The sequence below is a fragment of the Salminus brasiliensis genome, chromosome 7 (genome assembly GCF_030463535.1).
Source record: "Salminus brasiliensis chromosome 7, fSalBra1.hap2, whole genome shotgun sequence".
Taxonomy (NCBI): domain Eukaryota; kingdom Metazoa; phylum Chordata; class Actinopteri; order Characiformes; family Bryconidae; genus Salminus; species Salminus brasiliensis.
In genome coordinates, this window is record NC_132884.1 from 18,116,399 (window position 1) to 18,693,114 (window position 576,716).

A 576,716-nucleotide genomic window follows, 5' to 3' on the forward strand; every position below is an offset into this window, starting at 1 on the left:
AATTGTCATGCATGTGATGCAGTTTGATGCATCTGGGGTGTATTTTATGCTTTGTGAGCGTGTTAATTCTGTTTTATGCGTTTTTAGAGTTTTTTGCACTTTTTCAACTTTTGTCAGATTTGGGTGGATTTTCATTTTTTTTTTTTTTTTTTTTTTTTTTTACGTTAAGTCCGCGGTCAACACTTTTTGTCCGTATTAAAAGTTTTTTCAAATTGTCATGCAAGTGATGCAGTTTGATGCATCTGGGGCTTATTTCATGCTTTTTGAGCGTTTTTAAACTTTTTTTGTGCGTTTTTCAGAGTTTTTCGCACTTTTTCAACTTTTGTCAGATTTGGGTGGATTTTTATTTTTTGGGTGTTTTCTTTCACGTCAGTTCCGCGGTCAACACTTTTGCAACACTTTTGCATGTGAGGCAGTTTGATGCATCTGGGGCGTATTTTATGCTTTGTGAGCGTTTTAACCCTTTTTTTGTGCGTTTTTCAGAGTTTTTTGCACTTTTTCAACTTTTGTCAGATTTGGGTGGATTTGTATTTTTTTGGGTCTTTTTTTTCACGTCAGGTCTGCGGTCAACACTGTACGTTTTGAAAGTTTTTTCAAATTGTCATGCATGTGATGCAGTTTGATGCATCTGTGGTGTATTTCATGCTTTGTGAGCGTGTTAATTTTGTTTTGTGCGTTTTTAGAGTTTTTCGCACTTTTTCAACTTTTGTCAGATTTGGGTGGATTTTCATTTTTTTTTTTTTTTTTTTTTTTTTACGTTAAGTCCGCGGTCAACACTTTTTGTCCGTATTAAAAGTTTTTTCAAATTGTCATGCAAGTGATGCAGTTTGATGCATCTGGGGCTTATTTCATGCTTTTTGAGCGTTTTTAAACTTTTTTTGTGCGTTTTTCAGAGTTTTTTGCACTTTTTCAACTTTTGTCAGATTTGGGTGGATTTTTATTTTTTGGGTCTTTTTTTCACGTCAGTTCCGCGGTCAACACTTTTGCAACACTTTTGCATGTGATGCAGTTTGATGCATCTGGGGTGTATTTTATGCTTTGTGAGCGTTTTAACCCTTTTTTTGTGCGTTTTTCAGAGTTTTTTGCACTTTTTCAACTTTTGTCAGATTTTGGTGGATTTTCATTTTTTGGGTCTTTTTTTTTCACATCAGGTTAAAATCTTTTTGTCCGTTTTAAATTTTTTTCAAATTGTAATGCATGTGATGCAGTTTGATGCATCTGGGGCGTATTTTATTCTTTTTGAGCGTTTTAACCCTTTTTTGTGCGTTTTTAGAGTTTTTTGCACGTTTTCAACTTTTGTCAGATTTGGGTGGATTTTTATATTTTGGGTGTTTTCTTTCACGTCAGGTCCGCGGTCAACACTTTTTGTCCGTTTTAAAAGTTTTTTCAAATTGTCATGCATGTGATGCAGTTTGATGCATCTGGGGCTTATTTTATGCTTTGTGAGCGTTTTAACCCTTTTTTTGTGCGTTTTTCAGAGTTTTTTGCACTTTTTCAACTTTTGTCAGATTTGGGTGGATTTTTATTTTTTGGGTCTTTTTTTCACGTCAGTTCCGCGGTCAACACTTTTGCAACACTTTTGCATGTGATGCAGTTTGATGCATCTGGGGTGTATTTTATGCTTTGTGAGCGTTTTAACCCTTTTTTTGTGCGTTTTTCAGAGTTTTTTGCACTTTTTCAACTTTTGTCAGATTTTGGTGGATTTTCATTTTTTGGGTCTTTTTTTTTCACGTCAGGTCAACATCTTTTTGTCCGTTTTAAATTTTTTTCAAATTGTAATGCATGTGATGCAGTTTGATGCATCTGGGGTGTATTTTATGCTTTGTGAGCGTTTTAATTCTATTTTGTGCGTTTTTAGAGTTTTTTGCACTTTTTCAACTTTTGTCAGATTTGGGTGGATTTTCATTTTTTTTTTTTTTTTTTTTTTTTTTACTTAAGTCCGCGGTCAACACTTTTTGTCCGTATTAAAAGTTTTTTCAAATTGTCATGCAAGTGATGCAGTTTGATGCATCTGGGGCTTATTTCATGCTTTTTGAGCGTTTTTAAACTTTTTTGTGCATTTTTAGAGTTTTTTGCACTTTTTCAACTTTTGTCAGATTTGGGTGGATTTTTATATTTTGGGTGTTTTCTTTCACGTCAGGTCCGCGGTCAACACTTTTTGTCCGTTTTAAAAGTTTTTTCAAATTGTCATGCATGTGATGCAGTGTGATGCATCTGGGGTGTATTTCATGCTTTCTGAGCGTTTTAACCCTTTTTTGTGCGTTTTTAGAGTTTTTTGCACTTTTTCAACTTTTGTCAGATTTGGGTGGACTTTCATTTTTTGGGTCTTTTTTTTTCACGTCAGGTCAACATCTTTTTGTCCGTTTTAATTTTTTTTCAAATTGTAATGCATGTGATGCAGTTTGATGCATCTGGGGTGTATTTTATGCTTTGTGAGCGTGTTAATTCTGTTTTATGCGTTTTTAGAGTTTTTTGCACTTTTTCAACTTTTGTCAGATTTGGGTGGATTTTCATTTTTTTTTTTTTTTTTTTTTTTTTACGTTAAGTCCGCGGTCAACACTTTTTGTCCGTATTAAAAGTTTTTTCAAATTGTCATGCAAGTGATGCAGTTTGATGCATCTGGGGCGTATTTTATGCTTTGTGAGCGTTTTAACCCTTTTTTTGTGCGTTTTTCAGAGTTTTTTGCACTTTTTCAACTTTTGTCAGATTTGGGTGGATTTTTATTTTTTGGGTCTTTTTTTCACGTCAGTTCCGCGGTCAACACTTTTGCAACACTTTTGCATGTGATGCAGTTTGATGCATCTGGGGCGTATTTTATGCTTTGTGAGCGTTTTAACCCTTTTTTTGTGCGTTTTTCAGAGTTTTTTGCACTTTTTCAACTTTTGTCAGATTTTGGTGGATTTTCATTTTTTGGGTCTTTTTTTTTCACATCAGGTCAACATCTTTTTGTCCGTTTTAAATTTTTTTCAAATTGTAATGCATGTGATGCAGTTTGATGCATCTGGGGTGTATTTTATGCTTTGTGAGCGTTTTAATTCTATTTTGTGCGTTTTTAGAGTTTTTTGCACTTTTTCAACTTTTGTCAGATTTGGGTGGATTTGTATTTTTTTGGGTCTTTTTTTTCACGTCAGGTCTGCGGTCAACACTTTTTGTCCGTTTTAAAAGTTTTTTCAAATTGTCATGCATGTGATGCAGTTTGATGCATCTGTGGTGTATTTCATGCTTTGTGAGCGTTTTAACCCTGTTTTGTGCGTTTTTAGAGTTTTTTGCACTTTTTCAACTTTTGTCAGATTTGGGTGGATTTTCATTTTTTTATTTTTTTTTATTTTTTTTACGTTAAGTCCGCGGTCAACACTTTTTGTCCGTATTAAAAGTTTTTTCAAATTGTCATGCAAGTGATGCAGTTTGATGCATCTGGGGCTTATTTCATGCTTTTTGAGCGTTTTCAAACTTTTTTGTGCATTTTTAGAGTTTTTTGCACTTTTTCAACTTTTGTCAGATTTGGGTGGACTTTCATTTTTTGGGTCTCTTTTTTTCACGTCAGGTCAACATCTTTTTGTCCGTTTTAATTTTTTTTCAAATTGTCATGCATGTGATGCAGTTTGATGCATCTGGGGTGTATTTTATGCTTTGTGAGCGTGTTAATTCTGTTTTATGCGTTTTTAGAGTTTTTTGCACTTTTTCAACTTTTGTCAGATTTGGGTGGATTTTCATTTTTTTTTTTTTTTTTTTTTTTTTTACGTTAAGTCCGCGGTCAACACTTTTTGTCCGTATTAAAAGTTTTTTCAAATTGTCATGCAAGTGATGCAGTTTGATGCATCTGGGGCTTATTTCATGCTTTTTGAGCGTTTTTAAACTTTTTTTGTGCGTTTTTCAGAGTTTTTCGCACTTTTTCAACTTTTGTCAGATTTGGGTGGATTTGTATTTTTTTGGGTCTTTTTTTTCACGTCAGGTCTGCGGTCAACACTGTTTGTCCGTTTTGAAAGTTTTTTCAAATTGTCATGCATGTGATGCAGTTTGATGCATCTGTGGTGTATTTCATGCTTTGTGAGCGTGTTAATTTTGTTTTGTGCGTTTTTAGAGTTTTTCGCACTTTTTCAACTTTTGTCAGATTTAGGTGGATTTGTATTTTTTTGGGTCTTTTTTTTCACGTCAGGTCCGCGGTCAACACTTTTTGTCCGTTTTAAAAGTTTTTTCAAATTGTCTTGCATGTGATGCAGTTAGATCCATCTGGGGTGTATTTCATGCTTTGTGAGCGTTTTAACCCTTTTTTGTGCGTTTTTAGAGTTTTTTGCACTTTTTCAACTTTTGTCAGATTTGGGTGGACTTTCATTTTTTGGGTCTTTTTTTTTCACGTCAGGTCAACATGTTTTTGTCCGTTTTAATTTGTTTTCAAATTGTAATGCATGTGATGCAGTTTGATGCATCTGGGGCGTATTTTATTCTTTTTGAGCGTTTTAACCCTTTTTTGTGCGGTTTTAGAGTTTTTTGCACTTTTTCAACTTTTGTCAGATTTGGGTGGATTTTTATATTTTGGGTGTTTTCTTTCACGTCAGGTCCGCGGTCAACACTTTTTGTCCGTTTTAAAAGTTTTTTCAAATTGTCATGCATGTGATGCAGTGTGATGCATCTGGGGTGTATTTCATGCTTTCTGAGCGTTTTAACCCTTTTTTGTGCGTTTTTAGAGTTTTTTGCACTTTTTCAACTTTTGTCAGATTTGGGTGGACTTTCATTTTTTGGGTCTTTTTTTTTCACGTCAGGTCAACATCTTTTTGTCCGTTTTAATTTTTTTTCAAATTGTAATGCATGTGATGCAGTTTGATGCATCTGGGGTGTATTTTATGCTTTGTGAGCGTGTTAATTCTGTTTTATGCGTTTTTAGAGTTTTTTGCACTTTTTCAACTTTTGTCAGATTTGGGTGGATTTTCATTTTTTTTTTTTTTTTTTTTTTTTACGTTAAGTCCGCGGTCAACACTTTTTGTCCGTATTAAAAGTTTTTTCAAATTGTCATGCAAGTGATGCAGTTTGATGCATCTGGGGCGTATTTTATGCTTTGTGAGCGTTTTAACCCTTTTTTTGTGCGTTTTTCAGAGTTTTTTGCACTTTTTCAACTTTTGTCAGATTTGGGTGGATTTTTATTTTTTGGGTCTTTTTTTCACGTCAGTTCCGCGGTCAACACTTTTGCAACACTTTTGCATGTGATGCAGTTTGATGCATCTGGGGCGTATTTTATGCTTTGTGAGCGTTTTAACCCTTTTTTTGTGCGTTTTTCAGAGTTTTTTGCACTTTTTCAACTTTTGTCAGATTTTGGTGGATTTTCATTTTTTGGGTCTTTTTTTTTCACATCAGGTCAACATCTTTTTGTCCGTTTTAAATTTTTTTCAAATTGTAATGCATGTGATGCAGTTTGATGCATCTGGGGTGTATTTTATGCTTTGTGAGCGTTTTAATTCTATTTTGTGCGTTTTTAGAGTTTTTTGCACTTTTTCAACTTTTGTCAGATTTGGGTGGATTTGTATTTTTTTGGGTCTTTTTTTTCACGTCAGGTCTGCGGTCAACACTTTTTGTCCGTTTTAAAAGTTTTTTCAAATTGTCATGCATGTGATGCAGTTTGATGCATCTGTGGTGTATTTCATGCTTTGTGAGCGTTTTAACCCTGTTTTGTGCGTTTTTAGAGTTTTTTGCACTTTTTCAACTTTTGTCAGATTTGGGTGGATTTTCATTTTTTTATTTTTTTTTATTTTTTTTACGTTAAGTCCGCGGTCAACACTTTTTGTCCGTATTAAAAGTTTTTTCAAATTGTCATGCAAGTGATGCAGTTTGATGCATCTGGGGCTTATTTCATGCTTTTTGAGCGTTTTCAAACTTTTTTGTGCATTTTTAGAGTTTTTTGCACTTTTTCAACTTTTGTCAGATTTGGGTGGACTTTCATTTTTTGGGTCTCTTTTTTTCACGTCAGGTCAACATCTTTTTGTCCGTTTTAATTTTTTTTCAAATTGTCATGCATGTGATGCAGTTTGATGCATCTGGGGTGTATTTTATGCTTTGTGAGCGTGTTAATTCTGTTTTATGCGTTTTTAGAGTTTTTTGCACTTTTTCAACTTTTGTCAGATTTGGGTGGATTTTCATTTTTTTTTTTTTTTTTTTTTTTTTTTACGTTAAGTCCGCGGTCAACACTTTTTGTCCGTATTAAAAGTTTTTTCAAATTGTCATGCAAGTGATGCAGTTTGATGCATCTGGGGCTTATTTCATGCTTTTTGAGCGTTTTTAAACTTTTTTTGTGCGTTTTTCAGAGTTTTTCGCACTTTTTCAACTTTTGTCAGATTTGGGTGGATTTGTATTTTTTTGGGTCTTTTTTTTCACGTCAGGTCTGCGGTCAACACTGTTTGTCCGTTTTGAAAGTTTTTTCAAATTGTCATGCATGTGATGCAGTTTGATGCATCTGTGGTGTATTTCATGCTTTGTGAGCGTGTTAATTTTGTTTTGTGCGTTTTTAGAGTTTTTCGCACTTTTTCAACTTTTGTCAGATTTAGGTGGATTTGTATTTTTTTGGGTCTTTTTTTTCACGTCAGGTCCGCGGTCAACACTTTTTGTCCGTTTTAAAAGTTTTTTCAAATTGTCTTGCATGTGATGCAGTTAGATCCATCTGGGGTGTATTTCATGCTTTGTGAGCGTTTTAACCCTTTTTTGTGCGTTTTTAGAGTTTTTTGCACTTTTTCAACTTTTGTCAGATTTGGGTGGACTTTCATTTTTTGGGTCTTTTTTTTTCACGTCAGGTCAACATGTTTTTGTCCGTTTTAATTTGTTTTCAAATTGTAATGCATGTGATGCAGTTTGATGCATCTGGGGCGTATTTTATTCTTTTTGAGCGTTTTAACCCTTTTTTGTGCGGTTTTAGAGTTTTTTGCACTTTTTCAACTTTTGTCAGATTTGGGTGGATTTTTATATTTTGGGTGTTTTCTTTCACGTCAGGTCCGCGGTCAACACTTTTTGTCCGTTTTGAAAGTTTTTTCAAATTGTCATGCATGTGATGCAGTTTGATGCATCTGTGGTGTATTTCATGCTTTGTGAGCGTTTTAACCCTTTTTTGTGCGTTTTTAGAGTTTTTTGCACTTTTTCAACTTTTGTCAGATTTGGGTGGACTTTTATTTTTTGGGTCTTTTTTTTCACGTCAGTTCCGCGGTCAACACTTTTGCAACACTTTTGCATGTGATGCAGTTTGATGCATCTGGGGTGTATTTTATGCTTTGTGAGCGTTTTAACCCTGTTTTGTGCGTTTTTAGAGTTTTTTGCACTTTTTCAACTTTTGTCAGATTTGGGTGGACTTTCATTTTTTGGGTCTTTTTTTTCACATCAGGTCAACATCTTTTTGTCCGTTTTAAATTTTTTTCAAATCGTAATGCATGTGATGCAGTTTGATGCATCTGGGGATTATTTAATGCTTTTTAAGCGTTTTCAAACTTTTTTTTGCGTTTTTAGAGTTTTTTGCACTTTTTCAACTTTTGTCAGATTTGGGCGGATTTTCATTTTTTGGGTGTTTTTTTTCCACGTCAGTTCCGCGGTCAACACTTTTTGTCCGTTTTAAAATTTTCAAATTGTCGTGCATGTGATGCATTTTGATGCATCTGAGGCATATTTTAATCCTTTTGAGCGTATTAAACCTTTTTTGTGCGTTTTTAGAGTTTTTTGCACTTTTTCAACTTTTGTCAGATTTGAGTGGATTTTCATTTTTTGGGTCTTTTTTTTTCACGTCAGGTCAACATCTTTTTGTCCGTTTTAAATTTTTTTCAAATTCTAATGAATGTGATGCAGTTTGATGCATCTGGGGTGTATTTTATGCTTTGTGAGCGTTTTAATTCTGTTTTGTGCGTTTTTAGAGTTTTTAGCACTTTTTCAACTTTTATCAGATTTGAGTTGATTTTCATTTTTTGGGTCTTTTTTTTCACATCAGGTCAACACTTTTTGTGCGTTTTAAAAGTTTTTTTCAAATTTTCATGCTTGTGATGCATTTTGATGCATCTGGGGCATATTTTAAGCTTTTTGAGCGTTTTCACCCTTTTTTGTGCGTTTTTTGCACTTTTTCAACTTTTGTCGGATTTGGGTGGAATTTCATTTTTCCCGTATTTTTTTCACAGCCGTTTTCGTGCATGTTCAGTTTCACACCCGTTTTCAGGCACCGTTTTCTTTTCTTTGCTTGCCCGCGTTTTAGGGCATTTCCCTTTTACCACCTATTTTGGGGGAATTTTTTTTTGCTCCCGTTTTCAGGCATTTTCTTCTTCTACCTGTTAAATCAGTCCATTCCCGAGTTTTATCTGCTATTCAAATCTAGTCCACTTCTGCATGCATGACAGCTCAGCACTGCTAAATCTTTTAACTCCAGCTACTTGCTCAAATGGAGAGGTTGAGAAGTGGGAAACTTCGATGGTCAAAGTTTACATGTAGACGACTTTAATTGACATAAACTGTGACACTGTATTAGGGCACAGTAGTGGTCCATTGGGGTATCTTTTGAGTTTGTATATGATTAATCAGAATGGACTTTTGTAGTAGATTTGTTAAGCATAGCTCACTTGTGGTTGTTTGTGTTCTAATAGACATTTTGGTGTGGTTGGTTTGGTGATTGTGAATTGTTTTTGGATAATCGCCGTCATGATGTTACCTAAGCAGGGATATCATCTCCGGACTGGATTTGGAATTAGGCGGTATTATATTTTGGGGGTTAGTTTGAGACTTCTGTAGGTCTGCTGGTGGAGATGAAAGTGGGGTGCTTACACTTTTGCTGAGCATCTCTTTAGAGGAAAACTCCCAGCACTGTTTCAGCTGAAGCGGTGACAAATGTTCACCATCACAGGATGGATGGCATCAACCTCATCATACACTGTAAGACAAAAGCAGAAAATACACAAAGGTTCATTATGATGTTGCAATAAAGTGTAGAGATGAAGGCAGTAGTGAAGAGTAAAAAACCTAGAACAGTCATAAATATATTTTAATAGACTATAAAAGACACAATTATTCATATGAAGTTGGTTCATCACATCACATTTGATGGCAATACTGTTTTACCTCCCATTACTTTATTCCACTTACCCCTGAGAATCTTCCAAGAGTCTTCAAAGGTCTTCTTCATGTGGTCCTTCACAATCAACACATCAGGTTGTGTCTCCCTGTACTTTTAATGAGATACCTCAATGTGGGCCACAGGCGTAGCATCCTCTCCAACAACGCATGATTCCTTCATCAAAGATACCATAAGTTATCAGTCCCAACCATAAAAAGAGAATTACTCAAATCTCTCCACCAATATTACACCAACTACTCTTCTGTGATCAACCATAATAAAATCATTCTTAAACAAACTTACATAACCGCTCTCCTCAACATCCCTCAGGAAAGAGCTCTTCAACATTAAAGCTTTGCAACTTGGACATGCTCTGCATTGGTGGGATACCTGCACACCAAGAGCAACAAAATGAACCAAATGTGTCCAGTAATTCTGTTCATCTAACAAAATCAGATGTATCCTATGTAAACATTTAGCCACTCCTGGGGGGCATTTCACAAAGCAGGATTTCTCAGATTAGCAAGAAAACTTAAGCCCAAAGTCAAGCTTATCCAGTAGACAAAGAGCTGAGGCACATTTTTATTAGAAAATCCTCCTCTATGAGCTTCAGCTCCCTGACTGAGAAATCCTGCTTTATTTTTTTTAGTAAGTAAAAATAACTAAATACCCCCACAGAGAAAATTCATGAATTCAATGATTTCATGCAAATGACTTTCTATTCACTGTTGATTTCTTTCTTTAGTTATTTGTGTTTCCATTAATAAAAATGCTGATCTTTCACTGAACACATGGTAGTTAGCTAGCTAGTCCTCAAGCTCAGCTGCTCTCACAGAGATGAAGAGCCCTCACCTGCATTAGCAGCTCAGCACCATTTCTCCAATGAAACAACTGTTTCAACATCATACAGAAAAATGCTGGAAATAACTAAATGTCTTTGTACAGATCGAAGAATCCTGAAACACTAAAGCTTACCTCTATCCTCTATTCACAAAAAAAGTTCAATATCACAGGGTTTTGTTCCTTTGCACCAGTTTTAAAGCAGTTTATTCTGAACTAAATGTTTTTAATTTCATTCATTTACTATCTTCTTACTGCTGAACAGAAACAGACTCATCAGAAGAGTTAGTGCTGCTGAAGGAGACTAAATCTACATTTTGAGACTCGTATAAAACTCTGATGGAAGGGCGAGGATTTGTTGTCTAAAAGCTCTCTGACCTGAATAAACTGTGAGAGAAGGAAAGCTGGAGTTCAGTGAAAGCTAACAGCTAATTAGCCGAGCTACCCAACTATCTAGCTAGATCTGCCAACGTCCTTCTTAATGAACTAACAATCTACAACAACAATAAACTAATGGGAGCTTTATCTTATTATTTAATATTTTAATATCATGGAAGTGATTATTGTAGCCTACATACATTGAAGTGCTGGGATTCAGACTAGTTTCCTCCACCGGTGATAAAGCCTCACTCTCCTCTCTCTGATAGCGGACCTTCTCCCTCCAGCCTGATTGAGCTGAACTTCATCAGCGTGTCCTCAAAATGTAGTCATCCGCCGCCTGGTCTAGTTCCTTTCGGTCACTTGTTCTTCTGCAGATCTCAGTGTTTCACTTAGAGTTCTCTATATTATTAATTAGTATTATTTGTGGAATATCTGTAAGATGGTGTATTTTTACCAGAAAGGATCAATATATTACTCATTTGTTGTCTCCTAAAAAAGCGCTCCTCCTGTGGCGCATTAATACAGTGACACACAGTCGGACTGTTAGACACAGCCATACCTCACAGTGTGAAGTTCATCTGACTCCAAATGTCCACTTCATTAAACTCATTTAGAGACCTGAGTTTAAGGGCTGACGACTTCTAAACTCTAGTAGAAATCACAAACCTCCATTTGATCAGTTAAAGGTCATTAAGTATTACATTTTCTGCACTAACTGATAAAATGATCAGGATGTGTCTCCAGATATTAAAGAAACACACAGGTTTCAGCTCCAGCGTTTCTTGACCGCAGTGCTTCTACCTGTATGGTGGTCTTTGAGGGGTCAGGTACGGAGCGGATCTCTGGTTGTGCTGTAGCTTCCTATCCCGCCCATTGCCCCACTCCCACACCCCCCAGTCCTACTGACACACCCCGGGTTGCCAGATATGTAAAAACAACAGCAAGGAAACACAGCGTGCTGCAGCCATGGAGGCGAGGAAGCGACCTGGACCTGGATCATTAGATGTTACACAACCTAAAAAGCCTCGGCATTCGTCTAAAAAGCTCCATGACCAGAGACGGAGTAAAAGCAGAGGAAATACTGGCGATGCGTTTGATAGATGGAGACAGCTTAGAGCCCAGAAGGACTTCAAAACGGACGAACTGGCTGATTTCCTCCTGAACAGGTGAGCACTGAGCTTCAGCTAAGTTTAGCTAACCTCATCTAGATCATTTATTACAGCCACTAGTAGAGATGGGCTTTTTCAGTGCTTTAAACATTGGAGTGCTTCATTTCTACCCAGTGGTCCGAGTGCAGCTGGGTTATGAAGGCAGCGCGTGTTTGAGAGAGCTAGGTAGCTAAAGTGCTCCAGACTAGAGCTGCCCAGCTACTGTCCTATAGAGGCTTACTGCGCATGCGTCAATATTAATCAATATCAGATTATCCTGCCTGTAGTTTTACTGCTGGAAGCGCTTTCTGATGAGTTACTGTAGTTACTACCATTTTTCATTTTTTGCCATTTTTTTATTTTGAGTTTATGAATGTAATTATATGTTGAACAACCTCTGGCGTCCAAATCGAGTAATGCTACTCCTGCCCATTCCTCGCTACAAACGCTAGCTGTTCATCCGTCGTATCTAATAGAGTCCATAAAGCCCTTTTTAGTAGAGATCACTCAGGTTTGATATTTTGGTGAAATGATCTTCACTTTTCTGTGTAAATAAGTTGATTATGGGATTTTCTTTCTAGCTTTGAATGTCCAAGCACCTCCACCCCTAGTAAGAGGCAGTAGGAGAAGCATCATTTGACTGCCCCTGTCCAGTATTGGGTGTCCATCAAGTGGAGCACTTTCAGACCGGTCAGTATTCAGGATCTGAACTAATATGATTTCAGACCACATTGTGAATTATAGATCCTAATATCAATACAGAAGTACAGTATTATTGGTGGCCTACATTTTCACAAACAGAACAATTTTATCTCTATAGAGAAGATCTACCACTTATAGAAGAAGGGATTGAAGCTCTGGAGAGCACCATGGATGTCTCTGAAGCTTTGGAGAAGAGGTAACTATAGTTTATTACTAAACATGACACAGAGAAAATAGTAGCTATTGCTATGCTGACAGTGTGTAATTCTTTATCATATTGTCTTCAGAATAGGAGAGTCCAAGACAACGAAAACCTGAACATGAATGAACATGAGATCAGTGACTTCAGGAAGTCGTGATTATTGTTTGAGTAGTAATGTAGAAGTAAATGTACTTGTAGTAGGATTCCTAGTATTTACTCATCTCACATTTCACAGTTTTGATTGGGGAACAGATGATCAGGAAGAAAAGGAAAAGGTGATGACAGCCCAGATGAGGAATATGCTCCTCGTCTTTGTAAACAGTTTGTTATAATTTGATTCTTACAGCTGCTGCTTCATGACTGGCAGGGGAAGACCCAGACTAAGGTCGCTTCACCCTGATAACCCCAGAAGGTTTGGCCTGCTTCTACCCGTCCCGGCACCAACCATAGAGGAACTCAAGCAAACCCAGGCTTGACCGTATGCTCCACAGCTATAAACTATCCTTTCTTTTCTACATCACACTGTGCTGAAAAACTAGCCCACAAAACAAAACTACATTTTTTGTGTAATAACTTCAGTTCTTCTCCACAGTGCAGCGTTCCAGACAGACTAATGAGCAGCAGTTCCCACTGGAGGAAGAGCTGCACATCTCTCAAGTCCCTTTAAAGTCCATTTGATATATTTTTCTGTACTATATTTATTCATATCTGTTGCTATACTTTGTTTTGCATTATTTTATAATAAGGTCGTTGCACTGATTGGAGCTTGTATACTGATCTCAGCATTTCTGGTTTTATTAATGATATACTATGAAATGTTCACTTATCAATACTGTAAATCATGTTGATCATAACCATTTTAAACAATCTGATTACCATTCTGTTACTTACTTACCCTCATAAACCCTTATTTCTCTGTAAACAGGAAATGCATACAACTGTTTAATAAAATGGTTCATTTTCATCTTGTCTTTTTCATCAACTCATAAGTCATACTTTGTTGTTACAGCAGCATTGTTCATTAATAATTTGACTTTATTTGAACAACAAACAACAATGTTATGAACGTAAATCAGGGTAAAGACAATATGAAATAAACTAATGTGTAACAGTAACTACATGAAATGGAGGGAGCTGGTGATCAATGAAAGCTGAAGAGCTGGAAGCCCTGATGATGTTCCTGCGTCCAGAAGGTTTGTGTGGTGAAGCTCCAGTGAGGGTCCTTCATAACTGAGGTCTACAGCAGCTACTACTCGGAGAAAAGTGTGTATATGATCTGTTAAACTGAGCAGTATGTTGTCAGGATGTGTAAATGAGTAATTCCAGCTCCAGAGTGGATTTTAGGAGCAGTGTTTTTTTGTGTTCAGGAGAACGAGCTTGGCTCTGGATAAAGCCGGCAGCGCTGCATCTAGCTCGCTAACAGCTGACAGAGTTCTATAAAATCCTCATGAGCTGGTTTATAATGAACAGACAATAAAAACAGATCAAGCGAGTATATTTACTGATCATCTTACAGAATATGACTCGTCGTCGCTTGTCATTGTAAAAGTTATTGAACTCGTCTCGCGCTCGTTCCTGCAGGTTCAGTGTCCTCAACCTGGCAACCCGCTCGAGCTGCGGGTCTGGGGTTGAGGGGGCGGGGTAGACCCCTCTCTCCAGTGTTTGGAGATTGGACTGCGGTAGACATTTTAAACGATTGCTGTCATTTAGTCCTTATTGTTCCTTTTAATGTTTTATTAGAGGTAATTTCACGTCGTCTCCAGTTAAAAACCCTCGAATATGGAGGTTTGTCAAGGACTTTTATCTCTTTTGTCGGTTTGGAAACAACACCTGATGTTCAAATAAAAACTCTGTTAATGTTTTGTTTTCTCTGAAAATGAAAGTCAACCAAATTCACTCATTTTATCCATTTAGATTTTATTTAAGTAAATATTTCAGTTTATATTCAGCTCGTTGCGCTCGGGTCTGACGCGGCTTGACACGTGATCGCGTTTCAGTGACGTAACGAAGCTTCGGTTCGGATCACGTGATCTCCGGTATTTTGAGCGAGACTCTGAACCGCTGTTCGAGACGTGAGTCGACTCAGAGCGTCGAGCGACCGACTCTCCTTTATAGTCTTTACTCTCAGCTCTGTCTTATTGATCTTGGGGAGCACAGAGCTCGAGGATTACAGCAGCTGGCTGTGTTACTGTACAGTCCTCTGTCTCACTGACCGTCGTCTGTGTTTCTGTCTGTTTACTGTGGAGGAACATGGAGACCGCGGAGGAACGAGCTCGTCTAGCTGGACCGGCAGTCGAGTCCCACCGAGGAAGACGAGGCCAGAGGCAGCCCGCGACGTCTCCAAAGCGGCGGTCTCAGTTCCAGCGCTACCGGAGCGGAAGACACCGAGGTTCGTCACCTCCACTCCCGCACCGGAGAGGGTCTGGGGGCGTCGGCGTGGTCGGAAAAGTCGACGGCTCCTCCACCACCACAGCTCTTCACCTTCACCTTCACCTGCTCCGGTACCGAGTACAGCTCCTCAGGGCGGCTCCTCTCAGCGGCAGCATGGCGGCTCCTCTCGGCGGCAGCGTGGCGGCTCCTCTCGGCGGCAGCGTGGCGGCTCCTCTCGGCGGCAGCGTGGCGGCTCCTCTCGGCGGCAGCATGGCGGCTCCTCTCGGCGGCAGCGTGGCGGCTCCTCTCGGCGGCAGCGTGGCGGCTTCGGCTCCGTTTGGAAAAAGACAGACGCCTGGATCATCGTCTTCGGCCCCCTGCTCACCTACCGACGAGTAAGAGAGCGTTTACCGGCTCTTCGTGCTCCACTGCTGGCTGTCGGACAGGAGATCTTTGGGGAGCGGCAGGTCCTCTTCCGCAGAGAGGTTCACCCGAGCGGCCTGGGGTCCGTCGTTTTCTCCGGGAACATCGAGAAGCTGCTACGCCAGGACTGACTGGCCCTTCCCAGTCCCACCAGTCAGGTTAGCTTTAAGAGGATTTCCTCGATTTTATAAGCATTAATTCTGTGATTTCTCTGCTTGTATTAAACAGTAATATATCAGAGTCACTCATAGTGTTCAGACTAACCTGCAGTATGGAGACTGTGTCTGTGTCCCGCATGATTTATAATCGTAACATCAGAAAATCCTCTTTATCAACTTTATTAGAATTGATCCAGATTCATTCAGCTTTCCGAGTTCAAGCAGCTCCTGTATTGAATTTGGGCTGTTAAATATAGGATCTCTAGCCCCTAAAGAAGTCACGGTCAGTGAAGTTCTGACTGATCAGCTCCTTAGTTCACGATGTCTCTGTGAAACTTGATCAACACCTAGTGAATACAGAGCTCTGAATCAAGGGTCTAGGAGGGATTTTCACATTGGTGGGGGGCATAGAATCGCTCCCTCTGGAAGTTCAGGCTTTTAGTGTTCATGATGGACTTCTGACCTCAATGTCATGTTATATAGAGCCTTTATGTACAGATACTGTAGCCAACACACTCGTAAAGGAGCCAGTCTGTTCCTGAGACAATAAATACACACCTGTGATCATGATAACCAACAGCATCACAGCTAGCTTACTGTACTTCATGAAGGAGCATCTAACCCTGTGTTCAGGGGGTTTGTTGTAGACCCGGTGGTCATCTAGGTTCTGTGTAAAGCCATTTTCATCTGGATAATCAGGCAACATGTTGTTCCAGGTCCTTCCAGACTGTTAGAGAGCATACAGTGACTTATTCAGTTTACAGAAAACCTTTTCACCTGTATTTGATTTCCCTTCAAATCCCTCTGGTTGCTCCATATACATCTCACAATTAATGAAAGCATTCAAGTAGGCTGTTGTAGCGTCCATCTGGTGGAGCTGAAGGTCATACTGTGCTGTTCATCTGCATCAACCCAGAACTGTGATTTTGTTGAACTCCTCTTTGAAGCTCTGTGGTTCATTACAGGCCCTGTATCAGTAGTCAGTTTTGGTCAGTGTCTGGTCACTAATATCTGACCCAGGACCTCAGTATTTAGCTGACTTTCCTGTCTCTCTTTGGATGGTGGGTGCTATGTCTGTCTGCTTCTGTTTAAAAGCCATCTTGAACATCAGTTTGAGACTCTTGAACCTCTTTTTGGAGTCTGATCAACACGGTTAGCTGTTAGCATGGGGGTACGCGCCTCTCTTCATGGACGTCATCTGCTATTGACTGGTCAGTCTGGGTTTGGTGTTCTGTAACACACACTGTAAGAAATTTCACCAGTCTGTGTTTATGGACTTTCTCTGTGTCTGGATAGTAGACTAGGTATGATGGACTGTTCTTGTCGTACCTACAAAGATTCCCTTTAACACTTTGAGTCTAGGTTAGGCTTTCTCTCTGTCAGCATGTCGTATGGAGGTGGTTTCAAACAGCTATTTAAGCTCCTGTTGTGAAGAGTTCTGTAGGTAAATTGTTGTGTAAAATGGTTAGTGTGTAACCCATCGGTTGATTCGTGTCTCACTTGCTCTCTCACTGTACATGGCGTTCCACAGCACAACACTTACCCGTTTACATCCCAGACACAAAGCTCTTAACTTTCTCCAGCTTGAGCTTAGTTGCAGGTATTGTCATAACATCTGCAACCATATCTGCTGTGGGTCAGTGTTCAGTTATTTTACACTCATGGAGCGCTGATCGAATGAAGTGGTGTCTAATGTGGGCGTGTTCTGTCTTTAACATACAGGGTTCATGGAAAGAGCGATTGCGTTGTCTTCAGGTATTTTCACAGGTGCATAATGGTGATCACTGTTCATGGCATTTAGTAGCTGTGTGAGGTACAAGCTTTCCTGAATGATTGCAGTCAGTGCCATATATTCTCCTTTACATGTAGACCGAGCAGGAGAAACAGAACTGTCTTTAGTTAGACCTAAACCGGAGTCTGTTGTGCTTCATCTGTCTTCTGTGTTTGATGCTGAATCTGCGTCACTGTTTTCCTCAAGTTTCAGTTTCTCTCCACTCTTCTGGTAACACAGTCCATGATCAGTTGAAGCCTTTAAGTACCTCATTACATGCTTGACTGCAGTCCAGTGTTGTACTTGTCTGAGCCAAAGGAACTGTGACAATTTACTGACTGTCCAACTTGGATCAGGTTTTGTTCACGTTGTAACGGTTACGGCTTTGTAAGTAGTCTTGGAATCAAAAAGAAAGGAGTGCAGAGAGAACCATCCACTAAGTGTTATTTTGTTTACTGCACCACAAACATCCACTAGTTCTTTTAACAGTTCTTTCATACTTTGTCTATTGGAAAAACAGGACTTGGATCAGGAACTCTCGCTGAGATGTTTATACTTCACATAAGTCAGTCTACCTGCTGCTTTGTGAGATCTTGTAGGATCAACAGAATCACTACTTGTTGCACTGTGACTTTTGTTCACATGGGGTTGACCTTGGCAGACATACCAAATTGTTCTAGTACTTTTGATGTGAACTTCTTTTGACTTCTCTTTACTGCTTCTTGACTTTGATCAAAATCAGGACCTAGAAAATAATTCTTTCATAGAAAATTTTTCATCTTGAATGTTGTTGTTGTTTTTCACCTCCATGAGCAAGTCATTGTCACTGGCAGCAATGATGAGATCATCAACCCAGATTATCAGTATTATCCTACAGACAACCTTTTCACATGTATTTGATTTTCCCTTAAATCTGTGTGGTTGCTCCATATACATCTCTCAATCAATCGGTGCATGCAAATAGGCTGTTGTAACGTCCACCTGGTGGAGCTCAAGGTTAATATCTGACACACAGTCAGCTAAATACTGAGGTGCTTTCCTGTCTCTCTTTGGATGGTGTATGCTATGTCTGTCTCCTGTTTAAAAGCCATCTTGAACATCAGAAGAGGATCAAGAGTCTCAAACTGAAGTCTGATCAACGCGGTTAGCTGTTAGCATGGGGGTACACGCCTCTCTCCATGTTGACTAGGCAATCTGGGTTTGGTGTTGTGTAACACTCTCTGTATGAAATTTCACCAGTCTGTGTTTATGGATTTTGTTCTTTGGATTATGGATTTTGAGTTGCTTCTGTCTGTCATGTTTTGTAACCATTGTATGCTGATACACATACTTACATCTTTAAAAAGTTAGGCTTTCAGAGTACAAGCAGCTCCCGCATTGAATTTGGGCTGTTAAATATATATGATCTCTAGACCCTAAAGAAGTCACTGTCAAGAGAGCATACAATGACCTATTCAGTTTACAGAAACCCTTTTCAACTGATTTTCCTTTAAATCCTTCTAGTTGCTCCATATACATCTCACAATTAATTAAAACATTCAAGTAGGCTGTTGTAACGTCCATCTGGTGGAGCTGAAGGTCATACAGTGCTGTCATCTGCATCAACCCAAAACTGTGATTTTGTTGAACTCCTTGCCTCTTTGAAGCTCTGTGGTACATTACAGACCCTCTAACAGAAGTTAATATCGGTAATTATCCTGATCTTTAATATCTGACATAGTCAGCTAAATACTGAGGTGATATATGTTATAATGTTAGCAGTGTTATGAATTGCTATTTATTTGTTACTAAAATTAGAAACAATTGTGCAGGACCTTGGCTCAGCATTCGCCTTACAATGACAAAGAATTAATAGGAGACAGTCACACATGCCAGATTTTGTTATTTTCTAAAGATACTATTAGACTATTCTAATACATCTTCTTATGAGATGACGAGTAACAGAATAATCAGTCATTTTGATGATTAGTTGTGTGATTTATATTTGTATTATATATTTAGCAGTGTTTGCTCAGGACTTGTATTCTGAAATGTGAAGTCTGTGAGACCAAAGGGAAGTGAAAGTTATTTAATTAATTAACCAATATCCAACCCTAATATCAGATGGCTGCATCCCTAGTCTCATTGGGTCTGTTGTCAGGTTCTTTGGGTCTCATTGGGCCGGTTGTGGTTGTGGCATAAAAAAAATCCTACAGCTTAGGCCTACTTAAAGCCATAGCTGACACCCATATGACTCTAGTGTTGAGACAATGGCATGTTTATTTATGGTAATTCCTACTCCATCCACTTTGTGGCATTATATTGGAAGTAGGCCAAGTTACAAGCCAAAAGGAGGGAACCATGCAGTAGCAAATAGGTTTAGTTGTGGCTCACTTTAGACCTCACTGTAATGAAGACTGAATGAAGGAACTATAGGTTCTAATACTCATTGTAAGTTTGCCATCATTTAGTTCTTTATATATTCAGTCAAGCTTTGTGTATGTTTTTTATTCATGAGGTTTTGTGCTGTTGTGCTTTTGCAGGAAGCTTCTCTTTTTCTTGTTCTTGGTTTATTTCTCTATTTGCATTCCTTACAGCTAACTTGAGCTTCATATGGACATTGTCTTCTGTGTGTAAAATGTATCCCAAAGGTATCACTCCTGAATTGATTCTCAGCAACCCAATTCAAGGACTTGGTTCAGCCTTTCCTTTCACAAGGAAACGCCCAGGATTATAAACTCTTCAAAAAGGAGGATGTCCGATGTACAAACAGCTTTGTGAGAGCTTTCCAACTCCCTATATTTTGGATTGTTTCTATGGACTCCATGTATATACCATTAATAAGAGGGTGAGTGCAGACAACAATTTTCCCCCCTTCAAGCACTAGTGAGCAGTCCACAGTCCAATTTTTGTGTTTTCATCGTTCTAATACAGGTTATTCTTTTCTTTTCCGTCTGCATCTCCATCTGGAACTTTGGCTGACTGGCTAACTATACATCTACTTCTCTGTCTGTATATGAATAGTCTTACTGACTCTGGCTGACTGGCTAACTATCCATCTACTTCTCTGCAACTGTGTGGTTTTTGACTATTCATATGCAGCTGTGTAACAGGTAGGTGATCATTCAGTTTCTATGCATGTATTACCTTTTTTTGCCACACAGGTCCTCATGACCTCCTGATTCTGGCTGTCTGGCTATCTATCCGTCTGCTTCTCTGTCTGTGTCCATCTGCATCTGTCTGAGGCTGAAAAACTGTTTGCAACTGAGTAGCAGGTAGGTGATCATTCAGTTTCTATGCATGTATTAACTTTCTTTTTTGCCACACAGGTTTTCATGACTCCCTGACTCCTATTCCTGAAGATGGATCGGGCTAACCATGGTCTATCCATCTGCATCTCCATCTGGAACTTTGGCTGTCTGGCAAACTATCCATTTGCTTCTTTGTCTGTGTGACCATCTGCAACTGTGTGAGGCTGACAATTCATATGCAACTGTGTAACAGGTAGGTGATCATTCAGTTTCTAAACATGTATTAACTTTCTTTTTTGCCACACAGGTCCTCATTACTCCCTGTGTCTGGCTGTCTGGCTAACTCTCCACCTGCTTCTCTGTGTTTCTGCATCTGTTTGAGGCTGCCAATTTGTTTGCAACTGTGTAACAGGTAGGTGATCATTCAGTTTCTATACATGTATTAACTTTCTTTTATTGCCACACAGGTCCTCATGACTCCCTGACTCCTATCCCTGAAGATGGATTGGGCTAACCATGGTCTATCCATCTGGAACTTTGGCTGTCTGGCTAACTATCCATCTGCTTCTTTGTCTGTGTGTCCATCTGCAACTGTGCGAGGCTGAAAAACTGTTTGCAAATGTGTAACAGGTAGGTGATCATTCAGTTTCTATACATGTATTAATTTTCTTTTTTGCCACACAGGTTTTCATGACTCCCTGACTCCTTCTATCCCTGAAGATGAATTCAGCCAAAAATGGAATCTTCATCTGCATCTCCATCTGGAAGTTAGGCTCACTGGCTAACTAGCCACCTGCTTCTTTGTCTGTGTGTCCATCTGCAACTGTGTGAGGCTGAAAAACTGTTTGCAACTGTGTTACAGGTAGGTGATCATTCAGTTTCTACACATATATTAACTTTCTTTTTTGCCACACAGGTCCTCATGACTCCCTGATTCTGGCTGTCTGGCTATCTATCCATCTATTTCTCTGTCTGTGTCCATCTGCATCTGTCTGAGGCTGAAAAACTGTTTGCAACTGAGTAGCAGGTAGGTGATTATTCAGTTTCTACACATATATTAACTTTCTTTTTTGCCACACAGGTTTTCATGACTCCCTGACTCCTTCTATCCCTGAAGATGAATTCAGCCAAAAATGGAATCTTCATCTGCATCTCCATCTGGAAGTTTGGCTCACTGGCTAACTATCCACCTGCTTCTTTGTCTGTGTGTCCATCTGCAACTGTGCGAGGCTGACCATTTGTTTGCAACTCTGTAACAAGTAGGTGATCATTCAGTTTCTATACATGTATTAACTTTATTTTTTGCCACACAGGTCCTCATGACATCCTGACTCTGGCCGACTGGCTATCTATCCATCTGCTTCTATCCATCTGCATCTGCAAAACTGTTTGCAACTGTGTAACAGGTAGGTGATCATTTATACATTTTTCTATACATGTATTAATTTTCTTTTTTTGCCACACAGGTCCTCATGACTCCCTGACTCCTATCCCTGAAGATAGATCGGGCTAACCATGGTCTATCCATCTGCATCTCCATCTGGAACTTTGGCTGTCTGGCTAACTATCCATCTGCTTCTTTGTATGTGTGTCCATCTGCAACTGTGCGAGGCTGAAAAACTGTTTGCAACTGTGTTACAGGTAGGTGATTGTTCAGTTTCTATACATGTATTAACTTTCTTTTTTGCCACACAGGTCCTCATGACATCCTGACTCTGGCCGACTGGCTATCTATCCATCTGCTTCTATCCATCTGCATCTGCAAAACTGTTTGCAACTGTGTAACAGGTAGGTGATCGTTTATACATTTTTCTATACATGTATTAATTTTCTTTTATTGCCACACAGGTCCTCATGACTTCCTGATTCTGGCTGTCTGGCTATCTATCCATCTGCTTCTCTGTTTGTGTCCTTCTCTTTCTGTGTGATTTTTGTCTATTCATATGCAGCTGTGTAACCGGTAGGTGATCATTCAGTTTTTAACATGTATTAACTTTCTTTTTTGCCACACAGGTCCTCATGACTCCCTGACTCTGGCCGACTGGCTAAGTGTATGGCTAACTATCCATCTGCTTCTTTCACTGTGTGTCCATCTGCAACTGTGCGAGGCTAAAAAAAAACTGTTTGCAAATGTGTAACAGGTAGGTGGTCATTCCGTTTCTATGCATGTATTAACTTTTTTTTTGCCACACAGGTCCTCATGACTCCCTGATTATGGCTGTCTGGCTATCTATCCATCTGCTTCTCTGTCTGTGTCCATTTGTATCTGTGTGAGGCTGACTATTTGTTTGCAACTGAGTAGCAGGTTGGTGATCATTCAGTTTCTATACATGTATTAACTTTCTTTTTTTGCCACACAGGTCCTCATGACTCCCTGACTCCTATCCCTGAAGATGGATCGGGCTAACCATGGTCTATCCATCTGGAACTTTGGCTGTCTGGCTAACTATCCATCTGCTTCTTTGTCTGTGTGACCATCTGCAACTGTGTGAGGCTGACAATTCATATCAGAATCAGAATCAAAATCTCTTTATTTCACCAAGTATGTTACCCATACAAGGAATTTGTCTTGGTGAGAGCAACACGTATGACAAGTAACAAAGAAACACAGAACACAGTCTTAAACTAAAGGAAAATGACACTAAACAATAAATAGGGTAGGGGATATTTTAAAAAAAAGTAGAAAGTACTAAAGGTAATAAAGGTAATAAAGAGCTGAAAAATATATTTACAGAAAAGAAAAGAACATCTGTACAGGTGTGCAAATAGTCATAATGCAAAATAGGCAGAGTGCAAATAACTGTTCAGTCCGGTTTGGTACAGTTCAGTTGTAAGTTTAGAGGTTTACAGTGGGAGGTGACCACTGTGATTGAGGAGCGCTACAGCTCTGGGGAAGAAGCTGTTAGCATGACGTGTTGTGCTGGTTTTGATGGACCGCAGTCTTCTACCCGAGGGGAGTGTCTGGAAGAGGAGGTGTCCAGGATGTGAGGGGTCAGATGTAATCTTGCCAGCCCGCTTCCTCATCCTGCTGGAGTAGATCTGCTGAAGTGATGGCAGGTTACATCCTATGATCCTCTCTGCTGTCCTGATGATGCGCTGGAGTTTGGTTCTTTCTTGTGAGGTGGAGGAACCAAACCAGATAGTTATGGAGGCTGTGATAATGGACTCGATGATCGCTGTGTAGAACTGGATCATCAGGGTCTGTGGCAGGTTGAATTTCTTGAGCTGTCTCAAGAAGTACATTCTTTGTTGAGCTTTCTTGATGATGGAGATGGTGTTTTTCTCCCATTTCAAGTCTCTGGAAATGGTGGTGCCCAGGAACTTGAGTGACTCCACCATTGATACTGCAGTGTTGTTGATGTGGAGGGGGGGGAAGGGTGGGTGGATTGCGTCGGAAGTCCACCACCATCTCTACAGTCTTTTCTGTGTTTAGCAGCAGGTGGTTGTTGCTGCACCAGGACACCAGCTGCTCAATTTCCTTTCTGTAAGCAGACTCATCACCGTTGGCTATGAGGCCCACCAGAGTGGAGTCATCTGCAAATTTCAGGATCTTTACAGCTGGATCTTTGGAGACACAGTCATTAGTGTAGAGGCTGAAGAGAAGGGGTGAAAGAACACAACCCTGAGGGACTCCAGTACTGAGTGTCCGGAGGTCTGAAGTGTGCTTCCCCAGCCGCACCTGCTGTCTCCTGTCTGTCAGAAAATCCACGATCCACCGACACATGGAGTCTGGCACTGACAGCTGGGAGAGCTTGGCCTGAAGAAGCTGCGGCACAACAGTGTTAAAGGCCGAGCTAAAGTCCACAAACAAAACCCTAGCATAGTTTCCATGGCTGTCGAGATGTTGCAGGATAAAGTGCAGGGTCAGGTTGACCACATCATCGACAGACCTGTTTGCTCGGTACGCAAACTGCAGGGGGTCCAGCAGGGGATCTGTGATGGACTTCAGGTGGGCTAGGATCAGGCGTTCAAAGACCTTCATGACTACAGAGGTCAGGGCGACAGGCCTGTAATCATTCAGTCCGGTGATGGTGGATTTCTTGGGAACTGGAATGATGGTGGAGGTTTTGAAGCAGGCTGGAACAGAGCAGAGTTCCAGTGATCTGTTAAAAATGTCTGTAAACACTGGAGCTAGTTGGTCACAGCAGTGTTTTAGGGTGGATGGAGAGACTGAGTCGGGCCCGGGGGCTTTCCTCACCTTCTGTCTGCTGAAGAGCCTGTGAACATCCTGCCGGTTGATGCAGAGATGAGCAGGAGGCAGAGGTGAGAGGGCCAGTGTGGGGGTGGAGGTGGAGGGGGGTGATGGGTGGTAGACGGTCTGATTGTCTTTTGTGAGTTCAAATCTGCAGTAGAACTCGTTCAGGTCGTTGGTGAGGTGTCGGTCGTTCAGGAGGAGGGGGGTCTTTCTCACCTTGTGACCAGTGAGAAGCTGTAGGCCTTTCCAGGCTGAAGATGGGTCGTTAGCAGTGATGTGTCTGTTCAGCTGCTCTGAGTACTTGCTCTTCGCAGCTCTAATCCCTTTCTCCAGTCTGTATTTGGCCTCCTTAAAGACAGTTCTATCTCCACTCCTGAACGCTTCCTCCTTTTCCCTCCGAAGCTGTTTGAGTTCAGCAGAAAACCAGGGTTTGTTGTTACTGTATCTCACCTGTGATTTAGTTGAGATACAGCTGTCTTCACAGAAACTGATGTATGACGTCACAGTGTCTGTGTATTCGTCCAGTCCGTCTGTCGCCTCCTCAAACACAGCCCAGTCTGTGGATTCGAAGCAGCCCTGCAGCTTCTCAATGTCTCCACTGGTCCACCTCTTCACTGTTGTGATGACCGGCTTGTTGGTTTTGAGTTTCTGCCGGTAGGTTGGAATGAGGTGAACGAGGCTGTGATCGGAGAGCCCGACAGCTGCGCGCGTGACCGCGCGATAGGCATTCTTGATACAGGTGTAGCACTTGTCCAGTGTGTTGCCTTCTCGTGTTGGACACGCGATGTGTTGTCTGTATTTGGGCATCTCCTTCGTGAGGTTCGCACTGTTAAAATCCCCCAGAATGATGAGGAGTGAGTCCGGGAACTCCCGCTCCACCTTCGTGATCTGTTCCGCCAGCTGTTTCAGTGCGTCGCTCGTGCACGCGCTTGGCGCAATGTAGGTGCCGGCTAGGATGAACGAGCTGAACTCTCTGGGCGAGTAGAACGGCCTACAGGTTATGAACAGAGATTCCAGATGGGGGGAGCAGGATTTTAACAGTACCGTAGTGTGTGCACAGTACACAGTGTATGCAACTGTGCAACTGTGTAACAGGTAGGTGATCAGTCAGTTTCTATACATGTATTAACTTTCTTTTATTGCCACACAGGTCCTCATGACTCCCTGACTCCTTCTATCCCTGAAGATGAATTCAGCCAAAAATGGAATCTTCATCTGCATCTCCATCTGGAAGTTTGGCTCACTGGCTAACTATCCATCTGCTTCTTTGTCTGTGTGGCCATCTGCAACTGTGTGAGGCTGAAAAACTGTTTGCAATTGTGTTACAGGTAGGTGATCATTCAGTTTCTAAACATGTATTAAGTTTCTTTTTTGCCACACAGGTCCTCATGACTCCCTGATTCTGGCTGTCTGGCTATCTATCCATCTGCCTCTCTGTCTGTGTCCATCTGTATCTGTGTGAGGCTGACTATTTGTTTGCAACTGAGTAGCAGGTAGGTGATCATTCAGTTTCTAAACATGTATTAACTTTCTTTTTTGCCACACAGGTCCTCATGACTCCCTGACTCTGGCCGACTGGCTTAGTGTCTGGCTAACTATCCATCTGCGTCTTTGACTGTGTGTCCATCTGCAACTGTGCGAGGCTGAAAAACTGTTTGCAAATGTGTAACAGGTACGTGGTCATTCAGTTTCTATGCATGTATTACCTTTTTTTGCCACACAGGTCCTCATGACTCCCTGACTCCTATCCCTGAAGATGGATCGGGCTAACCATGGTCTATCCATCTGGAACTTTGGCTGTCTGGCTAACTATCCATCTGCTTCTTTGTCTGTGTGACCATCTGCAACTGTGTGAGGCTGACCATTCATATGCAACTGTGTAACAGGTAGGTGATCAGTCAGTTTCTATACATGTATTAACTTTCTTTTATTGCCACACAGGTTTTCATGACTCCCTGACTCCTATTCCTGAATATTATTCCAGCCAAAAATGGTATCTTCATCTGCATCTCCATCTGGAAGTTTGGCTCACTGGCTAACTATCCATCTGCTTCTTTGTCTGTGTGTCCATCTGCAACTGTGTGAGGCTGAAAAAGTGTTTGCAATTGTGTTACAGGTAGGTGATCATTCAGTTTCTAAACATGTATTAACTTTCTTTTTTGCCACACAGGTCCTCATGACTCCCTGACTCTGGCCGACTGGCTATCTATCCATCTGCTTCTCTGTCTGTGTCCATCTGTATCTGTGTGAGGCTGACTATTTGTTTGCAACTGAGTAGCAGGTAGGTGATCATTCAGTTTCTATGCATGTATTACCTTTTTTTGCCACACAGGTCCTTATGACTCCCTGACTCCTATCCCTGAAGATGGATCGGGCTAACCATGGTCTATCCATCTGGAACTTTGGCTGTCTGGCTAACTATCCACCTGCTTCTTTGTCTGTGTGTCCATCTGCAACTGTGCGAGGCTGACCATTTGTTTGCAACTCTGTAACAAGTAGGTGATCATTTAGTTTCTATACATGTATTAACTTTCTTTTTTTGCCACACAGGTCCTCATGACTCCCTGACTCCTATCCTTGAAGATAGATCGGGCTAACCATGGTCTATCCATCTGCATCTCCATCTGGAACTTTGGCTGTCTGGCTAACTATCCATCTGCTTCTTTGTATGTGTGTCCATCTGCAACTGTGCAAGGCTGAAAAACTGTTTGCAACTGTGTAACAGATAGGTGATCATTCAGTTTCTATACATGTATTAACTTTCTTTTTTGCCACATAGGTCCTCATGACATCCTGACTCTGGCCGACTGGCTATCTATCCATCTGCTTCTATCCATCTGCATCTGCAAAACTGTTTGCAACTGTGTAACAGGTAGGTGATCATTTATACATTTTTCTATACATGTATTAATTTTCTTTTTTGCCACACAGGTCCTCATGACTCCCTGATTCTGTCTGTCTGGCTATCTATCCATCTGCTTCTCTGTCTGTGTCCATTTGTATCTGTGTGAGGCTGACTATTTGTTTGCAACTGAGTAGCAGGTTGGTGATCATTCAGTTTCTATACATGTATTAACTTTCTTTTTTTGCCACACAGGTCCTCATGACTCCCTGACTCCTATCCCTGAAGATGGATCGGGCTAACCATGGTCTATCCATCTGGAACTTTGGCTGTCTGACTAACTATCCATCTGCTTCTTTGTCTGTGTGACCATCTGCAACTGTGTGAGGCTGACAATTCATATGCAACTGTGTAACAGGTAGGTGATCAGTCAGTGTCTATACATGTATTAACTTTCTTTTATTGCCACACAGGTTTTCATGACTCCCTGACTCCTATTCCTGAATATTAATCCAGCCAAAAATGGTATCTTCATCTTTATCTCCATCTGGAAGTTTGGCTCACTGGCTGACTGTCCATCTGCTTCTTTGTCTGTGTGTCCATCTGCAATTGTGTGAGGCTGAAAAACTGTTTGCAACTGTGTTGCAGGTAGGTGATCATTCAGTTTCTAAACATGTATTAACTTTCTTTTTTGCCACACAGGTCCTCATGACTCCCTGACTCTGGCCGACTGGCTATCTATCCATCTGCTTCTCTGTCTGTGTCCATCTGTATCTGTGTGAGGCTGACTATTTGTTTGCAACTGAGTAGCAGGTAGGTGATCATTCAGTTTCTATGCATGTATTACCTTTTTTTGCCACACAGGTCCTCATGACTCCCTGACTCCTATCCCTGAAGATGGATCGGGCTAACCATGGTTTATCCATCTGGAACTTTTGCTGTCTGGCTAACTATCCATCTGCTTCTTTGACTGTGACCATCTGCAACTGTGTGAGGCTGACAATTCATATGCAAATGTGTAACAGGTAGGTGATCATTCAGTTTCTATGCATGTATTACCTTTTTTTGCCACACAGGTCCTCATGACTCCCTGATTCTGGCTGTCTGGCTATCTATCCGTCTGCTTCTCTGTCTGTGTCCATCTGCATCTGTCTGAGGCTTAAAAACTGTTTGCAACTGAGTAGCAGGTAGGTGATCATTCAGTTTCTACACATATATTAACTTTCTTTTTTGCCACACAGGTTTTCATGACTCCCTGACTCCTATTCCTAAAGATGGATCGGGCTAACCATGGTCTATCCATCTGCATCTCCATCTGGAACTTTGGCTGTCTGGCAAACTATCCATCTGCTTCTTTGTCTGTGTGACCATCTGCAACTGTGTGAGGCTGACAATTCATATGCAACTGTGTAACAGGTAGGTGATCATTCAGTTTCTAAACATGTATTAACTTTCTTTTTTGCCACACAGGTCCTCATTACTCCCTTTCTCTGGCTGTCTGGCTAACTATCCACCTGCTTCTCTGTGTTTCTGCATCTGTTTGAGGCTGCCAATTTGTTTGCAACTGTGTAACAGGTAGGTGATCATTCAGTTTCTATACATGTATTAACTTTCTTTTATTGCCACACAGGTCCTCATGACTCCCTGACTCCTATCCCTGAAGATGGATTGGGCTAACCATGGTCTATCCATCTGGAACTTTGGCTGTCTGGCTAACTATCCATCTGCTTCTTTGTCTGTGTGTCCATCTGCAACTGTGCGAGGCTGAAAAACTGTTTGCAACTGTGTTACAGGTAGGTGATCATTCAGTTTCTACACATATATTAACTTTGTTTTTTGCCACACAGGTCCTCATTACTCCCTTTCTCTGGCTGTCTGGCTAACTATCCACCTGCTTCTCTGTGTTTCTGCATCTGTTTGAGGCTGCCAATTTGTTTGCAACTGTGTAACAGGTAGGTGATCATTCAGTTTCTATACATGTATTAACTTTCTTTTATTGCCACACAGGTCCTCATGACTCCCTGACTCCTATCCCTGAAGATGGATTGGGCTAACCATGGTCTATCCATCTGGAACTTTGGCTGTCTGGCTAACTATCCATCTGCTTCTTTGTCTGTGTGTCCATCTGCAACTGTGCGAGGCTGAAAAACTGTTTGCAACTGTGTTACAGGTAGGTGATCATTCAGTTTCTACACATATATTAACTTTGTTTTTTGCCACACAGGTCCTCATGACATCCTGACTCCTATTCCTAAAGATGGATCGGGCTAACCATGGTCTTTCCATCTGCATCTCCATCTGGAACTTTGGCTGTCTGGCTAACTATCCATTTGCTTCTTTGTCTGTGTGTCCATCTGCAACTGTGCGAGGCTGAAAAACTGTTTGCAACTTTGTAACAGGTAGGTGATCATTTAGTTTCTATACATGTATTAACTTTCTTTTTTGCCACCCAGGTCCTCATGACACCCTGACTCTGGCTCACTGGCTAACTATCCCTCTGCTTTTTTTGTCTGTGTGTCCATCTGCAACTGTGTGATTTTTGACTATTCATATGCAGCTGTGTAACCGGTAGGTGATCATTGAGTTTCTATGCATGTATTAACTTTTTTTGCCACACAGGTCCACATGACTCCCTGATTCTGGCTGTCTGGCTATCTATCCATCTGCTTCTCTGTTTGTGTCCTTCTCTTTCTGTGTGATTTTTGTCTATTCCTATGCAGCTGTTACCGGTAGGTGATCATTGAGTTTCTAGGCATGTATTAACTTTCTTTTTTGTCACACAGGTCCTCATGACTCCCTGACTCCTATCCCTGAAGATGGATCGGGATAACCATGGTCTATCCATCTGCATCTCCATCAGGAACTTTGGCTTACTGGCTAACTATACATTTACTTCTCTGTCTGTGTCCATCTGCATCTGTGTGAGGCTGAAAAACTGTTTGCAACTGTGCTACAGGTAGGTGATCATTCAGTTTCTACACATATATTAACTTTCTTTTTTGCCACACAGGTCCTCAAGGCTCCCTGACTCCTTCTATCCCTGAAGATGAATCCAGCCAAAAAGAGTATCTTCATCTGCATCTCCATCTGGAACTTTGGCTGACTGGCTAACTATACATCTACTTCTCTTTCTGTGTGTCTATATGCAACTGTGTAACAGGTAGGTGATCTTTCAGTTTCTATACATGTATTAACTTTCTTTTTTGCCACACAGGTCCTCATGACTCCCTGACTCTGGCCGACTGGCTAACTGACTGGCTAACTATCCATCTGCTTTTGTCTGTGTGTCCATCTGCAACTGTGTGAGGCTGAGAAACTGTTATCAACTGTGTAACAGGTAGGTGATCATTCAGTTTCTATACATGTGTCAACTTTCTTTTTTGCCATTCAGGTTTTCATGACTCCCTGACTACTATTCCTGAAGATGGATCCAGCCAAAAAGAGTCTTCATCTGCATCTCCATCTGGAACTTTGGTTGACTGGCTAACTATCCATCTACTTCTCTGTCTGTGTGACCATCTGCAACTGTGTGATTTTTGACTGTTCATATGCAACGGTGTAACAGGTAGGTGATCATTCAGTTTCTAAACATGTATTAACTTTCTTTTTAACAGTTTTTTTAGGTTCCCTTGAACCCTTTCCTCCCGAAAGTGTAACTGACTAACCATTGTCTATCCCTCTGCATCTTCATCTAGAACTCTCGCTGGCTGGATTTCTTTGCATCTGTAATGTGTAAGGCTAACTTTCCTATGCTACTGTGTAACAGATAGGTGATCATTCTGTTTCTATGACACCCTCTCTTCCTGAAGGTTGATCCGGCCAACAAGGTTCAACTGGCAGTGTTCTCATTGTTGGAAATTTTCTTCTAAAACAGTAATTAATATCGGTCACAAAGGGTAACTCCAAGGTGCCGATGTCCTGGAGGACCACTACTGCACGCTTCCAGACACCATATGGAAGAAGACCATTTCCAGGATCGTTGTCTCTAGTCCCATGCTTACCTACTGACGAGGGAGCATGCCGTTCAGCTGACTCTTCACGCTCCACTGCTGGCTGCAGGTTTGACGTCTGGCAAAGATCATCAGTGAAGTCATTAGTGATAGCCACTTTAGTTCACCATGTCTAATGAATCCATAGCCCTGAATAAATCCACTCCCACTTGTTTGAACTATTACAGTTTCCTTCGCAGGTCTGGTTGTGGCAGCGGCATAGACACAATTTATGGTAAGCTAATTCTTTTGATCTATTTATTTGATCTATTATCATTTCTGTCCATCCTTCTATATCTTTGTCCATCTGCAACTTTCTGTGTGTCAGTCTGTCCAACTTTTAATCAGAGGTAGCTCTCTTTACAAATAAGACACAGAATCTCCCTATCAACTAACCCTAAAGATGACGGATGATCTAGCCTCCACAGCTGTTTGTGTTAATGAATGGTGCACCAGCTCCAAAGCATACCTGCTTCAGATACTGAAAAGGACTTGTTTAGCACAGTTTTTAAAACTGGTTTTGCCTAGTCTCTTTCTGTCAATCCTTCTTCAACTCTGTGTCTGGCTGTCTTTCTGACAATGCGTCTGCAACTATATTTGGCTGTGTTGATGTCCAACACTCTTTGGCTGTTTATAAATCTGCAATTTGTTCTGTTTAAACTCTGATGGCTGGTTTTTTATGAATGTGAAACTGACGATCTGTCTGCAACTCTGGCTGGCTGTATCCATCTGCAACGGTGTCTGACGATCCATGCATGTGCAGTTCAGTGCAGTGTTAGTGGTCTAACCATGTGCAATGGCTGGCTGACTGTGTGACTGTTTGGCAGTGTGTATGTCGATATGCAACTCTGGCTGTCTGTCCATCTACAACACTGGCTGTTTTTAAATCTGCGAATCGTTCTGTTTAGACTCTGGCTTCAACTCTGACTGACTGTCTGACCATCTGCAACTAGTTGACTGGGTGGCTGTCTATTTTAAACTGTGTCTGTCTGCAGCTGTATGTGGCGCTGTCTGCATGTCCATGTGCAACTTTGTGGCTGGCTGGCTTTCTTTCCATGTGTAATTCTGTGGCTGCACTGGCTGTCCGTGTGACTCTGGCTGGCTCACTGGCTTCTTACCGTTCTGCATCACTGTCTCTCTCCATCTAAAACTCTGCAATTTGTTCTGCTAAGGCTCTGGCACCAACTCTGGCTTCCTATCCATGTGCAACGCTGTCTATCCATGTGAAACTGTCTAACTATCCATCTGCAACTTTGACTGGTTGTATTCATCTGCAATAGTGTCTGACAATCTGGCTGCAACTGTGTGTCTGCATATCCATATGCGTGTGCATTTCAGTGGCTAACTTTCTTTCAATGTGCAACTCTGGCTAGCTGTCTTCCATGTGCAGTTCTGGCTGGCTGGCTGGCTATTTATCCGACTATGCATCTGCAACTATGTTTGGCTGTGTGTTTGTTCCTCTGCAACTTTGTGCACCTTTCTCTGGCTGCCTGTTCATCTGCAATTCATTCTGTTTATGCTTGCTGCAGCTCTGACTGGCTGTCAGTCCATATGCAACGCTGTCTATGTGAAACTGTCTAATTCTGCACTTGTCTGTCTATAAATCTGTTGCTCTGTATTTATTCTTCAGTCTGCAGCAGAACAATCTTTAACTGGTTATGTTTTTTTCTGTCTACAAGACTGTAGCTTGCTGTCTGTCCAAAGTGAAAATGGAACATAAAAGAGCCAAGTCGCACATTCTTTACATGATAAGGCCTCACTACCATGATTTCAGCGTAATTTGCACCAACTGACCCCATATTTCTTTCTACACAGTCCTTCCAAGCCAGGCCCTCATCCTTTGCTTAGCCTGGAGTGAACCAAGTGCACACTATAGGGGTGGTCATAACATCCTAAAATGACAATACGACATTATTTACATGTCTTGTTTGGCCATGCTGATGTATACTGGTGAGTTAAACTAGATGTAATTAATTGACCTATCCTAATGTTATTGATGTGTTTTTTTCCCCTTTATAGGTTAACTGTGGATCCTGCCGGCTCCTAGAAGACCCACTCACCAGCGCCCTCATTCCCTTAGTTCCCTGTGTTCTGCTGGCTGCCATGATGGATGTCTTTCTGACTATGCGTCTGCATCTCTGGCTGTGTGCTGCTCTGGCTGTTCTGCTGTCTGTCAATCTATACCTTTCTGGCTATGAATCTGCAATGCTGTCTGACTGTCTGTCCATCTGCAACTCATTCTAGTTTACCCGTCCACAAGTCTGTAGCTCTGGCTGTGATGTGGTAGTGTGGCTTCAAGCAGATGCGAAGGACGCTTCACCACAAGGACACAGACGAATACTTCCAAGTAAGTTCTAGTGATATTGAATTTATGCAACAAGTCAATGGAAAATGTATATACAAAGCTGTCCATCTGCTGCTGTGTCACTGACACACAATTACAGTATTTTTAATGCCATAAAGTATTTTTTAAATTAAAAGTATATTTAAAGGATATATATTACATTTATAAGGATTTATAACCTCAGGATTAAATTAATGGAATTCTGCTCTGGTAGGAAGTTTATGCAAATTATTAAATAAGCTCAGGGTCATTAAATAAGTTCAGAATGCAGCGGCTTGACTGCTCACTAGAGTTAAAAATTGTGACCACATCTGTCTTATTCTCTCATCCCTGCACTGGATTCCAGTTAAATTCCACGTTGATCATAAAAAAACTCCTTCTGACTTGAGTCTCTAGATTGTTTGTCCCCACAGCATCTTGGAGAACTTCTTAAACCCTACAACCGGTAACAAACATTTCTTTTGCAGGATTCTGGACTACTATCAGCTTCCCACTTCAGAAGAAGCAACTCTGGGGGAAGAGCTTTCTCTTCTTAAGCCTCCAACTCTGGAATAAACGTCCTGTTTTTGTTCTGGACACACTTTTAGTATTGTAATCATGCTGTTCTAGTCTGTTTTCATACGAACACTGTTCTGTACTGCTCTGATTACAGGTTCTTATTGTCTTTCTAGTCTACGTTTACAGGTCGTACACCAGTCTACTCATACTCCTAAATCCCTTTCTTATTTTTCTTCTTTCTCCTCGTGCTGAGCTGCTCGCTGCTGACCCTCTGGGTCAGCCTTGTCCCACTGTAAATCCCCTTATTTTGAGGAGGATGGGTTACCTTTTGGAGTCTTGGCCTTTCAGGGGTTTTCTTTAACTTGTGTACATATGAGATTTAACACTTATTATTATTATTATTATTATTATTATAATTTTTTTTTTTTTGTAGTACCACAAATGTCTAAAACCCTGCTCTTACGTTGTCATTGTGTACAATTGTGTAGAATTCAGTCTACTGTAGAATAAGTCTATAACATAAAAAAAGCATGGAGAAGGGGTGTGCAGACTTTTCAGCTTGACTGTATGTAACTCAGACTGTATGTACTTGATCAATAATCAGTGTATTCTGTACAGTTCTCTTACTTCAAATGACCTGAGTGACATTTTCATTGTTAGGATTTTAAGGTGCATGTGATCAGATGATATGACCATCTGAAGAGTCAATAGCAACGGCTGGCAAACAGTCATCCTGACTCCATCCTACGTTGACAACACAGCCTTAGGTGTGAGCCTAGCGCCACCTTCGCTGCCTGCGATGACTCTGAGGCGCCACACTTTTAAACTTTTAGCCCTGAAGGACAAAGACTGTGACAGGAGAATTCCTGACTCGGCACGAAGGACATTTTTATTGTATCCAATCCTTTGAGTATGTGTAATCAGGACCAAGGCCTTGTTTTATCTAAGATGTGTTTTAAATTGGCTTGAAACCTTTGCTGTTTTTTTTGTTTGTTTTTTTTGTTTGTTTTTTTCTTCAAGCTTGCCGTGAGCTGACGCCCACTCTACCTATTGGATCTCCTAACCCCTTGTTTTCCCCCTCCTTTCTGTTTTCTCTCTCTCTCGCTCTCTACCATGTATTGAGATGCCCAGTTCCAGCTGTTCCATCCTTGGACCACCAGACCTGGCTCTCTACTACCCTACTGCCCACTGTCCTGATCTGGAGCCTCGTGTTGATTCATCCTCACCTGCCTGGAGTTTAACATTTCACTCACGTTTTCATCTTTTATGGCTTGATGGCGCATTTCCATATTCTCTTAATTCAGTATTGATTTATTGTTTTTATTCCTGGGTTTTATTCTAGGTATTTATTCCCAGATCTCTGTAAAGCTGCCTTGTGACTACACTCGTTGTGAAAAGTGTTTTATAAATAAACTTGAATAAATTTTTAAGGCTTTTTTCCTTTTATCAATTTATTTTTTTGCCAATGTTTCAATATCACTCCCTTTACCTATTATTCATTACTTGTTGACACTTTGAACATATAGCTGAGTGATGATGCCAACTGCTTGTACTTTTGTGCTTTAGAGAAACTAGGGCTGTCAGAGCTTGTACATCATATATACTCTTCTATATTCTGAAAGCAGTGTGTGCAGTCTTTAATCCCTTATTTTCCACTTATTAATAATAATACATTAAACATTTGCTGTTACTTTACTGTAAATCATTCTTTGTGTTATTATAGTAGTCTAGTGGTTATAGAGTTAGTCTCTTATATGCCAGACTATGTAGAAGAAAATGAAACCTGAACTGTTCACTAATGCTGATTAGAGGTTTCTAATTGAATACTCACAACAGGAAGATTTTATTCAGGCTAAAGGCCAGTATATTAATTATGAATTACTTCAGTTGACTAATATATATATAAATTCAGTATGGGAGTAAAAGGAGAACATGCATTTACCTACACTGCTATGGTAAATTTATCTTTACTCCTTATTTTGTGTTTGTTATATCCTCTCTCTAATCTCATCCCGAACTGAATTTAGAGCATCTATTAACTGATGATTTTGGAAAACATCTAAAGTAAGCTTTAAAATACTTGGAAATCGACTCCAAGGTTGAAGGTGGGATGAGAAGAACCAGATCTCAAAACAAAAAATATGTGAAAAACTGCATATAGTTCAGTTCATGGCAGTCTGTAAACAGAAGAATTGATAAATCTGTGGAATCCTCACAAGTGTATGTTTAAATGCACTGGAACTAAAGAAACTAACACTCTAGCTGGTCTCTGTGGCCTAGACCTTGCAAAGGCTCGTGGGAGGGTGCAGGGAGATTGCCTCTCCAAGGCCAAGTGAGGTGAGGGTTCCGGAGATCAGGAGATAGGAACTAATAAACTGCATTTTAAAACTGCTGTTATATTTAATATATGCCGGAGTTGATCATTTAGACACAGCAGTCTATTAGACGTCTAAATTTAACAGCCCATAATGTTGCGTATTAATGATCTTCAAATGCTGTGATGGAGTTCATAGTTTCTAAAATCTAGATTTTAAAATGAAATTCAGGAAGAGATATATATATATATATATATATATATATATATATATATATATATATATATATATATGTATATTTTCTTTTTTTTTTTTTTTTCATTTATCATATTTCAGACTAAATTCTATATCTTTGTCTTTTTCCACATGTTCTCCACATCTGTCTTTTTCTTGTGTTTTCCTTCATGTTAATGAAGTTTTAAAATGTTTAGGAAGTGTGTTTTAACTCCTTATCCTTTGATCTGGATCTGGATTCTCGTTGGGAAATGAGGACTGTTTACACTCATTATGGAACTTGTAAAGGTGAAGGTCACTTTAGGTCAGTCTGAAACCACGTTAAGGTCATTTTTCCAGGCCTCCTCATACTGTGGTTATTAGCACAACAAAACGGAGACAGTTCAGGGTAAAGAGACACAAGTAGACAATTCAGTCCAGTTTCACAGAGATTACACTGATTTAGGATGAAAAGCGACACAGCAGCGCCACCTACAGGTCAGATATCATATCTGCAGCAGCAGCTCCAGTCATAGACTGAGAAGAAGAAGCCAACGATCATTTCCTCACTTATTAACGAGGCTAATTCTCATCACATTAAATATGTAAATATTACCATTGTTATTATTGTTCATAAATAATGACAACCACAACAATAATTTCTTTTATGTATTACAGATATGATGTTTTTATGATACAGTTGTTTTCAATAATAATAATAATAAATAATTTATTAGTTACTGTCATACCTGGTCAGACGTTGCAGTGAACACAAGGAAACACTCGCAGGGATGGACGATGAAAGACTTTAATGTAACCTGGGCAAAAGTAAACAGACACAACAAAGCAAAGCACTACCGGGGGAACAGCAATCTAATGGACAGAACCAGAAACAAAATCAAAACCTGACAACTCAAACTGGGCACAGTAACACAGCTGGGACTGGGAGGAAGCTGAGCAGTATTCAGGAAAACAAAAAACACCTCAAACAAAAGCAGAACACTAGACGGAGCTTGGGCCAGGAGAAAGAACACAGACGAGGTTTTGAAAAACAGTGAACAGAAACCTGGAAGCAGCAAAAACCAACAAACCAAAACAATGAAGGAAAAACTATGAAGCAAAACTTCAGATTAACAATGAACAAAAAACTATGAAGCAAAACTTCAGATTAACAATATTAACAATTATTGAAGCATCTGAAATCAACACTGGAAGCACATGAATAAACATGAGCTGTTTATTAGCTGTTAGTGAACAGTAATGAGCCGGTGCAGTACTGTGTAAGTCAGAGATCACCTTTTACTGATTTACTTTCCAGTCAATACGACCATTAAGATATTTCCTTTTGTCGGTAACGGCTTCTTGACCGCTCATCAAGTCAAGTTTGATTATATATTAAAAAAAATTCAAAAGCAACTTCGACAGAAATCCGTGTCTGAGCCTCTTTTGAGAAAGCTGAGGGCAACAGTGGCAGGAAAAACTCAAGAGGAAGAAACCTTGAGAGGAACCAAGACTCAAAGAGGATTCAGAAATACCTAAACCTAATGCAGAGGAACAAGAGAATCTAACAAGGTATCTGCGTCATTTGAAACTTCTGGTGCAGCTAAAAGAAACTGAAATGCAAAAGCTGATAAGTAGAACAGTGCAGCACAGAGCCAGTGGAGATGCCACCCCTATAGAGAAATCCTTCATATCTGCCCATAACTCACAGTGGTGCAAAGACTTCAAGGTTTCTAGACAAATTGGTGAACCAGGGCAGAAAGATAGACTGACGTTCTCCAGTCTAGCACGCCAAATTGAGAGTGACCTGGCTAGGGGTTATTCTGAGCCAGAAATACAGTGTGTGCAGAATTATTAGGCAAGTTGTATTTGAGAGGATTCTTTTTATTATTAAACAACAACTATGTTCTCAATCAACCCAAAAGACATGAAAATCAGGTTTTTCTTGAACAATACAGACTTGTTTCTGTACCACTGCTTGAAGAAGGTGTCTTCCAGAAACTGGCAGTAGGTCTGGGAGTTGAGCTTCACTCCATCCTCAACCCGAAAAGGTCCCACAAGTTCATCTTTAATGATACCAGCCCATACCAGTACCCCACCTCCACCTTGCTGGCGTCTGAGTCGGAGTGGAGCTCTCTGCCCTTTACTGATCCAGCCTCGGGCCCATCCATCTGGCCCATCAAGAGTCACTCGCATTTCATCAGTCCATAAAACCTTAGAAAAATCAGTCTTAAGATATTTCTTGGCCCAGTCTTGACATTTTATCTTATGTTTCTTGTTCAAAGGTGGTCGTTTTTCAGCCTTCCTTACCTTGGCCATGTCCCTGAGTATCGCACACCTTGTGCTTTTTGATACTCCAGTAACGTTGCAGCTCTGAAATAAGGCAAAACTGGTGGCAAATGGCATCTTGGCAGCTTCACGCTTGATTTTCCTCAATTCATGGGCAATTATTTTGTGCCTTTTTTTTTTCAACACGTTTCTTGCGACCCCGTTGGCTATTTGCCATGAAACACTTGATTGTTCGGTGATCACGCTCTAAAAGTTTGGCAATTTCAAGACTGCTGCATCCCTCTGCAAGACATCTCACAATTTTTTACTTTTCAGAGTCCGTCAAATCTCTCTTCTGACCCATTTTGCCAAAGGAAAGGAAGTTACTTCTCATTACAGAGATGCACATCACCTGATTTACTTGATTGGTAGTTGGCTTTCAAGCCTATAGAGCTTGGAGTAGGACAACATGTATAAAAAGGATGATGTGATCAAAATACTCATTTGCCTAATAATTCTGCACACAGTGTAGTAGTTTGTCTGCAGAGCGGTGTGGCATACAGACAGACATACCAGAAACAGTTCTGGAACTACAGCCAAGATTTCTGTTTGGTTTTTAACAGTGTTCTTATGTACGTATTTGTGTTGATCATAGAATAAAACATGTAACCCGGCAAAGAATATATATTTAAAATAGTATAGAATCATTTATTGTATTGTAGATTGTTTAACTGGCTGCTGCTGCTGTTGTTTTTCAGGCCTGTCGGCTGGTGCGTAAAATGCATGCGGTAGGGTAATGAGATTTGGGTGGGATGGTGGTGTTGTATCAGTAACATGCAAAAAAAAAAATCATTAATCAATCTCTTGCTCATCGTCCACTTGCTGAGTCTGTGCCACTGATTGTGGTCGACTTTTTCCTCCATTAGTGGATCATGGCTGTAAACTATAACTGGATAATGCTGCCACATTGTAAGTTTAGTAGTAGTTAGTGAACATGGATGCATGAGCAGTTTACAGTTTTATGCCCCCCACCCCCCTCTAAAAGATTAAAACATAAAAATGAACAGAACAGATGTAATTTTGACTTTAATTTTGTTTTACACCACAGGAAGTCAGCAATGATTTCAATTGACCTTTTATTAGAGACAACAAAAACGGTGTCTTTCCAGATTTTGTTTATTTTAAGGGGGGCACAGGCTTTAGATTGAAAAAAAAACTTTACAGGTTTTAGCAGCAAGATTCAGATTATTGATCATAAACTTTTCTTTTTCTTAAAGTGTTACAATATCTTTGACTTAAGATAAAGATAAGATAAGATAATCCTTTCTTAGACCCACAGTGGGGAAATTTTCAGTGTCTTTTTACATTAAGGGATCTCTATTCCCTGAACATGTGTGTGTAGTTAAGTGTGTGTAAATGTAGTCCGCTGGGAGCAGTGCTGGTTGTGGAGTCTGAAGGTAGCAGGAAGAAAGGACCTGCGATACCGCTCCTTCACACACTTGGGGTGAAGCAGCCTGTCACTAAAGGAGCTGCCCAGTGCTGCCAGAGTCTCATGCATGGGGTGGGAGCTGTTCTTCAGCATGGATGCCAGCTTGGCTGTCATCCTCCTGTCTCCCACCACCTGCACTGGGTCTAAGAAGCACCCCAGGACAGAGCTGGCCCTCTTTATGAGGTTATTCAGTCTCATCTTATCTGCCGCCGAGATGCTACTGCCCCAGCAGACCACTCCATAAAAGATGGCAGATGCCACCACTGTGTCGAAGAAAGTCCTCAGGAGTGCTCCCTGAACTCCAAAGGACCTCAGTCTCCTCAGTAGGTAGAGTCTGCTCTGGCCTTTCTTGAAGAGTGCAGCAGTGTTGACTGACCAGTCCAGTTTGTTGTTCAGATGAACACCCAGGTATTTATAAGAGTCCACACTCTCGATGTTCATACCCTGGATGTTTACTGATGGAGGGGGGTGTCTGTTCCTGCGGAAATCCACCACCAGTTCTTTGGTCTTTCCTGTGTTTATCTGAAGGTGTTTCTGCAGACACCAGTCCACAAAGTCCTGACTGAATGAGTTCTCTGTACTCACTGTCCTCCTCATTGGTTATGAGGCCGACAATCACTGAGTCATCGGAGAACTTCTGGAGGTGACAGGTCGGTGAGCTGGGTGAAGATGAACGGTGCCAAGACCGTTCCTTGAGGGGCTCCTGTGCCCTCACATACTGTGGTCGGTTGGTGAGGTAGTCCAGTATCCAGTTCGACAGGTGATTGTCCACTCCACAATGTCCCAGCTTGTCCTTTAGGAGCCCTGGCTGTATGGTGTTAAAAGCACTGGAGAAATCAAAGAAGGTGATCCTCACAGTGCTGCCGGGCTTCTCCAGGTGAGAAAGAAGGTTTTAAGTTTTGATGCTGGAGGTGGCAGTGATTTAGACCCGATAACGGCAAACGCTTTCACTCAGATTACATTTAAACAGCTTTTTGTGTCTCTTGTTTTTTAGGCCCAGACCTGTTGAGGAGGAGCCAGCCAGAGCTCAGGAGAATTGTTTAGCAATCTCTTCAGTGCATCTAAACCATGGACTGATGGCCAGAAGTAATCAATCCTCTGGATTCAAATCCACTAAAATGATTGAAAGAAAATGACATGAGCATCTGTACCCCATTAGTCTAAGCTCCCCAAATGTTATTTCGCTATACAAGCAACAAACTGTGCTAAGCAAGGGACTGTTCTTAACGGCAGGTCAAAGAACAGCCCAACCCTATCTCCAGAAAATGCAAATGTCAGTGACAGTTATGAGTGCAAAAACAAATGTCTTGGACATGTTTGGCGGTTTATTATTCAAGTTAATTTGTCAAACCTCTTAACTGTTTGAAGAATGTGGGGAAATACTGAGTGTTAAGTCTGAACACACAACCAACACATCATTCAGTTAAAGTCTATCTCAGAGTCTAATCAAGCTGTTTGGATCCTAATGCTTTTGGTGACTATATATGCTAGTAGTCCTCTACAACCTCCCTCTACAAGGTTTTATGGCTATCAAGAGCTTGAATGGCACCTGTTTGATTGATAGAAAGAGTGCTCATGGCACAAAGGGTAGAAGCCAAAAGGATTAGTGTCTTTTTGCAAGCGAGAAAACCCTGATGTTGTTGCCGCCTTCTCGTTGTGTTATTTGACAGCTTTTACCCAAATGAAGTTGAAGTTAAAACAAGATTGAACATTTTAAAGGAAAATGTGTATTTAGATATGTAATGAAGATATGAATTCATTTATTATTTGACTGTGGAATGAAACAGTTATTAATGAGCTTGTTGCATTGAATTGGAGTTCATACACTATGAATGTAAATGATGTGTTACTTAATAAAAAAGAGCATAATTTCTACATGTAAACTGAGTTTATCTCTTTATGCTGGAAGAATGTGCAGGGAGCGTGGGATGGGGGAAGTGGTAGGAAATTAAATAAGCTATTCTGGCCCACCACTGGAACTGGTAATAGGAGTCTGGCACTTACGTACTTCTGGCTCAATTCGGATTATACCAGTGTAGTTGTGGCTTCGCATGGTAAGGCCAAGCCTTTCGGGCCGCACTGCAGCCATAATCGTTTTGACAAAGTCTGGCCTGAGTGTTTTCCAGGCTTCGACCAGGACTATGCGCTCCAACCGTCCCATCAAAGACCATGCAGATTCTACATAACCATAAGGGCCAACAGGTTTACAACAAGAGCTCGTCTTCCCCAAAACCTGCACCTTAACTCAAACAAATGACTCAAAATGTACTCAAACCCTCTGAATGTCAAAGAGTTGCATAAAATAAAATGGTCTTGATTCAGATATATACTTTGAATAACGCTCACTAATTTTTATAAGCTTAATTTCATCTTCTAGAACTTACTTTATAAGTGCAATTTTATGTTTCTACTTAATTAAAATATGTAAAAAGTTTATGTAGCTCATAAGCACCTTGAACGTTCTACAAAAGAAACTGTTAGAAAAACTACTTTATCTCCCATGTGAGTGTCTCTATACAATGTGATTTCCCCCCTTGTTGTTTTATAATATTTTCTATAATGACCTTACATAAAAATAAATCAGCCACACATAAAATACACATAAAACAACACTGCAAGTTCACTCTTTTCACACCACACTTGATTGGAGCCAATATGCTAACACAACAGCGTCTCCTTTTGAATTTAGATTTACTTGACAGCTTGGTGTTGGAAGTAACTGCTCACTCCAGGACAAGCCCAGATAGATGTGTTGTCAGTGCAGCAAGTATTTTCTCACAGGCGCTACTTGCATGAATCCACCAGCCAAGACGAGAACTACAATCATACGACACACCAGTAGTTCATTCCTTTAACAGAAACATCTCAGTGCAGAGAAAGCCGCGCAGACAAGACAACACACAAATTGTGTGCTATGGCATTCTGCTCTATGCCTTTAACAAACCACCAAGCTGTGCAATGAAAATGCCCTGACTTTTTTTAATGCTTTTTTTTAACACGATTTTGCAGCAAAGGCTCTAAAACCTTTATATATCCATATGTCTTGACATAATCTGCTTTGCACAGTGAAGATAAATAAAAAGATGAGAAAAGGAATTACGAACGGATGTTAAATTGCTGGGATTTTAATATACTACACAGACTTGGTGTTTTTTCTGGATGTGTCTAAATAATTACCTAGGTCAATGTCATCTACATAGAAATCCAGCAATACTAGCAGCTCATCTCCCAACACAACACTGTTGCTCTTGAAACACAACTCATCACATGACTTGTATATTATACAAAATGACTTGTATATTATAATGATCTGACTGTTGTTCTACCGCGGACAGAAGGTGATTGTCTAAGGTTTTATCAAGAATGTGATTATTGCCTAAAGGTACCTGTAAAACATTCAACAGTGGAAATAAACTGCAGTTGTGGTTCGACAATTTAGAATTGTTCTTTGTAGTACGATTGAGGCTTAAATGATGCTGAAAGCATGCTCTAATTTATACTGCTTCAGCTTGCTTAGACGTTACGATGGCAGTTTTACCACTGGTACATTCATTTGACACACAATGGAAATTCAGATGAAGCATTTAAGCATTTCTTGTTATTATCAAATAAAATCAAACACATTTAAATAGATAAAACGAGCACAATTTTATAAAGCAATTTTTTAATAAAGAGCCGCGTGTTTGGGGTTTACATTTGATGACATCATCGTATATAAACGAGAGGTGATAAAGGAGGGGCGCTGCGCTTGAATACTGCAATTGTGACGTCTGCAGCTCAGCGGAATGATGGAACTGGAGGAGTTCGGAGCGGAGCTCACAATACTTGCACACCAGCTCAAAGAGGCAGGTGTTTGGGGTGCGGATCTCACAGCAGGTCGAGCAGAAGGTGAGCTTCCTGAAGGGGGAGCTGGAGCATCTTCTGAGGCTGAAAGACCTGGCGGAAGCTCGCTGTGCGGCCCTTCAGAAGCGCGTGTGGAAGGTCTCAGCAGCCCTGGTGGTGACTGAGAGGGACCTGGAACTCTACAGGGTCCCAACACAGCCGGACGTGGAAATTGAGACCGTCGCTCTCAAGTTGAAGAATGCCCTGGAGCGGCTGGGAGAAGAAGGGCTGGCTGATGGAGACCCAGAGAATGACGTGAACTTCTGTAAGGACGATGCCCCCATAGAGGAGCTTAAGTGAACTTAGGCCACCTGGATTTTGTGGAGACCCAGGCAGAACGTCCAGAAACCGCCACCCCTGTGAAATGGTGGAATAAACCAAAAAACCTGTTTTGCAGAGTTCAGGAAGGAAGGCTTTGCCATTGTTCCAATCAAAATAAGAGAAAGAGAGAATCGCCAGATTGAAAAGGAAATTAGGGAGAAGTTGGAAGTGAAAGAGAGATGGAAGAGGGCTCAGGAGGAAAAAGAAGAGTACATTAAATGGGTTCAGGCGAGATACGCCGAAAAGAAGCAGAGGGCCGCGGAAAGGCTGGCAGAAATGGAGGAGGCGCAGGAATGCTGCGCGTGGTTCTACCATTTGAGGGCCAGGATAGTTCGGCATGCCCAAAGGAAAGAAGCCAGCAAGGAGCAGAAGGCTGAGGAGATGGCGCAGCAGAAAGAGCGTGAAAGAGCAGAAAAGCTGGAGGACAAAAAGAGGGACTGCAAACTGATCCAGAAAGTGTGGAGATTAAAGCAAGAACATTCGTGGGATCAGGCGATTCCTCAGATAGAAGTGGTTTAGAAGAAAGTCTTCAAAGTCCGACCAGAGCCAGGGGAGGGCATCGGTTAAACAGGCAGTGAAGTGGAGAGCAGCAAGGAAAGAAAAACATAAAATAGAAAAGAAAAAATATGAACATGAAGTTTATGATCTTTGTAGAAATGACATTTACATGCATGAATCAAACTGCATTTATAACTAATCTGATCAATAAAATAAGTAAAAAGTAGCTCTATGAAGCCTATTTGTTAAATACAAGTAGTTGATTAAATCAACACACTTACCAATGACTTAGGACACGTCCCAGAATCCTTAAAAACAGCACAACAACAATCCATCACAAGAGTTTCAGCCTATGGAGAAAATAGCATTTATATACATTTGGTTTTGAACATACCTTTTTATCTTGATGTTTTAACTTGGCATGTGGAATGTCATTTATTACTCTTACAATATGTTAAAAACAAAAAGCATTACAAATGACAATTTTACATTAAAATTCATTTACATTTGAATCAGGTCAACATGGTTATCAGAACTGCATATGCTAGCTATATGAACTTTATATGCTGTATGAAGAAACTGTTCTCGTCTAAAACATTTAGTTTCTGATTACAATGATGAACTGTGACCTTCTGCTGCTAAACGTGGAAATATGATGTTTTGGGAATATTCAGCTTACTTTAGCAAGAGTGTTTGTGCAGTGCATTTAATAAAACACTCCTGTGCCTCTCAAATCAGGACTAAATCTAGACTCAAAGGTGCTTTTGACTGACACAGTACCATTACCACAAACTGATGCTGTGTGGCCAAAGGTTTGTGGACACCTGGTGCAATTTTGTTAGTTCAATTTGCATTCATTTGAGCAGATCAGACAGTTAGACAGCGCTAGCTAGCGACCTTTTAGCTATGCTTAGTGCTCCCATAAACTTACCAGAAATATCAAGCATATACGTGGATTCATAAAGACAAACAAAATAAACTATCCTACAGTGTAACTGTGCAATAACAAAGTCTTCTCATATACGCTAACACTACCTCCCAGAAGCAAGATGTGTGTGTAAAATGTCTGCAGTCTGCCCGGCAAAAGCTGTGCTTGCACATGCGCAGTTATGTCTTAACCACCAAAAAAAAAATCTAATTCAGATGAAGCAATTTTTATTTGTTAATTTTATTTATTTGTTTTTTATTTATTTGTTTTTTGTTAATTTTATTTGTTTGTTTTTGTGTTAATTTTATTATTTTTTTGTTTATTGTATTTATTTGTATTTTTAAGCATTACTGCATTTACCCATTACTGCACATTTCTACAGTAAGAAATGTCTGAAACTCATACCATGAATACATCAGGTACTGTTCAAGAATTTATGGGTGTGAATTCATAACAGTTTGACTTTTCAAAATCTTGTCTACCCAATACTAAATTGACACTTTACAAAAGTTTGCTATCCCATTACTCCACATTCCTACAGTAAGAAATGTCTGAAACTCCTACCATGAATACATCAGACACTGATGATTTTGTGGAGTGATTTGATCATTTGGTTTAGTTTATTGAATTGTAAATTTATCCATCTATATCATTTAGCTATGAAATGATATGAGCACGAGAAAGTCTTATTATGAGTAGGTAGGAAAGTGATGTTAAAATACAGTGGATTTAACTGAAAGAAGATTATTTTATGTTTAATATCAGAGACGATCTGAATTTCCACCGTTTCAGACTGACCTTCATATATACATACATTTCATCACTAGAGTGACACTGACTGACTGACATGGTGGTGGTTTGTTAGAGTTTGTTGTGCTGATTTGATTGGATCAGAAACAGCAGAGTGGACACAGTGTTTAAAAACTGCTGTGTCTGATCCACTTGTACCACCAGCACCACACACACACACACACACACACACACACTCTACCACCATGTCTGCGTCACTGCAGCTGCCAGTTGGTGTATCTATTCCTTGATGTCGACTCCCCAGCTTTGACCAACAGAAGCCTATTCTGGCTGGCATCACAGTGGAGGTTATGAGGGGACCTCGGGCCATAGTTTCAGCGTCTTACTGGTTTTCTTTCCTTTTCTCCTTTTGTTTGTTTGTTTTCACACAATGTTGATAAATACGGACTGTTGTGTGGAGAAACCTGGAGATGTATTCCAGTAGCACTGTTCTAAATGTTCCACAAAAGCAGAGCCAGAAATACTTACTTGTTTTGATTTCCTAACATAACACAATCTAACACATTTTAGGAATGGCCAAAATGACAAAATACACTTTGGGCCCCCCCTGTATGAGTGGTACAAGAATACTTACTCTAAAGGGTTCCCTAATTCCCACAATGCAGTCCCAGGCACTGGAAGGTAAAGGCTGCAGAGGGCTTTGGTCACCATGGCATAAAGATCTGCATTCCCAATAGCCTTCAGCATGCAGATACACCAGTGCAATGTCGTACATCTTCCTCAGCTGAACAGATAAAAGACAAGGTTATACTACCATAGTACAGATCCTTACACACAGCTATAGGGCTAGCTAGAAGGGTTCTGAGAAAGGAAAGGAAACTACACTTTATCACCACAGCAGTACAGTGGAATTTCACCTTGCCACCAATCCGTGGCAGTGAGCATACACTTACAAGTGAACAGGGCAGCAACTAGGGATGTCCCAAAAAGGTCCATTGACTCAGGATCAGGAACTGATCCAGGCATTTTTATTAGATCAAGTATCAGCTTTTTAAGTTCCAATCCTATCCATCTCTCTGTGAGCAAAACAAAACAGAGCTTTATTTTACATTATAAGTGCAGAGACGTTTCCACTTAGCAGCCAAAACAAACCTTAAAGTTGGCTTCTAATTCTAACTCTCCACTCCACCATGCAGATTTAAAACGATCATCCATTTATTGAAGATAAAGAATTATTCACCAGTTACTATTTGAGGAGCCGAGGAGGATTATTAAGGACTTCACCAACCAGTGGCGGTTCTTAGGGGGTGCCGAGAGGGGCCCAGTGCCCCTCCCATAACACATTTGGACCCCCCTACGGCCCCCCTAAATTAGGCGTGTCTCTCCTCAACTCTGTGAACACACGGCGACAAAGATAAGCAAGGTAAGTAAAATGTAAAAGAAAACTGTTGAAAAATGTGGAAACTGTTAATGTAATATATACTGCTTTAGGTGTGTGTGTGCTCACTGCCCCTAGTGTGTGTGTGCTCACGACCACAGATGGGTCAAATGCGGAGGATACATTTATCTGTACATTTTTTAATTAGGATAAAGAGCTCATTCACATAAACATTACAATGCGCAATATCTCCCATTCTCATGTGCAATCGAGGGTCAATGTGTGTCAATTGTTTTGACTGTTATTATTTATATTGTATATATAATCTTAAGTGTGTGTCTTGCTATCCTTATCTTGTTGCTGCTGTGACACTGTGAATTTCCCCACTGTGGGACTAATAAAGGATGATCTTATCCTGTCTTACAATGTTTTTCAGAATGTGTTGCATATCAAGTCATTTATATACGAAGCGATGTGTTTGAGGTTCAGCCAAACTGATACTTTATTAATCCCGAAGAAAATGAAGGCAAAGCTAACGCAGCAATCCCCTCGTAGTGGTGGCTCGACACTGTTTTTGCTCTGTATTTATTTTCAAAAAGAGGAAAAATGATATTTCACACTTCTTCCAAAAAAAAGAAAGACATGTGCAGAAGGTCAGATAGAGCCAGATGAACATGATAAGACTGAATATAAAAACTGATTCTAAACTGTAGAAATAAAAATGTTTAGTGTTGCAGATATTTGTTTCTTAATGCCTGTAAAGCACCATACGCTAGAAAGTAATCGACCCCTCTAACATAACCACTGGCCCTAGACTGCCCCCCCCCTTAAAATGGTCTAGAACCGCCACTGCCACCCACGCAAGCCACTGCCCAGTGGCATGAAGTACAGAAGAATGAAGACCAGAACCAGCCGAGACAGCTTCTATCCCCGAGCAATTCGGCTCCTGAACAGACAGCAGCGCAGTGTACCAGTCACAAGTTCACAAGTTATCTCACCTGTCTCATCACACCTCCACCACATACAAACACATGTTGCACCCTGCACTTTGTGGATGGGCCCTTTTCACATTTCTGGGTTCTCACTTCTGTCAGTGTCTATCAGCAAATACCTGCTAACAGACATTAACAGAAGTGAGTGAGCAGTTAAAATAACTGCTACACCAGTTAAGATCAAAAAAGAAGCTCATAAAGCCAACTCAAGCATCATAATAAGAGTAAAAAATAGATATTTATTATCACATCAATTACATCTTTACCATCTGATACAGTGTCTTAGGCTCCTAAGTGTTAGCGAAAGCTCTATAGCAGAGGTGTCAAACTCATTTTCACAGAGGGCCACATCACCATAATGGTTGCCCTCAAAGGGCCAGATGTAACTGTAAGACAGTATAAATGTAACTAAATGCAACCAAATGTAATGTAGAATAAATATTAGTACTCCTTAATGTTAAATAACTCTGAATTTATTACTTATTCAACTTATAAATATTTGAATAGATGAAAAATATGTTTGCTTGTTACTCTGTTAACATAACATAAATCCTGTTAATTTGTCAGGTTAAGAAACTCGTATTACTCCATCAATCAACGATCAAACTATCCAAGTGAATAAAGAAAAATATTATCAAACACAAGTTATGACATTAACTAACTCAAAATTTTGTCACAATTGAAAGGGGCAGAATAACAATACAACCAACAACTGTGAGCTGCTAAGAACATGTGTAACAGATGTGGCATTTTACAAAACACAAATGGCTGCACACACCCTTGCAGAGGTCATACATACACTTAATGACAGATGGTTTGATTACAGTAAACATTTGTCTGCAAAAACACATAAACCTGTGTAAACACTAAATACACTGCTACACATATAAAGTAGTATATGTACTAAACAGGGTTGTCTCAGTTCACTATATTGGTCAAGTTTTTAGGTGGAGTTGATTAGGAGATGCTGCCTGTCCTTGAACACACCAAGTGGACCCACTCTCCACCATCCTCATCCATTGATCATGTTCTGAAAATAATAAACACAAAACTGTGATCTGTGCTTGTTTTTGTTGAGATTCATCATTGAAAACATCTGTTCGTACAGATAGGTGCTCCCAAACATGGACAAAACACAGGCAGCATGAAGTTGAAGCTGTGGCATCAAATCAGGGGGAAGCAGACAGTAAAAGTCCTGGATTGCAGCATCCTGGAACTCTGCTCTTAGGCAACGATCACTTTGAAGCTCGATTAGCTCCATCTGAAGGTGCTGAGATTGGCAAAGCTGGCAAAGCCTGACTGCTGGGCTCTAAAGTCACAGAAGCGCCGATCAAACTCATTCGTTAACCGGTTCAGTTTGGTAGCCAACTGAGCACATGAAAAACTGCCGGGAAATGAGGCTGAGATGCTCTGACAAACAGGAAAGTGGGCAAGATTGTCCTGCTTCACCTGGCACATCCATAGATCAAGTTTACGCTGGAAAGTGGTGATCATGTCGGACATCTGCGTGATGACTTGTTTGCGTCCCTGAAGCTTCTGATTCAGTTGGGCAAGATGTTCGGTAATGTCGCACAACACCGCAAAGTCACACAACCAGTTTGGAACTGACAGTTCGGACATGGGTTTTCCTTTACCCTGCATGAAAAGAGCAATGCCTTCCCTAAGCTCAAAAAATCATTTGTGGACTTTGCCCCTACTCAGCCACCGCACCTCCGTATGGTACGGCACGTCTCCGTGCTCCGAGCCCATCTCCTGCAAGAACAGCTGGACTGACGGTGATTCAGGCCACGCGCCCGAATGAAGTTCACTGTGTTCATGACAGTGGTTACTATATCATCCATCCCCAGCACCTTCCCACACAAAGCCTCTTGATGGATAATGCAATGATAAGTTATAAGGTGCGCGTGACAGTTACTCTTCTGCATTTTCTCTTTCATTAGTCCAACCAAGCCCAATTTTCCTCCACACATTGCAGGTGCGCCGTCTGTGGTTAATCCAACCAAATTTTCCCAGGGCAATGCATTTTTACTTAAGGACTTCTCCACCGCATCGAAAATGTCCCATCCCGTTGTGGTCCCATGCATGGCAGCTATATCCAACAGCTCCTCAGTGACAGAGAGGTCCGACTTCACGCCTCTAATGAAAATGGATAGCTGCGCTGTATCCGTGCTATCTGTGCTTTCATCAAGCGCTAATGAAAAGGTTTGGTAGTTGCGCCTCTCTGCGGCCAGCTGTGTTGCCAGGTTTTACAAACAAGTCTTACAAACGACGGATATAAGTGAATACAATAGTGACAAGATTAAGGAGTAAGGGGCTTCCCATAGTATTATAAGCGGATCCAACCATAAAATATTACAATAAAAAAATATGCGTGGGGGTAACCACAGCTAGATAAGGACTGTATATAAGGCCCAAGAGGAGCCCCACTGTTTAGACTGCTTTTGGAGAGTGCTGGCTGTCTCAGGCTAACGCATTACATGTAGTGCCTTAGTCTTTACCTATTTTGTATACTTTATACAGAAATAAAGGTTGCACTCTGCCTTTCTATTGACTACGGAGCTGGATTCTTTTATGCACCATTTCTAAATGCTTATTAGCTGATTGGGGGATTTATAGTGAAAAAAGAGCCGACATTTTGGTGGCCCGTTGGTTGGCTTCGCTCTGCGCGCCTTGCGCCCTGTTTGACTGACGCCGCACCTGTGCCTGGCCTGTTCCTGTCCTCCTGTCCTTCAGCGCGCCCGTTTCACCTTTAAGGTAAGCCGATCTTTGTATTCAAGAATCTGCTTAAGGGGGGATAGGGCCTAGCTGTCCACAGGCCTCAGTGGTGTTCAGCTTCCAGTATATCTGGCTCCGAGTCAATGAGAAATGCTGATAACTGTTATTAGAAAACCAAATAAAAAGTAAATAAATACTAGAAAACCAAATAAAAAGCAAAAAACTTTTAGAAAACCACAGAAAAAGGAGTAACAGTCAGAAAACCAAATAAAAAAGTGATGATAAAATGGCATAGAGAAAAGCCGGCAGAGAGAAAAAAGGGTTAAGGGAATAACCCTCAGAGATAAAGCCATTAAAGAGAAAGGCCTAGAGAAAAAAAGGAAACAGTGCACAAGTAATAGTGGTACCAAAGTATATGTTACACGGTTTGTTTGTCTTAAATGTTGTTTAATACATGTTTTAGCTGTGTCTTATTCTGCTAAGCGCTTGCTATGTTTGAAGCTTTGTGTTTAAGATGTCTAATGAAGTTTAAAAGATAATGGGAGGCACAGGCAATGGTATTATTATCTCTCATACTGTGGTCTCTATTGATATAATACCTTTGAGGACATTTGTCCGTGTTGTTATTAAGATCCTAACATGTATTAGGAGAGGGAATAAAGTGACAGAGCATACCTTGAAGTTTACTGGATATCGGTAATTAGAGATATACGGAACTAGAGCTGACCTTGCGGGCCCACAGGCCTAGGCCTGCAAGAGTAGTGTGTATCCTATATCAATTGATAGTTGAAAAGCCTTAGAAAATGTATTGGTGGATATATGACAAAGTGTGTTGATGGTTAATAAAACACCAGGTTGTGTTAAAGAATATTGGCTATTGTATGTTGAAGTAGCAAAAGATATAGCTGTAGGAGCTATACGTAGCCGTGACCTACACCGGTTACAGAAGTGTAAAGGGTATTATTGCATGTGTTTACTTGGATAGGGGCTCTGTGAAGGAATATTAGTAGCTAGACTTTGTTGAAACACACAAGGTGGTGTGTGTAAAATTGCATTTGTCTTGTAGAGAAGAGCAGCAATCATGGATAGTGAGTTGCTTTTAGCTGAAACGCAGGGAATCAGAACTCATTTCTGGTTAGAGAGAACATACAAGAATGTGCAAGGCATTGAGCGTTGGCAATCAGAGCAGCTTATCAATCATAAGTTGTGGTTGTTAACAGATTGGTATAACCTGGACCTTGCTGAAGAGGTCTTTCCACATCTCAGACTAACTGAGAGAATTAGGTGTTTTTGGACCTCAAGACTATTGACTCCTGTCTTAAACCTAATCTTGACTAATTCTAGTGCAACAGGAGTCACATTGGGGTTAGAGAACCTGCCATGGGGATCATTTGAACCACTATCTGTGGCAGCAGACATTCAGGATAGACAATGTAGGGAGCTACAAGTCTACCTGTCCATCACTACACGCTCTGTTTTGTGGGAGCGTGGCTCCGCGTCTATGATTTTGGCAGATGGCTTCAATCCAATAGGGATGGAGTTTCACACAGAGGCGCTGAAGCGCCCTGCTGAAACAGTACATAAGATCCATGCTGAAGTTAGTTGGAATGGGGCAGCCACTTTGGACTCCAGAACAGCAGAAAGGAAAGTCAATAAAGGGACATATGCCCTAGTCATCCAACCCAGCGCAAAAGACCAATAAAGTGTATAAGGTGTGAAGGCCAGGCAACTACATAAATTATCCTAGAAACATTTTCTTAAGTAAGCCACGTACTTTATTAGCATGATAAAAGAATAGGCAGAGATTGAAACAGTAGAATTAACCAAAGTTATTCTACATTTAAATAAAGTAAATGAAAAGAAAAAGACACATGCTAAGCCTAATGTTTTATTAGGTCTCTGTCTCCAGTGATCCACAGGAGAGAGAGAGAGAGCAGATAGCAAACCCTTTCCTGGCTGAAACCAAGGAGGGGACGAGAGAGAGAAAACTCCACCCAGAGGCGGTGACCATTGGACTGACTCACCTCACACCCACCCACAGGTTAACTCGCACCCACCTAATACACGCACACACTCACACAGCCTGTTAGCAACCCTTTAGTAGTACCCAAATTATTTTTAGATTACACTGGTACACTATCACTTAAGTAACACACATGATGGGATCACGAGCTTCAAAGACAGAAAAAAGGGAACCATCACCCATAGACTTAGTGGTAGCCTCAGGAATAGCTCCAGAGGTAGAATTAAAGAGGACCATGCGGAAGTGGAACAAACTGACCAAGAACCTCACACATCAGTGGCCCAAGAGAGGAACCTTTGATGAAGACTTGTGTCAAACAATTGCAGACCTAGAAGGGAAAAAGGTGGTGACGTCCAAGAAAAAACATATCAAGCAGCAAAGACGTATGATCATTCTCAAAGCTTTCATGGAGCAAGCCACACTTCTGAAAGAAAAAGAGAAGCTGTACAAGCAACATGGGGACCAACCAGAACGACCCCGACTGTACCCCAAACTCAAACGTGAACGACCACCTCCATATGTTCCAGGCTCCAAGGACAAAGAACCAACTGCAACCCAATGCCCACTGCAAGTAACCACGTGGACTGAGGCTGACATGGAGATGGAAATGCAAGGTATGGTCAAGTTCAAAGTCAAAGATCAACCAGATTCCACTAGCACACCTGCAGTCCCTGAGAGTCACTACCAGACTCCAACCCCTTGTCCATCCAGAGAAGAGGTGAGGCAGCCCGAGAGGGGGGCTGAGAGACCAACAGCAGTTTCTCCTAGTCCACCCAAGCTGACACTACACAGCCTGTGCACAAGAGATGACTCACCAAAGAGAGACACCCCAGCAATAACTCTGAATGCACCTGATGACGAATGGCTGTATAACAATGGAGGTTCTTATCAAAAGCCTTCAACGCAGAGCACACCTCATGAACAAGAAGACGCAACAAGTGGCTGGACGACCAAATTAATGCAAGACAACACCGACATCATGATCCCTCGACGAGTGCATGGTGAACTGATGATTGAGTCAGAGCAGCATGCAAGACACAGACGTGAGGATGAACAAGCACATTTCAACACATTGATGAGGGAGACAGAAGAACTGGCAAAACAGACTGAAGCAGAACTGAAGCTCCTGAAAAAACAAAAAGACCAGATCCAGAGACCACGTAAAACCAGCTCACCACCCCGAGACATGAGAAGAGAAAGACAAGAGATGAACTACCAAGAAGAACAACAAAGTGGTACGGCTGAAAGTTCATCAGAAGATGAAGAAATAAGAAAGCTAATAGATGACACCTATGCACCAAGACGATCAAGACGTATCAAGGACAAGAAGGGCAAGAAAGACAAAGCTTCCCTGTACCCCATTCTTTACAAGGGATCTGAACAAACCTATGTCCCATGGTCCTTCCTAGATCTTAAGGGCCTGATTGACCAACTACCCAGCATGCACGATGGAGGTCAAAAGTGGATCACAGCCTTTGAAGAACGCACTACAGGTCATAAACTGGCTGTAGGAGACCTGAAGGCAATTCTCTCCCAAACCATAGGGAAAGCAAAGATGGAAGAAATCTTCACATTGGCCGGAGAACCAGACCTGGTAAAAAGAAATTATTATGATGAAACCTCAGCTGACAGGTACAGAAACCTTGTTTGGAATGCCATCAGAAAAGAATACCCATCCAACATGGATCCAGGACAACTGGAAGCCATGGAACTGAAACCTGAAACATGCATAAACGAACACATCAGTAACTTTCAGAGAAAATGGCTGGAAGAAACAGGAACTGCCTGGAATCACAATCAAACCAATCGCAAATTTTTCCAGATGATGCTGAAAAAGAGCCTTCCCCAAGAAGTACAAGAAGCCCTAGAAGGCGTCGTGGGATTAAGCAGCATGCCGTGGCAAACCTTTAAAGATCATGTGGTTCACCATGTGGAAAGACACAGAAAGAAGAAGGAACAAGACAAAGAAAGCCTGGAGAAGTTGACTGCCCTACTACAAAAAGCACAATTGACTGAATTAAAGAAAAAAGAAAAACCAAAGAAAGAAGACAAAGCTGACCCAGCTTATCAAGCTGCAGTGCTAACCCAACCAGCCATGATTCAACCCACTCCAATTCCAGTGACTAACACCATGCAGACTGTGGCCACTCAACAGCCTCAAATAGTGGCAACATCCCAGCCTCAAGTAGTTTCACCAGCTGTAACAATGCCAAACCAGCAACTGATGACAACACCAAGTCAGCAAATAAACGTACCTCCAAATATTAACACACCTTTCATGGCCCCCATCAACTTCTATGTTGGTGGAGCAAACCGGGGTCACAGAGGAAGAGGAAGAGGTCGAGGAGGCAGAGGAGCAAGAGGAGGCAGGCCACCCTATTATGCACCAATGACAGGTGGTGGACCTGAAGCTGCTGAACATCCAGTACAACAACCTTTTCAAACCGCTGCTCCATACTCAACTGCCCCACCAAGACAATCCCAAGTTGAATGCTGGACATGTGGACAACCAGGACACATAAGCCGTGTCTGCCCTAACGGGGCAGTGCCAACTCAAGATTGGTATTGACGAGGCCTAGAGAATCCAAAGGGGGAGTATCTGCAATTGACCGCTTCAGCATCTGCAACTGGAGAGCCAAGAATAAAACTCTCAATAAATGGTCAACAAAAGACGTCATTTCTAGTGGACACTGGAGCTACATACTCGGTGATCGGCCCTGAAGGAGCTCAACTCCCCCTGTCCAACAAAAAGATCAGAACTCAAGGATTCTCTGGGAAAACACAAGTCTTAACCTTCACTGAACCACTAGAATTGACCCTAGACACCAAAACCGTTGTTATGCCAATGTTATTTTCACATTCAACTCCAGTAAATTTGTTGGGAAGAGATATCTTATGCAAATTGAATGCCGACATCAAATGCACTCCGGACGGGGTGATGATTGAACTACCACCAACTGCGTTGCAAATGCTGATGACTGAAATTGAGCAAAGCCCTGAACAACCCACTGTGTACTGGCTCAAATTAATGGAACCAAACTTGATGAATAGCTTCAACAGCTGGAAAACCTGGATCAAAGCAGTATGGCCAAACATGACTGATGTGATGGATGACCTCCACTGCACTCTATATTATGACCCAACAAACACCAACACAGAATATGATGCAGCATGGACACAAAGTATGCAAGACTCCAACGTTCTCCTAACTACAGGAGACATCTTTATCGGTCCTCAAGGGGTGGCAGCTACAGCAGAACTAGACTCCCAAACTGCCCAGTGGTACAGAGTGGACAATGCAGTTCCACATGTGTCCTTGATGACTGCACAAGACAGCCAACCCCAAGACCTAGGACCCATGATGAAGGCGTGCAGAGAAATCAATTGGGTGAAAACTGACAATAGGTTCATACATAGGTCAGCCGATGGTTCCTATTATAGGATAGCTGTAAAATCAGTAGATAGAACAGTTGCAGAAAAGGTCCTTGTTGACAGAACACTCACAGTAGGTCAATACACACTCACTCAAGAGCAGGAAGACATTTTAGCTAAAGTACCACAGAAATTGTGGACAACACATGACACTGACATAGGCCTAGTAACCTCAGGAGGTGAAGTCGAAATTCAAGTCAAACCAAATGCTCGTCTACCGTATCAGCACCAATATCCACTCAGTAATGCAGCCTACACTGGAATCAAGCCAACCATAGAAGGCTTGATTAAAGCAGGGGTATTAGTTGAGACCAAAAGTCCATGTAATACACCTATTTTTCCGGTTCGCAAACCAAACTCTGACAAATGGCGATTAGTACACGACCTTCGTGCTATAAACACAATAGTAGACGCTGAAACACCAGTAGTACCTGACCCTCACACCTTACTCAGCAATATACCACCAGACACAGAGTGGTATACTGTTATTGATTTATGCTCAGCCTTTTTCAGTATTCCACTGAATGAAAAGTCCAGGTATTTGTTTGCATTTACTTATGGCGGAAGACAGTTAACATACACCCGCCTACCACAGGGATTCAATGAGTCCCCTTCTGTATTTAACAGAGTATTGGCCATGGATTTGGCTGATATAAACGTAACCAGTACTGTCTTACAGTACTGTGATGACATTTTAATTACGTCACGGAGTAAAGAACAGTGTGAAGCAGATTCACTAACAATCCTAACAGCGCTGGCGGAAAAAGGGCATAAGGTAAGCAAATCAAAATTACAGTTCTGTCAGAAAGAGGTAGAATACCTAGGCAGAAAACTAAGTGGAGGCCAGAAAGCCATCACCACGGCTCACGTCACAGCAGTAAAAAACGCACCTAGACCCACTACAGTCTCTGAAATGCTAACCTTTTTAGGTATGGCAGGCTACAGTAGACAATGGATTTGTGACTTTGCACTAAAAACATCTCCTCTTAGGAGGCTAATTCGAGCAGCAGGCCAGCAAAATTTGAAAGGGCAGTTAGAGTGGGATGAGGAAGCATTGCAAGCCTTTGAGGCTATTAAAGTGGACTTATGTACTGCTCCAGCACTAGCAAACCCAGATTATTCTAAACCATTTCAACTGTTTGTAGCAACCAAGAGTGGGTATGCAAATGCCGTATTGACACAGGCATCTGATGGAGGGTATCAGCCAGTTGCATACTTTAGTACCCAGCTTGACAAAATTGAACAAGGTATGCCCCCTTGTTATCAAGGCTTGGCTGCAGCAGCCTTTGCCTATGAAAAAGCTACTTCTATCACCCAAGGCCACAAGGTCGATTTGTATACCAACCATGCATTACATTCGTTGTTAACATCCAATTCATTTGTTTTAACTAATGCCAGACGAACTGGATATCACATTATACTTTCTGCACCCGAATTGACCATCCACAAATGTAATAGGGTCAACCCAGCAGAAAGACTGACCACACCAGACGAGGGAACCCCACATGACTGTGAGGTCCTGACCTCCAACTTCTTAAAACCAAGGGAGAACATGTACAGTGATCCTCTCCCAGACACAGAGCAAACCCTATTTGTTGATGGTTCCTGTTTTAAGGGCCCAGACGGTAATTTAGCAGGGTTTGCAGTTGTACAGTACAACCAGAATACTGACAGTTTTGAGACTCTATATCAAGCCTCTATCCCACAGCCATGTTCAGCTCAAGTAGCTGAGATCAAAGCACTTACCACAGCCTGCCAACTAGCGGGTGACAAAAAGTGCACTATATTTACAGACTCAGCTTATGCTTATGGAGTCTGTCATTTGTATGGATCAATATGGGCCCAAAGGGGTTTTGTAAGAGCTGATGGGACTCAAATAGCACATGGGGAAGCCATTTCTGATCTGTTAGCTGCTATTCAATTGCCTGCAAAACTGGCTATTGTCAAGTGTGCAGGCCACAAGACAGACCATTCCATAGTCACTAGAGGCAACAATTTTGCAGATCAACAGGCTAAAGAGGCAGCCTCATCTGTCCTACAGTGCCCAGTAGGCCCAATTGGCAGGGAATACAGTATCCCTGATGATCAGCAGGCCTATATTGCTGATCTCACTAGCCTAAAAGAAGCCCAAGATAGTGCTAGTGTATTGGAAAAAAGTGCCTGGAAAAAGAGGGGTGCCATGTGCATCCATGGTCTATGGTACGGTCCTAACGGACTGTTTCTGGCCCCTTGTAAGTTGTTAACAACACTCATTTCAGACGCCCATGGGCCAGCCCACAAACAAAGAAAAGACATCCTGAAAGAAATCAAAAGGGATTGGTGGTCACCCTACTTGGTCCCAACGGTAGATCACTTTTTATCCAGTTGTGCAGTCTGTATTGCTTACAACTACAGGAAATCATTTACAGCACCTTTAGGGCACATTCCCACTCCCGATGGTCCATTCAGACACATCATGATGGATTATGTGGACATGGGAACCGAAATTAGAAAATGCAGGTACATCATCATGATCATTGATGTTTTCAGTCGGTGGGCAGAAGCCACCGCCACACGTCATGCTTCAGCAGCAGCGTTCGCCAAATTTCTACTTAGGGATGTGATCCCACGATTTGGAATCCCAGACAAAATCAGCTCAGACAATGGGCCTCATTTTGTTAACTCCACTATCCATTACCTCACACAAGCTTTACGAGTAAAGCAGAGACTAGGATGTGTTTATCATCCTCAGAGTCAAGGCCTTGTAGAAAGATACAATGGCATGTTGAAAGACAAAATAGCCAAAATCATCATGGACAGTGGTGACAAAATTAATTGGCTAGATGCATTGCCACTAGCTTTGATGGCTATGCGGAGTACCACAAACCGCATCACACATTTAACCCCTCATGAAATGATGACGGGTAGGCCAATGCCTGTTCCATACCTGAGAGCCCCTCAAACTTTTGATGTGGCATGTGACCAATTGCAGGCAGATTTGGCACAGTACACTAGGGCCCTAACACGAATTCACAGAGAAATCTACCAAGATGTGAAAGGGGCCACAATCAATAGGAAAGGACTTTCCTTAGATGATGACATCAAGGAGGTACTCCCTGGTGATCTGGTGTACATTAAAACTTTCAAAAGAAAATGGAGTACACCTAGGCGTGAGGGTCCATTCAAGGTAATAATAACTACCCCAACAGCCTTGAAAGTAGAAGGACGTCCTCACTGGTATCACATGAATCATTGTTCCAGAGCACCTGAATTGACCAAATCGGACCAGCCAGCTGAGCCTGCCTCACCACAAGCCGAAGCACAACCAGGTGACACTCCTACGAAGACACCCTCACCAACTGACGGAAGTGAGAAAGCAGGACCAAGTGGTGTGTCCAGACCGGTCACTAGAAGCATGACCAGACAGCAGTCACAATCTGAAGACTCAGACAGCAGTTAAGTAATTGTGCACTCACATCTACTCACAATTCTCTAAGAAGTCCCCCTCTCATCAGTCCTGATTAAAGCGGGGTCGGGCCATTAATAGGGGCCCTCGTCGCTTACCAGGTGAAGAAATTGGGCAGCATCCAAAAATTTTGAGATTAGGAGGGTTGAGAGTTGAGTAGAAAACAGAATAAACATGTCTATATGGATTGTCTTGCTGTACTTACTAGCGGGAGATTTTGCTGACATATCAATCACGACACTCCATGATGACTATAACAACTCAAACCAGGAACCTGACTGGTTCCCTGGCCAAGAAATCTGGTTAAACAGAACCGACGTTGTCACCAAACATGGAGGAAAATACAATATGTTATATCAATACCTTCTATTTTCTGCCAAATCATTTACTAACCAACCTTGTATATCTTGTCATAATGTAGGACTAAAACCTCAAATAGCACCATTAAGTAGCATTAGTATGTGTAGAGATCGAAGACACTTAGAGAAAAAGTGTATCCTACGTTGTCTGTTACATTACATGGATCCTCGTCAAATGGATGACAATTTACACAAGTGTGATCCATTTCTGTTAACAAGACCAGCTACAACACTGCCAAGTAATATTGTAGTACCTGATCAATCTTACCCACTTTGTTTCTGTTCTACCTTGGGTAGCACTGGCATGACCAAACTTTGTAAAACAAGGTATGATGCAGTAGGTAGAAAGATCATTGTCAAAGCAAACCGCACTTTAGTAGCTGACACTAGTTTTATGTTAGATTTCACTAAAGGTACTTTACCTGTCGCAGATATCTTCTGGGTCTGTGACAACAAAGGACTAATACAAGCCATTCCACCTAATTGGTATGGTTGTTGCGCCCCGGTAGTACTAACAGGAAGTGTTACCCTGTTTAACTCTGACTTCTTAATTGATCATGATATTGCCCCAACAGCTAGCCCAACCACCAACATTCCTCAGAATACACCTGTAGATTCTGTCAAATTTTTGGAGTTAGTATTTGCCGGTAACCCACTTGTATCACCAGAACAATTTTCATGGGCACAAGTCAAAAATGATTTCTTGTTGCATTATCTGTGGTATAATCAACAGCATTTCTTAAACTACACCATTGACTCATTGCAGGAAAGCGGACAGCTGAGTGACATTGAGAAGCTTGAACTCTCAAAACGATTTACTAGTGATGTATCCAAGGCCAATAATGCAGGTACCTGTGTACTGTTTGGCAACCATTGTTGTACCTACATCCACCCGAGGGGGATAGTAGATAACCTCACAAGTATACTGAATATATTGACTAAGCGTCGTGATCAATACCTAGCCAGTATTGATCCACAGGATAGCTCTTGGTGGGCCTGGATGAAATCGCAGCATTGGCAAACAATGCTGCCTCAAATTCTCGTCACAATTGTCACTATTCTCGTACTGCTTATTTGTATTGTTCCTACTGTTAAGCATTTCTATGAGAAAGCTAGATTAACGTATCCTGGTCAGTGCATTGTCATGCAATATACTGAGGTGTAGCCCTATTTTCAATCACCATATTTTCTTTTTTATTTATGTCTGGACAGTGTTTGTTTTCTTGTATTTAAGGTACAGCCGTCAAGGCCGGAAGTGAGCCACACCAAAGAACAATAAGCTGAACACACCCTGTATAACCTGTATAACAAGGAGGCGGTTGAATACCCCCTCCACCACCTACGTGACCCTGGAGTTCAAGTGTGATTTTAACGTATTTGAAGGAGTAGACTGTTCAGCAGTCTCTCCTATATCCACCCAGGTCAGACCCGCGGAAGGGGGTTTGCCTATCCAGTGGCCACAACCTCATAGCTTTGGCCCAGCATCACACGACTTCCCTAGCTATATTAGAACCTTCGCCAAACCAAGTACCGCTGCCCGCCTGCTGAAGAGAATAAGGCTAATCCTGGGTGATCAGCCTACTAAAGAAGGGTTCGAGATCCATACCAGGCTCCCAGGTAAATCTATCTGGTTGAATTGCACTGTCACCAAAAGCAGTGGAGCTGTCCTTTACACCTGGGTTTCGTGTGCGTGGATGCCGGAGTGTGGACTGGTTCTATATCGCAACACCCGCCCTGTGAGTTGCAAGCATTCAAGAATCCCTATTCAGCACACTGAACCCTTGTTTGATCTGAATTATCACCCATATTCTGATCCGTCCACGTCATCCTACCAGTCCCCTCCAGGAGCATCCGCAGCCTGTGAATCCTCAACCTTTTTCCAGCATCATGGTAACCCCATGTAGACGCCCATGGCACCCTTTTCGGTGGCCTGGGCTTTGTGGCCTACGGTGGACATTGTTGATTTTAACTGTCATTTCAATTCTTGTTGTCCTGCCTATCATTTTGTCAACCGAAAGGAAAGATTTGACAAATTACCCCTACCAGCCACACAAAAATTTCACCAATGAGTCTCTCAAACTCGTATCATTCCGGTTGCCCAGAAGTGTGACAAATAGTCTTTATACATTATTGAACACGCTCAAGACACAGCCTAATGTAGAAACCTCTGTCCAGGTCACAAATGTTTGGATGTCCTATATGTCCTTTACGGCCCGTTCTCTCACAAAAGACAATTGTGTGGTGTGTGCAAAAGGACGCACACACCCTTTAATTTGGCCTGTCCCATTTAACTCTACTGAATGTAATAATAATCTTGATGTCTCATCCAGTGACCTGTGTCCATTTTGGTGTCTGATGTATAAGGGTAACTCATGGTACCATAATTTTCAGAGTGAAGCCCTTTGTTCTAAATATCAAAACATGACAATCTTCTCTCCAATGCCCACACCAGTTGTTACTGGTAATCAAACCAATGTACTGGCATCTTGGCTTAACACTACTGTTTTCCCTGATTGTTTTTATGCACCGACTGGCACAGGTCCCGAGTTGCAAAACTTCACAGGACAATGTGAAAGAATTTGGATGGTAGACAGGACTGTCTCAACTTCAAAGACTGGATCTCGTATGTTTGAGACGCACACCAACACATTTGTTGAGTTTGTGCAACCAAATCATCCCTTATTTGCCCTTAAAGACAATACAGTCTCTGTCCCAGACGTATACTGGGTATGTGGAGATCCTTGGCTGTATGTTACCCTAGATGATGGCTGGACAGGTCTATGTGTTAGAGTAATGTTAATTGTCCCTTTCACTCTAGTTCCAGTTTCACAAGAAGAACTGGACAAAGGCATTTTGAACCCAGCATCCACTCCCCATAAACATAGAGTTCGACGTGATACCCCTCTCTCCAGCTTTGATGACAAAGTTTATATTGACGCTATAGGTGTCCCAAGGGGGGTCCCCGATGAGTTTAAGGCCAGAAATCCAATCGCTGCAGGCTTTGAATCCATCTTATGGTGGGTTACTCTCAACAAGAATGTTGATTGGATAAATTATATCTACTATAATCAACAGCGTTTTGTCAACTACACTCATGATGCCCTGTCCGCCATTGCTGAACAACTCCATGCTTCCTCTTTAATGTCATGGCAAAATCGTGTTGCTCTTGACATGTTGTTAGCTGAAAGAGGTGGAGTATGTGCTATGTTTGGAGACTCGTGTTGTACAATCATTCCGAATCATACTGCCAGTGATGGAAGCATCACCAGAGCCCTTTCGTATCTGAAGAGTCTCCGCAACGAACTAGCTGAGAATTCTGGCGTCGACACCAGTTTAACTGGCTGGCTGGAATCTATGTTTGGCAGATGGAAGGCCTTTGCCATTGCCATTCTGTCTAGTCTGATTGTGGGCATCTCATTGTTGGCTTTGTGCGGCTGTTGTGTCATCCCCTGCATTCGAGGCCTTGTAGTCAGGGCAGCAGACAAATCTGTGTCCAAAGAAATGTATGCAGGCTTTTACAATCTGCGTCCCAGCCCCAATTATTATTTGTCAAGACCTATCCTCCAGACCATATCATCCTCTGACGATCTCTTTGCGGATGATTTTCAGCCACCTGATTACTCCGACTATGTTCCCATGTCATCTATTCATAAGTCCTAACTCCCCCACCTGATTGTTTGTTGTTATCCTTAGTCTGTTAGTTCCTAGGGGGGAAATGATAATATGTTAGTCGTAGAAATGTCCAATTTGTTAGTTGTAGAAATGTCCAATGATAGTTGTGTTTGTTTAGTTTTGTTTTGTTTTTGTTTTGTTAGTTGTTTTGTGTGATTTTGTTTTTGTTCCAGTGTTAAATGTTAGTGTTGTGTTCATGTTAGTTTCCTCATTATATCCTAACAATAATATCAACATCATACCAATATCAATCATATCAACAACAGTATAATCATAATTTGATATAATCATGTAGCACGAAACTAGTTAAGCTACATGCATGGAACCTCTCTGGGAAGTTGTCAACCGGGGATGAATAAGCTTTAGCAGTCACAACCTTTTGGGGTGATTTTTACCTTTGATCTTTTACTTCTTACAGTATAATGTTTTACTTATTATATCCTCCAGTATAATGTTTACTTATTATATCCACTTGATACATATATCCACCTGGTATGTTTTCCATTACCTTGTATACGCATATAAGCATATATCCTGTTGTATTCACATGCATTGACATTCCTACCCTGCTATATTATTCGTAACATAAAGTTACGAAAGGGGGGAAATGATGGATTATTTGTGTGTAAGAACACATTATGTACTCATAAACATGATTGTATGTGTATTCTGCTATAATGACCAAGTCTGAGCCAGTCAGCATTTCTGTACTCAAGATTAGTGTAAATGCCCGTGGGGGGCTTGGCAGAGCCCACTTGGGGTGAATCTGAGGTAAACTCAGTGGAAAGCACCCAAAATTCTGCAGTAGTGCGATCGTCAGCACAAATGACCTTGCAGGTGTTTGTGCTCTTTTTAAAAAACAAAGTCTTACAAACGACGGATATAAGCGAATACAATAGTGACAAGATTAAGGAGTAAGGGGCTTCCCATAGTATTATAAGCAGATCCAACCATAAAATATTACAATAAAAAAATATGCGTGGGGGTAACCACAGCTAGATAAGGACTGTATATAAGGCCCAAGAGGAGCCCCACTGTTTAGACTGCTTTTGGAGAGTGCTGGCTGTCTCAGGCTAACGCATTACATGTAGTGCCTTAGTCTTTACCTATTTTGTATACTTTATACAGAAATAAAGGTTGCACTCTGCCTTTCTATTGACTACGGAGCTGGATTCTTTTATGCACCATTTCTAAATGCTTATTAGCTGATTGGGGGATTTATAGTGAAAAAAGAGCCGACATAGCTTTTCTGCGTCCTGTAGAGATAAGGACTTTCTTAGTTTGGCGATGTTCCTAAGCTGCATAAAGGCTGTCCTACTAATATTGGCTATATGTTGCTCAAATGATAAATATGAGTCAAATATGATGCCAAGATTTTTAGCTGCTAGACCAGGAATAATGGAAGCATCAGCCAAGTCTAACATTAAGTCTGATAGTTGATTTCTAGAGTTTTATGTCCTTCACACAGTCCTCCATTTTCTGTCATCTAAATTTATCGTCAAGTTTGGCTGATATATAGAGCTTTTTACACAATCACAATATAGGCTTAATGTTTTTGGAGCCTCAGAGCAGCAGATTAGCCAGTCTGATTCTGCTGATGAACTGACTAGGCATGAAAAGACAGGACTCTGGAGTCGACAGGTACTCTGGAGTCTTCTTAAAAATATAGGAGATATTCAGAATGCTGAAAATGAAATAGGTAAACACTGTTTAATCAATAATGATCTCTGTCCATGACTGCACAGTGCATATGCCCTTCTAGTCTAATGCAATATAATAAAGGGACGTTAGATGCTGAGGGAAGAGACAGGGTCCAATGAGCAGTGCAGCAGGAGAGGCCAGAATCTCAGGCAGCTACTCGTGTAGATGAGGAGACCGAGTTTGATTCTGTTGCTCGTCCTCAAAGATGGGATCTACAGATGTTTCTCAGTTCTCATCCACCGCCGCCCACAGAATGTTTTAGAGGTGTTCATTGTTCTGAGCCAGTATAATCTGTGCCTTCAGCAGCACATTAGCAGTTAGATACATCATGACTGGGGCAAAAGGTATGGGTCCTCTTGTGACTCTTATATGGAAAGACATAGTCAACAAAGTTGTGGATGTTCTCAGAAAGGTGATAAAGAGCACAATCATTGATGAGGTTAGAGAGGCAGACGTGTTTTCAGTTCAGAATGATACTACTCATGATGTTTCTATCATCTGAAGATGAAACAGATGCCATTCATGAGCGGTTGGTTGCTGTGTTGGACTGTGAAAAATCCAAAGGCAAAGGCAAGTACCTCACCGAGGCATTGAAACAGACCTAAGATGAGCTCAGCATTGATACTGGCCCATGTGGGGGTACACTGCATTTCTCTCTCACACCCAAAACAAGGCATTGTAAGAGCTAGCTGCAGTTTCATTTATTCCAATTCTTACACCATGGAAAAGTAGGCCAGGTTTGGGCATTATTGGAAGATCACAGGAAAACAAGGATTTAGTCTTTTAGATGATATTATGGGATGCACTGTGCTTAATATGACTAGAGAAATGAACAAGCTCAGGTGGAGCTTCAATGGCACAGGTGTAAATCGCATCGCTCCTTTTCTACCACTAGGGGGCGCAGTCAGACTGCTTGTCAGTCATTTGTTTCTTTCTGAACACATCGGTGGTTAATCAGCTAATGATAATTTAGAAGCTGAGCTTTAAAATGACTGTAAAATCATTCTATTAGATGTTAAAACGTAAGAGAAAACAATTCTGTACATTTTACATCACACATAAATAAAACGTACAACATTGTGTTTCTTTTTATTGATAGTAAATGTCCATTTTCAGAAATTACACAATTCAACAAGATTTCAACATAATAATAATAATATAGAATATAGATGTAAAATATCTATAGAAATGTTACTTTATAAAAATCACCATTTATATCAGAAACCTTATCAGCACAAAAAAGCTCAGAGCATTTTGGAAAGTGTGTAACTGAAGTGTGTATAATATAACTTTAGTGTTTATCTGTTCAATCACCTGATTCAGCTCAGCAGCGAATGATGAAGCTCTTACTGAAAGGAGCAGGAGAGTCAGAGGAACACTAAACTCAGACGGCTCGGAGTTCAGAAACGTCCGTCTTCACCCTGAATGATTTCTCCAGTGTCTGTGGCACCGCAGCTGGGGGACAGTGGACGCACTCCAATCCACTTGGTCCAGGGACCCAAAGCAAGTCTACTGGACAACTTTAACAGCTCAGACATTTGCTTCTGTCTCAGCCCCACCCACATCAGCCCAGAGACAGCCCAGAGACTCCTCCTGAGCTCAGACTCCAACAGTTTCTGCTCCTGATCAGACTCCATGCGCAGTAGAACATTCCTGTTCTCTTTCTTACAGTAGTCCAGAGCACTCTCCCAGCTCATTCGGTCATCACTGACATGAATGGACGCTGATAGAGATAGAAATACAAACAGAAAAGCAGGTTTTAGACTGAAATTAGAGACTCTGATTTACTTTAGATGGGTTATATTGATTATGCTGACCTGAGAGAGTTAGAGTGTGTGTGAAGAGTGTCACTACTTACTGCTGTAGCACAGAGCAGGTCCAGTATTACTGCATGGCACTGAATACAACTTTCCTGATACTAGGTTTACACAGTCTGATGGGAAAGGCCCAGGCTGACCAACCAGTTTCTGTAAGCAGAGGGTCCTCCATCAGTCCACTCCCAGTCATCACGCAGCAGGCCGATCCAGAAGGAAGTGCAGCTGTTCATCCCTTTATCTTCACTGCTTCATTCTGGTCCTGATCTCTGATGCTCACCAGATCAGTGTAGTTCCTCCTGCAGTAATTTTGAGCTTCATACCAGGTCAGAGACTGAGTGATTAGATGACAGCTGAAGGAGAGGTCAGTCCCATCTGTGAAGGTGCAAGAGTGGACACATCAAACCACATCAACCACCTGGGATACCATAACAACCACCTGGGAGACCATAGCAACCACCTGGGAGACCATAGCAACCACCTGGGAGACCAGAGAGACTACCTTGCAACACCATAGCAACCAGCTTGCAACCACTTAGCAAAACCACAACAACCACCTGGGATATGATAACAACCACTTAGCAACACCATGGCATCCACCACATACCATATCGACCATATAGCAATGTCATAGCAACCACCTGGAAAACCACAGCAACAACCTTACATCTTTGCAACCATATAGAATTGTCATAGCAACCACTTTGATACCACTGCAATCACCTGGCAACAGCCTAGAAACTACCTGCAAGTGGAACAATCATGGAACAATCATGATTAAACATGATTAAAGGCTATTTGGACAATTAGTGATGCCCAAAACCAATCCAGGCATATTTAGGTGGGTCAGGTATTGCTACTTTAAGTCCAGTTCAGTTCCAATTCTTTGTTTTTTCAGACTGAAGTGTGGCACAGTTCTACTGTGGAACATCTACACCTACAGGATCTGCACTTTTAGTGTTTTGACCATTTTGGAGGACACTGCTATTCCTCCACTGAAGGTGAGAGAAGATATGGCTAATGCTAAAGCATGCATTAGAGAATCCTGACATCCCAGCACTATTTTAAAAAGTTGAATCAGATTCAGCCAATACTCAATATTAAAGGTACCTGGACTGGATCAGAGATAAAAAAAAAAATCTGGATTTGGTCATCTTACTCACAGTTCAGGTTTTCAGTACATAAAAAAACAAAAAAAAAAATTGAGCTTCAGGGGGAAACAGATTGTAAATAAATGCAGCAGAAGCTGAGAGGAGTAAACAGTTCAGAGTTCATAGAGTTTAAACCTCTATAGTTAAGTCAGTTTTTACCTTGTTTATAACACATTTCTCTGTGCACTGAAGACTTTCCCAAAAACCATCAGCCTTCATAGCAGCACAGCACGGCTCTGACCCACAGTCTCCTGTCAGAGCACTGAATGTAGCTTCATCACCACTAGACCATTTAGTACTGGACTGATTCCGGTACAGACCAGTCCAGGCAGAACCGATACCAGTCAGATTAATCAGTGCAGTGATGTCTTCCACATCGTACACAGTGACCAGGTCAGTGTAGTTGGCTCTGCAAGCTGCTCGAGCTTCAGTCTGAGTCATGTTTGTCTCAATGAGATGGAAAGTTCTGAGACGACTTTGTTCTGCAGGAGAAAAGACTGGAGAAATGTTCTCTAGTTAATGGAGCAGAACGGAAATGACAGGTGTAGGTGTGATGTGTGTAAATGTGAGAGTGTTTAATAAGAAGTTACTTGACCATGTGATCTAGCGTTCAGTTTGAAATAACATATTAACTTGATGTTGTTCTTTAATATTCAGTAATAACTTCTACAATATTGACCAGTCCTGTTACCTTTCTTACTGTAGTCCAGAGCGCTCCCCCTCTCATACAGTCAGCACTGACATTTACAGACACTGATAGAGACAGAAAAGACAGTGAGTTTTACAGTGAGATCAGAGACACTGAATTAGGTAAGGTGTGTTATATTGATGGTACTGGACACTGCTGAGAGATGTAGAGTGTGTGTGAAGGCAGGACTTACTGTTGTAGCACAGAGCAGCAGAAACAGCATTACTGCATGGCACTGTTTCCTATTTCCCATTTCTCAGCTGTTTACAGTTTAGTAATGGTGATGATTAAGGTTGAAAACCCCCCCAGTTTCTGTAAGCAGAGGGTCCTACATCAGTCCACGCCCAGTCATCACGCAGCAGGCAGATCCAGAAGGAAGTGCTGCTGGTCATCCCTTTAATCTTCACTTCTTCATTCTGGTCCTGATCTCTGATGCCTGACCAGATCAGTGTAGTTCCTCCTGCAGTAAGTCTGAGCTTCCAAAACATTTTGCCAGTACCGCTGTGGAGTGTCAGTGTCCGCTGTGGAGGTCCGCGGTCTACACTTTTTGTGCGTTTTAAAAGTTTTTTCAAATTTTCATGCTTGTGATGCATTTTGATGCATCTGGGGCATATTTTATGTTTTTTGAGTGTTTTCACCCTTTTTTGTGCGTTTTTAGAGTTTTTAGCACTTTTTCAACTTTTGTCAGATTTGAGTGGATTTTCATTTTTTTGGTCTTTTTTTCACGTCAGGTCCGCGGTCTAAACTTTTTGTGCATTTTAAAAGTTATTTCAAATTTTCATACTTGGGATGCATGTTGATGCATCTGGGGCATATTTTATGCTTTTTGAGCATTTTCACCCTTTTTTGCACGTTTTTAGAGTTTTTTGCACCTTTTCAACTTTTGTCAGATTTGGGTGGATTTTCATTTTTTGGGTCTTTTTTTTCACGTCAGGTCCGCGGTCTACACTTTTTGTGCGTTTTAAAAGTTTTTTTTCAAATTTTCATGCTTGTGATGCATTTTGATGCATCTGGGGCATATTTTAATCTTTTTGAGCGTTTTCATCCTTTTTTGTGCGTTTTTAAAGTTTTTTGCACCTTTTCAACTTTTGTCAGATTTGGGTGGATTTTCATTTTTTGGGTCTTTTTTTTCACGTCAGGTCTGCGGTCTACACTTCAAGTCAAGTGGGTTTATTGTCATTTCAACTACATACAGAGTACACAGTGAGTCCGCGGTCTACACTTTTTGAGCTTTTTAAAAGTTTTTTCAGTTTTCATGCAAGTCATGCATTTTGATGCATCTGGGGCATATTTTAAGCTTAATCTTTTTTTTCACGTCAGGTCTACACTTTTTGTGCATTTTAAAAGTTTTTTCAAATTTTCATACTTGGGATGCATGTTGATGCATCTGGGGCATATTTTATGCTTTTTGAGCATTTTCACCCTTTTTTGCACGTTTTTAGAGTTTTTTGCACTTTTTCAACTTTTGTCAGATTTGAGTGGATTTTCAGTTTTTGGGTCTTTTTTTTCCAAGTCAGGTCCGCGGTCTACACTGTTTGTGCGTTTTAAAAGTTTTTTCAGTTTTCATGCAAGTGATGCATTTTGATGCATCTGGGGCATATTTTATGCTTTTTGAACATTTTCACCCTTTTTTGTGAGTTTTTAGAGTTTTTTGCACTTTTTCAACTTTTGTCAGATTTGGGTGGATTTTCATTTTTTGGGTCTTTTTTTCACGTCAGGTCTGCGGTCTACACTTTTTGTGCGTTTTAAAAGTTATTTCAAATTTTCATACTTGGGATGCATTTTGATGCATCTGGGGCATATTTTATGCTTTTTGAGCGTTTTCACCCTTTTTTGTGCGTTTTTAGAGTTTTTTGCAGTTTTTCAAGTTTTGTCACATTTGAGTGGATTTTCATTTTTTTGGTCTTTTTTTTTTCACGTCAGGTCTACACTTTTTGTGCATTTTAAAAGTTATTTCAAATTTTCATACTTGGGATGCATTTTGATGCATCTGGGGCATATTTTATGCTTTTTGAGCGTTTTCACCCTTTTTGGTGCGTTTTTCGAGTTTTTTGCACTTTTTCAACTTTTGTCAGATTTGGGTGGATTTTCATTTTTTGGGTCTTTTTTTTCACGTCAGGTCCACGGTCAACACTTTTTGTCCGTTTTAAAAGTTTTTTCAAATTGTCATGCATGTGATGCAGTTTGATGCATCTGGGGTGTATTTAATGCTTTGTGAGCGTTTTAACCCTTTTTTGTGCGTTTTTAGAGTTTTTTGCACTTTTTCAACTTTTGTCAGATTTGGGTGGATTTTCATTTTTTGGGTCTTTTTTTTCACGTCAGGCAAATAATAAATTTACTATGCATATGTAAATCCCAGTGGTCTGATGATTATCTGCAAGTCTAAGCACACACCAAAGCTCTGCATACTGTTAGTCATAGTCTGACGCCAATAAAAAAAGGGTTGATTTACTCATTGTAGCAGTTACTGATTAAAGATTACCCAAGGAAAAGGCACCGCTGGGATTCCAAGCCAGGATCTCCTGTTTACTAGACAGGCGGTACAACCAACTAAGCCACGGCACCCTACCTGACTGGTTTTCTACATCAACACAATATAGCTTCAGGCAAACTCAAAAACATTCTCTTGCATACAAACTTCACACAGACAGCAAAAACAACTTCCCTGATTAGGAACCTCTGCATTTTCCAGAAACAAATAACATCAACTCTGAAAGCTTGTCTCAATTGCTTAAACCTATCATATACATGTACAGAGTACTAGACCTTGTCACGCAGAATGTACACACAAAACTTAGCATCTTTTGTTTACCCTTCAGGTTCCGTTTAAACATCTTTTAATGGATCAGCAAACATCATTCTGATTCAGAAAAGGCTAAAATCCTACATTTCAAACTGCTTCATCTCACTTTTCACAAATACATGCAGAATCTTCTGCAGCACAAATATGTTCCAATACCCCAACATCAAACAGAATATTTCTGAAAGTTTGAAATTGCTATTAATTAGGTAAAAAGACTAGAGAAAATCTTGCAAATAAAAGTACAAAAAGGTAGTAGACAGAGCTATAAAGAAGAGGAAACACTCTCGACTCTGGTGGGACTCGATCCCACAACCTTTGAATTGCTCCAGCTATTTATCTAGAAGTCCAATGCGCTATCCATTGCGCCACAGAGCCCAGGTGAAGAAACGGGTTCCTTGGCCAACCTTCCTATAAAATAACAGTAGTGCTGCTAATATTTGAGGCAAATAATAAATTTACTATGCATATGTAAATCCCAGTGGTCTGATGATTATCTGCAAGTCTAAGCACACACCAAAGCTCTGCATACTGTTAGTCATAGTCTGACGCCAATAAAAAAAGGGTTGATTTACTCATTGTAGCAGTTACTGATTAAAGATTACCCAAGGAAAAGGCACCGCTGGGATTCGAACCCAGGATCTCCTGTTTACTAGACAGGCGCTATAACCAACTAAGCCACGGCGCCCTACATGACTGGTTTTCTATATCAATACAATGTAGCTTCAGGCAAACTCAAAAACATTCTCTTGCATACAAACTTTACACAGACAGCAAAAACAACTTCCCTGATTAGGAACCTCTGCATTTTCCAGAAACAAATAACATCAACTCTGAAAGCTTGTCTCAATTGCTTAAACCTATCATATACATGTACAGAGTACTAGACCTTGTCACGCAGAATGTACACACAAAACTTAGCATCTTTTGTTTACCCTTCAGGTTCCGTTTAAACATCTTTTAATGGATCAGTAAACATCATTCTGATTCAGAAAAGGCTAAAATCCTACATTTCAAACTGCTTCATCTCACTTTTCACAAATACATGCAGAATCTTCTGCAGCACAAATATGTTCCAATACCCCAACATCAAACAGAATATTTCTGAAAGTTTGAAATTGCTATTAATTAGGTAAAAAGACTAGAGAAAATCTTGCAAATAAAAGTACAAAAAGGTAGTAGACAGAGCTATAAAGAAGAGGAAACACTCTCGACTCTGGTGGGACTCGATCCCACAACCTTTGAATTGCTCCAGCTATTTATCTAGAAGTCCAATGCGCTATCCATTGCGCCACAGAGCCCAGGTGAAGAAACGGGTTCCTTGGCCAACCTTCCTATAAAATAACAGTAGTGCTGCTAATATTTGAGGCAAATAATAAATTTACTATGCATATGTAAATCCCAGTGGTCTGATGATTATCTGCAAGTCAAAGCACACACCAAAGCTCTGCATACTGTTAGTCATAGTCTGACACCAATAAAAAAAAGGGTTGATTTACTCATTGTAGCAGTTACTGATTAAAGATTACCCAAGGAAAAGGCACCGCTGGGATTCGAACCCAGGATCTCCTGTTTACTAGACAGGCGCTTGTTGTGTTGACTTGTCGTTCAGAGTCAGACATTAACCACACACGATTATGGAACAGAGAGCTTACTATTTTGTTTATTCTTCTCCTCCTTTCCTCTCTTCTTTCTCTTACCTCAAACAGTCCACTAGTGCCTCCCAGTGTCCTAAATCCGTAACAACGAATTTGTTTAATATATGCATTAAACACATTGCATATGGACACAACAAAGTTACAGCAGCTTCAAGAACAATGACATTCACTGGCCTGATGGTGGCGTTACAACAAAGCATTAAGCGTTTTTATTCAATAGCATCTGGTCTGTAGCATCTGTGTCCTACACACAAAATTCTTTTTTTTTTTTTTTTTTGGGGGGGGGGGGGGGGGGGGGTAATTTCTTGATCCTTTCTACTTCAAGAATTTTTTTGCCAATCCTCACACATCTGGTAGCAAAATACCTGCAATATTTATAATTAATAATAATTATAAGGAATAACTTGTACCTTTTGAACACTTTGACTTTGAACAAGCCCATTTTAACAAAATCTGTTCAGCACATTATTTTGAGGGGGTATGTCAAGTTTGGTGGACATTTGTCACAAGAAAGCGAGGCCAATAGTACATAACTCTTAGAAACCATTCATCCAGTCAACCTACAATTTTACATGCTGCATCTTTAGCCTGTTCTATAATAGTCTGACCAGAGGACTTGATATGTCAATTATTGTGGTTGGTATTAGCCAATCACATTCAAGCATACATTTGACATGCTGAACATTCACCAATCAGGGTGCAACTTAAGGGGATTTATCAATGTAGGCATGTTCTATTAACCAGTGAAGTTGCCAGAAATGCCTTACAATAATGCTGTCATATGTTGTTTCCTATATGTTACATTTACAGATACACCATACATAATCGATACCAATACATAAACTTATTGATCGATACACAGTACCGATCCGATACCATTGTTAAATAAATCAACTGTATACCTCACCATGTGGGAGAGATTTAAAGCATCAGGATTGATGTAAACATTATCTCACTAACTTTGTAAAATAGTTATAAATGTATTAAATTGCTATTTATTTGTCACTAAAATAAGAAACAATTGTGCAGGACCTTGGCACAGCATTCACCTTACAATGTGTTCATTTATTTATAAGTATTTATAGGATACAGTCACACATGCCAGATTTAGTTCTTTTCAAAGGATACAAAAGTCTTCATATGAGATATGACTATTAACAGAATGTTGTTTTTAGTTGAAAATGCAGTAATTTTGATGATTGGTTATGTGTATTGATTTGTAATTATCACTGGGCCTGTTGTGCTGGTTCTTTAGGTCTCATTGGGCCTGTTGTGGTTGGAACTTTAAGCCACTTGCCTATTGTCTATTTTCTATATTGGCATAAAAAAATCCTAAAACTTAGGCCTACTTGAAGCCATAGCTGACTCTCGTGTGACTCCAGTGTTGTGACTGTTTTTTTTCATGGTAATTCCTACTCCATCCACTATGTGGCAGTATATTGGAAGTAGGCCAGGTTACAAGCCAAAAGGGAGGGAACTATGAAGCAGCAAGGTGGTTTAGATGTGGCTTCATGAGGTTTTGTGCTGTTGTGCTTTTGCAGAAAGCTTCACTTTTGTCTTGTTTTCTGTTTGTTTGTTTCTCTATTTGCAGTTCTACAACTAACTTGCTCTTCTTATGGACATTGGGATAAACTTTACACACAGAAGACAAATGTATCACTCCTGAATTGACTCTCAGCAACTCAAACCAGGGATTTCCATGGTTCAGACTTTCCTTTCACAAGGAAACACCCAGGATTATAAACGGTTATCAGAAAGAAGGATGTCTGAAATACAAACCACTTTGTGAGAGCTTTCCAACTCCTATGTTTTGGATTGTTTCTATGGACTTCAAGTAAGTACCGTTAATAAGAGGGTGAGTACAGACAAAACTTTACCCACCTTCAAGCACTAGTGAGCAGTCCACAAGAAATCTGCAGGCTCTCTTAAGTACTTGTTTTGTAAATTGTGATCTGGCTATTCTAAGGGTAGTAGTATATTTCAGATGTCTCTCTACACTACAACTGATTTTGGATTTACATGCTTTATGGATGTTTAACTGGAACAATATTACATTAAAATGGTTAAAATAGGCAGTGTCACAGTAGTGATTTATTCATTATGGAAATGCACTACATGCATGTTTAGAACCTCTAAAGTGCTAAAAGTGCACATTTTATTTTTGTCTTTTACCATCAACAGCACCTGTTGCAGGAATTCTGGCTATTCTGATTAAATATCCTTGTCCAAATGGATAGACTGGAAATGTTGAGGAAATATAATGAGTGTAGTTTCTCTGTTCTCCATTGTTTTTTTTTAAAGTCATGTTTGAGATTTTAGGACATTGTTTGTGAGTGAGAGGAGGGGCAAAGTGAATATCTAATGATCCAATATCAAACTAAGTTGGCTGAGCTTTCCAAACTCAAGGTTCTTAAAAAAATGTGCTTGGATGTACAAACAAGTGACTGTGTTTTTTAGCTCAATAGTAAGACAGCCCGATTCATGTGAAGTTTCATTTACTAGTGTTTGCAAATGAAGCTTCTCTTAGTCTGAGAAATATGTGGAAATAGTACCCCCAGTTAAAGTGATGAAATTGGGTATGACGTCCGGTCCTCTATCACAGAGAAAGGCTTCACCTCTGCTGCCTGGAATCTGTTGTGCTCTCCGAAAACATTGAGAAGGTGCTACACCAAGACCTTACCCAGTAACACCAGTCAGGTAAGTGATGGTTTACTTTATTCAAATCTTTTTTCAGTCAAATGATTTTTAGTTGCTGGACCAGGAATAAAAATAGTTTATTTTGGACCTAAAAGGAGAACTTCTGTTTTGTTACTGTTAAGAAGAAAGAAGTTATGTGACATCCAGAGTTTTATATCCTTTACACAGTCCTCCATTTTCTTTAATCTAAATTTATCAACATGTTGGGCTGATATATACAGCTGTGTGTCATCTGCAATGGCAATGGAAATTATAACTGCCCAGTGGTAACATGTATAATGTAAATAATAGCAGTCCTAAAATAGAGTATTGTGGAACTCCATATCTTACTTGTGTAATTTGATGATAAATCTTTTATCTTTATAAACTGATAGTGTTCCCTTAAATATGATTTGAACCACGGTAGGGCTGTTCCTGTGATTCCAACCATTTTCTCTAATCTTTCTAGTAGAATAGTGTGAACTATTGTATCAAAGGCTGCACTGCGGTCTAGTAGGGCTAATAAAGAATACGTAGCCTTGATCAGAGGAAGAAAGAGATCTTTGTAATCTTCACTAGGGCTGTCTCTGTGCTAAGATGGGGTCTGAATCCAGATAGGAATTTCTTATTCATGGATGGACTAGGAGATTTGGTTTCTTAATTAAAGGTTTCATGACTGCTAATTTAAGGGTTTTGGGTACATGCCCTAAGCTAAGGGATGAATTTACTATTGTTAAAAGAGGTCTGATTATAATTGGGAGTATTTATTTTAGTATTTTAGAGGGAATTGGGTCAAGTGTACAGGTTGTGCAATTTGCTGAGGAAATCATTTTTTCTAGTTCTGGCTGTGGAAGTGGGTAGAAGGCTTCCAGCCTTTATTCTATAACCAAGTTATGTTCTAAAGGAGCTACACCAGGCAATTTTGATTTAAAGTCAAATGTTTGATTTAATAAGGAGTGTTGAATTTGTTGTTTAATGCTTTCTATTTTATTATTAAAATAGTCCATAAAAACATTACTGGTTAAAGAAGCTGGAATCTGGAGTTGAGTATCTGCCTGGCTTTAGAGATCTCACTAAAAATACTCTGGGATTGTTTTTGTAATTATCGATCAGTGAGGCCAAATACGCTGAGGGAGATTTAATGAGTCCCTTTCTATATTGACTAAGGCTGTCCTTCCAGGCAGAGTGGAACACTCTAGTTGGGTCGTCCACCATTTTCGCTCTAGTTTCTGCGCTGTTTGTTTTAAGGTACGAGTTTGATCACTGTACCACTGTGCGAGCGGAGCCACTTTGTCTAAGGTTAATTGAAGGGTATTTTAAAGACCGTTTGTTAATCTATCTAGCTATGTTTAATCTGACGGAGTGTAAGCTAAGGTCGGTAGGTCTGGGAGGTTTTTAGTAAACTGTACAGCGGTCATTGGGTTATTGCATGCTTTAGAAAGTGGCAAGGGGCCAAATTAACATTTTGCCTAAGATGTAGCTCATAGGAGATTAGATAATGGTCTGATGTTACTAAGCTTGAGGTAGAATATTTAGATTATCAATGCTAACACCCAGGGTCAGGACTAAATCTAGGGTATGATTACAGTAATGTGTGGGTCCAGTTACAGTTATCTAAGATCGATGCAAGGGCCTTTGTTAATGGATCGTCTGCTTTTTCAAAATGAATATTAAAGTCTCCTACTATTATAACTTGTTGCACACTGCCAGCAAAACCACTCAATTCTTTTAAAAATTCAGAGTGTGATGCTGGAGGCCTACAAATAATAGTGTGAATGTATTTTTATTTGTGGCTGGATTTGATATATTAATGTAAAGAATCTCAAACAAAGTGAATTTGATAGTGTTTTTGAATATCAAGCGTTTTCTGGTAGATTATGCATACTCCACCTCCTCTGCCTGATAATCTAGGGCTATGTACATATTTATAACCTGCGGGGGTGGCTTCATTTAGTGCTGAATATTGATCAGGTCTACTACAGGTTTTCAGACATCTGTAGTAGAGATGTATTCATTCTCCATCTACCTCTTCTAAGCCTGTCTGAATGTATATTCACACAAAGCTAAACAGGTGCATGGTCCGACAGGGAAATAGCATTGATAGTGCTATCAATGATATTATTGGTTAGACTCTGGGAGATCAAAATCAAGGTCAAGTCTTGGGTAGGAATTATGGCAGTGGTAGTAAAATGTGCATTCCTGGTTTCTAGGATTGAATCAGGTCATTGTCCACCATCAGCATGTGAATGGCAGCTCTATCCTTCGGCGTTGAGGTACCTGATTATTTACTTTTATCTGATATCCCATTTAAGACCTAATTGAAGTCCTGCCAAAAGCATTTGTCCTTGGGCATTTCCCAATTTATTAACTCCATGAAAGAAAGATGGATCCTCCATGTTAGGAGCATAGATATTACACAGTGTTATTTACACCCCCCCCCCATTTATATTGGCTTCTATATAAATAACTCTACCATTACTATCCTTATACTCTCTCAGCAAAGTTCAACCTCCTATGGACCAAAATAAGAACTCCATAAGAACCATTAATATTCCAGGAAACTACCTTAACATAAGCACTATTTGCCATTCATATGATAAGATAACAAAACTGAAATAAAAGATTGGAATAGCAATCGTTCCATGCCATCTGACCTTCCTAATTTCAAAATATAGGCTACTGCTTTTGTACCAGTGAACATTATTAGGATACCTGTAATTCTAAATAGAACCAACATAGCCAAACAGGCCAACAACAATCTTGAACAGAACAGAAAAATGTCTCCAGTAGCCAGCTGAGGATTCTCTTCTTGTTAAATTCATGTCCACAAAACTAACAACAAAGAGAAAAAAGGAAGAAAAAAAAGAAGAGAACTTAACTTAGGTCAGTGGAATGTCTGAGATGTCTACTAGGTTATAGCCTAAACAGCTACTCAAAGCTATCCAGACCAATCATACCTCTCAGTCTCCTTGTGCTAGTGGATGTTTTATAGTTTATTCTCCATCAGTAACTTGCTTCTTGATGAACTTGACAGCTTCTGTTGTGACGTCAAACTTTGTTTCTCCTCTTCCACACAAACTGGAGCGCTGCAGGAAAGACTAAAGGAAACCTCACTTTCTTGTCACGCAGCAGCTGTTTCGCCAATCAGAACGTTTTCCTCCTCTCAATCAGCTTCTTCGACATGTATGGAAACAAGGAAATGTTGCTTCCGCTCCACACTACACCTCCTTTCTCCCTCGCAGCTTTTAAGACATTATCTCTTGTGGTTGAACGCAGAGAGGATCAATCTCTGAGGCTGGTCTTCATGCAGACGAGATCTGGAGATCAGGGCTCTTTCAATTTCGAATTTGTTGTTAATGTGCATGTGCAGGCCCTCTGACAGGATCTTTTCAATGCATACAATCAAGTTCTCCCCTTCAATGCCCTCTTTTAATCAATCTGACATTATTGTGGCGGCTCCTATTTTCCAGATCTTCCACACGCCTCTCCAAAGTATCTATGCGCTTGCCATGCAGCTCATGGCCATTCACCAGTTGTTGAGTAGCGTCTTCCAAGTTGGAGATTGCCTTTCCTCCTCTGCTAGTAGCCCCTGCATGCCGTTTTTCATTTCTTCTGTAGTCTCCTTAATCATTGACGCATCATAAGCAACTGCAGCGTCAAGCTCATTCTACTCACTTCGGCTAGGATGTGTTCCAAATTAGCATTCTGTCCCGTTTCAGACTAGCATCACCTGGTTCGGTAGCAGCTGCCCCTTCCCTCATGAAGGCTTAAAATATTTTGAAGATGAAGACATGTTCTTAGGGATTTTTGGTAATGAAAAACGTAACAGACAAATAGCTGAAAATGAGAAATATGCAGATTAGTTAGGATTTAAGTTAATGTGGCTTAGGACAACCTTACTGCTTGTCGATCTCACGTGACTCCCTCCTAGTCATTTCTTTTATATTAGCTTTGGCTTGTTTATCATAGTTTTAATCCTTGTGCTGTCTGCTATGTGTCTTACCTTACATTATTTTGCTTTACTAACTAACTTCTGTGTTTACTTTCGAGGAATATGGTGGCCATGGAGAGGCACTGGGAGCATTAGCGTGACCAGGGCCAGCCCAAGACTTTATGGGGCCCCCATACCACTACCTTAGCACCGTCATGCTGGCTAGGCGAGACAAGGGAACACTCGCAGGGACAGAGCAATGCAGAGAAAGTCTTTAATGACCAAACCAAAATGAACAAACACAAACAAAACGAGGCAGCAAAGTACAGGGTCCAATAAACAGAAACAGAAAACAAACAGGTGACAACTGAAAGGGGATAAACCTGGAAAACCACCTGAGGCTGGAAAGCAGCCCGGGAGCAAAGCGAGAGGGGACAAATCAAACCCCGCGCTCGTCAGGCGCTGATGAACTTACTCGACTCAGGTGCAAGGGAACCGGACGCCAAATCACCCTGGCGACCAACCGGTGAACCAGACAGCGAACTCCTGAACGTGAAACCGCTCCGATAGAGCATATACTACTTGAACTCGTAGAATTCCCTAGAAGTCTCCAGACCATGAAGCCAACCTTACAGCTTGGCATCGCAAGAGTAATTCTCGGCGCCGAGGCATCTGCGTTTGCTCCCTTTGTACTCCAGCACTCAGGTGAAACAAATCAGACGTAAACAGAAAACATGGCGCCTTACTGCGACTGCTGTCAACATAAAAGTCCTTAGTGAGAAAACCCACGGGAGGAACAGAAAGTACGTGAACATAGAAATTAACCCAACATTGACTGAAAAGTTCTGAGGAGCCTGTGGACCGCGGCCCGAAGCTGCCCCTTGGGGGGGGGGCGCCGCGCCGCGCCGCAGGGCTGACAAGCACCAGATGCTTCATCATTCCGTATGCTGCACTGTGTGAGTATCGTACCCATTAGCATTATTTGTAATTAGCTTACATCAAACACAAAAATGTTCTAATTAATTTTCACTTTTAAATACAGAGTGATGTATACATGTTCAGTATCATTAGCAGACAAGACACTGCATTTACAGTAAACAAGTTAATGAGTTAATTGTCTTAATTTTTTCTTCAACAGATGTAGAAAAGTGTGAGAAAGGCACCTATTATTGACAGGTCCCCTAACTCTGCATATTGCGCAATTTCCTTTTTCTCTCTGGGCCAGAAAAAAGAAAAACAAAAAAAAAGTGGAAGGCCTAAGGTGGGAGCTGATGTATATTTATTTTTTTCTTTGAGCGATTTGCTGAGAGAGATATTGTTCAACGCTGAAGCAACTGGGTCTTTATCAACTTTGTCTATGGCTCTGCATGCTCCAGCAGAGAGGGCAACTACTCCAGACAGTGTTCTCATTGTTGGAGATTTTATTGTAAGACCCTATTAAATATTGTGCCCAAAGAGTAATGCTGCGGTACCTGTGGCCTGGAAGACCTCTAGTACACTAAATTCCAGACACCGTTTGGAAGAAAACAGACGGCAGGATCGAGGAAGCAAGCCATTCAGCTGACTCTTCGCGCTCCACTGCTGACTGCAGGTTTGACGTTCTGTCCTCTACCACCGAGAAAGGCTACACCTGTGCTGCCTGAGATCTGTCAGGTAAGTGATGATTTACTATATTCAAACCATTTGTTCTGCCCTTTCTCTGCTTGTATTAAAAACTTAATATTAGTATCACTTGCTCACATTTCAAACAAACCCTGCAGTATCGAGCATATATTGAGAACAGAAAATTGGTTTTAACAATCTTAGGGGGAAAAAAAGGAAACCTACGTATCAATTCTTACCAGTACCACTAACTTCCACAAATAAATTTAAATTTAGACTGTTAAATATACAACGTAAGTCAGGTATGCCAGGCAGATTCTCAACCCCAGATCCCTACTACCTTAACCAGTAATATTTTTATAATAAAATTTTAATAATAATATAGAAAACATTTGACAGCCATGTTTGCTATTAAGGAGTGTTGGATTTGTTGTCACCTGGTGTAGCTGATTTAGAACATGAGTTAAAATGTTAGTTGTAGAACAAAGACTGGAAGTCTTCTACTCACTTCCACAGCCAGAACTAACAAAAAACTATTTCCTCAGTAAATTTTACAACCTGTACACTCGACCCGATTCCCTTTAAAATACTGACAGAATTACTCCCAATTATAATCAGACCTCTTTTAACAATAGTAAATTCATCCCTTACCTAAGGCCATGTACCCAAATCCCTTTAATTTGCAGTTTTAAAACCTTTAATTAAGAAACTACATCTTGGTCCTGGTGTACTGTCAATTACAGACCCATCTTAAGCCTGACATTTCTGTCCAAGATATTAGAAAATGCTGTGGCTCAACAACTCTGCTTATACCAGAGTGAAAATGAAATGTATGAGAAATTCCAATCTGGATTCAGACAGCCCAAGTGAAGATTACAAACGATCTCTTCTTGCCTCTGATCAAGGCTACGTAGCCCTACTCGCCCTCAGTTTAGCCTTTGACACTATAGATAACACTATTCTCTTTGAAAGATTAGAGAACATGGTTGAAATCAGAGAAACAGCCCTATTGTGGTTCAAATCATATCTAAACGAACCCTATCAGTCCGTATTTCTAAATTACACAGATGTCCGATATGGAGTTCCACAATGCTCTATTTAAGGGCATCTGTTATTTACATTATAGATGTTACTACAGGGCAGTTATAAGCAGACAGGATGTTAACTTACAGATGCAGATGACACTGCTCTATATATCAGCCAAACCTGATAGTCCTCAATTTTCTTTAATTACTGAGTTACTTTGTGAAGGATGTACTCTGGATGCCACATGACTTCATTCTCCTTAACAGTAACAAAACATAGGTTCTCTTTTTAGGTCTGAAAAACACTAGAAGTAAACTCAGACTAAATGTTAGACTTGGCTGTTGTTTTGCATTATTCTGGGTCCAGCAGCTAAAAATCTTGGTGTCTTATTTGATTAGGATCTATCATTTCAGCAACATATAGCTAAATAACTAGGACAGCCTACATTGCCAAACTAAGAAATTCCTTTTCTACAGGATGCAGAAAAGCTAGTACACACTGTCGTGGAATTCTGTCAAGAATCAATAAGGTAGACAAGAATATGCATTGAGTAGCAAAGTTTTATTGAGTCTGTTAGCAGTTCGAAACCACAGTGCAGACTCAGGTAAAAACACTTAACGTACATATTTATAGTATAGATTAGGGAGTTGAGAAAAGGGAGGAGAAGAGGGTGTGCGTGCCACACTGACGTCTGAAGAGATACATTGTTCAGGTCGCTGTGACCCATAGATCAGAGTGCTGGCGCCTGAGAGGACACATTGTCCAGGTCGAGAGGTTACTAGCAGGTCAAGATAGGCTGTAAATATGTCAGGTGCACTCTCAATGTAGCTGTAATCTATGCTAGGAAAAACAATAGTGTTTCATGGAAAAAGAAGAACGATTTAACATATGCCCTACAGGCAGTTGCAAGGCCAACACATGATTGTAGTTAGCACACACTATCACCAGGCTAAGCATGATTACAATAAATGAGTGGATTTTAAATGAGTCTATTATGAATCAACATAAAATTATAATGTGGTTATAATATAATTTTCCATAACAACACTTAACCTCACGGTTAGATTATTGTAACACACTTTTGTCAGGCTGTTCGAGCAGGTACCTCAATAAACTTTGTCGGGGTTCTTCTACTTCTTCTTCAGAGGACTTCTTTTGAAAGGAGACTCGTGACCACCGTCTTTCAATTGTAACAATGAAACATTTTATTCCAATCAAAAGTACAATGTGGAGAGAGTCTGCCAATTCTGGGTGCCCTTCTTCTCTCTTTCCCAGACAAAGGAATACCTTATGTTTTATACCCTACTATACGTCATATGTTGTTAGACTGTTCTCATATGCAGGATGTCTGCAGCACGTAGACCATGTAAGTAATGGTGGGGGCTAATGATGATTCCTTATGGATGAAATGCAGACACAGCTGGACCCCTTAACATCTCTTTTACGTTATGTTTGTTCAGTTCATGTACAGTTTCTCACATTAGGTCTGGGAACAGATTCCACTCTCCTTTCCAAGACTACCACATGGGCCTCACTATATTCAGTTTCTATACATGTATTGACTTTCTTTTTTGTGTTACAGGTTCTCGGGTACCCCATCAACCCAACAAATGTATTTTCATCGGCAACTGTGTGGCTCACTGTCTGAACTGTGTGTTCTGCAACTCTGTAACATATGAGTGATCATTCATTTCCATACATGTATTGACTTTCTTTATTGTCTTACACGCTTTCTGGACCAATGGCTCCCCCCTTCCTGATGGTGTATACAGCCAACAATAGTCTGTCCATTGCAACTGTGTGTGGCTCAGGTAAGTGTGGTAACAGGTAAGGTAAGTGTGTAAAAGGTAAGGGATCATTCAGTTTCTATACATGTATTTTTTTTGTCTTACAGGTTTTTCGGACTGCATGTACCAAGGGTCTGTGCATCTGCAACTATTTGTGTCTCGCTACTATCTGTCTGCAAGTGTGTAACAGGTTGGTGATCATTCAGTTTCTATACATGTATTGACTTTCTTTTTTTGTCTTAAAGGTCTTTCGGACCTCATGAACCAAGGGTCTGTGCATCTGCAACTCGCTACTATCTGTCTGTAAGTGTGTAACAGGTAAGTGATCATTCAGTTTCTGTACATGTATTGACTTTCTTTTTTTGTCTTACAGGTTTTTCGGACCGCATGAACCAAGGGTCTGTGCATCTGCAACTGTTTGTGTCTCGCTACTATCTGTCTGCAAGTGTGTAACAGGTTGGTGATCATTCAGTTTCTATACATGTATTGACCTTCTTTTTTTGTCTTACAGGTTTTTCGGACCGCATGAACCAAGGGTCTTTCCGTTGCCACTGTGTGTGTGGCTCGCTATCAATCTGTCTGCAAGTGTGTAACAGGTTGGGGATCATTCAGTTTCTATACATGTATTGACTTTCTTTTTTTGTCTTATTGGTTTTTCGGACCGCATGAACCAAGGGTCTGTGCATCTGCAACTGTGTGTGACTCACTATCTGTCTGCAAGTGTGTAACAGGTAGGTGATCATTCAGTTTCTATACATGTATTGACCTTCTTTTTTTGTCTTAAAGGTCTTTCGGACCTCATGAACCAAGGGTATGTGCATCTGCAACTCGCTACTATCTGCCTGCAAGTGTGTAACAGGTAAGTGATCATTCAGTTTCTATACATGTATTGACTTTCTTTTTTTGTCTTACAGGTTTTTCGGACCGCATTAACCAAGGGTCTGTGCATCTGCATCTATGTGTGACTCGCTATCTGTCTGCAAGTGTGTAACAGGTAGGTGATCATTCAGTTTCTATACATGTATTGACCTTCTTTTTTTGTCTTACAGGTTTTTCGAACCGCATTAACCAAGGGTCTGTGCATCTGCAACTGTGTGTGAGTCGCTACTATCTGTCTGCAAGTGTGTAACAGGTAAGTGATCATTCCGTTTCTATACATGTATTGCCTTTTTTTTTTGTCTTACAGGTTTTTCGGACCGCATGAACCAAGGGTCTGTGCATCTGCAACTGTGTGTGAGTCGCTACTATCTGTCTGCAAGTGTGTAACAGGTAGGTGATCATTCAGTTTCTATACATGTATTGACCTTTTTTGTCTTACAGGTTTTTCGGACCGCATTAACCAAGGGTCTTTCCGTTGCAACTGTGTGTGTGGCTCGCTATCAATCTGACTGCAAGTGTGTAACAGGTAGGTGATCATTCAGTTTCTATACATGTATTGACTTTCTTTTTTTGTCTTAGTTGCAGATGCACAGACCCTTGGTTCATGTGGTCCGAAAAACCTCTAAGACAAAAAAAGAAGGTCAATACAAGTATAGAAACTGAATGATCACCTACCTGTTTCACACTTGCAGACAAATAGTAGCGAGTCAAACACAGTTGCAGATGCACAGACCCTTGGTTCATGTGGTCCGAAAAACCTCTGTGTGTGATTCGCTATGATCTGTCTGCAAGTGTGAAACAGGTAAGTGATCATTGAGTTTCTATACATGTATTGACTTTCTTTTTTTTTCTTACAGGTTTTTCGGACCACATGAACCAAGGGTCTTTCCATTGCCACTGTGTGTGTGGCTCGCTATCAATCTGTCTGCAAGTGTGTAACAGGTAGGTGATCATTCAGTTTCTATACATGTATTGACTTTCTTTTTTTGTCTTACAGGTTTTTCGGATCGCATTAACCAAGGGTCTGTGCATCTGCATCTATGTGTGACTCGCTATCTGTCTGCAAGTGTGTAACAGGTAGGTGATCATTCAGTTTCTATACATGTATTGACTTTCTTTTTTTGTCTTGCAGGTTTTTCGGACCGCATGAACCAAGGGTCTGTGCATCTGCAACTGTGTCTGACTTGCTACTATCTGTCTGCAAGTGTGGAACAGGTAGGTGATCATTCAGTTTCTATACATGTATTGACTTTCTTTTTTTGTCTTACAGGTTTTTCGGACCGCATTATCCAAGGGTCTGTGCATCTGCAACTATGTGTGACTCGCTATCTGTCTGCAAGTGTGTAACAGGTAGGTGATCATTCAGTTTCTATACATGTTTTGACTTTCTTTTTTTGTCTTACAGGTTTTTCGGACCGCATGAACCAAGGGTCTGTGCATTTGCAACTGTGTGTGACTCGCTACTATCTGTCTGCAAGTGTGTAACAGGTAGGTGATCATTCAGTTTCTATACATGTATTGACCTTTTTTTGTCTTACAGGTTTTTCGGACAGCATTAACCAAGGGTCTGTGCATCTGCAACTATGTGTGACTCGCTATCTGTCTGCAAGTGTGTAACAGGTAGGTGATCATTCAGTTTCTATACATGTATTGCCTTTTTTTTTGTCTTACACGCTTTCTGGACCAATGGCTCCCCCCTTTCTGATGGTGTATACAGCCAACAATAGTCTGTCCATTGCAACTGTGTGTGGCTCAGGTAAGTGTGGTAACAGGTAAGGTAAGTGTGTAAAAGGTAAGGGATCATTCAGTTTCTATACATGTATTGACTTAATTTTTTTGTCTTACAGGTTTTTCGGACTGCATGTACCAAGGGTCTGTGCATCTGCAACTGTTTGTGTCTCGCTACTGTCTGTCTGCAAGTGTGTAACAGGTAAGTGATCATTCACTTTCTATACATGTATTGACTTTCTTTATTTGTCTTACAGGTTTTTCGGACCGCATGAACCAAGGGTCTGCATCTGCAACTGTGTCTGACTCGCTACTATCTGTCTGCAAGTGTGTAACAGGTAAGTGATCATTCACTTTCTATACATGTATTGACTTTCTTTTTTTGTCTTACAGGTTTTTCGGACCACATGAACCAAGGGTCTGTGCATCTGCAACTGTGTGTGACTCGCTGCTATCTGTCTACAAGTGTGTAACAGGTAAGTGATCATTCAGTTTCTATACATGTATTGACTTTCTTTTTTTGTCTTACAGGTTTTTCGGACCACATGAACCAAGGGTCCGTGCATCTGCAACTGTGTGTGACTCGCTATCTGTCTGCAAGTGTGTAACAGGTAAGTGATCATTCAGTTTCTATACATGTATTGACTTTCTTTTTTTGTCTTACAGGTTTTTCGGACCGCATGAACCAAGGGTCTTTCCATTGCCACTTGGAGTGAGTTGCTACTATCTGTCTGCAAGTGTGTAACAGGTAAGTGATCATTCAGTTTCTATACATGTATTGACCTCATTTTTTTGTCTTGCAGGTTTTTCGGACCGCATGAACCAAGGGTCTTTCCATTGCCACTGTGAGTGAGTTGCTACTATCTGTCTGCAAGTGTGTAACAGGTAGGTGATCATTCAGTTTCTATACATGTATTGACTTTCTTTTTTTGTCTTACAGGTTTTTCGGACCGCATGAACCAAGGGTCTGTGCATCTGCAACTGTGTGTGACTCGCTACTATCCCGCATGAACTAAGGGTCTTTCCATTGCCACTTGGAGTGAGTTGCTACTATCTGTCTGCAAGTGTGTAACAGGTAAGTGATCATTCAGTTTCTATACATGTATTGACCTCATTTTTTTGTCTTGCAGGTTTTTCGGACCGCATGAACCAAGGGTCTTTCCATTGCCACTGTGTGTGTGACTCGCTACTATCTGTCTGCAAGTGTGTAACAGGTAGGTGATCATTCAGTTTCGATACATGTATTGACTTTCTTTTTTTGTCTTAAAGGTCTTTCGGACCACATAAACCAAGGGTCTGTGCATCTGCAACTGTTTGTGACTCGCTACTATCTGTTTGCATGTGTGTTACAGGTAGGTGATCATTCAGTTTCTATACATGTATTGACCTTTTTTTGTCTTAAAGGTTTTTCGGACCGCATGAACCAAGGGTCTTTCCATTGCCATTCTGTGTGTGGCTCGCTATCAATCTTTCTGCAAGTGTGTAACAGGTAGGTGATCAATTAGTTTCTATACATGTATTGACTTTCTTTTTTTGTCTTACTGTTTTTTCGGACCGCATGAACCAAGGGTCTTTCCATTGCCACTGTGTGTGTGGCTCGCTATCAATTTGTCTGCAAGTGTGTAACAGGTAGGTGACATTTAGTTTCTATACATGTATTGACTTTCTTTTTTTGTCTTAAAGGTCTTTCGGACCTCATGAACCAAGGGTCTGTGCATCTGCAACTCGCTACTATCTGCCTGCAAGTGTGTAACACGTAAGTGATCATTCAGTTTCTATACATGTATTGACCTCATTTTTTTGTCTTGCAGGTTTTTCGTACCGCATGAACCAAGGGTCTGTGCATCTGCAACTGTGTGTGTCTCGCTACTATCTGTCTGCAAGTGTGTAACACGTAAGTGATCATTCAGTTTCTATACATGTATTGACCTCATTTTTTTGTCTTGCAGGTTTTTCGGACCGCATGAACCAAGGGTCTGTGCATCTGCAACTGTGTGTTTCTCGCTACTATCTGTCTGCAAGTGTGTAACAGGTAAGTGATCATTCAGTTTCTATACATGTATTGACCTCATTTTTTTTGTCTTGCAGGTTTTTCGGGCCGCATGAACCAAGGGTCTGTGAATCTGCAACTGTGTGTGACTCGCTATCTGTCTGCAAGTGTGTAACAGGTAGGTGATCATTCAGTTTCTATACATGTTTTGACTTTCTTTTTTTGTCTTAGAGGTTTTTTCAGACCGCATGAACCAAGGGTCTGTGCATCTGAAACTGTGTGTGACTTGCTACTCTGTGTCTGCAAGTGTGTAACAGTTTGGTGATCATTCAGTTTCTATACATCTATTGACTTTCTTTTTTTGTCTTACAGGTTTTTCGGACCACATGAACCAAGGGTCCTTCCATTGCCACTGTGTGTGTGGCTTGCTATCAATCTGTCTGCAAGTGTGTAACAGGTCGGTGATCATTCAGTTTCTATACATGTATTCACTTTCTTTTTTTGTCTTACAGGTTTTTCGGACCGCATAAACCAAAGTTCTGTGCATCTGCAACTGTATGTGACTCGCTACTCTCTGTCTGCAACTGTGTAACAGGTAGGTGGTCATTCAGTTTCTGTACGTGTATCGACTTTCTTTTTTTGTCTTAAAGGTCTTTCGGACCACATAAACCAAGGGTCTGTGCATCTGCAACTGTTTGTGACTCGCTACTATCTGTTTGCAAGTGTGTTACAGGTAGGTGATCATTCAGTTTCTATACATGTATTGACCTTTTTTTGTCTTACAGGTTTTTCGGACTGCATGAACCAAGGGTCTTTCCATTGCCATTGTGTGTGTGGCTCGCTATCAATCTTTCTGCAAGTGTGTAACAGGTAGGTGATCAATTAGTTTCTATACATGTATTGACTTTCTTTTTTGGTCTTACAGGTTTTTCGGACCACATGAACCAAGGGTCTGTCCATTGCCACGGTGTGTGTGCCTCGCTATCAATTTGTCTGCAAGTGTGTAACAGGTAGGTGATCATTTAGTTTCTATACATGTATTGACTTTCTTTTTTTGTTTTAAAGGTCTTTCGGACCTCATGAACCAAGGGTCTGTGCATCTGCATCTCGCTACTATCTGCCTGCAAGTGTGTAACAGATAAGTGATGATTCAGTTTCTATACATGTATTGACTTTAGTTTTTTGTCTTAAAGGTCTTTCGGACCACATGAACCAAGGGTCTGTGCATCTGCAACTGTGTGTGACTCGCTACTATCTGTCTGCAAGTGTGTAACAGGTAAGTGATCATTCCTTTTCTATACATGTATTGACTTTCTTTTTTTGTCTTAATGGTCTTTCGGACCGCATGAACTAAGGGTCTTTCCATTGCCACTGTGTGTGTGGCTCGCTATCAATCTGTCTGCAAGTGTGTAACAGATAGGTGATCAATCAGTTTCTATACATGTATTGACCTTCTTTTTTTGTCTTACAGGTTTTTCGGACTGCATGAACCAAGGGTCTTTCCATTGCCACTGTGTGTGAGTGTCTACTATCTGTCTGCAAGTGTGTAACAGGTAGGTGATCATTCAGTTTCTATACATGTATTGACTTTCTTTTTTTGTCTTACCGGTTTTTTCGGACCGCATGAACCAAGAGTCTTTCCATTGCCACTGTGTGTGAGTTGCTACTATCTGTCTGCAAGTGTGTAAGAGGTAGGTGATCATTCAGTTTCTATGCATGTATTGACTTTCTTTTTTTGTCTTGCAGGTTTTTCGGACCGTATGAACCAAGGGTCTGTATATCTGCAACTTTGTGTGACTCGCTATCTGTCTGCAAGTGTGTAACAGGTAGGTGATCATTCAGTTTCTATACATGTTTTGACTTTCTTTTTTTGTTTTAAAGGTCTTTCGGACCTCATGAACCAAGGGTCTGTGCATCTGCATCTCGCTACTATCTGCCTGCAAGTGTGTAACAGATAAGTGATGATTCAGTTTCTATACATGTATTGACTTTAGTTTTTTGTCTTAAAGGTCTTTCGGACCACATGAACCAAGGGTCTGTGCATCTGCAACTGTGTGTGACTCGCTACTATCTGTCTGCAAGTGTGTAACAGGTAAGTGATCATTCCTTTTCTATACATGTATTGACTTTCTTTTTTTGTCTTAATGGTCTTTCGGACCGCATGAACTAAGGGTCTTTCCATTGCCACTGTGTGTGTGGCTCGCTATCAATCTGTCTGCAAGTGTGTAACAGATAGGTGATCAATCAGTTTCTATACATGTATTGACCTTCTTTTTTTGTCTTACAGGTTTTTCGGACTGCATGAACCAAGGGTCTTTCCATTGCCACTGTGTGTGAGTGTCTACTATCTGTCTGCAAGTGTGTAACAGGTAGGTGATCATTCAGTTTCTATACATGTATTGACTTTCTTTTTTTGTCTTACAGGTTTTTTCGGACCGCATGAACCAAGAGTCTTTCCATTGCCACTGTGTGTGAGTTGCTACTATCTGTCTGCAAGTGTGTAAGAGGTAGGTGATCATTCAGTTTCTATGCATGTATTGACTTTCTTTTTTTGTCTTGCAGGTTTTTCGGACCGTATGAACCAAGGGTCTGTATATCTGCAACTTTGTGTGACTCGCTATCTGTCTGCAAGTGTGTAACAGGTAGGTGATCATTCAGTTTCTATACATGTTTTGACTTTCTTTTTTTGTCTTACAGGTTTTTCGGACCGCATGAACCAAGGGTCTGTGCATTTGCAACTGTGTGTGACTCGCTACTATCTGTCTGCAAGTGTGTAACAGGTAGGTGATCATTCAGTTTCTATACATGTATTGACCTTTTTTTGTCTTACAGGTTTTTCGGACAGCATTAACCAAGGGTCTGTGCATCTGCAACTATGTGTGACTCGCTATCTGTCTGCAAGTGTGTAACAGGTAGGTGATCATTCAGTTTCTATACATGTATTGCCTTTTTTTTTGTCTTACACGCTTTCTGGACCAATGGCTCCCCCCTTTCTGATGGTGTATACAGCCAACAATAGTCTGTCCATTGCAACTGTGTGTGGCTCAGGTAAGTGTGGTAACAGGTAAGGGATCATTCAGTTTCTATACATGTATTGACTTAATTTTTTTGTCTTACAGGTTTTTCGGACTGCATGTACCAAGGGTCTGTGCATCTGCAACTGTTTGTGTCTCGCTACTGTCTGTCTGCAAGTGTGTAACAGGTAAGTGATCATTCACTTTCTATACATGTATTGACTTTCTTTATTTGTCTTACAGGTTTTTCGGACCGCATGAACCAAGGGTCTGCATCTGCAACTGTGTCTGACTCGCTACTATCTGTCTGCAAGTGTGTAACAGGTAAGTGATCATTCACTTTCTATACATGTATTGACTTTCTTTTTTTGTCTTACAGGTTTTTCGGACCACATGAACCAAGGGTCTGTGCATCTGCAACTGTGTGTGACTCGCTGCTATCTGTCTACAAGTGTGTAACAGGTAAGTGATCATTCAGTTTCTATACATGTATTGACTTTCTTTTTTTGTCTTACAGGTTTTTCGGACCACATGAACCAAGGGTCCGTGCATCTGCAACTGTGTGTGACTCGCTATCTGTCTGCAAGTGTGTAACAGGTAAGTGATCATTCAGTTTCTATACATGTATTGACTTTCTTTTTTTGTCTTACAGGTTTTTCGGACCGCATGAACCAAGGGTCTTTCCATTGCCACTTGGAGTGAGTTGCTACTATCTGTCTGCAAGTGTGTAACAGGTAAGTGATCATTCAGTTTCTATACATGTATTGACCTCATTTTTTTGTCTTGCAGGTTTTTCGGACCGCATGAACCAAGGGTCTTTCCATTGCCACTGTGAGTGAGTTGCTACTATCTGTCTGCAAGTGTGTAACAGGTAGGTGATCATTCAGTTTCTATACATGTATTGACTTTCTTTTTTTGTCTTACAGGTTTTTCGGACCGCATGAACCAAGGGTCTGTGCATCTGCAACTGTGTGTGACTCGCTACTATCCCGCATGAACTAAGGGTCTTTCCATTGCCACTTGGAGTGAGTTGCTACTATCTGTCTGCAAGTGTGTAACAGGTAAGTGATCATTCAGTTTCTATACATGTATTGACCTCATTTTTTTGTCTTGCAGGTTTTTCGGACCGCATGAACCAAGGGTCTTTCCATTGCCACTGTGTGTGTGACTCGCTACTATCTGTCTGCAAGTGTGTAACAGGTAGGTGATCATTCAGTTTCGATACATGTATTGACTTTCTTTTTTTGTCTTAAAGGTCTTTCGGACCACATAAACCAAGGGTCTGTGCATCTGCAACTGTTTGTGACTCGCTACTATCTGTTTGCATGTGTGTTACAGGTAGGTGATCATTCAGTTTCTATACATGTATTGACCTTTTTTTGTCTTAAAGGTTTTTCGGACCGCATGAACCAAGGGTCTTTCCATTGCCATTCTGTGTGTGGCTCGCTATCAATCTTTCTGCAAGTGTGTAACAGGTAGGTGATCAATTAGTTTCTATACATGTATTGACTTTCTTTTTTTGTCTTACTGTTTTTTCGGACCGCATGAACCAAGGGTCTTTCCATTGCCACTGTGTGTGTGGCTCGCTATCAATTTGTCTGCAAGTGTGTAACAGGTAGGTGACATTTAGTTTCTATACATGTATTGACTTTCTTTTTTTGTCTTAAAGGTCTTTCGGACCTCATGAACCAAGGGTCTGTGCATCTGCAACTCGCTACTATCTGCCTGCAAGTGTGTAACACGTAAGTGATCATTCAGTTTCTATACATGTATTGACCTCATTTTTTTGTCTTGCAGGTTTTTCGTACCGCATGAACCAAGGGTCTGTGCATCTGCAACTGTGTGTGTCTCGCTACTATCTGTCTGCAAGTGTGTAACACGTAAGTGATCATTCAGTTTCTATACATGTATTGACCTCATTTTTTTGTCTTGCAGGTTTTTCGGACCGCATGAACCAAGGGTCTGTGCATCTGCAACTGTGTGTTTCTCGCTACTATCTGTCTGCAAGTGTGTAACAGGTAAGTGATCATTCAGTTTCTATACATGTATTGACCTCATTTTTTTTGTCTTGCAGGTTTTTCGGGCCGCATGAACCAAGGGTCTGTGAATCTGCAACTGTGTGTGACTCGCTATCTGTCTGCAAGTGTGTAACAGGTAGGTGATCATTCAGTTTCTATACATGTTTTGACTTTCTTTTTTTGTCTTAGAGGTTTTTTCAGACCGCATGAACCAAGGGTCTGTGCATCTGAAACTGTGTGTGACTTGCTACTCTGTGTCTGCAAGTGTGTAACAGTTTGGTGATCATTCAGTTTCTATACATCTATTGACTTTCTTTTTTTGTCTTACAGGTTTTTCGGACCACATGAACCAAGGGTCCTTCCATTGCCACTGTGTGTGTGGCTTGCTATCAATCTGTCTGCAAGTGTGTAACAGGTCGGTGATCATTCAGTTTCTATACATGTATTCACTTTCTTTTTTTGTCTTACAGGTTTTTCGGACCGCATAAACCAAAGTTCTGTGCATCTGCAACTGTATGTGACTCGCTACTCTCTGTCTGCAACTGTGTAACAGGTAGGTGGTCATTCAGTTTCTGTACGTGTATCGACTTTCTTTTTTTGTCTTAAAGGTCTTTCGGACCACATAAACCAAGGGTCTGTGCATCTGCAACTGTTTGTGACTCGCTACTATCTGTTTGCAAGTGTGTTACAGGTAGGTGATCATTCAGTTTCTATACATGTATTGACCTTTTTTTGTCTTACAGGTTTTTCGGACTGCATGAACCAAGGGTCTTTCCATTGCCATTGTGTGTGTGGCTCGCTATCAATCTTTCTGCAAGTGTGTAACAGGTAGGTGATCAATTAGTTTCTATACATGTATTGACTTTCTTTTTTGGTCTTACAGGTTTTTCGGACCACATGAACCAAGGGTCTGTCCATTGCCACGGTGTGTGTGCCTCGCTATCAATTTGTCTGCAAGTGTGTAACAGGTAGGTGATCATTTAGTTTCTATACATGTATTGACTTTCTTTTTTTGTTTTAAAGGTCTTTCGGACCTCATGAACTAAGGGTCTGTGCATCTGCATCTCGCTACTATCTGCCTGCAAGTGTGTAACAGATAAGTGATGATTCAGTTTCTATACATGTATTGACTTTAGTTTTTTGTCTTAAAGGTCTTTCGGACCACATGAACCAAGGGTCTGTGCATCTGCAACTGTGTGTGACTCGCTACTATCTGTCTGCAAGTGTGTAACAGGTAAGTGATCATTCCTTTTCTATACATGTATTGACTTTCTTTTTTTGTCTTAATGGTCTTTCGGACCGCATGAACTAAGGGTCTTTCCATTGCCACTGTGTGTGTGGCTCGCTATCAATCTGTCTGCAAGTGTGTAACAGATAGGTGATCAATCAGTTTCTATACATGTATTGACCTTCTTTTTTTGTCTTACAGGTTTTTCGGACTGCATGAACCAAGGGTCTTTCCATTGCCACTGTGTGTGAGTGTCTACTATCTGTCTGCAAGTGTGTAACAGGTAGGTGATCATTCAGTTTCTATACATGTATTGACTTTCTTTTTTTGTCTTACCGGTTTTTTCGGACCGCATGAACCAAGAGTCTTTCCATTGCCACTGTGTGTGAGTTGCTACTATCTGTCTGCAAGTGTGTAAGAGGTAGGTGATCATTCAGTTTCTATGCATGTATTGACTTTCTTTTTTTGTCTTGCAGGTTTTTCGGACCGTATGAACCAAGGGTCTGTATATCTGCAACTTTGTGTGACTCGCTATCTGTCTGCAAGTGTGTAACAGGTAGGTGATCATTCAGTTTCTATACATGTTTTGACTTTCTTTTTTTGTTTTAAAGGTCTTTCGGACCTCATGAACCAAGGGTCTGTGCATCTGCATCTCGCTACTATCTGCCTGCAAGTGTGTAACAGATAAGTGATGATTCAGTTTCTATACATGTATTGACTTTAGTTTTTTGTCTTAAAGGTCTTTCGGACCACATGAACCAAGGGTCTGTGCATCTGCAACTGTGTGTGACTCGCTACTATCTGTCTGCAAGTGTGTAACAGGTAAGTGATCATTCCTTTTCTATACATGTATTGACTTTCTTTTTTTGTCTTAATGGTCTTTCGGACCGCATGAACTAAGGGTCTTTCCATTGCCACTGTGTGTGTGGCTCGCTATCAATCTGTCTGCAAGTGTGTAACAGATAGGTGATCAATCAGTTTCTATACATGTATTGACCTTCTTTTTTTGTCTTACAGGTTTTTCGGACTGCATGAACCAAGGGTCTTTCCATTGCCACTGTGTGTGAGTGTCTACTATCTGTCTGCAAGTGTGTAACAGGTAGGTGATCATTCAGTTTCTATACATGTATTGACTTTCTTTTTTTGTCTTACAGGTTTTTTCGGACCGCATGAACCAAGAGTCTTTCCATTGCCACTGTGTGTGAGTTGCTACTATCTGTCTGCAAGTGTGTAAGAGGTAGGTGATCATTCAGTTTCTATGCATGTATTGACTTTCTTTTTTTGTCTTGCAGGTTTTTCGGACCGTATGAACCAAGGGTCTGTATATCTGCAACTTTGTGTGACTCGCTATCTGTCTGCAAGTGTGTAACAGGTAGGTGATCATTCAGTTTCTATACATGTTTTGACTTTCTTTTTTTGTCTTACAGGTTTTTCGGACCGCATGAACCAAGGGTCTGTGCATTTGCAACTGTGTGTGACTCGCTACTATCTGTCTGCAAGTGTGTAACAGGTAGGTGATCATTCAGTTTCTATACATGTATTGACCTTTTTTTGTCTTACAGGTTTTTCGGACAGCATTAACCAAGGGTCTGTGCATCTGCAACTATGTGTGACTCGCTATCTGTCTGCAAGTGTGTAACAGGTAGGTGATCATTCAGTTTCTATACATGTATTGCCTTTTTTTTTGTCTTACACGCTTTCTGGACCAATGGCTCCCCCCTTTCTGATGGTGTATACAGCCAACAATAGTCTGTCCATTGCAACTGTGTGTGGCTCAGGTAAGTGTGGTAACAGGTAAGGGATCATTCAGTTTCTATACATGTATTGACTTAATTTTTTTGTCTTACAGGTTTTTCGGACTGCATGTACCAAGGGTCTGTGCATCTGCAACTGTTTGTGTCTCGCTACTGTCTGTCTGCAAGTGTGTAACAGGTAAGTGATCATTCACTTTCTATACATGTATTGACTTTCTTTATTTGTCTTACAGGTTTTTCGGACCGCATGAACCAAGGGTCTGCATCTGCAACTGTGTCTGACTCGCTACTATCTGTCTGCAAGTGTGTAACAGGTAAGTGATCATTCACTTTCTATACATGTATTGACTTTCTTTTTTTGTCTTACAGGTTTTTCGGACCACATGAACCAAGGGTCTGTGCATCTGCAACTGTGTGTGACTCGCTGCTATCTGTCTACAAGTGTGTAACAGGTAAGTGATCATTCAGTTTCTATACATGTATTGACTTTCTTTTTTTGTCTTACAGGTTTTTCGGACCACATGAACCAAGGGTCCGTGCATCTGCAACTGTGTGTGACTCGCTATCTGTCTGCAAGTGTGTAACAGGTAAGTGATCATTCAGTTTCTATACATGTATTGACTTTCTTTTTTTGTCTTACAGGTTTTTCGGACCGCATGAACCAAGGGTCTTTCCATTGCCACTTGGAGTGAGTTGCTACTATCTGTCTGCAAGTGTGTAACAGGTAAGTGATCATTCAGTTTCTATACATGTATTGACCTCATTTTTTTGTCTTGCAGGTTTTTCGGACCGCATGAACCAAGGGTCTTTCCATTGCCACTGTGAGTGAGTTGCTACTATCTGTCTGCAAGTGTGTAACAGGTAGGTGATCATTCAGTTTCTATACATGTATTGACTTTCTTTTTTTGTCTTACAGGTTTTTCGGACCGCATGAACCAAGGGTCTGTGCATCTGCAACTGTGTGTGACTCGCTACTATCCCGCATGAACTAAGGGTCTTTCCATTGCCACTTGGAGTGAGTTGCTACTATCTGTCTGCAAGTGTGTAACAGGTAAGTGATCATTCAGTTTCTATACATGTATTGACCTCATTTTTTTGTCTTGCAGGTTTTTCGGACCGCATGAACCAAGGGTCTTTCCATTGCCACTGTGTGTGTGACTCGCTACTATCTGTCTGCAAGTGTGTAACAGGTAGGTGATCATTCAGTTTCGATACATGTATTGACTTTCTTTTTTTGTCTTAAAGGTCTTTCGGACCACATAAACCAAGGGTCTGTGCATCTGCAACTGTTTGTGACTCGCTACTATCTGTTTGCATGTGTGTTACAGGTAGGTGATCATTCAGTTTCTATACATGTATTGACCTTTTTTTGTCTTAAAGGTTTTTCGGACCGCATGAACCAAGGGTCTTTCCATTGCCATTCTGTGTGTGGCTCGCTATCAATCTTTCTGCAAGTGTGTAACAGGTAGGTGATCAATTAGTTTCTATACATGTATTGACTTTCTTTTTTTGTCTTACTGTTTTTTCGGACCGCATGAACCAAGGGTCTTTCCATTGCCACTGTGTGTGTGGCTCGCTATCAATTTGTCTGCAAGTGTGTAACAGGTAGGTGATCATTCAGTTTCTATACATGTATTGACCTCATTTTTTTGTCTTGCAGGTTTTTCGTACCGCATGAACCAAGGGTCTGTGCATCTGCAACTGTGTGTGTCTCGCTACTATCTGCCTGCAAGTGTGTAACACGTAAGTGATCATTCAGTTTCTATACATGTATTGACCTCATTTTTTTGTCTTGCAGGTTTTTCGGACCGCATGAACCAAGGGTCTGTGCATCTGCAACTGTGTGTTTCTCGCTACTATCTGTCTGCAAGTGTGTAACAGGTAAGTGATCATTCAGTTTCTATACATGTATTGACCTCATTTTTTTTGTCTTGCAGGTTTTTCGGGCCGCATGAACCAAGGGTCTGTGAATCTGCAACTGTGTGTGACTCGCTATCTGTCTGCAAGTGTGTAACAGGTAGGTGATCATTCAGTTTCTATACATGTTTTGACTTTCTTTTTTTGTCTTAGAGGTTTTTTCAGACCGCATGAACCAAGGGTCTGTGCATCTGAAACTGTGTGTGACTCGCTACTCTGTGTCTGCAAGTGTGTAACAGTTTGGTGATCATTTAGTTTCTATACATCTATTGACTTTCTTTTTTTGTCTTACAGGTTTTTCGGACCACATGAACCAAGGGTCCTTCCATTGCCACTGTGTGTGTGGCTTGCTATCAATCTGTCTGCAAGTGTGTAACAGGTCGGTGATCATTCAGTTTCTATACATGTATTCACTTTCTTTTTTTGTCTTACAGGTTTTTCGGACTGCATGAACCAAGGGTCTTTCCATTGCCACTGTGTGTGAGTGTCTACTATCTGTCTGCAAGTGTGTAACAGGTAGGTGATCATTCAGTTTCTATACATGTATTGACTTTCTTTTTTTGTCTTACAGGTTTTTTCGGACCGCATGAACCAAGAGTCTTTCCATTGCCACTGTGTGTGAGTTGCTACTATCTGTCTGCAAGTGTGTAAGAGGTAGGTGATCATTCAGTTTCTATGCATGTATTGACTTTCTTTTTTTGTCTTGCAGGTTTTTCGGACCGTATGAACCAAGGGTCTGTATATCTGCAACTTTGTGTGACTCGCTATCTGTCTGCAAGTGTGTAACAGGTAGGTGATCATTCAGTTTCTATACATGTTTTGACTTTCTTTTTTTGTCTTACAGGTTTTTCGGACCGCATGAACCAAGGGTCTGTGCATTTGCAACTGTGTGTGACTCGCTACTATCTGTCTGCAAGTGTGTAACAGGTAGGTGATCATTCAGTTTCTATACATGTATTGACCTTTTTTTGTCTTACAGGTTTTTCGGACAGCATTAACCAAGGGTCTGTGCATCTGCAACTATGTGTGACTCGCTATCTGTCTGCAAGTGTGTAACAGGTAGGTGATCATTCAGTTTCTATACATGTATTGCCTTTTTTTTTGTCTTACACGCTTTCTGGACCAATGGCTCCCCCCTTTCTGATGGTGTATACAGCCAGCAATAGTCTGTCCATTGCAACTGTGTGTGGCTCAGGTAAGTGTGGTAACAGGTAAGGGATCATTCAGTTTCTATACATGTATTGACTTAATTTTTTTGTCTTACAGGTTTTTCGGACTGCATGTACCAAGGGTCTGTGCATCTGCAACTGTTTGTGTCTCGCTACTGTCTGTCTGCAAGTGTGTAACAGGTAAGTGATCATTCACTTTCTATACATGTATTGACTTTCTTTATTTGTCTTACAGGTTTTTCGGACCGCATGAACCAAGGGTCTGCATCTGCAACTGTGTCTGACTCGCTACTATCTGTCTGCAAGTGTGTAACAGGTAAGTGATCATTCACTTTCTATACATGTATTGACTTTCTTTTTTTGTCTTACAGGTTTTTCGGACCACATGAACCAAGGGTCTGTGCATCTGCAACTGTGTGTGACTCGCTGCTATCTGTCTACAAGTGTGTAACAGGTAAGTGATCATTCAGTTTCTATACATGTATTGACTTTCTTTTTTTGTCTTACAGGTTTTTCGGACCACATGAACCAAGGGTCCGTGCATCTGCAACTGTGTGTGACTCGCTATCTGTCTGCAAGTGTGTAACAGGTAAGTGATCATTCAGTTTCTATACATGTATTGACTTTCTTTTTTTGTCTTACAGGTTTTTCGGACCGCATGAACCAAGGGTCTTTCCATTGCCACTTGGAGTGAGTTGCTACTATCTGTCTGCAAGTGTGTAACAGGTAAGTGATCATTCAGTTTCTATACATGTATTGACCTCATTTTTTTGTCTTGCAGGTTTTTCGGACCGCATGAACCAAGGGTCTTTCCATTGCCACTGTGAGTGAGTTGCTACTATCTGTCTGCAAGTGTGTAACAGGTAGGTGATCATTCAGTTTCTATACATGTATTGACTTTCTTTTTTTGTCTTACAGGTTTTTCGGACCGCATGAACCAAGGGTCTGTGCATCTGCAACTGTGTGTGACTCGCTACTATCCCGCATGAACTAAGGGTCTTTCCATTGCCACTTGGAGTGAGTTGCTACTATCTGTCTGCAAGTGTGTAACAGGTAAGTGATCATTCAGTTTCTATACATGTATTGACCTCATTTTTTTGTCTTGCAGGTTTTTCGGACCGCATGAACCAAGGGTCTTTCCATTGCCACTGTGTGTGTGACTCGCTACTATCTGTCTGCAAGTGTGTAACAGGTAGGTGATCATTCAGTTTCGATACATGTATTGACTTTCTTTTTTTGTCTTAAAGGTCTTTCGGACCACATAAACCAAGGGTCTGTGCATCTGCAACTGTTTGTGACTCGCTACTATCTGTTTGCATGTGTGTTACAGGTAGGTGATCATTCAGTTTCTATACATGTATTGACCTTTTTTTGTCTTAAAGGTTTTTCGGACCGCATGAACCAAGGGTCTTTCCATTGCCATTCTGTGTGTGGCTCGCTATCAATCTTTCTGCAAGTGTGTAACAGGTAGGTGATCAATTAGTTTCTATACATGTATTGACTTTCTTTTTTTGTCTTACTGTTTTTTCGGACCGCATGAACCAAGGGTCTTTCCATTGCCACTGTGTGTGTGGCTCGCTATCAATTTGTCTGCAAGTGTGTAACAGGTAGGTGATCATTTAGTTTCTATACATGTATTGACTTTCTTTTTTTGTCTTAAAGGTCTTTCGGACCTCATGAACCAAGGGTCTGTGCATCTGCAACTCGCTACTATCTGCCTGCAAGTGTGTAACACGTAAGTGATCATTCAGTTTCTATACATGTATTGACCTCATTTTTTTGTCTTGCAGGTTTTTCGTACCGCATGAACCAAGGGTCTGTGCATCTGCAACTGTGTGTGTCTCGCTACTATCTGTCTGCAAGTGTGTAACACGTAAGTGATCATTCAGTTTCTATACATGTATTGACCTCATTTTTTTGTCTTGCAGGTTTTTCGGACCGCATGAACCAAGGGTCTGTGCATCTGCAACTGTGTGTTTCTCGCTACTATCTGTCTGCAAGTGTGTAACAGGTAAGTGATCATTCAGTTTCTATACATGTATTGACCTCATTTTTTTTGTCTTGCAGGTTTTTCGGGCCGCATGAACCAAGGGTCTGTGAATCTGCAACTGTGTGTGACTCGCTATCTGTCTGCAAGTGTGTAACAGGTAGGTGATCATTCAGTTTCTATACATGTTTTGACTTTCTTTTTTTGTCTTAGAGGTTTTTTCAGACCGCATGAACCAAGGGTCTGTGCATCTGAAACTGTGTGTGACTCGCTACTCTGTGTCTGCAAGTGTGTAACAGTTTGGTGATCATTTAGTTTCTATACATCTATTGACTTTCTTTTTTTGTCTTACAGGTTTTTCGGACCACATGAACCAAGGGTCCTTCCATTGCCACTGTGTGTGTGGCTTGCTATCAATCTGTCTGCAAGTGTGTAACAGGTCGGTGATCATTCAGTTTCTATACATGTATTCACTTTCTTTTTTTGTCTTACAGGTTTTTCGGACCGCATAAACCAAAGTTCTGTGCATCTGCAACTGTATGTGACTCGCTACTCTCTGTCTGCAACTGTGTAACAGGTAGGTGGTCATTCAGTTTCTATACGTGTATCGACTTTCTTTTTTTGTCTTAAAGGTCTTTCGGACCACATAAACCAAGGGTCTGTGCATCTGCAACTGTTTGTGACTCGCTACTATCTGTTTGCAAGTGTGTTACAGGTAGGTGATCATTCAGTTTCTATACATGTATTGACCTTTTTTTGTCTTACAGGTTTTTCGGACTGCATGAACCAAGGGTCTTTCCATTGCCATTGTGTGTGTGGCTCGCTATCAATCTTTCTGCAAGTGTGTAACAGGTAGGTGATCAATTAGTTTCTATACATGTATTGACTTTCTTTTTTGGTCTTACAGGTTTTTCGGACCACATGAACCAAGGGTCTGTCCATTGCCACGGTGTGTGTGCCTCGCTATCAATTTGTCTGCAAGTGTGTAACAGGTAGGTGATCATTTAGTTTCTATACATGTATTGACTTTCTTTTTTTGTTTTAAAGGTCTTTCGGACCTCATGAACCAAGGGTCTGTGCATCTGCATCTCGCTACTATCTGCCTGCAAGTGTGTAACAGATAAGTGATGATTCAGTTTCTATACATGTATTGACTTTAGTTTTTTGTCTTAAAGGTCTTTCGGACCACATGAACCAAGGGTCTGTGCATCTGCAACTGTGTGTGACTCGCTACTATCTGTCTGCAAGTGTGTAACAGGTAAGTGATCATTCCTTTTCTATACATGTATTGACTTTCTTTTTTTGTCTTAATGGTCTTTCGGACCGCATGAACTAAGGGTCTTTCCATTGCCACTGTGTGTGTGGCTCGCTATCAATCTGTCTGCAAGTGTGTAACAGATAGGTGATCAATCAGTTTCTATACATGTATTGACCTTCTTTTTTTGTCTTACAGGTTTTTCGGACTGCATGAACCAAGGGTCTTTCCATTGCCACTGTGTGTGAGTGTCTACTATCTGTCTGCAAGTGTGTAACAGGTAGGTGATCATTCAGTTTCTATACATGTATTGACTTTCTTTTTTTGTCTTACAGGTTTTTTCGGACCGCATGAACCAAGAGTCTTTCCATTGCCACTGTGTGTGAGTTGCTACTATCTGTCTGCAAGTGTGTAAGAGGTAGGTGATCATTCAGTTTCTATGCATGTATTGACTTTCTTTTTTTGTCTTGCAGGTTTTTCGGACCGTATGAACCAAGGGTCTGTATATCTGCAACTTTGTGTGACTCGCTATCTGTCTGCAAGTGTGTAACAGGTAGGTGATCATTCAGTTTCTATACATGTTTTGACTTTCTTTTTTTGTTTTAAAGGTCTTTCGGACCTCATGAACCAAGGGTCTGTGCATCTGCATCTCGCTACTATCTGCCTGCAAGTGTGTAACAGATAAGTGATGATTCAGTTTCTATACATGTATTGACTTTAGTTTTTTGTCTTAAAGGTCTTTCGGACCACATGAACCAAGGGTCTGTGCATCTGCAACTGTGTGTGACTCGCTACTATCTGTCTGCAAGTGTGTAACAGGTAAGTGATCATTCCTTTTCTATACATGTATTGACTTTCTTTTTTTGTCTTAATGGTCTTTCGGACCGCATGAACTAAGGGTCTTTCCATTGCCACTGTGTGTGTGGCTCGCTATCAATCTGTCTGCAAGTGTGTAACAGATAGGTGATCAATCAGTTTCTATACATGTATTGACCTTCTTTTTTTGTCTTACAGGTTTTTCGGACTGCATGAACCAAGGGTCTTTCCATTGCCACTGTGTGTGAGTGTCTACTATCTGTCTGCAAGTGTGTAACAGGTAGGTGATCATTCAGTTTCTATACATGTATTGACTTTCTTTTTTTGTCTTACAGGTTTTTTCGGACCGCATGAACCAAGAGTCTTTCCATTGCCACTGTGTGTGAGTTGCTACTATCTGTCTGCAAGTGTGTAAGAGGTAGGTGATCATTCAGTTTCTATGCATGTATTGACTTTCTTTTTTTGTCTTGCAGGTTTTTCGGACCGTATGAACCAAGGGTCTGTATATCTGCAACTTTGTGTGACTCGCTATCTGTCTGCAAGTGTGTAACAGGTAGGTGATCATTCAGTTTCTATACATGTTTTGACTTTCTTTTTTTGTCTTACAGGTTTTTCGGACCGCATGAACCAAGGGTCTGTGCATTTGCAACTGTGTGTGACTCGCTACTATCTGTCTGCAAGTGTGTAACAGGTAGGTGATCATTCAGTTTCTATACATGTATTGACCTTTTTTTGTCTTACAGGTTTTTCGGACAGCATTAACCAAGGGTCTGTGCATCTGCAACTATGTGTGACTCGCTATCTGTCTGCAAGTGTGTAACAGGTAGGTGATCATTCAGTTTCTATACATGTATTGCCTTTTTTTTTGTCTTACACGCTTTCTGGACCAATGGCTCCCCCCTTTCTGATGGTGTATACAGCCAACAATAGTCTGTCCATTGCAACTGTGTGTGGCTCAGGTAAGTGTGGTAACAGGTAAGGGATCATTCAGTTTCTATACATGTATTGACTTAATTTTTTTGTCTTACAGGTTTTTCGGACTGCATGTACCAAGGGTCTGTGCATCTGCAACTGTTTGTGTCTCGCTACTGTCTGTCTGCAAGTGTGTAACAGGTAAGTGATCATTCACTTTCTATACATGTATTGACTTTCTTTATTTGTCTTACAGGTTTTTCGGACCGCATGAACCAAGGGTCTGCATCTGCAACTGTGTCTGACTCGCTACTATCTGTCTGCAAGTGTGTAACAGGTAAGTGATCATTCACTTTCTATACATGTATTGACTTTCTTTTTTTGTCTTACAGGTTTTTCGGACCACATGAACCAAGGGTCTGTGCATCTGCAACTGTGTGTGACTCGCTGCTATCTGTCTACAAGTGTGTAACAGGTAAGTGATCATTCAGTTTCTATACATGTATTGACTTTCTTTTTTTGTCTTACAGGTTTTTCGGACCACATGAACCAAGGGTCCGTGCATCTGCAACTGTGTGTGACTCGCTATCTGTCTGCAAGTGTGTAACAGGTAAGTGATCATTCAGTTTCTATACATGTATTGACTTTCTTTTTTTGTCTTACAGGTTTTTCGGACCGCATGAACCAAGGGTCTTTCCATTGCCACTTGGAGTGAGTTGCTACTATCTGTCTGCAAGTGTGTAACAGGTAAGTGATCATTCAGTTTCTATACATGTATTGACCTCATTTTTTTGTCTTGCAGGTTTTTCGGACCGCATGAACCAAGGGTCTTTCCATTGCCACTGTGAGTGAGTTGCTACTATCTGTCTGCAAGTGTGTAACAGGTAGGTGATCATTCAGTTTCTATACATGTATTGACTTTCTTTTTTTGTCTTACAGGTTTTTCGGACCGCATGAACCAAGGGTCTGTGCATCTGCAACTGTGTGTGACTCGCTACTATCCCGCATGAACTAAGGGTCTTTCCATTGCCACTTGGAGTGAGTTGCTACTATCTGTCTGCAAGTGTGTAACAGGTAAGTGATCATTCAGTTTCTATACATGTATTGACCTCATTTTTTTGTCTTGCAGGTTTTTCGGACCGCATGAACCAAGGGTCTTTCCATTGCCACTGTGTGTGTGACTCGCTACTATCTGTCTGCAAGTGTGTAACAGGTAGGTGATCATTCAGTTTCGATACATGTATTGACTTTCTTTTTTTGTCTTAAAGGTCTTTCGGACCACATAAACCAAGGGTCTGTGCATCTGCAACTGTTTGTGACTCGCTACTATCTGTTTGCATGTGTGTTACAGGTAGGTGATCATTCAGTTTCTATACATGTATTGACCTTTTTTTGTCTTAAAGGTTTTTCGGACCGCATGAACCAAGGGTCTTTCCATTGCCATTCTGTGTGTGGCTCGCTATCAATCTTTCTGCAAGTGTGTAACAGGTAGGTGATCAATTAGTTTCTATACATGTATTGACTTTCTTTTTTTGTCTTACTGTTTTTTCGGACCGCATGAACCAAGGGTCTTTCCATTGCCACTGTGTGTGTGGCTCGCTATCAATTTGTCTGCAAGTGTGTAACAGGTAGGTGACATTTAGTTTCTATACATGTATTGACTTTCTTTTTTTGTCTTAAAGGTCTTTCGGACCTCATGAACCAAGGGTCTGTGCATCTGCAACTCGCTACTATCTGCCTGCAAGTGTGTAACACGTAAGTGATCATTCAGTTTCTATACATGTATTGACCTCATTTTTTTGTCTTGCAGGTTTTTCGTACCGCATGAACCAAGGGTCTGTGCATCTGCAACTGTGTGTGTCTCGCTACTATCTGTCTGCAAGTGTGTAACACGTAAGTGATCATTCAGTTTCTATACATGTATTGACCTCATTTTTTTGTCTTGCAGGTTTTTCGGACCGCATGAACCAAGGGTCTGTGCATCTGCAACTGTGTGTTTCTCGCTACTATCTGTCTGCAAGTGTGTAACAGGTAAGTGATCATTCAGTTTCTATACATGTATTGACCTCATTTTTTTTGTCTTGCAGGTTTTTCGGGCCGCATGAACTAAGGGTCTGTGAATCTGCAACTGTGTGTGACTCGCTATCTGTCTGCAACTGTGTAACAGGTAGGTGGTCATTCAGTTTCTATACGTGTATCGACTTTCTTTTTTTGTCTTAAAGGTCTTTCGGACCACATAAACCAAGGGTCTGTGCATCTGCAACTGTTTGTGACTCGCTACTATCTGTTTGCAAGTGTGTTACAGGTAGGTGATCATTCAGTTTCTATACATGTATTGACCTTTTTTTGTCTTACAGGTTTTTCGGACTGCATGAACCAAGGGTCTTTCCATTGCCATTGTGTGTGTGGCTCGCTATCAATCTTTCTGCAAGTGTGTAACAGGTAGGTGATCAATTAGTTTCTATACATGTATTGACTTTCTTTTTTGGTCTTACAGGTTTTTCGGACCACATGAACCAAGGGTCTGTCCATTGCCACGGTGTGTGTGCCTCGCTATCAATTTGTCTGCAAGTGTGTAACAGGTAGGTGATCATTTAGTTTCTATACATGTATTGACTTTCTTTTTTTGTTTTAAAGGTCTTTCGGACCTCATGAACCAAGGGTCTGTGCATCTGCATCTCGCTACTATCTGCCTGCAAGTGTGTAACAGATAAGTGATGATTCAGTTTCTATACATGTATTGACTTTAGTTTTTTGTCTTAAAGGTCTTTCGGACCACATGAACCAAGGGTCTGTGCATCTGCAACTGTGTGTGACTCGCTACTATCTGTCTGCAAGTGTGTAACAGGTAAGTGATCATTCCTTTTCTATACATGTATTGACTTTCTTTTTTTGTCTTAATGGTCTTTCGGACCGCATGAACTAAGGGTCTTTCCATTGCCACTGTGTGTGTGGCTCGCTATCAATCTGTCTGCAAGTGTGTAACAGATAGGTGATCAATCAGTTTCTATACATGTATTGACCTTCTTTTTTTGTCTTACAGGTTTTTCGGACTGCATGAACCAAGGGTCTTTCCATTGCCACTGTGTGTGAGTGTCTACTATCTGTCTGCAAGTGTGTAACAGGTAGGTGATCATTCAGTTTCTATACATGTATTGACTTTCTTTTTTTGTCTTACAGGTTTTTTCGGACCGCATGAACCAAGAGTCTTTCCATTGCCACTGTGTGTGAGTTGCTACTATCTGTCTGCAAGTGTGTAAGAGGTAGGTGATCATTCAGTTTCTATGCATGTATTGACTTTCTTTTTTTGTCTTGCAGGTTTTTCGGACCGTATGAACCAAGGGTCTGTATATCTGCAACTTTGTGTGACTCGCTATCTGTCTGCAAGTGTGTAACAGGTAGGTGATCATTCAGTTTCTATACATGTTTTGACTTTCTTTTTTTGTTTTAAAGGTCTTTCGGACCTCATGAACCAAGGGTCTGTGCATCTGCATCTCGCTACTATCTGCCTGCAAGTGTGTAACAGATAAGTGATGATTCAGTTTCTATACATGTATTGACTTTAGTTTTTTGTCTTAAAGGTCTTTCGGACCACATGAACCAAGGGTCTGTGCATCTGCAACTGTGTGTGACTCGCTACTATCTGTCTGCAAGTGTGTAACAGGTAAGTGATCATTCCTTTTCTATACATGTATTGACTTTCTTTTTTTGTCTTAATGGTCTTTCGGACCGCATGAACTAAGGGTCTTTCCATTGCCACTGTGTGTGTGGCTCGCTATCAATCTGTCTGCAAGTGTGTAACAGATAGGTGATCAATCAGTTTCTATACATGTATTGACCTTCTTTTTTTGTCTTACAGGTTTTTCGGACTGCATGAACCAAGGGTCTTTCCATTGCCACTGTGTGTGAGTGTCTACTATCTGTCTGCAAGTGTGTAACAGGTAGGTGATCATTCAGTTTCTATACATGTATTGACTTTCTTTTTTTGTCTTACAGGTTTTTTCGGACCGCATGAACCAAGAGTCTTTCCATTGCCACTGTGTGTGAGTTGCTACTATCTGTCTGCAAGTGTGTAAGAGGTAGGTGATCATTCAGTTTCTATGCATGTATTGACTTTCTTTTTTTGTCTTGCAGGTTTTTCGGACCGTATGAACCAAGGGTCTGTATATCTGCAACTTTGTGTGACTCGCTATCTGTCTGCAAGTGTGTAACAGGTAGGTGATCATTCAGTTTCTATACATGTTTTGACTTTCTTTTTTTGTCTTACAGGTTTTTCGGACCGCATGAACCAAGGGTCTGTGCATTTGCAACTGTGTGTGACTCGCTACTATCTGTCTGCAAGTGTGTAACAGGTAGGTGATCATTCAGTTTCTATACATGTATTGACCTTTTTTTGTCTTACAGGTTTTTCGGACAGCATTAACCAAGGGTCTGTGCATCTGCAACTATGTGTGACTCGCTATCTGTCTGCAAGTGTGTAACAGGTAGGTGATCATTCAGTTTCTATACATGTATTGCCTTTTTTTTTGTCTTACACGCTTTCTGGACCAATGGCTCCCCCCTTTCTGATGGTGTATACAGCCAACAATAGTCTGTCCATTGCAACTGTGTGTGGCTCAGGTAAGTGTGGTAACAGGTAAGGGATCATTCAGTTTCTATACATGTATTGACTTAATTTTTTTGTCTTACAGGTTTTTCGGACTGCATGTACCAAGGGTCTGTGCATCTGCAACTGTTTGTGTCTCGCTACTGTCTGTCTGCAAGTGTGTAACAGGTAAGTGATCATTCACTTTCTATACATGTATTGACTTTCTTTATTTGTCTTACAGGTTTTTCGGACCGCATGAACCAAGGGTCTGCATCTGCAACTGTGTCTGACTCGCTACTATCTGTCTGCAAGTGTGTAACAGGTAAGTGATCATTCACTTTCTATACATGTATTGACTTTCTTTTTTTGTCTTACAGGTTTTTCGGACCACATGAACCAAGGGTCTGTGCATCTGCAACTGTGTGTGACTCGCTGCTATCTGTCTACAAGTGTGTAACAGGTAAGTGATCATTCAGTTTCTATACATGTATTGACTTTCTTTTTTTGTCTTACAGGTTTTTCGGACCACATGAACCAAGGGTCCGTGCATCTGCAACTGTGTGTGACTCGCTATCTGTCTGCAAGTGTGTAACAGGTAAGTGATCATTCAGTTTCTATACATGTATTGACTTTCTTTTTTTGTCTTACAGGTTTTTCGGACCGCATGAACCAAGGGTCTTTCCATTGCCACTTGGAGTGAGTTGCTACTATCTGTCTGCAAGTGTGTAACAGGTAAGTGATCATTCAGTTTCTATACATGTATTGACCTCATTTTTTTGTCTTGCAGGTTTTTCGGACCGCATGAACCAAGGGTCTTTCCATTGCCACTGTGAGTGAGTTGCTACTATCTGTCTGCAAGTGTGTAACAGGTAGGTGATCATTCAGTTTCTATACATGTATTGACTTTCTTTTTTTGTCTTACAGGTTTTTCGGACCGCATGAACCAAGGGTCTGTGCATCTGCAACTGTGTGTGACTCGCTACTATCCCGCATGAACTAAGGGTCTTTCCATTGCCACTTGGAGTGAGTTGCTACTATCTGTCTGCAAGTGTGTAACAGGTAAGTGATCATTCAGTTTCTATACATGTATTGACCTCATTTTTTTGTCTTGCAGGTTTTTCGGACCGCATGAACCAAGGGTCTTTCCATTGCCACTGTGTGTGTGACTCGCTACTATCTGTCTGCAAGTGTGTAACAGGTAGGTGATCATTCAGTTTCGATACATGTATTGACTTTCTTTTTTTGTCTTAAAGGTCTTTCGGACCACATAAACCAAGGGTCTGTGCATCTGCAACTGTTTGTGACTCGCTACTATCTGTTTGCATGTGTGTTACAGGTAGGTGATCATTCAGTTTCTATACATGTATTGACCTTTTTTTGTCTTAAAGGTTTTTCGGACCGCATGAACCAAGGGTCTTTCCATTGCCATTCTGTGTGTGGCTCGCTATCAATCTTTCTGCAAGTGTGTAACAGGTAGGTGATCAATTAGTTTCTATACATGTATTGACTTTCTTTTTTTGTCTTACTGTTTTTTCGGACCGCATGAACCAAGGGTCTTTCCATTGCCACTGTGTGTGTGGCTCGCTATCAATTTGTCTGCAAGTGTGTAACAGGTAGGTGACATTTAGTTTCTATACATGTATTGACTTTCTTTTTTTGTCTTAAAGGTCTTTCGGACCTCATGAACCAAGGGTCTGTGCATCTGCAACTCGCTACTATCTGCCTGCAAGTGTGTAACACGTAAGTGATCATTCAGTTTCTATACATGTATTGACCTCATTTTTTTGTCTTGCAGGTTTTTCGTACCGCATGAACCAAGGGTCTGTGCATCTGCAACTGTGTGTGTCTCGCTACTATCTGTCTGCAAGTGTGTAACACGTAAGTGATCATTCAGTTTCTATACATGTATTGACCTCATTTTTTTGTCTTGCAGGTTTTTCGGACCGCATGAACCAAGGGTCTGTGCATCTGCAACTGTGTGTTTCTCGCTACTATCTGTCTGCAAGTGTGTAACAGGTAAGTGATCATTCAGTTTCTATACATGTATTGACCTCATTTTTTTTGTCTTGCAGGTTTTTCGGGCCGCATGAACTAAGGGTCTGTGAATCTGCAACTGTGTGTGACTCGCTATCTGTCTGCAAGTGTGTAACAGGTAGGTGATCATTCAGTTTCTATACATGTTTTGACTTTCTTTTTTTGTCTTAGAGGTTTTTTCAGACCGCATGAACCAAGGGTCTGTGCATCTGAAACTGTGTGTGACTCGCTACTCTGTGTCTGCAAGTGTGTAACAGTTTGGTGATCATTTAGTTTCTATACATCTATTGACTTTCTTTTTTTGTCTTACAGGTTTTTCGGACCACATGAACCAAGGGTCCTTCCATTGCCACTGTGTGTGTGGCTTGCTATCAATCTGTCTGCAAGTGTGTAACAGGTCGGTGATCATTCAGTTTCTATACATGTATTCACTTTCTTTTTTTGTCTTACAGGTTTTTCGGACCGCATAAACCAAAGTTCTGTGCATCTGCAACTGTATGTGACTCGCTACTCTCTGTCTGCAACTGTGTAACAGGTAGGTGGTCATTCAGTTTCTATACGTGTATCGACTTTCTTTTTTTGTCTTAAAGGTCTTTCGGACCACATAAACCAAGGGTCTGTGCATCTGCAACTGTTTGTGACTCGCTACTATCTGTTTGCAAGTGTGTTACAGGTAGGTGATCATTCAGTTTCTATACATGTATTGACCTTTTTTTGTCTTACAGGTTTTTCGGACTGCATGAACCAAGGGTCTTTCCATTGCCATTGTGTGTGTGGCTCGCTATCAATCTTTCTGCAAGTGTGTAACAGGTAGGTGATCAATTAGTTTCTATACATGTATTGACTTTCTTTTTTGGTCTTACAGGTTTTTCGGACCACATGAACCAAGGGTCTGTCCATTGCCACGGTGTGTGTGCCTCGCTATCAATTTGTCTGCAAGTGTGTAACAGGTAGGTGATCATTTAGTTTCTATACATGTATTGACTTTCTTTTTTTGTTTTAAAGGTCTTTCGGACCTCATGAACCAAGGGTCTGTGCATCTGCAACTGTGTGTGACTCGCTACTATCTGTCTGCAAGTGTGTAACAGGTAAGTGATCATTCCTTTTCTATACATGTATTGACTTTCTTTTTTTGTCTTAATGGTCTTTCGGACCGCATGAACTAAGGGTCTTTCCATTGCCACTGTGTGTGTGGCTCGCTATCAATCTGTCTGCAAGTGTGTAACAGATAGGTGATCAATCAGTTTCTATACATGTATTGACCTTCTTTTTTTGTCTTACAGGTTTTTCGGACTGCATGAACCAAGGGTCTTTCCATTGCCACTGTGTGTGAGTGTCTACTATCTGTCTGCAAGTGTGTAACAGGTAGGTGATCATTCAGTTTCTATACATGTATTGACTTTCTTTTTTTGTCTTACAGGTTTTTTCGGACCGCATGAACCAAGAGTCTTTCCATTGCCACTGTGTGTGAGTTGCTACTATCTGTCTGCAAGTGTGTAAGAGGTAGGTGATCATTCAGTTTCTATGCATGTATTGACTTTCTTTTTTTGTCTTGCAGGTTTTTCGGACCGTATGAACCAAGGGTATGTATATCTGCAACTTTGTGTGACTCGCTATCTGTCTGCAAGTGTGTAACAGGTAGGTGATCATTCAGTTTCTATGCATGTTTTGACTTTCTTTTTTTGTCTTACAGGTTTTTCGGACCACATGAACCAAGGGTCTGTATATCTGCAACTGTGTGACTCGCTACTATCTGTCTGCAAGTGTGTAACAGGTAAGTGATCATTCAGTTTCTATACATGTATTGACTTTCGTTTTTTGTCTAAAAGGTCTTTCGGACCACATGAAACAAGGGTCTGTGCATAAGCAACTGTGTCTGAGTCGCTACTATCTGTCTGCAAGTGTGTAACAGGTAAGTGATCATTCAGTTTCTATACATGTATTGACCTCATTTTTTTGTCTTGCAGGTTTTTCGGACCGCATGAACCAAGGGTCTTTCCATTGCCACTGTGTGTGTGACTCGCTACTATCTGTCTGCAAGTGTGTAACAGTAAGGTGATCATTCAGTTTCTATACGTGTTTTGACTTTCTTTTTTTGTCTTACAGGTTTTTCGGACCGCATGAACCAAGGGTCTTTCCATTGCCATTGTGTGTGTGGCTCGCTATCAATCTTTCTGCAAGTGTGTAACAGGTAGGTGATCATTCAGTTTCTATACATGTATTGACTTTCTTTTTTTTGTCTTACAGGTTTTTCGGACCACATAAACCAAGGGTCTTTGCATCTGCAACTGTGTGTGACTCGCTACTATCTGTCTGCAAGTGTGTAACAGGTAGGTCATCATTCATTTTCTATACTTGTATTGACTTTCTTTTTTTTGTCTTGCAGGTTTTTCGGACCGCATGAACCAAGGGTCTGTGCATCTGAAACTGTGTGTGACTCGCTATTATCTGTCTGCAAGTGTGTAACAGGTTGGTGATCATTCAGTTTCTATACATCTATTGACTTTCATTTTTTGTCTTAAAGGTCTTTCGGACAACATGAACCAAGGGTCTGTGCATCTGCAACTTTGTCTGACTCGCTACTATCTGTCTGCAAGTGTGTAACAGGTAAGTGATCATTCAGTTTCTATACATCTATTCCCTTTCATTTTTTGTCTTACAGGTTTTTCGGAACGCATGAACCAAGGGTCTTTCCATTGCCACTGTGTGTGTGGCTCGCTATCAATCTGTCTGCAAGTGTGTAACAGGTAGGTGGTCATTCAGTTTCTATACGTGTATCGACTTTCTTTTTTTGCCTTAACGGTCTTTCGGACCACATGAACCAAGGGTCTGTGCATCTGCAACTGTGTGTGACTTGCTACTATCTGTCTGCAAGTGTATAACAGTTAAGTGATCATTCAGTTTCTATACATGTTTTGACTTTCTTTTTTTTTGTCTTACAAGTTTTTCGGACCGCATGAACCAAGGGTCTTTCCATTGCCACTGTGTGTGTGGCTCGCTATCAATCTGTCTGCAAGTGTGTAACAGGTAGGTGGTCATTCAGTTTTTATACATGTATTGACTTTCTTTTTTTGCCTTAAAGGTCTTTCGGACCACATGAACCAAGGGTCTGTGCATCTGCAACTGTGTGTGACTCGCTACTATCTGTCTGCAAGTGTGTAACAGGTAGGTGATCCTTCAGTTTCTATACATGTATTGCCTTTTTGTTGTCTTACACGCTTTCAGGACCAAGGGCTCCCCCCTTACTGATAGTGCATACAGCCAACATGGGTCTTTCCATTGCCACTGTGTGTGTGGCTCGCTATCAATCTGTCTGCAAGTGTGTAACAGGTAGGTGATCATTCAGTTTCTATACATGTATTGACCTTCTTTTTTTTTGTCTTACAGGTTTTTCGGACCGCATGAACCAAGGGTCTTTCCGTTGCCACTCTGTGTGTGGCTCGCTATCAATCTGTCTGCAAGTGTGTAACAGGTTGGTGATCATTCAGTTTCTATACATGTATTGACTTTCTTTTTTTGTCTTACAGGTTTTTCGGACCTCATGAACCAAGAGTCTGTGCATCTGCAACTGTGTGTGACTCGCTACTATCTGTCTGCAAGTGTGTAACAGGTAGGTGATCATTCAGTTTCTATACATGTATTGACTTTCTTTTTTTTGTCTTAAAGGTTTTTCGGACCGCATGAACCAAGGGTCTGTGCATCTACAACTGTGTGTGACTTGCTACTATCTGTCTGCAAGTGTGTAACAAATTGGTGATCATTCAGTTTCTATACATGTTTTGACTTTCTTTTTTTGTCTTGCAGGTTTTTCGGACCGCATGAACCAAGGGTCTTTCCATTGCCACTGTGTGTGTGGCTCGCTATCAATTTGTCTGCAAGTGTGTAACAGGTAGGTGATCATTTAGTTTCTATACATGTATTGACCTTCCTTTTTTGTCTTAAAGGTCTTTCGGACCGCATGAACCAAGGGTCTGTGCATAAGCAACTGTGTGTGACTCGCTACTATCTGTCAGCAAGTGTGTAACAGGTAAGTGATCATTCAGTTTCTATACATGTATTGACTTTCTTTTTTTGTCTTAATGGTCTTTCGGACCGCATGAACTAAGGGTCTTTCCATTGCCACTGTGTGTGTGGCTCGCTATCAATCTGTCTGCAAGTGTGTAACAGATAGGTGATCATTCAGTTTCTATACATGTATTGACTTTCTTTTTTTGTCTTACAGGTTTTTTCGGACCGCATGAACCAAGGGTCTGTGCATCTGCAACTGTGTGTGACTCGCTACTATCTGTCTGCAAGTGTGTAACAGGTAGGTGATCATTCAGTTTCTTTACATGTATTGACCTCATTTTTTTGTCTTGCAGGTTTTTCGGACCGCATGAACCAAGGGTCTGTGCATCTGAAACTGTGTGTGACTCGCTATTATCTGTCAGCAAGTGTGTTACAGGTAGGTGATCATTCAGTTTCTATACATCTATTGACTTTCATTTTTTGTCTTAAAGGTCTTTCGGACCACATGAAATAACGGTCTTTCCATTGCCACTGTGTGTGTGGCTCGCTATCAATCTGTCTGCAAGTGTGTAACAGGTCGGTGATCATTCAGTTTCTATACATGTATTGACTTTCTTTTTTTGTCTTACAGGTTTTTCGGACCGCATAAACCAAAGTTCTGTGCATCTGCAACTGTGTGTGACTCGCTACTCTCTGTCTGCAAGTGTGTAACAGGTAGGTGGTCATTCAGTTTCTATACGTGTATCGACTTTCTTTTTTTGTCTTAACGGTCTTTCGGACCACATGAACCAAGGGTCTGTGCATCTGCAACTGTGTGTGACTTGCTACTATCTGTCTGCAAGTGTATAACAGGTAAGTGATCATTCAGTTTCTATACATGTTTTGACTTTCTTTTTTTGTGTTACAGGTTTTTCGGACCGCATGAACCAAGGGTCTTTCCATTGCCACTGTGTGTGTGGCTTGCTAACAATCTGTCTGCAAGTGTGTAACAGGTAGGTGGTCATTCAGTTTCTATACGTGTATCGACTTTCTTTTTTTTGGTCTTACAGGTTTTTCGGACCGCATGAACCAAGGGTCTTTCCATTGCCATTGTGTGTGTGGCTCGCTATCAATCTTTCTGCAAGTGTGTAACAGGTAGGTGATCATTCAGTTTCTACACATGTATTGACTTTCTTTTTTTGTCTTCAAGGTTTTTCGGACCGCATGAACCAAGGGTCTGTGCAAGTTCAACTGTTTGTGACTCGCTACCATCTGTTTGCAAGTGTGTAACAGGTAGGTGATCATTCAGTTTCTATACATGTATTGACTTTCTTTTTTTGTCTTAAAGGTCTTTCGGACCACATGAACCAAGGGTCTGTGCATCTGCAACTGTGTGTGACTCGCTACTATCTGTCTGCAAGTGTGTAAAAGGTAGGTGATCCTTCAGTTTCTATACATGTATTGCCTTTTTGTTGTCTTACACGCTTTCAGGACCAAGGGCTCCCCCCTTACTGATAGTGCATACAGCCAACATGGGTCTTTCCATTGCCACTGTGTGTGTGGCTCGCTATCAATCTGTCTGCAAGTGTGTAACAGGTAGGTGATCATTCAGTTTCTATACATGTATTGACTTTCTTTTTTTGTCTTAATGGTCTTTCGGACCGCATGAACTAAGGGTCTTTCCATTGCCACTGTGTGTGTGGCTCGCTATCAATCTGTCTGCAAGTGTGTAACAGGTAGGTGATCATTCAGTTTCTATACATGTATTGACTTTCTTTTTAGATCTAACAGGTTTTTCGCACCTCATGAACCAAGGGTCCGTGCATCTGCAACTGTTTGTGACTCGCTACTATCTGTTTGCAAGTGTGTAACAGGTAGGTGATCATTCAGTTTCTATACATGTATTGACCTTTTTTTGCCATACAGGTTTTTTGGACCGCATGAACCAAGGGTCTTTCCATTGCCATTGTGTGTGTGACTCGCTATCAATCTTTCTGCAAGTGTGTAACAGGTAGGTGATCATTCAGTTTCTATACATGTATTGACTTTTTTTTTTTGTCTTACAGGTTTTTCGGACCACATGAACCAAGGGTATGTGCATCTGCAACTGTTTGTGACTCGCTACTATCTCTCTACAAGTGGGTAACAGGTTGGTGATCATTCAGTTTCTATACATGTATTGACTTTCTTTTTTTGTCTCACAGGTTTTTCGGACCTCATGAACCAAGGGTCTGTGCATCTGCAACTGTGTGTGTCTCGCTACTATCTGTTTGCAAGTGTGTAACAGGTAGGTGATCATTCAGTTTGTATACATGTATTGCCTCTTTGTTGTCTTACAGGCTTTCAGGACCAAATGCTCCCCCTTCCTGATAGTGTATACAGCCAACAAGGGTCTTTCCATTGCCACTGTGTGTGTGGTTCGCTATCAATCTGTCTGCAAGTGTGTAACAGGTAGGTGATCATTCAGTTTCTATACATGTATTGACCCTCTTTTTTTGTCTTACAGGTTTTTCGGACCACATGAACCAAGGGTCTGTGCATCTGCAACTGTGTGTGACTCGCTACTATCTGTCTGCAAGTGTGTAACAGGTAAGTGATCATTCAATTTATATACATGTTTTGACCTTTTTTTGTCTTACAGGTTTTTCGGACTGCATGAACCAAGGGTCTTTCCATTGTCACTGTGTGTGTGGCTCGCTATCAATCTGTCTGTAAGTGTGTAACAGGTAGGTGATCATTCAGTTTCTATACATGTATTGTCTTTCTTTTTTGTGTTACAGGTTCTCAAGAAGTCCATCAACCTTTTCTTCTCCCTGAAGGTGTATCCTTCTAACAAATATATTTTCATCTGCAACTGTGTGTGGTTCGCTGTCCATCATTCTGCAACTCTGTAACAGGTAGGTGATCATTCAGTTTCTATACGTGTATTGCCTTTTTCGTCTCTGTTCGTCTTCCTCTGGAGATTATTTAAAAAGGAGAGTCTGTAACCACCATCTTTAGTTTTAACAATGAAATATTTTATTCCAATCAAAAGTACTGTGTGAAGAGAGTCTGCCTATTTTGAGTGCCCCTCAATCTCTCTCCTCGACATAGGAATATCTTGAGTTTTTATACCCTACTACATGTCATATTCTGTTGGATTGTTCCCATATGCAGAATGTTTGCATTTCATCCATAAGGAACACTCATCAGCCCCCACCATTACATACGTGGTCCACAGACACATCTGGACCACGTTTAAATCTATGTCATGTACACCCAAAGGGATGTCCAAATCTAAACAGCATCTTTTGTTCGTTGATTCATGTATAGGTTTCACATTTGGTCAGGAAACAGGACTCCCTTTCTTTTCCACATCTACCCCGTGTGGCTTACCATATCATTCCTCAACTCCATACCATTTTTTCAGGCCTAAGGACATCTGTATAGCCAATAAATACACTACATTTGCCCCCCTTTGAGCCTAATCAACAGCTCAATAAAATAAAAGAGCATGGCACACATGGTTACATGTGCTTCTAAAGAGCTATTCCTTCTATGAGTGCCTTCTTTAGCACTAATTTCACAGAGTGTGAGAGCGAAAACCTGCCAGGCAGCTATCTCACCTTTAATATCTCTCAGTCACCCAAGACAGGAAAAACTCTCTCACGGTCCCTCTGCCCCAGGCGACCACATACTGTACTCCAGGCCAATGTAAAAATGAAGGAATGTCTTGCCAATATAGATATTGAATATGGAATCCTGCAAGTGTGAGTAAATACATGTGGAACCCCATTAAACCAAAAATAATGTGTACTTTCAGGCTGGTCGACCCATCGAACCTTCCAATACACCTGTCCCTGCCTACCATTACTGTCCCTAGTATTGAGAAAAGATCAAAACCCCTGTGCTCACAACACACTGTTACTCACAACAAAATACATCATCTTACAACTTGTTTACAATATAATAACAATAGGTTATACATATCAGAACTACTATTTGTACATGTAGTGTATTTAGAATACAGATAATAATAAATGACAAGTTTAAATGTGGCACATTGCAATTCATCAACATTGGTGTTCCTTGGTGTTCCTGGATAGATGCCTTTACAATGTCCTTGTTCAAAAGGTCTTCAGATCTCCCGATTAGTAATGTCTATCAACGTCTGACCCCTTTTCTGCCTCTCGGGATCTCAGAATACCAGTCACCCCACAGTGGTACTCCCCACCGCACAACAGCCAATATCTTTTCTTCAAAACATGAAATGCACATTACACAACAACAGTATTATACTGTCAAACTATTACTGCTCATTAAATCATGTTTTAAGCCACCCTTTTCAGCCATACTACAAAATACTACAATCCCCTTTACATAACATATGATAATGTAACATAGGTGTTATAACTTATGATAAAAAGACCTGATACTTTAAATGGAAGTAATAATCAGAGTAGATACTCAGAATGGATATTTATCCACCAAATCACCTTCTAACACTAATCCCTCATCTTCTTCCGAATCTGTCCTAGGTAATAATGGCAGTTGAACTTGTTCCCCCAGCATTACAACTCCAACCCATCTTAAAATCATCGCCTTAGCAAAAGTCAATATAAATGTGCAACAAAAGAACATCACACATAGCGACAAAAGCGCAGCACCGAACAACTGAGCCAACAATGTTCCCATTGGTCCTAATCTCTCCAGCAACCATGCATTCACAGACCATCCTGCTCTTTGGGATGGGCCAAATGCCTCTCTTATCTTTTTTTAGTGCCCCTATTACATCAGTCATATTATCAGAATTATCAGGAATTAAAGTATAACAAGCATCTCGTGTTAAATTCAGAGCTACACATAACCCCCCTTGCTTAGCCAGAATGTAATCAAGAGCCATATCATGTTTCAACAATGTCAATCTGTGACTCTTCTGAGTATTTGATAAATATTCAAACCCTCTAATAGTCTCATTAGCAAATCCCTGTAAGGTGTAAGTGATGTTATCAATATGGTCTGCTAGGAAGGTCACACCATACCATGGAAATAAGCATATTCCCCATTTTTCTCCTATACTTATCCTCCAGTGATAGGCCTCTAAATTTGAAATTGTGCCATTTCACTTTTCTGTCTATATCCAGGAATTACCTTGGTATGGGTGTCATCAGGTGCTTCACCTTTCTCAATGGTGTACACCTCATATGGCAATTTTAATGTTGCCAAGTAACAACATCCTGTCCACCCATATGGCAACAATATATATGTCTTATCATCACAAACCCACCAAAGATCTTTTTTCTAGGGTCACATTACCTGGCAATGTTTCATGATGCACCATCACTATTTTATTCTGGCCACGTGGTAGCCGGAAAATCACTTCAAACAAACCATCCCTATTTTTATGTTTATCATCCAAATGTATCATATAGCTGTCACAATCTGAAATTCCCATAAACGTTCCAGACCCACCATGAGTATTATTAGAACAAAAACAACCTTTAGCCTTTACTGCCTTTACTTCCATTGAATCTGGGACTGCTGTCTGTACATGTTCATGCTGATCAATTATGTTTACATATGGTAATTGCCTCATCCAACTACACTTCTCTCCAGGTCTAAACAAACCCACTGATGTAGCCATCCACATATCATATGCTGCTTGCTGTTTGTAGAACAGCCATGATAATGCATAATACTGACATTCTGTACTTAAAGGTTCAGGAACTGTTTCCAAAATAGAAGGCCAAGTGCCTGGTGTCGGGACTTTCACCACACATGGACCACTAATTTGTTTGCTTGTTCTTACAGAATGTGTTATCTGCTAAAACCATAAGTTCCTGACTGCCCAAGGGTCTGATATTTGCAACACAGATGAATCAAATCCATATGCCTTCCACTTAGCCTCTCTCTTTTTCAGTGCTCGATTCTGATCTATCGCATCTCCTGGAATCCAGTCTAAATCCTGTAATACATTTGTCACCTTGATAGAAGGCTCATGCATCATTACATCTCTACTTACTTCACTCTCTCCCACTCTATCTCCAACACTCTCATCATTATTGCTCTCACCCCGTTCTATGGTTACTAACAATTTCTCAGTTGTATTTACTTCATCTTGCAGTGTTACTAATGTCATATTAGATGGATGGGTCACTTTTGCTACTTTCATTACTGGTGTTGTTATCCCTGTACCATTCACTGCAGTTGAGCTTGTTGTATTTTCACTAGTTCTATTCCCTAAAGTGACACCTACAGGCGTTCTTGTCATCATTGTGATTTTTACAGGTTCTGTATTATTTATGATTACAGTAGTAACCTGACCTGTAACATTAACACTTTTAGTTGTTTCTGGAGCTACAGTTGTAACCTGCCTTGGCACAGTTTTTACCCCTGAGATAGTTATTACAGGAAATTGTTCCTGGTCCCCTTTTATCTCCTGTGGAGCTCTCAGTTAAGCTTGAGTTTTTATTGTTAACTATCATCTTACGAGTTACATACTCCTGTTTCCACACTTTTTGCACTGGTACAAAGCTGAACTCTGGCTCAAAGTAAGTACATGTATATTTGATGTATATTGATCTTCCCATGTAACATTACGCATAAGAATTGAACAATCATATTTAACTCTGAACCACCTCATGTCATTGGACAAAACATACTTTCTTTGATTGTAAGGCACCATATCAACTGTAGGCCCTGCTAACACAATCTCTTCACCACGACTATTTCTCCACTCAGGGGGATCATTACCTCCAGTATTAAATCTTCCACACCTACATGGAAGAAGAACTGATCTGCCTGGTTTGACTGTAATTACCAACTGCACAGGTGTTACTGTTACTGGAATCACCTGAACAGCTGATTCTGGTGGATGTGACACATTTATGCTTTTAGTAATATTTAATGTTAATAGTGGAATTTCCCACTGATACATTTACCTCAATCTTCGTAACGTTTAGGTTTGACCCTTTTTCGAACTGGTCTTGGATGTCTATTTGACTCTCTGACTTCCCCTATAGAGGAATCAGTGCCCTCAGCAGCCTTTGGTGCTTCACACTCCCCTGAAATGATTCCTGCTGTTTCTGGGACATCCCTAACCTCAATGTTCTCAAACCTTCTTTCCTGTTGATTAATTGCAGAGTCATTTCCGGCATCATCAGCAATGCCCACAGAGTCATCACCATTGTCCACATCATGGACAATCTCCTCTTCTGGAATTTGACCCTGGAGATCTTCCTGCCTTCCTCCTTCTGTATGTCCTGGTTCCCTTGAGCCTTCTACATCTCTTCCAAGCAAATGGGCTGCCTCTTCCCTAGGTGCTTTAACACAATGTGACAAATGATACCACGTTGGAGACCCTTTAACCTGGACTGCAGTTCCAGTACTACGCACAACCTCAAAAGGACCTTCACAGCGTTCGTTATACCATTGTATAATATATACCATTTATATGCCTGTCGCCAACTCATGTGGCGTCATATGCAAATCTCGCAGCTCACTTGAGCGACACACCATTAATGCCAATGGAAGTGCATCAACCCAATTCAAACCTGTGTGCTGACAGATTTTCACAATGCCTTTTTTCAAAACACCATTCATTTTCTCACAAATTCCCTGACTTTGAGGATGATATACTGCCCCAAGACGCTGTTTTATCCCCAATTTTTGCCAAATTAATTTCACTGTCTTATCCACGAACTCCTTCCCATTATCTGAGGATATCCGATCTGGAAGTCCCCACCTGCTTATGACCTCTCTGCACAGAAACTTGGCAACAAACTGTGCATCTTTCCGTTTGGTTGGACAGGCCTCTGGCCACCTTGAAAAGCGGTCCACTACGACTAACATGTATCTCTTCCCTCCTATTGGTTTTATCATGTCAACAAAGTCCACTACTAACTCACGCATAGGACCCCTTGGAGTTGGGATGTGACCAGGTGGAACCATTACACCCCTTCGAACATTGTTTTTCAAGCAAATTGTGCATCTACCAATGACATAGTCTATCTGCTCAAGCAAATATGGTGCCCAAAACCCATACTCCTTAATAATCTTCCTCCTTACCTCGCCCCTTGCCACATGGGCTAAACCATGCGCTTCTTGAATCATCAGACCCAACAGGTCAGGAGGTGCTACTACCAGCCCCTCATGATTCCTCCAAAGGCCAGTAGAGTCTTGAGTGGCTCCTCGATCTCGCCACAACTGTTTATCTACCTCAGGAACTGCTTCCTGCATTAAGGTCACATCCTTAATTGTTATTCTGTCTTCCATGTCTACCTCATGTGTAACCAAAAAGACTTCACCCCATTTGTCTGCTCCTGTAACTGCCTTTGCAGCTTCATCAGCCGCTTTATTCCCCTGTGTGACCCTTGACATATCCCTTTTATGTGCTGCACATTTAGCAATAGCAATTTCTTTGGGTTTCATCATGGCATGTAACAATTTCATTATTTGGTCATGATGCTGTATAGGGGAACCATCTGTTTTCTTAAACCCTCGGTTCTTCCATACTGCCCCAAACAGGTGACACACACTATGTGCATAGGCAGAATCAGTGTAGATAGTCACTCGCTTACCTTCTGCCAATAAACATGCTTCTGTCAACCCTACAAGTTCAGCAAGTTGTGCTGAAGCCGGCTGTGGTATGACTGAAGCCTTCTCAACCACAAAGTTTTCTCCTTGGGCTTTTACTACTGCATAACCCGCACACAATTTGTCTCCTCTCCTATAGCAGGACCCATCAGTCCAATATTCCAGGTCTGCCTTCTCCAGTGGGAGGGCTTTTAAATCTGACCTAAGCCTTGAGTATTTCTCAGCTTCTTGCACACAATCATGTGGCTCACCATCTTCTGGAGTTGGCAAAGTTTCAGCTGGATTCACTGTGGCACACCTTACTATGGTGACATCTTTCTGCTCTAAAAGCCTATAATAATCTCTAAGCATTGGCATAGTCAGTGTATATTTGCCATGGTTCAGGAGGTTTCTAAGGCTATGATGGGTAAGAATTGTTACTAGATAAAATCCTACCATAGCTCTATAACACAATGGCAGTCCCAACTCAACTTCTGAATAAGCTGTGGAATAATAAGAAACAGGCTGTGGACTTGTTCCTGTACCTGTCGCTTGACAGAGGACTGCACATGCATATTCACCTCCAGTAGAAGTAGACACATACAGTAAGAAATTCTTGGAGTAATCTGGAAACGCCAATGCTGGAGCTTCTTGTAACCTCTTTCACTGTCTCAAATGCTAAAAGACCCTCTTGTGTCCAGGAAAGATTACAGTGGAGTTTGGCATTTCCAGTATCTTTAATCATAGCCCTCAAAGGCCCCATTAAATGTATTGCCTTTTTGTTGTCTTACAGGCTTTCAGGACCAATGACTCCCTCCATTCTGATGGTGCATACAGCCAACAAGGGTCTGTCCATTGCAACTGTGTGTGTGGCTCGCTATCTATCTGTCTGCAAGTGTGTAACAGGTAGGTGATCATTCAGTTTCTATACATGTATTGACTTTTTGTTGTCTTACAGGCTTTCAAGATCAATGGCTCCCCCCTTCCTGATGGTGGATCTGTCCTTCAAGGGTCTGTGCATCGGCAACTGTGTGTGACTCGCGACTATCCGTGTGGAAGTGTGTAACAGGTGGGTGATCATTCAGTTTCTATACATGTATTGACTTTCTTTTTTTGTGTTACAGGTTCTCAACAAGTCAATCAACCTCTTCTTCTCCCTGAAGGTGTATCCTTCTAACAAATATATTTTCATCTGCAACTGTGTGATTCGCTGTCCATCATTCTGCAACTCTGTGACAGGTAAGTGATTGTTCAGTTTCTTCACATGTATTGCCTTTTTGTTGTCTTACATGCTTTCAGGACCCAATGCTCCCCCCATTCTTGATGGTGGATCTTTCCTTCAAGTCACCTGTGTGTGGCTCGCTATCTATCTGTCTGCAAGTGTGTAAGAGGTAGATGATCATTCAGTTTCTATACATGTATTTTCTTTTTTTGTCTTACCGGTTCATGACCCCATGAGCCCCTCCCTCCCTGACCATGCATCCAGCCACCACAGTCTGTCCATCTGCATCTGTGTATGGCTCACTGTCTATCTTTCTGCAACTGTCTAACAGGTAGGTGATCATTCAGTTTCACTACATGTATTGACTTTCTTTTTTTTTTGTCCTACAGGTTCTGATGGTGGATCTGGTGGACAAGGGTCTGTCCATGTGCAACTGTGTGTGTGACTCGCTATCTATCTTTCTGCAAGTGTGAAAGGTTAGTGACCATTCCATTTCAAAACTTGTCGGCTTTCCTTTTTTTGTCTTATAGGTTTTCAGGACCCCATCGTGATGGTAGATGTGGCCAACAAGGGTCTGTCCTTCTGCAACTGTGTGTTTTTTGCTTTATATCGGTCTGATTCTGTGTAACACATAGGTGATCATAAAGTTTCTATATATGTATTGTCCCCCCCGAAATGGTGGATCCGGGCAACAAGGTTCTGTCCATCTGAATCTTCTTTTTGTGCTTCTTGATTCAGACTGTTGTCAGTCCACCCACTGCTCCTGACTCAGTCCCAGTGATGAGCTCCACTGGTAGAGAGACCTCACTTTTGGTTCTGTGGTGGACCCTCTGCTCAGAACTCCATCAGGACATCTCTATCCCTACAGGCTGCAGCTAGGCCATGAAATTAAGCAGCGCCTGTGGGAGGAGTGCCGCTGTCCCGCTCGGAGTATGGAGGTCCAGATCGCAGAGGTCTTCAGCTCACCAACTGGGACAAGCTTCGCCCCTCACTTTGAACTGGACACAAGCAGAGAGCCACTGCCTAAGCAACCCAAGAGGAGGAGGCGAAGACACTGAGATTAGGAAAAGCAGCAAACATGACTTTTAACTCCTTTTTACTATTTTAACTACATTTCTTCTTCTTTTTCTTCTTTTTCTTATTATTATTGTTATTAAAATGTACTTTTTTTTCTCTCATAACTGATGTACCGTCATGAACTTTGGCACAGAAATGTGCAATTGTGAAATATAAGCTTAATAATAGAACTGTACATTTTACATTAGGGTTCACACCCTAATCTATAAACCTATTCTAAAGAAAAGTTCTTTAGAACTGAGCTTCTAAATTTCACTGAACCAAACTGGATTTAACTTCAACAAAGTATGGATACATAACATGCTTACCATTTGCACTATGATTATTTGCACAGCTGTACAGATGTTAAGTTTCTGTAGATATTTATATCATATCTGTACATAATAGTTTGTATATAGATGTCTACTCGGGCTACATATTGATGTACAGTATTCATACCTGTACAAGTACAGATTTCTGATTACAGATTTTTTTACAGCTCTTTGTTACTTTTTAACTTATTATTTATTCTACTTATTGTTTCGTGTATTTTTCTCTTTTAGTATAAAACTTGTTAACAGTCTGTTTTTGTGTTACATGTCATAGTTGTGTTGCTCTCACCAAGTAAAATTGTAAAATAGTTGGCAGAATAAAGAGATTCTGAGATTTGGGGTTTACTGTGTAAAGTGGTCTGTTTTCATCTATTTCCAGAGGTAAAAAGTAACATTCCAACTTCTTTTATTACAGTAGTTTTAATAAAGTATGAGGACATCACATATTTGGGCCTAGGTCAACTTCATTCATCTTTTTATAAAAGGCTATTAATCATCAGCAGCCAACGATGCCTCCCAAAACCTGTTAAAAAAATCTCTACTTTTCCAAACTGAGGATCACATCTTCATCTAAAATGGTTTAAACTGGTTTATGCTGGTCTGGTTTGCTGGTGTTTTTCTAGAAGGGCAGTTTCTCAAAGGTTTATAGTCTTTGTGATGCTCTTATACTGTAACACCTGCTGGTGCAAGGTGCATTCCACTGATGTGTCTGTGTGCATTTTTCACCACTTAAATAGTAAATAAGCCTGTTAAATAATTGATTGTCCATAAAATACTCTTATGAATTATTCACACAGGATTATGAATTCTTTCTAGAAAACAAGCAGTACATTTTAATACACCAAATACAATAATAATTAATAAATACAATAAATGAAAGTCTAAATGAACCACAATGACAATCACTTGTTAGTGTTACCTTTATGGTAGTAGAAGGGAAGTGGTATTTTGAGGAACCAATATTCTGTAGACAACAGTAAACAATTATTTAAATATTATTTTGGTATTATATTATAAATGGATTATTCTAATATATATTTTCATTATGTAATATAACATAATTATAATATTATTTTTATAAGCACAGTCTATACTTACCTGACATATCGAGAGTCTCTACACCCAACTGAATGACAGTTGGAAGAAGCGCTTGTAGCAATTATTATATGTCAGTAACAGCTTCCTTGTATAAAGACTCTAGGTGTAAGTAGGTCAGACGGGCCGGTGCCGTGACACCTTTACCCCCCCCCCCCCCCCCCACATGATTAATTGCCCATCTTCACACAGCTGTCATACTTATATGCCAGATTAAAATTTATAGAAAGATATTTATTGATCATTACTGAGACGTTTTTCTCTGAATAAAGTTTTGCTTTTATCTAAATATAAATGCATCTTTATTAATCAAATGTTAAACACTAGCATGTTAAACTGATGTAATACTGTTGTTGCTACTCTGGCATTTAAAACTGATACTAACAGGTAAAGCTAGTGTGACCCATACTAAGGGTATTACAGTAGGAGAAGAGCAAGTACACCTTTCTAATTGTTTGCTCCAATTATCATTTGGTTCATTGCCAGGGACATGTGCAGGTAGCAGGAGGAGAGCTCTCCTTAAAGTTCAGCACAGCTTGGAATTCTTCATTCGGACGGTTTGGAGGATGTGGAGGAGTGAACTGCTGTACAGGCCAGGGAGTCTGGTATGCAGCATTGAAGGCCAGATGCAGGTATTTGCTGTGTGTTGGTTTTAGTAGTTGATGCTGTAACGGAGCTTGTGTGAAAGCAGGTGTCTGTTGGTTCTAGTGTGCAGCAGCTTGGACTGCAGTTTTAGTGAGGCTTTGAGGGCTTCATTTAAAATGGATGGTGTTTGTGGCATTGAACCCGGTCTGCAACAGTGAGGCCTAGATACAGGTCCCTACTGTTTGTGTCCAAGTGAGCATGTAGCAAATGTAGAGTCTGCTCGCTAATGCACTTGTCTTTAAAGCAAACTCTTACTGACTGCAGCGTGTAGCAGTGCCTGGGGTTTGGGACTGAGTCTGGGTTAGTGAGCAGAGAGCAGAGCTCTAAGGCAGATGTACTAAACCTTTGGTTACAGGTGTGTAAATGTATGTAATTGACTGGGGGTTTTGGTGGAAGCTGCAGAGCATTAATGTAGTGTGTTTCCCCTTACAGGAGTCGAATCCCCTGCTAGTTTAAATGAATCACTGCTCTTTCCTTCCCCTTTACATGCTTTTATAAATAAGAGTCTTAATCTCATTGTTTTATTGAGTGCCAATATTTTAGACCAGTGTTATCTTTAGATTAGTTGTTTCAATGTACAACAATTAGTAAATGAAAAGTAGTGACTCCTTTTTTTCTTTACTGTAACATCGTACATCAAAGTGAGTAACAAACTTTGGGTCATTGTGGAATGTATAATTCACATGTATTTATAATTTGGTGGTTTTGTAGTGAAGTTTGTAGTGTTCACTTATTTATTGAATTAATTTATTTTATTTTATTTTTGTTGTGCTCTTTAAGTTCTTGTATCTCATTGTGTTTGTTTCATGGTTGTGCTCCTGACTTCCTATATATCCAGTTAAATGGATAATTGGTACTTGAGGTTGTAATACGACACTGTCTTATTTTTACTCATTTTTATGTGCAATAATTTTACACTAGTTATCGTGCACTTGCTATCCGCTATCAAGCTAACCTTGTGCAAGATCATCAGATAATTGGGATCCAAATAAAATAATAAAGCAATAAAAACAACTACCACTAGATAAAACACACTGTTAAGGGGGGGGGACTCGGCTGGCTAAGCAGTAGCATGCTAGCTAATACAATCCAAGAGAACTTGTAGTGACGAGAAATATCAGAGACCCCCCTACTGAGGACATTATATGACCTATACTATTAGACATTATTCTAAATGGATGAACCACTTGATTATGCCTTCCGTTTTGTTCGGACCCTAGAGGGCGCTCAACCACAAGTCCAAAATGAATGGGTCCATACAGAGCTTTTGTGCAAAAGTAATAATGATTTTGATATAGATAACTGCTCACATTCTCCACACAATACATCATAAAACAACTCAACACACATTTTAATCAATTATAAGACATCATTTAAGACGTCAGTGAGTCTGACCAGCCAATAAGCAGTTCAGTTCACCAGTCAATCAGCACTCAGCAGCCAGAATGGGAGCGGTTTCTGCTCTACATCTGTTTCCTGTAGGGCAGGACGTGTGTGCTGTTACATTTTTTTCTTATTCATTTATGTAAGGATTTCTTCTGCTTTAGTAATTAAAGATTAAAGATGATTCCTGCCTGAAAGACCAGAAAAAAACATTCAAACATTTTTAACCACTGAAACCACTGAAGTCTTATAATTGTTGATTAAAAGTGTGTTGAGTTGTTTTCCTCTGTTCTGTGTTACAGTGAGAGCTGTTATCTGTATAAAAATGATGAATCATTTATAAATGACAATTTTGGGTCTCTGGTAATTCTTGTTCCTCCAGCAGCAGCAGAGTCACTGGGTCAAACGAAACGAGCCTCGTCATTTCTTTTATGATTGATACAGTCAGTTACAGATTCTGGCCGCTAGACGGCGACAAAGCGCCAATTACACGGGTGTTACTCCAGTAAGGGCAGACATATGTTTGTCGTAGCATCTCTGTTTCTGGTAAACGTGCTATTTATAACTGTATATTCAGTGCCAGCATTTAATCATTTATCTGGTGCCCTGGTGGTGTCCAGCACTTTTCTGATGCAATCAACGAAAAAATCACCAATTTAATTTAATTTAATTTAAAAACATCTGTTAAAAGCCACCACTGTTAATACATTTAAATTCATGTAAAATCATTGATTGAATAATTCAAAAATAATTTAAAAATGATAAACGCTGTGAGGGGAAAATACAGCGCTGATGTAATGTTGTTAAGTGACCAGCAGATGGCAAATATACTGTTTAATATCAGACTGAGATAGCAGATGTGCTGAAGTCATTCAAAGCAAATGCCTGTACACTTCCTACTGACTGGTGACTGTTGTAACCTTCAGAAAATTTAGTTGTAATCTTTCTCTGTGCTACAGTCATTGCTGTTCTCTAATTTTAATTATTGTGTGCCAAAATATTGTTGAATACTTTGGTTATTTTGTTAAACGCTGTTCTAGTGGTTTGGTATATCCCTAACAAAAAATCCTTCAAATGTTGACCAATGAAGATTGCATTATTTCAAGTGTTCATACATTGTTCTCTAATTTTGATTTCCAGTGTACAGCTTTAAACAGGCCTGTTAAAGCCCCGCCTTCTCACCGACACAATTGGTCTACATGTACAGGGGTCTACAGCAGCCATTGGTCAAACTGCTTCTCACCACAGTAGATTGGCCACAGCCTAAAACACAAATGTAAATAAACACAAATGAGCTTGTCTGTATCTGAGTTTTTTATTTTATTTAGGAATTTGTTTATATATTTTACATTGACATGAATCTGAAACACTTAAGTAAACTGGTGGCAAAAGTAAAACTTTGTTTTTGATTATTTTACTTGACACTCAAGTTGGACTGAAAGGAGATGATTTGGCCCTGTAAGCAGAGTAAGGCTATTTATTAGTTTTGTTAATTGAGTAAATGTACGTGCTTTAATGTTTATAAACAAACTTGCTTGAGATATTAAACATTACATATTAATGTCCTTCTCTTACTAAAATGACACTCAATGGAGTAATAGTCATACTGTTCAGTAATGACAAACACTTCAATTAAAATAAAACCTTTATTCATTTTTAAACTTCTCAGGTTGCAGCAGATTAGAGCTGCAACAAACAACTATTTTTACAATCGAATAATCTGACAATTATTGAAATAAATAACTGATTTAGCTTGAGGTAGTTTAAGGTATTTGCTAAGTAACAATTAAGTTAATAAAAAAATAATAACTTAGTCAGAAATTCACTGTGTTAATGAATTACCCCGCTAATATAAAAGTTATATAATATAAAAGATTAATAAAACTCCAATACCTTTTCTCTTTTAAATTTTAAACCCAAGGATTTGTAATGTAGCAGCAATAAAATATAACGAAAATAGATCATTTTTCCCTTAATCAGTTTTCATATACATTTTTGGATGAACAACAAAATAAAAGTGGAAGTGGGAATTAATGTAAGATTTTCTCAGTCAAAAAGTATTTTATGTTACAGATTCGTTTGTGTATTAGTGACTTTTATTTTGTGGGGTCTGGCCAGAGCCACAAAGTAGTCCAGAGACTTTAGCTCGTTACTGGAGAGCGGGACTTAATCTGTAAGCAGCAACCTGATTGGTTGTTTTTGTTGAAGGGCGGGACATAAAGTAGCTGAAAGCATTGTTTAGAAGGGGTGTCCACAAATATTTGGACTTAGACACTGCTTGATTTACCAGCCTAGGACTGGAGGACTGGAGAGTGATCCATATTGAGGCCGTGGAACAGCAGGGAGGCACTCCACCAATGAAGCTCCTCTCTGGGACTGAATCAGGAGCAGTGGGTGTTCTGAAGGCAGTCTGAATCAAGAAGCACAACAAGAAGATCCAGAACCTGATTTCTGAACATCTTCAGTTGAGTCATGTATGATTGTTCCTGATCTGTTTCTTAAACTGGTTGTTTTTGGACCTAAATCTACATCTACAGAGGAGCTTTACTACCTCTGCTCTGAAGGAGGAGTCTATTAAATGAGGGAGGATCATAGATGAAGGGTTTCTAGGTTGAGCTGATGTGTGGTTTACCTGCTGAGGAGTACTGATAGACGTGGAGATGCAGACTAGGGCTGCAACTAACGATTATTTTAATAATCAATTAATCTGTGGAAAAAAAATAATTTCCATGTCTTTATTTAAAAATAGAACATTGAATAACAGAGCAAATAAGTGCGTACAATAATTCAATAATAATAGATTACATTATTCAATTAATTAAATAAATTAAAAATAAAATAAATGAAATAATAAAGAAAAATAAGTGCATTGCTGATGCAAACACTGCACTGTATTGGAGTGAGGCGTGAGACAGGATGAACTGCCTTTAGTTTGTATGTTGTTGTTTTTTAAACTCAGACTTAAAACTTGAAGCTTAATCATTATTTACCACCATTGTGTTCAAGTTACATGTTTTAATAAAGCACATTTAAACACTGCTTAAGCAAATTACACAGATAATAAATGTAACACACACACACACTTACACACTCTATCACTGTCATTGTCCAGTTAAGCAAAAAACAGCATGTGCCGTGTTATACCGGTTCACATAGTGTGAGTGCACCGTTACGTTTCCTCACTTCAAAACAGAACTAACTGGGGTTATTGTAGTGACTGTGCTCCCACATTGGTGAGGATTTAAGCTGAACTTCCTTTCTGCGTCATTCATGTTTAATTTTTTTTTTATATATTTACTTCTTAATGTTAAATTTATTTTAAAGATTACGTCTCCGCTCTGGCTCGCTTCGTTCATCTCCCTCTTATTTATTAATTTTTTCCAGAGTAGACAAAGTGCCACAGGTAACGTAAGTGGAGATGAGCTGATATGACAAGGCGAGTAACACATACATCGTGCGACACAACAAATCCATAATGAAATTTGTTGCCAACACTTTTAATGATCGATTTTTATCAATTTTATAGATTCGATGTAGCAGCTCTAATGCAGAGATTTCCTCCAAGTCAGCCGTTTTGTAGATACTAGTGTCCTTCTGAAGCCGTACTGGTCTGCAGAAGAATGATTCCTTGAATTCTGAAACTAAAATACGAATATTTAATTATTATTATTAATTATTTTGCACAGTTTAAAATATTATTATTTTTTTTACATATAAATTTACCATTTCTGTACAAGATGTTAAGGTTGTATAGAGGCCAAACCTTAATCCACTGCATTCAACCGATACTCACTTCGTAATCAATGCTAAACGAGTCTGCTTTCACTAAAGCTTTCTCTTCTTTTAAGCATATCATGAGTTTTAAACAGTTTAAGAACTAGAGCTCAAGCTGTACGCACCTCTCCTCAGCCGTGCCGCAGAAGACCGGTGTTCTGCCGATTTGTGCTACCCATCCAAATGTGATCTGTGCAAGCATGGACACACAACCCACCAACAAATGCTTTCATGTGTTTTTTATGATAAACCTGTTTTTCTCACGTGCAAAATACAATCTCAGCAGACATGTAGAAAGTACTAGAGACCCAGACGCAAGCTGTACAAGTAAAAGTACAAGTGCTGTATCAAAAAAGTGACTTGAGTAGAAGTGTCTTTAAGCTCCAGACTTAAGTGGAAGTACTTAAGTATTGCATGTAGTTACTTAAGTACTGAAAGTAAAAGTACAGTATTGTGTTCTGTAGTTCTTACAGAAAGCAGAAAAGTCGGAGTATCAGTGTTTCTATTATTTCAAATGCTCAGACTTAAGGACTGTCACAGTTCCTCTGGCTGTAGTAGAAGGACAGAACTGTAGAAGACGGAGTTCATGAACACGAGTCTTCAGTTAACTCTCTAAACAAACTCGCCCAAAAGAGAGAAAGCTGAACAGAACTGACTCAACCTGCCACATCAAGAGTTTCATCTGTAAAAGCAGTGAGGAGAGCAGCTAAAAACCCTGAGCTTCACTCTCTGTAACCTAGACTACAGCTAAAAGATCTCTGGCCATTCGGCCACATACGAGTATTTGAAGGTTGGGAAGGTGGTGTTTCTTCTAGTGGTTCTTCCATCTCGGAATAAACTACAGAGCTCTAGCGTTAGTGTCCTCACTGCAGCTGCAGCACATAAACATCTAACGGAGTAATAAAGTATTAAACTCATCCAAAATATTTAGTGAAGTAAAAGTGGAAATAGGAGATAAAATAATCCTCCAGTAGATACAGATACAGTATTTTAGTACTTAAGTACAGTACTGAAGTAGTTCTACTTCATTACTATATATCTCTGAATCTGAGGATTTACTTGGGTGTTAATATATATAAATATATAAAAATGATTTCTTATTACCTCTATTAGCTTATATTTACACTGACATGGTGATTTACACTCTCCTGCTGGGAGCGTTCTCTCATATAATGATTTTAGTCTATCATCATTTCCTACTTACTGGTGTATTTAGGCAGCTTTACCTGTAAATATACACTATGGTTACATTGATAGAAAACGTGATCCACGCACAAACCGTTCCTGGTTAGTGCGAGAAACATGAGTGATGACATCAACTATTTTTTTTTTATTTAACTAAATTTAAAACTAACCTTAGTTGTTGCACCCAGACCTTGCAGAATAGTGTAAAATAGTGTGTATTTATGTGTATAGATTCTGGATTTGAATGTGTGTATCTTATATAATAAAAGTCACTTGACTTGATTTAGGTAAGCAGCCACTGAATCTGGATCATGATAATATTGTTAATGGTGATAATTCTGCAGATGATGATCATTTGTCAGCCTGATAATGTCTCTGTCTGTCTGTCTGTCAGTACACACAGTGGCGGGGAAGGTGCAGCGACCCTGTCAACAGATCAGTGAAATGTGAGTACACACACACACAGACTAGCTTTCATCCAGCATACCACCACCATCATCACCATCATCAGTGTTCAACAGGGTAAAGTTAGTTAAGGGTCTTGGATTGGAATTAGGTTTATGAGTAGTGTTATGCTTTATTTTATAGGTGTTTGAGGTGTAGGATAAGTGAGATTCATGCACTATATGGACAGATGTATTGGGACACCTGCTCATTTATTCTTGATGCTGTTTTATTGGATTGACTGTCTCTACTGTCTAGGGAAGGGTGGAGACAGCTTACTAGATTTTGGAGCATTGCTGTGAGGATTTGATTGCATTCAGCAAGAAGAGCGTTGGTAAGGTCAGGATGTTAAATAATCACCACCCCAACTTATTCCAAAAGTATTGGATGAAACACCATTAATCATTCCAGAGAATGTGTTTGAGCTGTGGCACAGTGGAACATTCCACAGTTCCACTGCGCCACAGCTCAATACTGGGGGGCTTTATACCCCTCAGCCCCACGAATGGCATTAGGCAGCATGGTGCCAATAGGTGAATGCTCCAGAGAGTCCTATTCTGTTGGCACTACTTCTCTACAAAGACTAAAGTGTGTGCATTTGCATATATGTGCAATGGGTGCAATTTAAAGTAGCTGAATGCATTCATTAGAAGGGGTGTCCACAAACATTTAGGCATATAGTGTGGGTTAAGTGAAAGGGTTTGCAAGTAGTTTTAGACAACACAAATTTTTCAAATATTTTTACATTATTTTTATGAACAATTCTTCATGCAGCTCATGATTAAACATCTGTTCTGAACGAAAAAGTAGATTTATTTACAAGAGAAGTGATCATTAAAGTGCAGTGGTTGAATGTTCTTCACTTCATCTACAGAGGAGCTTTACTACCTCTGTCTGAAGGAGGAGTCTATTAAATGAAGGAGGATCATGGTTGAAGGGTTTCTAGGTTGTGCTGGTGTGTGATTTACCTGCTGAGGAGTACTGACAGACTTGGAGATGCAGCTGTAAGTGTGGACCAGTCTGGAGCTCAACACCTGTATTGAGATGTCTGGAGCTTTGGGCTTAGAAGGTCTACTTTTAGCTGAAGACACTTCCTCCAAGTACTTCAGCCATATAGTAGGTACTAGTTTCCTCCTGAGGCCGTACTGACCTGCAGAGGAACGATTCCTCGAATCCTGAAACTAAAATATGTATATTTCATAATTACGCACAGTTACAATAATTAGTCTAATTTAATAAAAATACACCTCAGAAGATAAATGTACCATTTCTGTAGGAAATAAATCTTGCTGTTGTTAAAACAACCCTTGAGGAGCAGATCTGTGATTCTCATCACACGGGTTCCTACAACAGCTTGCACTGCTAATGACAGAAAGAACAGAAAAACCAGAGGAAGCTGAAAGTGTGGAAGGCGATGCCAAGGCCGCTCATTTGTGTGACTACTTGATTTCAGATCCCCTGAGGTGGTGTACTGAAGCTAAATTACACACATTCAGTCACTGTCAAGTCAAGTCAGATTTATTTGTATAGCGCTTTTTACAACTGTTGTCGTCACAAAGCAGCTTAACATAATTAGTACTTAATAAAGGACAGAGACAGAGAAGAAAGAAGAAATAACATGAAGGATCAAAGTGAGCAAGCCAACGGCGACAGTAGCAAGGAAAAACTCCCTCAGAGCTGGAGGAAGAAACCTTGGGAGGAACCAAGACTCACAAGGGGGACCCATCCTCCTTTGGTCAGAACTATTTAAACATTAATGATAAAAATTACCAAACCAGATACAACAGAAAGTTAATAGTGGTGATATTAATAGTGGCAGACAGCCACGAGTCCATCTAGGTTTCAACACGGCCACCAAACAGGCAGCAGCGGCAGGCGGGAGAGCCACCGGTCCGCCATGGGTGGTGGCGGGTGGGGGGGCCCGCTGGCCGGACTGGTAGGTGGCAGCTGGTTTGACGCAGGTAGAGGGGACCTCAGCGGGCAATCTTCCAGCAAGACGGGCTGGGTGGCCATTTACTCTGAGAAGGTAAAAAGAGAAAGAGAAAGTTAGTTCTGAGAGGAATTTTATGGAGGGCAGAGAATGTTGAGCATCCGCATCAGAGTGTGTCTGAAGACTCCAGCAGGTCTGATTATAACAGCCTACTTAAAAGGAGAGAGCCAGAAGGTAACACGGACACGGGAGCACCCTGAAAACACCAGCATCTATCTGCTCCACCGTCAACAAACCTGAGTGATCGCTTGTAAGCTGCGAGACGACAGCTCCAGCATCTCAGTGTACTACAGTTCCCTACAATTCCCTACAATTCCCTGGACCTGCAGCCCTTATCTAAGAAACATTAATTACCAAAAGCTAAACTAAACATATACGTTTTCAGCTTAGATTTAAAGATTGAGACTGTGTCTGAGTCCCGAACATTATCTGGAAGGTTATTCCAGAGTTGGGGGGCTTTATAAGAAAAGGCTCTTCCCCCTGCTGAGGTTTTCTGAATTTTGGGCACGAGTAAGAGGCCAGCACCCTGAGATCTAAGTAGTCTTGATGGTTCGTAGTATACAATAAGATCCCGCAGGTATTCAGGAGCGAGGCCATGTAGGGCCTTATATGTTTATAGAAGAATTTTGTATTCGATACGGAATTTAACTGGGAGCCAATGAAGTGCTGATAGAACTGGACTGATATGGTCAAATATTCTAGTTTTAGTAAGGACCCTGGCTGCAGCATTTTGCACCAGTGTTGTGTCACCCCTTAAATAAATAGGCTGGGCAGCGATGTGGAACAAAAGTAGTCAACTCTTTAATGTAACAGCAGAACCAGTTCACTCTCCACCTGCTACCTCTCTTCTCCTCCTCTTCTCTCTCTCCCTTTACTCACTGAGCTCCACCTAGTGGTTCTCTAGACACCACAACCAGCTAAAGTTTATTGAGGTTCCTGCTGGAACAACCTGACAGTAATGCATTACAGTAATCTAGCCTTGAGGTGATAAAAGTGTGTACTAGCTTTTCGTCCTGTAGAGATAAGGAGTTTCTTAGTTTGGAGATGTTCCTAAGCTGCATAAAGGCTGTTCTACTAATATTAGCTATATGTTGCTCAAATGATAAATCTGAGTCAAATGTGACCCCAAGATTTTTAGCTGCTAAACCAGGAATGATGGAAGCATCGGCCAAGTCTAACATTAAGTCAGATAGTTTATTTCTAGAATCTTTTGGACCTAAAAGGAGAACCTCGGTTTTGTCACTGTTAAGAAGAAGGAAGTTATGTGACATCCAGAGTTTTATATCCTTTACACAGTCCTCCATTTTCTGTAGTCTAAATTTATCGTCAGGTTTGGCTGATATATAGAGCTGTGTGTCATCTGCATAGAAATGGAAATTAATGCCATGTCTGCTTATAACTGAGCCCAGTAGTAACATGTATAATGTAAATAATAGTGGTCCTAAAATTGAGCCTTGCGGAACTCCATATCTTACTTCTGTGTAATTTGAAGATAAATCTTTTATCTTTACGAATTGATAGCGTCCTGTTAGATATGATTGGAACCATGATAGGGCTGTCCCTGTGATTCCAACCATTTTCTCTAATCTTTCTAGTAATATAGTATGATCTATTGTATCAAAGCTGCACTAAGGTCTAGTAGGACTAATAAAGATACGTAGCCTTGATCAGAGGCAAGAAGGAGATCATTGGTAATCTTCACTAGGGCTGTCTCTGTGCTGTGATTTGGTCTAAATCCAGATTGGAATTTCTCATACATGTAATTTTTACTCAGGTATAAGCAGAGTTGTTGGGCCACAGCTTTTTCTAATATCTTAGATACGAATGTTAAGTTGGAGATGGATCTATAATTAGATAATACGCTAGGATCAAGATTGATACAAACGCCTTTGTTAATGGATCGTCTGCTTTTTCAAAGTGAATATTAAAGTCTCCTACTATTATAACTTTGTCGCTGCACACTGCCAAGTCTGCAGCAAAATTACTAAATTCTTTAAAAAATTCAGAATAGGGCCCTGGAGGCCTATAAATATTAATCAGTGTGAATGCATTTTTATTTGTGGCTGGATCTGAAATATTGATGTAGAGAATCTCAAAAGAAGTGAAGGTGTTACAGTGTTTTTGAATAATCTCTAGTGTATTCTGGTGTTCTGGTGGGCTAGCTTCGGCCTTAGCGCTAGCATTAGCCTTAGCTTTCCGGCTATGCCGCCGAGACGTCACCCATTCGCCCCGCTGTGAGGGCTCTAACACCGGAGTGGGGGGTGCTAGCTCTTCCTAAGGCATCCGGGGCTGCTACCAGTGACTCCTGCTCTCTATCCTTTAGTAAAGCCATGATGCTCCACCTCTAACTGCTCCACTTTCTCCTCCACAGAGCTACAAGCTCACATTCAGTACAAACACTATTATCATCACTAGTGGAGGAAAAAGGGTCTAGACTAAATAGTGGTGTTATTAATAGTGGCAGATAGTTAAGAGTCCATTTAGGTTTTAACATGGTCATTAGACAGGTAGCAGTGGTAGGAGGGTGTGCAGCTGGTCTGGTATGGGTGGTGGTGGTGGGGGGCCTGCTGGTCGGACTGGTAGGTGGCAGCTGGTCTGACACAGGTAGAGGGGACCTCAGTGGGAATCTTCCAGCAGGTTGGGCTGCGTGGCCATTTACTCGGAGAAGGTAAAAAGACAGAGTTAGTTCTGAGAGGATTTTATGGAGAGCAGAGAATGTTGAGCAGTATCAGAGTGTGTCTGATGACTGTAAAGTTCTGGGATAGACTCATCTTTGTGAGAGGCAGTTTTCCTTTCCCTGGATGTCTGGTTTAACTCATCTGAATCTAATGTGCTTTAGCATTCGTGCAGCATGGCAGTGGCGCAGGGTGTGGGTGGCACAGCTCCAGGGGCTCCAGGTTGTGGCTTTAACCCTGGCTCTGGTCATTGTGAGAAGTTTGGTGTGTTCATCCTGTGTCCAAGTGAGCTTCCTCCCACCTCCACATGGTAGGTGAATTGGCTGTGCTTACTTGCCTGTAGGTGTGTGTCTCTAGGTGCAGTAGCACCCTTTCCAGGGAGCATTCTTGCCTTGTGATGATTCAGGAAAGACTCCAGAGAAAAATAATAAAACAACTCTGTGATCAATTGCCTGATTGGCGTTAATAGGTTAGTATGATGCTTACCTTGGTCTTTTAGGGTACATGGATTCCCGCACTCCAGCTGCCAGACTGCTATGTTTAAGAGATACGTCACATTAATATAGCTTGCATTTACTCTCGTATTTCAAACAGAGGTTCCTGTGATGAAAGGGGAAATCAGATCATGCTGTTTATATGCTTTAAACCTGTACAGACCAAAGGAGCCAACACCTCCAACTGAGCACAGCCTCTTTCTGACAGACCTGCAGAGTTTAAAGAGGTCAGAGAAGGTCAGATCAGTGAAGAGTGATACAGCTCTAACAATCACACCGAGCTCCAGTCAGAGGAGGGGGAGTTTTTTCAGGAGGAGTTTAGGGCAGTGAGAGCTGTTGAAGTGAACTGGCTTTTCTTTATTGATAACTACCAATGTGGAGAACTGGTAGCGTTATGTTTACCTGAACCTCCATGCTGCTAAATATCAGACGTTCACAAGTAGATCAGCAGCAGTTATAAACAGACCTGTCGCAGTAATTACGTTAGAAACTGATCGTATGATCAATGATTATGACCTCCATCATTTTGGAGGACATCGATAATGAAGTTTTGTTTATTTGCGTGTTTTTAAGACCTTTAACCAGGCGAGCTTTTCTGTTCTCCCCTCTACCAGACACACACACACACACACACACACACACACACAGACCTTTCTGTTTATTAATAAAACTATTTTCGATCATCTATTATTCCATTACTTTTCCTAATGTTTTAGGTTTTGCTGTGGTATCGTTTCAGTATCGGTATTGAGATATTTAGGCAGGTATCGTATCTAAAGTCATAAGTTTGGTATCGTGACAACACTACTGTTTATCATGTAAATAGAAAAATATAAATAAGTAAATTACCTCTTACTTCTTATACTGAGAGCAGAAACCTCTGATAAAAATGAATCTATCTGTCTGTCTATCTGTCTGTCTGTCTATCTGTCTGTCTTTCTGTCTATCTCTCTATCTGTCTGTCTGTCTGTCTGTCTAACTGTCTGTCTGTCTGTCTGTCTATCTGTCTGTCTATCTGTCTATCTCTCTATCTGTCTGTCTCTCTATCTGTCTGTCTCTCTGTCTGTCTATCTGTCTGTCTGTCTATCTGTCTGTCTGTCTATCTGTCTATCTGTCTGTCTATCTGTCTGTCTGTCTGTCTGTCTATCTGTCTGTCTGTCTGTCTCTCTATCTGTCTCTGTCTGTCTATCTCTCTGTCTATCTCTCTGTCTGTCTATCTCTCTATCTGTCTGTCTATCTGTCTGTCTATCTGTCTGTCTCTCTGTCTGTCTGTCTATCTATCTGTCTGTCTGTCTGTCTGTCTATCTGTCTATCTCTCTATCTATCTATCTCTCTGTCTGTCTGTCTGTCTGTAACCCTGTTAAAATTAGGACCCTCTTTCTGAGCTCTTCTACAGAGGCTGTTCATTTGCCCCACCCACCTTCTCTCCCCCTCTTCACTTCTTGCTCTCTTCAAGTGTGAGTGTGTGTTGTGTCCAGAGCTGATGCTGTGGTGCTATTTTTTGTGAGCAGTTATTGAAGTTAAAAGCTGATTAAGGGTCCAGAGGGGATAGAAAATTCCCCATTCCTCGTTTTTTCAGTGTTCTTTAGTCCTGAGTTTGATAAACTCTCATCAGTTTCTGTTCAGTTGTGAAGAGAAACACCGGTGAGTTCAGACAGGGCTGTTTAAGGAGGGATTATTAAGTTAGTTAGTAAGTGTAGATTTCCAAGTGATAAGATGTTGAAAGTGTTGATAAGGGAGTTAAAAGATTATTAAACAGCCGGAGTATAAATGTGTGAGACAGACCTCGGCTAGTTCGTTTCAGCTGCTAAGCTGTAGGCTAACAGGCAGAGGCTAGCGGGATTAGCATGTTGTTTAAGTGTAAATCTACGATGTTAAAGTGAAGTGTTAAATCCTGCTGTTTACGGACTCAGAGACATGCTGAGATGAATATGCTTGTCGTACAGTCTTGCTGAACTTTGTTGACGGGAAAAGCGAGCGAATTTGTCCAAGATGGCGAGACTACACTTCCCAGAGTACTGCGCGAGTGACGTCAGTAGCGGGAACACACACACACACACACACACACAATCTTAGTCTATCCGGGTAGTGAAGATTTAAACACACTTTTCTGACACTTTGAGACGATATTACTCCAGAAAGGAACATTGATTATAACAAAAGGAAAAAACTGTTGGTTCACATTTCAGACTTAAAGGACTGTTATATTGTTAAAGTTGAGTAAAATATCTCACGAATTCTTGCCTCTGAAGTTTATTATTTTACTACCATTTAAACTTTTGTTGAGGGCCTTATGTGTATTGGGTTTTGTTGTTAAATCTGAACTTATGCATTTTTCCAGTACAGTTATTTTATTTTTTATAGAGCCTCATTGATCTACAGTTTCCTCTTATAACTCATTTATACCTCCTACTCCATTTTTAGATGTTTTTTTCTTTCCTATTAGCCACTCACAACTATTCACACACACACATAAGAAGAAGGTCACATCATTTCTGTGAATAAATATATGATTGTATCTTTAACCCTGTACTCACTGGTCCATCGCATCTCTGTCCAAGCTCTCCTTAGAGTACCTAGTGAGATATCAACACTGGTCCAAACCCCTGAAGAATCCCAACCTATGGTTGATCTGTCCCTCAATAGAAATGCCTGTTGTGGCGTAACGGTTGGTGTAGACACTGAGTTAGCTAACGTAGCTCCTGTGTTACATTTACGCGTGCTACGTATCTGTCTATCTACCTAACTAGACAGATTTGATCCAATTGAAGAAATTGTAGGACAGTCAGGACATTTCTCTTTGTTTTATTTCAGAAACAGGTTTCTGTAATGAAAGAGAAAAGCAGAAAATGCTGTTTATTGTTTAAATAGAAAAATGTAAAGAATTAATTATTGAATTAAATGACCCCTTGCCTCTTATACTAAGAGCAGAAAATTCAGAGGAATTCATCTATCCAACTATATCTATTTATCTAGCTAGCTAGCTATGTGTCTGTCCACCCGTCATTGTTTTTATCCAGTTGGTGAAATTGCAGCACCCTCATTCCCCCAGAATCACCAGGTAGTTAACATGTCACATAGTCACAAGTCTCTACTGTGTATGGGCTGGTGATGAGTCAGCTACCAGTGACAGATACCAGATACCAGTACCAGATAATGTGCTGCATGAGGCTTGTCTGTCCTGGTTGTTCTTTAAACAGCCCAGCTGGTATCCTTTCCTTCAGCTCCCTCAGCTTGTCCCTTATCTTGAGAACGTAGGACAGGATGTTTAGCCTTTCAGTCTTTCTCAGAGCAAATGCTTCCGGGTAGCATAGACCCAGATTACTAAAATATGGCGATTTCCTGCCCGGCCTCTTGGTAAAGGGCGTATTATATCCGTGGCAATCCGTGAAAATGGCATGTCAATAACTGTCAGACTTATTAATGGCACCCTGTCTGACTTTTTCTCAGATGCTGTTAACTGACACTCTGGACAGACATTACAAAATTCAGCTATATCTAGCAGCTGACTTGGCCAGTAAAATCAACTTGCAAATCTGCTGTGTGTTTTAGCCTGACCCAATTGACCTGGCCACGGGTCCGAATGACCCAGCTTTAAAACTTCATCTCTGAGACATTTGGGAACCACTAATCGCTCAACACCATTTTTGACCTAGAGCTTGTTGTCTTTCAGAATGAGTTGACTTCTCTGAGCTTATTCTCTTTCCTTAGCACAGTCTAAAAACAAGGGTTTCAGTGTTTCATCCTGCCTTTGCAACGTTGCTATGTCACCAGGTAAGGCAAATGTTTCACTTATGGGTGCATCCAATTGTTCCACTATTGTTGTGCCTCTAATCTTTTCCTGTCCTTTTTGTTTTCTTGCATTTTGGTTTGACAGCATATGGTAATTCTTTTAAAACTCCACTGTTTTGTTTGCAGTTTAAACCTTTCTAGCCTACAACCTTGTTACAGCCATAACCTCTGCAGTTCTCTGCTCAGTGTTTAAAAGATCTACCAGAATCGGGATATTTTTGCCTAAAACGACAGCATGAGCAGATTTTTGCATTATGTCTAGCTTTGGTTATTGATGTTAACCGTGAGTTTAGTTGTGGGGTATACCTGTTCATCTCTATGTATACACCTGACCCCAAGTTTACCTGTACTCACAAACTGGGATTCTGGAAGACACTGTGGTGTTATCAGGATGTGACTAGCTCTAGTGTCAATAAGGGCTTTAAATGTTTTGTGTCCTATTTTTACAGGTATGGTATCTCACTACTGTCCTGTTCCTGAAAGCTTATTTCGGGTCTTGAAACATATCAAAGATGATTTGTGCTGGTAACAAGCTTAGGACAATCTTAAATCTTTTGGCCAACCTGATTTTAGCTAGCTGTGTTTAAACAGTTTGGCGATTATCTGTTGCCTGACTATCTTAGCTTCTTTTGCTAGTACTCCAGCGCCCCTGTTTGGTGATAAATTCACTAGCGGCTTAGGACCACAACTGACCCCGGCCCCAGACTTACTTGTCTGCGCGTATTGATACACTCTGATGCTGGAATCACAGAGCAGGAACTCCTTCTCATCTTGCCTTGCTGCCACGAAAGCTTCAGCTGCTTCCACTGCTTGTGTTATGGACGCCGGGCTGTGTTCAGTTATCCAACGTCTGAGGTCTGGACTTACAATTCTAAGGTACTGTTTGAAAATTATGGTGTTCTCGATGTCCTCTTTCTTTTTTTTCTCTGGGAGTCATCCACTTTTCAGACAGTGTTTTCAATCTGTTATACAGTTCACGATAGTTATCCGTGGCAACATACGCAGCTCTAGCTTTTCCCTCTAGCAGCGGGACTACATGTATTACTGTATTATCGCTTGTAGGCCATATTGCTGCTTATGTTGGTAAAATTGTAGGTCAGTCAGGGTGTTTCTTTTTATTTCATTTCAAACACAGGTTTCTGTAATGAAAAAAAGAATACCTCTTACCTCTTATACTGAGAGCGGAAAACTTGAAGGAATCCATCTATCTAGCTATCTTTCTTTCTATCTTTCTATTTATCTGGGTAGCTAGCTATGTGTCTGTTAACCGGTCATTGTTTTTATCCAGTTGGAGAATTTGTAGGACAGTCAGGGTGTTTGTCTTTGTTTAATTTCAAACACAGGTTCCTGTAATGAAAAAGAAATCAGATAGTGCTGTTGATCATGTAAATAGAAAAATATTAAGAATGTATTTATTTCAATTACCTCTTGCCTCTTTTACTAAGGGCACAAAGCACGAAATTTTTTTATCTATCTAACTATTTATCTGTCTATTTATGTTTGTCTTTGTTTCATTTCAAACACAGGTTCCTGTAATGAAAAAAAGAAATCAGGTAATGCTGTTTGTCATGTAAATAGAAAGATATTAAGAATTATTTTAATTAAATTACCCCTTACCTCTTATACTGAGAGCAGAAAACTCAGAGAATTTCATCTATTTTAACTATTTATCTGTGTATTTATCAAGCTAGCTAGCTGTGTGTCTTTTAACACGTCAATGTTTATCCAGTTGGAGAATTTGTAGGACAATTAGGGTGTTTGTCTTTGTTTCATTTCAAACACAGGTTCCTATAATGAAAAAAAGAAATCGGATAATGCTGTTTATCATGTAAATAGAAAAAAAATGAGAATTTATTTAATTCAGTTACCCCTTACCTCTTATACTGAGAGCAGAAAACTCAGAGAATTTCATCTATTTTAACTATTTATCTGTGTATTTATCAAGCTAGCTAGCTATGTTTCAATTAACCTGTCATTGTTTTTATCTAGTTGGTGAAATTATTGGGCAGTCAGGGTGTTTATCTTTGTTTAATTTCAAACACAGGTTCCTGTAATGAAAAAAATCTGATAATGCTTTTTATTATGCAAAATAAAAAATATTAAGAATTATCTTAATTGAATTACCTCTTACCTCTTATATTGAGGGCACAAAACTAACTATTTATCTGTCTAATTTTCTAGCTTGCTAGCAAGGTCTCATTTAACCCGTCAGTGTTTTAATCCAATTGATGAAATAGTCGGATAGTCAGGGTGTTTTTCTTTGTTTCATTTCAAACACAGGTTCCTGTAATGAAAAAAAGAAATCAGATAATGCTGTTTATTATGCAAATTGAAAAATATAAAGAATGAATATAATTAAATGACCCCTTACCTCTTATACTGAGAGCACAAAACTCGGAGAAATTCATCTATCTGACTGTTTATCTGTCAACTTATCTAGCTAGCTAGCTATGTTTCAATTAACCCGTCATTGTTTTTATCTAGTTGGTGAAAGTATTGGACAGTCAGGGTGTTTGTCTTTGTTTCATTTCAAACACAATGACAAACAGAAATCAGATAATGCTGTTTATCATGTAAATAGAAAAATATTAAGAATTATTTTAATTGAATTACCTCTTACCTCTTATACTGAGAGCAGAACACTCGGAGAAATTCATCTATCTAACTGTTTATCTGTCAACTTATCTAGCTAGCTAGCTATGTGTCTTTTAACCCGTCAGTTTTTTTATCCAGTTGGAGAATTTGTAGGACAATTAGGGTGTTTGTCTTTGTTTCATTTCAAACACAGGTTCCTGTAATAAAAAAGAGGGAATCAGTTAATGCTGTTTATCATGTAAATAGAAAAATATTAAGAATTATCTTAATTGAATTACCTCTTACCTCTTATATTGAGGGCACAAAATTCTGAGATTCATCTATCTAACTATTTATCTGTCTATTTTTCTAGCTTGCTAGCAAGGTCTCATTTAACCCGTCAGTGTTTTAATCCAATTGATGAAATAGTCGGATAGTCAGGGTGTTTTTCTTTGTTTCATTTCAAACACAGGTTCCTGTAATGAAAAACAGAATTCAGATAATGCTGTTTATCATGGAAACAGAAAAATATAAAGAATGAATATAATTAAATGACCCCTTACCTCTTATACTGAGAGCACTACATTCGGAGAAATTCATCTATCTAATTATTTATCTGTCTATTTATCTAGGTAGCTAGCTATGTGTCAAATAACCCGTCATTGTTTTTATCCAGTTGGTGAAATTGTAGGACAGTTAGGGTGTTTGTTTCATTTCAAACACAGGTTCTTGTAATAAAAAAGAGGGAATCAGATAATGCTGTTTATCATGTAAATGGAAAAATATTACGAAATTTTTAAATTAAATTAGCCCTTACCTCTTATACTGAGAGTAGAAATTCATCTATCTAACTATTTATCTGTCAATTTGTCTAGATAGCTAGCTATGTGTCTTTTAACCCTCTCAATTTTTTTATCCAGTTGGTAAAATTGTAGGACAGTTAGGGTGTTTGTCTTTGTTTTATTTCAAACACAGGTTCCTGTAATAAAAAAGAGGGAATCGGTTAATGCTGTTAATCATGTAAATAGAAAAATATTAAGAATGATTTTAATTGAATTACCTCTTACCTCTTACACTGAGAGCAGAACACTCGGAGAAATTCATCTATCTAACTATTTATCTGTCTATTTATCTAGATAGCTAGCTATGTGTCTTTTAACCTGTCAATTTTTTTATCTAGTTGGTAAAATTGTAGGACAGTTAGGGTGTTTGTCTTTGTTTCATTTCAAACACAGGTTCCTGTAATAAAAAAGAGGGAATCGGTTAATGCTGTTTATCATGTAAATAGAAAAATATTAAGGATTATTTAAATTGAATGATCTCTTACCTCTTATACTGAGAGCACAAAATTCAGAGAAATTCATCTGTCTAACTATTTATCTGTCTGTTTAGCCAGCTAGCTATGTGTCTATAACCCATCATTTTTTTTATTCATTTGGAGAATTTGTAGGACAGTCAGGGTGTTAGTCTTTGTTTCATTTCAAACACAGGTTCCTGTAAAGAAAAAAAAAATCACAATGCTGTTTATCATGTAAATAGAAAAATATAAAGAATAACTTTAATTAAATGACCCCTTACCTCTTATACTGAGAGCACAAAATTCGGAGAAATTCATTTATCTAACTATGTATCTGTTAATTTATCTAGATAGCTAGCTATGTGTATTTTAACCTTTTTTTATCCAGTTGGTGAAATACTAGGACATTCAGGGTGTTTGTCTTTGTTTCGTTTCAAACACAGGTTCCTGTAATGAAAAAAAGTCAGATCAGATAATCAGATAATGCTGTTTATCATGTAAATAAAAAAATATCAAGAACTTTTAAAATTAAATTAGCCCTTACTTCTTATACTGAGAGTAGAAAACTCTGAAAAATTCATCTTTCTAACTATTTATCTGTCTATTTATCTCTCTAGCTAGCTATGTATCTGTTAACCCGTCTTTTTTTTTATCCATTAGGAGAATTTTTAGGACAGTTAGATAAATTACTGTATTAAATGAATTGTAGAACAGTCAGGATGTTTCTCTTTTTTTATTTCAAGCATCTTTAGTCCATCTGTAGTTCAGCTGTCTCTCTCTCTCTCTCTCTTTATCTATCTATGTACATTTTAGTCTGTATGTTTACTTCTTCTGTCTGTCTTATCTTTATTTGTAACTGTTTCTTACTTATCCATTTTTCTACCTGTCTAATCCTACATAGATCAATAGATTAAATTCTTCACCACTTGCAAACCTTAATAGTCTGTCCACCATCCCAAAAACATCATCAGCTTCTCAACATTACAACTTTTACCCAGTTAAAATTAAAACACACATCAGCAGCAGACTTTAAAAACCCAGTCAGTTCAACAACCTCAAGGCTAAAGCACACTGCCACGGCGGGCAGGAATAATGAAAAGACTGTTTGTCCTACATTTGCTGTCCTGATGTGTGGAGAGGGTGCTGGTTACATGTCTGCAGCTGGAGGATCAGAGGAGTGACTGGGAGTTTAATGGAATGATTGATAATAGAACATTATTACATCATAAAGACACAGTTCTAAAGTTCCAGCATCAGCTGTTTCTCTGACTTTTGAAAGATGCATTTGTGAACTGGTGCTCACCTGAGTTTACTCATGTATACACACCTGCACCAACACCTGAACACATTAAAATCACTCCTGTCATCAACAGGGTTCTTTCAGTAGTCCAAAATCTGTCTTCAAATATGGGCCTAATAGTAATTTACTGTTGCTATATATTACATTTCATGATTTTATGTTATGCCAATATATCTATCTATAGATCTATATATCTGTCTGCCTATATATATCTACTCTTTATTGTTCTTAATTGATAAGTGAAATAATCAGCCTGGTCTCATGGGATATACGTACCTCTGACCACTTTTTAGGTTTAAGAAATAGGGGAACTGGGTACTTTCTACTGATTAAGGGTGATTTATCTAGCTAGTAGGTAACAGCTAGCTAGGTGGCTAGGCTAATGCAGCCTCTAACATAGCATCAGGTACACAGCGAGCTGTAGTTGTGGCCATTCTCATATAGTTTGGTGGTTAAATCAGAGGTTCTTCTAACATATCTTTTACCAAAAGCTTATATGAAGATAAGGGAACGGGAGACACTGTCTGCTCATTCATTAGCGTAGAGTGAGGTGTCAGCTGAGCTCGTACATTAGCTAGCTAGCGCTAGGTGGCTAATGAGGAGCGCTTGCTAGATAAAGCAGCTGGTGTTTTTTTGTGGTTGTCACGATGTGCTGGCTAGAGATCTCGTATGCTGTACTAACTGATTTCATACTGGATCTAATTGTGTGTAATTATGATCTTTCTCTTTTTACAGCTTTGAACATCTATTCATCATTGATTCTCATTATCTTTCTCTGCCTCTTGCAGGGACCAGGTAGACACGTGGACAGGTGAGTTAATGGTAGAGTTTATGTTAGCTGGTTTTCTGGTTAGTTTTTATACTCCCTTAGTTAACAAATGTAAGCACAGTACAGAAACACACACCATATGACCTTAGAATTACAGGATTTTACATGATGGGTTTTGTGAAAATGGGCTAATTTGATTATTTGAGGTTAATCATCTGAATGTTAGAACTATCTGAGCTGGTTTCCCAGACTTGCATTAAACCTGGTCCTTGACTAAAAGAGAACTTCAGTGAAGATCACCACTGGATAAAAGCTAGTTAGTGTCTGGGATTATGATCAATCCATGTCTGGGTAATCAGCCCTTTCTGATCTAAATCACCATGTGTGAAATAATGTGTAATGTGTTGAAATTATTGCACCACTGATTTATTGCACATATTTCAATGAATTGCAATACCAGTATTATTGCACATATAAACAGTATAATTTGAGTATTTTTCTGATGAACCACAGTGTCACACATTGAGGGAGGAGTTAGAGTTTGATGGTCACAGGTAGGAATGACCTGTGGTGCTCTGTGGTGCATTTTGGTGATGAGTCTTGCACTGAATGTGCTCCTGTGGGTGGGAGCCATTATCCGTAATGGCATGCAGCTTATACAGTATCCTCCCCTCTGACACTGCCTCAGTGAGTCTACCTCCACACCCACATCATCACTGGCCTTTTGGATCAGTTTGTTCAGTCTGTTGGTGTCTGCCACTCTCAGCCTGTCCCAGAATGCACTTGCACTTGCCACCACAGACTCATAGAAGATCCTGAGCATAGTCTGGCAGTTATTGAAGGACCTTAGAAAATAGAGACAACTTTGGTCCTTCCTGTAGAGGGCGTCAGTGTTCTTAGCCCAGTCTAGTTAGTTGTCAATTTAAACTCCTAGATATTTGTAGTTCTCCACAGTGTCCACATTGACCCCCCTGATGGACACAGGGGTCACCAGTGCCTTGTCCGGTCATTTTGTAAAATAAATTTTAATGAGTCGCTGAAGAATAACAAAAAATGGTTTAGTTTCCCATTCTCTATGAGGACGTAACTGCACACCAAGTTATTGGTATGTATTTTTCACACCTAAAATGTTGTTCACAACAATTTGGAAGGGTGAGGCTGTTGAAAAGCCACTTGTCCTTATTTGTGCAGGTCTGTAATTAGCATGCCACTGTTATTCAGTATTTTCCTAATTCCAGAATGAGAACATTTGTGGCGATTTGTGTATCTTCCAAAAAGCTTTCCTTGAATGAACATATTGTCATCATGAAAAAGAAAAATTCTGTAGCATTGACCACTTCTTTTGCCCAGTTTGCACCCTAGATACAGTTGCTGTGTCTGTCGATGGAAACCGAAAACTACATTGTTTCAGCAAAACAAAGAGTTATGTTATTATTAATAACTGTAAACTGTCAGAATCTCTAGGGAGTATCTTTATTATCTTTAATGTTTTCTTTAGAGGAACAGACATTTTTTGATGGCATTTTTTTGGCCAGCGATAAAGATGTAGCAACATTTGTTGAGTGCATTCGTAAGAAGGCCAAGCCAGTAAGATATTTGTCAAAACACTTTAGACTGTACATAGTGAAGCAGGATTTACTTTTTGTATATATTTGATAGTGACATTGTGTTACAGGTACATGGAAAATAAATCTGTGGGACATCAACATGGGCTGCAGCCAGAGAGACCTCTAAAAAGACAAACATCATATGTGATGAAGAGGTCCTGGAGGTGGCAGTTTGCTTAAAGGTCTGAACATGTATTGGGGGAGATATTTGCCAATCCTCCATTTTTGCAAGAGGAACTGGCCACAAAAACAAATGGAAAGTTCTTCTGCACTGATCTAATGTGTGGATATTGGCCCTATCTGCAGAAGCCGGCTCAGACATTCCCAGAAATACAAAACTTGACTTAGATGACTTAGACTTTTCTGCATGCAAAGGGGCGTTCTACAAAATGTGAGGTAATTGTGTATTGTCGAACACACAGTTAAGTATTTTACCATATTGGTGGTGTTTTTAAACTTCAAATTTGTATTCTTGACATCTGATATAAATGCTGTAGGTGCAGCAGGGTGACAGAAACCAAACAGGGGTAGACACTACCATATTTAACAGCTTTTTGCCACGAGTGGCTCTAACTACAAAATACATGAGTAAAGCTGGGAAGTGTACCTTTACTTACAGTGCTCATGTATTGTGCTTTTTTTAACCTGCACCTTTATCAGTTCCTTCATCATTACAGCTCGAGTGGATATGATCACATTGCATGTCAGGAGGGGGGGGGATCATCTTACTGTTTTTTACAAGTATATTTTAACACCTGCCCTTTTAACTGATGTGACCATGGCAAACAAACTTCAAAATTATTTGTATAATTGCTTTCTCATTGCATAAGTGATGTGACTTTCTCTGTCAAAATGTTGGAATACTTATTAGTCACCATAAAACTAAAAATAAGGCAAACTATAGATAGATTCTCAGATTTTCTTGGCAAAACATTTATGGGTGTCGTCCTTTAATTTTACATCCCATGTTGTTTAGTCATTTACTGTTTTGTCTTTATCTCAATATGTTAGATTTACTTTTAATGTCAACCACCTTAACCTGACAAATATTCTTTACAGCTCCACATGACCCCAGATCAGATGATTCAGTGGGGTTGCAACATGTGATTGAAGGCTTATTTTTGGGCATGCAACAGAAAAGGGGGGATCTATATCGAGTAACTGGTAAGTAGCCATGTTCAGGTTGCCTCCCAGACATCATGAACTTGTGGAATTAATTTTTAAATGTGAAATCTGTGACAATAACATTAAGTTGTAGGTAATTTAGGTAATTTCCAGTTCAAATACATTTTTACATGGAGCAAAGTGCCCCTTCCACATCGTACACTTAAACCCTTACATAATCTTTATACTGTGTTTATACTCTAGTGAGCATGTTCAATAAAACCACCTCATTGTTTCTGCACGTTTTCCATTTGATCAGTTCCACTGACCATATAGGTCTTGGTTGTTGTACAGTTACATACTGTAATCCATCTTTTTCCCTGTGTACTTTGCCAGCACACCTTTACCTTTTTCTTTAGTATTCAGGACCTCCACAAGACTATCATTTCCAGTTGGTCACAGGACGCTGTTGGCTGGATATTTGTGATTGGTGGACTATTCTCAGTGACACTGAGCTGTTTAAAAACTCCAGCAGCACTGCTGTGTGTCTGACTCACTCGCACTGGTGCAACACACACTAACACGCCACCTCCCTGTCAGTGTTACTGCAGTGCTGAGAATAATCCACCACCCAGATAGTACCAGTTTATTGCACTGGTGTTACTGAATCAGACATAGAAGGGCTGTTGGAGTTTTCACTGTTCACTCTGTAGACAAACCAAGCTTGTCATTCTGCTTTGGAGACGTTGGCTTGTAATTGTACACACCTACCACCTTGGTAGGAGTGTCTAAACGAGTGGACAGTGAGTGGACACAACGTTTAAAAACTCTAGCAGCACTGCTGTTTCTGATGTATGCTACGATTACTTTTGTATTCGCTGACGTTATGACTTGGGATTCTGGTATGTTAATTTTGACATGAACCATTTTCGTGACTCTTCATTTGAACTCATTAAACTCAGACTTTTCATTTGTTTCAGACCATAGAAATGTGCAGATTCTGACCATGAAGATCATTAGACCTGACATTTTTACCCCCTTTTTTTGCCCATTTGTGACCATGAGTGACCATGTTCCACAGAGTCAGGAGGAAGTGACTGAACGCCCGACTCCTCTGATTAACTGTCACAGTGCTTCTCCTTTCCTTCCTCCACAATGTAAAACCAGTCACGCGTTGCCTGTGTAGTCAGGACAGAAAGCTGCAGCACTAACATCAGATGTCAAATTATTAACACTCACTGCAGGAGAACTGGAAATGATGTGTGGAGTGAGAGAGAGAAGCAGGAGCTCTGATGCTGTGTGCATCGCCTTTCAGTTCAATTACACTCCCCTGCCAACCAATTCAATTCAGCTGGTGATATCCATGCATTGAGTTGATGACGACAAGTAAGTGCCAGCTAGTTGGCTGTTCAAGTTTGTTCCTTGTGAGAATTAACTCCATGTTAAAGAATAAAGAGAGAAAGAAAGTCGTTCGAGCTGCAGTAAAGTTCTTGTTCTGTGCGAAAAATGGCTTCCGCCTGAGGACATAGTAGTGCAGTTCTCATGTTCGCCAAAAATATAGGGAAGCTCTATATGTAACCATGTGCATATTCTCTAGAACGTAATGTCCCTTAAATACTATTCCTACTAGAACTGAATGTTAATACTTATTATTTATTAAGTGATCATTTCTTATCTGATTCAGCAGTTTAGAATATTTGTTCGAATATGATTTTATGTTTTTTTTTTTTTTGTTATTTCAGACTGTGAGCAATGCTTAATGTCAAGTTGTACTGTGAAGTACTATTGGATTACAATACAGTTTAATAAGAAGAAATTATGTTCCCTCGTCTTTATTCCTGTGTCCTTACTGATGCACCATCCTGTTTACTGTGAAACCCAATACGAGCTAGCCCTACCTATATCCTCTGAAACACTTAGACATGAAGAAGAACGTTTTTGACAAGGTGATGCAGCTGGAGAGACTTATCGAGGAAGAGGCTCTACTTGTGGAAGAAATGAGACAACAGTGGAACCATCTTACAAGAACCTGCAGGGCTTTGAGGGACCAGGCTGGTATGCTATCAGATGGCCTGGCCACACAGAGTGAGAAGTGAAATGAAAATACCCCCAAAATAGCAGATCAGAATCATTTTCAGTTAGAATTAGTTTTATACAAATGTAGGTGATGATAAAAAGCATACAGTGATTATAAATCCAGTATAAAGATGAAATTCCAGACTCTTATGAAAGAACCATGAAACTACAGGGGCCAATTTCCTGCACAGGGATTAAACTTAGTCTTGGACGATTTTTGGGTGTTCAATTGTGGGACAAGTTGGAATGGGAAGTGAACATGGACAAGCTGTACAAGAAAGGCCAAAACCAGCGCTACTTTTTGAAGGCTGAGGTTCTTTGGTGTGACAACCTAGCTGCTATGAACTTTCTACAAATCTGTGGTGCCAAATATAATTTTTCTGTGCCATTGTGTGCTGGGCAGCAATACTACAACAAAAGACCCAAACAGACTGAACAAGATCATTAGACTGACTGACTCAGTCCTGGGGGCTAAACTGGACACAGTGGAGATGGTGCTGGAGAGGGTAATGGGATGTTGGCAAAGGTGTCCGTGATCATGAAGAACTCTCACCCAGTCCACAAAACACTACATGGACAGAGAGCACACAATGGGCAGCAGACCTCGCTGCAGGAAAAACACTTTGACAGGTCATTTCTTCCTACAGCCATCAGACTGTACAAATCTACACTCCATTCCATCAAATGAATCTGTTACTCAGCATCATTGTACATCTGTATATCACCTGCACTTCATTTCCATCACTGCCTGTTCTGCTCTAGTCATCTTTTGCACAATACTGTGTGTTACAGCAGTTCTGCATTAAGTACTTAGTACTATGCAGTAATACTGCAACTGTAAACGACCTCATCCGTGGATTACTGTTACTATCACACAGTAACATTAACTGTGACCGTAACTGTGGCTATGACTGTGGCAATAACTGTAACTTCAATACCTATATATGAGGGTTAGGGTCCTCTATAACAGAAATATGCTACAAAGCCATTCAGGGAAACTGAATATCTCTGTACCAGTCCTTGGTGTGGTAACGTCAGACAAAGCTGTAGACCACTAGAATAACCAGCTGTACTGAGTACTCCTCCTCTTCCCTGCCCGCTTCTCCAACTAAAGTATAAAACATAGCCAAAGTCAAAGCGTATAGTTGTGCAGTTGTGAGGACAACCCACTTGGAGGCCAGTAGACTCGACTTTTTTCCAAACTCAATCACCTTACACCACTTCACACAAAACCTGCACAGTTCAACAACATATAACAATAGAGACTGAGTGCATGTGCGCATAATGGAGATATCTGTCAGGGGGTCCAGCAATGTGTGGGTGTCTCATGTAAAATGCATTTTGCAGCATGTAATGTCTGGATAAATGAGTGTAATTAGTTCTATTAAAACATTAACAGCATCTAGCTCGCTTCCTCTTCTGTTTTACATTTATTATAGTCCTATTTTATTCGATTTATTACAATGGTCAGTGGCTTGTCTAGGCTGAGGTCTAAGCTAGACATAGGTTTTAATTTAAACTAATAAGATTATTTTGAATCTCTTCTGTCACATACGTGTTATTTGTGTAAAAATGACTGACATGAGCACTACGAAGGACTGTCAATTCATGGATGCAAACGTATGGATGCAGTTACTGCACAGAACCTGGCCCCAGTTTGAACATAAGACAGCTCTCATTTGAACTAAATTTGTCCTCATTATATCCTGTGTAATAGAAGGGCAGGATGTCATGCTTTGTATGTTTTTTACAGACACTGATATGACCCCTACCGAGTGAAGGATTTCAGTGGTATTTATTTCATCGCATTATTTCCATTATTACATTCATGTCATGACCCCAGCCCCCCCCAGGTAGACCCCAACTGTTTTCCATTGCCTGCACTCCTCCCCCCCGATAAGAATGTGACACATTTACATAAAATGTACTGTTATGGAGAGAATTGCAGAGAAGTGAAATCACCCTTTATCCTCAAAACGGAGTTATGTAATAACTGAAAGTTTGGGAGAAGGACCACGCCCAAACTCTCCCCCTCTATTACTACGCGCTATAAAACCGCTCCTCTCCCTTCTCGTTCTCGTGACGAAACTTGCATCCCACCACCACCCCTGCTCCTCCTGATCCAATTTTACTCAACCTCTACCTGGCAAGGGGGGGTCTGGCCTCGAATTCCATCTGCTCGAATGCCCCCCAGAACTCCAGCCTAAATTTCTCGAGTTGCCTCCTTGCCTCAGCTAGCTTGGTCCGCACTCGCAAACTGATTTATACTTAAATCATCATAGCAGCCACATACATTAATGTACAAATGTCAACAGGTACAGCGGCTGAGATGAATGAGCAGAAAGACTCATGAATGGATGAGTGGGGACACTGACTGACAGTTCAGTTGCCAGCAGGCCTGGCAAAAGCAGATGAACTAAAAAATATAATAGTACCAGCAGGAATGACCTCCTGGATCACTCCTTTACACACCAGAGGTGAAGATGTCTGTTTCTTCCAAACGGATTCCTCTCTATATAGGAGTGCACTTTTCTATTCAAGTGAATGGCTTCTGTGCCCTTAATAGTGAGTGAATTAGAGGCTGAATATTAAAGACATTGTATTAGACTCTTCTCCCGTGTCCTTTCCTTCACATTACTTTATGAATTGTAAGATAAACAAAGTCCACTGAAATAAATTTCTCATTTCTATTGGATAGAAATGAGAAATAGGTGCTGGGCATTTTTCGCCACCTATTGCAGGGCCTTCATCTGCCACACACCAACAGCATCAAGGGAATTACTTACATCATTTAGTGTAATATTAGATACACACTGATGCACCTCCCCTTGACCCTGTACACCTCTGAGAGCAGCACTGGATTTAAGTCTTCTGTAGGTCTGCTGGTGGAAATGAAGGTGGTGTGCTTACAGTTTTGTTGAGCATCTCCTGAAGATCACCTAGGAGTCCTTTAGAGGAAAACTTCCAGCACTGTTTCAGATGAAGCGGTGACAATGTACACCATCACAGGATGGATGGCATTAACCTCAAAATACACATAAGCTTCATTATGATGTTGCAAAAAAGTGTAGTGATGAAGGCAGTAGTGGAGAGTAAAGAACCTAGAACAGTCAGAAATATCTAATAATAGACTATAAAAGACACAACTATTCATATGAATTTGGTTCATCACATCACATTTCATGGCTCTGCTGTTTTCCCCCATTACATTATTCCACTTACCCCCAAGAGCTTTTCAATAGTCATTCCCTCAGCTAGTTCTCCATGCTGCCAATGCAAAGGCTTTCATAAGGTCCTTCATGTCAAGTGTCAAGTGTCAAGTGGGTTTTATTGTCATTTCAACTACATACAGAGTACACAGTGAAACGAAACAACGTTCCTCCAGGACCATGGTGCAACATAGACAGTGCATACAAGACACAAGTGCAACACAAACAAACAAGTGCAGACAGACAACACAACACAGTACAGACCAGAGAATAATAAATAATTGACGGTAGTGTGCAAATTGTGCAATGTGTAATAAATAGAGTCCAGTGAGGTAGTAAAGTAAAGTTATTAGTGCAATGCTTTGTGCAAAAATGCTTCCCCTTTTTTCCTGGGGTAAATGGTTGGAGAGAGAGAGAGAGGGAGAGTGTACATGTACCAGAAAGATATCAGTTCAGAAGTTGAGTTGTGTTGAGGAGTCTGATGGCTTGGGGGAAGAAGCTGTTGCAGAGTCTGGTCGTGTTGGACCGGATGCTGCGGTACCTTCTTCCTGATGGCAGGAGGGAGAACAGTCTGTGTGAAGGGTGGGTGGAGTCATCCACAATGCTGGTTGCTTTGCGGATGCAGCGGGTGGTGTAAATATCCATGACGGAGGGGAGAGAGACTCCGATGATCCTCTCAGCTGTCCTCACAATGTGTTGGAGGGACTTGCGGTCAGAGGCTGTGCAGGTCCCAAACCAGGCAGTGATGCAGCTGCTTAGGATGCTCTCTATGGTTCCCCTATAGAAGAGGGTGAGGATGGGTGGAGGGAGACGGGCCTTTCTCAGCTTCCGGAGGAAGTAGAGACGCTGCTGGGCTTTCTTGGCAGTAGAGCTGGTGTTCAGGGACCAGGTGAGGTTCTCCGCTAGGTGGACACCAAGGAACTTGGTGCTCTTAACGATCTCCACAGAGGAGCCGTTGATGTTAAGCGGAGAGTGGTCCGGTCTTGATTTCCTGACGTCAACAACCATTTCCTTGGTCTTCTCTACATTCCAGTGAAGGTTGTTGACTGTACAGCTGCTGCACCTCCTCTCTGTATGCTGACTCGTCGCCTTTGCTGATGAGACCCAGCACAGTTGTATCATCTGCGAACTTTATGATGCTGTTAGAACTGTGTTTCGCAACACAGTCATGAGTCAGCAGGGTGAACAACAGAGGACTCAGTACACTGCCCTGGGGTGCCCCAGTGTTCATGGTGATGGTGCTGGAGCTGCTGTCCCCGAACCGGACTAACTGGGGCCTCCCTGTCAGGAAGTCCAGGATCCAGTTGCAGAGGGGGGTGTTGAGGCCCAGCAGGCTTAACTTCCTGGTGAGGTTCTGTGGGATGATGGTGTTGAATGCTGAACTGAAGTCTCAGCATGATCATCAAATCAGGTTTTTCAGGCAACACCTTATTGTGGGCCTCAGACATAGTATCCTCTCCAACAACGCATGATTCCCTCATCAAAGACACAAAATATCAGTCCCAACCATAAAAAGAATTACTCAAACCTCTCCACCAATATTACACCAACTTCTTTTCTGTGATCAACCATAATAAAATCGTTCTTAAACAAACTTACATAACTGTTCTCCTCATCATCCCTCAGGAAAGAGCTCTTCACCATTAAAGCTTTGGTAACTTGGACATACTCTGCATTGGTGGGATACCTGCACATCAAGAGCAACAAAATGAATCAAATGTATCCAGTAATTCTGCTCATCTAATGGGGGGCATTTCACAAAGCAGGATTCCTCCGATTAGCGAGAAAACTTAAGCCCAGAGTCAAGCCTATCCAATACGTAAAGAGCTGAGGCACATTTTGTAAGGGGGTTCAGTTCCTAATCAACATCTGGCACTAGGAAGTGGCCGCTGCATCATCTGAAAATGCCATCCACTGCCACGTACCATATTACATTGAGCCTGTTGTGCTGGTTCTTTAGGTCTCATTGGGCCTGTTGTGGTTGGAACTTTAAGCCACTTGCCTATTGTCTATTTTCTATATTGGCATAAAAAAAATCCTAAAACTTAGGCCTACCTGAAGCCATAGCTGACACTCGTGTGGCTCCAGTGTTGTGACTGTTTTTTTCATGGTAATTCCTACTCCATCCACTATGTGGCAGTATATTGGAAGTAGGCCAGGTTACAAGCCAAAAGGGAGGGAACTATGAAGCAGCAAGGTGGTTTAGATGTGGCTCACTTCAGGCCTCACTGTAATGAAGATTCTTACTGGTGGAACTATAGGTTCTAACACTCACTGTAAGTTTGCTATCATTTAATTCTTTCTATATTCAGTCAAGCTTTGTGTATGTTTTATTCATGAGGTTTTGTGCTGTTCTGCTTTTGCAGAAAGCTTCACTTTTGTCTTGTTTTCTGTTTGTTTGTTTCTCTATTTGCAGTCCTTACAACTAACTTGCTCTTCTTATGGACATTGGGATAAACTTTACACACAGAAGACAAATGTATCACTCCTGAATTGACTCTCAGCAACTCAAACCAGGGATTTCCATGGTTCAGACTTTCCTTTCACAAGGAAACACCCAGGATTATAAACTGTTATCAGAAAGAAGGATGTCTGAAATACAAACCACTTTGTGAGAGCTTGGCACAGCATTCACCTTACAATGTATTCATTTATTTATAAGTATTTAAAGGAGACAGTCACACATGCCACATTTAGTTCTTTTCAAAGGATACAAAAGTCTTCATATGAGAGATGACTATTAACAGAATGTTTTTTTTAGTTGAAAATGCAATCATTTTGATGATTGGTTATGTGTATTGATTTGTAATTATCATTATCATTGGGCCTGTTGTGCTGGTTCTTTAGGTCTCATTGGGCCTGTTGTGACTGGAACTTTAAGCCACTTGCCTATTGTCTATTTTCTATATTGGCATAAAGAAAATCCTAAAACTTAGGCCTACTTGAAGCCATAGCTGACTCTCGTGTGACTCCAGTGTTGTGACTGTTTTTTTTCATGGTAATTCCTACTCCATCCACTATGTGGCAGTATATTGGAAGTAGGCCAGGTTACAAGCCAAAAGGGAGGGAACTATGAAGCAGCAAGGTGGTTTAGATGTGGCTTCATGAGGTTTTGTGCTGTTTTGCTTTTGCAGAAAGCTTCACTTTTGTCTTGTTTTCTGTTTGTTTGTTTCTCTATTTGCAGTCCTTACAACTAACTTGCTCTTCTTATGGACATTGGAATAAACTTACACACAGAAGACAAATGTATCACTCCTGAATTGACTCTCAGCAACTCAAACCAGGGATTTCCATGGTTCAGACTTTCCTTTCACAAGGAAACATCCAGGATTATAAACTGTTATCAGAAAGAAGGATGTCTGAAATACAAACCACTTTGTGAGAGCTTTCCAACTCCTATGCTTTGGATTGTTTCTATGGACTTCAAGTAAGTACCGTTAATAAAAGGGTGAGTACAGATAAAATTTTACCCACCTTCAAGCACTAGTGAGCAGTCCACAAGAAATTTGCAGGCTCTCTTAAGTACTTGTTTTGTAAATTGTGATCTGGCTATTCTAAGGGTAGTAGTATATTTCAGATGTCTCTCTACACTACAACTGATTTTGGATTTATATGCTTTATGGATGTTTAACTGGAACAATATTACATTAAAATGGTTAAAATAGGCATATTGTACAACAGTGTCACAGTAGTGATTTATTCATTATGAAAATGTGCTACATGCATGTTTAGAACCTCTAAAGTGCTAAAAAAATATCTGTTCATAGAAGAAGTTAAGGTTTGTCATTGATTTTCATTTCTTCTCTGTTCTTCAGTAGGTTTGTTTGTCTTTATAACCAACACCAGCAGCTCTTTATCTCTGAGAGGTTTTGGTTTCTGCACATTTTTTTTGTCTTTTACCATCAACAGCACCTGTTGCAGGAATTCTGGCTATTCTGATTAAATAACCTTGTCAAAATGCAAAGACTGGAAATGTTGAGGAAATATAATGAGTGTAGTTTCTCTGTTCTCCATCATTTTTTTAAAGTCATGTTTGAGGTTTTAAGGGATTTGTTTGTGAGTGAGAGGAGGGGCAAAGTGAATATCTAATGATCCAATATCAAACTAAGTTGACTGAGCTTTCCAAACTCAAGGTTCTCAAACTCAAATGTGCTTGGATGTACAAACAAGTGACTGTGTTTTTAACTCATTAGTAAGACAGCCCGATTCATGTGAAGTTTCATTTACTAGTGTTTGCAAATGAAGCTTCTCTTAGTCTGAGAAATATGTGGAAATAGTACCACCAGTTAAAGTGATTAAATTGGGTATGACGTCCGGTCCTCGATCACCGAGAAAGGCTTCACCTCTGCTGCCTGGAATCTGTTGTGCTCTCCGGAAACATTGAGAAGGTGCTACACCAAGACCTTACCCAGTCACACCAGTCAGGTAAGTGATGGTTTACTTCAAATTTAATTCAAATCTTTATTCAGTCAAATGATTTTTAGTTGCTGGACCAGGGATAATGGAAAAATCAGCTGATCTAACATTAAGTCTAAATAAAAAGTTTATTTCTAGTGTCTTTTGGACCTAAAAGGAGAAGTTTTGTTTTGTTACTGTTAAGAAGAAAGAAGTTATGTGACATCCAGAGTTTTATATCCTTTACACAGTCCTCCATTTTCTTTAATCTAAATTTATCAACATGTTGGGCTGATATATAGAGCTGTGTGTCATCTGCAATGGCAATGGAAATTATAACTGCCCAGTGGTAACATGTATAATGTAAATAATAGCAGTCCTAAAATAGAGTATTGTGGAACTCCATATCTTACTTGTGTAATTTGATGATAAGTCTTTTATCTTTATAAACTGATGGTGTTCAGTTAGATATGATTTGAACCACGGTAGGGCTGTTCCTGTGATTCCAACCATTTTCTCTAATCTTTCTAGTAGAATAGTGTGACCTATTGTATCAAAGGCTGCACTGCGGTCTAGTAGGGCTAATAAAGAATACGTAGCCTTGATCAGAGGCAAGAAAGAGATCTTTGTAATCTTCACTAGGGCTGTCTCTGTGCTATGATGGGGTCTGAATCCAGATAGGAATTTCTTATTCATGGATGGACTAGGAGATTTGGTTTCTTAATTAAAGGTTTTATGACTGCTAATTTAAGGGTTTTGGGTACATGCTCTAAGCTAAGGGATGAATTTACTATTGTTAAAAGAGGTCTGATTATAATTGGGAGTATTTCGTATAGTATTTTAGAGGGAATTGGGTTAAGTGTACAGGTTGTGCAATTTGCTGAGGAAATCTTTTTTTAGTTCTGGCTGTGGAAGTGGGTAGAAGGCTTCCAGCCTTTATTCTACAACCAAGTTATGTTCTAAAGCAGCTATACCAGGCAATTTTGATTTAAGGTCAAATGTTTGATTTAATAAGGAGTGTTGGATTTGTTGTTTAATGCTTTCTATTTTATTATTAAAATAGTCCATAAAAACATTACTGGTTAAATAAGCTGAAATCTTGGGACACTTGGGTCGTCCGCCATTTTTGCTCTAGTTTCTGCGCTGTTTGTTTTAAGGTACGAGTTTGATCACTGTACCACTGTGCGGGTGGAGCCACCTTGTCTACGGTTAATTGAAGGGTATTTTGAAGACTGACGGAGTGTAAGCTAAGGTCGGTAGGTCTGGGAGGTTTTCAGTAAACTGTACAGTGGTCATTGGATTATTGCATGCTTTAAAAAGTGGCAAGGGGCCAAATTAACATTTTGCCTAAGATGTTGCTCATAGGAGATTAGATAATGGTCTGATGTTACTAAGCTTAATGCTAACACCCAGGGTCAGGACTAAATCTAGACTAAATCTTCATTCTCAATCTACCTCTTCTAAGCCTGTCTAAATGTATATTCACACAAAGCTAAACAGGTGCATGGTCCGACAGGGAAATAGCGTTGATAGTGCTATCAGTGATATTATTGGTTAGACTCTGGGAGATTAAAATCAAGGTCAAGTCTTGGGTAGGAATTATGGCAGTGGTAGTAAAATGTGCATTTCTGGTTTCTAGGATTGAATCAGGTCATTGTCCACCATCAGCATGTGAATGGCAGCTCTATCCTTCGGCATTGAGGTACCTGATTATTTACTTTTATCTAATATCCTATATTTCTATCCTAATTGAAGTCTCCTGCCAAAAGCATTTGTCCTTGGGCATTTCCCAATTTATTAACTCCATGAAAGAAAGATGGGTCCTCCATGTTAGGAGCATAGATATTACACAGTGTTATTTACCCCCCCCCCCCCAATTTATATTGGCTTCTATAAAAATAACTCTACCATTACTATCCTTATACTCTCTCAGCAAAGTTCAACCTCCTATGGACCAAAATAAGAACTCCATAAGAACTATTAATATTCCAGGAACATTAACATTAGCACTATTTGCCATTCATATGATAAGATAACAAAACTGAAATAAAAGATTGGCATAGCAATCATTCCATGCCATCTGACCTTCCTAATTTCAAAATATAGGCTACTGCTTTTGTACCAGTGAACATTATTAGGATACCTGTAATTCTAAATAGAACCAGCATAGCCAAACAGGCCAACAAAAATCTTTTCTCCACAGCAGAGGAGAGAACATGAACAGAAAAATGTCTCCAGTAGCCAGCTGAGGATTCTCTTCTTGTTAAATTCATGTCCACAAAACTAACAACAAAGAGAAAAAAGGAAGAAAAAAAAGAAGAGAACTTAACTTAGGTCAGTGGAATGTCTGAGACGTCTACTAGGTTATAGCCTAAACAAAAGCTACACAAAGCTATCCAGACCAATCATACCTCTCAGTCTCCTTGTGCTAGTGGATGTTTTATAGTTTATTCTCCATCAGTAACTTGCTTCTTGATGAACTTGACAGCTTCTGTTGTGACGTCAAACTTTGTTTCTCCTCTTCCACGCAAACTGGAGCGCTGCAGGAAAGACTAAAGGAAACCTCACTTTCTTGTCACGCAGCAGCTGTTTCGCCAATCAGAACGTTTTCCTCCTCTCAACCAGCTTCTTCGACATGTATGGAAACAAGGAAATGTTGCTTCCACTCCGCACTACACCTCCTTTCTCCCTCACAGCTTTTAAGACATTATCTCACTAACTAACTTCTGTGTTTACTTTCGAGGAATATGGTGGCCATGGAGAGGCACTGGGAGCATCAGCGTGACCAGGGCCAGCCCAAGACTTTATGGGGCCCTAAGCAGATTTTCATTTGGGGCCCCCATACCACTACCTTTGCAGCATACGGAATGATGAAGCATCTGGTGCTCTGTGTGTATTGTACCCATTAGCATTTTTTGTAATTAGCTTACATCGTACACAAAAATGTTCTAATTAATTTTTAATTTTAAATACAGAGTGATGTATACATGTTCAGTATCATTAGCAGACAAGACACTGCATTTACAGTAAACAAGTTAATGAGATTTTTCTTAATTTTTCCTTCAACAGATGTAGAAAAGTGTGAGAAAGGCACCTATTATTGACCGGTCCCCTAACTCTGACCACCTCTGCATATTGCGCAATTTCCTTTTTCTCCCTAGGACAGAAAAATTAAAAACATTGTCTATGGCTCTGCATGCTCCAGCAGAGAGGGCAACTACTCCAGATGGTGTTCTCATTGTTGGAGATTTTATTGTAAGACCCTATTAAATATCGGGCCCAAAGAGTAATACTGCGGTACCTGTGGCCTGGAAGACCTCTAGTACACTAAATTCCAGACACCGTTTGGAAGAAAACAGACGGCAGGATCGAGGAAGCAAGCCATTCAGCTGACTCTTCGCGCTCCACTGCTGACTGCAGGTTTGACATTCTGTCCTCTACCACCGAGAAAGGCTACACCTGTGCTGCCTGAGATCTGTCAGGTAAGTGATGATTTACTATATTCAAACCATTTGTTCTTCCCCTTCTCTGCTTGTATTAAAAAAGTAATATTAATATCACTTGATCACATTTAAACAAACCCTGCAGTATCGAGCATATATTGAGAACAGAAAATTGGTTTTAACAGTCTTAGGGGAAAAAAGGAAACCTACGTATCAATTCTTACCAGTACCAGTAACTTCCACAAATAAATTTAAATTTAGACTGTTAAATATACAACCTAAGTCAGGTATGCCAGGCAGATTCTCAACCCCAGATCCCTACTACCTTAACCAGTAATATTTTTTTATAAATTTTTTATAATACAGCCTGTACACTCGACTCAATTTCCTTTAAAATACTGACAGAATTACTCCCAATTATAATCAGACCTCTTTTAACAATAGTAAATTCATCCCTTACCTAAGGCCATGTACCCAAATCCCTTTAATTTGCAGTTATAAAACCTTTAATTAAGAAACTAAATCTTGGTCCTGGTGTACTGTCAATTACAGACCCATCTCAAGCCTGACATTTCTGTCCAAGATATTAGAAAATGCTGTGCCTCAACAACTCTGCTTATACCAGAGTAAAAATGAAATGTATGAGAAATTCCAATCTGGATTCAGACAGCCCAAGTGAAGATTACAAACGGTCTCTTTCTTGCCTCTGATCAAGGCTACGTAGCCCTACTCGCCCTCAGTTTAGCCTTTGACACTATAGATAACACTATTCTCTTTGAAAGATTAGAGAACATGGTTGGAATCACAGAAACAGCCCTATTGTGGTTCAAATCATATCTAAATGAACCCTATCAGTCCGTATTTCTAAATTACACAGAAGTCCGATATGGAGTTCCACAATGCTCTATTTAAGGGTATCTATTATTTTCATTATAGATGTTACCACAGGGCAGTTATAAGCAGACAGGATGTTAACTTACAGATGCAGATGACACTGCTCTATATATCAGCAAAACCTGATAGTAACTCTAGATTAAAGAAAATTTAGGACTGTGTGTATGTTGTTGGACTGTTCTCATAAGCAGGATGTCTGCATTTCATCCATAAGGAATCATCATTAGTCCCTACCATCTCCTTTCCAAGACTACCCCATGGGCCTCACTATATTCAGTTTCTATACATGTATTGACTTTCTTTTTTGTGTTACAGGTTCTCAGGAACCCCATCAACCCAACAAATGTATTTTCATCGGCAACTGTGTGGCTCACTATCTGAACTGTGTGTTCTGCACCTCTGTAACAGGTAAGTGATCATTCAGTTTCTATACATGTATTGCCTTTTTGTTGTCTTACAGGCTTTCAGGACCAATGTCCCCCCCCCCTCCTGATGGTGCATACAGCCAACAAGGGTCTGTCCATTGCATCTGTTTGTGTGGCTTGCTATCTATCTGTCTGCAAGTGTGTAACAGGTAGGTGATCATTCAGTTTCTATACATGTATTGACTTTCTTTTTTTGTCTTGCAGGTTTTTTGGACAGCATGACCCCCTCCCTCCCTTCCTGATGGTGGATCTGTTCTTCAAGGGTCTGTTTATCTGCAACTGTGTGTGACTCGCTATCTGTCTGCAAGTGTGTAACAGGTAGGTGATCATTCAGTTTCTATACATGTATTGACCTTCTTTTTTTTGTCTTAAAGGTCTTTCGGACCGCATGAACCAAGGGTCTGTGCATCTGCAACTGTGTGTGACTCGCTGCTATCTCTCTGCAAGTGTGTAACAGGTTGGTAATCATTCAGTTTCTAAATATGTATTGACTTGTTGTTGTCTTACAGGCTTTCAGGACCAAGGGCTCCCCCCTTCCTGATGGTGAAACAGCCAACAAGGGTCTGTCCATTGCAACTGTGTGTGACTCGCTACTATCTGTCTGCAAGTGTGTAACAGGTAAGTGATCATTCAGTTTGTATTCATGTATTGCCTTTTCATTGTCTTACAGGCTTTCAGGACCAATGGCTCCCCCCTTCCTGATAGCGAGCCACACACACAGTAGCAATGGAAAGACCCTTGTTGGCTGTATGCACTATCAATCTGTCTGCAAGTGTGTAACAGGTAGGTGATCATTCAGTTTCTATACATGTATTGACTTTCTTTTTTTGTCTTACAGGTTTTTTGGACCTCATGAACCAAGGGTCTGTGCATCTGCAACTGTGTGTTGCTCGCTATCAATCTGTTTGCAAGTGTGTAACAGGTAGGTGATCATTCAGTTTCTATACATGTATTTTTTTTGTCTTACAGGTTTTTCGGGCCGCTTGTACCAAGAGTCTGTGCATCTGCAACTGTGTGTTGCTCGCTATCAATGTGTTTGCAAGTGTGTAACAGGTAGGTGATCATTCAGTTTCTATACGTGTATTGACTTTTCGTTGTCTTACAGGCTTTCAGGACCAATGGCTCCCCCCTTCCTGATAGTGTATACAGCCAACAAGGGTCTTTCTATTTCCACTATGTGTGTGGCTCGCTATCAATCTGTCTGCAGTTGTGTAACAGGTAAGTGATCTTTCAGTTTCTATACATGTATTGACCTTCTTTTTTTTGTCTTACAGGTTTTTCGGACCGCATGAACCAATCGTCTTTCCATTGCCACTGTGTGTGACTTGCTACTATCTGTCTGCAAGTGTGTAACAGGTAGGTGATCATTCAGTTTCTATACATGTATTTTTTTTGTCTTGCAGATGCACAGACCCTTGGTACAAGCGGCCCGAAAAACCTGTAAGACAAAAAAATTAAGTCAATACATGTATAGAAACTGAATGATCACCTACCTGTTACACACTTGCAAACAGATTGATAGCGAGCAACACACAGTTGCAGATGCACAGACCCTTGGTACAAGCGGCCCGAAAAACCTGTAACTGTGTGTTGCTCGCTATCAATCTGTTTGCAAGTGTGTAACAGGTAGGTGATCATTCAGTTTCTATACATGTATTGACTTTCTTTTTTTGTCTTAAAGGTCTTTCGGACCACATTTACCAAGGGTCTGTGCATCTGCAACTGTGTTTGACTCGCTACTATCTGTCTGCAAGTGTGTAACAGGTAGGTGATCATTCAGTTTCTATACATGATTTGACTTTCTTCTTTTGTCTTAAAGGTTTTTAGGACCGCATGAACCAAGGGTCTTTCTATTGTCACTGTGTGTGTGACTCACTACTATCTGTTTGCAAATGTGTAACAGGTAGGTGATCATTCAGTTTCTATACATGTATTGACTTTCTTTTTTTGTCTTAAAGATCTTTCGGACCACATGAACCAAGGGTCTGTGCATCTGCAACTGTGTGTGACTCGCTACTATCTGTCTGCAAGTGTGTAAAAGGAAAGTGATCATTCAGTTTCTATACATGTATTGACTTTCTTTTTTTGTCTTACAGGTTTTTCGGACCACATGAACCAAGGGTCTGTGCATCTGCAACTGTGTGTGACTTGCTACTATCTGTCTGCAAGTGTGTAACAGGTAGGTGATCATTCAGTTTCTATATATGTATTTTTTTGTCTTACAGGTTTTTCGGACCGCATGATCCAAGGGTCTGTGCATCTGCAACTGTGTGTGACTCGATACTATCTGTCCTCAAGTGTGTAACAGGTAGGTGATCATTCAGTTTCTATACATGTATTGCCTTTTCGTTGTCTTACAGGCTTTCAGGACCAATGGCGCCCCCCTTCCTGATAGTGTATACAGCCAACAAGAGTCTTTCTATTTCCACTGTGTGTGTGGCTCGCTATCTATCTGTCTGCAAGTGTGTAACAGGTAGGTGATCATTCAGTTTCTATACATGTATTGACTTTCTTTTTTTTTTTACATGTTTTTCGGACCGCATGAACCAAGCGTCTTTCCATTGCCACTGTGTATGTGGCTCGCTATCAATCTGTCAGCAAGTGTGTAACAGGTAGGTGATCATTCAGTTTCTATACATGTATTGCCTTTCTTTTTTTGTCTTACAGGTTTTTCGGACCTCATGAACCAAGGGTCTGTGCATCTGCAACTGTGTGTGACTCGCTTCTATCTGTCTGCAAGTGTGTAACAGGTAGGTGATCATTCAGTTTCTATACATGTATTGACTTTCTTTTTTTGTCTTAAAGGTCTTTCGGACCGCATGAACCAAGGGTCTGTGCATCTGCAACTGTGTGTGACTCGCTACTATCTGTCTGCAAGTGTGTAACAGGTAGGTGATCATTCAGTTTCTATACATGTATTGACTTTCTTTTTTTGTCTTAAAGGTCTTCCGGACCGCATGAACCAAGGGTCTGTGCATCTGCAACTGTGTGTGACTCGCTACTATCTGTCTGCAAGTGTGTAACGGGTTGGTGATCATTCAGTTTCTATACATGTATTTACTTACTTTTTTGTGTTACAGGTTTTTCGGACCGCAAGAACCAAGGGTCTGTCCATCTGCAACTGTGTGTGACTCGCTACTATCTGTCTGCAAGTGTGTAACAGGTAGGTGATCATTCAGTTTCTATACGTGTATTGACTTTTCGTTGTCTTACAGGCTTTCAGGACCAATGGCTCCCCCCTTCCTGATAGTGTATACAGCCAACAAGGGTCTTTCTATTTCCACTATGTGTGTGGCTCGCTATCAATCTGTCTGCAGTTGTGTAACAGGTAAGTGATCTTTCAGTTTCTATACATGTATTGACCTTCTTTTTTTTGTCTTACAGGTTTTTCGGACCGCATGAACCAATCGTCTTTCCATTGCCACTGTGTGTGTGGCTCGCTATCAATCTATCTGCAAGTGTGTAACAGGTAGGTGATCATTCAGTTTCTATACATGTATTGACTTTCTTTTTTTGTCTTAAAGGTCTTTCGGACCACATGAACCAGGGGTCTGTGCATCTGCAACTGTGTGTGACTCGCTTCTATCTGTCTGCAAGTGTGTAAAAGGTAGGTGATCAATCAGTTTCTATACATGTATTGACTTTCTTTTTTTGTCTTAAAGGTCTTCCGGACCGCATGAACCAAGGGTCTGTGCATCTGCAACTGTGTGTGACTCGATACTATCTGTCTGCAAGTGTGTAACAGGTAGGTGATCATTCAGTTTCTATACATGTATTAACTTTCTTTTTTTGTCTTAAAGGTCTTTCGGACCACATGAACCAAGGGTCTGTGCATGTGCAACTGTGTGTGACTCGCTACTATCTGTCTGCAAGTGTGTAACGGGTTGGTGATCATTCAGTTTCTATACATGTATTGACTTTTCGTTGTCTTACAGGCTTTCAGGACCAATGGCTCCCCCCTTCCTGATAGTGTATACAGCCAACAAGGGTCTTTCTATTTCCACTATGTGTGTGGCTCGCTATCAATCTGTCTGCAGTTGTGTAACAGGTAAGTGATCTTTCAGTTTCTATACATGTATTGACCTTCTTTTTTTTGTCTTACAGGTTTTTCGGACCGCATGAACCAATCGTCTTTCCATTGCCACTGTGTGTGTGGCTCGCTATCAATCTATCTGCAAGTGTGTAACAGGTAGGTGATCATTCAGTTTCTATACATGTATTGACTTTCTTTTTTTGTCTTAAAGGTCTTTCGGACCACATGAACCAGGGGTCTGTGCATCTGCAACTGTGTGTGACTCGCTTCTATCTGTCTGCAAGTGTGTAAAAGGTAGGTGATCAATCAGTTTCTATACATGTATTGACTTTCTTTTTTTGTCTTAAAGGTCTTCCGGACCGCATGAACCAAGGGTCTGTGCATCTGCAACTGTGTGTGACTCGATACTATCTGTCTGCAAGTGTGTAACAGGTAGGTGATCATTCAGTTTCTATACATGTATTAACTTTCTTTTTTTGTCTTAAAGGTCTTTCGGACCACATGAACCAAGGGTCTGTGCATGTGCAACTGTGTGTGACTCGCTACTATCTGTCTGCAAGTGTGTAACGGGTTGGTGATCATTCAGTTTCTATACATGTGTTTACTTACTTTTTTTGTCTTACAGGTTTTTCGGACCGCATGAACCAAGGGTCTGTGCATCTGCAACTGTGTGTCACTCGCTACTATCTGTCTGTAAGTGTGTAAGAGGTAGGTGATCATTCAGTTTCTACACATGTATTGACTTTCTTTTTTGTCTTAGAGGTTTTTCGGACCGCATGAACCAAGGGTCTGTGCATCTGAAACTGTGTGTGACTCGCTTCTATCTGTCTGCAAGTGTGTAACAGGTAGGTGATCATTCAGTTTCTATACATGTATTGACTTTCTTTTTTTGTCTTAAAGGTCTTCCGGACCGCATGAACCAAGGGTCTGTGCATCTGCAACTGTGTGTGTCTCGCTACTATCTGTCTGCAAGTGTGTAACGGGTTGGTGATCATTCAGTTTCTATACATGTATTTACTTACTTTTTTTGTCTTACAGGTTTTTCGGACCGCATTAACCAAGGGTCTGTGCATCTGCAACTGTGTGTGACTCGCTACTATCTGTCTGTATGTGTGTAACAGGTAGGTGATCATTCAGTTTCTTCACATGTATTGACTTTCTTTTATGTGTTACAGGTTTTTCAGACCGCAAGAACCAAGGGTCTGTGGATCTGCAACTGTGTGTGACTCGCTACTATCTGTCTGCAAGTGTGTAACAGGTAGGTGATCATTCAGTTTCTATACATGTATTGCCTTTTCGTTGTCTTACAGGCTTACAGGACCAATGGCTCCCCCCTTCCTGATAGTGCATACAGCCAACAAGGATCTTTCCATTGCCACTGTGTGTGTGGCTCGCTATCAATCTGTCTGCAAGTGTGTAACAGGTAAGTGATCATTCAGTTTCTATACATGTATTGACGTTATTTTTTTGTCTTACAGGTCTTTCGGGCCACATGAACCAAGGGTCTGTGCATCTGCAACTGTGTGTGACTCGCTACTATCTGTCTGCAAGTGTGTAACAGGTAGGTGATCATTCAGTTTCTATACATGTATTGACTTTCTTTTTTGTCTTACAGGTTTTTCGGACCGTGTGAACGAAGGGTCTGTGCATCTGCAACTGTGTGTGACTCGCTACTATCTGTCTGCAAGTGTGTAACAGGTAGGTGATCATTCAGTTTCTATACATGTTTTGACTTACTTTTTTTGTCTTACAGGTTTTTCGGACCGCATGAACTAAGCATCTTTCCATTGCCACTGTGTTTGTGGCTCGCTATCAATCTGTCTGCAAGTGTGTAATAGGTAGGTGATCATTCAGTTTCTATACATGTATTGACTTTCTTTTTTTGTCTTGCAGGTTTTTCGGACCGCATGAACCAAGGGTCTGTGCATCTGCAACTGTGTGCGATTCGCTACTATCTGTCTGCAAGTGTGTAACAGGTAGGTGATCATTCAGTTTCTATACATGCATGGCCTTTTCGTTGTCTTACAGGCTTTCAGGACCAATGGCTCCCCCCTTCCTGATAGTGTATACAGCCAACAAGGGTCTTTCTCTTTCCACTGTGTGTGTGGCTCGCTATCAATCTGTCTGCAAGTGTGTAACAGGTAGGTGATCATTCAGTTTCTATACATGTATTGACTTTCTTTTTTTGTCTTAAAGGTCTTTCGGACCGCATGAACCAAGGGTCTGTGCATCTGCAACTGTGTGTGACTCGCAACTATCTGTCTGCAAGTGTGTAACAGGCAGGTGATCATTCAGTTTCTATACATGTATTGACTTTCTTTTTTTGCCTTACAGGTTTTTCGGACCGCATGATCGAAGGGTCTGTGCATCTGCAACTGTGTGTGACTCGCTACTATCTGTCTGCAATTGTGTAAAAGGTAGGTGATCATTCAGTTTTTATACATGTATTGACCTTTCTTTTTTTTGTCTTGCAGGTTTTTCGGACTGCATGAACCAAGGGTCTGTGCATCTGCAACTGTTTGACTCGCTACTTTCTGTCTGCAATTGTGTAACAGGTAGGTGATCATTCATTTTCTATACATATATTGACTTTCTTTTTTTGTCTTAAAGGTCTTCCGGACCGCATGAACCAAGGGTCTGTGCATCTGCAACTGTGTGTGACTCGCTACTATCTGTCTGCAAGTGTGTAACAGGTAGGTGATCATTCAGTTTCTATACATGTATTGACTTTCTTTTTTTGTCTTACATGTTTTTCGGACCGCATGAACCAAGCGTCTTTCCATTGCCACTGTGTGTGACTCGCTTCTATCTGTCTGCAAGTGTGTAACAGGTAGGTGATCATTCAGTTTCTATACATGTATTGACTTTCTTTTTTTGTCTTACAGGTTTTTCGGACCGCATTAACCAAGGGTCTGTGCATCTGCAACTGTGTATGTGGCTCGCTATCAATCTGTCAGCAAGTGTGTAACAGGTAGGTGATCATTCAGTTTCTATACATGTATTGCCTTTCTTTTTTTGTCTTACAGGTTTTTCGGACCTCATGAACCAAGGGTCTGTGCATCTGCAACTGTGTGTGACTCGCTTATATCTGTCTGCAAGTGTGTAACAGGTAGGTGATCATTCAGTTTCTATACATGTATTGACTTTCTTTTTTTGTCTTACAGGTCTTTCGGGCCACATGAACCAAGGGTCTGTGCATCTGCAACTGTGTGTAACTCGCTACTATCTGTCTGCAAGTGTGTAACAGGTAGGTGATCATTCAGTGTCTATACATGTATTGACTTTCTTTTTTGTCTTACAGGTTTTTCGGACCGTATGAACCAAGGGTCTGTGCATCTGCAACTGTGTGTGACTCGCTACTATCTGTCTGCAAGTGTGTAACAGGTAGGTGATCATTCAGTTTCTATACATGTATTGACTTTCTTTTTTGTCTTACAGGTCTTTCGGGCCACATGAACCAAGGGTCTGTGCATCTGCAACTGTGTGTAACTCGCTACTATCTGTCTGCAAGTGTGTAACAGGTAGGTGATCATTCAGTTTCTATACATGTATTGACTTTCTTTTTTTGTCTTGCAGGTTTTTCGGACCGCATGAACCAAGGGTCTGTGGATCTGCAACTGTGTGCGACTCGCTACTATCTGTCTGCAAGTGTGTAACGGTAGGTGATCATTCAGTTTCTATACATGCATTGCCTTTTCGTTGTCTTACAGGCTTTCAGGACCAATGGCTCCCCCCTTCCTGATAGTGTATACAGCCAACAAGGGTCTTTCTCTTTCCACTGTGTGTGTGGCTCGCTATCAATCTGTCTGCAAGTGTGTAATAGGTAGGTGATCATTCAGTTTCTATACATGTTTTGACTTACTTTTTTTGTCTTACAGGTTGTTCGGACCGCATGAACTAAGCGTCTTTCCATTGCCACTGTGTTTGTGGCTCGCTATCAATCTGTCTGCAAGTGTGTAACAGGTAGGTGATCATTCAGTTTCTATACATGTATTGACTTTCTTTTTTTGTCTTAAAGGTCTTTCGGACCTCATGAACCAAGGGTCTGTGCATCTGCAACTGTGTGACTCGCTACTTTCTGTCTGCAATTGTGTAACAGGTAGGTGATCATTTATTTTCTATACATATATTAACTTTCTTTTTTTGTCTTAAAGGTCTTCCGGACCGCATGAACCAAGGGTCTGTGCATCTGCAACTGTGTGTGACTCGCTACTATCTGTCTGCAAGTGTGTAACAGGTAGGTGATCATTCTGTGTCTATACATGTATTGACTTTTCGTTGTCTTACAGGCTTTCAGGACCAATGGCTCCCCCCTTCCTGATAGTGTATACAGCCAACAAGGGTCTTTCTATTTCCACCCTGTGTGTGGTTCGCTATCAATCTGTCTGCAAGTGTGTAACAGGTAGGTGATCATTCAGTTTCTATACATGTATTGACTTTCTTTTTTTGTCTTAAAGGTCTTTCGGACCACATGAACCAAGGGTCCGTGCATCTGCAACTGTGTGTCTTGCTACTATCTGTCTGCAAGTGTGTAATAGGTTGGTGATCATTCAGTTTCTATACATGTATTGACTTAATTTTTTTATCTTACAGGTTTTTCGGACCTCATGAACCAAGGGTCTGTGCAACTGCAACTGTGTGTGACTCGCTATTATCTGTCTGCAAGTGTGTAACAGGTAGGTGATCATTCAGTATATATATAAGTATTGACTTTCTTTTTTTATCTTACAGGTTTTTCGGACCTCTTGAACCAAGGGTCTCTGCATCTGCAACTGCGTGTGACTCGCTACTATCTATCTGCAAGTGTGTAACAGGGGGGTGATCATTCAGTTTCTATACATGTATTGACTTTCTTTTTTGTCTTACAGGTTTTTCGGACCGCATGAACCAAGGGTCTGTGCATCTGCAACTGTGTGTGACTCGCTACTATCTGTCTGCAAGTGTGTAACAGGTAGGTGATCATTCTGTTTCTATACATGTATTGACTTTTCGTTGTCTTACAGGCTTTCAGGACCAATGGCTCCCCCCTTCCTGATAGTGTATACAGCCAACAAGGGTCTTTCTATTTCCACTGTGTGTGTGGTTCGCTATCAATCTGTCTGCAGGTGTGTAACAGGTAAGTGATCATTCAGTTTCTATTCATGTAATGACCTTCTTTTTTTTGTCTTACAGGTTTTTCGGACCGCATGAACCAAGCGTTTTTCCATTTCCACTGTGTGTGTGGCTCGCTATCAATCTGTCTGCAAGTGTGTAACACGTAGGTGATCATTCAGTTTCTATACATGTATTGACTTTCTTTATTTGTTTTACAGGTTTTTCGGACCGCATGAACTAAGGGTCTGTGCATCTGCAACTGTGTGTGATTCGCTACGATCTGCCTGCAAGTGTGTAACAGGTAGGTGATCATTCAGTTTTTATACATGTCTTGCCTTTTCGTTGTCTTACAGGCTTTCAGGACCAATGGCTCCCCCCTTCCTGATAGTGCATACAGCCAACAAGAGTCTTTCCATTGCCACTGTGTGTGTGGCTCGCTATCAATCTCTCTGCAAGTGTTTAACAGGTAGGTGATCATTCAGTTTCTATACATGTATTGACTTTCTTTTTTTGTCTTAAAGGTCTTTCGGACCACATGAACCAAGGGTCCGTGCATCTGCAACTGTGTGTGACTCGCTACTATCTGTCTGCAAGTGTGTAATAGGTTGTGATCATTCAGTTTCTATACGTGTATTGACTTTCTTTTTTTGTCTTACAGGTTTTTCGGACCACATGAGCCAAGGGTCTGTGCATCTGCAACTGTGTGTGACTCGCTACTATCTGTCTGCAAGTGTGTAACAGGTAAGAGATCATTCAGTTTCTATACATGAATTGACTTTCTTTTTTTGTCTTACAGGTTTTTCGGACCGCATAAACCAAGGGTCTTTCCATTGCCACTGTTTGTGTGGCTTGCTATCAATCTGTCTGCAAGTGTGTAACAGGTTGGTGATCATTCAGTTTCTATACATGTATTGACTTTCTTTTTTTGTCTTAAAGGTCTTTCGGACCGCATGAACCAAGGATCTGTGCATCTGCAACTGTGTGTGACTCGCTACTATCTGTCTGCAAGTGTGTAATAGGTAGGTGATCATTCAGTTTCTATACATGTTTTGACTTTCTTTTTTTATCTCAATGGTCTTTCGGACCACATGAACCAAGGGTCTGTGCATCTGCAACTGTGTGTGACTCGCTACTATCTGTCTGCAAGTGTGTAACAGGTAGGTGATTATTCAGTTTCTATACATGTATTGACTTTCTTTTTATGTCTTGCAGGTTTTTTGGACCGCATGAACCAAGGGTCTGTGCATCTGCAACTGTGTGTGACTCGCTACTATCTGTCTGCAATTGTGCAACAGGTAGGTGATCATTCAGTTTCTATACATGTTTTGACTTTCTTTTTTTGTCTTACAGGTTTTTCGGACCGCATGAACCAAGGGTCTTTCCATTGCCACTGTGTGTGTGGCTCGCTATCAATCTGTCTGCAAGTGTGTAATAGGTAGGTGATCATTCAGTTTCTATACATATTTTGACTTTCTTTTTTTGTCTTACAGGTTTTTCGGACCACATGAACCAAGGGTCTGTGCATCTGCAACTGTGTGTTGCTCGCTACTATCTGTTTGCAAGTGTGTAACAGGTAGGTGATCATTCAGGTTCTAAACATGTATTGACTTTCTTTTTTTATCTTACATGTTTGTCGGACAGCATGAACCAAGGGTCTGTGCATCTGCAACTGTGTGTGACTCGCTACTATCTGTTTGCAAGTGTATAACAGGTAGGTGATCATTCAGTTTCTATACATGTATTGACTTTCTTTTTTTGTCTTAAAATTCTTTCAGACCACATAAACCAAGGGTCTGTGCATCTGCAACTGTTTGTGACTCGCTACTATCTGTTTGCAAGTGTGTAACAGGTAGGTGATCATTCAGTATCTATACATGTATTGACTTTCTTTTTTTTGTCTTAAAGGTTTTTCGGACCGCATGAACCAAGGGTCTGTGCATCTCCAACTGTGTGTGACTTGCTACTATCTGTCTGCAAGTGTGTAACAAATTGGTGATCATTCAGTTTCTATACATGTTTTGACTTTCTTTTTTTTATCTTACAGGTTTTTCGGAACACATGTACCAAGGGTCTGTACATCTGCAACTGTGTGTGACTCACTACTATCTGTCTGAAATTGTGCAACAGGTAGGTGATCATTCAGTTTCTATACATGTTTTGACTTTCTTTTTTTGTCTTACAGGTTTTTCGGACCGCATGAACCAAGGGTCTTTCCATTGCCACTGTGTGTGTGGCTCGCTATCAATCTGTCTGCAAGTGTGTAACAGGTAGGTGATCATTCAGTTTCTATACATGTATTGACTTTCTTTTTTTGTCTTAAAGGTTTTTCGGACCTCATAAACCAAGGGTCTTTGCATCTGCAACTGTGTGTGACTCACTACTATCTGTCTGCAAGTGTGTAACAGGTAGGTGATCATTCAGTTTCTATACATGTATTGACTTTCTTTTTTTTGTCTTACAGGTTTTTCGGACCGCATTAACCAAGGGTCTGTGCATCTGCAACTGTGTGTGACTCGCTACTCTCTGTCTGAAAGTGTGTAATAGGTTGGTGATCATTCAGTTTCTATACATGTATTGACTTTCTTTTTTGTTTTACTGGTTTTTTGGACCGCACGAACCAAGGGTCTGTGCATCTGCAACTGTGTGTGACTCACTACTATCTGTCTGCAAGTGTGTAACAGGTAGGTGATCATTCAGTTTCTATACATGTATTGACTTTCTTTTTTTGTCTTACAGGTTTTTCGGACCACATGAACCAAGGCTCTGTGCATCTGCAACTGTGTGACCCGCTACTATCTGTCTGCAAGTGTGTAACAGGTAAGTGATCATTCAGTTTCTATACATGTATTGACTTTCTTTTTTTTTGTCTTACAGGTTTTTCGGACCACATGAACTAGGGTTTGTGCATCTGCAACTGTGTGTGACTCGCTACTGTCTGTTTGCAAGTGTGTAACAGGGGGGTGATCATTCAGTTTCTATACATGTATTGACTTTCTTTTTTGTCTTACAGGTTTTTCGGACCGCATGAACCAAGGGTCTGTGCATCTGCAACTGTGTGTGACTTGCTACTATCTGTCTGCAAGTGTGTAACAGGTAGGTGATCATTCAGTTTCTATACATGTATTGACTTTCTTTTTTGTCTTAAAGGTCTTTCGGACCACATGTATCAAGGGTCTGTGCATCTGCAACTGTGTGTGACTCGCTACTATCTGTTTGCAGGTGTGTAACAGGTAAGTGATCATTCAGTTTCTATACATGTATTGACTTTCTTTTTTTGTCTTAAAGGTCTTTCGGACCACATGAACCAAGGGTCCGTGCATCTGCAACTGTGTGTGACTCGCTACTATCTGTCTGCAAGTGTGTAATAGGTTGTGATCATTCAGTTTCTATACATGTATTGACTTTCTTTTTTTGTCTTACAGGTTTTTCGGACCACATGAGCCAAGGGTCTGTGCATCTGCAACTGTGTGTGACTCGCTACTATCTGTTTGCAAGTGTGTAACAGGTAGGTGATCATTCAGTTTCTATACATGTATTGACTTTCTTTTTTTGTCTTAAAGGTCTTTCGGACCGCATGAACCAAGGATCTGTGCATCTGCAACTGTGTGTGACTCGCTACTATCTGTCTGCAAGTGTGTAATAGGTAGGTGATCATTCAGTTTCTATACATGTTTTGACTTTCTTTTTTTATCTCAATGGTCTTTCGGACCACATGAACCAAGGGTCTGTGCATCTGCAACTGTGTGTGACTCGCTACTATCTGTCTGCAAGTGTGTAACAGGTAGGTGATTATTCAGTTTCTATACATGTATTGACTTTCTTTTTATGTCTTGCAGGTTTTTTGGACCGCATGAACCAAGGGTCTGTGCATCTGCAACTGTGTGTGACTCGCTACTATCTGTCTGCAATTGTGCAACAGGTAGGTGATCATTCAGTTTCTATACATGTTTTGACTTTCTTTTTTTGTCTTACAGGTTTTTCGGACCGCATGAACCAAGGGTCTTTCCATTGCCACTGTGTGTGTGGCTCGCTATCAATCTGTCTGCAAGTGTGTAATAGGTAGGTGATCATTCAGTTTCTATACATATTTTGACTTTCTTTTTTTGTCTTACAGGTTTTTCGGACCACATGAACCAAGGGTCTGTGCATCTGCAACTGTGTGTTGCTCGCTACTATCTGTTTGCAAGTGTGTAACAGGTAGGTGATCATTCAGGTTCTATACATGTATTGACTTTCTTTTTTTATCTTACATGTTTGTCGGACAGCATGAACCAAGGGTCTGTGCATCTGCAACTGTGTGTGACTCGCTACTATCTGTTTGCAAGTGTATAACAGGTAGGTGATCATTCAGTTTCTATACATGTATTGACTTTCTTTTTTTGTCTTAAAATTCTTTCAGACCACATAAACCAAGGGTCTGTGCATCTGCAACTGTTTGTGACTCGCTACTATCTGTTTGCAAGTGTGTAACAGGTAGGTGATCATTCAGTATCTATACATGTATTGACTTTCTTTTTTTTGTCTTAAAGGTTTTTCGGACCGCATGAACCAAGGGTCTGTGCATCTGCAACTGTGTGTGACTTGCTACTATCTGTCTGCAAGTGTGTAACAAATTGGTGATCATTCAGTTTCTATACATGTTTTGACTTTCTTTTTTTATCTTACAGGTTTTTCGGAACACATGTACCAAGGGTCTGTACATCTGCAACTGTGTGTGACTCACTACTATCTGTCTGAAATTGTGCAACAGGTAGGTGATCATTCAGTTTCTATACATGTTTTGACTTTCTTTTTTTGTCTTACAGGTTTTTCGGACCGCATGAACCAAGGGTCTTTCCATTGCCACTGTGTGTCTGGCTCGCTATCAATCTGTCTGCAAGTGTGTAACAGGTAGGTGATCATTCAGTTTCTATACATGTATTGACTTTCTTTTTTTGTCTTAAAGGTTTTTCGGACCTCATAAACCAAGGGTCTTTGCATCTGCAACTGTGTGTGACTCACTACTATCTGTCTGCAAGTGTGTAACAGGTAGGTGATCATTCAGTTTCTATACATGTATTGACTTTCTTTTTTTTGTCTTACAGGTTTTTCGGACCGCATTAACCAAGGGTCTGTGCATCTGCAACTGTGTGTGACTCGCTACTCTCTGTCTGAAAGTGTGTAATAGGTTGGTGATCATTCAGTTTCTATACATGTATTGACTTTCTTTTTTGTTTTACTGGTTTTTTGGACCGCACGAACCAAGGGTCTGTACATCTGCAACTGTGTGTGACTCACTACTATCTGTCTGCAAGTGTGTAACAGGTAGGTGATCATTCAGTTTCTATACATGTATTGACTTTCTTTTTTTGTCTTACAGGTTTTTCGGACCACATGAACCAAGGCTCTGTGCATCTGCAACTGTGTGACCCGCTACTATCTGTCTGCAAGTGTGTAACAGGTAAGTGATCATTCAGTTTCTATACATGTATTGACTTTCTTTTTTTTTGTCTTACAGGTTTTTCGGACCACATGAACTAGGGTTTGTGCATCTGCAACTGTGTGTGACTCGCTACTGTCTGTTTGCAAGTGTGTAACAGGTAGGTGATCATTCAGTTTCTATACATGTATTGACTTTCTTTTTTTGTCTTACAGGTTTTTCGGACCACATGAACCAAGTATCTGTGCATCTGCAACTGTGTGTGACTCGCTAATATCTGTCTGCAAGTGTGTAACAGGGGGGTGATCATTCAGTTTCTATACATGTATTGACTTTCTTTTTTGTCTTACAGGTTTTTCGGACCGCATGAACCAAGGGTCTGTGCATCTGCAACTGTGTGTGACTTGCTACTATCTGTCTGCAAGTGTGTAACAGGTAGGTGATCATTCAGTTTCTATACATGTATTGACTTTCTTTTTTGTCTTAAAGGTCTTTCGGACCACATGTATCAAGGGTCTGTGCATCTGCAACTGTGTGTGACTCGCTACTATCTGTTTGCAGGTGTGTAACAGGTAAGTGATCATTCAGTTTCTATACATGTATTGACTTTCTTTTTTTGTCTTAAAGGTCTTTCGGACCGCATGAACCAAGGGTCTGTGCATCTGCAACTGTGTGTGACTCGCTACTATCTGTCTGCAAGTGTGTAATAGGTTGGTGATTATTCAGTTTCTATACATGTTTTGATTTTCTTTTTTTGTCTTAAAGGTCTTTCGGACCACATGAACCAAGTGTCTGTGCATCTGCAACTGTGTGTGACTCGCTAATATCTGTCTGCAAGTGTGTAACAGGGGGGTGATCATTCAGTTTCTATACATGTATTGACTTTCTTTTTTGTCTTACAGGTTTTTCAGACCGCATGAACCAAGGGTCTGTGCATCTGCAACTGTGTGTGACTTGCTACTATCTGTCTGCAAGTGTGTAACAGGTAGGTGATCATTCAGTTTCTATACATGTATTGACTTTCTTTTTTGTCTTAAAGGTCTTTCGGACCACATGAATCAAGGGTCTGTGCATCTGCAACTGTGTGTGACTCGCTACTATCTGTTTGCAGGTGTGTAACAGGTAAGTGATCATTCAGTTTCTATACATGTATTGACTTTCTTTTTTTGTCTTAAAGGTCTTTCGGACCGCATGAACCAAGGGTCTGTGCATCTGCAACTGTGTGTGACTCGCTACTATCTGTCTGCAAGTGTGTAATAGGTTGGTGATTATTCAGTTTCTATACATGTTTTGATTTTCTTTTTTTGTCTGAAAGGTCTTTCGGACCACATGAACCAAGGGTCTGTGCATCTCCAACTGTGTGTGACTCGCTACTCTCTGTCTGCAAGTGTGTAAAAGGTAGGTGATCATTCAGTTTCTATACATGTAATGCCTTTTCGTTGTCTTACAGGCTTTCTGGACCAATGGCTCCCCCCTTCCTGATAGTGTATACAGCCAACAAGGGTCTTTCTATTTCCACTGTGTGTTTGGCTCGCTATCAATCTGTCTGCAAGTGTGTAACAGGTAGGTGATCATTCAGTTTCTATACATGTATTGCCTTTTCGTTGTCTTACAGGCTTTCAGGACCAATGGCTCCCCCCTTCCTGATAGTGTATACAGCCAACAAGGGTCTTTCTATTTCCACTGTGGGTGTGGCTCGCTATCAATCTGTCTGAAAGTGTGTAGCAGCTAGGCTATCATTCAGTTTCTATACATATATTGACTTTCTTTTTTTTTTCTTAAAGGTCTTTTGGACCACATGAACCAAGGGTCCGTGCATCTGCAACTGTGTGTGACTTGCTACTATCTGTCTGCAAGTGTGTAACAGGTAGGTGATCATTCAGTTTCTACACATATATTGACTTTGTTTTTTGTGTTACAGGTTTTTCGGACCGCATAAACCAAGGGTCTGTGCATCTGCAACTGTGTGTGACTCGCTACTATCTGTTTGCAATTGTGTATCAGGTAGGTGATAATTCAGTTTCTACACATGTATTGACTTTCTTTTTTGTGTTCCAGGTTTTTCGGACCGCATGAACCAAGGGTCTGTGCATCTGCAACTGTGTGTGACTCGCTACTATCTGTTTGCAAGTGTGTAACAGGTAGGTGATCATTCAGTTTCTATACATGTATTGCCTTTTCGTTGTCTTACAGGCTTTCAGGACCAATGGCTCCCCCCTTCCTGATAGTGTATACAGCCAACAAGGGTCTTTCTATTTCCACTGTGGGTGTGGCTCGCTATCAATCTGTCTGCAAGTGTTTAACAGGTAGGTGATCATTCAGTTTCTATACATGTATTGACTTTCTTTTTTTATCTTATAGGTTTTTCGGACCTCATGAACCAAGGGTCTGTGCATCTGCAACTGTGTGTAGCTCGCTACTATCTCTCTGCAAGTGTGTAACAGGTAGGTGATCATTCAGTTTCTATACATGTTTTGACTTTCTTTTTTTGTCTTACAGGTTTTTCGGACCACATGAACCAAGGGTCTGTGCATCTGCAACTGTGTGTGACTCGCTAATATCTGTCTGCAAGTGTGTAACAGGTAAGAGATCATTCAGTTTCTATACATGTATTGACTTTCTTTTTTTGTCTTACAGGTTTTTCAGACCGCATGAACCAAGGGTCTGTCCATTGCCACTGTGTGTGGGGCTCGCTATCTTTGTGTCTGCAAGTGTGTAACAGGTAGGTGATCATTCAGTTTTTATACATGTATTGACTTTCTTTTTTTATCTTAAAGGTTTTTCGGACCTCATGAACCAAGGGTCTGTGCATGTGCAACTGTGTGTGACTCGCTACTCTCTGTCTGCAAGTGTGTAACAGGTTGGTGATCATTCAGGTTCTATACATGTATTGACTTTCTTTTTTTGTCTTAAAGGTCTTTCGGACCACATAAACCAAGGGTCTGTGCATCAGTAACTGTGTGTGACTCGCTACTATCTGTCTGCAAGTGTGTAACAGGTAGGTGATCATTCAGTTTCTATACATGTATTGACTTTCTTTTTTTGTCTTAAAGGTCTTTCGGACCACATGAACCAAGGGTCTGTGCATCTGCAACTGTGTTTGACTCGCTACTATCTGTCTGCAAGTGTGTAATAGGTTGGTGATTATTCAGTTTCTATACATGTTTTGATTTTCTTTTTTTGTCTTAAAGGTCTTTCGGACCACATGAACCAAGGTTCTTTGCATCTCCAACTTTGTGTGACTCGCTACTCTCTGTCTGTAAGTGTGTAAAAGGTAGGTGATCATTCAGTTTCTATACACGTAATGCCTTTTCGTTGTCTTACAGGCTTTCAGGACCAATGGCTCCCCCCTTCCTGATAGTGTATACAGCCAACAAGGGTCTTTCTATTTCCACTGTGTGTTTGGCTCGCTATCAATCTGTCTGCAAGTGTGTAACAGGTAGGTGATCATTCAGTTTCTATACATGTATTGCCTTTTCGTTGTCTTACAGGCTTTCAGGACCAATGGCTCCCCCCTTCCTGATAGTGTATACAGCCAACAAGGGTCTTTCTATTTCCACTGTGGGTGTGGCTCGCTATCAATCTGTCTGCAAGTGTTTAACAGGTAGGTGATCATTCAGTTTCTATACATGTATTGACTTTCTTTTTTTATCTTATAGGTTTTTCGGACCTCATGAACCAAGGGTCTGTGCATCTGCAACTGTGTGTAGCTCGCTACTATCTCTCTGCAAGTGTGTAACAGGTAGGTGATCATTCAGTTTCTATACATGTTTTGACTTTCTTTTTTTGTCTTACAGGTTTTTCGGACCACATGAACCAAGGGTCTGTGCATCTGCAACTGTGTGTGACTCGCTAATATCTGTCTGCAAGTGTGTAACAGGTAAGAGATCATTCAGTTTCTATACATGTATTGACTTTCTTTTTTTGTCTTACAGGTTTTTCAGACCGCATGAACCAAGGGTCTGTCCATTGCCACTGTGTGTGGGGCTCGCTATCTTTGTGTCTGCAAGTGTGTAACAGGTAGGTGATCATTCAGTTTTTATACATGTATTGACTTTCTTTTTTTATCTTAAAGGTTTTTCGGACCTCATGAACCAAGGGTCTGTGCATGTGCAACTGTGTGTGACTCGCTACTCTCTGTCTGCAAGTGTGTAACAGGTTGGTGATCATTCAGGTTCTATACATGTATTGACTTTCTTTTTTTGTCTTAAAGGTCTTTCGGACCACATAAACCAAGGGTCTGTGCATCAGTAACTGTGTGTGACTCGCTACTATCTGTCTGCAAGTGTGTAACAGGTAGGTGATCATTCAGTTTCTATACATGTATTGACTTTCTTTTTTTGTCTTAAAGGTCTTTCGGACCACATGAACCAAGGGTCTGTGCATCTGCAACTGTGTTTGACTCGCTACTATCTGTCTGCAAGTGTGTAATAGGTTGGTGATTATTCAGTTTCTATACATGTTTTGATTTTCTTTTTTTGTCTTAAAGGTCTTTCGGACCACATGAACCAAGGTTCTTTGCATCTCCAACTTTGTGTGACTCGCTACTCTCTGTCTGTAAGTGTGTAAAAGGTAGGTGATCATTCAGTTTCTATACACGTAATGCCTTTTCGTTGTCTTACAGGCTTTCAGGACCAATGGCTCCCCCCTTCCTGATAGTGTATACAGCCAACAAGGGTCTTTCTATTTCCACTGTGTGTTTGGCTCGCTATCAATCTGTCTGCAAGTGTGTAACAGGTAGGTGATCATTCAGTTTCTATACATGTATTGCCTTTTCGTTGTCTTACAGGCTTTCAGGACCAATGGCTCCCCCCTTCCTGATAGTGTATACAGCCAACAAGGGTCTTTCTATTTCCACTGTGTGTTTGGCTCGCTATCAATCTGTCTGCAAGTGTGTAACAGGTAGGTGATCATTCAGTTTCTATACATGTATTGACTTTCTTTTTTTATCTTATAGGTTTTTCGGACCTCATGAACCAAGGGTCTGTGCATCTGCAACTGTGTGTAGCTCGCTACTATCTCTCTGCAAGTGTGTAACAGGAAGGTGATCATTCAGTTTCTATACATGTTTTGACTTTCTTTTTTTGTCTTACAGGTTTTTCGGACCACATGAACCAAGGGTCTGTGCATCTGCAACTGTGTGTGACTCGCTAATATCTGTCTGCAAGTGTGTAACAGGTAAGAGATCATTCAGTTTCTATACATGTATTGACTTTCTTTTTTTGTCTTACAGGTTTTTCGACCCGCATGAACCAAGGGTCTTCCCATTGCCACTGTGTGTGTGGCTCGCTATCAATCTGTCTGCAAGTGTGTAACTGGTAGGTGATCATTCAGTTTCTATACATGTATTGACTTTCTTTTTTTATCTTACAGGTTTTTCGGACCTCATGAACCAAGGGTCTGTGCATCTGCAACTGTGTGTGACTCGCTACTCTCTGTCTGCAAGTGTGTAACAGGTTGGTGATCATTCAGTTTCTATACATGTATTGACTTTCTTTTTTTGTCTTACAGGTTTTTCGGACCACATGAACTAGGGTCTGTGCATCTGCAATTGTGTGTGACTCGCTACTATCTGTTTGCAAGTGTGTAACAGGTAGGTGATCATTCAGTTTCTATACATGTTTTGACTTTCTTTTTTTGTCTTACAGGTTTTTCAGACCGCATAAACTAAGGGTCTGTGCATCTGCAACTGTGTGTGACTCGCTACTATCTGTCTGCAAGTGTGTAAGAGGTAAGTGATCATTGAGGTTGTATACATGTATTGCCTTTTTGTTGTCTTACAGGCTTTTAGGACCAATGGCTCCCCCCTTCCTGATGGTGAATACAGCCAACAAGGGTCTATCTATTGCAACTTTGTGTGTGGCTCGCTATCTATCTGTCTGCAAGTGTGTAACAGGTAGGTGATCATTCAGTTTCTATACATGTATTGACTTTCTTTTTTTGTCTTACAAATTTTTCGGACCACATGAACCAAGGGTCTTTCCATTGCCACTGTGTGTGTGGCTTGCTATCAATCTGTCTGCAAGTGTGTAACAGGTAGGTGATCATTCAGTTTCTATACATGTATTGACTTTCTTTTTTTGTCTTGCAGGTTTTTTGGACCGCATGAACCAAGGGTCTGTGCATCTGCAACTGTGTGTGACTCGCTGATATCTGTCTGCAAGTGTGTGACAGGTAGGTGATCATTCAGTTTCTATACATGTATTGACTTTCTTTTTTTTTGTCTTACAGGTTTTTGGGACCACATGAGCTAGGGTCTGTTCAGGTTGTATACATGTATTGCCTTTTTGTTGTCTTACAGACTTTCAGGACCAATGGCTCCCCCCTTCCTGATGGTGAATACAGCCAACAAGGGTCTTTCCATTGCCACTGTGTGTGTGGCTCGCTATCTATCTGTCCTCAAGTGTGTAACAGGTAGGTGATCATTCAGTTTCTATACATGTATTGACTTTCTTTTTTTGTCTTACAGGTTTTTCGGACCGCATGAACCAAGGGTCTGTGCATCTGCAATTGTGTGTGACTCGCTACTATCTGTCTGCAAGTGTGTAACAGGTAGGTGATCATTCAGTTTCTATACATGTATTGACTTTCTTTTTTGTCTTAAAGGTCTTTCGGACCACATGAATCAAGGGTCTGTGCATCTGCAACTGTGTGTGACTCGCTACTATCTGTTTGCAGGTGTGTAACAGGTAAGTGATCATTCAGTTTCTATACATGTATTGACTTTCTTTTTTTGTCTTAAAGGTCTTTCGGACCGCATGAACCAAGGGTCTGTGCATCTGCAACTGTGTGTGACTCGCTACTATCTGTCTGCAAGTGTGTAATAGGTTGGTGATTATTCAGTTTCTATACATGTTTTGATTTTCTTTTTTTGTCTGAAAGGTCTTTCGGACCACATGAACCAAGGGTCTGTGCATCTCCAACTGTGTGTGACTCGCTACTCTCTGTCTGCAAGTGTGTAAAAGGTAGGTGATCATTCAGTTTCTATACATGTAATGCCTTTTCGTTGTCTTACAGGCTTTCTGGACCAATGGCTCCCCCCTTCCTGATAGTGTATACAGCCAACAAGGGTCTTTCTATTTCCACTGTGTGTTTGGCTCGCTATCAATCTGTCTGCAAGTGTGTAACAGGTAGGTGATCATTCAGTTTCTATACATGTATTGCCTTTTCGTTGTCTTACAGGCTTTCAGGACCAATGGCTCCCCCCTTCCTGATAGTGTATACAGCCAACAAGGGTCTTTCTATTTCCACTGTGGGTGTGGCTCGCTATCAATCTGTCTGAAAGTGTGTAGCAGCTAGGCTATCATTCAATTTCTATACATATATTGACTTTCTTTTTTTTTTCTTAAAGGTCTTTTGGACCACATGAACCAAGGGTCCGTGCATCTGCAACTGTGTGTGACTCGCTACTATCTGTCTGCAAGTGTGTAACAGGTAGGTGATCATTCAGTTTCTACACATGTATTGACTTTGTTTTTTGTGTTACAGGTTTTTCGGACCGCATAAACCAAGGGTCTGTGCATCTGCAACTGTGTGTGACTCGCTACTATCTGTTTGCAATTGTGTATCAGGTAGGTGATAATTCAGTTTCTACACATGTATTGACTTTCTTTTTTGTGTTCCAGGTTTTTCGGACCGCATGAACCAAGGGTCTGTGCATCTGCAACTGTGTGTGACTCGCTACTATCTGTTTGCAAGTGTGTAACAGGTAGGTGATCATTCAGTTTCTATACATGTATTGCCTTTTCGTTGTCTTACAGGCTTTCAGGACCAATGGCTCCCCCCTTCCTGATAGTGTATACAGCCAACAAGGGTCTTTCTATTTCCACTGTGGGTGTGGCTCGCTATCAATCTGTCTGCAAGTGTTTAACAGGTAGGTGATCATTCAGTTTCTATACATGTATTGACTTTCTTTTTTTATCTTATAGGTTTTTCGGACCTCATGAACCAAGGGTCTGTGCATCTGCAACTGTGTGTAGCTCGCTACTATCTCTCTGCAAGTGTGTAACAGGTAGGTGATCATTCAGTTTCTATACATGTTTTGACTTTCTTTTTTTGTCTTACAGGTTTTTCGGACCACATGAACCAAGGGTCTGTGCATCTGCAACTGTGTGTGACTCGCTAATATCTGTCTGCAAGTGTGTAACAGGTAAGAGATCATTCAGTTTCTATACATGTATTGACTTTCTTTTTTTGTCTTACAGGTTTTTCAGACCGCATGAACCAAGGGTCTGTCCATTGCCACTGTGTGTGGGGCTCGCTATCTTTGTGTCTGCAAGTGTGTAACAGGTAGGTGATCATTCAGTTTTTATACATGTATTGACTTTCTTTTTTTATCTTAAAGGTTTTTCGGACCTCATGAACCAAGGGTCTGTGCATGTGCAACTGTGTGTGACTCGCTACTCTCTGTCTGCAAGTGTGTAACAGGTTGGTGATCATTCAGTTTCTATACATGTATTGACTTTCTTTTTTTGTCTTAAAGGTCTTTCGGACCACATAAACCAAGGGTCTGTGCATCAGTAACTGTGTGTGACTCGCTACTATCTGTCTGCAAGTGTGTAACAGGTAGGTGATCATTCAGTTTCTATACATGTATTGACTTTCTTTTTTTGTCTTAAAGGTCTTTCGGACCACATGAACCAAGGGTCTGTGCATCTGCAACTGTGTTTGACTCGCTACTATCTGTCTGCAAGTGTGTAATAGGTTGGTGATTATTCAGTTTCTATACATGTTTTGATTTTCTTTTTTTGTCTTAAAGGTCTTTCGGACCACATGAACCAAGGTTCTTTGCATCTCCAACTTTGTGTGACTCGCTACTCTCTGTCTGTAAGTGTGTAAAAGGTAGGTGATCATTCAGTTTCTATACACGTAATGCCTTTTCGTTGTCTTACAGGCTTTCAGGACCAATGGCTCCCCCCTTCCTGATAGTGTATACAGCCAACAAGGGTCTTTCTATTTCCACTGTGTGTTTGGCTCACTATCAATCTGTCTGCAAGTGTGTAACAGGTAGGTGATCATTCAGTTTCTATACATGTATTGCCTTTTCGTTGTCTTACAGGCTTTCAGGACCAATGGCTCCCCCCTTCCTGATAGTGTATACAGCCAACAAGGGTCTTTCTATTTCCACTGTGTGTTTGGCTCGCTATCAATCTGTCTGCAAGTGTGTAACAGGTAGGTGATCATTCAGTTTCTATACATGTATTGACTTTCTTTTTTTATCTTATAGGTTTTTCGGACCTCATGAACCAAGGGTCTGTGCATCTGCAACTGTGTGTAGCTCGCTACTATCTCTCTGCAAGTGTGTAACAGGAAGGTGATCATTCAGTTTCTATACATGTTTTGACTTTCTTTTTTTGTCTTACAGGTTTTTCGGACCACATGAACCAAGGGTCTGTGCATCTGCAACTGTGTGTGACTCGCTAATATCTGTCTGCAAGTGTGTAACAGGTAAGAGATCATTCAGTTTCTATACATGTATTGACTTTCATTTTTTGTCTTACAGGTTTTTCGACCCGCATGAACCAAGGGTCTTCCCATTGCCACTGTGTGTGTGGCTCGCTATCAATCTGTCTGCAAGTGTGTAACTGGTAGGTGATCATTCAGTTTCTATACATGTATTGACTTTCTTTTTTTATCTTACAGGTTTTTCGGACCTCATGAACCAAGGGTCTGTGCATCTGCAACTGTGTGTGACTCGCTACTCTCTGTCTGCAAGTGTGTAACAGGTAGGTGATCATTCAGTTTCTATACATGTATTGACTTTCTTTTTTTGTCTTACAGGTTTTTCGGACCACATGAACTAGGGTCTGTGCATCTGCAATTGTGTGTGACTCGCTACTATCTGTTTGCAAGTGTGTAACAGGTAGGTGATCATTCAGTTTCTATACATGTTTTGACTTTCTTTTTTTGTCTTACAGGTTTTTCAGACCGCATAAACTAAGGGTCTGTGCATCTGCAACTGTGTGTGTCTCGCTACTATCTGTCTGCAAGTGTGTAAGAGGTAAGTGATCATTGAGGTTGTATACATGTATTGCCTTTTTGTTGTCTTACAGGCTTTTAGGACCAATGGCTCCCCCCTTCCTGATGGTGAATACAGCCAACAAGGGTCTATCTATTGCAACTTTGTGTGTGGCTCGCTATCTATCTGTCTGCAAGTGTGTAACAGGTAGGTGATCATTCAGTTTCTATACATGTATTGACTTTCTTTTTTTGTCTTACAAATTTTTCGGACCACATGAACCAAGGGTCTTTCCATTGCCACTGTGTGTGTGGCTTGCTATCAATCTGTCTGCAAGTGTGTAACAGGTAGGTGATCATTCAGTTTCTATACATGTATTGACTTTCTTTTTTTGTCTTGCAGGTTTTTTGGACCGCATGAACCAAGGGTCTGTGCATCTGCAACTGTGTGTGACTCGCTGATATCTGTCTGCAAGTGTGTGACAGGTAGGTGATCATTCAGTTTCTATACATGTATTGACTTTCTTTTTTTTTGTCTTACAGGTTTTTGGGACCACATGAGCTAGGGTCTGTTCAGGTTGTATACATGTTTTGCCTTTTTGTTGTCTTACAGACTTTCAGGACCAATGGCTCCCCCCTTCCTGATGGTGAATACAGCCAACAAGGGTCTTTCCATTGCCACTGTGTGTGTGGCTCGCTATCTATCTGTCCTCAAGTGTGTAACAGGTAGGTGATCATTCAGTTTCTATACATGTATTGACTTTCTTTTTTTGTCTTACAGGTTTTTCGGACCGCATGAACCAAGGGTCTGTGCATCTGCAATTGTGTGTGACTCGCTACTATCTGTCTGCAAGTGTTTAACAGGTAGGTGATCATTCAGTTTCTATACATGTATTGACTTTCTTTTTTTATCTTATAGGTTTTTCGGACCTCATGAACCAAGGGTCTGTGCATCTGCAACTGTGTGTAGCTCGCTACTATCTCTCTGCAAGTGTGTAACAGGTAGGTGATCATTCAGTTTCTATACATGTTTTGACTTTCTTTTTTTGTCTTACAGGTTTTTCGGACCACATGAACCAAGGGTCTGTGCATCTGCAACTGTGTGTGACTCGCTAATATCTGTCTGCAAGTGTGTAACAGGTAAGAGATCATTCAGTTTCTATACATGTATTGACTTTCTTTTTTTGTCTTACAGGTTTTTCAGACCGCATGAACCAAGGGTCTGTCCATTGCCACTGTGTGTGGGGCTCGCTATCTTTGTGTCTGCAAGTGTGTAACAGGTAGGTGATCATTCAGTTTTTATACATGTATTGACTTTCTTTTTTTATCTTAAAGGTTTTTCGGACCTCATGAACCAAGGGTCTGTGCATGTGCAACTGTGTGTGACTCGCTACTCTCTGTCTGCAAGTGTGTAACAGGTTGGTGATCATTCAGTTTCTATACATGTATTGACTTTCTTTTTTTGTCTTAAAGGTCTTTCGGACCACATAAACCAAGGGTCTGTGCATCAGTAACTGTGTGTGACTCGCTACTATCTGTCTGCAAGTGTGTAACAGGTAGGTGATCATTCAGTTTCTATACATGTATTGACTTTCTTTTTTTGTCTTAAAGGTCTTTCGGACCACATGAACCAAGGGTCTGTGCATCTGCAACTGTGTTTGACTCGCTACTATCTGTCTGCAAGTGTGTAATAGGTTGGTGATTATTCAGTTTCTATACATGTTTTGATTTTCTTTTTTTGTCTTAAAGGTCTTTCGGACCACATGAACCAAGGTTCTTTGCATCTCCAACTTTGTGTGACTCGCTACTCTCTGTCTGTAAGTGTGTAAAAGGTAGGTGATCATTCAGTTTCTATACACGTAATGCCTTTTCGTTGTCTTACAGGCTTTCAGGACCAATGGCTCCCCCCTTCCTGATAGTGTATACAGCCAACAAGGGTCTTTCTATTTCCACTGTGTGTTTGGCTCACTATCAATCTGTCTGCAAGTGTGTAACAGGTAGGTGATCATTCAGTTTCTATACATGTATTGCCTTTTCGTTGTCTTACAGGCTTTCAGGACCAATGGCTCCCCCCTTCCTGATAGTGTATACAGCCAACAAGGGTCTTTCTATTTCCACTGTGTGTTTGGCTCGCTATCAATCTGTCTGCAAGTGTGTAACAGGTAGGTGATCATTCAGTTTCTATACATGTATTGACTTTCTTTTTTTATCTTATAGGTTTTTCGGACCTCATGAACCAAGGGTCTGTGCATCTGCAACTGTGTGTAGCTCGCTACTATCTCTCTGCAAGTGTGTAACAGGAAGGTGATCATTCAGTTTCTATACATGTTTTGACTTTCTTTTTTTGTCTTACAGGTTTTTCGGACCACATGAACCAAGGGTCTGTGCATCTGCAACTGTGTGTGACTCGCTAATATCTGTCTGCAAGTGTGTAACAGGTAAGAGATCATTCAGTTTCTATACATGTATTGACTTTCATTTTTTGTCTTACAGGTTTTTCGACCCGCATGAACCAAGGGTCTTCCCATTGCCACTGTGTGTGTGGCTCGCTATCAATCTGTCTGCAAGTGTGTAACTGGTAGGTGATCATTCAGTTTCTATACATGTATTGACTTTCTTTTTTTATCTTACAGGTTTTTCGGACCTCATGAACCAAGGGTCTGTGCATCTGCAACTGTGTGTGACTCGCTACTCTCTGTCTGCAAGTGTGTAACAGGTAGGTGATCATTCAGTTTCTATACATGTATTGACTTTCTTTTTTTGTCTTACAGGTTTTTCGGACCACATGAACTAGGGTCTGTGCATCTGCAATTGTGTGTGACTCGCTACTATCTGTTTGCAAGTGTGTAACAGGTAGGTGATCATTCAGTTTCTATACATGTTTTGACTTTCTTTTTTTGTCTTACAGGTTTTTCAGACCGCATAAACTAAGGGTCTGTGCATCTGCAACTGTGTGTGTCTCGCTACTATCTGTCTGCAAGTGTGTAAGAGGTAAGTGATCATTGAGGTTGTATACATGTATTGCCTTTTTGTTGTCTTACAGGCTTTTAGGACCAATGGCTCCCCCCTTCCTGATGGTGAATACAGCCAACAAGGGTCTATCTATTGCAACTTTGTGTGTGGCTCGCTATCTATCTGTCTGCAAGTGTGTAACAGGTAGGTGATCATTCAGTTTCTATACATGTATTGACTTTCTTTTTTTGTCTTACAAATTTTTCGGACCACATGAACCAAGGGTCTTTCCATTGCCACTGTGTGTGTGGCTTGCTATCAATCTGTCTGCAAGTGTGTAACAGGTAGGTGATCATTCAGTTTCTATACATGTATTGACTTTCTTTTTTTGTCTTGCAGGTTTTTTGGACCGCATGAACCAAGGGTCTGTGCATCTGCAACTGTGTGTGACTCGCTGATATCTGTCTGCAAGTGTGTGACAGGTAGGTGATCATTCAGTTTCTATACATGTATTGACTTTCTTTTTTTTTGTCTTACAGGTTTTTGGGACCACATGAGCTAGGGTCTGTTCAGGTTGTATACATGTTTTGCCTTTTTGTTGTCTTACAGACTTTCAGGACCAATGGCTCCCCCCTTCCTGATGGTGAATACAGCCAACAAGGGTCTTTCCATTGCCACTGTGTGTGTGGCTCGCTATCTATCTGTCCTCAAGTGTGTAACAGGTAGGTGATCATTCAGTTTCTATACATGTATTGACTTTCTTTTTTTGTCTTACAGGTTTTTCGGACCGCATGAACCAAGGGTCTGTGCATCTGCAATTGTGTGTGACTCGCTACTATCTGTCTGCAAGTGTGTAACAGGTAGGTGATCATTCAGTTTCTATACATGTATTGACTTTCTTTTTTGTCTTAAAGGTCTTTCGGACCACATGAACCAAGGGTCTGTGCATCTGCAACTGTGTGTGTCTCGCTACTATCTGTCTGCAAGTGTGTAAGAGGTAAGTGATCATTGAGGTTGTATACATGTATTGCCTTTTTGTTGTCTTACAGGCTTTTAGGACCACTGGCTCCCCCCTTCCTGATGGTGAATACAGCCAACAAGGGTCTATCTATTGCAACTTTGTGTGTGGCTCGCTATCTATCTGTCTGCAAGTGTGTAACAGGTAGGTGATCATTCAGTTTCTATACATGTATTGACTTTCTTTTTTTGTCTTACAAATTTTTCGGACCACATGAACCAAGGGTCTTTCCATTGCCACTGTGTGTGTGGCTTGCTATCAATCTGTCTGCAAGTGTGTAACAGGTAGGTGATCATTCAGTTTCTATACATGTATTGACTTTCTTTTTTTGTCTTGCAGGTTTTTTGGACCGCATGAACCAAGGGTCTGTGCATCTGCAACTGTGTGTGACTCGCTGATATCTGTCTGCAAGTGTGTGACAGGTAGGTGATCATTCAGTTTCTATACATGTATTGACTTTCTTTTTTTTTGTCTTACAGGTTTTTGGGACCACATGAGCTAGGGTCTGTTCAGGTTGTATACATGTTTTGCCTTTTTGTTGTCTTACAGACTTTCAGGACCAATGGCTCCCCCCTTCCTGATGGTGAATACAGCCAACAAGGGTCTTTCCATTGCCACTGTGTGTTTGGCTCGCTATCTATCTGTCCTCAAGTGTGTAACAGGTAGGTGATCATTCAGTTTCTATACATGTATTGACTTTCTTTTTTTGTCTTACAGGTTTTTCGGACCGCATGAACCAAGGGTCTGTGCATCTGCAATTGTGTGTGACTCGCTACTATCTGTCTGCAAGTGTGTAACAGGTAGGTGATCATTCAGTTTCTATACATGTATTGACTTTCTTTTTTGTCTTAAAGGTCTTTCGGACCACATGAACCAAGGGTCTGTGCATCTGCAACTGTGTGTGACTCGCTACTATCTGTCTGCAAGTGTGTAACACGTAGGTGATCATTCAGTTTCTATACATGTATTGACTTTCTTTTTTTGTCTTACAGGTTTTTCGGACCGCATGAACCAATCGTCTTTCCATTGCCACTGTGTGTGTGGCTCGCTATCAATCTATCTGCAAGTGTGTAACAGGTAGGTGATCATTCAGTTTCTATACATGTATTGACTTTCTTTTTTGTCTTAAAGGTCTTTCGGACCACATGTATCAAGGGTCTGTGCATCTGCAACTGTGTGTGACTCGCTACTATCTGTTTGCAGGTGTGTAACAGGTAAGTGATCATTCAGTTTCTAAACATGTATTGACTTTCTTTTTTTGTCTTAAAGGTCTTTCGGACCGCATGAACCAAGGGTCTGTGCATCTGCAACTGTGTGTGACTCGCTACTATCTGTCTGCAAGTGTGTAATAGGTTGGTGATTATTCAGTTTCTATACATGTTTTGATTTTCTTTTTTTGTCTTAAAGGTCTTTCGGACCACATGAACCAAGTGTCTGTGCATCTGCAACTGTGTGTGACTCGCTAATATCTGTCTGCAAGTGTGTAACAGGGGGGTGATCATTCAGTTTCTATACATGTATTGACTTTCTTTTTTGTCTTACAGGTTTTTCAGACCGCATGAACCAAGGGTCTGTGCATCTGCAACTGTGTGTGACTTGCTACTATCTGTCTGCAAGTGTGTAACAGGTAGGTGATCATTCAGTTTCTATACATGTATTGACTTTCTTTTTTGTCTTAAAGGTCTTTCGGACCACATGAATCAAGGGTCTGTGCATCTGCAACTGTGTGTGACTCGCTACTATCTGTTTGCAGGTGTGTAACAGGTAAGTGATCATTCAGTTTCTATACATGTATTGACTTTCTTTTTTTGTCTTAAAGGTCTTTCGGACCGCATGAACCAAGGGTCTGTGCATCTGCAACTGTGTGTGACTCGCTACTATCTGTCTGCAAGTGTGTAATAGGTTGGTGATTATTCAGTTTCTATACATGTTTTGATTTTCTTTTTTTGTCTGAAAGGTCTTTCGGACCACATGATCCAAGGGTCTGTGCATCTCCAACTGTGTGTGACTCGCTACTCTCTGTCTGCAAGTGTGTAAAAGGTAGGTGATCATTCAGTTTCTATACATGTAATGCCTTTTCGTTGTCTTACAGGCTTTCTGGACCAATGGCTCCCCCCTTCCTGATAGTGTATACAGCCAACAAGGGTCTTTCTATTTCCACTGTGTGTTTGGCTCGCTATCAATCTGTCTGCAAGTGTGTAACAGGTAGGTGATCATTCAGTTTCTATACATGTATTGCCTTTTCGTTGTCTTACAGGCTTTCAGGACCAATGGCTCCCCCCTTCCTGATAGTGTATACAGCCAACAAGGGTCTTTCTATTTCCACTGTGGGTGTGGCTCGCTATCAATCTGTCTGAAAGTGTGTAGCAGCTAGGCTATCATTCAGTTTCTATACATATATTGACTTTCTTTTTTTTTCTTAAAGGTCTTTTGGACCACATGAACCAAGGGTCCGTGCATCTGCAACTGTGTGTGACTCGCTACTATCTGTCTGCAAGTGTGTAACAGGTAGGTGATCATTCAGTTTCTACACATGTATTGACTTTGTTTTTTGTGTTACAGGTTTTTCGGACCGCATAAACCAAGGGTCTGTGCATCTGCAACTGTGTGTGACTCGCTACTATCTGTTTGCAATTGTGTATCAGGTAGGTGATAATTCAGTTTCTACACATGTATTGACTTTCTTTTTTGTGTTCCAGGTTTTTCGGACCGCATGAACCAAGGGTCTGTGCATCTGCAACTGTGTGTGACTCGCTACTATCTGTTTGCAAGTGTGTAACAGGTAGGTGATCATTCAGTTTCTATACATGTATTGCCTTTTCGTTGTCTTACAGGCTTTCAGGACCAATGGCTCCCCCCTTCCTGATAGTGTATACAGCCAACAAGGGTCTTTCTATTTCCACTGTGGGTGTGGCTCGCTATCAATCTGTCTGCAAGTGTTTAACAGGTAGGTGATCATTCAGTTTCTATACATGTATTGACTTTCTTTTTTTATCTTATAGGTTTTTCGGACCTCATGAACCAAGGGTCTGTGCATCTGCAACTGTGTGTAGCTCGCTACTATCTCTCTGCAAGTGTGTAACAGGTAGGTGATCATTCAGTTTCTATACATGTTTTGACTTTCTTTTTTTGTCTTACAGGTTTTTCGGACCACATGAACCAAGGGTCTGTGCATCTGCAACTGTGTGTGACTCGCTAATATCTGTCTGCAAGTGTGTAACAGGTAAGAGATCATTCAGTTTCTATACATGTATTGACTTTCTTTTTTTATCTTACAGGTTTTTCAGACCGCATGAACCAAGGGTCTGTGCATGTGCAACTGTGTGTGACTCGCTACTCTCTGTCTGCAAGTGTGTAACAGGTTGGTGATCATTCAGTTTCTATACATGTATTGACTTTCTTTTTTTGTCTTAAAGGTCTTTCGGACCACATAAACCAAGGGTCTGTGCATCAGTAACTGTGTGTGACTCGCTACTATCTGTCTGCAAGTGTGTAACAGGTAGGTGATCATTCAGTTTCTATACATGTATTGACTTTCTTTTTTTGTCTTAAAGGTCTTTCGGACCACATGAACCAAGGGTCTGTGCATCTGCAACTGTGTTTGACTCGCTACTATCTGTCTGCAAGTGTGTAATAGGTTGGTGATTATTCAGTTTCTATACATGTTTTGATTTTCTTTTTTTGTCTTAAAGGTCTTTCGGACCACATGAACCAAGGTTCTTTGCATCTCCAACTGTGTGTGACTCGCTACTCTCTGTCTGTAAGTGTGTAAAAGGTAGGTGATCATTCAGTTTCTATACACGTAATGCCTTTTCGTTGTCTTACAGGCTTTCAGGACCAATGGCTCCCCCCTTCCTGATAGTGTATACAGCCAACAAGGGTCTTTCTATTTCCACTGTGTGTTTGGCTCGCTATCAATCTGTCTGCAAGTGTGTAACAGGTAGGTGATCATTCAGTTTCTATACATGTATTGCCTTTTCGTTGTCTTACAGGCTTTCAGGACCAATGGCTCCCCCCTTCCTGATAGTGTATACAGCCAACAAGGGTCTTTCTATTTCCACTGTGTGTTTGGCTCGCTATCAATCTGTCTGCAAGTGTGTAACAGGTAGGTGATCATTCAGTTTCTATACATGTATTGACTTTCTTTTTTTATCTTATAGGTTTTTCGGACCTCATGAACCAAGGGTCTGTACATCTGCAACTGTGTGTAGCTCGCTACTATCTCTCTGCAAGTGTGTAACAGGAAGGTGATCATTCAGTTTCTATACATGTTTTGACTTTCTTTTTTTGTCTTACAGGTTTTTCGGACCACATGAACCAAGGGTCTGTGCATCTGCAACTGTGTGTGACTCGCTAATATCTGTCTGCAAGTGTGTAACAGGTAAGAGATCATTCAGTTTCTATACATGTATTGACTTTCTTTTTTTGTCTTACAGGTTTTTCAGACCGCATAAACTAAGGGTCTGTGCATCTGCAACTGTGTGTGACTCGCTACTATCTGTCTGCAAGTGTGTAAGAGGTAAGTGATCATTGAGGTTGTATACATGTATTGCCTTTTTGTTGTCTTACAGGCTTTTAGGACCAATGGCTCCCCCCTTCCTGATGGTGAATACAGCCAACAAGGGTCTATCTATTGCAACTTTGTGTGTGGCTCGCTATCTATCTGTCTGCAAGTGTGTAACAGGTAGGTGATCATTCAGTTTCTATACATGTATTGACTTTCTTTTTTTGTCTTACAAATTTTTCGGACCACATGAACCAAGGGTCTTTCCATTGCCACTGTGTGTGTGGCTTGCTATCAATCTGTCTGCAAGTGTGTAACAGGTAGGTGATCATTCAGTTTCTATACATGTATTGACTTTCTTTTTTTGTCTTGCAGGTTTTTTGGACCGCATGAACCAAGGGTCTGTGCATCTGCAACTGTGTGTGACTCGCTGATATCTGTCTGCAAGTGTGTGACAGGTAGGTGATCATTCAGTTTCTATACATGTATTGACTTTCTTTTTTTTTGTCTTACAGGTTTTTGGGACCACATGAGCTAGGGTCTGTTCAGGTTGTATACATGTATTGCCTTTTTGTTGTCTTACAGACTTTCAGGACCAATGGCTCCCCCCTTCCTGATGGTGAATACAGCCAACAAGGGTCTTTCCATTGCCAATGTGTGTGTGGCTCGCTATCTATCTGTCCTCAAGTGTGTAACAGGTAGGTGATCATTCAGTTTCTATACATGTATTGACTTTCTTTTTTTGTCTTACAGGTTTTTCGGACCGCATGAACCAAGGGTCTGTGCATCTGCAATTGTGTGTGACTCGCTACTATCTGTCTGCAAGTGTGTAACAGGTAGGTGATCATTCAGTTTCTATACATGTATTGACTTTCTTTTTTTGTCTTGCAGGCTTTTCGGACCGCATGAACCAAGGGTCTTTCCATTGCCACTGTTTGTGTGGCTTGCTATCAATCCGTCTGCAAGTGTGTAACAGGTAGGTGATCATTCAGTTTCTATACCTGTTTTGACTCTCTTTTTTTGTCTTAAAGGTCTTTCGGACCACATGAACCAAGGGTCTGTGCATCTGCAACTGTGTGTGACTCGCTACTATCTGTCTGCAAGTGTGTAACAGGTTGGTGATCATTCAGTTTTTATACATGTTTTGACTTTCTTTTTTTATCTCAATGGTCTTTCGGACCACATGAACCAAGGGTCTGTGCATCTGCAACTGTGTGTGACTCGCTACTATCTGTCTGCAAGTGTGTAACAGGTAGGTGATCATTCAGTTTCTATACATGTAATGACTTTCTTTTTTTTGTCTTAAAGGTTTTTCGGACCGCATGAACCAAGGGTCTGTGCATCTGCAACTGTGTGTGACTTGCTACTATCTGTCTGCAAGTGTGTAACAAATTGGTGATCATTCAGTTTCTATACATGTTTTGACTTTCTTTTTTTGTCTTATAGGTTTTTCGGAACACATGTACCAAGGGTCTGTACATCTGCAACTGTGTGTGACTCGCTACTATCTGTCTGCAATTGTGCAACAGGTAGGTGATCATTCAGTTTCTCTACATGTTTTGACTTTCTTTTTTTGTCTTACAGGTTTTTCGGACCGCATGAACCAAGGGTCTTTCCATTGCCACTGTGTGTGTGGCTCGCTATCAATCTGTCTGCAAGTGTGTAACAGGTAGGTGATCATTCAGTTTCTATACATGTATTGACTTTCTTTTTTTGTCTTAAAGGTTTTTCGGACCTCATAAACCAAGGGTCTTTGCATCTGCAACTGTGTGTGACTCACTACTATCTGTCTGCAAGTGTGTAACAGGTAGGTGATCATTCAGTTTCTATACATGTATTGACTTTCTTTTTTGTCTTACAGGTTTTTTGGACCGCACGAACCAAGGGTCTGTGCATCTGCAACTGTGTGTGACTCGCTACTATCTGTCTGCAAGTGTGTAACAGGTAGGTGATCATTCAGTTTCTATACATGTATTGACTTTCTATTTTTGTCTTACAGGTTTTTCGGACCACATGAACCAAGGGTCTGTGCATCTGCAACTGTGTGTGACTCGCTACTATCTGTCTGCAAGTGTGTAACAGGTAGGTGATCATTCAGTTTCTATACATGTATTGACTTTCTTTTTTTGTCTTACAGGTTTTTCGGACCACATGAACCAAGGCTCTGTGCATCTGCAACTGTGTGACCCGCTACTATCTGTCTGCAAGTGTGTAACAGGTAAGTGATCATTCAGGTTGTATACATGTATTGCCTTTTTGTTGTCTTACAGGCTTTCAGGACCAATGGCTCCCCCCTTCCTGATGGTGAATACAGCCAACAAGGGTCTATCTATTGCAACTTTGTGTGTGGCTTGCTATCTATCTGTCTGCAAGTGTGTAACAGGTAGGTGATCATTCAGTTTCTATACATGTATTGACTTTCTTTTTTTGTCTTACAGATTTTTCGGACCTCATGAACCAAGGGTCTGTGCATCTGCAACTGTGTGTGACTCGCTACTATCTTTCTGCAACTGTGTTACAGGTAGGTGATCATTTAGTTTCTATACATGTATTGACTTTTTTTTTTTGTCTTACAGGTTTTTCGGACTGCATGAACCAAGGGTCTGTGCATCTGCGACTGTGTGTGACTCACTACTATCTGTCTGCAAGTGTGTAACAGGTAAGTGATCATTCAGTTTCTATACATATATTGACTTTCTTTTTTTGTCTTAAAGGTCTTTCGGACCACATGAACCAAGGGTCTTTCCATTGCCACTGTGTGTGTGGCTTGCTATCAATCTGTCTGCAAGTGTGTAACAGGTAGGTGATTATTCAGTTTCTATACATGTACTGACTTTCTTTTTTTGTCTTACAGGTTTTTCGGACCTCATGAACCAAGGGTCTTTGCATCTGCAACTGTGTGACTCGCTACTATCTGTCTGCAAGTGTGTAACAGGTAGGTGATCATTCAGTTTCTATACATGTATTGACTTTCTTTTTTTGTTTTACAGGTTTTCGGACTGCATGTACCAAGGGTTTGTGCATCTGCAACTGTGTGTGACTCGCTACTATGTGTCTGCAAGTGTGTAACAGGTTAATGATCATTCAGTTTCTATACATGTATTGACTTTCTTTTTTTGTCTTACAGGTTTTTAGGACCGCATGAACCAAGGGTCTGTGCATCTGCAACTGTGTGTGACGCGCTACTATCTGTCTGCAGTTTCTATACATGTCTTCACTTTCTATACATGTATTGACTTTCTTTTTTTGTCTTACAGGTTTTTCTGACCGCATGAACCAAGGGTCTTTCCATTGCCACTGTGTGTGTGGCTTGCTATCAATCTGTCTGCAAGTGTGTAACAGGTAGGTGATTATTCAGTTTCTATACATGTACTGACTTTCTTTTTTTGTCTTACAGGTTTTTCGGACCACATGAACCAAGGGTCTGTGCATCTGCAACTGTGTGTGACTCGCTACTATCTGTCTGCAAGTGTGTAACAGGTAGGTGATCATTCAGTTTCTATACATGTATTGACTTTCTTTTTTTGTCTTACAGGTTTTTCGGACCACATGAACCAAGGCTCTGTGCATCTGCAACTGTGTGACCCGCTACTATCTGTCTGCAAGTGTGTAACAGGTAAGTGATCATTCAGTTTCTATACATGTATTGACTTTCTTTTTTTTGTCTTACAGGTTTTTTGGACCACATGAACTAGGGTTTGTGCATCTGCAACTGTGTGTGACTCGCTACTGTCTGTTTGCAAGTGTGTAACAGGTAGGTGATTATTCAGTTTCTATACATGTATTGACTTTCTTTTTTTGTCTTACAGGTTTTTCGGACCACATGAACCAAGGGTCTGTGCATCTGCAACTGTGTGTGACTCGCTACTATCTGTTTGCAAGTGTGTAAGAGGTAAATGATCATTCAGGTTGTATACATGTATTGACTTTTTGTTGTCTTACAGGCTTTCAGGACCAATGGCTCCCCCCTTCCTGATGGTGAATACAGCCAACAAGGGTCTATCTATTGCAACTTTGTGTGTGGCTCGCTATCTATCTGTCTGCAAGTGTGTAACAGGTAGGTGATCATTCAGTTTCTATACATGTATTGACTTTCTTTTTTTGTCTTACAGATTTTTCGGACCTCATGAACCAAGGGTCTTTCCATTGCCACTGTGTGTGTGGCTTGCTATCAATCTGTCTGCAAGTGTGTAACAGGTAGGTGATCATTCAGTTTCTATACATTTATTGACTTTCTTTTTTTGTCTTGCAGGTTTTTCGGACTGCATGAACCAAGGGTCTGTGCAACTGCAACTTTGTGTGACTCGCTGCTATCTTTCTGCAAGTGTGTAACAGGTAGGTGATCATTCAGTTTCTATACATGTATTGACTTTCTTTTTTTTGTCTTAAAGGTCTTTCGGACGACATGAACCAAGGGTCTGTGCATCTGCGACTGTGTGTGACTCGCTACTATCTGTCTGCAAGTGTGTAACAGGTAAATGATCATTCTGTTTCTATACATGTATTGACTTTCTTTTTTTTTCTTAAAGGTCTTTCTGACCACATGAACCAAGGGTCTTTCCATTGCCACTGTGTGTGAGGCTCGCTATCAATCTGTCTGCAAGTGTGTAACAGGTAGATGATCATTCAGTTTCTATACATGTATTGACTTTGTTTTTTTTGTCTTACAGGATTTTAGGACCGCATGAACCAAGGGTCTGAGCATCTGCTACTGTGTGTGACTCGCTACTATCTGTCTGCAGTTTCTATACATGTCTTCAGTTTCTATACATGTATTGACTTTCTTTTTTTGTCTTACAGGTTTTTCGGACCACATGAACCAAGGGTCTGTGCATCTGCAACTGTGTGTGACTCGCTAATATCTGTCTGCAAGTGTGTAACAGGTAAGAGATCATTCAGTTTCTATACATGTATTGACTTTCTTTTTTTGTCTTACAGGTTTTTCGACCCGCATGAACCAAGGGTCTTCCCATTGCCACTGTGTGTGTGGCTCGCTATCAATCTGTCTGCAAGTGTGTAACTGGTAGGTGATCATTCAGTTTCTATACATGTATTGACTTTCTTTTTTTATCTTACAGGTTTTTCGGACCTCATGAACCAAGGGTCTGTGCATCTGCAACTGTGTGTGACTCGCTACTCTCTGTCTGCAAGTGTGTAACAGGTTGGTGATCATTCAGTTTCTATACATGTATTGACTTTCTTTTTTTGTCTTACAGGTTTTTCGGACCACATGAACTAGGGTCTGTGCATCTGCAATTGTGTGTGACTCGCTACTATCTGTTTGCAAGTGTGTAACAGGTAGGTGATCATTCAGTTTCTATACATGTTTTGACTTTCTTTTTTTGTCTTACAGGTTTTTCAGACCGCATAAACTAAGGGTCTGTGCATCTGCAACTGTGTGTGACTCGCTACTATCTGTCTGCAAGTGTGTAAGAGGTAAGTGATCATTGAGGTTGTATACATGTATTGCCTTTTTGTTGTCTTACAGGCTTTTAGGACCAATGGCTCCCCCCTTCCTGATGGTGAATACAGCCAACAAGGGTCTATCTATTGCAACTTTGTGTGTGGCTCGCTATCTATCTGTCTGCAAGTGTGTAACAGGTAGGTGATCATTCAGTTTCTATACATGTATTGACTTTCTTTTTTTGTCTTACAAATTTTTCGGACCACATGAACCAAGGGTCTTTCCATTGCCACTGTGTGTGTGGCTTGCTATCAATCTGTCTGCAAGTGTGTAACAGGTAGGTGATCATTCAGTTTCTATACATGTATTGACTTTCTTTTTTTGTCTTGCAGGTTTTTTGGACCGCATGAACCAAGGGTCTGTGCATCTGCAACTGTGTGTGACTCGCTGATATCTGTCTGCAAGTGTGTGACAGGTAGGTGATCATTCAGTTTCTATACATGTATTGACTTTCTTTTTTTTTGTCTTACAGGTTTTTGGGACCACATGAGCTAGGGTCTGTTCAGGTTGTATACATGTATTGCCTTTTTGTTGTCTTACAGACTTTCAGGACCAATGGCTCCCCCCTTCCTGATGGTGAATACAGCCAACAAGGGTCTTTCCATTGCCAATGTGTGTGTGGCTCGCTATCTATCTGTCCTCAAGTGTGTAACAGGTAGGTGATCATTCAGTTTCTATACATGTATTGACTTTCTTTTTTTGTCTTACAGGTTTTTCGGACCGCATGAACCAAGGGTCTGTGCATCTGCAATTGTGTGTGACTCGCTACTATCTGTCTGCAAGTGTGTAACAGGTAGGTGATCATTCAGTTTCTATACATGTATTGACTTTCTTTTTTGTCTTAAAGGTCTTTCGGACCACATGAACCAAGGGTCTGTGCATCTGCAACTGTGTGTGACTCGCTACTATCTGTCTGCAAGTGTGTAACACGTAGGTGATCATTCAGTTTCTATACATGTATTGACTTTCTTTTTTGTCTTACAGGTTTTTCGGACCGCATGAACCAAGGGTCTTTCCATTGCCACTGTTTGTGTGGCTTGCTATCAATCTGTCTGCAAGTGTGTAACAGGTAGGTGATCATTCAGTTTCTATACCTGTTTTGACTCTCTTTTTTTGTCTTAAAGGTCTTTCGGACCACATGAACCAAGGGTCTGTGCATCTGCAACTGTGTGTGACTCGCTACTATCTGTCTGCAAGTGTGTAACAGGTTGGTGATCATTCAGTTTTTATACATGTTTTGACTTTCTTTTTTTATCTCAATGGTCTTTCGGACCACATGAACCAAGGGTCTGTGCATCTGCAACTGTGTGTGACTCGCTACTATCTGTCTGCAAGTGTGTAACAGGTAGGTGATCATTCAGTTTCTATACATGTAATGACTTTCTTTTTTTTGTCTTAAAGGTTTTTCGGACCGCATGAACCAAGGGTCTGTGCATCTGCAACTGTGTGTGACTTGCTACTATCTGTCTGCAAGTGTGTAACAAATTGGTGATCATTCAGTTTCTATACATGTTTTGACTTTCTTTTTTTGTCTTATAGGTTTTTCGGAACACATGTACCAAGGGTCTGTACATCTGCAACTGTGTGTGACTCGCTACTATCTGTCTGCAATTGTGCAACAGGTAGGTGATCATTCAGTTTCTCTACATGTTTTGACTTTCTTTTTTTGTCTTACAGGTTTTTCGGACCGCATGAACCAAGGGTCTTTCCATTGCCACTGTGTGTGTGGCTCGCTATCAATCTGTCTGCAAGTGTGTAACAGGTAGGTGATCATTCAGTTTCTATACATGTATTGACTTTCTTTTTTTGTCTTAAAGGTTTTTCGGACCTCATAAACCAAGGGTCTTTGCATCTGCAACTGTGTGTGACTCACTACTATCTGTCTGCAAGTGTGTAACAGGTAGGTGATCATTCAGTTTCTATACATGTATTGACTTTCTTTTTTGTCTTACAGGTTTTTTGGACCGCACGAACCAAGGGTCTGTGCATCTGCAACTGTGTGTGACTCGCTACTATCTGTCTGCAAGTGTGTAACAGGTAGGTGATCATTCAGTTTCTATACATGTATTTACTTTCTATTTTTGTCTTACAGGTTTTTCGGACCACATGAACCAAGGGTCTGTGCATCTGCAACTGTGTGTGACTCGCTACTATCTGTCTGCAAGTGTGTAACAGGTAGGTGATCATTCAGTTTCTATACATGTATTGACTTTCTTTTTTTGTCTTACAGGTTTTTCGGACCACATGAACCAAGGCTCTGTGCATCTGCAACTGTGTGACCCGCTACTATCTGTCTGCAAGTGTGTAACAGGTAAGTGATCATTCAGGTTGTATACATGTATTGCCTTTTTGTTGTCTTACAGGCTTTCAGGACCAATGGCTCCCCCCTTCCTGATGGTGAATACAGCCAACAAGGGTCTATCTATTGCAACTTTGTGTGTGGCTTGCTATCTATCTGTCTGCAAGTGTGTAACAGGTAGGTGATCATTCAGTTTCTATACATGTATTGACTTTCTTTTTTTGTCTTACAGATTTTTCGGACCTCATGAACCAAGGGTCTGTGCATCTGCAACTGTGTGTGACTCGCTACTATCTTTCTGCAACTGTGTTACAGGTAGGTGATCATTTAGTTTCTATACATGTATTGACTTTTTTTTTTTGTCTTACAGGTTTTTCGGACTGCATGAACCAAGGGTCTGTGCATCTGCGACTGTGTGTGACTCACTACTATCTGTCTGCAAGTGTGTAACAGGTAAGTGATCATTCAGTTTCTATACATATATTGACTTTCTTTTTTTGTCTTAAAGGTCTTTCGGACCACATGAACCAAGGGTCTTTCCATTGCCACTGTGTGTGTGGCTTGCTATCAATCTGTCTGCAAGTGTGTAACAGGTAGGTGATTATTCAGTTTCTATACATGTACTGACTTTCTTTTTTTGTCTTACAGGTTTTTCGGACCTCATGAACCAAGGGTCTTTGCATCTGCAACTGTGTGACTCGCTACTATCTGTCTGCAAGTGTGTAACAGGTAGGTGATCATTCAGTTTCTATACATGTATTGACTTTCTTTTTTTGTTTTACAGGTTTTCGGACTGCATGTACCAAGGGTTTGTGCATCTGCAACTGTGTGTGACTCGCTACTATGTGTCTGCAAGTGTGTAACAGGTTAATGATCATTCAGTTTCTATACATGTATTGACTTTCTTTTTTTGTCTTACAGGTTTTTTGGACCGCATGAACCAAGGGTCTGTGCATCTGCAACTGTGTGTGACTCGCTACTATCTGTCTGCAGTTTCTATACATGTCTTCACTTTCTATACATGTATTGACTTTCTTTTTTTGTCTTACAGGTTTTTCTGACCGCATGAACCAAGGGTCTTTCCATTGCCACTGTGTGTGTGGCTTGCTATCAATCTGTCTGCAAGTGTGTAACAGGTAGGTGATTATTCAGTTTCTATACATGTACTGACTTTCTTTTTTTGTCTTACAGGTTTTTCGGACCACATGAACCAAGGGTCTGTGCATCTGCAACTGTGTGTGACTCGCTACTATCTGTCTGCAAGTGTGTAACAGGTAGGTGATCATTCAGTTTCTATACATGTATTGACTTTCTTTTTTTGTCTTACAGGTTTTTCGGACCACATGAACCAAGGCTCTGTGCATCTGCAACTGTGTGACCCGCTACTATCTGTCTGCAAGTGTGTAACAGGTAAGTGATCATTCAGTTTCTATACATGTATTGACTTTCTTTTTTTTGTCTTACAGGTTTTTTGGACCACATGATCTAGGGTTTGTGCATCTGCAACTGTGTGTGACTCGCTACTGTCTGTTTGCAAGTGTGTAACAGGTAGGTGATTATTCAGTTTCTATACATGTATTGACTTTCTTTTTTTGTCTTACAGGTTTTTCGGACCACATGAACCAAGGGTCTGTGCATCTGCAACTGTGTGTGACTCGCTACTATCTGTTTGCAAGTGTGTAAGAGGTAAATGATCATTCAGGTTGTATACATGTATTGACTTTTTGTTGTCTTACAGGCTTTCAGGACCAATGGCTCCCCCCTTCCTGATGGTGAATACAGCCAACAAGGGTCTATCTATTGCAACTTTGTGTGTGGCTCGCTATCTATCTGTCTGCAAGTGTGTAACAGGTAGGTGATCATTCAGTTTCTATACATGTATTGACTTTCTTTTTTTGTCTTACAGATTTTTCGGACCTCATGAACCAAGGGTCTTTCCATTGCCACTGTGTGTGTGGCTTGCTATCAATCTGTCTGCAAGTGTGTAACAGGTAGGTGATCATTCAATTTCTATACATGTATTGACTTTCATTTTTTGTCTTAAAGGTTTTTCGGACCTCATGATCCAAGGGTCTGTGCATCTGCAACTGTGTGTGACTCACTACTATCTGTCTGCAAGTGTGTAACAGGTTGGTGATCATTCAGTTTCTATACATTTATTGACTTTCTTTTTTTGTCTTGCAGGTTTTTCGGACTGCATGAACCAAGGGTCTGTGCAACTGCAACTTTGTGTGACTCGCTGCTATCTTTCTGCAAGTGTGTAACAGGTAGGTGATCATTCAGTTTCTATACATGTATTGACTTTCTTTTTTTTGTCTTAAAGGTCTTTCGGACGACATGAACCAAGGGTCTGTGCATCTGCGACTGTGTGTGACTCGCTACTATCTGTCTGCAAGTGTGTAACAGGTAAATGATCATTCTGTTTCTATACATGTATTGACTTTCTTTTTTTTTCTTAAAGGTCTTTCTGACCACATGAACCAAGGGTCTTTCCATTGCCACTGTGTGTGTGGCTCGCTATCAATCTGTCTGCAAGTGTGTAACAGGTAGATGATCATTCAGTTTCTATACATGTATTGACTTTGTTTTTTTTGTCTTACAGGATTTTAGGACCGCATGAACCAAGGGTCTGAGCATCTGCTACTGTGTGTGACTCGCTACTATCTGTCTGCAGTTTCTATACATGTCTTCAGTTTCTATACATGTATTGACTTTCTTTTTTTGTCTTACAGGTTTTTCGGACCACATGAACCAAGGGTCTGTGCATCTGCAACTGTGTGTGACTCGCTACTATCTGTCTACAAGTGTGTAACAGGTAGGTGATCATTCAGTTTCTATACATGTATTGACTTTCTTTTTTTGTCTTAAAGGTTTTTCGGACCTCATGAACCAAGGGTCTTTGCATCTGCAACTGTGTGTGACTCACTACTATCTGTCTGCAAGTGTGTAACAGGTAGGTGATCATTCAGTTTCTATACATGTATTGACTTTCTTTTTTTCGTCTTACAGGTTTTTTGGACCGCATGAACCAAGGGTCTGTGCATCTGCAACTGTGTGTGACTCGCTACTCTCTGTCTGCAAGTGTGTAATAGGTTGGTGATCATTCAGTTTCTATACATGTATTGACTTTCTTTTTTTTGTCTTACAGGTTTTTCGGACCACATGAACTAGGGTTTGTGCATCTGCAACTGTGTGTGACTCGCTACTGTCTGTTTGCAAGTGTGTAACAGGTAGGTGATCATTCAGTTTCTATACATGTATTGACTTTCTTTTTTGTCTTAAAGGTCTCTTGGACCGCATGAACCAAGGGTCTTTCCATTGCCACTGTGTGTGTGGCTTGCTATCAATCTGTCTGCAAGTGTGTAACAGGTAGGTGATCATTCAGTTTCTATACATGTACTGACTTTCTTTTTTTGTCTTGAAGGTGTTTCGGACCTCATGAACTAGGGTCTGTGCATCTGCAACTGTGTGTGACTCGCTACTATCTGTTTTCAAGTGTGTAACAGGTAGGTGATCATTCAGTTTCTATACATGTATTGACTTTCTTTTTTTTTCTTAAAGGTTTTTCGGACCTCATGAACCAAGGGTCTTTGCATCTGCAACTGTGTGTGACTCGCTACTATCTCTCTGCAAGTGTGTAACAGGTAGGTGATCATTCAGTTTCTATACATGTATTGACTTTCTTTTTTTTGTCTTACAGGTTTTTTGGACTGCATGAACCAAGGGTCTGTGCATCTGCAACTGTGTGTGACTCGCTACTCTCTGTCTGCAAGTCAAGTCAAGTCAAATGGGTTTATTGTCATTTCAACTACATGCAGAGTACACAGTGAAACGAAACAACGTTCCTCCAGGACCATGATGCAACATAGACAGTGCATACAAGACACAAGTGCAACACAAACAAACAAGTGCGGACAGACAACACAGTACAGACAGAGGATAATAAGTAATGACTGTAGTGTGCAAGTTGTGCAATGTGCGATAAATAGAGTCCAGTGAGGTAGTAAAGTTATTAGTGCAAATGCTTGTGCAAAAAATGCTTCCCATGTTATCTGGGGTAAATGGTTGGAAAGAGAGAGAGAGAGGGAGAGTGTACATGTACCAGAAAGATATCAGTTCAGAAGTTGAGTTGTGTTGAGGAGTCTGATGGCTTGGGGGAAGAAGCTATTGCAGAGTCTGGTCGTGTTGGACCGGATGCTACGGTACCTTCTTCCTGATGGCAGGAGGGAGAACAGTCTGTGTGAAGGGTGGGTGGAGTCATCCACAATGCTGGTTGCTTTGCGGATGCAGCGGGTGGTGTAAATGTCCATGACGGAGGGGAGAGAGACTCCGATGATCTTCTCAGCTGTCCTCACAATGCGTTGGAGGGACTTGCGGTCAGAGGCTGTGCAGGTCCCAAACCAGGCAGTGATGCAGCTGCTTAGGATGCTCTCTATGGTTCCCCTATAGAAGAGGGTGAGGATGGGTGGAGGGAGACGGGCCTTTCTCAGCTTCCGGAGGAAGTAGAGACGCTGTTGGGCTTTCTTGGCTGTAGAGCTGGTGTTCAGGGACCAGGTGAGGTTCTCCGCTAGGTGGACACCAAGGAACTTGGTGCTCTTAACGATCTCCACAGAGGAGCCGTTGATGTTAAGCGGAGAGTGGTCCGGTCTTGATTTCCTGAAGTCAACAACCATTTCCTTGGTCTTCTCTACATTCCAGTGAAGGTTGTTGACTGTACACCAGTCTGTCAGCTGCTGCACCTCCTCTCTGTATGCTGACTCGTCGCCTTTGCTGATGAGACCCAGCACAGTTGTATCATCGGCGAACTTTATGATGTTGTTAGAACTGTGTTTCGCAACACAGTCATGAGTCAGCAGGGTGAACAGCAGAGGACTCAGTACACTGCCCTGAGGTGCCCCAGTGTTCATGGTGATGGTGCTGGAGCTGCTGTCCCCGAACCGGACTAACTGGGGCCTTCCTGTCAGGAAGTCCAGGATCCAGTTGCAGAGGGGGGTGTTGAGGCCCAGCAGGCTTAACTTCCTCGTGAGGTTCTGTGGGATGATGGTGTTGAATGCTGAACTGAAGTCTATGAACAGCATTCTGACGTAGGTGTCCTTCTTCTCCAGGTGGGTAAGGGAGAGATGAAGGGTGGTGGTGATGGCATCGTCCGTGGAGCGGTTGGGACGATATGCAAATTGCAGGGGGTCCAGTGAAGAGGGCAGTTGGTTCTTGATGTTCCTCATGACTAACCTCTCGAAGCACTTCATGATGATGGGCGTGAGAGCTACGGGACGGTAGTCATTGAGGCAGGACACCGTGGACTTCTTCGGCACAGGGACGATGGTGGTGGTCTTGAGGCACGTTGGGACAGTGGAGCTGCGCAGGGAGACGTTGAAGATGTCCGTGAGAACATCTGTCAACTGGTCTGCACACTCTCTGAGCACTCTGCTGGGGATGTTGTCTGGTCCTGCAGCTTTCCGTGGGTTGACTCTGCGCAGAGTTTTCCTCACGTCCACTGCAGTCAGGCACAACACCTGCTCGTCCGGCTTGGGTGTGGTCTTTCTCACCAACGTGTTGTTCTGTGCCTCAAACCGTGCATAAAAGTCGTTCAGGGCATCGGGGAGGAAGGCATCACTGTCACAGGACGGTGGCATTGTCCTGTAGTTTGTGATTTCCTGGATGCCCTGCCACATGCGCCGTGTGTCACCGGTGTCCTTAAAGTGGTTGTGGATTCTCTGGGCGTGTGCGCGCTTTGCCTCTCGGATGGCTCGTGACAATTTGGCTCTTGCTTTCCTTAGGGCCGCCTTGTCACCCACTCTGAAGGCCGAGTCGCGGGTCCTCAGTAGCGCACGCACCTCAGGAGTCATCCACGGCTTCTGATTTGGGCGTGTGCTGATGGTCTTGGAGACAGTGACATCATCAATACACTTGCTGATGTAGCCAGTGACTGATGCTGTGTACTCCTCCAAGTTAACAGAGTCGCCTTCTGTCGCAGCCTCCCTAAACATGTCCCATGCAGTGCACTCAAAACAGTCCTGAAGGGCAGAGATGGCTCCTGCCGGCCAGGTTCTCACCTGCTTCTGAACTGGTCTGGAGCGTCTGATGAGGGGTGTGTAAGCTGGAGTCAGATACACAGACATGTGGTCCGAGAACGCGAGGTGGGGGCGGGGCTCGGCCCGGTACGCGCTGGGGATGTTTGTGTAAACAAGGTCCAGCGCGTTCGCTCCTCTCGTGGCAAAGTCCATATGCTGATGGAATTTAGGGAGGACTGACCTGAGATTTGCATGGTTGAAATCTCCGGCGACAATGAACAGTCCGTCTGGATGTTTGGTCTGCAGATCGCTGATGCCCCCGTGCAGTTCCCACAGTGCCTCTGTGGGAACTGGGAAGTGTGTAATAGGTTGGTGATCATTCAGTTTCTATACATGTATTGACTTTCTTTTTTTGTCTTACAGGTTTTTTGGACCGCATGAACCAAGGGTCTGTGCATCTGCAACTGTGTGTGACTCGCTACTATCTGTCTGCAAGTGTGTAACAGTTAGGTGATCATTCAGTTTCTATACGTGTATTGACTTTCTTTTTTTGTCTTAAAGGTCTTTCGGACCACATGAATCAAGGGTCTGTGCATCTGCAACTGTGTTTGACTCGCTACTATCCTTCTGCAAGTGTGTAACAGTTAGGTGATCATTCAGTTTCTATACATGCATTGACTTTCTTTTTTTGTCTTAAAGGTCTTTCGGACCACATGAACCAAGGGTCTGTGCATCTGCAACTCTGTTTGACTTGCTACTATCTGTCTGCATGTGTGTAATAGGTAGGTTATCATTCAGTTTCTATACATGTTTTGACTTTCTTTTTTTGTCTTACAGGTTTTTCGGACCTCATGAACCAAGGGTCTGTGCATCTGCAACTGTGTGTGACTTGCTACTATCTGTTTGCAAGTGTGTAACAGGTAGGTGATCTTTCAGTTTCTATACATGTATTGACTTTCTTTTTTTGTCTTAAAGGTCTTTCATACCACATGAACCAAGGGTCTGTGCATCTGCAACTGTGTTTGACTCGCTACTATCTGTCTGCATGTATGTAATAGGTAGGTGATCTTTCAGTTTCTATACATGTTTTGACTTTCTTTTTCTGTCTTACAGGTTTTTCGGACCACATGAACCAAGGGTCTGTGCATCTGCAACTGTGTGACTCGTTACTATCTGTTTGCAAGTGTGTAACAGGTAGGTGATCATTCAGTTTCTATACATGTATTGACTTTCTTTTTTTGTCTTACAGGTTTTTCGGACCGCATGAACCAAGGGTCTGTGCATCTGAAACTGTGTGTGACTCGCTAATATCTGTCTGTAAGTGTGTAACAGGTTGGTGATCATTCAGTTTCTATACATGTATTGACTTTCTCTTTTTGTCTTAAAGGTCTTTCGGACCGCATGAACCAAGGGTCTGTGCATCTGCAACTGTGTTTGACTCGCTACGATCTGTCTGCAAGTGTGTAACAGGTTGGTGATCATTCAGTTTCTATACATGTATTGACTTTCTTTTTTTTGTCTTAAAGGTCTTTCGGACCACATGAACCAAGGGTCTGTGCATCTGAAACTGTGTGTGACTTGCTACTATCTGTTTTCAAGTGTGTAACAGGTAGGTGATTATTCAGTTTCTATACATGTATTGACTTTCTTTTTTTTGTCTTAAAGGTTTTTTGGACCGCATGAACCAAGGGTCTGTGCATCTGCAACTGTGTGTGACTCGCTACTATCTGTCTGCAAGTGTGTAACAGGTTGGTGATCATTCAGTTTCTATACATGTATTGACTTTCTTTTTTTTGTCTTAAAGGTCTTTCGGACCACATGAACCAAGGGTCTGTGCATCTGAAACTGTGTGTGACTTGCTACTATCTGTTTTCAAGTGTGTAACAGGTAGGTGATTTTTCAGTTTCTATACATGTATTGACTTTCTTTTTTTTGTCTTAAAGGTTTTTTGGACCGCATGAACCAAGGGTCTGTGCATCTGCAACTGTGTGTGACTCGCTACTATCTGTCTGCAAGTTTGTAACAAAATGGTGATCATTCAGTTTCTATACATGTTTTGACTTTCTTTTTTTGTCTTACAGGTTTTTCGGAACACATGAACCAAGGGTCTGTACATCTGCAACTGTGTGTGACTCGCTACTATCTGTCTGCAATTGTTCAACAGGTCGGTGATCATTCAGTTTCTATACATGTTTTGACTTTCTTTTTTTGTTTTACAGGTTTTTCGGACCACATGAACCAAGGGTCTTTCCATTGCCACTGTGTGTGTGGCTCGCTATCAATCTGTCTGCAAGTGTGTAACAGGTAGGTGATCATTCAGTTTCTATACATGTATTGACTTTCTTTTTTTGTCTTACAGGTTTTTCGGACCACATGAACCAAGGGTCTGTGCATCTGCAACTTTGTGGGACTCGCTACTATCTGTCTGCAAGTGTGTAACAGGTTGGTGATCATTCGGTTTCTATACATGTATTGACTTTCTTTTTTTGTCTTAAAGGTCTTTCGGACCGCATGAACCAGGGGTCTGTGCATCTGCAACTGTGTGTGACTCGCTACTATCTGTCTGCGAGTGTGTAACAGGTAGGTGATCATTCAGTTTCTATACATGCATTGACTTTCTTTTTTTGTCTTAAAGGTCTTTCGGACCGCATGAACCAGGGGTCTGTGCATCTGCAACTGTGTGTGACTCGCTACTATCTGTCTGCGAGTGTGTAACAGGTAGGTGATCATTCAGTTTCTATACATGTATTGACTTTCTTTTTGTTGTCTTACAAGCTTTCAGGACCAATGGCTCCCCCCTTCCTGATGGTGCATACAGCCAACAAGGGTCTGTCCATTACAACTGTGTGTGTGGCTCGCTATCTATCTGTCTGTAAGTGTGTAACAGGTAGGCGATCATTCAGTTTCTATACATGTATTGACTTTTTGTTGTCTTACAGGCTTTCAAGATCAATGGCTCCCCCCTTCCTGATGGTGGATCTGTCCTTCAAGGGTCTGTGCATCTGCAACTGTGTGTGACTCTCTACTGTCCATGTGGAAGTGTGTAACAGGTGGATGATAATTCAGTTTCTATACATGTATTGACTTTCTTTTTTGTGTGACAGATTCTCAAGAAGTTCATCAACCTCTTCTTCTCCCTGAAGGTGTATCCTTTTAACAAATATATTTTCATCTGCAACTGTGTGTGGTTCGCTGTCCATCATTCTGCAACTCTGTAACAGGTAAGTGATCGTTCAGTTTCTATACATGTATTGCCTTTCTGTTGTCTTACATACTTTCAGGACCTAATGCTCCCCCCATTCCTGATGGTGGATCTTTCCTTCAAGTCACCTGTGTGTGGCTCGCTATCTATCTGTCTGCAAGTGTGTAAGAGGTAGGTGATCATTCAGTTTCTATACATGTATTTTCTTTTTTTGTCTTATAGGTTCATGACCCCATGAGCCCCTCCCTCCCTGACCATGCATCCAGCCACCACAGTCTGTCCATCTGTAGCTGTCTTGCTCGCTGTCTAATGTTCTGCAACTGTGTTAAAGGTAAGTGATCTTTCAGTTTTAAAACCTGTATTGACTTTATTTGTTGTCTTACAGGTTCTGAGGATGTCATTATCCCCTCCCTCCATCTGCATCTGTGTATGGCTCACTGTCTATCTGTCTGCAACTGTCTAACAGGTAGGTGATCATTCAGTTTCTATACATGTATTGACTTTCTTTTTTTGTCCTACAGGTTCTGATGGTGGATCTGGTGGACAAGGGTCTGTCCATGTGCAACTGTGTGTGTGACTTGCTATCTATCTTTCTGCAAGTGTGAAAGGTTAGTGACCATTCCATTTCAAAACTTGTGATGGTAGATGTGGCCAACGAGGGTCTGTCCTTCTGCAACTGTGTGTTTTTTGCTTTAAATTGGTCTGCTTCTGTGTAACACATAGGTGATCATAAAGTTTCTATATATGTATTGTCATTTGTTTTGTCTTACAGGTTCATAGGACGCCCCCCGGGCAACAAGGTTCTGTCCATCTGAATCTTCTTTTTGTGCTTCTTGATTCAGACTGTTGTCAGTCCACCCACTGCTCCTGACTCAGTCCCAGTGATGAGCTCCACTGGTAGAGAGACCTCACTTCTGGTTCTGTGGTGGACCCTCTGCTCAGAACTCCATCAGGACATCTCCATCCCTACATTTACATTACATTACATTTACGGCATTTAGCAGACGCTCTTATCCAGAGCGACTTACAAAGTGCTTTGCTATTTACCCAAGAAAACCTCAGCTAGTTAGAATAGACTAATACAAAAGATACCTCCAAGCTTAGACATTGCTAAACACAAGACAATAAGGCGACCATAGAACTATTCGTCCAAGTACTCTCTGAAGAGGTGGGTCTTTAGTCTGCGTTTGAAGACAGCGAGCGACTCGGCCGTTCGGACATCCAGGGGCAGCTCGTTCCACCACTTTGGTGCCAGGACAGAAAAAAGCCTGGACGCTTGTCTTCCGCGGATTTTGAGGGATGGTGGGTCGAGCCGAGCCGTACTTGAAGCTCGAAGGGCTCTTGGTGCGGATCGGCTTTTGACCATTGCCATTAGATACAGAGGGGCTGGTCCGTTCTTGGCTTTGTAGGCCAGCGTCAGGGTTTTAAATCTGATGCGGGCAGCTACAGGAAGCCAGTGGAGAGAACGCAGCAGTGGAGTGACATGGCTGAATTTAGGGACATTGAAGACGACCCGTGCCGCTGCATTCTGGATGAGTTGCAGGGGCCTGATGGCGCGCAGAGGGAGACCAGCCAGAAGAGAGTTGCAGTAGTCAAGTCTGGAAGTGACGAGAGACTGAACAAGCACCTGGGTGGCCTCTCTAGAGAGGAAGGGTCGAATTCTCCGGATGTTGTACAGAAGAAATCTGCAGGACCGAGTTACGTTTGCAACATGACTTGAGAACGATAACTGATCATCCATCACTACACCAAGGCTGCGGGCTTCAGTAGAGGGAGTGACCAGTGAGTTCTCGAAGGTGATGGCAAGATCGTTTCTTGGTCCAGCAGTTCCCGGGATGTACAGTCTTGCTGGGGTTGAGTTTGAGGTGGTGAGCCGCCATCCAAGACGAGACGTCGGCGAGGCATGCTGAGATACGAGTGGAGACCTGTGTGTCAGACGGTGGGAAAGAGAGCATGAGTTGAGTGTCGTCGGCGTAACAGTGGTAAGAGAATCCATGGGAGGAGATCACTTTACCAAGAGAGTGAGTGTACAGTGAGAAAAGAAGAGGACCAAGAACTGAGCCTTGTGGAACGCCAGTGGAGAGACTACAAGGAGCGGACGTGTCGCCCTGCCACGTTACCTGGTATGAGCGTCCCTGCAGGTATGATGCGAACCATTGCCATGCAGAGCCGGTAATTCCAAGACCGGCAAGGATAGACAGGAGGATCTTGTGGTCCACTGTGTCAAAAGCTGCGGAGAGGTCAAGAAGGATCAGAACCGAGGACAGTCTGGCAGCTTTAGCTGCATGGAGCTTCTCTGTAACTGCAATGAGAGCAGTTTCAGTAGAGTGTGCAGCTTTGAAGCCAGACTGGTGGGGGTCCTGAAGATTGTTCAGAGTGAGAAAGAGAGACAGTTGGTTGTAGACAGAGCGTTCGAGAATCTTTGAGAGGAAAGAGAGAAGAGAGATAGGTCTGTAGTTGCCGATGTCCAAGCTGTCTAGAGTTGGTTTCTTTAGGATGGGCACGACTCTGGCAGACTTGAAGGCCGATGGTACATGACCTGATGACAAAGAGCTGTTTATGATAGAGGAGATAAAGGGAAGGAGGTTTGGAGCGATTGTTTGGAACAGAGGGGAAGGAACAGGGTCTAGCGGACAGGTGGTAGGATTATTGGAGGTGAGAAGATGTAGGAGGTCATCTGTGGAAAGAGGAGAGAAGCAAGTCAGAGAAGAGGGAGGAGGAGGGCAGTGTCTAGAGAGGGGGGTAGAGGCAGGGGGGAAGGATCGGCGGATCTTGTCAACCTTTTCTTCAAAGAAGGAGACAAAATCATCTGCAGACAGGGTAGTGGGAGGTGGGGGAGTAGGAGGGTTGAGGAGAGAGGAGAAGATGGTGAATAGTTTGCGTGGGTCAGATGCAGAGGATTCCAATTTCCCCCTGTAGTAAGATGCTTTGGCGGCAGCAACTTCCGTTCTAAACCTGGAGAGAAGAGACTGATAGGAGGGGAGGTCGGAGTCGTGTTGTGACTTCCGCCACTTCCTTTCAGCCAGTCTTAGCTCTCTACGGTTGTTGCGGAGAACATCTGACAGCCACGGGGAAGGTGGAGAAGAATTTGCTGACCTAGGGGAGAAAGGGCAGAGAAGGTCGACAGAGGTGGAGATAGAAGAGAGGAGAGTGTCCCTACAGCCTGCAGCTAGGCCGAGAAATTAAGCAGCGCCTGTGGGAGGAGTGCCGCTGTCCTGCTCGGAGTATGGAGGTCCAGATCGCAGAGGTCTTCAGCTCACCAACTGGGACAAGCTTCGCCCCTCACTTTGAACTGGACACAAGCAGAGAGCCACTGCCTAAGCAACCCAAGAGGAAAAGGAGGAGGCGAAGACACTGAGATCAGGAAAAGCAGCAAACATGACTTTTAACTCTTTTTTACTATTTTAACTACTTTTCTTCTTCTTCTTTTTCTTCTTCTTCTTCTTCTTCTTCTTCTTATTATTATTATTATTATTATTATTATTATTGTTGTTATTAAAATGTACTTTTTTTTTCTCTCATAACTGATGTACTGTCATGAACTTTGGAACAGAAATGTGCAATTGTGAAATATAAGCTTAATAATAGAACTGCAAATTTTACATTAGGGTTCACACTCTAATCTATAAACCTATTCTAAAGAAAAGTTATTTAGAACTGAGCTTCTAAATTTCACTGAACCAAACTGGATTTAACTTCAACAAAGTACGGATACATAACATGCTTACCATTTGCACTATTATTATTTGCACAGATGTTAAGTTTCTGTAGATGTTTATCATATCTGTACATAATAGTTTGTATATAGATGTCTACTCGGGCTACATATTTATGTACAGTATTCATACCTGTACAAGTACAAATTTCTGACTACAGATTTTTACAGCTCTTTGTTACTTTTTTAACTTATTATTTATTCTATTTATTGTTTCGTGTATTTTTCTCTTTTAGTATAATACTTGTTAACGGCCTGTTTTTTTGTTACATGTCATAGTTGTGTTGCTCTCACCAAGTAAAATTATAACATAGTTGGTTAAATAAAGAGATTTTGAGATTTGGGGCTTACTGTGTGAAGTGGTCTGTTTTCATCTATTTCCAGAGGTAAAAAGTAACATTCCCACTTCTTTTATTACAGTAGTTTTAATAAAGTATGAGGACATCACATATTTGGGCCTAGGTCATCTTCATTCATCTTTAATAAAAGGCTATTAATCATCAGCTGCCAACGATGCCTCCCAAAACCTGTTAAAAAATCTCTACTTTTCCAAACTGAGGATTACATCTTCATCTAAAATGGTTTAAACTGGTTTATGCTGGTCTGGTTTGCTGGGGTATGCTGTTTTTCTTCCTAGAAGGGCAGTTTCTCAAAGGTTTATAGTCTTTGTGATGCTCTTATACTGTAACACCTGCTGGTGCGAGGTGCATTCCACTGATGTGTCTGTGCATTTTTCACCACTTAAATAGTAAATAAGCCTGTTAAAGAATTGATTGTCCATAAAATACTCTTATGAATTATTCACACAGGATTATGAATTCTTTCTAGAAAACAAGCAATACATTCTAATACACCAAATACAATAATAATGAATAAATACAATAAATTAAAGTCTAAATGAACTAAAATGACAATCACTTGTTAGTGTTACCTTTATGGTAATAGAAGGGAAGTGGTATTTTGAGGAACCAATATTCTGTAGTCAACAGTAAACAATTATTTAAATATACGTTTGGTATTATATTATCAATGGATTATTGTAATATATATTTTCATTATGTAATATAACATAATTATAATATTATTTTTATAAGCACAGTCTATACTTACCTGACATATCGAGAGTCTCTACACCCAACTGAATGACAGGTGGAAGAAGCGCCATGTAGCGATTATTATGTCAGTAACAGCTTCCTTGTATAAAGACTCTAGGTGTAAGTAGGTGAGACGGGCCGGTGCCGTGACACCTTTAACCCCCCCCTCCCCACACATGATTAATTGCCCATCTTCACACAGCTGTCATACTTATATGCCAGATTAAAATTTATGGAAAGATATTTATTGATCATTACTGAGACGTTTTTCTCTGAATAAAGTTTTGCTTTTATCTTAATATAAATGTATCTTTATTAATTAAATGTTAAACACTAGCATGTTAAACTGATGTAATACTGTTGCTACTCTGGCATTTAAACTAACTAACTGATACTAACAGGTAAAGCTAGTGTAACCCATACTAAGGGTATTACAGTAGGAGAAGAGCAAGTACACCTTTCTAATTGTTTGCTCCAATTATCATGTGGTTCATTGCCAGGGACATGTCAACACCTGTATTGAGATGTCTGGAGCTTTGGGCTTAGAAGGTCTACTTTTAGCTGCAGACGCTTCCTCCAAGTACTCTCTCAGCCGTCTAGTAGGTACTAGTTTCCTCCTGAGGCTGTACTGACCGGCAGAGGAACGATTCCTCGAATCCTGAAACTAAAATATGTATATTTAATAATTATGCACAGTTACAATAATTAGTCTAATTTAATAAAAATACACCTCAGAAGATAAATGTACCATTTCTGTAGGAAATAAATCTTGCTGTTGTTAAAACAACCCTTGAGGAGCAGATCTGTGATACTCATCACACGGGTTCCTACAACAGCTTGCACTGCTAATGACAGAAAGAACAGAAAAACCAGAGGAAGCTGAAAGTGTGGAAGGCGATGCCAAGGCCCCGCTCATTTGTGTGACTACTTGATTTCAGATCCCCTGAGGTGGTGTAATGAAGCTAAATTACACACATTCAGTCACTGTCAAGTCAAGTCAGATTTATTTGTATAGCGCTTTTTACAACTGTTGTTGTCACAAAGCAGCTTTACATAATTAGTACTTAATAAAGGACAGAGACAGAGAAGAAAGAAGAAATAACATGAAGGATCAAAGACCCCTGTGAGCAAGCCAACGGCGACAGTGGCAAGGAAAAACTCCCTCAGAGCTGGAGAAGGAAACCTTGGGAGGAACCAAGACTCACAAGGGGGACCCATCCTTCTTTGGTCAGAACTATTTAAACATTAATGATAAAAATTACCAAACCAGATACAACAGAAAGTTAATAGTGGTGATATTAATAGTGGCAGACAGACACGAGTCCATCTAGGTTTCAATACGGCCACCAAACAGGCAGCAGCGGCAGGCGGGAGAGCCGCCGGTCCGCCATGGGTCGCTGGCCGGACTGGTAGGTGGCAGCTGGTTTGACGCAGGGGACCTCAGCGGGCAATCTTCCAGCAGGTCGGGCTGGGTGGCCATTTACTCTGAGAAGGTAAAAAGAGAAAGAGAAAGTTAGTTCTGAGAGGAATTTTATGGAGGGCGGAGAATGTTGAGCATCCGCATCAGAGTATGTCTGACGACTCCGGCAGGACTGATTATAACAGCCTACTTAAAAGGAGAGAGCCAGAAGGTAACATGGACACGGGAGCACCCTGAAAACACCAGCATCTATCTGCTCCAACAAACCTGAGTGATCGCGTGTAAGCAGCGAGACGACAGCTCCAGCATCTCAGTGTACTACAATTCCCTACAATTCCCTGGACCTGCAACCCTTATCTAAGAAACATTAATTACCAAAAGCTAAACTAAACGTTTTCAGCTTAGATTTAAAGATTGAGACTGTGTCTGAGTCCCAAACATTATCTGGAAGGTTATTCCAGAGTTGGGGGGCTTTATAAGAAAAGGCTCTTCCCCCTGCTGAGGTTTTCTGAATTTTGGGCACGAGTAAGAGGCCAGCACCCTGAGATCTAAGTAGTCTTGATGGTTCGTAATATACAATAAGATCCCGCAGGTATTCAGGAGCGAGGCCATGTAGGGCCTTACATGTTAATAGAAGAATTTTGTATTCGATACGGAATTTAACTGGGAGCCAATGAAGTGCTGATAGAACTGGACTGATATGGTCAAATTTTCTAGTTTTAGTAAGGACCCTGGCTGCAGCATTTTGCACCAGCTGAAGTTTATTGAGGTTCCTGCTGGAACAACCTGACAGTAATGCATTACAGTAATCTAGCCTTGAGGTAATAAAAGCATGTACTAGCTTTTCTGCGTCTAATCTAGTGATAAGGAGTTTCTTAGTTTGGAGATGTTCCTAAGCTGCATAAAGGCTGTTCTACTAATATTAGCTATATGTTGCTCAAATGATAAATCTGAGTCAAATGTGACACCAAGATTTTTAGCTGCTAAACCAGGAATGATGGAAGCATCGGCCAAGTCTAACATTAAGTCAGATAGTTTATGTCTAGTGTCCTTTGGCCCTAAAAGGAGAACCTCGGTTTTGTCACTGTTAAGAAGAAGGAAGTTATGTGACATCCAGAGTTTGATATCCTTTACACAGTCCTCCATTTTCTGTAGTCTAAATTATCGTCAGGTTTGGCTGATATATAGAGCTGTGTGTCATCTGCATAGAAATGGAAATTAACGCCATGTCTGCTTATAACTGAGCCCAGTGGTAACATGTATAATGTAAATAATAGTGGTCCTAAAATTGAGCCTTGCAGAACTCCATATCTTACTTCTGTGTAATTTGAAGATAAATATTTTATCTTTACGAATTGATAGCGTCCCGTTAGATATGATTGGAACCATGATAGGGCTGTCCCTGTGATTCCAACCATTTTCTCTAATCTTTCTAGTAATATAGTATGATATATTGTATCAAAGGCTGCACTAAGGTCTAGTAGGACTAATAAAGATACGTAGCCTTGATCAGAGGCAAGAAGGAGATCATTTGTAATCTTCACTAGGGCTGTCTCTGTGCTGTGATTTGGTCTAAATCCAGATTGGAATTTCTCATACATGTAATTTTTACTCAGGTATAAGCAGAGTTGTTGGGCCACAGCTTTTTCTAATATCTTAAATACGAATGTTAAGTTTGAGATGGGTCTATAATTAGATAATACGCTAGGATCAAGATTTGGTTTCTTGATTAAAGGTTTTATAACTGCTATTTTAAGGGTTTGGGGTACATGCCCAAGGCAAAGGGATGAATTTACAATAGTTAAAAGAGGTGTGATTATAATTGGGAGTATTTCTTTTAGCAATTTAGAGGGAATTGGGTCGAGTGTACAGGTTGTACAATTAGCTGAGGAAATAATTTTTGTGGAAGTGGGTAGAAGGCTTCCAGCCTTTGTTCTACAACTAAGTTATGTTCTAAAGCAACTACATCAGGTGACGGCCATGTTTGATTTAATAAGCAGGGTTGGATTTCTTGTCTAATATTTTCTATTTTATTTTTAAAATAGTCCATAAAAACATTACTGGTTAAAGATGTTGGGATCTGGGGTTGAGAATCTGCCTGGCTTTTACTAAGTTTAGAGATCTCAGTAAAAAAAAATTCTGGGATTGTTTTTGTTTTTCTCGATCAGCGATGCCAAATACATTGAGCGAGCTTTAATGAGTGCCTTTCTATATTGACTAAGGCTGTCCTTCCACGCAGAGTGGAACACCTCTAGTTTGGTCGTCCGCCATTTACGCTCTAGTTTCCGCACTGTTTGGTTTAAGGTACGAGTTTGATCACTGTACCACGGTGCGAGCCTTTTTTGCCTCATCATTTTATTTTTAAACGGTGCTACTTTGTCTAAGGTTGATCGAAGGGTATTTTCTAGATTGTTTGTTAATTTAACTAGCTCCGTTTGGTCTGACGGAGTGTAAGCTAAGGTGAATAGGGGTGGGAGATTTTTAGTAAACTGTACAGCTGTCATTGTGGTTATTGTGCGCTTTAGACAGTGTTGGGGGGGGCGAATTAACATTTTGCCTTAGATGTAGCTCAAAGGAGATTAGATAATGGTCTGATATTACTGAGCTTTGAGGTAGAATATTTAGCTGATCAATGCTAACACCCAGGGTCAGCGTGGTGTTCCGATGGACTAGCTTCGGCCTTAGCGCTAGCATTAGCCTTAGCTTTCCGGCTATGCCGCCGAGACGTCCCCCATTCGCCCCGCTGTGAGGGCTCTAACGCCGGAGTGGGGGGTGCTGGCTCTCCCTAAGGCATCCGGGGCTGCTAGCAGTGACTCCTGCTCTCTATCCTTTAGTAAAGCCATGATGCTCCACCTCTAACTGCTCCACTTTCTCCTCCACAGAGCTACGAGCTCACATTCAGTACAAACACTATCATCATCACTAGTGGAGGAAAAAGGGTCTAGACTAAATAGTGGTGATATTAATAGTGGCAGATAGTTAAGAGTCCATTTAGGTTTTAACATGGTCATTAGACAGGTAGCAGTGGTAGGAGGGTGTGCAGCTGGTCTGGTATGGGTGGTGGTGGTGGGGGGCCTGCTGGTCGGACTGGTAGGTGGCAGCTGGTCTGACACAGGTAGGTGTCATCTGTGACCAATTGCCTGATTGGCGTTAATAGGTTAGTATGATGCTTACCTTGGTCTTTTAGGGTACATGGATTCCCGCACTCCAGCTGCCAGATTGCTATGTTTAAGAGATACGTCACATTAATATAGCTTGCATTTACTCTCGTATTTCAAACACAGGTTCCTGTAATGAAAGGGTAAATCAGATCATGCTGTTTAGATGCTTTAAACCTGTACAGACCAAAGGAGCCAACACCTCCAACTGAGCACAGCCTCTTTCTGACAGACCTGCAGAGTTTAAAGAGGTCAGAGAAGGTCAGATCAGTGAAGAGTGATACAGCTCTAACAATCACACCGAGCTCCAGTCAGAGGAGGGGGAGTTTTTTCAGGAGGAGTTTAGGGCAGTGAGAGCTGTTGAAGTGAACTGGCTTTTCTTTATTGATAACTACCAATGTGGAGAACTGGTAGCGTTATGTTTACCTGAACCTCCATGCTGCTAAATATCAGACGTTCACAAGTAGATCAGCAGCAGTTATAAACAGACCTGTCGCAGTAATTACGTTAGAAACTGATCGTATGATCAATGATTATGACCTCCATCATTTTGGAGGACATCGATAATGAAGTTTTGTTTATTTGCGTGTTTTTAAGACCTTTAACCAGGCGAGCTTTTCTGTTCTCCCCTCTACCAGACACACACACACACACACACACACACACACACACACACAGAGAGAGAGAGAGAGAGACCTTTAATTAATAAAACTATTTTCGATCATCTATTATTCCATTACTTTTCCTAATGTTTTAGGTTTTGCTGTGGTATCGTTTCAGTATCGGTATTGAGATATTTAGGCAGGTATCGTATCTAAAGTCATAAGTTTGGTATCGTGACAACACTACTGTTTATCATGTAAATAGAAAAATATAAATAAGTAAATTACCTCTTACTTCTTATACTGAGAGCAGAAACCTCTGATAAAAATGAATCTATCTATCTGTCTGTCTGTCTGTCTGTCTGTCTGTCTATCTATCTATCTATCTATCTATCTATCTGTCTGTCTGTCTGTCTGTCTGTAACCCTGTTAAAATTAGGAGCCTCTTTCTGAGCTCTTCTACAGAGGCTGTTCATTTGCCCCACCCACCTTCTCTCCCCCTCTTCACTTCTTGCTCTCTTCAAGTGTGAGTGTGTGTTGTGTCCAGAGCTGATGCTGTGGTGCTATTTTTTGTGAGCAGTTATTGAAGTTAAAAGCTGATTAAGGGTCCAGAGGGGATATAAAATCCCCCATTCCTCGTTTTTTCAGTGTTCTTTAGTCCTGAGTTTGATAAACTCTCATCAGTTTCTGTTCAGTTGTGAAGAGAAACACCGGTGAGTTCAGACAGGGCTGTTTAAGGAGGGATTATGAGTTAGTAAGTGTAGATTTCCAAGTGATAAGATGTTGAAAGTGTTGATAAGGGAGTTAAAAGATTATTAAACAGCCGGAGTATAAATGTGTGAGACAGACCTCGGCTAGTTCGTTTCAGCTGCTAAGCTGTAGGCTAACAGGCAGAGGCTAGCGGGATTAGCATCTTGTTTAAGTGTAAATCTACGATGTTAAGTGTTAACTCCTGCTGTTTACGGACTCAGAGACATGCTGAGATGAATATGCTTGTCGTACAGTCTTGCTGAACTTAGTGCTGTATCGTACAGGTTGTTTTGTTGACGAAAAAAGCGAGCGAATTTGTCCAAGATGGCGAGCCAACCCGAGACTACACTTCCCAGAGTACTGCGCGAGTGACGTCAGAAGCGGGAACACACACACACACACACACACACACACACACACACACAATCTTAGTCTATCCGGGTAGTGAAGATTTAAACACACTTTTCTGACACTTTGAGACGATATTACTCCAGAAAGGAACATTGATTATAACAAAAGGAAAAAACTGTTGGTTCACATTTCAGACTTAAAGGACTGTTATATTGTTAAAGTTGAGTAAAATATCTCACGAATTCTTGCCTCTGAAGTTTATTATTTTACTACCATTTAAGCTTTTGTTGAGGGCCTTATGTGTATTGGGTTTTGTTGTTAAATCTGAACTTATGCACTTTTCCAGTACAGTTATTTTATTTTTTATAGAGCCTCATTGATCTACAGTTTCCTCTTATAACTCATTTATACCTCCTACTCCATTTTTAGATGTTTTTTTCTTTCCTATTAGCCACTCACAACTATTCACACACACACATAAGAAGAAGGTCACATCATTTCTGTGAATAAATATATGAGTGTATCTTTAACCCTGTACTCACTGGTCCGTCGCATCTCTGTCCAAGCTCTCCTTAGAGTACCTAGTGAGATATCAACACTGGTCCAAACCCCTGAAGAATCCCAACCTATGGTTGATCTGTCCCTCAATAGAAATGCCTGTTGTGGTGTAACGGTTGGTGTAGACACTGAGTTAGCTAACGTAGCTCCTGTGTTACATTTACGCGTGATACGTATCTGTCTATCTACCTAACTAGACAGATTTGATCCAATTGAAGAAATTGTAGGACAGTCAGGACATTTCTCTTTGTTTTATTTCAGAAACAGGTTTCTGTAATGAAAGAGAAAAGCAGAAAATGCTGTTTATTGTTTAAATAGAAAAATGTAAAGAATTATTTGAATTAAATGACCCCTTGCCTCTTATACTAAGAGCAGAAAATTCAGAGGAATTAATCTATCCAACTATCTATCTATTTATCTAGCTAGCTAGCTATGTGTCTATCCACCCGTCATTGTTTTTATCCAGTTGGTGAAATTGCAGCACCCTCATTCCCCCAGAATCACCAGGTAGTTAACATGTCACATAGTCACAAGTCTCTACTGTGTATGGGCTGGTGATGAGTCAGCTACCAGTGACAGATACCAGATACCAGTACCAGATAATGTGCTGCATGAGGCTTGTCTGTCCTGGTTGTTCTTTAAACAGCCCAGCTGGTATCCTTTCCTTCAGCTCCCTCAGCTTGTCCCTTATCTTGAGAACGTAGGACAGGATGTTTAGCCTTTCAGTCTTTCTCAGAGCAAATGCTTCCGGGTAGCATAGACCCAGATTACTAAAATATGGCGATTTCCTGCCCGGCCTCTTGGTAAAGGGCATATTATATCCGTGGCAATCCGTGAAAATGGCATGCTGTTAACTGACACTCTGGACAGGCATTACAAAATTCAGCTATATCTAGCAGCTGACTTGGCCAGTAAAATCGACTTGCAAATCTGCTGTGTGTTTTAGCCTGACCCAATTGACCTGGCCACGGGTCCGAATGACCCAGCTTTAAAACTTCATCTCTGAGACATTTGGGAACCACTAATCGCTCAACACCATTTTTGACCTAGAGCTTGTTGTCTTTCAGAATGAGTTGACTTCTCTGAGCTTATTCTCTTTCCTTAGCACAGTCTAAAAACAAGGGTTTGAGTGCTTCATCCTGCCTTTGCAACGTTGCTATGTCACCAGGTAAGGCAAATGTTTCACTTATGGGTGTATCCAATTGTTCCACTATTGTTGTGCCTCTAATTTTTTCCTGTCCTTTTTGTTTTCTTGCATTTTGGTTTGACAGCATATGGTAATTCTTTTAAAACTCCACTGTTTTGTTTGCAGTTTAAACCTTTCTAGCCTACAACCTTGTTACAGCCATAACCTCTGCAGTTCTCTGCTCAGTGTTTAAAAGATCTACCAGAATCGGGATATTTTTGCCTAAAACGACAGCATGAGCAGATTTTTGCATTATGTCTAGCTTTGGTTATTGATGTTAACCGTGAGTTTAGTTGTGGGGTATACCTGTTCATCTCTATGTATACACCTGACCCCAAGTTTACCTGTACTCACAAACTGGGATTCTGGAAGACACTGTGGTGTTATCAGGATGTGACTAGCTCTAGTGTCAATAAGGGCTTTAAATGTTTTGTGTCCTATTTTTACAGGTATGGTATCTCACTACTGTCCTGTTCCTGAAAGCTTATTTCGGGTCTTGGAACATATCAAAGATGATTTGTGCTGGTAACAAGCTTAGGACAATCTTAAATCTTTTGGCCAACCTGATTTTAGCTAGCTGTGTTTAAACAGTTTGGCGATTATCTGTTGCCTGACTATCTTTGCTTCTTTTGCTAGTACTCCAGCGCCCCTGTTTGGTGATAAATTCACTAGCGGCTTAGGACCACAACTGACCCCGGCCCCAGACTTACTTGTCTGCGCGTATTGGTACACTCTGATGCTGGAATCACAGAGCAGGAACTCCTTCTCATCTTGCCTTGCTGCCACGAAAGCTTCAGCTGCTTCCACTGCTTGTGTTATGGACGCCGGGCTGTGTTCAGTTATCCAACGTCTGAGGTCTGGACTCACAATTCTAAGGTACTGTTTGAAAATTATGGTGTTCTCGATGTCCTCTTTCTTTTTTTTCTCTGGGAGTCATCCACTTTTCAGACAGTGTTTTCAATCTGTTATACAGTTCACGATAGTTATCCGTGGCAACATACGCAGCTCTAGCTTTTCCCTCTAGCAGCGGGACTACATGTATTACTGTATTATCGCTTGTAGGCCATATTGCTGCTTATGTTGGTAAAATTGTAGGTAGGTCAGGGTGTTTCTTTTTATTTCATTTCAAACACAGGTTTCTGTAATGAAAAAAAGAATACCTCTTACCTCTTATACTGAGAGCGGAAAACTCGAAGGAATCCATCTATCTAGCTATCTTTCTTTCTATCTTTCTATTTATCTGGGTAGCTAGCTATGTGTCTGTTAACCGGTCATTGTTTTTATCCAGTTGGAGAATTTGTAGGACAGTCAGGGTGTTTGTCTTTGTTTAATTTCAAACACAGGTTCCTGTAATGAAAAAGAAATCAGATAGTGCTGTTGATCATGTAAATAGAAAAATATTAAGAATGTATTTATTTCAATTACCTCTTGCCTCTTTTACTAAGGGCACAAAGCACGAAAATTTTTTATCTATCTAACTATTTATCTGTCTATTTATGTTTGTCTTTGTTTCATTTCAAACACAGGTTCCTGTAATGAAAAAAAGAAATCAGGTAATGCTGTTTGTCATGTAAATAGAAAGATATTAAGAATTATTTTAATTCAGTTACCCCTTACCTCTTATACTGAGAGCAGAAAACTCAGAGAATTTCATCTATTTTAACTATTTATCTGTGTATTTATCAAGCTAGCTAGCTATGTGTCTTTTAACACGTCAATGTTTATCCATTTGGAGAATTTGTAGGACAATTAGGGTGTTTGTCTTTGTTTCATTTCAAACACAGGTTCCTATAATGAAAAAAAGAAATTGGATAATGCTGTTTATCATGTAAATAGAAAAAAATTGAGAATTTATTTACTTCAGTTACCCCTTACCTCTTATACTGAGAGCAGAAAACTCAGAGAATTTCATCTATTTTAACTATTTATCTGTGTATTTATCAAGCTAGCTAGCTATGTTTCAATTAACCTGTCATTGTTTTTATCTAGTTGGTGAAATTATTGGGCAGTCAGGGTGTTTATCTTTGTTTAATTTCAAACACCGGTTCCTGTAATGAAAAATAAAGGAATCAGATATTGGACAATCAGAATTCAGAGAAATTCAGGGATCAGAATCTGAATTCGGGAATTCAGAATACAGGAATCAGAATTCAGAGAATTTCATCTATCTAACTATTTGTCTGTGTATTTATCTAGCTAGCTAGCTATGTGTCTATTAACCCATCATTTATTATTTTTTTTATCCATTTGGAGAATTTGTAGAACAGTCAGGTTGTTTGTCTTTGTTTCATTTCAAAAGGTTCCTGTAATGAAAAAAAATCAGATAATGCTGTTTATCATGTAAATAGAAAAATATTAAGAATTATCTTAATTGAATTACCTCTTATACTGAGGGCACAAAACTCTGAGAAATTAATCTATCGAACTATTTATCTGATAATTTGTCTAGCTAGCTAGCTATTTGTCTTTTAACCCATCAGTTTTTTTATCCAGTTGGAGAATTTGTAGGACAATTAGGATGTTTGTCTTTGTTTCATTTCAAACACAGGTTCCTGTAATGAAAAAAGGAGATGAGATAATGTTTATTATGCAAATTGAAAAATATAAAGAATAACTTTAATTAAATGACCCCTTACCTCTTATACTGAGAGCACAAAATCTGGTGAAATTCATCTGTCTAACTATTTATCTGTCAATTTATCTAGCTAGCTAGCTATGTGTCTATAAACCTGTCATTTTATTATTTTTTTTATCCATTTGGAGAATTTGTAGAACAGTCAGGTTGTCTGTCTTTCTTTCATTTCAAACACAGGTTCCTGTAATGAAAAAAATCTGATAATGCTTTTTATTATGCAAAATAAAAATATTAAGAATTATCTTAATTGAATTACCTCTTACCTCTTATATTGAGGGCACAAAACTAACTATTTATCTGTCTAATTTTCTAGCTTGCTAGCAAGGTCTCATTTAACCCGTCAGTGTTTTAATCCAATTGATGAAATAGTCGGATAGTCAGGGTGTTTTTCTTTGTTTCATTTCAAACACAGGTTCCTGTAATGAAAAAAAGAAATCAGATAATGCTGTTTATCATGGAAATAGAAAAATATAAAGAATGAATATAATTAAGTGACCCCTTACCTCTTATACTGAGAGCACTACATTCGGAGAAATTCATCTATCTAACTATTTATCTGTCTATTTATCTAGGTAGCTAGCTATGTGTCAAATAACCCGTCATTGTTTTTATCCAGTTGGTGAATTTGTAGGACAGTTAGGGTGTTTGTTTCATTTCAAACACAGGTTCCTGTAATAAAAAAGAGGGAATCAGATAATGCTGTTTATCATGTAAATGGAAAAATATTACGAATTTTTTAAATTAAATTAGCCCTTACCTCTTATACTGAGAGTAGAAAACTCAGAGAAATTCATCTATCTAACTATTTATCTGTCAATTTGTCTAGATAGCTAGCTATGTGTCTTTTAACCCTCTCAATTTTTTTATCCAGTTGGTAAAATTGTAGGACAGTTAGGGTGTTTGTCTTTGTTTTATTTCAAACACAGGTTCCTGTAATAAAAAAGAGGGAATCGGTTAATGCTGTTAATCATGTAAATAGAAAAATATTAAGAATGATTTTAATTGAATTACCTCTTACCTCTTACACTGAGAGCAGAACACTCGGAGAAATTCATCTATCTAACTATTTATCTGTCTATTTATCTAGATAGCTAGCTATGTGTCTTTTAACCTGTCAATTTTTTTATCTAGTTGGTAAAATTGTAGGACAGTTAGGGTGTTTGTCTTTGTTTCATTTCAAACACAGGTTCCTGTAATAAAAAAGAGGGAATCGGTTAATGCTGTTTATCATGTAAATAGAAAAATATTAAGGATCATTTAAATTGAATGATCTTTTACCTCTTATACTGAGAGCACAAAATTCAGAGAAATTCATCTGTCTAACTATTTATCTGTCTGTTTAGCCAGCTAGCTATGTGTCTATAACCCATCATTTTTTTTTATTCATTTGGAGAATTTGTAGGACAGTCAGGGTGTTAGTCTTTGTTTCATTTCAAACACAGGTTCCTGTAATGAAAAAAAAATCACAATGCTGTTTATCATGTAAATAGAAAAATATAAAGAATAACTTTAATTAAATGACCCCTTACCTCTTATACTGAGAGCACATAATTCGGAGAAATTCATTTATCTAACTATGTATCTGTTAATTTATCTAGATAGCTAGCTATGTGTATTTTAACCTTTCAATTTTTTTATCCAGTTGGTGAAATACTAGGACATTCAGGGTGTTTGTCTTTGTTTCATTTCAAACACAGGTTCCTGTAATGAAAAAAAGAAATCAGATAATGCTGTTTATCATGTAAATAAAAAAAATATCAAGAACTTTTAAAATTAAATTAGCCCTTACCTCTTATACTGAGAGTAGAAAACTCTGAAAAATTCATCTTTCTAACTATTTATCTGTCTATTTATCTCTCTAGCTAGCTATGTATCTGTTAACCCGTCATTTTTTTTTATCCATTTGGAGAATTTTTAGGACAGTTAGATAAATTACTGTATTAAATGAATTGTAGAACAGTCAGGATGTTTCTCTTTTTTTATTTCAAGCATCTTTAGTCCATCTGTAGTTCAGCTGTCTCTCTCTCTCTCTCTCTTTATCTATCTATGTACATTTTAGTCTGTATGTTTACTTCTTCTGTCTGTCTTATCTTTATTTGTAACTGTTTCTTACTTATCCATTTTTCTACCTGTCTAATCCTACATAGATCAATAGATTAAATTCTTCACCACTTGCAAACCTTAATAGTCTGTCCACCATCCCAAAAACATCATCAGCTTCTCAACATTACAACTTTTACCCAGTTAAAATTAAAACACACATCAGCAGCAGACTTTAAAAACCCAGTCAGTTCAGCAACCTCAAGGCTAAAGCACACTGCCACGGCGGGCAGGAATAATGAAAAGACTGTTTGTCCTACATTTGCTGTCCTGATGTGTGGAGAGGGTGCTGGTTACATGTCTGCAGCTGGAGGATCAGAGGAGCGACTGGGAGTTTAATGGAATGATTGATAATAGAACATTCTTACATCATAAAGACACAGTTCTAAAGTTCCAGCAGCAGCTGTTTCTCTGACTTTTGAAAGATGCATTTGTGAACTGGTGCTCACCTGAGTTTACTCATGTATACACACCTGCACCAACACCTGAACACATTAAAATCACTCCTGTCATCAACAGGGTTCTTTCAGTAATCCAAAATCTGTCTTCAAATATGGGCCTAATAGTAATTTACTGTTGCTATATATTACATTTCATGATTTTATGTTATGCCAATATATCTATCTATAGATCTATATATCTGTCTGCCTGTATATATCTATCTTTATTGTTTTTAATTAATAAGTGAAATAATCAGCCTGGTCTCATGGGATATACGTACCTCTGACCACTTTTTAGGTTTAAGAAATAGGGGAACTGGGTACTTTCTACTGATTAAGGGTGATTTATCTAGCTAGTAGGTAACAGCTAGCTAGGTGGCTAGGCTAATGCAGCCTCTAACATAGCATCAGGTACACAGCGAGCTGTAGTTGTGGCCATTCTCATATAGTTTGGTGGTTAAATCAGAGGTTCTTCTAACATATCTTTTACCAAAAGCTTATATGAAGATAAGGGAACGGGAGACACTGTCTGCTCATTCATTAGCGTAGAGTGAGGTGTCAGCTGAGCTCGTACATTAGCTAGCTAGCGCTAGGTGGCTAATGAGGAGCGCTTGCTAGATAAAGCAGCTGGTGTTTTTTTGTGGTTGTCACGATGTGCTGGCTAGAGATCTCGTATGCTGTACTAACTGATTTCATACTGGATCTAATTGTGTGTAATTATGATCTTTCTCTTTTTACAGCTTTGAACATCTATTCATCATTGATTCTCATTATCTTTCTCTGCCTCTTGCAGGGACCAGGTAGACACGTGGACAGGTGAGTTAATGGTAGAGTTTATGTTAGCTGGTTTTCTGGTTAGTTTTTATACTCCCTCAGAGTACAGTACAGAAACACACACCATATGACCTTAGAATTTTACATGATGGGTTTTGTGAAAATGGGCTAATTTGATTATTTGAGGTTAATCATCTGAATGTTAGAACTATCTGAGCTGGTTTCCCAGACTTGCATTAAATCTGGTCCTTGACTAAAAGAGAACTTCAGTGAAGATCACCACTGGAAAAAAGCTAGTTAGTGTTTGGGATTATGATCAATCCATGTCTGGGTAATCAGCCCTTTCTGATCTAAATCACCATGTGTGAAATAATGTGTAATGTGTTGAAATTATTGCACCACTGATTTATTGCATATATTATAATGAATTGCATTACTGTTATTATTGCACATATGAACAGTATAATTTTAGTATTTTTCTGATGAACCACAGTGTCACACATTGAGGGAGGAGTTAGAGTTTGATGGTCACAGGTAGAAATGACCTGTGGTGCATTTTGGTGATGAGTCTTGCACTGAATGTGCTCCTGTGGGTTGGAGCCATTATCCGTAATGGCATGTAGCTTATACAGCATCCTCCCCTCTGACACTGCCTCAGTGAGTCCACCTTCACACCCACATCATCACTGGCCTTTTGGATCAGTTTGTTCAGTCTGTTGGTGTCTGCCACTCTCAGCCTGTCCCAGCATGCACTTGCACTTGCCACTACAGACTCATAGAAGATCCTGAGCATAGTCTGGCAGTTATTGAAGGACCTTAGAAAATAGAGACGACTTTGGTCCTTCCTGTAGAGGGCGTCAGTGTTCTTAGCCCAGTGTAGTTAATTGTCAATGTAAACTCCTAGATATTTGTAGTTCTCCACAGTGTCCACATTGACCCCCATGATGGACACGGGTCACCAGTGCCTTGTCCCTCCTTTACAGGTCATTTTGTAAAATACATTTTCATGAGTCGCTGAACAATAACAAAAAATGGTTCCGCTTCCCATCCTCTATGAGGAAACATACGTCATGTATGAAAATGTCAAAAAAAAAAAATCCAGAAAATGCAAGAACATCTGAAGCATCAGCTAGTGAACAATGCTTTGCGGATGTAAATGCACACCAAGTTATTGGTATGTATTTTTTACACCTAAAATGTTGTTCACAACAATTTGGAAGGGTGAGGCTGTTGAAAAGCCACTTGTCCTTATTTGTGCAGGTCTGTAATTAGAATGCCACTGTTATTCAGTATTTTCCTAATTCCAGAATGGGAACATTTGTGGCGATTTGTGTATCTTCCAAAAAGCTTTCCTTGAATGAACATATTGTCATCATGAAAAAAAAAATTCTGTAGCATTGACCACTTCTCTTGCCCAGTTTGCACCCTAGATACAGTTGCTGTGTCTGTCGATGGAAACCGAAAACTACATCGTTTCAGCAAAACAAAGAGTTATGTTATTATTAATAACTGTAAACTGTCAGAATCTCTAGGGAGTATCTCTATTATCTTTAATGTTTTCTTTAGAGGAACAGACATTTTCTGATGGCATTTTTTTGCCAGTGATAAAGATTCGTTCGTAAGAAGGCCAAGCCAGTAAGATATTTATCAAAACACTTTAGGCTGTACATAGTGAAGCAGGATTTACTTTTTGTATATATTTGATAGTGACATTGTGTTACAGGTACATGGAAAAGGAATCTGTGGGACATCAACATGGGCTGCAGCCAGAGAGACCTCTAAAAAGACAAACATCATATGTGATGAAGTCGTCCTGGAGGTGGCAGTTTGCTTAAAGGTCTGAACATGTATTGAGGGAGATATTTGCCAATCCTCCATTTTTGCAAGAAGAACTGGCCACAAAAACAAACGGAAAGTTCTTCTGCACTGATATAATGTGTGGATATTGGCCCTATCTGCAGAAGCCGGCTCAGACATTCCCAGAAATACAAAACTTGACTTAGATGACTTAGACTTTTCTGCATGCAAAGGGGCGTTCTACAAAATGTGAGGTAATTGTGTATTGTCGAACACACAGTTAAGTATTTTACCATATTGGTGGTGTTTTTAAACTTCAAATTTGTATTCTTGACATCTGATATAAATGCTGTAGGTGCCGCAGGGTGGCAGAAACCAAACAGGGGTAGGCACTACCATATTTAACAGCTTTTTGCCACGAGTGGCTCTAACTACAAAATACATGAGTAAGGCTGGGAAGTGATCCTTTACTTACAGTGCTCATGTATTGTGCTTTTTTACCCTACTTTTCATTGATCATATTTGTTGACTAAGCCCTGGTGAAACAGCACCTTTATCAGTTCCTTCATCATTACAGCTCGAGTGGATATGATCACATTGCATGTCAGGAGGGAGGATCATCTTACTGTTTTTTACAAGTATATTTTAACACCTGCCCTTTTAACTGATAGAGTGACCATGGCAAACAAACTTCAAAATTATTTGTATAATTGCTTTCTCATTGCATAAGTGATGTGACTTTCTCTGTCAAAATGTTGGAATACTTATTAGTCACCCTAAAACTAAAAATAAGGCAAAATATAGATAGATTCTCAGATTTTCTTGGCAAAACATTTATGGGTGTCGTCTTTTAATTTTACATCCCATGTTGTTTAGTCATTTACTGTTTTGTCTTTATCTCAATATGTTAGATTTACTTTTAATGTCAACCACCTTAACCTGACAAATATTCTTTACAGCTCCACATGAACCCAGATCAGATGATCCAGTGGGGTTGCAACATGTGATTGAAGGCCTATTCTTGGGCATGCAGCAGAAAAGGGGGGATCTATATCGAGTAACTGGTAAGTAGCCATGTTCAGGTTGCCTCCCAGACATCATGAACTTGTGGAATTAATTTTTAAATGTGAAATCTGTGACAATAACATTAAGTTGTAGGTCATTTAGGTAATTTCCAGTTCAAATACATTTTTACATGGAGCAAAGTGCCCCTTCCACATCGTACACTTAAACCCTTACATAATCTTTATACTGTGTTTATACTCTAGTGAGCATGTTCAATAAAACCACCTCATTGTTTCTGCACGTTTTCCATTTGATCAGTTCCACTGACCATATAGGTCTTGGTTGTTGTACAGTTACATACTGTAATCCATCTTTTTCCCTGTGTACTTTGCCAGCACACCTTTGCCTTTTTCTTTAGTATTCAGGACCTCCACAAGACTATCATTTCCAGTTGGTCACAGGACGCTGTTGGCTGGATATTTGTGATTGGTGGACTATTCTCAGTGACCCTGATCTGTTTAAAAACTCCAGCAGCACTGCTGTGTGTCTGACTCACTCGCACTGGTGCAACACACGCTAACACACCTCCCTGTCAGTGTTACTGCAGTGCTGAGAATAATCCACCACCCAGATAGTACCAGTTTATTGCACTGGTGTGACTGAATCAGACACAGAAGGGCTGTTGGAGTTTTCACTGTTCACTCAACGTTTAAAAACTCTAGCAGCACTGCTGTTTCTGATGTATGCTACGACTACTTTTGTATTCGCTGACGTTATGACTTGGGATTCTGGTATGTTAATTTTGACATGAACTGTTTTCTTGACTCTTCATTTGAACTCATTAAACTCAGACTTTTCATTTGTTTCAGACCATAGAAATGTGCAGATTCTGACCATGAAGATCATTAGACCTGACATTTTTACCCCCTTTTTTGCCCATTTGCACTAAACTGTGCTTTCAACCTCACAGAGTGACCATGTTCCAGAGTCAGGAGAAAATGACTGAACGCCCGACTCCTCTGATTAACTGTCACAGTGCTTCTGCTTTTCTTCCTCCACAATGTAAAACCAGTCACGCATTGCCTGTGTAGTCAGGACAGACAGTTGCAGCACTAACATCAGATGTCAAGTCATCAGATGTGGAGTGAGAGTGAGAGAGAGAAGCAGGAGCTCTGATGCTGTGTGCATCGCCTTTCAATTCAATTACACTCCCCTGCCAACCAATTCAGTTCAGCTGGTGATATCCATGCATTGAGTTGATGATGACAAGTAAGTGCCAGCTAGTTGGCTGTTCAAGTTTGTTTCTTGTGAGAATGAACTCCATGTTAAAGAATAAAGAGAGAAAGAAAGTCGTTCGAGCTGCAGTAAAGTTCTTGTTCTGTGCGAAAAATGGCTTCCGCCTGAGGACATAGTAGTGCAGTTCTCATGTTCGCCAAACATATAGGGAAGCTCTATATGTAACCGTGTGCATATTCTCTAGAACGTAATGTCCCTTAAATACTATTCCTGCTAGAACTGAATGTTAATACTTATTATTTATTAAGTGATCATTTCTTATCTGATTCAGCAGTTTACAATATTTGTTCGAATATGATTTGATGTTTTTTTTTTTATTTGTTATTTCAGACTGTGAGCAATGCTGAATGTCAAGTTGTACTGTGAAGTACTATTGGATTACAATACAGTTTAATAAGAAGAAATGATGTTCCCTCGTCTTTATTCCTGTGTCCTTACCGATGCACCATCCTGTTTACTGTGAAACCCAATACGAGCTAGCCCTACCTATATCCTCTGAAACACTTAGACATGAAGAAGAACGTTTTTGACAAGGTGATGCACCTGGAGAGACTTATCGAGGAAGAGGCTCTACTTGTGGAAGAAATGAGACAACAGTGGAACCATCTAACAAGAACCTGCAGGGCTTTGAGGGACCAGGCTGGTGTGTTATCAGATGGCCTGGCCACACAGAGTGAGAAGTGAAATGAAAATACCCCCAAAAAAGCAGATCAGAATCATTTTCAGTTATAATTAGTTTTAAACAAATGTAGGTGATGATAAAAAGCATACAGTGATTATAAATCCAGTATGAAGATGAAATTCCAGACTCTTATGAAAGAACCATGAAACTACAGGGGCCAATTTCCTGCACAGGGATTAAGCTTAGTCTTGGACTATTTTTGGGTGTTCAATTGTGGGACAAGTTGGAATGGGAAGTAAACATGGACAAGCTGTACAAGAAAGGCCAAAGCCAGCGCTACTTTTTGAAGGCTGAGGTTCTTTGGTGTGACAACCTAGTTGCTATGAACTTTCTACAAATCTGTGGTGCCAAGTATCATTTTTCTGTGCCATTGTGTGCTGGGCAGCAATACTACAACAAAAGACCCAAACAGGCTGAACAAGATCATTAGACTGACTGACTCAGTCCTGGGCGCTAAACTGGACACAGTGGAGATGGTGCTGGAGAGGGTAATGGGATGTTGGCAAAGGTGTCTGTGATCATGAAGAACTCTCACCCAGTCCACAAAACACTACATGGACAGAGAGCACCCAATGGGCAGCAGACCTAACTGCAGGAAAAAACACTTTGACAGGTCATTTCTTCCTACAGCCATCAGATTGTACAAATCTACACTCCAATCCATCAAATTAATCTGTTACTCAGCATCATTGGACATCTGCATATCACCTGCACTGCATTTCCATCACAGCCTGTTCTGCTCTAGTCATCTTTTGCACAATACTGTGTGTTACAGCAGTTCTGCATTAAGTACTTAGTACTATACTGCAACTGTAAACGACCTCATCCGTGGATTACTGTTACCATCACACAGTAACATTAACTGTGACAGTAACTGTGGCTATGACTGTGGCAATAACTGTAACTGCAATACCTATATATGAGGGTTAGGGTCCTCTATAACAGAAATATGCTACAAAGCCATTCAGGGAAACTGAATATCTCTGTACCAGTCCTTGGTGTGGTAACGTCAGACAAAGCTGTAGACCACTAGAATAACCAGCTGTACTGAGTACTCCTCCTCTTCCCTGCCCGCTTCTCCAACTAAAGTATAAAACATAGCCAAAGTCAAAGCGTATAGTTGTGCAGTTGTGAGGACAACCCACTTGGAGGCCAGTAGACTCGACTTTTTTCCAAACTCAATCACCTTACACCACTTTACACTAGACCTGCACAGTTCAACAACATTAGAGACTGAGTGCATGTGCGCATAATGGAGATATCTGTCAGGGGGTCCAGCAATGTGTGGGTGTCTCATGTAAAATGCATTTTGCAGCATGTAATGTCTGGATAAATGAGTGTAATTAGTTCTATTAAAACATTAACAGCCCTCATTATCTAGCTCGCTGCCTCTTCTGTTTTACATTTATTATAGTCCTATTTTATTCGATTTATTACAATGGTCAGTGGCTTGTCTAGGCTTAGGTCTAAGCTAGATATAGGTTTTAATTTAAACTAATAAGATTATTTTGAATCTCTTCTGTCACATACGTGTTATTTGTGTAAAAATGACTGACATGAGCTCTACGAAGGACTGTCAGTTCATGGATGCAAACGTAGGGATGCAGTTACTGCACAGGACCTGGCCCCAGTTTGAACATAAGACAGCTCTCATTTGAACTAAATTTGTCCTCATTTCTGTGTAATAGAATGGCAGGATGTCATGCTTTGTATGTTTTTTACAGACACTGATATGACCCCTACCGAGTGAAGGATTTCAGTGGTATTTGTTTCATGGCATTATTTCCATTATTACATTCATGTCATGACATTTTCTATCTCTGTATTCTCCCCATCGTCTCATTCCAGGTTTATTAGCATTCCAATGGTTGTGAGCAGCCAGGCCTTCCATGTCTGCAGAAGAAGGCATATGCCTTCATGCCTTTCAAGCTTAGGACCAGTCCCCACCCCCCCCCCTTCCCCCCCAGGTAGACCCCAACTGTTTTCCATTGCCTGCACTCCTCCCCCCGATATGAATGAGACACATTTACATAAAATGTACTGTTATGGAGAGAATTGCAGAGAAGTGAAATCACACCTTATCCTCAAAATGGAGTTATGTAATAACTGAAAGTTTGGGAGAAGGACCACGCCCAAACTCTCCCCCTCTATTACTACGCGCTATAAAACCGCTCCTCTCCCTTCTCATTCTCGTGACGAAACTTGCATCCACCACCCCTGCTCCTCCTGATCCAATTTTACTCAACCTCTACCTGGCAAGGGGGGTCTGGCCTCGAATTCCATCTGCTCGAAGCCCCAGAACTCCAGCCTAAATTTCTCGAGTTGCCTCCTTGCCTCAGCTAGCTTGGTCCGCACTTGCAAACTGATTTATACTTAAATCATCATAGCAGCCACATACATTAATGTACAAATGTCAACAGGTACAGCGGCTGAGATGAATGAGCAGAAAGACTCATGAATGGATGAGTGGGGACACTGACTGACAGTTCAGTTGCCAGCAGGCCTGGCAAAAGCAGATGAACTGAAAAATATAATAGTACCAGCAGGAATGACCTCCTGTATCACTCCTTTACACACCAGAGGTGAAGATGTCTGTTTCGTCCAAACGGATTCCTTCTCTCTGTATAGGAGTGCACTTTTCTATTCAAGTGCATGGCTTCTGTGCCCTTAATAGTGAGTGAATTAGAGGCTGAATATTAAAGACATTGTATTAGACTCTTGAGTACAGAAAAAGTGAACTCCATAGAGAGGGAGAGTGTCCTTTCCTTCACATTACTTTATGAAGTGTAAGATAAACAAAGTCCACTGAAATAAATTTCTATCCAATAGAAATGAGAAATAGGTGCTGGGCATTTCTCGCCACCTATTGCAGGGCCTTCATCTGCCACACACCAACAGCATCAAGGGAATACTTAATAATTTAGTGTAATATTAGATACACACTGATGCACCTCCCCTTGACCCTGTACACCTCTGAGAGCAGCACTGAATTTAAGAGTCTTCTGTAGGTCTGCTGGTGGAAATGAAAGTGGTGTGCTTACACTTTTGCTGAGCATCTCCTGAAGATCACCTAGGAGTCCTTCAGAGGAAAACTCCAAGCACTGTTTCAGATGAAGCGGTGACAATGTACACCATCACAGGATGGATGGCATTAACCTCAAAATACACATAAGCTTCATTATGATGTTGCAAAAAAGTGTAGTGATGAAGGCAGTAGTGGAGAGTAAAGAACCTAGAACAGTCAGAAATATCTTATAATAGACTATAAAAGACACAACTATTCATATGAAGTTGGTTCATCACATCACATTTGATGGCTCTGCTGTTTTTCCCCATTACATTATTCCACTTACCCCCAAGAATCTTCCAAGAGCTTTTCAATAGTCATTCCCTCAGCTAGTTCTCCATGCTGCCAATGCAAAGGCTTTCATAAGGTCCTTCACGATCATCAAATCAGGTTTTTCAGGCAACACCTTATTGTGGGCCTCAGACATAGTATCCTCTCCAACAACGCATGATTTCCTCATCAAAGACACAAAATATCAGTCCCAACCATAAAAAGAGAATTACTCAAATCTCTCCAATACCAATATTACACCAACTACTCTTCTGTGATCAACCATAATAAAATCGTTCTTAAACAAACTTCCATAACTGTTCTCCTCATCATCCCTCAGAAAAGAGCTCTTCGCCATTAAAGCTTTGGTAACTTGGACATACTCTGCATTGGTGGGATACCTGCACATCAAGAGCAACAAAATGAATCAAATGTATCCAGTAATTCTGCTCATCTAATGGGGGGCATTTCACAAAGCAGGATTCCTCCGATTAGCGAGAAAACTTAAGCCCAGAGTCAAGCCTATCCAATACGTAAAGAGCTGAGGCACATTTTGTAAGGGGGTTCAGTTCCTAATCAACATCTGGCACTAGGAAGTGGCCACTGCATCATCTGAAAATGCCATCCACTGCCACATACCATATTACGAAAGTCTTGCCTCAGCACTGTGAATGACACTTTGGGTCTGTTTACTCCTGCCATAAAGAGCCGTAAATCCCAGAAACATCAAACAAGTTACAGCAGCTTCAAGAAAAATGACATTCACTGGTTTGATGGTGGCGTTACAGGAAAGCATTAAGCGTTTTTATTCAATAGCATCTGGTCTGTAGCATCTGTGTCCTACACACAAAATTCTTCTTTTTTTTGGTAATTTCTTGATCCTTCCTACTTCAAGAATTTTTTTTTACCAATCCTCACATATCTGGTAGCAAAATACCTGCAATATTTATAATTAATAATAATTATAATGAATAATGTCAACTTGTACATTTTGAACACTTTGACTTTGAACAAACCCATTTTAACAAAATCTGTTCAGCACATTATTTTGAGGGGGTATGTCAAGTTTGGTGGACATTTGTCACAAGAAAGCGAGGCCAATAGTACATAACTCTTAGAAACCATTCATCCAGTCAACCTGCAATTTTACATGCTGCATCTTTAGCCTGTTCTATAATAGTCTGACCAGAGGACTTGATATGTCAATTATTGTGGTTGGTATTAGCCAATCACATTCAAGCATACATTTGACATGATAAACATTCACCAATCAGGGTGCAACTTTATTTATTTATCAATGTAGGCATATTCTATTAACCAGTGAAGTTACCAGAAATGCCTTACAATAATGCTGTCATATGCTGTTTCCTATATGTTACATTTACAGATACACCAATCTTTTTCAGTTCCGATACCAATACATAAATTTATTGATCGATACACAGTACCGATCCGATACCATTGTTAAATAAATAAACTGTATACCTCACCATGTGGGAGAGATTTAAAGCATCAGGATTGATGTAAACATTATCTCACTAACTTTGTAAAATAGTTATAAATGTATTAAATTTCTATTTATTTGTCACTAAAATAAGAAACAATTGTGCAGGACCTTGGAACAGCATTCACCTTACAATGTGTTCATTTATTTATAAGTATTTATAGGAGACAGTCACACATGCCAGATTTAGTTCTTTTCAAAGGATACAAAAGTCTTCATATGAGATATGACTATTAACAGAATGTTTTTTAAGTTGAAAATGCAGTCATTTTGATGATTGGTTATGTGTATTGATTTGTAATTATCATTATCATTGGGCCTGTTGTGCTGGTTCTTTAGGTCTCATTGGGCCTGTTGTGGTTGGAACTTTAAGCCACTTGCCTATTGTCTATTTTCTATATTGGCATAAAGAAAATCCTTACTTAGGCCTACTTGAATCCATAGCTGACACTCGTGTGGCTCCAGTGTCGTGACTGTTTTTTTCATGGTAATTCCTACTCCATCCACTATGTGGCAGTACATTGGAAGTAGGCCAGGTTACAAGCCAAAAGGGAGGGAACTATGAAGCAGCAAGGTGGTTTAGATGTGGCTCACTTCAGGCCTCACTGTAATGAAGATCCTTACTGGTGGAACTATAGGTTCTAACACTCACTGTAAGTTTGCTATCATTTAATTCTTTCTATATTCAGTCAAGCTTTGTGTATGTTTTATTCATGAGGTTTTGTGCTGTTCTGCTTTTGCAGAAAGCTTCACTTTTGTCTTGTTTTCTGTTTGTTTGTTTCTCTATTTGCAGTCCTTACAACTAACTTGCTCTTCTTTTGGACATTGGGATAAACTTTACACACAGAAGACAAATGTATCACTCCTGAATTGACTCTCAGCTACTCAAACCAGGGATTTCCATGGTTCAGACTTTCCTTTCACAAGGAAACATCCAGGATTATAAACTGTTTTCAGAAAGAAGGATGTCTGAAATACAAACCACTTTGTGAGAGCTTGGCACAGCATTCACCTTACAATGTATTCATTTATTTATAAGTATTTATAGGAGACAGTCACACATGCCAGTTGAAAATGCAATCATTTTGATGATTGGTTATGTGTATTGATTTGTAATTATCATTATCATTGGGCCTGTTGTGCTGGTTCTTTAGGTCTCATTGGGCCTGTTGTGGCTGGAACTTTAAGCCACTTGCCTATTGTCTATTTTCTATATTGGCATAACAAAAATCCTAAAACTTAGGCCTACTTGAAGCCATAGCTGACTCTCGTGTGACTCCAGTGTTGTGACTGTTTTTTTTCATGGTAATTCCTACTCCATCCACTATGTGGCAGTATATTGGAAGTAGGCCAGGTTACAAGCCAAAAGGGAGGGAACTATGAAGCAGCAAGGTGGTTTAGATGTGGCTTCATGAGGTTTTGTGCTGTTTTGCTTTTGCAGAAAGCTTCACTTTTGTCTTGTTTTCTGTCTGTTTGTTTCTCTATTTGCAGTCCTTACAACTATTATGGACATTGGGATAAACCTTACACACAGAAGACAAATGCATCACTCCTGAATTGACTCTCAGCTACTCAAACCAGGGATTTCCATGGTTCAGATTTTCTTATCACAAGGAAACACCCAGGATTATAAACTGTTATCAGAAAGAAGGATGTCTGGAATACAAACCACTTTGTGAGAGCTTTCCAACTCCTATGCTTTGGATTGTTTCTATGGACTTCAAGTAAGTACCGTTAATAAGAGGGTGAGTACAGACAAAATTTTACCCACCTTCAAGCACTAGTGAGCAGTCCACAAGAAATCTGCAGGCTCTCTTAAGTACTTGTTTTGTAAATTGTGATCTGGCTATTCTAAGGGTAGTAGTATATTTCAGATGTCTCTCTACACTACAACTGATTTTGGATTTATATGCTTTATGGATGTTTAACTGGAACAATATTACATTAAAATGGTTAAAATAGGCAGTCACAGTAGTGATTTATTCATTATGAAAATGCGCTACATGCATGTTTAGAACCTCTAAAGTGCTAAAAAAAAAAAATCTGTTCGTAGAAGAAGTTAAGGTTTGTCATTGATTTTCATTTCTTCTCTGTTCTTCAGTAGGTTTGTTTGTCTTTATAACCAACACCAGCAGCTCTTTATCTCTGAGAGTTTTTGGTTTCCGCACATTTTTTTGTCTTTTACCATCAACAGCACCTGTTGCAGGAATTCTGGCTATTCTGATTAAATGTCCTTGTCAAAATGGAAAGACTGGAAATGTTGAGAAAATATAATGAGTGTAGTTTCTCTGTTCTCCATCGTTTTTTTTTAAAGTCATGTTTGAGATTTTAGGACATTGTTTGTGAGTGAGAGGAGGGGCAAAGTGAACATCTAATGATCCAATATCAAACTAAGTTGACTGAGCTTTCCAAACTCAAGGTTCTCAAACTCAAATGTGCTTGGATGTACAAACAAGTGACTGTGTTTTTAGCTCATTAGTAAGACAGCCCGATTCATGTGAAGTTTCATTTACTAGTGTTTGCAAATGAAGCTTCTCTTAGTCTGAGAAATATGTGGAAATAGTACCACCAGTTAAAGTGATGAAATTGGGTATGACGTCCGGTCCTCGATCACAGAGAAAGGCTTCACCTCTGCTGCCTGGAATCTGTTGTGCTCTCCGAAAACATCGAGAAGGTGCTACACCAAGACCTTTCCCAGTCACACCAGTCAGGTAAGTGATGGTTTAATTTATTCAAATCTTTTTTCAGTCTAATGATTTTTAGTTGCTGGACCAGGAATAAAAATAGTTTATTTCTAGTGTCTTTTGGACCTAAAAGGAGAACTTCTGTTTTGTTACTGTTAAGAAGAAAGAAGTTATGTGACATCCAGAGTTTTATATCCTTTACACAGTCCTCCATTTTCTTTAATCTAAATTTATCAACATGTTGGGCTGATATATAGAACTGTGTGTCATCTGCAATGGCAATGGAAATTATAACTGCCCAGTGGTAACATGTATAATGTAAATAATAGAAGTCCTAAAATAGAGTATTGTGGAACTCCATATCTTACTTGATAAATGATAAATCTTTTATCTTTATAAACTGATAGTGTTCCGTTAAATATGATTTGAACCACGGTAGGGCTGTTCCTGTGATTCCAACCATTTTCTCTAATCTTTCTAGTAGAATAGTGTGAACTATTGTATCAAAGACTGCACTGCGGTCTAGTAGGGCTAATAAAGATACGTAGCCTTGATCAAAGGCAAGAAAGAGATCTTTGTAATCTTCACTAGGGCTGTCTCTGTGCTATGATGGGGTCTGAATCCAGATAGGAATTTCTTATTCATGGATGGACTAGGAGATTTGGTTTCTTAATTAAAGGTTTCATGACTGCTAATTTAAGGGTTTTGGGTACATGCCCTAAGCTAAGGGATGAATTTACTATTGTTAAAAGAGGTCTGATTATAATTGGGAGCATTTCTTTTAGTATTTTAGAGGGAATTGGGTCAAGTGTACAGGTTGTGCAATTTGCTGAGGAAATCATTTTTTCTAGTTCTGGCTGTGGAAGTGGGTAGAAGGCTTCCAGCCTTTATTCTACAACCAAGTTATGTTCTAAAGCAGCTATACCAGGCAATTTTGATTTAAGGTCAAATGTTTGATTTAATAAGGAGTGTTGGAGTTGTTGTTTAATGCTTTCTATTTTATTATTAAAATAGTCCATAAAAACGTTACTGATTAAATAAGCTGGAATCTTGGGACACTTGGGTCGTCCGCCATTTTCGCTCTAGTTTCTGCGCTGTTTGTTTTAAGGTACGAGTTTGATCACTGTACCACTGTGCGAGCAGAGCCACTTTGTCTAAGGTTAATTGAAGGGTATTTTATAGACCGTTTGTTAATCTATCTAGCTATGTTTAATCTAACTGAGTGTAAGCTAAGGTCGGTAGGTCTGGGAGGTTTTTAGTAAACTGTACAGCGGTCATTGGGTTATTGCATGCTTCAGAAAGTGGCAAGGGGCCAAATTAACATTTTGCCTAAGATGTAGCTCATAGGAGATTAGATAATGGTCTGATGTTACTAAGCTTTGAGGTAGAATATTTAGATTTTCAATGCTAACACCCAGGGTCAGGACTAAATCTAGGGTATGATTACAGTAATGTGTGGGTCCAGTTACAGTTATCTAAGATTGATGCAAGGGCCTTTGTTAATGGATCATCTGCTTTTTCAAAATGAATATTAAAGTCTCCTACTATTATAACTTTGTTGTTGCACACTGCCAAGTCTGCAGCAAAATCACTCAATTCTTTTAAAAATTCAGAGTGTGGTGCTGAAGGCCTACAAATAATAGTGTGAATGCATTTTTATTTGTGGCTGGATTTGATATATTAACGTAGAGAATCTCAAACAAAGTGAATTTGATAGTGTTTTTGAATATCAAGCGTTTTCTGGTAGATTATGCATACTCCACCTCCTCTGCCTGATAATCTAGGGCTATGTACATATTTATAACCTATGGGGGTGGCTTCATTTAGTGCTAAGTATTGATCAGGTCTAATACAGGTTTTCAGACATCTGTAGTAGAGATGTATTCATTCTCCATCTACCTCTTCTAAGCCTGTCTGAATGTATATTCACACAAAGCTAAACAGGTGCATGGTCCGACAGGGAAAAAGCATTGATAGTGCTATCAATGATATTATTGGTTAGACTCTGGGAGATCAAAATCAAGGTCAAGTCTTGGGTAGAAATTATGGCAGTGGTAGTAAAATGTGCATTCCTGGTTTCTAGGATTGAATCAGGTCATTGTCCACCATCAGCATGTGAATGGCAGCTCTATCCTTCGGCGTTGAGGTACCTGATTATTTACTTTTATCTAATATCCCATTTAAGACCTAATTGAAGTCTCCTGCCAAAAGCATTTGTCCTTGGGCATTTCCCAATTTATTAACTCCATGAAAGAAAGATGGATCCTCCATGTTAGGAGCATAGATATTACACAGTGTTATTTACCCCCCCCCCCCCCCCCCCCCCATTTATATTGGCTTCTATTTAAATAACTCTACCATTAATATCCTTATACTCTCTCAGCAAAGTTCAACCTCCTATGGACCAAAATAAGAACTCCATAAGAACCATTAATATTCCAGGAACATTAACATTAGCACTATTTGCCATTCATATGATAAGATAACAAAACTGAAATAAAAGATTGGCATAGCAATCGTTCCATGCCATCTGACCTTCCTAATTTCAAAATATAGGCTACTGCTTTTGTACCAGTGAACATTATTAGGATACCTGTAATTCTAAATAGAACCAGCATAGCCAAACAGGCCAACAAAAATCTTTTCTCCACAGCAGAGGAGAGAACATGAACAGAAAAATGTCTCCAGTAGCCAGCTGAGGATTCTCTTCTTGTTAAATTCATGTCCACAAAACTAACAACAAAGAGAAAAAAGGAAGAAAAAAAAGAAGAGAACTTAACTTAGGTCAGTGGAATGTCTGAGACGTCTACTAGGTTATAGCCTAAACAGCTACACAAAGCTATCCAGACCAATCATACCTCTCAGTCTCCTTGTGCTAGTGGATGTTTTATAGTTTATTCTCCATCAGTAACTTGCTTCTCTATGTATTTGACAGCTTCTGTTGTGACGTCAAACTTTGTTTCTCCTCTTCCACGCAAACTGGAGCACTGCAGGAAAGACTAAAGGAAACCTCACTTTCTTGTCACGCAGCAGCTGTTTCGCCAATCAGAACGTTTTCCTCCTCTCAACCAGCTTCTTCGACATGTATGGAAACAAGGAAATGTTGCTTCCACTCCACACTACACCTCCTTTCTCCCTCGCAGCTTTTAAGACATTATCTCTCGTGGTTGAACGCAGAGAGGATCAATCTCTGAGGCTGGTCTTCATGCGGACGAGATCTGGGAGAGCAGTGTGCTCTTTCAATTTGAATTTGTTGTTAATGTGCATGTGCAGGCCCTCTGGGAGTATCTTTTCAATGCATACAATCAAGTTCTCCCCTTCAATGCCCTCTTTTAAGCCCAACAATCTGACATTATTGTGGCAGCTCCTATTTTCCAGATCTTCCACACGGCTCTCCAGAGTATCTATGCGCTTGCCATGCAGCTCATGGCCATTCACCAGTTGTTGAGTGGCGTCTTCCAAGTTGGAGATTGCCCTTCCTCCTCTGCTAGTCGCCCCTGCATGCCGTTTTTCATTTCTTCTGTAGTCTCCTTAATCATTGACGCATCATAAGCAACTGTTTGCAGCATCAAGCTCATTCTACTCACTTCGGCAAGGATGTGTTCCAAATTAGCATTCTGTCCCGTTTCAGGCTAGCATCACCTGGTTCGGTAGCAGCTGCCCCTTCCCTCATGAAGGCTTAAAATATTTTGAAGATGAAGACATGTTCTTATGGATGAATGGTTTCGAACAGTAGAAAGTTTGATAATGAAATACTGTGTTTACTTTCAAGGAATATGGTGGCCATGGAGAGGCACTGGGAGCATCTGCGTGACCAGGGCCAGCCCAAGACTTTATGGGGCCCTAAGCAGATTTTCATTTGGGGCCCCCATACCACTACCTTAGCACCAGATGCTTCATCGTTCCGTATGCTGCACTGTGTGTGTATCGTACCCATTAGCATTATTTGTAATTAGCTTACATCGTACACAAAAATGTTCTAATTAATTTTCACTTTTAAATACAGAGTGATGTATACATGTTCAGTATCATTAGCAGACAATACACTGCATTTACAGTAAACAAGTTAATGAGATTTTTCTTAATTTTTTCTTCAACAGATGAAGAAAAGTGTGAGAAAGGCACCTATTATTGGCAGGTCCCCTAACTCTGACCACCTCTGCATATTGCGCAATTCCCTTTTTCCCTGGGCCAGAAAAAAGAAAAACAAAAAGGAAGTGGAAGGCCTAAGGTGGGAGCTGATGTTTATTTATTTTTTTCTTTGAGCGATTTGCTGAGAGAGATATTGTTCAACGCTGAAGCAACTGGGTCTTTATCAACTTTGTCTATGGCTCTGCATGCTCCAGCAGAGAGGGCAACTACTCCAGACAGTGTTCTCATTGTCGGAGATTTTATTGTAAGACCCTATTAAATATCGGGGCCCAAAGAGTAATACTGCGGTACCTGTGGCCTGGAAGACCTCTAGTACACTAAATTCCAGACACCGTTTGGAAGAAAACAGACGCCAGGATCGAGGAAGCAAGCCATTCAGCTGACTCTTCACGCTCCACTGCTGACTGCAGGTTTGACATTCTGTCCTCTACCACCGAGAAAGGCTACACCTGTGCTGCCTGAGATCTGTCAGGTAAGTGATGATTTACTATATTCAAACCATTTGTTCTTCCCTTTCTCTGCTTGTATTAAAAACGTAATATTAGTATCACTTGCTCACATTTCAAACAAACCCTGCAGTATCGAGCATATATTGAGAACAGAAAATTGGTTTTAACAATCTTAGGGGAAAAAAAGGAAACCTACGTATCAATTCTTACCAGAACCAGTAACTTCCACAAATAAATTTTAATTTAGACTGTTAAATATAGAACGTAAGTCAGGTATGCCGGACAGATTCTCAACCCCAGATCCCTACTACCTTAACCAGTAATATTTTTATAATAAAATTTTAATAATAATATAGAAAACATTTGACAACAAATCCAACACTCCTTATTAAAGCAAACATGGCTGTCACCTGGTGTAGCTGATTTACAACATGAGTTAAAATGTTAGTTGTAGAACAAAGGCTGGAAGTCTTCTACTCCCACAGCCAGAACTAACAAAAAACCTCAGTAAATTTTACAACCTGTACACTCGACCCGATTCCCTTTAAAATACTGACCAAATTACTCCCAATTATAATCAGACCTCTTTTAACAATAGTAAATTCATAGCCTTTGACACTATAGATAACACTCTTTGAAAGATTAGAGAACATGGTTGAAATCACAGAAACAGCCCTATTGTGGTTCAAATCATATCTAAACGAATCCTATCAGTCCGTATTTCTAAATTACACAGATGTCCGATATGGAGTTCCACAATGCTCTATTTAAGGGCATCTATTATTTACATTATAGATGTTACCACAGGGCAGTTATAAGCAGAAAGGATATTAACTTACAGATGCAGATGACACTGCTCTATATATCAGCCAAACCTGATAGTAACTCTAGATTAAAGAAAATTGAGGACTGTGTGAAGGATGTACTCTGGATGCCACATGACTTTGTTCTCCTTAACAGTAACAAAACATAGGTTCTCTTTTTAGGTCCGAAAAACACTAGAAGTAAACTCTAAATGTTAGACTTGGCTGTTTTTTTGCATTATTCTGGGTCCAGCAGCTAAAAATCTTGGTGTCTTATTTCATTCAGATCTATAATTTCTGCAACATATAGCTAAATAACTAAGACAGCCTACATTGCCAAACTAAGAAATTCCTTTTCTACAGGATGCAGAAAAACTAGTACACACTTAACCTCACGGTTAGATTATTGCAACACACTTTTATCAGGCTGTTCCAGCAGGTACCTCAATAAACTTTGTCGTGGTTCTTTTACTTCTTCTTCGGAGGACTTCTTTTGAAAGGAGACTCGTGACCACCGTCTTTCAATTGTAACAATGAAACATTTTATTCCAATCAAAAGTACAGTGTGGAGGGAGTCTGCCAATTCTGGGTGCCCTTCTTCTCTCTCTCCCAGACAAAGGAATACCTTATGTTTTATACCCTACTATATGTCATATGTTGTTGGACTGTTCTCATATGCAGGATGTCTGCATTTCATCCATAAGGAATCATCATTAGCCCCCACCGTTACTTACATGGTCTATGTGCTGCAGACACAGCTGGACCCCTTAACATCTCTTTTACGTTATGTTTGTTCAGTTAATGTACAGTTTCTCACATAAGGTCTGGGAACGGAACCCACTCTCCTTTCCAAGTATACCCCATCGGCCTCACTATATTCAGTTTCCATACATGTGTTGACTTTTTTTGTTTGTTACAGGTTCTCAGGAACCCCATCAACCCAACAAATGTATTTTCATCAGCAACTGTGTGGCTCGCTGTCTGAACTGTGTGTTCTGCAACTCTGTAACATGTAAGTGATCATTCAGTTTCTATTGATGTATTGACTTTATTTATTGTCTTACAGGCTTTCTGGACCCCATGACCCCACCCCCCTCCTCCATCCTAATGGTGGATCCAGCCAAGAAGGGTCTGTGCATCTGCAACTGTGTGTGGTAGGTGATCATTCAGTTTCTATACATGTATTGACTTTCTTTTTTGTGTTACAGGTTCTCAAGAAGTCCATTAACCTCTTCTTCTCCCTGAAGGTGTATCCTTCTAACAAATATTTTTTCATCTGCAACTGTGTGTGCTTCTCTGTCCATCATTCTGCAAGTGTGTAACAGGTAGGTGATCATTCAGTTTCTATACATGTACTTTTTTTTGTCTTACAGGTTTTTCAGACTGCATGAACCAAGGGTCTGTGCATCTGCAACTGTGTGTGACTCGCTACTATCTTTCTGCATGTGTGTAACAGGTAGGTGATCATTCAGTTTCTATACATGTACTGACTTTCTTTTTTTTGTCTTACAGGTTTTTCTGACCGCATGAACCAAGGGTCTGTGCATCTGCAACTGTGTGTGACTCGCTACTATCTTTCTGCAAGTGTGTAACAGGTAGGTGATCATTCAGTTTCTATACATGTATTGACTTTCTTTTTTGTGTTACAGGTTCTCAAGAAGTCCATCAACCTCTTCTTCTCCCTGAAGGTCTATCCTTTTAAGAAATATATTTTCATCTGCAACTGTGTGTGGTTCGCTGTCCATCATTCTGCAACTCTGTAACAGGTAAGTGATCATTCAGTTTGTATACATGTATTGCCTTTTCGTTGTCTTACAGGCTTTCAGGACCAATGGCTCCCCCCTTCCTGATGTTGCATACAGCCAACAAGGGTCTGTCCATTGCAACTGTGTGTGTGGCTCGCTATCAATCTGTCTGCAAGTGTGTAACAGGTTGGTGATCATTCAGTTTCTATACATGTATTGACTTTCTTTTTTTGTCTTAAAGATCTTTCGGACCGCATGAACCAAGGGTCTGTGCATCTGCAACTGTGTGTGACTCGCTACTATCTGTCTGCAAGTGTGTAACAGGTAGGTGATCATTCTGTGTCTATACATGTATTGCCTTTTCGTTGTCTTACAGGCTTTCAGGACCAATGGCTCCCCCCTTCCTGATGTTGCATACAGCCAACAAGGGTCTGTCCATTGCAACTGTGTGTGTGGCTCGCTATCAATCTGTCTGCAAGTGTGTAACAGGTTGGTGATCATTCAGTTTCTATACATGTATTGACTTTCTTTTTTTGTCTTAAAGATCTTTCGGACCGCATGAACCAAGGGTCTGTGCATCTGCAACTGTGTGTGACTCGCTACTATCTGTCTGCAAGTGTGTAACAGGTTGGTGATCATTCAGTTTCTATACATGTATTGACTTTCTTTTTTGTCTTACAGGTTTTTCGGACCGCATGAACCAAGGCTCTTTCCATTCCCACTGTGTGTGTGGCTCGCTATCAATCTGTCTGCAAGTGTGTAACAGGTTGGTGATTATTCAGTTTCTATACATGTATTGACTTTCTTTTTTGTCTTACAGGTTTTTCGGACCGCATGAACCAAGGGTCTTTCCATTGCCACTGTGTGTGTGTGGCTCGCTACTATCTGTTTTCAAGTGTGTAACAGGTAGGTGATCATTCAGTTTCAATACATGTATTGACTTTCTTTTTTTGTCTTACAGGTTTTTCGGACCGCATGAACCAAGGGTCTTTCCATTGCCACTGTGTGTGTGGCTCGCTATCAATCTGTCTGCAAGTGTGTAATAGGTAGGTGATCATTCAGTTTCTATACATGTATTGACTTTCTTTTTTTGTCTTAAAGATCTTTCGGACCGCATGAACCAAGGGTCTGTGCATCTGCAACTGTGTGTGACTCGCTACTTTCTGTCTGCAAGTGTGTAACAAGAAGGTGATCGTTCAGTTTCTATACATGTATTGACTTTCTTTTTTGTCTTACAGGTTTTTCGGACCGCATGAACCAAGGGTCTTTCTATTGCCACTGTGTGTGTGACTCGCTACTGTCTGTCTGCAAGTGTGTAACAGGTAGGTGATCATTCAGTTTCTATAAATGTATTGACTTTCTTTTTTGTCTTAAAGGTCTTTCGGACCACATGAACCAAGGGTCTGTGCATCTGCAACTGTGTGTGACTCGCTACTATCTGTCTGCAAGTGTGTAACAGGTTGGTGATCATTCAGTTTCTATACATGTATTGACTTTCTTTTTTGTCTTACAGGTTTTTCGGACCGCATGAACCAAGGCTCTTTCCATTCCCACTGTGTGTGTGGCTCGCTATCAATCTGTCTGCAAGTGTGTAACAGGTTGGTGATTATTCAGTTTCTATACATGTATTGACTTTCTTTTTTGTCTTACAGGTTTTTCGGACCGCATGAACCAAAGGTCTTTCTATTGCCACGGTGTGTTTGGCTCGCTATCAATCTGTCTGCAAGTGTGTAACAGGTTGGTGATCATTCAGTTTCAATACATGTATTGACTTTCTTTTTTGTCTTGAAGGTCTTTCGGACCAAATGAACCAAGGGTCTGTGCATCTGCAACTTTGTGTGATTCGCTACTATCTGTCTGCAAGTGTGTAACAGGTTGGTGATCATTCAGTTTCTATACATGTATTGACTTTCTTTTTTTTCTTACAGGTTTTTCGGACCGCATGAACCAAGGCTCTTTTCATTGCCACTGTGTGTTGCTCGCTATCAATCTGTCTGCAAGTGTGTAACAGGTAGGTGATCATTCAGTTTCTATAAATGTATTGACTTTCTTTTTTTGTCTTAAAGATCTTTCGGACCTCATGAACCAAGGGTCTGTGCATCTGCAACTGTGTGTGACTCGCTACTATCTGTTTGCAAGTGTGTAACAGGTAGGTGATCATTCAGTTTCTATACATGTATTGACTTTCTTTTTTTGTATTAAAGGTCTTTCGGACCTCATGAACCAAGGGTCTGGACATCTGCAACTGTGTGTGACTCGCTACTATTTGTCTGCAAGTGTGTAACAGGTAGGTGATCATTCAGTTTCTATACATGTATTGACTTTCTTTTTTTGTCTTAATGGTTTTTCGGACCGCATGAACCAAGAGTCTGTGCATCTGAAACTGTGTGTGACTCGCTACTATCTGTCTGTAAGTGTGTAACAGATTGGTGATCATTCAGTTTCTATACATGTATTGACTTTCTTTTTTTGTCTTACAGGTTTTTCGGACCACATGAACAAAGGGTCTGTGCATCTGCAACTGTGTGTGACTCGCTACTATCTGTCTGCAAGTGTGTAAAAGGTAAGTGATCATTCAGTTTCTATACATGTATTGACTTTCTTTTTTTTGTCTTACAGGTTTTTCTGATCGTATGAACCAAGGGTCTGTGCATCTGCAACTGTGTGTGACTCGCTACTATCTTTCTGTAAGTGTGTAACAGGTAGGTGATCATTCAGTTTCTATACATGTATTGCCTTTTCGTTGTCTTACAGGCTTTCAAGACCAATGGCTCCCCCCTTCCTGATAGTGCATACAGCCAACAAGAGTCTTTCCATTGCCACTGTGTGTGTGGCTCGCTATCAATCTGTCTGCAAGTGTGTAACAGGTTGGTGATCATTCAGTTTCTATACATGTATTGACTTTCTTTTTTATCTTACAGGTTTTTCGGACCGCATGAACCAAGGCTCTTTTCATTGCCACTGTGTGTTGCTCGCTATCAATCTGTCTGCAAGTGTGTAACAGGTAGGTGATAATTCAGTTTCTATACATGTATTGACTTTCTTTTTTTGTCTTACAGGTTTTTCGGACCACATGAACCAAGGGTCTGTGCATCTGCAACTGTGTGTGACTCGCTACTATCTGTCTGCAAGTGTGTAAAAGGTAAGTGATCATTCAGTTTCTATATATGTATTGACTTTCTTTTTTTGTCTTACAGGTTTTTCGGACCGCATGAACCAAGGGTCTTTGCATTGCCACTGTGTGTGTGTGGCTCGCTATCAATCTGTCTGCAAGTTTGTAACAGGTAGTTGATCATTCGGTTGCTATACATGTATTGACTTTCTTTTTTTGTCTTAAAGGTCTTTCGGACCACATGAACCAAGGGTTTTTGCATCTGCAACTGTGTGTGAGTCGCTACTATCAGTCTGCAAGTGTGTAACAGGTAGGTGATCATTCAGTTTCTATACATGTTTTGACTTTCTTTTTTTGTTTTAAAGGTTTTTCGGACCGCATGAACCAAGGGTCTTTCCATTGCCACTGTGTGTGTGGTTCGCTATCAATCTGTCTGCAAGTGTGTAACAGGTAGTGGACCATTCAGTTTCTATACATGTATTGACTTTCTTTTTTGTCTTAAAGGTCTTTCGGACCACATGAACCAAGGGTCTGTGCATCTGCAACTTTGTGTGATTCGCTACTATCTGTCTGCAAGTGTGTAATAGGTGGTGATCATTCAGTTTCTATACATGTATTGGCTTTCTTTTCTTGTCTTTCAAGTTTTTCAGACCTCATGAACCAAGGGTCTGTGCATCTGTCCCTGTGTGTGACTCGCTACTCTCTGTCTGCAAGTGTGTAACAAGAAGGTGATCATTCAGTTTCTATACATGTATTGACTTTCTTCTTTTTGTCTTACAGGTTTTTCGGACCGCAGGAACCAAGGGTCTGTGCATCTGCAACTGTGTGTGATTCGCTACTATCTGTCTGCAAGTGTGTAAAAGGTAGGTGATCATTCAGTTTCTATACATGTATTGGCTTTCTTTTTTTGTCTTTCAGGTTTTTCAGACCTCATGAACCAAGGGTCTGTGCATCTGCAACTGTGTGTGACTCGCTACTCTCTGTCTGCAAGTGTGTAACAAGAAGGTGATCATTCAGTTTCTATACATGTATTGACTTTCTTTTTTTGTCTTACAGGTTTTTCTGACCACATGAAACAAGGGTCTGTACATCTGCAACTGTGTGTGACTCGCTACTCTCTGTCTGCAAGTGTGTAACAAGAAGGTGATCATTCAGTTTCTATACATGTATTGACTTTCTTTTTTTGTCTTACAGGTTTTTCTGACCACATGAAACAAGGGTCTGTACATCTGCAACTGTGTGTGACTCGCTACTCTCTGTCTGCAAGTGTGTAACAAGAAGGTGATCATTCAGTTTCTATACATGTATTGACTTTCTTTTTTTGTCTTACAGGTTTTTCGGACCACATGAACCAAGGGTCTTTCCATTGCCACTGTGTGTGTGACTCGCTTTCAATCTGTCTGCAAGTGTGTAACAGGTAGGTGATAATTCAGTTTCTATACATGTATTGACTTTCTTTTTTGTCTTAAAGGTCTCTTGGACCGCATGAACCAAGGGTCTGTGCATCTGCAACTGTGTGTGACTCGCTACTATCTGTTTGCAAGTGTGTAACAGGTAGGTGATCATTCAGTTTCTATACATGTATTGACTTTCTTTTTTTGTATTAAAGGTCTTTCGGACCTCATGAACCAAGGGTCTGGACATCTGCAACTGTGTGTGACTCGCTACTATTTGTCTGCAAGTGTGTAACAGGTAGGTGATCATTCAGTTTCTATACATGTATTGACTTTCTTTTTTTGTCTTAATGGTTTTTCGGACCGCATGAACCAAGAGTCTGTGCATCTGAAACTGTGTGTGACTCGCTACTATCTGTCTGTAAGTGTGTAACAGATTGGTGATCATTCAGTTTCTATACATGTATTGACTTTCTTTTTTTGTCTTACAGGTTTTTCGGACCACATGAACAAAGGGTCTGTGCATCTGCAACTGTGTGTGACTCGCTACTATCTGTCTGCAAGTGTGTAAAAGGTAAGTGATCATTCAGTTTCTATACATGTATTGACTTTCTTTTTTTTGTCTTACAGGTTTTTCGGACCACATGAACCAAGGGTCTTTCCATTGCCACTGTGTGTGTGTGGTTCGCTATCAATCTGTCTGCAAGTGTGTAACAGGTAGGTGATCATTCAGTTTCTATACATGTATTGACTTTCTTTTTTTGTCTTAAAGATCTTTCGGACCGCATGAACCAAGGGTCTGTGCATCTGCAACTGTGTGTGACTCGCTACTATCTGTCTGCAAGTGTGTAACAAGAAGGTGATCATTCAGTTTCTATACATGTATTGACTTTCTTTTTTTGTCTTACAGGTTTTTCGGACCGCATGAACCAAGGGTCTGTGCATCTGCAACTGTGTGCGACTCGCTACTATCTGTCTGCAAGTGTGTAACAGGTAGGTGAACATTCAGTTTCTATACATGCATTGCCTTTTCGTTGTCTTACAGGCTTTCAGGACCAATGGCTCCCCCCTTCCTGATAGTGTATACAGCCAACAAGGGTCTTTCTCTTTCCACTGTGTGTGTGGCTCGCTATCAATCTGTCTGCAAGTTTGTAACAGGTAGGTGATCATTCAGTTTCTATACATGTAATGACCTTCTTTTTTTTGTCTTACAGGTTTTTCGGACCGCATGAACCAAGCGTTTTTCCATTGCCACTGTGTGTGTGGCTCGCTATCAATCTGTCTGCAAGTGTGTAACAGGTAGGTGATCATTCAGTTTCTATACATGTATTGACTTTCTTTTTTTGTCTTAAAGATCTTTCGGACCACATGAACCAATGGTCCGTGCATCTGCAACTGTGTTAGAATCGCTACTATCTGTCTGCAAGTGTGTAACAGGTAGGTGATCATTCAGTTTCTACACATGTATTGACTTTCTTTTTTTGTCTTAAAGATCTTTCGGACCACATGAACCAAGGGTCCGTGCATCTGCAACTGTGTTAGAAGCGCTACTATCTGTCTGCAAGTGTGTAACAGGTAGGTGATCATTCAGTTTCTATACATATATTGACTTTCTTTTTTTGTTTTACAGGTTTTTCGGACATCATGAACTAAGGGTCTGTGCATCTGCAACTGTATGTGACTCGCTACTATCTGTCTGCAAGTGTGTAACAGGTAGGTGATCATTCAGTTTCTATACATGTATTGCCTTTTCGTTGTCTTACAGGCTTTCAAGACCAATGGCTCCCCCCTTCCTGATAGTGCATATAGCCAACAAGAGTCTTTCCATTTCCACTGTGTGTGTGGCTCGCTATCAATCTGTCTGCAAGTGTGTAACAGGTAGTTGATCATTCGGTTTCTATACATGTATTGACTTTCTTTTTTTGTCTTAAAGGTCTTTTGGACCACATGAACCAAGGGTTTGTGCATCTGCAACTGTGTGTGAGTCGCTACGATCAGTCTGCAAGTGTGTAACAGGTAGGTGATCATTCAGTTACTATACATGTTTTGACTTTCTTTTTTTGTCTTAAAGGTTTTTCGGACCGCATGAACCAAGGGTTTTTCTATTGCCACTGTGTGTGTGACTCGCTACTATCTGTTTGCAAGTGTGTAACAGGTAGTTGATCATTCGGTTTCTATACATGTATTGACTTTCTTTTTTTGTCTTAAAGGTCTTTTGGACCACATGAACCAAGGGTCTGTGCATCTGCAACTGTGTGTGATTCGCTACTATCTGTCTGCAAGTGTGTAACAGGTAGGTGATCATTCAGTTTCTATACATGTTTTGACTTTCTTTTTTTGTCTTAAAGGTTTTTCGGACCGCATGAACCAAGGGTTTTTCTATGGCCACTGTGTGTGTGACTCGCTACTATCTGTTTGCAAGTGAGTAACAGGTAGGTGATCATTCAGTTTCTATACATGTATTGACTTTCTTTTTTTGTCTTAAATATCTTTCGGACCACATGAACCAAGGGTCTGTGCATCTGCAACTGTGTGTGACTCGCTACTATCTGTCTGCAAGTGTGTAACAGGTAGGTGATCATTCAGTTTCTATACATGTATTGACTTTCTTTTTTTGTTTTACAGGTTTTTCGGACATCATGAACTAAGGGTCTGTGCATCTGCAACTGTGTGTGACTCGCTACTATCTGTCTGCAAGTGTGTAACAGGTAGGTGATCATTCAGTTTCTATACATGTATTGCCTTTTCGTTGTCTTACAGGCTTTCAGGACCAATGGCTCCCCCCTTCCTGATAGTGCATACAGCCAACAAGAGTCTTTCCATTGCCACTGTGTGTGTGGCTCGCTATCAATCTGTCTGCAAGTGTGTAACAGGTAGGTGATCATTCAGTTTCTATACATGTATTGACTTTATTTTTTTGTCTTACACGTCTTTCGGACCACATGAACCAAGGGTCTGTGCATCTGCAACTGTGTGTGACTCGCTACTATCTGTCTGCAAGTGTGTAACAGGTAGGTGATCATTCAGTTTCTATACATGTATTGACTTTCTTTTTTTGTCTTAAAGGTCTTTCGGACCACATGAACCAAGGGTCTGTTCATCTGCAACTGTGATTGACTCGCTACTATCTGTTTGCAAGTGTGTAACAGGTAGGTGATCATTCAGTTTCTATACATGTATTGACTTTCTTTTTTTGTCTTGAAGGTTTTTCGGACCGCATGAACCAAGGGTCTGTGCATCTGCAACTGTGTGTGACTCGCTACTATCTGTTTGCAAGTGTGTAACAGGTAGTTGATCATTCGGTTTCTATACATGTATTGACTTTCTTTTTTTGTCTTAAAGGTCTATTGGACCACATGAACCAAGGGTCTGTGCATCTGCAACTGTGTGTGATTCGCTACTATCTGTCTGCAAGTTTGTAACAGGTAGGTGATCATTCAGTTTCTATACATGTTTTGACTTTCTTTTTTTGTCTTAAAGGTTTTTCGGACCGCATGAACCAAGGGTTTTTCTATTGCCACTGTGTGTGTGACTCGCTACTATCTGTTTGCAAGTGAGTAACAGGTAGGTGATCATTCAGTTTCTATACATGTATTGACTTTCTTTTTTTGTCTTAAATATCTTTCGGACCACATGAACCAAGGGTCTGTGCATCTGCAACTGTGTGTGACTCGCTACTATCTGTCTGCAAGTGTGTAACAGGTAGGTGATCATTCAGTTTCTATACATGTATTGACTTTCTTTTTTTGTTTTACAGGTTTTTCGGACATCATGAACTAAGGGTCTGTGCATCTGCAACTGTGTGTGACTCGCTACTATCTGTCTGCAAGTGTGTAACAGGTAGGTGATCATTCAGTTTCTATACATGTATTGCCTTTTCGTTGTCTTACAGGCTTTCAGGACCAATGGCTCCCCCCTTCCTGATAGTGCATACAGCCAACAAGAGTCTTTCCATTGCCACTGTGTGTGTGGCTCGCTATCAATCTGTCTGCAAGTGTGTAACAGGTAGGTGATCATTCAGTTTCTATACATGTATTGACTTTATTTTTTTGTCTTACACGTCTTTCGGACCACATGAACCAAGGGTCTGTGCATCTGCAACTGTGTGTGACTCGCTACTATCTGTCTGCAAGTGTGTAACAGGTAGGTGATCCTTCAGTTTCTATACATGTATTGACTTTCTTTTTTTGTCTTAAAGGTCTTTCGGACCACATGAACCAAGGGTCTGTGCATCTGCAACTGTGTGTGATTCGCTACTATCTGTCTGCAAGTTTGTAACAGGTAGGTGATCATTCAGTTTCTATACATGTTTTGACTTTCTTTTTTTGTCTTAAAGGTTTTTCGGACCGCATGAACCAAGGGTTTTTCTATTGCCACTGTGTGTGTGACTCGCTACTATCTGTTTGCAAGTGAGTAACAGGTAGGTGATCATTCAGTTTCTATACATGTATTGACTTTCTTTTTTTGTCTTAAATATCTTTCGGACCACATGAACCAAGGGTCTGTGCATCTGCAACTGTGTGTGACTCGCTACTATCTGTCTGCAAGTGTGTAACAGGTAGGTGATCATTCAGTTTCTATACATGTATTGACTTTCTTTTTTTGTTTTACAGGTTTTTCGGACATCATGAACTAAGGGTCTGTGCATCTGCAACTGTGTGTGACTCGCTACTATCTGTCTGCAAGTGTGTAACAGGTAGGTGATCATTCAGTTTCTATACATGTATTGCTTTTTCGTTGTCTTACAGGCTTTCAGGACCAATGGCTCCCCCTTCCTGATAGTGCATACAGCCAACAAGAGTCTTTCCATTTCCACTGTGTGTGTGGCTCGCTATCAATCTGTCTGCAAGTGTGTAACAGGTAGGTGATCATTCAGTTTCTATACATGTATTGACTTTATTTTTTTGTCTTACACGTCTTTCGGACCACATGAACCAAGGGTCTGTGCATCTGCAACTGTGTGTGACTCGCTACTATCTGTCTGCAAGTGTGTAACAGGTAGGTGATCATTCAGTTTCTATACATGTATTGACTTTCTTTTTTTGTCTTAAAGGTCTTTCGGACCACATGAACCAAGGGTCTGTTCATCTGCAACTGTGATTGACTCGCTACTATCTGTTTGCAAGTGTGTAACAGGTAGGTGATCATTCAGTTTCTATACATGTATTGACTTTCTTTTTTTGTCTTGAAGGTTTTTCGGACCGCATGAACCAAGGGTCTGTGCATCTGCAACTGTGTGACTCGCTACTATCTGTCTGCAAGTGTGTAATAGGTAGGTGATCATTCAGTTTTTATACATGTATCGACTTTCTTTTTTTGTCTTACAGGTTTTTCGGACCGCATGAACTAAGGGTCTGTGCATCTGCAACTCTGTGTGACTCGCTACTATCTGCCTGCAAGTGTGTAACAGGTAGGTGATCATTCAGTTTTTATACATGTATTGCCTTTTCGTTGTCTTACAGGCTTTCAGGACCAATGGCTCCCCCCTTCCTGATAGTGCATACAGCCAACAAGAGTCTTTCCATTGCCACTGTGTGTGTGGCTCGCTATCAATCTGTCTGCAAGTGTGTAACAGGTAGTTGATCATTCGGTTTCTATACATGTATTGACTTTCTTTTTTTGTCTTAAATATCTTTCGGACCACATGAACCAAGGGTTTGTGCATCTGCAACTGTGTGTTAGTCGCTACTATCAGTCTGCAAGTGTGTAACAGGTAGGTGATCATTCAGTTTCTATACATGTTTTGACTTTCTTTTTTTGTCTTAAAGGTTTTTCGGACCGCATGAACCAAGGGTTTTTCTATTGCCACTGTGTGTGTGACTCGCTACTATCTGTTTGCAAGTGAGTAACAGGTAGGTGATCATTCAGTTTCTATACATGTATTGACTTTCTTTTTTTGTCTTAAATATCTTTCGGACCACATGAACCAAGGGTCTGTGCATCTGCAACTGTGTGTGACTCGCTACTATCTGTCTGCAAGTGTGTAACAGGTAGGTGATCATTCAGTTTCTATACATGTATTGACTTTCTTTTTTTGTTTTACAGGTTTTTCGGACATCATGAACTAAGGGTCTGTGCATCTGCAACTGTGTGTGACTCGCTACTATCTGTCTGCAAGTGTGTAACAGGTAGGTGATCATTCAGTTTCTATACATGTATTGCCTTTTCGTTGTCTTACAGGCTTTCAGGACCAATGGCTCCCCCCTTCCTGATAGTGCATACAGCCAACAAGAGTCTTTCCATTGCCACTGTGTGTGTGGCTCGCTATCAATCTGTCTGCAAGTGTGTAACAGGTAGGTGATCATTCAGTTTCTATACATGTATTGACTTTATTTTTTTGTCTTACACGTCTTTCGGACCACATGAACCAAGGGTCTGTTCATCTGCAACTGTGATTGACTCGCTACTATCTGTTTGCAAGTGTGTAATAGGTAGGTGATCATTCAGTTTTTATACATGTATCGACTTTCTTTTTTTGTCTTACAGGTTTGTCGGATCGCATGAACCAAGGGTCTGTGCATCTGCAACTGTGTGCGACTCGCTACTATCTGTCTGCAAGTGTGTAACAGGTAGGTGAACATTCAGTTTCTATACATGCATTGCCTTTTCGTTGTCTTACAGGCTTTCAGGACCAATGGCTCCCCCCTTCCTGATAGTGTATACAGCCAACAAGGGTCTTTCTCTTTCCACTGTGTGTGTGGCTCGCTATCAATCTGTCTGCAAGTTTGTAACAGGTAGGTGATCATTCAGTTTCTATACATGTAATGACCTTCTTTTTTTTGTCTTACAGGTTTTTCGGACCGCATGAACCAAGCGTTTTTCCATTGCCACTGTGTGTGTGGCTCGCTATCAATCTGTCTGCAAGTGTGTAACAGGTAGGTGATCATTCAGTTTCTATACATGTATTGACTTTCTTTTTTTGTCTTAAAGATCTTTCAGACCACATGAACCAAGGGTCCGTGCATCTGCAACTGTGTTAGAATCGCTACTATCTGTCTGCAAGTGTGTAACAGGTAGGTGATCATTCAGTTTCTACACATGTATTGACTTTCTTTTTTGTGTTACAGGTTTTTCGGACCGCATGAACCAAGGGTCTGTGCATCTTCAACTGTGTGTGACTCGCTACTATCTGTCTGCAAGTGTGTAACAGGTAGATGATCATTCAGTTTCTATACATGTATTGACTTTATTTTTTTTTCTTAAAGGTCTTTCGGACCACATGAACTAAGGGTCTTTTCATCTGCAACTGTGATTGACTCGCTACTATCTGTTTGCAAGTGTGTAACAGGTAGGTGATCATTCAGTTTCTATACATGTATTGACTTTCTTTTTTTGTCTTGCAGGTTTTTCGGACCGCATGAACCAAGGGTCTGTGCATCTGCAACTGTGTGACTCGCTACTATCTGTCTGCAAGTGTGTAACAGGTAGGTCATCATTCAGTTTTTATACATGTATCGACTTTCTTTTTTTGTCTTACAGGTTTGTCGGATCGCATGAACCAAGGGTCTGTGCATCTGCAACTGTGTGCGACTCGCTACTATCTGTCTGCAAGTGTGTAACAGGTAGGTGATCATTCAGTTTCTATACATGTAATGACCTTCTTTTTTTTGTCTTACAGGTTTTTCGGACTGCATGAACCAAGCGTTTTTCCATTGCCACTGTGTGTGTGGCTCGCTATCAATCTGTCTGCAAGTGTGTAACAGGTAGGTGATCATTCAGTTTCTATACATGTATTGACTTTCTTTTTTTGTTTTACAGGTTTTTCGGACCGCATTAACTAAGGGTCTGTGCATCTGCAACTCTGTGTGACTCGCTACTATCTGCCTGCAAGTGTGTAACAGGTAGGTGATCATTCAGTTTTTATACATGTCTTGCCTTTTCGTTGTCTTACAGGCTTTCAGGACCAATGGCTCCCCCCTTCCTGATAGTGCATACAGCCAACAAGAGTCTTTCCATTGCCACTGTGTGTGTGGCTCGCTATCAATCTGTCTGCAAGTGTGTAACAGGTAGGTGATCATTCAGTTTCTATACATGTATTGACTTTCTTTTTTTGTCTTACAGGTTTTTCAGACAGCATGAACCAAGTGTCTGTGCATCTACAACTATGTGTGACTCGCTACTATCTGTCTGCAAGTGTGTAACAGGTAGGTGATCATTCAGTTTCTATACATGTATTGCCTTTTCGTTGTCTTACAGGCTTTCAGGACCAATGGCTCCCCCCTTCCTGATAGTGCATACAGCCAACAAGGGTCTTTCCATTTCCACTGTGTGTGTGGCTCGCTATCAATCTGTCTGCAAGTGTGTAACAGGTAGGTGATCATTCAGTTTCTATACATGTTTTTACTTTCTTTTTTTGTCTTAAAGGTCTTTCGGACCACATGAACTAAGGGTCTGTGCATCTGCAACTGTGTGTGACTCGCTACTATCTGTCTGCAAGTGTGTAACAGGTTGGTGATCATTCAGTTTCTATACATGTATTGCCTTTCTTTTTTTGTCTTACAGGTTTTTCGGACCTCATGAACCAAGGGTCTGTGCATCTGCAACTGTGTGTGACTCGCTACTATCTGTCTGCAAGTGTGTAACAGGTAGGTGATCATTCAGTTTCTATACATATATTGACTTTTTGTTGTCTTACAGGCTTTCAGGACCAATGGCTCCCCCCTTTCTGATGGTGCATACAGCCAACAAGGGTCTTTCCATTGCAACTGTGTGTGTGGCTCGCTATCTACAGTGCCCTCCATAATTATTGGCACCACTGGTTAAGATGTGTTCTTTAGCTTCTAATAAATTGAGTTTTTTTCTAAATAATATAGGACCACGATAGAAAAAAAGAGTAAAATCCAACCTTTAACTCAAGTGAATTTTAAGGGAAAAAAAAATCCCTGACTAAGAAATAATTATTCTTTATAAAATCACCTGTTCCACAATTATTGGCACCCCTAACATTTCTTAGGAAATAAATGTAATTAAAGTATTTCTGTCAATTCTACAGTAGTTTACGAAGTTGATCAGAGTATGTAGGAACATTTAATTAGTAATTCACAACTTCCAGTTTCCCTGGGGTATAAATATGATGTGACACAGAGGCCATTTCTCTTCAACATGGGAAAGACAAAGGAACATACCATTCAAGTAAGGCAGATGTGTGTTGTCCTCCACAAGTCAGGCAATGGCTACAAGAAAATAGCCACTCACCTCCACCTGTCCATATCTACTGTCTATTAACTATTAAGAAGTTTAAAACAACTGGAACAGTGGTAAACAAGCCTGGACGAGGACGCAAGTTTATTTTGCCACCACGCACAGTGAGGAGGATGATGAGAGAAATAAAAAGGTCTCCAAGGCTCACTGTTACAGAATTGTAACAAATGGTAGCTTCTTGGGGTCACAAAGTCTCCAAAACAACCATCAGGCGCTATCTGCATGCCAACAAGCTGTTTGGAAGGCATGCACGGAAAAAAACTTTTCTCACTCACAATCATAAACGCAAACGTTTGGAGTTTGCTAAGCAGTACTGGAACTTCAACTGAGACTGTGTGCTTTGGTCAGATGAATCTAAGATAGAGCTTTTTGGCAACAAATGCTCTAAGTGGGTCTGGCGTAACACAAGAGCTGAGTATGCAGAAAAGCACCTCATGCCCACTGTGAAATATGGGGGAGGATCAGTGATGCTGTGGGCCTGTTTCTCTTCCAAAGGCCCTGGGAACCTTGTTAGGGTGCATGGCATCATGAATGCTTTGAAATACCAGGACATTTTAAAGCAAAATCTGGTGGCTTCTGCCCAAAAGCTGAAGATGGGTCGTCACTGGGTCTTTCAGCAAGATAATGACCCAAAACATATGGCCAAATCTACACAGAAATGGTTCACCACACACAGAATCAAGCTCCTCCCATGGCCATCTCAGTCCCCAGACCTCAACCCCATTGAAAACCTGTGGGGTGAGCTGAAGAGGAGAGTGCAGAGAAGAGGACCCAGGTCGCTGGATGATTTAGAGAGATTGTGCAAAGAGGAATGGTCAAAGATCCCTCTATCTGTATTCTCCCATCTTGTGAAACATTATAAGAGAAGATTAGGTGCTGTTTTGTTGGCAAAAGGGGGTTGTACAAAGTATTAACATCAGGGGTGCCAATAATTGTGGCACACATGATTTGATGTTAAACAATTATTTCTTAATGTGGGATTTTTTTCCTACTGAATAAATTCACTTGAGTTAAAGGTTGGATTTTACTCTTTTTTTCCATCGTGGTCCTATATTATTTAGAAAAAAACTCTTCTAAAGAACACATTTTAACCAGGGGTGCCAATAATTATGGAGGGCACTGTATATATCAATCTGCCTGTATATATCCATCTTTATTGTTTTTAATTGATTAGTGAAATGTCTATCAGCCTGGTCTCATGGGATATACGTACCTCTGACCACTTTTTAGGTTTAAGATATAGGGGAACTGGGTCCTTTCTACTGATTAAGGTTGATTTATCTAGCTAGTAGGTAACAGCTAGCTAGGTGGCTAGGCTAATGCAGCCTCTAACATAGCATCAGGTACACAGCGAGCTGTAGTTGTGGACATTCTCATATAGTTTGGTGGTTAAATCAGAGGTTCTTTTAACATATCTTTTACCAAAAGCTTATACGAAGATAAGGGAACGGGAGACACTGTCTGCTCATTCATTAGCGTAGAGTGAGGTGTCAGCTGAGCTCGTACATTAGCTAGCTAGTGCTAGGTGGCTAATGAGGAGCGCTTGCTAGATAAAGGAGCTGGTGTTTTCACTGTGGTTGAGATCTCGTATGCTGTACTAACTGATTTCATACTGGATCTAATTGTGTGTAATAATGATCTTTCTCTTTTTTACAGCTTTGAACATCTATTCATCATTGATTCTCATTATCTTTCTCTGCCTCTTGCAGGGACCAGGTAGACACGGGGACAGGTGAGTTAATGGTAGAGTTTATGTTAGCTGGTTTTCTGGTTAGTTTTTATGACCTGTGGTGCTCAGTGGTGCATTTTGGTGACGAGTCTTGCACTGAATGTGTTCTTGTGGGTTGGAGCCATTATCTGTAATGGCATGTAGCTTATACAGCATCCTCCCCTCTGACACTGCCTCACTGAGTCTACCTCCACACCCACATCATCACTGGCCTTTTGGATCAGTTTGTTCAGTCTGTTGGTGAACCATTTTTTGTTATTGTTCAGCTTCCAATCCTCTATGAGGAAATATATGTCATGTTGATTTGCATGTTCTGTGTATGTATGAAAATGTATTAGAAAAATAATAATTCCAGAAAATGCAAGAACATCTGAAGCTTCAGCTAGTGAACAATGCTTTGCGGATGTAAATGCACACCAAGTTATTGGTATGTATTTTTCACACCTAAAATGTTGTTCACAACAATTTGGAAGGGTGAGGCTGTTGAAAAGCCACTTGTCCTTATTTGTGCAGGTCTGTAATTAGCATGCCACTGTTATTCAGTATTTTCCTAATTCCAGAATGGGAACATTTGTGGCGATTTGTGTATCTTCCACAAAGCTTTCCTTGAATAAACATATTGTCATCATGAAAAAGAAAAATTCTGTAGCATTGACCACTTCTCTTGCCCAGTTTGCACCCTAGATACAGTTGCTGTGTCTGTCGATGGAAACCGAAAACTACATCGTTTTAGCAAAACAAAGAGTTATGTTATTATTGATAACTGTAAACTGTCATCTTTATGTTTTCTTTAGAGGAACAGACATTTTTGATGGCATTTTTTTTTTGGCCAGTGATAAAGATATAGCAACATTTGTTGAGTGCATTCGTAAGAAGGCCAAGCCAGTAAGATATTTGTCAAAACACTTTAGACTGTACATAGTGAAGCAGGATTTACTTTTTGTATATATTTGATAGTAACATTGTGTTGCAGGTACAAGGAACACAGAGAGACCTCTAAAAAGACAAACATATGTGATGAAGAGGTCCTGGAGGTGGCAGTTTGCTTAAAGGTCTGAACATGTACTGGGGAGATATTTGCCAATCCTCCATTTTTGCAAGAAGAACTGGCCACAAAAACAAATGGAAAGTTCTTCTGCACTGATGTAATGTGTGGATATTGGCCCTATCTGCAGAAGCCCGCTCAGACATTCCCAGGAATACAAAACTTGACTTAGATGACTTAGACTTTTCTGCATGCAAAGGGGCGTTCTACAAAATGTGAGGTAATTGTGTATTGTCGAACACACAGTTAAGTATTTTACCATATTGGTGGTGTTTTTAAACTTCAAATTTGTATTCTTGACATCTGATATAAATGCTGTAGGTGCAGCAGGGTGGCAGAAACCAAACAGGGGCAGGCAGCACCATATTTAACAGCTTTTTGCCACGAGTGGCTCTAACTACAAAATACATGAGTAAGGCTGGGAAGTGAACCTTTACTTACAGTGCTCATGTATTGTGCTTTTTTACCCTACTTTTCATTGATCATATTTGTTGACTAAGCCCTGGTGAAACAGCACCTTTATCAGTTCCTTTGTCATTACAGCTCGAGTGGATATGATCACATTGCATGTCAGGAGGTTGGACAATCTTGCTGTTTTTTTAGTATATTTTAATACCTGCCCTTTTAACTGATAGAGTGACCATGGCAAACAAACTTTTTAAAATTATTTGTATAATTGCGTTCTCATTGCATAAGTGATGTGACTTTCTCTGTTAAAATGTTGGGATACTTATTAGTCACCATAAAACTAAAAAAGAGCAAACTATAGATAGATTCTCAGATTTACTTGGCAAAACATTTATGGGTGTTGTCTTTTAATTTTACATCCCATGTTGTTTAGTCATTTACTGTTTTGTCTTTATCTCAATATGTTAGATTTACTTTTAATGTCAACCACCTTAACCTGACAAATATTCTTTACAGCTCCACATGAACCCAGATCAGATGATCCAGTGGGGTTGCAACATGTGATTGAAGGCCTATTCTTGGGCATGCAACAGAAAAGGGGGGGAATCTATATCGAGTAACTGGTAAGTAGCCATGTTCAGGTTGCCTCCCAGACATCATGAACTTGTGGAATTAATTTTTTTTAATGTGAAATCTGTGACAATAACATTAAGTTGTAGGTAATTTAGGTAATTTCCAGTTCAAATACATTTTTACATGGAGCAAAGTGCCCCTTCCACATCGTACACTTAAACCCTTACAAAATTTTTATACTGTGTTTATACTCTAGTGAGCATGTTCAATAAAACCACCTCATTGTTTCTGCATGTTTTCCATTTGATCAGTTCCACTGACCATATAGGTCTTGGTTGTTGTACAGTTACATACTGTAATTCATCTTTTTCCCTGTGTACTTTGCCAGCACACCTTTACCTTTTTCTTTAGTATTCAGGACCTCCACAAGACTATAATTTCCAGAAGTTGTAGTGAAGAAACTAGCATGAGCAAGTCTGATTTGTAATGTAAGCCAAGAGTGATAGTTGGTCACAGGACGCTGTTGGCTGGATATTTGTGATTGGTGGACTATTTTCAGTGACACTGAGCTGTTAAAAAAAACTCCAGCAGCACTGCTGTGTGTCTGACTCACTCGCACTGGTGCAACACACACTAACATGCCACCACCCTGTCAGTGTTACTGCAGCGCTGAGAATAATCCACCACCCAGATAGTACCAGTTTATTGCACTGGTGTGACTGAATCAGACACAGAAATGCTGTTGGAGTTTTCACTGTTCACTCTGTAGACAAACCGAGCTTGTCATTCTGCTTTGGAAACGTTTGCTTGTAATTGTACACACCTACCAACCAAGGAGTGTCTAAACGAGTGGACAGTGAGTGGACACAACGTTTAAAAACTTTAGCAGCACTGCTGTGTCTGATGTATGCTACGATTACTTTTGTATTCGCTGACGTTATGACTTGGGATTCTGGTATGTTAATTTTGACATGGACCATTTTCGTGACTCTTCATTTGAACTCATTAAACTCAGACTTTCAAAGGAAAGAGGTCTATGTGCTTTTCATTTGTTTCAGACCATAGAAATGTGCAGATTTTGACCATGAAGAACATTAGACCGGACATTTTTACCCCCTTTTTTGCCCACTTGCACTAAACTGTGCTTTCAACCTCACAGAGTGACCATGTTCCACAGAGTCAGGAGAAGTGACTGAATGCCCGACTTCTCTGATTAACTGTCACAGTGCTTCTCCTTTCCTTCCTCCACAATGTAAAACCAGTCACGCGTTGCCTGTGTAGTCAGGACAGAAAGCTGCAGCACTAACATCAGATGTCAAATTATTAACACTCACACTGCAGGAGAACTGGAAATGACGTGTGGAGTGAGAGAGAGAAGCAGGAGCTCTGATGCTGTGTGCATCGCCTTTCAGTTCAGTTACACTCCCCTGCCAACCAATTCCGTTCAGCTGGGGATATCCATGCACAAGTAGAGTTGATGACAAGTAAGTGCCAGCTAGTTGGCTGTTCAAGTTTGTTTCTTGTGAGAATTAACTCCATGTTAAAGAATAAAGAGAGAAAGAAAGTCGAGAGAAAGTCGTTCGAGCTGCAGTAAAGTTCTTGTTCTGTGTGGGTAATGGCTTCCGCCTGAGGACATAGTAGTGCACTTCTCATGTTCGCCAAACATATAGGGAAGCTCTATATGTAACCGTGTGCATATTCTCTAGAACGTAATGTCCCTTAAATACTATTCCTGCTAGAACTGAATGTTAATACTTATTATTTATTAAGTGATCATTTCTTGTCTGATTCAGCAGTTTAGAATATTTGTTCGAATATGATTTGATGTTTTTTTTTTTATTTGTTATTTCAGACTGTGAGCAATGCTGAATGTCAAGTTGTACTGCGAAGTACTATTGGATTACAATACAGTTTAATAAGAAGAAATTATGTTCCCTCGTCTTTATTCCTGTGTCCTTACCGATGCACCATCCTGTTTACTGTGAAACCCAATACGAGCTAGTCCTACCTATATCCTCTGAAACACTTAGACATGAAGAAGAACGTTTTTGACAAGGTGATGCAGCTGGAGAGACTTATCAAGGAAGAGGCTTGTTCCTTGTGGAAGAAATGAGACAACAGTGGAAACATCTTACAAGAACCTGCAGGGCTTTGAGGGACCAGAACCTAAGACTCTATTGTAATGCACTTCACTTTATATAGGATCAATTCCTGAACCGATCTACAGACGATCCTCCCTAAAAGGGCCATAATAATGCATACTTAATGAATAACATATTCACCTGATTCTATACTGGATCCTACTTTTCAAAGCCCTTAACTAGGATTTATTTGTGCTAGTTGTGTTTTACAGGGTGATTTATATATGATGCATCCAGAATATCAGATAGTTTTTAGTGAGGTGCTTGATTGTTTTGTTAAATTATGTTATATTTTCAAGTGCCTAATGCTTATGCATGATACTGTAAATACCAAGTTAACTACTTGGTATTTAAATACTACTATTCCTACTTAAAAAACAACATTGATGCAAATGACTGTAATATCATTGCATATTCTAAAAAAAAAAAAAAAAAAGGATTTGATGTGAATGAGGTAAAATAATATCATATCATAAAATAATAGTAATTAGGGTGTGTTTTGCAGGAGCCTGGTAATAAACTAGCGAGAAAGGAAGTGAATGTTGTTATTAAGCACATATCAAAACAGCCAAACCTGACTGAAGTGCCATCTTCCCTTTTTCCCTTTTCCCTATACACAAACACAGACAGAAACGAGTGTTAGTCATTTCAGCAACCCCAGATAAATGCAGAACTACTGAACATCCTCAGTTTCAACATCTGACCTCCTTTACTCCTCTGTAATTTGGTTATAGTAGAATATCCACCATTTTAAAACATCTGCAGCCAAAAATAACACAGAAAGAAATGTTGGTATTAGATACACAGTTGGACTTTTCTAGAAAAACTTCATTAACAGGAAATAATGTGGATTAATTAAGTTTCTGCTCAAAGCTTGCTTGCTGTTCATGTCTCCCAGTGTAAATCATTTCAGTGTCTCAGGTAAAAGCTTACACATACTTAATATACCTCCGGCCTCCTTTGCCTCTGCATAGTTAGGCAAGTCATCAGTTGAGTCGTCCGTAGTAAAGCAACCAACACCATTGAGTGATCTTCCAAAAGGTGAAGCCTGAGGCTTAGTGCTGCTCATAAGTGGCTTCTTTGTTCTTCTTCGTCTGTATTCTGGATGACCACTCTATCTGATTCCATTTTCTCTAGTTTCACCCACAATTCAGGTCTTCTCACAAAACATATATAAACAATAATAAACAATCTGTAATCATTATGTAGCAATCTAATATAAAGGTGTTTTACAACATTTACAAAAGTGGCCACATAAATCTGAGTGCCACTGTGCCAAATCACTGCATGTCACTTGCCTGAATTTTGTAAATGATTTAATATAAAATGTGACAACAGAAGACTGAATGACAGATAATCTAACACAAACATTTAGTCTACGGTACAACAAAATGCAAAGAGAAAAACAGTGCCAATTAATACTCTTCTAAGAAAGCTTAAGAAATTTACCAAGATGAAAATACCCCCCAAAAAACAGATCAGAATCATTATAGTTATAATTAGTTTTATACAAATGTAGATGATAAAAAGCATACAGTGATTATAAACCCAGTATGAAGATGAAATTCCAGACTCTTATGAAAGAACCATAAAACTACAGGGGCCGATTTCCTGCTCAGGGATTAAGCTTAGTCTTGGATTATATTTGGGTGTTCATCTGTGGGACAAGTTGGAATGGGAAGTGAACATGGACAAGCTGTACAAGAAGGGCCAAAGCCAGCGCTACTTTTTGAAGACTGAGGTTCTTTGGTGTGACAACCTAGCTGCTATGAACTTTCTACAAATCTGTGGTGCCAAGTAACATTTTTCTGTGCCATTGTGTGCTGGGCAGCAGTACTACAACAAAAGACCCAAACAGACTGAACAAGATCATTAGACTGACCGACTCAGTCCTGGGGGCTAAACTGGACACAGTGGAGATGGTGCTGGAGAGGGTAATGGGATGTTGGCAAAGGTGTCCGTGATCATGAAGAACTCTCACCCAGTCCACAAAACACTACAGGGACAGAGAGCACACAATGGGCAGCAGACCTCGCTGCAGGAAAAACACTTTGACAGGTAATTTCTTCCTACAGCCATCGGATTGTACAAATCTACACTCCAATCCATCAAATTAATCTGTTACTCAGCATCATTGGATATCTGTATATCACCTGCACTGCATTTCCATCACTGCCTGTTCTGCTCTGGTCATCTTTTGCACAATACTGTGTGTTACAGCAGTTCTGCATTAAGTACTTAGTACTATGCAGTAATACTGCAACTGTAAACAACCTCATCCGTGGATTACTGTTACTATCACACAGTAACATTAACTGTGACAGTAACTGTGGCTATGACTGTGGCAATAACTGTAACTGCAATACCTATATATGAGGGTTAGGGTCCTCTATAACAGAAATAGGCTACAAAGCCATTCAGGGAAACTGAATATCTCTGTACCAGTCCTTGGTGTGGTAACGTCAGACAAAGCTGTAGACCACTAGAATAACCAGCTGTACTGAGTACTCCTCCTCTTCCCTGCCCGCTTCTCCAACTAAAGTATAAAACATAGCCAAAGTCAAAGCGTATAGTTGTGCAGTTGTGAGGACAACCCACTTGGAGGCCAGTAGACTCGACTTTTTTCCAAACTCAATCACCTTACACCACTTCACACTAAACCTGCACAGTTCAACAACATTAGAGACTGAGTGCATGTGCGCATAATGGAGATATCTGTCAGGGGGTCCAGCAATGTGTGGGTGTCTCATGTAAAATGCATTTTGCAGCATGTAATGTCTGGATAAATGAGTGTAATTAGTTCTATTAAAACATTAACAGCCCCCATCATCTAGCTCGCTGCCTCTTCTGTTTTACATTTATTATAGTCCTATTTTATTCGATTTATTACAATGGTTAGTGGCTTGTCTAGGCTGAGGTCTAAGTTAGACATAGGTTTTAATTTAAACTAATAAGATTATTTTGAGTCTCTTCTGTCACATACGTGTTATTTGTGTAAAAATGACTGACATGAGCACTACGAAGGACTGTCAATTCATGGATGCAAACGTATGGATGCAGTTACTGCACAGAACCTGGCCCCAGTTTGAACATAAGACAGCTCTCATTTGAACTAAATTTGTCCTCATTTCTGTGTAATAGAATGGCAGGATGTCATGCTTTGTATGTTTTTTACAGACACTGATATGAGCCCTACCGAGTGAAAGATTTCAGTGGTATTTGTTTCATGGCATTATTTCCATTATTACATTCATGTCATGACATTTTCTATCTCTGTATTCTCCCCATCGTCTCATGCCAGGTTTATTAGCATTCCAATGGTTGTGAGCAGACAGGCCTTCCATGTCTGCAGAAGAAGGCATATGCCTTCATGCCTTTCAAGCTTAGAACCAGTCCCCCCCCCCCCCGCCCCCCCAGGTAGACCCCAACTGTTTTCCATTGCCTGCACTCCTCCCCCCGATTAGAATGTGGCACATTTACATAAAATGTACTGTTATGGAGAGAATTGCAGAGAAGTGAAATCACACCTTATCCTCAAAATGGAGTTATGTAATAACTGATTCGGGAGAAGCACCACGCCCAAACTCTTCCCCTCAATTACTACGCGCTATAAAACCTTTCCTCTCCCTTCTCGTTCTCGTGCCGAAACTTGCATCCCACCACCACTCCTGCTCCTCCTGATCCAATTTTACTCAACCTCTACCTGGCAAGGGGGGTCTGGTTTCGAATTCCATCTGCTTGAAGCCCCTCAGAACTCCAGCCCAAATTTCTCGAGTTGCCTTCTTGCCTTAGCTAGCTTGGTCCGCACTCACAAACTGATTTATACTTAAATCATCATAGCAGCCACATACATTAATGTACAAATGTCAACAGGTACAGCGGCTGAGATGAATGAGCAGAAAGACTCATGAATGGATGAGTGGGGACACTGACTGACAGTTCAGTTGCCAGCAGGCCTGGCAAAAGCAGATGAACTAAAAAATATAATAGTACCAGCAGGAATGACCTCCTGTATCACTCCTTTACACACCAGAGGTGAAGATGTCTGTTTCTTCCAAATGGATTCCTTCTCTCTTTATAGGTGTGCACTTTTCTATTCAAGTGAATGGCTTCTGTGCCCTTAATAGTGAGTGAATTAGAGGCTGAATATTAAAGACATTGTATTAGACTCTTGAGTACAGAAAAAGTGAACTCCATAGAGAGGGAGAGTGTCCTTTCCTTCACATTACTTTATGAATTGTAAGGTAAACAAAGTCCACTGAAATAAATTTCTCATTTCTATTGGATAGAAATGAGAAATAGGTGCTGGGAATTTCTCACCACCTTCATCTGCCACACACCAATAGCATCAAGGGAATACTTAATAATTTAGTGTAATATTAGATACACACTGATGCACCTCCCCTTGACCCTGTACACCTCTGAGAGCAGCACTGAATTTAAGAGTCTTCTGTAGGTCTGCTGGTGGAAATGAAAGTGGTGTGCTTACACTTTTGCTGAGCATCTCCTGAAGATCACCTAGGAGTCCTTCAGAGGAAAACTCCAAGCACTGTTTCAGATGAAGCGGTGACAATGTACACCATCACAGGATGGATGGCATTAACCTCAAAATACACATAAGCTTCATTATGATGTTGCAAAAAAGTGTAGTGATGAAGGCAGTAGTGGAGAGTAAAGAACCTAGAACAGTCAGAAATATCTTATAATAGACTATAAAAGACACAACTATTCATATGAAGTTGGTTCATCACATCACATTTGATGGCTCTGCTGTTTTTCCCCATTACATTATTCCACTTACCCCCAAGAATCTTCCAAGAGCTTTTCAATAGTCATTCCCTCAGCTAGTTCTCCATGCTGCCAATGCAAAGGCTTTCATAAGGTCCTTCACGATCATCAAATCAGGTTTTTCAGGCAACACCTTATTGTGGGCCTCAGACATAGTATCCTCTCCAACAACGCATGATTTCCTCATCAAAGACAAAATATCAGTCCCAACCATAAAAAGAGAATTACTCAAATCTCTCCAATACCAATATTACACCAACTACTCTTCTGTGATCAACCATAATAAAATCGTTCTTAAACAAACTTCCATAACTGTTCTCCTCATCATCCCTCAGAAAAGAGCTCTTCGCCATTAAAGCTTTGGTAACTTGGACATACTCTGCATTGGTGGGATACCTGCACATCAAGAGCAACAAAATGAATCAAATGATTCTGCTCATCTAATGGGGGGCATTTCACAAAGCAGGATTCCTCAGATTAGCGAGAAAACTTAAGCCCAGAGTCAAGCCTATCCAATACGTAAAGAGCTGAGGCACATTTTGTAAGGGGGTTCAGTTCCTAATCAACATCTGGCACTAGGAAGTGGCCACTGCATCATCTGAAAATGCCATCCACTGCCATGTACCATATTACGAAAGTCTTGCCTCAGCAGTGTGAATGACACTTTGGGTCTGTTTACTCCTGCCATAAAGAGCCGTAAATCCCAGAAACATCAAACAAGTTACAGCAGCTTCAAGAAAAATGACATTCACTGGTTTGATGGTGGCGTTACAGGAAAGCAATAAGCGTTTTTATTCAAAAGCATCTGGTCTGTAGCATCTGTGTCCTACACACAAAATTCTTCTTTTTTTTGGTAATTTCTTGATCCTTCCTACTTCAAGATTTTTTTTTTTACCAATCCTCACATATCTGGTAGCAAAATACCTGCAATATTTATAATTAATAATAATTATAATGAATAATGTCAACTTGTACATTTTGAACACTTTGACTTTGAACAAGCCCATTTTAACAAAATCTGTTCAGCACATTATTTTGAGGGGGTATGTCAAGTTTGGTGGACATTTGTCACAAGAAAGCGAGGCCAATAGTACATAACTCTTAGAAACCATTCATCCAGTCAACCTGCAATTTTACATGCTGCATCTTTAGCCTGTTCTATAATAGTCTGACCAGAGGACTTGATATGTCAATTATTGTGGTTGGTATTAGCCAATCACATTCAAGCATACATTTGACATGCTAAACATTCACCAATCAGGGTGCAACTTTATTTATTTATCAATGTAGGCATATTCTATTAACCAGTGAAGTTGCCAGAAATGCCTTACAATAATGCTGTCATATGCTGTTTCCTATATGTTACATTTACAGATACACCATATATAATCGATACCAATACATAAACTTATTGATCGATACACAGTATCGATCCGATACCATTGTTAAATAAATCAACTGTATACCTCACCATGTGGGAGAGATTTAAAGCATCAGGATTGATGTAAACATTATCTCACTAACTTTGTAAAATAGTTATAAATGTATTAAATTGCTATTTATTTGTCACTAAAATAAGAAACAATTGTGCAGGACCTTGGCACAGCATTCACCTTACAATGTGTTCATTTATTTATAAGTATTTATAGGAGACAGTCACACATGCCAGATTTAGTTCTTTTCAAATGATACAAAAGTCTTCATATGAGATATGACTATTAACAGAATGTTTTTTTAGTTGAAAATGCAATAATTTTGATGATTGGTTATGTGTATTGATTTGTAATGATCATTATCATTGGGCCTGTTGTGCTGGTTCTTTAGGTCTCATTGGGCCTGTTGTGGTTGGAACTTTAAGCCACTTGCCTATTGTCTTTTTTCTATATTGGCATAAATAAATTCTAAAACTTAGGCCTACTTGAAGCCATAGCTGACACTCGTGTGACTCCAGTGTTGTGACTGTTTTTTTTCATGGTAATTCCTACTCCATCCACTATGTGGCAGTATATTGGAAGTAGGCCAGGTTACAAGCCAAAAGGGAGGGAACTATGAAGCAGCAAGGTGGTTTAGATGTGGCTCACTTCAGGCCTCACTGTAATGAAGATCCTTACTGGTGGAACTATAGGTTCTAACACTCACTGTAAGTTTGCTATCATTTAATTCTTTCTATATTCAGTCAAGCTTTGTGTATGTTTTATTCATGAGGTTTTGTGCTGTTCTGTTTTTGCAGAAAGCTTCACTTTTGTCTTGTTCTCTATTTGCAGTCCTTACAACTAACTTGCTCTTCTTATGGACATTGGGATAAACTTTACACACAGAAGACAAATGTATCACTCCTGAATTGACTCTCAGCAACTCAAACCAGGGATTTCCATGGTTTAGACTTTCCTTTCACAAGGAAACACCCAGGATTATAAACTGTTATCAGAAAGAAGGATGTCTGGAATACAAACCACTTTGTGAGAGCTTGGCACAGCATTCACCTTACAATGTGTTCATTTATTTATAAGTATTTATAGAAGACAGTCACACATGCCAGATTTTGTTCTTTTCAAAGGATACAAAAGTCTTCATATGAGATGTCTATTAACAGAATGTTTTTTTGTTGTTGTTGAAAATGCAATAATTTTGATGATTGGTTATGTGTATTGATTTGTAATGATCATTATCATTGGGCCTGTTGTGCTGGTTCTTTAGGTCTTATTGGGCCTGTTGTGGTTGGATCTTTAAACCACTTGCCTATTGTCTATTTTCTATATTGGCATAAAAAAAAATCCTAAAACTTAGGCCTACTTGAAGCCATAGCTGACACTCGTTTGACTCCAGTATTGTGACCTTTTTTCATGGTAATTCCTACTCCATCCACTATGTGGCAGTATATTGGAAGTAGGCCAGGTTACAAGCCAAAAGGGAGGGAACTATGAAGCAGCAAGGTGGTTTAGATGTGGCTTCATGAGGTTTTGTTCTGTTGTGCTTTTGCAGAAAGCTTCACTTTTGTCTTGTTTTCTGTTTGTTTGTTTCTCTATTTGCAGTCCTTACAACTAACTTGCTCTTCTTATGGACACTGGGATAGACTTTACACACAGAAGACAAATGTATCACTCCTGAATTGACTCTCAGCAACTCAAACCAGGGATTTCCATGGTTCAGACTTTCCTTTCACAAGGAAACATCCAGGATTATAAACTGTTATCAGAAAGAATGATGTCTGAAATACAAACCACTTTGTGAGAGCTTTCCAACTCCTATGTTTTGGGTTGGTTCTATGGACTTCAAGTAAGTACCGTTAATAAGAGGGTGAGTACAGACAAAATTTTACCTACCTTCAAGCACTAGTGAGCAGTCCACAAGAAATCTGCAGGCTCTCTTAAGTACTTGTTTTGTAAATTGTGATCTGGCTATTCTAAGGGTAGTAGTATATTTCAGATGTCTCTCTACACTACAGCTGATTTTGGATTTACATGCTTTATGGATGTTTAACTGGAACTATATTACATTAAAAATGGTTAAAATAGGCATATTGTACAACAGTGTCACAGTAGTGATTTATTCATTATGAAAATGCGCTACAAGCATGTTTAGAATCTCTAAAGTGCAAAAAAAAATCTGTTTGTTGAAGAAGTTAAGGTTTGTCATTGATTTTAATTTCTTCTCTGTTCTTCAGTAGGTTTGTTTGTCTTTAAGTAACACCAGCAGCTCTTTATCTCTGAGAGTTTTTGATTTCTGCACATTTTGTCTTTTACCATCAACAGCACCTGTTGCAGGAATTCTGGCTATTCTGATTAGATATCCTTGTCCAAATGGAAAGACTGGAAATGTTGAGGAAATATAATGAGTGTAGTTTCTCTGTTCTCCATTGTTTTTTTTAGTCATGTTTGAGGTTTTAAGGGATTTGTTTGTGAGTGAGAGGAGGGGCAAAGTGAATATCTAATGATCCAATATCAAACTAAGTTGACTGAGCTTTCCAAACTCAAGGTTCTCAAACTCAAATGTGCTTGGATTTTAAGTGACTGTGTTTTTTAGCTCATTAGTAAGACAGCCCGATTAATTTCTGTGAAGTTTCATTTACTAGTGTTTGCAAATGCAGCTTCTCCTAGTCTGAGAAATATGTGGAAATAGTACCACCAGTTAAAGTGATGAAATTGGGTATGATGTCCGGTCCTCTATCACAGAGAAAGGCTTCACCTCTGCTGCCTGGAATCTGTTGTGCTCTCCGGAAACATTGAGAAGGTGCTACACCAAGACCTTACCCAGTCACACCAGTCAGGTAAGTGATGGTTTACTTTATTCAAATCTTTATTCAGTCAAATGATTTTTAGTTGCTGGACCAGGGATAATGGAAAAATCAGCTGATCTAACATTAAGTCTAAATAAAAATAGTTTATTTCTAGTGTCTTTTGGACCTAAAAGGAGAAGTTTTGTTTTGTTACTGTTAAGAAGAAAGAAGTTATGTGACATCCAGAGTTTTATATCCTTTACACAGTCCTCCATTTTCTTTAATCTAAATTGATCAACATGTTGGGCTGATATATAGAGCTGTGTGTCATTGGCAATGGCAATGGAAATTATAACTGCCCAGTGGTAACATGTATAATGTAAATAATAGCAGTCCTAAAATAGAGTATTGTGGAACTCCATATCTTACTTGTGTAATTTGATGATAAATCTTTTATCTTTATAAACTGATGGTGTTCAGTTAGATATGATTTGAACCACGGTAGGGCTATTCCTGTGATTCCAACCATTTTCTCTAATCTTTCTAGTAGAATAGTGTGAACTATTGTATCAAAGGCTGCACTGCGGTCTAGTAGGGCTAATAAAGAATACGTAGCCTTGATCAGAGGCAAGAAAGAGATCTTTGTAATCTTCACTAGGGCTGTCTCTGTGCTATGATGGGGTCTGAATCCAGATAGGAATTTCTTATTCATGGATGGACTAGGAGATTTGGTTTCTTAATTAAAGGTTTCATGACTGCTAATTTAAGGGTTTTGGGTACATGCCCTAAGCTAAGGGATGAATTTACTATTGTTAAAAGAGGTCTGATTATAATTGGGAGTATTTCGTATAGTATAGTATTTTAGAGGGAATTGGGTCAAGTGTACAGGTTGTGCAATTTTTTTAGTTCTGGCTGTGGAAGTGGGTAGAAGGCTTCCAGCCTTTATTCTACAACCAAGTTATGTTCTAAAGCAGCTATACCAGGCAATTTTGATTTAAGGTCAAATGTTTGATTTAATAAGGAGTGTTGGATTTGTTGTTTAATGCTTTCTATTTTATTATTAAAATAGTCCATAAAAACATTACTGGTTAAAGAAGCTGGAATCTTGGGACACTTGGGTCGTCCGCCATTTTTGCTCTAGTTTCTGCGCTGTTTGTTTTAAGGTACGAGTTTGATCACTGTACCACTGTGCGGGTGGAGCCACCTTGTCTACGGTTAATTGAAGGGTATTTTATAGACCGTTTGTTAATCTATCTAGCTATGTTTAATCTAACGGAGTGTAAGCTAAGGTCGGTAGGTCTGGGAGGTTTTCCGTAAACTGTACAGTGGTCATTGGGTTTTTGCATGCTTTAAAAAGTGGCAAGGGGCCAAATTAACATTTTGCCTAAGATGTAGCTCATAGGAGATTAGATAATGGTCTGATGTTACTAAGCTTAATGCTAACACCCAGGGTCAGGACTAAATCTAGGGTATGATTACAGTAATGTGTGGGTCCAGTTACAGTTATCTAATATCGATGCAAGGGCCTTTGTTAATGGATTGTCTGCTTTTTCAAAATGAATATTAAAGTCTCCTACTATTATAACTTTGTTGTTGCACACTGCCAAGTCTGCAGCAAAATCACTCAATTCTTTTAAATATTCAGAGTGTGGTGCTGAAGGCCTACAAATAATAGTGTGAATGCATTTTTATTTGTGGCTGGATTTGATATATTAATGTAGAGAATCTCAAACAAAGTGAATTTGATACAGTGTTTTTGAATATCAAGCGTTTTCTGGTAGATTATGCATACTCCACCTCCTCTGCCTGATAATCTAGGGCTATGTACATATTACCTGCGGGGGTGGCTTCATTTAGTGCTAAATATTGATCAGGTCTAATACAGGTTTTCAGACGTCTGTAGTAGAGATGTATTCATTCTCCATCTACCTCTTCTAGGCCTGTCTGAATGTATATTCACACAAAGCTAAACAGGTGCATGGTCCGACAGGGAAATAGCGTTGATAGTGCTATCAGTGATATTATTGGTTAGACTCTGGGAGATTAAAATCAAGGTCAAGTCTTGGGTAGGAATTATGGCAGTGGTAGTAAAATGTGCATTCCTGGTTTCTAGGATTGAATCAGGTCATTGTCCACCATCAGCATGTGAATGGCAGCTCTATCCTTCGGCGTTGAGGTACCTGATTATTTACTTTTATCTAATATCCCATTTAAGACCTAATTGAAGTCTCCTGCCAAAAGCATTTGTCCTTGGGCATTTCCCAATTTATTAACTCCATGAAAGAAAGATGGGTCCTCCATGTTAGGAGCATAGATATTACACAGTGTTATTTACCCCCCCCCCCCCCCCCAATTTATATTGGCTTCTATATAAATAACTCTACCATTACTATCCTTATACTCTCTCAGTAAAGTTCAACCTCCTATGGACCACAATAAGAACTCCATAAGAACCATTAATATTCCAGGAACATTAACATTAGCACTATTTGCCATTCATATGATAAGATAACAAAACTGAAATAAAAGATTGGCATAGCAATCGTTCCATGCCATCTGACCTTCCTAATTTCAAAATATAGGCTACTGCTTTTGTACCAGTGAACAATATTAGGATACCTGTAATTCTAAATAGAACCAAAATAGCCAAACAGGCCAACAAAAATCTCTTCTCCACAGCAGAGGAGAGAACATGAACAGAAAAATGTCTCCAGTAGCCAGCTGAGGATTCTCTTCTTGTTAAATTCATGTCCACAAAACTAACAACAAAGAGAAAAAAGGAAGAAAAAAAAGAAGAGAACTTAACTTAGGTCAGTGGAATGTCTGAGACGTCTACTAGGTTATAGCCTAAACAGCTACACAAAGCTATCCAGACCAATCATACCTCTCAGTCTCCTTGTGCTAGTGGATGTTTTATAGTTTATTCTCCATCAGTAACTTGCTTCTTGATGAACTTGACAGCTTCTGTTGTGACGTCAAACTTTGTTTCTCCTCTTCCACGCAAACTGGAGCGCTGCAGGAAAGACTAAAGGAAACCTCACTTTCTTGTCACGCAGCAGCTGTTTTGCCAATCAGAACGTTTTCCTCCTCTCAACCAGCTTCTTCGACATGTATGGAAACAAGGAAATGTTGCTTCCACTCCACACTGCACCTCCTTTCTCCCTCACAGCTTTTAAGACATTATCTCACTAACTAACTTCTGTGTTTACTTTCGAGGAATATGGTGGCCATGGAGAGGCACTGGGAGCATCAGCGTGACCAGGGCCAGCCCAAGACTTTATGGGGCCCTAAGCAGATTTTCATTTGGGGCCCCCATACCACTACCTTAGCACCAGATGCTTCATCATTCCGTATGCTACACTGTGTGTATTGTACCCATTAGCATTATTTGTAATTAGCTTACATCGTACACAAAAATGTTCTAATTAATTTTTACTTTTAAATACAGAGTGATGTATACATGTTCAGTATCATTAGCAGACAAGACACTGCATTTACAGTAAACAAGTTAATGAGATTTTTCTTAATTTTTTCTTCAACAGATGTAGAAAAGTGTGGGAAAGGCACCTATTATTGACAGGTCCCCTAACTCTGACCACCTCTGCATATTGCGCAATTTCCTTTTTCTCCCTGGGCCAGGAAAAAGAAAAACAAAAAGAAAGTGGAAGGCCTAAGGTGGGAGCTGATGTATATTTATTTTTTTCTTTGAGCGGTTTGCTGAGAGAGATATTGTTCAACGCTGAAGCAACTGGGTCTTTATCAACTTTGTCTATGGCTCTGCATGCTCCAGCAGAGAGGGCAACTACTCCAGATGGTGTTCTCATTGTTGGAGATTTTATTGTAAGACCCTATTAAATATCGGGCCCAAAGAGTAATACTGCAGTACCTGTGGCCTGGAAGACCTCTAGTACACTAAATTCCAGACACCGTTTGGAAGAAAACAGACGGCAGGATCGAGGAAGCAAGCCATTCAGCTGACTCTTCGCGCTCCACTGCTGACTGCAGGTTTGACGTTCTGTCCTCTACCACCGAGAAAGGCTACACCTGTGCTGCCTGAGATCTGTCAGGTAAGTGATGATTTACTATATTCAAACCATTTGTTCTTCCCTTGTATTAAAAAAGTAATATTAGTATCACTTGCTCACATTTAAACAAACCCTGCAGTATCGAGCATATATTGAGAATAGAAAATTGGTTTTAACAGTCTTAGGGGAAAAAAGGAAACCTACGTATCAATTCTTACCAGTACCAGTAACTTCCACAAATAAATTTAAATTTAGACTGTTAAATATACAACCTAAGTCAGGTATGCCAGGCAGATTCTCAACCCCAGATCCCTACTACCTTAACCAGTAATATTTTTATAATAATTTTTTTACAATACAGGCTGTACACTCAGACCCAATTCCCTTTAAAATACTGACAGAATTACTCCCAATTATAATCAGACCTCTTTTAACAATAGTAAATTCATCCCTTACCTAAGGCCATGTACATGTTACATGTACATGTAAATCCCTTTAATTTGCAGTTATAAAACCTTTAATTAAGAAACTAAGTCTTGGTCCTGGTGTACTGTCAATTACAGACCCATCTCAAGCCTGACATTTCTGTCCAAGATATTAGAAAATGCTGTGCCTCAACAACTCTGCTTATACCAGAGTAAAAATGAAATGTATGAGAAATTCCAATCTGGATTCAGACAGCCCAAGTAAAGATTACAAACGATCTCTTTCTTGCCTCTGATCAAGGCTACGTAGCCCTACTCGCCCTCAGTTTAGCCTTTGACACTATAGATAACACTATTCTCTTTGAAAGATTAGAGAACATGGTTGGAATCACAGAAACAGCCCTATTGTGGTTCAAGTCATATCTAAACGAACCCTATCAGTCCGTATTTCTAAATTACACAGATGTCCGATATGGAGTTCCACAATGCTCTATTTAAGGGCATCTATTATTTACATTATAGATGTTACCACAGACAGGATGTTAACTTACAGATGCAGACGACACTGCTCTATATATCAGCCAAACCTGATAGTCCTAAATTTTCTTTAATCTAGAGTTACTGTGTGAAGGATGTACTCTGGATGCCACATGACTTCGTTCTCCTTAACAGTAACAAAACATAGGTTCTCTTTTTAGGTCCAAAAGACACTAGAAGTAAACTCAGACTAAATGTTAGACTTGGCTGTTTTTTTGCATTATTCCGGGTCCAGCAGCTACAAATCTTGGTGTCTTATTTAATTCGGATCTATCATTTGAGCAACATATAGCTAAATAACTAGGACAGCCTACATTGCCAAACTAAGAAATTCCTTCTCTACAGGATGCAGAAAAGCTAGTACACACTGTCGTGGAATTCTGTCAAGAATCAATAAGGCAGACAAGAATATGCATTGAGTAGCAAAGTTTTATTGAGTCTGTTAGCAGTTCGAAACCACAGTGCAGACTCAGGTAAAAACACTTAACGTACATATTTATAGTATAGATTAGGGAGTTGAGAAAAGGGAGGAGAAGAGGGTGTGACCCATAGATCAGAGTGCTGGCGCCTGAGAGGACACATTGTCCAGGTCGAGAGGTTACTAGCAGGTCAAGATAGGCTGTAAATATGTCAGGTGCACTCTCAATGTAGCTGTAATCTATGCTAGGAAAAACAATAGTGTTTCATGGAAAAAGAAGAACGATTTAACATATGCCGTACAGGCAGTTGCAAGGCCAACACATGATTGTAGTTAGCACACACTATCACCAGGCTAAGCATGATTACAATAAATGAGTGGATTTTAAATGAGTCTATTATGAATCAACATAAAATTATAATGTGGTTATAATATAATTTTCCATAACAACACTTAACCTCACGGTTAGATTATTGCAACACACTTTTGTCAGGCTGTTCCAGCAGGTACCTCAATAAACTTTGTCATGGTTCTTCTACTTCTTCTTCGGAGGACTTCTTTTGAAAGGAGACTCGTGACCACAGTCTTTCAGTTGTAACAATGAAACATTTTATTCCAATCAAAAGTACAGTGTGGAGGGAGTCTGCCAATTCTGGGTGCCCCTCTTCTCTCTCTCCCAGACAAAGGAATACCTTATGTTTTATACCCTTCTATACGTCATATGTTGTTGGACTGTTCTTATTTGCAGGATGTCTGCATTTCATCCATAAGGAATCATCATTAGCCCCCACCATCTCCTTTCCAAGACTACCCCATGGGCCTCACTATATTCAGTTTCTATACATGTATTGACTTTCTTTTTTGTGTTACAGGTTCTCAGGAACCTCATCAACTCAACAAATGTATTTTCATCGGCAACTGTGTGGCTCACTGTCTGAACTGTGTGTTCTGCAACTCTGTAACATGTAAGTGATCATTCAGTTTCTATACATGTATTGACTTTCTTTTTTTGTCTTACAGGTTTTTGGGACCTCATGAACCAAGGGTCTGTACATCTGCAACTGTGTTTGACTCACTACTCTGTCTGCAAGTGTGTAACAGGTAGGTGATCATTCAGTTTCTATACATGTATTGCCTTTTCGTTGTCTTACAGGCTTTCAGGACCAATGGCTCCCCCCTTCCTGATAGTGCATACAGCCAACAAGGGTCTTTCTATTTCCACTGTGTGTGTGGCTCGCTATCAATCTGTCTGCAAGTGTGTAACAGGTAGGTGCTCATTCAGTTTCTATACATGTTTTGACTTTCTTTTTTTGTCTTACAGGTTTTTCGGACCGCATGAACCAAGCGTCTTTCCATTGCCACTGTGTGTGTGGCTCGCTATCAATTTGTCTTCAAGTGTGTAACAGGTAGGTGATCATTCAGTTTCTATACATGTATTGACTTTCTTTTTTTGTCTTACAGGTTTTTAGGACTGCATGAACCAAGGGTCTGTGCATCTGCAACTGTGTGTGACTCGCTACTATCTGTCTGCAAGTGTGTAACAGGTTGGTGATCATTCAGTTTCTAAACATGTATTGATTTCTTTTTTTTGTCTTAAAGGTCTTTCGGACCGCATGAACCAAGGGTCTGTGCATCTGCAACTGTGTGTGGCTCGCTACTATCTGTCTGCAAGTGTGTAACAGGTAGGTGATCATTCAGTTTCTATACATGTATTGACTTTCTTTTTTTGTCTTACAGGTTTTTCGGACCGCATGAACCAAGGGTCTGTGCATCTGCAACTGTGTGTGGCTCGCTACTATCTGTTTGCAAGTGTGTAACAGGTAGGTGATCATTCAGTTTCTATACATGTATTGACTTTCTTTTTTTGTCTTACAGGTTTGTCGGACCGCATGAACCAAGGGTCTGTGCATCTGCAACTGTGTGTGACTCGCTACTATCTGTTTGCAAGTGTGTAACAGGTAGGTGATCATTCAGTTTCTATACATGTATTGACTTTCTTTTTTTATCTTACAGGTTTTTCGGACCTCATGAACCAAGGGTCTGTGCATCTGCAACTGTGTGTGACTCGCTACTATCTGTCTGCAAGTGTGTAACAGGTAGGTGATCATTCAGTTTCTATACATGTTTTGACTTTCTTTTTTTTTTCTTTCAGGTTTTTCGGACCACATGAACCAAGGGTCTGTGCATCTGCAACTGTGTGTGACTCGCTACTATCTTTCTGCAAGTGTGTAACAGGTAGGTGATCATTCAGTTTCTATACATGTATTGACTTTCTTTTTTTGTCTTACAGGTTTTTCGGACTGCATGAACCAAGGGTCTGTGCATCCGCAACTGTGTGTGACTTGCTACTATCTGTCTGCAAGTGTGTAACAGGTAGGTGATCATTCAGTTTCTATACATGTATTGACTTTCTTTTTTTTGTCTTAAAGGTCTTTCGGACCACATGAACCAAGGGTCTGTGCATCCGCAACTGTGTGTGACTCGCTACTATCTGTCTGCAAGTGTGTAACAGGTAGGTGATCATTCAGTTTCTATACATGTTTTGACTTTCTTTTTTTGTCTTGCAGGTTTTTCGGACTGCATGTGTGTGACTCGCTACTATCTGTCTGCAAGTGTGTAACAGGTAGGTGATCATTCAGTTTCTATACATGTATTGACTTTCTTTTTTTGTCTTGCAGGCTTTTCGGACCGCATGAACCAAGGGTCTGTGCATCTGCAACTGTGTGTGACTCGCTACTTTCTGTCTGCAAGTGTGTAACACGTAGGTGATCATTCAGTTTCTATACATGTATTGACTTTCTTTTTTTGTCTTAAAATTCTTTCGGTCCGCATGAACCAAGGGTCTTTCCATTGCCACTGTGTGTGTGGCTCGCTATCAATCTGTCTGCAAGTGTGTAACAGGTAGGTGATCATTCAGTTTCTATACATTCATTGACTTTCTTTTTTTGTCTTACAGGTTTTTCGGACCACATGAACCAAGGGTCTGTGCATCTGCAACTGTGTGTGACTCGCTACTATCTGTCTGCAAGTGTGTAACAGGTTGGTGATCATTCGGTTTCTAAACATGTATTGATTTCTTTTTTTTGTCTTAAAGGTCTTTCGGACCGCATGAACCAAGGGTCTGTGCATCTGCAACTGTGTGTGACTCGCTACTATCTGTTTGCAAGTGTGTAACAGGTAGGTGATCATTCAGTTTCTATACATGTATTGACTTTCTTTTTTTATCTTACAGGTTTTTCGGACCTCATGAACCAAGGGTCTGTGCATCTGCAACTGTGTGTGACTCGCTACTATCTTTCTGCAAGTGTGTAACAGGTAGGTGATCATTCAGTTTCTATACATGTATTGACTTTCTTTTTTTGTCTTACAGGTTTTTCGGACTGCATGAACCAAGGGTCTGTGCATCCGCAACTGTGTGTGACTTGCTACTATCTGTCTGCAAGTGTGTAACAGGTAGGTGATCATTCAGGTTCTATACATGTTTTGACTTTCTTTTTTTGTCTTACAGGTTTTTCGGACTGCATGAACCAAGGGTCTGTGCATCTGCAACTGTGTGTGACTCGCTACTATCTGTCTGCAAGTCTGTAACAGGTAGGTGATCATTCAGTTTCTATACATGTATTGACTATCTTTTTTTGTCTTACAGGTTTTTCGGACCGCATGAACCAAGGGTCTTTCCATTGCCACTGTGTGTGTGGCTCGCTATCAATCTGTCTGCAAGTGTGTAACAGGTAGGTGATCATTCAGTTTCTATACATGTATTGACTTTCTTTTTTTGTCTTGAAGGTCTTTCAGACCACATGAACCAAGGGTCTGTGCATCTGCAACTGTGTGTGACTCGCTACTATCTGTCTGCAAGTGTGTAACAGGTAGGTGATCATTCAGTTTCTATACATGTATTGACTTTCTTTTTTTGTCTTGCAGGCTTTTCGGACCGCATGAACCAAGGGTCTGTGCATCTGCAACTGTGTGTGACTCGCTACTTTCTGTCTGCAAGTGTGTAACACATAGGTGATCATTCAGTTTCTATACATGTATTGACTTTCTTTTTTTGTCTTAAAATTCTTTCGGTCCGCATGAACCAAGGGTCTTTCCATTGCCACTGTGTGTGTGGCTCGCTATCAATCTGTCTGCAAGTTTGTAACAGGTAGGTGATCATTCAGTTTCTATACATTCATTGACTTTCTTTTTTTGTCTTACAGGTTTTTCGGACCACATGAACCAAGGGTCTGTGCATCTGCAACTGTGTGTGACTCGCTACTATCTGTCTGCAAGTGTGTAACAGGTAGGTGATCATTCAGTTTCTATACATTCATTGACTCTCTTTTTTTGTCTTACAGGTTTTTCGGACCACATGAACCAAGGGTCTGTGCATCTGCAACTGTGTGTGACTCGCTACTATCTGTCTGCAAGTGTGTAACAGGTAGGTGATCATTCAGTTTCTATACATGTATTGACTTTCTTTTTTTGTCTTACAGGTTTTTCGGACCGCATAAACCCAAGGGTCTTTCCATTGCCACTGTGTGTGTGGGTCGCTGTCAATCTGTCTGCAAGTGTGTAACAGGTAGGTTATCATTCAGTTTATATACATGTATTGACTTTCTTTTTTGTCTTATAGGTCTTTCGGACCACATGAACCAAGGGTCTGTGCATCTGCAACTGTGTGTGGCTCGCTACTATCTGTTTGCAAGTGTGTAACAGGTAGGTGATCATTCAGGTTCTATACATGTATTGACTTTCTTTTTTTATCTTACAGGTTTGTCGGACCGCATGAACCAAGGGTCTGTGCATCTGCAACTGTGTGTGACTCGCTACTATCTGTTTGCAAGTGTATAACAGGTAGGTGATCATTCAGTTTCTATACATGTATTGACTTTCTTTTTTTGTCTTAAAATTCTTTCGGTCCGCATGAACCAAGGGTCTTTCCATTGCCACTGTGTGTGTGGCTCGCTATCAATCTGTCTGCAAGTGTGTAACAGGTAGGTGATCATTCAGTTTCTATACATATTTTGACTTTCTTTTTTTGTCTTACAGGTTTTTCGGACCACATGAACCAAGGGTCTGTGCATCTGCAACTGTGTGTGGCTCGCTACTATCTGTTTGCAAGTGTGTAACAGGTAGGTGATCATTCAGGTTCTATACATGTATTGACTTTCTTTTTTTATCTTACAGGTTTGTCGGACCGCATGAACCAAGGGTCTGTGCATCTGCAACTGTGTGTGACTCGCTACTATCTGTTTGCAAGTGTATAACAGGTAGGTGATCATTCAGTTTCTATACATGTATTGACTTTCTTTTTTTGTCTTAAAATTCTTTCGGTCCGCATGAACCAAGGGTCTTTCCATTGCCACTGTGTGTGTGGCTCGCTATCAATCTGTCTGCAAGTGTGTAACAGGTAGGTGATCATTCAGTTTCTATACATATTTTGACTTTCTTTTTTTGTCTTACAGGTTTTTCGGACCACATGAACCAAGGGTCTGTGCATCTGCAACTGTGTGTGGCTCGCTACTATCTGTTTGCAAGTGTGTAACAGGTAGGTGATCATTCAGGTTCTATACATGTATTGACTTTCTTTTTTTATCTTACAGGTTTGTCGGACCGCATGAACCAAGGGTCTGTGCATCTGCAACTGTGTGTGACTCGCTACTATCTGTTTGCAAGTGTATAACAGGTAGGTGATCATTCAGTTTCTATACATGTATTGACTTTCTTTTTTTGTCTTAAAATTCTTTCGGTCCGCATGAACCAAGGGTCTTTCCATTGCCACTGTGTGTGTGGCTCGCTATCAATCTGTCTGCAAGTGTGTAACAGGTAGGTGATCATTCAGTTTCTATACATATTTTGACTTTCTTTTTTTGTCTTACAGGTTTTTCGGACCACATGAACCAAGGGTCTGTGCATCTGCAACTGTGTGTGGCTCGCTACTATCTGTTTGCAAGTGTGTAACAGGTAGGTGATCATTCAGGTTCTATACATGTATTGACTTTCTTTTTTTATCTTACATGTTTGTCGGACCGCATGAACCAAGGGTCTGTGCATCTGCAACTGTGTGTGACTCGCTACTATCTGTTTGCAAGTGTATAACAGGTAGGTGATCATTCAGTTTCTATACATGTATTGACTTAATTTTTTTGTCTTACAGGTTTTTCGGACCTCATGAACCAAGGGTCTGTGCATCTGCAACTGTGTGTGACTTGCTACTATCTGTCTGCAAGTGTGTAACAGGTAGGTGATCATTCAGTTTCTATACATGTTTTGACTTTCTTTTTTTTTCTTACAGGTTTTTCGGACCACATGAACCAAGGGTCTGTGCATCTGCAACTGTGTGTGACTCGCTACTATCTGTCTGCAAGTGTGTAACAGGTAGGTGATCATTCAGTTTCTATACATGTTTTGACTTTCTTTTTTTGTCTTCCAGGTTTTTCGGACCGCATGAACCAAGGGTCTGTGCATCTGCAACTGTGTGTGACTCGCTACTATCTGTCTGCAAGTCTGTAACAGGTAGGTGATCATTCAGTTTCTATACATGTATTGACTATCTTTTTTTGTCTTACAGGTGTTTCGGACCGCATGAACCAAGGGTCTTTCCATTGCCACTGTGTGTGTGGCTCGCTATCAATCTGTTTGCAAGTGTGAAACAGGTAGGTGATCATGCAGTTTCTATACATCTATTGACTTCCTTTTTTGTCTTGAAGGTCTTTCAGACCACATGAACCAAGGGTCTGTGCATCTGCAACTGTGTGTGGCTCGCTACTATCTGTTTGCAAGTGTGTAACAGGTAGGTGATCATTCAGGTTCTATACATGTATTGACTTTCTTTTTTTATCTTACAGGTTTGTCGGACCGCATGAACCAAGGGTCTGTGCATCTGCAACTGTGTGTGACTCGCTACTTTCTGTCTGCAAGTGTGTAACACGTAGGTGATCATTCAGTTTCTATACATGTATTGACTTTCTTTTTTTGTCTTAAAATTCTTTCGGTCCGCATGAACCAAGGGTCTTTCCATTGCCACTGTGTGTGTGGCTCGCTATCAATCTGTTTGCAAGTGTGTAACAGGAAGGTGATCATTCAGTTTCTATACATGTATTGACTTTCTTTTTTTGTCTTGAAGGTCTTTCAGACCACATGAACCAAGGGTCTGTGCATCTGCAACTGTGTGTGACTCGCTACTATCTTTCTGCAAGTGTGTAACAGGTAGGTGATCATTCAGTTTCTATACATATTTTGACTTTCTTTTTTTGTCTTACAGGTTTTTCGGACCACATGAACCAAGGGTCTGTGCATCTGCAACTGTGTGTGACTCGCTACTATCTGTTTGCAAGTGTGTAACAGGTAGGTGATCATTCAGTTTCTATACATGTATTGACTATCTTTTTTTGTCTTACAGGTTTTTCGGACCGCATGAACCAAGGGTCTTTCCATTGCCACTGTGTGTGTGGCTCGCTATCAATCTGTTTGCAAGTGTGTAACAGGTAGGTGATCATTCAGTTTCTATACATGTATTGACTTTCTTTTTTTGTCTTGAAGGTCTTTCAGACCACATGAACCAAGGGTCTTTGCATCTGCAACTGTGTGTGGCTCGCTACTATCTGTTTGCAAGTGTGTAACAGGTAGGTGATCATTCAGGTTCTATACATGTATTGACTTTCTTTTTTTGTCTTACAGGTTTGTCGGACCGCATGAACCAAGGGTCTGTGCATCTGCAACTGTGTGTGACTCGCTACTATCTGTTTGCAAGTGTGTAACAGGTAGGTGATCATTCAGTTTCTATACATGTATTGACTTTCTTTTTTTATCTTACAGGTTTTTCGGACCTCATGAACCAAGGGTCTGTGCATCTGCAACTGTGTGTGACTCGCTACTATCTGTCTGCAAGTGTGTAACAGGTAGGTGATCATTCAGTTTCTATACATGTTTTGACTTTCTTTTTTTTTCTTTCAGGTTTTTCGGACCACATGGACCAAGGGTCTGTGCATCTGTAACTGTGTGTGACTCGCTACTATCTTTCTGCAAGTGTGTAACAGGTAGGTGATCATTCAGTTTCTATACATGTATTGACTTTCTTTTTTTTGTCTTGAAGGTCTTTCAGACCACATGAACCAAGGGTCTGTGCATCTGCAACTGTGTGTGACTCGCTACTATCTGTCTGCAAGTGTGTAACAGGTAGATGATCATTCAGTTTCTATACATGTATTGACTTTCTTTTTTTGTCATGCAGGCTTTTCGGACCGCATGAACCAAGGGTCTGTGCATCTGCAACTGTGTGTGACTCGCTACTTTCTGTCTGCAAGTGTGTAACACGTAGGTGATCATTCAGTTTCTATACATGTATTGACTTTCTTTTTTTGTCTTAAAATTCTTTCGGTCCGCATGAACCAAGGGTCTTTCCATTGCCACTGTGTGTGTGGCTCGCTATCAATCTGTCTGCAAGTGTGTAACAGGTAGGTGTACATTCAGTTTCTATACATATTTTGACTTTCTTTTTTTGTCTTACAGGTTTTTCGGACCACATGAACCAAGGGTCTGTGCATCTGCAACTGTGTGTGGCTCGCTACTATCTGTCTGCAAGTGTGTAACAGGTAGGTGATCATTCAGGTTCTATACATGTATTGACTTTCTTTTTTTATCTTACAGGTTTGTCGGACCGCATGAACCAAGGGTCTGTGCATCTGCAACTGTGTGTGACTCGCTACTATCTGTTTGCAAGTGTATAACAGGTAGGTGATCATTCAGTTTCTATACATGTATTGACTTAATTTTTTTGTCTTACAGGTTTTTCGGACCTCATGAACCAAGGGTCTGTGCATCTGCAACTGTGTGTGACTCGCTACTATCTGTCTGCAAGTGTGTAACAAGTAGGTGATCATTCAGTTTCTATACATGTATTGACTTTCTTTTTTTGTCTTGCAGGCTTTTCGGACCGCATGAACCAAGGGTCTGTGCATCTGCAACTGTGTGTGACTCGCTACTTTCTGTCTGCAAGTGTGTAACACGTAGGTGATCATTCAGTTTCTATACATGTATTGACTTTCTTTTTTTGTCTTAAAATTCTTTCGGTCCGCATGAACCAAGGGTCTTTCCATTTCCACTGTGTTTGTGGCTCGCTATCAATCTGTCTGCAAGTGTGTAACAGGTAGGTGATCATTCAGTTTCTATACATGTATTGACTTTCTTTTTTTTGTCTTGAAGGTCTTTCAGACCACATGAACCAAGGGTCTGTGCATCTGCAACTGTGTGTGACTCGCTACTATCTGTCTGCAAGTGTGTAACAGGTAGATGATCATTCAGTTTCTATACATGTATTGACTTTCTTTTTTTGTCATGCAGGCTTTTCGGACCGCATGAACCAAGGGTCTGTGCATCTGCAACTGTGTGTGACTCGCTACTTTCTGTCTGCAAGTGTGTAACACGTAAGTGATCATTCAGTTTCTATACATGTATTGACTTTCTTTATTTGTCTTAAAATTCTTTCGGTCCGCATGAACCAAGGGTCTTTCCATTGCCACTGTGTGTGTGGCTCGCTATCAATCTGTCTGCAAGTGTGTAACAGGTAGGTGTACATTCAGTTTCTATACATATTTTGACTTTCTTTTTTTGTCTTACAGGTTTTTCGGACCACATGAACCAAGGGTCTGTGCATCTGCAACTGTGTGTGGCTCGCTACTATCTGTCTGCAAGTGTGTAACAGGTAGGTGATCATTCAGGTTCTATACATGTATTGACTTTCTTTTTTTATCTTACAGGTTTGTCGGACCGCATGAACCAAGGGTCTGTGCATCTGCAACTGTGTGTGACTCGCTACTATCTGTTTGCAAGTGTATAACAGGTAGGTGATCATTCAGTTTCTATACATGTATTGACTTAATTTTTTTGTCTTACAGGTTTTTCGGACCTCATGAACCAAGGGTCTGTGCATCTGCAACTGTGTGTGACTCGCTACTATCTGTCTGCAAGTGTGTAACAGGTAGGTGATCATTCAGTTTCTATACATGTATTGACTTTCTTTTTTTGTCTTGCAGGCTTTTCGGACCGCATGAACCAAGGGTCTGTGCATCTGCAACTGTGTGTGACTCGCTACTTTCTGTCTGCAAGTGTGTAACACGTAGGTGATCATTCAGTTTCTATACATGTATTGACTTTCTTTTTTTGTCTTAAAATTCTTTCGGTCCGCATGAACCAAGGGTCTTTCCATTGCCACTGTGTGTGTGGCTCGCTATCAATCTGTCTGCAAGTGTGTAACAGGTAGGTGATCATTCAGTTTCTATACATATTTTGACTTTCTTTTTTTGTCTTACAGGTTTTTCGGACCACATGAACCAAGGGTCTGTGCATCTGCAACTGTGTGTGACTCGCTACTATCTGTCTGCAAGTGTGTAACAGGTAGATGATCATTCAGTTTCTATACATGTATTGACTTTCTTTTTTTGTCATGCAGGCTTTTCGGACCGCATGAACCAAGGGTCTGTGCATCTGCAACTGTGTGTGACTCGCTACTTTCTGTCTGCAAGTGTGTAACACGTAAGTGATCATTCAGTTTCTATACATGTATTGACTTTCTTTTTTTGTCTTAAAATTCTTTCGGTCCGCATGAACCAAGGGTCTTTCCATTGCCACTGTGTGTGTGGCTCGCTATCAATCTGTCTGCAAATGTGTGTCAGGTAGGTGTACATTCAGTTTCTATACATATTTTGACTTTCTTTTTTTGTCTTACAGGTTTTTCGGACCACATGAACCAAGGGTCTGTGCATCTGCAACTGTGTGTGGCTCGCTACTATCTGTCTGCAAGTGTGTAACAGGTAGGTGATCATTCAGGTTCTATACATGTATTGACTTTCTTTTTTTATCTTACAGGTTTGTCGGACCGCATGAACCAAGGGTCTGTGCATCTGCAACTGTGTGTGACTCGCTACTATCTGTTTGCAAGTGTATAACAGGTAGGTGATCATTCAGTTTCTATACATGTATTGACTTAATTTTTTTGTCTTACAGGTTTTTCGGACCTCATGAACCAAGGGTCTGTGCATCTGCAACTGTGTGTGACTCGCTACTATCTGTCTGCAAGTGTGTAACAAGTAGGTGATCATTCAGTTTCTATACATGTATTGACTTTCTTTTTTTGTCTTGCAGGCTTTTCGGACCGCATGAACCAAGGGTCTGTGCATCTGCAACTGTGTGTGACTCGCTACTTTCTGTCTGCAAGTGTGTAACACGTAGGTGATCATTCAGTTTCTATACATGTATTGACTTTCTTTTTTTGTCTTAAAATTCTTTCGGTCCGCATGAACCAAGGGTCTTTCCATTGCCACTGTGTGTGTGGCTCGCTATCAATTTGTCTGCAAGTGTGTAACAGGTAGGTGATCATTCAGTTTCTATACATATTTTGACTTTCTTTTTTTGTCTTACAGGTTTTTCGGACCACATGAACCAAGGGTCTGTGCATCTGCAACTGTGTGTGACTCGCTACTATCTGTCTGCAAGTGTGTAACAGGTAGATGATCATTCAGTTTCTATACATGTATTGACTTTCTTTTTTTGTCATGCAGGCTTTTCGGACCGCATGAACCAAGGGTCTGTGCATCTGCAACTGTGTGTGACTCGCTACTTTCTGTCTGCAAGTGTGTAACACGTAAGTGATCATTCAGTTTCTATACATGTATTGACTTTCTTTTTTTGTCTTAAAATTCTTTCGGTCCGCATGAACCAAGGGTCTTTCCATTGCCACTGTGTGTGTGGCTCGCTATCAATCTGTCTGCAAGTGTGTAACAGGTAGGTGTACATTCAGTTTCTATACATATTTTGACTTTCTTTTTTTGTCTTACAGGTTTTTCGGACCACATGAACCAAGGGTCTGTGCATCTGCAACTGTGTGTGGCTCGCTACTATCTGTCTGCAAGTGTGTAACAGGTAGGTGATCATTCAGGTTCTATACATGTATTGACTTTCTTTTTTTATCTTACAGGTTTGTCGGACCGCATGAACCAAGGGTCTGTGCATCTGCAACTGTGTGTGACTCGCTACTATCTGTTTGCAAGTGTATAACAGGTAGGTGATCATTCAGTTTCTATACATGTATTGACTTAATTTTTTTGTCTTACAGGTTTTTCGGACCTCATGAACCAAGGGTCTGTGCATCTGCAACTGTGTGTGACTCGCTACTATCTGTCTGCAAGTGTGTAACAAGTAGGTGATCATTCAGTTTCTATACATGTATTGACTTTCTTTTTTTGTCTTGCAGGCTTTTCGGACCGCATGAACCAAGGGTCTGTGCATCTGCAACTGTGTGTGACTCGCTACTTTCTGTCTGCAAGTGTGTAACACGTAGGTGATCATTCAGTTTCTATACATGTATTGACTTTCTTTTTTTGTCTTAAAATTCTTTCGGTCCGCATGAACCAAGGGTCTTTCCATTTCCACTGTGTGTGTGGCTCGCTATCAATCTGTCTGCAAGTGTGTAACAGGTAGGTGATCATTCAGTTTCTATACATATTTTGACTTTCTCTTTTTGTCTTACAGGTTTTTCGGACCACATGAACCAAGGGTCTGTGCATCTGCAACTGTGTGTGGCTCGCTACTATCTGTTTGCAAGTGTGTAACAGGTAGGTGATCATTCAGGTTCTATACATGTATTGACTTTCTTTTTTTATCTTACAGGTTTGTCGGACCGCATGAACCAAGGGTCTTTCCATTGCCACTGTGTGTGTGGCTCGCTATCAATCTGTTTGCAAGTGTGTAACAGGTAGGTGATCATTCAGTTTCTATACATGTATTGACTTTCTTTTTTTGTCTTGAAGGTCTTTCAGACCACATGAACCAAGGGTCTGTGCATCTGCAACTGTGTGTGGCTCGCTACTATCTGTTTGCAAGTGTGTAACAGGTAGGTGATCATTCAGGTTCTATACATGTATTGACTTTCTTTTTTTATCTTACAGGTTTGTCGGACCGCATGAACCAAGGGTCTGTGCATCTGCAACTGTGTGTGACTCGCTACTATCTGTCTGCAAGTGTGTAACAGGTAGGTGATCATTCAGTTTCTATACATGTATTGACTTTCTTTTTTTGTCTTACAGGTTTTTCGGACCGCATGAACCAAGGGTCTGTGCATCTGCAACTGTGTGTGGCTCGCTACTATCTGTTTGCAAATGTGTAACAGGTAGGTGATCATTCAGGTTCTATACATGTATTGACTTTCTTTTTTTGTCTTAAAGGTCTTTCGGACCACATGAACCAAGGGTCTGTTCATCTGCAACTGTGATTGACTCGCTACTAATTGTCTGCAAGTGTGTAACAGGTAGGTGATCATTCAGTTTCTATACATGTATTGACTTTCTTTTTTTATCTTACAGGTTTTTCGGACCTCATGAACCAAGGGTCTGTGCATCTGCAACTGTGTGTGACTCGCTACTATCTGTCTGCAAGTGTGTAACAGGTAGGTGATCATTCAGTTTCTATACATGTATTGACTTTCTTTTTTTGTCTTACAGGTTTTTCGGACCGCATGAACCAAGGGTCTGTGCATCTGCAACTGTGTGTGGCTCGCTACTATCTGTTTGCAAGTGTGTAACAGGTAGGTGATCATTCAGTTTCTATACATGTATTGACTTTCTTTTTTTGTCTTGAAGGTCTTTCAGACCACATGAACCAAGGGTCTGTGCATCTGCAACTGTGTGTGACTCGCTACTATCTGTCTGCAAGTGTGTAACAGGTAGATGATCATTCAGTTTCTATACATGTATTGACTTTCTTTTTTTGTCATGCAGGCTTTTCGGACCGCATGAACCAAGGGTCTGTGCATCTGCAACTGTGTGTGACTCGCTACTTTCTGTCTGCAAGTGTGTAACACGTAGGTGATCATTCAGTTTCTATACATGTATTGACTTTCTTTTTTTGTCTTAAAATTCTTTCGGTCCGCATGAACCAAGGGTCTTTCCATTGCCACTGTGTGTGTGGCTCGCTATCAATCTGTTTGCAAGTGTGTAACAGGAAGGTGATCATTCAGTTTCTATACATGTATTGACTTTCTTTTTTTGTCTTGAAGGTCTTTCAGACCACATGAACCAAGGGTCTGTGCATCTGCAACTGTGTGTGGCTCGCTACTATCTGTTTGCAAGTGTCTAACACGTAGGTGATCATTCAGTTTCTATACATGTATTGACTATCTTTTTTTGTCTTACAGGTTTTTCGGACCACATGAACCAAGGGTCTGTGCATCTGCAACTGTGTGTGGCTCGCTACTATCTGTTTGCAAGTGTGTAACACGTAGGTGATCATTCAGTTTCTATACATGTATTGACTATCTTTTTTTGTCTTACAGGTTTTTCGGACCGCATGAACCAAGGGTCTTTCCATTGCCACTGTGTGTGTGGCTCGCTATCAATCTGTTTGCAAGTGTGTAACAGGTAGGTGATCATTCAGTTTCTATACATATTTTGACTTTCTTTTTTTGTCTTACAGGTTTTTCGGACCACATGAACCAAGGGTCTGTGCATCTGCAACTGTGTGTGGCTCGCTACTATCTGTTTGCAAGTGTGTAACAGGTAGGTGATCATTCAGGTTCTATACATGTATTGACTTTCTTTTTTTATCTTACAGTTTTGTCGGACCGCATGAACCAAGGGTCTTTCCATTGCCACTGTGTGTGTGGCTCGCTATCAATCTGTTTGCAAGTGTGTAACAGGTAGGTGATCATTCAGTTTCTATACATGTATTGACTTTCTTTTTTTGTCTTGAAGGTCTTTCAGACCACATGAACCAAGGGTCTGTGCATCTGCAACTGTGTGTGGCTCGCTACTATCTGTTTGCAAGTGTGTAACAGGTAGGTGATCATTCAGGTTCTATACATGTATTGACTTTCTTTTTTTATCTTACAGGTTTGTCGGACCGCATGAACCAAGGGTCTGTGCATCTGCAACTGTGTGTGACTCGCTACTATCTGTCTGCAAGTGTGTAACAGGTAGGTGATCATTCAGTTTCTATACATGTATTGACTTTCTTTTTTTGTCTTACAGGTTTTTCGGACCGCATGAACCAAGGGTCTGTGCATCTGCAACTGTGTGTGGCTCGCTACTATCTGTTTGCAAGTGTGTAACAGGTAGGTGATCATTCAGGTTCTATACATGTATTGCCTTTCTTTTTTTGTCTTAAAGGTCTTTCGGACCACATGAACCAAGGGTCTGTTCATCTGCAACTGTGATTGACTCGCTACTATCTGTCTGCAAGTGTGTAACAGGTAGGTGATCATTCAGTTTCTATACATGTATTGACTTTCTTTTTTTATCTTACAGGTTTGTCGGACCGCATGAACCAAGGGTCTGTGCATCTGCAACTGTGTGTGACTCGCTACTATCTGTTTGCAAGTGTGTAACAGGTAGGTGATCATTCAGTTTCTATACATGTATTGACTTTCTTTTTTTATCTTACAGGTTTTTCGGACCTCATGAACCAAGGGTCTGTGCATCTGCAACTGTGTGTGACTCGCTACTATCTGTCTGCAAGTGTGTAACAGGTAGGTGAGCATTCAGTTTCTATACATGTTTTGACTTTCTTTTTTTTTCTTTCAGGTTTTTCGGACCACATGAACCAAGGGTCTGTGCATCTGCAACTGTGTGTGAATCTCTACTATCTTTCTGCAAGTGTGTAACAGGTAGGTGATCATTCAGTTTCTATACATGTATTGACTTTCTTTTTTTGTCTTACAGGTTTTTCGGACTGCATGAACCAAGGGTCTTTCCATTGCCACTGTGTGTGTGGCTCGCTATCAATCTGTCTGCAAGTGTGTAACAGGTAGGTGATCATTCAGTTTCTATACATGTATTGACTTTCTTTTTTTGTCTTGAAGGTCTTTCAGACCACATGAACCAAGGGTCTGTGCATCTGCAACTGTGTGTGACTCGCTACTATCTGTCTGCAAGTGTGTAACAGGTAGGTGATCATTCAGTTTCTATACATGTATTGACTTTCTTTTTTTGTCTTGCAGGCTTTTCGGACCGCATGAACCAAGGGTCTGTGCATCTGCAACTGTGTGTGACTCGCTACTTTCTGTCTGCAAGTGTGTAACACGTAGGTGATCATTCAGTTTCTATACATGTATTGACTTTCTTTTTTTGTCTTAAAATTCTTTTGGTCCGCATGAACCAAGGGTCTTTCCATTGCCACTGTGTGTGTGGCTCGCTATCAATCTGTCTGCAAGTGTGTAACAGGTAGGTGATCATTCAGTTTCTATACATATTTTGACTTTCTTTTTTTGTCTTACAGGTTTTTCGGACCACATGAACCAAGGGTCTGTGCATCTGCAACTGTGTGTGGCTCGCTACTATCTGTTTGCAAGTGTGTAACAGGTAGGTGATCATTCAGGTTCTATACATGTATTGACTTTCTTTTTTTATCTTACAGGTTTGTCGGACCGCATGAACCAAGGGTCTGTGCATCTGCAACTGTGTGTGACTCGCTACTATCTGTTTGCAAGTGTATAACAGGTAGGTGATCATTCAGTTTCTATACATGTATTGACTTTCTTTTTTTGTCTTAAAATTCTTTCGGTCCGCATGAACCAAGGGTCTTTCCATTGCCACTGTGTGTGTGGCTCGCTATCAATCTGTCTGCAAGTGTGTAACAGGTAGGTGATCATTCAGTTTCTATACATATTTTGACTTTCTTTTTTTGTCTTACAGGTTTTTCGGACCACATGAACCAAGGGTCTGTGCATCTGCAACTGTGTGTGGCTCGCTACTATCTGTTTGCAAGTGTGTAACAGGTAGGTGATCATTCAGGTTCTATACATGTATTGACTTTCTTTTTTTTATCTTACAGGTTTGTCGGACCGCATGAACCAAGGGTCTGTGCATCTGCAACTGTGTGTGACTCGCTACTATCTGTTTGCAAGTGTATAACAGGTAGGTGATCATTCAGTTTCTATACATGTATTGACTTTCTTTGTTTGTCTTAAAATTCTTTCGGTCCGCATGAACCAAGGATCTTTCCATTGCCACTGTGTGTGTGGCTCGCTATCAATCTGTCTGCAAGTGTGTAACAGGTAGGTGATCATTCAGTTTCTATACATATTTTGACTTTCTTTTTTTGTCTTACAGGTTTTTCGGACCACATGAACCAAGGGTCTGTGCATCTGCAACTGTGTGTGGCTCGCTACTATCTGTTTGCAAGTGTGTAACAGGTAGGTGATCATTCAGGTTCTATACATGTATTGACTTTCTTTTTTTATCTTACATGTTTGTCGGACCGCATGAACCAAGGGTCTGTGCATCTGCAACTGTGTGTGACTCGCTACTATCTGTTTGCAAGTGTATAACAGGTAGGTGATCATTCAGTTTCTATACATGTATTGACTTAATTTTTTTGTCTTACAGGTTTTTCGGACCTCATGAACCAAGGGTCTGTGCATCTGCAACTGTGTGTGACTCGCTACTATCTGTCTGCAAGTGTGTAACAGGTAGGTGATCATTCAGTTTCTATACATGTTTTGACTTTCTTTTTTTTTCATACAGGTTTTTCGGACCGCATGAACCAAGGGTCTGTGCATCTGCAACTGTGTGTGACTCGCTACTATCTGTTTGCAAGTGTGTAACAGGTAGGTGATCATTCAGTTTCTATACATGTATTGACTTTCTTTTTTTATCTTACAGGTTTTTCGGACCTCATGAACCAAGGGTCTGTGCATCTGCAACTGTGTGTGACTCGCTACTATCTGTCTGCAAGTGTGTAACAGGTAGGTGATCATTCAGTTTCTATACATGTTTTGACTTTCTTTTTTTTTCTTTCAGGTTTTTCGGACCACATGAACCAAGGGTCTGTGCATCTGCAACTGTGTGTGAATCGCTACTATCTTTCTGCAAGTGTGTAACAGGTAGGTGATCATTCAGTTTCTATACATGTATTGACTTTCTTTTTTTGTCTTACAGGTTTTTCGGACTGCATGAACCAAGGGTCTTTCCATTGCCACTGTGTGTGTGGCTCGCTATCAATCTGTCTGCAAGTGTGTAACAGGTAGGTGATCATTCAGTTTCTATACATGTATTGACTTTCTTTTTTTGTCTTGAAGGTCTTTCAGACCACATGAACCAAGGGTCTGTGCATCTGCAACTGTGTGTGACTCGCTACTATCTGTCTGCAAGTGTGTAACAGGTAGATGATCATTCAGTTTCTATACATGTATTGACTTTCTTTTTTTGTCATGCAGGCTTTTCGGACCGCATGAACCAAGGGTCTGTCCATCTGCAACTGTGTGTGACTCACTACTATCTGTTTGCAAGTGTGTAACAGGTAGGTGATCATTCAGGTTCTATACATGTATTGACTTTCTTTTTTTATCTTACATGTTTGTCGGACCGCATGAACCAAGGGTCTTTCCATTGCCACTGTGTGTGTGGCTCGCTATCAATCTGTCTGCAAGTGTGTAACAGGTAGGTGTACATTCAGTTTCTATACATATTTTGACTTTCTTTTTTTGTCTTACAGGTTTTTCGGACCACATGAACCAAGGGTCTGTGCATCTGCAACTGTGTGTGGCTCGCTACTATCTGTCTGCAAGTGTGTAACAGGTAGGTGATCATTCAGGTTCTATACATGTATTGACTTTCTTTTTTTATCTTACAGGTTTGTCGGACCGCATGAACCAAGGGTCTGTGCATCTGCAACTGTGTGTGACTCGCTACTATCTGTTTGCAAGTGTATAACAGGTAGGTTATCATTCAGTTTCTATACATGTATTGACTTAATTTTTTTGTCTTACAGGTTTTTCGGACATCATGAACCAAGGGTCTGTGCATCTGCAACTGTGTGTGACTCGCTACTATCTGTCTGCAAGTGTGTAACAGGTAGGTGATCATTCAGTTTCTATACATGTATTGACTTTCTTTTTTTGTCTTGCAGGCTTTTCGGACCGCATGAACCAAGGGTCTGTGCATCTGCAACTGTGTGTGACTCGCTACTTTCTGTCTGCAAGTGTGTAACACGTAGGTGATCATTCAGTTTCTATACATGTATTGACTTTCTTTTTTTGTCTTAAAATTCTTTTGGTCCGCATGAACCAAGGGTCTTTCCATTGCCACTGTGTGTGTGGCTCGCTATCAATCTGTCTGCAAGTGTGTAACAGGTAGGTGATCATTCAGTTTCTATACATATTTTGACTTTCTTTTTTTGTCTTACAGGTTTTTCGGACCACATGAACCAAGGGTCTGTGCATCTGCAACTGTGTGTGGCTCGCTACTATCTGTTTGCAAAGGTGTAACAGGTAGGTGATCATTCAGGTTCTATACATGTATTGACTTTCTTTTTTTATCTTACAGGTTTGTCGGACCGCATGAACCAAGGGTCTGTGCATCTGCAACTGTGTGTGACTCGCTACTATCTGTTTGCAAGTGTATAACAGGTAGGTGATCATTCAGTTTCTATACATGTATTGACTTTCTTTTTTTGTCTTAAAATTCTTTCGGTCCGCATGAACCAAGGGTCTTTCCATTGCCACTGTGTGTGTGGCTCGCTATCAATCTGTCTGCAAGTGTGTAACAGGTAGGTGATCATTCAGTTTCTATACATATTTTGACTTTCTTTTTTTGTCTTACAGGTTTTTCGGACCACATGAACCAAGGGTCTGTGCATCTGCAACTGTGTGTGGCTCGCTACTATCTGTTTGCAAGTGTGTAAGAGGTAGGTGATCATTCAGGTTCTATACATGTATTGACTTTCTTTTTTTATCTTACAGGTTTGTCGGACCGCATGAACCAAGGGTCTGTGCATCTGCAACTGTGTGTGACTCGCTACTATCTGTTTGCAAGTGTATAACAGGTAGGTGATCATTCAGTTTCTATACATGTATTGACTTTCTTTGTTTGTCTTAAAATTCTTTCGGTCCGCATGAACCAAGGATCTTTCCATTGCCACTGTGTGTGTGGCTCGCTATCAATCTGTCTGCAAGTGTGTAACAGGTAGGTGATCATTCAGTTTCTATACATATTTTGACTTTCTTTTTTTGTCTTACAGGTTTTTCGGACCACATGAACCAAGGGTCTGTGCATCTGCAACTGTGTGTGGCTCGCTACTATCTGTTTGCAAGTGTGTAACAGGTAGGTGATCATTCAGGTTCTATACATGTATTGACTTTCTTTTTTTATCTTACATGTTTGTCGGACCGCATGAACCAAGGGTCTGTGCATCTGCAACTGTGTGTGACTCGCTACTATCTGTTTGCAAGTGTATAACAGGTAGGTGATCATTCAGTTTCTATACATGTATTGACTTAATTTTTTTGTCTTACAGGTTTTTCGGACCTCATGAACCAAGGGTCTGTGCATCTGCAACTGTGTGTGACTCGCTACTATCTGTCTGCAAGTGTGTAACAGGTACGTGATCATTCAGTTTCTATACATGTTTTGACTTTCTTTTTTTTTCATACAGGTTTTTCGGACCACATGAACCAAGGGTCTGTGCATCTGCAACTGTGTGTGACTCGCTACTATCTGTCTGCAAGTGTGTAACAGGTAGGTGATCATTCAGTTTCTATACATGTTTTGACTTTCTTTTTTTGTCTTACAGGTTTTTCGGACCGCATGAACCAAGGGTCTGTGCATCTGCAACTGTGTGTGACTCGCTACTATCTGTCTGCAAGTCTGTAACAGGTAGGTGATCATTCAGTTTCTATACATGTATTGACTATCTTTTTTTGTCTTACAGGTTTTTCGGACCGCATGAACCAAGGGTCTTTCCATTGCCACTGTGTGTGTGGCTCGCTATCAATCTGTTTGCAAGTGTGTAACAGGTAGGTGATCATTCAGTTTCTATACATGTATTGACTTTCTTTTTTTGTCTTGAAGGTCTTTCAGACCACATGAACCAAGGGTCTGTGCATCTGCAACTGTGTGTGACTCGCTACTATCTGTCTGCAAGTGTGTAACAGGTAGGTGATCATTCAGTTTCTATACATGTATTGACTTTCTTTTTTTGTCTTGCAGACTTTTCGGACCGCATGAACCAAGGGTCTGTGCATCTGCAACTGTGTGTGACTCGCTACTTTCTGTCTGCAAGTGTGTAACACGTAGGTGATCATTCAGTTTCTATACATGTATTGACTTTCTTTTTTTGTCTTAAAATTCTTTCGGTCCGCATGAACCAAGGGTCTTTCCATTGCCACTGTGTGTGTGGCTCGCTATCAATCTGTTTGCAAGTGTGTAACAGGTAGGTGATCATTCAGTTTCTATACATGTATTGACTTTCTCTTTTTGTCTTGAAGTTCTTTCAGACCACATGAACCAAGGGTCTGTGCATCTTCAACTGTGTGTGACTCGCTACTATCTGTCTGCAAGTGTGTAACAGGTAGGTGATCATTCAGTTTCTATACATATTTTGACTTTCTTTTTTTGTCTTACAGGTTTTTCGGACCACATGAACCAAGGGTCTGTGCATCTGCAACTGTGTGTGGCTCGCTACTATCTGTTTGCAAGTGTGTAACAGGTAGGTGATCATTCAGGTTCTATACATGTATTGACTTTCTTTTTTTATCTTACAGGTTTGTCGGACCGCATGAACCAAGGGTCTGTGCATCTGCAACTGTGTGTGACTCGCTACTTTCTGTCTGCAAGTGTGTAACACGTAGGTGATCATTCAGTTTCTATACATGTATTGACTATCTTTTTTTGTCTTACACGTTTTTCGGACCGCATGAACCAAGGGTCTTTCCATTGCCACTGTGTGTGTGGCTCGCTATCAATCTGTTTGCAAGTGTGTAACAGGTAGGTGATCATTCAGTTTCTATACATGTATTGACTTTCTTTTTTTGTCTTGAAGGTCTTTCAGACCACATGAACCAAGGGTCTGTGCATCTGCAACTGTGTGTGACTCGCTACTATCTGTCTGCAAGTGTGTAACAGGTAGGTGATCATTCAGTTTCTATACATGTATTGACTTTCTTTTTTTGTCTTAAAATTCTTTCGGTCCGCATGAACCAAGGGTCTTTCCATTGCCACTGTGTGTGTGGCTCGCTATCAATCTGTCTGCAAGTGTGTAACAGGTAGGTGATCATTCAGTTTCTATACATATTTTGACTTTCTTTTTTTGTCTTACAGGTTTTTCGGACCACATGAACCAAGGGTCTGTGCATCTGCAACTGTGTGTGGCTCGCTACTATCTGTTTGCAAGTGTGTAACAGGTAGGTGATCATTCAGGTTCTATACATGTATTGACTTTCTTTTTTTGTCTTGCAGGTTTTTCGGACCGCATGAACCAAGGGTCTGTGCATCTGCAACTGTGTGTGACTCGCTACTTTCTGTCTGCAAGTGTGTAACACGTAGGTGATCATTCAGTTTCTATACATGTATTGACTTTCTTTTTTTGTCTTAAAATTCTTTCGGTCCGCATGAACCAAGGGTCTTTCCATTGCCACTGTGTGTGTGGCTCGCTATCAATCTGTCTGCAAGTGTGTAACAGGTAGGTGATCATTCAGTTTCTATACATATTTTGACTTTCTTTTTTTGTCTTACAGGTTTTTCGGACCACATGAACCAAGGGTCTGTGCATCTGCAACTGTGTGTGGCTCGCTACTATCTGTTTGCAAGTGTGTAACAGGTAGGTGATCATTCAGGTTCTATACATGTATTGACTTTCTTTTTTTGTCTTAAAATTCTTTCGGTCCGCATGAACCAAGGGTCTTTCCATTGCCACTGTGTGTGTGGCTCGCTATCAATCTGTCTGCAAGTGTTTAACAGGTAGGTGATCATTCAGTTTCTATACATATTTTGACTTTCTTTTTTTGTCTTACAGGTTTTTCGGACCACATGAACCAAGGGTCTGTGCATCTGCAACTATCTGTGGCTCGCTACTATCTGTTTGCAAGTGTGTAACAGGTAGGTGATCATTCAGGTTCTATACATGTATTGACTTTCTTTTTTTATCTTACAGGTTTGTCGGACCGCATAAACCAAGGGTTTGTGCATCTGCAACTGTGTGTGACTTGCTACTATCTGTTTGCAAGTGTATAACAGGTAGGTGATCATTCAGTTTCTATACATGTTTTGACTTTCTTTTTTTGTCTTACAGGTTTTTCGGACCGCATGAACCAAGGGTCTGTGCATCTGCAACTGTGTGTGACTCGCTACTATCTGTCTGCAAGTCTGTAACAGGTAGGTGATCATTCAGTTTCTATACATGTATTGACTATCTTTTTGTCTTACAGGTTTTTCGGACCGCATGAACCAAGGGTCTTTCCATTGACACTGTGTGTGTGGCTCGCTATCAATCTGTTTGCAAGTGTGTAACAGGTAGGTGATCATTCAGTTTCTATACATGTATTGACTTTCTTTTTTTGTCTTGAAGGTCTTTCAGACCACATGAACCAAGGGTCTGTGCATCTGCAACTGTGTGTGACTCGCTACTATCTGTCTGCAAGTGTGTAACAGGTAGGTGATCATTCAGTTTCTATACATGTATTGACTTTCTTTTTTTGTCTTGCAGGCTTTTCGGACCGCATGAACCAAGGGTCTGTGCATCTGCAACTGTGTGTGACTCGCTACTATCTGTCTGCAAGTCTGTAACAGGTAGGTGATCATTCAGTTTCTATACATGTATTGACTTTCTTTTTTTGTCTTGAAGGTCTTTCAGACCACATGAACCAAGGGTCTGTGCATCTGCAACTGTGTGTGACTCGCTACTATCTGTCTGCAAGTGTGTAACAGGTAGGTGATCATTCAGTTTCTATACATGTATTGACTATCTTTTTTTGTCTTACAGGTTTTTCGGACCGCATGAACCAAGGGTCTTTCCATTGCCACTGTGTGTGTGGCTCGCTATCAATCTGTTTGCAAGTGTGTAACAGGTAGGTGATCATTCAGTTTCTATACATGTATTGACTTTCTTTTTTTGTCTTGAAGGTCTTTCAGACCACATGAACCAAGGGTCTGTGCATCTGCAACTGTGTGTGACTCGCTACTATCTGTCTGCAAGTGTGTAACAGGTAGGTGATCATTCAATTTCTATACATGTATTGACTTTCTTTTTTTGTCTTGCAGGCTTTTCGGACCGCATGAACCAAGGGTCTGTGCATCTGCAACTGTGTGTGACTCGCTACTTTCTGTCTGCAAGTGTGTAACACGTAGGTGATCATTCAGTTTCTATACATGTATTGACTTTCTTTTTTTGTCTTAAAATTCTTTCGGTCCGCATGAACCAAGAGTCTTTCCATTGCCACTGTGTGTGTGGCTCGCTATCATTCTGTCTGCAAGTGTGTAACAGGTAGGTGATCATTCAGTTTCTATACATATTTTGACTTTCTTTTTTTGTCTTACAGGTTTTTCGGACCACATGAACCAAGGGTCTGTGCATCTGCAACTGTGTGTGGCTCGCTACTATCTGTTTGCAAGTGTGTAACAGGTAGGTGATCATTCAGGTTCTATACATGTATTGACTTTCTTTTTTTATCTTACAGGTTTGTCGGACCGCATGAACCAAGGGTCTGTGCATCTGCAACTGTGTGTGACTCGCTACTATCTGTTTGCAAGTGTATAACAGGTAGGTGATCATTCAGTTTCTATACATGTATTGACTTTCTTTTTTTGTCTTAAAATTCTTTCGGTCCGCATGAACCAAGAGTCTTTCCATTGCCACTGTATGTGTGGCTCGCTATCATTCTGTCTGCAAGTGTGTAACAGGTAGGTGATCATTCAGTTTCTATACATATTTTCACTTTCTTTTTTTGTCTTACAGGTTTTTCGGACCACATGAACCAAGGGTCTGTGCATCTGCAACTGTGTGTGGCTCGCTACTATCTGTTTGCAAGTGTGTAACAGGTAGGTGATCATTCAGGTTCTATACATGTATTGACTTTCTTTTTTTATCTTACAGGTTTGTCGGACCGCATGAACCAAGGGTCTGTGCATCTGCAACTGTGTGTGACTCGCTACTATCTGTTTGCAAGTGTATAACAGGTAGGTGATCATTCAGTTTCTATACATGTTTTGACTTTCTTTTTTTGTCTTACAGGTTTTTCGGACTGCATGAACCAAGGGTCTGTGCATCTGCAACTGTGTGTGACTCGCTACTATCTGTCTGCAAGTCTGTAACAGGTAGGTGATCATTCAGTTTCTATACATGTATTGACTATCTTTTTTTGTCTTACAGGTTTTTCGGACCGCATGAACCAAGGGTATTTCCATTGCCACTGTGTGTGTGGCTCGCTATCAATCTGTTTGCAAGTGTGTAACAGGTAGGTGATCATTCAGTTTCTATACATGTATTGACTTTCTTTTTTTGTCTTGAAGGTCTTTCAGACCACATGAACCAAGGGTCTGTGCATCTGCAACTGTGTGTGACTCGCTACTATCTGTCTGCAAGTGTGTAACAGGTAGGTGATCATTCAGTTTCTATACATGTATTGACTTTCTTTTTTTGTCTTGCAGGCTTTTCGGACCGCATGAACCAAGGGTCTGTGCATCTGCAACTGTGTGTGACTCGCTACTATCTGTCTGCAAGTGTGTAACAGGTAGGTGATCATTCAGTTTCTATACATGTATTGACTATCTTTTTTTGTCTTACAGGTTTTTCGGACCGCATGAACCAAGGGTCTTTCCATTGCCACTTTGTGTGTGGCTCGCTATCAATCTGTTTGCAAGTGTGTAACAGGTAGGTGATCATTCAGTTTCTATACATGTATTGACTTTCTTTTTTTGTCTTGAAGGTCTTTCAGACCACATGAACCAAGGGTCTGTGCATCTGCAACTGTGTGTGACTCGCTATCAATCTGTCTGCAAGTGTGTAACAGGTAGGTGATCATTCAGTTTCTATACATGTATTGACTTTCTTTTTTTGTCTTAAAATTCTTTCGGTCCGCATGAACCAAGGGTCTTTCCATTGCCACTGTGTGTGTGGCTCGCTATCAATCTGTTTGCAAGTGTGTAACAGGTAGGTGATCATTCAGTTTCTATACATGTATTGACTTTCTTTTTTTGTCTTGAAGGTCTTTCCGACCACATGAACCAAGGGTCTTTCCATTGCCACTGTGTGTGTAGCTCGCTATCAATCTGTTTGCAAGTGTGTAACAGGTAGGTGATCATTCAGTTTCTATACATATTTTGACTTTCTTTTTTTGTCTTACAGGTTTTTCGGACCACATGAACCAAGGGTCTGTGCATCTGCAACTGTGTGTGACTCGCTACTATCTGTCTTCAAGTGTGTAACAGGTAGGTGATCATTCAGTTTCTATACATGTATTGACTTTCTTTTTTTGTCTTGAAGATCTTTCAGACCACATGAACCAAGGGTCTGTGCATCTGCAACTGTGTGTGACTCGCTACTATCTGTCTGCAAGTGTGTAACAGGTAGGTGATCATTCAGTTTCTATACATGTATTGACTTTCTTTTTTTGTCTTGCAGGCTTTTCGGACCGCATGAACCAAGGGTCTGTGCATCTGCAACTGTGTGTGACTCGCTACTTTCTGTCTGCAAGTGTGTAACACGTAGGTGATCATTCAGTTTCTATACATGTATTGACTTTCTTTTTTTGTCTTAAAATTCTTTCGGTCCGCATGAACCAAGGGTCTTTCCATTGCCACTGTGTGTGTGGCTCGCTATCAATCTGTCGGCAAGTGTGTAACAGGTAGGTGATCATTCAGTTTCTATGCATATTTTGACTTTCTTTTTTTATCTTACAGGTTTGTCGGACCGCATGAACCAAGGGTCTGTGCATCTGCAACTGTGTGTGACTCGCTACTATCTGTTTGCAAGTGTATAACAGGTAGGTGATCATTCAGTTTCTATACATGTATTGACTTTCTTTTTTTGTCTTAAAATTCTTTCGGTCCGCATGAACCAAGGGTCTTTCCATTGCGACTGTGTGTGTGGCTCGCTATCAATCTGTCTGCAAGTGTGTAACAGGTAGGTGATCATTCAGTTTCTATACATGTATTGACTTTCTTTTTTTGTCTTAAAATTCTTTCGGTCCGCATGAACCAAGGGTCTTTCCATTGCCACTGTGTGTGTGGCTCGCTATCAATCTGTCTGCAAGTGTGTAACAGGTAGGTGATCATTCAGTTTCTATACATATTTTGACTTTCTTTTTTTGTCTTACAGGTTTGTCGGACCGCATGAACCAAGGGTCTGTGCATCTGCAACTGTGTGTGACTCGCTACTTTCTGTCTGCAAGTGTGTAACACGTAGGTGATCATTCAGTTTCTATACATGTATTGACTTTCTTTTTTTGTCTTAAAATTCTTTCGGTCCGCATGAACCAAGGGTCTTTCCATTGCCACTGTGTGTGTTGCTCGCTATCAATCTGTCTGCAAGTGTGTAACAGGTAGGTGATCATTCAGGTTCTATACATGTATTGACTTTCTTTTTTTATCTTACAGGTTTGTCGGACCGCATGAACCAAGGGTCTGTGCATCTGCAACTGTGTGTGACTCGCTACTATCTGTTTGCAAGTGTATAACAGGTAGGTGATCATTCAGTTTCTATACATGTATTGACTTTCTTTTTTTGTCTTAAAATTCTTTCGGTCCGCATGAACCAAGGGTCTTTCCATTGCCACTGTGTGTGTGGCTCGCTATCAATCTGTCTGCAAGTGTGTAACAGGTAGGTGATCATTCAGTTTCTATACATGTATTGACTTTCTTTTTTTGTCTTAAAATTCTTTCGGTCCGCATGAACCAAGGGTCTTTCCATTGCCACTGTGTGTGTGGCTCGCTATCAATCTGTCTGCAAGTGTGTAACAGGTAGGTGATCATTCAGTTTCTATACATATTTTGACTTTCTTTTTTTGTCTTACAGGTTTGTCGGACCGCATGAACCAAGGGTCTGTGCATCTGCAACTGTGTGTGACTCGCTACTTTCTGTCTGCAAGTGTGTAACACGTAGGTGATCATTCAGTTTCTATACATGTATTGACTTTCTTTTTTTGTCTTAAAATTCTTTCGGTCCGCATGAACCAAGGGTCTTTCCATTGCCACTGTGTGTGTGGCTCGCTATCAATCTGTCTGCAAGTGTGTAACAGGTAGGTGATCATTCAGTTTCTATACATATTTTGACTTTCTTTTTTTGTCTTACAGGTTTTTCGGACCACATGAACCAAGGGTCTGTGCATCTGCAACTGTGTGTGGCTCGCTACTATCTGTTTGCAAGTGTGTAACAGGTAGGTGATCATTCAGGTTCTATACATGTATTGACTTTCTTTTTTTATCTTACAGGTTTGTCGGACCGCATGAACCAAGGGTCTGTGCATCTGCAACTGTGTGTGACTCGCTACTATCTGTTTGCAAGTGTATAACAGGTAGGTGATCATTCAGTTTCTATACATGTATTGACTTTCTTTTTTTGTCTTAAAATTCTTTCGGTCCGCATGAACCAAGGGTCTTTCCATTGCCACTGTGTGTGTGGCTCGCTATCAATCTGTCTGCAAGTGTGTAACAGGTAGGTGATCATTCAGTTTCTATACATATTTTGACTTTCTTTTTTTGTCTTACAGGTTTTTCGGACCACATGAACCAAGGGTCTGTGCATCTGCAACTGTGTGTGGCTCGCTACTATCTGTTTGCAAGTGTGTAACAGGTAGGTGATCATTCAGGTTCTATACATGTATTGACTTTCTTTTTTTATCTTACAGGTTTGTCGGACCGCATGAACCAAGGGTCTGTGCATCTGCAACTGTGTGTGACTCGCTACTATCTGTTTGCAAGTGTATAACAGGTAGGTGATCATTCAGGTTCTATACATGTATTGACTTTCTTTTTTTATCTTACAGGTTTGTCGGACCGCATGAACCAAGGGTCTGTGCATCTGCAACTGTGTGTGGCTCGCTACTATCTGTTTGCAAGTGTGTAACAGGTAGGTGATCATTCAGGTTCTATACATGTATTGACTTTCTTTTTTTATCTTACAGGTTTGTCGGACCGCATGAACCAAGGGTCTGTGCATCTGCAACTGTGTGTGACTCGCTACTTTCTGTCTGCAAGTGTGCAACACGTAGGTGATCATTCAGTTTCTATACATGTATTGACTTTCTTTTTTTGTCTTAAAATTCTTTCGGTCCGCATGAACCAAGGGTCTTTCCATTGCCACTGTGTGTGTGGCTCGCTATCAATCTGTCTGCAAGTGTGTAACAGGTAGGTGATCATTCAGTTTCTATACATATTTTGACTTTCTTTTTTTGTCTTACAGGTTTTTCGGACCACATGAACCAAGGGTCTGTGCATCTGCAACTGTGTGTGGCTCGCTACTATCTGTTTGCAAGTGTGTAACAGGTAGGTGATCATTCAGGTTCTATACATGTATTGACTTTCTTTTTTTATCTTACAGGTTTGTCGGACCGCATGAACCAAGGGTCTGTGCATCTGCAACTGTGCGTGACTCGCTACTTTCTGTCTGCAAGTGTGTAACAGGTAGGTGATCATTCAGTTTCTATACATGTATTGACTTTCTTTTTTTGTCTTAAAATTCTTTCGGTCCGCATGAACCAAGGGTCTTTCCATTGCCACTGTGTGTGTGGCTCGCTATCAATCTGTATAAAAGTGTGTAACAGGTAGGTGATCATTCAGGTTCTATACATGTATTGACTTTCTTTTTTTATCTTACAGGTTTGTCGGACCGCATGAACCAAGGGTCTGTGCATCTGCAACTGTGTGTGACTAGCTACTATCTGTTTGCAAGTTTATAACAGGTAGGTGATCATTCAGTTTCTATACATGTATTGACTTAATTTTTTTGTCTTACAGGTTTTTCGGACCTCATGAACCAAGGGTCTGTGCATCTGCAACTGTGTGTGGCTCGCTACTATCTGTTTGCAAGTGTGTAACAGGTAGGTGATCATTCAGGTTCTATACATGTATTGACTTTCTTTTTTTATCTTACAGGTTTGTCGGACCGCATGAACCAAGGGTCTGTGCATCTGCAACTGTGTGTGACTCGCAACTATCTGTTTGCAAGTGTATAACAGGTAGGTGATCATTCAGGTTCTATACATGTATTGACTTTCTTTTTTTATCTTACAGGTTTGTCGGACCGCATGAACCAAGGGTCTGTGCATCTGCAACTGTGTGTGATTCGCTACTATCTGTCTGCAAGTGTGTAACAGGTAGGTTATCATTCAGTTTCTATACATGTTTTGTCTTTCTTTTTTTGTCTTACAGGTTTTTCGGACCGCATGAACCAAGGGTCTGTGCATCTGCAACTGTGTGTGACTCGCTACTATCTGTCTGCAAGTCTGTAACAGGTAGGTGATCATTCAGTTTCTATACATGTATTGACTATCTTTTTTTGTCTTACAGGTTTTTCGGACCGCATGAACCAAGGGTCTGTGCATCTGCAACTGTGTGTGGCTCGCTACTATCTGTTTGCAAGTGTGTAACAGGTAGGTGATCATTCAGGTTCTATACATGTATTGACTTTCTTTTTTTATCTTACAGGTTCGTCGGACCGCATGAACCAAGGGTCTGTGCATCTGCAACTGTGTTTGACTCGCTACTTTCTGTCTGCAAGTGTGTAACACGTAGGTGATCATTCAGTTTCTATACATGTATTGACTTTCTTTTTTTGTCTTAAAATTCTTTCGGTCCGCATGAACCAAGGGTCTTTCCATTGCCACTGTGTGTGTGGCTCGCTATCAATCTGTCTGCAAGTGTGTAACAGGTAGGTGATCATTCAGTTTCTATACATATTTTGACTTTCTTTTTTTGTCTTACAGGTTTTTCGGACCACATGAACCAAGGGTCTGTGCATCTGCAACTGTGTGTGACTCGCTACTATCTGTCTGCAAGTGTGTAACAGGTAGGTGATCATTCAGTTTCTATACATGTTTTGACTTTCTTTTTTTGTCTTACAGGTTTTTCGGACCGCATGAACCAAGGGTCTGTGCATCTGCAACTGTGTGTGACTCGCTACTATCTGTCTGCAAGTCTGTAACAGGTAGGTGATCATTCAGTTTCTATACATGTATTGACTATCTTTTTTTGTCTTACAGGTTTTTCGGACCGCATGAACCAAGGGTCTTTCCATTGCCACTGTGTGTGGCTCGCTATCAATCTGTTTGCAAGTGTGTAACAGGTAGGTGATCATTCAGTTTCTATACATGTATTGACTTTCTTTTTTTGTCTTGAAGGTCTTTCAGACCACATGAACCAAGGGTCTGTGCATCTGCAACTGTGTGTGACTCGCTACTATCTGTCTGCAAGTGTGTAACAGGTAGGTGATCATTCAGTTTCTATACATGTATTGACTTTCTTTTTTTGTCTTGCAGGCTTTTCGGACCGCATGAACCAAGGGTCTGTGCATCTGCAACTGTGTGTGACTCGCTACTTTCTGTCTGCAAGTGTGTAACACGTAGGTGATCATTCAGTTTCTATACATGTATTGACTTTCTTTTTTTGTCTTAAAATTCTTTCGGTCCGCATGAACCAAGGGTCTTTCCATTGCCACTGTGTGTGTGGCTCGCTATCAATCTGTCTGCAAGTGTGTAACAGGTAGGTGATCATTCAGTTTCTATACATATTTTCACTTTCTTTTTTTGTCTTACAGGTTTTTCGGACCACATGAACCAAGGGTCTGTGCATCTGCAACTGTGTGTGGCTCGCTACTATCTGTTTGCAAGTGTGTAACAGGTAGGTGATCATTCAGGTTCTATACATGTATTGACTTTCTTTTTTTATCTTACAGGTTTGTCGGACCACATGAACCAAGGGTCTGTGCATCTGCAACTGTGTGTGACTCGCTACTATCTGTTTGCAAGTGTATAACAGGTAGGTGATCATTCAGTTTCTATACATGTATTGACTTAATTTTTTTGTCTTACAGGTTTTTCGGACCTCATGAACCAAGGGTCTGTGCATCTGCAACTGTGTGTGACTCGCTACTATCTGTCTGCAAGTGTGTAACAGGTAGGTGATCATTCAGTTTCTATACATGTTTTGACTTTCTTTTTTTGTCTTAAAATTCTTTCAGACCACATGAACCAAGGGTCTGTGCATCTGCAACTGTGTGTGACTCGCTACTATCTGTCTGCAAGTGTGTAACAGGTAGGTGATCATTCAGTTTCTATACATGTATTGACTTTCTTTTTTTGTCTTGCAGGCTTTTCGGACCGCATGAACCAAGGGTCTGTGCATCTGCAACTGTGTGTGACTCGCTACTTTCTGTCTGCAAGTGTGTAACACGTAGGTGATCATTCAGTTTCTATACATGTATTGACTTTCTTTTTTTGTCTTGCAGGCTTTTCGGACCGCATGAACCAAGGGTCTGTGCATCTGCAACTGTGTGTGACTCGCTACTTTCTGTCTGCAAGTGTGTAACACGTAGGTGATCATTCAGTTTCTATACATGTATTGACTTTCTTTTTTTGTCTTAAAATTCTTTCGGTCCGCATGAACCAAGGGTCTTTCCATTGCCACTGTGTGTGTGGCTCGCTATCAATCTGTCTGCAAGTGTGTAACAGGTAGGTGATCATTCAGTTTCTATACATATTTTGACTTTCTTTTTTTGTCTTACAGGTTTTTCGGACCACATGAACCAAGGGTCTGTGCATCTGCAACTGTGTGTGGCTCGCTACTATCTGTTTGCAAGTGTGTAACAGGTAGGTGATCATTCAGGTTCTATACATGTATTGACTTTCTTTTTTTATCTTACAGGTTTGTCGGACCGCATGAACCAAGGGTCTGTGCATCTGCAACTGTGTGTGACTCGCTACTATCTGTCTGCAAGTGTGTAACAGGTAGGTGATCATTCAGTTTCTATACATGTTTTGACTTTCTTTTTTTTTCTTACAGGTTTTTCGGACCACATGAACCAAGGGTCTGTGCATCTGCAACTGTGTGTGACTCGCTACTTTCTGTCTGCAAGTGTGTAACACGTAGGTGATCATTCAGTTTCTATACATGTATTGACTTTCTTTTTTTGTCTTAAAATTCTTTCAGACCACATGAACCAAGGGTCTGTGCATCTGCAACTGTGTGTGACTCGCTACTATCTGTCTGCAAGTGTGTAACAGGTAGGTGATCATTCAGTTTCTATACATGTATTGACTTTCTTTTTTTGTCTTGCAGGCTTTTCGGACCGCATGAACCAAGGGTCTGTGCATCTGCAACTGTGTGTGACTCGCTACTTTCTGTCTGCAAGTGTGTAACACGTAGGTGATCATTCAGTTTCTATACATGTATTGACTTTCTTTTTTTGTCTTAAAATTCTTTCGGTCCGCATGAACCAAGGGTCTTTCCATTTCCACTGTGTGTGTGGCTCGCTATCAATCTGTCTGCAAGTGTGTAACAGGTAGGTGATCATTCAGTTTCTATACATATTTTGACTTTCTTTTTTTGTCTTACAGGTTTTTCGGACCACATGAACCAAGGGTCTGTGCATCTGCAACTGTGTGTGACTCGCTACTATCTGTTTGCAAGTGTGTAACAGGTAGGTGATCATTCAGGTTCTATACATGTATTGACTTTCTTTTTTTATCTTACAGGTTTGTCGGACCGCATGAACCAAGGGTCTGTGCATCTGCAACTGTGTGTGACTCGCTACTTTCTGTCTGCAAGTGTGTAACACGTAGGTGATCATTCAGTTTCTATACATGTATTGACTTTCTTTTTTTGTCTTAAAATTCTTTCGGTCCGCATGAACCAAGGGTCTTTCCATTGCCACTGTGTGTGTGGCTCGCTATCAATCTGTCTGCAAGTGTGTAACAGGTAGGTGATCATTCAGTTTCTATACATATTTTGACTTTCTTTTTTTGTCTTACAGGTTTTTCGGACCACATGAACCAAGGGTCTGTGCATCTGCAACTGTGTGTGGCTCGCTACTATCTGTTTGCAAGTGTGTAACAGGTAGGTGATCATTCAGGTTCTATACATGTATTGACTTTCTTTTTTTATCTTACAGGTTTGTCGGACCGCATGAACCAAGGGTCTGTGCATCTGCAACTGTGTGTGACTCGCTACTTTCTGTCTGCAAGTGTGTAACACGTAGGTGATCATTCAGTTTCTATACATGTATTGACTTTCTTTTTTTGTCTTAAAATTCTTTCGGTCAGCATGAACCAAGGGTCTTTCCATTGCCACTGTGTGTGTGGCTCGCTATCAATCTGTCTGCAAGTGTGTAACAGGTAGGTGATCATTCAGTTTCTATACATATTTTGACTTTCTTTTTTTGTCTTACAGGTTTTTCGGACCACATGAACCAAGGGTCTGTGCATCTGCAACTGTGTGTGGCTCGCTACTATCTGTTTGGAAGTGTGTAACAGGTAGGTGATCATTCAGGTTCTATACATGTATTGACTTTCTTTTTTTGTCTTAAAATTCTTTCGGTCCGCATGAACCAAGGGTCTTTCCATTGCCACTGTGTGTGTGGCTCGCTATCAATCTGTCTGCAAGTGTGTAACAGGTAGGTGATCATTCAGTTTCTATACATATTTTGACTTTCTTTTTTTGTCTTACAGGTTTTTCGGACCACATGAACCAAGGGTCTGTGCATCTGCAACTGTGTGTGGCTCGCTACTATCTGTTTGCAAGTGTGTAACAGGTAGGTGATCATTCAGTTTCTATACATGTTTTGACTTTCTTTTTTTGTCTTACAGGTTTTTCGGACCGCATGAACCAAGGGTCTGTGCATCTGCAACTGTGTGTGACTCGCTACTATCTGTCTGCAAGTCTGTAACAGGTAGGTGATCATTCAGTTTCTATACATGTATTGACTATCTTTTTTTGTCTTACAGGTTTTTCGGACCGCATGAACCAAGGGTCTTTCCATTGCCACTGTGTGTGTGGCTCGCTATCAATCTGTTTGCAAGTGTGTAACAGGTAGGTGATCATTCAGTTTCTATACATGTATTGACTTTCTTTTTTTGTCTTGAAGGTCTTTCAGACCACATGAACCAAGGGTCTGTGCATCTGCAACTGTGTGTGACTCGCTACTTTCTGTCTGCAAGTGTGTAACACGTAGGTGATCATTCAGTTTCTATACATGTATTGACTTTCTTTTTTTGTCTTAAAATTCTTTCAGACCACATGAACCAAGGGTCTGTGCATCTGCAACTGTGTGTGACTCGCTACTATCTGTCTGCAAGTGTGTAACAGGTAGGTGATCATTCAGTTTCTATACATGTATTGACTTTCTTTTTTTGTCTTGCAGGCTTTTCGGACCGCATGAACCAAGGGTCTGTGCATCTGCAACTGTGTGTGACTCGCTACTTTCTGTCTGCAAGTGTGTAACATGTAGGTGATCATTCAGTTTCTATACATGTATTGACTTTCTTTTTTTGTCTTAAAATTCTTTCGGTCCGCATTAACCAAGGGTCTTTCCATTGCCACTGTGTGTGTGGCTCGCTATCAATTTGTCTGCAAGTGTGTAACAGGTAGGTGATCATTCAGTTTCTATACATATTTTGACTTTCTTTTTTTGTCTTACAGGTTTTTCGGACCACATGAACCAAGGGTCTGTGCATCTGCAACTGTGTGTGACTCGCTACTATCTGTCTGCAAGTGTGTAACAGGTAGGTGATCATTCAGTTTCTATACATGTATTGACTTTCTTTTTTTGTCTTAAAATTCTTTCGGTCCGCATGAACCAAGGGTCTTTCCATTGCCACTGTGTGTGTGGCTCGCTATCAATCTGTCTGCAAGTGTGTAACAGGTAGGTGATCATTCAGGTTCTATACATGTATTGACTTTCTTTTTTTTATCTTACAGGTTTGTCGGACCGCATGAACCAAGGGTCTGTGCATCTGCAACTGTGTGTGACTCGCTACTATCTGTCTGCAAGTGTGTAACAGGTAGATGATCATTCAGTTTCTATACATGTATTGACTTTCTTTTTTTGTCATGCAGGATTTTCGGACCGCATGAACCAAGGGTCTGTGCATCTGCAACTGTGTGTGACTCGCTACTTTCTGTCTGCAAGTGTGTAACACGTAGGTGATCATTCAGTTTCTATACATGTATTGACTTTCTTTTTTTGTCTTAAAATTCTTTCGGTCCGCATGAACCAAGGGTCTTTCCATTGCCACTGTGTGTGTGGCTCGCTATCAATCTGTCTGCAAGTGTGTAACAGGTAGGTGTACATTCAGTTTCTATACATATTTTGACTTTCTTTTTTTGTCTTACAGGTTTTTCGGACCACATGAACCAAGGGTCGATGCATCTGCAACTGTGTGTGGCTCGCTACTATCTGTCTGCAAGTGTGTAACAGGTAGGTGATCATTCAGGTTCTATACATGTATTGACTTTCTTTTTTTATCTTACAGGTTTGTCGGACCGCATGAACCAAGGGTCTGTGCATCTGCAACTGTGTGTGACTCGCTACTATCTGTTTGCAAGTGTATAACAGGTAGGTGATCATTCAGTTTCTATACATGTATTGACTTAATTTTTTTGTCTTACAGGTTTTTCGGACCTCATGAACCAAGGGTCTGTGCATCTGCAACTGTGTGTGACTCGCTACTATCTGTCTGCAAGTGTGTAACAGGTAGGTGATCATTCAGTTTCTATACATGTATTGACTTTCTTTTTTTGTCTTAAAATTCTTTCGGTCCGCATGAACCAAGGGTCTTTCCATTTCCACTGTGTGTGTGGCTCGCTATCAATCTGTCTGCAAGTGTGTAACAGGTAGGTGATCATTCAGTTTCTATACATATTTTGACTTTCTTTTTTTGTCTTACAGGTTTTTCGGACCACATGAACCAAGGGTCTGTGCATCTGCAACTGTGTGTGGCTCGCTACTATCTGTTTGCAAGTGTGTAACAGGTAGGTGATCATTCAGGTTCTATACATGTATTGACTTTCTTTTTTTATCTTACAGTTTTGTCGGACCGCATGAACCAAGGGTCTTTCCATTGCCACTGTGTGTGTGGCTCGCTATCAATCTGTTTGCAAGTGTGTAACAGGTAGGTGATCATTCAGTTTCTATACATGTATTGACTTTCTTTTTTTGTCTTGAAGGTCTTTCAGACCACATGAACCAAGGGTCTGTGCATCTGCAACTGTGTGTGGCTCGCTACTATCTGTTTGCAAGTGTGTAACAGGTAGGTGATCATTCAGGTTCTATACATGTATTGACTTTCTTTTTTTATCTTACAGGTTTGTCGGACCGCATGAACCAAGGGTCTGTGCATCTGCAACTGTGTGTGACTCGCTACTATCTGTCTGCAAGTGTGTAACAGGTAGGTGATCATTCAGTTTCTATACATGTATTGACTTTCTTTTTTTGTCTTACAGGTTTTTCGGACCGCATGAACCAAGGGTCTGTGCATCTGCAACTGTGTGTGGCTCGCTACTATCTGTTTGCAAGTGTGTAACAGGTAGGTGATCATTCAGGTTCTATACATGTATTGCCTTTCTTTTTTTGTCTTAAAGGTCTTTCGGACCGCATGAACCAAGGGTCTGTTCATCTGCAACTGTGATTGACTCGCTACTATCTGTCTGCAAGTGTGTAACAGGTAGGTGATCATTCAGTTTCTATACATGTATTGACTTTCTTTTTTTATCTTACAGGTTTGTCGGACCGCATGAACCAAGGGTCTGTGCATCTGCAACTGTGTGTGACTCGCTACTATCTGTTTGCAAGTGTGTAACAGGTAGGTGATCATTCAGTTTCTATACATGTATTGACTTTCTTTTTTTATCTTACAGGTTTTTCGGACCTCATGAACCAAGGGTCTGTGCATCTGCAACTGTGTGTGACTCGCTACTATCTGTCTGCAAGTGTGTAACAGGTAGGTGAGCATTCAGTTTCTATACATGTTTTGACTTTCTTTTTTTTTCTTTCAGGTTTTTCGGACCACATGAACCAAGGGTCTGTGCATCTGCAACTGTGTGTGAATCGCTACTATCTTTCTGCAAGTGTGTAACAGGTAGGTGATCATTCAGTTTCTATACATGTATTGACTTTCTTTTTTTGTCTTACAGGTTTTTCGGACTGCATGAACCAAGGGTCTTTCCATTGCCACTGTGTGTGTGGCTCGCTATCAATCTGTCTGCAAGTGTGTAACAGGTAGATGATCATTCAGTTTCTATACATGTATTGACTTTCTTTTTTTGTCATGCAGGCTTTTCGGACCGCATGAACCAAGGGTCTGTCCATCTGCAACTGTGTGTGACTCGCTACTTTCTGTCTGCAAGTGTGTAACACGTAGGTGATCATTCAGTTTCTATACATGTATTGACTTTCTTTTTTTGTCTTAAAATTCTTTCGGTCCGCATGAACCAAGGGTCTTTCCATTGCCACTGTGTGTGTGGCTCGCTATCAATCTGTCTGCAAGTGTGTAACAGGTAGGTGTACATTCAGTTTCTATACATATTTTGACTTTCTTTTTTTGTCTTACAGGTTTTTCGGACCACATGAACCAAGGGTCTGTGCATCTGCAACTGTGTGTGGCTCGCTACTATCTGTCTGCAAGTGTGTAACAGGTAGGTGATCATTCAGGTTCTATACATGTATTGACTTTCTTTTTTTATCTTACAGGTTTGTCGGACCGCATGAACCAAGGGTCTGTGCATCTGCAACTGTGTGTGACTCGCTACTATCTGTTTGCAAGTGTATAACAGGTAGGTTATCATTCAGTTTCTATACATGTATTGACTTAATTTTTTTGTCTTACAGGTTTTTCGGACATCATGAACCAAGGGTCTGTGCATCTGCAACTGTGTGTGACTCGCTACTATCTGTCTGCAAGTGTGTAACAGGTAGGTGATCATTCAGTTTCTATACATGTATTGACTTTCTTTTTTTGTCTTGCAGGCTTTTCGGACCGCATGAACCAAGGGTCTGTGCATCTGCAACTGTGTGTGACTCGCTACTTTCTGTCTGCAAGTGTGTAACACGTAGGTGATCATTCAGTTTCTATACATGTATTGACTTTCTTTTTTTGTCTTAAAATTCTTTTGGTCCGCATGAACCAAGGGTCTTTCCATTGCCACTGTGTGTGTGGCTCGCTATCAATCTGTCTGCAAGTGTGTAACAGGTAGGTGATCATTCAGTTTCTATACATATTTTGACTTTCTTTTTTTGTCTTACAGGTTTTTCGGACCACATGAACCAAGGGTCTGTGCATCTGCAACTGTGTGTGGCTCGCTACTATCTGTTTGCAAGTGTGTAACAGGTAGGTGATCATTCAGGTTCTATACATGTATTGACTTTCTTTTTTTATCTTACAGGTTTGTCGGACCGCATGAACCAAGGGTCTGTGCATCTGCAACTGTGTGTGACTCGCTACTATCTGTTTGCAAGTGTATAACAGGTAGGTGATCATTCAGTTTCTATACATGTATTGACTTTCTTTTTTTGTCTTAAAATTCTTTCGGTCCGCATGAACCAAGGGTCTTTCCATTGCCACTGTGTGTGTGGCTCGCTATCAATCTGTCTGCAAGTGTGTAACAGGTAGGTGATCATTCAGTTTCTATACATATTTTGACTTTCTTTTTTTGTCTTACAGGTTTTTCGGACCACATGAACCAAGGGTCTGTGCATCTGCAACTGTGTGTGGCTCGCTACTATCTGTTTGCAAGTGTGTAACAGGTAGGTGATCATTCAGGTTCTATACATGTATTGACTTTCTTTTTTTATCTTACAGGTTTGTCGGACCGCATGAACCAAGGGTCTGTGCATCTGCAACTGTGTGTGACTCGCTACTATCTGTCTGCAAGTGTGTAACAGGTAGGTGATCATTCAGTTTCTATACATGTATTGACTTTCTTTTTTTGTCTTACAGGTTTTTCGGACCGCATGAACCAAGGGTCTGTGCATCTGCAACTGTGTGTGGCTCGCTACTATCTGTTTGCAAGTGTGTAACAGGTAGGTGATCATTCAGGTTCTATACATGTATTGCCTTTCTTTTTTTGTCTTAAAGGTCTTTCGGACCGCATGAACCAAGGGTCTGTTCATCTGCAACTGTGATTGACTCGCTACTATCTGTCTGCAAGTGTGTAACAGGTAGGTGATCATTCAGTTTCTATACATGTATTGACTTTCTTTTTTTATCTTACAGGTTTGTCGGACCGCATGAACCAAGGGTCTGTGCATCTGCAACTGTGTGTGACTCGCTACTATCTGTTTGCAAGTGTATAACAGGTAGGTGATCATTCAGTTTCTATACATGTATTGACTTTCTTTTTTTGTCTTAAAATTCTTTCGGTCCGCATGAACCAAGGGTCTTTCCATTGCCACTGTGTGTGTGGCTCGCTATCAATCTGTCTGCAAGTGTGTAACAGGTAGGTGATCATTCAGTTTCTATACATATTTTGACTTTCTTTTTTTGTCTTACAGGTTTTTCGGACCACATGAACCAAGGGTCTGTGCATCTGCAACTGTGTGTGGCTCGCTACTATCTGTTTGCAAGTGTGTAACAGGTAGGTGATCATTCAGGTTCTATACATGTATTGACTTTCTTTTTTTATCTTACAGGTTTGTCGGACCGCATGAACCAAGGGTCTGTGCATCTGCAACTGTGTGTGACTCGCTACTATCTGTCTGCAAGTGTGTAACAGGTAGGTGATCATTCAGTTTCTATACATGTATTGACTTTCTTTTTTTGTCTTACAGGTTTTTCGGACCGCATGAACCAAGGGTCTGTGCATCTGCAACTGTGTGTGGCTCGCTACTATCTGTTTGCAAGTGTGTAACAGGTAGGTGATCATTCAGGTTCTATACATGTATTGCCTTTCTTTTTTTGTCTTAAAGGTCTTTCGGACCGCATGAACCAAGGGTCTGTTCATCTGCAACTGTGATTGACTCGCTACTATCTGTCTGCAAGTGTGTAACAGGTAGGTGATCATTCAGTTTCTATACATGTATTGACTTTCTTTTTTTATCTTACAGGTTTGTCGGACCGCATGAACCAAGGGTCTGTGCATCTGCAACTGTGTGTGACTCGCTACTATCTGTTTGCAAGTGTGTAACAGGTAGGTGATCATTCAGTTTCTATACATGTATTGACTTTCTTTTTTTATCTTACAGGTTTTTCGGACCTCATGAACCAAGGGTCTGTGCATCTGCAACTGTGTGTGACTCGCTACTATCTGTCTGCAAGTGTGTAACAGGTAGGTGAGCATTCAGTTTCTATACATGTTTTGACTTTCTTTTTTTTTCTTTCAGGTTTTTCGGACCACATGAACCAAGGGTCTGTGCATCTGCAACTGTGTGTGAATCGCTACTATCTTTCTGCAAGTGTGTAACAGGTAGGTGATCATTCAGTTTCTATACATGTATTGACTTTCTTTTTTTGTCTTACAGGTTTTTCGGACTGCATGAACCAAGGGTCTTTCCATTGCCACTGTGTGTGTGGCTCGCTATCAATCTGTCTGCAAGTGTGTAACAGGTAGGTGATCATTCAGTTTCTATACATGTATTGACTTTCTTTTTTTGTCTTGAAGGTCTTTCAGACCACATGAACCAAGGGTCTGTGCATCTGCAACTGTGTGTGACTCGCTACTATCTGTCTGCAAGTGTGTAACAGGTAGATGATCATTCAGTTTCTATACATGTATTGACTTTCTTTTTTTGTCATGCAGGCTTTTCGGACCGCATGAACCAAGGGTCTGTCCATCTGCAACTGTGTGTGACTCGCTACTTTCTGTCTGCAAGTGTGTAACACGTAGGTGATCATTCAGTTTCTATACATGTATTGACTTTCTTTTTTTGTCTTAAAATTCTTTCGGTCCGCATGAACCAAGGGTCTTTCCATTGCCACTGTGTGTGTGGCTCGCTATCAATCTGTCTGCAAGTGTGTAACAGGTAGGTGTACATTCAGTTTCTATACATATTTTGACTTTCTTTTTTTGTCTTACAGGTTTTTCGGACCACATGAACCAAGGGTCTGTGCATCTGCAACTGTGTGTGGCTCGCTACTATCTGTCTGCAAGTGTGTAACAGGTAGGTGATCATTCAGGTTCTATACATGTATTGACTTTCTTTTTTTATCTTACAGGTTTGTCGGACCGCATGAACCAAGGGTCTGTGCATCTGCAACTGTGTGTGACTCGCTACTATCTGTTTGCAAGTGTATAACAGGTAGGTTATCATTCAGTTTCTATACATGTATTGACTTAATTTTTTTGTCTTACAGGTTTTTCGGACATCATGAACCAAGGGTCTGTGCATCTGCAACTGTGTGTGACTCGCTACTATCTGTCTGCAAGTGTGTAACAGGTAGGTGATCATTCAGGTTCTATACATGTATTGACTTTCTTTTTTTATCTTACAGGTTTGTCGGACCGCATGAACCAAGGGTCTGTGCATCTGCAACTGTGTGTGACTCGCTACTATCTGTTTGCAAGTGTATAACAGGTAGGTTATCATTCAGTTTCTATACATGTATTGACTTAATTTTTTTGTCTTACAGGTTTTTCGGACATCATGAACCAAGGGTCTGTGCATCTGCAACTGTGTGTGACTCGCTACTATCTGTCTGCAAGTGTGTAACAGGTAGGTGATCATTCAGTTTCTATACATGTATTGACTTTCTTTTTTTGTCTTGCAGGCTTTTCGGACCGCATGAACCAAGGGTCTGTGCATCTGCAACTGTGTGTGACTCGCTACTTTCTGTCTGCAAGTGTGTAACACGTAGGTGATCATTCAGTTTCTATACATGTATTGACTTTCTTTTTTTGTCTTAAAATTCTTTTGGTCCGCATGAACCAAGGGTCTTTCCATTGCCACTGTGTGTGTGGCTCGCTATCAATCTGTCTGCAAGTGTGTAACAGGTAGGTGATCATTCAGTTTCTATACATATTTTGACTTTCTTTTTTTGTCTTACAGGTTTTTCGGACCACATGAACCAAGGGTCTGTGCATCTGCAACTGTGTGTGGCTCGCTACTATCTGTTTGCAAGTGTGTAACAGGTAGGTGATCATTCAGGTTCTATACATGTATTGACTTTCTTTTTTTATCTTACAGGTTTGTCGGACCGCATGAACCAAGGGTCTGTGCATCTGCAACTGTGTGTGACTCGCTACTATCTGTTTGCAAGTGTATAACAGGTAGGTGATCATTCAGTTTCTATACATGTATTGACTTTCTTTTTTTGTCTTAAAATTCTTTCGGTCCGCATGAACCAAGGGTCTTTCCATTGCCACTGTGTGTGTGGCTCGCTATCAATCTGTCTGCAAGTGTGTAACAGGTAGGTGATCATTCAGTTTCTATACATATTTTGACTTTCTTTTTTTGTCTTACAGGTTTTTCGGACCACATGAACCAAGGGTCTGTGCATCTGCAACTGTGTGTGGCTCGCTACTATCTGTTTGCAAGTGTGTAACAGGTAGGTGATCATTCAGGTTCTATACATGTATTGACTTTCTTTTTTTATCTTACAGGTTTGTCGGACCGCATGAACCAAGGGTCTGTGCATCTGCAACTGTGTGTGACTCGCTACTATCTGTCTGCAAGTGTGTAACAGGTAGGTGATCATTCAGTTTCTATACATGTATTGACTTTCTTTTTTTGTCTTACAGGTTTTTCGGACCGCATGAACCAAGGGTCTGTGCATCTGCAACTGTGTGTGGCTCGCTACTATCTGTTTGCAAGTGTGTAACAGGTAGGTGATCATTCAGGTTCTATACATGTATTGCCTTTCTTTTTTTGTCTTAAAGGTCTTTCGGACCGCATGAACCAAGGGTCTGTTCATCTGCAACTGTGATTGACTCGCTACTATCTGTCTGCAAGTGTGTAACAGGTAGGTGATCATTCAGTTTCTATACATGTATTGACTTTCTTTTTTTATCTTACAGGTTTGTCGGACCGCATGAACCAAGGGTCTGTGCATCTGCAACTGTGTGTGACTCGCTACTATCTGTTTGCAAGTGTATAACAGGTAGGTGATCATTCAGTTTCTATACATGTATTGACTTTCTTTTTTTGTCTTAAAATTCTTTCGGTCCGCATGAACCAAGGGTCTTTCCATTGCCACTGTGTGTGTGGCTCGCTATCAATCTGTCTGCAAGTGTGTAACAGGTAGGTGATCATTCAGTTTCTATACATATTTTGACTTTCTTTTTTTGTCTTACAGGTTTTTCGGACCACATGAACCAAGGGTCTGTGCATCTGCAACTGTGTGTGGCTCGCTACTATCTGTTTGCAAGTGTGTAACAGGTAGGTGATCATTCAGGTTCTATACATGTATTGACTTTCTTTTTTTATCTTACAGGTTTGTCGGACCGCATGAACCAAGGGTCTGTGCATCTGCAACTGTGTGTGACTCGCTACTATCTGTCTGCAAGTGTGTAACAGGTAGGTGATCATTCAGTTTCTATACATGTATTGACTTTCTTTTTTTGTCTTACAGGTTTTTCGGACCGCATGAACCAAGGGTCTGTGCATCTGCAACTGTGTGTGGCTCGCTACTATCTGTTTGCAAGTGTGTAACAGGTAGGTGATCATTCAGGTTCTATACATGTATTGCCTTTCTTTTTTTGTCTTAAAGGTCTTTCGGACCGCATGAACCAAGGGTCTGTTCATCTGCAACTGTGATTGACTCGCTACTATCTGTCTGCAAGTGTGTAACAGGTAGGTGATCATTCAGTTTCTATACATGTATTGACTTTCTTTTTTTATCTTACAGGTTTGTCGGACCGCATGAACCAAGGGTCTGTGCATCTGCAACTGTGTGTGACTCGCTACTATCTGTTTGCAAGTGTGTAACAGGTAGGTGATCATTCAGTTTCTATACATGTATTGACTTTCTTTTTTTATCTTACAGGTTTTTCGGACCTCATGAACCAAGGGTCTGTGCATCTGCAACTGTGTGTGACTCGCTACTATCTGTCTGCAAGTGTGTAACAGGTAGGTGAGCATTCAGTTTCTATACATGTTTTGACTTTCTTTTTTTTTCTTTCAGGTTTTTCGGACCACATGAACCAAGGGTCTGTGCATCTGCAACTGTGTGTGAATCGCTACTATCTTTCTGCAAGTGTGTAACAGGTAGGTGATCATTCAGTTTCTATACATGTATTGACTTTCTTTTTTTGTCTTACAGGTTTTTCGGACTGCATGAACCAAGGGTCTTTCCATTGCCACTGTGTGTGTGGCTCGCTATCAATCTGTCTGCAAGTGTGTAACAGGTAGGTGATCATTCAGTTTCTATACATGTATTGACTTTCTTTTTTTGTCTTGAAGGTCTTTCAGACCACATGAACCAAGGGTCTGTGCATCTGCAACTGTGTGTGACTCGCTACTATCTGTCTGCAAGTGTGTAACAGGTAGATGATCATTCAGTTTCTATACATGTATTGACTTTCTTTTTTTGTCATGCAGGCTTTTCGGACCGCATGAACCAAGGGTCTGTCCATCTGCAACTGTGTGTGACTCGCTACTTTCTGTCTGCAAGTGTGTAACACGTAGGTGATCATTCAGTTTCTATACATGTATTGACTTTCTTTTTTTGTCTTAAAATTCTTTCGGTCCGCATGAACCAAGGGTCTTTCCATTGCCACTGTGTGTGTGGCTCGCTATCAATCTGTCTGCAAGTGTGTAACAGGTAGGTGTACATTCAGTTTCTATACATATTTTGACTTTCTTTTTTTGTCTTACAGGTTTTTCGGACCACATGAACCAAGGGTCTGTGCATCTGCAACTGTGTGTGGCTCGCTACTATCTGTCTGCAAGTGTGTAACAGGTAGGTGATCATTCAGGTTCTATACATGTATTGACTTTCTTTTTTTATCTTACAGGTTTGTCGGACCGCATGAACCAAGGGTCTGTGCATCTGCAACTGTGTGTGACTCGCTACTATCTGTTTGCAAGTGTATAACAGGTAGGTTATCATTCAGTTTCTATACATGTATTGACTTAATTTTTTTGTCTTACAGGTTTTTCGGACATCATGAACCAAGGGTCTGTGCATCTGCAACTGTGTGTGACTCGCTACTATCTGTCTGCAAGTGTGTAACAGGTAGGTGATCATTCAGTTTCTATACATGTATTGACTTTCTTTTTTTGTCTTGCAGGCTTTTCGGACCGCATGAACCAAGGGTCTGTGCATCTGCAACTGTGTGTGACTCGCTACTTTCTGTCTGCAAGTGTGTAACACGTAGGTGATCATTCAGTTTCTATACATGTATTGACTTTCTTTTTTTGTCTTAAAATTCTTTTGGTCCGCATGAACCAAGGGTCTTTCCATTGCCACTGTGTGTGTGGCTCGCTATCAATCTGTCTGCAAGTGTGTAACAGGTAGGTGATCATTCAGTTTCTATACATATTTTGACTTTCTTTTTTTGTCTTACAGGTTTTTCGGACCACATGAACCAAGGGTCTGTGCATCTGCAACTGTGTGTGGCTCGCTACTATCTGTTTGCAAGTGTGTAACAGGTAGGTGATCATTCAGGTTCTATACATGTATTGACTTTCTTTTTTTATCTTACAGGTTTGTCGGACCGCATGAACCAAGGGTCTGTGCATCTGCAACTGTGTGTGACTCGCTACTATCTGTTTGCAAGTGTATAACAGGTAGGTGATCATTCAGTTTCTATACATGTATTGACTTTCTTTTTTTGTCTTAAAATTCTTTCGGTCCGCATGAACCAAGGGTCTTTCCATTGCCACTGTGTGTGTGGCTCGCTATCAATCTGTCTGCAAGTGTGTAACAGGTAGGTGATCATTCAGTTTCTATACATATTTTGACTTTCTTTTTTTGTCTTACAGGTTTTTCGGACCACATGAACCAAGGGTCTGTGCATCTGCAACTGTGTGTGGCTCGCTACTATCTGTTTGCAAGTGTGTAACAGGTAGGTGATCATTCAGGTTCTATACATGTATTGACTTTCTTTTTTTATCTTACAGGTTTGTCGGACCGCATGAACCAAGGGTCTGTGCATCTGCAACTGTGTGTGACTCGCTACTATCTGTCTGCAAGTGTGTAACAGGTAGGTGATCATTCAGTTTCTATACATGTATTGACTTTCTTTTTTTGTCTTACAGGTTTTTCGGACCGCATGAACCAAGGGTCTGTGCATCTGCAACTGTGTGTGGCTCGCTACTATCTGTTTGCAAGTGTGTAACAGGTAGGTGATCATTCAGGTTCTATACATGTATTGCCTTTCTTTTTTTGTCTTAAAGGTCTTTCGGACCGCATGAACCAAGGGTCTGTTCATCTGCAACTGTGATTGACTCGCTACTATCTGTCTGCAAGTGTGTAACAGGTAGGTGATCATTCAGTTTCTATACATGTATTGACTTTCTTTTTTTATCTTACAGGTTTGTCGGACCGCATGAACCAAGGGTCTGTGCATCTGCAACTGTGTGTGACTCGCTACTATCTGTTTGCAAGTGTGTAACAGGTAGGTGATCATTCAGTTTCTATACATGTATTGACTTTCTTTTTTTATCTTACAGGTTTTTCGGACCTCATGAACCAAGGGTCTGTGCATCTGCAACTGTGTGTGACTCGCTACTATCTGTCTGCAAGTGTGTAACAGGTAGGTGAGCATTCAGTTTCTATACATGTTTTGACTTTCTTTTTTTTTCTTTCAGGTTTTTCGGACCACATGAACCAAGGGTCTGTGCATCTGCAACTGTGTGTGAATCGCTACTATCTTTCTGCAAGTGTGTAACAGGTAGGTGATCATTCAGTTTCTATACATGTATTGACTTTCTTTTTTTGTCTTACAGGTTTTTCGGACTGCATGAACCAAGGGTCTTTCCATTGCCACTGTGTGTGTGGCTCGCTATCAATCTGTCTGCAAGTGTGTAACAGGTAGGTGATCATTCAGTTTCTATACATGTATTGACTTTCTTTTTTTGTCTTGAAGGTCTTTCAGACCACATGAACCAAGGGTCTGTGCATCTGCAACTGTGTGTGACTCGCTACTATCTGTCTGCAAGTGTGTAACAGGTAGATGATCATTCAGTTTCTATACATGTATTGACTTTCTTTTTTTGTCATGCAGGCTTTTCGGACCGCATGAACCAAGGGTCTGTCCATCTGCAACTGTGTGTGACTCGCTACTTTCTGTCTGCAAGTGTGTAACACGTAGGTGATCATTCAGTTTCTATACATGTATTGACTTTCTTTTTTTGTCTTAAAATTCTTTCGGTCCGCATGAACCAAGGGTCTTTCCATTGCCACTGTGTGTGTGGCTCGCTATCAATCTGTCTGCAAGTGTGTAACAGGTAGGTGTACATTCAGTTTCTATACATATTTTGACTTTCTTTTTTTGTCTTACAGGTTTTTCGGACCACATGAACCAAGGGTCTGTGCATCTGCAACTGTGTGTGGCTCGCTACTATCTGTCTGCAAGTGTGTAACAGGTAGGTGATCATTCAGGTTCTATACATGTATTGACTTTCTTTTTTTATCTTACAGGTTTGTCGGACCGCATGAACCAAGGGTCTGTGCATCTGCAACTGTGTGTGACTCGCTACTATCTGTTTGCAAGTGTATAACAGGTAGGTTATCATTCAGTTTCTATACATGTATTGACTTAATTTTTTTGTCTTACAGGTTTTTCGGACATCATGAACCAAGGGTCTGTGCATCTGCAACTGTGTGTGACTCGCTACTATCTGTCTGCAAGTGTGTAACAGGTAGGTGATCATTCAGTTTCTATACATGTATTGACTTTCTTTTTTTGTCTTGCAGGCTTTTCGGACCGCATGAACCAAGGGTCTGTGCATCTGCAACTGTGTGTGACTCGCTACTTTCTGTCTGCAAGTGTGTAACACGTAGGTGATCATTCAGTTTCTATACATGTATTGACTTTCTTTTTTTGTCTTAAAATTCTTTTGGTCCGCATGAACCAAGGGTCTTTCCATTGCCACTGTGTGTGTGGCTCGCTATCAATCTGTCTGCAAGTGTGTAACAGGTAGGTGATCATTCAGTTTCTATACATATTTTGACTTTCTTTTTTTGTCTTACAGGTTTTTCGGACCACATGAACCAAGGGTCTGTGCATCTGCAACTGTGTGTGGCTCGCTACTATCTGTTTGCAAGTGTGTAACAGGTAGGTGATCATTCAGGTTCTATACATGTATTGACTTTCTTTTTTTATCTTACAGGTTTGTCGGACCGCATGAACCAAGGGTCTGTGCATCTGCAACTGTGTGTGACTCGCTACTATCTGTTTGCAAGTGTATAACAGGTAGGTGATCATTCAGTTTCTATACATGTATTGACTTTCTTTTTTTGTCTTAAAATTCTTTCGGTCCGCATGAACCAAGGGTCTTTCCATTGCCACTGTGTGTGTGGCTCGCTATCAATCTGTCTGCAAGTGTGTAACAGGTAGGTGATCATTCAGTTTCTATACATATTTTGACTTTCTTTTTTTGTCTTACAGGTTTTTCGGACCACATGAACCAAGGGTCTGTGCATCTGCAACTGTGTGTGGCTCGCTACTATCTGTTTGCAAGTGTGTAACAGGTAGGTGATCATTCAGGTTCTATACATGTATTGACTTTCTTTTTTTATCTTACAGGTTTGTCGGACCGCATGAACCAAGGGTCTGTGCATCTGCAACTGTGTGTGACTCGCTACTATCTGTTTGCAAGTGTATAACAGGTAGGTGATCATTCAGTTTCTATACATGTATTGACTTTCTTTGTTTGTCTTAAAATTCTTTCGGTCCGCATGAACCAAGCATCTTTCCATTGCCACTGTGTGTGTGGCTCGCTATCAATCTGTCTGCAAGTGTGTAACAGGTAGGTGATCATTCAGTTTCTATACATATTTTGACTTTCTTTTTTTGTCTTACAGGTTTTTCGGACCACATGAACCAAGGGTCTGTGCATCTGCAACTGTGTGTGGCTCGCTACTATCTGTTTGCAAGTGTGTAACAGGTAGGTGATCATTCAGGTTCTATACATGTATTGACTTTCTTTTTTTATCTTACATGTTTGTCGGACCGCATGAACCAAGGGTCTGTGCATCTGCAACTGTGTGTGAATCGCTACTATCTTTCTGCAAGTGTATAACAGGTAGGCGATCATTCAGTTTCTATACATGTATTGACTTTCTTTTTTTGTCTTACAGGTTTTTCGGACTGCATGAACCAAGGGTCTTTCCATTGCCACTGTGTGTGTGGCTCGCTATCAATCTGTCTGCAAGTGTGTAACAGGTAGGTGATCATTCAGTTTCTATACATGTATTGACTTTCTTTTTTTGTCTTGAAGGTCTTTCAGACCACATGAACCAAGGGTCTGTGCATCTGCAACTGTGTGTGACTCGCTACTATCTGTCTGCAAGTGTGTAACAGGTAGATGATCATTCAGTTTCTATACATGTATTGACTTTCTTTTTTTGTCATGCAGGCTTTTCGGACCGCATGAACCAAGGGTCTGTCCATCTGCAACTGTGTGTGACTCGCTACTTTCTGTCTGCAAGTGTGTAACACGTAGGTGATCATTCAGTTTCTATACATGTATTGACTTTCTTTTTTTGTCTTAAAATTCTTTCGGTCCGCATGAACCAAGGGTCTTTCCATTGCCACTGTGTGTGTGGCTCGCTATCAATCTGTCTGCAAGTGTGTAACAGGTAGGTGTACATTCAGTTTCTATACATATTTTGACTTTCTTTTTTTGTCTTACAGGTTTTTCGGACCACATGAACCAAGGGTCTGTGCATCTGCAACTGTGTGTGGCTCGCTACTATCTGTCTGCAAGTGTGTAACAGGTAGGTGATCATTCAGGTTCTATACATGTATTGACTTTCTTTTTTTATCTTACAGGTTTGTCGGACCGCATGAACCAAGGGTCTGTGCATCTGCAACTGTGTGTGACTCGCTACTATCTGTTTGCAAGTGTATAACAGGTAGGTTATCATTCAGTTTCTATACATGTATTGACTTAATTTTTTTGTCTTACAGGTTTTTCGGACATCATGAACCAAGGGTCTGTGCATCTGCAACTGTGTGTGACTCGCTACTATCTGTCTGCAAGTGTGTAACAGGTAGGTGATCATTCAGTTTCTATACATGTATTGACTTTCTTTTTTTGTCTTGCAGGCTTTTCGGACCGCATGAACCAAGGGTCTGTGCATCTGCAACTGTGTGTGACTCGCTACTTTCTGTCTGCAAGTGTGTAACACGTAGGTGATCATTCAGTTTCTATACATGTATTGACTTTCTTTTTTTGTCTTAAAATTCTTTTGGTCCGCATGAACCAAGGGTCTTTCCATTGCCACTGTGTGTGTGGCTCGCTATCAATCTGTCTGCAAGTGTGTAACAGGTAGGTGATCATTCAGTTTCTATACATATTTTGACTTTCTTTTTTTGTCTTACAGGTTTTTCGGACCACATGAACCAAGGGTCTGTGCATCTGCAACTGTGTGTGGCTCGCTACTATCTGTTTGCAAGTGTGTAACAGGTAGGTGATCATTCAGGTTCTATACATGTATTGACTTTCTTTTTTTATCTTACAGGTTTGTCGGACCGCATGAACCAAGGGTCTGTGCATCTGCAACTGTGTGTGACTCGCTACTATCTGTTTGCAAGTGTATAACAGGTAGGTGATCATTCAGTTTCTATACATGTATTGACTTTCTTTTTTTGTCTTAAAATTCTTTCGGTCCGCATGAACCAAGGGTCTTTCCATTGCCACTGTGTGTGTGGCTCGCTATCAATCTGTCTGCAAGTGTGTAACAGGTAGGTGATCATTCAGTTTCTATACATATTTTGACTTTCTTTTTTTGTCTTACAGGTTTTTCGGACCACATGAACCAAGGGTCTGTGCATCTGCAACTGTGTGTGGCTCGCTACTATCTGTTTGCAAGTGTGTAACAGGTAGGTGATCATTCAGGTTCTATACATGTATTGACTTTCTTTTTTTATCTTACAGGTTTGTCGGACCGCATGAACCAAGGGTCTGTGCATCTGCAACTGTGTGTGACTCGCTACTATCTGTTTGCAAGTGTATAACAGGTAGGTGATCATTCAGTTTCTATACATGTATTGACTTTCTTTGTTTGTCTTAAAATTCTTTCGGTCCGCATGAACCAAGGATCTTTCCATTGCCACTGTGTGTGTGGCTCGCTATCAATCTGTCTGCAAGTGTGTAACAGGTAGGTGATCATTCAGTTTCTATACATATTTTGACTTTCTTTTTTTGTCTTACAGGTTTTTCGGACCACATGAACCAAGGGTCTGTGCATCTGCAACTGTGTGTGGCTCGCTACTATCTGTTTGCAAGTGTGTAACAGGTAGGTGATCATTCAGGTTCTATACATGTATTGACTTTCTTTTTTTATCTTACATGTTTGTCGGACCGCATGAACCAAGGGTCTGTGCATCTGCAACTGTGTGTGGCTCGCTACTATCTGTTTGCAAGTGTGTAACAGGTAGGTGATCATTCAGGTTCTATACATGTATTGACTTTCTTTTTTTATCTTACAGGTTTGTCGGACCGCATGAACCAAGGGTCTGTGCATCTGCAACTGTGTGTGACTCGCTACTTTCTGTCTGCAAGTGTGTAACACGTAGGTGATCATTCAGTTTCTATACATGTATTGACTATCTTTTTTTGTCTTACACGTTTTTCGGACCGCATGAACCAAGGGTCTTTCCATTGCCACTGTGTGTGTGGCTCGCTATCAATCTGTTTGCAAGTGTGTAACAGGTAGGTGATCATTCAGTTTCTATACATGTATTGACTTTCTTTTTTTGTCTTGAAGGTCTTTCAGACCACATGAACCAAGGGTCTGTGCATCTGCAACTGTGTGTGACTCGCTACTATCTGTCTGCAAGTGTGTAACAGGTAGGTGATCATTCAGTTTCTATACATGTATTGACTTTCTTTTTTTGTCTTAAAATTCTTTCGGTCCGCATGAACCAAGGGTCTTTCCATTGCCACTGTGTGTGTGGCTCGCTATCAATCTGTCTGCAAGTGTGTAACAGGTAGGTGATCATTCAGTTTCTATACATATTTTGACTTTCTTTTTTTGTCTTACAGGTTTTTCGGACCACATGAACCAAGGGTCTGTGCATCTGCAACTGTGTGTGGCTCGCTACTATCTGTTTGCAAGTGTGTAACAGGTAGGTGATCATTCAGGTTCTATACATGTATTGACTTTCTTTTTTTGTCTTGCAGGTTTTTCGGACCGCATGAACCAAGGGTCTGTGCATCTGCAACTGTGTGTGACTCGCTACTTTCTGTCTGCAAGTGTGTAACACGTAGGTGATCATTCAGTTTCTATACATGTATTGACTTTCTTTTTTTGTCTTAAAATTCTTTCGGTCCGCATGAACCAAGGGTCTTTCCATTGCCACTGTGTGTGTGGCTCGCTATCAATCTGTCTGCAAGTGTGTAACAGGTAGGTGATCATTCAGTTTCTATACATATTTTGACTTTCTTTTTTTGTCTTACAGGTTTTTCGGACCACATGAACCAAGGGTCTGTGCATCTGCAACTGTGTGTGGCTCGCTACTATCTGTTTGCAAGTGTGTAACAGGTAGGTGATCATTCAGGTTCTATACATGTATTGACTTTCTTTTTTTATCTTACAGGTTTGTCGGGCCGCATGAACCAAGGGTCTGTGCATCTGCAACTGTGTGTGACAAGCTACTATCTGTTTGCAAGTGTATAACAGGTAGGTGATCATTCAGTTTCTATACATGTATTGACTTTCTTTTTTTGTCTTAAAATTCTTTCGGTCCGCATGAACCAAGGGTCTTTCCATTGCCACTGTGTGTGTGGCTCGCTATCAATCTGTCTGCAAGTGTTTAACAGGTAGGTGATCATTCAGTTTCTATACATGTATTGACTTTCTTTTTTTGTCTTACAGGTTTTTCGGACCACATGAACCAAGGGTCTGTGCATCTGCAACTATGTGTGGCTCGCTACTATCTGTTTGCAAGTGTGTAACAGGTAGGTGATCATTCAGGTTCTATACATGTATTGACTTTCTTTTTTTATCTTACAAGTTTGTCGGACCGCATAAACCAAGGGTTTGTGCATCTGCAACTGTGTGTGACTTGCTACTATCTGTTTGCAAGTGTATAACAGGTAGGTGATCATTCAGTTTCTATACATGTTTTGACTTTCTTTTTTTGTCTTACAGGTTTTTCGGACCGCATGAACCAAGGGTCTGTGCATCTGCAACTGTGTGTGACTCGCTACTATCTGTCTGCAAGTCTGTAACAGGTAGGTGATCATTCAGTTTCTATACATGTATTGACTATCTTTTTTTGTCTTACAGGTTTTTCGGACCGCATGAACCAAGGGTCTTTCCATTGCCACTGTGTGTGTGGCTCGCTATCAATCTGTTTGCAAGTGTGTAACAGGTAGGTGATCATTCAGTTTCTATACATGTATTGACTTTCTTTTTTTGTCTTGAAGGTCTTTCAGACCACATGAACCAAGGGTCTGTGCATCTGCAACTGTGTGTGACTCGCTACTATCTGTCTGCAAGTGTGTAACAGGTAGGTGATCATTCAGTTTCTATACATGTATTGACTTTCTTTTTTTGTCTTGCAGGCTTTTCGGACCGCATGAACCAAGGGTCTGTGCATCTGCAACTGTGTGTGACTCGCTACTATCTGTCTGCAAGTCTGTAACAGGTAGGTGATCATTCAGTTTCTATACATGTATTGACTATCTTTTTTTGTCTTACAGGTTTTTCGGACCGCATGAACCAAGGGTCTTTCCATTGCCACTGTGTGTGTGGCTCGCTATCAATCTGTTTGCAAGTGTGTAACAGGTAGGTGATCATTCAGTTTCTATACATGTATTGACTTTCTTTTTTTGTCTTGAAGGTCTTTCAGACCACATGAACCAAGGGTCTGTGCATCTGCAACTGTGTGTGACTCGCTACTATCTGTCTGCAAGTGTGTAACAGGTAGGTGATCATTCAATTTCTATACATGTATTGACTTTCTTTTTTTGTCTTGCAGGCTTTTCGGACCGCATGAACCAAGGGTCTGTGCATCTGCAACTGTGTGTGACTCGCTACTTTCTGTCTGCAAGTGTGTAACACGTAGGTGATCATTCAGTTTCTATACATGTATTGACTTTCTTTTTTTGTCTTAAAATTCTTTCGGTCCGCATGAGTCAAGGGTCTTTCCATTGCCACTGTGTGTGTGGCTCGCTATCAATCTGTCTGCAAGTGTGTAACAGGTAGGTGATCATTCAGTTTCTATACATATTTTGACTTTCTTTTTTTGTCTTACAGGTTTTTCGGACCACATGAACCAAGGGTCTGTGCATCTGCAACTGTGTGTGGCTCGCTACTATCTGTTTGCAAGTGTGTAACAGGTAGGTGATCATTCAGTTTCTATACATGTATTGACTTTCTTTTTTTGTCTTGAAGGTCTTTCAGACCACATGAACCAAGGGTCTGTGCATCTGCAACTGTGTGTGACTCGCTACTATCTGTCTGCAAGTGTGTAACAGGTAGGTGATCATTCAGTTTCTATACATGTATTGACTTTCTTTTTTTGTCTTGCAGGCTTTTCGGACCGCATGAACCAAGGGTCTGTGCATCTGCAACTGTGTGTGACTCGCTACTTTCTGTCTGCAAGTGTGTAACACGTAGGTGATCATTCAGTTTCTATACATGTATTGACTTTCTTTTTTTGTCTTAAAATTCTTTCGGTCCGCATGAACCAAGAGTCTTTCCATTGCCACTGTGTGTGTGGCTCGCTATCATTCTGTCTGCAAGTGTGTAACAGGTAGGTGATCATTCAGTTTCTATACATATTTTGACTTTCTTTTTTTGTCTTACAGGTTTTTCGGACCACATGAACCAAGGGTCTGTGCATCTGCAACTGTGTGTGGCTCGCTACTATCTGTTTGCAAGTGTGTAACAGGTAGGTGATCATTCAGGTTCTATACATGTATTGACTTTCTTTTTTTATCTTACAGGTTTGTCGGACCGCATGAACCAAGGGTCTGTGCATCTGCAACTGTGTGTGACTCGCTACTATCTGTTTGCAAGTGTATAACAGGTAGGTGATCATTCAGTTTCTATACATGTATTGACTTTCTTTTTTCGTCTTAAAATTCTTTCGGTCCGCATGAACCAAGAGTCTTTCCATTGCCACTGTGTGTGTGGCTCGCTATCATTCTGTCTGCAAGTGTGTAACAGGTAGGTGATCATTCAGTTTCTATACATATTTTCACTTTCTTTTTTTGTCTTACAGATTTTTCGGACCACATGAACCAAGGGTCTGTGCATCTGCAACTGTGTGTGGCTCGCTACTATCTGTTTGCAAGTGTGTAACAGGTAGGTGATCATTCAGGTTCTATACATGTATTGACTTTCTTTTTTTATCTTACAGGTTTGTCGGACCGCATGAACCAAGGGTCTGTGCATCTGCAACTGTGTGTGACTCGCTACTATCTGTTTGCAAGTGTATAACAGGTAGGTGATCATTCAGTTTCTATACATGTTTTGACTTTCTTTTTTTGTCTTACAGGTTTTTCGGACCGCATGAACCAAGGGTCTGTGCATCTGCAACTGTGTGTGACTCGCTACTATCTGTCTGCAAGTCTGTAACAGGTAGGTGATCATTCAGTTTCTATACATGTATTGACTATCTTTTTTTGTCTTACAGGTTTTTCGGACCGCATGAACCAAGGGTCTTTCCATTGCCACTGTGTGTGTGGCTCACTATCAATCTGTTTGCAAGTGTGTAACAGGTAGGTGATCATTCAGTTTCTATACATGTATTGACTTTCTTTTTTTGTCTTGAAGGTCTTTCAGACCACATGAACCAAGGGTCTGTGCATCTGCAACTGTGTGTGACTCGCTACTATCTGTCTGCAAGTGTGTAACAGGTAGGTGATCATTCAGTTTCTATACATGTATTGACTTTCTTTTTTTGTCTTGCAGGCTTTTCGGACCGCATGAACCAAGGGTCTGTGCATCTGCAACTGTGTGTGACTCGCTACTATCTGTCTGCAAGTCTGTAACAGGTAGGTGATCATTCAGTTTCTATACATGTATTGACTATCTTTTTTTGTCTTACAGGTTTTTCGGACCGCATGAACCAAGGGTCTTTCCATTGCCACTGTGTGTGTGGCTCGCTATCAATCTGTTTGCAAGTGTGTAACAGGTAGGTGATCATTCAGTTTCTATACATGTATTGACTTTCTTTTTTTGTCTTGAAGGTCTTTCAGACCACATGAACCAAGGGTCTGTGCATCTGCAACTGTGTGTGACTCGCTACTATCTGTCTGCAAGTGTGTAACAGGTAGGTGATCATTCAGTTTCTATACATGTATTGACTTTCTTTTTTTGTCTTAAAATTCTTTCGGTCCGCATGAACCAAGGGTCTTTCCATTGCCACTGTGTGTGTGGCTCGCTATCAATCTGTCTGCAAGTGTGTAACAGGTAGGTGTTCATTCAGTTTCTATACATATTTTGACTTTCTTTTTTTGTCTTACAGGTTTTTCGGACCACATGAACCAAGGGTCTGTGCATCTGCAACTGTGTATGGCTCGCTACTATCTGTTTGCAAGTGTGTAACAGGTAGGTGATCATTCAGGTTCTATACATGTATTGACTTTCTTTTTTTATCTTACAGGTTTGTCGGACCGCATGAACCAAGGGTCTGTTCATCTGCAACTGTGTGTGACTCGCTACTTTCTGTCTGCAAGTGTGTAACACGTAGGTGATCATTCAGTTTCTATACATGTATTGACTTTCTTTTTTTGTCTTAAAATTCTTTCGGTCCGCATGAACCAAGGGTCTTTCCATTGCCACTGTGTGTGTGGCTCGCTATCAATCTGTTTGCAAGTGTGTAACAGGTAGGTGATCATTCAGTTTCTATACATGTATTGACTTTCTTTTTTTGTCTTGAAGGTCTTTCAGACCACATTAACCAAGGGTCTGTGCATCTGCAACTGTGTGTGACTCGCTATCAATCTGTCTGCAAGTGTGTAACAGGTAGGTGATCATTCAGTTTCTATACATATTTTGACTTTCTTTTTTTGTCTTACAGGTTTTTCGGACCACATGAACCAAGGGTCTGTGCATCTGCAACTGTTTGTGACTCACTACTATCTGTCTTCAAGTGTGTAACAGGTAGGTGATCATTCAGTTTCTATACATGTATTGACTTTCTTTTTTTGTCTTGAAGGTCTTTCAGACCACATGAACCAAGGGTCTGTGCATCTGCAACTGTGTGTGACTCGCTACTATCTGTCTGCAAGTGTGTAACAGGTAGGTGATCATTCAGTTTCTATACATGTATTGACTTTCTTTTTTTGTCTTGCAGGCTTTTCGGACCGCATGAACCAAGGGTCTGTGCATCTGCAACTGTGTGTGACTCGCTACTTTCTGTCTGCAAGTGTGTAACACGTAGGTGATCATTCAGTTTCTATACATGTATTGACTTTCTTTTTTTGTCTTAAAATTCTTTCGGTCCGCATGATCCAAGGGTCTTTCCATTGCCACTGTGTGTGTGGCTCGCTATCAATCTGTCTGCAAGTGTGTAACAGGTAGGTGATCATTCAGTTTCTATACATATGTTGACTTTCTTTTTTTGTCTTACAGGTTTTTCGGACCACATGAACCAAGGGTCTGTGCATCTGCAACTGTATGTGGCTCGCTACTATCTGTCTGCAAGTGTGTAACACGTAGGTGATCATTCAGTTTCTATACATGTATTGACTTTCTTTTTTTGTCTTAAAATTCTTTCGGTCCGCATGAACCAAGGGTCTTTCCATTGCCACTGTGTGTGTGGCTCGCTATCAATCTGTTTGCAAGTGTGTAACAGGTAGGTGATCATTCAGTTTCTATACATGTATTGACTTTCTTTTTTTGTCTTGAAGGTCTTTCAGACCACATGAACCAAGGGTCTGTGCATCTGCAACTGTGTGTGACTCGCTATCAATCTGTCTGCAAGTGTGTAACAGATAGGTGATCATTCAGTTTCTATACATGTATTGACTTTCTTTTTTTGTCTTAAAATTCTTTCGGTCCGCATGAACCAAGGGTCTTTCCATTGCCACTGTGTGTGTGGCTCGCTATCAATCTGTTTGCAAGTGTGTAACAGGTAGGTGATCATTCAGTTTCTATACATGCATTGACTTTCTTTTTTTGTCTTGAAGGTCTTTCCGACCACATGAACCAAGGGTCTGTGCATCTGCAACTGTGTGTGACTCGCTACTATCTGTTTGCAAGTGTGTAACAGGTAGGTGATCATTCAGGTTCTATACATGTATTGACTTTCTTTTTTTATCTTACAGGTTTGTCGGACCACATGAACCAAGGGTCTGTGCATCTGCAACTGTGTGTGACTCGCTACTTTCTGTCTGCAAGTGTGTAACACGTAGGTGATCATTCAGTTTCTATACATGTATTGACTTTCTTTTTTTGTCTTAAAATTCTTTCGGTCCGCATGAACCAAGGGTCTTTCCATTGCCACTGTGTGTGTAGCTCGCTATCAATCTGTTTGCAAGTGTGTAACAGGTAGGTGATCATTCAGTTTCTATACATATTTTGACTTTCTTTTTTTGTCTTACAGGTTTTTCGGACCACATGAACCAAGGGTCTGTGCATCTGCAACTGTGTGTGACTCGCTACTATCTGTCTTCAAGTGTGTAACAGGTAGGTGATCATTCAGTTTCTATACATGTATTGACTTTCTTTTTTTGTCTTGAAGGTCTTTCAGACCACATGAACCAAGGGTCTGTGCATCTGCAACTGTGTGTGACTCGCTACTATCTGTCTGCAAGTGTGTAACAGGTAGGTGATCATTCAGTTTCTATACATGTATTGACTTTCTTTTTTTGTCTTGCAGGCTTTTCGGACCGCATGAACCAAGGGTCTGTGCATCTGCAACTGTGTGTGACTCGCTACTTTCTGTCTGCAAGTGTGTAACACGTAGGTGATCATTCAGTTTCTATACATGTATTGACTTTCTTTTTTTGTCTTAAAATTCTTTCGGTCCGCATGAACCAAGGGTCTTTCCATTGCCACTGTGTGTGTGGCTCGCTATCAATCTGTCTGCAAGTGTGTAACAGGTAGGTGATCATTCAGTTTCTATGCATATTTTGACTTTCTTTTTTTATCTTACAGGTTTGTCGGACCGCATGAACCAAGGGTCTGTGCATCTGCAACTGTGTGTGACTCGCTACTATCTGTTTGCAAGTGTATAACAGGTAGGTGATCATTCAGTTTCTATACATGTATTGACTTTCTTTTTTTGTCTTAAAATTCTTTCGGTCCGCATGAACCAAGGGTCTTTCCATTGCCACTGTGTGTGTGGCTCGCTATCAATCTGTCTGCAAGTGTGTAACAGGTAGGTGATCATTCAGTTTCTATACATGTATTGACTTTCTTTTTTTGTCTTAAAATTCTTTCGGTCCGCATGAACCAAGGGTCTTTCCATTGCCACTGTGTGTGTGGCTCGCTATCAATCTGTCTGCAAGTGTGTAACAGGTAGGTGATCATTCAGTTTCTATACATATTTTGACTTTCTTTTTTTGTCTTACAGGTTTGTCGGACCGCATGAACCAAGGGTCTGTGCATCTGCAACTGTGTGTGACTCGCTACTTTCTGTCTGCAAGTGTGTAACACGTAGGTGATCATTCAGTTTCTATACATGTATTGACTTTCTTTTTTTGTCTTAAAATTCTTTCGGTCCGCATGAACCAAGGGTCTTTCCATTGCCACTGTGTGTGTTGCTCGCTATCAATCTGTCTGCAAGTGTGTAACAGGTAGGTGATCATTCAGGTTCTATACATGTATTGACTTTCTTTTTTTATCTTACAGGTTTGTCGGACCGCATGAACCAAGGGTCTGTGCATCTGCAACTGTGTGTGACTCGCTACTATCTGTCTGCAAGTGTGTAACAGGTAGGTGATCATTCAGTTTCTATACATGTATTGACTTTCTTTTTTTGTCTTAAAATTCTTTCGGTCCGCATGAACCAAGGGTCTTTCCATTGCCACTGTGTGTGTGGCTCGCTATCAATCTGTCTGCAAGTGTGTAACAGGTAGGTGTTCATTCAGTTTCTATACATATTTTGACTTTCTTTTTTTGTCTTACAGGTTTTTCGGACCACATGAACCAAGGGTCTGTGCATCTGCAACTGTGTATGGCTCGCTACTATCTGTTTGCAAGTGTGTAACAGGTAGGTGATCATTCAGGTTCTATACATGTATTGACTTTCTTTTTTTATCTTACAGGTTTGTCGGACCGCATGAACCAAGGGTCTGTTCATCTGCAACTGTGTGTGACTCGCTACTTTCTGTCTGCAAGTGTGTAACACGTAGGTGATCATTCAGTTTCTATACATGTATTGACTTTCTTTTTTTGTCTTAAAATTCTTTCGGTCCGCATGAACCAAGGGTCTTTCCATTGCCACTGTGTGTGTGGCTCGCTATCAATCTGTTTGCAAGTGTGTAACAGGTAGGTGATCATTCAGTTTCTATACATGTATTGACTTTCTTTTTTTGTCTTGAAGGTCTTTCAGACCACATTAACCAAGGGTCTGTGCATCTGCAACTGTGTGTGACTCGCTATCAATCTGTCTGCAAGTGTGTAACAGGTAGGTGATCATTCAGTTTCTATACATATTTTGACTTTCTTTTTTTGTCTTACAGGTTTTTCGGACCACATGAACCAAGGGTCTGTGCATCTGCAACTGTTTGTGACTCACTACTATCTGTCTTCAAGTGTGTAACAGGTAGGTGATCATTCAGTTTCTATACATGTATTGACTTTCTTTTTTTGTCTTGAAGGTCTTTCAGACCACATGAACCAAGGGTCTGTGCATCTGCAACTGTGTGTGACTCGCTACTATCTGTCTGCAAGTGTGTAACAGGTAGGTGATCATTCAGTTTCTATACATGTATTGACTTTCTTTTTTTGTCTTGCAGGCTTTTCGGACCGCATGAACCAAGGGTCTGTGCATCTGCAACTGTGTGTGACTCGCTACTTTCTGTCTGCAAGTGTGTAACAGGTAGGTGATCATTCAGTTTCTATACATGTATTGACTTTCTTTTTTTGTCTTAAAATTCTTTCGGTCCGCATGAACCAAGGGTCTTTCCATTGCCACTGTGTGTGTGGCTCGCTATCAATCTGTCTGCAAGTGTGTAACAGGTAGGTGTTCATTCAGTTTCTATACATATTTTGACTTTCTTTTTTTGTCTTACAGGTTTTTCGGACCACATGAACCAAGGGTCTGTGCATCTGCAACTGTGTATGGCTCGCTACTATCTGTTTGCAAGTGTATAACAGGTAGGTGATCATTCAGGTTCTATACATGTATTGACTTTCTTTTTTTATCTTACAGGTTTGTCGGACCGCATGAACCAAGGGTCTGTTCATCTGCAACTGTGTGTGACTCGCTACTTTCTGTCTGCAAGTGTGTAACACGTAGGTGATCATTCAGTTTCTATACATGTATTGACTTTCTTTTTTTGTCTTAAAATTCTTTCGGTCCGCATGAACCAAGGGTCTTTCCATTGCCACTGTGTGTGTGGCTCGCTATCAATCTGTTTGCAAGTGTGTAACAGGTAGGTGATCATTCAGTTTCTATACATGTATTGACTTTCTTTTTTTGTCTTGAAGGTCTTTCAGACCACATTAACCAAGGGTCTGTGCATCTGCAACTGTGTGTGACTCGCTATCAATCTGTCTGCAAGTGTGTAACAGGTAGGTGATCATTCAGTTTCTATACATATTTTGACTTTCTTTTTTTGTCTTACAGGTTTTTCGGACCACATGAACCAAGGGTCTGTGCATCTGCAACTGTTTGTGACTCACTACTATCTGTCTTCAAGTGTGTAACAGGTAGGTGATCATTCAGTTTCTATACATGTATTGACTTTCTTTTTTTGTCTTGAAGGTCTTTCAGACCACATGAACCAAGGGTCTGTGCATCTGCAACTGTGTGTGACTCGCTACTATCTGTCTGCAAGTGTGTAACAGGTAGGTGATCATTCAGTTTCTATACATGTATTGACTTTCTTTTTTTGTCTTGCAGGCTTTTCGGACCGCATGAACCAAGGGTCTGTGCATCTGCAACTGTGTGTGACTCGCTACTTTCTGTCTGCAAGTGTGTAACACGTAGGTGATCATTCAGTTTCTATACATGTATTGACTTTCTTTTTTTGTCTTAAAATTCTTTCGGTCCGCATGATCCAAGGGTCTTTCCATTGCCACTGTGTGTGTGGCTCGCTATCAATCTGTCTGCAAGTGTGTAACAGGTAGGTGATCATTCAGTTTCTATACATATGTTGACTTTCTTTTTTTGTCTTACAGGTTTTTCGGACCACATGAACCAAGGGTCTGTGCATCTGCAACTGTATGTGGCTCGCTACTATCTGTCTGCAAGTGTGTAACACGTAGGTGATCATTCAGTTTCTATACATGTATTGACTTTCTTTTTTTGTCTTAAAATTCTTTCGGTCCGCATGAACCAAGGGTCTTTCCATTGCCACTGTGTGTGTGGCTCGCTATCAATCTGTTTGCAAGTGTGTAACAGGTAGGTGATCATTCAGTTTCTATACATGTATTGACTTTCTTTTTTTGTCTTGAAGGTCTTTCAGACCACATGAACCAAGGGTCTGTGCATCTGCAACTGTGTGTGACTCGCTATCAATCTGTCTGCAAGTGTGTAACAGATAGGTGATCATTCAGTTTCTATACATGTATTGACTTTCTTTTTTTGTCTTAAAATTCTTTCGGTCCGCATGAACCAAGGGTCTTTCCATTGCCACTGTGTGTGTGGCTCGCTATCAATCTGTTTGCAAGTGTGTAACAGGTAGGTGATCATTCAGTTTCTATACATGCATTGACTTTCTTTTTTTGTCTTGAAGGTCTTTCCGACCACATGAACCAAGGGTCTGTGCATCTGCAACTGTGTGTGACTCGCTACTATCTGTTTGCAAGTGTGTAACAGGTAGGTGATCATTCAGGTTCTATACATGTATTGACTTTCTTTTTTTATCTTACAGGTTTGTCGGACCACATGAACCAAGGGTCTGTGCATCTGCAACTGTGTGTGACTCGCTACTTTCTGTCTGCAAGTGTGTAACACGTAGGTGATCATTCAGTTTCTATACATGTATTGACTTTCTTTTTTTGTCTTAAAATTCTTTCGGTCCGCATGAACCAAGGGTCTTTCCATTGCCACTGTGTGTGTAGCTCGCTATCAATCTGTTTGCAAGTGTGTAACAGGTAGGTGATCATTCAGTTTCTATACATATTTTGACTTTCTTTTTTTGTCTTACAGGTTTTTCGGACCACATGAACCAAGGGTCTGTGCATCTGCAACTGTGTGTGACTCGCTACTATCTGTCTTCAAGTGTGTAACAGGTAGGTGATCATTCAGTTTCTATACATGTATTGACTTTCTTTTTTTGTCTTGAAGGTCTTTCAGACCACATGAACCAAGGGTCTGTGCATCTGCAACTGTGTGTGACTCGCTACTATCTGTCTGCAAGTGTGTAACAGGTAGGTGATCATTCAGTTTCTATACATGTATTGACTTTCTTTTTTTGTCTTGCAGGCTTTTCGGACCGCATGAACCAAGGGTCTGTGCATCTGCAACTGTGTGTGACTCGCTACTTTCTGTCTGCAAGTGTGTAACACGTAGGTGATCATTCAGTTTCTATACATGTATTGACTTTCTTTTTTTGTCTTAAAATTCTTTCGGTCCGCATGAACCAAGGGTCTTTCCATTGCCACTGTGTGTGTGGCTCGCTATCAATCTGTCTGCAAGTGTGTAACAGGTAGGTGATCATTCAGTTTCTATGCATATTTTGACTTTCTTTTTTTATCTTACAGGTTTGTCGGACCGCATGAACCAAGGGTCTGTGCATCTGCAACTGTGTGTGACTCGCTACTATCTGTTTGCAAGTGTATAACAGGTAGGTGATCATTCAGTTTCTATACATGTATTGACTTTCTTTTTTTGTCTTAAAATTCTTTCGGTCCGCATGAACCAAGGGTCTTTCCATTGCCACTGTGTGTGTGGCTCGCTATCAATCTGTCTGCAAGTGTGTAACAGGTAGGTGATCATTCAGTTTCTATACATGTATTGACTTTCTTTTTTTGTCTTAAAATTCTTTCGGTCCGCATGAACCAAGGGTCTTTCCATTGCCACTGTGTGTGTGGCTCGCTATCAATCTGTCTGCAAGTGTGTAACAGGTAGGTGATCATTCAGTTTCTATACATATTTTGACTTTCTTTTTTTGTCTTACAGGTTTGTCGGACCGCATGAACCAAGGGTCTGTGCATCTGCAACTGTGTGTGACTCGCTACTTTCTGTCTGCAAGTGTGTAACACGTAGGTGATCATTCAGTTTCTATACATGTATTGACTTTCTTTTTTTGTCTTAAAATTCTTTCGGTCCGCATGAACCAAGGGTCTTTCCATTGCCACTGTGTGTGTTGCTCGCTATCAATCTGTCTGCAAGTGTGTAACAGGTAGGTGATCATTCAGGTTCTATACATGTATTGACTTTCTTTTTTTATCTTACAGGTTTGTCGGACCGCATGAACCAAGGGTCTGTGCATCTGCAACTGTGTGTGACTCGCTACTATCTGTTTGCAAGTGTGTAACAGGTAGGTGATCATTCAGGTTCTATACATGTATTGACTTTCTTTTTTTATCTTACAGGTTTGTCGGACCACATGAACCAAGGGTCTGTGCATCTGCAACTGTGTGTGACTCGCTACTTTCTGTCTGCAAGTGTGTAACACGTAGGTGATCATTCAGTTTCTATACATGTATTGACTTTCTTTTTTTGTCTTAAAATTCTTTCGGTCCGCATGAACCAAGGGTCTTTCCATTGCCACTGTGTGTGTAGCTCGCTATCAATCTGTTTGCAAGTGTGTAACAGGTAGGTGATCATTCAGTTTCTATACATATTTTGACTTTCTTTTTTTGTCTTACAGGTTTTTCGGACCACATGAACCAAGGGTCTGTGCATCTGCAACTGTGTGTGACTCGCTACTATCTGTCTTCAAGTGTGTAACAGGTAGGTGATCATTCAGTTTCTATACATGTATTGACTTTCTTTTTTTGTCTTGAAGGTCTTTCAGACCACATGAACCAAGGGTCTGTGCATCTGCAACTGTGTGTGACTCGCTACTATCTGTCTGCAAGTGTGTAACAGGTAGGTGATCATTCAGTTTCTATACATGTATTGACTTTCTTTTTTTGTCTTGCAGGCTTTTCGGACCGCATGAACCAAGGGTCTGTGCATCTGCAACTGTGTGTGACTCGCTACTTTCTGTCTGCAAGTGTGTAACACGTAGGTGATCATTCAGTTTCTATACATGTATTGACTTTCTTTTTTTGTCTTAAAATTCTTTCGGTCCGCATGAACCAAGGGTCTTTCCATTGCCACTGTGTGTGTGGCTCGCTATCAATCTGTCTGCAAGTGTGTAACAGGTAGGTGATCATTCAGTTTCTATGCATATTTTGACTTTCTTTTTTTATCTTACAGGTTTGTCGGACCGCATGAACCAAGGGTCTGTGCATCTGCAACTGTGTGTGACTCGCTACTATCTGTTTGCAAGTGTATAACAGGTAGGTGATCATTCAGTTTCTATACATGTATTGACTTTCTTTTTTTGTCTTAAAATTCTTTCGGTCCGCATGAACCAAGGGTCTTTCCATTGCCACTGTGTGTGTGGCTCGCTATCAATCTGTCTGCAAGTGTGTAACAGGTAGGTGATCATTCAGTTTCTATACATGTATTGACTTTCTTTTTTTGTCTTAAAATTCTTTCGGTCCGCATGAACCAAGGGTCTTTCCATTGCCACTGTGTGTGTGGCTCGCTATCAATCTGTCTGCAAGTGTGTAACAGGTAGGTGATCATTCAGTTTCTATACATATTTTGACTTTCTTTTTTTGTCTTACAGGTTTGTCGGACCGCATGAACCAAGGGTCTGTGCATCTGCAACTGTGTGTGACTCGCTACTTTCTGTCTGCAAGTGTGTAACACGTAGGTGATCATTCAGTTTCTATACATGTATTGACTTTCTTTTTTTGTCTTAAAATTCTTTCGGTCCGCATGAACCAAGGGTCTTTCCATTGCCACTGTGTGTGTGGCTCGCTATCAATCTGTCTGCAAGTGTGTAACAGGTAGGTGATCATTCAGTTTCTATACATATTTTGACTTTCTTTTTTTGTCTTACAGGTTTTTCGGACCACATGAACCAAGGGTCTGTGCATCTGCAACTGTGTGTGGCTCGCTACTATCTGTTTGCAAGTGTGTAACAGGTAGGTGATCATTCAGGTTCTATACATGTATTGACTTTCTTTTTTTATCTTACAGGTTTGACGGACCGCATGAACCAAGGGTCTGTGCATCTGCAACTGTGTGTGACTCGCTACTATCTGTTTGCAAGTGTATAACAGGTAGGTGATCATTCAGGTTCTATACATGTATTGACTTTCTTTTTTTATCTTACAGGTTTGTCGGACCGCATGAACCAAGGGTCTGTGCATCTGCAACTGTGTGTGGCTCGCTACTATCTGTTTGCAAGTGTGTAACAGGTAGGTGATCATTCAGGTTCTATACATGTATTGACTTTCTTTTTTTATCTTACAGGTTTGTCGGACCGCATGAACCAAGGGTCTGTGCATCTGCAACTGTGTGTGACTCGCTACTTTCTGTCTGCAAGTGTGCAACACGTAGGTGATCATTCAGTTTCTATACATGTATTGACTTTCTTTTTTTGTCTTAAAATTCTTTCGGTCCGCATGAACCAAGGGTCTTTCCATTGCCACTGTGTGTGTGGCTCGCTATCAATCTGTCTGCAAGTGTGTAACAGGTAGGTGATCATTCAGTTTCTATACATATTTTGACTTTCTTTTTTTGTCTTACAGGTTTTTCGGACCACATGAACCAAGGGTCTGTGCATCTGCAACTGTGTGTGGCTCGCTACTATCTGTTTGCAAGTGTGTAACAGGTAGGTGATCATTCAGGTTCTATACATGTATTGACTTTCTTTTTTTATCTTACAGGTTTGTCGGACCGCATGAACCAAGGGTCTGTGCATCTGCAACTGTGCGTGACTCGCTACTTTCTGTCTGCAAGTGTGTAACAGGTAGGTGATCATTCAGTTTCTATACATGTATTGACTTTCTTTTTTTGTCTTAAAATTCTTTCGGTCCGCATGAACCAAGGGTCTTTCCATTGCCACTGTGTGTGTGGCTCGCTATCAATCTGTATAAAAGTGTGTAACAGGTAGGTGATCATTCAGGTTCTATACATGTATTGACTTTCTTTTTTTATCTTACAGGTTTGTCGGACCGCATGAACCAAGGGTCTGTGCATCTGCAACTGTGTGTGACTCGCTACTATCTGTTTGCAAGTTTATAACAGGTAGGTGATCATTCAGTTTCTATACATGTATTGACTTAATTTTTTTGTCTTACAGGTTTTTCGGACCTCATGAACCAAGGGTCTGTGCATCTGCAACTGTGTGTGGCTCGCTACTATCTGTTTGCAAGTGTGTAACAGGTAGGTGATCATTCAGGTTCTATACATGTATTGACTTTCTTTTTTTATCTTACAGGTTTGTCGGACCGCATGAACCAAGGGTCTGTGCATCTGCAACTGTGTGTGACTCGCAACTATCTGTTTGCAAGTGTATAACAGGTAGGTGATCATTCAGGTTCTATACATGTATTGACTTTCTTTTTTTATCTTAGAGATTTGTCGGACCGCATGAACCAAGGGTCTGTGCATCTGCAACTGTGTGTGATTCGCTACTATCTGTCTGCAAGTGTGTAACAGGTAGGTTATCATTCAGTTTCTATACATGTTTTGTCTTTCTTTTTTTGTCTTACAGGTTTTTCGGACCACATGAACCAAGGGTCTGTGCATCTGCAACTGTGTGTGACTCGATACTATCTGTCTGCAAGTCTGTAACAGGTAGGTGATCATTCAGTTTCTATACATGTATTGACTATCTTTTTTTGTCTTACAGGTTTTTCGGACCGCATGAACCAAGGGTCTTTCCATTGCCACTGTGTGTGTGGCTCGCTATCAATCTGTTTGCAATTGTGTAACAGGTAGGTGATCATTCAGTTTCTATACATGTATTGACTTTCTTTTTTTGTCTTGAAGGTCTTTCAGACCACATGAACCAAGGGTCTGTGCATCTGCAACTGTGTGTGACTCGCTACTATCTGTCTGCAAGTGTGAAACAGGTAGGTGATCATTCAGTTTCTATACATGTATTGACTTTCTTTTTTTGTCTTAAAATTCTTTCGGTCCGCATGAACCAAGGGTCTTTCCATTGCCACTGTGTGTGTGGCTCGCTATCAATCTGTCTGCAAGTGTGTAACAGGTAGGTGATCATTCAGTTTCTATACATATTTTGACTTTCTTTTTTTGTCTTACAGGTTTTTCGGACCACATGAACCAAGGGTCTGTGCATCTGCAACTGTGTGTGGCTCGCTACTATCTGTTTGCAAGTGTGTAACAGATAGGTGATCATTCAGGTTCTAAACATGTATTGACTTTCTTTTTTTATCTTACAGGTTTGTCGGACCGCATGAACCAAGGGTCTGTGCATCTGCAACTGTGTGTGACTCGCTACTTTCTGTCTGCAAGTGTGTAACACGTAGGTGATCATTCAGTTTCTATACATGTATTGACTTTCTTTTTTTGTCTTAAAATTCTTTCGGTCCGCATGAACCAAGGGTCTTTCCATTACCACTGTGTGTGTGGCTCGCTATCAATCTGTCTGCAAGTGTGTAACAGGTAGGTGATCATTCAGTTTCTATACATATTTTGACTTTCTTTTTTTGTCTTACAGGTTTTTCGGACCACATGAACCAAGGGTCTGTGCATCTGCAACTGTGTGTGGCTCGCTACTATCTGTTTGCAAGTGTGTAACAGGTAGGTGATCATTCAGGTTCTATACATGTATTGACTTTCTTTTTTTATCTTACAGGTTCGTCGGACCGCATGAACCAAGGGTCTGTGCATCTGCAACTGTGTGTGACTCGCTACTTTCTGTCTGCAAGTGTGTAACACGTAGGTGATCATTCAGTTTCTATACATGTATTGACTTTCTTTTTTTGTCTTAAAATTCTTTCGGTCCGCATGAACCAAGGGTCTTTCCATTGCCACTGTGTGTGTGGCTCGCTATCAATCTGTCTGCAAGTGTGTAACAGGTAGGTGATCATTCAGTTTCTATACATATTTTGACTTTCTTTTTTTGTCTTACAGGTTTTTCGGACCACATGAACCAAGGGTCTGTGCATCTGCAACTGTGTGTGACTCGCTACTATCTGTCTGCAAGTGTGTAACAGGTAGGTGATCATTCAGTTTCTATACATGTTTTGACTTTCTTTTTTTGTCTTACAGGTTTTTCGGACCGCATGAACCAAGGGTCTGTGCATCTGCAACTGTGTGTGACTCGCTACTATCTGTCTGCAAGTCTGTAACAGGTAGGTGATCATTCAGTTTCTATACATGTATTGACTATCTTTTTTTGTCTTACAGGTTTTTCGGACCGCATGAACCAAGGGTCTTTCCATTGCCACTGTGTGTGGCTCGCTATCAATCTGTTTGCAAGTGTGTAACAGGTAGGTGATCATTCAGTTTCTATACATGTATTGACTTTCTTTTTTTGTCTTGAAGGTCTTTCAGACCACATGAACCAAGGGTCTGTGCATCTGCAACTGTGTGTGACTCGCTACTATCTGTCTGCAAGTGTGTAACAGGTAGGTGATCATTCAGTTTCTATACATGTATTGACTTTCTTTTTTTGTCTTGCAGGCTTTTCGGACCGCATGAACCAAGGGTCTGTGCATCTGCAACTGTGTGTGACTCGCTACTTTCTGTCTGCAAGTGTGTAACACGTAGGTGATCATTCAGTTTCTATACATGTATTGACTTTCTTTTTTTGTCTTAAAATTCTTTCGGTCCGCATGAACCAAGGGTCTTTCCATTGCCACTGTGTGTGTGGCTCGCTATCAATCTGTCTGCAAGTGTGTAACAGGTAGGTGATCATTCAGTTTCTATACATATTTTGACTTTCTTTTTTTGTCTTACAGGTTTTTCGGACCACATGAACCAAGGGTCTGTGCATCTGCAACTGTGTGTGGCTCGCTACTATCTGTTTGCAAGTGTGTAACAGGTAGGTGATCATTCAGGTTCTATACATGTATTGACTTTCTTTTTTTATCTTACAGGTTTGTCGGACCACATGAACCAAGGGTCTGTGCATCTGCAACTGTGTGTGACTCGCTACTATCTGTTTGCAAGTGTATAACAGGTAGGTGATCATTCAGTTTCTATACATGTATTGACTTAATTTTTTTGTCTTACAGGTTTTTCGGACCTCATGAACCAAGGGTCTGTGCATCTGCAACTGTGTGTGACTCGCTACTATCTGTCTGCAAGTGTGTAACAGGTAGGTGATTATTCAGTTTCTATACATGTTTTGACTTTCTTTTTTTGTCTTAAAATTCTTTCAGACCACATGAACCAAGGGTCTGTGCATCTGCAACTGTGTGTGACTCGCTACTATCTGTCTGCAAGTGTGTAACAGGTAGGTGATCATTCAGTTTCTATACATGTATTGACTTTCTTTTTTTGTCTTGCAGGCTTTTCGGACCGCATGAACCAAGGGTCTGTGCATCTGCAACTGTGTGTGACTCGCTACTTTCTGTCTGCAAGTGTGTAACATGTAGGTGATCATTCAGTTTCTATACATGTATTGACTTTCTTTTTTTGTCTTGCAGGCTTTTCGGACCGCATGAACCAAGGGTCTGTGCATCTGCAACTGTGTGTGACTCGCTACTTTCTGTCTGCAAGTGTGTAACACGTAGGTGATCATTCAGTTTCTATACATGTATTGACTTTCTTTTTTTGTCTTAAAATTCTTTCGGTCCGCATGAACCAAGGGTCTTTCCATTGCCACTGTGTGTGTGGCTCGCTATCAATCTGTCTGCAAGTGTGTAACAGGTAGGTGATCATTCAGTTTCTATACATATTTTGACTTTCTTTTTTTGTCTTACAGGTTTTTCGGACCACATGAACCAAGGGTCTGTGCATCTGCAACTGTGTGTGGCTCGCTACTATCTGTTTGCAAGTGTGTAACAGGTAGGTGATCATTCAGGTTCTATACATGTATTGACTTTCTTTTTTTATCTTACAGGTTTGTCGGACCGCATGAACCAAGGGTCTGTGCATCTGCAACTGTGTGTGACTCGCTACTATCTGTTTGCAAGTGTATAACAGGTAGGTGATCATTCAGTTTCTATACATGTATTGACTTAATTTTTTTGTCTTACATGTTTTTCGGACCTCATGAACCAAGGGTCTGTGCATCTGCAACTGTGTGTGACTCGCTACTATCTGTCTGCAAGTGTGTAACAGGTAGGTGATCATTCAGTTTCTATACATGTTTTGACTTTCTTTTTTTTTCTTACAGGTTTTTCGGACCACATGAACCAAGGGTCTGTGCATCTGCAACTGTGTGTGACTCGCTACTTTCTGTCTGCAAGTGTGTAACACGTAGGTGATCATTCAGTTTCTATACATGTATTGACTTTCTTTTTTTGTCTTAAAATTCTTTCAGACCACATGAACCAAGGGTCTGTGCATCTGCAACTGTGTGTGACTCGCTACTATCTGTCTGCAAGTGTGTAACAGGTAGGTGATCATTCAGTTTCTATACATGTATTGACTTTCTTTTTTTGTCTTGCAGGCTTTTCGGACCGCATGAACCAAGGGTCTGTGCATCTGCAACTGTGTGTGACTCGCTACTTTCTGTCTGCAAGTGTATAACACGTAGGTGATCATTCAGTTTCTATACATGTATTGACTTTCTTTTTTTGTCTTAAAATTCTTTCGGTCCGCATGAACCAAGGGTCTTTCCATTTCCACTGTGTGTGTGGCTCGCTATCAATCTGTCTGCAAGTGTGTAACAGGTAGGTGATCATTCAGTTTCTATACATATTTTGACTTTCTTTTTTTGTCTTACAGGTTTTTCGGACCACATGAACCAAGGGTCTGTGCATCTGCAACTGTGTGTGGCTCGCTACTATCTGTTTGCAAGTGTGTAACAGGTAGGTGATCATTCAGGTTCTATACATGTATTGACTTTCTTTTTTTATCTTACAGGTTTGTCGGACCGCATGAACCAAGGGTCTGTGCATCTGCAACTGTGTGTGACTCGCTACTATCTGTCTGCAAGTGTGTAACACGTAGGTGATCATTCAGTTTCTATACATGTATTGACTTTCTTTTTTTGTCTTAAAATTCTTTCGGTCCGCATGAACCAAGGGTCTTTCCATTGCCACTGTGTGTGTGGCTCGCTATCAATCTGTTTGCAAGTGTGTAACAGGTAGGTGATCATTCAGTTTCTATACATGTATTGACTTTCTTTTTTTGTCTTGAAGGTCTTTCAGACCACATGAACCAAGGGTCTGTGCATCTGCAACTGTGTGTGACTCGCTATCAATCTGTCTGCAAGTGTGTAACAGATAGGTGATCATTCAGTTTCTATACATGTATTGACTTTCTTTTTTTGTCTTAAAATTCTTTCGGTCCGCATGAACCAAGGGTCTTTCCATTGCCACTGTGTGTGTGGCTCGCTATCAATCTGTTTGCAAGTGTGTAACAGGTAGGTGATCATTCAGTTTCTATACATGCATTGACTTTCTTTTTTTGTCTTGAAGGTCTTTCCGACCACATGAACCAAGGGTCTGTGCATCTGCAACTGTGTGTGACTCGCTACTATCTGTTTGCAAGTGTGTAACAGGTAGGTGATCATTCAGGTTCTATACATGTATTGACTTTCTTTTTTTATCTTACAGGTTTGTCGGACCACATGAACCAAGGGTCTGTGCATCTGCAACTGTGTGTGACTCGCTACTTTCTGTCTGCAAGTGTGTAACACGTAGGTGATCATTCAGTTTCTATACATGTATTGACTTTCTTTTTTTGTCTTAAAATTCTTTCGGTCCGCATGAACCAAGGGTCTTTCCATTGCCACTGTGTGTGTAGCTCGCTATCAATCTGTTTGCAAGTGTGTAACAGGTAGGTGATCATTCAGTTTCTATACATATTTTGACTTTCTTTTTTTGTCTTACAGGTTTTTCGGACCACATGAACCAAGGGTCTGTGCATCTGCAACTGTGTGTGACTCGCTACTATCTGTCTTCAAGTGTGTAACAGGTAGGTGATCATTCAGTTTCTATACATGTATTGACTTTCTTTTTTTGTCTTGAAGGTCTTTCAGACCACATGAACCAAGGGTCTGTGCATCTGCAACTGTGTGTGACTCGCTACTATCTGTCTGCAAGTGTGTAACAGGTAGGTGATCATTCAGTTTCTATACATGTATTGACTTTCTTTTTTTGTCTTGCAGGCTTTTCGGACCGCATGAACCAAGGGTCTGTGCATCTGCAACTGTGTGTGACTCGCTACTTTCTGTCTGCAAGTGTGTAACACGTAGGTGATCATTCAGTTTCTATACATGTATTGACTTTCTTTTTTTGTCTTAAAATTCTTTCGGTCCGCATGAACCAAGGGTCTTTCCATTGCCACTGTGTGTGTGGCTCGCTATCAATCTGTCTGCAAGTGTGTAACAGGTAGGTGATCATTCAGTTTCTATGCATATTTTGACTTTCTTTTTTTATCTTACAGGTTTGTCGGACCGCATGAACCAAGGGTCTGTGCATCTGCAACTGTGTGTGACTCGCTACTATCTGTTTGCAAGTGTATAACAGGTAGGTGATCATTCAGTTTCTATACATGTATTGACTTTCTTTTTTTGTCTTAAAATTCTTTCGGTCCGCATGAACCAAGGGTCTTTCCATTGCCACTGTGTGTGTGGCTCGCTATCAATCTGTCTGCAAGTGTGTAACAGGTAGGTGATCATTCAGTTTCTATACATGTATTGACTTTCTTTTTTTGTCTTAAAATTCTTTCGGTCCGCATGAACCAAGGGTCTTTCCATTGCCACTGTGTGTGTGGCTCGCTATCAATCTGTCTGCAAGTGTGTAACAGGTAGGTGATCATTCAGTTTCTATACATATTTTGACTTTCTTTTTTTGTCTTACAGGTTTGTCGGACCGCATGAACCAAGGGTCTGTGCATCTGCAACTGTGTGTGACTCGCTACTTTCTGTCTGCAAGTGTGTAACACGTAGGTGATCATTCAGTTTCTATACATGTATTGACTTTCTTTTTTTGTCTTAAAATTCTTTCGGTCCGCATGAACCAAGGGTCTTTCCATTGCCACTGTGTGTGTTGCTCGCTATCAATCTGTCTGCAAGTGTGTAACAGGTAGGTGATCATTCAGGTTCTATACATGTATTGACTTTCTTTTTTTATCTTACAGGTTTGTCGGACCGCATGAACCAAGGGTCTGTGCATCTGCAACTGTGTGTGACTCGCTACTATCTGTTTGCAAGTGTGTAACAGGTAGGTGATCATTCAGGTTCTATACATGTATTGACTTTCTTTTTTTATCTTACAGGTTTGTCGGACCACATGAACCAAGGGTCTGTGCATCTGCAACTGTGTGTGACTCGCTACTTTCTGTCTGCAAGTGTGTAACACGTAGGTGATCATTCAGTTTCTATACATGTATTGACTTTCTTTTTTTGTCTTAAAATTCTTTCGGTCCGCATGAACCAAGGGTCTTTCCATTGCCACTGTGTGTGTAGCTCGCTATCAATCTGTTTGCAAGTGTGTAACAGGTAGGTGATCATTCAGTTTCTATACATATTTTGACTTTCTTTTTTTGTCTTACAGGTTTTTCGGACCACATGAACCAAGGGTCTGTGCATCTGCAACTGTGTGTGACTCGCTACTATCTGTCTTCAAGTGTGTAACAGGTAGGTGATCATTCAGTTTCTATACATGTATTGACTTTCTTTTTTTGTCTTGAAGGTCTTTCAGACCACATGAACCAAGGGTCTGTGCATCTGCAACTGTGTGTGACTCGCTACTATCTGTCTGCAAGTGTGTAACAGGTAGGTGATCATTCAGTTTCTATACATGTATTGACTTTCTTTTTTTGTCTTGCAGGCTTTTCGGACCGCATGAACCAAGGGTCTGTGCATCTGCAACTGTGTGTGACTCGCTACTTTCTGTCTGCAAGTGTGTAACACGTAGGTGATCATTCAGTTTCTATACATGTATTGACTTTCTTTTTTTGTCTTAAAATTCTTTCGGTCCGCATGAACCAAGGGTCTTTCCATTGCCACTGTGTGTGTGGCTCGCTATCAATCTGTCTGCAAGTGTGTAACAGGTAGGTGATCATTCAGTTTCTATGCATATTTTGACTTTCTTTTTTTATCTTACAGGTTTGTCGGACCGCATGAACCAAGGGTCTGTGCATCTGCAACTGTGTGTGACTCGCTACTATCTGTTTGCAAGTGTATAACAGGTAGGTGATCATTCAGTTTCTATACATGTATTGACTTTCTTTTTTTGTCTTAAAATTCTTTCGGTCCGCATGAACCAAGGGTCTTTCCATTGCCACTGTGTGTGTGGCTCGCTATCAATCTGTCTGCAAGTGTGTAACAGGTAGGTGATCATTCAGTTTCTATACATGTATTGACTTTCTTTTTTTGTCTTAAAATTCTTTCGGTCCGCATGAACCAAGGGTCTTTCCATTGCCACTGTGTGTGTGGCTCGCTATCAATCTGTCTGCAAGTGTGTAACAGGTAGGTGATCATTCAGTTTCTATACATATTTTGACTTTCTTTTTTTGTCTTACAGGTTTGTCGGACCGCATGAACCAAGGGTCTGTGCATCTGCAACTGTGTGTGACTCGCTACTTTCTGTCTGCAAGTGTGTAACACGTAGGTGATCATTCAGTTTCTATACATGTATTGACTTTCTTTTTTTGTCTTAAAATTCTTTCGGTCCGCATGAACCAAGGGTCTTTCCATTGCCACTGTGTGTGTGGCTCGCTATCAATCTGTCTGCAAGTGTGTAACAGGTAGGTGATCATTCAGTTTCTATACATATTTTGACTTTCTTTTTTTGTCTTACAGGTTTTTCGGACCACATGAACCAAGGGTCTGTGCATCTGCAACTGTGTGTGGCTCGCTACTATCTGTTTGCAAGTGTGTAACAGGTAGGTGATCATTCAGGTTCTATACATGTATTGACTTTCTTTTTTTATCTTACAGGTTTGACGGACCGCATGAACCAAGGGTCTGTGCATCTGCAACTGTGTGTGACTCGCTACTATCTGTTTGCAAGTGTATAACAGGTAGGTGATCATTCAGGTTCTATACATGTATTGACTTTCTTTTTTTATCTTACAGGTTTGTCGGACCGCATGAACCAAGGGTCTGTGCATCTGCAACTGTGTGTGGCTCGCTACTATCTGTTTGCAAGTGTGTAACAGGTAGGTGATCATTCAGGTTCTATACATGTATTGACTTTCTTTTTTTATCTTACAGGTTTGTCGGACCGCATGAACCAAGGGTCTGTGCATCTGCAACTGTGTGTGACTCGCTACTTTCTGTCTGCAAGTGTGCAACACGTAGGTGATCATTCAGTTTCTATACATGTATTGACTTTCTTTTTTTGTCTTAAAATTCTTTCGGTCCGCATGAACCAAGGGTCTTTCCATTGCCACTGTGTGTGTGGCTCGCTATCAATCTGTCTGCAAGTGTGTAACAGGTAGGTGATCATTCAGTTTCTATACATATTTTGACTTTCTTTTTTTGTCTTACAGGTTTTTCGGACCACATGAACCAAGGGTCTGTGCATCTGCAACTGTGTGTGGCTCGCTACTATCTGTTTGCAAGTGTGTAACAGGTAGGTGATCATTCAGGTTCTATACATGTATTGACTTTCTTTTTTTATCTTACAGGTTTGTCGGACCGCATGAACCAAGGGTCTGTGCATCTGCAACTGTGCGTGACTCGCTACTTTCTGTCTGCAAGTGTGTAACAGGTAGGTGATCATTCAGTTTCTATACATGTATTGACTTTCTTTTTTTGTCTTAAAATTCTTTCGGTCCGCATGAACCAAGGGTCTTTCCATTGCCACTGTGTGTGTGGCTCGCTATCAATCTGTATAAAAGTGTGTAACAGGTAGGTGATCATTCAGGTTCTATACATGTATTGACTTTCTTTTTTTATCTTACAGGTTTGTCGGACCGCATGAACCAAGGGTCTGTGCATCTGCAACTGTGTGTGACTCGCTACTATCTGTTTGCAAGTTTATAACAGGTAGGTGATCATTCAGTTTCTATACATGTATTGACTTAATTTTTTTGTCTTACAGGTTTTTCGGACCTCATGAACCAAGGGTCTGTGCATCTGCAACTGTGTGTGGCTCGCTACTATCTGTTTGCAAGTGTGTAACAGGTAGGTGATCATTCAGGTTCTATACATGTATTGACTTTCTTTTTTTATCTTACAGGTTTGTCGGACCGCATGAACCAAGGGTCTGTGCATCTGCAACTGTGTGTGACTCGCAACTATCTGTTTGCAAGTGTATAACAGGTAGGTGATCATTCAGGTTCTATACATGTATTGACTTTCTTTTTTTATCTTAGAGATTTGTCGGACCGCATGAACCAAGGGTCTGTGCATCTGCAACTGTGTGTGATTCGCTACTATCTGTCTGCAAGTGTGTAACAGGTAGGTTATCATTCAGTTTCTATACATGTTTTGTCTTTCTTTTTTTGTCTTACAGGTTTTTCGGACCACATGAACCAAGGGTCTGTGCATCTGCAACTGTGTGTGACTCGATACTATCTGTCTGCAAGTCTGTAACAGGTAGGTGATCATTCAGTTTCTATACATGTATTGACTATCTTTTTTTGTCTTACAGGTTTTTCGGACCGCATGAACCAAGGGTCTTTCCATTGCCACTGTGTGTGTGGCTCGCTATCAATCTGTTTGCAATTGTGTAACAGGTAGGTGATCATTCAGTTTCTATACATGTATTGACTTTCTTTTTTTGTCTTGAAGGTCTTTCAGACCACATGAACCAAGGGTCTGTGCATCTGCAACTGTGTGTGACTCGCTACTATCTGTCTGCAAGTGTGAAACAGGTAGGTGATCATTCAGTTTCTATACATGTATTGACTTTCTTTTTTTGTCTTAAAATTCTTTCGGTCCGCATGAACCAAGGGTCTTTCCATTGCCACTGTGTGTGTGGCTCGCTATCAATCTGTCTGCAAGTGTGTAACAGGTAGGTGATCATTCAGTTTCTATACATATTTTGACTTTCTTTTTTTGTCTTACAGGTTTTTCGGACCACATGAACCAAGGGTCTGTGCATCTGCAACTGTGTGTGGCTCGCTACTATCTGTTTGCAAGTGTGTAACAGATAGGTGATCATTCAGGTTCTAAACATGTATTGACTTTCTTTTTTTATCTTACAGGTTTGTCGGACCGCATGAACCAAGGGTCTGTGCATCTGCAACTGTGTGTGACTCGCTACTTTCTGTCTGCAAGTGTGTAACACGTAGGTGATCATTCAGTTTCTATACATGTATTGACTTTCTTTTTTTGTCTTAAAATTCTTTCGGTCCGCATGAACCAAGGGTCTTTCCATTACCACTGTGTGTGTGGCTCGCTATCAATCTGTCTGCAAGTGTGTAACAGGTAGGTGATCATTCAGTTTCTATACATATTTTGACTTTCTTTTTTTGTCTTACAGGTTTTTCGGACCACATGAACCAAGGGTCTGTGCATCTGCAACTGTGTGTGGCTCGCTACTATCTGTTTGCAAGTGTGTAACAGGTAGGTGATCATTCAGGTTCTATACATGTATTGACTTTCTTTTTTTATCTTACAGGTTCGTCGGACCGCATGAACCAAGGGTCTGTGCATCTGCAACTGTGTGTGACTCGCTACTTTCTGTCTGCAAGTGTGTAACACGTAGGTGATCATTCAGTTTCTATACATGTATTGACTTTCTTTTTTTGTCTTAAAATTCTTTCGGTCCGCATGAACCAAGGGTCTTTCCATTGCCACTGTGTGTGTGGCTCGCTATCAATCTGTCTGCAAGTGTGTAACAGGTAGGTGATCATTCAGTTTCTATACATATTTTGAATTTCTTTTTTTGTCTTACAGGTTTTTCGGACCACATGAACCAAGGGTCTGTGCATCTGCAACTGTGTGTGACTCGCTACTATCTGTCTGCAAGTGTGTAACAGGTAGGTGATCATTCAGTTTCTATACATGTTTTGACTTTCTTTTTTTGTCTTACAGGTTTTTCGGACCGCATGAACCAAGGGTCTGTGCATCTGCAACTGTGTGTGACTCGCTACTATCTGTCTGCAAGTCTGTAACAGGTAGGTGATCATTCAGTTTCTATACATGTATTGACTATCTTTTTTTGTCTTACAGGTTTTTCGGACCGCATGAACCAAGGGTCTTTCCATTGCCACTGTGTGTGGCTCGCTATCAATCTGTTTGCAAGTGTGTAACAGGTAGGTGATCATTCAGTTTCTATACATGTATTGACTTTCTTTTTTTGTCTTGAAGGTCTTTCAGACCACATGAACCAAGGGTCTGTGCATCTGCAACTGTGTGTGACTCGCTACTATCTGTCTGCAAGTGTGTAACAGGTAGGTGATCATTCAGTTTCTATACATGTATTGACTTTCTTTTTTTGTCTTGCAGGCTTTTCGGACCGCATGAACCAAGGGTCTGTGCATCTGCAACTGTGTGTGACTCGCTACTTTCTGTCTGCAAGTGTGTAACACGTAGGTGATCATTCAGTTTCTATACATGTATTGACTTTCTTTTTTTGTCTTAAAATTCTTTCGGTCCGCATGAACCAAGGGTCTTTCCATTGCCACTGTGTGTGTGGCTCGCTATCAATCTGTCTGCAAGTGTGTAACAGGTAGGTGATCATTCAGTTTCTATACATATTTTGACTTTCTTTTTTTGTCTTACAGGTTTTTCGGACCACATGAACCAAGGGTCTGTGCATCTGCAACTGTGTGTGGCTCGCTACTATCTGTTTGCAAGTGTGTAACAGGTAGGTGATCATTCAGGTTCTATACATGTATTGACTTTCTTTTTTTATCTTACAGGTTTGTCGGACCACATGAACCAAGGGTCTGTGCATCTGCAACTGTGTGTGACTCGCTACTATCTGTTTGCAAGTGTATAACAGGTAGGTGATCATTCAGTTTCTATACATGTATTGACTTAATTTTTTTGTCTTACAGGTTTTTCGGACCTCATGAACCAAGGGTCTGTGCATCTGCAACTGTGTGTGACTCGCTACTATCTGTCTGCAAGTGTGTAACAGGTAGGTGATTATTCAGTTTCTATACATGTTTTGACTTTCTTTTTTTGTCTTAAAATTCTTTCAGACCACATGAACCAAGGGTCTGTGCATCTGCAACTGTGTGTGACTCGCTACTATCTGTCTGCAAGTGTGTAACAGGTAGGTGATCATTCAGTTTCTATACATGTATTGACTTTCTTTTTTTGTCTTGCAGGCTTTTCGGACCGCATGAACCAAGGGTCTGTGCATCTGCAACTGTGTGTGACTCGCTACTTTCTGTCTGCAAGTGTGTAACATGTAGGTGATCATTCAGTTTCTATACATGTATTGACTTTCTTTTTTTGTCTTGCAGGCTTTTCGGACCGCATGAACCAAGGGTCTGTGCATCTGCAACTGTGTGTGACTCGCTACTTTCTGTCTGCAAGTGTGTAACACGTAGGTGATCATTCAGTTTCTATACATGTATTGACTTTCTTTTTTTGTCTTAAAATTCTTTCGGTCCGCATGAACCAAGGGTCTTTCCATTGCCACTGTGTGTGTGGCTCGCTATCAATCTGTCTGCAAGTGTGTAACAGGTAGGTGATCATTCAGTTTCTATACATATTTTGACTTTCTTTTTTTGTCTTACAGGTTTTTCGGACCACATGAACCAAGGGTCTGTGCATCTGCAACTGTGTGTGGCTCGCTACTATCTGTTTGCAAGTGTGTAACAGGTAGGTGATCATTCAGGTTCTATACATGTATTGACTTTCTTTTTTTATCTTACAGGTTTGTCGGACCGCATGAACCAAGGGTCTGTGCATCTGCAACTGTGTGTGACTCGCTACTATCTGTTTGCAAGTGTATAACAGGTAGGTGATCATTCAGTTTCTATACATGTATTGACTTAATTTTTTTGTCTTACATGTTTTTCGGACCTCATGAACCAAGGGTCTGTGCATCTGCAACTGTGTGTGACTCGCTACTATCTGTCTGCAAGTGTGTAACAGGTAGGTGATCATTCAGTTTCTATACATGTTTTGACTTTCTTTTTTTTTCTTACAGGTTTTTCGGACCACATGAACCAAGGGTCTGTGCATCTGCAACTGTGTGTGACTCGCTACTTTCTGTCTGCAAGTGTGTAACACGTAGGTGATCATTCAGTTTCTATACATGTATTGACTTTCTTTTTTTGTCTTAAAATTCTTTCAGACCACATGAACCAAGGGTCTGTGCATCTGCAACTGTGTGTGACTCGCTACTATCTGTCTGCAAGTGTGTAACAGGTAGGTGATCATTCAGTTTCTATACATGTATTGACTTTCTTTTTTTGTCTTGCAGGCTTTTCGGACCGCATGAACCAAGGGTCTGTGCATCTGCAACTGTGTGTGACTCGCTACTTTCTGTCTGCAAGTGTATAACACGTAGGTGATCATTCAGTTTCTATACATGTATTGACTTTCTTTTTTTGTCTTAAAATTCTTTCGGTCCGCATGAACCAAGGGTCTTTCCATTTCCACTGTGTGTGTGGCTCGCTATCAATCTGTCTGCAAGTGTGTAACAGGTAGGTGATCATTCAGTTTCTATACATATTTTGACTTTCTTTTTTTGTCTTACAGGTTTTTCGGACCACATGAACCAAGGGTCTGTGCATCTGCAACTGTGTGTGGCTCGCTACTATCTGTTTGCAAGTGTGTAACAGGTAGGTGATCATTCAGGTTCTATACATGTATTGACTTTCTTTTTTTATCTTACAGGTTTGTCGGACCGCATGAACCAAGGGTCTGTGCATCTGCAACTGTGTGTGACTCGCTACTTTCTGTCTGCAAGTGTGTAACACGTAGGTGATCATTCAGTTTCTATACATGTATTGACTTTCTTTTTTTGTCTTGCAGGCTTTTCGGACCGCATGAACCAAGGGTCTGTGCATCTGCAACTGTGTGTGACTCGCTACTTTCTGTCTGCAAGTGTGTAACACGTAGGTGATCATTCAGTTTCTATACATGTATTGACTTTCTTTTTTTGTCTTAAAATTCTTTCGGTCCGCATGAACCAAGGGTCTTTCCATTGCCACTGTGTGTGTGGCTCGCTATCAATCTGTCTGCAAGTGTATAACAGGTAGGTGATCATTCAGTTTCTATACATGTATTGACTTAATTTTTTTGTCTTACAGGTTTTTCGGACCTCATGAACCAAGGGTCTGTGCATCTGCAACTGTGTGTGACTCGCTACTATCTGTCTGCAAGTGTGTAACAGGTAGGTGATCATTCAGTTTCTATACATGTTTTGACTTTCTTTTTTTGTCTTAAAATTCTTTCAGACCACATGAACCAAGGGTCTGTGCATCTGCAACTGTGTGTGACTCGCTACTATCTGTCTGCAAGTGTGTAACAGGTAGGTGATCATTCAGTTTCTATACATGTATTGACTTTCTTTTTTTGTCTTGCAGGCTTTTCGGACCGCATGAACCAAGGGTCTGTGCATCTGCAACTGTGTGTGACTCGCTACTTTCTGTCTGCAAGTGTGTAACATGTAGGTGATCATTCAGTTTCTATACATGTATTGACTTTCTTTTTTTGTCTTGCAGGCTTTTCGGACCGCATGAACCAAGGGTCTGTGCATCTGCAACTGTGTGTGACTCGCTACTTTCTGTCTGCAAGTGTGTAACACGTAGGTGATCATTCAGTTTCTATACATGTATTGACTTTCTTTTTTTGTCTTAAAATTCTTTCGGTCCGCATGAACCAAGGGTCTTTCCATTGCCACTGTGTGTGTGGCTCGCTATCAATCTGTCTGCAAGTGTGTAACAGGTAGGTGATCATTCAGTTTCTATACATATTTTGACTTTCTTTTTTTGTCTTACAGGTTTTTCGGACCACATGAACCAAGGGTCTGTGCATCTGCAACTGTGTGTGGCTCGCTACTATCTGTTTGCAAGTGTGTAACAGGTAGGTGATCATTCAGGTTCTATACATGTATTGACTTTCTTTTTTTATCTTACAGGTTTGTCGGACCGCATGAACCAAGGGTCTGTGCATCTGCAACTGTGTGTGACTCGCTACTATCTGTTTGCAAGTGTATAACAGGTAGGTGATCATTCAGTTTCTATACATGTATTGACTTAATTTTTTTGTCTTACATGTTTTTCGGACCTCATGAACCAAGGGTCTGTGCATCTGCAACTGTGTGTGACTCGCTACTATCTGTCTGCAAGTGTGTAACAGGTAGGTGATCATTCAGTTTCTATACATGTTTTGACTTTCTTTTTTTTTCTTACAGGTTTTTCGGACCACATGAACCAAGTGTCTGTGCATCTGCAACTGTGTGTGACTCGCTACTTTCTGTCTGCAAGTGTGTAACACGTAGGTGATCATTCAGTTTCTATACATGTATTGACTTTCTTTTTTTGTCTTAAAATTCTTTCAGACCACATGAACCAAGGGTCTGTGCATCTGCAACTGTGTGTGACTCGCTACTATCTGTCTGCAAGTGTGTAACAGGTAGGTGATCATTCAGTTTCTATACATGTATTGACTTTCTTTTTTTGTCTTGCAGGCTTTTCGGACCGCATGAACCAAGGGTCTGTGCATCTGCAACTGTGTGTGACTCGCTACTTTCTGTCTGCAAGTGTATAACACGTAGGTGATCATTCAGTTTCTATACATGTATTGACTTTCTTTTTTTGTCTTAAAATTCTTTCGGTCCGCATGAACCAAGGGTCTTTCCATTTCCACTGTGTGTGTGGCTCGCTATCAATCTGTCTGCAAGTGTGTAACAGGTAGGTGATCATTCAGTTTCTATACATATTTTGACTTTCTTTTTTTGTCTTACAGGTTTTTCGGACCACATGAACCAAGGGTCTGTGCATCTGCAACTGTGTGTGGCTCGATACTATCTGTTTGCAAGTGTGTAACAGGTAGGTGATCATTCAGGTTCTATACATGTATTGACTTTCTTTTTTTATCTTACAGGTTTGTCGGACCGCATGAACCAAGGGTCTGTGCATCTGCAACTGTGTGTGACTCGCTACTTTCTGTCTGCAAGTGTGTAACACGTAGGTGATCATTCAGTTTCTATACATGTATTGACTTTCTTTTTTTGTCTTAAAATTCTTTCGGTCCGCATGAACCAAGGGTCTTTCCATTGCCACTGTGTGTGTGGCTCGCTATCAATCTGTCTGCAAGTGTGTAACAGGTAGGTGATCATTCAGTTTCTATACATATTTTGACTTTCTTTTTTTGTCTTACAGGTTTTTCGGACCACATGAACCAAGGGTCTGTGCATCTGCAACTGTGTGTGGCTCGCTACTATCTGTTTGCAAGTGTGTAACAGGTAGGTGATCATTCAGGTTCTATACATGTATTGACTTTCTTTTTTTATCTTACAGGTTTGTCGGACCGCATGAACCAAGGGTCTGTGCATCTGCAACTGTGTGTGACTCGCTACTTTCTGTCTGCAAGTGTGTAACACGTAGGTGATCATTCAGTTTCTATACATGTATTGACTTTCTTTTTTTTGTCTTAAAATTCTTTCGGTCTGCATGAACCAAGGGTCTTTCCATTGCCACTGTGTGTGTGGCTCGCTATCAATCTGTCTGCAAGTGTGTAACAGGTAGGTGATCATTCAGTTTCTATACATATTTTGACTTTCTTTTTTTGTCTTACAGGTTTTTCGGACCACATGAACCAAGGGTCTGTGCATCTGCAACTGTGTGTGGCTCGCTACTATCTGTTTGCAAGTGTGTAACAGGTAGGTGATCATTCAGGTTCTATACATGTATTGACTTTCTTTTTTTGTCTTAAAATTCTTTCGGTCCGCATGAACCAAGGGTCTGTGCACCTGCAACTGTGTGTAACTCACTGCTATCTGATTGCAAGTGTGTAACAGGTAGGTGATCATTCAGTTGCTATACATGTATTGACTTTCTTTTTTTGTCTTAAAATTCTTTCAGACCACATGAACCAAGGGTCTGTGCATCTGCAACTGTGTGTGACTCGCTACTATCTGTCTGCAAGTGTGTAACAGGTAGGTGATCATTCAGTTTCTATACATGTATTGACTTTCTTTTTTTGTCTTGCAGGCTTTTCGGACCGCATGAACCAAGGGTCTGTGCATCTGCAACTGTGTGTGACTCGCTACTTTCTGTCTGCAAGTGTGTAACACGTAGGTGATCATTCAGTTTCTATACATGTATTGACTTTCTTTTTTTGTCTTAAAATTCTTTCGGTCCGCATGAACCAAGGGTCTTTCCATTGCCACTGTGTGTGTGGCTCGCTATCAATCTGTCTGCAAGTGTGTAACAGGTAGGTGATCATTCAGTTTCTATACATATTTTGACTTTCTTTTTTTGTCTTACAGGTTTTTCGGACCACATGAACCAAGGGTCTGTGCATCTGCAACTGTGTGTGACTCGCTACTATCTGTCTGCAAGTGTGTAACAGGTAGGTGATCATTCAGTTTCTATACATGTATTGACTTTCTTTTTTTGTCTTAAAATTCTTTCGGTCCGCATGAACCAAGGGTGTTTCCATTGCCACTGTGTGTGTGGCTCGCTATCAATCTGTCTGCAAGTGTGTAACAGGTAGGTGATCATTCAGTTTCTATACATATTTTGACTTTCTTTTTTTTTCTTACAGGTTTTTCGGACCACATGAACCAAGGGTCTGTGCATCTGCAACTGTGTGTGGCTCGCTACTAACTGTTTGCAAGTGTGTAACAGGTAGGTGATCATTCAGGTTCTATACATGTATTGACTTTCTTTTTTTATCTTACAGGTTTGTCGGACCGCATGAACCAAGGGTCTGTGCATCTGCAACTGTGTGTGACTCGCTACTATCTGTTTGCAAGTGTATAACAGGTAGGTGATCATTCAGTTTCTATACATGTATTGACTTAATTTTTTTGTCTTATAGGTTTTTCGGACCTCATGAACCAAGGGTCTGTGCATCTGCAACTGTGTGTGACTCGCTACTATCTGTCTGCAAGTGTGTAACAGGTAGGTGATCATTCAGTTTCTATACATGTTTTGACTTTCTTTTTTTTTCTTACAGGTTTTTCGGACCACATGAACCAAGGGTCTGTGCATCTGCAACTGTGTGTGACTCGCTACTATCTGTCTGCAAGTGTGTAACAGGTAGGTGATCATTCAGTTTCTATACATATTTTGACTTTCTTTTTTTGTCTTACAGGTTTTTCGGACCACATGAACCAAGGGTCTGTGCATCTGCAACTGTGTGTGGCTCGCTACTATCTGTTTGCAAGTGTGTAACAGGTAGGTGATCATTCAGGTTCTATACATGTATTGACTTTCTTTTTTTATCTTACAGGTTTGTCGGACCGCATGAACCAAGGGTCTGTGCATCTGCAACTGTGTGTGACTCGCTACTTTCTGTCTGCAAGTGTGTAACACCTAGGTGATCATTCAGTTTCTATACATGTATTGACTTTCTTTTTTTGTCTTAAAATTCTTTCGGTCCGCATGAACCAAGGGTCTTTCCATTGCCACTGTGTGTGTGGCTCGCTATCAATCTGTCTGCAAGTGTGTAACAGGTAGGTGATCATTCAGTTTCTATACATATTTTGACTTTCTTTTTTTGTCTTACAGGTTTTTCGGACCACATGAACCAAGGGTCTGTGCATCTGCAACTGTGTGTGGCTCGCTACTATCTGTTTGCAAGTGTGTAACGGGTAGGTGATCATTCAGGTTCTATACATGTATTGACTTTCTTTTTTTGTCTTAAAATTCTTTCGGTCCGCATGAACCAAGGGTCTTTCCATTGCCACTGTGTGTGTGGCTCGCTATCAATCTGTCTGCAAGTGTGTAACAGGTAGGTGATCATTCAGTTTCTATACATATTTTGACTTTCTTTTTTTGTCTTACAGGTTTTTCGGACCACATGAACCAAGGGTCTGTGCATCTGCAACTGTGTGTGGCTCGCTACTATCTGTTTGCAAGTGTGTAACAGGTAGGTGATCATTCAGGTTCTATACATGTATTGACTTTCTTTTTTTATCTTACAGGTTTGTCGGACCGCATGAACCAAGGGTCTGTGCATCTGCAACTGTGTGTGACTCGCTACTATCTGTTTGCAAGTGTATAACAGGTAGGTGATCATTCAGTTTCTATACATGTATTGACTTAATTTTTTTGTCTTATAGGTTTTTCGGACCTCATGAACCAAGGGTCTGTGCATCTGCAACTGTGTGTGACTCGCTACTATCTGTCTGCAAGTGTGTAACAGGTAGGTGATCATTCAGTTTCTATACATGTTTTGACTTTCTTTTTTTTTCTTACAGGTTTTTCGGACCACATGAACCAAGGGTCTGTGCATCTGCAACTGTGTGTGACTCGCTACTATCTGTCTGCAAGTGTGTAACAGGTAGGTGATCATTCAGTTTCTATACATGTTTTGACTTTCTTTTTTTGTCTTACAGGTTTTTCGGACCGCATGAACCAAGGGTCTGTGCATCTGCAACTGTGTGTGACTCGCTACTATCTGTCTGCAAGTGTGTAACAGGTAGGTGATCATTCAGTTTCTATACATGTATTGACTTTCTTTTTTTTGTCTAAAAGGTCTTTCGGACCACATGAACCAAGGGTCTGTGCATCTGCAACTGTGTGTGACTCGCTACTATCTGTCTGCAAGTCTGTAACACGTAGGTGATCATTCAGTTTCTATACATGTATTGACTATCTTTTTTTGTCTTACAGGTTTTTCGGACCGCATGAACCAAGGGTCTTTCCATTGCCACTGTGTGTGTGGCTCGCTATCAATCTGTTTGCAAGTGTGTAACAGGTAGGTGATCATTGAGTTTCTATACATGTATTGACTTTCTTTTTTTGTTTTAAAGGTCTTTCAGACCACATGAACCAAGGGTCTGTGCATCTGCAACTGTGTGTGACTCGCTACTATCTGTCTGCAAGTGTGTAACAGGTAAGTGATCATTCAGTTTCTATACATGTATTGACTTTCGTTTTTTGTCTAAAAGGTCTTTCGGACCACATGAAACAAGGGTCTGTGCATCTGCAACTGTGTGTGACTCGCTACTATCTGTCTGCAAGTCTGTAACAGGTAGGTGATCATTCAGTTTCAATACATGTATTGACTATCTTTTTTTGTCTTACAGGTTTTTCGGACCGCATGAACCAAGGGTCTTTCCATTGCCACTGTGTGTGTGGCTCGCTATCAATCTGTTTGCAAGTGTGTAACAGGTAGGTGATCATTGAGTTTCTATACATGTATTGACTTTCTTTTTTTGTTTTAAAGGTCTTTCAGACCACATGAACCAAGGGTCTGTGCATCTGCAACTGTGTGTGACTCGCTACTATCTGTCTGCAAGTGTGTAACAGGTAGGTGATCATTCAGTTTCTATACATGTATTGACTTTCTTTTTTTGTCTTGAAGGTCTTTCAGACCACATGAACCAAGGGTCTGTGCATCTGCAACTGTGTGTGACTCGCTACTATCTGTCTGCAAGTGTGTAACAGGTAGGTGATCATTCAGTTTCTATACATGTATTGACTTTCTTTTTTGTCTTAAAGGTCTTTTGGACCACATGAACCAAGGGTCTGTGCACCTGCAACTGTGTGTAACTCACTGCTATCTGATTGCAAGTGTGTAACAGGTAGGTGATCATTCAGTTGCTATACATGTATTGACTTTCTTTTTTTGTCTTAAAATTCTTTCAGACCACATGAACCAAGGGTCTGTGCATCTGCAACTGTGTGTGACTCGCTACTATCTGTCTGCAAGTGTGTAACAGGTAGGTGATCATTCAGTTTCTATACATGTATTGACTTTCTTTTTTTGTCTTGCAGGCTTTTCGGACCGCATGAACCAAGGGTCTGTGCATCTGCAACTGTGTGTGACTCGCTACTTTCTGTCTGCAAGTGTGTAACACGTAGGTGATCATTCAGTTTCTATACATGTATTGACTTTCTTTTTTTGTCTTAAAATTCTTTCGGTCCGCATGAACCAAGGGTCTTTCCATTGCCACTGTGTGTGTGGCTCGCTATCAATCTGTCTGCAAGTGTGTAACAGGTAGGTGATCATTCAGTTTCTATACATATTTTGACTTTCTTTTTTTGTCTTACAGGTTTTTCGGACCACATGAACCAAGGGTCTGTGCATCTGCAACTGTGTGTGACTCGCTACTATCTGTCTGCAAGTGTGTAACAGGTAGGTGATCATTCAGTTTCTATACATGTATTGACTTTCTTTTTTTGTCTTAAAATTCTTTCGGTCCGCATGAACCAAGGGTGTTTCCATTGCCACTGTGTGTGTGGCTCGCTATCAATCTGTCTGCAAGTGTGTAACAGGTAGGTGATCATTCAGTTTCTATACATGTATTGACTTTCTTTTTTTATCTTACAGGTTTGTCGGACCGCATGAACCAAGGGTCTGTGCATCTGCAACTGTGAGTGGCTCGCTACTATCTGTTTGCAAGTGTGTAACAGGTAGGTGATCATTCAGGTTCTATACATGTATTGACTTTCTTTTTTTATCTTACAGGTTTGTCGGACCGCATGAACCAAGGGTCTGTGCATCTGCAACTGTGTGTGACTCGCTACTATCTGTTTGCAAGTGTATAACAGGTAGGTGATCATTCAGTTTCTATACATGTATTGACTTAATTTTTTTGTCTTATAGGTTTTTCGGACCTCATGAACCAAGGGTCTGTGCATCTGCAACTGTGTGTGACTCGCTACTATCTGTCTGCAAGTGTGTAACAGGTAGGTGATCATTCAGTTTCTATACATGTTTTGACTTTCTTTTTTTTTCTTACAGGTTTTTCGGACCACATGAACCAAGGGTCTGTGCATCTGCAACTGTGTGTGACTCGCTACTATCTGTCTGCAAGTCTGTAACAGGTAGGTGATCATTCAGTTTCTATACATGTATTGACTATCTTTTTTTGTCTTACAGGTTTTTCGGACCGCATGAACCAAGGGTCTTTCCATTGCCACTGTGTGTGTGGCTCGCTATCAATCTGTTTGCAAGTGTGTAACAGGTAGGTGATCATTGAGTTTCTATACATGTATTGACTTTCTTTTTTTGTCTTAAAGGTCTTTCAGACCACATGAACCAAGGGTCTGTGCATCTGCAACTGTGTGTGACTCGCTACTATCTGTCTGCAAGTGTGTAACAGGTAGGTGATCATTCAGTTTCTATACATGTATTGACTTTCTTTTTTTGTCTTGCAGGCTTTTCGGACCGCATGAACCAAGGGTCTGTGCATCTGCAACTGTGTGTGACTCGCTACTATCTGTCTGCAAGTGTGTAACAGGTTGGTGATCATTCAGTTTCTATACATGTATTGACTTTCTTTTTTTGTCTTAAAGGTCTTTCGGACCACTTGAACCAAGGGTCTGTGCATCTGCAACTGTGTGTGACTCGCTACTATCTGTCTGCAGTTTCTATACATGTCTTCAGTTTCTATACATGTATTGACTTTCTTTTTTTGTCTTACACGTTTTTCGGACCTCATGAACCAAGGGTCTGTGCATCTGCAACTGTGTGACTCGCTACTATCTGTCTGCAAGTTTGTAACAGGTAGGTGATCATTCAGTTTCTATACATGTTTTGACTTTCTTTTTTTTTCTTACAGGTTTTTCGGACTGCATGAACCAAAGGTCTGTGCATCCGCAACTGTGTGTGACTCGCTACTATCTGTCTGCAAGTGTGTAACAGGTAGGTGATCATTCAGTTTTTATACATGTATTGACTTTCTTTTTTTGTCTTAAAGGTCTTTCGGACCACATGAACCAAGGGTCTGTGCATCCGCAACTGTGTGTGACTCGCTACTATCTGTCTGCAAGTGTGTAACAGGTAGGTGATCATTTAGTTTCTATACATGTTTTGTCTTTATTTTTTTCTTACAGGTTTTTACGACCGCATGAACCAAGGGTCTGTGCATCTGCAACTGTGTGTGACTCGCTACTATCTGTCTGCAAGTGTGTAACAGGTTGGTGATCATTCAGTTTCTATACGTGTATTGACTTTCTTTTTTTGTCTTAAAATTCTTTCGGTCCGCATGAACCAAGGGTCTTTCCATTGCCACTGTGTGTGTGGCTCGCTATCAATCTGTCTGCAAGTGTGTAACAGGTAGGTGATCATTCAGTTTCTATACATATTTTGACTTTCTTTTTTTGTCTTACAGGTTTTTCGGACCACATGAACCAAGGGTTTGTGCATCTGCAACTGTGTGTGGCTCGCTACTATCTGTTTGCAAGTGTGTAACAGGTAGGTGATCATTCAGGTTCTATACATGTATTGACTTTCTTTTTTTATCTTACAGGTTTGTCGGACCGCATGAACCAAGGGTCTGTGCATCTGCAACTGTGTGTGACTCGCTACTATCTGTTTGCAAGTGTATAACAGGTAGGTGATCATTCAGTTTCTATACATGTATTGACTTAATTTTTTTGTCTTACAGGTTTTTCGGACCTCATGAACCAAGGGTCTGTGCATCTGCAACTGTGTGTGACTCGCTACTATCTGTCTGCAAGTGTGTAACAGGTAGGTGATCATTCAGTTTCTATACATGTTTTGACTTTCTTTTTTTTTCTTACAGGTTTTTCGGACCACATGAACCAAGGGTCTGTGCATCTGCAACTGTGTGTGACTCGCTACTATCTTTCTGCAAGTGTGTAACAGGTAGGTGATCATTCAGTTTCTATACATGTATTGACTTTCTTTTTTTGTCTTACAGGTTTTTCGGACTGCATGAACCAAGGGTCTGTGCATCCGCAACTGTGTGTGACTTGCTACTATCTGTCTGCAAGTGTGTAACAGGTAGGTGATCATTCAGTTTCTATACATGTATTGACTTTCTTTTTTTTGTCTAAAAGGTCTTTCGGACCACATGAACCAAGGGTCTGTGCATCTGCAACTGTGTGTGACTCGCTACTATCTGTCTGCAAGTCTGTAACACGTAGGTGATCATTCAGTTTCTATACATGTATTGACTATCTTTTTTTGTCTTACAGGTTTTTCGGACCGCATGAACCAAGGGTCTTTCCATTGCCACTGTGTGTGTGGCTCGCTATCAATCTGTTTGCAAGTGTGTAACAGGTAGGTGATCATTCAGTTTCTATACATGTATTGACTTTTTTTTTTTTCTTGAAGGTCTTTCAGACCACATGAACCAAGGGTTTGTGCATCTGCAACTGTGTGTGACTCGCTACTATCTGTCTGCAAGTGTGTAACAGGTAGGTGATCATTCAGTTTCTATACATGTATTGACTTTCTTTTTTGTCTTAAAGGTCTTTTGGACCACATGAACCAAGGGTCTGTGCACCTGCAACTGTGTGTAACTCACTGCTATCTGTTTGCAAGTGTGTAACAGGTAGGTGATCATTCAGTTGCTATACATGTATTGACTTTCTTTTTTTGTCTTGCAGGCTTTTCGGACCGCATGAACCAAGGGTCTGTGCATCTGCAACTGTGTGTGACTCGCTACTATCTGTCTGCAAGTGTGTAACAGGTTGGTGATCATTCAGTTTCTATACATGTATTGACTTTCTTTTTTTGTCTTAAAGGTCTTTCGGACCACTTGAACCAAGGGTTTGTGCATCTGCAACTGTGTGTGACTCGCTACTATCTGTCTGCAGTTTCTATACATGTCTTCAGTTTCTATACATGTATTGACTTTCTTTTTTTGTCTTACACGTTTTTCGGACCTCATGAACCAAGGGTCTGTGCATCTGCAACTGTGTGACTCGCTACTATCTGTCTACAAGTGTGTAACAGGTAGGTGATCATTCAGTTTCTATACATGTTTTGACTTTCTTTTTTTTTCTTACAGGTTTTTCGGACTGCATGAACCAAGGGTCTGTGCATCCGCAACTGTGTGTGACTCGCTACTATCTGTCTGCAAGTGTGTAACAGGTAGGTGATCATTCAGTTTTTATACATGTATTGACTTTCTTTTTTTATCTTAAAGGTCTTTCGGACCACATGAACCAAGGGTCTGTGCATCCGCAACTGTGTGTGACTCGCTACTATCTGTCTGCAAGTGTGTAACAGGTAGGTGATCATTTAGTTTCTATACATGTTTTGTCTTTATTTTTTTCTTACAGGTTTTTCCGACCGCATGAACCAAGGGTCTGTGCATCTGCAACTGTGTGTGACTCGCTACTATCTGTCTGCAAGTGTGTAACAGGTTGGTGATCATTCAGTTTCTATACATGTATTGACTTTCTTTTTTTGTCTTGCAGGTTTTTCGGACCGCATGAACCAAGGGTCTTTCCATTTCCACTGTGTGTGTGGCTCGCTGTCAATCTGTCTGCAAGTGTGTAACAGGTAGGTGATCATTCAGTTTCTATACATGTATTGACTTTCTTTTTTTGTCTTGCAGGTTTTTTGGACCGCATGAACCAAGGGTCTGTGCATCTGCAACTGTGTGTGACTCGCTACTATCTGTCTGCAAGTGTGTAACAGGTAGGTGATCATTCAGTTTCTATACATGTATTGACTTTCTTTTTTTGTCTTAAAGGTCTTTCGGACCACTTGAACCAAGGGTCTGTGCATCTGCAACTGTGTGTGACTCGCTACTATCTGTCTGCAGTTTCTATACATGTCTTCAGTTTCTATACATGTATTGACTTTCTTTTTTTGTCTTACACGTTTTTCGGACCTCATGAACCAAGGGTCTGTGCATCTGCAACTGTGTGTGACTCGCTACTATCTGTCTGCAAGTGTGTAACAGGTAGGTGATCATTCAGTTTCTATACATGTTTTGACTTTCTTTTTTTTTTCTTACAGGTATTTCGGACCACATGAACCAAGGGTCTGTGCATCTGCAACTGTGTGTGACTCGCTACTATCTTTCTGCAAGTGTGTAACAGGTAGGTGATCATTCAGTTTCTATACATGTATTGACTTAATTTTTTTGTCTTACAGGTTTTTCGGACTGCATGAACCAAGGGTCTGTGCATCCGCAACTGTGTGTGACTCGCTACTATCTGTCTGCAAGTGTGTAACAGGTAGGTGATCATTTAGTTTCTATACATGTTTTCTTTCTTTTTTTCTTACAGGTTTTTCGGACCGCATGAACCAAGGGTCTGTGCATCTGCAACTGTGTGTGACTCGCTACTATCTGTCTGCAAGTGTGTAACAGGTAGTTGATCATTCAGTTTCTATACATGTATTGACTTTCATTTTTTGTCTTGAAGGTTTTTCGGACCACGTAAAACAAGGGTCTGTACATCTGCCACTGTGTGTGACTCGCTACTATCTGTCTGCAAGTGTGTAACAGGTAGGTGATCATTCAGTTTCTATACATGTATTGACTTTCTTTTTTTGTCTTACAGGTTTTTCGGACCGCATGAACCAAGGGTCTTTCCATTTCCACTGTGTGTGTGGCTCGCTATCAATCTGTCTGCAAGTGTGTAACAGGTAGGTGATCATTCAGTTTCTATACATGTATTGACTTTCTTTTTTTGTCTTGCAGGTTTTTCGGACCGCATGAACCAAGGGTCTGTGCATCTGCAACTGTGTGTGACTCGCTACTATCTTTCTGCAAGTGTGTAACAGGTAGGTGATCATTCAGTTTCTATACATGTATTGACTTTCTTTTTTTGTCTTACAGGTTTTTCGGACTGCATGAACCAAGGGTCTGTGCATCTGCAACTGTGTGTGACTCGTTACAATCTGTCTGCAAGTGTGTAACACGTAGGTGATCATTCAGTTTCTATACATGTATTGACTTTCTTTTTTTGTCTTACAGGTTTTTCGGACTGCATGAACCAAGGGTCTGTGCATCTGCAACTGTGTGTGACTCGTTACAATCTGTCTGCAAGTGTGTAACACGTAGGTGATCATTCAGTTTCTATACATGTCTTGACTTTCTTTTTTTGTCTTAAAGGTCTTTCGGTCCGCATGAACCAAGGGTCTTTCCATTGCCACTGTGTGTGTGGCTCGCTATCAATCTGTCTGTAAGTGTGTAACAGGTAGGTGATCATTCAGTTTCTATACATGTTTTGACTTTCTTTTTTTGTCTTACAGGTTTTTCGGACCACATGAAACAAGGGTCCGTACATCTGCCACTTTGTGTGACTCGCTACTATCTGTCTACAAGTGTGTAACAGGTAGGTGATCATTCAGTTTCTATACATGTATTGACTTTCTTTTTTTGTCTTACAGGTTTTTCGGACTGCATGAACCAAGGGTCTGTGCATCTGCAACTGTGTGTGACTCGTTACAATCTGTCTGCAAGTGTGTAACACGTAGGTGATCATTCAGTTTCTATACATGTATTGACTTTCTTTTTTTGTCTTACAGGTTTTTCGGACTGCATGAACCAAGGGTCTGTGCATCTGCAACTGTGTGTGACTCGTTACAATCTGTCTGCAAGTGTGTAACACGTAGGTGATCATTCAGTTTCTATACATGTCTTGACTTTCTTTTTTTGTCTTAAAGGTCTTTCGGTCCGCATGAACCAAGGGTTTTTCCATTGCCACTGTGTGTGTGGCTCGCTATCAATCTGTCTGTAAGTGTGTAACAGGTAGGTGATCATTCAGTTTCTATACATGTTTTGACTTTCTTTTTTTGTCTTACAGGTTTTTCGGACCACATGAAACAAGGGTCCGTACATCTGCCACTTTGTGTGACTCGCTACTATCTGTCTACAAGTGTGTAACAGGTAGGTGATCATTCAGTTTCTATACATTCATTGACTTTCTTTTTTTGTATTACAGGTTTTTCGGACCGCATGAACCAAGGGTCTGTGCATCTGCAACTGTGTGTGACTCGCTACTATCTGTCTGCAAGTGTGTAACAGGTAGGTGATCATTCAGTTTCTATACATTCATTGACTCTCTTTTTTTGTCTTACAGGTTTTTCGGACCACATGAACCAAGGGTCTGTGCATCTGCAACTGTGTGTGACTCGCTACTATCTGTCTGCAAGTGTGTAACAGGTAGGTGATCATTCAGTTTCTATACATGTATTGACTTTCTTTTTTTTGTCTTACACGTTTTTCGGACCTCATGAACGAAGGGTCTGTGCATCTGCAACTGTGTGACTCGCTACTATCTGTCTGCAAGTGTGTAACAGGTAGGTGATCATTCAGTTTCTATACATGTTTTGACTTTCTTTTTTTTTCTTACAGGTTTTTCGGACCACATGAACCAAGGGTCTGTGCATCTGCAACTGTGTGTGACTCGCTACTATCTTTCTGCAAGTGTGTAACAGGTAGGTGATCATTCAGTTTCTATACATGTATTGACTTTCTTTTTTTGTCTTACAGGTTTTTCGGACTGCATGAACCAAGGGTCTGTGCATCCGCAACTGTGTGTGACTCGCTACTATCTGTCTGCAAGTGTGTAACAGGTAGGTGATCATTCAGTTTCTATACATGTATTGACTTTCTTTTTTTGTCTTAAATGTCTTTCGGACCACATGAACCAAAGGTCTGTGCATCCGCAACTGTGTGTGACTCGCTACTATCTGTCTGCAAGTGTGTAACAGGTAGGTGATCATTTAGTTTCTATACATGTTTTGTCTTTCTTTTTTTCTTACAGGTTTTTCCGACCGCATGAACCAAGGGTCTTTCCATTTCCACTGTGTGTGTGGCTCGCTGTCAATCTGTCTGCAAGTGTGTAACAGGTAGGTGATCATTCAGTTTCTATACATGTATTGACTTTCTTTTTTTGTCTTGCAGGTTTTTCGGACCGCATGAACCAAGGGTCTTTCCATTTCCATTGTGTGTGTGGCTCGCTGTCAATCTGTCTGCAAGTGTGTAACAGGTAGGTGATCATTCAGTTTCTATACATGTATTGACTTTCTTTTTTTGTCTTACAGGTTTTTCGGACCGCATGAACCAAGGGTCTGTGCATCTGCAACTGTGTGTGACTCGCTACTATCTGTCTGCAAGTGTGTAATAGGTTGGTGATCATTCAGTTTCTATACATGTATTGACTTTCTTTTTTTGTCTTGAAGGTCTTTCGGTCCGCATGAACCAAGGGTCTTTCCATTGCCACTGTGTGTGTGGCTCGCTATCAATCTGTCTGCAAGTGTGTAACAGGTAGGTGATCATTCAGTTTCTATAAATGCATTGACTTTCTTTTTTTTTCTTACAGGTTTTTCGGACCACATGAACCAAGGGTCTGTGCATCTGCAACTGTGTGACTCGCTACTATCTGTCTGCAAGTGTGTAACAGGTAGGTGATCATTCAGTTTCTATACATGTATTGACTTTCTTTTTTTGTCTTTTTGAGTGTTTTCACCCTTTTTTGTGCGTTTTTAACGTTTTTTGCACTTTTCAAGTTTTGTCAGATTTGGGTGGAGTTTAATTTTTTTGGGTCTTTTTTTCAGGTCAGGTCAGGTCCGCGGTCTACACTTTTTGTGCGTTTTAAAAGTTTTTTCAAATTTTCATGTAAGTGATGCATTTTGATTCATCTGGGGCATATTTTATGCTTTTTGAGCGTTTTCACACTTTTTTGTGTGTTTTTAGAGTTTTTTGCACTTTTTCAACTTTTGTCAGATTTGGGTGGATTTTCATTTTTTGGGTCTTTTTTTTCACGTCAGGTCCGCGGTCTACACTTTTTGTGCGTTTTAAAAGTTTTTTCAGTTCTCATGCAAGTCATGCATTTTGATGCATCTGGAGCATATTTTATGCTTTTTGAGCGTTTTCACCCTTTTTGGTGCGTTTTTCGAGTCATTTGAACTTTTTCAAGTTTTGTCAAATTTGAGTGGATTTTCATTTTTTGGGTCTTTTTTTTCCACGTCAGGTCTACACTTTTTGTGCATTTTAAAAGTTTTTTCAAATTTTCATGCTTGATATGCATTTTGATGCATCTGGGGCATATTTTATGCTTCTTGAGCGTTTTCACCCTTTTTTGTGCGTTTTTTGAGTTTTTAGCACTTTTTTATCTTTTGTCAGATTTGGGTGGATTTTCATTTTTTGGGTCTTTTTTTCACGTCAGGTCCGCGGTCTACAGTTTTTGTGCGTTTTAAAAGTTTTTTCAAATTTTCATGCTTGTGATGCATTTTGATGCATCTGGGGCATATTTTATGCTTCTTGAGCGTTTTCACCCTTTTTTGTGCGTTTTTAGAGTTTTTTGCACTTTTTCAACTTTTGTCAGATTTGGGTGGATTTTCATTTTTTGGGTCTTTTTTTTCACGTCAGGTCCGCGGTCTACACTTTTTGTGCGTTTTAAAAGTTTTTTCAAATTTTCATGCTTGTGATGCATTTTGATGCATCTGGGGCATATTTTATGCTTTTTGAGCGTTTTCACCCTTTTTTGTGCGTTTTTAGAGTTTTTTGCACTTTTTCAACTTTTGTCAGATTTGGGTGGATTTTCATTTTTTGGGTCTTTTTTTCAGGTCAGGTCCGCGGTCTACACTTTTTGTGCGTTTTAAAAGTTTTTTCAAATTTTCATGCTTGATATGCATTTTGATGCATCTGGGGCATATTTTATGCTTCTTGAGCGTTTTCACCCTTTTTTGTGCGTTTTTTGAGTTTTTAGCACTTTTTTATCTTTTGTCAGTATTCAGGATCTGAACTAATATGATTTCAAACCACATTGTGAATTATAGATCCTAATATCAATACAGAAGTACAGTATTATTGGTGGCCTACATTTTCACAAACAGAACAATTTTATCTCTATAGAGAAGATCTACCACTTATAGAAGAAGGGATTGAAGCTCTGGAGAGCACCATGGATGTCTCTGAAGCTTTGGAGAAGAGGTAACTATAGTTTATTACTGAACATGACATAGAGAAAATAGTAGCTGCAGTCCACACCTATGCTGACAGTGTGTAATTCTTCATCATATTGTCTTCAGAATAGGAGAGTCCAAGACAACGAAAACCTGAACATGAATGAACATGAGATCAGTGACCTCAGGAAGTTGTGATTATTGTTTGAGTAGTAATGTAGAAGTAAATGTACTTGTAGTAGGATTCCTAGTATTTACTCATCTCACATTTCACAGTTTTGATTGGGGAACAGATGATCAGGAAGAAAAGGAAAAGGTGATGACAGCCCAGATGAGGAATATGCTCCTCGTCTTTGTAAACAGTTTGTTATAATTTGATTCTTACAGCTGCTGCTTCATGACTGGCAGGGGAAGACCCAGACTAAGGTCGCTTCACCCTGATGACCCCAGAAGGTTTGGCCTGCTTCTACCCGTCCCTGCACCAACCATAGAGGAACTCAAGCAAACCCAGGCTTGACCGTATGCTCCACAGCTATAAACTATCCTTTCTTTTCTACATCACACTGTGCTGAAAAACTAGCCCACAAAACAATAACTAAATTTTTTGTGTAATAACTTCAGTTCTTCTCCACAGTGCAGCGTTCCAGACAGACTAATGAGCAGCAGTTCCCTCTGGAGGAAGAGCTGCACATCTCTCAAGTCCCTTTAAAGTCCATTTGATATATTTTTCTGTACTATATTTATTCATATCTGTTGCTATACCTTGTTTTGAATTTTTTTATAATAAGGTCGTTGCACTGATTGGAGCTTGTATACTGATCTCAGCATTTCTGGTTTTATTAATGATATACTGTGAAATGTTCACTTATCAATACTGTAAATCATGTTGATCATAACTATTTTAAACAATCTGATTACCATTTTGTTACTTACTTACCCTTATAAACCCTTATTACTCTGTAAACAGGAAATGCATACAACTGTTTAATAAAATGGTTCATTTTCATCTTGTCTTTTTCATCAACTCATAAGTCATACTTTGTTGTTACAGCAGCATTGTTCATTAATAATTTGACTTTATTTGAACAACAAACAACAATGTTATGAACGTAAATCAGGGTAAAGACAATGTGAAATAAACTAATGTGTAACAGTAACTACATGAAATGGAGGGAGCTGGTGATCAATGAAAGCTGAAGAGCTGGAAGCCCTGATGATGTTCCTGCGTCCAGAAGGTTTGTGTGGTGAAGCTCCAGTGAGGGTCCTTCATAACTGAGGTCTACAGCAGCTACTACTCGGAGAAAAGTGTGTATATGATCTGTTAAACTGAGCAGTATGTTGTCAGGATGTGTAAATGAGTAATTCCAGCTCCAGAGTGGATTTTAGGAGCAGTGTTTTTTTGTGTTCAGGAGAACGAGCTTGGCTCTGGATAAAGCCGGCAGCGCTGCATCTAGCTCGCTAACAGCTGACAGAGTTCTATAAAATCCTCATGAGCTGGTTTATAATGAACAGACAATAAAAACAGATCAAGCGAGTATATTTACTGATCATCTTACAGAATATGACTCGTCGTCGCTTGTCATTGTAAAAGTTATTGAACTCGTCTCGCGCTCGTTCCTGCAGGTTCAGTGTCCTCAACCTGGCAACCCGCTCGAGCTGCGGGTCTGGGGTTGAGGGGGCGGGGCAGACCCCTCTCTCCAGTGTTTGGAGATTGGACTGCGGTAGACATTTTAAACGATTGCTGTCATTTAGTCCTTATTGTTCCTTTTAATGTTTTATTGGAGGTAATTTCACGTCGTCTCCAGTTAAAAACCCTCGAATATGGAGGTTTGTCAAGGACTTTTATCTCTTTTGTCGGTTTGGAAACAACACCTGATGTTCAAATAAAAACTGTGTTAATGTTTTGTTTTCTCTGAAAATGAAAGTCAACCAAATTCACTCATTTTATACATTTAGATTTTATTTAAGTACATATTTCAGTTTATATTCAGCTCGTTGCGCTCGGGTCTGACGCGGCTTGACACGTGATCGCGTTTCAGTGACGTAACGAAGCTTCGGTTCGGATCACGTGATCTCCGGTATTTTGAGCGAGACTCTGAACCGCTGTTCGAGACGTGAGTCGACTCAGAGCGTCGAGCGACCGACTCTCCTTTATAGTCTTTACTCTCAGCTCTGTCTTATTGATCTTAGGGAGCACAGAGCTCGAGGATTACAGCAGCTGGCTGTGTTACTGTACAGTCCTCTGTCTCACTGACCGTCGTCTGTGTTTCTGTCTGTTTACTGTGGAGGAACATGGAGACCGCGGAGGAACGAGCTCGTCCAGCTGGACCGGCAGTCCGAGTCCCACCGACGGAAGACGAGGCCAGAGGCAGCCCGCGACGTCTCCAACGCGGCGGTCTCAGTTCCAGCGCTACCGGAGCGGAAGACACCGAGGTTCGTCACCTCCACTCCCGCACCGGAGAGGGTCTGGGGGCGTCGGCGTGGTCGGAAAAGTCGACGGCTCCTCCACCACCACAGCTCTTCACCTTCACCTGCTCCGGTACCGAGTACAGCTCCTCAGGGCGGCTCCTCTCGGCGGCAGCGTGGCGGCTCCTCTCGGCGGCAGCGTGGCGGCTCCTCTCGGCGGCAGCGTGGCGGCTCCTCTCGGCGGCAGCGTGGCGGCTTCGGCTCCGTTTGGAAAAAGACAGACTCCTGGATCATCGTCTTCGGCCCCCTGCTCACCTACCGACGAGTAAGAGAGCGTTTACCGGCTCTTCGTGCTCCACTGCTGGCTGTCGGACAGGAGATCTTTGGGGAGCGGCAGGTCCTCTTCCGCAGAGAGGTTCACCCGAGCGGCCTGGGGTCCGTCGTTTTCTCCGGGAACATCGAGAAGCTGCTACGCCAGGACTGACTGGCCCTTCCCAGTCCCACCAGTCAGGTTAGCTTTAAGAGGATTTACTCGATTTTATAAGCATTAATTCTGTGATTTCTCTGCTTGTATTAAACAGTAATATATCAGAGTCACTCATAGTGTTCAGACTAACCTGCAGTATGGAGACTGTGTCTGTGTCCCGCATGATTTATAATCGTAACATCAGAAAATCCTCTTTATCAACTTTATTAGAATTGATCCAGATTCATTCAGCTTTCCGAGTTCAAGCAGCTTCTGTATTGAATTTGGGCTGTTAAATATAGGATCTCTAGCCCCTAAAGAAGTCACGGTCAGTGAAGTTCTGACTGATCAGCTCCTTAGTTCACGATGTCTCTGTGAAACTTGATCAACACCTAGTGAATACAGAGCTCTGAATCAAGGGTCTAGGAGGGATTTTCACATTGGTGGGGGGCATAGAATCGCTCCCTCTGGAAGTTCAGGCTTTTAGTGTTCATGATGGACTTCTGACCTCAATGTCATGTTATATAGAGCCTTTATGTACAGATACTGTAGCAACACACTCGTAAAGGAGCCAGTCTGTTCCTGAGACAGTAAATACACACCTGTGATCATGATAACCCAACAGCATCACAGCTAGCTTACTGTACTTCATGAAGGAGCATCTAACCCTGTGTTCAGGGGGTTTGTTGTAGACCCGATGGTCATCTAGGTTCTGTGTAAAGCCATTTCCATCTGGATAATCAGGCAACATGTTGTTCCAGGTCCTTCCAGACTGTTTGAGAGCATACAGTGACTTATTCAGTTTACAGAAAACCTTTTCACCTGTATTTGATTTCCCTTCAAATCCCTCTGGTTGCTCCATATACATCTCACAATTAATGAAAGCATTCAAGTAGGCTGTTGTAGCGTCCATCTGGTGGAGCTGAAGGTCATACTGTGCTGTTCATCTGCATCAACCCAGAACTGTGATTTTGTTGAACTCCTCTTTGAAGCTCTGTGGTTCATTACAGGCCCTGTAACAGTAGTCAGTATTGGTCAGTGTCTGGTCACTAATATCTGACCCAGGACCTCAGTATTTAGCTGACTTTCCTGTCTCTCTTTGGATGGTGTGTGCTATGTCTGTCTGCTTCTGTTTAAAAGCCATCTTGAACATCAGTTTGAGACTCTTGAACCTCTTTTTGGAGTCTGATCAACACGGTTAGCTGTTAGCATGGGGGTACGCGCCTCTCTTCATGGACGTCATCTGCTATTGACTGGTCAGTCTGGGTTTGGTGTTCTGTAACACACACTGTAAGAAATTTCACCAGTCTGTGTTTATGGACTTTCTCTGTGTCTGGATAGTAGACTAGGTATGATGGACTGTTCTTGTCGTACCCTACAAAGATTCCCTTTAACACTTTGAGTCTAGGTTAGGCTTTCTCTCTGTCAGCATGTCGTATGGAGGTGGTTTCAAACAGCTATTTAAGCTCCTGTTGTGAAGAGTTCTGTAGGTAAATTGCTGTGTGAAATGGTTAGTGTGTAACCCATCGGTTGATTCGTGTCTCACTTGCTCTCTCACTGTACATGGCGTTCCACAGCACAACACTTACCCGTTTACATCCCAAACACAAAGCTCTTAACTTTCTCCAGCTTGAGCTTAGTTGCAGGTATTGTCATAACATCTGCAACCATATCTGCTGTGGGTCAGTGTTCAGTTATTTTACACTCATGGAGCGCTGATCGAATGAAGTGGTGTCTAATGTGGGCGTGTTCTGTCTTTAACATACAGGGTTCATGGAAAGAGCGATTGCGTTGTCTTCAGGTATTTTCACAGGTGCATAATGGTGATCACTGTTCATGGCATTTAGTAGCTGTGTGAGGTACAAGCTTTCCTGAATGATTGCAGTCAGTGCCATATATTCTCCTTTACATGTAGACCGAGCAGGAGAAACAGAACTGTCTTTAGTTAGACCTAAACCGGAGTCTGTTGTGCTTCATCTGTCTTCTGTGTTTGATGCTGAATCTGCGTCACTGTTTTCCTCAAGTTTCACTTTCTCTCCACTCTTCTGGTAACACAGTCCATGATCAGTTGAAGCCTTTAAGTACCTCATTACATGCTTGACTGCAGTCCAGTGTTGTACTTGTCTGAGCTAAAGGAACTGTGACAATTTACTGACTGTCCAACTTGGATCAGGTTTTGTTCACGTTGTAACGGTTACGGCTTTGTAAGTAGTCTTGAAATCAAAAAGAAAGGAGTGCAGAGAGAACCATCCACTAAGTGTTATTTTGTTTACTGCACCACAAACCCACTGAAAACACAACAAAACATACAAACGTCCACCAGTTCTTTTAACGGTTCTTTCATACTTTGTCTATTGGAAAAACAGGACTTGGATCAGGAACTCTCGCTGAGATGTTTATACTTCACATAAGTCAGTCTACCTGCTGCTTTGTGAGATCTTGTAGGATCAACAGAATCACTACTTGTTGCACTGTGACTTTTGTTCACATGGGGTTGACCTTGGCAGACATACCAAATTGTTCTAGTACTTTTGATGTGAACTTCTTTTGACTTCTCTTTACTGCTTCTTGACTTTGATCAAAATCAGGACCTAGAAAATAATTCTTTCATAGAAAATCTTTCATCTTGAATGTTGTTGTTGTTTTTCACCTCCATGAGCAAGTCATTGTCACTGGCAGCAATGATGAGATCATCAACCCAGATTATCAGTATTATCCTACAGACAACCTTTTCACATGTATTTGATTTTCCTTTAAATCTGTGTGGTTGCTTCATATACATCTCTCAATCAATCGGTGCATGCAAATAGGCTGTTGTAACGTCCACCTGGTGGAGCTCAAGGTTAATATCTGACACACAGTCAGCTAAATACTGAGGTGCTTTCCTGTCTCTCTTTGGATGGTGTATGCTATGTCTGTCTCCTGTTTAAAAGCCATCTTGAACATCAGAAGAGGATCAACCTGAGTCTCAAACTGAAGTCTGATCAACGCGGTTAGCTGTTAGCATGGGGGTACACGCCTCTCTCCATGTTGACTAGGCAATCTAGGGGCAGTGGTGGCTCAGCGGTTAGAGCGCCGGGATATCGATAACAGGGTTGTGGGTTCGATTCCCGGGCTCGGCAAGCTGCCACTGTTGGGCCCTTGAGCAAGGCCCTTTACCCTCTCTGCTCCCCGGGCGCTGGAGTTGGCTGCCCACCGCTCTGGGTGTGTGTGTGTACTCACTGCCCCTAACACGTGTGTGTGTGTGTGAGTGTGTGTTCACTACCAGATGGGTTAAATGCGGAGGACACATTTCGCTGTACAGTCCACACTGTACAGTGACGAATACGTGCACCTTTATCCTTTATCTTTATCCAATCTGGGTTTGGTGTTGTGTAACACTCTCTGTATGAAATTTCACCAGTCTGTGTTTATGGATTTTGTTCTTTGGATTATGGATTTTGAGTTGCTTCTGTCTGTCATGTTTTGTAACCATTGTATGCTGATACACATACTTACATCTTTAAAAAGTTAGGCTTTCAGAGTACAAGCAGCTCCCGCATTGAATTTGGGCTGTTAAATATATATGATCTCTAGACCCTAAAGAAGTCACTGTCAAGAGAGCATACAATGACCTATTCAGTTTACAGAAACCCATTTCACCTGATTTTCCTTTAAATCCTTCTAGTTGCTCCATATACATCTCACAATTAATTAAAACATTCAAGTAGGCTGTTGTAACGTCCATCTGGTGGAGCTGAAGGTCATACAGTGCTGTCATCTGCATCAACCCAAAACTGTGATTTTTGTTGAACTCCTTGCCTCTTTGAAGCTCTGTGGTACATTACAGACCCTCTAACAGAAGTCAATATCGGTAATTATCCTGATCTTTAATATCTGACATAGTCAGCTAAATACTGAGGTGCTATATGTTATAATGTTAGCAGTGTTATGAATTGCTATTTATTTGTTACTAAAATTAGAAACAATTGTGCAGGACCTTGGCTCAGCATTCGCCTTACAATGACAAAGTATTAATAGGAGACAGTCACACATGCCAGATTTTGTTATTTTCTAAAGATACTATTAGACTATTCTAATACATCTTCTTATGAGATGACGAGTAACAGAATAATCAGTCATTTTGATGATTAGTTGTGTGATTTATATTTGTATTATATATTTAGCAGTGTTTGCTCAGGACTTGTATTCTGAAATGTGAAGTCTGTGAGACCAAAGGGAAGTGAAAGTTATTTAATTAATTAACCAATATCCAACCCTAATATCAGATGGATGCATCCCTAGTCTCATTGGGTCTGTTGTCAGGTTCTTTGGGTCTCATTGGGCCGGTTGTGGTTGTGGCATAAAAAAATCCTACAGCTTAGGCCTACTTAAAGCCACAGCTGACACCCATATGACTCTAGTGTTGAGACAATGGCATGTTTATTTATGGTAATTCCTACTCCATCCACTTTGTGGCATTATATTGGAAGTAGGCCAAGTTACAAGCCAAAAGGAGGGAACCATGCAGTAGCAAATAGGTTTAGTTGTGGCTCACTTTAGACCTCACTGTAATGAAGACTGAATGAAGGAACTATAGGTTCTAATACTCATTGTAAGTTTGCCATCATTTAGTTCTTTATATATTCAGTCAAGCTTTGTGTATGTTTTTTATTCATGAGGTTTTGTGCTGTTGTGCTTTTGCAGGAAGCTTCTCTTTTTCTTGTTCTTTGTTTATTTCTCTATTTGCACTCCTTACAGCTAACTTGAGCTTCATATGGACATTGTCTTCTGTGTGTAAAATGTATCCCAAAGGTATCACTCCTGAATTGATTCTCAGCAACCCAATTCAAGGACTTGGTTCAGCCTTTCCTTTCACAAGGAAACGCCCAGGATTATAAACTCTTCAAAAAGGAGGATGTCCGATGTACAAACAGCTTTGTGAGAGCTTTCCAACTCCCTATATTTTGGATTGTTTCTATGGACTCCATGTATATACCATTAATAAGAGGGTGAGTGCAGACAACAATTTTCCCGCCTTCAAGCACTAGTGAGCAGTCCACAGTCCAATTTTTGTGTTTTCATCGTTCTAATACAGGTTATTCTTTTCTTTTCTGTCTGCATCTCCATCTGGAACTTTGGCTGACTGGCTAACTATACATCTACTTCTCTGTCTGTATATGAATAGTCTTACTGACTCTGGCTGACTGGCTAACTATCCATCTACTTCTCTGCAACTGTGTGATTTTTGACTATTCATATGCAGCTGTGTAACAGGTAGGTGATCATTCAGTTTCTATACATGTATTAACTTTCTTTTATTGCCACACAGGTCCTCATGACTCCCTGACTCCTATTCCTGAAGATGGATTGGGCTAACCATGGTCTATCCATCTGGAACTTTAGCTGTCTGGCTAACTATCCATCTGCTTCTTTGACTGTGTGTCCATCTGCAACTGTGCGAGGCTGAAAAACTGTTTGCAAATGTGTAACAGGTAGGTGATCATTCAGTTTCTATGCACGTATTAACTTTTTTTTGCCACACAGGTCCTCATGACTCCCTGATTCTGGCTGTCTGGCTATCTATCCATCTGCTTCTCTGTCTGTGTCCATCTGCATCTGTCTGAGGCTGAAAAACTGTTTGCAACTGAGTAGCAGGTAGGTGATCATTCAGTTTCTACACATATATTAACTTTCTTTTTTGCCACACAGGTTTTCATGACTCCCTGACTCCTTCAATCCCTGAAGATGAATTCAGCCAAAAATGGAATCTTCATCTGCATCTCCATCTGGAAGTTTGGCTCACTGGCTAACTATCCACCTGCTTCTTTGTCTGTGTGTCCATCTGCAACTGTGCGAGGCTGACCATTTGTTTGCAACTCTGTAACAAGTAGGTGATCATTCAGTTTCTATACATGTATTAACTTTCTTTTTTTGCCACACAGGTCCTCATGACTCCCTGACTCCTATCCCTGAAGATAGATCGGGCTAACCATGGTCTATCCATCTGCATCTCCATCTGGAACTTTGGCTGTCTGGCTAACTATCCATCTGCTTCTTTGTATGTGTGTCCATCTGCAACTGTGCGAGGCTGAAAAACTGTTTGCAACTGTGTTACAGGTAGGTGATCATTCAGTTTCCATAGTTTCTATTCTATCTATGTATTAACTTTCTTTTTTGCCACACAGGTCCTCATGACATCCTGACTCTGGCCGACTGGCTATCTATCCATCTGCTTCTTTCCATCTGTATCTGCAAAACTGTTTGCAACTGTGTAACAGGTAGGTGATCATTCAGTTTCTAAACATGTATTAACTTTCTTTTTTGCCACACAGGTCCTCATGACTCCCTGACTCTGGCCGACTGGCTAAGTGTATGGCTAACTATCCATCTGCTTCTTTCACTGTGTGTCCATCTGCAACTGTGTGAGGCTGACAATTCATATGCAACTGTGTAACAGGTAGGTGATCAGTCAGTTTCTATACATGTATTAACTTTCTTTTATTGCCACACAGGTTTTCATGACTCCCTGACTCCTATTCCTGAATATTAATCCAGCCAAAAATGGTATCTTCATCTGCATCTCCATCTGGAACTTTGGCTGTCTGGCTAACTATCCATCTTCTTCTTTGTCTGTGTCCATCTGCGACTGTGTGAGGCTGAAAAACTGTTTGCAACTGTGTTACGGGTAGGTGATCATTCAGTTTCTAAACATGTATTAACTTTCTTTTTTTCCACACAGGTCCTCATGACTCCCTGACTCTGGCCGACTGGCTATCTATCCATCTGCTTCTCTGTCTGTGTCCATCTGTATCTGTGTGAGGCTGACTATTTGTTTGCAACTGAGTAGCAGGTAGGTGATCATTCAGTTTCTAAACATGTATTAACTTTCTTTTTTTCCACACAGGTCCTCATGACTCCCTGACTCCTATCCCTGAAGATGGATCGGGCTAACCATGGTCTATCCATCTGGAACTTTGGCTGTCTGGCTAACTATCCATCTGCTTCTTTGACTGTGACCATCTGCAACTGTGTGAGGCTGACAATTCATATGCAACTGTGTAACAGGTAGGTGATCATTCAGTTTCTATGCATGTATTACCTTTTTTTTGCCACACAGGTCCTCATGACTCCCTGATTCTGGCTGTCTGGCTATCTATCCGTCTGCTTCTCTGTCTGTGTCCATCTGCATCTGTCTGAGGCTGAAAAACTGTTTGCAACTGAGTAGCAGGTAGGTGATCATTCAGTTTCTACACATATATTAACTTTCTTTTTTGCCACACAGGTTTTCATGACTCCCTGACTCCTATTCCTGAAGATTAATCCAGCCAAAAATGGTATCTTCATCTGCATCTCCATCTGGAACTTTGGCTGTCTGGCTAACTATCCATCTGCTTCTTTGACTGTGACCATCTGCAACTGTGTGAGGCTGACAATTCATATGCAGCTGTGTAACAGGTAGGTGGTCATTCAGTTTCTATGCATGTATTAACTTTTTTTTGCCACACAGGTCCTCATGACTCCCTGATTCTGGCTGTCTGGCTCTCTATCCATCTGCTTCTCTGTCTGTGTCCATCTGTATCTGTGTGAGGCTGGCTATTTGTTTGCAACTGAGTAACAGGTAGGTGATCATTCAGTTTCTATACATGTATTAACTTTCTTTTATTTGCCACACAGGTCCTCATGACTCCCTGACTCCTATCCCTGAAGATGGATTGGGCTAACCATGGTCTATCCATCTGGAACTTTGGCTGACTGACTAACTATACATCTACTTCTCTGTCTGTATATGAATAGTCTTACTGACTCTGGCTGTCTGGCTAACTATCCATCTGCTTCTTTGACTGTGTCCATCTGCAACTGTGTGAGGCTGAAAAACTGTTTGCAAATGTGTAACAGGTAGGTGATCATTCAGTTTCTATACATGTATTAACTTTCTTTTTTGCCACACAGGTCCTCATGACTCCCTGACTCCTTCTATCCCTGAAGATGAATCCAGCCAAAAATGGTATCTTCATCTGCATCTCCATCTGGAAGTTTGGCTCACTGGCTAATTATCCATCTGCTTTTTTTTGTCTGTGTGTCCAACTGCAACTGTGTGATTTTTGTCTATTCATATGCAGCTGTGTAGCAGGTAGGTGATCATTCAGTTTCTACACATATATTAACTTTCTTTTTTGCCACCCAGGTCCTCATGACACCCTGACTCTGGCTCACTGGCTAACTATCCATCTGCTTTTTTTGTCTGTGTGTCCATCTGCAACTGTGTGATTTTTGACTATTCATATGCAGCTGTGTAACCGGTAGGTGATCATTGAGTTTCTATGCATGTATTAACTTTTTTTGCCACACAGGTCCTCATGACTCCCTGATTCTGGCTGTCTGGCTATCTATCCATCTGCTTCTCTGTTTGTGTCCTTCTCTTTCTGTGTGATTTTTGTCTATTCATATGCAGCTGTGTAACCGGTAGGTGATCATTGAGTTTCTAGGCATGTATTAACTTTCTTTTTTGTCACACAGGTCCTCATGACTCCCTGACTCCTATCCCTGAAGATGGATCGGGCTAACCATGGTCTATCCATCTGCATCTCCATCAGGAACTTTGGCTTACTGGCTAACTATACATTTACTTCTCTGTCTGTGTCCATCTGCATCTGTGTGAGGCTGAAAAACTGTTTGCAACTGTGCTACAGGTAGGTGATCATTCAGTTTCTACACATATATTAACTTTCTTTTTTGCCACACAGGTCCTCATGACTCCCTGATTCTGGCCGACTGGCTAACTATCCATCTGCTTCTTTGTCTGTGTGTCCATCTGTAACTGTGTGAGGCTGAAAAACTGTTTGCAACGGTGTAACAGGTAGGTGATCATTCAGTTTCTAAACATGTATTAACTTTCTTTTTAACAGGTTTTTTAGGTTCCCTTGAACCCTTTCCTCCCGAAAGTGTAACTGACTAACCATTGTCTATACCTCTGCATGTTCATCTAGAACTCTCGCTGGCTGGATTTCTTTGCATCTGTAATGTGTAAGGCTAACTTTCCTATGCTACTGTGTAACAGATAGGTGATCATTCTGTTTCTATGACACCCTCTCTTCCTGAAGGTTGATCCGGCCAACAAGGTTCAACTGGCAGTGTTCTCATTGTTGGAAATTTTCTTCTAAAACAGTAATTAATATCGGTCACAAAGGGTAACTCCAAGGTGCCGATGTCCTGGAGGACCACTACTGCACGCTTCCAGACACCATATGGAAGAAGACCATTGCCAGGATCGTTGTCTCTAGTCCCATGCTTACCTACTGACGAGGGAGCATGCCGTTCAGCTGACTCTTCACGCTCCACTGCTGGCTGCAGGTTTGACGTCTGGCAAAGATCATCAGTGAAGTCATTAGTGATAGCCACTTTAGTTCACCATGTCTAATGAATCCATAGCCCTGAATAAATCCACTCCCACTTGTTTGAACTATTACAGTTTCCTTCGCAGGTCTGGTTGTGGCAGCGGCATAGACACAATTTATGGTAAGCTAATTCTTTTGATCTATTTATTTTATCTATTATCATTTCTGTCCATCCTTCTATATCTTTGTCCATCTGCAACTTTCTGTGTGTCAGTCTGTCCAACTTTTAATCAGAGGTAGCTCTCTTTACAAATAAGACACAGAATCTCCCTATCAACTAACCCTAAAGATGACGGATGATCTAGCCTCCACAGCTGTTTGTGTTAATGAATGGTGCACCAGCTCCAAAGCATACCTGCTTCAGATACTGAAAAGGACTTGTTTAGCACAGTTTTTAAAACTGGTTTTGCCTAGTCTCTTTCTGTCAATCCTTCTTCAACTCTGTGTCTGGCTGTCTTTCTGACAATGCGTCTGCAACTATATTTGGCTGTGTTGATGTCCAACACTCTTTGGCTGTTTATAAATCTGCAATTTGTTCTGTTTAAACTCTGATGGCTGGCTGTTTATGAATGTGAAACTGACGATCTGTCTGCAACTCTGGCTGGCTGTATCCATCTGCAACGGTGTCTGACGATCCATGCATGTGCAGTTCAGTGCAGTGTTAGTGGTCTAACCATGTGCAATGGCTGGCTGACTGTGTGACTGTTTGGCAGTGTGTATGTCGATATGCAACTCTGGCTGTCTGTCCATCTACAACACTGGCTGTTTGTAAATCTGCGAATCGTTCTGTTTAGACTCTGGCTTCAACTCTGACTGACTGTCTGACCATCTGCAACTAGTTGACTGGGTGGCTGTCTATTTTAAACTGTGTCTGTCTGCAGCTGTATGTGGCGCTGTCTGCATGTCCATGTGCAACTTTGTGGCTGGCTGGCTTTCTTTCCATGTGTAATTCTGTGGCTGCACTGGCTGTCCGTGTGACTCTGGCTGGCTCACTGGCTTCTTACCACTGCAACTGTGTGTCTGCATATCCATATGCGTGTGCATTTCAGTGGCTAACTTTCTTTCAATGTGCAACTCTGGCTAGCTGTCTTCCATGTGCAGTTCTGGCTGGCTGGCTGGCTATTTATCCGACTATGCATCTGCAACTATGTTTGGCTGTGTGTTTGTTCCTCTGCAACTTTGTGCACCTTTCTCTGGCTGCCTGTTCATCTGCAATTCATTCTGTTTATGCTTGCTGCAGCTCTGACTGGCTGTCAGTCCATATGCAACGCTGTCTATGTGAAACTGTCTAATTCTGCACTTGTCTGTCTATAAATCTGTTGCTCTGTATTTATTCTTCAGTCTGCAGCAGAACAATCTTTAACTGGTTATGTTTTTCCTGTCTACAAGACTAGCTTGCTGTCTGTCCAAAGTGAAAATGGAACATAAAAGAGCCAAGTCGCACATTCTTTACATGATAAGGCCTCACTACCATGATTTCAGCGTAATTTGCACCAACTGACCCCATATTTCTTTCTACACAGTCCTTCCAAGCCAGGCCCTCATCCTTTGCTTAGCCTGGAGTGAACCAAGTGCACACTATAGGGGTGGTCATAACATCCTAAAATGACAATACGACATTATTTACATGTCTTGTTTGGCCATGCTGATGTATACTGGTGAGTTAAACTAGATGTAATTAATTGACCTATCCTAATGTTATTGATGTGTTTTTTCCCCTTTATAGGTTAACTGTGGATCCTGCCGGCTCCTAGAAGACCCACTCACCAGCGCCCTCATTCCCTTAGTTCCCTGTGTTCTGCTGGCTGCCATGATGGATGTCTTTCTGACTATGCGTCTGCATCTCTGGCTGTGTGCTGCTCTGGCTGTTCTGCTGTCTGTCAATCTATACCTTTCTGGCTATGAATCTGCAATTCATTCTGTTTAGACTTACTCTGGTTGCAATGCTGTCTGACTGTCTGTCCATCTGCAACTCATTCTAGTTTACCCGTCCACAAGTCTGTAGCTCTGGCTGTGATGTGGTAGTGTGGCTTCAAGCAGATGCGAAGGACGCTTCACCACAAGGACACAGACGAATACTTCCAAGTAAGTTCTAGTGATATTGAATTTATGCAACAAGTCAATGGAAAATGTATATACAAAGCTGTCCATCTGCTGCTGTGTCACTGACACACAATTACAGTATTTCTAATGCCATAAAGTATTTTTTAAATTAAAAGTATATTTAAAGGATATATATTACATTTATAAGGATTTATAACCTCAGGATTAAATTAATGGAATGCTGCTCTGGTAGGAAGTTTATGCAAATTATTAAATAAGCTCAGGGTCATTAAATAAGTTCAGAATGCAGCGGCTTGACTGCTCACTAGAGTTAAAAATTGTGACCACATCTGTCTTATTCTCTCATCCCTGCACTGGATTCCAGTTAAATTCCACGTTGATCATAAAAAAACTCCTTCTGACTTGAGTCTCTCGATTGTTTGTCCCCACAGCATCTTGGAGAACTTCTTAAACCCTACAACCGGTAACAAACATTTCTTTTGCAGGATTCTGGACTACTATCAGCTTCCCACTTCAGAAGAAGCAACTCTGGGGGAAGAGCTTTCTCTTCTTAAGCCTCCAACTCTGGAATAAACGTCCTGTTTTTGTTCTGGACACACTTTTAGTATTGTAATCATGCTGTTCTATTCTGTTTTCATACGAACACTGTTCTGTACTGCTCTGATTACAGGTTCTTATTGTCTTTCTAGTCTACGTTTACAGGTCGTACACCAGTCTACTCATACTCCTAAATCTCTTTCTTATTTTTCTTCTTTCTCCTCGTGCTGAGCTGCTCGCTGCTGACCCTCTGGGTCAGCCTTGTCCCACTGTAAATCCCCTTATTTTGAGGAGGATGGGTTACCTTTTTGAGTCTTGGCCTTTCGGGGGTTTTCTTTAACTTGTGTACATATGAGATTTAACACTTATTATTATTATTATTATTATTTATTTTATTTTTTTTAGTACCACAAATGTCTAAAACCCTGCTCTTACGTTGTCATTGTGTACAATTGTGTAGAATTCAGTCTACTGTAGAATAAGTCTATAACATAAAAAAAGCATGGAGAAGGGGTGTGCAGACTTTTCAGCTTGACTGTATGTAACTCAGACTGTATGTACTTGATCAATAATCAGTGTATTCTGTACAGTTCTCTTACTTCAAATGACCTGAGTGACATTTTCATTGTTAGGATTTTAAGGTGCATGTGATCAGATGATATGACCATCTGAAGAGTCAATAGCAACGGCTGGCAAACAGTCATCCTGACTCCATCCTACGTTGACAACACAGCCTTAGGTGTGAGCCTAGCGCCACCTTCGCTGCCTGCGATGACTCTGAGGCGCCACACTTTTAAACTTTTAGCCCTGAAGGACAAAGACTGTGACAGGAGAATTCCTGACTCGGCACGAAGGACATTTTTATTGTATCCAATCCTTTGAGTATGTGTAATCAGGACTTTCCTTGTTAACCAAGGCCTTGTTTTATCTAAGATGTGTTTTAAATTGGCTTGAAACCTTTGCTGTTTTTTTTTTTTTGTTGTTGTTGTTTTTTTTTCCCCTTTTTTTTTTTTTCTTCAAGCTTGCCGTGAGCTGACGCCCACTCTACCTATTGGATCTCCTAACCCCTTGTTTTCCCCCTCCTTTCTGTTTTCTCTCTCTCTCACTCTCTACCATGTATTGAGATGCCCAGTTCCAGCTGTTCCATCCTTGGACCACCAGACCTGGCTCTCTACTACCCTACTGCCCACTGTCCTGATCTGGAGCCTCGTGTTGATTCATCCTCACCTGCCTGGAGTTTAACATTTCACTCACGTTTTCATCTTTTATGGCTTGATGGCGCATTTCCATATTCTCTTAATTCAGTATTGATTTATTGTTTTTATTCCTGGGTTTTATTCTAGGTAATTATTCCCAGATCTCTGTAAAGCTGCCTTGTGACTACACTCGTTGTGAAAAGTGTTTTATAAATAAACTTGAATTAATTTTTAAGGCTTTTTTCCTTTTATCAATTTATTTTTTTGCCAATGTTTCAATATCACTCCCTTTACCTATTATTCATTACTTGTTGACACTTTGAACATATAGCTGAGTGATGATGCCAACTGCTTGTACTTTTGTGCTTTAGAGAAACTAGGGCTGTCAGAGCTTGTACATCATATATACTCTTCTATATTCTGAAAGCAGTGTGTGCAGTCTTTAATCCCTTATTTTCCACTTATAATATTAATAATAATACATTAAACATTTGCTGTTACTTTACTGTAAATCATTCTTTGTGTGTTATTATAGTAGTCTAGTGGTTATAGAGTTAGTCTCTTGTATGCCAGACTATGTAGAAGAAAATGAAACCTGAACTGTTCACTAATGCTGATTAGAGGTTTCTAATTGAATACTCACAACAGGAAGATTTTATTCAGGCTAAAGGCCAGTATATTAATTATGAATTACTTCAGTTGACTAATATATATAAATTCAGTATGGGAGTAAAAGGAGAACATGCATTTACCTACACTGCTATGGTAAATTTATCTTTACTCCTTATTTTGTGTTTGTTATATCCTCTCTCTAATCTCATCCCGAACTGAATTTAGAGCATCTATTAACTGATGATTTTGGAAAACATCTAAAGTAAGCTTTAAAATACTTGGAAATCGACTCCAAGGTTGAAGGTGGGATGAGAAGAACCAGATCTCAAAACAAAAAATATGTGAAAAAGCTGGATATAGTTCAGTTCATGACAGTCATGAAAGAAAAGGAAGAATGACGGTCTGTAAACAGAAGAATTGATAAATCTGTGGAATCCTCACAAGTGTATGTTTAAATGCCCTGGAACTAAAGAAACTAACTCTCTAGCTGGTCTCTGTGGCCTAGACCTTGCAAAGGCTCGTGGGAGGGTGCAGGGAGATTGCCTCTCCAAGGCCAAGTGAGGTGAGGGTTCCGGAGATCAGGAGATAGGAACTAATAAACTGCATTTTAAAACTGCTGTTATATTTAATATATGCCGGAGTTGATCATTTAGACACAGCAGTCTATTAGACGTCTAAATTTAACAGCCCATAATGTTGCGTATTAATAATCTTCAAATGCTGTGATGGAGTTCATAGTTTCTAAAATCTAGATTTTAAAATGAAATTCAGGAAGATATATATATATATATTTATTTTATTTTAATTTATTTATTTTTTTTGTCATTTATCATATTTCAGACTAAATTCTATATCTTTGTCTTTTTCCACATGTTGTCCACATCTGTCTTTTTCTTGTGTTTTCCTTCATGTTAATGAAGTTTAAAAATGTTTTAGGAAGTCAGTGTGTTTTAACTCCTTATCCTTTCATCTGGATCTGGATTCTCGTTGGGAAATGAGGACTGTTTACACTCATTATGGAACTTGTAAAGGTGAAGGTCACTTTAGGTCAGTCTGAAACCACGTTAAGGTCATTTTTCCAGGCCTCCTCATACTGTGGTTATTAGCACAACAAAATGGAGACAGTTCAAGGTAAAGAGACACAAGTAGACAATTCAGTCCAGTTTCACAGAGATTACACTGATTTAGGATGAAAAACGACACAGCAGCGCCACCTACAGGTCAGATATCATATCTGCAGCAGCAGCTCCAGTCATAGACTGAGAAGAAGAAGCCAACGATCATTTCCTCACTTATTAACGAGGCTAATTCTCATCACATTAAATATGTAAATATTATTGTTATAAATATATTGTTATTATTGTTCCTAAATAATGACAACCACAATAATAATTTCTTTTATGTATTACAGATATGATGTTTTTATGATACAGTTGTTTTCAATAATAATAATAATAATAAATCATTTATTATTTACTGTCATACCTGGTCAGACGTTGCAGTGAACACAAGGAAACACTCGCAGGGATGGACGATGAAAGACTTCAATGTAACCTGGGCAAAAGTAAACAGACACAACAAAGCAAAGCACCACCGGACCATCTAATGGACAGAACCAGAAACAAAATCAAAACCTGACAACTCAAACTGGGCACAGTAACACAGCTGGGACTGGGAGGAAGCTGAGCAGTATTCAGGAAAACAAAAAACACCTCAAACAAAAGCAGAACACTAGACGGAGCTTGGGCCAGGAGAAACAACACAGACGAGGTTTTGAAAAACAATGAACAGAAACCTGGAAGCAGCAAAAACCAACAAACCAAAACAATGAAGGAAAAACTACGAAGCAAAACTTCAGATTAACAATGAACAAAAAACTATGAAGCAAAACTTCAGATTAACAATGAACAAAAAACTATGAAGCAAAACTTCAGATTAACAATGAACAAAAAACTATGAAGCAAAACTTCAGATTAACAATATTAACAATTATTGAAGCATCTGAAATCAACACTGGAAGCACATGAATAAACATGAGCTGTTTATTAGCTTTTAGTGAACAGTAATGAGCCGGTGCAGTACTGTGTAAGTCAGAGATCACCTTTTACTGATTTACTTTCCAGTCAATACGACCATTAAGATATTTCCTTTTGTCGGTAACGGCTTCTTGACCGCTCATCAAGTCAAGTTTGATTATATATTTTTAAAAATTTCAAAAGCAACTTCGACAGAAATCCGTGTCTGAGCCTCTTTTGAGAAAGCTGAGGGTAACAGTGGCAGGAAAAACTCAAGAGGAAGAAACCTTGAGAGGAACCAAGACTCAAAGAGGATTCAGAAATACCTAAACCTAATGCAGAGGAACAAGAGAATCTAACAAGGGATCTGCGTCATTTGAAACTTCTGGTGCAGCTAAAAGAAACTGAAATGCAAAAGCTGATAAGTAGAACAGTGCAGCACAGAGCCAGTGGAGATGCCACCCCTATAGAGAAATCCTTCATATCTGCCCATAACTCACAGTGGTGCAAAGACTTCAAGGTTTCTAGACAAATTGGTGAACCAGGGCAGAAAGATAGACTGACGTTCTCCAGTCTAGCACGCCAAATTGAGAGTGACCTGGCTAGGGGTTATTCTGAGCCAGAAATACAGTGTGTGCAGAATTATTAGGCAAGTTGTATTTGAGAGGATTCTTTTTATTATTAAACAACAACTATGTTCTCAATCAACCCAAAAGACTCATAAATATCAAAGCTTAATATTTTTGGAAGTTGGAGTGTTTTTTTTTTTTTTAGATTTAGATCTTAGGAGGATATCTGTTTGTGCAGGTAATTATTACTGTGCAGAATTATTAGGCAACTTAATAAAAAAAAATATATACCCATCTCACTTGTTTATTTTCACCAGGTAAACCAATATAACAAAATTTAGAAATAAACATTTCTGACATTCAAAAACAACCAAAAATAAATCAGTGACCAATATAGCCACCTTTCTTTACGATGACACTCAAAAGCCTTCCATCCATAGATTCTGTCAGTTGCTTGATCTGTTTACAATCAACATTGCGTGCAGCAGACACAACAGCCTCCCAGACACTGTTCAGAGAGGTGTACTGTTTTCCCTCCCTGTAGAGCTCACATTTTATGAGGGACCACAGGTTCTCTATGGGGTTCAGATCAGGTGAACAAGGGGGCCATGTCATAATTTTTTCTTCTTTTAGTCCCTTACTGGCCAGCCATGCTGTGGAGTATTTGGATGCATGTGATGGAGCGTTGTCCTGCATTAAAAAAATCAGGTTTTTCTTGAACAATACAGACTTGTTTCTGTACCACTGCTTGAAGAAGGTGTCTTCCAGAAACTGGCAGTAGGTCTGGGAGTTGAGCTTCACTCCATCCTCAACCCGAAAAGGTCCCACAAGTTCATCTTTGATGATACCAGCCCATACCAGTACCCCACCTCCACCTTGCTGGCGTCTGAGTCGGAGTGGAGCTCTCTGCCCTTTACTGATCCAGCCTCGGGCCCATCCATCTGGCCCATCAAGAGTCACTCGCATTTCATCAGTCCATAAAACCTTAGAAAAATCAGTCTTAAGATATTTCTTGGCCCAGTCTTGACGTTTTATCTTATGTTTCTTGTTCAAATGTGGTCGTTTTTCAGCCTTCCTTACCTTGGCCATGTCCCTGAGTATCGCACACCTTGTGCTTTTTGATACTCCAGTAACGTTGCAGCTCTGAAATAAGGCAAAACTGGTGGCAAATGGCATCTTGGCAGCTTCACGCTTGATTTTCCTCAATTCATGGGCAATTATTTTGTGCCTTTTTTTTTTCCAACACGTTTCTTGCGACCCCGTTGGCTATTTGCCATGAAACGCTTGATTGTTCGGTGATCACGCTCTAAAAGTTTGGCAATTTCAAGACTGCTGCATCCCTCTGCAAGACATCTCACAATTTTTGACTTTTCAGAGTCCGTCAAATCTCTCTTCTGACCCATTTTGCCAAAGGAAAGGAAGTTACTTCTCATTACAGAGACGCACATCACCTGATTTATGAGTGATGATCATAGAATAAAACATGTAACCTGGCAAAGAATATATATTTAAAATAGTATAGAATCATTTATTGTATTGTAGATTGTTTAACTGGCTGCTGCTGCTGTTGTTTTTCAGGCCTGTCGGCTGGTGCGTAAAATGCATGCGATAGGGTAATGAGAGTTGGGTGGGATGGTGGTGTTGTATCAGTAACATGCAAAAAAAAATCCTGAATCAATCTCTTGCTCATCGTCCACTTGCTGAGTCTGTGCCACTGATTGTGGTCGACTTTGTCCTCCATTAGTGGATCATGGCTGTATACTATAACTGGATAATGCTGCCACATTGTAAGTTTAGTAGTAGTTAGTGAACATGGATGCATGAGCAGTTTACAGTTTTATGCCCCCCACCCCCCTCTAAAAGATTAAAACATAAAAATGAACAGAACAGATGTAATTTTGACTTTAATTTTGTTTTACACCACAGGAAGTCAGCAATGATTTCAATTGACCTTTTATTAGAGACAACAAAAATGGTGTCTTTCCAGATTTTGTTTATTTTAAGGGGGGCACAGGCTTTAGATTGAAAAAAAAACTTTACAGGTTTTAGCAGCAAGATTCAGATTATTGATCATAAACTTTTCTTTTTCTTAAAGTGTTACAATATCTTTGACTTAAGATAAAGATAAGATAAGATAATCCTTTCTTAGTCCCACAGTGGGGAAATTTTCAGTGTCACAGCAGAAAGGGATAGCAAGACACAAAAATGTGGATAAATAATTGACACTATATACACAATATAAATAAGAAGTAAAAAAAAGCAATAACTATTATTTACAGATTATTGCAAATGACTCTTAATTGCACATGTGGGAGGGGGGGTATTGCATAGTATTTTTACATTAAGGGATCTCTATTCCCTGAACATGTGTGTGTAGTGAAGTGTGTGTGTATGTGGTCCGCTGGGAGCAGTGCTGGTTGTGGAGTCTGACGGTAGCAGGAAGGAGGGACCTGCGATACCGCTCCTTCACACACTTGGGGTGAAGCAGCCTGTCACTAAAGGAGCTGCCCAGTGCTGCCAGAGTCTCATTCATGGGGTGGGAGCTGTTCTTCAGCATGGATGCCAGCTTGGCTGTCATCCTCCTGTCTCCCACCACCTGCACTGGGTCTAAGAAGCACCCCAGGACAGAGCCTGCCCTCTTTATGAGGTTATTCAGTCTCTTCTTATCTGCCGTCGAGATGCTACTGCCCCAGCAGACCACTCCATAAAAGATCGCAGATGCCACCACTGTGTCGAAGAAAGTCCTCAGGAGTGCTCCCTGAACTCCAAAGAACCTCAGTCTCCTCAGTAGGTAGAGTCTGCTCTGGCCTTTCTTGAAGAGTGCAGCAGTGTTGACTGACCAGTCCAGTTTGTTGTTCAGATGAACACCCAGGTATTTATAAGAGTCCACACTCTCGATGTTCATACCCTGGATGTTTACTGATGGAGGGGGGTGTCTGCTCCTGCGGAAATCCACCACCAGTTCTTTGGTCTTTCCTGTGTTTATCTGAAGGTGTTTCTGCAGACACCAGTCCACAAAGTCCTGACTGAATGAGTTCTCTGTACTCACTGTCCTCCTCATTGGTTATGAGGCCGACAATCGCTGAGTCATCTGAGAACTTCTGGAGGTGACAGGTCGGTGAGCTGGGTGAAGATGAACGGTGCCAAGACCGTTCCTTGAGGGGCTCCTGTGCTGCTGACCACCATATCAGAGACACAGTCCCGTGCCCTCACATACTGTGGTCGGTTGGTGAGGTAGTCCAGTATCCAGTTCGACAGGTGATTGTCCACTCCACTATGTCCCAGCTTGTCCTTTAGGAGCCCTGGCTGTATGGTGTTAAAAGCACTGGAGAAATCAAAGAAGGTGATCCTCACAGTGCTGCCGGGCTTCTCCAGGTGAGAAAGAAGGGTTTAAGTTTTGATGCTGGAGGTGGCAGTGATTTAGACCCGATAACGGCAAACGCTTTCACTCGGATTACATTTAAACAGCTTTTTGTGTCTCTTGTTTTTTAGGCCCAGACCTGTTGAGGAGGAGCCAGCCAGAGCTCAGGAGAATTGTTTAGCAATCTCTTCAGTGCATCTAAACCATGGACTGATGGCCAGAAGTAATCAATCCTCTGGATTCAAATCCACTAAAATGATTGAATGAAAATGACATGAGCATCTGTACCCCATTAGTCTAAGCTCCCCAAATGTTATTTCGCTATACAAGCAACAAACTGTGCTAAGCAAGGGACTGTTCTTAACGGCAGGTCAAAGAACAGCCCAACCCTATCTCCAGAAAATGCAAATGTCAGTGACAGTTATGAGTGCAAAAACAAATGTATTGGACATGTTTGGCAGTTTATTATTCAATTGTTAATTTGTCAAACCTCTTAACTGTTCAAAGAATTTGGGGGAAATACTGAGATTGTTAAGTCTGAACACACAACCAACACATCATTCAGTTAAAGTCTATCTCAGAGTCTAATCAAACTGTTTGAATCCTAATGCTTTTGGTGACTATATATGCTAGTAGTCCTCTACAACCTCCCTCTACAAGGTTTTATGGCTATCAAGAGCTTGAATGGCACCTGTTTGATTGATAGAAAGAGTGCTCATGGCACAAAGGGTAGAAGCCAAAAGGATTAGTGGCTTTTTGCAGGTGAGAAAACCCTGATGTTGTTGCCGCCTTCTCGTTGTGTTTTTTGACAGCTTTTACCCAAATGAAGTTGAAGTTAAAACAAGATTGAACATTTTAAAGGAAAATGTGTATTTAGATATGTAATGAAGATATGAATTCATTTATTATTTGACTGTGGAATGAAACAGTTATTAGTCATACACTATGAATGTAAATGATGTGTAACTTAATAAAAAAGAGCATCATTTCTACATGTAAACTGAGTTTATCCTGTTCTGCTGGAAGAATGTGCAGGGAGCGTGGGATGGGGGAAGTGGTAGGAAATTAAATAAGCTATTCTGGCCCACCACTGGAACTGGTAATAGGAGACTGGCACTTACGTACTTCTGCCTCAATTCGGATTATACCAGCTTCGACCAGGACTACGCGCTCCGACCATCCCATCAAAGACCATGCAGATTCTACATAACCATAAGGGCCAACAGATTTACAACAAGAGCTCGTCTTCCCCAAAACCTGCACCTTAACTCAAACAAATGACTCAAAATGTACTCAAACCCTCTGAACGTCAAAGAGTTGCATAAAATAAAATGGTCTTGATTCAGATATATACTTTGAATAACGCTCACTAATTTTTATAAGCTTAATTTCATCTTCTAGAACTTACTTTATAAGTGCAATTTTATGTTTCTACTTAATTAAAATATGTAAAAAGTTTATGTAGCTCATAAGCACCTTGAACGTTCTACAAAAGAAACTGTTAGAAAAATTACTTTATCTCCCATGTGAGTGTCTCTATACAATGTGATTTCCCCCCTTGTTGTTTTATAATATTTTCTATAATGACCTTACATAAAAATAAATCAGCCACACATAAAATACACATAAAACAACACTGCAAGTTCACTCTTTTCACACCACACTTGATTGGAGCCAATATGCTAACACAACAGCGTCTCCTTTTGAATTTAGATTTACTTGACAGCTTGGTGTTGGAAGTAACTGCTCACTCCAGGACAAGCCCAGATAGATGTGTTGTCAGTGCAGCAAGTATTTTCTCACAGGCGCTACTTGCATGAATCCACCAGCCAAGACGAGAACTACAATCATACGACACACCAGTAGTTCATTCCTTTAACAGAAACATCTCAGTGCAGAGAAAGCCGCGCAGACAAGACAACACACAAATTGTGTGCTATGGCATTCTTCTATGCCTTTAACAAACCACCAAGCTGTGCAATGAAAATGCCCTGACTTTTTTTATACTTTTTTTTAAACACGATTTTGCAGCAAAGGCTCTAAAACCTTTATATATCCATATGTCTTGACATAATCTGCTTTGCACAGTGAAGATAAATAAAAAGATGAGAAAAGGAATTACGAACGGATGTTAAATTGCTGGGATTTTAATATACTACACAGACTTGGTGTTTTTTCTGGATGTGTCTAAATGATTACCTAGGTCAATGTCATCTACATAGAAATCCAGCAATACTAGCAGCTCATCTCCCAACACAACACTGTTGCTCTTGAAACACAACTCATCACATGACTTGTATATTATACAAAATGACTTGTATATTATAATGATCTGACTGTTGTTCTACCGCGGACAGAAGGTGATTGTCTAAGGTTTTATCAAGAATGTGATTATTGCCTAAAGGTACCTGTAAAACATTCAACAGTGGAAATAAACTGCAGTTGTGGTTCGACAATTTAGAATTGTTCTTTGTAATACAATTGAGGCTTAAATGATGCTGAAAGCATGCTCTAATTTATACTGCTTCAGCTTGCTTAGACGTTACGATGGCAGTTTTACCACTGGTACATTCATTTGACACAGAATGGAAATTCAGATGAAGCATTTAAGCATTTTTTGTTATTATCAAATAAAATCAAACACATTTAAATAGATAAAATGCAAATTTTATAATGCAATTTTTTTAATAAAGAGCCGCGTGTTTGGGGTTTACATTTAATGACATCATCGTATATAAACGAGAGGTGATAAAGGAGGGGCGCTGCGCTTGAATACTGCAATTGTGACGTCTGCAGCTCAGCAGAATGATGGAACTGGAGGAGTTCGGAGCGGAGCTCACAAAGGCAGGTGTTTGGGGTGCGGATCTCACAGCAGAAATTGAGACCGTCGCTCTCAAGGTGAAGAATGCCCTGGAGCGGCTAGGAGAAGAAGGGCTGGCTGATGGAGACCCAGAGAATGATGTAAACTTCTGTAAGGACGATGCCCCCATAGAGGAGCTTAAGTGAACTTAGGCCACCTGGATTTTGTGGAGACCCAGGCAGAACGTCCAGAAACCGCCACCCCTGTGAAATGGTGGAATAAACCAAAAAAAACCTGTTTTGCAGAGTTCAGGAAGGAAGGCTTTGCCATTGTTCCAATCAAAATAACAGAAAGAGAGAATCGCCAGATTGAAGAGAGACGGAAGAGGGCTCAGGAGGAAAGAGAAGAGTACATTAAATGGGTTCAGGCGAGATACGCCGAAAAGAAGCGGAGGGCCTCGGAAAGGCTGGTAGAAATGGAGGAAGCGCAGGAATGCTGCGTGTGGTTCTACCGTTTGAGGGCCAGGATAGTTCGGCATGCCCAAAGGAAAGAAGCCAGCAAGGAGCAGAAGGCTGAGGAGACGCCGCAGCGGAAAGAGCGTGAAAGAGCAGAAAAGCTGGAGGACAAAAAGAGGGACTGCGAACTGATCCAGAAAGTGTGGAGATTAAAGCAAGAACATTCGTGGGATCAGGCGATTCCTCAGATAGAAGTGGTTTAGAAGAAAGTCTTCAAAGTCCGACCAGAGCCGGGGGAGGGCATCGGTTAAACAGGCAGTGAAGTGGAGAGCAGCGAGGAAAGAAAAACATAAAATAGAAAAGAAAAAATATGAACATGAAGTTTATGATCTTTGTAGAAATGACATTTACATGCATGAATCAAACTGCATTTATAACTAATCTGATCAATAAAATAAATAAAAAAGTAGCTCTATGAAGCCTATTTGTTAAATACAAGTAGTTAAATAAAACAACACACTTACCAATGACTTAGGACACGTCCCAGAATCCTTAAAAACAGCACAACAACAATCCATCACAAGAGTTTCAGCCTATGGAGAAAATAGCATTTATATACATTTGGTTTTGAACATACCTTTTTATCTTGATGTTTTAACTTGGCATGTGGAATGTCATTTATTACTCTTACAATATGTTAAAAACAAAAAGCATTACAAATGACAATTTTACATTAAAATTCATTTACATTTGAATCACGTCAACATGGTTATCAGAACTGCATATGCTAGCTATATGAACTCTATATGCTGTATGAAGAAACTGTTCTCGTCTAAAACATTTAGTTTCTGATTACAATGATGAACTGTGACCTTCTGCTGCTAAACGTGGAAATATGATGTTTTGGGAATATTCAGCTTACTTTAGCAAGAGTGTTGTAAGTTTGTGCAGTGCATTTAATAAAACACTCCTGTGCCTCTCAAATCAGGACTAAATCTAGACTCAAAGGTGCTTTTGACTGACACAGTACCATTACCACAAACTGATGCTGTGTGGCCAAAGGTTTGTGGACGCCTGGTGCAATTTTGTTAGTTCAATTTGCATTCATTTGAGCAGATCAGACAGTTAGACAGCGCTAGCTAGCGACCTTTTAGCTATGCTTAGTGCTCCCATAAACTTACCAGAAATATCAAGCATATACGTGGATTCATAAAGACAAACAAAATAAACTATCCTACAGTGTAACTGTGCAATAACAAAGTCTTCTCATATACGCTAACTCTACCTCCTAGAAGCAAGATGTGTGTGTAAAATGTCTGCAGTCTGCCCGGCAAAAGCTGTGCTTGCACATGCGCAGTTATGTCTTAACCACCAGAAAAATCTAATTCAGATAAAGCAAAGTTTATTCGTTCATTTTATTTATTTGTTTTTTTATTTATTTGTTTTTGTGTTAATTTTTTTTTTTTGTTAATTGTATTTATTTGTATTTTTAAGCATTACTGCATTTACCCATTACTGAACATTTCTACAGTAAGAAATGTCTGAAACTCATACCATGAATACATAAGGTACTGTTCAAGAATTTATGGGTGTGAATTCATAACAGTTTGACTTTTCAAAATCTTGTCTACCCAATACTAAATTGACACTTCACAAAAGTTTGCTATCCCATTACTCCACATTCCTACAGTAAGAAATGTCTGAAACTCCTACCATGAATACATCAGACACTGATGATTTTGTGGAGTGATTTGATCATTTGGTTTAGTTTATTGAATTGTAAATGTATCCATCTATATCATTTAGCTATGAAATGATATGAGCACAAGAAAGTCTTATTATGAGTAGGTAGGAAAGTGATGTTAAAATACAGTGGATTTAACTGAAAGAAGATTATTTTATGTTTAATATCAGAGATGATCTGAATTTCCACCGTTTCAGACTGACCTTCATATATACATAAATTTCATCACTAGAGTGACACTGACTGACTGACATGGTGGTGGTTTGTTAGAGTTTGTTGTGCTGATTTGATTGGATCAGAAACAGCAGAGTGGACACAGTGTTTAAAACTGCTGTGTCTGATCCACTTGTACCACCAGCACCACACACACACACACACACACACACACACACACACACACACACACACACACTCTACCACCATGTCTGCGTCACTGCAGCGGCCAGTTGGTGTATCTATTCCTTCATGTCGACTCCCCAGCTTTGACCAACAGAAGCCTATTCTGGCCGGCATCACAGTGGAGGTTATGAGGGGACCTCGGGCCATAGTTTCAGCGTCTTACTGGTTTTCTTTCCTTTTCTCCTTTTGTTTGTTTGTTTTCACACAATGTTGATAAATACGGACTGTTGTGTGGAGAAGCCTGGAGATGTATTCCAGTAGCACTGTTCTAAATGTTCCACAAAAGCAGAGCCAGAAATACTTACTTGTTTTGATTTCCTAACATAACACAATCTAACACATTTTAGGAATGGCCAAAATGACAAAATATGCTTTGGGGCCCCCCTGTATGAGTGGTACAAGAATACTTACTCTAAAGGGTTCCCTAATTCCCACAGTGCAGTCCCAGGCACTGGAAGGTAAAGGCTGCAGAGGGCTTTGGTCACCATGGCATAAAGATCTGCATTCCCAATAGCCCATGCAGATACACCAGTGCAATGTCGTACATCTTCCTCAGCTGAACAGATAAAACACAAGGTTATACTACCATAGTACAGATCCTTACACACAGCTACAGGGCTAGCTAGAAGGGTTCTGAGAAAGGAAAGGAAACCACACTTTATCACCACAGCAGTACAGTGGAATTTCACCTTGCCACCAATCCGTGGCAGTGAGCATACACTCACAAGTGAACAGGGCAGCAACTAGGGATGTCCCGATAAGATCCATTGACTCAGGATCAGGAACTGATCCAGGCATTTTTATTAGATCAAGTATCAGCTTTTTAAGTTCCAATCCTATCCATCTCTCTGTGAGCAAAACAAAACAGAGCTTTATTTTACATTATAAGTACAGAGACGTTTCCACTTAGCAGCCAAAACAAACCTTAAAGTTGGCTTCTAATTCTAACTCTCCACTCCACCATGCAGATTTAAAACGATCATCCATTTATTGAAGATAAAGAATTATTCACCAGTTACTATTTGAGGAGCCGAGGAGTATTATTAAGGACTTCACCAACCAGTGGCGGTTCTAGGGGGGTGCCGAGAGGGGCCCAGTGCCCCTCCTATAACACATTTGGACCCCCCTACAGCCCCCCTAAATTAGGCGTGTCTCTCCTCAACTCTGTGAACACACGGCGACAAAGATAAGCAAGGTAAGTAAAATGTAAAAGAAAACTGTTGAAAAATGTGGAAACTGTTAATGTAATATATACTGCTTTAGGTGTGTGTGTGTGTTCACGACCACAGATGGGTCAAATGCGGAGGATACATTTATCTGTACATTTTTTAATTAGGATAAAGAGCTCATTCACATAAACATTACAATGTGCAATATCTCCCATTCTCATGTGCAATCGAGGGTCAATGTGTGTCAATTGTTTTGACTGTTATTATTTATATTGTATATATAATCTTAAGTGTGTGTCTTGCTATCCCTATCTTTTTGCTGCTGTGACACTGTGAATTTCCCCACTGTGGGACTAATAAAGGATGATCTTATCCTGTCTTACAATGTTTTTCAGAATGTGTTGCATATTAAGTCATTTATATATACGAAGCGATGTGTTTGAGGTTCAGCCAAACTGATACTTTATTAATCCCGAAGAAAATGAAGGCAAAGCTAACGCAGCAATCCCCTCGTAGTGGTGGCTCGACACTGTTGTATTTATTTTCAAAAAGAGGAAAAATGATATTTCACACTTCTTCCAAAAATAGAAAGACTTGTGCAGAAGGTCAGATAGAGCCAAATGAACATGATTGAATATAAAAACTGAGTCTAAACTGTAGAAATAAAAATGAAAGCTAGAAAGTAATCAACCCCTCTAACATAACCACTGGCCCTAGACTGCCCCCCCCCTTAAAATGGTCTAGAACCGCCACTGCCACCCACGCAAGCCACTGCCCAGTGGCATGAAGTATAGAAACATGAAGACCAGAACCAGCCAAGACAGCTTCTATCCCTGAGCAATTCGGCTCCTGAACAGACAGCAGCGCAGTGTACCAGTCACAAGTTCACAAGTTATCTCACCTGTCTCTTCACACCTCCACCACATACAAACACATGCTGCACCCTGCACTTTGTGGATGGGCCCTTTTCACATTTCTGGGTTCTCACTTCTGTCAGTGTCTATCAGCAAATACCTGCTAACAGACATTAACAGAAGTGAGTGAGCAGTTAAAATAACTGCTACACCAGTTAAGATCAAAAAAGAAGCTCATAAAGCCAACTCAAGCATCATAATAAGAGTAAAAAATAGATATTTCTTATCACATCAATTACATCTTTACCATCTGATACAGTGTCTTAGGCTCCTAAGTGTTAGCGAAAGCTCTATAGCAGGGGTGTCAAACTCATTTTCACAGAGGGCCACATCACCATAATGGTTGCCCTCAAAGGGCCAGATGTAACTGTAAGACAGTATAAATGTAACTAAATGCAACCAAATGTAATGTAGAATAAATATTAGTACTCCTTAATGTTAAATAACTCTGAATTTATTACTTATTCAACTTATAAATATTTGAATAGATGAAAAATATGTTTGCTTGTTACTCTGTTAACATAACATAAATCCTGTTAATTTGTCAGGTTAAGAAACTCGTATTACTCCATCAATCAACGATCAAACTATCCAAGTGAATAAAGAAAAATATTATCAAACACAAGTTATGACATTAACTAACTCAAAACTTTGTCACAATTGAAAGGGGCAGAATAACAATACAACCAACAACTATGAGCTGCTAAGAACATGTGTAACAGATGTGGCATTTTACAAAACACAAATGGCTGCACACACCCTTGCAGAGGTCATACATACACTTAATGACAGACACAAATGAGGCTGAGATGCTCTGACAAACAGGAAAGTGGGCAAGATTGTCCTGCTTCACCTGGCACATCCATAGATCAAGTTTACGCTGGAAAGCGGTGATCATGTCGGACATCTGCGTGATGACTTGTTTGCGTCCCTGAAGCTTCTGATTCAGTTGGGCAAGATGTTCGGTAATGTCGCACAACACCGCAAAGTCACACAGGCAGTTTGGAACTGACAGATCGGACATGGGTTTTCCTTTACCCTGCATGAAAAGAGCAATGCCTTCCCTAAGCTCAAAAAATCATTTGTGGACTTTGCCCCTACTCAGCCACCGCACCTCCGTATGGTACGGCACGTCTCCGTGCTCCGAGCCCATCTCCTGCAAGAACAGCTGGACTGACGGTGATTCAGGCCACGCGCCCGAATGAAGTTCACTGTGTTCATGACGGTGGTTACTATATCATCCATCCCCAGCACCTTCCCACACAAAGCCTCTTGATGGATAATGCAATGATAAGTTATAAGGTGCGCGTGACAGTTACTCTTCTGCATTTTCTCTTTCATTAGTCCAACCAAGCCCAATTTTCCTCCACACATTGCAGGTGCGCCGTCTGTGGTTAATCCAACCAAATTTTCCCAGGGCAATGCATTTTAATTTAAGGACTTCTCCACCGCATCGAAAATGTCCCATCCCGTTGTGGTCCCATGCATGGCAGCTATATCCAACAGCTCCTCAGTGACAGAGAGGTCCGACTTCACGCCTCTAATGAAAATGGATAGCTGCGCTGTATCCGTGCTGTCTGTGCTTTCATCAAGCGCTAATGAAAAGGTTTGGTAGTTGCGCCTCTCTGCGGCCAGCTGTGTTGCCAGGTTTCCTGCGAGTTCCTTAATTCGCTCCGCGATGGTGTTTCTTGATAAACTGACATTTTTAAATGTCTGTATCTGGTCGGGACACACCTGCTCACAGACCTTCAGCATACACTGCTTCAAAAATGCACCCTCTGAAAAAGACTTAGACGCGCGAGCGATTTCTTCAGCTACAATAAAGCTAGCTTTCACTGCTGCGTCGTTTTGGGCCGTAGCTCTTGTGAACATATTCTGCTGCGATCGCAATTTGCCTTTTAATTCTTGTACAATTTGTTGCTTTTTTGAAGGCTAACTTTGGCATACTTAGCTCCGTGTTTGGGATCAAAGTGCCGACGTAAATTGTACTCCTTGACAACTGCCACCGTCTCATAACACAAAAGACATACCGTTTTTTCTCCTTGAAGCACAAACATGTATTCGCTTCCCATCCCTCTTGAAACGGTCTTCCATCGGCATCAGTTTTTCTTTTCCTGGACATTTTGGGATCATATTTGTAGCTAATTGTAGCTGTAATTCCACTTGTTGAAAAAAGCATAATCTGCATGCATTGTGGGGACATGTAGTTTAAGGTCAATGCACGCTTTAGAAGGAGTCTAAAAGCATGCATTGACAATAAACTCCATTTCCCACAATTCATGCCAATTATGTTACCCGTGAAGCGACAGCATTAAGCAGATCTTTTAAGATCTTGCGGGCCACAACAAATGACACGGCGGGCCACATTTGGCCCGCGGGCCTTGAGTTTGACACGTGATCTAAGGGGAAACATTAATTACCAAAAGCTAAACTAAACAGATGAGTTTTCAGACTAGTTAAAGATTGAGACTGTGTCTGAGTCCCAAACATTATCTGGAAGGTTATTCCAGAGTTGGGGGGCTTTATAAGAAAAGGCTCTTCCCCTGCTGAGGTTTTCTGAATTTTGGGAACGAGTAAGCGAGTCCAGCATCCTGACATCTAAGTAATCATGATGGTTCGTAATATGTAGTAAGGTCCCGCAGGTACTCAGGAGCGAGGCCATGTAGGGATTTATATGTTAACAGAAGAATTTTGTATTCAATGCGGAATTTAACTGGGAGCCAATGAAGTGCTGATAGAACTGGACTGATATAGTGAAATGTTCTAGTTTTAGTAAGAACCCTGGCTGCAGCATTTTGCACCAGCTGAAGTTTATTGAGGTTCCTGCTGGAACAACCTGACAAAAGTGCATTACAGTAATCTAGCCTTGAGGTAATAAAAGCGTGTGCTAGCTTTTCTGCGTCCTGTAGTGATAAGGAGTTTTTTAGTTTGGCGATGTTCCTAAGCTGCATAAAGGCTGTCCTACTAATATTGGCTATATGTTGCTCAAATGATAAATATGAGTCAAATATGACACCAAGATTTTTAGCTGCTAGACCAGGAATAATGGAAGCATCAGCCAAGTCAAACATTAAGTCTGATAGTTGATTTCTAGAGTTTTATGTCCTTCACACAGTCCTCCATTTTCTGTCATCTAAATTTATCGTCAAGTTTGGCTGATACATAGAGCTTTTTACACAATCACAATCAGAGCAGCAGATAAGCCAGTCTGATTCTGCTGATGAACTGACTAGGCATGAAAGGACAGTCGACAGGTACTCTGGAGTCTTCTTAAAAATATAGAAGATATTCAGAATGCTGAAAATGAAATAGGTAAACACTGTTTAATCAACAATGATCTCTGTCCATGACTGCACAGTGCATATGCCCTTCTAGTCTAATGCAATATAATACAGGGGCGTTAGATGCTGAGGGAAGAGACAGGGTCCAATGAGCAGTGCAGCAGGAGAGCCCAGAAACTCAGGCAGCTACTCGTGTAGATGAGGAGACCGAGTTTGATTCTGTTGCTCGTCCTCAAAGATGGGATCTACAGATGTTTCTCAGTTCTCATCCACCGCCGCCCACAGAATGTTTTAGAGGTGTTCATTGTTCTGAGCCAGTATAATCTGTGCCTTCAGCAGCACATTAGCAGTTAGATACATCATGTGTGACTTTTATATGGAAAGACATAGTCAACAAAGTTGTGGATGTTCTCAGAAAGGTGATAAAGAATGATACTACTCATGATGTTTCTATCATCTGAAGATGAAACAGATGCCATTCATGAGCGGTTGGTTGCTGTACCTCACAGAGGCATTGAAACAGACCTAAGATGTGCTCAGCATTGATACTGGCCCATGTGGGGGTACACTGCATTTCTCTCTCACACCCAAAACAAGGCATTGTAAGAGCTAGCTGCAGTTTCATTTATTCCAATTCTTACACCATGGAAAAGTAGGCCAGGTTTGGGCATTAGTGGAAGATCACAGGAAAACAAGGATTTAGTCTTTTAGATGATATTATGGGATGCACTGTGCTTAATATGACTAGAGAAACGAACAAGCTCAGGTGGAGCTTCAATGGCACAGGTGTAAATCGCATCGCTCCTTTTCTACCACCAGGGGGAGCAGTCAGACTGCTTGTCAGTCATTTGTTTCTTTCTGAACACATCGGTGGTTAATCAGCTACTGATAATTTAGAAGCTGAGCTTTAAAATGACTGTAAAATCATTCTATTAGATGTTAAAACGTAAGAGAAAACAATTCTGTACATTTTACACCACACATAAATAAAACGTACAACATTGTGTTTCTTTTTATTGATAGTAAATGTCCATTTTCAGAAATTACACAATTCAACAAGATTTCAACATAATAATAATAATATAGAATATAGATGTAAAATATCTATAGAAATGTTACTTTATAAAAATCACCATTTATATCAGAAAGCTCAGAGCATTTTGGAAAGTGTGTAACTGAAGTGTGTATAATATAACTTTAGTGTTTATCTGTTCAATCACCTGATTCAGCTCAGCAGCGAATGATGAAGCTCTTACTGAAAGGAGCAGGAGAGTCAGAGGAACACTAAACTCAGACGGCTCGGAGTTCAGAAACGTCCGTCTTCACCCTGAATGATTTCTACAGTGTCTGTGGCACCGCAGCTGGGGGACAGTGGACGCACTCCAATCCACTTGGTCCAGGGACCCAAAGCAAGTCTACTGGACAACTTTAACAGCTCAGACATTTGCTTCTGTCTCAGCCCCACCCACATCAGCCCAGAGATACGACTCCTCCTGAGCTCAGACTCCAACAGTTTCTGCTCCTGATCAGACTCCATGCGCTGTAGAACATTCCTGTTCTCTTTCTTACAGTAGACCAGAGCGCTCTCCCAGCTCATTCGGCCATCACTGACATGAATGGACGCTGATAGAGATAGAAATACAAACAGAAAAGCAGGTTTTAGACTGAAATTAGAGACTCTGATTTACTTTAGATGGGTTATATTGATTATGCTGACCTGAGAGAGTTAGAGTGTGTGTGAAGAGTGTCACTACTTACTGTTGTAGCACAGAGCAGGTCCAGTATTACTGCATGGCACCGAATACAACTTTCCTGATACTAGGTTTACACAGTCTGATGGGAAAGGCCTAGGCTGACCAACCAGTTTCTGTAAGCAGAGGGTCCTCCATCAGTCCACTCCCAGTCATCATGCAGCAGGCCGATCCAGAAGGAAGTGCAGCTGTTCATCCCTTTATCTTCACTGCTTCATTCTGGTCCTGATCTCTGATGCTCACCAGATCAGTGTAGTTCCTTCTGCAGTAATTTTGAGCTTCATACCAGGTCAGAGACTGAGTGATTAGATGACAGCTGAAGGAGAGGTCAGTCCCATCTGTGAAGGTGCAAGAGTGGACACATCAAACCATATCAACCACCTGGGATACCATAACAACCACCTGGGAGACCATAGCAACCACCTGGGAGACCATAGCAACTACATGGGATACCAGAGAGACTACCTCGCAACACCATAGCAACCAGCTTGCAACCACTTAGCAAAACCACAACAACCACCTGGGATATGATAACAACCACTTAGCAACACCATGGCATCCACCACATACCATATCGACCATACAGCAATGTCATAGCAACCACCTGGAAAACCACAGCAACAACCTTACATCTGTGCAACCATATAGAACTGTCATAGCAACCACTTTGATACCACTGCAATTTAGGTGGCATATTTAGGTGGGTCAGGTATTGCTACTTTAAGTCCAGTTCAGTTCCAATTCTTTGTTTTTTCAGACTGAAGTGTGGCACAGTTCTACCGTGGAACATCTACACCTACAGGATCTGCACTTTTAGTGTTTTGACCATTTTGGAGGACACTGCTATTCCTCCAGTGAAGGTGAGAGAAGATATGGCTAATGCTAAAGCATGCATTAGAGAATCCTGACATCCCAGCACTATTTTAAAAAGTTGAATCAGATTCAGCCAATACTCAATATTAAAGGTACCTGGACTGGATCAGAGATCTAAAAAAAAAATCTGGATTTGTCTATCTTACTCACAGTTCAGGTTTTCAGTACATAAAAAAATTTAAAAAACAAATTAAGCTTCAGGGGGAAACAGATTGTAAATAAATGCAGCAGAAGCTGAGAGGAGTAAACAGTTCAGAGTTCATACAGTTTAAACCTCTATAGTTAAGTCAGTTTTTACCTTGTTTATAACACATGAAATTCCTTTTCTCTGTGCACTGAAGACTTTCCCAAAACCCATCAGCCTTCATAGCAGCACAGCACGGCTCTGACCCACAGTCTCCTGTCAGAGCACTGAATGTAGCTTCATCACCACTAGACCATTTAGTACTGGACTGATTCCGGTACAGACCAGTCCAGGCAGAACCGATACCAGTCAGATTAATCAGTGCAGTGATGTCTTCCACATCGTACACAGTGACCAGGTCAGTGTAGTTGGCTCTGCAAGCTGCTCGAGCTTCAGTCTGAGTCATGTTTGTCTCAATGAGATGGAAAGTTCTGAGACGACTTTGTTCTGCAGGAGAAAAGACTGGAGAAATGTTCTCTAGTTAATGGAGCAGAACGGAAATGACAGGTGTAGGTGTGATGTGTGTAAATGTGAGAGTGTTTAATAAGAAGTTACTTGACCATGTGATCTAGCGTTCAGTTTGAAATAACATATTAACTTGATGTTGTTCTTTAATATTCAGTAATAACTTCTACAATATTGACCAGTCCTGTTACCTTTCTTACTGTAGTCCAGAGCGCTCCCCCCTCTCATACAGTCAGCACTGACATTTACAGACACTGATAGAGACAGAAAAGACAGTGAGTTTTACAGTGAGATCAGAGACACTGAATTAGGTAAGGTGTGTTATATTGATGGTACTGGACACTGCTGAGAGATGTAGAGTTTGTGTGAAGGCAGGACTTACTGTTGTAGCACAGAGCAGCAGAAACAGCATTACTGCATGGCACTGTTTCCTATTTCCCATTTCTCAGCTGCGTACAGTTTAGTAATGGTGATGATCAAGGTTGAAAACCCCCCCAGTTTCTGTAAGCAGAGGGTCCTACATCAGTCCACTCCCAGTCATCACGCAGCAGGCCGATCCAGAAATAAGTGCTGCTGGTCATCCCTTTAATCTTCACTTCTTCATTCTGGTCCTGATCTCTGATGCCTGACGAGATCAGTGTAGTTCCTCCTGCAGTAAGTCTGAGCTTCAAAAATATTTTGCCAGTACCGCTGTGGCGTGTCAGTGTCCGCTTTTTGTGCGTTTTAAAAGTTTTTTCAAATTTTCATGCTTGTGATGCACTTTGATGCATCTGGGGCATAATTAATGCCTTTTGAGTGTTTTCACCCTTTTTTGTGTGTTTTTAGAGTTTTTTGCACTTTTTCAACTTTTGTCAGATTTGGGTGGACTTTCATTTTTTGGGTCTTTTTTTTGTCACATCAGGTCAACACTTTTCGTCCGTTTTGAAAGTTTTTTCAAATTGTAATGCATGTGATGCAGTTTGATGCATCTGGGGTGTATTTCATGCTTTGTGAGCGTTTTAACCCTTTTTTGTGCATTTTTAGAGTTTTTTGCACTTTTTCAACTTTTGTCAGATTTGGGTGGAATTTCATTTTTTGGGTCTTTTTTTTCACGTCAGGTCAACACTTTTCGTCCGTTTTAAAAGTTTTTTCAAATTGTAATGCATGTGATGCAGTTTGATGCATCGGGGGCGTAATTTTATGCTTTGTGAGCGTTTTAACCCTGTTTTGTGCGTTTTTAGAGTTTTTCGCACTTTTTCAACTTTTGTCAGATTTGGGTGGATTTTCATTTTTTGGGTCTTTTTTTTACGTCAGGTCCGCGGTCAACACTTTTTGTCCGTTTTAAGGTTTTTTCAAATTGTCATGCATGTGATGCAGTTTGATGCATCTGGGGCGTATTTCATGCTTTTTGAGCTTTTTAACCCTTTTTTGGGCATTTTTAGAGTTTTTCGCACATTTTGAACTTTTGTCAGATTTGGGTGGATTTTCATTTTTTGGGTCTTTTTTTTACGTCAGGTCCCCGGTCAACACTTTTTATCCGTTTTAAAACTTTTTTCAAATTGTCATGCATGTGATGCAGTTTGATGCATCTGGGGTGTATTTCATGCTTTGTGAGCGTTTTAACCCTTTTTTGTGCGTTTTTAGAGTTTTTTGCACTTTTTCAACTTTTGTCAGATTTGGGTGGATTTTCATTTTTTGGGTCTTTTTTTTCATGTCAGGTCAACATCTTTTTGTCTGTTTTAAAAGTTTTTTCAAATTGTCATGCATGTGATGCAGTTTGATGCATCTGGGGTGTATTTCATGCTTTTTGAGCGTTTTAACCCTTTTTTGGGCATTTTTAGAGTTTTTTGCACTTTTTCAACTTTTGTCAGATTTGGGTGGATTTTCATTTTTTGGGTCTTTTTTTTCACGTCAGGTCCGCGGTCAACACTTTTTATCCGTTTCAAAAGTTTTTTCAAATTGTCATGCAAGTGATGCAGTTTGATGCATCTGGGGCGTATTTCATGCTTTTTGAGCGTTTTCAAACTTTTTTGTGCGTTTTTAGAGTTTTTCGCACATTTTGAACTTTTGTCAGATTTGGGTGGATTTTCATTTTTTGGGTCTTTTTTTTTACGTCAGGTCCCCGGTCAACACTTTTTGTCCGTTTTAAAACTTTTTTCAAATTGTCATGCATGTGATGCAGTTTGATGCATCTGGGGTGTATTTCATGCTTTGTGAGCGTTTTAACCCTTTTTTGTGCGTTTTTAGAGTTTTTCGCACTTTTTCAACTTTTGTCAGATTTGGGTGGATTTTCATTTTTTGGGTCTTTTTTTTCATGTCAAGTCAACATCTTTTTGTCTGTTTTAAAAGTTTTTTCAAATTGTCATGCAAGTGATGCAGTTTGATGCATCTGGGGCGTATTTCATGCTTTTTGAGCGTTTTCAAACTTTTTTGTGCGTTTTTAGAGTTTTTCGCACTTTTTCAACTTTTGTCAGATTTGGGTGGATTTTTATTTTTTGGGTCTTTTTTTCACGTCAGGTCCGCGGTCAACACTATTTTATCCGTTTTGAAAGTTTTTTCAAATTGTCATGCAAGTGATGCAGTTTGATGCATCTGAGGCATATTTTATGCTTTGTGAGCGTTTTAACCCTTTTTGTGCGTTTTTAGAGTTTTTTGCACTTTTTAACTTTTGTCAGATTTGGGTGGATTTTCATTTTTTGGGTCTTTTTTTTACGTCAGGTCCCCGGTCAACACTTTTTGTCTGTTTTAAAACTTTTTTCAAATTGTCATGCATGTGATGCAGTTTGATGCATCTGGGGCGTATTTCATGCTTTTTGAGCTTTTTAACCCTTTTTTGGGCATTTTTAGAGTTTTTCGCACATTTTCAACTTTTGTCAGATTTGGGTGGATTTTCATTTTTTGGGTCTTTTTTTTCACGTCAGGTCCGCGGTCAACACTTTTTATCCGTTTTAAAAGTTTTTTCAAATTGTCATGCAAGTGATGCAGTTTGATGCATCTGGGGCGTATTTCATGCTTTTTGAGCGTTTTCAAACTTTTTTGTGCGTTTTTAGAGTTTTTCGCACATTTTGAACTTTTGTCAGATTTGGGTGGATTTTCATTTTTTGGGTCTTTTTTTTACGTCAGGTCCCCGGTCAACACTTTTTATCCGTTTTAAAACTTTTTTCAAATTGTCATGCATGTGATGCAGTTTGATGCATCTGGGGTGTATTTCATGCTTTGTGAGCGTTTTAACCCTTTTTTGTGCGTTTTTAGAGTTTTTTGCACTTTTTCAACTTTTGTCAGATTTGGGTGGATTTTCATTTTTTGGGTCTTTTTTTTCACGTCAGGTCCGCGGTCAACACTTTTTATCCGTTTCAAAAGTTTTTTCAAATTGTCATGCAAGTGATGCAGTTTGATGCATCTGGGGCGTATTTCATGCTTTTTGAGCGTTTTCAAACTTTTTTGTGCGTTTTTAGAGTTTTTCGCACATTTTGAACTTTTGTCAGATTTGGGTGGATTTTCATTTTTTGGGTCTTTTTTTTTACGTCAGGTCCCCGGTCAACACTTTTTGTCCGTTTTAAAACTTTTTTCAAATTGTCATGCATGTGATGCAGTTTGATGCATCTGGGGTGTATTTCATGCTTTGTGAGCGTTTTAACCCTTTTTTGTGCGTTTTTAGAGTTTTTCGCACTTTTTCAACTTTTGTCAGATTTGGGTGGATTTTCATTTTTTGGGTCTTTTTTTTCATGTCAAGTCAACATCTTTTTGTCTGTTTTAAAAGTTTTTTCAAATTGTCATGCAAGTGATGCAGTTTGATGCATCTGGGGCGTATTTCATGCTTTTTGAGCGTTTTCAAACTTTTTTGTGCGTTTTTAGAGTTTTTCGCACTTTTTCAACTTTTGTCAGATTTGGGTGGATTTTTATTTTTTGGGTCTTTTTTTCACGTCAGGTCCGCGGTCAACACTATTTTATCCGTTTTGAAAGTTTTTTCAAATTGTCATGCATGTGATGCAGTTTGATGCATCTGAGGCATATTTTATGCTTTGTGAGCGTTTTAACCCTTTTTGTGCGTTTTTAGAGTTTTTTGCACTTTTTAACTTTTGTCAGATTTGGGTGGATTTTCATTTTTTGGGTCTTTTTTTTACGTCAGGTCCCCGGTCAACACTTTTTGTCCGTTTTAAAACTTTTTTCAAATTGTCATGCATGTGATGCAGTTTGATGCATCTGGGGCGTATTTCATGCTTTTTGAGCTTTTTAACCCTTTTTTGGGCATTTTTAGAGTTTTTCGCACATTTTCAACTTTTGTCAGATTTGGGTGGATTTTCATTTTTTGGGTCTTTTTTTTCACGTCAGGTCCGCGGTCAACACTTTTTATCCGTTTTAAAAGTTTTTTCAAATTGTCATGCAAGTGATGCAGTTTGATGCATCTGGGGCGTATTTCATGCTTTTTGAGCGTTTTCAAACTTTTTTGTGCGTTTTTAGAGTTTTTCGCACATTTTGAACTTTTGTCAGATTTGGGTGGATTTTCATTTTTTGGGTCTTTTTTTTACGTCAGGTCCCCGGTCAACACTTTTTATCCGTTTTAAAACTTTTTTCAAATTGTCATGCATGTGATGCAGTTTGATGCATCTGGGGTGTATTTCATGCTTTGTGAGCGTTTTAACCCTTTTTTGTGCGTTTTTAGAGTTTTTTGCACTTTTTCAACTTTTGTCAGATTTGGGTGGATTTTCATTTTTTGGGTCTTTTTTTTCACGTCAGGTCCGCGGTCAACACTTTTTATCCGTTTCAAAAGTTTTTTCAAATTGTCATGCATGTGATGCAGTTTGATGCATCTGAGGCATATTTTATGCTTTGTGAGCGTTTTAACCCTTTTTGTGCGTTTTTAGAGTTTTTTGCACTTTTTAACTTTTGTCAGATTTGGGTGGATTTTCATTTTTTGGGTCTTTTTTTTACGTCAGGTCCCCGGTCAACACTTTTTGTCCGTTTTAAAACTTTTTTCAAATTGTCATGCATGTGATGCAGTTTGATGCATCTGGGGTGTATTTCATGCTTTGTGAGCGTTTTAACCCTATTTTGTGCGTTTTTAGAGTTTTTTGCACTTTTTCAACTTTTGTCAGATTTGGGTGGATTTTCATTTTTTGGGTGTTTTTTTTCACATCAGGTCCGCGGTCAACACTTTTTGTCTATTTTAAAAGTTTTTTCAAATTGTCATGCATGTGATGCAGTTTGATGCATCTGGGGCGTATTTTATGCTTTGTGAGCGTTTTCAAACTTTTTTGTTCGTTTTTAGAGTTTTTCGCACTTTTTCAACTTTTGTCAGATTTGGGTGGATTTTCATTTTTTGGGTCTTTATTTTCATGTCAGGTCAACATCTTTTTGTCTGTTTTAAAAGTTTTTTCAAATTGTCATGCATGTGATGCAGTTTGATGCATCTGGGGCGTATTTCATGCTTTTTGAGCATTTTCACCCTTTTTTGGGCATTTTTAGAGTTTTTCGCACATTTTCAACTTTTGTCAGATTTGGGTGGATTTTCATTTTTTGGGTCTTTTTTTTGTCACGTCAGGTCAACACTTTTCGTCCGTTTTGAAAGTTTTTTCAAATTGTAATGCATGTGATGCAGTTTGATGCATCTGGGGCGTATTTCATGCTTTTTGAGCGTTTTCAAACTTTTTTGTGCGTTTTTAGAGTTTTTCGCACTTTTTCAACTTTTGTCAGATTTGGGTGGATTTTTATTTTTTGGGTCTTTTTTTCACGTCAGGTCCGCGGTCAACACTATTTTATCCGTTTTGAAAGTTTTTTCAAATTGTCATGCATGTGATGCAGTTTGATGCATCTGGGGCATATTTTATGCTTTGTGAGCGTTTTAACCCTTTTTGTGCGTTTTTAGAGTTTTTTGCACATTTTGAACTTTTGTCAGATTTGGGTGGATTTTCATTTTTTGGGTCTTTTTTTTACGTCAGGTCCCCGGTCAACACTTTTTGTCCGTTTTAAAACTTTTTTCAAATTGTCATGCATGTGATGCAGTTTGATGCATCTGGGGCGTATTTTATGCTTTGTGAGCGTTTTAACCCTTTTTTGTTCGTTTTTAGAGTTTTTCGCACTTTTTCAACTTTTGTCAGATTTGGGTGGATTTTCATTTTTTGGGTCTTTATTTTCATGTCAGGTCAACATCTTTTTGTCTGTTTTAAAAGTTTTTTCAAATTGTCATGCAAGTGATGCAGTTTGATGCATCTGGGGCGTATTTCATGCTTTTTGAGCGTTTTCAAAGTTTTTTGGGCATTTTTAGAGTTTTTCGCACTTTTTCAACTTTTGTCAGATTTGGGTGGATTTTCATTTTTTGGGTCTTTTTTTTACGTCAGGTCCCCGGTCAACACTTTTTGTCCGATTTAAAACTTTTTTCAAATTGTCATGCATGTGATGCAGTTTGATGCATCTGAGGCATATTTTATGCTTCGTGAGCGTTTTAACCCTTTTTGTGCGTTTTTAGAGTTTTTTGCACTTTTTAACTTTTGTCAGATTTGGGTGGATTTTCATTTTTTGGGTCTTTTTTTTCATGTCAGGTCAACATCTTTTTGTCTGTTTTAAAAGGTTTTTCAAATTGTCATGCAAGTGATGCAGTTTGATGCATCTGGGGTGTATTTCATGCTTTGTGAGCGTTTTAACCCTTTTTTGTGCGTTTTTAGAGTTTTTCGCACTTTTTCAACTTTTGTCAGATTTGGGTGGATTTTCATTTTTTGGTTCTTTTTTTCATGTCAGGTCAACATCTTTTAGTCTGTTTTAAAAGTTTTTTCAAATTGTCATGCAAGTGATGCAGTTTGATGCATCTGGGGCGTATTTCATGTTTTTTGAGCGTTTTCAAACTTTTTTGTGCGTTTTTAGAGTTTTTCGCACATTTTGAACTTTTGTCAGATTTGGGTGGATTTTCATTTTTTGGGTCTTTTTTTTACGTCAGGTCCCCGGTCAACACTTTTTGTCCGTTTTAAAACTTTTTTCAAATTGTCATGCATGTGATGCAGTTTGATGCATCTGGGGTGTATTTCATGCTTTGTGAGCGTTTTCAAACTTTTTTGTGCGTTTTTAGAGTTTTTCGCACTTTTTCAACTTTTGTCAGATTTGGGTGGATTTTCATTTTTTGGGTCTTTTTTTTCACGTCAGGTGCGCGGTCAACACTTTTTGTCCGTTTTAAAAGTTTTTTCAAATTGTCATGCAAGTGATGCAGTTTAATGCATCTGGGGCGTATTTCATGCTTTTTGAGCGTTTTAACCCTTTTTTGGGCGTTTTTAGAGTTTTTTGCACTTCTTCAACTTTTGTCAGATTTGGGTGGATTTTTATTTTTTGGGTCTTTTTTTCACGTCAGGTCCGCGGTCAACACTATTTTATCCGTTTTGAAAGTTTTTTTAAATTGTCATGCATGTGATGCAGTTTGATGCATCTGGGGTGTATTTCATGCTTTGTGAGCGATTTAATTCTGTTTTGTGCGTTTTTAGAGTTTTTTGCACTTTTTCAACTTTTGTCAGATTTGGGTGGATTTTTATTCTTTCGGTCTTTTTTTTCACGTCAGGTCAACATCTTTTTGTCCGTTTAAATTTTTTTTCAAATTGTAATGCATGTGATGCAGTTTGATGCATCTGGGGTGTATTTCATGCTTTGTGAGCGTTTTAACCCTTTTTTGGGCTTTTTTAGAGTTTTTTGCACTTTTTCAACTTTTGTCAGATTTGGGCGGATTTTCATTTTTTGGGTCTTTTTTTTCACGTCAGTTCCGCGGTCAACACTTTTTGTCCGTTTTAAAAGTTTTTTTAAATTGTCATGCAAGTGATGCAGTTTGATGCATCTGGGGATTATTTAATGCTTTTTAAGCGTTTTCAAACTTTTTTTTGCGTTTTTAGAGTTTTTTGCACTTTTTCAACTTTTGTCAGATTTGGGTTGACTTTCATTTTTTGGGTCTTTTTTTTTCACATCAGGTCAACATCTTTTTGTCCGTTTTAATTTTTTTTCAAATTGTAATGCATGTGATGCAGTTTGATGCATCTGGGGTGTATTTTATGCTTTGTGAGCGTTTTAACCCTGTTTTGTGCGTTTTTAGAGTTTTTTGCACTTTTTCAACTTTTGTCAGATTTGGGCGGATTTTCATTTTTTGGGTGTTTTTTTTCAATGCGGGTCAACATCTTTTTGTCCGTTTTAATTTTTTTTCAAATTGTCATGCAAGTGATGCAGTTTGATGCATCTGGGGCGTATTTTATGCTTTTTGAGCATTTTAACCCTTTTTTGTGCGTTTTTTAGAGTTTTTTGCATTTTTTCAACTTTTGTCAGATTTGGGTGGATTTTCATTTTTTGGGTCTTTTTTTTCACGTCAGGTCAACATCTTTTTGTCCGTTTTAAATTTTTTTCAAATTGTAATGTATGTGATGCAGTTTGATGCATCTGGGGTGTATTTTATGCTTTGTGAGCGTTTTAATTCTGTTTTGTGCGTTTTTAGAGTTTTTTGCACTTTTTCAACTTTTGTCAAATTTGGGTGGATTTGTATTTTTTTGGATCTTTTTTTGTTTACGTCAGGTCAACATCTTTTTGTCCGTTTAAAATTTTTTTCAAATTGTAATGCATGTGATGCAGTTTGATGCATCTGGGGTGTATTTTATTCTTTTTGAGCGTTTTAACCCTTTTTTGTGCGTTTTTAGAGTTTTTCGCACTTTTTCAACTTTTGTCAGATTTGGGTGGATTTTCATTTTTTTTTTTTTACGTTAAATCCGCGGTCAACACTTTTTGTCCGTATTAAAAGTTTTTTCAAATTGTCATGCAAGTGATGCAGTTTGATGCATCTGGGAATTATTTCATGCTTTTTGAGTGTTTTAACCCTTTTTGTGCGTTTTTAGAGTTTTTTGCACTTTTTAACTTTTGTCAGATTTGGGTGGATTTTCATTTTTTGGGTCTTTTTTTTCATGTCAGGTCAACATCTTTTTGTCTGTTTTAAAAGGTTTTTCAAATTGTCATGCAAGTGATGCAGTTTGATGCATCTGGGGTGTATTTCATGCTTTGTGAGCGTTTTAACCCTTTTTTGTGCGTTTTTAGAGTTTTTCGCACTTTTTCAACTTTTGTCAGATTTGGGTGGATTTTCATTTTTTGGTTCTTTTTTTCATGTCAGGTCAACATCTTTTAGTCTGTTTTAAAAGTTTTTTCAAATTGTCATGCAAGTGATGCAGTTTGATGCATCTGGGGCGTATTTCATGTTTTTTGAGCGTTTTCAAACTTTTTTGTGCGTTTTTAGAGTTTTTCGCACATTTTGAACTTTTGTCAGATTTGGGTGGATTTTCATTTTTTGGGTCTTTTTTTTACGTCAGGTCCCCGGTCAACACTTTTTGTCCGTTTTAAAACTTTTTTCAAATTGTCATGCATGTGATGCAGTTTGATGCATCTGGGGTGTATTTCATGCTTTGTGAGCGTTTTCAAACTTTTTTGTGCGTTTTTAGAGTTTTTCGCACTTTTTCAACTTTTGTCAGATTTGGGTGGATTTTCATTTTTTGGGTCTTTTTTTTCACGTCAGGTGCGCGGTCAACACTTTTTGTCCGTTTTAAAAGTTTTTTCAAATTGTCATGCAAGTGATGCAGTTTAATGCATCTGGGGATTATTTCATGCTTTTTGAGCGTTTTAACCCTTTTTTGGGCGTTTTTAGAGTTTTTCGCACTTTTTCAACTTTTGTCAGATTTGGGTGGATTTTCATTTTTTGGGTCTTTTTTTTTCACGTCAGGTCCGCGGTCAACACTTTTTGTCCGTTTAAAAATTTTTTTTCAAATTGTCATGCAAGTGATGCAGTTTGATGCATCTGGGGCGTATTTCATGCTTTTTGAGCGTTTTAACCTGTTTTGTGCGTTTTTAGAGTTTTTTGCACTTCTTCAACTTTTGTCAGATTTGGGTGGATTTTCATTTTTTGGGTCTTTTTTTCACGTCAGGTCCGCGGTCAACACTATTTTATCCGTTTTGAAAGTTTTTTCAAATTGTCATGCATGTGATGCAGTTTGATGCATCTGGGGTGTATTTCATGCTTTGTGAGCGATTTAATTCTGTTTTGTGCGTTTTTAGAGTTTTTTGCACTTTTTCAACTTTTGTCAGATTTGGGTGGATTTTTATTCTTTCGGTCTTTTTTTTCACGTCAGGTCAACATCTTTTTGTCCGTTTTAATTTTTTTTCAAATTGTAATGCATGTGATGCATTTTGATGCATCTGGGGTGTATTTCATGCTTTGTGAGCGTTTTAACCCTTTTTTGGGCTTTTTTAGAGTTTTTTGCACTTTTTCAACTTTTGTCAGATTTGGGTGGATTTTCATTTTTTGGGTCTTTTTTTTTACGTCAGTTCCGCGGTCAACACTTTTTGTCCGTTTTAAAAGTTTTTTTAAATTGTCATGCAAGTGATGCAGTTTGATGCATCTGGGGATTATTTAATGCTTTTTAAGCGTTTTCAAACTTTTTTTTGCGTTTTTAGAGTTTTTTGCACTTTTTCAACTTTTGTCAGATTTGGGTTGACTTTCATTTTTTGGGTCTTTTTTTTTCACATCAGGTCAACATCTTTTTGTCCGTTTTAATTTTTTTTCAAATTGTAATGCATGTGATGCAGTTTGATGCATCTGGGGTGTATTTTATGCTTTGTCAGCGTTTTAACCCTGTTTTGTGCGTTTTTAGAGTTTTTTGCACTTTTTCAACTTTTGTCAGATTTGGGCGGATTTTCATTTTTTGGGTGTTTTTTTTCAATGCGGGTCAACATCTTTTTGTCCGTTTTAATTTTTTTTCAAATTTTAATGCATGTGATGCAGTTTGATGCATCTGGGGCGTATTTTATGCTTTTTGAGCGTTTTAACCCTTTTTTGTGCGTTTTTTAGAGTTTTTTGCATTTTTTCAACTTTTGTCAGATTTGGGTGGATTTTCATTTTTTGGGTCTTTTTTTTCACGTCAGGTCAACATCTTTTTGTCCGTTTTAAATTTTTTTCAAATTGTAATGTATGTGATGCAGTTTGATGCATCTGGGGTGTATTTTATGCTTTGTGAGCGTTTTAATTCTGTTTTGTGCGTTTTTAGAGTTTTTTGCACTTTTTCAACTTTTGTCAGATTTGGGTGGATTTGTATTTTTTTGGATCTTTTTTTTTTACGTCAGGTCAACATCTTTTTGTCCGTTTAAAATTTTTTTCAAATTGTAATGCATGTGATGCAGTTTGATGCATCTGGGGTGTATTTTATTCTTTTTGAGCGTTTTAACCCTTTTTTGTGCGTTTTTAGAGTTTTTTGCACTTTTTCAACTTTTGTCAGATTTGGGTGGATTTGTATTTTTTTGGATCTTTTTTTTTTACGTCAGGTCAACATCTTTTTGTCCGTTTAAAATTTTTTTCAAATTGTAATGCATGTGATGCAGTTTGATGCATCTGGGGTGTATTTTATTCTTTTTGAGCGTTTTAACCCTTTTTTGTGCGTTTTTAGAGTTTTTCGCACTTTTTCAACTTTTGTCAGATTTGGGTGGATTTTCATTTTTTTTTTTTTTTTTTTTTTTACGTTAAATCCGCGGTCAACACTTTTTGTCCGTATTAAAAGTTTTTTCAAATTGTCATGCAAGTGATGCAGTTTGATGCATCTGGGAATTATTTCATGCTTTTTGAGTGTTTTCAAACTTTTTTGTGAGTTTTTAGATTTTTTTGCACTTTTTCAACTTTTGTCAGATTTGGGTGGACTTTCATTTTTTGGGACTTTTTTTTTTCAATGCGGGTCAACATCTTTTTGTCCGTTTTAATTTTTTTTCAAATTGTAACGCATGTGATGCAGTTTGATGCATCTGGGGCGTATTTTATGCTTTTTGAGCGTTTTAAACCTTTTTTGTGCGTTTTTTAGAGTTTTTTGCACTTTTTCAACTTTTGTCAGATTTGGGTGGATTTTCATTTTTTGGGTCTTTTTTTTCACGTCAGGTCAACATCTTTTTGTCCGTTTTAAAAGTTTTTTCAAATTGTCATGCATGTGATGCAGTTTGATGCATCTGGGGTGTATTTTATGCTTTGTGAGCGTTTTAACCCTGTTTTGTGCGTTTTTAGAGTTTTTTGCACTTTTTCAACTTTTGTCAGATTTGGGTGGATTTTAATTTTTTGGGTCTTTTTTTTCACGTCAGGTCCGCGGTCAACACTTTTTGTCCGTTTTAAAAGTTTTTTCAAATTGTCATGCATGTGATGCAGTGTGATGCATCTGGGGATTATTTAATGCTTTTTAAGCGTTTTCAAACTTGTTTTTTGCGTTTTTAGAGTTTTTTTCACTTTTTCAACTTTTGTCAAATTTGGGTGGATTTTTATTTTTTGGGTCTTTTTTTTTACGTCAGGTCAACATCTTTTTGTCCGTTTTAAATTTTTTTCAAATTGTAATGCATGTGATGCAGTTTGATGCATCTGGGGTGTATTTTATGCTTTGTGAGCGTTTTAATTCTGTTTTGTGCGTTTTTAGAGTTTTTTGCACTTTTTCAACTTTTGTCAGATTTGGGTGGATTTTCATTTTTTGGGTCTTTTTTTTCACGTCAGGTCCCCGGTCAACACTTTTTGTCCGTTTTAAAAGTTTTTTCAAATTCTCATGCAAGTGATGCAGTTTGATGCATCTGGGGCGTATTTCATGCTTTTTGAGCGTTTTCAAACGTTTTTGTGCATTTTTAGAGTTTTTTGCACTTTTTCAACTTTTGTCAGATTTTGGTGGATTTTAATTTTTTTGGGTCTTTTTTTTTCACGTCAGGTCCGCGGTCAACACTTTTTGTCCGTTTTCTAAGGTTTTTAAAATTGTCATGCATGTGATAAATCTGGGGCGTATTTTATGCTTTGTGAGCGTTTTAACCCTGTTTTGTGCGTTTTTCAGAGTTTTTTGCACTTTTTCAACTTTTGTCAGATTTGGGTGGACTTTCATTTTTTGGGTCTTTTTTTTTCACGTCAGGTCAACATCTTTTTGTCCGTTCAAAATTTTTTTCAAATTGTAATGCATGTGATGCAGTTTGATGCATCTGGGGTGTATTTTATTCTTTTTGAGCGTTTTAACCCTTTTTTGTGCGTTTTTAGAGTTTTTCGCACTTTTTCAACTTTTGTCAGATTTGGGTGGATTTTCATTTTTTTTTTTTTTTTTTTTTTTTTACGTTAAGTCAGGTCCGCGGTCAACACTTTTTGTCCGTATTAAAAGGTTTTTCAAATTGTCATGCAAGTGATGCAGTTTGATGCATCTGGGGCTTATTTCATGCTTTTTGAGCGTTTTAACCCTTTTTTGTGCGTTTTTAGAGTTTTTTGCACTTTTTCAACTTTTGTCAGATTTGGGTGGAATTTCATTTTTTGGGTCTTTGTTTTTCACGTCAGGTCAACATCTTTTTGTCCGTTTTAAATTTTTTTCAAATTGTAATGCATGTGATGCAGTTTGATGCATCTGGGGTGTATTTTATGCTTTGTGAGCGTTTTAATTCTGTTTTGTGCGTTTTTAGAGTTTTTTGCACTTTTTCAACTTTTGTCAAATTTGGGTGGATTTGTATTTTTTTGGGTGTTTTTTTTCACGTCAGGTCTGCGGTCAACACTGTTTGTCCGTTTCGAAAGTTTTTTCAAATTGTCATGCATGTGATGCAGTTTGATGCATCTGGGGCGTATTTTTTTCTTTTTGAGCATTTTAACCCTTTTTTGTGCGTTTTTAGAGTTTTTTGCACTTTTTCAACTTTTGTCAGATTTGGGTGGATTTTAATTTTTTGGGTCTTTTTTTTCACGTCAGGTCCGCGGTCAACACTTTTTGTCCGTTTTAAAAGTTTTTTCAAATTGTCATGCATGTGATGCAGTTTGATCCATCTGGGGTGTATTTCATGCTTTGTGAGCGTATTAAACCTTTTTTGTGCGTTTTTAGAGTTTTTTGCACTTTTTCAACTTTTATCAGATTTGGGTGGACTTTCATTTTTTGGGACTTTTTTTTTTCAATGCGGGTCAACATCTTTTTGTCCGTTTTAATTTTTTTTCAAATTGTAATGCATGTGATGCAGTTTGATGCATCTGGGGCGTATTTTATGCTTTTTGAGCGTTTTAACCCTTTTTTGTGCGTTTTTTAGAGTTTTTTGCACTTTTTCAACTTTTGTCAGATTTGGGTGGATTTTCATTGTTTGGGTCTTTTTTTTCACGTCAGGTCAACATCTTTTTGTCCGTTTTAAATTTTTTTCAAATTGTAATGCATGTGATGCAGTTTGATGCATCTGGGGTGTATTTTATGCTTTGTGAGCGTTTTAATTCTGTTTTGTGCGTTTTTAGAGTTTTTTGCACTTTTTCAACTTTTGTCAAATTTGGGTGGATTTGTATTTTTTTGGGTGTTTTTTTTCACGTCAGGTCTGCGGTCAACACTGTTTGTCCGTTTCGAAAGTTTTTTCAAATTGTCATGCATGTGATGCAGTTTGATGCATCTGGGGCGTATTTTTTTCTTTTTGAGCATTTTAACCCTTTTTTGTGCGTTTTTAGAGTTTTTTGCACTTTTTCAACTTTTGTCAGATTTGGGTGGATTTTAATTTTTTGGGTCTTTTTTTTCACGTCAGGTCCGCGGTCAACACTTTTTGTCCGTTTTAAAAGTTTTTTCAAATTGTCATGCATGTGATGCAGTTTGATCCATCTGGGGTGTATTTCATGCTTTGTGAGCGTTTTAACCCTTTTTTGTGCGTTTTTAGAGTTTTTTGCACTTTTTCAACTTTTATCAGATTTGGGTGGACTTTCATTTTTTGGGACTTTTTTTTTTCAATGCGGGTCAACATCTTTTTGTCCGTTTTAATTTTTTTTCAAATTGTAATGCATGTGATGCAGTTTGATGCATCTGGGGCGTATTTTATGCTTTTTGAGCGTTTTAACCCTTTTTTGTGCGTTTTTTAGAGTTTTTTGCACTTTTTCAACTTTTGTCAGATTTGGGTGGATTTTCATTGTTTGGGTCTTTTTTTTCACGTCAGGTCAACATCTTTTTGTCCGTTTTAAAAGTTTTTTTAAATTGTCATGCATGTGATGCAGTTTGATGCATCTGGGGATTATTTAATGCTTTTTAAGCGTTTTCAAACTTTTTTTTGCGTTTTTAGAGTTTTTTGCACTTTTTCAACTTTTGTCAGATTTGGGTGGATTTTTACTTTTTGGGTCTTTTTTTTCACGTCAGGTCAACATCTTTTTGTCCGTTTTAAATTTTTTTCAAATTGTAATGCATGTGATGCAGTTTGATGCATCTGGGGTGTATTTTATGCTTTGTGAGCGTTTTAATTCTGTTTTGTGCGTTTTTAGAGTTTTTTGCACTTTTTCAACTATTGTCAGATTTGGGTGGATTTTCATTTTTTGGGTCTTTTTTTTCACGTCAGGTCTGCGGTCAACACTTTTTGTCCGTTTTAAAAGTTTTTTCAAATTGTCATGCATGTGATGCAGTTTGATCCATCTGGGGTGTATTTCATGCTTTGTGAGCGTATTAAACCTTTTTTGTGCGTTTTTAGAGTTTTTTGCACTTTTTCAACTTTTATCAGATTTGGGTGGACTTTCATTTTTTGGGACTTTTTTTTTTCAATGCGGGTCAACATCTTTTTGTCCGTTTTAATTTTTTTTCAAATTGTAATGCATGTGATGCAGTTTGATGCATCTGGGGCGTATTTTATGCTTTTTGAGCGTTTTAACCCTTTTTTGTGCGTTTTTTAGAGTTTTTTGCACTTTTTCAACTTTTGTCAGATTTGGGTGGATTTTCATTGTTTGGGTCTTTTTTTTCACGTCAGGTCAACATCTTTTTGTCCGTTTTAAATTTTTTTCAAATTGTAATGCATGTGATGCAGTTTGATGCATCTGGGGTGTATTTTATGCTTTGTGAGCGTTTTAATTCTGTTTTGTGCGTTTTTAGAGTTTTTTGCACTTTTTCAACTTTTGTCAAATTTGGGTGGATTTGTATTTTTTTGGGTGTTTTTTTTCACGTCAGGTCTGCGGTCAACACTGTTTGTCCGTTTCGAAAGTTTTTTCAAATTGTCATGCATGTGATGCAGTTTGATGCATCTGGGGCGTATTTTTTTCTTTTTGAGCATTTTAACCCTTTTTTGTGCGTTTTTAGAGTTTTTTGCACTTTTTCAACTTTTGTCAGATTTGGGTGGATTTTAATTTTTTGGGTCTTTTTTTTCACGTCAGGTCCGCGGTCAACACTTTTTGTCCGTTTTAAAAGTTTTTTCAAATTGTCATGCATGTGATGCAGTTTGATCCATCTGGGGTGTATTTCATGCTTTGTGAGCGTATTAAACCTTTTTTGTGCGTTTTTAGAGTTTTTTGCACTTTTTCAACTTTTATCAGATTTGGGTGGACTTTCATTTTTTGGGACTTTTTTTTTTCAATGCGGGTCAACATCTTTTTGTCCGTTTTAATTTTTTTTCAAATTGTAATGCATGTGATGCAGTTTGATGCATCTGGGGCGTATTTTATGCTTTTTGAGCGTTTTAACCCTTTTTTGTGCGTTTTTTAGAGTTTTTTGCACTTTTTCAACTTTTGTCAGATTTGGGTGGATTTTCATTGTTTGGGTCTTTTTTTTCACGTCAGGTCAACATCTTTTTGTCCGTTTTAAATTTTTTTCAAATTGTAATGCATGTGATGCAGTTTGATGCATCTGGGGTGTATTTTATGCTTTGTGAGCGTTTTAATTCTGTTTTGTGCGTTTTTAGAGTTTTTTGCACTTTTTCAACTTTTGTCAAATTTGGGTGGATTTGTATTTTTTTGGGTGTTTTTTTTCACGTCAGGTCTGCGGTCAACACTGTTTGTCCGTTTCGAAAGTTTTTTCAAATTGTCATGCATGTGATGCAGTTTGATGCATCTGGGGCGTATTTTTTTCTTTTTGAGCATTTTAACCCTTTTTTGTGCGTTTTTAGAGTTTTTTGCACTTTTTCAACTTTTGTCAGATTTGGGTGGATTTTAATTTTTTGGGTCTTTTTTTTCACGTCAGGTCCGCGGTCAACACTTTTTGTCCGTTTTAAAAGTTTTTTCAAATTGTCATGCATGTGATGCAGTTTGATCCATCTGGGGTGTATTTCATGCTTTGTGAGCGTATTAAACCTTTTTTGTGCGTTTTTAGAGTTTTTTGCACTTTTTCAACTTTTATCAGATTTGGGTGGACTTTCATTTTTTGGGACTTTTTTTTTTCAATGCGGGTCAACATCTTTTTGTCCGTTTTAATTTTTTTTCAAATTGTAATGCATGTGATGCAGTTTGATGCATCTGGGGCGTATTTTATGCTTTTTGAGCGTTTTAACCCTTTTTTGTGCGTTTTTTAGAGTTTTTTGCACTTTTTCAACTTTTGTCAGATTTGGGTGGATTTTCATTGTTTGGGTCTTTTTTTTCACGTCAGGTCAACATCTTTTTGTCCGTTTTAAATTTTTTTCAAATTGTAATGCATGTGATGCAGTTTGATGCATCTGGGGTGTATTTTATGCTTTGTGAGCGTTTTAATTCTGTTTTGTGCGTTTTTAGAGTTTTTTGCACTTTTTCAACTTTTGTCAAATTTGGGTGGATTTGTATTTTTTTGGGTGTTTTTTTTCACGTCAGGTCTGCGGTCAACACTGTTTGTCCGTTTCGAAAGTTTTTTCAAATTGTCATGCATGTGATGCAGTTTGATGCATCTGGGGCGTATTTTTTTCTTTTTGAGCATTTTAACCCTTTTTTGTGCGTTTTTAGAGTTTTTTGCACTTTTTCAACTTTTGTCAGATTTGGGTGGATTTTAATTTTTTGGGTCTTTTTTTTCACGTCAGGTCCGCGGTCAACACTTTTTGTCCGTTTTAAAAGTTTTTTCAAATTGTCATGCATGTGATGCAGTTTGATCCATCTGGGGTGTATTTCATGCTTTGTGAGCGTATTAAACCTTTTTTGTGCGTTTTTAGAGTTTTTTGCACTTTTTCAACTTTTATCAGATTTGGGTGGACTTTCATTTTTTGGGACTTTTTTTTTTCAATGCGGGTCAACATCTTTTTGTCCGTTTTAATTTTTTTTCAAATTGTAATGCATGTGATGCAGTTTGATGCATCTGGGGCGTATTTTATGCTTTTTGAGCGTTTTAACCCTTTTTTGTGCGTTTTTTAGAGTTTTTTGCACTTTTTCAACTTTTGTCAGATTTGGGTGGATTTTCATTGTTTGGGTCTTTTTTTTCACGTCAGGTCAACATCTTTTTGTCCGTTTTAAAAGTTTTTTTAAATTGTCATGCATGTGATGCAGTTTGATGCATCTGGGGATTATTTAATGCTTTTTAAGCGTTTTCAAACTTTTTTTTGCGTTTTTAGAGTTTTTTGCACTTTTTCAACTTTTGTCAGATTTGGGTGGATTTTTATTTTTTGGGTCTTTTTTTTCACGTCAGGTCAACATCTTTTTGTCCGTTTTAAATTTTTTTCAAATTGTAATGCATGTGATGCAGTTTGATGCATCTGGGGTGTATTTTATGCTTTGTGAGCGTTTTAATTCTGTTTTGTGCGTTTTTAGAGTTTTTTGCACTTTTTCAACTATTGTCAGATTTGGGTGGATTTTCATTTTTTGGGTCTTTTTTTTCACGTCAGGTCTGCGGTCAACACTTTTTGTCCGTTTTAAAAGTTTTTTCAAATTGTCATGCATGTGATGCAGTTTGATCCATCTGGGGTGTATTTCATGCTTTGTGAGCGTATTAAACCTTTTTTGTGCGTTTTTAGAGTTTTTTGCACTTTTTCAACTTTTATCAGATTTGGGTGGACTTTCATTTTTTGGGACTTTTTTTTTTCAATGCGGGTCAACATCTTTTTGTCCGTTTTAATTTTTTTTCAAATTGTAATGCATGTGATGCAGTTTGATGCATCTGGGGCGTATTTTATGCTTTTTGAGCGTTTTAACCCTTTTTTGTGCGTTTTTTAGAGTTTTTTGCACTTTTTCAACTTTTGTCAGATTTGGGTGGATTTTCATTGTTTGGGTCTTTTTTTTCACGTCAGGTCAACATCTTTTTGTCCGTTTTAAATTTTTTTCAAATTGTAATGCATGTGATGCAGTTTGATGCATCTGGGGTGTATTTTATGCTTTGTGAGCGTTTTAATTCTGTTTTGTGCGTTTTTAGAGTTTTTTGCACTTTTTCAACTTTTGTCAAATTTGGGTGGATTTGTATTTTTTTGGGTGTTTTTTTTCACGTCAGGTCTGCGGTCAACACTGTTTGTCCGTTTCGAAAGTTTTTTCAAATTGTCATGCATGTGATGCAGTTTGATGCATCTGGGGCGTATTTTTTTCTTTTTGAGCATTTTAACCCTTTTTTGTGCGTTTTTAGAGTTTTTTGCACTTTTTCAACTTTTGTCAGATTTGGGTGGATTTTAATTTTTTGGGTCTTTTTTTTCACGTCAGGTCCGCGGTCAACACTTTTTGTCCGTTTTAAAAGTTTTTTCAAATTGTCATGCATGTGATGCAGTTTGATCCATCTGGGGTGTATTTCATGCTTTGTGAGCGTTTTAACCCTTTTTTGTGCGTTTTTAGAGTTTTTTGCACTTTTTCAACTTTTATCAGATTTGGGTGGACTTTCATTTTTTGGGACTTTTTTTTTTCAATGCGGGTCAACATCTTTTTGTCCGTTTTAATTTTTTTTCAAATTGTAATGCATGTGATGCAGTTTGATGCATCTGGGGCGTATTTTATGCTTTTTGAGCGTTTTAACCCTTTTTTGTGCGTTTTTTAGAGTTTTTTGCACTTTTTCAACTTTTGTCAGATTTGGGTGGATTTTCATTGTTTGGGTCTTTTTTTTCACGTCAGGTCAACATCTTTTTGTCCGTTTTAAAAGTTTTTTTAAATTGTCATGCATGTGATGCAGTTTGATGCATCTGGGGATTATTTAATGCTTTTTAAGCGTTTTCAAACTTTTTTTTGCGTTTTTAGAGTTTTTTGCACTTTTTCAACTTTTGTCAGATTTGGGTGGATTTTTATTTTTTGGGTCTTTTTTTTCACGTCAGGTCAACATCTTTTTGTCCGTTTTAAATTTTTTTCAAATTGTAATGCATGTGATGCAGTTTGATGCATCTGGGTGTATTTTATGCTTTGTGAGCGTTTTAATTCTGTTTTGTGCGTTTTTAGAGTTTTTTGCACTTTTTCAACTTTTGTCAAATTTGGGTGGATTTGTATTTTTTTGGGTGTTTTTTTTCACGTCAGGTCTGCGGTCAACACTGTTTGTCCGTTTCGAAAGTTTTTTCAAATTGTCATGCATGTGATGCAGTTTGATGCATCTGGGGCGTATTTTTTTCTTTTTGAGCATTTTAACCCTTTTTTGTGCGTTTTTAGAGTTTTTTGCACTTTTTCAACTTTTGTCAGATTTGGGTGGATTTTAATTTTTTTGGGTCTTTTTTTTCACGTCAGGTCCGCGGTCAACACTTTTTGTCCGTTTTCTAAGTTTTTTAAAATTGTCATGCATGTGATAAATCTGGGGCGTATTTTATGCTTTGTGAGCGTTTTAATCCTGTTTTGTGCGTTTTTAGAGTTTTTTTCACTTTTTCAACTTTTGTCAGATTTGGGTGGATTTTTATTTTTTGGGTCTTTTTTTTCAATGCGGGTCAACATCTTTTTGTCCGTTTTAATTTTTTTTCAAATTGTAATGCATGTGATGCAGTTTGATGCATCTGGGGTGTATTTTATTCTTTTGGAGCGTTTTAACCCTTTTTTGTGCGTTTTTAGAGTTTTTCGCACTTTTTCAACTTTTGTCAGATTTGGGTGGACTTTCATTTTTTGGGTCTTTTTTTTTCACGTCAGGTCAACATCTTTTTGTCCGTTTAAAATTTTTTTCAAATTGTAATGCATGTGATGCAGTTTGATGCATCTGGGGTGTATTTTATTCTTTTGGAGCGTTTTAACCCTTTTTTGTGCGTTTTTAGAGTTTTTCGCACTTTTTCAACTTTTGTCAAATTTGGGTGGATTTGTATTTTTTTGGGTGTTTTTTTTCACGTCAGGTCTGCGGTCAACACTGTTTGTCCGTTTCGAAAGTTTTTTCAAATTGTCATGTATGTGATGCAGTTTGATGCATCTGGGGCGTATTTTTTTCTTTTTGAGCATTTTAACCCTTTTTTGTGCGTTTTTAGAGTTTTTTGCACTTTTTCAACTTTTGTCAGATTTGGGTGGATTTTAATTTTTTGGGTCTTTTTTTTCACGTCAGGTCCGCGGTCAACACTTTTTGTCCGTTTTAAAAGTTTTGTCATTTTGTCATGCATGTGATGCAGTTTGATCCATCTGGGGTGTATTTCATGCTTTGTGAGCGTATTAACCCTGTTTTGTGCGTTTTTCAGAGTTTTTTTAACTTTTTCAACTTTTGTCAGATTTGGGTGGATTTTTATTTTTTGGGTCTTTTTTTTTCAATGCGGGTCAACATCTTTTTGTCCCTTTTAAAACTTTTTTCAAATTGTCGTGCATGTGATGCAGTTTGATGCATCTGGGGTGTATTTCATGCTTTGTGAGCGTTTTAACCCTTTTTTGTGCGTTTTTCATTTTTTTGCACTTTTTTAACTTTTGTCAGATTTGGGTGGATTTTTATTTTTTGGGTCTTTTTTTTCACGTCAGGTCAACACTTTTTGTCCGTTTTAAATTTTTTTCAAATTGTAATGCATGTGATGCAGTTTGATGCATCTGGGGTGTATTTCATGCTTTTTAAGCGTTTTCAAACTTTTTTTTGCGTTTTTAGAGTTTTTTGCACTTTTTCAACTTTTGTCAGATTTTGGTGGATTTTAATTTTTTTGGGTCTTTTTTTTTCACGTCAGGTCCGCGGTCAACACTTTTTGTCCGTTTTCTAAGGTTTTTAAAATTGTCATGCATGTGATAAATCTGGGGTGTATTTTATTCTTTTTGAGCGTTTTAACCCTTTTTTGTGCGTTTTTAGAGTTTTTCGCACTTTTTCAACTTTTGTCAGATTTGGGTGGATTTTCATTTTTTTTTTTTTTTTTTTTTTTTTTACGTTAAGTCAGGTCCGCGGTCAACACTTTTTGTCCGTATTAAAAGGTTTTTCAAATTGTCATGCATGTGATAAATCTGGGGTGTATTTTATGCTTTGTGAGCGTTTTAATTCTGTTTTGTGCGTTTTTAGAGTTTTTTGCACTTTTTCAACTTTTGTCAAATTTGGGTGGATTTGTATTTTTTTGGGTGTTTTTTTTCACGTCAGGTCTGCGGTCAACACTGTTTGTCCGTTTCGAAAGTTTTTTCAAATTGTCATGCATGTGATGCAGTTTGATGCATCTGGGGCGTATTTTTTTCTTTTTGAGCATTTTAACCCTTTTTTGTGCGTTTTTAGAGTTTTTTGCACTTTTCAACTTTTATCAGATTTGGGTGGACTTTCATTTTTTGGGACTTTTTTTTTTCAATGCGGGTCAACATCTTTTTGTCCGTTTTAATTTTTTTTCAAATTGTAATGCATGTGATGCAGTTTGATGCATCTGGGGCGTATTTTATGCTTTTTGAGCGTTTTAACCCTTTTTTGTGCGTTTTTTAGAGTTTTTTGCACTTTTTCAACTTTTGTCAGATTTGGGTGGATTTTCATTGTTTGGGTCTTTTTTTTCACGTCAGGTCAACATCTTTTTGTCCGTTTTAAAAGTTTTTTTAAATTGTCATGCATGTGATGCAGTTTGATGCATCTGGGGATTATTTAATGCTTTTTAAGCGTTTTCAAACTTTTTTTTGCGTTTTTAGAGTTTTTTGCACTTTTTCAACTTTTGTCAGATTTGGGTGGACTTTCATTTTTTGGGTCTTTTTTTTCAGGTCAGGTCAACATCTTTTTGTCCGTTTTAAATTTTTTTCAAATTGTAATGCATGTGATGCAGTTTGATGCATCTGGGGTGTATTTTATGCTTTGTGAGCGTTTTAATTCTGTTTTGTGCGTTTTTAGAGTTTTTTGCACTTTTTCAACTATTGTCAGATTTGGGTGGATTTTCATTTTTTGGGTCTTTTTTTTCACGTCAGGTCTGCGGTCAACACTTTTTGTCCGTTTTAAAAGTTTTTTCAAATTGTCATGCAAGTGATGCAGTTTGATGCATCTGGGGTGTATTTTATGCTTTGTGAGCGTTTTAATTCTGTTTTGTGCGTTTTTAGAGTTTTTTGCACTTTTTCAACTTTTGTCAGATTTTGGTGGATTTCAATTTTTTTGGGTCTTTTTTTTCACGTCAGGTCTGCGGTCAACACTTTTTGTCCGTTTTAAAAGTTTTTTCAAATTGTCATGCAAGTGATGCAGTTTGATGCATCTGGGGCGTATTTCATGCTTTTTGAGCGTTTTCAAACTTTTTTGTGCATTTTTAGAGTTTTTTGCACTTTTTCAACTTTTGTCAGATTTTGGTGGATTTCAATTTTTTTGGGTCTTTTTTTTCACGTCAGGTCTGCGGTCAACACTTTTTGTCCGTTTTAAAAGTTTTTTCAAATTGTCATGCATGTGATAAATCTGGGGCGTATTTTATGCTTTGTGAGCGTTTTAACCCTGTTTTGTGCGTTTTTCAGAGTTTTTTTAACTTTTTCAACTTTTGTCAGATTTGGGTGGATTTTTATTTTTTGGGTCTTTTTTTTTCAATGCGGGTCAACATCTTTTTGTCCGTTTTAAAACTTTTTTCAAATTGTCGTGAATGTGATGCAGTTTGATGCATCTGGGGTGTATTTCATGCTTTGTGAGCGTTTTAACCCTTTTTTGTGCGTTTTTCAGTTTTTTGCACTTTTTTAACTTTTGTCAGATTTGGGTGGATTTTTATTTTTTGGGTCTTTTTTTTCACGTCAGGTCAACACTTTTTGTCCGTTTTAAACTTTTTTCAAATTGTAATGCATGTGATGCAGTTTGATGCATCTGGGGTGTATTTCATGCTTTGTGAGCGTTTTCACCCTTTTTTGTGCGTTTTTAGAGTTTTTTGCACTTTTTCAACTTTTGTCAGATTTGGGTGGATTTTTATTTTTTTGGGTCTTTTTTTTCACGTCAGGTCCGCGGTCAACACTTTTTGTCCGTTTTAAAAGATTTTTCAAATTGTAATGCAAGTGATGCAGTTTGATGCATCTGGGGCATATTTTATGCTTTTTGAGCGTTTTCACCTTTTTTTGGGCGTTTTTAGAGGTTTTTGCACTTTTTCAACTTTTGTCAGATTTGAGTGGATTTTCATTTTTTGGGTCTTTTTTTTTCACGTCAGGTCAACATCTTTTTGTCCGTTTTAAATTTTTTTCAAATTGTAATGAATGTGATGCATTTTGATGCATCTGGGGCATATTTTATGCTTTTTGAGCGTTTTCACCTTTTTTTGGGCGTTTTTAGAGGTTTTTGCACTTTTTCAACTTTTGTCAGATTTGAGTGGATTTTCATTTTTTGGGTCTTTTTTTTCATGTCAGGTCTGCAGTCTACACTTTTTTTTCTTTGTTTTCACCTTTTTTTGTGCATTTTTAGAGTTTTTAGCACTTTTTCAACTTTTATCAGATTTGAGTGGATTTTCATTTTTTGGGTCTTTTTTTTCACGTCAGGTCCGCGGTCAACACTTTTTGTGCGTTTTAAAAGTTTTTTCAAATTTTCATGCAAGTGATGCATTTTGATGCATCTGGGGCATATTTTAAGCTTTTTGAGCGTTTTCACCCTTTTTTGTGCGTTTTTTGCACTTTTTCAACTTTTGTCGGATTTGGGTGGAATTTCATTTTTCCCGTATTTTTTTCACAGCCGTTTTCGTGCATGTTCGGTTTCACACCCGTTTTCAGGCACCGTTTTCTTTTCTTTGTTTGCCCGCGTTTTAGGGCATTTCCCTTTTACCACCCATTTTGGGGGAATTTTTTTTTGCTCCCGTTTTCAGGCATTTTCTTCTTCTACCTGTTAAATCAGTCCATTCCCGAGTTTTATCTGCTATTCAAATCTAGTCCACTTCTGCATGCATGACAGCTCAGCACTGCTAAATCTTTTAACTCCAGCTACTTGCTCAAATGGAGAGGTTGAGAAGTGGGAAACTTCGATGGTCAAAGTTTACATGTAGACGACTTTAATTGACATAAACTGTGACACTGTATTAGGGCACAGTAGTGGTCCATTGGGGTATCTTTTGAGTTTGTATATGGTTAATCAGAATGGACTTTTGTAGTAGATTTGTTAAGCATAGCTCACTTGGGGTTGTTTGTGTTCTAATAGACATTTTGGTGTGGTTGGTTTGGTGATTGTGAATTGTTTTTGGATAATCGCCGTCATGATGTTACCTAAGCAGGGATATCATCTCCGGACTGGATTTGGAATTAGGCGGTATTATATTTTGGGGGTTAGTTTGAGACTTCTGTAGGTCTGCTGGTGGAGATGAAAGTGGGGTGCTTACACTTTTGCTGAGCATCTCTTGAAGATAACCTAGGAGTTCTTTAGAGGAAAACTCCCAGCACTGTTTCAGCTGAAGCGGTGACAAATATTCACCATCACAGGATGGATGGCATCAACCTCATCATACACTGTAAGACAAAAGCAGAAAATACACAAAAGCTTCATTATGATGTTGCAATAAAGTGTAGAGATGAAGGCAGTAGTGAAGAGTAAAAAACCTAGAACAGTCATAAATATATTTTAATAGACTATAAAAGACACAATTATTCATATGAAGTTGGTTCATCACATCACATTTGATGGCTATACTGTTTTACCTCCCATTACTTTATTCCACTTACCCCTGAGAATCTTCCAAGAGTCTTCAAAGGTCTTCTTCATGTGGTCCTTCACAATCAACAAATCAGGTTGTGTCTCCCTGTACTTTTAATGAGATACCTCAATGTGGGCCACAGGCGTAGCATCCTCTCCAACAACGCATGATTCCTTCATCAAAGATACCATAAGTTATCAGTCCCAACCATAAAAAGAGAATTACTCAAATATCTCAACCAATATTACACCAACTACTCTTCTGTGATCAACCGTAATAAAATCATTCTTAAACAAACTTACATAACCGCTCTCCTCAACATCCCTCAGGAAAGAGCTCTTCAACATTAAAGCTTTGCAACTTGGACATGCTCTGCATTGGTGGGATACCTGCACACCAAGAGCAACAAAATGAACCAAATGTGTCCAGTAATTCTGTTCATCTAACAAAATCAGATGTATCCTATGTAAACATTTAGCCACTCCTGGGGGGCATTTCACAAAGCAGGATTTCTCAGATTAGCAAGATAACTTAAGCCCAAAGTCAAGCTTATCCAGTAGACAAAGAGCTGAGGCACATTTTTATTAGAAAATCCTCCTCTATGAGCTTCAGCTCCCTGACTGAGAAATCCTGCTTTATTTTTTTTAGTAAGTAAAAATAACTAAATACCCCCACAGAGAAAATTCTGTATGATTTCATGCAAATGACTTTCTATTCACTGTTGATTTCTTTCTTTAGTTATTTGTGTTTCCATTAATAAAAATGCTGATCTTTCACTGAACACATGGTAGTTAGCTAGCTAGTCCTCAAGCTCAGCTGCTCTCACAGAGATGAAGAGCCCTCACCTGCATTAGCAGCTCAGCACCATTTCTCCAATGAAACAACTGTTTCAACATCATACAGAAAAATGCTGGAAATAACTAAATGTCTTTGTACAGATCGAAGAATCCTGAAACACTAAAGCTTACCTCTATCCTCTATTCACAAAAAAAGTTCAATATCACAGGGTTTTGTTCCTTTGCACCAGTTTTAAAGCAGTTTATTCTGAACTAAATGTTTTTAATTTCATTTATTTACTATCTTCTTACTGCTGAACAGAAACAGACTCATCAGAAGAGTTAGTGCTGCTGAAGGAGACTAAATCTACATTTTGAGACTCGTATAAAACTCTGATGGAAGGGCGAGGATTTGTTGTCTAAAAGCTCTCTGACCTGAATAAACTGTGAGAGAAGGAAAGCTGGAGTTCAGTGAAAGCTAACAGCTAATTAGCCGAGCTACCCAACTATCTAGCTAGATCTGCCAACGTCCTTCTTAATGAACTAACAATCTACAACAACAATAAACTAATGGGAGCTTTATCTTATTATTTAATATTTTAATATCATGGAAGTGATTATTGTAGCCTACATACATTGAAGTGCTGGGATTCAGACTAGTTTCCTCCACCGGTGATAAAGCCTCACTCTCCTCTCTCTGATAGCGGACCTTCTCCCTCCAGCCTGATTGAGCTGAACTTCATCAGCGTGTCCTCAAAATGTAGTCATCCGCCGCCTGGTCTAGTTCCTTTCGGTCACTTGTTCTTCTGCAGATCTCAGTGTTTCACTTAGAGTTCTCTATATTATTAATTAGTATTATTTGTGGAATATCTGTAAGATGGTGTATTTTTACCAGAAAGGATCAATATATTACTCATTTGTTGTCTCCTAAAAAAGCGCTCCTCCTGTGGCGCATTAATACAGTGACACACAGTCGGACTGTTAGACACAGCCATACCTCACAGTGTGAAGTTCATCTGACTCCAAATGTCCACTTCATTAAACTCATTTAGAGACCTGAGTTTAAGGGCTGACGACTTCTAAACTCTAGTAGAAATCACAAACCTCCATTTGATCAGTTAAAGGTCATTAAGTATTACATTTTCTGCACTAACTGATAAAATGATCAGGATGTGTCTCCAGATATTAAAGAAACACACAGGTTTCAGCTCCAGCATTTCTTGACCGCAGTGCTTCTACCTGTATGGTGGTCTTTGAGGGGTCAGGTACGGAGCGGATCTCTGGTTGTGCTGTAGCTTCCTATCCCGCCCATTGCCCCACTCCCCCACCCCCCAGTCCTACTGCCACACCCCGGGTTGCCAGATATGGAAAAACAACAGCAAGGAAGCACAGCGTGCTGCAGCCATGGAGGCGAGGAAGCGACCTGGACCTGGATCATTAGATGTTACACAACCTAAAAAGCCTCGGCATTCGTCTAAAAAGCTCCATGACCAGAGACGGAGTAAAAGCAGAGGAAATACTGGCGATGCGTTTGATAGATGGAGACAGCTTAGAGCCCAGAAGGACTTCAAAACGGACGAACTGGCTGATTTCCTCCTGAACAGGTGAGCACTGAGCTTCAGCTAAGTTTAGCTAACCTCATCTAGATCATTTATTACAGCCACTAGTAGAGATGGGCTTTTTCAGTCCTTTAAACATTGGAGTGCTTCATTTCTACCCAGTGGTCCGAGTGCAGCTGGGTTATGAAGGCAGCGCTTGTTTGAGAGAGCTAGGTAGCTAAAGTGCTCCAGACTAGAGCTGCCCAGCTACTGTCCTATAGAGGCTTACTGCGCATGCGTCAATATTAATCAATATCAGATTATCCTGCCTGTAGTTTTACTGCTGGAAGCGCTTTCTGATGAGTTACTGTAGTTACTACCATTTTTCTTTTTTTGCCATTTTTTTATTTTGAGTTTATGAATGTAATTATATGTTGAACAACCTCTGGCGTCCAAATCGAGTAATGCTACTCCTGCCCATTCCTCGCTACAAACGCTAGCTGTTCATCCGTCGTATCTAATAGAGTCCATAAAGCCCTTTTTAGTAGAGATCACTCAGGTTTGATATTTTGGTGAAATGATCTTCACTTTTCTGTGTAAATAAGTGGATTATGGGATTTTCTTTCTAGCTTTGAATGTCCAAGCACCTCCACCCCTAGTAAGAGGCAGCAGAGGAAGCATCATTTGACTGCCCCTGTCCAGTATTGGGTGTCCATCAAGTGGAGCACTTTCAGACCGGTCAGTATTCAGGATCTGAACTAATATGATTTCAGACCACATTGTGAATTATAGATCCTAATATCAATACAGAAGTACAGTATTATTGGTGGCCTACATTTTCACAAACAGAACAATTTTATCTCTATAGAGAAGATCTACCACTTATAGAAGAAGGGATTGAAGCTCTGGAGAGCACCATGGATGTCTCTGAAGCTTTGGAGAAGAGGTAACTATAGTTTATTACTAAACATGACACAGAGAAAATAGTAGCTGCAGTCCACACCTATGCTGACAGTGTGTAATTCTTCATCATATTGTCTTCAGAATAGGAGAGTCCAAGACAACGAAAACCTGAACATGAATGAACATGAGATCAGTGACCTCAGGAAGTTGTGATTATTGTTTGAGTAGTAATGTAGAAGTAAATGTACTTGTAGTAGGATTCCTAGTATTTACTCATCTCACATTTCACAGTTTTGATCGGGGAACAGATGATCAGGAAGAAAAGGAAAAGGTGATGACAGCCCAGATGAGGAATATGCTCCTCGTCTTTGTAAACAGTTTGTTATAATTTGATTCTTACAGCTGCTGCTTCATGACTGGCAGGGGAAGACCCAGACTAAGGTCGCTTCACCCTGATGACCCCAGAAGGTTTGGCCTACTCCTACCTGTCCCGGCACCAACCATAGAGGAACTCAAGCAAACCCAGGCTTGACCGTATGCTCCACAGCTATAAACTATCCTTTCTTTTCTACATCACACTGTGCTAAAAAACTAGCCCACAAAACAATAACTAAATTTTTTTGTGTAATAACTTCAGTTCTTCTCCACAGTGCAGCGTTCCAGACAGACTAATGAGCAGCAGTTCCCACTGGAGGAAGAGCTGCACATCTCTCAAGTCCCTTTAAAGTCCATTTGATATATTTTTCTGTACTATATTTATTCATATCTGTTGCTATACTTTGTTTTGCATTATTTTATAATAAGGTCGTTGCACTGATTGGAGCTTGTATACTGATCTCAGCATTTCTGGTTTTATTAATGATATACTATGAAATGTTCACTTATCAATACTGTAAATCATGTTGATCATAACCATTTTAAACAATCTGATTACCATTCTGTTACTTACTTACCCTCATAAACCCTTATTTCTCTGTAAACAGGAAATGCATACAACTGTTTAATAAAATGGTTCATTTTCATCTGGTCTTTTTCATCAACTCATAAGTCATACTTTGTTGTTACAGCAGCATTGTTCATTAATAATTTGACTTTATTTGAACAACAAACAACAATGTTATGAACGTAAATCAGGGTAAAGATAATAATAAATAAACTAATGTGTAACAGTAACTACATGAAATGGAGGGAGCTGGTGATCAATGAAAGCTGAAGAGCTGGAAGCCCTGATGATGTTCCTGCGTCCAGAAGGTTTGTGTGGTGAAGCTCCAGTGAGGGTCCTTCATAACTGAGGTCTACAGCAGCTACTACTCGGAGAAAAGTGTGTATATGATCTGTTAAACTGAGCAGTATGTTGTCAGGATGTGTAAATGAGTAATTCCAGCTCCAGAGTGGATTTTAGGAGCAGTGTTTTTTTGTGTTCAGGAGAACGAGCTTGGCTCTGGATAAAGCCGGCAGCGCTGCATCTAGCTCGCTAACAGCTGACAGAGTTCTATAAAATCCTCATGAGCTGGTTTATAATGAACAGACAATAAAAACAGATCAAGCGAGTATATTTACTGATCATCTTACAGAATATGACTCGTCGTCGCTTGTCATTGTAAAGGTTATTGAACTCGTCTCGCGCTCGTTCCTGCAGGTTCAGTGTCCTCAACCTGGCAACCCGCTCGAGCTGCGGGTCTGGGGTTGAGGGGGCGGGGCAGACCCCTCTCTCCAGTGTTTGGAGATTGGACTGCGGTAGACATTTTAAACGATTGCTGTCATTTAGTCCTTATTGTTCCTTTTAATGTTTTATTGGAGGTAATTTCACGTCGTCTCCAGTTAAAAACCCTCGAATATGGAGGTTTGTCAAGGACTTTTATCTCTTTTGTCGGTTTGGAAACAACACCTGATGTTCAAATAAAAACTGTGTTAATGTTTTGTTTTCTCTGAAAATGAAAGTCAACCAAATTCACTCATTTTATACATTTAGATTTTATTTAAGTACATATTTCAGTTTATATTCAGCTCGTTGCGCTCGGGTCTGACGCGGCTTGACACGTGATCGCGTTTCAGTGACGTAACGAAGCTTCGGTTCGGATCACGTGATCTCCGGTATTTTGAGCGAGACTCTGAACCGCTGTTCGAGACGTGAGTCGACTCAGAGCGTCGAGCGACCGACTCTCCTTTATAGTCTTTACTCTCAGCTCTGTCTTATTGATCTTAGGGAGCACAGAGCTCGAGGATTACAGCAGCTGGCTGTGTTACTGTACAGTCCTCTGTCTCACTGACCGTCGTCTGTGTTTCTGTCTGTTTACTGTGGAGGAACATGGAGACCGCGGAGGAACGAGCTCGTCCAGCTGGACCGGCAGTCCGAGTCCCACCGACGGAAGACGAGGCCAGAGGCAGCCCGCGACGTCTCCAACGCGGCGGTCTCAGTTCCAGCGCTACCGGAGCGGAAGACACCGAGGTTCGTCACCTCCACTCCCGCACCGGAGAGGGTCTGGGGGCGTCGGCGTGGTCGGAAAAGTCGACGGCTCCTCCACCACCACAGCTCTTCACCTTCACCTGCTCCGGTACCGAGTACAGCTCCTCAGGGCGGCTCCTCTCGGCGGCAGCGTGGCGGCTCCTCTCGGCGGCAGCGTGGCGGCTCCTCTCGGCGGCAGCGTGGCGGCTCCTCTCGGCGGCAGCGTGGCGGCTTCGGCTCCGTTTGGAAAAAGACAGACTCCTGGATCATCGTCTTCGGCCCCCTGCTCACCTACCGACGAGTAAGAGAGCGTTTACCGGCTCTTCGTGCTCCACTGCTGGCTGTCGGACAGGAGATCTTTGGGGAGCGGCAGGTCCTCTTCCGCAGAGAGGTTCACCCGAGCGGCCTGGGGTCCGTCGTTTTCTCCGGGAACATCGAGAAGCTGCTACGCCAGGACTGACTGGCCCTTCCCAGTCCCACCAGTCAGGTTAGCTTTAAGAGGATTTACTCGATTTTATAAGCATTAATTCTGTGATTTCTCTGCTTGTATTAAACAGTAATATATCAGAGTCACTCATAGTGTTCAGACTAACCTGCAGTGTGGAGACTGTGTCTGTGTCCCGCATGATTTATAATCGTAACATCAGAAAATCCTCTTTATCAACTTTATTAGAATTGATCCAGATTCATTCAGCTTTCCGAGTTCAAGCAGCTTCTGTATTGAATTTGGGCTGTTAAATATAGGATCTCTAGCCCCTAAAGAAGTCACGGTCAGTGAAGTTCTGACTGATCAGCTCCTTAGTTCACGATGTCTCTGTGAAACTTGATCAACACCTAGTGAATACAGAGCTCTGAATCAAGGGTCTAGGAGGGATTTTCACATTGGTGGGGGGCATAGAATCGCTCCCTCTGGAAGTTCAGGCTTTTAGTGTTCATGATGGACTTCTGACCTCAATGTCATGTTATATAGAGCCTTTATGTACAGATACTGTAGCAACACACTCGTAAAGGAGCCAGTCTGTTCCTGAGACAGTAAATACACACCTGTGATCATGATAACCCAACAGCATCACAGCTAGCTTACTGTACTTCATGAAGGAGCATCTAACCCTGTGTTCAGGGGGTTTGTTGTAGACCCGATGGTCATCTAGGTTCTGTGTAAAGCCATTTCCATCTGGATAATCAGGCAACATGTTGTTCCAGGTCCTTCCAGACTGTTTGAGAGCATACAGTGACTTATTCAGTTTACAGAAAACCTTTTCACCTGTATTTGATTTCCCTTCAAATTCCTCTGGTTGCTCCATATACATCTCACAATTAATGAAAGCATTCAAGTAGGCTGTTGTATCGTCCATCTGGTGGAGCTGAAGGTCAGACAGTGCTGTTCATCTGCATCAACCCAGAACTGTGATTTGGTTGAACTCCTCTTTGAAGCTCTGTGGTTCATTACAGGCCCTGTATCAGTAGTCAGTTTTGGTCAGTGTATGGTCACTAATATCTGACCCAGGACCTCAGTATTTAGCTGACTTTCCTGTCTCTCTTTGGATGGTGTGTGCTATGTCTGTCTGCTTCTGTTTAAAAGCCATCTTGAACATCAGTTTGAGACTCTTGAACCTCTTTTTGGAGTCTGATCAACACGGTTAGCTGTTAGCATGGGGGTACGCGCCTCTCTTCATGGACGTCATCTGCTATTGACTGGTCAGTCTGGGTTTGGTGTTCTGTAACACACACTGTAAGAAATTTCACCAGTCTGTGTTTATGGACTTTCTCTGTGTCTGGATAGTAGACTAGGTATGATGGACTGTTCTTGTCGTACCCTACAAAGATTCCCTTTAACACTTTGAGTCTAGGTTAGGCTTTCTCTCTGTCAGCATGTCGTATGGAGGTGGTTTCAAACAGCTATTTAAGCTCCTGTTGTGAAGAGTTCTGTAGGTAAATTGCTGTGTGAAATGGTTAGTGTGTAACCCATCGGTTGATTCGTGTCTCACTTGCTCTCTCACTGTACATGGCGTTCCACAGCACAACACTTACCCGTTTACATCCCAAACACAAAGCTCTTAACTTTCTCCAGCTTGAGCTTAGTTGCAGGTATTGTCATAACATCTGCAACCATATCTGCTGTGGGTCAGTGTTCAGTTATTTTACACTCATGGAGCGCTGATCGAATGAAGTGGTGTCTAATGTGGGCGTGTTCTGTCTTTAACATACAGGGTTCATGGAAAGAGCGATTGCGTTGTCTTCAGGTATTTTCACAGGTGCATAATGGTGATCACTGTTCATGGCATTTAGTAGCTGTGTGAGGTACAAGCTTTCCTGAATGATTGCAGTCAGTGCCATATATTCTCCTTTACATGTAGACCGAGCAGGAGAAACAGAACTGTCTTTAGTTAGACCTAAACCGGAGTCTGTTGTGCTTCATCTGTCTTCTGTGTTTGATGCTGAATCTGCGTCACTGTTTTCCTCAAGTTTCACTTTCTCTCCACTCTTCTGGTAACACAGTCCATGATCAGTTGAAGCCTTTAAGTACCTCATTACATGCTTGACTGCAGTCCAGTGTTGTACTTGTCTGAGCCAAAGGAACTGTGACAATTTACTGACTGTCCAACTTGGATCAGGTTTTGTTCACGTTGTAACGGTTACGGCTTTGTAAGTAGTCTTGAAATCAAAAAGAAAGGAGTGCAGAGAGAACCATCCACTAAGTGTTATTTTGTTTACTGCACCACAAACCCACTGAAAACACAACAAAACATACAAACGTCCACCAGTTCTTTTAATGGTTCTTTCATACTTTGTCTATTGGAAAAACAGGACTTGGATCAGGAACTCTCGCTGAGATGTTTATACTTCACATAAGTCAGTCTACCTGCTGCTTTGTGAGATCTTGTAGGATCAACAGAATCACGACTTGTTGCACTGTGACTTTTGTTCACATGGGGTTGACCTTGGCAGACATACCAAATTGTTCTAGTACTTTTGATGTGAACTTCTTTTGACTTCTCTTTACTGCTTCTTGACTTTGATCAAAATCAGGACCTAGAAAATAATTCTTTCATAGAAAATTTTTCATCTTGAATGTTGTTGTTGTTTTTCACCTCCATGAGCAAGTCATTGTCACTGGCAGCAATGATGAGATCATCAACCCAGATTATCAGTATTATCCTACAGACAACCTTTTCACATGTATTTGATTTTCCTTTAAATCTGTGTGGTTGCTCCATATACATCTCTCAATCAATCGGTGCATGCAAATAGGCTGTTGTAACGTCCACCTGGTGGAGCTCAAGGTTAATATCTGACACACAGTCAGCTAAATACTGAGGTGCTTTCCTGTCTCTCTTTGGATGGTGTATGCTATGTCTGTCTCCTGTTTAAAAGCCATCTTGAACATCAGAAGAGGATCAAGAGTCTCAAACTGAAGTCTGATCAACGCGGTTAGCTGTTAGCATGGGGGTACATGCCTCTCTCCATGTTGACTAGGCAATCTGGGTTTGGTGTGGTGTAACACTCTCTGTATGAAATTTCACCAGTCTGTGTTTATGGATTTTGTTCTTTGGATTATGGATTTTGAGTTGCTTCTATCTGTCATGTTTTGTAACCATTGTATGCTGATACACATACTTACATCTTTAAAAAGTTAGGCTTTCAGAGTACAAGCAGCTCCCGAATTGAATTTGGGCTGTTAAATATATATGATCTCTAGACCCTAAAGAAGTCACTGTCAAGAGAGCATACAATGACCTATTCAGTTTACAGAAACCCTTTTCAACTGATTTTCCTTTAAATCCTTCTAGTTGCTCCATATACATCTCACAATTAATTAAAACATTCAAGTAGGCTGTTGTAACGTCCATCTGGTGGAGCTGAAGGTCATACAGTGCTGTCATCTGCATCAACCCAAAACTGTGATTTTGTTGAACTCCTTGCCTCTTTGAAGCTCTGTGGTACATTACAGACCCTCTAACAGAAGTCAATATCGGTAATTATCCTGATCTTTAATATCTGACATAGTCAGCTAAATACTGAGGTGATATATGTTATAATGTTAGTAGTGTTATGAATTGCTATTTATTTGTTACTAAAATTAGAAACAATTGTGCAGGACCTTGGCTCAGCATTCGCCTTACAATGACAAAGAATTAATAGGAGACAGTCACACATGCCAGGTTTTGTTATTTTCTAAAGATACTATTAGACTATTCTAATACATCTTCTTATGAGATGACGAGTAACAGAATAATCAGTCATTTTGATGATTAGTTGTGTGATTTATATTTGTATTATATATTTAGCAGTGTTTGCTCAGGACTTGTATTCTGAAATGTGAAGTCTGTGAGACCAAAGGGAAGTGAAAGTTATTTAATTAATTAACCAATACTCAACCCTAATATCAGATGGATGCATCCCTAGTCTCATTGGGTCTGTTGTCAGGTTCTTTGGGTCTCATTGGGCCGGTTGTGGTTGTGGCATAAAAAAACCCTACAGCTTAGGCCTATTTAAAGCCATAGCTGACACCCATATGACTCTAGTGTTGAGACAATGGCATGTTTATTTATGGTAATTCCTACTCCATCCACTTTGTGGCATTATATTGGAAGTAGGCCAAGTTACAAGCCATAAGGAGGGAACCATGCAGTAGCAAATAGGTTTAGTTGTGGCTCACTTTAGACCTCACTGTAATGAAGACTGAATGAAGGAACTATAGGTTCTAATACTCATTGTAAGTTTGCCATCATTTAGTTCTTTATATATTCAGTCAAGCTTTGTGTATGTTTTTTATTCATGAGGTTTTGTGCTGTTGTGCTTTTGCAGGAAGCTTCTCTTTTTCTTGTTCTTTGTTTATTTCTCTATTTGCACTCCTTACAGCTAACTTGAGCTTCATATGGACATTGTCTTCTGTGTGTAAAATGTATCCCAAAGGTATCACTCCTGAATTGATTCTCAGCAACCCAATTCAAGGACTTGGTTCAGCCTTTCCTTTCACAAGGAAACGCCCAGGATTATAAACTCTTCAAAAAGGAGGATGTCCGATGTACAAACAGCTTTGTGAGAGCTTTCCAACTCCCTATATTTTGGATTGTTTCTATGGACTCCATGTATATACCATTAATAAGAGGGTGAGTGCAGACAACAATTTTCCCTCCTTCAAGCACTAGTGAGCAGTCCACAGTCCAATGTTTGTGTTTTCATCGTTCTAATACAGGTTATTCTTTTCTTTTCCGTCTGCATCTCCATCTGGAACTTTGGCTGACTGGCTAACTATACATCTACTTCTCTGTCTGTATATGAATAGTCTTACTGACTCTGGCTGACTGGCTAACTATCCATCTACTTCTCTGCAACTGTGTGGTTTTTGACTATTCATATGCAGCTGTGTTACAGGTAGGTGATCATTCAGTTTCTATACATGTATTAACTTTCTTTTTTTGCCACACAGGTCCTCATGACTCCCTGACTCCTTCTATCCTCTGAAGATGAATTCAGCCAGAAAGAGTATCTTCATCTGCATCTCCATCTGGAACTTTGGCTGACTGACTAATTATACATCTACTTCTCTGTCTGTATATGAATACTCTTAGTGACTCTGGCTGTCTGGCTAACTATCCATCTGCTTCTTTGACTGTGTCCATCTGCAACTGTGCGAGGCTGACAATTCATTTGCAACTGTGTAACAGGTAGGTGATCATTCAGTTTCTATACATGTATTAACTTTCTTTTATTGCCACACAGGTCCTCATGACTCCCTGACTCTGGCCGACTGGCTAACTGACTGGCTAACTATCCATCTGCCTCTCTGTCTGTGTCCATCTGTATCTGTGTGAGGCTGACTATTTGTTTGCAACTGAGTAGCAGGTAGGTGATTATTCAGTTTCTATGCATGTATTACCTTTTTTTGCCACACAGGTCCTCATGACTCCCTGACTCCTATTCCTGAAGATAGATCGGGCTAACCATGGTCTATCCATCTGGAACTTTTGCTGTCTGGCTAACTATCCATCTGCTTCTTTGTCTGTGTGACCATCTGCAACTGTGTGAGGCTGACAATTCATATGCAAATGTGTAACAGGTAGGTGATCATTCAGTTTCTATACATGTATTAACTTTCTTTTATTGCCACACAGGTTTTCATGACTCCCTGACTCCTATCCCTGAAGATGGATTGGGCTAACCATGGTCTATCCATCTGGAACTTTGGCTGTCTGGCTAACTATCCATCTGCTTCTTTGTCTGTGTGACCATCTGCAACTGTGTGAGGCTGACAATTCATATGCAACTGTGTAACAGGTAGGTGATCAGTCAGTTTCTATACATGTATTAACTTTCTTTTATTGCCACACAGGTTTTCATGACTCCCTGACTCGTATTCCTGAATATCAATCCAGCCAAAAATGGTATCTTCATCTGCATCTCCATCTGGAAGTTTGGCTCACTGGCTGACTGTCCATCTGCTTCTTTGTCTGTGTGTCCATCTGCAATTGTGTGAGGCTGAAAAACTGTTTGCAACTGTGTTACAGGTAGGTGATCATTCAGTTTCTAAACATGTATTAACTTTCTTTTTTGCCACACAGGTCCTCATTACTCCCTGACTCCTTCTATCCTCTGAAGATGAATTCAGCCAAACATGGTATCTTCATCTGCATCTCCATCTGGAACTTTGGCTGTCTGGCTAACTATCCATCTGCTTCTTTGTCTGTGTGTCCATCTGCGACTGTGTGAGGCTGAAAAACTGTTTGCAACTGTGTTACAGGTAGGTGATCATTCAGTTTCTATGCATGTATTAACTTTCTTTTTTTCCACACAGGTCCTCGTGACTCCCTGACTCTGGCCGACTGGCTATCTATCCATCTGCTTCTCTGTCTTTGTCCATCTGTATCTGTGTGAGGCTGACTATTTGTTTGCAACTGAGTAGCAGGTAGGTGATCATTCAGTTTCTATGCATGTATTACCTTTTTTTGCCACACAGGTCCTCATGACTCCCTGACTCCTATCCCTGAAGATGGATCGGGCTAACCATGGTCTATCCATCTGGAACTTTTGCTGTCTGGCTAACTATCAATCTGCTTCTTTGACTGTGACCATCTGCAACTGTGTGAGGCTGACAATTCATATGCAAATGTGTAACAGGTAGGTGATCATTCAGTTTCTATGCATGTATTACCTTTTTTTGCCACACAGGTCCTCATGACTCCCTGATTCTCGCTGTCTGGCTATCTATCCGTCTGCTTCTCTGTCTGTGTCCATCTGCATCTGTCTGAGGCTGAAAAACTGTTTGCAACTGAGTAGCAGGTAGGTGATCATTCAGTTTCTACACATATATTAACTTTCTTTTTTGCCACACAGGTTTTCATGACTCCCTGACTCCTATTCCTGAAGATGGATCGGGCTAACCATGGTCTATCCATCTGCATCTCCATCTGGAACTTTGGCTGTCTGGCAAACTATCCATCTGCTTCTTTGTCTGTGTGACCATCTGCAACTGTGTGAGGCTGACAATTCATATGCAACTGTGTAACAGGTAGGTGATCATTCAGTTTCTAAACATGTATTAACTTTCTTTTTTGCCACACAGGTCCTCATTACTCCCTGTCTCTGGCTGTCTGGCTAACTTTCTACCTGCTTCTCTGTGTTTCTGCATCTGTTTGAGGCTGCCAATTTGTTTGCAACTGTGTTACAGGTAGGTGATCATTCAGTTTCTACACATATATTAACTTTCTTTTTTGCCACACAGGTCCTCATGACTCCCTGATTCTGGCTGTCTGGCTATCTATCCATCTGCTTCTCTGTCTGTGTCCATTTGTATCTGTGTGAGGCTGACTATTTGTTTGCAACTGAGTAGCAGGTTGGTGATCATTTAGTTTCTATACATGTATTAACTTTCTTTTTTTGCCACACAGGTCCTCATGACTCCCTGACTCCTATCCCTGAAGATGGATCGGGCTAACCATGGTCTATCCATCTGGAACTTTGGCTGTCTGGCTAACTATCCATCTGCTTCTTTGTCTGTGTGACCATCTGCAACTGTGTGAGGCTGACTATTTGTTTGCAAATGTGTAACAGGTAGGTGGTCATTCAGTTTCTATGCATGTATTAACTTTTTTTTTTGCCACACAGGTCCTCATGACTCCCTGACTCCTATCCCTGAAGATGGATCGGGCTAACCATGGTCTTTCCATCTGGAACTTTGGCTGTCTGGCTAACTATCCATCTGCTTCTTTGTCTGTGTGACCATCTGCAACTGTGTGAGGCTGACAATTCATATGCAACTGTGTAACAGGTAGGTGATCATTCAGTTTCTCTGCATGTATTACCTTTTTTTGCCACACAGGTCCTCATGACTCCCTGATTCTGGCTGTCTGGCTATCTATCCATCTGCCTCTCTGTCTGTTTCCATCTGTATCTGTGTGAGGCTGACTATTTGTTTGCAACTGAGTAGCAGGTAAGTGATCATTCAGTTTCTAAACATGCATTAACTTTCTTTTTTGCCACACAGGTCCTCATGATTCCCTGACTCTGGCCGACTGGCTTAGTGTCTTGCTAACTATCCATCTGCTTCTTTGACTGTGTGTCCATCTGCAACTGTGCGAGGCTGAAAAACTGTTTGCAAATGTGTAACAGGTACGTGGTCATTCAGTTTCTATGCATGTATTACCTTTTTTTGCCACACAGGTCCTCATGACTCCCTGACTCCTATCCCTGAAGATGGATCGGGCTAACCATGGTCTATCCATCTGGAACTTTGGCTGTCTGGCTAATTATCCACCTGCTTCTCTGTGTGTCCATCTGCATCTGTGTGTTCAGCCAAAAATGGAATCTTCATCTTCATCTCAATCTGGAAGTTTGGCTGTTTGGCTAACTATCCATCTGCTTCTTTGTCTGTGTGACCATCTGCAACTGTGTGAGGCTGACAATTCATATGCAACTGTGTAACAGGTAGGTGATCAATCAGTTTCTAAACATGTATTAACTTTCTTTTATTGCCACACAGGTCCTCATGACTCCCTGACTCCTATCCCTGAAGATGGATCGGGCTAACCATGGTCTATCCATCTGGAACTTTGGCTGTCTGGCTAACTATCCATCTGCTTCTTTGACTGTGACCATCTGAAACTGTGTGAGGCTGACAATTCATATGCAACTGTGTAACAGGTAGGTGATCATTCAGTTTCTATACATGTATTAACTTTCTTTTTTGCCACACAGGTCCTCATGATTCCCTGACTCTGGCCGACTGGCTTAGTGTCTGGCTAACTATCCATCTGCTTCTTTGACTGTGTGTCCATCTGCAACTGTGCGAGGCTGAAAAACTGTTTGCAAATGTGTAACAGGTACGTGGTCATTCAGTTTCTATGCATGTATTACCTTTTTTTGCCACACAGGTCCTCATGACTCCCTGACTCCTATCCCTGAAGATGGATCGGGCTAACCATGGTCTATCCATCTGGAACTTTGGCTGTCTGGCTAATTATCCACCTGCTTCTCTGTGTGTCCATCTGCATCTGTGTGTTCAGCCAAAAATGGAATCTTAATCTTCATCTCCATCTGGAAGTTTGGCTGTCTGGCTAACTATCCATCTGCTTCTTTGTCTGTGTGACCATCTGCAACTGTGTGAGGCTGACAATTCATATGCAACTGTGTAACAGGTAGGTGATCAATCAGTTTCTAAACATGTATTAACTTTCTTTTATTGCCACACAGGTCCTCATGACTCCCTGACTCCTTCTATCCCTGAAGATGAATTCAGCCAAAAATGGAATCTTCATCTGCATCTCCATCTGGAAGTTTGGCTCACTGGCTAACTATCCATCTGCTTCTTTGTCTGTGTGGCCATCTGCAACTGTGTGAGGCTGAAAAAGTGTTTGCAATTGTGTTACAGGTAGGTGATCATTCAGTTTCTAAACATGTATTAACTTTCTTTTTTGCCACACAGGTCCTCATGACTCCCTGACTCTGGCTGTCTGGCTAACTATCCACCTGCTTCTCTGCGTCTGTTTGAGGCTGCCAATTTGTTTGCAACTGTGTAACAGGTAGGTGATCATTCAGTTTCTAAACATGTATTAACTTTCTTTTTTGCCACAAAGGTCCTCATGACTCCCTGACTCAGGCCGACTGGCTAACAATCCATCTTCTTCTTTGTCTGTGTGTCCATCTGCAACTGTGTGAGGCTGAAAAAGTGTTTGCAACTGTGTAGCAGGTAGGTGATCATTCAGTTTCTATGCATGTATTACCTTTTTTTGCCACACAGGTCCTCATGACTCCCTGATTCTGGCTGTCTGGCTATCTATCCGTCTGCTTCTCTGTCTGTGTCCATCTGCATCTGTCTGAGGCTGAAAAACTGTTTGCAACTGAGTAGCAGATAGGTGATCATTCAGTTTCTACACATACAGTGAGTCCAAGAAGTATTTGATCCCTTGCTGATTTTCTTCGTTGGCCCACTAATAAAGACATGATCATTCTATACTTTTAATGGTAGATGTATTCTTACATGGAGAGACAGAATATTAAAAAGAAAATCCAGAAAATAAATCTAAGGAATATATATTAATTGATTTGTATTTCATGGAGTGAAATAAGTATTTGATCCCTTAGTATTCATTAGCAGTTCTGGCTTTTACAGACCAGTTAGACACTCCCAATCAACTTGTTACCTGACCTGAAGCCATCTGTTCTCACTAATCACTTGTGTGAAAAACACCTGTCCACAGAATCAGACAGATCACACAGATTTCAAGTCTCCAACATGGGTAAAACCAAAGAGCTGTGACAGGACCTCAGAGTCAGAATTGTTGACCTTCACAAAGCTGGAATGGGCTACAAAAAGATTAGTAAGGTGTTGGATGTGAAAGTAACAACTATTGGTGCAATTATCAGAAAGTTTAAAGAGTATAACATGACAATCAACAGACCTCGGCCCGGTGCTCCAAAGAAGATTTCGCCTCGTGGGGTGGCAATGATGCTGAGAACAGTCAGAAATCGTCCTGCAACCACTCGGCAGGAGTTAGCAAATGACCTGAAGGCAGCTGGGACCACAGTTTGCAAGGAAACAATTGGCAACACTTTGCGCAACAATGGATTCACATCCTGCAGTGCCCGAAAGGTACCCCTGCTGAAGAGAGCACATGTGGAGGCGCGCCTCAAGTATGCCAATGATCATTTGAAAGATGAACCAAGTTATTGGGAGAAGGTTTTGTGGTCAGACGAGACCAAAATTGAACTTTTTGGCCTCAACTCCACCCGCCATGTGTGGAGGAAGAAAAATGCTGCCTATGACCCCAAGAACACTGTGCCCACCGTCAAGCATGGAGGTGGAAGCATAATGTTTTGGGGGTGTTTCTCTGCCAAGGGTACAGGGCTACTTCACCGCATCACTGGGAAGATGGATGGAGCCATGTACCGCACAATCCTGAGGGACAACCTCCTCCCCTCTGCCAGGGATCTGAAAATGGGCCGTGGTCGGGTCTTCCAACATGATAACGACCCTAAACATACAGCAAAGGCAACAAAGGATTGGCTCAAGAAAAATCACATTAAGGTCATGGAGTGGCCCAGCCAGTCGCCAGACCTCAATCCGATCGAAAATCTATGGAGGGAGCTGAAGGTCAGAGTTGCCAAGCGACAGCCCACCAACCTTCATGATTTAGAGAGGATCTGCAAAGAAGAGTGGGCCAAAATTCCCCCTGGTGTGTGTGCTAAACTTGTGGTTAACTACAACAAACGTCTCACCGCTGTGCTTGCAAACAAAGGCTTTGCCACTAAGTATTGAGTGTGTTTGGCAAGAGGGATCAAATACTTATTTTCCTCATTGAAATACAAATTAATTAAAATATATTCTTTAAAATTATATTCTGGATTTTTGTCTTGATATTCTGTCTCTCCATGTTAGAATATATCTACCATTAAAAGTGCAGAAGGATAGTGTCTTTATTAGTGGGCAAACAAAGAAAATCAGCAAGGGATCAAATACTTCTTGGACTCACTGTATATTAACTTTCTTTTTTGCCACACAGGTCCTCATGACTCCCTGACTCCTATCCCTGAAGATGGATCGGGCTAACCATGGTCTATCCATCTGGAACTTTGGCTGTCTGGCTAACTATCCATCTGCTTCTTTGTCTGTGTGACCATCTGCAACTGTGTGAGGCTGACAATTCATATGCAACTGTGTAACAGGTAGGTGATCATTCAGTTTCTCTGCATGTATTACCTTTTTTTGCCACACAGGTCCTCATGACTCCCTGATTCTGGCTGTCTGGCTATCTATCCATCTGCTTCTCTGTCTGTGTCCATTTGTATCTGTGTAAGGCTTACTATTTGTTTGCAACTGAGTAGCAGGTAGGTGATCATTCAGTTTCTGTACATGTATTAACTTTCTTTTTTTGCCACACAGGTCCTCATGACTCCCTGACTCCTATCCCTGAAGATGGATCGGGCTAACCATGGTCTATCCATCTGGAACTTTGGCTGTCTGGCTAACTATCCATCTGCTTCTTTATCTGTGTGACCATCTGCAACTGTGTGAGGCTGACAATTCATATGCAACTGTGTAACAGGTAGGTGATCAGTCAGTTTCTATACATGTATTAACTTTCTTTTATTGCCACACAGGTTTTCATGACTCCCTGACTCCTATTCCTGAATATCAATCCAGCCAAAAATGGTATCTTCATCTGCATCTCCATCTGGTAGTTTGGCTCACTGGCTGACTGTCCATCTGCTTCTTTTTCTGTGTGTCCATCTGCAATTGTGTGAGGCTGAAAAACTGTTTGCAACTGTGTAACAGGTAGGTGATCATTCAGTTTCTAAACATGTATTAACTTTCTTTTTTGCCACACAGGTCCTCATTACTCCCTGACTCTGGCTGTCTGGCTAACTATCCACCTGCTTCTCTGTGTCTTTCTGCATCTGTTTGAGGCTGCCAATTTGTTTGCAACTGTGTAACAGGTAGGTGATCATTCAGTTTCTATACATGTATTAATTTTCTTTTTGCCACACAGGTCCTCATGACTCCCTGACTCCTATCCCTGAAGATGGATCGGGCTAACCATGGTCTATCCATCTGCATCTCCATCTGGAACTTTGGCTGTCTGGCTAACTATCCATCTGCTTCTTTATCTGTGTGTCCATTTGCAACTGTATGAGGCTGAAAAACTGTTTGCAAATGTGTAACAGGTAGGTGATCATTTAGTTTCTAAACATGTATTAACTTTCTTTTTTTGCCACACAGGTCCTCATGACTCCCTGACTCCTATCCCTGAAGATGGATCGGGCTAACCATGGTCTATCCATCTGGAACTTTGGCTGTCTGGCTAACTATCCATCTGCTTCTTTGACTGTGACCATCTGAAACTGTGTGAGGCTGACAATTCATATGCAACTGTGTAACAGGTAGGTGATCATTCAGTTTCTATACATGTATTAACTTTCTTTTTTGCCACACAGGTCCTCATTACTCCCTGACTCTGGCTGTCTGGCTAATTATCCACCTGCTTTTCTGTGTGTCCATCTGCATCTGTGTGTTCAGCCAAAAATGGAATCTTCATCTGCATCTCCATCTGGAAGTTTGGCTGTCTGGCTAACTATCCATCTGCTTCTTTGTATGTGTGACCATCTGCAACTGTGTGAGGCTGACAATTCATATGCAACTGTGTAACAGGTAGGTGATCATTCAGTTTCTATACATGTATTAACTTTCTTTTATTGCCACACAGGTCCTCATGACTCCCTGACTCCTTCTATCCCTGAAGATGAATTCAGCCAAAAATGGAATCTTCATCTGCATCTCCATCTGGAAGTTTGGCTCACTGGCTAACTATCCATCTGCTTCTTTGTCTGTGTGGCCATCTGCAACTGTGTGAGGCTGAAAAAGTGTTTGCAATTGTGTTACAGGTAGGTGATCATTCAGTTTCTAAACATGTATTAACTTTCTTTTTTGCCACACAGGTCCTCATGACTCCCTGACTCTGGCTGTCTGGCTAACTATCCACCTGCTTCTCTGTGTCTTTCTGCATCTGTTTGAGGCTGCCAATTTGTTTGCAAATGTGTAACAGGTAGGTGATCATTCAGTTTCTTTACATGTATCAACTTTATTTTTTGCCACAAAGGTCCTCATGACTCCCTGACTCAGGCCGACTGGCTAACAATCCATCTTCTTCTTTGTCTGTGTGTCCATCTGCAACTGTGTGAGGCTGAAAAACTGTTCGCAACTGTGTTACAGGTAGGTGATCATTGAGTTTCTATACATGTATTAACTTTCTTTTTTGCCACACAGGTCCTCATGACTCCCTGATTCTGGCTGTCTGGCTAACTATCCATCTGCTTCTTTGTCTGTGTGTCCATCTGCAACTGTGCGAGGCTGAAAAACTGTTTGCAAATGTGTAACAGGTAGGTGATCATTCAGTTTCTATACATGTATTAATTTTCTTTTTTGCCACACAGGTTTTCATGACTCCCTGACTCCTTCTATCCCTGAAGATGAATTCAGCCAAAAATGGAATCTTCATCTGCATCTCCATCTGGAAGTTTGGCTCACTGGCTAACTATCCACCTGCTTCTTTGTCTGTGTGTCCATCTGCAACTGTGTGAGGCTGAAAAACTGTTTGCAACTGTGTTACAGGTAGGTGATCATTCAGTTTCTATACATGTATTAACTTTCTTTTTTGCCACACAGGTTTTCATGACTTTCTGACTCCGATTCCTGAAGATGGATCGGGCTAACCATGGTCTATCCATCTGCATCTCCATCTGGAACTTTGGCTGTCTGACTAACTATCCATCTGCTTCTTTGTCTGTGTGACCATCTGCAACTGTGTGAGGCTGACAATTCATATGCAACTGTGTAACAGGTAGGTGATCATTCAGTTTCTAAACATGTATTAACTTTCTTTTTTGCCACACAGGTCCTCATTACTCCCTGTCTCTGGCTGTCTGGCTAACTATCCACCTGCTTCTCTGTGTTTCTGCATCTGTTTGAGGCTGCCAATTTGTTTGCAACTGTGTAACAGGTAGGTGATCATTCAGTTTCTATACATGTATTAACTTTCTTTTTTGCCACACAGGTCCTCATGACATCCTGACTCTGGCCGACTGGCTATCTATCCATCTGCTTCTATCCATCTGCATCTGCAAAACTGTTTGCAACTGTGTAACAGGTAGGTGATCATTCAGTTTCTATACATGTATTAACTTTCTTTTATTGCCACACAGGTCCTCAAGACTCCCTAACTCCTATCCCTGAAGATAGATCGGGCTAACCATGGTCTATCCATCTGTATCTCCATCTGGAACTTTGGCTGTCTGGCTAACTATCCATCTGCTTCTTTGTATGTGTGTCCGTCTGCAACTGTGCGAGGCTGAAAAACTGTTTGCAACTGTGTTACAGGTAGGTGATCATTCAGTTTCTATACATGTATTAACTTTCTTTTTTGCCACACAGGTCCTCATGACATCCTGACTCTGGCCGACTGGCTATCTATCCATCTGCTTCTATCCATCTGCATCTGCAAAACTGTTTGCAACTGTGTAACAGGTAGGTGATCATTTATACATTTTTATATACATGTATTAATTTTCTTTTATTGCCACACAGGTCCTCATGACTTCCGGATTCTGGCTCTCTGGCTATCTGTCCATCTGCTTCTCTGTTTGTGTCCTTCTCTTTCTGTGTGATTTTTGTCTATTCATATGCAGCTGTGTAACCGGTAGGTGATCATTCAGTTTCTAAACATGTATTAACTTTCTTTTTTGCCACACAGGTCCTCATGACTCCCTGAATCTGGCCGACTGGCTAAGTATATGGCTAACTATCCATCTGCTTCTTTCACTGTGTGTCCATCTGCAACTGTGCGAGGCTAAAAAAAAACTGTTTGCAAATGTGTAACAGGTAGGTGGTCATTCAGTTTCTATGCATGTATTAACTTTTTTTTTGCCACACAGGTCCTCATGACTCCCTGATTCTGGCTGTCTGGCTATCTATCCATCTGCTTCTCTGTCTGTGTCCATTTGTATCTGTGTGAGGCTGACTATTTGTTTGCAACTGAGTAGCAGGTTGGTGATCATTCAGTTTCTATACATGTATTAACTTTCTTTTTTTGCCACACAGGTCCTCATGACTCCCTGACTCCTATCCCTGAAGATGGATTGGGCTAACCATGGTCTATCCATCTGGAACTTTGGCTTTCTGGCTAACTATCCATCTGCTTCTTTGTCTGTGTGACCATCTGCAACTGTGTGAGGCTGACAATTCATATGCAACTGTATAACAGGTAGGTGATCATTCAGTTTCTATACATGTATTAACTTTCTTTTATTGCCACACAGGTCCTCATGACTCCCTGATTCTGGCTGTCTGGCTATCTATCCATCTGCTTCTCTGTCTGTGTCCATCTGTATCTGTGTGAGGCTGACTATTTGTTTGCAACTGAGTAGCAGGTAGGTGATCATTCAGTTTCTAAACATGTATTAACTTTCTTTTTTGCCACACAGGTCCTCATGACTTCCTGACTCTGGCCGACTGGCTAAGTGTCTGGCTAACTATCCATCTGCTTCTTTGACTGTGTGTCCATCTGCAACTGTGTGAGGCTGAAAAACTGTTTGCAGATGTGTAACAGGTACGTGGTCATTCAGTTTCTATGCATGTATTAACTTTTTTTTTTGCCACACAGGTCCTCATGACTCCCTGATTCTGGCTGTCTGGCTATCTATCCATCTGCTTCTCTGTCTGTGTCCATCTGTATCTGTGTGAGGCTGAAAAACCGTTTGCAACTGTGTAACAGGTAGGTGATCATTCAGTTTCTATACATGTATTAACTTTCTTTTTTGCCACACAGGTTTTCATGACTCCCTGACTCCTATTCCTGAAGATGCATCGGACTAACCATGGTCTTCCATCTGCATCTCCATTTGGAACTTTGGCTGTCTGACTAACTATCCATCTGCTTCTTTGTCTGTGTGACCATCTGCAACTGTGTGAGGCTGACAATTCATATGCAACTGTGCTACAGGTAGGTGATCATTCAGTTTCTACACATATATTAACTTTCTTTTTTGCCACACAGGTCCTCAAGGCTCCCTGACTCCTTCTATCCCTGAAGATGAATCCAGCCAATAAGAGTATCTTCATCTGCATCTCCATCTGGAACTTTGGCTGACTGGCTAACTATACATCTACTTCTCTTTCTGTGTGTCTATATGCAACTGTGTAACAGGTAGGTGATCTTTTAGTTTCTATACATGTATTAACTTTCTTTTTTGCCACAAAGGTCCTCATGACTCCCTGACTCTGGCCGACTGGCTAAGTATTCTGGCTAACTATCCATCTGCTTCTTTGACTGTGTGTCCATCTGCAACTGTGTGAGGCTGAAAAACTGTTTGCAACTGTGTAACAGGTAGGTGATCATTCAGTTTCTATACATGTGTCAACTTTCTTTTTTGCCACTCAGGTTTTCATGACTCCCTGACTACTATTCCTGAAGATGGATCCAGCCAAAAAGAGTCTTCATCTGCATCTCCATCTGGAACTTTGGTTGACTGGCTAACTATCCATCTACTTCTCTGTCTGTGTGACCATCTGCAACTGTGTGATTTTTGACTGTTCATATGCAACGGTGTAACAGGTAGGTGATCATTCAGTTTCTAAACATGTATTAACTTTCTTTTTAACAGTTTTTTTAGGTTCCCTTGAACCCTTTTCTCCCGAAAGTGTAACTGACTAACCATTGTCTATCCCTCTGCATCTTCATCTAGAACTCTCGCTGGCTGGATTTCTTTGCATCTGTAATGTGTAAGGCTAACTTTCCTATGCTACTGTGTAACAGATAGGTGATCATTCTGTTTCTATGACACCCTCTCTTCCTGAAGGTTGATCCGGCCAACAAGGTTCAACTGGCAGTGTTCTCATTGTTGGAAATTTTCTTCTAAAACGGTAATTAATATCGGTCACAAAGGGTAACTCCAAGGTGCCGATGTCCTGGAGGACCACTACTGCACGCTTCCAGACACCATATGGAAGAAGACCATTGCCAGGATCGTTGTCTCTAGTCCCATGCTTACCTACTGACGAGGGAGCATGCCGTTCAGCTGACTCTTCACGCTCCACTGCTGGCTGCAGGTTTGACGTCTGGCAAAGATCATCAGTGAAGTCATTAGTGATAGCCACTTTAGTTCACCATGTCTAATGAATCCATAGCCCTGAATAAATCCACTCCCACTTGTTTGAACTATTACAGTTTCCTTTGCAGGTCTGGTTGTGGCAGCGGCATAGACACAATTTATGGTAAGCTAATTCTTTTGATCTATTTATTTTATCTATGATCATTTCTGTCCATCCTTCTATATCTTTGTCCATCTGCAACTTTCTGTGTCAGTCTGTCCAACTTTTAATCAGAGGTAGCTCTCTTTACAAATAAGACACAGAATCTCCCTATCAACTAACCCTAAAGATGACGGATGATCTAGCCTCCACAGCTGTTTGTGTTAATGAATGGTGCACCAGCTCCAAAGCATACCTGCTTCAGATACTGAAAAGGACTTGTTTAGCACAGTTTTTAAAACTGGTTTTGCCTAGTCTCTTTCTGTCAATCCTTCTTCAACTCTGTGTCTGGCTGTCTTTCTGACAATGCGTCTGCAACTATATTTGGCTGTGTTGATGTCCAACACTCTTTGGCTGTTTATAAATCTGCAATTTGTTCTGTTTAAACTCTGATGGCTGGTTGTTTATGAATGTGAAACTGACGATCTGTCTGCAACTCTGGCTGGCTGTATCCATCTGCAACGGTGTCTGACGATCCATGCATGTGCAGTTCAGTGCAGTGTTAGTGGTCTAACCATGTGCAATGGCTGGCTGACTGTGTGACTGTTTGGCAGTGTGTATGTCGATATGCAACTCTGGCTGTCTGTCCATCTACAACACTGGCTGTTTGTAAATCTGCGAATCGTTCTGTTTAGACTCTGGCTTCAACTCTGACTGACTGTCTGACCATCTGCAACTAGTTGACTGGGTGGCTGTCTATTTTAAACTGTGTCTGTCTGCAGCTGTATGTGGCGCTGTCTGCATGTCCATGTGCAACTTTGTGGCTGGCTGGCTTTCTTTCCATGTGTAATTCTGTGGCTGCACTGGCTGTCCGTGTGACTCTGGCTGGCTCACTGGCTTCTTACCGTTCTGCATCACTGTCTCTCTCCATCTAAAACTCTGCAATTTGTTCTGCTAAGGCTCTGGCACCAACTCTGGCTTCCTATCCATGTGCAACGCTGTCTATCCATGTGAAACTGTCTGACTATCCATCTGCAACTTTGACTGGTTGTATTCATCTGCAATAGTGTCTGACAATCTGGCTGCAACTGTGTGTCTGCATATCCATATGCGTGTGCATTTCAGTGGCTAACTTTCTTTCAATGTGCAACTCTGGCTAGCTGTCTTCCATGTGCAGTTCTGGCTGGCTGGCTGGCTATTTATCCGACTATGCATCTGCAACTATGTTTGGCTGTGTGTTTGTTCCTCTGCAACTTTGTGCACCTTTCTCTGGCTGCCTGTTCATCTGCAATTCATTCTGTTTATGCTTGCTGCAGCTCTGACTGGCTGTCAGTCCATATGCAACGCTGTCTATGTGAAACTGTCTAATTCTGCACTTGTCTGTCTATAAATCTGTTGCTCTGTATTTATTCTTCAGTCTGCAGCAGAACAATCTTTAACTGGTTATGTTTTTCCTGTCTACAAGACTGTAGCTTGCTGTCTGTCCAAAGTGAAAATGGAACATAAAAGAGCCAAGTCGCACATTCTTTACATGATAAGGCCTCACTACCATGATTTCAGCGTAATTTGCACCAACTGACCCCATATTTCTTTCTACACAGTCCTTCCAAGCCAGGCCCTCATCCTTTGCTTAGCCTGGAGTGAACCAAGTGCACACTATAGGGGTGGTCATAACATCCTAAAATGACAATACGACATTATTTACATGTCTTGTTTGGCCATGCCGATGTATACTGTTGAGTTAAACTAGATGTAATTAATTGACCTATCCTAATGTTATTGATGTGTTTTTTCCCCTTTATAGGTTAACTGTGGATCCTGCCGGCTCCTAGAAGACCCACTCACCAGCGCCCTCATTCCCTTAGTTCCCTGTGTTCTGCTGGCTGCCATGATGGATGTCTTTCTGACTATGCGTCTGCATCTCTGGCTGTGTGCTGCTCTGGCTGTTCTGCTGTCTGTCAATCTATACCTTTCTGGCTATGAATCTGCAATTCATTCTGTTTAGACTTACTCTGGTTGCAATGCTGTCTGACTGTCTGTCCATCTGCAACTCATTCTAGTTTACCCGTCCACAAGTCTGTAGCTCTGGCTGTGATGTGGTAGTGTGGCTTCAAGCAAATGCTAAGGACGCTTCACCACAAGGACACAGACGAATACTTCCAAGTAAGTTCTAGTGATATTGAATTTCTGCAACAAGTCAATGGAAAATGTATATACAAAGCTGTCCATCTGCTGCTGTGTCACTGACACACAATTACAGTATTTATTTTTAAATTAAAAGTATATTTAAAGGATATATATTACATTTATAAGGATTTATAACCTCAGGATTGAATTAATGGAATACTGCTCTGGTAGGAAGTTTATGCAAATTATTAAATAAGCTCAGGGTCATTAAATAAGTTCAGAATGCAGCGGCTTGACTGCTCACTAGAGTTAAAAATTGTGACCACATCTGTCTTATTCTCTCATCCCTGCACTGGATTCCAGTTAAATTCCACGTTGATCATAAAAAAACTCCTTCTGACTTGAGTCTCTCGATTGTTTGTCCCCACAGCATCTTGGAGAACTTCTTAAACCCTACAACCGGTAACAAACATTTCTTTTGCAGGATTCTGGACTACTATCAGCTTCCCACTTCAGAAGAAGCAACTCTGGGGGAAGAGCTTTCTCTTCTTAAGCCTCCAACTCTGGAATAAACGTCCTGTTTTTGTTCTGGACACACTTTTAGTATTGTAATCATGCTGTTCTATTCTGTTTTCATACGAACACTGTTCTGTACTGCTCTGATTACAGGTTCTTATTGTCTTTCTAGTCTACGTTTACAGGTCGTACACCAGTCTACTCATACTCCTAAATCCCTTTCTTATTTTTCTTCTTTCTCCTCGTGCTGAGCTGCTCGCTGCTGACCCTCTGGGTCAGCCTTGTCCCACTGTAAATCCCCTTATTTTGAGGAGGATGGGTTACCTTTTTGAGTCTTGGCCTTTCAGGGGTTTTCTCTTTAAATTGTGTACATAAGAGATTTAACACTTATTATTATTATTATTTTATTTTTTATTTTTTATTTTTTTGGTAGTACCACAAATGTCCAAAACCCTGCTCTTACGTTGTCATTGTGTACAATTGTGTAGAATTCAGTCTACTGTAGAATAAGTCTATAACATAAAAAAAGCATGGAGAAGGGGTGTGCAGACTTTTCAGCTTGACTGTATGTAATTCAGACTGTATGTACTTGATCAATAATCAGTGTATTCTGTACAGTTCTCTTACTTCAAATGACCTGAGTGACATTTTCATTGTTAGGATTTTAAGGTGCATGTGATCAGATGATATGACCATCTGAAGAGTCAATAGCAACGGCTGGCAAACAGTCATCCTGACTCCATCCTACATTGACAACACAGCTTTAGGTGTGAGCCTAGCGCCACCTTCGCTGCCTGCGATGACTCTGAGGCGCCACACTTTTAAACTTTTAGCCCTGAAGGACAAAGACAGGAGAATTCCTGACTCGGCACGAAGGACATTTTTATTGTATCCAATCCTTTGAGTATGTGTAATCAGGACTTTCCTTAACCAAGGCCTTGTTTTATCTAAGATGTGTTTTAAATTGGCTTAAAACCTTTGCTGTTTTTTTTTTTGTTTTGTTTTTTTTTGTTTTTTTTTTGTTTTTGTTTTTTTTTTCTTCAAGCTTGCCGTGAGCTGACGCCCACTCTACCTATTGGATCTCCTAACCCCTTGTTTTCCCCCTCCTTTCTGTTTTCTCTCTCTCTCGCTCTCTACCATGTATTGAGATGCCCAGTTCCAGCTGTTCCATCCTTGGACCACCAGACCTGGCTCTCTACTACCCTACTGCCCACTGTCCTGATCTGGAGCCTTGTGTTGATTCATCCTCACCTGCCTGGAGTTTAACATTTCACTCACTCAAGGCTTGACGGCGCATTTCCATATTCTCTTAATTCAGTATTGATTTTTTTGTTTTTATTCCTGGGTTTTATTCTAGGTATTCCCAGATCTCTGTAAAGCTGCCTTGTGACTACACTCGTTGTGAAAAGTGTTTTATAAATAAACTTGAATTAATTTTTAAGGCTTTTTTCCTTTTATCAATTTATTTTTTTGCCAATGTTTCAATATCACTCCCTTTACCTATTATTCATTACTTGTTGACACTTGGACCATATAGCTGAGTGATGATGCCAACTGCTTGTACTTTTGTGCTTTAGAGAAACTAGGGCTGTCAGAGCTTGTACATCATATATACTCTTCTATATTCTGAAAGCAGTGTGTGCAGTCTTTAATCCCTTATTTTCCACTTGTAATATTATTATAATAATACATTAAACATTTGCTGTTACTTTACTGTAAATCATTCTTTGTGTGTTATTATAGTAGTCTAGTGGTTATAGAGTTAGTCTCTTGTATGCCAGACTATGTAGAAGAAAATGAAACCTGAACTGTTCACTAATGCTGATTAGAGGTTTCTAATTGAATACTCACAACATGAAGATTTTATTCAGGCTAAAGGCCAGTATATTAATTATGAATTACTTCAGTTGACTAATATATATAAATTCAGTATGGGAGTAAAAGGAGAACATGCATTTACCTACACTGCTATGGTAAATTTATCTTTACTCCTTATTTTGTGTTTGTTATATCCTCTCTCTAATCTCATCCCGAACTGAATTTAGAGCATCTATTAACTGATGATTTTGGAAAACATCTAAAGTAAGCTTTAAAATACTTGGAAATCGACTCCAAGGTTGAAGGTGGGATGAGAAGAACCAGATCTCAAAACAAAAAATATGTGAAAAACTGCATATAGTTCAGTTCATGGCAGTCTGTAAACAGAAGAATTGATAAATCTGTGGAATCCTCACAAGTGTATGTTTAAATGCACTGGAACTAAAGAAACTAACACTAGCTGGTCTCTGTGGCCTAGACCTTGCAAAGGCTCGTGGGAGGGTGCAGGGAGATTGCCTCTCCAAGGCCAAGTGAGGTGAGGGTTCCGGAGATCAGGAGATAGGAACTAATAAACTGCATTTTAAAACTGCTGTTATATTTAATATATGCCGGAGTTGATCATTTAGACACAGCAGTCTATTAGACGTCTAAATTTAACAGCCCATAATGTTGCGTATTAATAATCTTCAAATGCTGTGATGGAGTTCATAGTTTCTAAAATCTAGATTTTAAAATGAAATTCAGGAAGAGATATATATTTTTTTTGTTTTGTCATTTATCATATTTCAGACTAAATTCTATATCTTTGTCTTTTTCCACATGTTCTCCACATCTGTCTTTTTCTTGTGTTTTCCTTCATGTTAATTAAGTTTTAAAATGTTTTAGGAAGTCAGTGTGTTTTAACTCCTTCTCCTTTGATCTGGATTCTCGTTGGGAAATGAGGACTGTTTACACTCATTATGGAACTTGTAAAGGTGAAGGTCACTTTAGGTCAGTCTGAAACCACGTTAAGGTCATTTTTCCAGGCCTCCTCATACTGTGGTTATTAGCACAACAAAACAGAGACAGTTCAGCGTAAAGATACACAAGTAGACAATTCAGTCCAGTTTCACAGAGATTACACTGATTTAGGATGAAAAGCGACACAGCAGCGCCACCTACAGGTCAGATATCATATCTGCAGCAGCAGCTCCAGTCATAGACTGAGAAGAAGAAGCCAACGATCATTTCCTCACTTATTAACGAGGCTAATTCTCATCACATTAAATATGTAAATATTACCATTGTTATTATTGTTCATAAATAATGACAACCACAACAATAATTTCTTTTATGTATTACAGATATGATGTTTTTATGATACAGTTGTTTTCAATAATAATAATAATAAATAATTTATTAGTTACTGTCATACCTGGTCAGACGTTGCAGTGAACACAAGGAAACACTCGCAGGGATGGACGATGAAAGACTTTAATGTAACCTGGGCAAAAGTAAACAGACACAACAAAGCAAAGCACTACCGGGGGAACAGCAATCTAATGGACAGAACCAGAAACAAAATCAAAACCTGACAACTCAAACTGGGCACAGTAACACAGCTGGGACTGGGAGGAAGCTGAGCAGTATTCAGGAAAACAAAAAACACCTCAAACAAAAGCAGAACACTAGACGGAGCTTGGGCCAGGAGAAAGAACACAGACGAGGTTTTGAAAAACAGTGAACAGAAACCTGGAAGCAGCAAAAACCAACAAACCAAAACAATGAAGGAAAAACTACGAAGCAAAACTTCAGATTAACAATGAACAAAAAACTATGAAGCAAAACTTCAGATTAACAATATTAACAATTATTGAAGCATCTGAAACCAACACTGGAAGCACATGAATAAACATGAGCTGTTTATTAGCTGTTAGTGAACAGTAATGAGCCGGTGCAGTACTGTGTAAGTCAGAGATCACCTTTTACTGATTTACTTTCCAGTCAATACGACCATTAAGATATTTCCTTTTGTCGGTAACGGCTTCTTGACCGCTCATCAAGTCAAGTTTGATTATATATTAAAAAAAATTCAAAAGCAACTTCGACAGAAATCCGTGTCTGAGCCTCTTTTGAGAAAGCTGAGGGTAACAGTGGCAGGAAAAACTCAAGAGGAAGAAACCTTGAGAGGAACCAAGACTCAAAGAGGATTCAGAAATACCTAAACCTAATGCAGAGGAACAAGAGAATCTAACAAGGGATCTGCGTCATTTGAAACTTCTGGTGCAGCTAAAAGAAACTGAAATGCAAAAGCTGATAAGTAGAACAGTGCAGCACAGAGCCAGTGGAGATGCCACCCCTATAGAGAAATCCTTCATATCTGCCCATAACTCACAGTGGTGCAAAGACTTCAAGGTTTCTAGACAAATTGGTGAACCAGGGCAGAAAGATAGACTGACGTTCTCCAGTCTAGCACACCAAATTGAGAGTGACCTGGCTAGGGGTTATTCTGAGCCAGAAATACAGTGTGTGCAGAATTATTAGGCAAGTTGTATTTGAGAGGATTCTTTTTATTATTAAACAACAACTATGTTCTCAATCAACCCAAAAGACTCATAAATATCAAAGCTTAAGTTGGAGTGTTTTTTTTTTTTTTTTTTTTTAGACTTAGATCTTAGGAGGATATCTGTTTGTGCAGGTAATTATTACTGTGCAGAATTATTAGGCAACTTAATAAAAAATATATATACCCATCTCACTTGTTTATTTTCACCAGGTAAACCAATATAACAAAATTTAGAAATAAACATTTCTGACATTCAAAAACAAAACCAAAAATAAATCAGTGACCAATATAGCCACCTTTCTTTACGATGACACTCAAAAGCCTTCCATCCATAGATTCTGTCAGTTGCTTGATCTGTTTACGATCAACATTGCGTGCAGCAGACACAACAGCCTCCCAGACACTGTTCAGAGAGGTGTACTGTTTTCCCTCCCTGTAGAGCTCACATTTTATGAGGGACCACAGGTTCTCTATGGGGTTCAGATCAGGTGAACAAGGGGGCCATGTCATCATTTTTTCTTCTTTTAGTCCCTTACTGGCCAGCCATGCTGTGGAGTATTTGGATGCATGTGATGGAGCGTTGTCCTGCATGAAAATCAGGTTTTTCTTGAACAATACAGACTTGTTTCTGTACCACTGCTTGAGGAAGGTGTCTTCCAGAAACTGGCAGTAGGTCTGGGAGTTGAGCTTCACTCTATCCTCAACTCGAATAGGTCCCACAAGTTCATCTTTGATGATACCAGCCCATACCAGTACCCCACCTCCACCTTGCTGGCGTCTGAGTCAGAGTGGAGCTCTCTGCCCTTTACTGATCCAGCCTTGGGCCCATCCATCTGGCCCATCAAGAGTCACTCGCATTTCATCAGTCCATAAAACCTTAGAGAAATCAGTCTTAAGATATTTCTTGGCCCAGTCTTGACGTTTTATCTTATGTTTCTTGTTCAAAGGTGGTCGTTTTTCAGCCTTCCTTACCTTGGCCATGTCCCTGAGTATCGCACACCTTGTGCTTTTTGATACTCCAGTAACGTTGCAGCTCTGAAATAAGGCAAAACTGGTGGCAAATGGCATCTTGGCAGCTTCACGCTTGATTTTCCTCAATTCATGGGCAATTATTTTGTGCCTTTTTTTTTTTCCAACACGTTTCTTGCGACCCCGTTGGCTATTTGCCATGAAACGCTTGATTGTTCGGTGATCACGCTCTAAAAGTTTGGCAATTTCAAGACTGCTGCATCCCTCTGCAAGACATCTCACAATTTTTGACTTTTCAGAGTCCGTCAAATCTCTCTTCTGACCCATTTTGCCAAAGGAAAGGAAGTTACTTCTCATTACAGAGATGCACATCACCTGATTTACTTGATTGGTAGTTGGCTTTCAAGCCTATAGAGCTTGGAGTAGGACAACATGTATAAAAAGGATGATGTGATCAAAATACTCATTTGCCTAATAATTCTGCACACAGTGTAGTAGTTTGTCTGCAGAGCGGTGTGGCATACAGACAGATATACCAGAAACAGTTCTGGAACTACAGCCAAGATTTCTGTTTGGTTTTTAACAGTGTTCTTATGTACGTATTAGTGTTGATCATAGAATAAAACATGTAACCTGGCAAAGAATATATATTTAAAATAGTATAGAATCATTTATTGTATTGCAGATTGTTTAACTGGCTGCTGCTGCTGTTGTTTTTCAGGCCTGTTGGCTGGTGCGTAAAATTCATGCGGTAGGGTAACGAGAGTTGGGTGGGATGGTGGTGTTGTATCAGTAACATGCAAAAAAAAAAAAATCCTGAATCAATCTCTTGCTCATCGTCCACTTGCTGAGTCTGTGCCACTGATTGTGGTCGTCTTTATCCTCCATTAGTGGATCATGGCTGTATACTATAACTGGATAATGCTGCCACATTGTAAGTTTAGTAGTAGTTAGTGAACATGGATGCATGAGCAGTTTACAGTTTTATGCCCCCCACCCCCCTCTAAAAGATTAAAACATAAAAATGAACAGAACAGATGTAATTTTGACTTTAATTTTGTTTTACACCACAGGAAGTCAGCAATGATTTCAATTGACCTTTTATTAGAGACAACAAAAACGGTGTCTTTCCAGATTTTGTTTATTTTAAGGGGGGCACAGGCTTTAGATTGAAAAAAAAACTTTACAGGTTTTAGCAGCAAGATTCAGATTATTGATCATAAACTTTTCTTTTTCTTAAAGTGTTACAATATCTTTGACTTAAGATAAAGATAAGATAAGATAATCCTTTCTTAGTCCCACAGTGGGGAAATTTTCAGTGTCACAGCAGAAAGGGATAGCAAGACACTCAGTTACAAATAAAAATGTGGATAAATAATTGACACTATATACACACAATATAAATAAGAAGTAAAAAAAGCAATAACTATTATTTACAGATTATTGCAAATGACTCTTAATTGCACATGTGGGAGGGGGGTATTGCACACAGTATTTTTACATTAAGGCATCTCTATTCCCTGAACATGTGTGTGTAGTTAAGTGTGTGTGTATGTGGTCCGCTGGGAGCGGTGCTGGTTGTGGAGTCTGACGGTAGCAGGAAGAAAGGACCTGCGATACCGCTCCTTCACACACTTGGGGTGAAGCAGCCTGTCACTAAAGGAGCTGCCCAGTGCTGCCAGAGTCTCATGCATGGGGTGGGAGCTGTTCTTCAGCATGGATGCCAGCTTGGCTGTCATCCTCCTGTCTCCCACCACCTGCACTGGGTCTAAGAAGCACCCCAGGACAGAGCCGGCCCTCTTTATGAGGTTATTCAGTCTCTTCTTATCTGCCGTCGAGATGCTACTGCCCCAGCAGACCACTCCATAAAAGATGGCAGATGCCACCACTGTGTCGAAGAAAGTCCTCAGGAGTGCTCCCTGAACTCCAAAGGACCTCAGTCTCCTCAGTAGGTAGAGTCTGCTCTGGCCTTTCTTGAAGAGTACAGCAGTGTTGACTGACCAGTCCAGTTTGTTGTTCAGATGAACACCCAGGTATTTATAAGAGTCCACTCTCTCGATGTTCATACCCTGGATGTTCACTGATGGAGGGGGGTGTCTGCTCCTGCGGAAATCCACCACCAGTTCTTTGGTCTTTCCTGCGTTTATCTGAAGGTGTTTCTGCAGACACCAGTCCACAAAGTCCTGACTGAATGAGTTCTCTGTACTCACTGTCCTCCTCATTGGTTATGAGGCCGACAATCGCTGAGTCATCGGAGAACTTCTGGAGGTGACAGGTCGGTGAGCTGGGTGAAGATGAACGGTGCCAAGACCGTTCCTTGAGGGGCTCCTGTGCTGCTGACCACCATATCAGAGACACAGTCCCGTGCCCTCACATACTGTGGTCGGTTGGTGAGGTAGTCCAGTATCCAGTTCGACAGGTGATTGTCCACTCCACAATGTCCCAGCTTGTCCTTTAGGAGCCCTGGCTGTATGGTGTTAAAAGCACTGGAGAAATCAAAGAAGGTGATCCTCACAGTGCTGCCGGGCTTCTCCAGGTGAGAAAGAAGGGTTTAAGTTTTGATGCTGGAGGTGGCAGTGATTTAGACCCGATAACGGCAAACGCTTTCACTCGGATTACATTTAAACAGCTTTTTGTGTCTCTTGTTTTTTAGGCCCAGACCTGTTGAGGAGGAGCCAGCCAGAGCTCTGCAGAATTGTTTAGCAATCTCTTCAGTGCATCTAAACCATGGACTGATGGCCAGAAGTAATCAATCCTCTGGATTCAATCCACTAAAATGATTGAAAGAAAATGACATGAGCATCTGTACCCCATTAGTCTAAGCTCCCCAAATGTTATTTCGCTATACAAGCAACAAACTGTGCTAAGCAAGGGACTGTTCTTAACGGCAGGTCAAAGAACAGCCCAACCCTATCTCCAGAAAATGCAAATGTCAGTGACAGTTATGAGTGCAAAAACAAATGTATTGGACATGTTTGGCAGTTTATTATTCAATTGTTAATTTGTCAAACCTCTTAACTGTTCAAAGAATTTGGGGGAAATACTGAGATTGTTAAGTCTGAACACACAACCAACACATCATTCAGTTAAAGTCTATATCAGAGTCTAATCAAGCTGTTTGGATCCTAATGCTTTTGGTGACTATATATGCTAGTAGTCCTCTACAACCTCCCTCTACAAGGTTTTATGGCTATCAAGAGCTTGAATGGCACCTGTTTGATTGATAGAAAGAGTGCTCATGGCACAAAGGGTAGAAGCCAAAAGGATTAGTGGCTTTTTGCAGGTGAGAAAACCCTGATGTTGTTGCCACCTTCTCGTTGTGTTATTTGACAGCTTTTACCCAAATGAAGTTGAAGTTAAAACAAGATTGAACATTTTAAAGGAAAATGTGTATTTAGATATGTAATGAAGATATGAATTCATTTATTATTTGACTGTGGAATGAAACAGTTATTAGTCATACACTATGAATGTAAATGATGTGTAATTTAATAAAAAAGAGCATAATTTCTACATGTAAACTGAGTTTATCCTTTTCTGCTGGAAGAATGTGCAGGGAGCGTGGGATGGGGGAAGTGGTAGGAAATTAAATAAGCTATTCTGGCCCACCACTGGAACTGGTAATAGGAGGCTGGCACTTATGTACTTCTGGCTCAATTCGGATTATACCAGCTTCGACCAGGACTACGCGCTCCGACCATCCCATCAAAGACCATGCAGATTCTACATAACCATAAGGGCCAACAGATTTACAACAAGAGCTCGTCTTCCCCAAAACCTGCACCTTAACTCAAACAAATGACTCAAAATGTACTCAAACCCTCTGAACGTTGCATAAAATAAAATGGTCTTGATTCAGATATATACTTTGAATAACGCTCACTAATTTTTATAAGCTTAATTTCATCTTCTAGAACTTACTTTATAAGTGCAATTTTATGTTTCTACTTAATTAAAATATGTAAAAAGTTTATGTAGCTCATAAGCACCTTGAACGTTCTACAAAAGAAACTGTTAGAAAAACTACTTTATCTCCCATGTGAGTGTCTCTATACAATGTGATTTCCCCCCTTGTTGTTTTATAATATTTTCTATAATGACCTTACATAAAAATAAATCAGCCACACATAAAATACACATAAAACAACACTGCAAGTTCACTCTTTTCACACCACACTTGATTGGAGCCAATATGCTAACACAACAGCGTCTCCTTTTGAATTTAGATTTACTTGACAGCTTGGTGTTGGAAGTAACTGCTCACTCCAGGACAAGCCCAGATAGATGTGTTGTCAGTGCAGCAAGTATTTTCTCACAGGCGCTACTTGCATGAATCCACCAGCCAAGACGAGAACTACAATCATACGACACACCAGTAGTTCATTCCTTTAACAGAAACATCTCAGTGCAGAGAAAGCCGCGCAGACAAGACAACACACAAATTGTGTGCTATGGCATTCTGCTCTATGCCTTTAACAAACCACCAAGCTGTGCAATGAAAATGCCCTGACTTTTTTAATACTTTTTTTTTAACACGATTTTGCAGCAAAGGCTCTAAAACCTTTATATATCCATATGTCTTGACATAATCTGCTTTGCACAGTGAAGATAAATAAAAAGATGAGAAAAGGAATTACGAACGGATGTTAAATTGCTGGGATTTTAATATGCTACACAGACTTGGTGTTTTTTCTGGATGTGTCTAAATGATTACCTAGGTCAATGTCATCTACATAGAAATCCAGCAATACTAGCAGCTCATCTCCCAACACAACACTGTTGCTCTTGAAACACAACTCATCACATGACTTGTATATTATACAAAATGACTTGTATATTGTAATGATTTGACTGTTGTTCTACCGCGGACAGAAGGTGATTGTCTAAGGTTTTATCAAGAATGTGATTATTGCCTAAAGGTACCTGTAAAACATTCAACAGTGGAAATAAACTGCAGTTGTGGTTCGACAATTTAGAATTGTTCTTTGTAGTACGATTGAGGCTTAAATGATGCTGAAAGCATGCTCTAATTTATACTGCTTCAGCTTGCTTAGACGTTACGATGGCAGTTTTACCACTGGTACATTCATTTGACACACAATGGAAATTCAGATGAAGCATTTAAGCATTTCTTGTTATTATCAAATAAAATCAAACACATTTAAATAGATAAAATGCAAATTTTATAATGCAATATTTTTAATAAAGAGCCGCGTGTTTGGGGTTTACATTTGATGACATCATCGTATATAAACGAGAGGTGATAAAGGAGGGGCGCTGCGCTTGAATACTGCAATTGTGACGTCTGCAGCTCAGCAGAATGATGGAACTGGAGGAGTTCGGAGCGGAGCTCACAATTTGCACACCAGCTCAAAGAGGCAGGTGTTTGGGGTGCGGATCTCACAGCACAAATTGAGACCGTCGCTCTCAAGATGAAGAATGCCCTGGAGCGGCTAGGAGAAGAAGGGCTGGCTGATGGAGACCCAGAGAATGACGTGAACTTCTGTAAGGACGATGCCCCCATAGAGGAGCTTAAGTGAACTTAGGCCACCTGGATTTTGTGGAGACCCAGGCAGAACGTCCAGAAACCGCCACCCCTGTGAAATGGTGGAATAAAACAAAAAAAACCTGTTTTGCAGAGTTTAGGAAGGAAGGCTTTGCCATTGTTCCAATCAAAATAAGAGAAAGAGAGAATCGCCAGATTGAAGAGAGACGGAAGAGGGCTCAGGAGGAAAGAGAAGAGTACATTAAATGGGTACAGGCGAGATACGCCGAAAAGAAGCGGAGGGCCTCGGAAAGGCTGGTAGAAATGGAGGAGGCGCAGGAATGCTGCGCGTGGTTCTACCATTTGAGGGCCAGGATAGTTCGGCATGCCCAAAGGAAAGAAGCCAGCAAGGAGCAGAAGGCTGAGGAGACGCCGCAGCGGAAAGAGCGTGAAAGAGCAGAAAAGCTGGAGGACAAAAAGAGGGACTGCGAACTGATCCAGAAAGTGTGGAGATTAAAGCAAGAACATTCGTGGGATCAGGCGATTCCTCAGATAGAAGTGGTTTAGAAGAAAGTCTTCAAAGTCCGACCAGAGCCGGGGGAGGGCATCGGTTAAACAGACTGAGGAGTGGAGAGCTGCACAAAAAAACAACGAACTGATGAAAAGGCTTTAAAGTGGACTTCGGAAATCAGGAGCAGTGTGGAGACAGAAGTACAAATGTTATGTAGAGTGCTGTATACACGCTCCTCTAAACAATTCTTGGCTCTCTTGAATTAGTGTTTTAAATCTATTTTTCCAGATCATGTTTCATTTGCTTAATTTACCCTTCATTGACTTTAAGGGTCATAAATTACTTATCTTATTATTTAATATTGACTGTTATTATTTAGATATATAAACAAACAAGTGTTTAATAAACATTGCTGTGTTTTTCAGGAGGAAAAAGAAGAGTACATTAAATGGGTTCAGGCGAGATACGCCGAAAAGAAGCGGAGGGCCGCGGAAAGGCTGGCAGGAATGGAGGAGGCGCAGGAATGCTGCGCGTGGTTCTACCATTTCAGGGCCAGGATAGTTCGGCGTGCCCAAAGGAAAGAAGCCAGCAAGGAGCAGAAGGCTGAGGAGATGGCGCAGCAGAAAGAGCGTGAAAGAGCAGAAAAGCTGGAGGACAAAAAGAGGGACTGCGAACTGATCCAGAAAGTGTGGAGATTAAAGCAAGAACATTCGTGGGATCAGGCGATTCCTCAGATAGAAGCAGATTAGAAGAGGGTCTTCAACGTCCTACCAGAGCCGGGGGAGGGCATCGGTTAAACAGGCAGTGAAGTGGAGAGCAGCGAGGAAAGAAAAACATAAAATAGAAAAGAAAAAATATGAACATGAAGTTTCTGATCTTTGTAGAAATGACATTTACATGCATGAATCAAACTGCATTTATAACTAATCTGATCAATAAAATAAGTAAAAAGTAGCTCTATGAAGCCTATTTGTTAAATACAAGTAGTTGATTAAATCAACACACTTACCAATGACGTAGGACATGTCCCAGAATCTTTAAAAACAGCACAACAACAATCCATCACAAGAGTTTCAGCCTATGGAGAAAATAGCATTTATATACATTTGGTTTTGAACATACCTTTTTATCTTGATGTTTAAACTTGGCATGTGGAATGTCATTTATTACTCTTACAATATGTTAAAAACAAAAAGCATTACAAATGACAATTTTACATTAAAATTCATTTACATTTGAATCAGGTCAACATGGTTATCAGAACTGCATATGCTAGCTATATGAACTCTATATGCTGTATGAAGAAACTGTTCTCTTCTAAAACATTTAGTTTCTGATTACAATGATGAACTGTGACCTTCTGCTGCTAAACGTGGAAATATGTTTTGGGAATATTCAGCTTACTTTAGCAAGAGTGTTGTAAGTTTGTGCAGTGCATTTAATAAAACACTCCTGTGCCTCTCAAATCAGGACTAAATCTAGACTCAAAGGTGCTTTTGACTGACACAGTACCATTACCACAAACTGATGCTGTGTGGCCAAAGGTTTGTGGACGCCTGGTGCAATTTTGTTAGTTCAATTTGCATTCATTTGAGCAGATCAGACAGTTAGACAGCGCTAGCTAGCGACCTTTTAGCTATGCTTAGTGCTCCCATAAACTTACCAGAAATATAAAGCATATACGTGGATTCATAAAGACAAACAAAATAAACTATCCTACAGTGTAACTGTGCAATAACAAAGTCTTCTCATATACGCTAACACTACCTCCTAGAAGCAAGATGTGTGTGTAAAATGTCTGCAGTCTGCCCGGCAAAAGCTGTGCTTGCACATGCGCAGTTATGTCTTAACCACCAGAAAAATCTAATTCAGATAAAGCAAAGTTTATTCGTTCATTTTATTTATTTGTTTTTTTATTTATTTGTTTTTGTGTTAATTTTTTTTTTTTTTGTTAATTGTATTTATTTGTATTTTTAAGCATTACTGCATTTACCCATTACTGCACATTTCTACAGTAAGAAATGTCTGAAACTCATACCATGAATACATAAGGTACTGTTCAAGAATTTATGGGTGTGAATTCATAACAGTTTGACTTTTCAAAATCTTGTCTACCCAATACTAAATTGACACTTCACAAAAGTTTGCTATCCCATTACTCCACATTCCTACAGTAAGAAATATCTAAAACTCCTACCATGAATACATCAGACACTGATGATTTTGTGGAGTGATTTGATCATTTGGTTTAGTTTATTGAATTGTAAATTTATCCATCTTTATCATTTAGCTATGAAATGATATGAGCACAAGAAAGTCTTATTATGAGTAGGTAGGAAAGTGATGTTAAAATACAGTGGATTTAACTGAAAGAAGATTATTTTGTGTTTAATATCAGAGATGATCTGAATTTCCACCGTTTCAGACTGACCTTCATATATACATATATTCTCATCACTAGAGTGACACTGACTGACTGACATGGTGGTGGTTTGTTAGAGTTTGTTGTGCTGATTTGATTGGATCAGAAACAGCAGAGTGGACACAGTGTTTAAAACTGCTGTGTCTGATCCACTTGTACCACCAGCACCACACACACACACTACCACCATGTCTGCGTCACTGCAGTGGCCAGTTGGTGTATCTATTCCTTCATGTCGACTCCCCAGCTTTGACCAACAGAAGCCTATTCTGGCCAGCATCACAGTGGAGGTTATGAGGGGACCTCGGGCCATAGTTTCAGCATCTTACTGGTTTTCTTTCCTTTTCTCCTTTTGTTTGTTTGTTTTCACACAATGTTGATAAATACGGACTGTTGTGTGGAGAAGCCTGGAGATGTATTCCAGTAGCACTGTTCTAAATGTTCCACAAAAGCAGAGCCAGAAATACTTACTTGTTTTGATTTCCTAACATAACACAATCTAACACATTTTAGGAATGGCCAAAATGACAAAATACACTTTGGGCCCCCCCTGTATGAGTGGTACAAGAATACTTACTCTAAAGGGTTCCCTAATTCCCACAATGCAGTCCCAGGCACTGGAAGGTAAAGGCTGCAGAGGGCTTTAGTCACCATGGCATAAAGATCTGCATTCCCAATAGCCCATGCAGATACACCAGTGCAATGTCGTACATCTTCCTCAGCTGAACAGATAAAAGACAAGGTTATACTACCATAGTACAGATCCTTACACACAGCTACAGGGCTAGCTAGAAGGGTTCTGAGAAAGGAAAGGAAACCACACTTTATCACCATAGCAGTACAGTGGAATTTCACCTTGCCACCAATCCGTGGCAGTGAGCATACACTCACAAGTGAACAGGGCAGCAACTAGGGATGTCCCGATAAGATCCATTGACTCAGGATCAGGAACTGATCCAGGCATTTTTATTAGATCAAGTATCAGCTTTTTAAGTTCCAATCCTATCCATCTCTCTGTGAGCAAAACAAAACAGAGCTTTATTTTACATTATAAGTGCAGAGACGTTTCCACTTAGCAGCCAAAACAAACCTTAAAGTTGGCTTCTAATTCTAACTCTCCACTCCACCATGCAGATTTAAAACGATCATCCATTTATTGAAGATAAAGAATTATTCACCAGTTACTATTTGAGGAGCCGAGGAGGATTATTAAGGACTTCACCAACCAGTGGCGGTTCTAGGGGGGTGCCGAGAGGGGCCCAGTGCCCCTCCCATAACACATTTGGACCCCCCTACGGCCCCCCTAAATTAGGCGTGTCTCTCCTCAACTCTGTGAACACACGGCGACAAAGATAAGCAAGGTAAGTAAAATGTAAAAGAAAACTGTTGAAAAATGTGGAAACTGTTAATGTAATATATACTGCTTTAGGTGTGTGTGTGCTCACTGCCCCTAGTGTGTGTGTGTTCACGACCACAGATGGGTCAAATGCGGAGGATACATTTATCTGTACATTTTTTAATTAGGATAAAGAGCTCATTCACATAAACATTACAATGCGCAATATCTCCCATTCTCATGTGCAATCGAGGGTCAATGTGTGTCAATTGTTTTGACTGTTATTATTTATATTGTATATATAATCTTAAGTGTGTGTCTTGCTATCCCTATCTTTTTGCTGCTGTGACACTGTGAATTTCCCCACTGTGGGACTAATAAAGGATGATCTTATCCTGTCTTACAATGTTTTTCAGAATGTGTTGCATATCAAGTCATTTATATATGAAGCGATGTGTTTGAGGTTCAGCCAAACTGATACTTTATTAATCCCGAAGAAAATGAAGGCAAAGCTAACGCAGCAATTCCCTCGTAGTGGTGGCTCGACACTGTTTTTGCTCTGTATTTATTTTCAAAAAGAGGAAAAATGATATTTCACACTTCTTCCAAAAAAAGAAAGACTTGTGCAGAAGGTCAGATAGAGCCAGATGAACATGATAAGACTGAATATAAAAACTGAGTCTAAACTGTAGAAATAAAAATGTTTAGTGTTGCAGATATTTGTTTCTTAATGCCTGTAAAGCACCATACGCTAGAAAGTAATCAACCCCTCTAACATAACCACTGGCCCTACACTGCCCCCCCCCTAGAAGTGGTCTAGAACCGCCACTGCCACTCACGCAAGCCACTTCCCAGTGGCATGAAGTACAGAAGCATGAAGACCAGAACCAGCCGAGACAGCTTCTATCCCCGAGCAATTCGGCTCCTGAACAGACAGCAGCGCAGTGTATCAGTCACAAGTTCACAAGTTATCTCACCTGTCTCATCACACCTCCACCACATACAAACACATGCTGCACCCTGCACTTTGTGGATGGGCCCTTTTCACATTTCTGGGTTCTCACTTCTGTCAGTGTCTATCAGCAAATACCTGCTAACAGACATTAACAGAAGTGAGTGAGCAGTTAAAATAACTGCTACACCAGTTAAGATCAAAAAAGAAGCTCATAAAGCCAACTCAAGCATCATAATAAGAGTAAAAAATAGATATTTCTTATCACATCAATTACATCTTTACCATCTGATACAGTGTCTTAGGCTCCTAAGTGTTACTGAAAGCTCTATAGCAGGGGTGTCCAACTCATTTTCACAGAGGGCCACATCACCATAATGGTTGCCCTCAAAGGGCCAGATGTAACTGTAAGACAGTATAAATGTAATTAAATGCAACCAAATGTAATGTAGAATAAATATTAGTACTCCTTAATGTTAAATAACTCTGAATTTATTACTTATTCAACTTATAAATATTTGAATAGATGAAAAATATGTTTGCTTGTTACTCTGTTAACATAACATAAATCCTGTTAATTTGTCAGGTTAAGAAACTCGTATTACTCCATCAATCAACGATCAAACTATCCAAGTGAATAAAGAAAAATATCATCAAACACAAGTTATGACATTAACTAACTCAAAACTTTGTCACAATTGAAAGGGGCAGAATAACAATACAACCAACAACTGTGAGCTGCTAAGAACATGTGTAACAGATGTGGCATTTTACAAAACACAAATGGCTGCACACACCCTTGCAGAGGTCATACATACACTTAATGACAGATGGTTTGATTACAGTAAACATTTGTCTGCAAAAACACAAACCTGTGTAAACACTAAATACACTGCTACACATATAAAGTAGTATATGTACTAAACAGGGTTGTCTCAGTTCACTATATTGGTCAAGTTTTTAGGTGGAGTTGATTAGGAGATGCTGCCTGTCCTTGAACACACCAAGTGGACCTCCTCTCCACCATCCTCATCCATTGATCATGTTCTGAAAATAATAAACACAAAACTGTGATCTGTGCTTGTTTTTGTTGAGATTCATCATTGAAAACATCTGTTCGTACAGATAGATGCTCCCAAACATGGACAAAACACAGGCAGCATGAAGTTGAATCTGTGGCATCAAATCAGGGGGAAGCAGACAGTAAGTCCTGGATTGCAGCATCCTGGAACTCTGCTCTTAGGCAACAATCACTTTGAAGCTCGATTAGCTCTCTGGGAGCTAATCTTAGCTATCTGAAGGTGCTGGGATTGGCAAAGATGGCAAAGCCTGACTGCTGGGCTCTAAAGTCACAAAAGCGCCGATCAAACTCATTCGTTAACCGGTTCAGTTTGGTAGCCAACTGAGCACATGAAAAACTGCCGGGAAATGAGGCTGAGATGCTCTGACAAACAGGAAAGTGGGCAAGATTGTCCTGCTTCACCTGGCACATCCATAGATCAAGTTTACGCTGGAAAGCGGTGATCATGTCGGACATCTGCGTGATGACTTGTTTGCGTCCCTGAAGCTTCTGATTCAGTTGGGCAAGATGTTTGGTAATGTCGCCCAACACCGCAAAGTCACACAGCCAGTTTGGAACTGACAGTTCGGACATGGGTTTTCCTTTACCCTGCATGAAAAGAGCAATGCCTTCCCTAAGCTCAAAAAATCATTTGTGGACTTTGCCCCTACTCAGCCACCACACCTCCGTATGGTACGGCACGTCTTCGTGCTCCGAGCCCATCTCCTGCAAGAACAGCTGGACTGACGGTGATTCAGGCCACGCGCCCGAATGAAGTTCACTGTGTTCATGACAGTGGTTACTATATCATCCATCCCCAGCACCTTCCCACACAAAGCCTCTTGATGGATAATGCAATGATAAGTTATAAGGTGCGTGTGACAGTTACTCTTCTGCATTTTCTCTTTCATTAGTCCAACCAAGCCCAATTTTCCTCCACACATTGCAGGTGCGCCGTCTGTGGTTAATCCAACCAAATTTTCCCAGGGCAATGCATTTTTATTTAAGGACTTCTCCACCGCATCGAAAATGTCCCATCCCGTTGTGGTCCCATGCATGGCAGCTATATCCAACAGCTCCTCAGTGACAGAGAGGTCCGACTTCACGCCTCTAATGAAAATGGATAGCTGCGCTGTATCCGTGCTGTCTGTGCTTTCATCAAGCGCTAATGAAAAGGTTTGGTAGTTGCGCCTCTCTGCGGCCAGCTGTGTTGCCAGGTTTCCTGCGAGTTCCTTAATTCGCTCCGCGATGGTGTTTCTTGATAAACTGACATTTTTAAATGTCTGTATCTGGTCGGGACACACCTGCTCACAGACCTTCAGCATACACTGCTTCAAAAATGCACCCTCTGAAAAAGACTTAGACGCGCGAGCGATTTCTTCAGCTACAATAAAGCTAGCTTTCACTGCTGCGTCGTTTTGGGCCGTAGCTCTTGTGAACATATTCTGCTGCGATCGCAATTTGCCTTTTAATTCTTGTACAATATGTTGCTTTTTTGAAGGCTAACTTTGGCATACTTAGCTCCGTGTTTGGGATCAAAGTGCCAACGTAAATTGTACTCCTTGACAACTGCCACCGTCTCATAACACAAAAGACATACCGTTTTTTCTCCTTGAAGCACAAACATGTATTCGCCTTCCCATCCCTCTTGAAACGGTCTTCCATCGGCATAAATTTTTCTTTTCCTGGACATTTTGGGATCATATTTGTAGCTAATTGTAGCTGTAATTCCACTTGTTGAAAAAAGCATAATCTGCATGCATTGTGGGGACATGTAGTTTAAGGTCAATGCACGCTTTAGAATTAGTCTAAAACCTCACCGAGGCATTGAAACAGACCTAAGATGAGCTCAGCATTGATACTGGCCCATGTGGGGGTACACTGCATTTCTCTCTCACACCCAAAACAAGGCATTGTAAGAGCTAGCTGCAGTTTCATTTATTCCAATTCTTACACCATGGAAAAGTAGGCCAGGTTTGGGCATTAGTGGAAGATCACAGGAAAACAAGGATTTAGTCTTTTAGATGATATTATGGGATGCACTGTGCTTAATATGACTAGAGAAATGAACAAGCTCAGGTGGAGCTTCAATGGCACAGGTGTAAATCGCATCGCTCCTTTTCTACCACCAGGGGGCGCAGTCAGACTGCTTGTCAGTCATTTGTTTCTTTCTGAACACATCGGTGATTAATCAGCTAATGATAATCTAGAAGCTGAGCTTTAAAATGACTGTAAAATCATCCTATTAGATGTTAAAATGTAAGAGAAAACAATTCTGTACATTTTACACCACACATAAATAAAACGTACAACATTGTGTTTCTTTTTATTGATAGTAAATGTCCATTTTCAGAAATTACACAATTCAACAAGATTTCAACATAATAATAATAATATAGAATATAGATGTAAAATATCTATAGAAATGTTACTTTATAAAAATCACCATTTATATCAGAAACCTTATCAGCACAAAAAAGCTCAGAGCATTTTGGAAAGTGTGTAACTGAAGTGTGTATAATATAACTTTAGTGTTTATCTGTTCAATCACCTGATTCAGCTCAGCAGCGAATGATGAAGCTCTTACTGAAAGGAGCAGGAGAGTCAGAGGAACACTAAACTCAGACGGCTCGGAGTTCAGAAACGTCCGTCTTCACCCTGAATGATTTCTCCAGTGTCTGTGGCACCGCAGCTGGGGGACAGTGGACGCACTCCAATCCACTTGGTCCAGGGACCCAAAGCAAGTCTACTGGACAACTTCAACAGCTCAGACATTTGCTTCTGTCTCAGCCCCACCCACATCAGCCCAGAGACACGCCTCCTTCTGAGCTCAGACTCCAACAGTTTCTGCTCCTGATCAGACTCCATGCGCAGTAGAACATTCCTGTTCTCTTTCTTACAGTAGTCCAGAGCGCTATCCCAGCTCATTCGGTCATCACTGACATGAATGGACGCTGATAGAGATAGAAATACAAACAGAAAAGCAGGTTTTAGACTGAAATTAGAGACTCTGATTTATTTTAGATGGGTTATATTGATTATGCTGACCTGAGAGAGTTAGAGTATGTGTGAAGAGTGTCACTACTTACTGCTGTAGCACAGAGCAGGTCCAGTATTACTCCATGGCACTGAATACAACTTTCCTGATACTAGGTTTACACAGTCTGATGGGAAAGGCCCAGGCTGACCAACCAGTTTCTGTAAGCAGAGGGTCCTACATCAGTCCACTCCCAGTCATCACGCAGCAGGCAGATCCAGAAGGAAGTGCAGCTGTTCATCCCTTTATCTTCACTGCTTCATTCTGGTCCTGATCTCTGATGCTCACCAGATCAGTGTAGTTCCTCCTGCAGTCATTTTGAGCTTCATACCAGGTCAGAGACTGAGTGATTAGATGACAGCTGAAGGAGAGGTCAGTCCCATCTGTGAAGGTGCAAGAGTGGACACATCAAACCACATCAACCACCTGGAATACCATAACAACCACCTGGGAGACCATAGCAACCACATGGGAGACCATAGCAACCACCTGGGAGACCAGAGAGACTACCTCGCAACACCATAGCAACCAGCTTGCAACCACTTAGCAAAACCACAACAACCACCTGGGATATGATAACAACCACTTAGCAACACCATGGCATCCACCTCATACCATATCGACCATATATCAATGTCATAGCAACCACCTGGAAAACCACAGCAACAACCTTACATCTTTGCAACCATATAGAACTGTCATAGCAACCACTTTGATACCACTGCAATTTAGGTGGCATATTTAGGTGGGTCAGGTATTGCTACTTTAAGTCCAGTTCAGTTCCAATTCTTTGTTTTTTCAGACTGAAGTGTGGCACAGTTCTACCATGGAACATCTACACCTACAGGATCTGCACTTTTAGTGTTTTGATCATTTTGGAGGACACTGCTATTCCTCCAGTGAAGGTGAGAGAAGATATGGCTAATGCTAAAGCATGCATTAGAGAATCCTGACATCCCAGCACTATTTTAAAAAGTTGAATCAGATTCAGCCAATACTCAATATTAAAGGTACCTGTACTGGATCAGAGATAAAAAAAAATCTGGATTTGGTCATCTTACTCACAATTCAGGTTTTCAGTACATAAAAAAATTAAAAAAACAAATTAAGCTTCAGGGGGAAACAGATTGTAAATAAATGCAGCAGAAGCTGAGAGGAATAAACAGTTCAGAGTTCATACAGTTTAAACCTCTATAGTTAAGTCAGTTTTTACCTTGTTTATAACACATGAAATTCCTTTTCTCTGTGCACTGAAGACTTTCCCAAAACCCATCAGCCTTCATAGCAGCACAGCACGGCTCTGACCCACAGTCTCCTGTCAGAGCACTGAATGTAGCTTCATCACCACTAGACCATTTAGTACTGGACTGATTCCGGTACAGACCAGTCCAGGCAGAACCGATACCAGTCAGATTAATCAGTGCAGTGATGTCTTCCACATCGTACACAGTGACCAGGTCAGTGTAGTTGGCTCTGCAAGCTGCTCGAGCTTCAGTCTGAGTCATGTTTGTCTCAATGAGATGGAAAGTTCTGAGACGACTTTGTTCTGCAGGAGAAAAGACTGGAGAAATGTTCTCTAGTTAATGGAGCAGAACGGAAATGACAGGTGTAGGTGTGATGTGTGTAAATGTGAGAGTGTTTAATAAGAAGTTACTTGACTATGTGATCTAGCGTTCAGTTTGAAATAACATATTAACTTGATGTTGTTCTTTAATATTCAGTAATAACTTCTACAATATTGACCAGTCCTGTTACCTTTCTTACTGTAGTCCAGAGCGCTCCCCCCTCTCATACAGTCAGCACTGACATTTACAGACACTGATAGAGAAAGAAAAGACAGTGAGTTTTACAGTGAGATCAGAGACACTGAATTAGGTAAGGTGTGTTATATTGATGGTACTGGACACTGCTGAGAGATGTAGAGTGTGTGTGAAGGCAGGACTTACTGTTGTAGCACAGAGCAGCAGAAACAGCATTACTGCATGGCACTGTTTCCTATTTCCCATTTCTCAGCTGTGTACAGTTTAGTAATGGTGATGATTAAGGTTGAAAACCCCCCCAGTTTCTGTAAGCAGAGGGTCCTACATCAGTCCACTCCCAGTCATCACGCAGCAGGCCGATCCAGAAAGAAGTGCTGCTGGTCATCCCTTTAATCTTCACTTCTTCATTCTGGTCCTGATCTCTGATGCCTGACCAGATCAGTGTAGTTCCTCCTGCAGTAAGTCTGAGCTTCCAAAACATTTTGCCAGTACCGCTGTGGAGTGTCAGTGTCCGCTGTGGAGGTCCGCGGTCTACAGTTTTTGTGCGTTTTAAAAGTTTTTCCAGATTTTCATGCAAGTCATGCATTTTGATGCATCTGGGGCATATTTCATGCTTTTTGAGCGTTTTCACCCTTTTTGGTGCGTTTTTCGAGTCATTTGAACTTTTTCAACTTTTGTCAGATTTGAGTGGATTTCCATTTTTTGGGTCTTTTTTTGTGCGTTTTTTGAATTTTTTGCACTTTTTAAACTTTTGTCAGATTTGAGTGGATTTTCATTTTTTAGGTCTTTTTTTTCAAGTCAGGTCTACACTTTTTGTGCGTTTTAAAAGTTTTTTCAAATTTTCATGCTTGAGATGCAGTTTGATGCATCTGGTGCATATTTTAACCTTTTTGAGCGTTTTTACCCTTTTTTGTGCGTTTTTTGAGTTTTTAGCACTTTTTCAACTTTTGTCAGATTTGGGTGGACTTTTATTTTTTGGGTTTTTTTTTGTGCGTTTTTCGAGTTTTTTGCACTTTTTCAACTTTTGTCAGATTTGAGTGGATTTTCATTTTTTGGGTCTTTTTTTCACGTCAGGTCCGCGGTCTACACTTTTTGTGCGTTTTAAAAGTTTTTTTCAAATTTTCATGCAAGTGATATATTTTGATGCATCTGGGGAATATTTTAAGCTTTTGGAGCGTTTTTACCCTTTTTTGTGTGTTTTTAGCACTTTTTCAACTTTTGTCAGATTTGAGTGGATTTTCATTTTTTGGGTCTTTTTTTCACGTCAGGTCCACGGTCTACACTTTTTGTGCGTTTTTAAAGTTTTTTCAAATTTTCATACAAGTGATGCATTTTGATGCATCTGGGGCATATTTTAAGCTTTTTGAGCGTTTTCACCCTTTTTTGTGCGTTTTTTGAGTTTTTAGAACTTTTTCAACTTTTGTCAGATTTCGGTGGATTTTCATTTTTTGGGTCTTTTTTTCACGTCAGGTCCGCGGTCTACACTTTTTGTGCGTTTTAAAAGTTTTTTCAAATTTTCTTGCTTGTGATGCATTTTAATGCATCTGGGGTATATTTTAACCTTTTGGAGCGTTTTCACCCTTTTTTGTGTGTTTTTAGCACTTTTCAACTTTTGTCAGATTTGGGTGGATTTTCATTTTTTGGGTCTTTTTTTCACGTCAGGTCCTCGGTCTACACTTTTTGTGCGTTTTAAAAGTTTTTTTCAAATTTTCATGGAAGTGATGGATTTTGATGCATCTGGGGCATATTTTATGCTTTTTGAGCATTTTCACCCTTTTTTGTGCGTTTTTTGAGTTTTTAGCTCTTTTTCAACTTTTGTCAGATTTGAGTGGATTTTCATTTTTTGGGTCAATTTTTTCACATCAGGTCTACACTTTTTGTGCGTTTTAAAAGTTTTTTCAAATTTTCACGCTTGTGATGGATTTTGATGCATCTGGGGCATATTTTATGCTTTTTGAGCGTTTTCACCCTTTTTTGTGCGTTTTTTGAGTTTTTAGCACATTTCAACTTTTGTCGGATTTGGGTGGATTTTCATTTTTCGCGTATTTTTTTCACAGCCGTTTTCGTGCATGTTCGGTTTCACACCCGTTTTCAGGCACCGTTTTCTTTTCTTTTTTTGCCCGCGTTTTAGGGCATTTCCGTTTTATCACCCATTTTGGGGGAATTTTTTTTTTGCTCCCGTTTTCAGGCATTTTCTTCTTCTACCTGTTAAATCAGTCCATTCCCGAGTTTTATCTGCTATTCAAATCTAGTCCACTTCTGCATGCATGACAGCTCAGCACTGCTAAATCTTTTAACTCCAGCTACTTGCTCAACTTCGATGGTCAAAGTTTACATGTAGACGACTTTAATTGACTAAACTGTGACACTGTATTAGGGCACAGTAGTGGTCCATTGCGGTATCTTTTGAGTTTGTATATGGTTAATCAGAATGGACTTTTGTAGTAGATTTGTTAAGCATAGCTCACTTGTGGTTGTTTGTGTTCTAATAGACATTTTGGTGTGGTTGGTTTGGTGATTGCGAATTGTTTTTGGATAATCGCCGTCATGATGTTACCTAAGCAGGGATATCATCTCCGGACTGGATTTGGAATTAGGCGGTATTATATTTTGGGGGTTAGTTTGAGACTTCTGTAGGTCTGCTGGTGGAGATGAAAGTGGGGTGCTTACACTTTTGCTGAGCATCTCTTGAAGATAACCTAGGAGTTCTTTACAGGAAAACTCCCAGCACTGTTTCAGCTGAAGCGGTGACAAATGTTCACCATCACAGGATGGATGGCATCAACCTCATCATACACTGTAAGACAAAAGCAGAAGATACACAAAAGCTTCATTATGATGTTGCAATAAAGTGTAGAGATGAAGGCAGTAGTGAAGAGTAAAAAACCTAGAACAGTCATAAATATATTTTAATAGACTATAAAAGACACAATTATTCATATGAAGTTGGTTCATCACCTCACATTTGATGGCTATACTGTTTTACCTCCCATTACTTTATTCCACTTACCCCTGAGAATCTTCCAAGAGTCTTCAAAGGCTTTCTTCATGTGGTCCTTCACAATCAACAAATCAGGTTGTGTCTCCCTGTACTTTTAATGAGATACCTCAATGAGGGCCACAGGCGTAGCATCCTCTCCAACAACGCATGATTCCTTCATCAAAGATACCATAAGTTATCAGTCCCAACCATAAAAAGAGAATTACTCAAATATCTCAACCAATATTACACCAACTACTCTTCTGTGATCAACCATAATAAAATCATTCTTAAACAAACTTACATAACCGCTCTCCTCAACATCCCTCAGGAAAGAGCTCTTCAACATTAAAGCTTTGCAACTTGGACATGCTCTGCATTGGTGGGATACCTGCACACCAAGAGCAACAAAATGAACCAAATGTGTCCAGTAATTCTGTTCATCTAACAAAATCAGATGTATCCTATGTAAACATTTAGCCACTCCTGGGGGGCATTTCACAAAGCAGGATTTCTCAGATTAGCAAGATAACTTAAGCCCAAAGTCAAGCTTATCCAGTAGACAAAGAGCTGAGGCTCATTTTTATTAGAAAATCCTCCTCTATGAGCTTCAGCTCCCTGACTGAGAAATCCTGCTTTATTTTTTTTAGTAAGTAAAAATAACTAAATACCCCCACAGAGAAAATTCTGTATGATTTCATGCAAATGACTTTCTATTTACTGCTGATTTCTTTCTTTAGTTATTTGTGTTTCCATTAATAAAAATGCTGATCTTTCACTGAACACATGGTAGTTAGCTAGCTAGTCCTCAAGCTCAGCTGCTCTCACAGAGATGAAGAGCCCTCACCTGCATTAGCAGCTCAGCACCATTTCTCCAATGAAACAACTGTTTCAACATCATACAGAAAAATGCTGGAAATAACTAAATGTCTTTGTACAGATCGAAGAATCCTGAAACACTAAAGCTTACCTCTATCCTCTATTCACAAAAAAAGTTCAATATCACAGGGTTTTGTTCCTTTGCACCAGTTTTAAAGCAGTTTATTCTGAACTAAATGTTTTTAATTTCATTTATTTACTATCTTCTTACTGCTGAACAGAAACAGACTCATCAGAAGAGTTAGTGCTGGTGAAGGAGACTAAATCTACATTTTGAGACTCGTATAAAACTCTGATGGAAGGGCGAGGATTTGTTGTCTAAAAGCTCTCTGACCTGAATAAACTGTGAGAGAAGGAAAGCTGGAGTTCAGTGAAAGCTAACAGCTAATTAGCCGAGCTACCCAACTATCTAGCTAGATCTGCCAACGTCCTTCTTAATTAACTAACAATCTACAACAACAATAAACTAATGGGAGCTTTATCTTATTATTTAATATTTTAATATCATGGAAGTGATTATTGTAGCCTACATACATTGAAGTGCTGGGATTCAGACTAGTTTCCTCCACCGGTGATAAAGCCTCACTCTCCTCTCTCTGATAGCGGACCTTCTACCTCCAGCCTGATTGAGCTGAACTTCATCAGCGTGTCCTCAAAATGTAGTCATCCGCCGCCTGGTCTAGTTCCTTTCGGTCACTTGTTCTTCTGCAGATCTCAGTGTTTCACTTAGAGTTCTCTATATTATTAATTAGTATTATTTGTGGAATATCTGTAAGATGGTGTATTTTTACCAGAAAGGATCAATATATTACTCATTTGTTGTCTCCTAAAAAAGCGCTCCTCCTGTGGCGCATTAATACAGTGACACACAGTCGGACTGTTAGACACAGCCATACCTCACAGTGTGAAGTTCATCTGACTCCAAATGTCCACTTCATTAAACTCATTTAGAGACCTGAGTTTAAGGGCTGACGACTTCTAAACTCTAGTAGAAATCACAAACCTCCATTTGATCAGTTAAAGGTCATTAAGTATTACATTTTCTGCACTAACTGATAAAATGATCAGGATGTGTCTCCAGATATTAAAGAAACACACAGGTTTCAGCTCCAGCATTTCTTGACCGCAGTGCTTCTACCTGTATGGTGGTCTTTGAGGGGTCAGGTACGGAGCGGATCTCTGGTTGTGCTGTAGCTTCCTATCCCGCCCATTGCCCCACTCCCCCACCCCCCAGTCCTACTGACACACCCCGGGTTGCCAGATATGGAAAAACAACAGCAAGGAAACACAGCGTGCTGCAGCCATGGAGGCGAGGAAGCGACCTGGACCTGGATCATTAGATGTTACACAACCTAAAAAGCCTCGGCATTCGTCTAAAAAGCTCCATGACCAGAGACGGAGTAAAAGCAGAGGAAATACTGGCGATGCGTTTGATAGATGGAGACAGCTTAGAGCCCAGAAGGACTTCAAAACGGACGAACTGGCTGATTTCCTCCTGAACAGGTGAGCACTGAGCTTCAGCTAAGTTTAGCTAACCTCATCTAGATCATTTATTACAGCCACTAGTAGAGATGGGCTTTTTCAGTGCTTTAAACATTGGAGTGCTTCATTTCTACCCAGTGGTCCGAGTGCAGCTGGGTTATGAAGGCAGCGCGTGTTTGAGAGAGCTAGGTAGCTAAAGTGCTCCAGACTAGAGCTGCCCAGCTACTGTCCTACAGAGGCTTACTGCGCATGCGTCAATATTAATCAATATCAGATTATCCTGCCTGTAGTTTTACTGCTGGAAGCGCTTTCTGATGAGTTACTGTAGTTACTACCATTTTTCATTTTTTGCCATTTTTTTATTTTGAGTTTATGAATGTAATTATATGTTGAACAACCTCTGGCGTCCAAATCGAGTAATGCTACTCCTGCCCATTCCTCGCTACAAACGCTAGCTGTTCATCCGTCGTATCTAATAGTCCATAAAGCCCTTTTTAGTAGAGATCACTCAGGTTTGATATTTTGGTGAAATGATCTTCACTTTTCTGTGTAAATAAGTTGATTATGGGATTTTCTTTCTAGCTTTGAATGTCCAAGCACCTCCACCCCTAGTAAGAGGCAGTAGGAGAAGCATCATTTGACTGCCCCTGTCCAGTATTGGGTGTCCATCAAGTGGAGCACTTTCAGACCGGTCAGTATTCAGGATCTGAACTAATATGATTTCAGACCACATTGTGAATTATAGATCCTAATATCAATACAGAAGTACAGTATTATTGGTGGCCTACATTTTCACAAACAGAACAATTTTATCTCTATAGAGAAGATCTACCACTTATAGAAGAAGGGATTGAAGCTCTGGAGAGCACCATGGATGTCTCTGAAGCTTTGGAGAAGAGGTAACTATAGTTTATTACTAAACATGACACAGAGAAAATAGTAGCTGCAGTCCACACCTATGCTGACAGTGTGTAATTCTTCATCATATTGTCTTCAGAATAGGAGAGTCCAAGACAACGAAAACCTGAACATGAATGAACATGAGATCAGTGACTTCAGGAAGTTGTGATTATTGTTTGAGTAGTAATGTAGAAGTAAATGTACTTGTAGTAGGATTCCTAGTATTTACTCATCTCACATTTCACAGTTTTGATTGAGGAACAGATGATCAGGAAGAAAAGGAAAAGGTGATGACAGCCCAGATGAGGAATATGCTCCTCGTCTTTGTAAACAGTTTGTTATAATTTGATTCTTACAGCTGCTGCTTCATGACTGGCAGGGGAAGACCCAGACTAAGGTCGCTTCACCCTGATGACCCCAGAAGGTTTGGCCTACTCCTACCTGTCCCGGCACCAACCATAGAGGAACTCAAGCAAACCCAGGCTTGACCGTATGCTCCACAGCTATAAACTATCCTTTCTTTTCTACATCACACTGTGCTGAAAAACTAGCCCACAAAACAAAACTACATTTTTTGTGTAATAACTTCAGTTCTTCTCCACAGTGCAGCGTTCCAGACAGACTAATGAGCAGCAGTTCCCACTGGAGGAAGAGCTGCACATCTCTCAAGTCCCTTTAAAGTCCATTTGATATATTTTTCTGTACTATATTTATTCATATCTGTTGCTATACTTTGTTTTGCATTATTTTTATAATAAGGTCGTTGCACTGATTGGAGTTTGTATACTGATCTCAGCATTTCTGGTTTTATTAATGATATACTATGAAATGTTCACTTATCAATACTGTAAATCATGTTGATCATAACTATTTTAAACAATCTGATTACCATTCTGTTACTTACTTACCCTTATAAACCCTTATTTCTCTGTAAACAGGAAATGCATACAACTGTTTACCAACCAAATTCACTCATTTTATACATTTAGATTTTATTTAAGTACATATTTCAGTTTATATTCAGCTCGTTGCGCTCGGGTCTGACGCGGATTGACACGTGATCGCGTTTCAGTGACGTAACGAAGCTTCGGTTCGGATCACGTGATCTCCGGTATTTTGAGCGAGACTCTGAACCGCTGTTCGAGACGTGAGTCGACTCAGAGCGTCGAGCGACCGACTCTCCTTTATAGTCTTTACTCTCAGCTCTGTCTTATTGATCTTAGGGAGCACAGAGCTCGAGGATTACAGCAGCTGGCTGTGTTACTGTACAGTCCTCTGTCTCACTGACCGTCGTCTGTGTTTCTGTCTGTTTACTGTGGAGGAACATGGAGACCGCGGAGGAATGAGCTCTCCAGACGCTCAGCTTGGAGCTCGTCCAGCTGGACCGGCAGTCGAGTCCCACCGACGGAAGACGAGGCCAGAGGCAGCCCGCGACGTCTCCAACGCGGCGGTCTCAGTTCCAGCGCTACCGGAGCGGAAGACACCGAGGTTCGTCACCTCCACTCCCGCACCGGAGAGGGTCTGGAGGCGTCGGCGTGGTCGGAAAAGTCGACGGCTCCTCCACCACCACAGCTCTTCACCTTCACCTGCTCCGGTACCGAGTACAGCTCCTCAGGGCGGCTCCTCTCGGCGGCAGCGTGGCGGCTCCTCTCGGCGGCAGTTACTTACTTACTTACCCTTATAAACCCTTATTTCTCTGTAAACAGGAAATGCATACAACTGTTTAATAAAATGGTTCATTTTCATCTTGTCTTTTTCATCAACTCATAAGTCATACTTTGTTGTTACAGCAGCATTGTTCATTAATAATTTGACTTTATTTGAACAACAAACAACAATGTTATGAACGTAAATCAGGGTAAAGACAATGTGAAATAAACTAATGTGTAACAGTAACTACATGAAATGGAGGGAGCTGGTGATCAATGAAAGCTGAAGAGCTGGAAGCCCTGATGATGTTCCTGCGTCCAGAAGGTTTGTGTGGTGAAGCTCCAGTGAGGGTCCTTCATAACTGAGGTCTACAGCAGCTACTACTCGGAGAAAAGTGTGTATATGATCTGTTAAACTGAGCAGTATGTTGTCAGGATGTGTAAATGAGTAATTCCAGCTCCAGAGTGGATTTTAGGAGCAGTGTTTGTTTGTGTTCAGGAGAACGAGCTTGGCTCTGGATAAAGCCGGCAGCGCTGCATCTAGCTCGCTAACAGCTGACAGAGTTGTATAAAATCCTCATGAGCTGGTTTATAATGAACAGACAATAAAAACAGATCAAGCGAGTATATTTACTGATCATCTTACAGAATATGACTCGTCGTCGCTTGTCATTGTAAAAGTTATTGAACTCGTCTCGCGCTCGTTCCTGCAGGTTCAGTGTCCTCAACCTGGCAACCCGCTCGAGCTGCGGGTCTGGGGTTGAGGGGGCGGGGCAGACCCCTCTCTCCAGTGTTTGGAGATTGGACTGCGGTAGACATTTTAAACGATTGCTGTCATTTAGTCCTTATTGTTCCTTTTAATGTTTTATTGGAGGTAATTTCACGTCGTCTCCAGTTAAAAACCCTCGAATATGGAGGTTTGTCAAGGACTTTTATCTCTTTTGTCGGTTTGGAAACAACACCTGATGTTCAAATAAAAACTGTGTTAATGTTTTGTTTTCTCTGAAAATGAAAGTCAACCAAATTCACTCATTTTATACATTTAGATTTTATTTAAGTACATATTTCAGTTTATATTCAGCTCGTTGCGCTCGGGTCTGACGCGGATTGACACGTGATCGCGTTTCAGTGACGTAACGAAGCTTCGGTTCGGATCACGTGATCTCCGGTATTTTGAGCGAGACTCTGAACCGCTGTTCGAGACGTGAGTCGACTCAGAGCGTCGAGCGACCGACTCTCCTTTATAGTCTTTACTCTCAGCTCTGTCTTATTGATCTTAGGGAGCACAGAGCTCGAGGATTACAGCAGCTGGCTGTGTTACTGTACAGTCCTCTGTCTCACTGACCGTCGTCTGTGTTTCTGTCTGTTTACTGTGGAGGAACATGGAGACCGCGGAGGAATGAGCTCTCCAGACGCTCAGCTTGGAGCTCGTCCAGCTGGACCGGCAGTCGAGTCCCACCGACGGAAGACGAGGCCAGAGGCAGCCCGCGACGTCTCCAACGCGGCGGTCTCAGTTCCAGCGCTACCGGAGCGGAAGACACCGAGGTTCGTCACCTCCACTCCCGCACCGGAGAGGGTCTGGAGGCGTCGGCGTGGTCGGAAAAGTCGACGGCTCCTCCACCACCACAGCTCTTCACCTTCACCTGCTCCGGTACCGAGTACAGCTCCTCAGGGCGGCTCCTCTCGGCGGCAGCGTGGCGGCTCCTCTCGGCGGCAGCGTGGCGGCTTCGGCTCCGTTTGGAAAAAGACAGACGCCTGGATCATCGTCTTCGGCCCCCTGCTCACCTACCGACGAGTAAGAGAGCGTTTACCGGCTCTTCGTGCTCCACTGCTGGCTGTCGGACAGGAGATCTTTGGGGAGCGGCAGGTCCTCTTCCGCAGAGAGGTTCACCCGAGCGTCCTGGGGTCCGTCGTTTTCTCCGGGAACATCGAGAAGCTGCTACGCCAGGACTGACTGGCCCTTCCCAGTCCCACCAGTCAGGTTAGCTTTAAGAGGATTTCCTCGATTTTATAAGCATTAATTCTGTGATTTCTCTGCTTGTATTAAACAGTAATATATCAGAGTCACTCATAGTGTTTCAGACTAACCTGCAGTATGGAGACTGTGTCTGTGTCCCGCATGATTTATAATCGTAACATCAGAAAATCCTCTTTATCAACTTTATTAGAATTGATCCAGATTCATTCAGCTTTCCGAGTTCAAGCAGCTCCTGTATTGAATTTGGGCTGTTAAATATAGGATCTCTAGCCCCTAAAGAAGTCGCGGTCAGTGAAGTTCTGACTGATCAGCTCCTTAGTTCACGATGTCTCTGTGAAACTTGATCAACACCTAGTGAATACAGAGCTCTGAATCAAGGGTCTAGGAGGGATTTTCACATTGGTGGGGGGCATAGAATCGCTCCCTCTGGAAGTTCAGGCTTTTAGTGTTCATGATGGACTTCTGACCTCAATGTCATGTTATATAGAGCCTTTATGTACAGATACTGTAGCAACACACTCGTAAAGGAGCCAGTCTGTTCCTGAGACAATAAATACACACCTGTGATCATGATAACCAACAGCATCACAGCTAGCTTACTGTACTTCATGAAGGAACATCTAACCCTGTGTTCAGGGGGTTTGTTGTAGACCCGATGGTCATCTAGGTTCTGTGTAAAGCCATTTTCATCTGGATAATCAGGCAACATGTTGTTCCAGGTCCTTCCAGACTGTTTGAGAGCATACAGTGACTTATTCAGTCTACAGAAAACCTTTTCACCTGTATTTGATTTCCCTTCAAATCCCTCTGGTTGCTCCATATACATCTCACAATTAATGAAAGCATTCAAGTAGGCTGTTGTAGCGTCCATCTGGTGGAGCTGAAGGTCATACTGTGCTGGTCATCTGCATCAACCCAGAACTGTGATTTTGTTGAACTCCTCTTTGAAGCTCTGTGGTTCATTACAGGCCCTGTATCAGTAGTCAGTTTTGGTCAGTGTCTGGTCACTAATATCTGACCCAGGACCTCAGTATTTAGCTGACTTTCCTGTCTCTCTTTGGGTGATGTGTGCTATGTCTGTCTGCTTCTGTTTAAAAGCCATCTTGAACATCAGTTTGAGACTCTTGAACCTCTTTTTGGAGTCTGATCAACACGGTTAGCTGTTAGCATGGGGGTACGCGCCTCTCTTCATGGACGTCATCTGCTATTGACTGGTCAGTCTGGGTTTGGTGTTCTGTAACACACACTGTAAGAAATTTCACCAGTCTGTGTTTATGGACTTTCTCTGTGTCTGGATAGTAGACTAGGTATGATGGACTGTCCTTGTCGTACCCTACAAAGATTCCCTTTAACACTTTGAGTCTAGGTTAGGCTTTCTCTCTGTCAGCATGTCGTATGGAGGTGGTTTCAAACAGCTATTTAAGCTCCTGTTGTGAAGAGTTCTGTAGGTAAATTGCTGTGTGAAATGGTTAGTGTGTAACCCATCGGTTGATTCGTGTTTCACTTGCTCTCTCACTGTACATGGCGTTCCACAGCACAACACTTACCCGTTTACATCCCAAACACAAAGCTGTTAACTTTCTCCAGCTTGAGCTTAGTTGCAGGTATTGTCATAACATCTGCAACCATATCTGCTGTGGGTCAGTGTTCAGTTATTTTACACTCATGGAGCGCTGATCGAATGAAGTGGTGTCTAATGTGGGCGTGTTCTGTCTTTAACATACAGGGTTCATGGAAAGAGCAATTGCGTTGTCTTCAGGTATTTTCACAGGTGCATAATGGTGATCACTGTTCATGGCATTTAGTAGCTGTGTGAGGTACAAGCTTTCCTGAATGATTGCAGTCAGTGCCATATATTCTCCTTTACATGTAGACCGAGCAGGAGAAACAGAACTGTCTTTAGTTAGACCTAAACCGGAGTCTGATGTGCTTCATCTGTCTTCTGTGTTTGATGCTGAATCTGCGTCACTGTTTTCCTCAAGTTTCACTTTCTCTCCACTCTTCTGGTAACACAGTCCATGATCAGATGAAGCCTTTAAGTACCTCATTACATGCTTGACTGCAGTCCAGTGTTGTACTTGTCTGAGCCAAAGGAACTGTGACAATTTACTGACTGTCCAACTTGGATCAGGTTTTGTTCACGTTGTAACGGTTACGGCTTTGTAAGTAGTCTTGAAATCAAAAAGAAAGGAGTGCAGAGAGAACCATCCACTAAGTGTTATTTTGTTTACTGCACCACAAACATCCACCAGTTCTTTTAACGGTTCTTTCATACTTTGTCTATTGGAAAAACAGGACTTGGATCAGGAACTCTCGCTGAGATGTTTATACTTCACATAAGTCAGTCTACCTGCTGCTTTGTGAGATCTTGTAGGATCAACAGAATCACTACTTGTTGCACTGTGACTTTTGTTCACATGAGGTTGACCTTGGCAGACATACCAAATTGTTCTAGTACTTTTGATGTGAACTTCTTTTGACTTCTTTACTGCTTCTTGACTTTGATCAAAATCAGGACCTAGAAAATAATTCTTTCATAGAAATTTTTCATCTTGAATGTTGTTGTTGTTTTTCACCTCCATGAGCAAGTCATTGTCACTGGCAGCTATGATGAGATCATCAACCCAGATTATCAGTATTATCCTACAGACAACCTTTTCACATGTATTTGATTTTCCTTTAAATCTGTGTGGTTGCTCCATATACATCTCTCAATCAATCGGTGCATGCAAATAGGCTGTTGTAACGTCCACCTGGTGGAGCTCAAGGTTAATATCTGACACACAGTCAGCTAAATACTGAGGTGCTTTCCTGTCTCTCTTTGGATGGTGTGTGCTATGTCTGTCTCCTGTTTAAAAGCCATCTTGAACAGAAGAGGATCAAGAGTCTCAAACTGAAGTCTGATCAACGCGGTTAGCTGTTAGCATGGGGGTACACGCCTCTCTCCATGTTGACTAGGCAATCTGGGTTTGGTGTTGTGTAACACTCTCTGTATGAAATTTCACCAGTCTGTGTTTATGGATTTTGTTCGTTGGATTATGGATTTTGAGTTGCTTCTGTCTGTCATGTTTTGTAACCATTGTATGCTGATACACATACTTACATCTTTAAAAAGTTAGGCTTTCAGAGTACAAGCAGCTCCCGCATTGAATTTGGGCTGTTAAATATATATGATCTCTAGACCCTAAAGAAGTCACTGTCAAGAGAGCATACAATGACCTATTCAGTTTACAGAAACCCTTTTCAACTGATTTTCCTTTAAATCCTTCTAGTTGCTCCATATACATCTCACAATTAATTAAAACATTCAAGTAGGCTGTTGTAACGTCCATCTGGTGGAGCTGAAGGTCATACAGTGCTGTCATCTGCATCAACCCAAAACTGTGATTTTGTTGAACTCCTTGCCTCTTTGAAGCTCTGTGGTACATTACAGACCCTCTAACAGAAGTCAATATCGGTAATTATCCTGATCTTTAATATCTGACATAGTCAGCTAAATACTGAGGTGATATATGTTATAATGTTAGCAGTGTTATGAATTGCTATTTATTTGTTACTAAAATTAGAAACAATTGTGCAGGACCTTGGCTCAGCATTCGCCTTACAATGACAAAGTATTAATAGGAGACAGTCACACATGCCAGATTTTGTTATTTTCTAAAGATACTATTAGACTATTCTAATACGTCTTCTTATGAGATGACGAGTAACAGAATAATCAGTCATTTTGATGATTAGTTGTGTGATTTATATTTGTATTATATATTTAGCAGTGTTTGCTCAGGACTTGTATTCTGAAATGTAAAGTCTGTGAGACCAAAGGGAAGTGAAAGTTATTTAATTAATTAACCAATACTCAACCCTAATATCAGATGGATGCATCCCTAGTCTCATTGGGTCTGTTGTCAGGTTCTTTGGGTCTCATTGGGCCGGTTGTGGTTGTGGCATAAAAAAATCCTACAGCTTAGGCCTACTTGAAGCCATAGCTGACACCCATATGACTCTAGTGTTGAGACAATGGCATATTTATTTATGATAATTCCTACTCCATTCACTTTGTGGCATTATATTGGAAGTAGGTTACAAGCCATAAGGAGGGAACCATGCAGTAGCAAATAGGTTTAGTTGTGGCTCACTTTAGACCTCACTGTAATGAAGACTGAATGAAGGAACTATAGGTTCTAATACTCATTGTAAGTTTGCCATCATTTAGTTCTTTATATATTCAGTCAAGCTTTGTGTATGTTTTTTATTCATGAGGTTTTGTGCTGTTGTGCTTTTGCAGGAAGCTTCTCTTTTTCTTGTTCTTTGTTTATTTCTCTATTTGCACTCCTTACAGCTAACTTGAGCTTCATATGGACATTGTCTTCTGTGTGTAAAATGTATCCCAAAGGTATCACTCCTGAATTGATTCTCAGCAACCCAATTCAAGGACTTGGTTCAGCCTTTCCTTTCACAAGGAAACGCCCAGGATTATAAACTCTTCAAAAAGAAGGATGTCCGATGTACAAACAGCTTTGTGAGAGCTTTCCAACTCCCTATATTTTGGATTGTTTCTATGGACTCCATGTATATACCATTAATAAGAGGGTGAGTGCAGACAACAATTTTCCCCCCTTTAAGCACTAGTGAGCAGTCCACAGTCCAATTTTTGTGTTTTCATCGTTTTAATACAGGTTATTCTTTTCTTTTCCGTCTGCATCTCCATCTGGAACTTTGGCTGACTGGCTAACTATCCATCTACTTCTCTGCAACTGTGTGGTTTTTGACTATTCATATGCAGCTGTGTAACAGGTAGGTGATCATTCAGTTTCTATACATGTATTAACTTTCTTTTTTTGCCACACAGGTCCTCATGACTCCCTGACTCCTTCTATCCTCTGAAGATGAATTCAGCCAGAAAGAGTATCTTCATCTGCATCTCCATCTGGAACTTTGGCTGACTGACTAATTATACATCTACTTCTCTGTCTGTATATGAATAGTCTTAGTGACTCTGGCTGTCTGGCTAACTATCCATCTACTTCTTTGACTGTGTCCATCTGCAACTGTGCGAGGCTGACAATTCATATGCAACTGTGTAACAGGTAGGTGATCATTCAGTTTCTATACATGTATTAACTTTCTTTTATTGCCACACAGGTCCTCATGACTGCCTGTCTCCTGTCGGCTCTTTTTCTCTATAAATTCCCCCAATCAGCTAATAAGCATTTAGAAAATGGTGCATAAAAGAATCCAGCTCCGTAGTCAATAGAAAGGCAGAGTGCAACCTTTATTTCTGCATAAAGTGTACAAAAATAAGGTGAAGACTAAGGCATTACAAATAATGCATTAGTCTGAGACAGCCAGCACTCTCCCAAGGCAGTCTAAAAAGTATGGTTCTGCCTGGGCCTTATATACTGTCCTTATCTTGCTGTGGTCCCTCCTACGCATATTTCTTTTATCATGATATTTTTCGGTTGTACCGGCTTATGTCAAGATCTAGAGCCCCTTGCTCGTTAACTAAGGAACTTACCCGCTGCACTCGCTTATGTTCTTGCAAGGACACACTTCTTTGCTTATGTTCTTGCAAGGACATACTTCTTTTTCAAGAAAACGCTGACTCTTGGCAGGCTGTTTGTGCTGACTCTTGCAGTACTGCAGAATTTTGGTTTTTTTCCAATCATTGGGTTTTTTCCAATCAGATTACCTCTGATTCACCCCAACCAAGCCCCGCCTCATTTGGCAAGGGCTTCTATACCAGTTTGGTCCAGTTTGGGTGTGAAGCAATCTGGCTGTATCATGCTAAGGACATTGTGGCACAATACATACGTAGAATATACAGATAACATATTTTTAAATGTACATAACCATCATTTCCCCCCTTTCGTAACTTTATGTTATGAACAATGTATCAGGGTACTAATATCAGTACATGTGAACACAGTAAGATATATGCTTATATGCGTACAATGTTGTGGAAAACACATCAGGTGGATATATAATGATTTAAACAAAAAAAAACAAACTAAAACATTAAAAAGCAAAACTAACATTTAACACTTAACATTCAACAAAAACACAATGAATAACCATCATTTCCCCCCCTAGGAACTATCAGACTAAGGACAACAACAAACAATGAGGTGGGGGAATTAGGACTTATGAAGGGAAGACAGTGGAACATAGTCGGATTGATCAGGTGTCTGAAAATCAGGTGGTTGAAAATCATCCGCAAAGAGATCGTCAGAGGATGATATGGTCTGGAGGATAGGTCTGGAATGCGGTATTGAAAAATAATAATTGGGGCTGGGATGCAGATTGTAAAGGCCTGCATACATTTCTTTGGACACAGATTTGTCTGCTGCCCTGACTACAAGGCCTCGAATGCAGGGGATGACACAACAGCCGCACAAAGCCAACAATGAGATGCCCACAATCAGACTTGACAGAATGGCAATGGCAAAGGCCTTCCATCTGCCAAACATAGATTCCAGCCAGCCAGTTAAACTGGAGTCGACGCCAGAATTCTCAGCTAGTTCGTTGCGGAGACTCTTCAGATATGATAGGGCTCTGGTGATGCTTCCATCACTGGCAGTATGATTTGGAATGATTGTACAACACAAGTCTCCAAACATAGCACATACTCCACCCCTTCAGCTAACAACATGTCAAGAGCAACACGATTTTGCCATGACATTAAGGAGGAAGCATGGAGTTGTTCAGAAATGGCAGACAGGGCATCATGGGTGTAGTTGACAAAGCGCTGTTGGTTATAATAGATAAAATTTATCCAATCAACATTCTTGTTGAGAGTAATCCACCATAAGATGGATTCAAAGCCTGCAGCTATTGGATTTCTTGCCTTAAACTCATCAGGGACCCCCCCTTGGGACACCAATTGCCTCAATATAAACTTTGTCATCAAAGCTGTATAGAGGGGTATCACATCGGACTCTATGTTTAATGGGAGTGGATGCTGGGCTTAAAATGCCTTTGTCCAGTTCCTCTTGTGAAACTGGAACATGATGCTGGAAAGGGGTTGAGGATTCACAGGCCGCAGATGATCCTGGAGGGGACTGGTAAAATGATGAGGACGGATCAGAATACGGGTGATAGTTCAGATCCAACAAGGATTCGTTCTGCTGAACAGAGTCTTGAATGTTTGGCACTCATTGGGCGGGTGTTGCGATATTGAACCAGTCCACACTCCGGCATCCACGCACACGAAGTCCAGGTGTAAAGGACAGCTCCACTACTTTTGGTGACAGTGCAATTCAACCAGATAGATTTACCTGGAAGCCTGGTATGGATCTCAAACCCTTCTTTAGTAGGCTGATCACCCAGGATTAGCCTTATTCTCTTCAGCTGGCGGGAAGCAGTACTGGGTTTGGCGAAGGTTCTGATATAGCTAGGGAAGTCGTGTGATGCTGGGCCAAAGCTATGAGGTTGTGGCCACTGGACCGGCAAACCCCCCGCCAGAGGCCTTCCCGGGGTGGATAAGGGAGAGACCGCTGCACAATCCACTCCCTCAAATACGTTAAAATCACACTTGAACTCCAGGGTCGCTTAGGTTGTGGAGGGGGTATTCAACCGCCTCCTTGTTATACTGGTTATAGAGGGTATGTCCAGCTTATTGTTCTTAGGTGTGGTTCACTTCCTGCCTTGACGGCTGTACCTTAAATACAAGAAAACAAACACTTTGCAGACATAAATGAAAAGAAAATATGGTGATTCAACTGGTGAAAATAGGGCTACACCTCAGTGTACTGCACGACAATGCACTGACCAGGATACGTTAATCCAGTAGGAACAATACAACTAAGCAGTATGAGAATAGTGACAATTATAACGAGAATTTGAGGCAGCATTGTTTGACAATGCTGCGATTTCATCCAGGCCCACCAAGAGCTATCCTGTGGATCAATACTGGCTAGGTATTGATCTTGACGCTTAGTCAACATATTCAGTATACTTGTGAGGGTGTCTCCGATCTCTACACATGCTAATGCTACTTAGCGGTGCTACTTGAGATTTTAGGCCTATATTATGACAAGCTATACAAGGTTGGTTAGTAAATGATTTAGCAGAAAATAGAAGGTATTGATATAATATTGTATTTTCCTCCATGTAAGATAACCTTGGTGTCATTGGTCACAACTTCAGTTCTGTTTAACCAGATTTCTTGCCCAGGGAACCAGTCGGGTTCCTGGTTTGACTTGTTGTGGTCATCGTGGAATGGTGTGATTGTTATCTCAGCAAAATCTCCCGCTAGGAAGTACAGCAAGACAATCCATATAGACATGTTTGTTCTGTTTTCTACTCAATTCTCAACCCTCCTAATCTCAAAGTTTTTGGATGCTACCCAATTTCTTCACCTGGAAAGCGACGAGGGCCCCTACTTATGGCCCGACCCCGCTTTAATCAGGACTGATAAGAGGAGGACTTCTTAGAGAATTGTGAGTAGATATAAGTGCACAATTACTTAACTGCTGTCTGAGTCTTCAGATTGTGACTGCTGTCTGGTCATGCTTCTAGTGACCGGTCTGGGCACACCACTTGGTCCGGCTTTCTCACTTCCGTCAGTTGGTGAGGGTGCCTTCGTAGGGGTGTCGCCTGGCTGTGCTTCAACTTGTGGTGAGGCAGGCTCAGCTGGCTGGTCCAATTTGGTCAATTCGGGTGCAGAAAGTATAATGTGATACCCAGTTCGTCTGGCATTAGTTAAAACAAATGAATTGGACGTTAACAACGAATGCAATGCATGGTTGGTATACAAATCAACCTTGTGCCCCTGGGTGATAGAAGTAGCTTTTTCATAGGCAAAGGCTGCTGCAGCCAAGCCTTGGTAACAAGGGGGCATATCCTGTTCAATTTTGTCAAGCTGGGAACTAAAGTATGCAACCGGCTGGTACCCCCCCATCAGATGCCTGCGTCAATACGGCATTTGCATACCCACTTTTGGTTGCTACAAACTGTTGAAATGGTTTAGAATAATCTGGGTTTGCTAGTGCTGGAGCAGTACATAAGTCCATTTTTATGGCCTCAAAGGCCTGCAATGCCTCTTCATCCCATTCTAACTGCCCTTTCAAATTTTGCTGACCTGCTGCTCGAATTAGCCTCCTAAGAGATGTTTTTAGTGCAAAGTCACAAATCTATTGACTACTGTATCCTGCCATACCTAAAAAGGTTAGCATTTCAGAGACTGTAGTGGGTCTAGGTGCATTTTTCACTGCTGTGATTGAGTGGATATTGTTGTTGATACGGTAGACGAGCATTTGTTTTGACTTGAATTTCGACTTCACCTCCTGATGTCACTAGGCCTATGTCAGTATCATGTGTTGTCCACAATTTCTCTGGCACTTTAGCTAAAATGTCTTTCTGCTCTTGAGTGAGTGTGTATTGGCCAACTGTGAGTGTTCTGTTAACAAGGACCTTTTCTGCAACTGTTCTATCAACTGATTTTACAGCTATCCTATAATAGGAACCATCGGCTGACCTATGTATGAACCTATTGTCAGTCTTCACCCAGTTGATTTCTCTGCATGCCTTCGTCATGCATGTTGGGTAATTGGTCAATCAGGCCTTTAAGATCTAGGAAGGACCATGGGACATAGGTTTGTTCAGGTCCCTTGTAAAGAATGGGATACAGGGAAGCTTTTTCTTTCTTGCCCTTTTTGTCCTTGATACGTCTTGATCGTCTTGGTACATAAGGGTAATCTATTAGTTTTTTCACTTCTTCATCTTCTGATGAGCTTTCAGCAGTGTCACTCTGTTGTTCTTCTTGGTAATTCATCTCTTGTTTTTCTCTTCTCATGTCTCGGGGTAGTGAGCTGGTTTTATGTGGTCTCTGGATCTGGTCTCTTTGTTTATTCAGGATCTTCAGTTCCGTTTCTGTCCGTTTTGCCAGTTCTTCTGTCTCCCTCATCAAAGTGTTGAAATGTGTTTGTTCATCCTCACGTCTGTGTCTTGCATGCTGCTCTGACTCAATCATCAGTTCACCATGCACTCGTCGAGGGATCATGATGTCAGTGTTTTCTTGCGTTGATTTGGTCATCCAGCCACTTGCTGTGCCTTCTTGTTCATGAGGTGTGCTCTGCGTTGAAGGCTTTTGATGCGAACCGCCATTGATATACAGCCATTTGTAATCAGGTGCATTCAGAGTTATTGCTTGGGTGTCATTCTTTAGTGAGTCATCTCTTTTGCACAGACTGTGTAGTGTCAGCTTGGGTGGACTCGGAGAAACTGCCGTAGGTCTCTCAGCCCCCCTCTCGGGCTGCCTCATCTCTTCTCTGGATGGACATGGGGTTGGAGTCCTATAGTGACCCTCAGAGGCTGCAGGTGTGCTTGTGGAGTCTGGTTAATCTTTGACTTTGAACTTGACCATACCTTGCATATCCATCTCCATGTCAGCCTCGGTCCACGTTGTCACTTGCAGTGGGCACTGGGTTGCAGTTGATTCTTTGTCCTTGGAGCCTGGAACATATGGAGGTGGTCGTTCACTCTTGAGTTTGGGGTATAGTCGGGGTCGTTCTGATTGGTCCCCATGTTGCTTGTACAGCTTCTCTTTTTCTTTCAGAAGTGTGGCTTGCTCCATGAAGGCTTTGAGAATGGTCATACATCTTTGCTGCTTGATGTTTTTTCTTGGACATCACCACCTTTTTCCCTTCTAGGTCTGTAACAGTTTGACACAGGTCTTCATCAAAGGTTCCTCTCTTGGGCCACTGATGTGTGAGGTTCTTGGTCAGTGTGTTCCACTTCCGCATAGTCCTCTTTAATGCCACTAAGTCTATGGGTGATGGTTCCCTTTTTTCTTTCTTTGAAGCTTGTGATCCCATCATGTGTGTTACTTAAGTGATAGTGTCTGTGTAATCTAAAAATAATTTGGGTGCTATTAAAGGGTTGCTAACAGACTGTGTAAGTGTGTGTGTTTTAGGTGGGTGCGAGTTAACCTGTGGGTGGGTGTGAGGTGAGTCAGTCCAATGGTCACCGCCTCTGGGTGGAGTTTTCTTTCTCTCGTCCCCTCCTTGGTTTCAGCCAGGAAAGGGTTTGCTATCTGCCCTCTCTCTGTCCCCTGTGGATCACTGGAGACAAAGACCTAATAAAACATTAGGTTTAGCATGTTTCTTTTTTTTTTTTTCATCTATTTTATTAAAATATAGGCTAGCTTTGGTTAATTCTACTGTTTCAATCCTTATCTGTTCTTTTATCATACCAGTGGAGTGCGTGAATAACTAGAAAAACGTTTGAGTAGTTGTCAGACCTTCACACTTCATATATTTTATTGGTCTCTTGCGCTTGGTTAAATGACTAGGACATATGTCCCTTTATTGACTTTTCTTTCTGCTATTCTGGGGTCCAGAGAGGCTGCCCCATTCCAACTAACTTCAGCATGGATCTTATGTACTGTTTCAGCAGTGCGCTTCAGCGCTTCTGTGTGAAACTTCATCCCAATTGGATTGAAGCCATCTGCCAAAATCATTGTCGCGGAGCCACGCTCCCACAAAACAGTGCATGTACTAATGGACAGGTAGACTTGTAGCTCCCTACACTGTCTATCCTGAATGTCTGCTGCCACAGATAATGGTTCAAATGATCCCCATGGCAGGTTCTCAAACCCCAATGTGACTCCTGTTGCACTAGAACTAGTCAAGAGTAGATTTAAGACAGGAGTCAATAGTCTTGAGGTCCAAAAACACCTAATTCTCTCAGTTAATCTGAGGTGTGGAAAGACCTCTTCAGCAAGGTCCAGGTTATACCAATCAGTTAACAACCACAATTTATGATTGACAAGCTGCGTTGATTGCCAACGCTCAATGCCTTGCACATTCTTGTATGTTCTCTCTAACCAGAAATGAGTTCAGATCCCCTGCGTTTCAGCTAAAAGCAACTCACTGTCCATGATGTTGCTCTGCTCTACAGGACAAATACAATTTTACACACACCACCTTGTGTGTTCTAACACAATATAACCGTTAATATTCCTTCGTAGAGCCTTTATTCAAGCAGACACATACAATAATACCCTTACAGTACACATGCGTTATCATCTACAGTTACCTCTGTAACCGTTATAGGTCATGGCCACATGTAGCTCCTACAGTTATATCTTTTAGTACTTCTGTATATAACAGCCAATACTCTTTAACCCAACCTGGTGCTTACTAACCATCAACACAATTTACTATACATCCATCAACATGCCTTCTAAGGCTTTTTAAGTATCAATTGATATAGGATACACATTACTGGGCTTGTGGGCCTGCAAGACCAGCTCTGGTTCCGTATATCTCTAATTATCTATATCCAATAAACTTCAAGTTATGTTTTGTCACTTTATTCCCTCTCCTGATACATGTTAGGATCTTAACAACAACACGGACAAAGGTCCTTAAAGGTATTATATCAATAGAGACCACAGTATAAGAGATAATAATACTATTGCCTGTGCCTCCCATTATCTTTTAAACTTCATTAAACATTTTAAACAAGAAAATTCAAGAATAGCAAGCACTTAGCAAAAGAAAACACAATTAAAACATGTCCTAAACAATATTTAGGACAGACAAAAACTTGTAACATATACTTTGGTACCAATATTACTTGTGCACTTTTTCCTTTTTCTTCTCTAGGCCTTTTTCTTTAATGGCTTTATCTCTGAGGGTTATTCCCTTAACCCTTTTTTTCTCTCTGCCGGCTTTTCTCTATGCCATTTTATCATCACTTTTTTATTTGGTTTTCTAGAAGTTATTTACTTTTTATTTGGTTTTCTGAAGAGTTTTACTCCTTTTTTTGAGGTTTTCTAGAAGTTATTTACTTTTTATTTGGTTTTCTAATAACAGTTATCAGCATTTCTCATTGACTCGGAGCCAGATATACTGAAAGCTGAACACCACTGAGGCCTGTGGACAGCCAGGCCCTATCCCCCCTTAAGCAGATTTTTGAATACAAAGATCGGCTTACCTTAAAGATGAAATGGGCGCGCTAAAGGACAGGAGGAGAGGAACAGGCCGGGCACAGGTGCGGTGTCAGTCAAACAGGACGCAAGGCGCGTAGAGCGAAGCCAACCAACGGGCCACCAAAATGTCGGCTCTTTTTCTCTATAAATTCCCCCAATCAGCTAATAAGCATTTAGAAAATGGTGCATAAAAGAATCCAGCTCCGTAGTCAATAGAAAGGCAGAGTGCAACCTTTATTTCTGCATAAAGTGTACAAAAATAAGGTGAAGACTAAGGCATTACAAATAATGCATTAGTCTGAGACAGCCAGCACTCTCCCAAGGCAGTCTAAAAAGTATGGTTCTGCCTGGGCCTTATATACTGTCCTTATCTTGCTGTGGTCCCTCCTACGCATATTTCTTTTATCATGATATTTTTCGGTTGTACCGGCTTATTTCAAGATCTAGAGCCCCTTGCTCGTTAACTAAGGAACTTACCCGCTGCACTCGCTTATGTTCTTGCAAGGACACACTTCTTTGCTTATGTTCTTGCAAGGACATACTTCTTTTTCAAGAAAACGCTGACTCTTGGCAGGCTGTTTGTGCTGACTCTTGCAGTACTGCAGAATTTTGGTTTTTTTCCAATCATTGGGTTTTTTTCCAATCAGATTACCTCTGATTCACCCCAACCAAGCCCCGCCTCATTTGGCAAGGGCTTCTATACCAGTTTGGTCCAGTTTGGGTGTGAAGCAATCTGGCTGTATCATGCTAAGGACATTGTGGCACAATACATACGTAGAATATACAGATAACATATTTTTAAATGTACATAACCATCACTCCTATCCCTGAAGATGGATTGGGCTAACCATGGTCTATCCATCTGGAACTTTGGCTGTCTGGCTAACTATCCATCTGCTTCTTTGTCTGTGTGGCCATCTGCAACTGTGTGAGGCTGACAATTCATATGCAACTGTGTAACAGGTAGGTGATCATTCAGTTTCTATACATGTATTAACTTTCTTTTATTGCCACACAGGTCCTCCTGACTCCCTGACTCCTTCTATCCCTGAAGATGAATTCAGCCAAAAATGGAATCTTCATCTGCATCTCCATCTGGAAGTTTGGCTCACTGGCTAACTATCCATCTGCTTCTTTGTCTGTGTGTCCATCTGCAACTGTGTGAGGCTGAAAAACTGTTTGCAACTGTGTTACAGGTAGGTGATCATTCAGTTTCTATACATGTATTAACTTTCTTTTTTGCCACACAGGTCCTCATGACTCCCTGACTCCTATCCCTGAAGATGGATCGGGCTAACCATGGTTTATCCATCTGCATCTCCATCTGGAAGTTTGGCTCACTGGCTAACTATCCATCTGCTTCTTTGTCTGTGTGTCCATCTGCAACTGTGTGAGGCTGAAAAACAGTTTGCAACTGTGTAACAGGTAGGTGATCATTTAGTTTCTAAACATGTATTAACTTTCTTTTATTGCCACACAGGTCCTCATGACTTCCTGACTCTGGCCGACTAGCTAAGTGTCTGGCTAACTATCCATCTGCTTCTTTGTCTGTGTGGCCATCTGCAACTGTGTGAGGCTGAAAAAGTGTTTGCAACTGTGTAACAGGTAGGTGATCATTCAGTTTCTATACATGTATTAACTTTCTTTTTTGCCACACAGGTCCTTATGACTCCCTGATTCTGGCTGTCTGGCTATCTATCCATCTGCTTCTCTGTCTGTGTCCATCTGCATCTGTGTGAGGCTGAAAAACTGTTTGCAACTGTGTAACAGGTAGGTGATCATTCAGTTTCTACCTATATATTAATTTTCTTTTTTGCCACACAGGTTTTCATGACTCCCTGACTCCTTTTATCCCTGAAGATGAATCCAGCCAAAAATGGTATCTTCATCTGCATCTCCATCTGGAAGTTTGGCTCACTGGCTAATTATCCATCTGCTTTTTTTGACTGTGTGTCCATCTGCAACTGTGTGATTTTTGACTATTCATATGCAGCTGTGTTACAGGTAGGTGATCATTCAGTTTCTACCTATATATTAATTTTCTTTTTGACACACAGGTCCTCATGACTCCCTGACTCCTATCCCTGAAGATGGATCGGGCTAACCATGGTCTATCCATCTGCATCTCCATCTGGAACTTTGGCTGTCTGGCTAACTATCCATCTGCTTCTTTATCTGTGTGTCCATTTGCAACTGTATGAGGCTGAAAAACAGTTTGCAACTGTGTAACAGGTAGGTGATCATTCAGTTTCTATACATGTATTAACTTTCTTTTTTTGCGACACAGGTCCTCATGACTCCCTGACTCCTATCCCTGAAGATGGATCGGGCTAACCATGGTCTATCCATCTGGAACTTTGGCTGTCTTGCTAACTATCCATCTGCTTCTTTGACTGTGACCATCTGAAACTGTGTGAGGCTGACAATTCATATGCAACTGTGTAACAGGTAGGTGATCATTCAGTTTCTATACATGTATTAACTTTCTTTTTTGCCACACAGGTCCTCATTACTCCCTGTCTCTGGCTGTCTGGCTAACTATCCACCTGCTTCTCTGTGTTTCTGCATCTGTTTGAGGCTGCCAATTTGTTTGCAACTGTGTAACAGGTAGGTGATCATTCAGTTTCTATACATGTATTAACTTTCTTTTATTGCCACACAGGTCCTCATGATTTCCTGACTCCTATCCCTGAAGATGGATTGGGCTAACCATGGTCTATCCATCTGGAACTTTAGCTGTCTGGCTAACTATCCATCTGCTTCTTTGACTGTGTGTCCATCTGCAACTGTGCGAGGCTGAAAAACTGTTTGCAACTGTGTAACAGGTAGGTGATCATTCAGTTTCTATACATGTATTAACTTTCTTTTTTGCCACACAGGTCCTCATGACATCCTGACTCTGGCCGACTGGCTATCTATGCATTTGCTTCTATCCATCTGCATCTGCAAAACTGTTTGCAACTGTGTAACAGGTAGGTGATCATTTATACATTTTTCTATACATGTATTAATTTTCTTTTATTGCCACACAGGTCCTCATGACTTCCTGATTCTGGCTGTCTGGCTATCTATCCATCTGCTTCTCTATTTGTGTCCTTCTCTTTCTGTGTGATTTTTGTCTATTCATATGCAGCTGTGTAACCGGTAGGTGATCATTCAGTTTCTAAACATGTATTAACTTTCTTTTTTGCCACACAGGACCTCATGACTCCCTGACTCTGGCCGACTGGCTAAGTGTATGGCTAACTATCCATCTGCTTCTTTCACTGTGTGTCCATCTGCAACTGTGCGAGGCTAAAAAAAAAACTATTTGCAAATGTGTAACAGGTAGGTGGTCATTCAGTTTCTATGCATGTATTAACTTTTTTTTTGCCACACAGGTCCTCATGACTCCCTGACTCCTTCTATCCCTGAAGATGAATTCAGCCAAAAATGGAATCTTCATCTGCATCTCCATCTGGAAGTTTGGCTCACTGGCTAACTATCCATCTGCTTCTTTGTCTGTGTGGCCATCTGCAACTGTGTGAGGCTGAAAAAGTGTTTGCAATTGTGTTACAGGTAGGTGATCATTCAGTTTCTAAACATGTATTAACTTTCTTTTTTGCCACACAGGTCCTCATGACTCCCTGATTCTGGCTGTCTGGCTTTCTATCCATCTGCCTCTCTGTCTGTGTCCATCTGTATCTGTGTGAGGCTGACTATTTGTTTGCAACTGAGTAGCAGGTAGGTGATCATTCAGTTTCTAAACATGTATTAACTTTCTTTTTTGCCACACAGGTCCTCATGACTCCCTGACTCTGGCCAACTGGCTTAGTGTCTGGCTAACTATCCATCTGCTTCTTTGACTGTGTGTCCATCTGCAACTGTGCGAGGCTGAAAAACTGTTTGCAAATGTGTAACAGGTACGTGGTCATTCAGTTTCTATGCATGTATTACCTTTTTTTGCTACACAGGTCCTCATGACTCCCTGACTCCTATCCCTGAAGATGGATCGGGCTAACCATGGTCTATCCATTTGGAACTTTGGCTGTCTGGCTAGCTATCCATCTGCTTCTTTGTCTGTGTGACCATCTGCAACTGTGTGAGGCTGACAATTCATATGCAACTGTGTAACAGGTAGGTGATCATTCAGTTTCTCTGCATGTATTACCTTTTTTTGCCACACAGGTCCTCATGACTCCCTGATTCTGTCTGTCTGGCTATCTATCCATCTGCTTCTCTGTCTGTGTCCATTTGTATCTGTGTGAGGCTGACTATTTGTTTGCAACTGAGTAGCAGGTAGGTGATCATTCAGTTTCTATGCATGTATTACCTTTTTTTGCCACACAGGTCCTCATGACTCCCTGACTCCTATCCCTGAAGATGGATCGGGCTAACCATGGTCTATCCATCTGGAACTTTTGCTGTCTGGCTAACTATCCATCTGCTTCTTTGACTGTGACCATCTGCAACTGTGTGAGGCTGACAATTCATATGCAAATGTGTAACAGGTAGGTGATCATTCAGTTTCTATGCAGTGAGAGAGGCTGTAACACAGTTGCAAACAGTTTTTCAGCCTCACACAGTTGCAGTTGTAGGTGGTCATTCAGTTTCTAAACATGTATTAACTTTCTTTTTTGCCACACAGGTCCTCATGACTCCCTGACTCTGGCCGACTGGCTAAGTGTCTGGCTAACTATCCATCTGCTTCTTTGACTGTGTGTCCATCTGCAACTGTGCGAGGCTAAAAAATGTTTGCAAATGTGTAACAGGTAGGTGGTCATTCAGTTTCTATGCATGTATTAACTTTTTTTTTTACCACACAGGTCCTCATGACTCCCTGATTCTGGCTGTCTGGCTATCTATCCATCTGCTTCTCTGTCTGTGTCCATTTGTATCTGTGTGAGGCTGACTATTTGTTTGCAACTGAGTAGCAGGTAGGTGATCATTCAGTTTCTATACATGTATTAACTTTCTTTTATTGCCACACAGGTCCTCATGACTCCCTGACTCCTTCTGTCCCTGAAGATGAATTCAGCCAAAAATGGAATCTTCATCTGCATCTCCATCTGGAGGTTTGGCTCACTGGCTAACTATCCATCTGCATCTTTGTCGGTGTGGCCATCTGCAATTGTGTGAGGCTGAAAAACTGTTTGCAACTGTGTTACAGGTAGGTGATCATTCAGTTTCTATACATGTATTAACTTTCTTTTTTGCTACACAGGTTTTCATGACTCCCTGACTCCTATTCCTGAAGATGGATCGGGCTAACCATGGTCTATCCATCTGCATCTCCATCTGGAACTTTGGCTGTCTGGCAAACTATCCATCTGCTTCTTTGTCTGTGTGACCATCTGCAACTGTGTGAGGCTGACAATTCATATGCAACTGTGTAACAGGTAGGTGATCATTCAGTTTCTAAACATGTATTAACTTTCTTTTTTGCCACACAGGTCCTCATTACTCCCTGTCTCTGGCTGTCTGGCTAACTATCCACCTGCTTCTCTGTGTTTCTGCATCTGTTTGAGGCTGCCAATTTGTTTGCAACTGTGTAACAGGTAGGTGATCATTCAGTTTCTATACATGTATTTACTTTCTTTTTTTGCCACACAGGTCCTCATGACTCCCTGACTCCTATTCCTGAAGATGGATCGGGCTAACCATGGTCTTTCCATCTGGAACTTTGGCTGTCTGGCTAACTATCCATCTGCTTCTTTGTCTGTGTGACCATCTGCAACTGTGTGAGGCTGACAATTCATATGCAACTGTGTAACAGGTAGGTGATCATTCAGTTTCTATACATGTATTAACTTTCTTTTATTGCCACACAGGTCCTCATGACTCCCTGACTCCTTCTATCCCTGAAGATGAATTCAGCCAAAAATGGAATCTTCATCTGCATCTCCATCTGGAAGTTTGGCTCACTGGCTAACTATCCATCTGCTTCTTTGTCTATGTGGCCATCTGCAACTGTGTGAGGCTGAAAAAGTGTTTGCAATTGTGTTACAGGTAGGTGATCATTCAGTTTCTAAACATGTATTAACTTTCTTTTTTGCCACACAGGTCCTCATGACTCCCTGATTCTGGCTGTCTGGCTATCTATCCATCTGCCTCTCTGTCTGTGTCCATCTGTATCTGTGTGAGGCTGACTATTTGTTTGCAACTGAGTAGCAGGTAGGTGATCATTCAGTTTCTAAACATGTATTAACTTTCTTTTTTGCCACACAGGTGCTCATGACTCCCTGACTCTGGCCGACTGGCTTAGTGTCTGGCTAACTATCCATCTGCTTCTTTGACTGTGTGTCCATCTGCAACTGTGCGAGGCTGAAAAACTGTTTGCAAATGTGTAACAGGTACGTGGTCATTCAGTTTCTATGCATGTATTAACTTTTTTTGCCACACAGGTCCTCATGACTCCCTGACTCCTATCCCTGAAGATGGATCGGGCTAACCATGGTCTATCCATCTGGAACTTTGGCTGTCTGGCTAACTATCCATCTGCTTCTTTGTCTGTGTGACCATCTGCAACTGTGTGAGGCTGACAATTCATATGCAACTGTGTAACAGGTAGGTGATCATTCAGTTTCTCTGCATGTATTACCTTTTTTTGCCACACAGGTCCTCATGACTCCCTGATTCTGGCTGTCTGGCTATCTATCCGTCTGCTTCTCTGTCTGTGTCCATCGGCATCTGTCTGAGGCTGAAAAACTGTTTGCAACTGAGTAGCAGGTAGGTGATCATTCAGTTTCTACGCATATATTAACTTTCTTTTTTGCCACACAGGTTTTCATGACTCCCTGACTCCTATTCCTGAAGATGGATCGGGATAACCATGGTCTATCCATCTGCATCTCCATCTGGAACTTTGGCTGTCTGGCAAACTATCCATCTGCTTCTTTGTTTGTGTGACCATCTGCAACTGTGTGAGGCTGACAATTCATATGCAACTGTGTAACAGGTAGGTGATCATTCAGTTTCTAAACATGTATTAACTTTCTTTTTTGCCACACAGGTCCTCATGACTCCCTGACTCTGGCTGTCTGGCTAACTATCCACCTGCTTCTCTGTGTCTTTCTGCATCTGTTTGAGGCTGCCAATTTGTTTGCAACTGTGTAGCAGGTAGGTGATCATTCAGTTTCTAAACATGTATTAACTTTCTTTTTTGCCACACAGGTCCTCATTACTCCCTGACTCTGGCTGTCTGGCTAACTTTCCACCTGCTTCTCTGTGTCTTTCTGCATCTGTTTGAGGCTGCCAATTTGTTTGCAACTGTGTAGCAGGTAGGTGATCAGTCAGTTTCTATACATGTATTAACTTTCTTTTATTGCCACACAGGTCCTCATGACTCCCTGACTCCTTCTTTCCCTGAAGATTAATTCAGCCAAACATGGTATCTTCATCTGCATCTCCATCTGGAACTTTGGCTGTCTGGCTAACTATCCATCTGCGTCTTTGTCTGTGTGTCCATCTGCGACTGTGTGAGGCTGAAAAACTGTTTGCAACTGTGTTACAGGTAGGTGATCATTCAGTTTCTAAACATGTATTAACTTTCTTTTTTGCCACACAGGTCCTCGTGACTCCCTGACTCTGGCCGACTGGCTAAGTGTATGGCTAACTATCCATCTGCTTCTTTCACTGTGTCCATCTGCAACTGTGCGAGGCTAAAAAAAAAAACTGTTTGCAAATGTGTAACAGGTACGTGGTCATTCAGTTTCTATGCATGTATTACCTTTTTTTGCCACACAGGTCCTCATGACTCCCTGACTCCTATCCCTGAAGATGGATCGGGCTAACCATGGTCTATCCATCTGGAACTTTGGCTGTCTGGCTAACTATTCATCTGCTTCTTTGTCTGTGTGTCCATCTGCAACTGTGCGAGGCTAAAAACTGTTTGCAACTGTGTAACAGGTAGGTGATCATTTAGTTTCTATACATGTATTAACTTTCTTTTTTGCCACAAAGGTCCTCATGACATCCTGACTCTGGCCGACTGGCTATCTATCCATCTGCTTCTATCCATCTGCATCTGCAAAACTGTTTGCAACTGTGTAACAGGTAGGTGATCATTTAGTTTCTATACATGTATTAACTTTCTTTTTTTGCCACACAGATCCTCATGACTCCCTGACTCTGGCCGACTGGCTAAGTGTATGGCTAACTATCCATCTGCTTCTTTGACTGTGTGTCCATCTGCAACTGTGCGAGGCTGAAAAACTGTTTGCAACTGTGTTACAGGTAGGTGGTCATTCAGTTTCTATGCATGTATTAACTTTTTTTTTGCCACACAGGTCCTCATGACTCCCTGACTCTGGCTGTCTGGCTAACTATCCACCTGCTTCTCTGTGTCTTTCTGCATCTGTTTGAGGCTGCCAATTTGTTTGCAACTGTGTAGCAGGTAGGTGATCATTCAGTTTCTATACATGTATTAACTTTCTTTTTTGCCACACAGGTCCTCATGACATCCTGACTCTGGCCGACTGGCTATCTATCCATCTGCTTCTATCCATCTGCATCTGCAAAACTGTTTGCAACTGTGTAACAGGTAGGTGATCATTTATACATTTTTCTATACATGTATTAATTTTCTTTTATTGCCACACAGGTCCTCATGACTTCCTGATTCTGGCTGTCTGGCTATCTATCCATCTGCTTCTCTGTTTGTGTCCTTCTCTTTCTGTGTGATTTTTGTCTATTCATATGCAGCTGTGTAACCGGTAGGTGATCATTCAGTTTCTAAACATGTATTAACTTTCTTTTTTGCCACACAGGTCCTCATGACTCCCTGACTCTGGCCGACTGGCTAAGTGTATGGCTAACTATCCATCTGCTTCTTTCACTGTGTGTCCATCTGCAATTGTGCGAGGCTAAAAAAAAAACTGTTTGCAAATGTGTAACAGGTAGGTGGTCATTCAGTTTCTCTGCATGTATTACCTTTTTTTTTCCACACAGGTCCTCATGACTCCCTGATTCTGGCTGTCTGGCTATCTATCCATCTGCTTCTCTGTCTGTGTCCATTTGTATCTGTGTGAGGCTGACTATTTGTTTGCAACTGAGTAGCAGGTTGGTGATCATTCAGTTTCTATACATGTATTAACTTTCTTTTTTTGCCACACAGGTCCTCATGACTCCCTGACTCCTATCCCTGAAGATGGATCGGGCTAACCATGGTCTATCCATCTGGAACTTTGGCTGTCTGGCTAACTATTCATCTGCTTCTTTGTCTGTGTGACCATCTGCAACTGTGTGAGGCTGACAATTCATATGCAACTGTGTAACAGGTAGGTGATCAGTCAGTTTCTATACATGTATTAACTTTCTTTTATTGCCACACAGGTTTTCATGACTCCCTGACTCCTATTCCTGAATATTAATCCAGCCAAAAATGATATCTTCATCTGCATCTCCATCTGGAAGTTTGGCTCACTGGCTGACTGTCCATCTGCTTCTTTGTCTGTGTGTCCATCTGCAATTGTGTGAGGCTGAAAAACTGTTTGCAACTGTGTTACAGGTAGGTGATCATTCAGTTTCTAAACATGTATTAACTTTCTTTTTTGCCACACAGGTCCTCATGACTCCCTGACTCTGGCCGACTGGCTATCTATCCATCTGCTTCTCTGTCTGTGTCCATCTGTATCTGTGTGAGGCTGACTATTTGTTTGCAACTGAGTAGCAGGTAGGTGATTATTCAGTTTCTATGCATGTATTACCTTTTTTTACCACACAGGTCCTCATGACTCCCTGACTCCTATCCCTGAAGATGGATCGGGCTAACCATGGTCTATCCATCTGGAACTTTTGCTGTCTGGCTAACTATCCATCTGCTTCTTTGACTGTGACCATCTGCAACTGTGTGAGGCTGACAATTCATATGCAAATGTGTAACAGGTAGGTGGTCATTCAGTTTCTATGCATGTATTAACTTTTTTTTTGCCACACAGGTCCTCATGACTCCCTGACTCTGGCCGACTGGCTTCGTGTCTGGCTAACTATCAATCTGCTTCTTTGACTGTGACCATCTGCAATTGTGTGAGGCTGAAAAACTGTTTGCAACTGTGTTACAGGTAGGTGATCATTCAGTTTCTAAACATGTATTAACTTTCTTTTTTGCCACACAGGTCCTCATGACTCCCTGATTCTGGCTTTCTGGCTATCTATCCGTCTGCTTCTCTGTCTGTGTCCATCGGCATCTGTCTGAGGCTGAAAAACTGTTTGCAACTGAGTAGCAGGTAGGTGATCATTCAGTTTCTACACATATATTAACTTTCTTTTTTGCCACACAGGTTTTCATGACTCCCTGACTCCTATTCCTGAAGATGGATCGGGCTAACCATGGTCTATCCATCTGCATCTCCATCTGGAACTTTGGCTGTCTGGCAAACTATCCATCTGCTTCTTTGTCTGTGTGACCATCTGCAACTGTGTGAGGCTGACAATTCATATGCAACTGTGTAACAGGTAGGTGATCATTCAGTTTCTAAACATGTATTAACTTTCTTTTTTGCCACACAGGTCCTCATTACTCCCTGACTCTGGCTGTCTGGCTAACTATCCACCTGCTTCTCTGTGTCTTTCTGCATCTGTTTGAGGCTGCCAATTTGTTTGCAACTGTGTAGCAGGTAGGTGATCATTCAGTTTCTATACATGTATTAACTTTCTTTTATTGCCACACAGGTCCTCATGACTCCCTGACTCCTTCTTTCCCTGAAGATTAATTCAGCCAAACATGGTATCTTCATCTGCATCTCCATCTGGAACTTTGGCTGTCTGGCTAACTATCCATCTGCTTCTTTGTCTGTGTGACCATCTGCAACTGTGTGAGGCTGACAATTCATATGCAACTGTGTAACAGGTAGGTGATCATTCAGTTTCTATGCATGTATTACCTTTTTTTGCCACACAGGTCCTCATGACTCCCTGATTCTGGCTGTCTGGCTATCTATCCATCTGCTTCTGTGTGATGCTGAAAAACTGTTTGCAACTGTGTTACAGGTAGGTGATCATTCAGTTTCTAAACATGTATTAACTTTCTTTTTTGCCACACAGGTCCTCATGACTCCCTGACTCTGGCCGACTGGCTAAGTGTATGGCTAACTATCCATCTGCTTCTTTCACTGTTTGTCCATCTGCAACTGTGCGAGGCTAAAAAAAAAACTGTTTGCAAATGTGTAACAGGTACGTGGTCATTCAGTTTCTATGCATGTATTAACTTTTTTTTTTGCCACACAGGTCCTCATGACTCCCTGACTCCTATCCCTGAAGATGGATCGGGCTAACCATGGTCTTTCCATCTGGAACTTTGGCTGTCTGGCTAACTATCCATCTGCTTCTTTGTCTGTGTGACCATCTGCAACTGTGTGAGGCTGACAATTCATATGCAACTGTGTAACAGGTAGGTGATCATTCAGTTTCTATACATGTATTAACTTTCTTTTATTGCCACACAGGTCGTCATGACTCCCTGACTCCTTCTATCCCTGAAGATGAATTCAGCCAAAAATGGAATCTTCATCTGCATCTCCATCTGGAAGTTTGGCTCACTGGCTAACTATCCATCTGCTTCTTAGTCTGTGTGGCCATCTGCAACTGTGTGAGGCTGAAAAAGTGTTTGCAATTGTGTTACAGGTAGGTGATCATTCAGTTTCTAAACATGTATTAACTTTCTTTTTTGCCACACAGGTCCTCATGGCTCCCTGACTCTGGCCGACTGGCTTAGTGTCTGGCTAACTATCCATCTGCTTCTTTGACTGTGTGTCCATCTGCAACTGTGCGAGGCTGAAAAACTGTTTGCAAATGTGTAACAGGTACGTGGTCATTCAGTTTCTATGCATGTATTACCTTTTTTTGCCACACAGGTCCTCATGACTCCCTGACTCCTATCCCTGAAGATGGATCGGGCTAACCATGGTCTATCCATCTGGAACTTTGGCTGTCTGGCTAACTATCCATCTGCTTCTTTGTCTGTGTGACCATCTGCAACTGTGTGAGGCTGACAATTCATATGCAACTGTGTAACAGGTAGGTGATCATTCAGTTTCTATGCATGTATTACCTTTTTTTGCCACACAGGTCCTCATGACTCCCTGACTCCTATCCCTGAAGATGGATCGGGCTAACCATGGTCTATCCATCTAGAACTTTGGCTGTCTGGCTAACTATTCATCTGCTTCTTTGTCTGTGTGACCATCTGCAACTGTGTGAGGCTGACAATTCATATTCAACTGTGTAACAGGTAGGTGATCAGTCAGTTTCTATACATGTGTTAACTTTCTTTTATTGCCACACAGGTTTTCATGACTCCCTGACTCCTATTCCTGAATATTAATCCAGCCAAAAATGGTATCTTCATCTGCATCTCCATCTGGAAGTTTGGCTCACTGGCTGACTGTCCATCTGCTTCTTTGTCTGTGTGTCCATCTGCAATTGTGTGAGGCTGAAAAACTGTTTGCAACTGTGTTACAGGTAGGTGATCATTCAGTTTCTAAACATGTATTAACTTTCTTTTTTGCCACACAGGTCCTCATGACTCCCTGACTCTGGCCGACTGGCTATCTATCCATCTGCTTCTCTGTCTGTGTCCATCTGTATCTGTGTGAGGCTGACTATTTGTTTGCAACTGAGTAGCAGGTAGGTGATCATTCAGTTTCTATGCATGTATTACCTTTTTTTGCCACACAGGTCCTCATGACTCCCTGACTCCTATCCCTGAAGATGGATCGGGCTAACCATGGTCTATCCATCTGGAACTTTTGCTGTCTGGCTAACTATCCATCTGCTTCTTTGACTGTGACCATCTGCAACTGTGTGAGGCTGACAATTCATATGCAAATGTGTAACAGGTAGGTGATCATTCAGTTTCTATGCATGTATTACCTTTTTTTGCCACACAGGTCCTCATGACTCCCTGATTCTGGCTGTCTGGCTATCTATCCGTCTGCTTCTCTGTCTGTGTCCATCGGCATCTGTCTGAGGCTGAAAAACTGTTTGCAACTGAGTAGCAGGTAGGTGATCATTCAGTTTCTATACATGTATCCCTGAAGATGAATTCAGCCAAAAATGGAATTTTCATCTGCATCTCCATCTGGAAGTTTGGCTCACTGGCTAACTATCCATCTGCTTCTTTGTCTGTGTGTCCATCTGCAACTGTGTGAGGCTGAAAACCTGTTTGCAACTGTGTTACAGGTAGGTGATCATTCAGTTTCTATACATGTATTAACTTTCTTTTTTGCCACACAGGTTTTCATGACTTTCTGACTCCGATTCCTGAAGATGGATCGGGCTAACCATGGTCTATCCATCTGCATCTCCATCTGGAACTTTGGCTGTCTGGCAAACTATCCATCTGCTTCTTTGTCTGTGTGACCATCTGCAACTGTGTGAGGCTGACAATTCATATGCAACTGTGTTACAGGTAGGTGATCATTCAGTTTCTAAACATGTATTAACTTTCTTTTTTGCCACACAGGTCCTCATGACTCCCTGATTCTGGCTGTCTGGCTAACTATCCACCTGCTTCTCTGTGTTTCTGCATCTGTTTGAGGCTGCCAATTTGTTTGCAACTGTGTAACAGGTAGGTGATCATTCAGTTTCTATACATGTATTAACTTTCTTTTATTGCCACACAGGTCCTCATGACTCCCTGACTCCTATTCCTGAAGATGGATCAGGCTAACCATGGTCTATCCATCTGGAACTTTGGCTGTCTGGCTAACTATCCATCTGCTTCTTTGTCTGTGTGACCATCTGCAACTGGGTGAGGCTGACAATTCATATGCAACTGTGTAACAGGTAGGTGATCATTCAGTTTCTATACATGTATTAACTTTCTTTTTTGCCACACAGGTCCTCATGACTCCCTGATTCTGGCTGTCTGGCTATCTATCCATCTGCTTCTCTGTCTGTGTCCATCTGCATCTGTCTGAGGCTGAAAAACTGTTTGCAACTGATTAGCAGGTAGGTGATCATTCAGTTTCTACACATATATTAACTTTCTTTTTTGCCACATAGGTTTTCATGACTCCCTGACTCCTTCTATCCCTGAAGATGAATTCAGCCAAAAATGGAATCTTCATCTGCATCTCCATCTGGAAGTTTGGCTCACTGGCTAACTATCCACCTGCTTCTTTGTCTGTGTGTCCATCTGCAACTGTGCGAGGCTGACCATTTGTTTGCAACTCTGTAACAAGTAGGTGATCATTTAGTTTCTATACATGTATTAACTTTCTTTTTTTGCCACACAGGTCCTCATGACTCCCTGACTCCTATCCCTGAAGATAGATCGGGCTAACCATGGTCTATCCATCTGTATCTCCATCTGGAACTTTGGCTGTCTGGCTAACTATCCATCTGCTTCTTTGTCTGTGTGTCCATCTGCAATTGTGCGAGGCTGAAAAACTGTTTGCAAATGTGTAACAGGTAGGTGATCATTCAGTTTCTATACATGTATTAACTTTCTTTTTTGCCACACAGGTCCTCATGACATCCTGACTCTGGCCGACTGGCTATCTATCCATCTGCTTCTATCCATCTGCATCTGCAAAACTGTTTGCAACTGTGTAACAGGTAGGTGATCATTTATACATTTTTCTATACATGTATTAATTTTCTTTTATTGCCACACAGGTCCTCATGACTTCCTGATTCTGGCTGTCTGGCTATCTATCCATCTGCTTCTCTGTTTGTGTCCTTCTCTTTCTGTGTGATTTTTGTCTATTCATATGCAGCTGTGTAACCGGTAGGTGATCATTCAGTTTCTAAACATGTATTAACTTTCTTTTTTGCCACACAGGTCCTCATGACTCCCTGACTCTGGCTGTCTGGCTAACTATCCATCTGCTTCTTTGACTGTGACCATCTGCAACTGCGTGAGGCTGACAATTCATATGCAAATGTGTAACAGGTAGGTGATCATTCAGTTTCTATACATGTATTAACTTTCTTTTTTGCCACACAGGTTTTCATGACTCCCTGACTCCTATCCCTGAAGATGGATCGGGCTAACCATGGTCTATCCATCTGCATCTCCATCTGGAACTTTGGCTGTCTGGCAAACTATCCATCTGCTTCTTTGTCTGTGTGACCATCTGCATCTGTTTGAGGCTGACTATTTGTTTGCAACTGTGTAACAGGTAGGTGATCATTCAGTTTGTATACATGTATTAACTTTCTTTTATTGCCACACAGGTCCTCATGACTCCCTGACTCCTATCCCTGAAGATGGATTGGGCTAACCATGGTCTATCCATCTGGAACTTTGGCTGTCTGGCTAACTATCCATCTGCTTCTTTGTCTGTGTGTCCATCTGCAACTGTGTGAGGCTGAAAAACTGTTTGCAACTGTGTAACAGGTAGGTGATCATTTAGTTTCTATACATGTATTAACTTTCTTTTTTGCCACACAGGTCCTCATGACTCCCTGACTCTGGCCGACTGGCTAAGTGTATGGCTAACTATCCATCTGCTTCTTTGACTGTGTGTCCATCTGCAACTGTGCGAGGCTGAAAAACTGTTTGCAAATGTGTAACAGGTAGGTGGTCATTCAGTTTCTATGCATGTATTAACTTTTTTTTTTGCCACACAGGTCCTCATGACTCCCTGATTCTGGCTGTCTGGCTATCTTTCCATCTGCTTCTCTATCTGTGTCCATTTGTATCTGTGTGAGGCTGACTATTTGTTTGCAACTGAGTAGCAGGTAGGTGATCATTCAGTTTCTATACATGTATTAACTTTCTTTTTTTGCCACACAGGTCCTCATGACTCCCTGACTCCTTCTATCCCTGAAGATGAATTCAGCCAAAAATGGAATCTTCATCTGCATCTCCATCTGGAACTTTGGCTCACTGGCTAACTATCCATCTGCTTCTTTGTCTGTGTGGCCATCTGCAATTGTGTGAGGCTGAAAAACTGTTTGCAACTGTGTTACAGGTAGGTGATCATTCAGTTTCTAAACATGTATTAACTTTCTTTTTTTCCACACAGGTCCTCATGACTCCCTGACTCTGGCCGACTTGCTATCTATCCATCTGCTTCTCTGTCTGTTTGACCATCTGCAACTGTGTGAGGCTGACTATTTGTTTGCAACTGAGTAGCAGGTAGGTGATCATTCAGTTTCTATACATGTATTAACTTTCTTTTTTTTGCCACACAGGTCCTCATTACTCCCTGACTCTGGCTTTCTGGCTAACTATCCACCTGCTTCTCTGTGTCTTTCTGCATCTGTTTGAGGCTGCCAATTTGTTTGCAACTGTGTAACAGGTAGGTGATCATTCAGTTTCTATACATGTATTAACTTTCTTTTATTGCCACACAGGTCCTCATGACTCCCTGACTCTGGCCGACTTGCTATCTATCCATCTGCTTCTCTGTCTGTGTGACCATCTGCAACTGTGTGAGGCTGACTATTTGTTTGCAACTGAGTAGCAGGTAGGTGATCATTCAGTTTCTATACATGTATTAACTTTCTTTTTTTTGCCACACAGGTCCTCATTACTCCCTGACTCTGGCTTTCTGGCTAACTATCCACCTGCTTCTCTGTGTCTTTCTGCATCTGTTTGAGGCTGCCAATTTGTTTGCAACTGTGTAACAGGTAGGTGATCATTCAGTTTCTATACATGTATTAACTTTCTTTTATTGCCACACAGGTCCTCATGACTCCCTGACTCCTATCCCTGAAGATGGATTGGGCTAACCATGGTCTATCCATCTGGAACTTTGGCTGTCTGGCTAACTATCCATCTGCTTCTTTGTCTGTGTGTCCATCTGCAACTGTGTGAGGCTGAAAAACTGTTTGCAACTGTGTTACAGGTAGGTGATCATTCAGTTTCTAAACATGTATTAACTTTCTTTTTTGCCACACAGGTCCTCATGACTCCCTGACTCTGGCCGACTGGCTAACTATCCATCTGCTTCTCTGTCTGTGTCCATCTGTATCTGTGTGAGGCTGACTATTTGTTTGCAACTGAGTAGCAGGTAGGTGATCATTCAGTTTCTAAACATGTATTAACTTTCTTTTTTGCCACACAGGTCCTCATGACTCCCTGACTCTGGCCGACTGGCTAAGTGTCTGGCTAACCATCCATCTGCTTCTTTGACTGTGTGTCCATCTGCAACTGTGCGAGGCTGAAAAACTGTTTGCAAATGTGTAACAGGTACGTGGTCATTCAGTTTCTATGCATGTATTAACTTTTTTTTTGCCACACAGGTCCTCATGACTCCCTGATTCTGGCTGTCTGGCTATCTATCCATCTGCTTCTCTGTCTGTGTCCATCTGTATCTGTGTGAGGCTGAAAAACTGTTTGCAACTGTGTAACAAGTAGGTGATCATTCAGTTTCTATACATGTATTAACTTTCTTTTTTGCCACACAGGTTTTCATGACTCCCTGACTCCTATTCCTGAAGATGCATCGGACTAACCATGGTCTATCCATCTGCATCTCCATTTGGAACTTTGGCTGTCTGACTAACTATCCATCTGCTTCTTTGTCTGTGTGAGCATCTGCAACTGTGTGAGGCTGACAATTCATATGCAACTGTGTAACTGGTAGGTGATCATTTAGTTTCTATACATGTATTCATTTTCTTTTATTGCCACACAGGCCTCATGACACCCTGACTCTGGCTAAGTGTCTGGCTAACTATCCATCTGCTTCTTTGTCTGTGTTGCCATCTGCGACTGTGTGAGGCTGAAAAACTGTTTGCAACTGTGTAACAGGTAGGTGATCATTCAGTTTCTAAACATGTATTCATTTTCTTTTATTGCCACACAGGCCTCATGACACCCTGACTCTGGCTAAGTGTCTGGCTAACTATCCATCTGCTTCTTTGTCTGTGTTGCCATCTGCGACTGTGCGAGGCTGAAAAACTGTTTGCAAATGTGTAACAGGTAGGTGATCATTCAGTTTCTATGCATGTATTAACTTTTTTTTGCCACACAGGTCCTCATGACTCCCTGATTCTGGCTGTCTGGCTATCTATCCATCTGCTTCTCTGTCTGTGTCCATCTGCATCTGTCTGAGGCTGAAAAACTGTTTGCAACTGAGTAGCAGGTAGGTGATCATTCAGTTTCTACACGTATATTAACTTTCTTTTTTGCCACACAGGTTTTCATGACTCCCTGACTCCTATTCCTAAAGATGGATCGGGCTAACCATGGTCTATCCATCTGCATCTCCATCTGGAACTTTGACTGTCTGGCTAACTATCCATCTGCTTCTTTTTCTGTGTGACCATCTGCAACTGTGTGAGGCTGACAATTCATATGCAATTGTGTAACAGGTAGGTCATCAGTCAGTTTCTATACATGTTCTATACATGTTTTTTGCCACACAGGTTTTCATGATTCCCTGATTCCTTTTCCTGAAGATTAATCCAGCCAAAAATGGTATCTTCATCTGCATCTCCATCTGGAAGTTTGGCTCACTGGCTAACTGTCCATCTGCTTTTTTGTCTGTGTGTCCATCTGCAACTGTGTGATTTTTGAGTATTCATATGCAGCTGTGTAGCAGGTAGGTGATCATTCAGTTTCTATACATGTATTAACTTTCTTTTATTGCCACACAGGTCCTCATGACTCCCTGACTCCTTTTTTCCCTGAAGATGAATTCAGCCAAACATGGTATCTTCATCTGCATCTCCATCTGGAAGTTTGGCTCACTGGCTAACTATCCATCTGCTTCTTTGTCTGTGTGTCCATCTTCAACTGTGTGAGGCTGAAAAACTGTTTGCAACTGTGTAACAGGTAGGTGATCATTTAGTTTCTAAACATGTATTAACTTTCTTTTTTGCCACTCAGGTCCTCATGGCTCCCTGACTCTGGCCGACTGGCTTAGTGTCTGGCTAACTATCCATCTGCTTCTTTGACTGTGTGTCCATCTGCAACTGTGCGAGGCTGAAAAACTGTTTGCAAATGTGTAACAGGTACGTGGTCATTCAGTTTCTATGCATGTATTACCTCTTTTTGCCACACAGGTCCTCATGACTCCCTGACTCCTATCCCTGAAGATGGATCGGGCTAACCATGGTCTATCCATCTGGAACTTTGGCTGTCTGGCTAACTATCCATCTGCTTCTTTGTCTGTGTGACCATCTGCAACTGTGTGAGGCTGACAATTCATATGCAACTGTGTAACAGGTAGGTGATCATTCAGTTTCTATGCATGTATTACCTTTTTTTGCCACACAGGTCCTCATGACTCCCTGATTCTGGCTGTCTGGCTATCTATCCATCTGCTTCTCTGTCTGTGTCCATTTGTATCTGTGTGAGGCTGACTATTTGTTTGCAACTGAGTAGCAGGTTGGTGATCATTCAGTTTCTATACATGTATTAACTTTCTTTTTTTGCCACACAGGTCCTCATGACTCCCTGACTCCTATCCCTGAAGATGGATCGGGCTAACCATGGTCTATCCATCTAGAACTTTGGCTGTCTGGCTAACTATTCATCTGCTTCTTTGTCTGTGTGACCATCTGCAACTGTGTGAGGCTGACAATTCATATTCAACTGTGTAACAGGTAGGTGATCAGTCAGTTTCTATACATGTATTAACTTTCTTTTATTGCCACACAGGTTTTCATGACTCCCTGACTCCTATTCCTGAATATTAATCCAGCCAAAAATGGTATCTTCATCTGCATCTCCATCTGGAAGTTTGGCTCACTGGCTGACTGTCCATCTGCTTCTTTGTCTGTGTGTCCATCTGCAATTGTGTGAGGCTGAAAAACTGTTTGCAACTGTGTTACAGGTAGGTGATCATTCAGTTTCTAAACATGTATTAACTTTCTTTTTTGCCACACAGGTCCTCATGACTCCCTGACTCTGGCCGACTGGCTATCTATCCATCTGCTTCTCTGTCTGTGTCCATCTGTATCTGTGTGAGGCTGACTATTTGTTTGCAACTGAGTAGCAGGTAGGTGATCATTCAGTTTCTATGCATGTATTACCTTTTTTTGCCACACAGGTCCTCATGACTCCCTGACTCCTATCCCTGAAGATGGATCGGGCTAACCATGGTCTATCCATCTGGAACTTTTGCTGTCTGGCTAACTATCCATCTGCTTCTTTGACTGTGACCATCTGCAACTGTGTGAGGCTGACAATTCATATGCAAATGTGTAACAGGTAGGTGATCATTCAGTTTCTATGCATGTATTACCTTTTTTTGCCACACAGGTCCTCATGACTCCCTGATTCTGGCTGTCTGGCTATCTATCCGTCTGCTTCTCTGTCTGTGTCCATCGGCATCTGTCTGAGGCTGAAAAACTGTTTGCAACTGAGTAGCAGGTAGGTGATCATTCAGTTTCTATACATGTATTAACTTTCTTTTATTGCCACACAGGTCCTCATGACTCCCTGACTCCTTCTATCCCTGAAGATGAATTCAGCCAAAAATGGAATTTTCATCTGCATCTCCATCTGGAAGTTTGGCTCACTGGCTAACTATCCATCTGCTTCTTTGTCTGTGTGTCCATCTGCAACTGTGTGAGGCTGAAAACCTGTTTGCAACTGTGTTACAGGTAGGTGATCATTCAGTTTCTATACATGTATTAACTTTCTTTTTTGCCACACAGGTTTTCATGACTTTCTGACTCCGATTCCTGAAGATGGATCGGGCTAACCATGGTCTATCCATCTGCATCTCCATCTGGAACTTTGGCTGTCTGGCTAACTATCCATCGGCTTCTTTGTCTGTGTGACCATCTGCAACTGTGTGAGGCTGACAATTCATATGCAACTGTGTTACAGGTAGGTGATCATTCAGTTTCTAAACATGTATTAACTTTCTTTTTTGCCACACAGGTCCTCATGACTCCCTGATTCTGGCTGTCTGGCTAACTATCCACCTGCTTCTCTGTGTTTCTGTATCTGTTTGAGGCTGCCAATTTGTTTGCAACTGTGTAACAGGTAGGTGATCATTCAGTTTCTATACATGTATTAACTTTCTTTTATTGCCACACAGGTCCTCATGACTCCCTGACTCCTATTCCTGAAGATGGATCAGGCTAACCATGGTCTATCCATCTGGAACTTTGGCTGTCTGGCTAACTATCCATCTGCTTCTTTGTCTGTGTGACCATCTGCAACTGTGTGAGGCTGACAATTCATATGCAACTGTGTAACAGGTAGGTGATCATTCAATTTCTATACATGTATTAACTTTCTTTTTTGCCACACAGGTCCTCATGACTCCCTGATTCTGGCTGTCTGGCTATCTATCCATCTGCTTCTCTGTCTGTGTCCATCTGCATCTGTCTGAGGCTGAAAAACTGTTTGCAACTGATTAGCAGGTAGGTGATCATTCAGTTTCTACACATATATTAACTTTCTTTTTTGCCACATAGGTTTTCATGACTCCCTGACTCCTTCTATCCCTGAAGATGAATTCAGCCAAAAATGGAATCTTCATCTGCATCTCCATCTGGAAGTTTGGCTCACTGGCTAACTATCCACCTGCTTCTTTGTCTGTGTGTCCACCTGCAACTGTGCGAGGCTGACCATTTGTTTGCAACTCTGTAACAAGTAGGTGATCATTTAGTTTCTATACATGTATTAACTTTCTTTTTTTGCCACACAGGTCCTCATGACTCCCTGACTCCTATCCCTGAAGATAGATCGGGCTAACCATGGTCTATCCATCTGTATCTCCATCTGGAACTTTGGCTGTCTGGCTAACTATCCATCTGCTTCTTTGTCTGTGTGTCCATCTGCAATTGTGCGAGGCTGAAAAACTGTTTGCAAATGTGTAACAGGTAGGTGATCATTCAGTTTCTATACATGTATTAACTTTCTTTTTTGCCACACAGGTCCTCATGACATCCTGACTCTGGCCGACTGGCTATCTATCCATCTGCTTCTATCCATCTGCATCTGCAAAACTGTTTGCAACTGTGTAACAGGTAGGTGATCATTTATACATTTTTCTATACATGTATTAATTTTCTTTTATTGCCACACAGGTCCTCATGACTTCCTGATTCTGGCTGTCTGGCTATCTATCCATCTGCTTCTCTGTTTGTGTCCTTCTCTTTCTGTGTGATTTCTGTCTATTCATATGCAGCTGTGTAACCGGTAGGTGATCATTCAGTTTCTAAACATGTATTAACTTTCTTTTTTGCCACACAGGTCCTCATGACTCCCTGATTCTGGCTGTCTGGCTATCTATCCATCTGCTTCTCTGTCTGTGTCCATCTGCATCTGTCTGAGGCTGAAAAACTGTTTGCAACTGATTAGCAGGTAGGTGATCATTCAGTTTCTACACATATATTAACTTTCTTTTTTGCCACATAGGTTTTCATGACTCCCTGACTCCTTCTATCCCTGAAGATGAATTCAGCCAAAAATGGAATCTTCATCTGCATCTCCATCTGGAAGTTTGGCTCACTGGCTAACTATCCACCTGCTTCTTTGTCTGTGTGTCCACCTGCAACTGTGCGAGGCTGACCATTTGTTTGCAACTCTGTAACAAGTAGGTGATCATTTAGTTTCTATACATGTATTAACTTTCTTTTTTTGCCACACAGGTCCTCATGACTCCCTGACTCCTATCCCTGAAGATAGATCGGGCTAACCATGGTCTATCCATCTGTATCTCCATCTGGAACTTTGGCTGTCTGGCTAACTATCCATCTGCTTCTTTGTCTGTGTGTCCATCTGCAATTGTGCGAGGCTGAAAAACTGTTTGCAAATGTGTAACAGGTAGGTGATCATTCAGTTTCTATACATGTATTAACTTTCTTTTTTGCCACACAGGTCCTCATGACATCCTGACTCTGGCCGACTGGCTATCTATCCATCTGCTTCTATCCATCTGCATCTGCAAAACTGTTTGCAACTGTGTAACAGGTAGGTGATCATTTATACATTTTTCTATACATGTATTAATTTTCTTTTATTGCCACACAGGTCCTCATGACTTCCTGATTCTGGCTGTCTGGCTATCTATCCATCTGCTTCTCTGTTTGTGTCCTTCTCTTTCTGTGTGATTTCTGTCTATTCATATGCAGCTGTGTAACCGGTAGGTGATCATTCAGTTTCTAAACATGTATTAACTTTCTTTTTTGCCACACAGGTCCTCATGACTCCCTGACTCTGGCTGTCTGGCTAACTATCCATCTGCTTCTTTGACTGTGACCATCTGCAACTGCGTGAGGCTGACAATTCATATGCAAATGTGTAACAGGTAGGTGATCATTCAGTTTCTATACATGTATTAACTTTCTTTTTTGCCACACAGGTTTTCATGACTCCCTGACTCCTATCCCTGAAGATGGATCGGGCTAACCATGGTCTATCCATCTGCATCTCCATCTGGAACTTTGGCTGTCTGGCAAACTATCCATCTGCTTCTTTGTCTGTGTGACCATCTGCATCTGTTTGAGGCTGACTATTTGTTTGCAACTGTGTAACAGGTAGGTGATCATTCAGTTTCTATACATGTATTAACTTTCTTTTATTGCCACACAGGTCCTCATGACTCCCTGACTCCTATCCCTGAAGATGGATTGGGCTAACCATGGTCTATCCATCTGGAACTTTGGCTGTCTGGCTAACTATCCATCTGCTTCTTTGTCTGTGTGTCCATCTGCAACTGTGCGAGGCTGAAAAACTGTTTGCAACTGTGTAACAGGTAGGTGATCATTTAGTTTCTATACATGTATTAACTTTCTTTTTTGCCACACAGGTCCTCATGACTCCCTGACTCTGGCCGACTGGCTAAGTGTATGGCTAACTATCCATCTGCTTCTTTGACTGTGTGTCCATCTGCAACTGTGCGAGGCTGAAAAACTGTTTGCAAATGTGTAACAGGTAGGTGATCATTCAGTTTCTAAACATGTATTAACTTTCTTTTTTTCCACACAGGTCCTCATGACTCCCTGACTCCTTCTATCCCTGAAGATGAATTCAGCCAAAAATGGAATCTTCATCTGCATCTCCATCTGGAAGTTTGGCTCACTGGCTAACTATCCATCTGCTTCTTTGTCTGTGTGGCCATCTGCAATTGTGTGAGGCTGAAAAACTGTTTGCAACTGTGTTACAGGTAGGTGATCATTCAGTTTCTAAACATGTATTAACTTTCTTTTTTTCCACACAGGTCCTCATGACTCCCTGACTCTGGCCGACTTGCTATCTATCCATCTGCTTCTCTGTCTGTGTGACCATCTGCAACTGTGTGAGGCTGACTATTTGTTTGCAACTGAGTAGCAGGTAGGTGATCATTCAGTTTCTATACATGTATTAACTTTCTTTTTTTTGCCACACAGGTCCTCATTACTCCCTGACTCTGGCTTTCTGGCTAACTATCCACCTGCTTCTCTGTGTCTTTCTGCATCTGTTTGAGGCTGCCAATTTGTTTGCAACTGTGTAACAGGTAGGTGATCATTCAGTTTCTATACATGTATTAACTTTCTTTTATTGCCACACAGGTCCTCATGACTCCCTGACTCCTATCCCTGAAGATGGATTGGGCTAACCATGGTCTATCCATCTGGAACTTTGGCTGTCTGGCTAACTATCCATCTGCTTCTTTGTCTGTGTGTCCATCTGCAACTGTGTGAGGCTGAAAAACTGTTTGCAACTGTGTTACAGGTAGGTGATCATTCAGTTTCTAAACATGTATTAACTTTCTTTTTTGCCACACAGGTCCTCATGACTCCCTGACTCTGGCCGACTGGCTAACTATCCATCTGCTTCTCTGTCTGTGTCCATCTGTATCTGTGTGAGGCTGACTATTTGTTTGCAACTGAGTAGCAGGTAGATGATCATTCAGTTTCTAAACATGTATTAACTTTCTTTTTTGCCACACAGGTCCTCATGACTCCCTGACTCTGGCCGACTGGCTAAGTGTCTGGCTAACCATCCATCTGCTTCTTTGACTGTGTGTCCATCTGCAACTGTGCGAGGCTGAAAAACTGTTTGCAAATGTGTAACAGGTAGGTGATCATTCAGTTTCTAAACATGTATTCATTTTCTTTTATTGCCACACAGGCCTCATGACACCCTGACTCTGGGTAAGTGTCTGGCTAACTATCCATCTGCTTCTTTGTCTGTGTTGCCATCTGCGACTGTGTGAGGCTGAAAAACTGTTTGCAACTGTGTAACAGGTAGGTGATCATTCCGTTTCTATACATGTATTAACTTTCTTTTATTGCCACACAGGTCCTCATGACTCCCTGACTCCTATCACTGAAGATGGATTGGGCTAACCATGGTCTATCAATCTGGAACTTTGGCTGACTGACTTAACTATACATCTATTTCTCTGTCTGTATATGAATAGTCTTACTGACTCTGGCTGTCTGGCTAACTATCCATCTGCTTCTTTGACTGTGTCCATCTGCAACTGTGCGAGGCTGAAAAACTGTTTGCAAATGTGTAACAGGTAGGTGATCATTCAGTTTCTATGCATGTATTAACTTTTTTTTGCCACACAGGTCCTCATGACTCCCTGATTCTGGCTGTCTGGCTATCTATCCATCTGCTTCTCTGTCTTTGTCCATCTGCATCTGTCTGAGGCTGAAAAACTGTTTGCAACTGAGTAGCAGGTAGGTGATCATTCAGTTTCTACACGTATATTAACTTTCTTTTTTGCCACACAGGTTTTCATGACTCCCTGACTCCTATTCCTAAAGATGGATCGGGCTAACCATGGTCTATCCATCTGCATCTCCATCTGGAACTTTGACTGTCTGGCTAACTATCCATCTGCTTCTTTTTCTGTGTGACCATCTGCAACTGTGTGAGGCTGACAATTCATATGCAATTGTGTAACAGGTAGGTCATCAGTCAGTTTCTATACATGTTTCAATTTTATTTTTTGCCACACAGGTTTTCATGACTCCCTGATTCCTTTTCCTGAAGATTAATCCAGCCAAAAATGGTATCTTCATCTGCATCTCCATCTGGAAGTTTGGCTCACTGGCTAACTGTCCATCTGCTTTTTTGTCTGTGTGTCCATCTGCAACTGTGTGATTTTTGAGTATTCATATGCAGCTGTGTAGCAGGTAGGTGATCATTCAGTTTCTATACATGTATTAACTTTCTTTTATTGCCACACAGGTCCTCATGACTCCCTGACTCCTTTTTTCCCTGAAGATGAATTCAGCCAAACATGGTATCTTCATCTGCATCTCCATCTGGAAGTTTGGCTCACTGGCTAACTATCCATCTGCTTCTTTGTCTGTGTGTCCATCTTCAACTGTGTGAGGCTGAAAAACTGTTTGCAACTGTGTAACAGGTAGGTGATCATTTAGTTTCTAAACATGTATTAACTTTCTTTTTTGCCACACAGGTCCTCATGACATCCTGACTCTGGCTAACTATCCATCTGCTTCTATCCATCTGCATCTGCAAAACTGTTTGCAAATGTCTAACAGGTAGGTGGTCATTCAGTTTCTATACATGTATTAATTTTCTTTTATTGCCACACAGGTCCTCATGACTCCCTGATTCTGGCTGTCTGGCTATCTATCCATATGCTTCTCTGTTTGTGTCCTTCTCTTTCTGTGTGATTTTTGTCTATTCATATGCAGCTGTGTAACCGGTAGGTGATCATTCAGTTTCTATGCATGTATTAACTTTCTTTTTTGTCACACAGGTCCTCATGACTCCCTGACTCCTTCTATCCCTGAAGATGAATCCATCCAAAAAGAGTATCGTCATCTGCATCTCAATCTGGAACTTTGGCTGACTGGCTAACTATACATCTACTTCTCTTTCTGTGTCCATCTGCAACTGTGTGATTTTTGACTGTTCATATGCAACTGTGTAACAGGTAGGTGATCTTTCAGTTTCTATACATGTATTAACTTTCTTTTTTGCCACACAGGTTTTCATGACTCCCTGACTCCTATTCTTAAAGATGGATCGGGCTAACCATGGTCTTTCCATCTGCATCTCCATCTGGAACTTTGGCTGTCTAACTAACTATCCTTCTGCTTCTTTTTCTGTGTGACCATCTGCAACTGTGTGAGGCTGACAATTCATATGCAACTGTGTAACAGGTAGGTGATCGGTCAGTTTCTATACATGTATTAACTTTCTTTTATTGCCACACAGGTCCTCATGACCCCCTGACTCCTTCTATCCCTGAAGATGAAACCAGTCAAAAATGGTATCTTCATCTGCATCTCCATCTGGAAGTTTGGCTCACTGGCTAACTATCCATCTGCTTCTTTGTCTGTGTGTCCATCTGCAACTGTGTGAGGCTGAAAAACTGTTTGCAACTGTGTTACAGGTAGGTGATCATTCAGTTTCTATACATGTATCAACTTTATTTTTTGCCACACAGGTTTTCATGACTCCCTGACTCCTATTCCTGAAGATTAATCCAGCCAAAAATGGTATCTTCATCTGCATCTCCATCTGGAAGTTTGGCTCACTGGCTAACTTTCCATCTGCTTTTTTGTCTGTGTCCATCTGCAACTGTGTGATTTTTGACTATTCATATGCAGCTGTGTAACAGGTAGGTTGTCATTCAGTTTCAATGCATGTATTAACTTTTTTTTGCCACACAGGTCCTCATGACTCCCTGATTCTGGCTGTCTGGCTATCTATCCATCTTCTTCTCTGTCTGTGTCATCTGTATCTGTGTGAGGCTGGCTATTTGTTTGCAACTGAGTAACAGGTAGGTGATCATTCAGTTTCTATACATGTATTAACTTTCTTTTATTTGCCACACAGGTCCTCATGACTCCCTGATTCTGGCTGTCTGGCTAACTATCAATCTGTTTCTTTGTCTGTGTGACCATCTGCAACTGTGTGAGGCTGACAATTCATATGCAACTGTGTAACAGGTAGGTGATCATTCAGTTTCTATACATGTATTAACTTTCTTTTTTGTCACACAGGTCCTCATGACTCCCTGACTCCTTCTATCCCTGAAGATGAATCCATCCAAAAAGAGTATCGTCATCTGCATCTCAATCTGGAACTTTGGCTGACTGGCTAACTATACATCTACTTCTCTTTCTGTGTCCATCTGCAACTGTGTGATTTTTGACTGTTCATATGCAACTGTGTAACAGGTAGGTGATCTTTCAGTTTCTATACATGTATTAACTTTCTTTTTTGCCACACAGGTTTTCATGACTCCCTGACTCCTATTCTTAAAGATGGATCGGGCTAACCATGGTCTTTCCATCTGCATCTCCATCTGGAACTTTGGCTGTCTAACTAACTATCCTTCTGCTTCTTTTTCTGTGTGACCATCTGCAACTGTGTGAGGCTGACAATTCATATGCAACTGTGTAACAGGTAGGTGATCGGTCAGTTTCTATACATGTATTAACTTTCTTTTATTGCCACACAGGTCCTCATGACCCCCTGACTCCTTCTATCCCTGAAGATGAAACCAGTCAAAAATGGTATCTTCATCTGCATCTCCATCTGGAAGTTTGGCTCACTGGCTAACTATCCATCTGCTTCTTTGTCTGTGTGTCCATCTGCAACTGTGTGAGGCTGAAAAACTGTTTGCAACTGTGTTACAGGTAGGTGATCATTCAGTTTCTATACATGTATCAACTTTATTTTTTGCCACACAGGTTTTCATGACTCCCTGACTCCTATTCCTGAAGATTAATCCAGCCAAAAATGGTATCTTCATCTGCATCTCCATCTGGAAGGTTGGCTCACTGGCTAATTATCCATCTGCTTTTTTTCTCTGTGTGTCCATCTGCAACTGTGTGATTTTTGTCTATTCATATGCAACTGTGTAGCAGGTAGGTGATCATTCAGTTTCTACACATATATTAACTTTCTTTTTTGCCACACAGGTTTTCATGACTCCCTGACTCCTATTCCTAAAGATGGATCGGGCTAACCATGGTCTTTCCATCTGCATCTCCATCTGGAACTTTGGCTGTCTGGCTAACTATCCATCTGCTTCTTTGTCTGTGTGTCCATCTGCAACTGTGCGAGGCTGAAAAACTGTTTGCAACTTTGTAACAGGTAGGTGATCATTTAGTTTCTATACATGTATTAACTTTCTTTTTTGCCACCCAGGTCCTCATGACACCCTGACTCTGGCTCACTGGCTAACTATCCATCTGCTTTTTTTGTCTGTGTGTCCATCTGCAACTGTGTGATTTTTGACTATTCATATGCAGCTGTGTAACCGGTAGGTGATCATTGAGTTTCTATGCATGTATTAACTTTTTTTGCCACACAGGTCCACATGACTCCCTGATTCTGGCTGTCTGGCTATCTATCCATCTGCTTCTCTGTTTGTGTCCTTCTCTTTCTGTGTGATTTTTGTCTATTCATATGCAGCTGTGTAACCGGTAGGTGATCATTGAGTTTCTAGGCATGTATTAACTTTCTTTTTTTTCACACAGGTCCTCATGACTCCCTGACTCCTATCCCTGAAGATGGATCGGGCTAACCATGGTCTATCCATCTGCATCTCCATCAGGAACTTTGGCTTACTGGCTAACTATACATTTACTTCTCTGTCTGTGTCCATCTGCATCTGTGTGAGGCTGAAAAACTGTTTGCAACTGTGCTACAGGTAGGTGATCATTCAGTTTCTACACATATATTAACTTTCTTTTTTGCCACACAGGTCCTCATGACTCCCTGACTCTGGCCGACTGGCTAACTGACTGGCTAACTATCCATCTGCTTTTGTCTGTGTGTCCATCTGCATCTGTGTGAGGCTGAAAAACTGTTTGCAACTGTGCTACAGGTAGGTGATCATTCAGTTTCTACACATATATTAACTTTCTTTTTTGCCACACAGGTCCTCAAGGCTCCCTGACTCCTTCTATCCCTGAAGATGAATCCAGCCAAAAAGAGTATCTTCATCTGCATCTCCATCTGGAACTTTGGCTGACTGGCTAACTATACATCTACTTCTCTTTCTGTGTGTCTATATGCAACTGTGTAACAGGTAGGTGATCTTTCAGTTTCTATACATGTATTAACTTTCTTTTTTGCCACAAAGGTCCTCATGACTCCCTGACTCTGGCCGACTGGCTAAGTATTCTGGCTAACTATCCATCTGCTTCTTTGACTGTGTGTCCATCTGCAACTGTGTGAGGCTGAAAAACTGTTTGCAACTGTGTAACAGGTAGGTGATCATTCAGTTTCTATACATGTGTCAACTTTCTTTTTTGCCACTCAGGTTTTCATGACTCCCTGACTACTATTCCTGAAGATGGATCCAGCCAAAAAGAGTCTTCATCTGCATCTCCATCTGGAACTTTGGTTGACCGGCTAACTATCCATCTTCTTCTCTTTCTGTGTGACCATCTGCAACTGTGTGATTTTTGACTGTTCATATGCAACGGTGTAACAGGTAGGTGATCATTCAGTTTCTAAACATGTATTAACTTTCTTTTTAACAGTTTTTTTAGGTTCCCTTGAACCCTTTCCTCCCGAAAGTGTAACTGACTAACCATTGTCTATCCCTCTGCATCTTCATCTAGAACTCTCGCTGGCTGGATTTCTTTGCATCTGTAATGTGTAAGGCTAACTTTCCTATGCTACTGTGTAACAGATAGGTGATCATTCTGTTTCTATGACACCCTCTCTTCCTGAAGGTTGATCCGGCCAACAAGGTTCAACTGGCAGTGTTCTCATTGTTGGAAATTTTCTTCTAAAACAGTAATTAATATCGGTCACAAAGGGTAACTCCAAGGTGCCGATGTCCTGGAGGACCACTACTGCACGCTTCCAGACACCATATGGAAGAAGACCATTGCCAGGATCGTTGTCTCTAGTCCCATGCTTACCTACTGACGAGGGAGCATGCCGTTCAGCTGACTCTTCACGCTCCACTGCTGGCTGCAGGTTTGACGTCTGGCAAAGATCATCAGTGAAGTCATTAGTGATAGCCACTTTAGTTCACCATGTCTAATGAATCCATAGCCCTGAATAAATCCACTCCCACTTGTTTGAACTATTACAGTTTCCTTCGCAGGTCTGGTTGTGGCAGCGGCATAGACACAATTTATGGTAAGCTAATTCTTTTGATCTATTTATTTTATCTATTATCATTTCTGTCCATCCTTCTATATCTTTGTCCATCTGCAACTTTCTGTGTGTCAGTCTGTCCAACTTTTAATCAGAGGTAGCTCTCTTTACAAATAAGACACAGAATCTCCCTATCAACTAACCCTAAAGATGACGGATGATCTAGCCTCCACAGCTGTTTGTGTTAATGAATGGTGCACCAGCTCCAAAGCATACCTGCTTCAGATACTGAAAAGGACTTGTTTAGCACAGTTTTTAAAACTGGTTTTGCCTAGTCTCTTTCTGTCAATCCTTCTTCAACTCTGTGTCTGGCTGTCTTTCTGACAATGCGTCTGCAACTATATTTGGCTGTGTTGATGTCCAACACTCTTTGGCTGTTTATAAATCTGCAATTTGTTCTGTTTAAACTCTGATGGCTGGCTGTTTATGAATGTGAAACTGACGATCTGTCTGCAACTCTGGCTGGCTGTATCCATCTGCAACGGTGTCTGACGATCCATGCATGTGCAGTTCAGTGCAGTGTTAGTGGTCTAACCATGTGCAATGGCTGGCTGACTGTGTGACTGTTTGGCAGTGTGTATGTCGATATGCAACTCTGGCTGTCTGTCCATCTACAACACTGGCTGTTTGTAAATCTGCGAATCGTTCTGTTTAGACTCTGGCTTCAACTCTGACTGACTGTCTGACCATCTGCAACTAGTTGACTGGGTGGCTGTCTATTTTAAACTGTGTCTGTCTGCAGCTGTATGTGGCGCTGTCTGCATGTCCATGTGCAACTTTGTGGCTGGCTGGCTTTCTTTCCATGTGTAATTCTGTGGCTGCACTGGCTGTCCGTGTGACTCTGGCTGGCTCACTGGCTTCTTACCGTTCTGCATCACTGTCTCTCTCCATCTAAAACTCTGCAATTTGTTCTGCTAAGGCTCTGGCACCAACTCTGGCTTCCTATCCATGTGCAATGCTGTCTATCCATGTGAAACTGTCTGACTATCCATCTGCAACTTTGACTGGTTGTATTCATCTGCAATAGTGTCTGACAATCTGGCTGCAACTGTGTGTCTGCATATCCATATGCGTGTGCATTTCAGTGGCTAACTTTCTTTCAATGTGCAACTCTGGCTAGCTGTCTTCCATGTGCAGTTCTGGCTGGCTGGCTGGCTATTTATCCGACTATGCATCTGCAACTATGTTTGGCTGTGTGTTTGTTCCTCTGCAACTTTGTGCACCTTTCTCTGGCTGCCTGTTCATCTGCAATTCATTTTGTTTATGCTTGCTGCAGCTCTGACTGGCTGTCAGTCCATATGCAACGCTGTCTATGTGAAACTGTCTAATTCTGCACTTGTCTGTCTATAAATCTGTTGCTCTGTATTTATTCTTCAGTCTGCAGCAGAACAATCTTTAACTGGTTGTGTTTTTCCTGTCTACAAGACTGTAGCTTGCTGTCTGTCCAAAGTGAAAATGGAACATAAAAGAGCCAAGTCGCACATTCTTATAATAATAATACAACATAATACAACATTATTTACATGTCTTGTTTGGCCATGCTGATGTATACTGGTGAGTTAAACTAGATGTAATTAATTGACCTATCCTAATGTTATTGATGTGTTTTTTCCCCTTTATAGGTTAACTGTGGATCCTGCCGGCTCCTAGAAGACCCACTCACCAGCGCCCTCATTCCCTTAGTTCCCTGTGTTCTGCTGGCTGCCATGATGGATGTCTTTCTGACTATGCGTCTGCATCTCTGGCTGTGTGCTGCTCTGGCTGTTCTGCTGTCTGTCAATCTATACCTTTCTGGCTATGAATCTGCAATTCATTCTGTTTAGACTTACTCTGGTTGCAATGCTGTCTGACTGTCTGTCCATCTGCAACTCATTCTAGTTTACCCGTCCACAAGTCTGTAGCTCTGGCTGTGATGTGGTAGTGTGGCTTCAAGCAGATGCGAAGGACGCTTCACCACAAGGACACAGACGAATACTTCCAAGTAAGTTCTAGTGATATTGAATTTATGCAACAAGTCAATGGAAAATGTATATACAAAGCTGTCCATCTGCTGCTGTGTCACTGACACACAATTACAGTATTTTTAATGCCATAAAGTATTTTTTAAATTAAAAGTATATTTAAAGGATATATATTACATTTATAAGGATTTATAACCTCAGGATTAAATTAATGGAATGCTGCTCTGGTAGGAAGTTTATGCAAATTATTAAATAAGCTCAGGGTCATTAAATAAGTTCAGAATGCAGCGGCTTGACTGCTCACTAGAGTTAAAAATTGTGACCACATCTGTCTTATTCTCTCATCCCTGCACTGGATTCCAGTTAAATTCCACGTTGATCATAAAAAAACTCCTTCTGACTTGAGTCTCTCGATTGTTTGTCCCCACAGCATCTTGGAGAACTTCTTAAACCCTACAACCGGTAACAAACATTTCTTTTGCAGGATTCTGGACTACTATCAGCTTCCCACTTCAGAAGAAGCAACTCTGGGGGAAGAGCTTTCTCTTCTTAAGCCTCCAACTCTGGAATAAACGTCCTGTTTTTGTTCTGGACACACTTTTAGTATTCTAATCATGCTGTTCTAGTCTGTTTTCATACTAACACTGTTCTGTACTGCTCTGATTACAGGTTCTTATTGTCTTTCTAGTCTACGTTTACAGGTCGTACACCAGTCTACTCATACTCCTAAATCCCTTTCTTATTTTTCTTCTTTCTCCTCGTGCTGAGCTGCTCGCTGCTGACCCTCTGGGTCAGCCTTGTCCCACTGTAAATCCCCTTATTTTGAGGAGGATGGGTTACCTTTTTGAGTCTTGGCCTTTCAGGGGTTTTCTTTAACTTGTGTACATATGAGATTTAACACTTATTATTATTATTATTATTATTATTATTATTATTATAATTTTTTTTTTGTAGTACCACAAATGTCTAAAACCCTGCTCTTACGTTGTCATTGTGTACAATTGTGTAGAATTCAGTCTACAGTAGAATAAGTCTATAACATAAAAAAAGCATGGAGAAGGGGTGTGCAGACTTTTCAGCTTGAATGTATGTAACTCAGACTGTATGTACTTGATCAATAATCAGTGTATTCTGTACAGTTCTCTTACTTCAAATGACCTGAGTGACATTTTCATTGTTAGGATTTTAAGGTGCATGTGATCAGATGATATGACCATCTGAAGAGTCAATAGCAACGGCTGGCAAACAGTCATCCTGACTCCATCCTACGTTGACAACACAGCCTTAGGTGTGAGCCTAGCGCCACCTTCGCTGCCTGCGATGACTCTGAGGCGCCACACTTTTAAACTTTTAGCCCTGAAGGACAAAGACTGTGACAGGAGAATTCCTGACTTGGCACGAAGGACATTTTTATTGTATCCAGTCCTTTGAGTATGTGTAATCAGGACTTTCCTTGTTAACCAAGGCCTTGTTTTATCTAAGATGTGTTTTAAATTGGCTTGAAACCTTTGCTGTTTTTTTTGTTTGTTTTTTTTGTTTGTTTTTTTCTTCAAGCTTGCCGTGAGCTGACGCCCACTCTACCTATTGGATCTCCTAACCCCTTGTTTTCCCCCTCCTTTCTGTTTTCTCTCTCTCTCGCTCTCTACCATGTATTGAGATTGAGATTCCAGCTGTTTCATCCTTGGACCACCAGACCTGGCTCTCTACTACCCTACTGCCCACTGTCCTGATCTGGAGCCTCGTGTTGATTCATCCTCACCTGCCTGGAGTTTAACATTTTACTCACGTTTTCATCTTTTATGGCTTGATGGCGCATTTCCATATTCTCTTAATTCAGTATTGATTTATTGTTTTTATTCCTGGGTTTTATTCTAGGTATTTATTCCCAGATCTCTGTAAAGCTGCCTTGTGACTACACTCGTTGTGAAAAGTGTTTTATAAATAAACTTGAATAAATTTTTATGGCTTTTTTCCTTTTATTAATTTATTTTTTTGCCAATGTTTCAATATCACTCCCTTTACCTATTATTCATTACTTGTTGACACTTTGAACATGTAGCTGAGTGATGATGCCAACTGCTTGTACTTTTGTGCTTTAGAGAAACTAGGGCTGTCAGAGCTTGTACATCATATATACTCTTCTATATTCTGAAAGCAGTGTGTGCAGTCTTTAATCCCTTATTTTCCACTTATTAATAATAATACATTAAACATTTGCTGTTACTTTACTGTAAATCATTCTTTGTGTTATTATAGTAGTCTAGTGGTTATAGAGTTAGTCTCTTGTATGCCAGACTATGTAGAAGAAAATGAAACCTGAACTGTTCACTAATGCTGATTAGAGGTTTCTAATTGAATACTCACAACAGGAAGATTTTATTCAGGCTAAAGGCCAGTATATTAATTATGAATTACTTCAGTTGACTAATATATATATAAATTCAGTATGGGAGTAAAAGGAGAACATGCATTTACCTACACTGCTATGGTAAATTTATCTTTACTCCTTATTTTGTGTTTGTTATATCCTCTCTCTAATCTCATCCCGAACTGAATTTAGAGCATCTATTAACTGATGATTTTGGAAAACATCTAAAGTAAGCTTTAAAATACTTGGAAATCGACTCCAAGGTTGAAGGTGGGATGAGAAGAACCAGATCTCAAAACAAAAAATATGTGAAAAACTGCATATAGTTCAGTTCATGGCAGTCTGTAAACAGAAGAATTGATAAATCTGTGGAATCCTCACAAGTGTATGTTTTAATGCACTGGAACTAAAGAAACTAACACTCTAGCTGGTCTCTGTGGCCTAGACCTTGCAAAGGCTCGTGGGAGGGTGCAGGGAGATTGCCTCTCCAAGGCCAAGTGAGGTGAGGGTTCCGGAGATCAGGAGATAGGAACTAATAAACTGCATTTTAAAACTGCTGTTATATTTAATATATGCCGGAGTTGATCATTTAGACACAGCAGTCTATTAGACGTCTAAATTTAACAGCCCATAATGTTGTGTATTAATGATCTTCAAATGCTGTGATGGAGTTCATAGTTTCTAAAATCTAGATTTTAAAATGAAATTCAGGAAGAGATATATATATATATTTTTTTTTTCATTTATCATATTTCAGACTAAATTCTATATCTTTGTCTTTTTCCACATGTTCTCCACATCTGTCTTTTTCTTGTGTTTTCCTTCATGTTAATGAAGTTTTAAAATGTTTAGGAAGTGTGTTTTAACTCCTTATCCTTTGATCTGGATCTGGATTCTCGTTGGGAAATGAGGACTGTTTACACTCATCATGGAACTTGTAAAGGTGAAGGTCACTTTAGGTCAGTCTAAAACCACGTTAAGGGCATTTTTCCAGGCCTCCTCATACTGTGGTTATTAGCACAACAAAACGGAGACAGTTCAGGGTAAAGAGACACAAGTAGACAATTCAGTCCAGTTTCACAGAGATTACACTGATTTAGGATGAAAAGCGACACAGCAGCGCCACCTACAGGTCAGATATCATATCTGCAGCAGCAGCTCCAGTCATAGACTGAGAAGAAGAAGCCAACGATCATTTCCTCACTTATTAACGAGGCTAATTCTCATCACATTAAATATGTAAATATTACCATTGTTATTATTGTTCATAAATAATGACAACCACAACAATAATTTATTTTATGTATTACAGATATGATGTTTTTATGATACAGTTGTTTTCAATAATAATAATAATAAATAATTTATTAGTTACTGTCATACCTGGTCAGACGTTGCAGTGAACACAAGGAAACACTCGCAGGGATGGACGATGAAAGACTTTAATGTAACCTGGGCAAAAGTAAACAGACACAACAAAGCAAAGCACTACCGGGGGAACAGCAATCTAATGGACAGAACCAGAAACAAAATCAAAACCTGACAACTCAAACTGGGCACAGTAACACAGCTGGGACTGGGAGGAAGCTGAGCAGTATTCAGGAAAACAAAAAACACCTCAAACAAAAGCAGAACACTAGATGGAGCTTGGGCCAGGAGAAAGAACACAGACGAGGTTTTGAAAAACAATGAACAGAAACCTGGAAGCAGCAAAAACCAACAAACCAAAACAATGAAGGAAAAACTACGAAGCAAAACTTCAGATTAACAATGAACAAAAAACTATGAAGCAAAACTTCAGATTAACAATATTAACAATTATTGAAGCATCTGAAATCAACACTGGAAGCACATGAACAAACATGAGCTGTTTATTAGCTGTTAGTGAACAGTAATGAGCCGGTGCAGTACTGTGTAAGTCAGAGATCACCTTTTACTGATTTACTTTCCAGTCAATACGACCATTAAGATATTTCCTTTTGTCGGTAACGGCTTCTTGACCGCTCATCAAGTCAAGTTTGATTATATATTAAAAAAAATTCAAAAGCAACTTCGACAGAAATCCGTGTCTGAGCCTCTTTTGAGAAAGCTGAGGGTAACAGTGGCAGGAAAAACTCAAGAGGAAGAAACCTTGAGAGGAACCAAGACTCAAAGAGGATTCAGAAATACCTAAACCTAATGCAGAGGAACAAGAGAATCTAACAAGGGATCTGCGTCATTTGAAACTTCTGGTGCAGCTAAAAGAAACTGAAATGCAAAAGCTGATAAGTAGAACAGTGCAGCACAGAGCCAGTGGAGATGCCACCCCTATAGAGAAATCCTTCATATCTGCCCATAACTCACAGTGGTGCAAAGACTTCAAGGTTTCTAGACAAATTGGTGAACCAGGGCAGAAAGATAGACTGACGTTCTCCAGTCTAGCACGCCAAATTGAGAGTGACCTGGCTAGGGGTTATTCTGAGCCAGAAATACAGTGTGTGCAGAATTATTAGGCAAGTTGTATTTGAGAGGATTCTTTTTATTATTCAACAACAACTATGTTCTCAATCAACCCAAAAGACTCATAAATATCAAAGCTTAAGTTGGAGTGTTTTTTTTTTATTTTTTAGACTTAGATCTTAGGAGGATATCTGTTTGTGCAGGTAATTATTACTGTGCAGAATTATTAGGCAACTTAATAAAAAAAATATATACCCATCTCACTTGTTTATTTTCACCAGGTAAACCAATATAACAAAATTTAGAAATAAACATTTCTGACATTCAAAAACAAAACCAAAAACAAATCAGTGACCAATATAGCCACCTTTCTTTACGATGACACTCAAAAGCCTTCCATCCATAGATTCTGTCAGTTGCTTGATCTGTTTACGATCAACATTGCGTGCAGCAGACACCACAGCCTCCCAGACACTGTTCAGAGAGGTGTACTGTTTTCCCTCCCTGTAGAGCTCACATTTTATGAGGGACCACAGGTTCTCTATGGGGTTCAGATCAGGTGAACAAGGGGGCCATTTCATCATTTTTTCTTCTTTTAGTCCCTTACTGGCCAGCCACGCTGTGGAGTATTTGGATGCATGTGATGGAGCGTTGTCCTGCATGAAAATCAGGTTTTTCTTGAACAATACAGACTTGTTTCTGTACCACTGCTTGAGGAAGGTGTCTTCCAGAAACTGGCAGTAGGTCTGGGAGTTGAGCTTCACTCCATCCTCAACCCGAAAAGGTCCCACAAGTTCATCTTTGATGATACCAGCCCATACCAGTACCCCACCTCCACCTTGCTGGCGTCTGAGTCGGAGTGGAGCTCTCTGCCCTTTACTGATCCAGCCTCGGGCCCATCCATCTGGCCCATCAAGAGTCACTCGCATTTCATCAGTCCATAAAACCTTAGAAAAATCAGTCTTAAGATATTTCTTGGCCCAGTCTTGACGTTTTATCTTATGTTTCTTGTTCAAAGGTGGTCGTTTTTCAGCCTTCCTTACCTTGGCCATGTCCCTGAGTATCGCACACCTTGTGCTTTTTGATACTCCAGTAACGTTGCAGCTCTGAAATAAGGCAAAACTGGTGGCAAATGGCATCTTGGCAGCTTCACGCTTGATTTTCCTCAATTCATGGGCAATTATTTTGTGCCTTTTTTTTTTCCAACACGTTTCTTGCGACCCCGTTGGCTATTTGCCATGAAACGCTTGATTGTTCGGTGATCACGCTCTAAAAGTTTGGCAATTTCAAGACTGCTGCATCCCTCTGCAAGACATCTCACAATTTTTGACTTTTCAGAGTCCGTCAAATCTCTCTTCTGACCCATTTTGCCAAAGGAAAGGAAGTTACTTCTCATTACAGAGATGCACATCACCTTATTTACTTGATTGGTAGTTGGCTTTCAAGCCTATAGAGCTTGGAGTAGGACAACATGTATAAAAAGGATGATGTGATTAAAATACTCATTTGCCTAATAATTCTGCACACAGTGTAGTAGTTTGTCTGCAGAGCGGTGTGGCATACAGACAGATATACCAGAAACAGTTCTGGAACTACAGCCAAGATTTCTGTTTGGTTTTTAACAGTGTTCTTATGTACGTATTAGTGTTGATCATAGAATAAAACATGTAACCTGGCAAAGAATATATATTTAAAATAGTAGAGAATCATTTATTGTATTGCAGATTGTTTAACTGGCTGCTGCTGCTGTTGTTTTTCAGGCCTGTTGGCTGGTGCGTAAAATGCATGCGGTAGGGTAATGAGAGTTGGGTGGGATGGTGGTGTTGTATCAGTAACATGCAAAAAAAAAAAAATCCTGAATCAATCTCTTGCTCATCGTCCACTTGCTGAGTCTGTGCCACTGATTGTGGTCGTCTTTGTCCTCCATTAGTGGATCATGGCTGTATACTATAACTGGATAATGCTGCCACATTGTAAGTTTAGTAGTAGTTAGTGAACATGGATGCATGAGCAGTTTACAGTTTTATGCCCCCCACCCCCCTCTAAAAGATTAAAACATAAAAATGAACAGAACAGATGTAATTTTGACTTCAATTTTGTTTTACACCACAGGAAGTCAGCAATGATTTCAATTGACCTTTTATTAGAGACAACAAAAACGGTGTCTTTCCAGATTTTGTTTATTTTAAGGGGGGCACAGGCTTTAGATTGAAAAAAAAACTTTACAGGTTTTAGCAGCAAGATTCAGATTATTGATCATAAACTTTTCTTTTTCTTAAAGTGTTACAATATCTTTGACTTAAGATAAAGATAAGATAAGATAATCCTTTCTTAGTCCCACAGTGGGGAAATTTTCAGTGTCACAGCAGAAAGGGATAGCAAGACACTCAGTTACAAATAAAAATGTGGATAAATAATTGACACTATATACACAATATAAATAAGAAGTAAAAAAAGCAATAACTATTATTTACAGATTATTGCAAATGACTCTTAATTGCACATGTGGGAGGGGGGGTATTGCATAGTATTTTTACATTAAGGGATCTCTATTCCCTGAACATGTGTGTGTAGTTAAGTGTGTGTAAATGTGGTCCGCTGGGAGCAGTGCTGGTTGTGGAGTCTGACGGTAGCAGGAAGAAAGGACCTGCGATACCGCTCCTTCACACACTTGGGGTGAAGCAGCCTGTCACTAAAGGAGCTGCCCAGTGCTGCCAGAGTCTCATGCATGGGGTGGGAGCTGTTCTTCAGCATGGATGCCAGCTTGGCTGTCATCCTCCTGTCTCCCACCACCTGCACTGGGTCTAAGAAGCACCCCAGGACAGAGCCGGCCCTCTTTATGAGGTTATTCAGTCTCATCTTATCTGCCGCCGAGATGCTACTGCCCCAGCAGACCACTCCATAAAAGATGGCAGATGCCACCACTGTGTCGAAGAAAGTCCTCAGGAGTGCTCCCTGAACTCCAAAGGACCTCAGTCTCCTCAGTAGGTAGAGTCTGCTCTGGCCTTTCTTGAAGAGTACAGCAGTGTTGACTGACCAGTCCAGTTTGTTGTTCAGATGAACACCCAGGTATTTATAAGAGTCCACTCTCTCGATGTTCATACCCTGGATGTTCACTGATGGAGGGGGGTGTCTGCTCCTGCGGAAATCCACCACCAGTTCTTTGGTCTTTCCTGCGTTTATCTGAAGGTGTTTCTGCAGACACCAGTCCACAAAGTCCTGACTGAATGAGTTCTCTGTACTCACTGTCCTCCTCATTGGTTATGAGGCCGACAATCGCTGAGTCATCGGAGAACTTCTGGAGGTCACAGGTCGGTGAGCTGGGTGAAGATGAACGGTGCCAAGACCATTCCTTGAGGGGCTCCTGTGCTGCTGACCACCATATCAGAGACACAGTCCCGTGCCCTCACATACTGTGGTCGGTTGGTGAGGTAGTCCAGTATCCAGTTCGACAGGTGATTGTCCACTCCACAATGTCCCAGCTTGTCCTTTAGGAGCCCTGGCTGTATGGTGTTAAAAGCACTGGAGAAATCAAAGAAGGTGATCCTCACAGTGCTGCCGGGCTTCTCCAGGTGAGAAAGAAGGGTTTAAGTTTTGATGCTGGAGGTGGCAGTGATTTAGACCCGATAATGGCAAACGCTTTCACTCGGATTACATTTAAACAGCTTTTTGTGTCTCTTGTTTTTTAGGCCCAGACCTGTTGAGGAGGAGCCAGCCAGAGCTCTGCAGAATTGTTTAGCAATCTCTTCAGTGCATCTAAACCATGGACTGATGGCCAGAAGTAATCAATCCTCTGGATTCAATCCACTAAAATGATTGAAAGAAAATGACATGAGCATCTGTACCCCATTAGTCTAAGCTCCCCAAATGTTATTTCGCTATACAAGCAACAAACTGTGCTAAGCAAGGGACTGTTCTTAACGGCAGGTCAAAGAACAGCCCAACCCTATCTCCAGAAAATGCAAATGTCAGTGACAGTTATGAGTGCAAAAACAAATGTATTGGACATGTTTGGCAGTTTATTATTCAATTGTTAATTTGTCAAACCTCTTAACTGTTCAAAGAATTTGGGGGAAATACTGAGATTGTTAAGTCTGAACACACAACCAACACATCATTCAGTTAAAGTCTATCTCAGAGTCTAATCAAGCTGTTTGGATCCTAATGCTTTTGGTGACTATATATGCTAGTAGTCCTCTACAACCTCCCTCTACAAGGTTTTATGGCTATCAAGAGCTTGAATGGCACCTGTTTGATTGATAGAAAGAGTGCTCATGGCACAAAGGGTAGAAGCCAAAAGGATTAGTGGCTTTTTGCAGGTGAGAAAACCCTGATGTTGTTGCCGCCTTCTCGTTGTGTTATTTGACAGCTTTTACCCAAATGAAGTTGAAGTTAAAACAAGATTGAACATTTTAAAGGAAAATGTGTATTTAGATATGTAATGAAGATATGAATTCATTTATTATTTGACTGTGGAATGAAACAGTTATTAGTCATACACTATGAATGTAAATGATGTGTAACTTAATAAAAAAGAGCATCATTTCTACATGTAAACTGAGTTTATTCTGTTCTGCTGGAAGAATGTGCAGGGAGCGTGGGATGGGGGAAGTGGTAGGAAATTAAATAAGCTATTCTGGCCCACCACTGGAACTGGTAATAGGAGGCTGGCACTTACGTACTTCTGGCTCAATTCGGATTATACCAGCTTCGACCAGGACTACGCGCTCCGACCATCCCATCAAAGACCATGCAGATTCTACATAACCATAAGGGCCAACAGATTTACAACAAGAGCTCGTCTTCCCCAAAACCTGCACCTTAACTCAAACAAATGACTCAAAATGTACTCAAACCCTCTGAACGTCAAAGAGTTGCATAAAATAAAATGGTCTTGATTCAGATATATACTTTGAATAACGCTCACTAATTTTTATAAGCTTAATTTCATCTTCTAGAACTTACTTTATAAGTGCAATTTTATGTTTCTACTTAATTAAAATATGTAAAAAGTTTATGTAGCTCATAAGCACCTTGAACGTTCTACAAAAGAAACTGTTAGAAAAACTACTTTATCTCCCATGTGAGTGTCTCTATACAATGTGATTTCCCCCCTTGTTGTTTTATAATATTTTCTATAATGACCTTACATCAAAATAAATCAGCCACACATAAAATACACATAAAACAACACTGCAAGTTCACTCTTTTCACACCACACTTGATTGGAGCCAATATGCTAACACAACAGCGTCTCCTTTTGAATTTAGATTTACTTGACAGCTTGGTGTTGGAAGTAACTGCTCACTCCAGGACAAGCCCAGATAGATGTGTTGTCAGTGCAGCAAGTATTTTCTCACAGGCGCTACTTGCATGAATCCACCAGCCAAGACGAGAACTACAATCATACGACACACCAGTAGTTCATTCCTTTAACAGAAACATCTCAGTGCAGAGAAAGCCGCGCAGACAAGACAACACACAAATTGTGTGCTATGGCATTCTGCTCTATGCCCTTAACAAACCACCAAGCTGTGCAATGAAAATGCCCTGACTTTTTTAATACTTTTTTTTAACACGATTTTGCAGCAAAGGCTCTAAAACCTTTATATATCCATATGTCTTGACATAATCTGCTTTACACAGTGAAGATAAATAAAAAGATGAGAAAAGGAATTACGAACGGATGTTAAATTGCTGGGATTTTAATATACTACACAGACTTGGTGTTTTTTCTGGATGTGTCTAAATGACGCGTGTTTGGGGTTTACATTTGATGACATCATCGTATATAAACGAGAGGTGAAAGGAGGGGCGCTGCGCTTGAATACTGCAATTGTGACGTCTGCAGCTCAGCGGAATGATGGAACTGGAGGAGTTCGGAGCGGAGCTCACAATACTTGCACACCAGCTCAAAGAGGCAGGTGTTTGGGGTGCGGATCTCACAGCAGGTGGAGCAGAAGGTGAGCTTCCTATAGGGGGAGCTGGAGCATCTTCTGAGGCTGAAAGACTTGGCGGAAGCTCGCTGTGCGGCCCTTCAGAAGCGTGTATGGAAGGTCTCAGCAGCCCTGGTGGTGACTGAGAGGGACCTGGAACTCTACAGGGTCCCAACACAGCCGGACGTGGAAATTGAGACCATCGCTCTCAAGGTGAAGAATGCCCTGGAGCGGCTGGGAGAAGAAGGGCTGGCTGATGGAGACCCAGAGAATGACGTGAACTTCTGTAAGGACGATGGCCCCATAGAGGAGCTTAAGTGAACTTAGGCCACCTGGATTTCGTGGAGACCCAGGCAGAACGTCCAGAAACCGCCACCCCTGTGAAATGGTGGAATAAACCAAAAAACCTGTTTTGCAGAGTTCAGGAAGGAAGGCTTTGCCATTGTTCCAATCAAAATAAGAGAAAGAGAGAATCGCCAGATTGAAAAGGAAATTAGGGAGAAGTTGGAAGTGAAAGAGAGATGGAAGAGGGCTCAGGAGGAAAAAGAAGAGTACATTAAATGGGTTCAGGCGAGATACGCCGAAAAGAAGCGGAGGGCCGCGGAAAGGCTGGCAGAAATGGAGGAGGCGCAGGAATGCTGAGCATGGTTCTACCATTTGAGGGCCAGGATAGTTCGGCATGCCCAAAGGAAAGAAGCCAGCAAGGAGCAGAAGGCTGAGGAGATGGCGCAGCAGAAAGAGCGTGAAAGAGCAGAAAAGCTGGAGGACAAAAAGAGGGACTGCGAACTGATCCAGAAAGTGTGGAGATTAAAGCAAGAACATTCGTGGGATCAGGCGATTCCTCAGATAGAAGTGGTTTAGAAGAAAGTCTTCAAAGTCCTACCAGAGCCGGGGGAAGGCATCGGTTAAACAGGCAGTGAAGTGGAGAGCAGCGAGGAAAGAAAAACATAAAATAGAAAAGAAAAAATATGAACATGAAGTTTATGATCTTTGTAGAAATGACATTTACATGCATGAATCAAACTGCATTTATAACTAATCTGATCAATAAAATAAATAAAAAGTAGCTCTATGAAGCCTATTTGTTAAATACAAGTAGTTGATTAAATCAACACACTTACCAATGACTTAGGACACGTCCCAGAATCCTTAAAAACAGCACAACAACAATCCATCACAAGAGTTTCAGCCTATGGAGAAAATAGCATTTATATACATTTGGTTTTGAACATACCTTTTTATCTTGATGTTTTAACTTGGCATGTGGAATGTCATTTATTACTCTTACAATATGTTAAAAACAAAAAGCATTACAAATGACAATTTTACATTAAAATTCATTTACATTTGAATCAGGTCAACATGGTTATCAGAACTGCATATGCTAGCTATATGAACTCTATATGCTGTATGAAGAAACTGTTCTCGTCTAAAACATTTAGTTTCTGATTACAATGATGAACTGTGACCTTCTGCTGCTAAACGTGGAAATATGATGTTTTAGGAATATTCAGGTTACTTTAGCAAGAGTGTTTGTGCAGTGCATTTAATAAAACACTCCTGTGCCTCTCAAATCAGGACTAAATCTAGACTCAAAGGTGCTTTTGACTGACACAGTACCATTACCACAAACTGATGCTGTGTGGCCAAAGGTTTGTGGACACCTGGTGCAATTTTGTTAGTTCAATTTGCATTCATTTGAGCAGATCAGACAGTTAGACAGCGCTAGCTAGCGACCTTTTAGCTATGCTTAGTGCTCCCATAAACTTACCAGAAATATCAAGCATATACGTGGATTCATAAAGACAAACAAAATAAACTATCCTACAGTGTAACTGTGCAATAACAAAGTCTTCTCATATACGCTAACTCTACCTCCTAGAAGCAAGATGTGTGTGTAAAATGTCTGCAGTCTGCCCGGCAAAAGCTGTGCTTGCACATGCGCAGTTATGTCTTAACCACCAAAAAAATCTAATTCAGATAAAGCAAAGTTTATTCGTTCATTTTATTTATTTGTTTTTTGTTAATTTTATTTGTTTGTTTTTGTGTTCATTTTATTATTTTTTTGTTTATTGTATTTATTTGTATTTATAAGCATTACTGCATTTACCCATTACTGCACATTTCTACAGTAAGAAATGTCTGAAACTCATACCATGAATACATCAGGTACTGTTCAAGAATTTATGGGTGTGAATTCATAACAGTTTGACTTTTCAAAATCTTGTCTACCCAATACTAAATTGACACTTTACAAAAGTTTGCTATCCCATTACTCCACATTCCTACAGTAAGAAATGTCTAAAACTTCTACCATGAATACATCAGACACTGATGATTTTGTGGAGTGATTTGATCATTTGGTTTAGTTTATTGAATTGTAAATTTATCCATCTTTATCATTTAGCTATGAAATGATATGAGCACAATAAAGTCTTATTATGAGTAGGTAGGAAAGTGATGTTAAAATACAGTGGATTTAACTGAAAGAAGATTATTTTATGTTTAATATCAGAGATGATCTGAATTTCCACCGTTTCAGACTGACCTTCATATATACATATATTCTCATCACTAGAGTGACACTGACTGACTGACATGGTGGTGGTTTGTTAGAGTTTGTTGTGCTGATTTGATTGGATCAGAAACAGCAGAGTGGACACAGTGTTTAAAACTGCTGTGTCTGATCCACTTGTACCACCAGCACCACACACACACACACACACACACACACACACACACACACACACACTCTACCACCATGTCTGCGTCACTGCAGCGGCCAGTTGGTGTCTCTATTCCTTCATGTTGACTCCCCAGCTTTGACCAACAGAAGCCTATTCTGGCCGGCATCACAGTGGAGGTTATGAGGGGACCTCTGGCCATAGTTTCAGCGTCTTACTGGTTTTCTTTCCTTTTCTCCTTTTGTTTGTTTGTTTTCACACAATGTTGATAAATACGGACTGTTGTGTGGAGAAGCCTGGAGATGTATTCCAGTAGCACTGTTCTAAATGTTCCACAAAAGCAGAGCCAGAAATACTTACTTGTTTTGATTTCCTAACATAACACAATCTAACACATTTTAGGAATGGCCAAAATGACAAAATACACTTTGGGCCCCCCCTGTATGAGTGGTACAAGAATACTTACTCTAAAGGGTTCCCTAATTCCCACAATGCAGTCCCAGGCACTGGAAGGTAAAGGCTGCAGAGGGCTTTAGTCACCATGGCATAAAGATCTGCATTCCCAATAGCCCATGCAGATACACCAGTGCAATGTCGTACATCTTCCTCAGCTGAACAGATAAAAGACAAGGTTATACTACCATAGTACAGATCCTTACACACAGCTACAGGGCTAGCTAGAAGGGTTCTGAGAAAGGAAAGGAAACCACACTTTATCACCATAGCAGTACAGTGGAATTTCACCTTGCCACCAATCCGTGGCAGTGAGCATACACTCACAAGTGAACAGGGCAGCAACTAGGGATGTCCCGATAAGATCCATTGACTCAGGATCAGGAACTGATCCAGGCATTTTTATTAGATCAAGTATCAGCTTTTTAAGTTCCAATCCTATCCATCTCTCTGTGAGCAAAACAAAACAGAGCTTTATTTTACATTATAAGTGCAGAGACGTTTCCACTTAGCAGCCAAAACAAACCTTAAAGTTGGCTTCTAATTCTAACTCTCCACTCCACCATGCAGATTTAAAACGATCATCCATTTATTGAAGATAAAGAATTATTCACCAGTTACTATTTGAGGAGCCGAGGAGGATTATTAAGGACTTCACCAACCAGTGGCGGTTCTAGGGGGGTGCCGAGAGGGGCCCAGTGCCCCTCCCATAACACATTTGGACCCCCCTACGGCCCCCCTAAATTAGGCGTGTCTCTCCTCAACTCTGTGAACACACGGCGACAAAGATAAGCAAGGTAAGTAAAATGTAAAAGAAAACTGTTGAAAAATGTGGAAACTGTTAATGTAATATATACTGCTTTAGGTGTGTGTGTGCTCACTGCCCCTAGTGTGTGTGTGTTCACGACCACAGATGGGTCAAATGCGGAGGATACATTTATCTGTACATTTTTTAATTAGGATAAAGAGCTCATTCACATAAACATTACAATGCGCAATATCTCCCATTCTCATGTGCAATCGAGGGTCAATGTGTGTCAATTGTTTTGACTGTTATTATTTATATTGTATATATAATCTTAAGTGTGTGTCTTGCTATCCCTATCTTTTTGCTGCTGTGACACTGTGAATTTCCCCACTGTGGGACTAATAAAGGAAGGTCTCATCACACCTCCACCACATACAAACACATGCTGCACCCTGCACTTTGTGGATGGGCCCTTTTCACATTTCTGGGTTCTCACTTCTGTCAGTGTCTATCAGCAAATACCTGCTAACAGACATTAACAGAAGTGAGTGAGCAGTTAAAATAACTGCTACACCAGTTAAGATCAAAAAAGAAGCTCATACAGCCAACTCAAGCATCATAATAAGAGTAAAAAATAGATATTTATTATCACATCAATTACATCTTTACCATCTGATACAGTGTCTTAGGCTCCTAAGTGTTAGCGAAAGCTCTATAGCAGGGGTGTCAAACTCATTTTCACAGAGGGCCACATCACCATAATGGTTGCCCTCAAAGGGCCAGATGTAACTGTAAGACAGTATAAATGTAATTAAATGCAACCAAATGTAATGTAGAATAAATATTAGTACTCCTTAATGTTAAATAACTCTGAATTTATTACTTATTCAACTTATAAATATTTGAATAGATGAAAAATATGTTTGCTTGTTACTCTGTTAACATAACATAAATCCTGTTAATTTGTCAGGTTAAGAAACTCGTATTACTCCATCAATCAACGATCAAACTATCCAAGTGAATAAAGAAAAATATCATCAAACACAAGTTATGACATTAACTAACTCAAAACTTTGTCACAATTGAAAGGGGCAGAATAACAATACAACCAACAACTGTGAGCTGCTAAGAACATGTGTAACAGATGTGGCATTTTACAAAACACAAATGGCTGCACACACCCTTGCAGAGGTCATACATACACTTAATGACAGATGGTTTGATTACAGTAAACATTTGTCTGCAAAAACACATAAACCTGTGTAAACACTAAATACACTGCTACACATATAAAGTAGTATATGTACTAAACAGGGTGTCTCAGTTCACTATATTGGTCAAGTATTTAGGTGGAGTTGATTAGGAGATGCTGCCTGTCCTTGAACACACCAAGTGGACCCACTCTCCACCATCCTCATCCATTGATCATGTTCTGAAAATAATAAACACAAAACTGTGATCTGTGCTTGTTTTTGTTGAGATTCATCATTGAAAACATCTGTTCGTACAGATAGGTGCTCCCAAACATGGACAAAACACAGGCAGCATGAAGTTGAAGCTGTGGCATCAAATCAGGGGGAAGCAGACAGTAAAAGTCTGCTAAAAGCAGCATCCTGGAACTCTGCTCTTAGGTAACGATCACTTTGAAGCTCGATTAGCTCCATGTGAAGGTGCTGGGATTGGCAAAGATGGCAAAGCCTGACTGCTGGGCTCTAAAGTCACAAAAGCGCCGATCAAACTCATTCGTTAACCGGTTCAGTTTGGTAGCCAACTGAGCACATGAAAAACTGCCGGGAAATGAGGCTGAGATGCTCTGACAAACAGGAAAGTGGGCAAGATTGTCCTGCTTCACCTGGCACATCCATAGATCAAGTTTACGCTGGAAAGCAGTGATCATGTCGGACATCTGCGTGATGACTTGTTTGCGTCCCTGAAGCTTCTGATTCAGTTGGGCAAGATGTTCGGTAATGTCGCACAACACCGCAAAGTCACACAGCCAGTTTGGAACTTACAGTTCGGACATGGGTTTTCCTTTACCCTGCATGAAAAGAGCAATGCCTTCCTAAGCTCAAAAAATCATTTGTGGACTTTGCCCCTACTCAGCCACCGCACCTCCGTATGGTACGGCACGTCTCCGTGCTCCGAGCCCATCTCCTGCAAGAACAGCTGGACTGACGGTGATTCAGGCCACGCGCCCGAATGAAGTTCAGGGTGTTCATGACAGTGGTTACTATATCATCCATCCCCAGCACCTTCCCACACAAAGCCTCTTGATGGATAATGCAATGATAAGTTATAAGGTGCGCGTGACAGTTACTCTTCTGCATTTTCTCTTTCATTAGTCCAACCAAGCCCAATTTTCCTCCACACATTGCAGGTGCGCCGTCTGTGGTTAATCCAACCAAATTTTCCCAGGGCAATGCATTTTTATTTAAGGACTTCTCCACCGCATCGAAAATGTCCCATCCCGTTGTGGTCCCATGCATGGCAGCTATATCCAACAGCTCCTCAGTGACAGAGAGGTCCGACTTCACGCCTCTAATGAAAATGGATAGCTGCGCTGTATCCGTGCTATCTGTGCTTTCATCAAGCGCTAATGAAAAGGTTTGGTAGTTGCGCCTCTCTGCGGCCAGCTGTGTTGCCAGGTTTCCTGCGAGTTCCTTAATTCGCTCCGCGATGGTGTTTCTTGATAAACTGACATTTTTAAATGTCTGTATCTGGTCGGGACACACCTGCTCACAGACCTTCAGCATACACTGCTTCAAAAATGCACCCTCTGAAAAAGACTTAGACGCGCGAGCGATTTCTTCAGCTACAATAAAGCTAGCTTTCACTGCTGCGTCGTTTTGGGCCGTAGCTCTTGTGAACATATTCTGCTGCGATCGCAATTTGCCTTTTAATTCTTGTACAATTTGTTGCTTTTTTGAAGGCTAACTTTGGCATACTTAGCTCCGTGTTTGGGATCAAAGTGCCGACGTAAATTGTACTCCTTGACAACTGCCACCGTCTCATAACACAAAAGACATACCGTTTTTTCTCCTTGAAGCACAAACATGTATTCGCCTTCCCATCCCTCTTGAAACGGTCTTCCATCTGCATCAATTTTTCTTTTCCTGGACATTTTGGGATCATATTTGTAGCTTATTGTAGCTGTAATTCCACTTGAAAAAAGCATAATCTGCATGCATTGTGGGGACATGTAGTTTAAGGTCAATGCACGCTTTAGAATTAGTCTAAAAGCATGCATTGACAATAAACTCCATTTCCCACAATTCATGCCAATTATGTTACCCGTGAAGCGACAGCATTAAGCAGATCTTTTAAGATCTTGCGGGCCACAACAAATGACACGGCGGGCCACGAGTTTGACACGTGATCTAAGGGGAAACATTAATTACCAAAAGCTAAACTAAACAGATGAGTTTTCAGACTACAGTTAAAGATTGAGACTGTGTCTGAGTCCCAAACATTATCTGGAAGGTTATTCCAGAGTTAGGGGGCTTTATAAGAAAAGGCTCTTCCCCTGCTGAGCTTTTCTGAATTTTGGGAACGAGTAAGCGAGTCCAGCATCCTGACATCTAAGTAATCTTGATGGTTCGTAATATGTAGTAAGGTCCGTAGGTACTCAGGAGCGAGGCCATGTAGGGATTTATATGTTAACAGAAGAATTTTGTATTCAATGTGGAATTTAACTGGGAGCTAATGAAGTGCTGATAGAACTGGACTGATATAGTGAAATGTTCTAGTTTTAGTAAGGACCCTGGCTGCAGCATTGAACCAGCTGAAATTATTGACGTTCCTGCTGGAACAACCTGACAGTAGTGCATTACAGCAATCTAGCCTTGAGGTAATAAAAGCGTGTGCTAGCTTTTCTGTTAAGGCAGTTTTTACCTTGTTTATAACACATGAAATTCCTTTTCTCTGTGCACTGAAGACTTTCCCAAAAACCATCAGCCTTCATAGCAGCACAGCACGGCTCTGCCCCACAGTCTCCTGTCAGAGCACTGAATGTAGCTTCATCACCACTAGACCATTTAGTACTGGACTGATTCCGGTACAGACCAGTCCAGGCAGAACCAATACCAGTCAGATTAATCAGTGCAGTGGTGTCTTCCACATCGTACACAGTGACCAGGTCAGTGTAGTTGGCTCTGCAAGCTGCTCGAGCTTCAGTCTGAGTCATGTTTGTCTCAATGAGATGGAAAGTTCTGAGACGACTTTGTTCTGCAGGAGAAAAGACTGGAGAAATGTTCTCTAGTTAATGGAGCAGAACGGAAATGACAGGTGTAGGTGTGATGTATGTAAATGTGAGAGTGTTTAATAAGAAGTTACTTGACCATGTGATCTAGCGTTCAGTTTGAAATAACATATTAACTTGATGTTGTTCTTTAATATTCAGTAATAACTTCTACAATATTGACCAGTCCTGTTACCTTTCTTACTGTAGTCCAGAGCGCTCCCCCCTCTAATACAGTCAGCACTGACATTTACAGACACTGATAGAGACAGAAAAGACACTGAATTAGGTAAGGTGTGTTATATTGATGGTACTGGACACTGCTGAGAGATGTAGAGTGTGTGTGAAGGCAGGACTTACTGTTGTAGCACAGAGCAGCAGAAACAGCATTACTGCATGGCACTGTTTCCTATTTCCCATTTCTCAGCTGTGTACACTTTAGCAATGGTGATGATTAAGGTTGAAAACCCCCCCAGTTTCTGTAAGCAGAGGGTCCTACATCAGTCCACTCCCAGTCATCAGGCAGCAGGCCGATCCAGAAATAACTGCTGCTGGTCATCCCTTTAATCTTCACTTCTTCATTCTGGTCCTGATCTCTGATGCCTGACCAGATCAGTGTAGTTCCTCCTGCAGAAAGTCTGAGCTTCCAAAACATTTTGCCAGTACCGCTGTGGCGTGTCAGTGTCCGCTGTGGAAGTCATTTCATTTTTTGGGTCCTTTTTTTCACGTTAGTTTTTTTGCACTTTTTCAACTTTTGTCAGATTTGAGTGGATTTTCATTTTTTGGGTCTTTTTTTCACGTCAGGTCCGCGGTCTACACTTTTTGCGCGTTTTAAAAGTTTTTTCAAATTTTCATGCAAGTGATACATTTTGATGCATCTGGGGCATATTTTATGCTTTTTGAGCGTTTTCACCCTTTTTTGTGCGTTTTTTGAGTTTTTAGCACTTTTTCAACTTTTGTCAG

At 40.6% G+C, this 576,716-nt stretch overlaps 1 long non-coding RNA gene, 3 other non-coding genes and 3 pseudogenes across 4 annotated transcripts; 1 reads left to right on the top strand and 6 right to left on the bottom strand.

Moving 5' to 3' along the window:
* Positions 1 to 50,200: 50,200 nt before the first annotated feature.
* Positions 50,201 to 422,716, bottom strand: LOC140559610 (general transcription factor II-I repeat domain-containing protein 2-like; annotated as a pseudogene).
* On the bottom strand, positions 73,277 to 73,366 carry trnar-ucu (transfer RNA arginine (anticodon UCU)). Its single transcript is given in 2 exon segments — positions 73,277 to 73,312; positions 73,330 to 73,366. It is a non-coding gene; the product is annotated as a tRNA-Arg (tRNA).
* Positions 73,603 to 73,676, bottom strand: trnat-agu (transfer RNA threonine (anticodon AGU)). The gene has a single exon. It is a non-coding gene; the product is annotated as a tRNA-Thr (tRNA).
* trnar-ucu (transfer RNA arginine (anticodon UCU)) lies at positions 74,200 to 74,289 on the bottom strand. The gene is given in 2 exon segments: positions 74,200 to 74,235; positions 74,253 to 74,289. It is a non-coding gene; the product is annotated as a tRNA-Arg (tRNA).
* Positions 232,122 to 241,333, top strand: LOC140560040 (uncharacterized). Its single transcript, XR_011979944.1, has 6 exons — positions 232,122 to 232,340; positions 237,380 to 237,455; positions 239,137 to 239,250; positions 239,375 to 239,464; positions 240,170 to 240,274; positions 241,186 to 241,333. It is a non-coding gene; the product is annotated as an uncharacterized lncRNA (long non-coding RNA).
* A 73,641-nt stretch (positions 422,717 to 496,357) lies between the features above and the next one.
* On the bottom strand, positions 496,358 to 498,015 carry LOC140559612 (general transcription factor II-I repeat domain-containing protein 2-like; annotated as a pseudogene).
* A 74,915-nt stretch (positions 498,016 to 572,930) lies between these two features.
* LOC140559616 (general transcription factor II-I repeat domain-containing protein 2-like) lies at positions 572,931 to 574,637 on the bottom strand (annotated as a pseudogene).
* Positions 574,638 to 576,716: the final 2,079 nt, after the last annotated feature.